Source organism: Jaculus jaculus, chromosome 1, assembly GCF_020740685.1.
Source record: "Jaculus jaculus isolate mJacJac1 chromosome 1, mJacJac1.mat.Y.cur, whole genome shotgun sequence".
Lineage (NCBI taxonomy): Eukaryota > Metazoa > Chordata > Mammalia > Rodentia > Dipodidae > Jaculus > Jaculus jaculus.
The window spans coordinates 48,484,196-48,979,397 of record NC_059102.1 but is presented as its reverse complement, the minus strand read 5'-3'; the positions used below and the strand labels follow the sequence as shown (position 1 = coordinate 48,979,397).

Genomic DNA, 495,202 nt, shown 5'->3' with positions numbered 1-495,202 from the left:
GCCACCACAACTGGCTAGAGGTTTTTTATTATTATTATTATTAGTGTATTTAAGTTATAATTCTTGGTTACAAGCAACAGAGAGCAGGTATGGGTAACTTAAGGTGGGAGGATGCAGAGAGACAGAGGAGAGATATAGAGGGAGAAAAAGAGAGAGAGAGAGAGATCAATGCAAGGCAACAAAAAACTAATGACCAGGCTCAAGAGCAGCTATAGAAGCAAAGAGCTATTTCTGCAGGACACTGCCCTTGATGTGGATGCTCGCTAGCTATGTTAGGTCTCTGTGTTGCTTCCTTGGGAGTTGAATCCTGAAAGACGGCATCTGGCTGATCTAGCTTGGACCATGTACTGACCCTTTTCCTTTGATGAGGACTTAAGTGGAAATCTTAATGAGACCATGTCCAAAAATGAATGACTCTCCAAAGTAAAGCCAAGGCAGAGGGATGGTTGGACAGATTGAAAACGGCACCTGCTCACTACTGAACTGCAATTGGGTTTCCTTCTCTCCCCCTCTCCTTTACAGTAGGTAACCTCTAGGCTGTCCTTCTGGTCTCTTCAAGATCTCTACAGCTTTCTTCCTCCTCTAACAGCATGTCACACAATGGCCCATTCAGAGTCCTGCTCAGTGACTCACAATTTAATCACACAATATGCCAACCAGAGTTTAGTAGATAATAATGGTTTACCGTGTCACTTCTTCCAAACAACACACGGATGCCTGATTACTAAATGCGTGGAAAACAAGGAGATTTCAAATATGACCGAAGAAAGATGTTCATCCAATGGACTGTGGTACCCATCAAAACATCTAGCTTCCATAACAACAACGATACTCTGGGATGTGATGAATATGGACTCAATGAAATTATTATTTTTTTTAAGTTTTTTTTTTTTATTTGAGAGCGACAGACACAGAAAGACAGATAGAGGGAGAGAGAGAGAATGGGCACGCCAGGGCTTCCAGCCTCTGCAAACGAACTCCAGACACGTGCGCCCCCTTGTGCATCTGGCTCACGTGGGACCTGGGGAACCAAGCCTCGAACCGGGGTCCTTAGGCTTCACAGGCAAGCGCTTAACCGCTAAGCCATCTCTCCAGCCCTGAAATTATTTTTAACATGCAAACATATATCTTGTGTTTTCCAAAGTGTTCCTCACATAAATCTACCTTCAACCTCAAAACACACATTCTACCCACTTTATGGATGAAGAAGTCAACACAGAAAGAACAAAAAGAATGGTTCCAAGTAGGTAAGATTGTCCAAAGGTCATTCCAGTGTGTGGTGTGGCTGTTCCTCCAGATTCAAATATTCCTTCCTGAAGGGAGACTCCTAAGACTTGGGGTGGGGCTAGTGAAACTTACAAACTTAAGGAAGCTCATGAAACTTGGAACAGGATCTCAGAGAGTTAGAGATTCACAAAGCCCTTCCCCACAGTTATAAAAGCAGTAAAGAATTGCTGGGAAGAGGAAACTCCAGGGGAGCTGATTGCAAGTAGCACAGGAGTCTCTTCTTGAGCTGTCATCTACATTGGGGTGGGCATTTAAATGATGTAGCAACCTTTGGGTCTTCTACAGTCAGTAACTCCAATATACTTACTGGTTCACCAATCTAAACTTCAGTACCTGGGTAGAATCATTTCTTTCGTACACTGCTGGGGCCCTTTCTAGGGTGAACAGATGATTGTTAACATCTCCTCAAGAAAAGTCACACAACACAGTGTTTGCCCAAGTCTCCAGGTCTCTTGCTGTTCAGCACACTCTCACGCCTTACATCACTTTGACTTTGCTGTGGCAAAGCACCATCTGGGGGTATGAAAGTCCACGTACTCACTCTTTAATAGCAGCCAATAAAAGAAAGCTATGCCCTCTGACTCAATACCCCATCGCAGGAGGAACTGAACTACCCAATACAAAATAAAGGTAACAGAGGAAAAACTATGTTCAATCCAGAATACTTCTCCTAAAGCTCTAACTCCTAAACCTAGAACTGATCATCTCTAGCATGGACAGGAGGGACCAGGGCCCCACCAGTGGTGACTGGAGCTGGTAAGTAGCAGGCTCAAAACCTCCGGGGCACAGACTGTTCCATTTTGCCTTTGTTCAAAATGCTTTTGATGTGTGTGTGTGTGCGTGCGTGTGTGCGCGCATGTGTGTGGTATATGCATGTGTGTATGCGATGCAAGCACCTTCTGCACATGCATGGGAAGGCCAGAAGAGAACATGGAAAGCTCTCCATCCAACTTCTGCCTTATTTCTTCCAGACAATGTAGGATCCCTGTGGCGGTTTGATTCAGGTGTCCCCCATAAACTTGGGTGTTCTGAATGCTACGTTCCCAGCAGATGGAGATTTGGAAATTAACACCTCCTAGAAGCAATGTATTGTTGCGGGTGGGCTTATGGCTATTATAGACAGTGCCCCCTTCAACAGTGTTTGGCACACTTGGGGGTGATGTCCACCCTCTGCTCATGCCATCATTTTCTCCTGCCATCATGAAGATTCTCCTCGTGCCTGTAAGGCAAAATATACCTCTTTTTCCCACAAACTGCTCTTGGTTGGGTGATTTCTACCAGCAATGTGAACCTGTCTGCAACAGTCCTTCACTAATCTTGAAGACTGACTGATCAGCATGCCCCACCATCTTTCTGTCTCTGACCTCCCCACACACAGCGCCCAGTGCTGGGATTACAGGCGTACACTGGCACGCCTGGCTGTTTACGTGGGTACTTGAGGTCGAATTCGAATCCTCATATTTCTGTAGCAAGGGCTCTTACCCCCTGAGCCGTGTCCCCAGCCCACACTACCCGCTTTTGAGATCACAGTCTACTGCCCTGTGATTACCATGGCAACAAGAGACAAGGAGCTGCCATCTTTTGGCAGGCTTTTCCGCTTGCTTCTCAGGTTGGCAGGCTCTCTCCTGGTTAGTCGTCTGTTTTCACCTCATTTGTATACAGCCAATAAAAGCCTACCTTGGTCTACAAAAACCCAATGTGGCCAGAGCTGCTCTCATATGTGAGCCTAGACGTGTGTAAGGTTCTTTTTCCACTCCCAGGGCCTAGACCTGCTTTTGTTCCTGGCACCCACTCCTGCTCCTGCCTCTGGCTGCAGACTCAGCCCCACTGGCTGGAGGAAGACAGCCTTCTCCTGCCAGAGGGGCAGACCAACTGCTCCTGCCTCTGAGATCCACTACTCTGGTTCCTGCTTCAACACAACCCCTCTTGGCGAACACCTTAAGGCCCACCAAGGGTTGTGAGCTGTACCTCCTGCAGAAAATCCCTCTCAGTCAACACCCCACCACCGCCAAGAGCTCGGGGCTGTCATTGCCACTTTTGAGTTAATCACTCCCACATGAGTAAAATTCTCCTCACTTCATTTACTCTTCATGGCTATCAACTACATTCTTCAGGGTCATGAGGCAACAAAACAGCAGGAAAATGGGTCTTATCTACATGGCAAATTTTCTTAATATATTACTTATATCTACCAGGTCTTGGCCTTAAAATGCATAATGCTAATTTCATATACTCCTTGCTAATAGTCACAAGCTTTTCAAAAAATATTTATTTATTTATTTATTTATTTATGAAAGAGTGGGGAGAACACATGCCAGAGCCTTCCACTACTGCAAACAAACTCCAGATGTATGTGCCTCTTTGTGCATTGGATTTAGGTGTGTATTGGGGAATTGAACCCACTTCATTAGGCTTTGCAAGCAAGAGCTTTTAACCACTGAACCACCTCCCAGGCCACTTTTTTTATTCTTAACTCCATATTGTTGTGAATACAGTCCTCATTGTGCTATGCAACAGTGGACTTTATTCCTCCTATCTAACTATTACTTTTTAAAAGATGCTAAGGAACCAATTCCCTATCTCAAAAATTGGTAGCAAAAAAAGGGGGGAAAGGATATGGTGTAGTAATTCACAAACTGGGATTATACTCAGGTGTTTTTTTTTTCCTGTACAAATCTACCCTGGAAAAGTTAAATTGCTGATGACAGTTCTCACCATGGAAGAATTCTAGCTAATAAATGAGGGAATGACAGACTCAACACAAAGATATAGTAAGTCTCTGAATGTTTCCAAACCTTACCTCTTAAGAATTCTCACTAGAAAACAAACCTAAATTGTAAGAGTTCCTATACCTATGGGCCTGCTTACTAGGAAAGACAAAAGACAAGTGAAAATGTCACAGAGCAATACAAAGATACAGTTAGAAAATTCTAGACTGCAAGAAACACTGGTAGACAAATGAACCAATTTCTTTAACAAACAAATTGGAAAAAGGAGAGAAAGCAGGGGTGGGAAGAAAGTGAGGTATAGGAGAAAATAGCAAGAACAAGAATGCATGGAGGGGGCTGGAGAGATGGCTTAGCGGTTAAGCGCTTGCCTGTGAAGCCTAAGGACCCCGGTTCAAGGCTCGGTTCCCCAGGTCCCACGTTAGCCAGATGCACAAGGGGGCGCACGCATCTGGAGTTCGTTTGCAGAGGCTGGAAGCCCTGGCGCGCCCATTCTCTCTCTCTCCCTCTATCTGTCTTTCTCTCTGTGTCTGTCGCTCTCAAATTAAAAAAAAAAAAAAGAATGCATGAAGGGAGAAAAAAGAGGAAAGAAGCTATGGGTTAAAAGAAACTCAAAAGATATATAATATTATGTTATAAGCTCTAAACTGACATTATTTGGAAATGGGCTACGGTGGGAAGAATGCCTGGATGGTTAGCCTCAACCCTTTTAAACCTTCCCATTGATTTTGCGAGTTACCTTTACTTCTATTGAATCCTTTTCATTATTGGCTCCCTGGAGTGGATTACATTTTCCCTCACTAATAATCTATCCAAGCTAAGTCTCACAAAAGTCAACAATGTGACTCGTTCTAAAAAAGAAACAATACATTCTCAACGGTGATCTCCATACCATCCTATTTCCAGGAAAAGTTAACAGTGATGAGGCCAAGTGTTCTGGCACACACCTTTAATCCTAGCATTCGGGAGGCAGAGGCAGGAGGATCACGGTGAATTTAAGTCCAGCCTGAGACTATATAGCATATTTCCAGTCAGCCTGGGCTACAGTGAGACCCTACCTCAAAAAAAGAAGAAAAGAAAAGAAAAAGAAAAACTGATGATTAGTCTGACACAGTAAATTTTTTTATAAAAATAGTTTATATACATAGAACTGATGGTCTAACATCATAGTACTAATTACCATCTCCTGAATTTTGCAAACAATGGGGGAAAAATTTCTATAAAGTCCAAAGCATCATAAGAAAACTATAGCCCATTCCACAGGCCTCAGTTTAACCTTGATCTCTACCAATAAGTAGTAGATATCTCTTCGGTTTCAATCTGGAATGAACAATTATCATTTAAGCCCTCAAGCTCCCATCCTGCCTACCCTGAGTACAAGGCCACAAATAGGGATGTGCACCATGCAGTGGGAAAGGAGCTCAAGTTCTTGAGGGAAGACCTAGCACCAACCACGGTACCAGAACGTTGAACGTGGTAGAATAACATGGTGTTGATCTCCTCCCCAGCAAGTTCACAGTGCCCATATTCTCCTATAAGGAGACCAGTATGTGCTGACCATCCCTCTTTCCCCAGAGAATATGCAAACTCAACCCAGTGTTTCTTTCCTCCAGTGAACCTTAGCCCTGTGCTCAATACAAAGGAACAAGATAAGTGGAACCATCAAGGGTATGGAAAGAGATTAAGATCTCTTTCCTTAATTCCTCTTAGCTTTGTTTTCCTTTTTAGCAAAGCAAACTAACAAAAACTTAACTTGTTAAATGATCGCCTAATCAAAAATCTTTTAATATTTTTGCTAATTTTATAAAAGGATATTAATTAGTTAACATATTAAATGAAAAGTACATTATGGGAATGCTTAAGAGTGGCAGATCCTATGCATTTTAAACCCCATAGCACAGTTATTTCACTTAGCATATTCCTTATGCTTAGGTTCCAAAGATCTCCTTATCAAAGTTTGATAAGCTCTGCCTAGAGAAAGGAGTGTCTTCTGCTATTTTCAATATACCAAGATTAAATTGGAATTGCAAAACCTCCTCCTTTCTCCACTTTTGATAAATACTGTGCAACTGCATAATCTTTTCCCCCAGAGTATTTGGAAATTATTCCCTGATAATTTAACTTTTTCCAAAATCACAGAAAATAATTTATTTTATTTGTCAGTGACAAACATGTCATGTTTGCTGTACACAATTACAAAGGCAGATTGGGAGAGAACAAGCAGCAACTGCATTTATCATCGCTTCAGGGACAGAGTGACAATATCTTTAGATGTAACTGTCACCCGCCACATCAAGCTCAGATGTTTCACATCTCAAGCCTATGCTGTGCATCTACAGGGGAAAAGCACCACATTATCCTTCGAAAGAACCCTGAAAAAGAAACACCTATCTAGGTCAAGAGCAATCACACTTACCAAAGTCCAGCCGGACTCCAACAATGCTTTCTCTGGTAGACACAGAGGAGGGCAAGAAAGGCTAGGTATAGCTTGACAGACAAACAAGAGGAGGATTCCTTCCCAGGAAGAGTTGTTATTTATATATATATATTTGAAAATAAAAGTGTTGGGGCAGGGAGTGGCAGATAGAGAGAGAATGGGCATGCCAGGGCCCCCAGCCACTACAAATGAACTCTAGATGCAGGCACCACCTTGTGCCTCTGGTTTACGTGGATCTTGGGGAATTGAACCTGGGTCCTTTGGCTTTGTAGGCAAGCACCTGAATTTCTATGTCATCTCTCCAGCCCTCCCTTCCCTTTTGCTCAGGCTGGGCCTCCAACCCACAGGATGCTATTGCCCACTTTGGATGGGTCATACCTCCTCAGTTCATCTTCTCCAGAAAGATCCTCATTAGACACACCCAAAGCCTCTCTGTTTCTTAATCCAATCAAGTTAACAGTCAAAATGAACCATCACAGGTCCTATGCCAGCAGAGAGTGTCGTTTCTTTTTTTTCTTTTTTTTTTTTTTTTTCGAGGTAGGGTCTCACTCTGGCCCAGACTGACCTGGAATTCACTATGGAGTCTCAGGGTATCCTTGAACTCATGGCGATCCTCCTACCTCTGCCTCCCGAGTGCTGGGATTAAAGGTGTGTGCCACCACGCCCGGCTCATTTCTTATATTCTTGCTTGCTATCTTACTGCTTCCCAAAGAAAACCCACATATGACCCAGGAACAGGAGAGGACCATGTGCCTTATGGAGAAAGGATGTCTGCAAGACAACTAACACCCAATATTAGTCATTAATTTGGGATGGTGATAAGGACAAGATAGTGTCCAAAATAGCAAGTTTCAGAAGGCATAACCAGTGAAATCAGAATGTCTGTCTGATGCTTTTTCCACTCACCAAGCCTTACTGTGAACTAGAGGCTCAGGTGGGCCTGAGGGGTTCAAATTACAACTGGAAGTTCCCACCTGAGGGATATAGGCTCCCCGAGTCTAAGAGGCCAAGTCTGTAAGAGAAATCCAGAGTAGGGAAACAGAGAAACCATTCAGAAATCAGGAGTTAGGATGAGCCAAAGGCATGATCTATCTCAGGCATTAGAGTCAAGATAGGACCAGGGAGGGCCAAAGTTAAAGTTTACGCACCACAAACCTGCAAGCGCCTCAGGTTGTTCCTGAGTCTCCTACGCATGATGCATGTGATTCCATTTTATGGTTCAGTAGATTAAGAAGATTTGTATGGGTTGGGTTGGCTTATCTAGCCAAGAGGACAATAATTAAAACAACAATTTATTGAGATCTTACATGTAGACACTTAGCAAGCTCAGACAAGAACAGCCACCTTTTAAAAACTAGCTTAAAAGTAAAATAAAGTTAGTGAATATTTAGTATGCTCTAGACACTATTCCAAGAATATTACTACATGAATTGCCTCATTTAGTAGTCACAATAACTCTGTGAGAACAGTATCCTATCATCAATTTATATTACAATTAAAACAAAAAATCTGGCATAGAAAATTTAAACAAATAATTGAGGTTCATATAGCCAGACTGATTCAAAATCAGATTGTTTGTCCTCAGAATCCTCTAAATTAACTACCAGCTTTGTTGTGCTCTATGAGCATATGTCTGGCCATTACTGATATATTTAGGAATCCCAAAGTAAACAATAAGATAATGTAGTGAAACCACAAAGCTTCTGTAAGAAAAAGTCCAACATTTAAACTATGTGATCATGACAATAGGTGAGGTTTCTAAAAGTCATCTAAACCAGCTTCAATACAAAGAGATAAAGGTGAGTTACTTGCCCAAGGTCACCATGGGGATGTACAGCTGTCATTCATATCTGGTTCTCCACTTGTTCATGAGCGTATAGCAAGATCATGCTTTCCCCTCTGGTAGTTACTGGCCAATGGAAGTGACATGTGTTATTTCTAGACTGAAGTATATCATCATGCTGAGGCATTTGTGAGGAGGTGTGAGCTCCACCTGATCTCTCTTCCTCCACCATGGTAACCCTGATTTCCATGTGCCCCAGATGCCAGGTTATGAGAACCCTGAGTCAACAGATGGAAGAAAACAGCCTCAGTATCATCAAGTAAGTGCAGACTTTGCATAGTAAGCAATAAATGTTCACATGTTAAATAGTTAATATCTTGGGGGAGATGTAGTTGTTACCACAGTAAACCTCCTGTCTATCTGGACTAATGCAATTACATTGTCTACCGATGAAGATGATTCCTTAGATAAATTACAAAGCTTCTTTGTAAATTTTATTCCATCCAACAAATGCCTCAAACAAATGATCTTATTTCAGCTTCTCAAAATTTATTAAAATACATCTGAAGAGATGGCTTATTGGTTAAGGTGCTTGCCTACAAAGCCAAATGACCCAGGTTTAGTTCCCCAGGGCCCACGTGGTGATGCATGTGTCTGGAGTTTGTTGGCAGCAGCTGAAGACCCTGGCATACCCATTCTCTCTCTCTCTCTCTCTCTCTCTCTCTCTCTCTCTCTCTCTCCCTTCTTCCTCTCACTCTGTCTTTCTCTCTCAAATAAATAATTTTTAAATATATTAAAATTTCTCTAATTCAATATCAAATTCCATAGAGCCTCAACTTTAAAATGTAGTTTAAATATATATAAAAACCAGACATGGTGATGCATGCCTTTAATACCAGAACTTGGGAAGCATAAGTGGGAGGATTGCTGTGAGTTCAAGGCCACACTGAGACTACATAGTGAATTCCAGGTAAACCTGGGCTAGAGCAAGACCTTACCTCAAAAAAAAACAAAAAAAAAAAAAACAGAAAGTAAATATAAAGAGCCTCTAGCTCATAGAAATTCATAAAATAAAGCCCGTTTTTATCAATAATAGAGGTTCTCAGGCTCAGATTATGTGACCTTTAATCTATAAACAACTCTAGCCAATTGTTTTTATTTCTAATCAGAAAAATAGTATAATCAATATTTGCAGAAGTAAATAAAAGTGGAAAAGTAAAAGGTGAAAGAGACTCAGGCTAAAATGACTCAGTGCAGAACAATAACAATAATCAATTGTGGGAATGACATTTCAGTTCATTTTTTTTTAATTTTTATTTATTTATTTATTTGAGAGTGACAGAGAGAAAGAGGCAGATAGAGAGTGAGAGAGAGAATGGGCGCGCCAGGGCTTCCAGCCACTGCAAACGAACTCCAGACACGTGTGCCCCCTTGTGTATCTGGCTAACGTGGGTCCTGGGGAATCGAGCCTCGAACCAGGGTCCTTAGGCTTCACAGGCAAGCGCTTAACCACTACGCCATCTCTCCAGCCCTTCAGTTCATTTTTAACAAGCTCTAAGATAACATAATTCATTGGAAAATACTCAGACTAGAGAGATGGCTTAGCAGTTAAGGAGCTTGCCTGCAAAGCCTAAGGACCCAGGTTCAATTCCTCAGTATCCATATAAAGCCAGATGCACAAAGTGGCACATGCATCTGGAGTTTATTGGCAGTGGCTAGAGGCCATGGTGCACCATATTCACTCTCTCTTTCTGCCTCTCCCTCTTTGTCTGTCTGTCTGTCTATCACTCTCTCAAATAAATAAATGCATGAATAAAATATTTTTAAAATGCTGTTATTAAAAAAGAGATATGGGGCTGGAGAGATGGCTTAGTGTTTAAGGTGCATGCCCACAAAGCCAAAGGACCATGGTTCAATTCCCCAGAACCCACATAAGCCAGATGCATAAGGTGGTGCATGTGTCTGGAGTTCATCTGCAGTGACTAGAGGCCCTAGTATGTTCTCCCTCTCTTTCTCTCTCTCTCCCCCTCTTTCTGTCTCAAATAAATAAATAAAAATAAAATATTTTAAAAGAGAGAGAGAGAGAGATGGACTCTACTTATGCATAAGATAATAAGATAAGACTATCTAATGTATCTATCTATCATGGCATATAGGCCACAATTTACCACTGACAAAAACAGAGTTTCTATATGTGTCTTTCTTTAACAACATGGGGGTGCCTGTGCTCATCTCCTGCTCCATCTTGGTGGGGCTCCTAAGTTAGTGATCTGAGTGCATAGGTCTTATGGAAATCAATTTAGTCAGAGCTAATAGATCAGAGCAAGTTTTACTTGCTTATTCACTTTACTAGCCCTAGAACAAGCTGAGCTGCCTGTCCTGCAATGTGAGCTAACCCTCAGATGCACCATGATGACAAAAGCTCTTCTAAATTGGATAATTATGCTGGCATTTACATGAGAGCTTTGACAAGATGATTTTTTGCCTGGAGCTGAGTCCAAGTTGCCAAGCCTGTTGCCTTGAAAATAAGTATAAGGAGCTGAAGAAGTGATTGGAAACCAGAAGAGTTTCCATTCCTAGGTGCCAGTTCAAGTACTAACCTATTCATAATATCCAGCTACTGATTCAGTGTCAGGACTGCCCAGTCAGGGAGGGTGCCAAGGCAAACAACGGGTCGAGCCACGTTCCTGTTGAGTACCCACCAGCCTGGCTCAGCTGCTCTCTAAAGAATAGCTCATCATGGAATGTGCACTGGCTGAGTGCTTACTTCCTCTGCAAAGACCCAGTTACTGAGATCCATGCCTTATAAATAGAATAAGTAGTTTTAAAAAATAATAGTTTAAAAATTAAACAATCTCAGGCTAGAGAGATGGCTTAGCAGTTAAGGTGCTTGCCTGTGAAGCCTATGAACTCATGTTTGAATCTCCAGGTCCCATGTAGTCAGATGCACAGTGATGCAAGCATGCAATGTCACACATGGTAAGAGGGGGATGCAAGTGTCTGGAGTTTGTTGACAGTGACTGAAGGCCCTGGCGCATCTATTGTCTCTCTCTGCCCCTCGCTCTCAAAATAAATAATAAAAAAAATTAAACAATCTCATCCATACTGCTGAAAGGTTACTTCAATCTATTAGGAGAGAGACCAGATCACAAACAGCAGTTTTATGAAGAGTCATAAGAGTAGCATTACCGGAGATAACATCCAAACACTGGCATGATGTCCCTGACCAAGCAGCCAATACTAGCAGGTAAGGATACCCCCAGCCAAGCCAATTTTGTTGCTATATTGAAACTGGATTATATGATGAAAGAAGATATCTTGCTCAGGTTTAGGCAGGTAGCAAGCTGAAGTATCATTGAAGGTCCTTTGCAAGGAGATAAAACAAAACTATTATAGAGAAGAAAAATGAGACCATGAGGAATATCCAGGGAGAAGAGGAATCTATGTCACTCTCATATTTAAAGCAGGAGTAAATTCATGGGCGCATTCATCAGCAGCAATGCTAAGAGTTAAGAGCTTCACAGCAGGTAAGTATGTAAGGGAAACTAGATTCTCCCTGTAAGAGCACAGTACTAAATAACAGTGGACACTAGAGATGTTGATTTCCAACTGCTTGATAAATGTAGGCAAAGAATCTTGATAGGAAAACAAATCAGGTTTATCACTCTTTAAGAGAAAATTCTATGCAGATAAACTGAACATACTCAGTCTACAAATTACAACCTCTGCTACAATCACTCAAAATTAGAAACAAGGCTACCTGCAGTCTGTAGAAAGCCACTGAGAGCCACGGGCCCCAAAGAACATAAAATATCAACTTGCCCTGACAAGACCAGAAGACAACTCGAGTCTGGGAACTGAAATTAAAATGGCCCTGATTCATCAAGACATTGGCTGACCACCAGCCTTTGTTCTTTTCACTTCCTGGTTCTTCTTCCTGCTTAGCACTTTGGGTGGTCCTTTTCTTTGGCAGGCTTTTTTTTTTTTGAGTCAGAACTCTTCCATCTTATCCACTGACCAATAAAGATCTTTCATATATACTCAAATTAACCAACCCATCATCCCAACTTGATGCTTAACTTAGTAATAAACAGAAACCAATCAGGCTCATTCTTAAGATATAAAAACCTGTGGTTCAGAGTGCTATATTGCAACCCCTTCTGGGACTTGTGGTGGTTTGATTCAGGTGTCCCCATAAACTTAGGTGTTCTGAAAGCTATGTTCCGAGCTGATAGAGATTTGGGAGTTAACACCTTCTGGAGGCAATGTATTGTTGGGGGCAGGCTTATGGGTGTTATAGCCAGTGTCCCCTTGCCAGTGTTTGGCATACTCTCCTGTTGCTATTATCCATCTTATGTTGCCCAGGGGGTGATGTCCACCCTCTGCTCATGCCATCATTATCCCTACCATCATGAAGCTTCCCCCTCAAGCCTGTATGCCAAAATAAGCCTCTTTTTCTCACAAGGTGCTCTTGGTCAGGTGATTTCTACCAGCAATGCAAACCTGACTGCAACAGTAAAGTGGTACTGAGGAGTGGGATTACTGCTAGACACCTGACTGTGTGGCTTTGGCCTTTTGGAGCTGATTTTCAAGAGGAATGTGGGAGGATTTGAAAACTTGGCCTAAGAGACACCTTGCAGTGCTGTAAGTACAGCTTGATGGACTATTCTGGTCAGAGTTGAAAGACCTGAATGCAGTAAGAACTATGGACTGAGAGGTTTGGCTTATGAGGGCGACAAAGGGATTTGCTTGGACTGGGCTAGAGGCAGGTTGTGTGAGAAGCTTGCAGTTATGCCCATGTCCTGAGAAGTTGTGCAGGGTGGCTTTGCATAGAAATGAACTGGTGTGAGCAGGGAGATATGGCACAGAAAAAAAATCTTTGGGTGAACTGCTGCCCATTCATCTGCTATTGAGAGACTGCATCCTTTAAGATTGGGCCAGCTGACCAGCAATGGGGCAACAGGAAGAATGTAGACTCCTTTGAAGGGACCTGAGTGCTCAAGGAGTGTCCTGTTCTTCAAAGTCTGCTTTATTCCCCCCTAGAGTAACATATTGGCACACCTGGTATTGTAGAGTATAAGAAATGTAGGAAAGAGAGGGTCATTGCGTTTGCAACACGGTCTTGTGTTTTGGAAATGGCAGTGCACAGTGTGGAGCAGGTTTGCTGGATGCCTGCATGGAGGCCCCATGGGGCCATGAGGATGAACCGTGGCTTGCAGTGGAGACCCAGTCAAAATGCAGAGACCACAAGATGGCTGCCAAGGGAAGCTGCCGGCCCCAGATGAAATTTCCCAGGACTATGAGTAGCCTAGCTGGAGGGACAGAACTGGAACTTCAGAGACTTGTTGCTGGTTAGAATTAGAGACTTGTCACTGACTAGAGTTGTTGGACTTGGAGCCACAGAGTTTGTTGTTTGCACTGTTTAAATCATGTATTGCTTGAGTATTTCTTTACTATGCCCAACGCCATCGTTTGCAATGTTTATTCTGTGCCATGATGGTGGTTTTTTTTTCTTTTTTCTTTTTTTGGTATTATGGCTCAGTTAAAAGATCTTGGACTATGTGGACGTTTGAACATCATTGGGATTGATAAAATCTATGAGGACTTTTAAAGTTGAATGAATATGTTGCATTTTTAAAACATTTTTTATTTATTTATTTATTTATTTATTTATTTATTTATTTATTTATTTGAGGGAGGGGAGAGGCAGAGTGAAAGGGAGAATGGGCATGCCAGGACCTTCGGCCACTGCAAGTGAACTCCAGACACATGTTCCCCCTTGTGCATCTGGCTTATGTGGGTCCTGGGTAATTGAACTGGGGTCCTTAGGCTTTGCAGGCAAACGCCATAATTGCTAAGCCAATTCCCTGTCCCCTGCATTGCATTTTACATCATGTATAGTTATCAGTTTATGGAGGCCAGGAGCAGAATGTGGTGGTTTGATTCAGGCGTCCCCTAAAACTTAGGTGTTCTGAATGCTAGGTTCCCAGTTTATGGAGATTTGGGAATTAATACCTTCTGGAGGGAGTGTATTGTTGGGAGCAGGCTTATGGGTATTATAGCAAGTTTTCCCTTGCCAGTGTTTGGCACACTCTCCTATTGTTACTGTCCACCTTGTGTTGGCCAGGGGTGATGTCCACCCGCTGCTCATGCCATCGTTTTCCCTGCCATCATGGAACCTCCCCCTTGAGCCTGTAAGCCAAAATAGACCTCTTTTTTCCCATAAGTTGCTCTTGGTTGGGTGATTTCTACCAGCAATGTGCACCTGTCTGCAACAGGACCTCTCCCTGTTGTAGCGAGCTGTTTTGGTACTTTTGCTTCTCAATAAAACTGTGCTCACCGGCCCTTCTACGGTCCACCCTTGTCATTAGCTCCAAACCCAGAAAACAGGTTACACGATTCATTCCTGCAGCAACGTTGCCTGAGCACCTATGTGGTATCAGACATTATGTAAGGACTAAAGGATATAATTCATAAAACACTGTTCCTGCCCTCATGCATTTTATAAGCTGGTATAGCTCTTGCCTAGCTTATCCAAGTTTCATCCTCAACACTGCACGTTCAAAAAAATAAAAATTTAAAATCTAATGTAAGACAGAGATGATGTACAAAAACATCTTATACTGGACTATAAAACACCTCTGGGATGTATAAGAAGGAACCTTATAAAGAGAGGTTGTCAGAAAGGCTTTATACCAAAAAGCCAGGCATGGTGGCTCATGCCTTTAATCCCAGCACTTGGGAGACAGAGGTAGGAAGATCGCTGAGAGTTTGAGGCCACCCGGAGACTACACAGTGAATTCCAGGTCAGCCTGGGCTACAGGGAGACCCTACCTCGAGAAAAAAAGAAAAAAAGAAATGGCTTTACCAATGAGATGTCCAAATCAAGGCCAAAAAGGTGGCTGCTAACCTAGTATGTTACTATTTTTGGATATATAACTCCAACCCCCCCACATACACACACAATTTAACAGCTTGAAGTAACAATAACTTATTCAGCTTGTGATGGTGACTAGTTCTGGCCAGAACCAGCTGGGAAACTCTGAACTGGGACTTGCTGATATATCCATAAACCTGCTGGGCTGGATGGAGGGTTGGCTGGAAATTGCTGGTCTAGGTTGACCCCCACTGGACAATTTGCCTCAGTTCCACATGGTGTCTTCAGCACCTGGCTGGGGTCCATTCACACGGTGGCTGAGCAAGCTACCAAGAGAAGGCATGGAAACATACAAGCTATTCACTGCTCAGATCCAGAATTGATGCAATCCAGCTTCCTCTGCATCCTGTTGACCAAATCTAATTCCATGGCCAGCTCAAGACTCACAATGAAAGAAGTTACATTGCAGAAGGTGTGCTCATAGGAAGACGTGAGGAACCACACACATTTTGGCAATCTTTTTCCTGTAATAAGAAGACACTGGCATGTGGAAAGGCTTGAAGATAATTGAGAGAGAGAAGGGAGTTTAGGGAATACCAAGTTGTTTAGCATGACAGGAATAAACAAGTCAAAGAGGCTATGAGGGAAGGTATGGTAAGTGTAGGCAGAAGAAGCTGGATTATATTTCTTAAAAATTCACTGTGTATGTAGCCCAGAGAAATAAAAAAATATCTTAAGGGGACTCCTCCCCACTGATCATCTGTATAATACATTACAAAACAGTTACAAAGTAAATCTTATATACGATAAAACATAAACAATCCTAAATATGCTCTGAAGGTTCCTAACTCTTTAGAAAAATTCAGGTTAGTATCAAGAACCTGGAGAGGGTGGAATGAAGCCTAACCTTCAAATTTTATTCTCTCTCTCTTCCCCCCCCCCCCATTGGCTCTGGCCTGTAACTCCCAGTACCGGGATGCAGTTACCACCCACAATGAGCTGTTGATCAGAGAGACCCACAAGGTCCCAAAACAAGACAGACTTCTGTCAAACCACTTGATTACCCACCTGAGGTAAGACCTTACTGCTGAAGACACCATATGCTGTCAGCTTGGAACACAGAGACCTGGCTGGAACTGGGAAGACAGCCAGACCCCAGACAGCCTAACTAGTGCTGCAGAGTGCTACGTGGGTTACTGGGGAGAGCGGACAACAATGGTGTGAGCAAGCAGGGGTCTGAGCTACTCAGAAGCAAACAACCCAACATGATGTACGCACAAGTGCAATGGTGGCACTCAGCCTTGATGGTTAACCAATAGCCTTCTGGTTAGCTAAGAGATCCACTCGGTGGAAAAGAACCCACATCTGGAACTGGGAAGTGCCGTGGACTGGCAAAGCCGGGACCACCAGTCCGAGGGAGAACAGGGTCTTGGGAGGTGGGCAAGGAGTCGACAAAGTGACAAGCACACACACACAAGATGAATGTACCTGAGTGTATTTTACTGAAGTAGAGCATCAGGTTATATACAATTCTGGCTGCATAAGCTTAGCCTTTGTTTATTTAAGCGGTATAATTTTTATGAATAGCCTGTTCCAGGAGAGGCACAAATACATTGAGTAAAGATTACAATCACAAATTTAATAGTTAATATCTCACCAAAATCAGTGTTAGACAGTCAGTGGTTACAAATGATGTTTGGTTTTTAGCCTGCTTTAAGCATTAAGTATTTTTAACAAAAGTTCTAACAGGGCAACTTCATAACTCCAATATATTTTCTTCCTTGAACGATGCCATAAAAATGTAGGTGTATTAAAGTCTGCTTTCTCATAATTGGATTCCCGTTGTTTCCTAATGTTTTTTCTTTGTGCTTTCGTAAGCAAGCACCAAGGTGGCTTCAACCTAGAAAGTCTGTCCACAAAAGTTAAAGATTACCAGGAAACATGCTTGTTGCCATTGTTTATTAGCACATCCCTATTCCTATACATTCCTGTTTAAGGTAATGGTTCATCAGTTGGTTCTGGTCCTCAGAATTCTGACTATGGCTTAAAACATCAGCGGGGTCTTTGGAGGAAGCGTCACACCATCAGGTGACTTAATTTTATGGAAACTTGCTCTATATCTAATTTTTATTAAATTGTGCAAGAACATCATGCTGCTGTCATGTGTCAGGAACAGAACAGTAGTGATGAAGAAGACAGCTATAAGAGAGCAGCACAAGGCACTACAAGTCTGGAGACTGCACGTCCTTCCAGGAGGCTTTCTTCCTTGAAGCTTTCGCCTCGGCCTGGTGAACAAGTCACACAGACTCCACTGGAGTTGGCATGGCAGGGAAGCAGATCAGAATCTTATACAGACAATGATTTTGCTCTTCAATGTCAAGCTCCCACTAATCTTGTCCTTAAAGAGTGACCACGTCCATCAGATTCTCTCTAAATCATAACACTTATCCCATTTAACCTGTGCTGGCTTCACTCTCCATTGGAGAATCTGCTTTTCTTTCTCAGAAGGTAGCGAGACCCAAGGAGATAAACTAATCCTCACACTTCAGCCAAGCCCCAGCTGGAACCACAGAGAAATGGGGGAGATGAGCAAGAGTGCTGCTTCAGTACCAGGGTGAAGGAGACAGATGCTGAGGACACTCAACACATACCAAAGCAGAGATTCAGAGGCTCCTAAAAGCTTATCACTGAAGTAGACTTCAAACACACCCAACATGTCTCAGGGAATTTTGTGGAAGAGGGGGCAGAAAGATTGTGTTGGAAGAGGGGATGGAAGGATTGTTAGAGCCACAAGTTTAGACATCATGCCCAGAGGCACTGCCTCTCCCCAGTAACTGACTGCTGCTCCCACAATGCATAATCCACAACTCCCATGGGGAAAACCCACAGCCCCAATGAGGAGGGCCCCTTTTGCAAAGTGGGCAGGGATGAGGAAAATGATGGTACCAACACATGATATTCTAAGTATTCCATAATTAATAATAAATTAAATAAGGAAATAAAACTCAAGCTGAATTTTGAAGGATAAAAATGATTTTTTCCAGGTAGAAATATAGAATTTGACCAACCTGAAGAGGCAACAAAAATGCCCCAATATATAAAATGTCAATGTGGTGTGACTAACCATTTAACCCTCACAACAATCTTAAGCAGATATTATTTGACAGATGGGGGAAGGAACACCCAGAAGTTACATGACTTCCTCTCATTGGAACAGGGCTTCAATATGAAGTCTTAGAACTATCTCCCTGGACATTAATCTAATCTGCAGGGACTTCTCATATTTCCTAAGAGGAAAATTCCCTTTGGTACAGTATAATGACTGGGCCTGCAAATAAATGAATATATACTATAAAGAAAATTCTCATTGGTGGACCTAGCCATAGCATTAATCTGCTATATTTGTGAGTAATAACTACTCTCCATGTATGTGAGGTTGTGAGGATGGACTTTGAAAAATGAAGCTTGACAGGGAAATTTCTTTCACAATGAAGCTTGACAGGGAAAGAATTTTCTTCTCCCCACCCCACCCACCCCTGCCACAGGCAGTCTCACTGTAGTGAAGACTGACCTGGTACTTACTCTGTAACCTCAGACTGGCCTCAAATTCACAGTGATCCTCCTACCTCAGCCTCCCAAGTTCTTGGACTAAAGGCATGTACCACCAAGTCTGGCTCAAGAAAAGAAAAGTGTGTGTGTGTGTGTGTGTGTGTGTGTGTGTGTGTGTGTTAGAGCCAAAATCCAGGGCCTTACTCATGTACTATGCCACTGTAACTTGACCAACTTCTTGTCCCTACTCTTTACTAATGCCCCAAAGATTTCCTTATACATTTTTTCCTCTTAGCATGAAAGTGTCAGATTTATATGATTCCTTTAGCAGAATCCACAGGTGTGAGGACTTAGAAAGTGATAGCCTGCCCTGGAAAGGTGACCTGACCACAATGCTCCGCATCTACAGTCTCTGAAGAGCTGTTGTAAAGTTACAGAGAGAGGAAGAGAGAGAGAGAGGACCTTAAGCTTATTATATTGTAGTAACAAACCATAGTAATTTTGAAGTAACACTATTTTTCCTTAATGTCTTACAATAGCAAATCATTTCTCTATCAAAATTTTTCTACAAGTACTATTCATGGAATGCTGCTAAATGTTAATAACCAACTCAATGGGTAACATTTGTCAATTTCTGTGCTATAAAACTCCAACCATTGCTCATTGCCAATAACCAGAAGTTGATGTTTCTGTAGGTGAAGGTGGGAAGAACCATATCCAATTGTCTTTAATGAGTCAAAATGAGCTATCTCCAACACATGTCTATCATTAGGCCACCTCTGAAGTTACCAGTGAAAAATTTCTTTATTTTCCTTCCTTCTCCCTTTCTTCCTTCCTTCCTTCCTTCCTTCCTTTTGGATGGAGGTATAACATGTATGCTATGGTATGATCTATGCACATATATGTGCTGATGTACATGCCCCATCCAGAGAAGACTGTGAGATGTCTCCCTTCTACTGCTCTTCCATTTGTTTCTTGAGATGGAGTCTCTCACTGAACTTGGAGCTGCTGTTTTAGTTAAACTGGCTAACCAGTAAACCCACGGATTCTCCTGTCCCCTCACAAGATGGGTTACAGGAATACACGGCCATGTCCAGCTTTTTCCCTGGGTGCTGGGGATTGAGTTTAGACCATTTCATGCCCTTCATACATGCACATCAAATGGCTTGTACCCAAACAGCCATTTCCCCAGCCCCATAAAGGATTTCTCAAACACCATTTCAGATATCATTGCTGCCTTGGGAGCTAGGGATGCAATGTGGACCAGGGCTTGAGACTGGGTCCTCCCCATGGCTCTAGAAACCTTATCAAACTACTGCAGTCAGCTTTGCTATGCATCATAAATCTATTTTGAGGTTTTCTTTATGTCAGCTGCTCTTCTCAGGCCAGGCCAGTCTGGAAAAACAACTAGGAAATGTTGCAAACGATAAAAGCAATACTGAAAAGGGTTCTCAGACTTGCTGAGGCCCTCAGTGACCTCAGTTCTTGACAGAGTTGCAAGCACATGTGAAATTCTCTGTGTGTCAACAGTGCCATTAGCAGCACTGCCCTCTGGTGGCTTCACCGGCTACCATCACATGGTGGCTATCCTTGGAACACCTTCCTGTATGTTCTCCTTTGATCGCCACTGAAGGTTTTCTTGAGAAGGTCTGAGGAATGCCTGACCAAATCACAGACACAACTGTAACCAGCCCCTACTTTTTGGGTGAAATTTGAAACAAATTCCCTCATGCTGATTGCAAGACACCTGAGTGAGACAAATAACAGTCACAGGCAGAAAAGATCTTTGCTACAGGAAACTGAGGTATAAGTTTCCTCACTGGAAATACCCCCCACCCCTCTCCACCACCAATAGTCAAATCTAGTGATATGAGGTGACTCTAGTTTGGAAATGTCAATCCTAGAGATAAATAATTGGCTACCTCAAAGTTTCTATCTAGGGGTGTTTGTTTGTTTATTTGTTTGTTTGTTTGTTTGTTTTCATGGTTACTCCTCTTCTCCTGGTTCTATGAAAGCCCTGTGTAATGGTTGAGTCTACAGACTACTATTGTTGGACTTCCATATGCTACTCCAGTAAATCCCTTCTTTAATAAAACTCATTCTATTGGTTCTGTTTCTCTAGAGAACCCTGACTAATATACCCTGGTCTCTGAGGGATTGCCCCAGTTAACTTCATTATTTTCCTGTTTTCCTTTTCAGATGGAATTGACATTAGAGGCTTGACATGCCCTCCTCTTCTTGCACCTACTGTGGACTTGACCATGGTGCAGGTGCAGTTACCTTGTCTTGCAAAGTACCTAAGCAGAAGCAGCTTATGAGAGGAAAGGGCTTGTCTTGGCTTATAGTTTTTTTTTCTTGTTTGTTTGTTTGTTTTTTATAGAACCTGGACTTCTTTTTTTTTTTTAAATTTTTATTTATTTATTAGAGAGCGACAGACACAGAGAGAAAGACAGATAGATGGAGAGAGAGAATGGGCACGCCAGGGCTTCCAGCCTCTGCAAACGAACTCCAGACGTGTGCGCCCCCTTGTGCATCTGGCTAACGTGGGACCTGGGGAACCGAGCCTCAAACCGGGGTCCTTAGGCTTCACAAGCAAGCGCTTAACCGCTAAGCCATCTCTCCAGCCCTTGGCTTATAGTTTTGAGAGGAAGTTTCATCATAGCAGGAAAAGCATGACAAAGCAAACAGTCAGAGAACACATCTTGTCACATCTGCTGAGAGAGAGCAACAAGAAGGAGCTAGCTAGTACTGACAAGTGTGCTGGATTATAAAATTCCAAGGTCCATTCCCAGTGAGACACCTCAGCCAAAAAGGCTCCATCTCCCAGAGACGTCACAACTCTCCCGCCAGCCACAAGCTGGGGCCCAAGTATTCAACATGGGCGTATGGGGGCACTCTGTTCAAATCACCACCCCTTATCTCTTAGCAGAGAAACAGTTACTTCTTGCTGAGACTGGGAATGAGGAGACTGGAAAAGCCTTGAGAAGGTGCTATCTTGGAAGAACTTCCAATCAAAGCCAGCGCATAGAACCACAAGGCCTGCAGATAGCACTCCGTAGTACAGCAGTTTTCTATGGCTGCAGTGGCTGTGGGGAAGGGCTATGCCTCTCTGTATCCTGCTACAAAGAAAGCACTTGGCAGAATTAGGGGAGGAACAGAGAGAGGAAATGCATGGCAGTGCTGTGTAAACTGCAAGGTGCTGAAAGACGTTATTTATTAGAATGCTGATCCCCTTGCAGTTAATTGCTTCACCCATCCCTTCCTTTAAACTTTCCGAATTCTCAATTCTGGTTCTTATGTTCTGATGAGAATTTCTCCACCACAAGAAAATCTGGTATCAGAGTTGCATCCTAGTCCCCTCTCTTCTCAGCACCATCCCAGAAGTTGGTACATAGAATCCCAGATCTACAAATGAAGCAAATTAAGTCCAAAGGGAAAACAGAATAGGAAAATAAGTGTTGAATTTATATCTTTTGACTTTATCTGTAGCAATCAAGCAATTCTGACATATGACATGAGCTTGAAAAAAGCTCCAATGGCAGCTTCTGCACAAAATGGTGGACTAGAAGCTGCCTTTATATAACCTGGTGAGGAGGAAGAGCAGTCAAAGAAGAAACACTCTGGGCTGGAGAGATGGCTTAGCCGTTAAGCGCTCACCTATCAAGCCTATGGACCCCAGTTCGAGGCTCGGTTTCCCAGGTCCCACGTTAGCCAGATGCACAAGGGGGCGCACGCGTCTGGAGTTCATTTGCAGAGGCTGGAAGCCCTGGCACGCCCATTCTCTCCCTCTCCCTCTATCTGTCTTTCTCTCTGTGTCTGTTGCTCTCAAATAAATAAATAAAAAATGAACAAAAAAATATTATAAAAAAAATTTAAAAAAAGAAGAAACACTCTGTCTTAAAGATTGAAATTCCCAAAAGATGGAAATTCCCCAAAATGCTAATAGAACAGATGAAAAGTGCCAAGAAAAAAGTGGGTGGTATACCAAAAAGAAAGTGGCCAGACAGATCACAGCCATAGCCACACGGTTTACCAATGCAGGGAAGAGAAGCAAAGGCCTCATCAATGAAGAGGTATACCAGTTGGCCCCAATAAAGAGACTGGTGGTTATACCCTCAAGAGAAGTTGATAGTTTTCACAGTCCTCAAATCCAGATGATGCTTTTGGTGGGACAGTGATTTCTCCTTGGGTGGGCCAGCAGTGGGGAGAAATCCCATTCATTCATTCTGTAGGACTTGAAGGGCAGTGACCAGGCTCTGTCAATTATTTAAAATTGAGCTGTCCTGGGTACCTGAGAACAAGCAACAATCACAGGCAAGGGAACTTGAATTTAGCCTGCTAGAGCTCTATGGTAAGAGACAGTCCAGGGCCACAGCTGTAGGAGAGAGGGAGGGCCAGACGCTGACAAGCAGATGGCAGGAGGTTTTGCTCAGTCAGTGAAGTAAACAGGGAAAGGCAGTTCCTCACTTTGTGGCCTGCAGAAGATGGTATCAACTGAAAATAACCCTGGGGGTTGATAACCCCAAGCCTGAGGTCAGTGGTAGATCCACCTCTGGAGTTATCTAGCTTCCATTTACTGCTGAAGAGCCTGCTCTTCAGATCATTGACATCCACAGCTGTGTCCCTCCAGCAGGGCAGCTAGTATGTGAGGGGGGAGGGTGGATAATAGGAAGACAGGCCTTCTCCCTATATAGATTTCAGTGTTGTGATTACACTCCCATGGCACTTGGAAGACACCCGCCCCCACCCGCTGCAGTGAGAACATTAGCCACATCAGGCAGCCCAATCTGAGGAGTTCTGATATGGTGGGAGACTCAGCTTCGCCCACAAATTGCAAATTCAACTATGGGCAGTAGAAGTTCTGGTATGCAAACAAAGGAAGCTACTATAGTGAAGACAGTTTTCATAGATGCTAGACAATGTAGGCTACATTCCAGCATGAACCATGGGAGAGAAAAGAGTCCACAGGTTCAAGGGATCACCATGTGTGTATAGCTAGCAGTCTCCACTTCTTAAGGACCCAGGAAAAAAGGTGCTCTAATACTTCATCTTTTTCCCTGTATTTTATTCCTTTGTTTGTCTTACTCATTGTGCTTGCCCCCTCCTTTTACCCTTTCTAGTACACATTTGGTAGTTTCATTTTACTGTATTTTAAAAGACATGATTTTATTTTTTCCACTTTCATATATCCTCTCATTTTGTTTACACTTTTTTTTATTATTAGGCAATCAAAGTTTTGTTCATTTTTTTTCTTTTTGTTCCTGGTCTCAGTCTTTTTACTTCCTCTTCTACTATACTTTTAGTGGTCTTTTGATTTTTGTCTTATTGGTTTAGTTTTTAAAGGTTTTATGTTTTTGTTTTTATTACCCTTCTTACATTTATCCAATTTTGTTTCAAAAAATTTCACTGATAAAAAAAATATTTTTGTTTCATCTGTTTTCTATATCTTAGTCTTCTCTGTTCCCTGCCATGATATTTCTCTCCACTATTCATCTCCATTTTCCTTTCATTTACTTAATCTGCTTCTCCTCCGTTTTTCCCTTTTCCTGCCACTTTCTTTTATCCCACTCACTTACTGTTTCAACAGTTATCTAAATAACTTTTAACTTCATAGCATATTCTGCAGTAGTTTTACTACTTCATATTTTATGATCATTGCTGATATATTAGTATTAATCCGTTTTAAGCATAGTTCCATATTTTATAAATCTTGTTCAATTTGGCATTGCTGCTACCACAGAAGGTTGTTTCTCCTCTGTGAATGACACTGGGCTTGAACAATCAACAGTAGACTGCTCACAAAGAAGATCTTCAAATGAAACCAGAAGAAACAACTAAGCCAACTGTGACATAGAAACACAGGACATTTAAGAACAAGGCAACAAGACTCCTCCAAAAGATGGTAACTCCTCAACTAATGGACTCAGAGATCCTAGAGTAAGTAATAATGCTGGCGATGGGCTGGAGAGATGGCTGAGCAGTTAGGGCACTTGTCTGTGAAGCAAAAGAACCCAGGTTTGATTCCCTATTACCCACGTAAAGCCAGATGCACAAGACAGTGCATGCATCTGGAGTTCATTTGCAGTGGCTGGAAGCCCTGACACACCTCTATCAGATTCATCCTCTCTGTGTCTGTGTGTGTGTGTATGTCTGTGTGTGTGTGTGTGCGTGTGCGCGTGCACTCGAGCATGTGTCTTTCTCTCTCAAAATAAATGCGTAAAATGGTTTTGAAAATGCTGGCAAAGATTTTAAAAGTAAAACTAATTGCTATCCCCAATGAAGATACAAACAAGCAGATGAATTCAATCTAGGAACTGAAGTCAATAATGTGGAGGAAGTCAGCACCAGCAACGTGAGTGAAAAAGTCAGGAGCATGGAAGAAAATTTCAGCCAGAAATGGATATCTTCCTTTGTTAAAATATGTGTGTGTGTGTGTGTGTGTGTGTGTGTGTGTGTGTGTGTAAGCATGTAAGTGCATGTTCCTGTTCATACTGGGGGAATGCATGTGTGTGTGCATAGGTGCATGGGCATGTGAAGGCCTAAGGACACCCTCAGGTGCCATCCTCAGGAACGTTATCCCCCCTTTATGAAACTAGGTCTCTCTCTGACTGTGGCAGTCAGCTTCGCATTGCTGGCAGGAAACACCAGACCAAGAGCAGGTTGTGGGAGGAAAGGGTTTATTTTGGTTTACAGACTGACTCGAGGAAAAGCTCCATGGTGGCCGGGGAAAACAATGGCATGAGCAAAGGGTGGACATCAACAACAGCAACAGGAAAGTGGACCAAACACTGGCAAGGAGAAATTGGCTGTAAAACCAATAAGCCTATCCCCAACAATACATCACCTTCGGGAGGCTCCAAATCCCAAATTGCCACCAGCTGATGACCTAGCATTCAGAACACATAAGTTTAAGGGGGACACCTGCATCATAAACTGATGCCATTCATGATATAAAATACAATGCATTCATCCAACTTTAAAAGTCCCCATAGTTTTTATCAATCTCATTGGTGTTCAAGCATCTGCACAGACCACGGTCTTTTGTTTGTTTATTTTTTTTTATTGTTTTTCAAGGTAGGGTCTCACTCTGGTCCAGGCTGACCTGGAATTACCTCTGTAGTCTCAGGGTGGCCTTGAACTCATGGCGATCATCCTACCTCTGCTCCCAAGTGCTGGGATTAAAAGCGTGAGCCACCACACCCAGCTTAGACCAAGGTCTTTCAACTGAGCCATTAACACACACACACACACACACACACACACACACACACACACACACACAAAGAAACATAGTGACACAGAATAAACATTCACACTGTAAGAGATAGCAGTGGGCATAGCAAAGAAATGTTCAACCAATACAAAATTTAAAACTAACAGGGAAAACATCAAACTCTTTAGCTCCAAGTTCCACAACTTTAACCAGTGACAAGTCTCTAAGTCCATTAATTCTAATCAGTTACTGGTCTCTGGAGTTCCAATTCTGCCCCTCCAGCTAGTATACCAACAGTCCTAGAAAACTTCATTGGGTGCCAGCAGCTCTCATTGGCAGCCATTTCATAGTCCTGGCATATCCACTGGGTCTCCACTGCAACCCATGGCTCATCCTCATGGCTCCATTGGCCTCCAACCAGGTAATCCAACAAGCCCACTTCAAACTGCCCATGGTCATTTTCAAACCAACAAAATGGTGATGCAAATTTAATGAGCCTTTCTTTCCTGCATTTCTTATATTCCATATACCAGGTGGTCTACCCATTTGTTAATCCATGGGGTGGAATAAAGCAGACTTTCAAGAACAGGACACTCCTTCCGTATCTAGGCTCCTCCAGAAGAGTCTGCATTCTTCCTGTTGTCCCAATGCAGATCAGCTGGTACAATTGCAATGGTTGTAATCTCTCAAACAATTGCAGCTGAATGGGCAGCAGTTTTGGCCCAAAGATTTCATTTCTTTCTGTGCCATGTTCCCCTGCTCACCCTAGTCTGTTGCTATGCAATGCCACCCTGCGCAAGTTACCAGAACACAGGCAGGCAGAATGCAGCAAGCCTCTCACACAAAGTGCTCCTAGACGAGTCCCAACAAAATTCTTCCTCACCCCCAAAAGCCAACCTCACAGTCCATAGTTTTTACTGCACTTATGTGTTTCAACTCTGACCAGAATAGTCCACTAAGCTGTACTTACAGCACTTCAAGGCATCTGTTAGGACAAGGTTTCAAGTCCTGCCACATTTCTCTCACAAATCAGCTCGAAAAGTCAGCAGCCACACAGTCAGGTTTCTGGCAGAAACAATTCCACTTCTCAGTACCAGTTTTACTATTGAAGTCAGCTTTGTTTTGCTGGCAGAAAACACCCGATCAAAATCAGCTTGTGAGAGGAAAGGGTTTATTTTGGCTAACAGACTTGAAGAGAAGCTCTATGATGATAGGGGGAAAGAATGGCATGAGCAGAGGGTGGACATCGCCCCTGGCCAACATCAGGTGAACAATAGCAGCAGGAGAGTGTACCAAACACTGGCAAGAGGAAACCAGCTGTGATACTCATAAGCTTGTCCCCAACAATACATTACCTCCAGGAGACTCCAACTCCCAAACTGGCACAAGCTGAGGACCTAACATTCAGAACACACACGTTTATGGGAGATACCTGAATCAAACCACCACATAGACATCCACCAATTGCAATACACTCACATATTACACTTGTCTGGCTGGCCAGTGAGCCCCAGGGATCCTCCTATCTCTGCCTTCCTAGTGCTGGCATGAAAGGAGCATGCCACCTCCTCTATCATGTTTACATGGGTGCTGGGGAATTGCACTCAGGTCCTTAGCCCCCAACTGAACTGTAGTATCCTCAAGCCAAAAATTGAAATTTGAAACAAAAACAGGAATATTGGGAATGAAACACTCAATGAATCAAGTAGAAAACACAGTGAAAAGCGCCATCAATAGACTTGACCAAGCAGGAGAAAGAACATAAAGAATGGGGGACAAGATGAAGAAAGTACTACATTCAAGTATCAATGCCGAGATAAACAGAAAAATCATGGTTACAACTTATTATCCCAAGAAATCCGAAATACAATCAAGAAGCCAAACCCAAGAATCTCCAGCATAGAACAAAGAGCTTAGATAAAAACTGAAAGCCTATACCTGTGAAGCCTAAGGACCCTGGTTCAAGGCTCAATTCCCCAGGACCCACGTAAGCCAGATACACAAGGTGGCACATGCATGTGGAATTCGTTTACAGTGACTGGAGGCCCTGGTGCACCCATTCTGTCTCTCTCTCTTTCTCTCTGCCTCCTTCTGTCTCTATCTGTCACTCTCAAATAAATAAATAAAATAAATGTATTTTTAAAAAACCTACAGAGGCCCCCAACACCTCAGCACTGAAGCAGACCAAAATGAACCCAACATGGCTCAGGGAAATCTTGCGGAAGAGGGGGCGGAAAGAATGTCAGAGTTACATGTTGGGTCATGATTTGCAGAGACATTTATCATACTAATAAGTGGGGGCTAACTCCACAATGCACGACCCATTTTCATTAACAAGGAGGGTCTAATGGGAGGGGGTAGATCACAGATGAGCCTAAATAATGGTACCAAACTGTCTGTATTTACTGAAAAGAAAACTAATAAATTAAATTTAAAAAAAAAAAACCTAAAAGCCCATATAATCTATTCAGTGAAAATTTTGCAAATTTTCTCAAAACTAGAGAAAGCAATGATATTGTGTAGAAAATTCCTCCAAATTGAAATATTGCCTCCTGAAGGGAAGAGGGAGACTCTGAAGATGCATAAGGTCAACAAGCCTGGGAAAGATGGATTTTAAAAGGTTGCAAGACCCCCTTCCTAAAGTTATGCAAGGGGGAATCAACTGTTTTCGAAGGAGACTCTGAGCAGCTGAGCTGCCTGCAAGTCCTACAGTGTGCTCCATATATGCAATTCCCCTGAGTCGTCACTTATGCTGGGGTGGGCTTTTTGGTGACGCAGCTGCCTTTGAGTCACCCATGCTCCTGTAAGTGACCCCAATAAACTTACTGGTTCACCAAAACTGGTTTTGGTGCAATCAGGCTTTGGCGTGTCAACTGCACCCTATAGAATAGATGTGTGTTTCCATCTCCCCAGGGAAAATAAACAAGTTTCATGTGACACTTCATGCCTGAACAGGGACACAGAAACACCAAAGATTAGTTTTGGGAGGAGCAATTCCATGGTCCAGGATGTGTTTCACATGGCGTGCAAGTGAGGCTGAGATTGGAGCAGCCACTGGGGAAATTCCCATATCCATCCTTCCTGGACCGTGTGGTGTGATGCCGTGGTATGCCTTCCTGTGGTGGCAGCAGTTGCATGGGTTTTGCTATGAGTACTAAGACAGCTGAAGCTGAGCCATCCAGAGGTGGCATTTCTGTGGGGGAATCCCAGGGTGGCCGTCTTCTTCTAGGTGGTATGGAGAGGCATGCATGGTTGATGAGTGGGCTCCACTGAGGTAGTAGAGGATCACCCAGAGACTAGCTGAAGGACTAGCGAATGTGCTGAAAGCCCTGAGAGTGGCCCAGATGTGGCAAAGTTGGCAGCAAGTGATCGTGGAGGTTGTGTGGCCACCGCCATGGGTAATAAGGCATGCCGCTGAGAACTAGGTGGCTGTGCAGAGAGAACTTGTAAAGGAAGAATTACAATGCAAAGGACATGTGGCTGGTGTCCTCTGCACTAATCTCTGATTTAGCAGGTAAATTGGATAAAAGAGGATGTGACAGACTTCCTAAGGAGCCTGAAGAGAAAGCACAAACTAGGTTGGTATCGGCATTGAGGAGCCCTTCCTGGGATCCAAAAGCTTGGAGACCTCAGGCAGATTTAGAAATTGAAGAGGGAGCCAACCATCACTACAAAGGACAGGCAAGTCCATGGCAGGACATATTCTGCCTCCGAACAGCTTGAACTGAGAAGGGCTTTAAAACAAGAAATGAAAGAACCTTTTATAGCATGGCTTGTGAGGCTATGGCATACTGGTGCAGACACTGCTGAGGAAGGACAGAAACGAAGTCCTGTAACTGCTCCTTCTTCTGGACAAAGCTGCATAGCCTGAGGTGATATGAGGGAAATCATTCCTTGATGGAAGGGCTCTTTCTAGCTATTAGGGACATTTGGTTTTAGTAGGATGAGGTCCCTATGGATATCAGGGACTAGAAGTCAATGGAGGAAAGACAGGCTTTATCGAGGGTACGAGGAATGAGAGAAGCAGTGTTGGATGCCTCACTTGCCTGGGCCCATAGGGCTATGCTCACAGGAATGTCAAGAACAAAGTCAATTCAACAGGGCCCTCAGAACTGGTACAGGGCTCTAGTTGCTTTGCTGATTCTCATGGGGGCGCATGATGTTTACAAGGAGGAAGGAGATGTCTAGGCAGATCTAGGTGACTTAGACCAATGTGTGAATCAGGTCGGTAAAGTGGTGAAGCAATCTACAAAAAATGAGGGAAAAGCCAAACAAAGGAGTCTGTTCTGATCACTTGATGGCAATTGTGGCAAGATTTATGTTGAGCTGGAGAACTTAAGGATAAAATTGACAGAAAGCCAAATGTGGTGTTAGTGAGCCTCTGGAAGGCTTTAAAAGCCTGAAGAACAGTCCTCAGAAGATATAAAAGATACGGCAGTGCAGGCGAAGAACACTGTGCTTGTCAGAGGGCTGGGCAATTATGCCCCCAGAGTGAGCCATGTCCTAGTCTCTCCTGCTAAAAGGTATGCTGGGGGTGGAAAGTGCTTGCCTGGCCTGAGGCCATCACTGCAGCCAGGTGTTTCTGAGGCAGCCAATCAAATGGTGGGAAATAACCTGAAGGGCAGGCGCAGGAGCAGGCTGGAGAGCAACCTAACACCCCCTTGGCCCTGGGTTGGGTCAAGCAGCTTGAGTGAGCCTTACCCACCGAACCCCTTGGGGCTAGAGCTATGCAAGGCGGCCCCATGGAAGCACCACAGGGGAAGGAAGCAGGATGGCCCATGGAAAATATCTGGAGATTGTAGACAGCTAGATGGGGCAGAGCCTCCTATTCATGCTTCTGTCCCCAGCTTTGCTGTTTTGAGGAAAGTTGATGCAAGCAGTGGACTTTTCGTGTTGCACTGGGCACTGGGCCTTGCTGATCCCCGAGACCAACTGGTGCCTGCTAGCAGTGGGTTTTCAGAGGTCCTACCTAGTCTGTAGAAGAAAAAATAAATAAAGCTTTATTACACAAATGTTTTAGTGCTAACCTCTGTGTGCCTTTCTTACGTGTTTGAAAAAGTAACTGGGAAAACAGTAAAGACAGCTCTTTCCCAAGCCACACCTTCCCTTCTATACCTGCCCTTACATTCTAGCTCATTCTGTCTTTCTCCTCTTTCCTCTCTCTTCCGCTCTTCCTGGTTCAGACCCTGCTCTTTACTACCTTTCCTCCCCAGTCCACCCCAGAGGTTGCTGCTCCTCTCCCAGCTGTTCCACTAAGAACACAAACCTAACCGCGCGCTCACTCCTCCCCTGCTCTGTGCTGGACGCCGCCACCTCTGGGCCAGCAGCACGACACCCAGCAGCCTAAAACCACACTTCTCTCGGCTGCTAAGAAAGCATACTCTTCTATCGCCAGAAACGGTGTCCCAGAACCTCTATTCCAATCCTAACACCCTCCCCCGCCCTGGCTAGCTTTCGCGGGGCTCGAGGGTGCTATGCAGGACGCTGGGGAAAATGACCTCCAGTAGTCCTGCTAAGCTTCGGAATCCATGTGCTGCCACCAACGTACCAGGCAAGAGCTGCCTGCTAGTGCAATAGTGGCGTGACTATTGTGGGTACAGCCGACAGCTATCCCACTGTATTCTTGAGGCCCACTCATGCCGGATACTGTGAACCTGGTCAAAAGCGTGTAGCTGGGGAGCTCACAGCCCCCCCGCCCGTGGGAAAGCAAGGGTTGTTTTGTTGAGTGGATGTGATAATCCTGTCAAATTGCCTGCTGGATGCTTGTGTTTGCTCCTAAAGCTCGCCGTTGCTATAGGCTGCCATCAACCTCTGGAGGAAATCCACCTCTGCAGAGGGAGGTAGGCTACAAAGACTCAAGTGGTCAAGGTCCGGAGATGTAGCGGCTATTGCTGTGGCCCGGTGGCCCGGTGAGTAGCCACAGACGGACCCTCCCAGGCTCAGGAAATATCACAAAAGAGGGGGCAGAAAAAGTAGAAGAGCCAGAAGTGGGGTGTTGTGGAAAGTGGGGTGTATAGCAAATTCTTCTGAATTGAAATAGTGTCTTCTGAAGGGAGAGGGAGGTTCCGGAGACTCCAGAGGTCAAGTCTGAGAAAGCTGAAACATCTGAAAGGTCACAGACCCATGCTCTAAGGTTATAGGAGCCGTAAACAAGGTTGAGCGGTAGACTCTACCAGTGTGGTGTAGGAATGTTCTCTGGATTGAAACACTCCCTCCTTGGGGGAGGAAGGAGGCTAAGGAGCCTCAGAAAGTCAACAAGTCTGGGAGAACTGAAACTTAAAAGGTTGTAAGGGCCTTCCCCCACTAAAGTTATGTAAAGTGTGAACAACAACTTGGGGACAGACCCTCACACCATTTGAGTTGCCTGCTGGCTGTGTGGTGTGCTCCCAAGATGCAGCTTCCATGAGATGTCACCTATGCTGCGATGGGCTTTTTGGTGATGCAGTTGCCTTTGAGTCACCTATGCCCCTAAAAGCAACCCCTCACCCTGACCTGTAAGTAACCCCAATAAATTTATTGGTTCACCAAAACAGGTTTTGGTGCAATCATGCTTCAGTTTGTCATCTGTACCCTATCTGGGGTTAATGTGTGTTCATGTCTCTCCAATGAAAAGCTTCATGTGACAAACAGACATCCAAACATGTTAGACGTTTACAATCTCACATAGACATAACCAGAAGAACCTTGCACAATTGTCAATATGACAAAAAACACAATGCAAAGAAACCATCTTAAAAACTGTGAAGCAAAAATGCTAACTCACCAAAAAAAGACAAGCACATGAGAACAAGCTTAGCTCTCTTGTCAGTAACCTCGGAAGCCAGGAAAGCATTTCAAGTCCTGAAAGTACAAAATTGCCCACCAAGATTGCTATATCCAGTAAAACCATCTTTAAAAGTTGGTGGAGAAATAAGTCCAGTTCAAGAGAAGTACAGATGAAGGCAATCCATGACCACAAAGCCAGCACTGCAGAGGATAGTTAAAGGAACACTGAAGGGGAATAGGAATAAAATCTCTCTCTCTCGCTCTCTCTCTTCTTTTTTTTAATAGGCAGTCAGCCAAGGACAGAGGCCCAAGGAGATGTCTCCATAGCTACCCTGATAGGTCTAGAACCTACATCTGATCCAGTCTCATCCAAGATGGCTGTAAGCCCGTCCTCAGAAACAGCTTCCAGCGTCTTCCTCAGTTTAACACACCTGTGGGTTGACCCCTCCTGAGTCAGCCTCTTGAGCCCACCAACCAATCAGGTCTCTCCCTTACACACTTGAGTCAGAGACAAGACTTACTCTAATTGGATGTTTAATTCAAAAATGGGCCCATGTGTGTAACTCTTGCCTAAGGACTTATGTTCAATTCTGCAGGTCCCACTTAAGCCAGACGCACAAGGTGACCCAAGCACACAAGCTGCACATGAACACTAGGTGGCGCATGCATCTAGAGTTCGATTCAGAGGCTGGAAGCCCCAGCACACCAATTCTCATTTGCCCCCACTGCGTAAACAAAAAGGCCAGTCTGTTGGGCTTGCCTCAAAATAAATAAATTAAAAAAAAAAAAAAAAAGAGGGCTGGAGAGATGGCTTAGCGGTTAAGCGCTTGCCTATGAAGCCTAAGGACCCCGGTTCGAGGTTCGGTTCCCCAGGTCCCACGTTAGCTAGATGCACAAGGGGGCGCACGCGTCTGGAGTTCGTTTGCAGAGGCTGGAAGCCCTGGCGCACCCATTCTCTCTCTCTCCCTCTCTCTGTCTTTCTCTCTGTGTCTGTCGCTCTCAAATAAATAAACAAATAATTAAAAAAAAAAAAAAAAAGAATAAAGGCAAGCCAAGTTCTAATACAAAAATAATGGGTAAGATCAAGACCTTACTCTCATCTTTAGCTAGGTCATACAAACAAACAAACAAAATCAACAAATAAACTAAACTATACCACAGTTTAGTTTAATAGATCAAATGGACTTAATAGATACATACAGAACATTCTGTCCAATAGACACAATGCATATTCTTCTCAACAACTATAACAGTTACTTTCTCATGACTGGGACATAATACCTCACCAGAAGTAGCGTATGGAAGGGTTTAATTTAGCCTACAGTTTCAAGAGGAAGTTTTATCATGGTGGGGAAGGCAGAGAGATAAAGAGTGAACAGCATGTGGGGCCAGGACTGTAACATCTTAAGGCTCACCCAGAGTGAAACCTTTCCTCTAGCAAGGCTCCACCCCCTAAAGTTCCACAACTTTCCAAACAGCACTTCACTGGGGTCCAAGTATTCAAATACAGAAGCCTACTGGGGGCATTTTACATTCAAACCACAACATGAACTCATGGATATGATATAAAGTCAAACAAATTCTCTGCCATAAATCAAGTTTTGACAAATATAACAATCAAAATAATTTCCTATGTCTTAGAAGATCACAGTACAATAAAACTAATAATCAACAAGACCATAGAAAGTACACAGATACTTAAGAGACTAAGCAATATACTCTTGAATGACTAGTGAGTCATTGAAGAAATAAAGGAGAGAATAAAACACAAATTAGAATTGTTAAGATAGCAACAAGGCAGTTCTAAGAAGTAAGTTTATACCTCTGAGTGATTACATTAAAAAAAATAGAGAGGAAACAAAAAGTTCATTCTTTGTAAAAGTAAATAAGATTAGCAAACCCTTAGCTGACTAACCAAAAGAAAGAGTAAAGATACAAAACAGTAAAATTAGAGATGAAGAGGTAATGTTACAACATATTGGAATGAGATCCAGAGGATCATTGGGGAATACTTTGAAAGCATATTAAACATATTCCTAAAAACTGGAAAGTCCAGAAGAGGTGGACAAATTCCTAGACACAAATGGCCTACCAAAATTAAAACAAGAAGACATAAACATTAAAACAATTTCACAATAAATACTAAGATAGAAGCAGGAATAAAAATGTTTTCTCACAGGCAAAAGCCCAGGACCAGAGGTATTCACTGCAGAATTATATTAAATCTTTAATAAAGGTACACTAACATTCCTCAGACTATTCCCTAAAACAGAAAGGAGAAAATACAACCAAACTCATTCTATGAAGCCAGTGTTTCCCTAGAATCAATATCAGATAAAGACATATGTGACAAAAAAAGAGAGAAAGAAAACTATATACCAACTACCCTGGCCCACATAGACACAAAATTTCTCAATAAAATACTTGCAAATAGAATTCAAGAACCCATCAATTTCATACACAATGACAAAGTGGTTTCATCCCAGTGATTCAAGGCTGGTTCAACATATACAGATCAATAATACAACACTCATACAGGCTTAAGGACAAATCACATGATCATCTTAATAGATGCAGAAATAGCCTTTGACCAACGTCAACATTCCTTCATGAAAAAACCCTTGAAAAATTAAGTTATACAAGGAATATATCTCAATATTAAAGCTATGCATGACAACCTATAACTAGATGGTAAAAAGCTGAAAGTGTTTTTCTTAAATCAGAAACAAAATAAGAATGCCCACTCTCTCTGCTCTTATCAACACAATGTTTGTGTTGTTGGAGGAAATGAAAAGAGATTGAAAAGGAGTTCAAACAGAAGTTGGGGCTTAGACGATTGCCTCAGATGCTAACCATGCCATGTGTTCCTGGAAGTCTTCAAGCACCTTAGTTTTCACCAAGTACACTACTTCCCACCTTGCCCTCACATTTCAGTGGCCCTCTTGCCAAGATTTACAGTATTCTCCAAATAGCCGGTTGGCCTCTATTGAGGTACTAACCCAGGTTTGTTTTGTTCAGTCTGTAGCCTTCAGAGCCCAGGCTCCAAATATCATGTCCTCACCACCTTGCTTTCCCTTTTGCAAATACCCACAGCTCTAGGAAAGATGGTCTGAAAGAGGCATGAAGCTGACTTATATGAAGGTGTCCATGAGTGACACCCTGTTCAAGTTTTAAGGTCTCATTTTCATCTTTCAAAAAGGAGCTTGGTTACCAAAGGACCATGGTTAGAAATTCAGACTAACATAAGAGTAACAGAAAAGTCACTAACACAGGAAAATACTAAGGCAGAAATATTCTGGATGGTTCCAACACATTTGAATACCAGTTTTCATCACCATGCTGAGGAGCAGTAACTTGCTAAGAAGGGCTGAAGCCTGACCAGCAACACCCTATGCTTTAAAATCTGCAGGCAGTGTGAGCCGGGACGAAGGCATCAGTGTGCAGTAACCAGTTGGTGGCTGATACTGCAGTATCTGAATGAGATCTAGACAAGCTTTATTTTAATTCCTCTGTCCCTGGACATTCTATCAAATCCAGATCTTTGACATTTTCTTAGTCTATTCTGAGTCACAGATATTTTTTCAATGGAAGATAGAGAAAGGTAGCAGACATAAAGGTAAGACCCAGGTAAGGCGATCTAGGACAGCCTCAGAACAGGGGTTCTGAAGGTTATTTTAGGTCACACGGCATAGACCCAAGACTCACGTAGCCAGCTGGTAAGGAGAGGGGAGCCAAACCTAAGATGATGCTTCTCTTACTCTGTCCTACGGAGAATTCAGAGAAGTTGTTAACTAAGTCTTAGGATTTGAATGTTGTCTTCCAAAGTGGGACAGGAACGTGGATTTCTGCCACTCTGCCCTACCAATTCAACAAATAACTTTAAACCAAACCCACACCTCTGAATGTAGATTTACAGAAAGAATAGTTAACAGATATCTTTTTGCATTCCACTGCAACTGTGACATTCAAATGACCTGACCACACAGCTCTGCAAGTCAGATAGAATTAAAGAAAATGTGTCTTTGCAAAGGGAAGCATGAGAGAGGGTGATGGATTTGCCCCGTGCGCCTCCATGCCTTGCTTATTTTCATGATAAACAGTATCTCTGTCACATAAACATCTGCTCTTTCTCAGAGCCCAAGGGACCTTGCTTGCAAACACGAACAGCCACTGCTTTGTTCTTTTGGGAGAAAACGGAGCATCATCAGTCAAAGCTACATACCCAGACTGCGACAGCAGCTGCCTGTTCAAACCCGCATGTCATCCGCCTGCAAGCCAGTGCGCCGGCCGGATGCTTGTGTATCGTCTGCCCGTGCTCTTCTGAGCTGGGCTGCAGGTTAACTCTTGGAGGCTGGAGGCTCTAACTCAGAAAGCCAAGACTCACCAGCTTATTAACTGGGCTGCTGACTCACCCAGCAGGCAAGGACGCACCCCTGCTGCGTGCTGATGGGCTGAGAAGCCTGAGAAGCCTTGCACCATCCTTGGAAGGTCACACCTGGAGGCTGCTGTTTTTCATTATACACAAACTTTCAGGTTAGTCATTTTCTCAGACTGACAGGCTTGTCTCCTTGGAGAATATTTAAGTCTTTCCTCGACCTATCAACTACGCACCACCTAGAGGAGACTTTATCTGGCAAACAAGCGCAGGGGGTTAAGAGCATTTGGGAGGAATGAACCAAGATCTGGGAAAGGAGATAACAGCGCTTTTCTAGTCTACGACTAGATTACTTGCACGTAGTCTCTTTAGTAATTTATGGAAGCAAATTAAACACTGTTCAAATTTTCTGGTGTCTTTCCCATGCAAACCAAAAAATCGGTTCCTTCTTCTGATCTTTGGTGACTGGTGTGCAGGGAAAGAAAAGATTTTCAAACTCACAATGTTAGATCAGGTCTCCCTTCTTGCTCCTTCCCTCCTTCCTTCTCCTTCTTCTCTCTCTTTCTTTCCTTTTTTTTTTTTTTTTTTTTGTAGTTCTTTTTGAGACAGTCTTACACCACAGCCAGGCCTGAAACTCACTATAAATCGCAAGCTCAGCTACCCTGACCCCGGCCCACCACCACAAGTGTTGGGATTACAGGCATGCACCACTGGATCAGGTCTTTGAAGTCCATGTCACACCCATGTCACCATGCAGGAGGCTCTGAAACATAGAATTTCTAAAGATCATGGTGCTCCTTTTCCAGGTTCCAAACGCAGCAGAGCAGCTTCTGGGGAAGAACCAAGCCTCAGGCAAGTGCCTGGATTTCTACAGCCACACCACAGTCCCCTGGGGGGCTTGGAGTGGAAGGTTAGGTACAAGCCGAGAGGCATGGCACAGACGTTTGGTTGAAGGCAGGCAGGAAAGCAACGTGGAGCCCATTGGGAACTGGAGTTACGAACTTACTGTTCAAGCTCTCTTGGCTCCTGCTATGGGCACTGCAAGGGCTGCCTTCTGAGGTTTACTACCTGCAAATTGGGCTCCTAGGCTCCAGGGCCTCCTTTATCTAACCTGCATCCACCCTGGGAACCTGGGAGCTTGAGGACAGACCTGTGCACAGAACAGCATAGCCTTGGCGTGTGATGGTGACACGGCAACAGTAGCAGCTCCTGTGTTGGAGCTTACTGTGAGTCAGCACGTGGGTTCAGTGCTTCACATATGTACTTCGGAAAGGACCATCAGCGCCTCAGTAAAACCCGTGCTTGCCTCTTCCCGCCAGCCCTAGAGTCAGCACAGCTATATAGCTGCAATCTGATCAATAGGAAGTGAACAGAAATGATGTAAGCCAGTTCCATTTTTGGCTTACTTAAACAAGCGTCCCCCTGGGCTGGAGAGATGGCTTAGAGGTTAAGCGCTTGCCTGTGAAGCCTAAGGACCCCGGTTCGAGGCTCGATTCCCCAGAACCCACGTTAGCCAGATGCACAGGGGGCCCACGCATCTGGAGTTTGTTTCCAGTGGTGGGAGGCCCTGGTGCACCCATTCTCCTTCCCTCCCTCCCTCCCTCTCTCTCTCTTATCTCTACCTCTGTCTCTCTCTCTGTCGCTCTCAAATAAATGAAATATTTTTTTATAAAAAGCGTCCCCAGGTGAAATGGACCCCCCAGGCTCCAGGCATAGATTTGGAGAGAGATATCTATAGAGACTCTGAGGAGGCAGAAAAAGCCTCCATCGAAGTGAATGGCCACATGGAGGAGAGATGCTGGCCTTTTCAATTACTGTTCACTTGGGAGAAAGAAGTTATGTAGGGATCGCATGTTAACCGGAAAATGTATTCTTTTAGGGATATGTAAGTAAAACAATTTAAAGATGGCTTATCTGTACAATAAATGTTAACCAGATGTTTGTTCTCACTCCAGCCCATGCCATGCCCATTAACTTTTCCTCTGACATCTTTCCTAACCATCCTCTCTCTTTAGGCACAACATTCACTCTCTACGTCCTGTCTATTATACCTTCCCTTTCCCATGCTCCTCCCGTCTTTACCCTCCCACCCCGTACATTTTTGCAACTATTCTTTTGTTAACTGGATCCTACCTCTTGGATGAAGAAACTTCAACACATGGCTGCATATTTTTTGGTCCTTCATCTCCTGAGAAATAGAATCTATATATTCTCTCCCTGAATCTGACCGGCTGTGTCTACTGGTAAGTGCAAGACAGAGGATAGAAGGTGATGCCATGTGACTTTTGAGGCTGGGTCAGTATATTAAGGCCTTTCAGCTTCCCTCGTGTGTCTTGGGAAGCTAACTCTTCGAGTCCTCAGTCACCACACAAGAAGTCTGAAAATCCCAAAGCTACAACACCAGAGAAAGCACCTGTAGGTGCTTCAGCCATCACCAGCCAGATGCATCCTTCCAACATGCAAATGAAGCCATCCTCACATTTCTGAACCCACCCATCCACTAGCTTATTACCACAAGTGGACTCCAACCTGTGCTACGTGGAACAAAAGTGTCAACTATCCAACTCTGCTCTAGTTCCTACTTGGAGCACCCTCTATCAGAACCACAATAGGGTGCATGTCTCTCAAGAAGAGTTCTGTGATCACTTTACCCATGGATATCTCTAAGCTGTCTGAGCCTTCTTTTTTCTTTTTTTTTTTTTTTTTTCTTTTTTAGATAAGGTCTAACTCTAGCCCATGCTGACCTGAAATTCACTATGTCGTCTCAGGGTGGCCTCAAACTCACAGTGATCATTCTACCTGTGCCTCCCAAGTGCTGGGATTAAAGGCACAAGCCACCATGTCCAGCTATCTGAGCCTTTTGAATTCTGATCTTGAATTGGAAAAAAATTAAGAAGTTGACCTATTCTACCTGGAGCCCAAGCTCCTTTTATTTCACTCCTGTATATAATATGCATTCCACAAATATGTATTGATTTCTAAACATGTTTCTCCTGTACCTTGAGACATCTCTAGAAGGTAGTGGGGAGAGGCTGGGGAAAGTGGTGCCTTTTAATTGGTTTTACTCTTTGCACCAAAATATTACAGGTAGTATTTACCAAATCTGGTATTTATTCAAGTGTTTACTAAGTACCTAATATTTGCCAGGCATTTTGTGTATGTGGGGCGGGGGGAGGGTCCTAGTGATAGAATACTGAACAAAACAAAGTCCTTACTTTCATATGCTTCCATTCTAAATGGAAGAAGACAGAAAACAAAATTCAGAGCTGGGAAGACGACTCACTTGGTAAAACTCGCCACAGAAGTGTGAGGACCTGAATTTGGACTCCCAGCACCCATGTAAATACCAGGCATGGTCATGCATGCCTACAATACCAGAGAGCAGGAGGCAGAGACAGGTGGACTCTGGGGCAAGCTGGCTGTTTAGACTAGTGCAAGCTGTGAGCTCTGCGTTCAGCGAGAAATCCAGGTGGAGAGTGATAGAGGAGATATCCAACATCCCTCTGGCCTCCACACACACATGCAGACGTGTGTCAGCACACATGCTAACACACAGACACACACACATGCCTCATACACAAAGAAAAAAAAATAAGTCCATTACAATCTATACGTGCTAAGAAGAGGAATTTAGTAATGCAAGAGGTAAGAAGATACTTTATATGGTATAATAAGATAGTTCTCTCATATAAGGACATTTTAATAGATACCTGGAAAAAGAGGGGAAGTTACCTCATACTAATGCCAAGGGATAAGCACTCTGGCAAAAGGGAGTGACAAGCACAAAGAGGCCACCACAGGGTTCTGACTAGAGGCTGGAGGAAGAAAGGATGGCCAGGGTGGTTTGAGCAGGGAGAGTGACAGGCGTGGTAAGCTAAGGGTAAAGTGACGTGTGTGGGATGGAGGTCAGGAAAGGTCAGAGTCAACGTGAGGAGGACTTTGGATTTTGTTCTGAATATGACAGAATGTCTGTCAATGCTCGAGCAAGACACTTGCATGATGTGGCAATCACAAAGCCTATGCTTGTATCTGTCACCTATACTCTTTTAACTATGGGCCAAGAAAACATTACAAATAGGCAAGCTTAGTAGAAGCAAGATGAATTTGTGAAATTTACAATATTCAAGCAAGAACTCACCAGAGTCTAGAAGGAAAGGTGATTTGAAAGTCACAGTGTTTTTTTTTTAATTAATTAATTTATTTATTTATTTATTTGAAAGCGACAGACACAGAGAGAAAGACAGATAGAGAGAGAGAGAGAATGGGCGCGCCAGGGCTTCCAGCCTCTGCAAACGAACTCCAGACGCATGTGCGCCCCTTGTGCATCTGGCTAACGTGGGACCTGGGGAACCGAGCCCCAAACCCGGGTCCTTGGGTTTCACAGGCAAGCGATTAACCGCTAAGCCATCTCTCCAGCCCTAAAGTCACAGTGTTGTGAAGGCAGGAACAAAAGGATTTCCTGTCAAGTAAAAAATGATTCCAAAGCTTTTGGGATTCATGATCTGATAGAATGAAGTTGACATTTTCTCACAAAAGGAAGAATATGGGAGAAGTAGGCTTGGATAAAGAGATTCAAGACATAGATACCTCTGTAACATAATTCTGGAAGGACTGTCAAGACTTTATGACAATGAGTTACCATCTAGGTATGGTGGTACATACCTAAAACCCTCATGTTTGGGAGGCTGGGGCAGGAGGATTATAAATCCAAGGTCAGCTTAAATTACATAGTGAGTTATAGGCTGACAAAAGTTATTAGTGGGGCTGGAGAGATGGCTTAGCGGTTAATCGCTTGCCTGTGAAGCCTAAGGACCCCGGTTTGAGGCTCGGTTAGGTCCCACGTTAGCCTGATGCACAAGGGGGCGCATGCATCTGGAGTTTGTTTGCAGTGGCTGGAGGCCCTGGAGTGCCCATTCTCTCTCTATCTCTCTCTCTCTCTGTCTGTCTGTAGCTCTCAAATAAATAAATAAAAATAAATAAATAAATGAAGTTATTAGTGAAGCATTATCTCTAAAAAAATGAGAGAGAAGAGAAAGGCAGAGAAAAAGATCTAAAAGAAAATTTTGAAGTATATATTAATTTATTTGCAAGCAGAGAGAGATAGTGAGAGAAGCAAGACAGAGAGAAAGAGCACTGAAGGGCCTCCAGCCACCACAAACAAACTCCAGACACACACTCCACTTTGTACATCTGGGTACTGGGGAATCAAACCCAGGTCATTATGCTTTGCAGGCAAGTACCAGCCCCTAAAGCAATTGTTAATGAAATCACTTAAAGTAAAACATGAAATCATAGTAAAATGATATATAGAATGGAAAGCTATATCAGATGGATGCTAATGGACAAACTTTGGGAAATGAAATATCCAATTAATTTACATGTTTTACAGATTAATCTCTAGGTCTGTCCTAGATTCCTACTCTTTCAGCTGGTGTGTCATCTTCTATGATCTTATATGACCTCTACAGCATTTCCCCTTTGAATTCTGCTCTGCTCAGGGGTAATTTGTACTATACCAAATGTCCAAACTGGCATTTGTAGACTACTCCTGCTTCATGTTCTTATGTAATTGTTCAAAGTTTCCTCTGATTTTAGTCCTTATGATTTAGCTGATTTCTAGAAAAGAATTTGCTTTTGTCTCATATGCTCTACACAAAGCTTTAACCTCTCTCTTCCTAGGCTGTGGGCAGCTCGGCCTTCAAACCTCAGCAAGTGCCTCATTGGAGTCTGCAGATAAGCCCTGTACCACCAGGCCTTTGGCTGGTAGTGTTTGGAGGGAAGAATCTCTCTTGGCTTAGAGAGAAAATAGGAAAGAAGTGATCCCATGAGCCCCCTAGCATGGTCCTTGCTACCTGCCACTCCTTACCTACATGTGAGCCCTCTCCATTCAATTGCCCAAATAGCCTTACAAAGCAGTTGTTATTAATCCACCCGTTTTACAAATAAAATGACATCTAACACTCAAATAGCCAAGTGTCTAAAGTCACCATGCCAGTAAGTGACACAATTTATTCTTTGACCTTCGGCTTTCCAACAGGCTCAGTGGGGACAATGGCCACTTTTCTGAGTTACTTTACCACAACTACAGCTCCTCCCAAGCTTTCCTCACCCTACTGGACAACAGGATGAAAACTCAGAGATGGCTATTTCCTTTAATGACAGAGCTTGGTCTTACTGAGTGACCTGTGCAGTTGGAGAAAGAATTGAAACAAGAATCTTTTCCAATAAGGGAACTACAAAAGGAGATTTGGAGGAGAGGACCCAGGAGAGAGACAGAGAGAGAAACTTTGAGTAAGCTTGAGAAATATCTAATTTCAGTTTTGTGGAGAGCTATTATAATTTCTTCCTTAAATGTTTGGTAAAATTTTAACTATGAACTCATATATATGGACCTTTGATTTCATTTTTGCCCCCTAATTTTTGTGATATGTTGGACAGCCCCTGTCCTCAGCTCTTTACCCCCATGGTGAGAATGTACTTGTTCTAGATCTGAAGGGTATGTTTGGCTTGTGGAAATAACCTGTCTTACTTTTTCTGTGTAATATTTAAGAAAAGCTAAGTTTTTTTCATTCTACCAAGTAAAATAGAAAGCGTCTCTCTGACTCAAGGTAAACAATACTGATGATTATTTACTCATACTACAGAAAGATCAAGGAGGGGCACCCCCAGAGTTAGTTATTTCAAGGTTCAAGGAGTCAGGTCTAGTGTTGCCAGAGGAAAAGGGCATTTGCATCCATAAGACTCTTTAAGAGCAAGAAAAATTTTGAAGTAGCAAAAAAATTTTGAAGTAGTAAAAAACAACAACAAAAAAAGCCCTATGGCCCATCAGTCTTACATCTAGATAATTACACATGGGGAGCCTTATCTACATACATCCCAGCATGAGCACGCTTGTGTGCAAGCACACACAAAATAGCTGCTTTAGTTATAATATCCCCTACTCAGAAAGAGTCTAGGTATCGAAGTATAGAACAGATAAACCATGGCATATGTGTTCAATGGAATACTACTTCATAACAAAAACAGTGAATTGCTAATACACCAGTGTAGTACTTTTGCATTGCTATAATCAACTAGCTGACAAATGACTTAAGGGAGAAGAGATTTATTTTTCCTCACAGTTTCAGAAGTTGTCTCCATGACCACTTGGCCCCTTGTACTTAAGCAGTACCATGGCAATGGGAGCCTGAGGCAGAGATGCACTGCTTACTTCATGGCCAACCAGGAAGTGTAGAGAGGGGATGCAGGCACTGGGCTGGCTTTCTCACCTTTTATTCTGTCTGGATTTGCAGACTATGGGATGGTGCTGTCTACCATTCTGGGTGGGCCATCCTCTGAAAACAGAGACACGTCTATAGGTATGTTTCACCTATCTCTTACATTGTCCTAAATCCAGTCAACTTGGCAATGAAGAGTAACTGTTACACAAGCATGAGTGAACCTAAAAATATATTATCTGGTGTTAAATAAGGCAGACACAAATGATCCATGATTTAATTCAAATGGTGAAAAAAATCCATAGTAGAAAGTTGGATCTGTAGTTCATTGGTAAAACACTTGCTTAGAATTTGCGAGGCCCTGGATTTGATCCTAGCAGTGAAATAAGGAAGGGAAGGGAAGGGAAGGGAAGGGAAGGGAAGGGAAGGGAAGGGAAGGGAAGGGAAGGGAAGGGAAGGGAGGGGAGGGGAAGGGAGGGGAGGGGAGGGGAGGGGAGGGGAGGGGAGGGGGGTGGGGGGGGGGGGGGGGGAGGGGAGGGGAGGGGAGGGGAGGGGAGGGGAGGGGAGGGGAGGGGAAGGGAGGGGAGGGGAAGGGAGGGGAGGGGAAGGGAGGGGAGGGGAAAGAAGAGAGAGAGAGAGCAGGAAAGAGAGAAAGAGAGGGACACAGAGAGAAATTGTGGTAGAAATAAGCACTAGCAAGGTTGGCTAGTAAGGACTGACTATAGGAAACTCTTTTTTCTGGGGATAGTATTATTTTGTGAGATAGTAATATTTTATCTTGAAAAATGTTTGGTTTCTGTAAATGCATTATTTGTCAAATAGTTAAAACATAAGACATGCATTTATTATTAAGTCTTATGTCACATGAGAAAGATATCCTTTCAAAAAGAAAGGAGAAAGAAAAGAAAGGAAGGGAGGAAGGTAATCAAAGGGGATTACCTAAAGCCAGGAGAAATTGATTGTTCCTCCTGATTTTAATTAGTGATTCAGCTTTGAATATCCTAAAACTTTAAGGCAGGTTTGATAGCCTAGATTACCAGGAAACACAGTTTTCTCTTCTTGCAATGTGTTAAGGTGACTTTTCAAATATTCATCTAATTTCAATTTTGTTTGAATTTGCTCTTGCTGTTAAAGGTATATGGATATTATGTGTGCTGAATACCTTGACATTTTCTCTCCTGGAGGAAGAATTGTTTCCTTTCCTCCCCCATGCTCTAACCACTTCTGCTGTGTGTTGGGCACAGAGCATTGTGGGAACAAGCCTTCTGGCTATATTCCCTCCTTCAGCTTCTCAGTCCTCACACAGTTGCATCTTCTGTGCTCAAGACCCAGGAGACATAGGGGAAACTCATTAGGCCACTGCTTGCCTGGGGGATTCAGAGTCCACAGTAGGCTGCTCAGGAAAGAGTAGCTTGTTAGCACAGTAATATGTGCTAAGATCTGAAGCCAGTGACACTCCCAAAGGGAACATGTACCTGTAACACTAGTTGGGCAAAATTCCTTTTGAAGCCATTTGCTATATAAACATCCTGGAACCTGTAGGAAAACAGGGTGTCAAATGCCTTATAGATCCCTCCGCTGATGTTTAGGGTGAAGCCCAAGAGGCTCACTGAAGAGGTTATCATGATGCCTGCTCTGACAAATATGTGTGTGTGCATGTGCATGTGTGTTCTAGAAAACACTATGTCCTTTCCTTACCCTGTTCCAGGGCCTTGGTCATAGGCAATTACCAGCCATCAGTGAAAATTGCCCTTGACAGCAAGTCGTGCACTTCCTATAGGCCTGGCAATGATGGGGCCGTGGCTTCTAGAAACTCAGAGTCAATGATAAAAACAAACACTTTTAATAGCCAGAGCATGCTTCTTCTAAATCATCTCTACTGTCTTTTGAATTGTGAATAAACTTCTGAAATGTCAAGAGTCACTGCTATCTTAGCCTAAAGGAAAACCAGACACAGGCTTCTCCCTGATCACAGGCTCTCCATTAAAAAGCCAGTGCAGGGCTGGAGAGATGGCTTAGCAGTTAAGCTCTTGCCTGTGAAGCCTAAGGACCCCGGTTCAAGGCTCGGTTCCCCAGGTCACGTTAGCCAGATGCACAAGGGGGCGCACGCGCCTGGAGTTCGTTTGCAGAGGCTGGAAGCCCTGGCGCGCCCATTCTCTCTCTCTCCCTCTATCTGTCTTTCTCTCTGTGTCTGTCGCTCTCAAATAAATAAATAAAAAATGAACAACAACAACAAAAAATTTAAAAAAAAAAAAGCCAGTGCACAGCACATGGTTTAGGCTGAAACTCCTCTTTTCTCAATGCTGATAAAGTCACTCATCACTCCTGGTGGTCATACGTACTTCTGTTTCCTTCCTTTCCTGACACACCTAAGTTTCTGAGTCCACCAATCAATGCTCTAATAACCACTGCACTTAGATTTTCACACTGCTAGAGCAAGTGTTTGCCAATAAGATGCAAAAATGCTCAAATTACTGATAGTGAAGTGCAAAGGAGGCATGTCGGCTTGCACTAGTTTCACACCTATTCCACCTCATTCTTCTTAGCTGGGGCCAGTCTTTCCATTCATTGAGATTTCGTTCTTGGCTTTACAAGAACATCCCTTTAATCGCTACTCTCCTGAGAACAGGTAACCTGTACTCAAGGCCATGCCTGACCCGTGTTATACCACAAGATATGTAAAATTATCCCCATTTTGAAAGTTAGGACATTAAGATGCTCAGACACAGTCATTTTCCAAGGAGCATAAATGTAAGCACCAGGGTTAGGATTTGAACCCACATCTGGGTTCCTAGTCTGTGCCTACCATACTTGCTCCATCTCCTCCTGGGATTTCTTTTCTCCTTCCTATGGGCAATGACTTTCATTCTTCATAAAGCGATGCCATTCATTCATCGATCCTTTCAGCCATCAAACCTTTATTCAGAACCCAATGCACTAGTCAGACAGAACCCAGAAAGGAGGTTTTTCCTTAAAACTTGTTATTTTCACCTTGTCCATGCCATCAAGGACTTTTTATTCACAAGAAAAAAAAAAAAAACATGTACCCACACAACCCGTCATTAACTACAGAGTTCATTTCATTCCCAAACAGCTCACAGAGGTAGATAGTAAGGAACACTGTTTTCAAGTTGTGTTGATGTTGTAGTTACCTTTATGTTGCTGGGACAAAACACCCAACCACAAAGCAGCTGATGGGAAAAAGAAAAACACTTTTGGCTTACAGTCTCAAGGGGAAGGTTCATGATGACAAGAAAAAGATGGTAGATCAGAGGCTAGGCATCTCTTCTGCCACAGCAGGTGGAAAACAGAAGCTTCAGGGTCAGTGGGCCTCTGGAAATGGCGAAGCTGGATTATAATGCTCCAAAGCTTGCACCCAATGAGACAGTTCCAACAAGGCTCCACCCTCCCAATTACTACTAGTGGTGACTAAGCATTCAAACTACATGAGTTTATGGGGGCCATTTGAATCAAACTACCACAGACAGTACGGACCAGACAAGCATTAAGTCTCTAGATTAGATGGCTCTTGGCCATGACCCAAATGATTCATGCCCTTTTCAGGATCTATGCCAGGCTGACATGTGGACGTGAACACACATCTCCAAGTACTACCTTGTCTGAGATTCAAGCTCATAAGAGAAAAATTGGGGAAAAGCACTGGATAGGAAATGAAAGTGAAAGTATTCCTGCTCATATTCTGACCACAAATATTGTAGATTGGAGTATATTTTTTTTTTTAAATTTTAGAGAGACTGAGCAAGAGAGAGACAGAGGGAGAGAAAGAATTGGCACACTAGAGCCTCAGCCACCGAAATCAAGCTCCAGATGCTTGCACCACCTAATGGGCATGTGCGACTTTGTGCTTGCCTCACCTTTGTGTATCTTGGTTACATGGGATCTGGAGAGTCGGACATGGGTCCTTAAGCTTTGCAGGCCAGTGCCTTAACTACTAAGCCATCTCTCCAGCCCAAGATTGAAGTATTTGTATTTAAAGGAATCACAACCATTGCTATTTCCTACTTATACTGAGAATTGATTTGGTGTATCCAAGGTAGTAAAGAACTTCTATCTACATCTATACCTTTTTAGAGAGCCTCTAGGTTATCCAAGGCAAAAACAAACCAAAACACTCCTCCAAAACAAAATTCAACCCAGCAAAAGGAAAAGCAACTGACTAAACAAAATAAAAAATAATTGTGTGCTATAACTTTGAGTAGGTATTATATACCATAATCCAGACATTCTGGACTATAGGTGCCTGACCTTGTCTCTTAGACATTCCCTCTAAGCAATTTGTTCCAAAGTGATGCCTCTAGCCATTGTTTTATAGGCACTGGCTTGGGATCCACCACCTTGCTCTCAGTAGTGCAAAATTCATTTGAGAAACAACTCTGGGTTTGGGTTTTGCTTTAATGCTGAGCTTTTCACAAACTGTATTCAAAGGTTTATTTCTATTAAAAAAAAAAAAAAAAGAATCCATATCTACCTTGAGTCCAGAACTGCTTGAGAGAAATGTCTGACAGCTTCGTTTTCTTAGTCTAAATTTCCTAATATATGAGTAGCCTTAGAATTCATAGAGGAACCTAAAGTGAGTTTTCCATCAGGCTACAGAGATGGCAACTTGAGTCTCCTTTGCACATCTTAATAGAATGATTGCACACACCTTAGTGACTGACTATATAGCAAAAGAAAATGAAATCCCAATAAAGAGCTAGAATACTAAAAAAATTAAAAAGTGAAAATAAGAAAATGGGTGGGAAAGATGGCTCAGTGGGTTGAAGGCACTTGTTCACAAAGTCTGCCAGACTGGGTTTGATTGTCCAGTACCCACATAAACCAGATATACAAAGTGATGCAGGCATCTGGAGTTTGTTTGCAGTAGTAAGAGGCTCTGTGGTACCCATTTTTTCTTCTTCTCCTTCCCTCTTTCTCTCCTTGCAAATAAATTAAAAAAAATAGAGGTGGACTACTTTATGGACAAGAGTGCTATTCATGGTAGTGAAGAGAAGCTGAGGAACCACTTCGCATCTGTCACATGGATTCTCCAGCCCCTTCTCAAAGTCTTAGATTATAGGAAAGCTGAGTCAAAGGTCTCAGTATGGAGGCTTTGTCTATACATCTGCAAAAAGGTGGGGCTTTTGAGCATTAGGCAAAGCCAGAACACTGTTGCACACTACAGATTACTCGTTTTGGGGAACATTTTTGCTGTCTGATATAGAAGTAGACAATCGCTGCATGCTTCTCCAGACTCTCCTAAAGAAAACTTGATGCATTTGAGAAATGTGCCTTAAGTGCTGTGTTAGGCAGACTTTTCATCCCTATGACAAAATAACTGACAAAAATTATGGGAAAAGCCAGGCATGGTGGTGCACACCTTTAATCCCAGCACTCGGGAGGCAGAGGTAGGAGGATTGCCATGAGTTCGAGACCACCCTGAGATTACATAGTGAATTCCAGGTCAGCCTGGGCTAGACTGAGACCCTACCTCGAAAAGACCAAAAAAAAAAAAAATTATGGGAAAGGATTAATTTAGCTCATGATATTAAAATTCAGTCCATAGTCATTGGCTCCATAAATTCTAGGCTCATGATAAAACAACATCATGGAGGAAGGAATGATGAGGGAGAGGCTGCTCACCTCATGGCATAGGAAGCAGAAGAAAGGAACCCAGGAAGGATGCGGGGCAAAATATCACACTCAAGGACATGCCCCTAGAGACCTACATCCTGCTTCTCACCACCTACCAGTAATTCTGTAGGTCATGAATTCATTAATGGATTCATTCATTGATTAGCTCAGACCTTCAGGACGCAGTCATTTTCATTGAGGCTGGCACTCAAGCCCTCACCCAGTACATGGGCCTGTGAAGGATATTAAACAATAAGACCCTGCAGGAGAACCAAACGAATCTGAATGTCTAGTGAGTGGAGGAGATAGGCACATGGAACAGCCAACTCAATGCAATTCCGTCACTATACTTCTCACTCCTGACCAGGGAGGGCTTTATTGGTAAGCTTTCTCTCTGTTGTTTCATAAATTCTTGGTGAACAACTTGAAGCAATAGGACATTCTGGTTATTCAAGACTTAGTTTCACTAGAAGTTATTTGGCAAGCATTTTAAACAAAACTGTTCCTAGGGCTGGAGAGATGGTTTAGCAGCTAAAGTGCTTGCCTGTGCAGCCCAAGGATTCATGTTTGACCCTCCAGATCCCATGTAAAACAGACACACAGGTGATGTAAGCAGACAAGGTCGCACATGCGTATAAAGGGGCACGTGGGTCTGGAGTTTGATTGCACTGGTTGGAGGACCTGACATACCAATTATCTCTCTTTTCCTCTCCCTTTCTCTCTCCCCCTCTCTCTCTCTCTCCATAAAAAAAGGGGCAGTCTGTTAGGCTTGCCTCAAAAACAAAACAAAACAAAAAACTGTGCCTAAAATATCTATTTTTCTGTTTTTGGAATCAGAGCAGGGTGGATGTATTTATTTGCATGACAACCAGAAGCTATTCAAATGTCTTAATACAGGACCTCCTTGCCCAATGCTAAGGACGCATATGCACAGATCAAGAGGAAGCCTGGTCATCCTCAGATAAATGTTCTTCAAAGAGGTAGTAATTCCAAAGAATTCAGATTTTTTTTTAATTATTTATTTATTTATTTGAGAGCGACAGACACAGAGAGAAAGACAGATAGAGGGAGAGAGAGAGAATGGGTGCGCCAGGGCTTCCAGCCTCTGCAAACGAACTCCAGACGCGTGCGGCCCCTTGTGCATCTGGCTAACATGGGACCTGGGGAACCGAGCCTCGAACCGGGGTCCTTAGGCTTCACAGGCAAGCGTTTAACTGCTAAGCCATCTCTCCAGCCCAAGAATTCAGATTTTTTTCAATTGCTTTTTTCTAAAATTCCAACAATTTAAGTCAATAATAAAGTGCCTTTTGAGATCTACTTTACTGTCCTTAGCAACAGGGCAGTTTCAGCTTCCACAGTAGCAGGCAGTCTCATGTACCAGTTCCCAGTGCTCACATGAGAATGCTGGCTGACTAAATCAAGGGCAGGAAAGAGAAAAGGATGACATATGAATGACTGGATGGTTAGCCTTTAAGGCATAGGCTTCTGTGGGCAACTTCAAATCTGTGTTTTTTTTTTTTTTCTTTTTGTGATATGATTTTTATTTCTGTATTCTCCAACCTTAGGAATGCAACTGATTTCCCAAATTCAAAAGATCTATGAAGTAAATGAACCCAAGAATAAAGAATGCAACATAAAGGATTATAATCACTCTGCCCAGCAAACAAATGCAACATAGGGAACCATCTACAGCCACCTCCATTTACTCTCTCCTGCCTGTGTATATCTTGCCATACACAAGATTAAAATCAAATGCCCCATGGTAAGGAATATGTACAATGGTTTGTAACACAAGCCTGTCAAACCAGAGCACCAAACTATGTCCCTATTAACTGATCCACCTTTTCCTAAAAATTTACAAAGAGCATCCTGTCAATAGCTGGTGTCCTTGTGAACTCTCCACTCTGGTGGCCCACTGCTTCTCTGGCAGTGTGTTCTCCTGTCTACTGTCCCTTTGCTTTTAATAAACTGTCTTGCTGCTTATCTGCTCAATTACTTGTGTACACCTTTCTTCAATACTTTGAGTATCATGCCAAGAACCTGGAACTATCTATTACTATTAATCAAATGATCTATCTATCTATCTATCTATCTATCTATCTATCTATCTATCTATCTCAATCAATAATCTATCAATCAAACTATCCATCCATCAACAAAAATATTTGAAGTGATAGTGGCTGACAACTTTCCAACATTGATCAGTCATCAAATTATAGATCCATGAAGTTCAGAGAAAATCAAAATTAAATATAAAACAACCTAATGTATATCTATTGTATTCAAAGACTAAAAGTTTCTGAAAGAAGCCAAAGAAAAAATTCATTACTGACAGAGAAACAAGGAGAAAGTCACATCAGACTTCTTGTGAGAAACCAAATAAGAAAGTGAACCACATCAGCACAGAAAAGATCAGCAACCTGGAAATAAATAAACAACAAAACTGGCCTTTTGCTATTGCAAACAAACTCGACACTTGCACCACTTTGCACATCTGAATTTACGTGGGCCTTGAGGAAACAAACACAGGCTGGCAGATTTTGCAAATATGCCATTTAACTGCTGAGCCATGATTGGGTGCCTATTTTAATTTTTATTTGACCTAAAAGATAGCTGTTTCTTTAAAGTAATAAGTTACAATGTATTAGATTATTAGGATGTACAAATGGATAAAATGACTCAACGATGTTACAAAGGGACAGGAAGAATTGTGGACATACTATATGTAATAAGACAGACATCTGTACTACACTCAAGATGTTAGATCTTAGATTAAGTAAAAATATATATTGAAAGTTCTAGGGCAACCCTTGGACATTATTTTTTATTCATTTCTTTTTTAAGACAGAGTCTACTACGTTGCTCAGAGTTGGACTCCTGAGTTGAGCTGAGCTGAAGTAATCTTCATGTTTCAGTTTTCAGAGTAGCTATCTGGAACTAAAGGTACATTACTATGTCTGACAAAACATTTTTTCTTTTTTAGAAAAAGAAAGATCTGGTATGCTGAGATAAAAATTAATTCATAAAATTCTCGAAGCTACAGGATGGACAAAAAGGGGATAGAACAAATCATATGTCAAACATCATTGGTGCATATTCATTAAATTTGAAAGGTCCCTTGGAGAGCAAGGATCACTTAAATTCTTCAAACTTGTACTCTGAACTGGGAAACAGACAGATAAGCACAGCAGAGTTTTGATTTCTTCAAAGTAAAGTTACTTATAAAGCCCAGTAAATGATTGAATCAGCCTATCATTCCTGAATCAAAACCTGGTTGACTTTCTGTATAATGGTGGTCAAGTTAAGGTTGTTATAAATTCCCACTTTATACACTCTTCAGATTTATGAAAAATCAAACTGGTATGTGCTTGAGACACAAATAAAAGATATAACATCTAGGAAACTGACAACACTCCCTCCTCATGTGGTGTGAACTTTTGGAGATGCAGGCCATAGTGAAGTCATCTAACTTAGTATTAAGCATCACAGGCAGAAGTTTCACATTGCTAACTCATTGCATTTGATGAAGGCTCACAGCAGTGCATGGGAAGGGTAGAAACCTGGACTCCTCTCAGATTTGCAACTCTTCCCATGTGTGTGCACCTGGACAGAGTCAATCATTTTGGTTTCTGTGTAAGAAAGGACCAATAACTCCACCTTGACATTGGATGAGGGTTACTAAGTGGACAGAGGTGAAGTGCCTAGCTTGTAAAATGAGTAAAATAAGTAAATGGAAGCTACTTTCCAAAACTTGAGTCTACCAAAAGGCCAAAAAGTACACGCACTTCTTCTGACAGTCATTATCAAGTGTATTGCAATCCCCAACATAAAATCTTTGTTCTTCATGGGATTTGCAGTCTAACATAGCCACACAATACATCAATTTATGTGTCAGTGCAGTAAGGTTTAAAAACAATAAGCAAGTGAACCTTCTGGCTCACATGTGGCATGCGAATGTCCAAGTATTAACCCTTTGCATAGTTATTTTCGAGTCTCAGCCAGGCATGGTGCTGTGCTCCTGCATCTCATATGCGTGAGGGCTGAGGCAGAAGGAGCTTGCAAGTTTGAGGTTTGTCTTAGGCACACAGTGAGTTCAAGGCCAATCTATGCAACTTAAGTGAAACCTTGTCTCAAAATAAAAATTAAAAACAGATCACACCCTCCGAGGCTCAGGGTCCATTATGAAAGAGGTGGTGGAAAGACCATAAGAGCCAAAGGAAGGGTAGGACTGCTTACAATGCTGTCTTTCAGACACAAATGGCCTTGATATTCATGACCTCATATTGCCTATCAGTACCTACGTAATACCTTCATAACAGGAGAAAAAAAGTGGTGACACCAAAATAGAAAAGAGACCAGTTAGAAAGAAGGGATTCAGTGAAGGGGCGGGAGTAGATTTGGCAGGGGGAAAATAGGGGAGCTTGCGGGAATTATCATGGTTTATTGTCTATACTTATACTTGTCAATGAAAAGTTTTTTAAAGTAGATTTTGTAGCGGGGGGGGGGGGGGAGCTAGCACAGTGAGTACCCGAGTTTGATTCTCATACCCTATGTAAAAAGCTGGAAGCTGCTGGTGTGCTTCTGTATTCCCAGAATACTGATGGTGAGATGGGAGATTTAGACAGGGATGTTTGCTGGAAGATCTCTGCAAGAGTTGCCATAAGAATAGCAGCAGAGCGGGATCCAGAGAAAACCTGCCTCAAACAAGGTAGAACTGTGGCAAGGATGGACTTGAAAGTTGTGCTCTACAAGTGTGCCTACACTTAGAGGAAAATATATAGAAACATAAATAAATGAGTTTAAAATAGGAGGCAGGGGGCTGGAGGGATGGCTTGGCAGTTAAGGCGCTAGCCTGCAAAGCCAAAGGAGCTAGGTTCAATTCCTCAGGACCCATATAAGCCAGATGCACAAGGTGGTGCACGCATCCAGAGTTCATTTGTAGCGCCTGGAGGTTCTGGTGTGTCTATTCTCTCTTTCTCTCAAATAAATGAATAAAGAATTAAAAAAAAAATAGGAGGCAGGGAAGCCAAGTAGAGTGGTCATGCCTGTAATCCCAGCCCTTGGGAAGTGGGCATGGAAAGATCAAGAGTTCAAGGTCTGCCTGGCATGGTGGTACACGCCTTTAATCCCAGCAAGTAGGAGGACTGCCATGAGTTCAAGGCCACCCTAAGACTACATAGTGAATACCAGGTCAGCCTGGGCTAGAGTGAAACCCTACCTCAGGAAACAAAAAAGGAGGAGGAGGAGGAAGAAGAGGAGGAGGGGGAGAAGGAAGAGGAGGAGGAGGAACTAGATCTACACATCTTTCCATGCACAAAAATCAAGTCCAAATGGATCAAAGACCTCAATATAAGATCAGAAACTCTGCTACTACTGGAAGAAAAAATAGGAGGAACTTCCCATGATATAGGAATGGGACAAGACTTCCTGAACAAAACCCCAGTAGCTCAAGAACTTAAACAATCACTAAACCATTGGTATCTCATAAAGCTGAAAAGTTTTTTCACATACAAACTAAGCAGATCCCACTGATTACCCACAGAATGGGAGAAAATTTTTGCCAGCTATACAACTGACAGAGGTTTAATTGCTAGAATCTACAAAGAACTCAGAAGCCTAAACAATAAAGTCAAACAACCCACTAACAAAATGGGGCAGAGAACTGAACAGGGAGTTCCCAGAGGAAGAAATACAAATAGCAAACAAACACTTAAGAAAATGTTCAACAACCCTAACTATCAGGGAAATGCAAATTAAAAACAACCATGAGATTCTACCTTACCCCAGAAAGGAGAGCAAACATTAAAAAATCAAATGAAGGACTGAAGAGATGGCTTAGCAGTTAAGGCGTTTGCCTGCAAAGCCAAAGGATCCCAGTTCGACTGTCCAGGACCCATGTAAGCCAGATGTACAAGGGGCACATGCATCTGGAGTTCATTTTCAGTAGATGGAGGCACTGGAGCACCCATTTTCTCTCTCTCTCAAATAATACATTATATAATTTTTTTTGCAAGCAAGACATGGCAACTTAATTCATATGGCTTCTATTCTCTTAAGAAATTTTGCACAGTATTCCTTTCCCTTGGTTTTCTCTGCTTCTGCTTAACTCATGAATCTCTTATCCCATAGACATTCTGATAACATCTTAAACAAGAAAGTCAAAGATTGCAAGCTGGTTAATATCTTAACTAGGTTCATGGAAACTGACCAAGAGCCCCAGCAGGTTATAAGGGAATGGACATTTTTTACATCAGAAAGGGCTGTTAGCCACTTTCTACATATCTTGTGGCCTGAATAATAGTACATTTCTCTATTTCTAATCCAGTACTGATTTGATTATCTATGACCTTTCTTTGTTGCTCCATTTTAGTTTGGTCCTGACCATGTACGTCTCTCCATAAAAGGAAGATTTTGTTAAACTCTTTTTCCATCTTTCCAGACCATCTTTACTCCATTAATGTATGCTTCTGTATATGGTAAAGGTTGATCTATCCAACCAGTGTTTTGTATTGATGTCTTTCCTTTAGGAGCCCACCAAAGTATTGTTAATTCTGAAAGTTACATATTCTGTTTTATTTCCTTGTGTGGGCCCAACTGATTATTTGAAAGATGTTTACTTTTGCTCCCTAGCATTTCAGGCTCCCTTTTCTAGTAAGTCATCTGTAGGTTCAGGAAATGTGCCCATTAATGCCGGTAATCATAAGTAATGTTTCTTGGGAACAATTGGTAAGGTATGTAGCATAGCATTGTGAGGAACATGTCTCATTAGGTGACATACACATTTGTGGTATTGAGAAACTTTGTACATTTAAACTAGTTGTAGTTTCAGGACCCATAATCTGTTTACCTGTTTAAACATTACAACCTCAGAAATTTCTGTAGAAACATTCTTTACCTGTTTAGTCATTGGTGGCTGTATAAACACATCTGAATTGGAGTCCCCTATTAATACTGAGAAGGGTAAAATGAAAGCAAAAATAAGCAGTAATAAACTTGTAATATAATTCCAAAAATTCCAAGGAAATGATAGCAATAGCAAAAGTGTCAGATAACAGGTGCTCCAGGAGGTCGCTAAAAGACTTCTTGGCCCTGCCAAAGAATGTCTCAGATCCGCAGCCCTGCTGAAAGGCGTCCCATCAGCGTCACACTCCAGAGCTGACCGTTGGTGCTGTGTGGCTACTGCCATGATATGTGTCCATATAGTTTCTACTTAATAAAAAAATAAAAATCAAAAAAGGACCAGAGACGCAGCTGAGCATGAAAGCCTTGGGTTCAATCCTTAGCTTGAAAACAAAAGCAAAATAATGCATTTCAAGTTTCTTAGGGGGGAAAAAAAACATTTTAATATAATGCCATAGAAATTCACCCCACTCACTCAACTTAATTTCCCTTTTGAAATACAGTACCTGGTAGATAGACAAGGAAAGTGAAAGCCGTGACAGTTCAACATGGACCTGCCCTAGAAATTCTGCTCAGGTTGTCTCAAGAGCACACCATGTTCCTCTAACACACAGTTCAACAGTTCAAAGCATGGTTTTCTTTCTTGCTTTAATGAATTCACCTAAAGGTTTTTAAAAAATATTTTATTTATTTATTTCCAAGGGGAGGGAGAGGAGTGGTGAATGGACATGGGTACGCCAGGGCCTCTAGCTGCTGCAAACAAACTAAACAAAATCCAGGTGCATGTGCCCCTTTGTGCATCTGGCTTTACGTGGGTACTAGGGAAGTGAACTTGGGTTGTTAAATTTTTGCAGGCAGGTGCCTTAAGTGCTGAGCCATCTCTCCAGCCCCACCTAAAGGTTTTTGTGAAAAATGTGAACACAATATAATAGCCATTTATTTTTGGTATCAGTTTTTATTAAAAAGTGCATTATGATTAATTTATGATTAAGGTAAGCTATAAGATATCAGTTATATTCTGGAATAATAACTTTACAAAGGTTTAAAACAAAAAAAAATTTAAAAGCCTTTTTATTTCCTTCACCATTATTGTTTACGATACAAATATCACCTCGTGAACACACACAGACCCACAGAAGACAATTCTGCTGCACATAGGACAGGATGGATATATATACTTCTCATTCCTAAAAAACCATTTTGTTCTCTGTGTTGGCAAGTATAGAATAGAATACTTCCCCAAACATCGTATGCTAGGAGTAAAACTTAAGAGTTACATGCAGTTTCTGCACAAATAGATTTTAAATAGAACTTTTTTGTTGTTTACCAACAAAATTGTCATGAGAGTATGGATAACTAATTTGTAGCTTTCAAGTTTTAGATATGTGATCGTTTTCAAAACTCTCTTTAAAAAAGATATTCATGGCTGTTGTCAGTGAGTAGTTAAAACTGAACTACCAAATAGACAATGAAATAATTTAAGTGGTACACATATCACTGCCACCTGCTCACAATATGTGAGCAAGCTCTCCCTCTGATTAATACCTCCATTAGTTCAAAACAATTTTAAAACCATAAGCAGTCTTCTGATTTAATTTAGATATAAATGCAAAATTTAGTAGTGTATACATACACGGAATACTTTATTTTAAATAAAAACAATTAAGATTGCCTACTGACCATACAATCAAGACAAGAAAGGCACTAGGAACATAGACAAATTTCTCTCCCAAGAAACATTTTTAAATTTAACTCTCTTCTCTTTGACATGTAAAAATCTTCAAATTTGGTTTTCATAACATCATTTTGAAAAATAAAGTTAGGAAATACTTAGAAAATCACTTTATAACAGAATCTCTGTTTTTTTTGCACTTTTTGATACACTGTCTCTGCTGATTTTTATAAAACCCAAAGTTATCAAACCTCTCTGTGTCTGTCATTTTGAGTATCGGTGCAACAGGTAGAAAGATTTCAGAATCAAACCCCATTCAGATACTTAATAACCCTCATAGAGACATTTGCTAGAAAATGGCTTACAGCCCTATCTTTGGGGCAAGAGATATGAAAAGTATGTTTTCCCAAGAAAATAACACACTTCATTTCCAGATATGACTGGAAAAACCAGAACTTATGATATAAAAGCTTACATTTATGCTGTTGAATCATACACAAAGGAACATGGTGGTTGTGGGTTATATAAATCCCAAACTCAAGAACAGGAAATGTGTACAGTGCATGATAGGTTAAATTTTCTTTATTGTTGTCCAACGCAGGTCCTTTGGAGAGAAAAATAGATCACAGTGCTGACCAGGTAACTCAATAGGTTAAGTCAAGGTAACTGTTGAAAGATAATAGCATTAGGGAGGTGTTTGTTTATGGCATCTTCTCTCATGGAGTTCTTAGCACTTCGGACAGCTCCTCTTTCCCCAACTTTGTACAGCTGTTAAGTGTCGTTCACCAAGCGGCTGTATTTAACTTGTCTACCGAGGTGGACCACAGGCCAGGGGAAGGGCCAATGGTAAGATCGAGGTACAATTCCTTGGACATTCTTTTCAAAGTACTGAAATGGCCTATACCACCACACCCTGGCCAGGAGGTTCATCTGGGAAGCTTCCTTTAGCACCTAAGAAAACAAAGAACATACACATTTTTCTAACAATTTCTCAGTTTTAAGTTCAAATACTTTCCATGCTAAATAAAAGCCACTCTGGGCCTCAGGCTTGCCACGGCCACCCACATGTTCCAGCTTCACTTTTATTTTTGCATGTGCATGCATGTATCTATGTGTATGGGGACATGTGTACACACGTGCATGTCTATGTTGAGCACTGTCTTCTGTGGCACTCTTCTTTTTTTGAGACAGTCTCACACAGAGCTTGGAACTCACTATTGAGCTAGACAACCATCGGCGAGCCTTTGGGATGCTGTCTCTGCCTCCCCGGCAGAGATGAGGGGATTACAGGTGTGTGCCACCACACCTGGCATTACACCTGGGTGGCAGAGATCCAAGCTGGGTCTTCGTGCGCCACTGCAAGCACCTTGCCCACCGAGTCGCCTCCCCAGCCCCTCGCCTCACTCTCAGATCGCCCTCCTAACATACTTCCAAACTGCGTACGCTTTCAAGTAGGGTCCCTTCCTCATGGAAAGCCAAATAAGCTTGATGTCAGTAGGACAAAGAGAAGGACAGCTCCTTCTCTTGACTATTATTAAATACCTCAATCTTTTTTTTTTTTTTTGGCTCTTATGTTAAAAAGAAAAAGGCTTAATCAAATGTTAAATATTAAGTTGGTGGCAGGCCCTGGGCAACAAGAGGGTAGGGATGAAAATTAAACAAAGACTAAACAAAGGCTCAGAAAATACTTTTCATAAGGGCTAGAGATTGCTTAATGGTTAGGGCACTTGCTTGGGAGGCCTAAGAACCCAGGTTCAATTCCCTGGTAGCCATGTAGACCAGATGCACAAGGTAGGTGCACATGAGTGGCTGGACGCCCTCAGCCATTCCCTCTCTATGTGCTTCATTCTCTCCTCCCAAAATAAATAAATAAAATATTTAAAACAAACTAAAACAAAGGAAAATACTTTTCATAGACAGTGAAAGGGTGATAGGCATTTTAGAAGGAAGCGTTAACAACCCCCTTTTCAAGTTGACCCCAAAGAGGATCAATGTGACAGAAGACAGTCCAATTTTAGTTGAGCATCCTTTAAGAACTGTAGATTCCTTGTCCTTCCCCTATCCCTTACTCCTGCCCTAGCCAACAATACCAAGCAGGGACAAAAGTGAGCCAAAATCAAACAGGAAGGGCACTCACTTGCTGATTGGCCATAGTGTGATACCACCAGAAGAGCCTCGTGGTGATGTAATACGCCACCACCACGTCCACAGTGTAGTGGTCATGCGCCAAGAGAATGCAGAAGATTCCAACGATGCTGAGAAGCCAGCAAAGCCAGTGGTACCACCACAGTCGCCGAGGGGAATCTAAAAATAAAAAAAGCAGAAATTCGCAATAGTCTTATCCCCAAATGCTACTAAGGGCACATAACTGTGCCTCTGCCACCTTATGGGTCCTATCACCTCAAGTTTTATCTTCTGAAAACACACAGATGTAGCAAATCTAAGGCTTTTCTCTGTTCCAGGCTTATGATAATTTGACTTGCAGTGGTAATGCATGTCATGTCATTAACTGATTCATATAAACATAGTTTGAAAGATGAATCTAAGTAAGGACAGGTTAGTGAATCATGATCCATTTACAAAAGTGTCCACTAGCATTTAATTTAGTTTCACCTGAAGCTAATTTGGGGTTAGTGCTCTATACAATCAATACCTAGTGCTCCACAGATCCTTATACATGGACTAAGCAACTGGAATAGCTACAACTGTCACATTATTTTCCATTTTCTGCTATTATACAGCAATATGAAAGACTTTGAGACTTCAATTTTTCCAAATACAAACAGAAGAACCAAAATGCTTGGGAATTATATTACAAATGTCTTCCCAAAGATAAGACACTGCCACAAAATTACTTGTCTGTATCTGTATCTGTGGAGGTACTTGAGGAAATCAGTTATTAGTACAGGCTTGTTGTTGCAGTCCGGTTCGCATTGCTGGTAGAAATCACCCAACCAAGAGCAGCTTCTGGGAAAAAGATGTTTATTTTGGCTTACAGGCTCGAGGGGAAGCTCCACGATGGCAGGGGAAAACGATGGCATGAGCAGAGAGGGTGGACATCACCCCTGCCCAACATAAGGTGGACAACAGCAACAGGAGGGTGTGCCAAACACTGGCATGGGGAAACTGGCTATAAAGCCCATAAGCCCACCCCCAACAATACACTCCCTCCAGGAGGCATTAATTCCCAAATATCCATCAGCTGGGGAGCTAGCATTCAGAACACCTAAGTTTATGGGGGACACCTGAATCAAACCACCACACTTGTCTTTCTTCTTTGCATTCTCAATGGGTAGTGGTTCAGAGGATGTAGGATTTCAGGCAGAAAGTTTGATGAATGCATCCACCTTTCTTTACACCAGTGGAGAAAGGTGTTGGCTTTCATTTGATTTTCAAGAGGTCCAACAAGCTGTCATTCACTCAGCCAATATGCATCTACCATATATCCAAGGACATATTTTACTCTAGTTACCTAGATTAATGATCAAAGCAGGCCAAGGGCCTACCTCTGAAGGGAAATCCCTCCATAGGAGGGAAGAGGGGCTAGAGTCTACAATTACAGTAAAATGTGCATTGTACTACACAGAAAAAAAATTTTTTAAGTTAGCAGAACTCATGCAGGGTGTGATGGTTTGGGAATGAGTTTCTAGGTCATGTTAACTGAGGTAAAACAAACTGACCCTGAATGAGGGTGGCACCATCCCCCGGGCTGGAAGTCCTGGACTGTGCAAGAAGAGAAAGGTGAGTTGAGCACCAGCACCCATCTCTCTGCTTACTGACTATGGCCGGAATGTGACTGGCTGTCACACGCTCCCGCCACCATGCCTTCCCTGCCAGGACGGACAGCATCCCTGGAAACTGTAAGCCTGAGTACACCCTCCCCCCTTAGGTTGCTTTGGTAAGATACTTCATCACAGCAATTGGAAAAATGACCAATAAAAGGGTGATCAGAGGAAGTGGGAGTAAAGATTCATTTTCAATTTTATTTATTTGCAAGGAGAGAGAGGGAGCATGGGTGTGCCAGAGCTTCTAGCCACTGCAAATGAACTCCAGATACATGCACCACTTTGTACATCTGGCTTTATATAGGTTCTGGGCAATCAAACCTGGGTCTTTAAGACTCTACAGGCAAGCACATGAACTCCTGGCCATCTCTCCAGCCCACAGTTCAATTTTAAATAGGGGAGTAGCACCTTAACAACACAATAGCAGTTGTTACACATTTTCTGGGCAGCTCTTGCCCACCCATGGCACGCATTCTAAAGATGAGGAAACAAGGATGTAGAGAGAATTTTTCTCAGAATCACAAAGTTGGGATAGCACCAAGTTCAAAATCAAGAGTTTTATGACCCTTGTGAGGTCTCCCCACTTTACAAGAGGCACAGTGCATTGCTGTTAGAGTCTAACCTTTTACATCAGTAAACAACTTCAGGTATTGATTAGCAGAGGACAAAAGCTCTCTGACTTCCAAAGCTCTCATTTTCTATACCTGGTAACACTGGTATGAGGGCTAGACTGTGCCTTATGAACTCTGAACAAACATTTGTAGAATTTCATGTATTTTATCACATGCTAACTACAAGCAGAACACCCACCTGTTCTCCTTTGTCTTTCTCATGCTCGCCTCAGCACCTTCTTATCTCTTTCTGGGCCCTGACTCGCCCCTCCCCTCTTTCTTCTATCCTGCAACCCACCCTGGGATGAGTTAGGTCTGATTACTCCTTTGTACCCTCGCTTCTCCCGACCCTTGACGCCACCATGAAAGTTCAGGTCACAGCCTCCTCCAAATGATCACAGCAGTAGTAAAGTGCCAACGCATCTCCTGGTCTCTAGTCTTGTCCATTCTGCCAGCTGGGGCGCCACTCTGAAGAGTACCCCAGATGGCTCTGTTCCCTCCATCCCAACCCCATGTGCATCAGATAGACGATCAGACTCATCGTATGGCTCAGGGTACCTTCTGTTCTGGTTGCCACTTACCTGTCTATTTTCTCTCCTCATTACTACCCTTACTCTTAGCTCCAGTCAGACTTTCTAGGGTCACATTGCTCACAAGACATGTTCATGCTGCAGTGTGTGTCCTTCTACAAAAGCAGTCTGCTGGACTTGGCACTTTAAATGGGACAAACCTCATTAAACTGCTCCTAACAACAAAATTTGATAATGAAATTTTCTAGAGAAATGAATAACCACTCTGTGGTTCATTTGTAGTGCTGAATACCTAACAGCAATTACAATGAATGAACCAAAATCAAGAGGAGAAAAAAAGTAACAGAAGATATATCATCATACTATCAGTGTAAGATTCAAAGCTATAAATAGTACCACTCAAGTAGAAAAACATGCATGAAAATGAGAGAAAAAAGGAGTGAAATGGTTTTAATCGTGTGTTTACATTTTATAATATATTAACATGTTTCCCTTTAAAAGGGTACCACATTACATTGAGCAGTGTATAGGGGTATCTATAATATCATGTTGTTTCACAGTAAAATATTTTAAATATGCTCCTTCAAGGAAATTTTCCATTTATTCTGTGCTTCTCAGCCTATGGCATGAGGGCCGGATGTAGCTCAGTATCAAGAACTTGAAAACCTACTACTGTGCCAACACAATTCTCCACCATCAAATCAGGCTGGATGCTACATTTCTGTGTCCTTGTGAGATTTCCTACTGGCGCATTAGCAGCTAATTCACTGGCTCATAACCCAACCTAAGAAGCACCCCCACACCTCAGACCAGAGCTGACATCCAGGAACAAGACATCCCTTTAAGAAATGCAGCTATGATCTTCCATACATTTTCCCTGTGCTGAGGTGAGATGCGGCTCCTGTCTTGCCGAAGCCTCCAGTCCTGCTTTATCAGGCTTTCCACCAAACGTGAAGTTCCTAAGGCCCAGGGACCATGGGAAAGAGCAGGTGAGGAAACTGTAATGGAAGGATTTTATACTTACACTCTTTGATAAATAAGTAGGTGAGTGTTAGCATGACTGTGTGGCCACTGTACAGGTAGTCCCCACACATGTTGTGAGAGCCAGTGATAGACAAGCCACCTCCAGCAATGAGTTTCATTATTCTCCGTACTTGGGCTTCCCAGTCTCCAAACAGCTAGCAGAAAGGGAGAAAACAAGACTTGTTATTAGCCCACATGAAAGTTTGTTACCACTCCTACTTATGTCTAGAATTATGCTTTAGTTAAGACATAAAATCCTCACCATGAAATTGCCTACTCAATGTTCATCATTCCCGTGTCAGCCCCTAGAAGACGTACGGCACTGATGACGAAGCATTTGGTTTTAGAATTTTCCTAAGATATGAGTATTTCTTAACAGTAAATTTTAACCATGTTTACTTTTTTTGCAGGGAGGCTTAGGGCTTTAGTCGGGTCTAATTCATGCTAGAAAAGTGCTCTACCACTAAGCCTCATGTCCCTACCCAGATTTTTTAATAAAGTAAAAGAGAGAGACTATGTGACTGCTTGATTTATTGGAACTGCCACTTTGGAAAAAAGAAAAACATAACTCTGGGGGAAATTTAGGAATTATTTTGGCCATTCTTAGTCTTAGGACAATAGTTCTAACTTCTTAGCTCAAGCACTTGGAGGTAGGTAGACCAATGCAATAAACAAGGGACTCAGGAGGATGTATCATCAATCATGTGACATAATGTGAGCAAAGCTGGGTGTCTTCACTTTTAGCAAGAGTGGAAGAAAAGTTTATTCAATGATATCACTGCAGGTGATGAAACCTGGGCTATTCATCGGAGTGTAAAATGGCTTGAAAAACCCGCTTATACTTGTCCACCAAGTAATATGTGCAAATGTTTGTATTTTATGCTTGCAGCACTACTCTTTTTTCTAGTTGGCTAATTTAATCTCCATGATCTTTTTTCAACATCTTACTACTAATAATCCAACTTTCAGAAACATGTTTTATTAAAATTTTCCTTTACATAAAGCAATCAAAAGTCTGAATTAAGGATTGTAGGCTGCCCAGACCACACATGAAGTATGACTCCAATGCAAAGGGATTCACAACTGCTTAGAACAGAAGAGAGCTGATTACCACCAGATTCGGTGGTAGGGCACTTCAGAAATGAGACTGAGAAGAGATGGTAAATTCTCCAGATATTATCAAGCTTTAGGGGTGGGAGATGGCTCACTGGCTCAAGGCAGTTGCTCTAAAAGACTGCTGACCATAGTACATAGCACCTATGTGAAGCTAGTTGCAAAGTGATGCATGTCTACAATACCAGTGTGTGCTGAAAGAAATGGAAGGCAGACTCCAGAGAATTCCAAAGTTCACAGGCCAGCTGGCCTGGCACCCCCAGTAGCAAACAATAACAGGGACCCTGTCTCAAATGAGGTGGAAAGAGAAAATCAAGACCATGAGATTTGAGGTGAAGTATCAATTTGTATCAAACTTATCAAAGGCAACTCCAGGAAAGAGAATTTCTGAAACAAACATAAAGAGGACTTCAAATTCTTAAGCAAGTGATTTCTACTTTAGAATCCTCTAGGCCCATTCATATTCTAACTAAGAATTTTTATATGTGTTAGAGTTTCAAATAGTTGTCATCTTTGTTCTCTTTTCTAGGAACTATGGGAGATATCTCCTACCACCCAGTGTAAGCACAGAGAAAAGAAGGAACAGAATGCTCTTTCTGGTGGCAATGAAGGGGGAGGGGGGGACAACTGCAGCTCTCATGCTGGGCTGGAAAGTGACCAGCCCTGATCTCTGCAGACTGGTCTTCAAGAACAAGATGCTTATGGAATATTTAAGGCCTTTGACTATAATCAGAAGCTTAAGTTATAGATAGATAAATTCACAGACTACTACTAAAGGAAAAGCAAAGCAGATTACTAACTCCACAGGAAACAAAGTAATATGCAGGAAGGGAAAACTTCAGGCAATGGCATGGCTTCACTATGAACAGCATTTATAGACCTGTAATACCATAAGCCCTGAACACGGAGCTAACCAGGATAGAGGACCACAGGGGAAAGACAAGGCAGAAGCTCAAAGGAGTATACCTGAGATGACAGGGAAAGCGACAAAACTGTGGAGGAGACCACATCCTCGCTCTTCTCAGCAAAGTCAATAACAGAGAGATTCGATATTAAGAAATTATAGCTAGAAAGCTGGGTGTGGTGGCACATGCCTGTAATCCCAATACTTGGAAGGCAGAGACAGGAGAAGCAGGAGTTCAAGGCCATCCTCCGCTACATAGTAAGCCTGAGGCAAGATTACATGAGACCTGTCTCAAAAACACAACAAAAACTTAGATCCAGGAGTGGTGTTATCACTTGTAATTGCTTGCAATCCAAGCGCTAGAAGGTGGAAGTAGTAGGATAAAAGGGGAAAAAAAAATCTCTCTCAATATGTATAGTACATACAGAAGAAGAAAGAGAAGGAAGGAAACAACGTTCCCATCCCCTTGAGAGACAACAATAAACAAGACAAAATCTGCAGCATTAAGACTCAATGGTAACATCTAGAGATCATGTTGAGCTAAAAGGAAGTGGCCTTGATATCCACGACCTCCAAGTGGCTGATGTAATCTACACAAGATCTGCATGATAGCAGGAAAAAAAACCTGATGACATCAAAATAAAAGAAAGACTAGCTAGAAAGAAGATGGGATTCAGTGGAAGGAGGTTTTGAAGGGGAAAGAGAAGGTGGTGGGAGGGGAATATGATTACGTTTGTTTAGGCAAGCTGTCAATAAATATTTAGTTAACAGGGCTGGAGAGATGGCTTAGCGGTTAAGCGCTTGCCTGTGAAGACTAAGGACCCCGGTTCGAGGCTCGGTTCCCCAGGTCCCACGTTAGCCAGATGCACAAGGGGGCGCACGCGTCTGGAGTTCGTTTGCAGAGGCTGGAAGCCCTGGCGCACCCATTCTCTCTCTCTCCCTCTATCTGTCTTTCTCTCTGTGTCTGTCGCTCTCAAATAAATAAATAAAAATTAAAAAAAAATATTTAGTTAACAGTAGGAGGTAGGAGGAGGGCGGGGTGTGGCGGTACAAACTTTTAATCCCAGCACTTGGAATGCGGAAGATGATCGCTGTGAGTTCAAGGGTACCCTGGGTCAGCCTGGGCTAGAGTGAGACCCTTCCTCGAAAAACAAACAAAAACAAATTAACAGGAAGTAGGAAAGGGGACCAAAATGGGATCAAGGCCCCCCCCCAAAAAAAACACAATAACTATTTTTTAAGTTTTGAATGAAAACTTTGACCTTGTTCTGGCATAACAATGAGCATCATATAGAATTAAACTAGGGTCCTAACCTTGGCATCTTTGTACTTTATGCTATTTGTAATTATCCTTCCAGGGGCAGAGGCTATAGCTCAGTGACAGACCATTTGCCTTGCATGTAAGAGTTCAAACCACACCACACACGTGCACATGTGTGTGCTAGTCCTCCAGACTCTCTGTGTTTTGAACACTGTAGACCACACTCCTAAAGCAGCATCATCTGTAACTTTCATTCTCATTTTAAAATGAAAATCTTTTGGGGAACCTGGATGCTCTGGAAGACAAGGAGAAATGAAGAAGCACGTATGCCAGTGAAGAAACAAGAGAAACAAATCAACACTGCATTACCTACAGGTGTCCTTCAAACCCCTAAGTGTTCTTTTTTTTTTTTTGTAATTTTATTATATTCATTTATTTATGTGCAAGGACAGGCAGAAAGAGAGAGAAAATATGAGAATGAGAATGAACATGCCAGGGCCTCTAGCCACTGCAAACAAACTCCAGATGCATGTGCCCCCTTGGGCATCTTGCTTACATGGGTACTGGAGAAACAAACCTGGGTCCTTTGGCTTCACAGGCAAGCACCTTAACCAGTAAGCCATCTCTCCAGCCCTTAGTGGCCTTTTTTAAAAAAAGTATCTTCCCATGTTTTCCAACTGTATGTAAGGAGAAAGCCTCTTAAGCTTAGGAAAACAGGAAAGGGGGTAGGATGTTTACAACTACATAAAAATTATCATTGTTGGGCTGGAGAGATGGCTTAGTGGTTAAGTGCTTGCCTGTGAAGCCTAAGGACCCTGGTTCAAGGCTCGATTCCCCAGGACCCATGTTAGCCAGATGCACAAGGGGGCGCACACATCTGGAGTTCGTTTGCAGTGGCTGGAAGCCCTGGCACGCCCATTCTCTGTCTCTATCTGCCTCTTTGTCTGTTCGCTCTTAAATAAATAAACAAAAAAATTTTTAAAATATCATTGTTGTTATTATTTATTTGAGAGAGAGAGAGAGAGAGAGAGAGAGAGAGAGAGAGAGAGAGAGAGAGAATGGGCATGCCAGAGTCTCTAGCCACTGCAGATAAACTCCAGACCCATGTGCCACCTTGTGCATCTGGCTTATATGGGTACTAGGGAATTGAACCTGGGTCCTGAGGCTTTGTAGGCAAGCACCTTAACCACTAAGCCATATCTCCAGCCCCTACTCTTTTTTTTTTTTATTTGATTGTCTGTTTTTGAGGTAGGGTCTCACTCTAGCCCAGACTGACCTGAAATTTACTACATAGTCTCAGGGTGGCCTCAAACTCATGGCAATCCTCTTACCTCTGCCTCTGTAATGCTGGGATTAAAAGTGTGCAGCACCAGATCCAGCTGTTACTATTTTGAGACAGGGTGTCATACAGTCCAGGCTGGCACTGAACTTACTCCATGGCTGAGACTAGACCTGAACTCTGATTCTCATGACTCCTCCTCCCAAGTGCTGGGATAATAAACATGTGTTGCCACATCTGGTTTTTGCAGAGCTGGGCAATGAATTAAGGGCTTTGTGTATTTTAGGCAAGCACTGACTATACTACTGTCCCTAGCCCCTAAACTACGTTTTGAAAAGAAACAAGGAACTCTAGCTGCACAGGTGGTTAGAGCAGGGTACTTATGAGTTAACATCTCTATCATGTACCCAGCACCTAAAGATCACGGAAAAAGAGGTGGAGTTGGAATCAGACTTTACCAAGAGGACACAGGACGTGGTCAGATGGAGGTATGAACTCCATTATGGAAAAATAGCAAAGCTTTAAAAGGCAAGGGGAGCCAGTGAGAGCAAGTGCACGCTGGTGGGGGCTGAGCGGAAAGCAGTGGCTGTCTCTAAAGCAAACTCCAGAGCGACTCCAGGCTAGTCACGGCTCCTCTGATGACTGGCCAGGATACCCTGGGCAGCTCAAGCAGCTGCGGATATGAAAAGGATATGCTGAAACCACCAGCAAAGTCATCTCTAAGCACAAATCATCATAGTTCTCCAGCAGTTTACGTGGCTGTGACCTCTGACCCATTTGCAGCACTGCTTCTGGGAGTCGAGACCAAAGAAATGGTCTTGAACATGAAGAAGAGCTTTACCAAATAACTCACTGAAATACTCACAAAAGCAACAGTCTGGGAACTGGCCAATAGCTTCTCCTGTGCTCTACCCAGCCTCCTTCAGGGCAGCAGGCACAGGATTAGAACCCACTGCAAACACACAGTTAGGGCTTAAGTTTGATGTCCTAGCTCAGGACTTGAGGTGATTCAAATGCACATGAAAATCTCAGAACTACTGAGCAAAGTTTTAACTATAAGTCATTAAAAATAATCATAAAGATTAGATAGGACATTTGTATTTTAAACATTTCCCTCTTGGGAAGAAAATATTTGTGTGTGTGTGTGTTTGTGGTGGGCACACACGTTGGCATTTGTGTGGGTGTACATCATGAGTGCAGGTGTGTGTGGCAACGTGAGCTTGATGTTGGGTACCTTCATCAATAATGTCCACCTTATTATTTAAGACAGGTTGTTCACTGAACCTGGAGCTCACTGATTTGGCTAGACAAGCTAATGAGCAAAGGCTTAGGATTCCAAGCTGTTCTTGCCCCTAGCAGCAGATTGCAGCTGTACACCCGGCTTCCATGCAGGTGCTGGGGAGCTGACCTCAGAGCCTCACGGCTGTGCAATAAGCCTATCAGTGGCTGCTACACTTCGCATAACCCTTTAACTGTGTCTTTGAAAGCCTAGTCACAGACAAAGCCCAGAATTCCGCACTCTAAATGCTCACAGGAGTACAAGGAAGTTGTTTTCTGTCCCAAAGCAGCTCCCATCCTCTTGTTTCCTCTTCCTGGGTGAGAGTGAGTACTTGCAGTTTTGAGATTTGTGTTGCCTTTGAATCCAGGCAAAAGACATGAATGAATCAAAAATAGACACAAAACAGCATCTTTCATAGGTCACAGAGTTTTAAATTTTCTGGCATGTGAACACGTGTGCACAGATGTGTGCTCTCCATGTACATGAGTGCAGAGGCCAGAGCTCTTGAGAGAACCTCTCTTTGAACTCAGACCTTCCACTTTCTACTCAACTGGCTGACCAGGCAAGCCTGAGCATAAGACCTGGGGTTCCAGGACGTGTGGTCACGCACAGCTTTCAGGCGCACGTTGGGGCAGGAACTCAGGCCTTCGTGCTTGAAGCACTGCTACCCACCAGCCAGCTCCTCAGCCGCACACTTCGCATTTTTGTTTCTTTCCCCAGTCTGCCAGCTACCACGTATTTTTGTGTATGCCCTCAAACAGCTGCAAAATATTCTGCCCAAGATGATTTGAATGTACCCAGTGGAAGAAGGAACAAACTGAACTTGTCATTCCACTGTAACTGGAGTTGGAGCCTCCTCTTCTGAACATCCATTGTAAAGACTGAGGTGATCTGGAGGAAGTGCTAGATCCCTACTACTACAAAAATTATGGTCCAGGGTTATGGGAAATCAGTTTTCAGAAAAAAAATAAAGTTTCTTCAAACTAGTGAATGGAGAGGAAATAAAGTAAACTGATAAAGTCACTTAAACAATTACAAAAAAAAACCCAGAAATTAAGAGCAGCAGAAAAAAAAGTTTCTGATTGAGGGACAGCATCAGTGCTTATCATTTAAAACAAAATGGTCTCTCAAAGGTATATTTTCAATGTGGAAAGGAGTTCCTCAAAGCTCTGGTGATAGTCTGTTCCTTCTCACACAGTCTGCAGAAGCCGAGTGCACCTGCTTCTTCTCACTGCGTCAGCAGGGTTGGGGTGATTCCTGAACTTGAGCCCCTACTTGGGAGGGGGGGTACATCTTACCACTTGAACTCATCCAAGGATGCTTCACAGATTAGTGGCTTTGGTCTAACAGATCAAGGGCTGAGAATGAATGCAAAGGGCATGTGTTATTCACAATAATTCTTGACCATTACTAATGCTTCACCTCTCAGTGGCCAAGAAAACTCAAGGCAAATCTTGCCTCAGTCCTAAGCCACCTACTGGTGGAAATTTGGCCTGCGACCTATGTTATTTGACCCCTTATATATACATTCAGGCAGAGATGCTTCTGTCATTGATACGCCACACACAAGACAGTGCTTCTGTAACATTACAATGGAGCTGATCTCTTCCCATCACCTGGTGATGGTGTAGGGCAGCCCATTAGCCATGTCTATGGTGATGCTGATATAAACCCATGGCACTGCCAGTCATACAAAAGTGTAGCATGGGCTGGAGATTGTTTAGCGGTTAAGGTGCTTGCCTGCAATGCCTACGAACCCAGGTTTGATTCCTCAGACCCCACATAAGCCAGATGCACAGGGCAGCACATGCATCTGGAGTTTGCAGTGGTTAGAGGTCCTGGCACACCCTTTCTCTCCCCTCTCCTTCCCTAAATAAGCAAATCAATGTTATTTAAAAAATGTGCAGCCTGCATAGTTGTGTGTGGTATATAGTATGTGATAATGAATGACTATCTTGGTGGTTTAAATATCTACTGTATTGTGCAGTAACACAGTATCTTACAGGACAACTGCTTAGGAGGGTGCAAGCCTTTAAGAATGTAAACACAAGCTGCCTGCACTTTCTCTCTGGGCCCTTGACCCAGAGGTTTAGACACCCAGGCACAGCTAACCTCACTTATTCCCCAGTTCCCTGTCACACCACTTCTTTCCTAGTAATCTCTCTGCTTACCATGTCCACTTGTCAAACCTCTACTTGTCCTTCTTAGACTTGGCTTAGACTCTGCTCTCCGTTAAGGTGTAGGCAGCACTTGGGAGTGTAGCTGCCGTCTCTCCCGTGCTTCCTCAAGTGCAGCACGGAAGAGCAAACAAGCAAGAGAGCAGCCTACTGGGTTCCATGTGGCTCATGACTTTGGAGGCCCCTGGGAGGAGGATGGGGCACTTGCTGGGTACATCTCTATGCCCTTAACATTCACCACTATGCCTGTCTAGGACAGGCTTTCTTGAAACATTTACTCAGGAAAATAGCAGCCTGCATGTATCAACAAAATCACATCAACAATCTGGTTCACCTTATGGTATGGGAGAGTGATGTCTTCTCTTCAGTGAGAAAACCAAGTAGAAGCTTTGGGGGCATAAGATGTTGCAATTATATACATATTAAATATAAAACATAACAAGAAAGGAATCATAATGTGTAAACAGCATCATTCTTATGAGAAATGTAAGAAACAACTAATGTATTAAAATATAAAATTCAAAAATTCCCCTTTGCATTCTTTGTTTTTTAATTTGAGAGCAACGGGGGGCGGGGGGGGGAGGGAAAGAGAGAGGCGTGCAGAGAATGAGAGAGAGAATGGGTGCGACAGGGCTTCCAGATACTGCAAACAAACTCCAGATGCATGCACCCCTTGTGCATCTGGCTAACGTGGGTCCTGGGGAATTGAGCCTCGAACCACAGTCCTTGAGGCTTCACAGGCAAGTGCTTAACCGCTAAGCTATCTCTCCAGCCCTGCATTCTTTTAATGTATCTATGGTATCATTTATTTACAGTAGTTTTTAAGGGACTGTAAGGAGAGTATAATGACTTACTATGCTGCTATCATTAGAAAGAAAGGGTAGCAAATGAAAAAAGGGAAAGTTGAAAAAATATTTAGGCTGGGAGACATGATTGAAAATAATATGCAAGAAACAGGAAAAAACAAAAAAGGAAAACTATACTGACAACGGGAGACCAGGAAGCAAGAAGCAAGCAGAAGCTGGCGTGAGTGTGAAACCAGCATGGCCACTTCAGAACCACCCAGCTTCACCACGGCATGACACTTTCTGCTAATGGCACTGGCGCATTCTAAAGTCCGTCAGCAAGGGTGTCCGTGTGGATGGTATGAGAAATCCTCTGAGAAAGGGCTTCGCAGTAGTTCCCATGAGCAGAGTCCATTGCCTTGAAGCCTACACTAGTGCCACAAAAGGGACTGTAAGCAGCATGGAAGGGCTCTGCCCTCTGCCCCGTGCTTTGGGGCGGAGTGACAGCAGTGACCGCAGCACAGGAGAGTATGAAGGCCCTTTTACCGCTGCACCTGTGTTCCATCTCTCCATTCAGTCATCAGCTCGGAAGCTGCCCAAGCACAATCCTTGTCCACCAGTGGGCTGTGTGCAGAAATGAAACTCCTGTTTTAAAGCCCATGTCAGATCAGCGCGTTGACCTACTAAGCATCCTGGCCTGGCCATGGTGTCTAGTTTCTTTTCAAAGGTTTTCAAATCTAAGGTCACCACAGAACCCACCCAACAGAACCACCATGTGCCTCTGCTTAATGCTTAGTCACTACTAGATTAACTTCTCTGATAATTGAGAGCTGAAAACTGGTTCTTATTTCTTCTCTTAGCACAAGCTGTCAGCACATCTGAGTTAAGCACAGACAGGTTTCTTTTATTTTTTTTCCCTTGCCTTGTTAAAGTTTACTAAAACAGTAACAACTTTACTAGTACCAAAACTATTAGCAAGAGTTTCTGCCTTTATAAAGCATTGAATCAGGGCTAGAGAGATGGCTTAGTGGTTAAGATGCTCACCTGTAAAGCCCAAGGACCCAGGTTCTATTCCCCAGTACCCATGTGGGCCAGATACACATGGTGGCGCATGCATCTGGAGTTCGTTTGTAGTGGCTAGATGCCCTGGCACACCCATTCCTTATCTGTCTCTTTCTCTCTCAAATAAATAAACAAATAAATAAATAACTGAATCATAAGTAGTTGGGTTAAAAGATTAGAAGTGGTAGCTTTGGGGAGCTCCTTGGAGAAAAGCTGTGACAACATTACCATGGTATCAAATACTGGCCAACATGCAGCATAAGCCTGGCACACATAAGCTCTGAGGTACAAGGAAGGTGCTTCATAGAAATGCACAATCCAGGATCTTGGAAGATGGCTCAGTAGTTAAAGGCACTTACTTGCAAAGCCTTTTGGCAGGGGATCAATTCCAAAGCCACCCATGTAAACTGTACATAAAAAAGTGACCCAAGTGCCTAGTGTTTCTTTACAGTAGCCAGAGGCCCTAGCTCACTCTCACACCCTCACACGTGTGTGTGTGTGTGTGTGTGTGTGTGTGTGTGTGTGTGTGTGTTGCAAAGAAATAAATATACCTGCTTCCCTTTCCACATCTCCAGTGACATCACTATTGCTCAACATCTCATGGGATTCTTGCTCTTCATCCTAACCCCATCATCTCCGTATTATTTCTGAAGCTGTTACATTTTATGATGGATCAACAATAAGACTAACTTTCATAATTACTACTGTATATTTACTGGAATAGTTTTCTTACAAGTTGTACATTTTCAACTTTGGTGTTAAGAAAACATTAAGTTCCTCTCAGTTCTGATTTCCTCAGTCCAGGTACTCTAAAGCAGGCAGAACTGGTGTCTGAGATCTCTCCAGTGTCACCCTTCTCTCTTTGACATTGGTCCAGGCTGTGGTGTTCTAACACCTGGCCATTACATAAAGGGTCCATCTCCCTCCAAGACCCTTTTTCAACTATTTTTGTCTGGCTGGCTACAGTGGTCTCTCTCTCTTCTCCCTGCTAAAGGTTCTTGCCAAACAAATAAAACTGAATTTCATCAAGTCTCCAGAAGCAACTTACTATTCAGAAAAAAGTATGGAGGAGAGAGGAACACTTTAAATGAGACCATAAAGAGACAGACGAATCAATTCAGAAGATGTATGTGGGTAGCATAGGACCAATGCTCTGAGCTCTACATGGCCCTAGCAGGAAGTGTCTATACAGACTTGTAGACAAGCAAAGCAAACACAGTGTAGGAATTATGGCTACCAATTAGTGCAAACAGGCTATAAAAACCCTTTTAAGACAAATAGGATTCTCTGTGATCTGGTAATTATCAATGCAAAAGAATTACTGTTAATTTTATTGACTATCAACAGTATGATGCTTATGCAATACAGTCTGTAGTTTTAAAATTATTTAACTACCTTCTGCTTATTTTTAGGTTCTAGTTTTCAGAAGGCTGGCATAGAAATGTCACTAGCTAGGATTTCTGACAGTACATCAAACAAGTGACACGTATGAGTTTGGTTTTGGGGCAGTGCCTGCTGTTACCTCTACGTTTACCAAGAACATCTGAGTGTTATTCTTGTCCATGGGATTGTGTAAGACGTGCTGATGCTGCAAGCAAGCACAGCTCACCAACCCTCACCTTGCAGAGTAAGGTGGAGCTGCAGATGTCTTCATAAAGACAAGGCTCGAACAAGGGAGGAGAGGAGGCTACATGGCCTGGCCCCTGAATCTTCTATGCTGCTTAGTCAGGTCCCAGGTCTTCCTGTCACTTGCAGCAGGAATGCCTCAATGTACAGACTCTTTTCCACACTTAGGTGAATGCCATAACTGTTAGTTGCCTATAGATCTATCAACCACTATCCCAAGAAAAGTCCACATCACTGGACTTTCAATAAGATATTTACAAATAATGAATGAAGACTATACACTGAAGTGGGTGCCTGGAAGCTTTCACAAAGGATCCAAACAATGCCAAACTGGCTTCTGGTGTCGGGCTGAGGAAATAGCAAGAAGAGGTGCAGAGAGGCATGACTGATAATGTGGGATGCTAGGGACGTTCTTTGTCTAGAACAGTTTCTCCAGTGATCAGCAAATCATGGAGAAACTAAAGAAAGAAGCTAACTACCCTTGTAGAGGAAACAAACATTAAATGTGGGCAGAGTAAAACAGGGCACAAACAAACAAAGAGGACCCACAGCTCTTGACAGAGAAAGATGCCATTTTTAAAGTCTAGAGTGAACTTCCCACAAAGTCTTTTCTGGAAGGAAGAGGTATAAAAAGGACAAACCCAAATGCACCAGGGTCTCTTCACCACAGAGGTGCAATGCAAAGAAATGATCTCTAAGTACAATACCATGTTTTCTTCTTTCAAAAAAACCAAGGTAAGAAACAAAGCCCCTTTATTTCTTGTTGCACTACAGAACATTAATGTAAAATGTTTTTAAAGTGAAATCTTATGGCACTTCATACAATCCTGAAGGTCTTCCTAGTTAAAATTTCTTCCAAGGCAAAGGTGAAGGAGTGAAAGTGTTACTTTAATCTAACACAAAGACAGAGACAATCAAAGTCGAACAAAGGGTACTTTGAAAGCCTCTAGGCTACTAGAACAGGTAGCAGGTACACCTGTCCCAAGATCAAGGATCTCATTCTAATAGGGCAGACTGCCAGGGACTAGGAATCACTCTTGCTTGCTCTGGTGTAGGGGTTAGCAGGAAGAGGGAAAGACACCATGGGAAAGAGCTTTCTGTCCAAGACAGGGAGAAGCAGATGAAGGATTCTGGATCCGTGTCAAGGGAGCGGAGGATCTTGTCATCATCTGGCAGGAAACCAATGAGCTACACCCACACACAAGCTTCCAATACACTCATTAGACTATGTAGGTTCCCAGCTCCAAGGGCTGGCAGGGCTTGGGGATTCTGAGAAGGGTGTGGCTGCCTGGCCCTATGGCTTAGTGACAGTTCCAGATGAGTGTGAAGGGACCTGATTATATCCTGAAGAAATTTTCACCTCCATCTTAGTCAAAGGGCCCCAGGGCAAGATGAGAAACAAACAACAAGGGAAATGACAGTGAGGAATAGTTTACCTTCGGAGAACAGTTGAAATGCATACCAGGTACTGGGAGTGTAGTTACATACATTGTAATACACCGATACAGGTACAGCGTGCCAACTATGCAGAAAAATCTTCTGCTAATAATAGACCTAGAAGAAGGGAAAAATAGGGCAGATTCTCAGTCAAGAAATTCTGCAGTTTCATTTACTTCAACAGTACAACCCCAAAAAAGTCTACTCGAGAGCTTAAATCAGAATGTTACACCTACCACTAATAAATTAGGATGGGGATTCTGTGAGTAATGTTGGGTTGTGCGTGTGAGCAAAACCACTGACTGGCCAGAATTCACAGTGACCTATAGAGCTATGAACTAGCCTGGCCTCAAATCAGAGTTGATATTCAGCTGATGGGCAGACATAGACCATGTTGAGGGGTCAGAACCCACTCAGACCTGCAGAGAGATATTTACCACCTCCTCTGCCAAACTGCACATATGCTAAGAAAATCAGAATGGAATTAGAAATTAATTTTTTATACTATTTAAGGAGGCAAAGACATTATGCAACTCTACCTGAACACCTCAGAAACTGATCAAGTTAACATGATGCCAAGAAAAGAACTACAGAAGACGGAATCCGACTCTCACACCACTCCCGAGTCCTACATGGCTTCAGAATGGGTGGTTTACTTTTCTTGTCTCAATGTCCTAACAAAGTAAAATAGCTTTAGAAGTATGTAGAAAACACAAATAGCTATCTAGAGAAATAAAAATGTAAGCAAGGGTAAGAAATAGTTATCAGTGGTCCTACTGAAATTGTTTATTGCATACACATGGGCATATATGTTGAGTCTGATCAATTCCCCAAAGTCCAAATTCCACTGGTGTCTCAGACTCACTGCAGTAGAATAAGCCTAAGTGTCTCCTGAGACAAGACCCTCCATTCCCTGTCCACCTTCCTCCTGTTCTACCAAGGGTCAGATCACATCATGTAGGTCTCTCCACCTTAACTTCCTGGGGAGTTCAAGCTTTCCAGCTGGCCAGAGCAAACCCGGGTTAAATAATCAGGAAAATTTAGAAATACTGAACAGGTCTTTCTTTCTCTTAGAATACACAACATTCATCATTTTGTCACTGTGCAGCACAGCTCTGTCTTCACTCGGATGGGCACTACTGTGTGGTAGCCAAAGGAAACTTTGTCTCAATCCCAAATATTTTGTTCTAGTAAGACGGATGAAGTGATACAGTACCAATGAAGTTGAAAACTGAAAAACAACTTCTGCAACCATAATAGCATTTCACTTACACACACTCACTCCATAGAAGTCAGTCAAGATTCCTTAGTAACAAGTGGGTATTGTTTTATCTGTATTTCACTTTCTCTCGCTCTCTCTCTCTCTTTTTCCCTCTCTCACTTACTCACTCATAGAAGTTAGTCAGTAATCAGTGACATCTGGGTGTTTTGTTTCCTCATCTGTACTTTAAAAACTGGATCAGGACTCCTTACCGTAAGAGCTGCCTTTGTTTATTCTCTCTGTCTCTGTCTGTCTGTCTCTCTCTTTCTCTCTCTCTGAGGTAGGGTCTCACTTGCTCTAGCTCAGGCTGACCTGGAAGTCACTATGTAGTCTCAGGGTGGCCTCAAACTCATGGCAGTCCTCCTACCTCTGCCTCCTGAGTGCTGGGATTAAAGGCGTGTGCTACCATGCCCAGCTATTTATTTTCTCTTAATAAAGCTTGATATATACATCTAGAATACTTCACATTGTAATGTTATCCCATTACTAAAAAAGAAATCACTCAGAATAAGTTTTTTTTTTTTTTTCCCTGAAAGGTTCAACTTTCAGGTATAAAGAAAAGCACAATACAATTGAAAAGATCTAATAAATGACAATACTCATGAAAACTGCTAGTGTATAGACGTCAGTGTCAAGAATACAGCAAAGGAAATACCAAAATGACAGTGCAATGTGAGTTGGAACAAGCCGGGCATGGTGGCACACTCGGGAGGCAGAAGTAGGAGGACTGCTGTTGAGTTCGAGGCCACCCTGAGACTACACAGTGAATTCCAGGTCAGCCTGAGGTAGAGTGAGACCCTACCTCACCACCCACCCCCCCAAAAAAGAAATGAATCTCTCTAGCCTTCCTGCTCTAATGAGCGACATTCTTTGCTATATTGCCTGAACTATATAACACCTAACACAGAAAACTATCAAGGGGAAAAGTAAAACAGCTGAAGTCATTATAGGAAGAAAAATCAAATTATTGCTTCTGAGTTGAAGAGATGGCTCAATGATTAAAGGCACTTTCTTGCAAAGCCTGATGACCTGGGTTCCATTCTCTAGAACCCATGTAAAGCCAGATGCACAAAATGGCACATGCATCTGGAGTTTGTTTTCAGTGATAGGAGGCCCTGGTGTACCTGTACTCATTTACTCCTCTCTCTCTCTCCTCTCTCTCTCTCTCTCTCTCTCTCTCTCTCTCTCTCTCTCTCTCTCTCTGTGCCTGTCTGCCTTTTCCACTCTCATGTGCTCTCTCTCAAATAAGTAAAACAATTTTTAAAAATGTTTTTGGGCTGAGAGATGGCTTCATGGTTAAGTGCTTGCCTGTGAAGCCTAAGGACCCTGGTTCAAGGCTCGATGACCCAGGACCCACGTCAGCCAGATGCACAAGGGGGCACACATGTCTGGCGTTCGTTTGAAGTGGCTGGAAGCCCTGGTGCACTCATTCTCTCTCTCTCTCTCCCTCTTTCTCTTTCTGTTGCTCTTAAATAAAAATAAACAAAAAATTTACAAAATGTTTTTATTTATTCTTTTGTAAGCAGATAGAGATAGAGACAAGTGAGATAGACAGAGAGCATGGGTGCAACAGAGCCTCCAGCCACTGCAAATGAACTCCAGATGCATACTTAAAAAAAATAAAATTATTGCTTCTGGTAAATATGGTTATCTTAAAATCCTCTGCTGGATTATTTCACCAAAAGATAAATTTGGCATTTCCATAAGGTAACCTCACTAGCATGTATTATCCTTGTAACAACATTCACATCTGCAACATGAGCTGAAGTAAGTGCCAACAAAATGAGTTCAGAGCTATCTAAGAATGAGATGCATGGGCAAGTGATAAGTGGCAAGAAAAGGGAGATCTTATCCTTCTGTCTGTCTTTCTTCTTCTTCTTCTTCTTTTTTTTTTTTGACAAGCTCTTGCTCTATAGCCTGGGCAGGCCTGGAAGTCACAAGTTCATGTTGGAGCCTTACGAATAGCTGGAATTAAAGGCACTTGCCACTAACCTAGCAGGCAAATCCTTTTAAACAATTTTTAAGTGAAAACAGTGAATGCTCAGTCACATTTACTACCTAATTTAAAGAGTCAAGTGGATTTATACATGTAAATTTGTCAGTGTTAATAAGGTGATAAGCTGAAAACAGCTATTTATGAGAAACTTTTGATATTTGGCATTTACCTAAGTTCTTTTTGAAATTGAGTTACAGTGCCTTCCAAGTATAATGTTAAAGCAAAGCCTGCCTACCCTGAAGTTAAAGCACAGTGTAAATATTTCAAAGAATTATATGAACATCCTTTTCCTACATCAAAGAATTTCACACATTTAAAATTTTTTTGTCACTTAAAGGTTTAAAAGTTCAAGATGTGATAGGGGAAAAAAGAACCACAGAAGGAATGGCCATGAGCTATTACTAGAGATGATGCAAATGCCAAGGAGAAGCTAGAAACAGGAGACTCCCACATGGTAGAGTGCGTCTCAGAGGAAACGTGGCTCGCGCTCGCGTGTGCTCCATCTGCTCAGCATTACGGTGAGTACCCTTTCAGAGGCTGGATTTGGTCACAGTGTTTGAGCATAACACCCATTACTATTTTTTTTCTGAAAAATAAAACTGTACCTATTAAGCTTGATTCTAAGGAAATATGAATAAAAGTATTAACATTTTATAGGCAATTTAGACTTACTGGAGGAGTTCCACTGCAGTCCACACAAGTGACTTCCTGAACCTGGAAGGGGGCTGAGAGTTGAGATGGGGACGAGTGAATACTGGGCAAGTGCTCTAGCGCTCTACCAACTACATTCCAGGTCCCCTATGAAATGCCGTTTGTTTCAATAACTTAAATTGAAGTAATTAAGTTGTGTGCGTGTGTGTGTGTGTGCACGCGCGCACATGTGTAGGCCAGAGGACAACCTTTGGTATTGTTCCCAGGAACTCAATCATTGGCCCGGGGCTAGCAAACAAGCCATGGGAATCAGCCTATGTCTGCCTCCTCAGTGCTGGGGTCACAAGCTCTCAATCTCCACTCTTGGCTTCCGTTTAGTCGGGGTTCTGAGGATCAAACTCAGGTCCCCATGTGTGCATGACAAGCGCTTTACTGATAGTCATCTCTCCAGCCTAAACCCTTTAATACCCTAAATGTAAAAATAATAACCCAATAGGCTTAAAAAATTATGACACTTTTGGCATTTGGTACCATGGCCTCCAAGTCCAAAGAAGAATTTTGGCTACCTGTTAATATGACCCCTGAAGAAATGCTGTAGAAAAACAATATTTTGGTTGTACAGTACTTGGTTCTAATTTATTTTTTAAGACAGGATCCCATGTAGCCAAGATTAGCCTTGAACTGCTGATTTTTCTACCTCCATCTCTTAAGAGCTGGCATGTGCAATTACATACATTGGCACTTGCTCTAAATAACATGACTTTGTTTTCCCAAACTATCAAATGAAGGAAAAAATATTTACAGAAATTATAAATGAATATTATGTCCCTCATTCTTGGTCTTACTTTATAAGCTTTTCATTTGTTTCTAGCCCATTTTTCTGGTTTAGATTCATTGGCTACCTCTTTATGGAAGCTCTTAGCTTTTTAAAGGAAATGTTAGTTTTTTAAATATTTTTTATTTATTTCAGAGAGTGAGAGAGAGAGAGAGGAAGAGAGAGAGAGAGAGACAGAGGGAAGGAGGGAGGGAGGGAGGATATGAGAATGAGAATGGGTGCTCCAGGGCCTCCATCCACTGCTAACTCCAGATGCATGTGGCACCTTGTGCATCTGGCTTACGTGGGTCCTGGGGAAGTGAACGGAGGTCCTTTGGCTTTGCAGGCAAATACCTTAATCATTAAACCATCTCTCCAGCCAATTTAAATTTTTTATTATTGACAACTTTCATAATTACAGACAATGTATCATGATAATTCCCTCCTCCCTCACTTTATCCTTCACAACTCCACTCTCCGTCATATCCCCTCCCCCTCTCAGTCTTTTATTTTGATGTCAACATCTTTTCCTCCTATTGAACTGGTCTTGTGTACACTGTGCCAGGCACTGCAAGGTCATGGATATCCAGGCCATTTTTTCTTTAGAAGCTCTGGCTTTTAAAAACAAAGCATGCTCCACCTCACACATCTGGCTTACATGGGTACTGGAGACTCAAACCCCAGGTCCTTAGGCTTCACAAGCATTGTGACCACTAAGCCATCTCTCCAGCTTGTTAGTTGCTGTTGATCAGGTATTTTGTCTCAGCAGTGAGAAGGCAAGTACAATAGTATCTCACAGATTTCAAATACTGGAGGTGCTAACTTCTCATTCTTGTCCAGTCTTTAGCCACTTAGATGTGCTTACTGCCACACCGTTCTGAGTGTTCAATCTGTCATGCTAATGTCTGGTCTCACCTGGTCTTCCACAATGACATTGATCAGTTTGTCCCTGAAGCCTCCTGCTATGGTCTGAATATACACAGGACTCCAAATTCATTCTGAAATCTAATCACAAGTAGATTGAGATCCCTAAACTTGAGATTAGTACCCTAATAAAAGACACTTCTCAAGGACAGCACCTGGTCTTCCTCTACCACATGAGGACATCAATAGGTGTCCTCTACTGGACACAAGTAATTCAGGAACTATTGAGCCACCAATAATTCAGGAAGGGGATGCTCACTTCACACCAAGCAACTTAGGACTCCTCAGCCTCTAGAGCTAACACTATGCTGCAAAAGGCGCAGAAGAGTCACAACAGCCCAAACAAGAGCTATCCTTAAATACATTCTGTAGTAAGCTTCCAGAATTATCTTTATTGAAACCACTCAATGGTTATTATATTTTGAATAGACTTCAAATCCTTCCCCAAGACGATGAAGCCCTAGGTCTTCCTAGCTTGTCTACCTCTTCACCTCTGGCCCCTTCATCCTCCAGACTTCTCATTTGCACCCAATGCTCCCTTAAAAGTCCCTCCTGCCTTAGGTAAAATCTCTGTGCCAGCCATGCTCTACTGTACTGTCTATACTCTCTCTGCCTTCTAGAACAAGCCCATCATTCAACATGGTGTACACATTCAGTTCAGAGCTCCCTTAAATAAGCCCTCTGCTACTCTTGATTCCTTTCATTTTACTTTCTTCATAGAGCTCCCAACAACTCCCCAAAGACTCCCAATTACAATAGTTTGTGCTTATAAAATTAGTAATTGGCATCACCACAATCAACAGAGGTGCCCCAGTCCTGGAAGTATATACAGTACCATGCTTTGGAGCTTTACATGACTCTCCAATAGTTCTTCCCTATTTCTGTCCATAGATGTAAGCCCTTTCATTTCTGTCAGAACTGATCTGCACAATGCTCACTGTCCTCCAACCCACATCATTTATTTTCCCTTTTTTTATTAGTTATGTACAGTGTATACAGTCATGTTGATCCCATCGTTAGCTTCCTCCCTGTCATCCCCCCTCTGAAAGGACCCTCCTCCTTGCGGAATATGGGTTGTTCATTGTAGGGTTAGCTATCAGTTATGGGTAAGAGCAACGTTTCTGTGCATAATGACCCAACATGTAGCTCTAACATTCTTTCCAGCCCCTCTTTGGCAAATTTCCCTGAGCCGTCAGCTTCATATTAGGTGTGCTTCAGTGATAGGGTCTTGGGAGCTTTTGTGTCTCTGGATATCTGGTTTGGTAGGAGTTGAGTGTTCTCTGTCTTATCTCCTTCACCCTTGTGCTGGTACCAGGTTCACCAAGGAAGCAGCACTCTTGCTCATTTCCCCAATTACTTAGTTTCAGCTGGGGCCCTTCTGAGGTGTGATGGGCTGGTTCTCTCCTTAGAATCTGTGTCCATCTGAAGAGAAGCAAATTCTTCAATGGAGAGTGAAGTTAACACCAGATAAATGGGATAACCATTGTTATTTTAGAGAGAATTTAATAGGTGTAGGCCTGCTTGCAGCCCATGACTGGTGGGAGCCTGATAATGGAGAGTGGGCTCATTTTTAACTATGGTTCTGACTTGCTTCCTAGCTCAAGCCATGGGTTCCATTCTACTGAGCAGACCAGTTAGCCATATCAAGAGCAGGTGATTCCCCACCATGGCTGTGTGCCACTACTGCACTTGGGTGAGCATCATGTCAGGTTGTTTGTTGCTGAGTAGCTTAGACCACGAGTTGCTTGGACTGATACGCATGTTGATCATCTTACCCCAGTCGCTCATATAGGACTTTCTGGCACTAGATGAGCTAACTGTCTGGGGACTGACTCTCTTCCAGATACTAGCCAGGTCACTCCATGTTCCATAGCAACAGCATATGGCGTCTTCAGCAGTAGGGTCTTACCATTAACCTTTGGTGGGTCATCAAGTACTCTGACAGAAATCTGTCTTCTTTTGGGAAACCTTGTAGGTCTATCTGATCAACAGCTCATTGTGGATGTTAGCCACATGCTGGTACTGGGAGTTACAGGCCAGTGCCAAAGAAAAGAATAAAAAGGTAAGTGAGATAGAAGAGGGGGAGTGAGAGACAGAAACAAAAGAAGATTGAGGTAAGTCTTCATCATACCCTCTCCAGGGCCTTGTGATTCAGGTGTTCCCTCTAAGGACTTTATGAAGGTTCAACCATTTAGTCTGTCTTTTAGGATGTAGAATTTTATGGTACCATTGCCATTTGGGTCCAGTTTTGTGTCCATCATCCCCACCTTTACCCTTTCCTCCCGCCCCCCACACCCTATTGTCCACTTCAAGAATCTTATTAGATATGTCTGCATCTCAGATAGATTCAGGTTAGGAGCCACAGATGAGTGAGACTATGTGATGATTATCTTTCAGTGATTGGGTGAGTTCCCTGAGAATGATCGGTTCCAGACTCAACCATTTTTCTTCAAATTTCATTGTTTCATTTTTCCTTACTGCTGTATAGAATTCCATCATGTAAATATACCACATCTTGATTAACCATTCATTTGATGATGGTCATCTGTGATGATGGCAACTGTCAGCCATTATGAATTGAGCAGCCATAAACATGATTGAGCAAATCTCTCTTAACTGGGGCATGGAGCTTTTAGATAAATGGCCAGTAAGGGAATAACCGGGTCTGTTGGTAACTATAGTCAACCTTTCTAGGAATCTCCATACTGCTTTCCAAACTGGTTGTACCATCTTACATTCTTAACAACAGTGGATGAGGGTTCCTGTTTCTCCACATCATTGCCAGCATTTATTTTCATTTTTTTTTTAATGTTTGCTCTTCTTACTGGGTAAGGTGGAATCTCAGTTTTAATTTCCATTTCCCTGATGATTAGGGATGATGAATATTTCATAAGTGTGTGTTTGCCATTTCTATTTCTTCCTCTGAGAACTGGCTGTCCAGTTCTTTGCCCCATTTTCTGAGTGGGTGGACTTTCAATTGTCTAGGTGTGAGTTCTTTATAGATTCTAGAAAGGAGGCCTCTGTCAGTTGGACAGCCAGCAAAAAGTTTCTCCTATTCTGTGGGTAATCTATTGGCTCTGCTTATATTGTCTGTGAAGAAACTTTTCAGTTTCATGAGATCCCAATGGTTGAGTGTTCAAGATCCTTTGTTCAGGAATGGAAAGTTCCTCCTAATTTTTTCTTCCATTAGTAGCAGAGTTTCTGGTCTTATGTTGAGGTGTTTGACCCACTTGGACTTAATTTTTGTGCATGGCAAGTTGTGTGAATCAAGTTTCAATTTTCTGCATATGGTTGTCCAGTTCATCCAGCACCATTTGTTGAAGATGCTGTCTATTTTCAAGCCTTGTTAGGGCCTTTGTCAAATATAAACTAGCTATAGTTACTTGACCCAAAGTCTGGGTCCTCAATTCTGTTCCATTGGTCTATAATCCTATTTTTATAGCAGTACCATGCTGTTTTCATTACTATGAATTTGTAATATAGCTTTAGATCAGGTATGGTGATGCCTCCAGAGGTGTTTCTTTTGCTGAGGATATGCTTGGATACCTGAGGCCTTCTGCCTTTCCATATGCATTTTGAGATCACTTTTCTATCTCTGTAAAGAACAATGTTGGGATTTTGATTGGCATTACATTAAATCTGTATATTGCCTTTGGTAAGATTGCCATTTTCACAAAGTTAATTGTGCCTATCCAGGAGCATGGGAGGTCTTCCATCTTCTCAAGTCCTCCTCAATTTCTTTTTTGAGTGTTTTTATATTTTAATTGTATAGGTCTTTCACATCCTTGGTTAATGTTATTCCAAGGTATTTTTTGTTGTTGCTATTAAAAATGACACAATGTCACTTATTTGTCTTTTGCATATAAAAATGCTACTGATTTTTGTGCATTGATTTTGTATCCTGCTACTTTGCTGAAGCAGTTAATAACTTTATAAAAAAATTTTTTTTGGTTTATTTTTGAGAGTGACAGACAAAGAGGCAGAGAGAGAGAGAGAGAGAGAGAGAGAGAGAGAGAGAGAGAGAGGGAGGGAGGGAGGGAGGGAGGGAGGGAGGGAGGGAGGGAGGGAGGGAGGGAGAGAATGGGCATGCCAGGGCTTCCAGCCACTGCAGACGAATTCCAGATGCGTGAACCCCTTGTGCATCTGGCTAACGTGGGTCCTGGGGAAATCGAGCCTTGAACTGGGTTCCTTAGGCTTCACAGGCAAGCGCTTAACTGCTAAGCCATCTCTCCAGCCTGAAGCAGTTAATAACTTTTAAGAGTTATCAGTTTGAGGCTCATGGGTCTCTTATGTATAGAATCATGTCATCTGCGAATAGAGCTAACTTAACTTTTTTCTTTCAAATTTGTATCCCTTTTATTTCTTCCTCCTGTCTTATTGCTTGTGTGAGGACTTCCAGTACTATACTGAATAACAGAGGTGAGAGTGGACACCCCTGTGTTGTTCCTGATGTCAATGGGAATTCCTCCAGTCTCTCTCAAGTAGCATTTGGGCTTTGGAGCTTTATGCATAGCCTTTATTATGTTGAGTTACAAACAATCCATGCCTATTCTCTCCAATGTTTTGATCATGAAGTGATGCTGTATCTTGTCTAAGGCCTTTTCTGCATCTATGGAAATGATCATGTGGTTTTTGTGTTTAAGCTGCTTATTTATATGGTGTGTTACCCTGACAGATTTATGTATGTTGAACCACCCCTGCATCCTGGATGAAGTCTACTTGATCAAGGCAGATAATGCTTTTGATGTGTTGCTGGATTTGGTTCATTAGGATTTTGTATGGGATCTTTGCGTCTAAGTTCATCAGGGAAATAGGCCTATAGTTTTCTTTTCTTGTGGCATCTCTGCCTGGTTTTGGTATTAGGGTGATATTAGTGTCACAGGAGGAGTTGGGGGGCTTTCTCTGTTCTCCGATTATGTGGCACAGTTTGAGAAAAATTGGTTTCAGTTCTTCCATGAAGGTTTGATAGAATTCAGCTGAGAAACCATCTGGTCCTGGACTCTTCTTTTGGGGGAGGTTTTTGATTACCTTTTCAATCTCGATGTGCGTGATAGGTTTGTTTAGGAGATTAATCTGCTCTGAGATTAGCTTTAGTAGGTGGTACGTGTCTAGGACTTCATTTCCTCCATATTTTGCAGTTTTGTGGAGTAGAGGTTTTTGAAATAAGTCCTGATGATTCCTCCAGTTTCACTTATGTCTGTTGTGATCTTTCCTTTTTCATTTCTAATTTTAAGTTGAAGTGCCTATATTTTTCACTTGATCAGATTGGCCAAGAGGTTGTCAATCTTGTTTATTTTTTCAAATAAGCAGATCATTGTTTCATCAATTTTAATTGTTTTCTTAGTTTCCAATTCATTAATTTCTGTTCTGATCTTAGTTATTTCTTTCCTTCTGGAGCTTTTTGGGTTGGATTCTTCTTGCTTTTCCAGTGCCTTTAGGTGGATGGCTAGGTTGATTGGGATCTCTCTGTCTTTGTTATGAAGGCATTTAGTACTATGAATTTTCCCGAGGACCACCTACATTGTGTTCCATAAATTTTGGTACAATGTGTTCTCATTGTCATTTATTTCTAGAAATTTTGCAATGTCATTTATTTCATTCACTACCCACTTATTGTTTTACAGTGTGCTGTTCATTTTCTAGGAGCTGATAGGATTCCTAGTGCATCTTTTGTTGTTAATTTCTAGCAACACAGCATTGTGATCTGATATCATGCAGGAAATTATGTCTATCTTCCTAAATATATGGAGGCAGGTTTTATTACCCAGTATATGATCTATTTTAGAGAAGGTTCCATGGGCTGCTGAGCAGAATGTGTAGTCTGTGGATTTTGGGCAATATGCTCAGTAGATGTTAGGTCTAGCTGATCTATGGTGCTGTTGATCTCTTAGTTCCCTTTTGATTTTCTGTTTGGATCACCTACATATTGCTAATAGTGCATTATTGAAGTCCCCAACTATGATAGTGTTGGTGGTTATTTATTTTGTCCTCAAGTAGGTTTTCTTTTATGAATTGTGGTGCCCCAGTGTTTGGTGCATAAAGATTCATGATTGTGTTATCTTCTTGTTGGATCGTTGCTTTGATAAGTAGGAGAGGCCTTTTTTGTCTTTATTTTTTTCTGGGTTTTTCTAGGTAGGGTCTCACTCTAGCCCAGGCTGACCTGGAATTCACTATGGAGTCTCAGCATAGCCTCAAACTCACGGCAATCCTCCTACCTCTGCCGCCTAAGTGCTGGGATTAAAGGCGTGCACCACCACGCCCAGCTTTGTCTTTTTTATTACTTTTAGTTTGAAGTCTATTTTATCTGATATTAGTATAGCTACACCTGCTTGTTTCCTATTCCCATTTGCTTGGAATATCATTTTCCACCCTTTCACCTTGAGGAGGTGTCTTTCATGGAAACAACAGATTGAGGGGTCTAATTTTTTTGATCCATCCTGTTAGCTTATGTCTTCTGATGGGTGAATTAAGACCATTAATATTTAGGGTAAGGACTATAAGGTCTGATTTGATCCCTGCCATATCATGCTCATTTATGTGGTTTGGTGTTTTCTTGGACTTTGTAGTTCTTTGTGCCTTCTCTGAGTTTGATTATTGTGATCTGCTTCTTGTAGGCTCTTGAGGTTGATTATTTGATTCTTCTGTGTGGAGAATTCCCTGAAGAACTCTCTGCAGGATTGGCTTTGTGTTCATATAGTTGTAAAACTGAGGTTTAACATGGAAAGTTTTTCTTTCACCATCTATTATGAGGGATACTTTTGCTGGATAGAGTAGTTTGGGTTGGAAGCCATAGGTTCTTAGACTGCAGTGTCCCATTCCAGGCCCTTCTGGCTTTCAGGGTGTCCATTGGAAACTATGAAGTAATTCTGATGGGGTTACCTCTATATGCAATGTGTTGTTTTTCCTAGCTGCTTTTAGGACTTTCTCTTTGGTATCAATGTTTAGGGTCTTAATGACAATATGTCTTGGAGAATTTCTCCTTTCGTCCAGTCTGTTTGGAGTTCTGTTAGCTTCTTGTAACTTGATGAGACTTTCTTTTGAGAGACTCGGAAATTTTTCTTTGACAATTTTGTTGAATAAGTTCTCCATGCCTGTTATCTGAATGTCTTCCCTTCTGGTATTCCTATGATCAGTATGTTGGGACATTTAAGGTTATCCCACAGTTCCCTCATGTTCTGTTCACAAAAAAAAATTGAACTATTGAAACTTTTGGACTCATGAACTGTTTTGTCTTCCATATCTGAGTTTCTATCCTCCACATGGCTGACTCTATTCCTGAGTGCTTCTATAGTTTGGGGCTTTTTCAGTTTGGTTTGCATTTTCTACTGCATTTTTATGAATAGTTTCCACCCCTTGGTTGAGTTCCGTTTTCACACCATTTTCTGATGTTTTGATGCTTCCTGGAATTCATCCTTGCATTTCTTTATGTCTTCATTGACCTTAGCCAGCTGGTTACTGAGTTCCTCTCCCCCCTCCTCCGCCCTTCAGATCATTTAACTGTCTTTGGAACCCTTTCAAGTTCTTATCTATTAGTTCTAGTCTAGCGAGGTCAGCATTCATATAATTATCAACCCTTTGTTGCTTTTCTCCAAGTTCTGCTGTTTGCTTGGTCAGGGTTGCACAGCTTATATCTTCATTTTGGGGGTTCTGATTCTAATGTCTCTTCTGTTTTGATTAGAGACATCAATTATGGGACTGGGCAATCCTGTTGGATTTACCTGCATTTGATTTTTCATGTTAATCCTTTTGAGCTTTGGTCTGCCCATCACAGTGTAGAAGGAAGCTATAGCCTACCCTTGAAGCGTCTTCAGTGGTTACTCTCTTTTATGTTTGCTTCCAATAGGCTTCCAGTGGCAATTGGGTCTGCCTGCTCAGAGGGAAGGAGCCTATGAGGCTCTGGTGGGGACCCGAGGACCTGATGTAAAGGCTTGTTGTTTTGTGATTTGGGGGGTATGGGGATATGTGGTCAGGTGGCCTGAAGTGGACAGGGTGATGGGGGGCAGTGGTCAGTGGAATAGCATTACTGAACCTGGCATGGGTGGAGCTAATCTGGCCCACTGGCTTAGCACTAGGCCATGGGGTGGGGCCGATGGCAAGTGGGACTGTCTTCACCTGTACTCAGCAGCTCAGGTGAAGCTATGCTGGCCTGTGTCCCCTTGCCTGTGGTTAGTGCAGGAGGCACCCACAGCAAGGCCTATGACTAGGACAACTGCTGAGGTATTGGGGGACTGGTGGACTACCCGAGAGCATGGGAATCAGCCTATTCCCCCCTTTTTTGCCCCTCTGCCCCCTCCCACTTGACATCTATTAGAGTCTGTTCCCCCAAGAAGACCCAATGAACCCTTAATGTCTTGCCTTTCCTTCCCCAGGGGGGCGCAACACAGTTAGGTGGACACTATCTTGACTGGAAATCCCCACATCATTTTTTATTTTTTTTTGCTTTAATGTTTTAATGGCTCCGTTTATCCAAACAGGACTACAAGCCCTGAAGATTATGAACTGTAGTTTCCACCACCTTTCTCCGTTCTCCTGATGGCCCACTCAGTGTTCTCCACCGCTATCATACAGAGCCCATGGGGTCGCCAGTGCTCCAGAGGGAGATCAGGAAACCCAGGGCACTGAATTCAAGACTTTAGCAGAGAAAACTCCAAGAAAAGACTAGTCAAACAAATCAAAGGGCAAAACCAAATGTGAAAGAAATGCTCTCCAGAAAGAGATGAAGAACTTGTGTTGTACTTCTTAGGTACAGACACAGGGTAAAAGCGTGGCCTGAACCAGGAAGATGGGATATACCTCTGTCCCCAGACCAGAAATATAAACTGTGCCTTTCCAACATCTTAAAACTGGACTCAAAAGAAATCCTGTAATTTTGCTATTAGATATCTGAACTATATTCCTGTTTAGCATGCTTCAGTAGCCTCCATTACAAAGGAGGCTTTCAGGAACAGTACCAGCCAAGCCACAGCCCATCAATGAAAGAGGCACCACAACCTCAGGCCTCTAGGCTTTCTTTTAATGAACTGAACAAAGAAAAGTTAATAGCTTATTTTGTTTTCATGTTTTGAGGAGAAACCTCCCAGTAAAAATTTTCATGAGCCAGGCATGGTGGTGCACACCTATAACCTCAGCACAGGGAGGCAGAGGTAGGAGGACTGCAGTGAGTTCAAGGCCACCCTGAGACTATATAAAAAATTACAGGTCAGCCTGGGCTACAGTGAAACCCTACTTTGAAAAACACAATCTGCATGATAAGGCAAGAGCTGGCCTAAGTCCAGGAAATGCCTATATTGGTTTAGGCCATTTGTAAAGAACAGATCACAGTACAAAATTACCCACTCTATTTAAAAAATGATGTCTAGAGTTAGAAATAGATTGCAACATAAAGAAAAAAATGTTACACCGTAACATTTGACAGAGCACAGATGTGATCTACTTGACAGTTAAGAATTAACTGCTACAGAAAACTGTACAAGAGAAAAAGTTACATTGCTTTGCTGGTATTTTAAGCTAGCGATGAAATATGTATGTATGTGTACATAAATATATGCATTTGTCTTTGCATATGTATTTATACAGAATATAAATATGGATATGCATGTACAAGTTATATAAATATATAAGCTCAGATCTTTTCCTTTCCTCCCTTCATCAAAATTTGCCCCTTTTACCTGTAATCCCAGCAGCTAGAAGGCTTAGGTGGGAGTATTGCCACAAGCCTGGGCTACACAGTGCGTTCCTGGCCAGCCTGGACTACAGAGTAAGACCATATCACCACAAAACAGGTGCCACAAAAAGCAAAGAAACACCACAACAGCAGACACACCTTAACCCTCTGGAGTCACGTTCCTGGAACCTAGTATTACTGCACAACGAAAGTGTAATTTTTATCCTTATAAGTAACGGACCCTTATAACACATTTCTAGACATAGTAACCACATAACCCACCACCGGCAGCTAACTTTTATTGAGGTTTAGGCCCAGTGGTAAGCACATTATAACAGGCAATCAATGCTACCTGCATTATTTGCTTGCTCATATCATGAGTAAGTATATTGGAGTGTTATTCTAGGCACTTGGAATACAAGGGAAGAAAAAAATAACTTGTCTCATGGTATTTATGTTCTAGTAGACAAGGCAGGCAATAAGCAGGTATATATGTGAACTGCAGAGCCATTATATGTGTTAACTGTTAAAGTGAAGCGACGTCATGGGGGAAAGTAGGAGAGCCCCTCTGGTGGTTCACATGAAGTAAACAGCTACTGGAGAGGATAGCAGTAGCTACTGTGTGTGTCTAACCAGAAGGAGGGCCAGGGAGCACAGTGCATGAGGTGCTGTGGTCTAGAAAGAAACCACTAGGCCTTAGGTCTCTGTGAGGACAATGGCTTTAGTAATATATGAAGTCTAAGAATGACATATGCTAATACATTCACACGGTCTGTTGAGTCGAGAAGTGATTTAAGGGAAGTAAGAAGGATAACAGAGATCAGGAGGAGGCACCAGTGATATAGCATGTATGAAGTGACAGTGGTCAGAGCTACAGCAACAAGAGACGCAATGAGAAAGGTCCTACTGACAGTCCGACCAGATGTGAGACAGAAGAAAGGATCAAAGAAGAAAGCTCAGGATGTGTGGGATGAGACCCAGGAACAGAGAGACTATTTTAGTAAGGAGACAGGGATAACTCAGGCTCAGGATCTGGGAGGATACCCAGTACTCTGTAAAACGCTATGAATATATTTCTGCTCAATCCAAATGACAACTTTAGGATAGAAACTGTTAATCATTCTAATTTTGTAAGAGAAGATGCAAACAGGTAACTTGACCAAAGTCACTTGTTAGTAGGTGGATTTTAGAATCTAAATTAGAATCTAAATCCAGTACCTACCAATGACATAGGCCTGCTGGGCTGCCGGTGGGGGGGCATAAGGAAATGTCCATGATGGTCTGTTAAGAAGGGAGAAACTTTGGGCACGGTATAAAGAGAAGGCAAAATGGAGTCATTTAAAGTTACACATAAAAACAATAAAACTAGGGCTGGAGAGAGAGCTCAGTGATTAAGATGCTTGCCTACAAGACAAATGACCTGAGTTTAATTCCCTAGTACTCAGATGCATAAAGTGGTGCATGCACGCATCTGGAATTTGTTTGTAGTGGCTGCAGGCCCTTGTCTGCCCACTCTCTTTCTCTCTTTGCTTACAAAATAAATAAATATATTTTTAAACTACACAAAGACACACAGAGTACTCATTTAAGAGCATACACAGAAAAATACCAAATAGGATACAATGCAAATTTACCACTCTGGTATTAGCTTATTCTTTTTATGTATTGCCTTGGTCTATTTTCTGTTATTAAAACAAAATAATACGCTGGGTAATTACAATTACAACATTCAGCTCATGGGCCTAGTGGCTGTTCAGCATCTGGTAAGGGTTTTCTTGGTGGACCATTAACATGCTGGAGAAAGAACTCGTGTGCTAGCCTGGGTCTCACCTACTCTTTTACAAAGATAGGAATGTCATCATGGGAGCTTACTCTACTAACCTCCTAAAGGCTGTACCTCCAAGAACCACTCACATAATAACTTGGGTAATTTTCAACATGTCAACTTGCGGGGAACATATTAAATTCTACCTAATAAGATGCATTAATTTTTGTTTAGCGCTATACATAAAAATTAACTCATGAAAACATGACATATCTTTACAGTATTTCATTTCACCCCCTTATAGTTTTATTCTGTTAAAAGACTGTGAACATGCTTAGATTGGCACAGAAGTCAAACTGCTGGCACCATTGAATGTGGTGGTTACACAGGGTAAATCTAGTTCCCTATAATTCCTGTGACTTGGGCTTCATTTAGGTCATAAAATGTAAAAATAAAGATGAGTTCAGGTAAGACCATAAGCTAGCTAAGGTAAGATGAGAAGAATAGAGTGATCTGGGACTGAATCTGCCATCTAGCCCCAGGAGGCTTCCCTCACAATGTTCCTAGAAAAAGAGAAGAGGAGAAAGATTTGTTTAATGCCCTGAACAAAAAATAGGAGGTACAGCTAACTTATAAAGAGAAGTGGCCAGGGAAAGTCTCCAGAAAAGTGAGAAAGGATCTCAGGGGCCAGGAAGCCAGACAGACAATGTCTCAGAAGCAAGAGAGGAGAGAACTTGGCCAAAGAAGAAACAATTAACTTGGTACACTTGGTCAGTGGGGTTCAGTGGAGATGCAGGACTTAAGTTGTTAGCAAAGCAATGTTCCAAAATGGTGGTGAGGATGTCTATACAATAATTAGGGGGATTACATGACAGCATTCAGCCATGGCTAAGCTAAGTATAATACTTAAAATAACAGTCTATTTTCTGCAATACACAGTGATTGGCAAGAAAGGACAGCTACCAGGGGTGGAAAGCCCACTCCAGGGGCACTTCCAAATGTCTTCTAAATGGGAAATAACACATAAACCTTAGTACAAAAAAATGGAACTGATTTGCTTCCTTTCTATTTGTCCTTTGCACACATAATTGATGTCACTATATTTGCTAAGAAAATACAGTTGAAAGGACAAGTGCTTATTATAGCAGGAAATTTCCATAACAGGTTTATACCAAAGAGCTATTATTCCCCACTGTATTCTCTCTGTGGCATGTTGGACAAGTCAACAGCTTCTCTAAGGCTGTCCCCTTCACCGAGAGAAATAGAATTGCAATACTTATTTTCAGGGTTCATTGAATGATACAATACATGTAAAAACTATTACTCAAACACCAGCTAGACCAGAATCTGCCTTCTGAATAGAATGGAATTATTTTGGACATAGATAAAAAGAAGCAGGACGAAAGAAACTTCGAATAAACACCTAACAGATGTAGCTACATGCAGAGAGAAGATAAAGGAGGGAAAGAGAAACTGAGCTCTTATGTCACTTTCTTGATAGAGGGAAACATGAAAACCTACCAGCCAATTAAGGAGAGGTGCCCAAAATTCTTACAGTAACAAGGGAGAACTTGAATGGCACACCTTGAAAATCTAAGATGTTACTTTGAGAAGAAGCAAAATTTCCCCAGAATGCATACAACCTCTACACAGTTGCTTGGCTCTCGGGTGCCTTAAGCATACCCTGCAACAATCTTTGGTAAATAAGGGAAACATGTTCAGAAGTTCCATTAAACTGGCCTTCTGGTCTACCACAGTGTAAGACTAAGTGATAACAAAGTGAATTGACCCCAAGAAAAGGTTCTTCTGGAACTTACATAACTGAATAGGAGCTCTGAGAGAACTGTTTCCCATCAATGCTCAGCATCAATCACAGCCATCAAACATGCAGGGCTGGAGAGATGGCTTAGCGGTTAAGCGCTTGCCTGTGAAGCCTAAGGACCCCAGTTCAAGGCTTGATTTCCCAGGACCCACGTTAGCCAGATGCACAAGGGGCACATGCATCTGGAGTTCATTTGCAGTGGCTGGAGGCCCCGGCGTGCCCATTCTCTCTCTCTCTGCCTCTTTCTCTGTCACTTTCAAATAAATAAATGAACATAAAACAAAAAATTTTTAAAAAACATGCAAACAAGGAGGGGATGCTGACAGTATCTGTGGATGTAATCTACCTTGAAGACTAGAAGAGGGATGAATACTTTGATGCAGCCAGCATAATGTGAAAACAACAACAACAAAATGATGCAACTGAAATTGGGCAAAAAACAAACGATAAATGCCAGTGAAGAGTCTATCTGTTAACACATAGCCTGACAGAATCAGATCAGCATCTGGCCAAAGTCCCCAAGCAGGCAAAGAATCTGGCCTTGTAAATTACAGTCTCATCATGAAAGAGTAGAAAATGTGACAGACTTCGGTTCGCAAAGCTCCACATAGCATATGCCAACATATGCCACAGCTCTGAAAGAGGTTAAAATATGAAATGAGGCTGGAGTCTAGCTCAGTGATAGGGCATGCGCTTAGTATATACATGACCCTGAGTTCAAACGTCAGCATCAAAAAAATAATAAAATTTAAAAAGCAAGTCTTTCTAAAGAGATCTCTGGCTCTAAAATAATATCCTGGTAGGCATTAAAAGCTAATTCTCAGGGCTGGAGAGATAAATGGTTTAGTGGTTAAAGAGCTTACTTGTGAAGCCTTAAGGTCCCATGTTCGATTCCTCAGTACCTACATAAACCAGATGCACAAGATGGCCCATGCATCTGGCTAGAGGCCCTGACACATCCATTCTCTCTTTATCTGCCCCTCTCAAATAAATAAATATTTTGAAAAAGAAATAAAAGCTCATTCTATGGAATTGGAAAATACTATATACTAAGGCAATCTATGTCCAGAAAGACAAATGCCATGTGTCCTCTCTCATATGAATATTTTTAGATTTATGTGTTTAAGTCAGAGTCAGTGTATATAGAGGCAAGGAAATTGGAAAGAGGCCATGCAAGGGAATGGGGAGGGGAGAGGTCTTAAGGGGAGAGGGACAGTAGAACACATGCGGTATTAAGTAGTGGAGATGAAAGGAGGTAAGGTGAGGATTACCCAGAACTAACAATGTATGAAAAAGTTACTTGGAAACTGTGATAGTCAACTTTGTCTGTTTGTAAGGATGAATGCTGGGTGTGCCAGGGCATCCTGCCACTGTACATGAGCAGCAGGTACAGGTACCACTTTGTTCATCTGGCTTTAGGTTGGGTACTGGGGATTTGAACCTGGACTGACAGGCTTTGCAAGAAAACTCTTTTAACTGCTGGGCCATATTTCCAGCCCCTGTGATGGTTAATATGGACTGTCAAATTGACAGAAACTGTAATCATTTGAGGGGGTTATCTAAATAGGTTAGCCTCTGGGCATGCCTGTGAGGAATGATGTTCATTCTTTGAAATGAGGCGGGAACACCAGGTTTAACTGTGGCGGGGTCCTGGAGTATATAAGAAGGAGGAGAACTGCTGAGCACCAGCATTCAGCACTCTGCTCTGCTTCTCACTGCTGAAGTGGAAGTGACCAGCTCCTGTGCCATGCTGTTCCTGCCACAGTACCTGAAACTAAGTTGAAAGAAACCCTTCCTCTCCTAAACTAACTTTTGGTCAGATATTTTGTCTCAGTAACAAAAAAGTAAAGATTATAAAAACCTACTACTTCATAAAAACTTACTACTTTGTAAGCTAATTTTAAAGCCTGCGAAGGCTGCTCAGTGGTTAAGGCACTTGCTTGCAAAGCCTTACAGTATGGGTTTAATTCCCCAGTACCCACATAAAGCCAGATGCACGAAGTTTGAATGGAGGTACCCTGCCAGGGTGGATAATGAGGTCCCCAGAACAATGTTATTAAACCAGTTCTGGTGTCAGGTGTGGGGTATCTCCTTTTGAGTTGTTAGAAAAGCCCCAGAGGCCCCTCAAATAATACAGGCTATTACCACTGTTCATGAGATAACATGCATAGAAAAATCAACTTGGAACTGACTTGGAAGTTTCCTCTCTTCTGACAAAAGTGCCAGAAGGTGCTATGCAGGCTAATGAGGGGAAAAGTTACCAACAGTTTTACCCAGCTGTATATCCTATGTTCTCCACAACTGACCTGCTAGGCAATATGTGCCAATAGCGACATGATTGTTATGGGGGAAACCACCTGCTTTCTCACTGAATTTGAGGCCAGTACCACAGGAGGGAACTCATGCCTTATAGTGTAAACCTGGTCCAAAGCTCACGGCTGGGGAGGGCATAAGCCTGTGGGAGAGGGAGAGGGAGATGTAACACCTACAAAAGCTGTTTTGCTAAATGGATATGGTGTTAAAATGCCTTCTAAATATTTATGTTATACCCATAGATTGGTGCTGCTCCCAGCCTTGGTCAGAGAAGCTTCCTTTTGCAGTGGGTATCAAGTAATGCAGACTTAAAACTGGTCAAAATGCTGTGCATAAGTGACTGGTGACTACTCAGCTCTACAGAGAACATCTATACCACCTCTACAAGGCTCAGGAAACATTGCAACGTCAAAGCCAAGAGATGGCTAGGAGTGCTGCGAACATTTCCAGACACGACATGGCTGTGGGAGCCATCAACTCACATAAGCTTAGTGACCAGCACATGAATGAGACACTCAACATTCCACCATGATGTGGGGCACTCAGTAGGTCCCAACTCTCCTTTAGGTGCTACCCACCGTTAGTGGGTAGGAAAGCCATGCTCCTCAGTGGTAAGTTATCCATGCTCCATGGAACTCCTACCCATGTGCATGTATTGAACAGCAATTTCCTCCCAGTCGAAACATCATCCTCTGCTGGGGGAGGACAGAAGCTCAAGAAGTCAACAAGTCTGTTAAAAGGGTTGCAAGATCCCACCCTGAGGTTATATGAAAACTACTTTGGAGGACGTTCTCTGACTGAGCCACCAGCAAGTCAGTATGTGCTTGAGATTCTTGGACCAGTCAAGCTGCCTGCAGGTGGCACAGTGTGCTCCAGAGATGCAACTTCCACGGGCGTCACCTATGCTGCAGATGTTTTGGTGACACAGCTGCCCCAGTCATCCACTGCTCCTGTAAGCAACCCCTCACCCCATTCTGAATGTAACTCCAATAAACTCACTGGGTCACCAATGGTTTTAGTGTCTGAGCCCTATCTGGGGTGAAGATGTGTGGTCATGTTTCCCCAGGGGAAATGTTCCCCACAATATCATGCAGGTAGCAAATAACCCTAATTTAGCTCAGTGAGTCATGGACGGATGGATGGAACACACACTCATTCACACACACACACACACACACACACACACACACACACACACGCAAGTGGGAGGAGGATTAACTGGGCAGAAGGAATTCAATAGGAATACAAGAGGGATAAGAGAGCCATGAGAGGTAAAGATGTTCAAAGTAATTTTAAATGTGTATGAAATGGTCAAAAAATAAAATTAAAACAAAAAAATAGAATAGTACAAACTTAAAAATCCATCCTACTCCTTTGAGTAGTCCCAGAAAAGCTACACTGGAAAATGACCTGTTCTTTCCTGTGGGAGCCACAAAGCACTTAATAACATTTCAAATATAGATACCCTGACCAGCCATAAGCAGAGTGTCCAATCCTCTCCCTTCACTACTTCCTTCCCTATGGGCATGGGGTCAATTCTCAAAGAAGCCATTCAGAGACCATTTCCATTCATCAGTCCCAGTAGGCCCCATGCATCTGTTGATGACAAAATGTTCTGCCCTATCCCCAAATATCTCTACTATTAATCTCTTTCAACTCCATCCCATAACCCAACTGTTCTTTTCTCTTCAATTTTTTTTTACTACCAGATCAATATGCCCCATGATATTTAATTCACTCTTATGCAATCTGTCTCTCCCTCAAATGGCATATGTTACTTCTTTTAGGCAAATGTCTAGTAACCACAAAACCATGACAGAAAAGACATTGGGATATACATGACTTAACTCTGTCTTAAATAAATATATTCAAGTAAAGTTATGAAAGTTCCTGAACTAATAAAGTCTTCTCCCCCTTTTAAATTACATTTAAATATCACAGACCTAAAGAGAGACCCAAAAGCTTTGTATGAGGACATATAATAGAAGCCAGCTCTGTAGCTACAAAAGATAGCACACTCTAAAAGCAACAGAAGGGCTGGAGAGATGGCTTGGTGGTTAAGCACTTGCCTGTGAAGCCTAAGGACCCCGGTTCAAGGCTCGATTCTCTAGGACCTATGTTAGCCAGATGCATAAAGGGGTGCACGAGTCTGGAGTTCATTAGCAGTGGCTAGAAGCCCTGGTGTGCCCATTCTCTCTCTCTATCTGCCTCTTTCTCTCTCTGTCACTCTCAAATAAATAAATAAAAATGAACAACAAAAAAAAAAACTTTAAAAGGTTGCTATGAATTCTGGAAACAGTTCATTTCTTCCCACCATTTGGTTCGTTGCACTGGCACCGTATACAATCCTCTAACTTCGTCTCTAGCTCCTGTTACCTACACGACAACCACAGCATTCTTCCCAAATTCAAGTCTGCACACGTCATTACATTCCCATGAATTCCACACTTGGAATAAAATCCAAAACTCTTCTCGTCCTATCTGGGCCCTTGTCCACACCTTGCTGACCCATGTCACAGTTCTCCCTTGGATCACTGGGCCATTACAGACCCTTGGGCTCTCCACGTACAGTCCGGAATTCCCCCACTGTGTGTCTCCTACCTGGAATGGTCTTCCTCAAGCGTATTCTTAGGCTTCTCTTTCATCTGAGTTGAGGCACCTAGTGAACTGTCATCTTACTAGTGCTCTTTACTAATCACTCAGCTTAAAAATACCACACTCCCCAAACCTGACATTTTCTTCACTTCTTTACACTAGCGCATGCTACAGACTCAGTTGTTTCCTGACTGCCTCTCCCAATCTATGCTCCAGGAGGGCACCAGGGTTCTCTGCCCACTGCACACATCCCTAGGAGTGCTGGCCCACAGTAGGCTGCTCAGCATATTCAAGGTGAAGGAACGATGGATGTGAAACAAACATTTCTGTGTTCCTAAGCATTCTACTAGGGGTAGTAGAATGATGAATAGGAACTTTATTTTTGTAATTTTAATTAAAAAAAAAAGCTCTACAATGTAAATGATTTGAGTTTAAGAAGAACTGGACTGAAGCAGCTGGAGGTGAAGTGGGACAGATGGGGACCCGATTATGAAGAGCCATGAATGCCAGGCCGAGGGGTTGGTTCTTCATCTGAGCCCACTGTGGAGCTCAACTAGGAACGGGAAGAGGAGATATAACTAAAACAGAGCAGAATTAGAATGGACTGAACTCACTACCTGGGTAACAGGAAGTAGGTTGCTCTAGATTTCTAGGAAATGCCACTGGCTAGGGAAGAGGAAGAAAAAATTAGAAGAAACAGCCAGCAAATAGGGTTGTGAACAAGTTAAATCTGAGGTGCCCCCAGCCCTGCCCCCACCTAACTCAGCCTGCCCATCTCGGTGATGACCAGAAACCTCTCACTTGAACACTCTCCAGTCTTGTTCCCTGACCTTTTTCTGTCAGAGGTTTACATTGTCTTGATGGCGTAGCCACAGCTAGGTGCCACCACTTTAGCCAAGACTCAGCCATGCATGGAAAGCCCTTAAGTGTCCAGGCTTTCATCAATCTGTAAGTTTAATGTTTGTCATCATGCTTTCTTAAAACAAGGGATACCTGTTTTGTAGTGCAGTTTGACACAAATGCAGAGATTTCCAGGACTTTTTCCTAGTCAATGGCTTGAAAGTCCAATTCTAAATGGGGAGACAACATTATTTACATTTTAAAAAGCAAAAAGTTCTTAAGGATGAGTGTTATCATTGCTTTCCACTTCTCAGTGTCATGGAAACCCCAAGTGGACATGTGTGTACCTACAGACACTCAGACTGGATGGTCAGATGTGAAAAACCAAGCAGGAGTATTAAGCGCAAAACCAACACCTAGGTTTAACAGGAAAGGGCAACCACATATAACATAAGACAGAATGAAACATTACATTCTCAGAACCAGCACCCTCAAAATCCGGCTCAAGGGCTTGTTGCTGGTGGCTGCTGGCCCAATTTTAGTAGTCTCAATTCTCAAGTACTAAGTCCTCTTCTACAGTTTCATCCTTTGTTCCTTCTTGGAAGAGAAAACGGCAGAGAAGTAAAAAGGGAAAAGGCTGGAATATTCTTTTCAAGCATTCCACAATTCTTAAAATCCAGGTAAAGTGCATTGCTGGGAACTGTCAGCCCAACAGGTTTCATTCTGAGGAGCTGGATAAAATGGTCGAGGAAAGAGCTGAGAAACAAACATTAAGGAAAAAACCAGGCAGCTTCCTGTGAGTTGACCTTCCCTTGGGAAAGGCAATGTGCAGGTGCTATTTTTCAGTGGAAGGCCAAATGTCAAACCAGCCCTAAATAAACACTGGCTACTTAAATCCACAGTAAAATAATTCTTTCCTGGCAAAGTCAGGTACTGCATTCATTTCCATTTGCAGATATATATATATAATTTTATACAGTGAAGAAAAAGTATCTTTTCTAAATACTAGGAAAAAACTCAAGAGAGAAAGCTCAGCATGAACTCCATCTGCAATTTTGTTTTCTTGATTTATTTAATATCAACCACACTTGGGGTCATGTAACACAGCCTACCAGAAAGAAAGTGAAGTTCCTTGACAAGGGAAGCCATAAAGAAGAAGAAAACCAGACAAAAATAACAAAGACAATTAATTAAAATCTAGGGCAAGTGCTTACCCATGTAAACAGATTGCTTTTGAGGTACCTGTTGAATTCAGAACCTTGAACATGAAAGCTACTGTGGATCCAACCAAAAGTACATGGAGATGCCTGCTTACAAACCCCAACCTCACAGGAGACAGCCACACACTGCACTGAGTACCACACATTATTTCCCCAACAACCCAAGCCACTGTGGGATAGCTGTTGTGAATTCGATTGCAAAACATCTTTCAACACAAGTTGGTAGGTTTCGGGTTTTATGACTTTAGGGGAAAGTTATCCCACCATTCACAGCATTCAGTTCATCCTCCAACAATTCACTTTGTGACTTAATAAACCAATCAAGACTATGATTGATCTGAACTTTCTGACAATGCCTGTGTGGTTTTGTTCTTGTTTACTGCAAACAGACCGTCACCACTGACACTCGTCCCAGTCATCGGTCTGCAGGCATCTTGCTATTAATACGCAACAAACCCAGCATCATCTTAAAGCTGCCAGCACTTCAGCTGGTTCCACAGTACGTGTGGTTTAAGAAAGGAAAAGGAATCCATATGCTTTGGTTCAAATGCTTGCTAAGTTTCATTTCAAACAATTACATATCTGGATGTGAACCCCATCATATTGAACCTTAAGAGCTTTTACTCTACTTACTTGTATTTTAAGAGCAGCCATTGAATTAACCAGAGTCCTACAAGGATCATGCCGTTAATTTCGCAAATAGAAAAGGCCCACTGCACCCGGTTAAAATGGTCAAAAAACGTGTCCGGTAGTGGAGGCTGCACCTCCTTAGGAGGTACTCGTTCATGGACGACCGAGATCATCACTGTGGTGAGAATAAAACAGGAAAGTGCGTAAAGAAAGGCCAGAAAAGTCTTGCCCCACTCCATGGGGTACTGAGTGCGCTCTGGCTCTGGCATGGGGATCTTGATCATCTCTTTCCTATACCCATTTGGCATCCCGTTGGGTTTAATCTTGATGCTGAAGCTGTCATCAGGGGTAGGAATGTCGACACCAACGTTGAGGTGCCCATTGGCATGGCCATTCTTGTGTGCTTCCATGTGGTGCTCCATCTTCAGGGTCTCTATCATGTCCAAGAGCTGCTGCCCGTTGTCAGACGAGACTCGGCTCAGGGGGGGTTTCTGGAAATCCTCTAGGGTTAGGTTGATCAAGTCCTGGCCTGTGAAATGCTCCAGAGCTTCACAGTATTCTGGCATGGCATTTTCCAGCAGCCAGTCTGCCACCTTCTTGGGTGACCAATAAACCACTTCCTTCATGGTACTGGCAGACGACATGCAGTCCCCAGCTTGCACTCAGACGTCAGCAGTCACTGTTCCTACAGGGGAGAGCACTGTCCCTCCTTGGCTGGTTCATCCTGTTGGGTCTCATGAGTGGAGACTCGTTTGGCAAGATGGTCAGGGCAGGTGTAAAACACTTCATGTAGCTGTGCCTGAGCATTAATGCACCTCATTTGTTAACAGGGTTCTTCCTTCTGTGGAAACAAGAGAAAAGGTCAGGATATCAGGAATTCCAAGTCACTTCCTTCAAAATGCAAAGCCTTAACGTGTGCAATGGAAATGGAAATGGAAAACTAAATATAGGTGAACTTCATGGTTTTCTAGCATTCTAGTTTCAGAGACTTTTGATTCCCTGGTTACCAGGATTAAAATGGAGATATATATATATACATACATACTGTAAGAGGCAACATATTTTACAAGCTCTCTAGTGAGTATCCAACTGTGATTCCATAGTGCTTTGAACAATGCTCTCAACACATCAGTGGTTCTCTTTGTACCTAACACACTTTCTTGAGAGAATGTGAAGTGCCATCTGGTGAAGAATACCGAGAAATGATTTGCAGCAACCTAGATTCTGTAGAAGGAAATTGGAAACACCGAGCTCAAGAGCACATTGTCTAATAATCTACTCCTTTACCGAAGTCAGTGAGTACTTCCTTGTCCAGTGTGCTTGGGTCCTATACACAGAGGAGTCCCACTGTGGAGGGATTGAGGCACAGGTTGAGGAAAGGCCCGAGGCCCTGCCTACTGTTATCCTTCTATGCCTGGGACCTGTGACTTTTTGTAGAACCCCACAGTTCACAAAGCAAAGATTTGATCTACTTCTCATTTATATAAGAGGAATATGAGCTCTATACAGGTCAAAGAACTTGCCTGTGCCCAAGTGCATAGAAGGGCTGCAAGTTACACGCTTCTGAGTCAGAGTCCAGTGCATTTATTCATTAGTCTGTTTAACCAGTGATGCTATAACAATCAAGAAACATAGTTCTATAGAAGATTCCAAACAGGATTAAAAATTTATGGATGTGTACACATATAACACAACTGTGGCTATAACATTATAGAAAACAGGTAGAAAGATATATATAAACTGAAGTTAAACTTGATTCTAGGGATATTTCTATTTCTCATGTCTTTAAACATTATTTATTTATTTATTTATTTATTTATTTATTTATTTATTTATTTATTTATATGAGAGAGAGAGAATTGGCATGCCAGAGCCTCCAGACACTGCAAATGAACACCAGAAACATGCACCCCCTCATGCATCTGGCTTATGTGGGTCCTGGAGAATCAAACAGGGATCCTTTGGCTTTCTAGGCAAATGGCTTAATTACTAAGCCATCTCTCCAGCCTGATATTTCTGTTTTGGCCACCTGTTTCTTTAATAAGCAGATGCAACAGTCATTTAAATAAAAACAGAGAAAATTCAAAATGGAAGTCCTCACTTCCTGAGGAAGTAGCATGGTTATGAAGCGTGCTCGGGCAAGACTGGCACCCGCATGTCCCTGCATAGTCCATTTTGGGTGTTAGCTTAGTTCTCTTGAAAAAGGAGACAGTTATAATCTAATGTTTCCTTCATGGGGTTGTGGCAGTGACTAAGAAGCAGACCATGTGTGAAAGTTGGTGAAACATCCTAGCTCTCCAAGCAGTGATTTTCAAAGGGGTGTGTTGGCACACATGTATAATTTTATCCTTTCTCAAATTATCCTACGTTCAACAGCCACTGTGCACTTTATCTCACTATAGTGTCATTCAATGCACAGTTCTTGAGATTTAAAAGCTGGAAACTACTAATGACACTGTTTTCCTAAGAATGGTTTTGTGGAAATTTTACCTGGTAAAATGGTCTATGCTGGAGGGAGGAAGGAAGGGAGGGAGGGAGGGAGGGAGGGAGGGAGGGAGGGAGGGAGGGTTGGTTCCATATTGGCACACACCTTTAATCCCAGTGCTCAGAAGCAGAGGTAGGAGGATCACTGGGAGTTCAAGGCCACTCTGAGACTACAGAGTGAATTCAGGCTAGAGCAAGATCCTATAAAAACAAAAAGAAAAATAATAGAAACAGGGCTGGAGAGATGGCTTAGTGCTTAAGGCACTTGCTAGCAAAGCCAAAGGACCTCAGTTTGACTCCCAAGGACCCATGTAAGCCAGATGCACAAGGTGACACATGTGTTTGGAGTTCATTTGCAGTGGCCAGAGGTCCTGGCGTGCCCATCTCTTTCTCTCAAATAAATAATATGCTTTTAAAAGAAACAGAAACAGTTCTGGAGCCAAATGAGCTTGGAAAGTGCACTGGTACCAGTCCCAGAGCCGCCGGCGCACATTCGGGATGTGAGAATACTTTAGGAAATTCTCCAGTACAGAAAACGTGCACAGCGATTTCTAACTGCCTCACAAAGCTGCCCTACTCCCCCCCACCACCATTTTTGCTCTCCAGCCAGTCTCTACTAAACCCTAATCTGATGCTGGAATGAGGACAGACGACATGTGACAACCCCCTGCCACATATACAATTTCCCAGTCCTTGTAACAAGTAAACAATGGCAGCAATAATTTTAAGAGCCATTCCAGAACCTAAAAAGAACAGGGCATTCTCTCCAGTGCTGTACATTGTTCCTGTCACACCCTCTCACGGTTGAGCACCTGCAGACACTCCAGGAGCTGCTTGGTAACTGTGCAAGGGCAGCTTTCAGAGATCCATACCCAGAACTGAGACATTACTTAACCAATATCTGGTCAATACCTTTGAAAAGATTCCTCAGCCCTTGCACCAAGCAGACCACTTAATGGGAAACCATCCTGTTGAAATGTCACTAATATCAAAAACTGCCTTAAACAATCATGGATAGTCACAATAGCACCTAGCCATCTTACATATGGTGTGGGAAACTTCTGTAGGATAAATGAGTCAGATAACCTACATTTGGGCCCCAGTTGAAGTCCTTTAACTGTTCCTAAGTCTGTTTCCTCTAAGAAATAGGCCTAATAATCACCTCACTCACCCTCACACAGTTGCTGCTATCCGGGCGATACAGTAACATAAGAGGAATAAAAGCTATGAATTTCTCCACAACACATGTCTTATTTTTTACACGATGCCTTCTCTTATCGTAATTACATGATGCAGGTATATGAATGTGGGCATGTGTGTGCCATGGAGGAAGAGGGAAACCTGAGTGTCCGTCCTTGCCTTCCACCTTGTTTTCAAGCAGGGTCTCTTGACCACAGCTGAGTTCACCAGCTTCAGGCTACAAGCTTCCAAATTCTCCTTCCCTCCTCTCTGTAGGTATGTGTGGACTACACATCCAGTTTTACATGTATCCCAGGATCTGAACTCAGGCCATCAAGCTTGAGCAGTAAAGGCTTTGCCCACTAAGCCATCACTCAATCCTCCTACCTTGCTTTCTAATGTCCATCTTAGTCCATAATGACATGTTGCAGCCAGCTTCATATTGCTGAACAAACACCTGACCAAAGGCAGCTTATAAAAGGGAAGGGGTTTATTTCAGGCTTACAGATTTCAGGGGAAACCATCAATGGCAGAAGCTGGCTTGGTCACACACACACACAAGCAGAGAGACATCACCAAATAGCCAGCCCCACAAAAGCAGCAAGCACGGACTGCCAGCGCTCCAACTGCTCAGCACACCTCAGGCCTGGCCTCCAGGATCAGCCCACAGTGACACACCCTCTGTAGCAGGGATCTGCTTGCCAGGGGCTCAAGTAGAAAGTTTAAAAAAAAATGACTGATTTGGGCTGGAGAGATGGCTTAGTGGTTAAGGTGCTTGCTTGCAAAGCCAAAGGACTCAGATCCAACTCCCCCAGGATCTACATAAGCCAGATGCACGACTCTGGAGTTCATCTGCAGTAGCGGGGGGCCCTGGTGTGACCAGTCTCTCTATCTCTCTCTCTTTCAAATCAATAAATAAAAATGAACATTAAAAAATGGCTGAATTGGTGCACACCTTTAATCTTAACACTCAGGAGGCAGAAGTAGGATGATTACTATGAGTTTATGGCTAGCCTCAGACTACATAGTGAATTCCAGGTCAGCCTGGGCTAGAGTGAGGCCCTACCTTGAAAAACAGAACACAAACCAAAAAAAAAAAAAGGAAGGGAGGGAGGGAGGGAGGGAGGGAAGGAAGAAGGGAGAGAGGGAGGGAAAGGAAGAGGGAGGGAGGGAGGGAGGGAGGGAGGGAGGGAGGGAGGAAGGAAGGAGGAGGGGGAGGAGGAAACAAAAGAGCAAGCGAACCTGAGTCTATGGGGACAAACATTCAAACTACCACACACTGACATTTTTTTTAAGTCGTTCATAAAAATCGTGTGTGTGTGTGTGTGTGTGTGTGTGTGTGTGTGTGTGTGTGTTTGTCAGTCTCTTGTCACTGCAAATGAGTACCTAATACTTGCATCACTTTTTGCATCAGCATTATATGGGTGCTGGGAAACTGAGCCCAGGCTGGCAAGTGCCTCTAACCTTTGAGCCATCTCCCCAGCCCCAGAGTGACGTTTCTTAAATGTTTAGGGAAGCTGCCATTCATCATTCTAAAATAGGAATAAAGATAATTTTCTAACTTTATGAGGAAATAAAGGTTTATTTGCAAGCAAGTTTTTAAGCATGAAAACAAATGCATTTGTGCTATTTTCCTGAAACTGAGGCTAAAATTGGGTAGAGGGAAAAAGGCTTCTGTGGCAGTGACCTGCTAGGCAGCTTCCCAGTTCCTCTACTAACAGACTTGGGCACACACTCCAGAGCCCAGCCGCAGTGAGGAAGTTACTTTCCCTTGGATGTAAACACTCAATGTGCATAGACTATGGCAAAATGTCTTTACAGCCTAATCCAGAAGACTCTATGTTAGATGGCTTGGGAAACAAGTGCCAGCACCCAGAAATGCCATGTAAAACTAAACATGACCCAAAGTAGTGAACATACTTCTTAGGACTGGAATAATAAATAACAGAAAATATCCCTCCCAAAATACTCCAGAATTTGAGAGACAGAAGAGGTGGGGAACTCATCCATTGATAATTTTTAGATAGAGAGAGGTCTACTCAGATTTTGATTTGTCTAAAACTTTATGCACATGGATGAGCTGGCTCTGGAACTAGACCACATCCTGAGATGCTCTGCAGAGTACTCCTGTTGCAAACTATTCAATAGCCTCATAGATCACACATGGGACAGACAGTACAAAAACTCCTAAAACAGAGCTGGAGAGATGGCTTACCAGTTGAAGCACTTGCCTATGAAGCCTGAAGACTCAGGTTCAATTCCCCAGTGCCCATGTAAGCCAGATGTGCATGGTGCTACTTGTATCTGGAGTTCATTTGCAATAGCTACAGGCTGCAACATGTCCATTCTCTCTCTACCTACCTCTTTCTCTCTTTCAAATAAATAAATAAAACTGAAATAATTTTAAAGATTAAGTTTAAAATATCCAAAACAGTGGTGTCCTACAGAATAAAGGGCAGAAGCATGGCACATGTCCAGCACAGGTTCTGTGCCCAGCCGGCCTTACTTTCTGGTCCAGCCAAGTAAAATATGTTAAATTCAATTTGGCTTGGATTCTTAAAATAGATATTTTAGCCTTTAACATTATAAAACCTTTTCAATAATATTCCAAAATACCATATAAACAACCTATAGTTAATTATCAAAGCCATATCTTCAAGGAATTAAAAATAAGCTAAAGAAATTATTCTACAAATGTAAAAATAAGTCAATTAAGCAAAATTATGAAAAAATACCTTAAAACTATTTGTGTACACTTAAGAGAACTGATTATGGTACTGTATCATCTGGCTTAATACAGAAATAAAATAGTGTTAGGCTAACAAAAATATATCATCAGATTATAAACAAAACACAAGGGTTTTCAAGAATTAGAATATTATGCCTGTAATTCCAGTTCTCAGGACCCTGAGGAAAGAGAATCATAAGTTTGAGAGCAGCCTAAGCTATATAGCAAGACCTTTTCCTCAAAAAAAAAAAAAAAAAAAAAAAGTCAAGACCAACCCTCACTCCTCCCCCGCCAACAAAATAAAAACGGAATTAGAAGATCACAAAACTACCAAACAACTATCCATAAAGCAACTTCTAGGAAATTTTGAGTTCTAACATTTGCCCTGTCCTTAACTATTATTCAAAACCCAGTGCCTCAGTTTCTTCTAATGGAATAATTCCACCTTCTCAGTTAATAAAGGTTATCTGCATGTAACAGAGCGTTGGAAGACAAAGTATACATACAAATCACCAGAAAATGTAACATCTTTCCTTGACGATTCAATACTTTGAAAATGGCTGGCATGAAAATGAGAAGTACAATCTCATGACTTTTGATACATGACAAGACGTTAGGTTGAACACAAGCTAACATGTCAATTCAGAAACTGTAAGGAACACTGGGGCTCCAGATGTTTCCATATGCTGATGTAACAAGTAAAAGGAGAAATAGTGCACAAACACTCTGGCAGGTTAAAAACTAAACATCTTGGTTTCATATTTAAAAGCTTTAAGTCAAAGCAGCGTGTTATACAGACAGGATTTTACCTCATCCACTTAATGCAGATTAAAGCACAGCAGGCATGGAGCATTAGCTCAAACTCTAATACCTGTGCATACCTTATTAAAAGGCAACACAGATCAAGTATTGATATAACCTATGAAGCAAACTGACATTTGATAGGAGCCTCAAGTTTAAAGGTTCTCAAATCTACTAGAACTTTCCATAAGTCAGTAACAATCCAAATTGACCTTTGAAAGTGATGTCAACCACTGAAACACTAAGGAAATAACTGTTTAATTTCCCCTAAATCAATCTGAATAGCTTCTGAAGGCTTTTCCCAAAGATGTACGTTTTCTCATTTAGCATGTGAAGAATTAATTTAAATAAGGAAATTTTACAAAATTATACATATACATGAACCAAAATGGTGAACGTAACATCCAGTACAGGTTCAGCTGAAGAAGCTGGACATGAAAGTTTGAGAGGACTTGTGACGCTGCAACCTTTAAGCACATTTCTTTTCCATTGCTATTACATGCAATGCTCACAATTCTGCAACCCAGCTCATTCGACTAAGCGTATGCTGACCTAGTTTCCTGAGATTTGAGGAGGGCTTGCTTAAGTACACATGTCTGCCTTTTGTCCACTGAAGACTGGTAAGACTTGGGGTCTGAAAAGATGACATCTGATGACAGGTTCTGGCTTCCTCTTGGCTGCTTTATTTAATGACGTTCAGTACCTCGATATTCCTGTGTCTGCAGTGCGTGGCTTCTTAGTGGCTGTCCTGGAGCTTACCTAGCATTGATGTGCCCATCCAACCAAAATGTTGAAACTATACTGAAATGGAGATGATTCCTGGCTGACAAATCAATACTAAATGCCATACATTATGGCTCCAGTCTTCTGGGGATACGGAGTCTAAGGCTGCTCCATCCATTTCAGAGAGTCCTATCACCTGGAATTTCCACCTCCCATACTGTGGGCCTCATCCGAGCCATTTCATGACAGTATGTATATGTAAATACTTAATAAATAATTATAAAATCCTAAGACTGATTTATTACAGCAAAAACTTAGAAACACACAGTCAAAAGCATCTGATGAAAGGACAGTTTTTGGTTTGCTTGGTTGTTTGTTGTTGTTGTTTTTGTTTTTTGGCCTGCAGTCTCGAGGGTCACTCCATGATGGCAGGGCAAAGGGTGCCATAAGTACAGGTTGGACATCACCTCTGCCACAGCAAGTGGACAACAGCAGCAGCAGCAGAGTGAGCTAAGCTCTAGCAAATGGAGATGGCTATAACATCCCTAAGCCTGCCCCCAGCAATACACCTCTCCCAGTAAGGACTCACCTCCCAAACTGACATTGGCTAGAAACCCAGCATTCAAAACCCATGAGCTTATGGGGGACAACTAATTCAAATCACACACACAGTGAAAGTTCTCCACTGAAGATTATATCACATCTCTACATTTATAGTGATAATAACAGTTTTTTTTCAGGTGACCAACAGTTTCAAAACAGAGTATTAATTTTACAAATGCATATGCATTAAAAATATCATGGGCCAAAAGTCTAAAAGTTATTTACCAATGGTGTGCTGTCTTTGGGTAAAAGAATTATAATATAGCTGTACTTTTCTTTTCCAACAGTTACAAGTTTCTTTTCGAAGCAGTTATACTACTTCTGCTTAAAAGAGAAAAACTACTATTCCTCTTTGAGGTATATTTTATGTTTAAAAGTATGCAGGCCACATTGTACAAATGAAAACAGATGCTGCCTACACTAGTTTTCTCTCAAAATATAAAACGGGCTTGTAGGTTTCTCTAAATACCTAGAATCTTAGTTCTCTGTGTGTAATTACATTTCCAAATACTCCATCTTACCAAAACATAGTGGGCCAAACCACCAGGAGATGTAAAATTGAAACCCATACCTAGGTGCATGAAGAAACTCCAGCGCTAGGTTTCCACTGTCCCAGAGAGACAGCAACAAGGCAAGAAAATGACAATTGCTCTAAACTTCCTCGAATGGCCATCTACCCAGGCTGCTACAACACCAAAAAGACCTTTTAAGAACTTCCCTGTGGCTATTAAAACAAGGAAAACTTTCAGAGTTCTCCTGACAGCCAGTCACTAGTTTTCCATGGGATTGTAACTATCCAGAACTCTAAAGATAACATATGCCCACTCAATCAGCTCTTCCATCTGAAGCTAGCAGGACTGCATTAATATCTGCCCAGCTAATCTGTAATTCTTGGGCTTGAGTACACTCTGGCACATTGGAGAATGTCAAGACATAACCAATGTTTGCAAATCCCAACATTCCCACAAGCAGTGGCACACAGTGCTGTTCTCATCTGCCCAGAGAAACCTCCTTATTCCTGACACACCATATGTTCTTTTCCAATATTTTTAAAAATGAGAGCTAGGGCTGGAGAGATGGCTTAGCGATTAAGCACTTGCCTGTGAAGCCTAAGGACCCCAGTTCAAGGCTCGGTTCCCCAGGTCCCACGTTAGCCAGATGCACAAGGGGGCGCACGCATCTGGAGTTCGTTTGCAGAGGCTGGAAGCCCTGGCGCGCCCATTCTCTCTCTCTCTCCCCCTCTATCTGTCTTTCTGTGTCTGTTGTTCTCAAATAAATAAATAAATAAATATTTAAAAATTTAAAAATGAGAGCTAAAGTTCTTCGAATGTTCTACTAGGTTCATTGAAATAAAAAGACTATGTGCATCTCTGAATCCACCACAAAATTAATCAAGCCTAAGAACAAACTCCAAGTGGTTAAGGATTGCTTTTACACATATTTCGATGTAGAATTCCAAGGCAGGTATCGTCTGGATCACTTAAATTGCGCTCAATTTACCCATCTCCAAACAAAAAGAAATTCTGTATTCTTACAGAATCCCTCCCCGCAAAATTAGAAACCTGGCAGAGGATTAAATAGGTGTCCAAGAATAGGAGCTACAGCAGATAATGGCTAAGATCTTTGCAATTTTACTCCCTTTCCTGCAGAAATCCAACACTGGGCAGCCAAGAGAGTAGGGTGGAATAGGAATGGTGCCAGGTGGTTGGGGTTGGGGTTGGGGTTGGGGACAGTCGCAGCAGAGCTGGGGTCAAAGGAAAGGAATAAGGTCATGTTCCACCATTCCTCCATGCTTCCTTGCCCCTACCTCCTATCATCTCCAGGAGACACAGACAGGCTCTGGTCCTTCCAAACATAGACCAAGGTCACCAAATCAAGCTGACCCAGAAAGCAGGGAGCAGTGAGAACAGTGGCAAATAAAAATCAAATATATTATTTTTCTCATTCTATGATGAAATGCTTAAAAGAAGCAACATGAGGATTTATTTTGGCTCATGTAAATAGTCCTGGTGGGACGCCACGGTGGTGGACCTTACTAGTGTGAGTGGATCAGGAAGCAGAGATGGGACAGGAAGCCATGAACCTCAAGGCCCACCTCCCACTGACCAACTTCCTCCAGGTGGCTCTACCTCCTAAAGATTCTACAACCTACCAAAACAGCACAACCACCTGGGGACCAAAAGGAGAAATACATGAGCCTATGGGGAATGTTCTCATGGAAACCATACTAGAGCCATACCTAGGTACAACTAAACTTTCATTTTTGAATAACAAATATAAACAACAAAAAATCTGTGTCTCATGGAATTACCATTTGCAATTTCACTCACTTTCTCATTGACTCTGTATCAGCTACAAATTCCTGAAGACGGTACAATGAAAGCTCTCTTTCAGCTGATCATCTTCCTACTCCTCCTTGCTCTGACTTGTTCTGCCTGGCTCTACTGTAACCCACTGCTGTGCTGTGCATAAGCGGATCTTCCCACCTGATGCTCAAGTCCCTGGACGGCAGCCTGTGGATCTCTGGTGATGTTCCAACTCTGGCCTAGCTCCAAAGTCTTCCACAACACAGACTGCTCTGCTCCATGACTTCTCAGTCTTTCCCGACTACAAAAGCCTGTGCTTTTCCCACACTGGGTGGCTCCATGGATTCCCTCACAGCCAGTACTGAACTCCTTGCAAACTGTGCTTCCGGCCTTATATCTTTATTCTTTCAGAGTTACATCTTCTGTTTACTGCTGCTGTTTTGGTTCTTTTTCTTGAGACAAGAACTCACTATGTAGCTCAGGCTGGCCTCAAACTCACTAAGTAGCCTAGGCAGGCCTCATGCTCATGGCAATCCTCCTGCAATGGCTTCTGAAGTACTGAATATGCAGGTATGTGCCACCATACCTACCTAAGATTAAAATTTTCTGAAAGCCCAGTCTCATATGCCTAATACTCCAAATCCATTTAACAGCAGCTTGTTGAATACATGAATGAAGGATAAGACAGCAGAGACAACTTCCAGTTCTAGAACATGAACTAAGACAGCCTCTCTCTCTCTAGCATATCAACCGTATAAAAATTAACATGAAGGCCAACTGATTAAACTTTCATACCATACTCAGGTTCAAAATAAAAAGAAGGCATTTTCCATGTATCCAAAGATTCATCTCTACGCCAGTGAGGAAAAAGAGCTAACACTTATGGGGTAAAGGACACTAGATTGGGGCCCAAGTTAGAGACTATAATCTTTAAGGACCTAATTAAGACAGGGAACATGGCCTGAAGCCAGTTCCAGGCAAGGAATTGGAAAAAATATCCTTAAACAAGTCAAGAATCCATTTAGGACTAGAGAAGCTGAGCAATGAAATTGGCACACATTACTGCAGAGCCTATACTACCTGCATAGCATGAGATGTCCAAGACAAGAAATTCCTGCAAATAAAGAAAAGTACATGCACAAAGTCTCCTCAGAGACCCCTTAAGTACAGGTTCTCAGAACACTCATGGAAAAAGTAATCACTACTGAAAATGAGAAAAAACTGAGGTGTACTTCACACAAGGAAAGACCCCTCACTATGACCAGTGATACCTCAGGAGGAGGCATCACTTTATTACAAAGAGTACCGTAAAAAAACAAAAACAACAGACTAGTCTTTTCAACTCTCAAAAATCTCAAACCATCCAGAACCATGCCCTTTGGGGGAGAAAAAGGAGATAAATATCTAAATAAACATATTCATGCATTTTATTGTCTCCCATAAAATGACAGTAATTAAGGTAAATTTATAAAAACAGGAAGAAAGAAAAAAAAAGGAAAAAGCAGCAGCAAAGACAATGCAGAGGAGAAATAGCATGACCACCAGGAGCTGGGAAGTGTATGGACTGACCAGTGTCACTAACCCTGCTTCAGAAAACAACCCTAAATCAACACAGGGCAAAGACAGAAACATCAGATTTACACAGAAGACTTTAAAGTATGAGGAACTGGTGGTATCTGGTAACTTAAAGGACTGGTTGAAAGACCATTTGAGAAGTTACCATAGATTGTCACCTTGTGCAAGTGAGCCTCTCCCCATACCAGATATCTAGAAACAGATCCAGTGTCCCTAGAGAAAACACCAAACCTAGGTGAGAGCCACGTACCTCTTACATGCTAAAAGTAGCATCTGCCCTTACCACTTACATCATGAGGTTCCCCAAATAACTAACAAGTAGATAATTAGGTAATTTTTTTTACTTTCTGGAAGCTTCTGAAAACACAGAGAAAAGACCCAAGCACCTTGGTCGCCTTGCACTGAACTGCATACAAACAAGCTAGCCTCATTCAAAGGGCCCCAGGTGGATTTATTAGTGCCTCCTTTAAAAATCCAGAGAACCATAACAAAACTAAAACTAAGTGAGAAGAGGCCACCACACACCCGAAGAAACTCTTTAATAAATAGAAAAGTCAAGAGACTAAAACAAAAAGGAACTTCAAAGAGACAGACTAAGTAAGGACATGAGAATATTAAGAAAAGCTGTTAAAATTCTTTAAAAGGCCATGTAGGGTGGAGCTCGCCTTTAGTCCTAGCACCGAGGCAGAGGGTAGGAGGATCTTTGTGAGCTTAAGAACAGCCTGAGCTAGAGTGAGACCTTGCCTAGGAGGAAAAGAAAACAAAATTAAGTTCTCAAAGAGGTAAGGTATAGAGCATGAACAATAAGGAGCACAGAATTTTTACAAGCACCTGATAAATATAAAAACCTAAAGGCTTGGGAAAAGGCACTTGCCTGCAAAGTCAGAGGACCTAGGTTCGAATCCCAAGGACCCAGGTACACCAAATGCACAAGGTGGCACATGTGTCTGGAGTTCATTTGCAGCAGCTGGATGCCCTGGTGTGCCCATTCTTTCTCCCTCTTTCTATCTGACCCCCCCTCTCTCTAATAAATAAATTTTAAAAAGCTCAAAAGGAACCCAGAAAATAAAGTTGAAAAATCAGAAAACAGAACAAGATAAAGATAGAAAATTGAGAGAAAAGGATTTTTGAAAAATAATCTAGGCAGGTCAACATCTCAATAGCAGGAGTTCAGAAAATGCACAAAAAGAGAAAAAATTAAAGAATTTAAAATCTTTTTAGCACCCTCCCTCCAGTACTCAAAGGAATCATTCAAGAAATCTTCTTAGAAGTAGAAGGGGGCACAATTTGCCCAAATAAAGGGTACATAAGCATCCAAAAAGAATAGCTGAAAATATAAAATATTTTCTGCTATTATTCCATATAAATTATTTTATAGGAAAAAAAAAAGGATAAAGAAACAAATATTGACACCAATGGCCAATCCTGCTGTTCTCTATCTTGGCTTTGTTTGCTTTCATCTCACCTTAGTCAAAGCTTCCAACCTGCACTTGAGGCTGAAACTGCTTATCCTAACCAGAATAGCCCCCTGAGACCACAATAAAGTACTCTTGATATCTAAAAGGAGATTTTAACATATTTTTTACTTAGTTGAGAGAGAGGAGAAAAGGCGACAGAATTGGCATGTAAGAGCCTCTTACTTCTACAAATGAACTCCAGGCACATGCACCACTTTTGTACATCTACCTTTATTGGGGATTCAAACCTGGGTTGGCAGGCTTTGCAAGCAAGCACCTTTGGCCACTAGCCTATCTCTCCAGCTCTAAAAACAGAAATTTAAGTATCCTTTCTATCATAACCATGAAATAGCAATGGCAGAACCTCTTCAATACTATATAAACAATGAGAATAATGGCACCAAAATTAGCATATATCTTACACACATGCAAGTATTTCCTGTAGATTTTCTAAGGGTGTACAGATATCAAATAAACTTCCCCCTTGTCTCACATACCAATAAAATGTCCTACAAGACAGAGTTATCTAAGTCAATGATTTTCCTGAGCGTGGCTGCTTCCTAGAAGTAGTGAGAAATTCCTGATCAAATGTGTGAGCATTTCTACTCGAAGTACAGCAACTGTCAAAAATCCATGAGCTTTGAAAAACCATCAGGGCTCAGCCACCAAACCCAGCGTGCAAGCGAATGGAACCAAAGCAACCACATGCAAGTACAAGGTCAGCCTTTACACTGAGGACTGCCTGGCGCTGAGAGAAAACAACTGTTTATTAATATTAAATAACTCCACATCCTAGTTACACTAAAGTAAGATTTTGCAGTCTACTGAGGATTAGAAATATCCACTATTTGGGTAAGCAAAAGTTTTCTATTCTGAGAAAAATTCTAACAAGCTATACTTACAATCTTGACTCACTCAGGTAAAAAAGGAAAGCTCATTTAAGGAACATGACCCTGGGGACCAACACCATGCTTCAAAATTAGGAACAACTCCCAGGCCCAGATAGGAGAAATGAAGTTCAAGCCTCTCCCAAAATAACTTTCTAATACTTACTGTGCTGGCTAAAGAGTTCAAACTATTTTCAGACCATTCAAAGGTGTAAGTTCCAAATTGACAGCATGCCAGTGTGCCTGGGTGCTGTGGACACGCCTGGCCACGGACAGCTCTCTTCGTGTGCTTGCCACACCCAACCTTCCTCCTCTCGTCTTCCAGGAGAACACAGAATCAACAGTTTCAGGGAGAGCCGGGATAGCTCTCCTCTCCCATCATCTGTACATTCAAATAGGATTTTTGTTTTTCCCAGATAGTATCTATATCAACCCTTAAAAATAGACATCAACTTCTCTCCGTTTATCTGTGGATTCTAAGATCTAACATCTGAGACCCATCTCACTGAGTTTCTTAATCCACTACTACTTAGAAAAATCAAGCTCAATTAAGAGCCCTGCCCATAGTTCAGGTCAAAGCCGGAGCCCATGATCAGGCTGTCCAGTGACTATGGCTGAGACTAAGGCACTAACCACCAGGGGGCAGCACAGCAATAATGAAATGACGTGCCTGGGGACCCTTAGGGCTTCAAAAGATTTTGGAGACACTTTCAAAGAGAAGGCCTGGGTACATACATGTGACACAACTAGGTAATGAACTTGCGAGAACTACAAGCCCTGTTTTCCTGAGCCAACTGATCTCTCTCCGCAGCACTCATGATTTTACATATATACAGGGAGTCTCCAATCAGCAACATGGTTATTTTACAAATCTCAGTTCTGCACTCTCAAAAGACCATTTTTAGGATTTCAAAGCAATAAAAGCTTAAATGTTAAGGAGCTCACAGTCAAGAGAGGGACTAACCTTAAGGCCTTCAGTGAAAATTATACTTATTATTATTTTATATTAAATTTCAGTAAGTTTTATTCTGAAGATTACCAAAACTCTAATTCAATGCAATAAAATTAGAACTTTAATCAATGGATATTACTGAATTGTAAACATTTTATGAGCTGTAAAAGTAGTTAACAAAAGTGTGAAAAAATAATTTGTTAAGGGGATGGAGTTGAACAAGCACAAGTAGGCTGTTTGCTCTTCACTGAGTCAAGTAAGTTAGGTCCTCTTCAGAAGACCTGAGCATGTATCACGGCAGTGCGTTACATATGGAAGGAGCTCAAGTTCACATGTATTTAAGTCTCCGATGGATGTGTGTGTGTGTGTGTGTGTGTGTGTGTCTAGCACATAAACCAAAGCTTTCAACAATCATTTGAAATGTATATGTAAAATAGTCCATAATAAAGATAGAAGCAATGGGGGCTGGAGAGATGGCTCAGTGGTTAAGGCACTTGCCTACAAAGCCTAATGACCTGCGTTCAATTCCCCAGTACCCACATAAAGATGCACAAAGTGAGGCATGCATCTGGAGTCCATTTGCAGTGGTCAGATGCACTGGCACACTCTCTCTCTACTTGCAAATAAATGAATAAAATATTGTTATAAGATGTAAGCAACAACATAGGATGTTTTAAAGTTCCCATAGATCACAAATAAGGGCTCTTAAAAATCTAATAAAGAGTTTATATAAACAGAGATTACAAACATGCCAACCATATACACAGATGAGGCCCTGAGTTTGATCCCCAGCACCTACCCCACAGACACTCCTTTTAAGTGTGCAGGGGGAAAAGTGCAACCTTATCAATTAAAATAACAGTAAGGTGCCATTCTTTGGCTATTGAGTTAGCAAAGATAAACCTTACCTTAGAAAGAAGCCAAAAGTCCAAGTTCTGCAGATGCTCCTCCTTAGCTACATCAGGAGCCCACACCCTTCACTTCCCTTGCAGGCCACAAGGTTCAGACAATACCATCATTCACTAGACTTACTGCCATGCCCTCAGTGCTGGGCAAAACCCCACTCAAATCTCAACTGCATAGAGCAGCAGCAGAGAGTTTTTAAAACTGTGATTCCCATCTTTGAAATTGTTCTCTTTTATATATATACATACATATTGAGAAAGAGGGAGAAAGAGAGAGAGAATACAGTGAGCACGCCAAGGCCTTTAGCTGCTGCAAAAGAACTCCAGATGCAAGCACCACTTTGTGCATCTGGCTTATGTGGGTCCTGGAGAATTGAAGCTGAGTCCTTCAGCTTTGCAGGCAAGTTCTTTAACTGCTAAACAATCTCTCCAGCCCTGGAATCGTGTCCTTGAACAAAATCCACACGACCCAGCTATTTGTCGTACACTTTCCTTTCTCCCTGTATAAGGCAGGGTTCCACCACTACACAATACCCTCCATTACGCTGGCTGGCTTATTTTAGTTATTGCTTCAGAGCTCTACCTGGAACATGACCACGCTATAATTCACATGGCTGGATTGCACTCCATGTTCCACTCCTTTGTTGTGTCTTCCAACAAGCTCTCTCTGGCCATCCTCTTTGGGCTGCTACACCACAAACACTTGACAGTGCGATGTGTGGTCAAGAGGCCTGGAAGTCCCCCGTCACAGTGCCGGCACCTGGTGAGTCTAGGCTACTGCACCAACCTGGGGTAGAAGCCTGAAGGACAAAGCAAGCACACGGGCAGGGAGGGCTGCTCACTCTTTTCTAAGGACCTCATTCCCAAAGCAGCACCTCAGTCCCCTCAGGAAGGCTGAACTCCCATGCTTTAATCACCCCTTTAACGCCCCATGCTCAACTCTGTGGTTTCAGGTTTCCATCATGAGCTTCGAAGGGACACAATCAAGTCAAGTCTAACATCTTCCTTACTGTTTCCTACATTAGCACTCATCCTTTATATCTGGTTATGAATAAAAATAAAAATAAACTCTTGAGACACAAAATTATTTGCTTGAAAACTCACTTTTTTCACTAGCACCAAAGAAACCTACAAACTATCTAGATTTCATCAAACGAAAAAAAAAAAATTAAATAAGTATTTTCAAAGTGTGCAGCTAAGATTTTCAGATTGGAAAGTAAGTTTGCTTTAATCACATCATTTCTTGCTTTTAAATTTGTTTCAATAGGAGAAAACAGCAGTGAGACTGCTGAGATCCAATTAAAAACTACATCTCTTTTTTAAAAAAATTATTTATTTATTTGACGGAGAAAAACAGAGAAAGAAAGAGGAAGACACACAGAGAAATAATGGGCTACCAGGGCCTCTGCCACTGCAAACAAACTCCAGATCCATGCCCCACCTTGTGCATCTGACTTACGTGGGTACTGGGAAATCAAATCTGGGTCTTCAGGTTTCACAGGCAAGTGCCTTAACTACGAAACTATCTCTCCAGCCCCAAACTTCATTTCTTAAGTTTAAAAAAGGAACTGGCCATCACTGCTATACCTAAATAGAAGGGTCAGAGAAAGGTCCTAAATTTTCATTCTTTGTTATAAGCAAAGAAAAGATAAAACCTAAAATTGCACAAAACTTATAACTGACTTGTACAGTGCTGAGTAAAATAAAAATATATGAAGTTTATCTAAATGTATACAATAATCACCTTCTACCTAAAAAGAAGCCCTCACTCTTTACAAAGCTACCCATATCCTCTTGAGCAGTATTTTAAGCATAGTTTAGGGATGGGGATACAGAGGTAGTAGAGTCCAATTCTCAGTGCTAGAAAAAGAAAATAAACTAAGGGTACTGAGCAAGAAATCCAGTCTAAACACGGGCCCTCACTGACATTTCCCAACAGTTTCTTAAAGTATGAAAATTTCTATGCCCTTTGTAGGTGACCTGTTCATTACTCTGCAATAGTGGCTTAGACAGAAGCGGAACAGTAAGAGAACATATTCACACTTGAGCAACACAGGCTCCGGATGGCATATCCTACCGAGTAAGTCCTGGACACCAGGAAAGAACTGCAGGCATCACTGTCTTAAGTTGACTTCTTTCATGTAATGTTTGATTTTCTAAAATCTGCTGATTTAATACTGAACCCACATTAAAATGCATTTGAGAATCTTGTCAAATGATCTAAAGATATAAACTGGAAGATGAGACAATTAGCTTTCAAATGCCACAGGTTATTATTTCATTATAAATGACAAATGATCATGGGAAAATATGGATTTAATTTGTTAAAGAACCAAATGCCATCCATAAAGCTCAAACTAGAGAAATGACTAAAAACAGTGATTATATATTAGATATGGAAAAAATGCTCTTGGTTAGGGAAGGTAGGATCTAGTTCCTAAAGATGCCAAACAGCAGCTTTCCAGATTATGTTGGAAAATACTTTCTTACCATGTCCCACGTCTATTTCATGTCTTTATGATGTTCTGCTTCCAAGATACAGAAGCCACACACATTAAGCCTACTATGAGAGTCTCATGACACCCAAAGAGTTATGGTTTTATAGGAATGAGTATATACCAGAGAAACCCCATTTCACCAATGACCTCAATGATGAGCATTCAGAGAAGAGATACTGAAGGCTCTAGTAGGGCCATTTCACTAAGGCACAGCTCAAATTTGTCTTCTATTTATAAACCCAATGGACCTTCCTCTTCCAGCACCACAGGGCTAAGGGCTAAAAATTATATATGTCTATACATACCAGACATTAAGTCAAAATAAAACATTTACTAAGCACCGAATATGAAGCATTATCATAGACCTTCTGTGAGCCCAGAGAATAGAGCATAACTAGATTTCAACGGCCCAAACCAAACTACTGTTCTCCAAACTTACAGCCCTCCTGCACACCTTTTACAGTAATTTGCCACTCTACCTGCTTTCTGCTCTATCAAAACCTCTCAGCTGTGCACACAAGCCCCACACCTCTCAGGCCCACTTCCTTCCACCCATTCTAATCTTTTAGAGCCCATTTCATCAGCTCTACTGTCTAAACACAGCCAGCCTAGCCATGTGTTGTCTGGTCTTCCCACGTCCACACTCAGCTCATTAATATCACTGCCCTGCTCAAAACCCCTCAGGGTGTATCTCATTCCAAGGAAAAGCCTGAGCTCGTACTTACTAGGTTGCACAAGTTCCCACCTGATCTGGCTCGTGCCTCTTAGCGACGCATCCTTGTCTCTTGTCACCCTCACTCACCTCACCATGGTGTCTCCCCACTTGCTTGATCCCACTGAAGCCACATTGGCCATCTAAGCACACCTCAAACATGCTAAGCCTGTTCCTATGCCAGTGCTTTTGTATTTGAGACCATTCTTTAAGAATATTCTTCCTAGCCGGGCGTGGTGGCGCACGCCTTTAATCCCAGCACTCGGGAGGCAGAGGTAGGAGGATTTCCATGAGTTCAAGGCCACCCTGAGATGACAGAGTTAATTCCAGGTCAGCCTGGACCAGAGTGAGACCCTACCTCGAAAAACCCAAAAAAAAAAAAAAAAAAAAAAAAAAAAAGAATATTCTTCCCATATATCCTGAGAATTCAGTTCACTCCTTGCCTTAATATTTTAGTGCAAATACCTTCTCTATCAGCAGACCCTCCCTGGACCACACCTTTCATTCTATTTTGCTACTGTACTATTTCATAATCTTACTCATTTAATGCCTTGCAGCCTAAAGTAGGTAAATAAATTTTTTTTAAAAAAGCTATCCATGTCTGAGGACTAGGATCACAAAGTCCAATGCTTTGAGTGCTGGGATCCCTCACAAAGTGATCAGGACAAGAGGCGACCATAGGCTCCGTCCCTGTGGCTCACACAGTACTTGAAAATCACGACTCTAGACCGGCACAGTGGCGCACACCTATAGCTGCAGCTACTTAGGAGGCTGAAGTAGGAAGACTTCTTGAGAGCCTGAGTTTGAGATCAGCCTAACACCACAGTCGTAAAACAGGATAAAAAAAGAAAATCAACACAACAAAACACCTAAGATTACAGTGTAGGTTAGAAGGTCTGAATGACCAAGGAGGAGGCCGAGGCATCAGGTAACTCTCCAAGGCTTAGGAGAGCAGGGTGCAGGGTTGCCCTGCAGGAGGGGCGAAGATGACTGTAACAGAAGAGGCAAGGAAGCAGACTACGGTAGATATTTTTAGGCCATAGCAATCTAAGATAAAAAGATTAAAAAGGTCACAGAAAGCATCCCAGGAGTAGACTGGACATTCCATGGGAGTAAGGGGCATGTCCCAAAGGTTATCTTGTACATCCCATGTCCTAACCCCAATAAAAACAAATTCACACACACACACACACCAAAAAAAAAAAGATTAAAAAGGTATGGATGGTGCTTTTCAGTCCAAAGAGCACTGAGGATTTCGTAAGATGAGCCATGGTTGAAGATGTGGCAAGGAAAGATTCCTAAGAGTCAGGCCCCGCCTTGCAGCAATCAGGGCCCACGATGGAGCATCACCTAGACTGGGCTCCACTGCAGAAGGTGGAAGGGCGCAGCTTGATACCTGGGAAAGGCATAAAGTTCGACAAGGAAGTCCAGCTTCTTCCCAGGTACAGACAAGGTGAACTAAACGTGGTGGGGCACACCTGTAATCTTAGAAGACAAGAGGACTGAGAATCCTATAAAAAAAAATTTTTTAAGGAAAGGAAAAGAAAAGAAAAGGAAAGAGCAAAGCAAGTAGCCACTACTGGAGAAATGAGCTAGGTGGTGAGCTGCTTTGCAGCGGCCCGTGTTTATCTGGAGCCAGGATGGAGTAAGGGGTGTGTTTGGAGGACAGAGTGCTGCCCCCCAACAGCTGACCTGAAGTGAAAGGGGCAGCGGTGTAAGATGACAGAGGCAGGTATGCTCTCCTTCAATCATTTGATAGCACGTGGGGAAATACACACGCCAAAAGTGCAGAGAACATGAAGGTGAGGAATTTTCCATTGCGGCATCAAGTCAGTATGCAAAACGTGTTGGACTCTGGTGAATTTGGGATTTCAGATTTTGTGTCATGGATACTCAATCTGTACTCTGTTAGAAGTCATGCTTTTATTTTTTCAAAAGATAGATTTACTTGGTAAATGCCAAGAAATACCAAATACATCGTTTCTGAGGTGAAATCACTTCTACGTAAGATCTGACAGTGTGCTCCAGGCCCCGTTTCCTCAGGGGGTGCCCGTAGGCATAGTACTGCGTATACCAATGCTTGCGTGGGACCAGACAGTAATGTAGGATATCCAAAGTGAAGTACCCAGGGCAAATTCCTGGTGATGGGCCTTACTCCTACTTGTTACTGGTCAGGTCCTCCTTAGCCATGGATCAGTGTTTCTCAACCTTCACTTCTGTAGGACAAAACTACCAAACCAACAGTCCGTATTAAACTAAGGAAGCACAAGAGAATGATGGGGAGAAGGTTAGAAATTAAAAAGCTGAAATTTATCCATAGCTCGTTTAAATTTTAGGACATACAACTGAGAGTTTTAAAAACTTTTTATTTATATATCTGCAAGCAGAGGGACAGAAGAGACACAGACAGAGAGAATGGGTGCACGGGAGCCTCCAGATGCTGCAAAAGGACTACCACTAACACGCTGTGTCTCACAATGAGCAAAGGCATAATGTAGCTCAAGAAGCAAGAATACATGATGCAACATGCCAACGTGTGAAATAGTAGGTGATTATGCACAGGTTAAATAAAACTTCCAGTCAATTATGACTTACTTCTTGCGCAAAGAAGGCAATGTAGCATTAATGAACAAAATACTCCCTCTCAGGGCTGGGGAATGCATCCTGGGACACTGTGGTGGTTGGATCCAGATGTCCCCCATAAACTTACGTGTTTTGAATGCCAGGTCCCCAGCTGGTGCAATTTGGGAATTAGAGTCTCCTGGAGGTGGTGTATTGTTGTGGCTTATGGATGTTATAACAAGCTTCATTCACCTTGCCAGTGTTTGGCACACTCTCCTGTTGGAGTTGTCCATTTGATGTTGGCCAGGAGGCGATGTCCACCCTCTACTCATACCATCGTTTTCCCCTGCCACTATGGAGCTTCCCTCAAGACTATAAGCCAAAATAAACCCTTTCTCCCACAAACTGCTCTTGAGTGTTCTGCCAGCAACACGCTGAAGCTAACTGCAACAGGTGCTGAGCACAACAGGCAAGGGCTCTTCCACTGAATGCCTTTCTTTTTAAATCTCTACTAACACTTTATATCCCAGAAATCCTGTTTCTTTCTTACAGAAAATATTAAAAAGCCAAGCTACATATGAAAAAATGTTCATGGCAGAGCAAGGTATGGTGGTACACACTGATAATCCCAGTATTCAGAGGGCTGAGGAAGAAGGATGGCTACACAGTGACTCCTACATCAGCCTGGAATTATTATAGCAATATCGTGTCTCAAAAATCAAAACATGAAATCCCAAACCAGAGTGCTTATGACAGCCCTATTTATATGCCAGCATTTTCAGAAGCACATAAACACCCTTTTCTATGGTTTGTGCAGATGGACCAGAAAACATCGTGATGTCACTTTAATAACTGTGGTATATCTGGACAGAGTAACATGTCATAGATACAGAAATTCATAGTTTTTATTTTAAAATGTATTCATTTATGAAATGTATGGACATATAACTTACATTTATATATGCACATATACATATGCAGAGATGAAATCTACAAACCTGCACAAGGCATGGGGGAACAGGGAGAGAGAACTGGAGAGGAGAGTTTCACTTTGTGTGAGCACAGTATGTGTGAATACAGATGCGACCTCCATACCACACAGATGGCTCCTCCTGCTGTCAGAGGCTGCACAAAAGTGGAGTGTGAGTTGCTCAGAGTATGTGGAACCTGGAACCCAAGCACTATTCATGGGCCTCATCCCTGTACCACCACCACTCATTTAGCAGAATCACTCAGTTTCTTTTTGAGGTCTCGTTCTAGCCCAGACTGACCTGAACTCCCTATGTAACCTAGAGGCTGGCTCTGAACCCATGGTGATCTCCTACCTTACTCTCTAGAGTGCTGGGGTTATAGACAGCAAACATGGTGCCTTATATTTGACAATAAGCCTTATTCAAGGTGTTAAATGTCCTGAAGTTTTAAAAAATGAGCATTAAAATAACTGAATTTCTGGAAATTTAAAGACTATCTAATTCCTGTGGGATATACCACACTGTTGCAGTCAGGTTCCCATTGCTGGTAGAACTCACCCAATCAAGAGCAGTGTGTGGGAAAAAAAGAGGTTTATTTTGGCTTACAGGCTTGAGGGGGGAAACTCTATGATGGCAGGGAAAACAAAGACATGAGCTGAGGGTGGACATCACTCCCTGGCCAAAATAAGGTGGGCCATAGCAACAGGACAGTGTGCCAAACACTGGCAAGGGGGAACTGGCTACAATACCCATAATCCCGCCCCTAACAATACACCTCCTCCTAAAGGCGCCAATTCCCAAATCCCCATCAGCTGGGAACCTAGCATTCAGAACACCTATTTATAGGGGACACCTAAATCAAACCACCACATTCTGCGCATGGCTCCCATAAACTGATATCCATCCATGATATAAAATACAATGCAGGGCTGGAGAGATGGCTTAGTGGTTAAGCGCTTGCCTGTGAAGCCTAAGGACCCCGGTTCGAGGCTCGGTTCCCCAGGTCCCACGTTAGCCAGATGCACAAGGGGGCGCACGTGTCTGGAGTTCGTTTGCAGGGGCTGGAAGCCCTGGCACGCCCATTCTCTCTCTCTCCCTCTATCTGTCTTTCTCTCTGTGTCTGTCACTCTCAAATAAATAAATAAAAATTTTTTAAAAAATGCTTTAAAATACAATGCATTCAGTCCAACTTTAAAAGTCCCCATAGTTTTTAATCAATTCCAGTGATGTTCATACATCCATCCCCATAGTCCAAGGTCTTTTAACTGAGCCGTAATACCAAAAAACACTGAAAAAAACCCATAATGGCACAGAATAAACATTCACATGACAAAAGATGGCATTGGGTATATCAAAGAAATAATCAACCAATACAAGATTTAAAACAACCAAGGCAAACACCAAACTCTGTAGCTCCATATCCAACAACTCTAGCCAGTGACAAGTCTCTAATTCTAACCAGCAATAAGTCTCTGGAGTACCAAGTCTGTTCCTCTAGCTAAGCTACTCAAGAGTCCTGGGAAACTTCATCGCAGCAGGCAGCTTTCCTTGGCAGCCATCTCCTGGTTCTGGCGTCTCCACTGTGGTCTCCAGCCACGGTTCATCCTCATGGCCCTATCACGTCTCCATGCAGGCATCCAGCAAACCTGCTTCACACTGCCCACAGCCATTTCTAAAATACAACACCATGTTGCAAACTCAATGACCCTCTCTTTCCTGCATGTCTTATACTCCACAATACCAGGTAAGGTGCCAATTTGTTAATCCAGGAGGGAATAAAGCAGACTTGGAAGAACAGGACACTCCTTGAGCACTCAGTCCCCTACAAAACATTCTTCCTGTTGCCACAGTGCAGGTCAAATGGCCCAATCTCGGTGGTTGTTATCTCTCAAACAATTTACAGCTGAACAGGCAGCTGTTTAGGCCCAAAGATTTTTTTTTTTTTCTGTGTCATATCCCTCTGCTCACACCAGTTCATTTCTACACAAAGCAACCCTGCACAACTTCTTAAGACACAGGCATAACAGCAAGCTTTTCACACAAACTGCCTCTAGCCCAGTCCAAGCAAAACTCTTTCTCACCCTCATAGGCCAGAACTCATAGTCCACAGTTCTTTCTGCATTCCAATCATTCAACTCTGGCCAGAATAGTCCATCAAGCTGTACTTACAGCACCGCAAGGCATCACTTAGGCCAAGACTTCAAATCCTTCCACATTCCTCTTGAAAATCAGCTCCAAAAGACCAAAGCCACAGCAATCCTACTCCTCGATACCACTTTATTGTTGCAGTCCGGTTCACACTGCTGGTAGAAATCACCCAACCAAGAGCAGCTTGTTGGGAAAAAAAGAGGTTTATTTTGGCTTACAGGCTCAAGGGGAAGCTCCATAATGGCAGGGGAAATGATGGCATAAGTAGAGGGTGGACATCACCCTCTGGCCCATATAAGGTGGACAACTGGAACTGGAGTGTGTGCCAAACACTGGCAAGGGTAAACTAGCTATAATACCCCTAAGCCCAGTCCTCCAGGAGGCATTAATTCCCAAATCTTCATTAGCTGGGAACCTCGCATTCAGAACACCTGAGTTTATGGGGGACACCTGCGTCACACCACCATGGGCACTGACTGAGAATAGTGTTTGGAAAAAAAAATGCACTCTGGGAAAATGTTCTTAAGTATAAAAAAAGTTAAAAATAATTTGGGAGTGAATGGCCCCCCAATATATTCAATGTTTTATTAACTTGTAGTTTGGATCTGCAGCCACATGGCTGGAGGTGGAGTCACTGGGTGGATCTTAGTATCCAAACTTAAGGTGTGGTGGTGGGTTTGAGATTCCAAAGGGTACCTAGCTGGAGGTCCTAAGTGTGCAGTGCTATGCGTCTTTAGGCTTGTGTTTCTCTATGTTTAGACCTGTGAAGGCAGGCCAGCTTCTTCTGCCATTATGGAACTTTCCTTGGATCTGTAAGCTTCAATAAATATCCCTTCCTCCTTAACAGTGCCTGGTCTGGAAGTTCATCTCAATGAACTTTGAAGCTGTCTGCTACAACCACCAATATCTTCTATTTTACTAAAAAAGTAATTAAGAATGGAGAAACAGGGACATTGAAAGACATGCATCTTTGTTTCTTCTATTTCTATGGGTTACTCATCATCAGGGACCCATTTTTCTTCAGAATCTAAATGGTGACCAGACTCTTTTGGTATGAGATGATGTAAAAGTCCTGCCACAGATGGTGATGATAGATGAACAACATATGAATATCGTTATGCCATTTGTCATGGTGAATGTCCCCACAGGCTTCTGTCCCCAGCTAGTGGCATTGTTGTAGGAGCTCTGGATCCTATAAGAGACGAAACCATGCTGGAAGAAGTGGAGAGAGGGAGTTCTTATGGGTTACAGGCTATCCCTGGTTCCCATCTTTGTGTCAGATATTCCGTCCCAGAAGTAAGAAAAGCAACCAGCTTACTATTTAACTATGCACTAAAAAAAAAATAAAAGGCAAAATGGGCTATGAAGACGGTTTAGTGGTTAGGGCACTTGCCGGCAAAGTTCAAGGACCCTGATTTGATTCTTCAGTACCCACGTAAGCCAGATGCATATGATAGCACATATGTCTGGAGTTCATTTGTGGTGGCTGGAGGCCTTGGCACACCTGTTCTATCTGCCTCTTTTGCTTTCTCAAGCAAATAAAAAATATTTTTTTAAATGGCAGAACATATGGATATTTTACTGCATGAGAAAAATGCTTTTGTCTGTGAAGTGAGCTACATTAAGCAAATGAGCTGAAGTGCATGCAATCAAGTCCTTTCCAGCCCTGTGGTGGCCCTTGGCAGGCTATGAGGAGGGCCCACACACCTTAGGGGAGTGTACATGCTTTATCCCTTGACCTTCTCTGCCTTTTACCTTTCAGGGTCAGAGGAGCGTGCGGAAGGGAAACAGGCAGTTCAGGAGAGAATGAAGCAATCACTCGGCAGCTGGCGAATGCAGCATCCCTCAGTGCTAAACGTGTGCTGAAGTGCTGCTTTGGAGACACACCACTCCCCAGGCTGGAAGACCCAAGGAAGGGAAAGCAGATTGTCTTTTTTTTTCCCCAAAATCTTCTGATCCAACCAAAGTTATATGTCAGACTGTTACAACATATAGGGATATTCACATATATTTTCTACTAGGTAATTTTTGAATGAAGTACCTTGTAAAATAAGAATTGGGATAATATTTAATTGATTTCAGCCAATCATAGGGGGAAAAGAGCACCTTCACAACAGGAAATGAATAAAACAAATCCGTACCCTTAAAGTAACTCCACGTAATAGCAAGTTAGCTCCTTGGTAAATATTTAAAGTTATTATGGAAAAGTACATAGGATCTTTCATATTACAGATTATAAGCAAGCTTATTTTATGAGTTACTCTCTGGTTGTTAATTTGACAAGATTTAGAATAACCAAGGAAACAAATTTCTGGTCATGTCTGTGAAGCATTTTCTAGATAAGACTAACTGATGTGGGAGGGACCACCCTAGCTATGGCTGCATCATGCCATGGGCTGGGTTCCTGGCCTGCATAAGAGGCGGCAGCTAGCAGAGCACTCCGCACTCACTGTACTGGCCACTTCCTCACCAGCTTCCTGCTCCTGCCCCCCGCCCCCGCCCAGATAAAAAACAACCATGATGGGTTCTACCCTCTGGAGCCATGAGCCGAAAGAAACTTGTTTCTTCCCTAAGTTACTTCTGGTCAGATATTTTGTCCCAGCATCGAGAAAGTAACTGATACACTTCTACATTCATCAAATGTGAAAGCTCTTGTGCCATACATACATACATATGCACAGAAAATAAGAATTAAAATATGTGGGCCAAATTGATGTTGCCTCTGGTGATTTTATTTTGCATATATTTCCACAATTCAAAATTCACTATAAGAAATACATTACTTGTATAATTTGTAAAAGATTATAATACTACATAGATGTTTTAAAGGTGGATACACATCTACACGCACACACATACACACAATCATTGCTCCATTCCAAAATAGTCTTTCACATCCACATTTGTATGCTATTATAAACAGAAACTTAACTTAGGGGAAAGACTCAGTGAGATGATAATCTAAACTTAGCAGACAGATTTGAGTTACAGTTCCTCTCAAAAACAATTCCTGAAATAGTCCTGGTCTTACAAAAGGAAACATCATAGGCTGTCATTCTGGGCTTTACAAGTAGGCAGTTTTATCAAATGTCCACAGGAATCAGGTTATTAAAAAATACACTGGAGCCGGGCATGGTGATGCACACCTTTAATCCCAGCACTCGGGAGGCAGAGGTAGGAGGATTGCCATGAGTTTGAGGTCACCCTGAGACTACACAGTGAGTTCCAAGTCAGCCTGGGCTAGAATGAGACCCTACCTCGAAAAACAAAAACAACAACAAAAAACTTCAATGGGCAAATAGCTTCTTGTCTTTTTTTTTTTCTTTCTGTATTTCTTCGTGTGTGTGTTTGTGTGTGTGTGTGTGTGTACATTTGTGTATGAGGAGGCCAGAGGTTAATGTCAAGTAACTTCCTCATTTGCTCTCCATCTTATTTTTTGAGACAGTTTCTCACTGAACCTGGAGCTTGCTGATTCAGATAGAGTAGCTAGCCAGTAAGCCCCAAGGATCCTCCTGTCTCCTCCTCACAAGTGCTGGAATTACAGGTGCACGTGTGGCAGCTGACGTTTATGTGGGTGCTCCCAACTCAGGTATCAAAGCAAAGAAAATAGACAAATAGAAAATAGAAAAAGTCCAAAATGGTACCTAGATATTGCAAGTGCTAGATGAACAATACTAAGTTAATGAGGAAAAATGAGTATTATGTATTTTAGAATTGGAATTACACTAATCATACAGAACATGCAGTTTAAAATAACTTTCCATAATGGCTGGAGAAATGGCTTAGTGGTTAAGGCACTTGCCTGCAAAACCAAAGAACCTAAGTTCGATTCCCCAGGACCCACATAAGCCAGATATACAAGGCAGTACATGTGTCTGGAATTTGTTTGCAGTGACTGAAGACCTTGGTGTGTCCATTTTTTTCTCTCTCTATCTGCCACTATCTCTCTCTCAAATAATTTAATAAAGTTCCTTAAATAACTTACCACTTAAAACAACAAAAAATACTTGATTACTGATAATACAGGAAGGCATCCATAATGAATACCTACAGAAGCATAACATCAGCTAAAAGGGAACGATGATTTTGGATACCATCTAGCAACTGGGAAAAATATCAACTAATATCCTGAAACTATTTTCTTAAGACTCATATGGACAGGGAAAACACATCCACCTAAAAGTCTATGTGCAAAGTTGTAAGGAACTCTGTAATAGGAGAGGGAACTCTTATACTTTTTTATTTTCCCCTCTTTTCTATACTCCTGCCTCTCCTTTCTGTTTACATAAAAAAGAGAGAATTCTTCATATTTACAGTTTGCCTTATTAACTATAAGTTAATTTTATTTTTGGTCTACAGTCACGCTATGTTGATTTAAAAGAAAAAACTCTGCCCAAATCACATCCCAGGTTTAGCAAGTTCTTTCACACATCTTGGCTTATCACCTCCTACTTGGGAAATTCAAGCAACCCACTTAAGCATTTTGTTTTAAAGTCACAGAGCTTTATACAAACTGGGATCATGGAAGCACAGTGTTTTAGCAGAAGTTATGAAGCAAACACTGGTAAAACAGACAAAGTACATTAGGAAAGCAATTTCTCAATGGGAGGAGATTCAGTTTCCATGCTTTTGATTTGTCCCGTTTCTCCCTACCCACTCCCCACTGAAAGCCCTCCACCATCCATTCAGGTCCATGTGCCCAGCCGTGGGAGCAGTTTTCTGCAGCCCTTTCTGTGACTGGCTCACTCAACCTCACTGTGCCCACAAAATGACATATCCAATAAGCCCCATGCTCCATGAGGCATTCTTTGACATGACCTGTTTCTATAAATAAAACCATTTCTAAGCACGTCTGCTTTATTGGCTAAACGCAGAAGTTCAGTTTGGCAACATCTGGTTGGCTAACCATTTCCACTACTCTGTGTTGGAAAACAGTGTTGCCTGCTGTTTACAATGTTCTGTAATGCACACTTTCCTTGATTTTAGCTGGCTTTTCTTCATTTTCCTCAAAGCAAGTTCATAACAAAAACTGTACTGACTGATATTATATAAAGAACTCCTTTAATAATAAGCAGTAATTATCTGCACTAACACCATGTTCAAGTTCTTAAACTATTTGATAGTATAAATGTATATGCAATGTCCTCAAATCAAATGTGCAAATCATTTTCTATGAAATACACCTGAAATAGGCAAGACACTTCAACAACAACAAAAAATGAACAATTTTTAAAAAAGATTTTATTTTTATTTATTTATTAGAGTCAGAGAGAAAGGGGGAGAGAGACAGAGAGAATTGGTGCACCAGGGCTTTTAGCCACTGCAAATGAACCCCAGATGCATGCACCCTTGTGCGCATCCTGTGTAAATGGGACCTGGAGAATCGACTCTGGGTCCTTAGACTTCACAGGCAAGCACCTTAAATGCTAAGCCATCTCTCCAGCCCACCAATGAACAATTTTAACTGACTAAAGTAATAAAGTATATTTGGGAAAAATACAGTTTGCAAATCTTTAGATTGCTACTGTGATAATTTCCTGAATAAAACTCAAACCCTGAACAACTATTCCATTATCCAATACAGTTTTTTTTTTTTTTTAATCTGTCTCAAGGGCTAGAGAGAGTGGTTAAGGCACTTGCCTACAAAGCCAAATAACCTCAGTTTGATTCCCCAGGAACCAAATAAGTCAGATGCACAAGTGGCTCATGTATCTGGAGTTTGTTTGCAGTGGCTGGAGGCCCTGGCATGTCCATTCTCTCTACCTCTTTCTCTTTATCAAATAGATAAATAAAAATAAATTTTTAAAAATTAAGTTTAGGGCTGGAGAGATGGCTTAGTGGTTAAGCGCTTGCCTGTGAAGCCTAAGGACCCTGGTTCGAGGCTCGGTTCCCCAGGTCCCACATTAGCCAGATGCACAAGGGGCGCACGCGTCTGGAGTTCGTTTGCAGAGGCTGGAAGCCCTGGCGCGCCCATACTCTCTCTCTCCCTCTGTTTTTCTCTCTGTGTCTGTCGCTCTCAAATAAATAAATAAATTTAAAAAAAATTAAGTTTAAAAAATTTGTCTTGGAATTGCTTACTTTACTTTGAAAGGAATCATGCAATTTGGTGTTGGCAACAAAACAAACAGGGAGATAAAGGAATCTCAAAATGGTTTCATGATTACATCAAAGTATCTTCAATTCTCAGAAAAAAACATCAAACATGTAGGCTCAAGTTCCAGTGTCACCACATCGAAGTCATGGCCCATAAACATGCCCATAGCCTGTGCTTAGAGTGGCAGTAAAGTGGCAGAAGTCTTGCGGAGAGCCGGTGATAATCAGGAACCAAACAGCTCCGAGAGAGCTGTGCTTGCTACCCTGCCCAGCCACGGAAGGGGATGCCAGGCTTCCCCAAGCATCTCCGAATCTCATTAAAATGTTGTAAATCTCTCAATCAGAAACAAGTATCAAATGCAGAGAAAAGAGCATGTTCCACTTTCCAAACACTTTCCAAAATAACTCAGAACACATTTCAGAGAAAGATTTCTGAGCTAGTGGCCACCAATCTGAAGATGAGTCACTGGCTGCCAGCCCTCTCTGTCTTCCACTCTGCTCAAGCTTAGCTGGACTGTTCTGCTACCTCTCCTTCCTGGAATTTCTACCATGAGAGCTGAAGATGTAATTTATACAAAAGCCTTTAAAAACTGTGGAATGTTTAATACCTTTCCTTCCTTGAATATGTAATTTACATAGAAACCTTAAAAAACTGTGAAATGTTGCATGAACAGATTGCTACTGTCCTCAAGGGATGGAAAATTGAGAAATGATGAACTTGTAACAGGAACAGGTTTTCTTTTTTTGGTGAGACATGGTGGCTCGCACCTGTAATCCTAGTTGGGAGGTAGGAGAATTAGTTTAAGTTTGAGGTCAGGCCAGGCTCATACTGAGTTCTAGACCAGCCTGGGCTGTAGGGTAAGATTCTGACTCAAAGAAACAAGACCAAAACCAAACAATAGTCAAAAGTTGTTTCCTGTCTAAGTAATTTGAAAAATAAAATGAGACCTAATGACATACTTTTAGAGTTTGATTATCCAAAGCCATGATTTCTCTATGAGCTGAATAAATAATACAAATCATTATGAAGTAGATTTCGGCCTACTTCTCCTAAACATCCCATCAGACAACAAATGCCAAGCTTTTCACCTAATTCTGAAATGTGAGTCATTGGCAATCATACCTCTACGTTCTACAAAGAACTGAGATGTGAACGCCACACAGGAGGGTGGTCTTCCTCAGACTTGTTGAAGGCCAGTCTATCCAGCACTGAGCAAAAGATCTGTGCTTGCCAATGTTAAGCAACCACACTGTGTATACAAGATGAAGGAAGGTACCAGAAGAGTGCACCTACGTTAATATGAGCAGGGCAGAGTACAGATATTATTTCAGAAATAAGTCAGCAGACTAAAAAGGGTTATTTAAAACAACAAACTTGAAGACTCAGTATTGGAGTGAAACAATATGATGTTTGAGATCACTTTAAAATACTGCTATCCTTTCCCTTGAATGAAGTGGGGGAGCCGAGGGGGGAGACATCAAGCAGCACAGCTCACTCCAAAGCACTCTCTTCATTTTTTGAAAATGCCATGATCATATGTTTTTTAAAGGGGAATTTAATCTGTTACCTAATTTGTTTAAAACTTCTAGTTATATCATCTATATCTTTATGTATATATAAATATCTATATCTACATACGAAACATCAGGAAAAATTTAAAAAGAAAAACTGAACAGAAAAACTGTAGTTGGGTAGTGGGACAAAACAAAGAAAAAGTCAGAGATGACAGGTAAGAAAAGGAGGTGATACTGTGCGTAGTAGGTCAGGGGATCATCAACATATGTTGAGGCCACCACCTTTTCACTAACCTGCCCATTCACACGACAACCCCTGAACCAAGTGGGCCCTGACATATCACCCTCTTGACTGGCCCTGTGGTCAGTGGAGCTCATACCCTCTCAGCACGTCCTGTGTCTTCCAATAAGGAGACAGTAGGAGAGAGCAGAACAAAGACAAAAGTCCAAACCCAGGAGTCCAAGACCGGCTTAAACTGAGGGTAAAAAAGCAAAGAGGCATAAGCCATGGCCGGCCACACAGTGAGGAGGTACAGACTGAGTCTTCACTGGGCGTGTGCACGTGTGTGCAGATGCACAAATCCCATGTGCAAATATGCAAGGTCAGAGGAAGATATCCGGTATCCTCTATGGTTGTTCTACCTTTATTTCCCCAAGGCAGAGTCTCTCATCAAAACTGGAGCTCCCTGGTTTTTTGTTTTTTGGGGTTTTTTTTGGTTAGACTGGCTGACCCGAGAGCCCCAGTGGACCTCCCGCCCCTGTTTCCCCTTGGAGATGGGGCTACAGCCATGTTTGGTTTTGCCCAGCTTTTTATGTGGATGTTGGGGATGGGATTCAAGCCCTTGTGCATGCGCAACAAGTACTCTTGTCCACTGAGTCATCTCACCAGCCCTACACACACTAAATCTTCAGTTTGTATTTTCTTACTCAAGCTGTAGTTCCTTAGTTCCTGTTTCCTTTCTAGCCCCAGAAGCAGGTAAGACAGTAGGAAATGTCTGAGAAGCACAATGGGAAAAAAAGGAGGTCAGGAAAGTATTCTTAGAAACTATACTTCTTAAGTTGCTGATTTGTTACCCTGATAATCACCTGGTTTGATAAAGATACTGAATTCTTAGTGCAGTTACTAGTAACAGCTACAGAGAATAATAGGCCTGTTCTGATACCTGCCCCTCAAAGAGACAAGATTATCTTAGCAAAATATCTTTATACTGGCACACACAACTGAGATTCCAGTAACAGCTTTGGTTGAGCAGGCGGGACAGCGTAAAACATCTTTCAGTTGACAGGATAAAGGTCCAGTTCCCAACTGGAGAATGCTTTGATCATCTCTATCCCAGTGACATGGTGCTCAGTCCATCGGCATGAGCATGGTGCTCATTTCCCAAATGTAAGGACTCCCGAGCTTTGCCACCAGAGCCAGGCAGCCCATCTTTATGGATATTACGAGAGGAAATGCCATTTGCAATCCAGTGGTCTTTGCTGAAGGAGAAAATCATGTCCATTCTGTTCTGACCTCTCTCTTCTGTGAGTTTGTTGTTCTTGAAAGTGAGTCTGTTCCTATCTCATGGGTAATCTGAATGTGGTGATTTTGTTCCCATTCTGCTGTAGTCCCCAGGAATCCCTGAATCAACTACTACGTCAAATCTGGAAAAGAGATGGGAACTACAGGCCCAGCAGTGACACTGGAAGAAGCCAATGTAGCACCTTAAAACCCAGCGCCAGCACCAGGCATCACTTTGTACTTGGGAAACTCAAGACTCAGGGAGGACACTTCATACAGCGGCGTAGAGAAGTCTCTGTTCTGAAACCACAGGGGCGTTCTGCCACTCAGTCGTTCGTGATTGTCAACCCTGTTGCTCTTCTCAGGTCTTTAAATACAATCACACAAATGCTGGAGCCAGCCACAATAAAATGAAAATCAAAACAACTCTGAGGATGTTAAATAAATATGCATTAGGAAGAAACAGACTTTTAATATAGCTGCTTTTTTAATCTATTTGTTAGATCCATTCTACGTAGTTTTGCTTTTCACTCAGTACCAAGTTGTCTAGTAACATTTAACTAGTGTAAAAGTACAATGAAAAAGTAAAAATACTAAGGTAGTGGCTGTCCCTTAAAGTCCAGTAATGAACCAAATGAATGAGTATAACAAGAACTCTTTCTCACAGACAGCTCTAATCAATACATCCCCCCCACTACCTTTGTGGCTTTCATCTGACAGAAAAAGCTTTGTAGAAGCTTTCTGGTGGCACTTGAGTGGGCCCATTTCTAAGGAGCATGATCTGGAGACACCAAGCTCTGGAATGAGGTAGACTCTTTTCTTCTACATCCCCACCCATTTACCTCTTGTGATTAAAGTCCCTTCCCTCCCTCAACCCAGCTCCCCATACATCCACAGCCTGGTTTGTTCATGTGACCTGGTGAGGTGGTGTCACGGACCTTCAAGAGGTGTAACATAGGGCTGGAGAAGATGGCTTAGTGGTTAAGACATTTGCCTGCAAAGCCAAAGGACCCTGGTTTGATTCTCCAGGTCCCAAGTAAGCCAGGTGCACAGGTGGTGCATGAGTATGGAGTTCGTTTGCAGTGGCTGGAGGCTTGCTCGCGCACGCGTACAATCTCTCTCTCTCTCTCTGACAAATAAATAAATAAAATACATTTTTTAAAAAATGAGCTTAACACAGAGAAAGGTCCTTAGGATGCTGAGGGTAAAGAGTTAAGGTAGTTCTAGTAAAAGCCCAACTAGTTCTCTGGAGACTGAAATGTATTTATTCATTTTGTTTTGTTTTATTATTTTATTTTTTGCTTTTTTTCAAGGTAGGTTCTCACTCTAGTCCAAGCTGACCTGGAATTCACTCTGTAGTCTCAGGGTAGCCTCAAACTCACAGTGATCCTCTTCTCTCTGCTGGGATTAAAGGTGTGTGCCACCACGCCCGGGAAGAGGCTGAATTTTATGAGCCTACATGCATGCTTTTTTAGCTTCTTGCCTGGCTTTGTGATCGTGGCCCCTTGCACAAGCTCCTGCTCTCATGACACTACCCCACCAGAGGGCTTCCAGCAGGAGCCAAACTAAACTGATAAAGCCACCTAATCTTGGCATTTAGCCTACAAAATTGTGAGCTAAATAATTCTCTTTTCTTTACAAGAGTCTGCCTTAGGTATTTCAAAACAAAATAAAACAAAGCAAACAAAAACACCCGCAAAAAAGCAGACTAATCAACAGGCTACATTTATGATTAGTATGTTGCATGCTTCAAGTCCAACATTCAATTGACAGTGAAATCTAAATTGTGGGGTCCCCGAGATACCTATAATAAAAATCTTTCCGAAGCCTTGGAGGAACAGGTGTGAACTGTTACTACAGTTCCAGTTCTCCTAACCAATCAGCTTCTCTGAAGTTATTAGCCTGGCTTCATTCCGCCCGCATTCAGCTTTCTGATGCGGGTGGATGACTAAGCAGTCACTCAGTGCCATTACTATGAGCCACCAGAAAGAAGCCCAGCAACTCCCTTCCTACTGGTCGGTGAGCAGCGCTTAACAAGCCACAGTTGTATTTGCTTCCAAACCGGTTTGTTCAGGTTGTGCTTGTTTCTGCTATTATATAACTTGATTGCATTATTAATTAATGAGATTTAATTATCAGAAGGAAATGAGCTGTGATTTTTGTGAAATTAAATTGACCGTTCTTGTAGGAGGTGGGAAAGGCAGGCAGGTGAAAGAGGACTGCTACAAAATAGCCACTGAGAACCTTACATATTGCAAAGGGAAAGTGATGTAAAAAGCCAGCAGAATGTGGGCAGCTTGGAGAGCCTGGATGTGCGGGCAGCACTTCAGTAATGCACAGGACGATGTCAGTGAAGCAGTCTTGGTGTGCTATGTCCAGGAAAACAACACAAGTTAAAGGAACAGCTCACACAAACTCCCTTGATAGCTACCACAAAGGGCTTATATTGTAATGTTTGTGATGGGTTTATAATGGCAATAAAATAATCCAAAATTTTTAATCATTTTAACATGACACAGCACTTTAGTTCAAATGAGTTGTGCAACTTTTCTATTATATCCACACTTAACTGATCACCCAACTGTGGGTCTCAATTATACTGTAAAGAACTAAGCCAATGCCGCCCATAGCATTTTCCTCTTGATGTAAAAAATAAAATAAAAACGTACTAGAGAGATGGCTTAGCAGTTAAGGTGCTTGCCTGCATAACCTCTTAAGGGCCTAGGTTCAATGTCCCAGTAACCCACGGAAGCCAGATGCACATGGTGGCACATGGGTCTGGAGTTTATTTGCAGTGACTTAGAGGCCCTGGCACACCTACTCTTCCTCTCTCCCTCTCTGCATCTTTCTCTCTCAAATAAATGTTTTTTTTTCTTTTTTTTTTATTTGAGAGCAACAGACACAGAGAGAAAGATAGAGGGAGAGAGAGAGAATGGGCGTGCCAGGGCTTCCAGCCTCTGCAAACGAACTCCAGACGCGTGCGCCCCCTTGTGCATCTGGCTAACGTGGGACCTGGGGAACCGAGCCTCGAGCCGGGGTCCTTAGGCTTCACAGGCAAGCGCTTAACCACTAAGCCATCTCTCCAGCCCTCAAATAAATGTTTTAAAAAATAAAATCTTTAACAAAAATGAAAGGGCAACGTTTGCCCCAGGTAAAGTCTCACCTTTCTCTCACTGTCCATGTTCTTAGGCATGTCCTATCATTCAAGTCTTTTAGGGTGGGACTCTGAGTCCACTACTCTGACAGCCCAAGCTGACACACTGCCTCCGCTACTCTTTTCTCTTAGGATGCCTTCCACATCTGAAGCCTGTGTCTTCTCAGCTGTGAGCTGAATGGCACGGGGAAGGCTGACTCTGCCATCAAGTATGCTTCTTTTCCCCAAAGTGTCTGCAGTGTGAAAGGCCTGGGATCACTGTCTGGAAATGGCTAACAAGTTCAAGAGCATAAAAAGGGAGAACATTTCAGGACTGAGGTAGGGGGCAGTATTTTGGAACTAGGGAAAGCAAGAAACAGGTTAGTCTTAAGAAGAATGAACTAATTAGAAAACAGAAAGAACAATTTGAATTCCACCTGTGACTCTGGAAAACTAATACCTTCCAAGTCTTTTTCTTTGGCTCTAAAATTACAGGTACCACCACCCGTCTTTCAGGGCTCAATGTGGCAGTGCTGCCAAGCACACGGGAGAGGAGAGCCCAGACACGCGGTGCTCAGCAACCCAGAGCCACCTGCAGGAGTCGTCTTCTCGTGACCAACGCATCCGCTCTGCAGGTGTCGGCATTTTTCACTTCTTCCTCCAATTCCTCTACCCAAAAATTGTCTTAAAAAGAGAGTAAAAGTAGCTGCTCCCCACTCCTCAATGTTCTCAAAGCAGTAACTCAAGAGTGCTATAAAAAAAAAAAAGCTATATGAGGACTGGAGAGATGGCAGAGCAGTTAAGGCATTTGCCTGTAAAGACTAAGGACCCAGGTTCGATCCCCCAGGACCCACATAAGCCAGATGCACAAGAAGATGCATGCATCTGGAGTTCATTTGCACTGGTTAGAGGCCCTAGTGTGCCTATTCTCTTTCTCTCTCCCCCATAAATAAATATTTTTAAAAGAATATTTCTTTTAAAGAAAAGAAAGCTATATGGGGCAAAGCCCATGCAAAATCTGGTATCACTCCTGGTGTGCTCTCATTTGTGATGAGAAATGAATATGTAGAGAATGGACATGCTAGGGCCTCCAGCCACTGCAAACGAATTCTAGATGCATGCGTCACCTAGCGCATCTGGCTTATGTGGGTCCTGGGGAATCAAATCTGGGTCCTTTGGCTTTGCAGGTAAATGCCTTAACAGCTACGCCATCCCTCCAGCCCCCATGTATATGTACTTTACATGGAAACAGAGCAAGGGAAATCAGACTCTAAGTAAAACCACAAAGGCAGGGACTTCAGATCCCTTGAAGAACTGTCAGAGGACTTTGAAACTTGATCACATCACTACACATGACATTTTAAACACTCAAAAAATGTAAAAGACAAAGGTTTTTAATCTAAATGGCATACAATGGCAAAACAATTATAATTTGTTAAAATTATTTGTAATTACTGCATCTACTTCAGTTCAAATGAGTTGTACAATTTCTCCAAGTAATATGAAGCTACGGCTGCACATATCAGTAGCAGGCTTGGGATGTCGGGACCAAGATCATTTTATATGGTTTCTCACAGGTCCATGTTCTAGCAAGTTCTTGCTATTTTGGTAGCATGCTGCCAATGAAACCAACACCTGTTCAGTTATCAATCAAATTAAGCAGAGGGTAGCAGTTATGACAAGCTACCACAGGAAGAAAGTAATTAAAGGACGGAGGGTGTGGCTCAGAGGCAGATCTTGTCAAGTCTGCACAAGGCTCTGGGTTCAATCCCCCATATGGCACAAAAGGGAGGAGGGTGAGAAGAGAGAACTGTTCACTCATCTGTGTACATTTTAACAGTCTAAACTTCAAAAGAGAACATCAGTTAAATAATACTTTCACAAAATACATCAAGGAATGTGGCATGTTAAAAGAAACTATCCTGACAAGGCGACATAGTCAAAAAAATGTTTTAAAAAGTTAGATTACATCCACTGACACATACAGATATATGTCCAGGAGATAGTGAAGAAACAGAGCACAGACTACATAGTAGGATATATGAGAAATGTATATAGGTTATCTGTATATGCACAATGTATACAATTGGGTGTATAGTTGGAAAAATAAACATATTAATTATTATGCTTAGACCTTGGAAGTAGAAATGGGCAAAAAGAGGATTTTCTATCAAAGTTGAAGGAGGAAATGTGGAGCACATATCACGGTGCTAAGAAGCTATCACTAATGTCACTGATGCCATTGTTTTTACATATGCTCACTCTAAGTGTCCATACTTCCCTACTGGAGAAGGCCATTAGTAGAGTGGTACAGAAAGGCTGAAGCCAGATGGTCTAGACTTAACTCGCCTGCTCTAAGGCCTGGAACAAACGGCTCATCCGCTCTGAGCCGCCCTCGTGGGCCTTTGTAAGTGGAGAGTACAAGCCCCTACTCTATTTCCTGCACACAGCCGCGAGTGATGAGCCCAGCACACAGATCACCTTTCACCAGCACGCACATCACTACCTTACTAGGAAGAATAAAACGTGAAATGACGTGTAATTTTGTGGGGAGAGGGAGAAGAGTAATATGTGAACAGAATGTATCAGGCAATAACACATGTCTAGATAGTCCTCAGGTTCGGTCTTAAGGCCAATTTTGATGCAATCCATCTCTCTACAGGCCATCCCAAGGCCAGAAGGTGCCTGGGCAGGAAGCTCCCAAGAGGCATGGCTCAATCTGCTGCCCAGCAACTGTGCTGCCTCAGGATGGCAGTAATTATCATGTGTGGCCGGACCGCTGGTGAGGACTCCCGAAACACAAATGCTGTGACATAAACACATGTGCCTAATAATTGACCTCAATGGGACTTAGGCTTCACCTTGAAACATACTACATAAACCAGGGTCAATTATCTGGCATTTGAGACAGGAAAACAACACTAATAGCCACAGACTAGGAGCACAGAGTTAAGAATCCGCCTTACTGAAAGAGCCTGTTCTCCACTGGCCTTACTTCCCCACTTCCTGTTGTAAAGAGCATCAACTCTGACACAGTGGGAAGTACTTTTCCACTGGTGGCCTTCTTACCCTGTAGCACTAGGAACACTTTCTTAAAGGAGTGACACATTTGCTGAGTGACTGTTATACCCCATATGTATCTACTTCTCCCAAAACTGTCAAATCACCATTTGCACAAATTAAGAAAATCAAGGGCTCACAGAGCATATCCACCAATGAGCACTAGCTCTAACAGCCAAACACAGAGAGGTCTATTTTCCATCAACTGTAAATCTTCTACTTTGATTCTCAAAGGTTCACATTCATATTAAATGCAGAACATTCCTCCAAATGGCTGACAACCACCAAAACTTTATACCACCTAGTCAGCCAGACAGGCCTCACAAAAGCTAATGAAATTTTTGTCACGGTTGATATTAGAATTCTACTTTTATTTCTTTGTTTCTCCAAGACCAGCTGGTTTCCACAAAGCACCAAAGTTTTACCATCAGACCTGTCCTGAGTATAACAAAGCACAGAAACTCTTATTTCCAGAAGACCATTTTTCAAAGCAGATTACACAGTCTTATTCATTTATCCTTCTGTACAAAATGTCACAGAGAAATACACAAATGAATGTTCCTCACCCTCACTTGGTCAACTTGATTAATATGTTAAAACTCAAGATGCAAGCTGGACCAAACTGGTACAAACAGTTGGGCCCAAGAAATCATTTGTAAGCTTTCCTTTAAAAACCAGAAATTTTAAACATCTCTACCTTTCGTTTCACTACTCTGTTATGAAAGAAAGCTGCCATTCTTTTTATTTTTTAAAAAAAAAGAGAAAGAGGGAAGAAGAGAGAGAATAAATGGGTGCACCAGAGCCCCCAGCCACTGTAAGTGAACTCCAGACACTTGCACTCCCTTGTGCATCTGGCTAACGTGGGTCCTGGGGAATCAAACCTAGGTCCTTTGGCTCCGCAGGCAAATGCCTTAACCGCTAAGCCATCCCTCCAGCCTCAAACTGCCGTTCTTAAACTACGATAAACCTGGTCAAATGCCTAATGAGTATCATCACTGGCCAACGATTTCCTTACTCTGTGCTGAAATGGATGCTGCATAACCACTGCTTCTCTCATGTCCTAGTGTCCAATTACGTTTGTGTTGAGTGTCACTGACCAGAAACAAAAGTCAAAGTGTAGCATTAGCTTTCTGAAAATTAAATCCATTTTTCAAATTGTGGGCTTCTATTTCAATAAATACAAATTAGTTAGTGCCAAGCAGAGTAAACAAAGCAATTAGCTCACTACAGGTCAAATGGAAAGATAAAGAGGCCATAACCCTTCTTGAAGTTGGGTTACTGACATTTTCAAAGAATAACGCTATGTGCCAAACCAATACCACAATACTATTGCTCTTTATAGAATACTACTGAAGGCTTCCATATGCATGAATAAGATAAGTATAAATATAGGACTGCCAGGAAATCCTTCAAATCTACTCTGGGAATGTTTAGTTGAATAAAGAACTAACCTCTTGTTTTTCTTGATATAGGCTGTATTTCAGTTTATACAGAATGGAATATCCTAAAGCCCCAAACTAAAACCACTTAGCTTCCAAAGCAACAGGAAGCATGGCCAACTTTCCTCAATCTATACTTACCTTTCATTTTTTAAGGATCATGTTTAATGTTCCTTATGCCAAAATAAAAAAAGTGTTTGGGCTGGAGAGATGGCTTAGTGGTTAAGCACTTGCCTGTGAAGCCTGAGGACCCCGGTTCGAGGCTCAATTCTCCAGGACCCACGTTAGCCAGATGCACAAGGGGGTGCACGCGTCTGGAGTTCGTTTGCAGTGGCCGGAGGCCCTGGAGTGCCCATTCTCTCTCTCTCTCTATCTGCCTCTTTCTCTCTGTCTGTCACTTTCAAATAAATAAAAATAAACACCAAAAAAAATTTTTAAAAAATTTTTAAAAAAGCAGTGTTTAAATAGAAATCAAAAAACATGAAGCTAAGATAAGGAAAATAATTACAATGCAAAAGACTAATTTCTCACACTTAAAGTATACTCCTATAAATAAATATTATGACTGAAATAAGAATGAATGGGGAAGCAATAACGGAAGAGGGGGAGGAGAAAAGGAAAGCTCAAAGCAAAGTATACCAGTTTATAGAAAGAAATTCAAATGAATAAAGAACCTGCAAAAAAAGAAATCATAAACCTTGATAAAAATGAAAGAAAACTGATTGTACTTTTAGCTTTTCACACCGGCAACAATGTCAAACTTGGTGATTTACGGTACTGGTGGAGGGTATGCTATGATACAACCTTGGTTCACAATACTACATGGGATGTTTGAAAGCATTCTGGGAGAGGATTTTACACGTTCTTATCAAGAAGGGATTATAAAGGCCTGGGGAGATGGCTCAGTGGTTAAAGACAGTACCTATAAAAACTGCCAGGCTCAGGTTCAATTCCCAAGCCATGCACATAAGCCAGATACTAAAGTGGCATAAGCATCTGGTGTTTTGTTTGCAGTGGCAAGAGGCTCTGACACACATATATAAAAACACATATATAAATAAAATAACTTAACTTAAAATTAGTGATCTTTCTAGAGTACAATTTGGCAATGTCCAACCAGCAAGTTTAATATGCACTTACCCACCATTAGAAATTTAACCTACAGGTCTAGCAGCACACACAGGCATTTGTGGAATGCAGAGTGACTATAACCATAATCTATCAACTACTTACGTATCTAGAAAAAAAGGGCAAATTATGGCATATTCACATTAAGTGAAAAGGCAAGATTTGCATGTATAAATCTGAAAGATCTCCAAAAATATTAGGAAAAGCACCAAAACTACAGCTATATACCATTTGTATAACAGCCATACACATGGACTGTTTTTTAAAAAATTACTTAGTTATTTAAGAGAGAATGGGCATGCCAGGGCCTCTTAGCCACTGCAACTGAACTCCAGACACATGTACCACCTTGTCCATCTAGCTTTATATGGGTACTAGGGAATTGAACCCAGGTTCTTTGGCTTTGTAGGCAAGCTCCTTAACCACTGAGCAATCTCTCCAGCCCCTACTATTATACATTTTTTAAAATATTTTATTTATTTATATACTGGAAAGAGAGAGAAAGAGGCAGCTAGAATGGGTGCACCAAGGCCTCCAGCCACTGCAAATGAATTCCAGCTGCATGCGCCACCTTGTGCATCTAGCTAACGTAGGTCCTGAAGAATCAAACCTGGTTCCTTAGGCTTTGCAGGCAGGCATCTTACCTGCTAAGCCATTTCTCCAGCCCTGCTTTTATAGTTTTTGCTTCTATGGTTATTTAAATGTAATCTCCATTTAATACTGTTTTTCAAAAAAAATAAAAGATATCAGAAGATGTAAAGAATTTTTATTTTTTAAATATTTATTCATTTATTCGAGAAAGAGAAAAGAGAATGGGCACGCCAGGGACACCAACCCATGCGAACCAACTTCAGATGCATGTGTCAAGGAAATATAAGGTTTTATAGTAAGTTTTCACATCTGTTCCTCACAAAACATTATCTAGTAAGTATAAGGGTCCTCAGAAAAGTTCTGGGGTGGGGGGAGAGGATGAACAGAACAAAAGAAGGCATAGAATAGTTTAAAAAAAAAAAGGCAATGCCAAGACATATCAAACTGGGATCAAGGACTGTGTTGAGTATTTCTCTCCTCAAAACATTTTAAAATATTTTAGTTTTACTTATTCATTTGACAGAGAGAGAGAGAGAGAGAGGGGGGGGGAGGGAGGAATGGGCACACCAGGGCATCCAGCCACTGCAAACGAACTCCAAATGCATGCACCCCCTTGTGCATCTGGCTAATGTGGGTCCTGGAGAATCAAACCTGGGTCCTTTGGCTTTGCAGGCAAATGCCTTAACTACTAAGCCATCCCTCCAGCTCCCTTGAAAACATTTTAAACAACTTGATAAATTGTGGGTTACATGGTACCATGTTGCAACAAGCCACAGATAAACCAAGCAGTTCCAAGCTCTAAAACAAGGCACACAACCTGGAGAAAAGCCTGTAAAGCCTTCTTAGAAGAATTATCATCTCAACTTATGAGGAAGTAAAAAGAAATCCACTCACAAAGTATACTAAAGCCCTATCTTGGGACTAAAGAGATGGCTTAGCAGTTAAGGTGCTTGCCTGCAAAGCCTAAGGACCTAGGTTCAATGCCCCAGGGCCCAGGTAAGTCAGATGGACAATGGACACAGTGGCACATGGGTGTCTTCTCTTGCAGTGGCTGGAGGGCCTGTCACACCCATTCTCTCTCTTTCTCTATCTCTCTCAAATAAATAAAATATTTTTTAGAAACCTACCTAAAATAAATAAAATCATAATCCTAGAAAGTATAATAAAATCTTTTGGCAAATACTTATGAAGCCTGAGCAGTAAAATCCTAAATTAAATTCACATGCAACGAGAACTTCAGGTTTGATATCTACATGTGTAGCTCTTAAGAAACCTGGAATGCCATCTAGTGTATGACACTACATGCAGCTCCAATTTTTCATTATACAAGGTTTGGTAGGCAAAAGTAAAATAAGAACTTTAATATTCAGTAGTCCTTTAAGTTATGAGTCATTGCACAGATAACCGGGGTAATGAATTCAGAATGTCTTCATGCTCTGAGGAGGTGACAAAGCAACATTGGGCCTTTCCTCCTTTTTTGTCATTGCCTCCTAATGATGCCATCTTATTGTGAACCCATCATGAGATTATTAACCACAAATAATGTTAAATTACTCAGGACCAAATAGCTTCTCAAAAGCCTATCAGAGGGCAATGAAATCCTAGCCCATGACTATACAGGGTACATTTCATATCCAAACCATAGCAATATCTAGGTTCTTTAAGCTGAACACTTGGCTGAATCACCCCCTCCCCCAGATTTTATCTACATAGAGAAAAAATGCATTTAGGAAAGAAACACCATTTTTTAGCCAGGAAATAGCACAATGCTGGCAAACAGAACTTTTCTAACCAACATGGGCACACAACTGAAGACAGATAATCCAGCTAACCAATTTTTAAGAGAATGAACACGAATAAAATGGCAGCCTGGGCCTGAGGGGGCAGGAAGGAAATTTTTGTACCTGTAGTCAAGATCCAGTGAGGGGAGACACAGCCTTAGAAAAGAGGTGATGTTTGGATGAATGCCTGCTCTGTTTTTCTTATTCTTCAGCCCGGGGGTAATCACTCTCTGCTGATTCACTGTGCGCGAAGGGCCCAGTCCATTCCTTACTCTTTTCCCAGGAGGATCCTCCTGGGGTCCTTCTGGAACTATACTGTTTTTAGGGGACACATTTCTCTCAGTCCCAGCCCTCTTGAGGTGATGAGGGACATTTTCTTTGACGACTGTGTGTTAGAAATATTTTATTTAATATATCTGACCTTCGCATGGATATAAAATAAATGAATCAGGTTTCTAGTTCTCCTGAGAAGTTTGTTTCTGACAGGAAATGCTAAGGACTTATGAACATGACTCTCAGGGCCCTACGACTGATACACAGCTTGAAAATCATTTAAAAGGCTAAGTGTGTTGGCTTACATATGTAATCCCAGCAGCTGGGAGGCTCAGGCAGGAGGATTGCCATGAGTTGAAGGCCAGCCTAGGTTACAAAGCACGATTCTGTCTCAAAATAGATAGATAGATATAGATAGATAGATAGATAGATAGATAGATAGATAGATAGATAGAAGACAGATAAGATAGGTAAATGATAGATAATACATACATACGTATGTACGTACATACATACCAAGCAAAACTCACTTATAATCAACAGAAGATAGCTGCAGGAGGCAATCTAGGATAGCAGTGGAAATTTAACAAAATAAAAAGGATGGTTGTACATGAACTTTAAAAGAGCCACAAGTTCTAAGACCAAGATGTCCAAAGAATTATAAATGAACCTATTATACTAAACCCAATAAAAATGTATTTCATAAATTGCAATTAAGAACTAACAAAAAGTCTATTTTCTAAATCTCTTAATTTTGGCAATAAAAAACCACACCGAAAATTCTGCAAATTTTTGGTTCTAAATTACTTTGATCAGCAATCTCGTAGTTGTTTGGTAATTTGTGCAATTTGAATGAGAAGTATAGGGCTTCTTGCTAGCTAAGGAGGAATTAGTTCACCTTGTAATTGTAATTCCAACAGTATGCTCTAGCTTGCCTTACTCATGCTTACATGACTCACAGAACAGAACCCCACAATGTCAGTATGAAAAAGCGCTCAGTGATACTCGAATTTTCTTCTCAACAATATCAAAATTGCAGCAAAAGATGACAATAGCATGGTTGTCTCCACACTCTTTTGTTGAAAACCAGGCAGAAGACTACAGGGAGGGCCCAGTAGACAAGGTGCTGACTGTGGAAACGTGGAGGCCAGAGTTTAGAGCCCCAGTTACCCACATATATGTCGTAATCCCGGTGCTTGGGAAGTGGGGATGGGATCCCCGGGCCAAGCTGGCCAGACTAGTGGAAACCCAGAGCCCTGGGGTCAACTAAGAGACCTTGCCTCAGTAAATAAGGAGGGGAACAGTGGAGGAAGACCCCAACATCTACCTCTGGCCTCCATGTGCAGCCACACATGTGAACAGTCACATACACATGCACACATATCACACTCAGACATTAAAGTCTGCTCAGTGGTGTTTACTAAAGAGCCCACTATCAAAGTCAGGTTTTGAATGCAGGTACTCTGAGCTCTAAAGCACAAAGACAAGCCCACCACTGGTCAGATGACAGAGACCTATTAATGCCACACTATGGCAGGATCCTCTGTGGACAGGACAGGCTGGCCTCTCAAAACTGTTCTGCCTGTTTCCAAGGTTATACTTCTCCAAATTTTCCTTTTTAAAAAATTTACTTTCAGAGCCAGAAGTTAAATAGAAACCTTGCCAGCCACTGAATCTCACTCTATGAGGCTTTGTTATGAGCCAGTCATTGCAGACTTGGTTTATAGTTTCTTTCAGGGTCTGCTTTCCCCCTTGTCAGAAGACGAGAGGTGATTGGTCTACTGGCCCTAATACAGGGCACACACACTCTACACCTGTGTTAGGGTCATTTCACAGCAAAAGAAAGACCTTCGAGTTTTGGAAAAGGGAGAAGGACTTTAACGTGATGGAGTATGTTCATGCCCTATATTCAAAGAACTCACAAAATGTTAAGCTTAAAGTCTTTAAAGACTACAAAGGTCCGTTGCGGAAGAGGTGGCGGAAAGAATCCTTACAATGCACTCTTCCAGACACAACATGGCCTGCATACCCATGACTTCGCAGTGCTGACACTACCTACACAAGACCCTCATACCAGGAGGAAAAGATGATGAAATCAAAATAAAACAAAGACTGATTGAGAGGGAGAGGGGATGTGATGGAGAGTGGAGTTACAAAGGCAAAGTAGGGGGAGGGAACGACCATAATTTATTGCCTATCATCTTTTTTTTAAAAAAAAGACTACAAAGACTCCTATGACATAAACAATAAGGTGTGTTGTTCCCCTTGATTTAGATGTTTTTGTTCCTTCTAAATCTAGAATGTGTTTGGGCTTTTATGTGAGAGCCTAGTCTCAAGTTGCAAAGAAATCTAACTTTAAACTTGCTGGTCCAGCACAGCCTAGAACTTGGGATCTGGGTGCCCAATCCTGCCAGCAGTTGACGCTCAGGGCCGTACACACACATACACAGCCTGAAAATTCTTTCAGCAATGCACTGTAATTCCTAGTCTTATCCGCACCTGAGAAACAGAAGGGCCGGAACAATGGAGAAACCTACCACGTGCCCAAAAATCACAATCACTGACTGCCATCTATAATTATAACTGGCTGAGTCGTAGTTTATTTACTATTACCCTGACTTCTAATTCAGCTTGAAAATCAAAATCTTGGTTTTTGGATTCTGCTTTTTGTTTCTCCAGTCCTGGATTCTCTGAGAATACATTTCTATGTCAGACGCGGTGGCACACACCGCTTGTCCCTGTACTTGAGAGGCAGAGTTAGGAGGATCACTGAGTCCAAGGTCAGTCTGAAACTACATAGTGAATTCCAGGTCAGCCTGGACTAGAGTGAGATCTTATCTCAAAACAAACAAACAAAAAAGAATGCTTTTCGTTGCTGTTGCTGTTAATAATGATTACCCAGCAAGCTCTGGGGGCCGAGGCCAGGAGAGGTAGAACACACTTCTACTTCTGTTCAGTGGAAGAGCCCAGTGAGCTTGAAGGTTAACTTGATGAAATGCCTGTGTGCCCTCACGGGGCTCAATCTCTGTGATGAATTTCTCAGCCACATGCTCAGATGGCCAAGCCACTCCTATTCTGCATGCCACTGGTGCCATGACTGCTGTGATTCCCTCAGCTTGCCACTGCTCCCATGGGGTGAGCAAGCTGTGCATGACCCCCTTCCCCAGTGCCCGCAGACAGGCCAGCTGCTGAGAGGAGCAGCTTCAAGTCCCGAGCTGCTGAGGTGAGGGCTATGCAATTCAGTCGCAGAATGAAGGCAGAACTCTTTTTTATAAGTACCACTAGTTCAACTTTCCAACATGATTAAGAGCACTTTTCCACGTCACAGAATTCCTCATTATCGGGAAAATTAACAAAACTGTGAAGGCCCTCCACAGGGTAAACAGCAGATGGATTGTAAAAACTGGAATTTCTCCTCACACACAAATCTCACCCTGAGGCAAAGGCCCACACTGCTGATTCTCTTCTGCATAAGCTCCATGCTGCCACAGGTTGCTGTAGAGTGGACAGTGCAGTTTGACACAAAGGGGAAGCAGAAGTGATCACGTGACCTCCTCACTTTATTTTTAGGCCCGAGGCTGACAGAACTATGATGACCATACTGACCCCTTTGCTTACCTCTTGTGGCACTGGACAATATGTTGAGAAACAAGAGTACCAAAACAGCAGGGGAAAGCCATAGTTATACTGCTTACCAACAAACATGAGAAACTTTTATAGTGCAGCAATTCTCAGACACAAGAGTTTCTTTCTTGGTGAGTTGCAGACCGAAGTAAAGTAGATGACATGTGTTTTCCACACAACGGACTCGCCTCTAGCCCCACCCCCGTAAGCATGTCTTCTCCTACAGCTTCTCTCCAAGGGCTGCACAGCTCCCCAGGTCTAAAGTTTTCACCCCTCTCAGAAGATGAAATAAATATATTTTTAGGCTGTATATGTGTGCAAGGCCCTGAGTGTCAACTCATGAAATATGACCACAGCAAGATACCTGGAAAGCTGCAATGCGGGTATAAATTTGTCTCATTTCCAAACCACTGTCACACCTTCTGCTAGGGGATGGGTGACTGACGTTTTATCATGCTACCAATGGCAGAACATGCTCAGTACATGCACCAGCAGACTTCAGAATGTGCTAGCTTGCAAAGCTTTTTCCTAAACACAGTCTTCAAGTTAATTGGGGGATATGGCCAAAACAAAGATGACTTTCCAAATCTGAAAGACGCTAACACACTGAGCTGTTAAACCTGGGTTTCTCAACCTCAGCACTACTGGCATTTTGGACAGGATAAGTCTTTGGTCATGAGGCCATCCTGTGCACACTGTAAGATGGCAGGACCATCTCTGGCTATCCACAGCCAGATACTGTTACCTTCACCCAAGTGGGGAAACTGTTCACTGTGAAGAAATAGTTAGGCTAAGGTAAGCACACGAGGAAAACCTGCACTGATTCCAGGAGCAAACTCTCCTGTACCCAGTTCTGCAGAGACTCTTCTTAAAACCAAGCTGTAGGCCCTTAAACAGGAGGAAATACATACTGAATCTGGAAAGTGGCCATATCCACTCTTCTTTTCTTATCATCATTATTATTATTTGAGAGAGAGACAGACAGAGACAGAGACACAGACAGACAGAGAAAGGTGGGAGTGGGGAGAAAATGGGCACCCCAGGGCCTCCTGCCACTGCAAATGAACTCCAGACACATGTGCCACTTTGTGCATCTGGCTTCACGTGGGCACTGGGGAATCGAACCCAGGCCGTCAGGCTTTGCAACAACCTCCTTTAACTACTGAGCCATCTTCCCAGCCCAGCCCAGCCCAGCCACCACTTCCCTACACTATGAGTACTAAGCAGGTACTGGCTCTGCTTCCAGACACAGTGTCTTCAGACTACCACTCAAATGGCCTCAGGTTTCTCTCCAAAATCTCAAAACATAACCAGAAGTGGCCCAATCAAGTGGTAGTGCAAGGGCCACACCACCACCAGCAACAAATCTGTAACAGCTACAATCCTCAATTCACTACAGTCCTTTCTTTGAAGCACTTCATACAGATCATCTTCTTTAATCCTGTAGCATCTTCAATAGTCTTTGTTTTGTTTTGTTTTTTGAGGTAGGGTGTTAATCTAGCTCAGGCTGACCTGGAATTCACTATGTAGTCTCAGGCTGGCCTCAAATTCACAATGATCCTCCTCCTCCTGCCTCCCAAGTGCTGGGATTAAAGGTGTGCACTACCACACCTGGCTTTCAGTAGTCTTTAAGCAGAATACTCATACTCTAACAAGCTTTGTGCAATGAAGAAATGCAGGTACATGCCGTGACAATCAACTTCCATAAGTATGGCTCCAGTGTGTTGCAATACACCAAAGATGGTGAGAATACCACCTCCCAGGCTCTAAGTACTCCACCTCTAGCAATGTGAGGTCCCCCAATCCCTACTCTGCAGTTCTAAAGCATCCTCATAAAGGTATATTGCTGGCACCTTGCTCAGACCTGACATCACCTTTTTTGGGGTAGATGACACAAAGCCACTTATCTATACTGCTGTTCTCCCCACATTTTCTATTTTGAATGAAGACCATGCACAGCAGTGTTACATGTCCCACTGAAGCGAACATGTCACATCTATGACAATACCTAAAATACTGGCCTCACACTTCCAAAAGGAAATGACGTTAGAGATGAGAGACTTTTGGTGAGCATATGCTAGTGTGTGTGAACTGAGCTTCATTTTCCTTTCCTTATTTTTATTGAGAAAGGGTCACAGTATGTAGCCCAGGATGGCCTTGAACTTGAAATCTTCATCTCTGCCTCCCAAGTACCAGGATTACAAGTGCTACCACTCCTGACCCTCATCACTTTTTTTCTATATATGTATTTATTTATTTATTTATTTATTTAAGAGAGTGATAGAGAGAATGGGTGTTCCCCCCCAACCACTGCTAACAAACTCCAGATGCATGTGCCACCTTGTGCATCTGGCTTACATGAGTAATGGGGAATCAAACCTGGGTCCTTAGGCTTTGCAGGCAAGCACCTTAATCACTAAGCCATCTGTCAAGGCCCTCATCACATTTTTCTATGTGATCTCAATCCATGTTTTCAAAAATGTGTTGTATACTCTCAATCTAATTTTTGGCATGTTTCCTCCTCTTTGTGATTTTTCTAGGATTTTCTTCCAAGTGTTTTTTTTTTTTTTGTTTGTTTGTTTGTTTTGTTTTTGCAGTGCATGGGTGTAAACCCAGGGTCTTGTCCATGCTAGGCAGATGCTCTAGCACTGAGCCACACCCCCAATTCCCGGCATGTTCTCAACAACCTCATGAACTCGAGTCATTTAAAGCAGCAATGTAGAGCTCTGAGGAAGTGGCTGAAACTTCCTTACCTAGCAGGTGGGTGGCAATCATATGCCAAATAAATGGAGAAGATGAGAAAGCGGGGTGAGCGACACCCAACCCTAGAATAGCTGCCATAGCCCAGGACCTTCTGACACTGTTCTCCTGCACTGTGGCATGCTAACAGGTGCCAGAGCAGGTGGGCTCTCAGAGTCAACAACCCCTGATGGCACCCTCTGGGCCTTTCCCACCCTCTAACAAGTTTTAGTACTCTCAGGAAGTATGCCTTCTACCTCACTATTCTTAATGAGAACGTTTAATGCTCAACCTGAATGCTAACCAAATTTGAACATTTCACACAGCACATAAAATACTGCACATTAAATACAGAAGGTTTGGCGGCTACAAACCCTCGGATCTAGCTCTTGGTTTAATACTTGAAGAAACTCCGAAAGGTACTTTGAGAGGGACAGGAAGAATACATTCAAAACTAAAAGGGCTTCAGGAGAAGGGAGAGAGATAAAGTCAACAAAGATCTGAAGCTCCCAGGCAGCCACATGTATTATTGGCTGGTGCATTAAGAGCAGGGCTTACTCGGTTAATATTTGAAAACCACAAGCTCCCAGAGTAAATATATCATTATGTGAACTTTGAGATTTTGGCACAAGGGCATTGAGAACTTTTAAATCACTTAAAGTATGCTTTGAATCAGGAATCTCCTCTGGATGATTTCATGCAGAAAAATCAACATGGTTTTAGCAGCAATTGGAGCCACATGAGGAAAATAAGGAACCTTAAATACTAAGTTAACGTCAACTGAATTAACTAGCTGTGAAATTTGAAGCCGGTTATGTAACTGTTTCTTTAACCATGAAGCCAGCTCCACCTTAAGGTATTATGAAAACAGATTAAAAAATGGATTCAAAACATCTCAGTTCCTGATTAAAAGGAGATTCTTAAATGTTTGTCTTTGTCACAACTTTAGGTGAATCTAGTACAAATTCAAGTTTAATTAAACCATTAAATTTCAAACATTCAGGATTTAATAGAACATTTTCCTATTCTCACCACCTGATGGAGCTTTTCCAGCTACCCAGGTAGTACCTCATGGTCATTCTTCAGTGAACATCAGAGGCAGTTTCTCAAAATAAACAAGGAAGTTTCCAAATTGTTGCTTCCACAGAGACACCTGATGGGTTAACTTAAAGCAGCTGAAGTTAACAATTTGCCTCTGGGCTTGAACAGCTCATAGGATAACTCAAGACTACAACAAGTAATTCTAATTATTGCATTTAAAAACTATTTCTTTCTAAACCTGCAAGAATAGTCAGCTACAAAGAGCCATCTTCAACTCTCCTTTATTCCTGTCTACTGCCTGCATCAGTTTTTACCCTTTTAAAAATATTAATTTATTTATTTACTGGCGAGAGAGAAAGAGACAGAGAGAATGGGTGTGCCAGGTCCTCCAGCCACTAAAAACGAACTCCAGATGCATGCACCACCTTGTGCATCTGGTTTATGTGGGTACTTGGGGAATCAAACCTGTATCCTTAGGCTTTGCAGGCAAGCACCTTAACCACTAAGCTATCTCTCCAGCCCCCAGTTTTTACCTTTGTAAGTGTAATACAATTCATCACTTACTGTCTGTTACCAGGCCATCACAGCCTGACTTTCTAGTACAATGACATTCTCATCATGGTACAATCTCTTGCACTGTGTTTCTTTAGTAATCAAAAGATACTATTTTCCCAGTCCCCCATCTTCTCAAGCTATTGTGAAAAAAATAAGTTGCCAGGGCGTTGGAGGTCTATCCCAGAATGGGCAAAGGCCCTGGGTCCAATACCCACTACCAAAAAAGTTATTTCAGAAATACTGCTGCCTAATCTTTTTTCCAAGGCAAGTTTCTTTATTTTTTTATTTTATTTTTATTTTTTTTGCTTCTCAAAGTAGTATCTTATTCTAGTTCAGGCTAACCTGGAATTCACCTGCTTCCAAAACGCTGGGATTAAAGGTGTGTGCCACCACACTCAGCAAGGCAAGTTTCTTAAAAGAAGTCCACCAAATTTATTTCTGCATAAATGGACAAGTGGGTAACTCAAGGGGTGGGCAGAATACTTCGGAAGCATGTCGAAAGCTCTGGGTTGGACTCCTAGCACCACACACAAGTGCTAACGCGATTGAAAAGTAGAATCTTGCTCATGGAACCAGAGCTCAGGTCTCCAGATGTCTGTTTTGGGGTAACCTAAGATCTACATATAAAAGAAAGGGGAGCAAATCCTACGCGTTCTTCTGCAGGCATTTTCACAAGACTAATTACCTGGCCAGACAAGAGGGCTTAGCTGAGAGCACACACTGCTCCAAAACACGGAGCACGTGCTCCCTTCTGCTCGGCACAGGGCTCTCACCAGCTGGCTGCCAACAAGCCCGAGTTCCTTGTATCCAGGAACTGGAGTCCGAGCCAGCGCGTGCACTTCCCCAAAGTAACCGAGCGGTAAATACAGTCTCACCCTTTCAAGAAATCCGCATCGGCCAAGTCTGACAATGCCAACCGACACCTCTTCTTGTCCCTGACTCAAACCACCGAGAACATTTGTGGATTCGGGTACCTACATCCCGAGCCAGGGTTCTCCGCGTAACTAGAAGTGCTTGGTTTCGCACTGGAGCCGGATCTGGTCAAACAACAACAAATCCGTTCCCCCGACCTCGCCTGGCAGGGAAACGCACTGGTGGTCATACCGGCTGTTTTCGGGAAGGCAGGAGCGGTTCGTTGCTTCGCGGTTTCGCCCGAGGCCCCGCAGCCCCAGGAAGGCGTCTCACCGTACCATCTCCTTTTCCCGGGAGAGTTCCAGGACGGCCGCGCCGAGCGCGGGTCCCGCCGCCGGCTCGGGCTCGGGCTCCGGCTCGGGCTCCGGGCTCGCGCGCAGGGACACGGGCGGCCCGGGCGGCGGCTCCCGCGGCTCGGTCCGGCGGCCGGGCGGTCGGGCGGTGCGGCGGCGAGGCCAGCGGGCGCGGCCCGGCAGCGCAGGGTTTTTGGAATGCTGGGTGTGGCCCTCGGCCACCGCAAAAAGAAGTGAGTCAGCCCGTTCAATCCTAACCAATAAGCGTGCTCACTGCCGGTTAAGGCGGAACTTTCCTTTCTTGACTCACATCAGGCTTAGCAGCCTCTTTTAAAGCCTGCAAGCTTTTAACAACTGTTTAAGCACGACTTCTAGAAAGTGGTAGACTGCCCCTCGAACCTTCTGTGAAGCAGGAAGTAACCTTGTCAGGACAGACACCATCAGTGCATGGAAGCTCCACTCCTTTCTGCTGGGAAAAGCTCTCCTTTCCTAGGCAGCATTCTTAACCTCTGACCATGTGTGACCTTGGGCAAATTGATGAGGAGCAAAATGCCCATCTAACAGTTTGCCATAGACCTATACATAACACTAAATATGCAGAGCTGAGTGGAGTTCACAATCTGGAAATGCTAAGACTTGTCCGGCTGAGACTTGAGTCAAACTCCAAAACCATACACAAGCTGAGCAGAGCGTGATGCCCAGGTCTGGAATCCCAGCTAAGCCAGAGGGTGAAGCAGAAGGACTCCAAATTGAAGACCTGATGCCCCATTGAGGGAGACCCTGTTTCAAAATTCAAAAAATGGTTTTAAAAACGGTTAAGATGTAGCTCAGTTAGCACGCACAAGGTCCCAAGTTCAATTCCTAGCAGCATAAATGAACAACAAATACAAAGTGGCCTGTATTTTTTTAATTCTGTTTTATGCTAAAATACACAAAGAACTTTAGAGCTTTAATACTTCTTGGGTACACCTGGTTGGGTCCCTTATTAGAGTAACGAGACCTTAAGAAGCTTTGGTTTAGGATTCTTAAGATTTGGTATTGTAAAATAATTTTTTTATATACTAAATTTTATTTTCTAAAAGAGCCTTGGACAGATAAGGTACTTGCCTGCAAAGCCTAAGAGACCCAGGTTTGATTCTCCAGGACCCATGTAAAGGCAGATGCACAAAGTGGCACATGCATCTTTGTCTCCCTTCTTGTAATATTAAAAAAAAAAAAGGCTTTAAAAAGAAAGCTTTGAAGCCGGGCGTGGTGGCACATGCCTTTAATCCCAGCACTTGGGAGGCAGAGGTAGGAGGATCACCGTGAGTTCAAGGCCACCCTGAGACTACAGAGTTAATTCCAGGTCAGCCTACCTCAAAAAAACCAAAAAGAAAGAAAGAAGGAAGGGAAAGGAAGGGGGAAGGGGGAAGAGGGAAGGGGGAAGGGGGAGGGGGAAGGGGGAGGGGAGAGGGGGAAGGGGGGAGGGGGAAGGGGGAAGGGGGAAGAGGGAAGAGGGAAAGGGAAAGAAAAGAAAGAAAAAAAGAAAAAGGGAAAAAAAAGCTTTTATGGGGTAATTTCATTTAGGCCATAACTAGGTAAAGTTTTTAAAAAGCAAGAGTAATTCCAGAAATATTCTATCTAGATTGCTGTGTCTTAAACTTCATTTTGAAAGTAAACATTTTAAACAGACTTTAAATAGTTGAGAATTAACAAATTATCGGAGACTATAGATCTCTTTGTTCCTGGGGCTCTATTTCTTTTGTACAGTTGCTTACCAGAGAGTTTCTAACAGGAAGAGATTTTTTTTTTAAGTTACAAATTAAACCTTGGTTTTGGAGACCTCTTGAGATTGACTTCTTTTAGAGTCAGTCATCCTACAAGACATGGTTTCTGAAAAATAGAGTTTAACCAAAAACAAAATCTAAAGTCGAGCCCTAAAATGTACTCCCCCCCGCCTCCCCCCGCAGCATGAGAAAGTGGAAAGACCAGCCAGGAGCCAACAGAACCTGGAGCCAAGAGTGCCGGGAGCTAGGCACCAAAAGCACCTTTCCTAGACCCAGCCCAGCCTGTGAGTGACCAGGTAAGCGGTTTCATCTCTCCGAAGCTATTTCTGGACAAGTTCTTCCAGTCGGAAGACCGAACCATGGTCAAAAAGGCTAAAAGCAAGACAGGCTTATGCCTAACATTTATCCTAAGCCACTGTGCTCCTCATGAAAGTGGGTGCCACTCGCAGACCCTGTACTTAGTTCTGCACTGGTTTGGGAACCAGCAGAGCTCCACCCCCTCTCCTAAGGATCCACTATCAACAGGGGTGATCTGAAGGCTTCCCATGCGGGCGCCCTTCTTTCCACTCTAGGTCTGGCATTCATCCTCTTCTGCCAGAGGCACTTCGTTGGGTGACACTTAACTGTTGTTCCAGATGGCAGGTTCCTCCTCCTGTGCCTCCAGACACATCATCACCATCACCCGGTAAATGACAAAGTTCACTAAGTCATCATGTCATAAACCTTTCCTCTCTCAATTACTTAATTGTAATTTTATAGGAGATCATACAGAACAATTTCCTTAAAAGGCATTTTTTTTCTCAAATGTTCAGAAAGAAAATGTGTATTTTTGAGAGTACTACCTTCTGTTTACAAGGTATTGCAATTAATTGTACTAAGTGAACCCTCAACATGTTAGCTATGAAATCAAGCTTAGAAATCTGAGCAGGTAGGTACTCCACCCAGGAAGAGGGAAGGAAGCCTCCATAGATGCTGTCAGCTGCAATCAGAACTCAAATACTTCAAAGATATGTCCCATAATCTTCATACATCAGAAACAAGACCACCATTTACCAATCTGGGAACAACATTCTCATAAGAGGTAATTGTTTCTAGATGCCTTTGTTACCTAAAGTTAAAATGCCAAGTGCAAGCATTTTCAATATAGCTGGGGAAACATGTTACAATTAACCCACAGGCCCAAGGGGAGAACAGTTAGTCACTGGGAAGCTGGCATCTACCCGTGCAGATACTGGTCTTTATGTTTCCCTGCCAAATAGCTCATTGGTTTACTTATGGCTCTCCCAAAGGCACATTGTCACCTCCATGCCTAGCAGACCTTATCTGGGCATTCCTTTTCTCTCCTCCAAAGGGCAGTAGATCTTACTCTGCATACTTCGTGCTTTCCTTCTAAGACTTCCAACCTTTCTCCCACCAGATAAGAGTCCATCTGAGCAGCTAGAGAAAATAGTGTAGCAGTAACTTGCCTGCAAAGTCAAAGGACCCAGGTTTGATTCCCCAGGACCCACATAAGCCACTTGCACAAAGTAGTGCATGCATCTAGAGTTCGTTTGCAGCATCTGGAGGCCCTGGCGCCCATTCTCTGTCTCTCTCTCCCTTCCCCCCCCTCAAATAAATCTTTTATAATCTGTGACAGTGTGTCTCAGAAGTATCTCCAAGGCCTCAGAAGATTCCAGATTCGGAGCACTCATTGTTGATCTTAGGCTAAGATCCTCTAAGTTATGTAACCGCCGCAACAGAGACGGGAAAGCTTTGCTAACATATTAAGAATAAACAAATATCAGTTGTTCTAACCAGTTGGCTAGCATAACCCAAGCAGCAGGTGTGTTTCTTTGATCTTTACATTTTCCAACAATACAGAATGCTGGTACTCAGGATGCAAAATCCAATACTTCCTAAGAGGAAGGGGAGTTGTCAAAACAATGTGTTGCATCACATCTCAGTTTCCCAAACGCTAACACACAGAAGAGAAGAAAGGCAGTAAGTCACAATACCTCCCTTTCCAGCAAGGACCACAGAGACACAGATTTGACAATTTGACAAACACAAATCTTTCTTCCATATAAGCACTTCTCTCAATGTATGTGTTACAGGCACAAATACCTACTGTTTGCTTACCAACAAACAATAAACCAGAGCCAGCAAAGGACGGTTCACATTATTCATCCATTATAGGTATACATTTGTTTTAATGGTCTAAAGTCAAGTAACATATTTGCATTAGAGCAAATGTCTATCAAGAGTCATTAGCACACACACATCCACACACCCAATTCCCTTTGACTAGTGTTAATACACTTCTGCTATTATGACAGGTGGGAATAAACACTACCTCACTTCTCAACAAGCTACGTTACAGTTCAGGCAGGTGCTCTATTACCCAATTAAGTACTTCATCATCACCACCATGACAAAGGCACTGAAATTCTAAATATATTCTGAATGTAAACAGCCCACATAAGTTAACCTGCATTTTTACCTCCCAAGCAACCGAAATGGCATTTGCAGCAGCGCAAACAAAAGCGAGGTAGGTGGACATGCCCGTGGGAAATGACAGGGTAGCTGGAGCTCTGTCAGGGCAAGAAGGATCCACCCCCTCCTGAAGCCTGTGTTCTTCTCCTGAGCTTTCTGCTTTGCCACTGAGAGGGACTGTTCCTCTTTTTATAGTTATAATTTTTTTTTTAATTCTCAAGAAAGACAACATCCAGCTTGGGGCCATGTGCCTGGGATGTGCTGGTCTACACAAAGACCACATAGTTAGTCCAGGAAGAAAGTGAGTTTCTTCCTAAAAGTGCAACGAAGGGCTCATTTTCAATTTCAGAATATACCACCAACCAAGCAATTCCATTTGATGCCTAAGGTGAAAGTTTACCCAAGAGCTCTCAACCTGGTAATAAATTACATTCTCAAAGTTTATTTAAGGCCTAAAGTCAATGAACTCTTGCCTAGCACTTGGAGTACACTCACTGGAGACAACATGTCTATAGTGTAAAGGCCAGCCTCTCTGGGCAGTCCCTAAAAGCCTGTTTAACTAATGATTGATCTGAAATATTACATCAATAATCTCTCTAATATTTTACTCAGAGTCCATTCAAAACATTTTTCCTAAAGGAAAATGTATTTAAATTCTACCTAGAAAAGAAAAAAAAAAAAAGCTCAGTATGTCTATTGAATAGCAATGACAGTGGCATCTGGTTTACATACATTTAATATACACACAACACTACAAGCAGGCTGTAGTATCTTTCAAAAAATCAGAGCTGGAGATATGGGTTAGCAGTTAAAGTGCTTGCCTGCGAAATCTAAGGACTCCGGTTTAATTCCCTAGTATCCTCAAAAGTTAGATGTATAGGGGGACATATGTGTCTAGTGGAAAGAGGCCCTGGCGGGCCTGTTCTCTGTCTCTGACACTTTTTCCTCTCTCTCAAATAAATTATATATATACATATATATATATGTATATTGTACATATATGTACAATATATATGTACATATACATATATATGTGTGTATTGAATGCTGCTGGTCAGGGTTCAATGCCCCAGTACACATACAAAGCCAAATCCACAAAGAGCCCATGCATCTGGAATTCACTTGCAGTGGCACTGGGCCTACCACACCCAGTCACATTCTCTTTTTCTAATAAATAAATAACTTAAATATTTATAGATCGTATGTTTGTAGAAACTCACTTGAATAGTTAAAAAAAATAGCAAAGCAAGCACTACTTATATTGGGTATGGTGGCGCATGCCTAAAGTCTTAGTACTGGGAGGCTGAGGCGGGTGAGTTGCTGCCAGTTCAAGACCAGCATGGGCTATATAGGAGGAATCGGTCTCAAAAGATTAACTTGAATGAATGAATGAATGAAAGGTCTATGCCTTCCAAAATCAAAATAGCGAGGTAGTCAGAACTATTAGGGTAGCAAACAGCCGAGTTCAGTCATGAAAGAAAGGGAAGCTAACTGGCACACAGACCACGGCGAGTGAGACCCCCACAAGCTCTGGCTTTCATTCACAGAGCCACGCATGGAATAAGGAAGTTAGATCTCCTTGACACATGTCAGGCTATGAGCCATGTACCCTGAATTTTGAGTCAATTCCAAATTATCCAAATTAAGGTATCGTTAGGCCAAGACCAACTGAACCTTCGACACATAGAAAATAAAAGGAGAGGAGCACCATCATTAACAACAATGAACTTGTTAAATACATTGTGGAAAAGTGAGGCAATACCCTGAGGGGGAAAAAAATCAAAGAGAACAACTGATGAAGGGCTTAATTAAACAATTTATATGACAGGAAACAAAAATTAGTGTGTCATTTGTGAAATTCAGAAACTTGTGATATAGTCAAAGAAAGGACATGCATAGTAAGCAAGTCAGTTCAAGTGAAACTACAAAGTGAGCACGGGCAGTTTAACACTCAGTGCAAATTAAATGATAAAGTAAACACAAGGTGAGGAAGAGAGGCAGAGAAGATATGCTGAGCTGCCAAGCATCGGGCGGGCGCATGACCTCAGCCCAGCACACAGCAGAGAGCCGGCCAGTGGCATCAGGACCGACCAGGTCAGCATCTTTTTACGTGTAAGAAGACCCTCCTGCCCGCGTCTTGCACCACATCTGCACCACCTTCTGAGATTCCCAAAGGCCGCTACTGGGCCCTGGATTACCTACATCTTGACACTGACTATACGTTACAGACATTTAAAGAAAAAAACAAGGGTCATCTTGGTCAACCCTAAATCTCTTACTTAGATGCCTCATTTGTCTAGAGAAGTCTGTTCAATACAGGGAGCAACTGTGGACAACTACTGACAGAGGTATCGTGGTAAGAAGGAGGTTCTGTATGTGTGTGCATGAGAAAGAGAGAGAGAGAGAGAGAGAGAGAGGAGAAAAGCTTGAGTAGAGGAAAGACATACACTTGTTGACTAACTTTCCCTGCAGAACAAAGGGCCTCAGCATCGCAGAGGCTTCTGCCTGCTTCCCATCTTACTCTTTGCAAATGCCTTGTCCTCTGTACTGGGAACGAGGCAGGAGGAGCAACCTAAAACTGGACATCAACAATGACACAGACATCAGAACCAGGCTATGCCTACTAAAAGTTCTGCCCATAAATGCCATGTGGTATGTCATTTCCATAGCACTGGCCAAATTAATTCTTATAGCCAAGCCAGCCATGGAAGTCACAGCCTTGAGCAGAGGTAGAAAGTAAAATCCCCTGTAAACCGTGCAGGCTTGGTTAGGCTCTGTCTGAAGGCCATTTAATTTTTATTAAAACTTAATTGGGGGGGGGGATGTCTTAGTGGTTAAGGCCTTTGTCTGAAAAGCTAAAGGACCCTGGTTCAATTCTCCAGGACCCACATAAGCCAGATGCACAAGGGGGCACACACATCTGAAGTTCGTTTGCAGTGGCTGGAGGCCCTGGTGCGCCCACTCTCTTTCTTTCTCTCTCCCTCTGTCTCTTTCTTTCTCTCTCAATTAAATAAATAAATTAAACTTAATTCTCTAATCAAAAGCCAAATAGCTTTCAGTGCTCAAATGGAAGATGCCCTGGAATGCTGACCCTAGAGGTGTACTGCCTGAAGGAATTCAGATTTCCAGATGGGAAGGGAAAAGTAGAAGAATTGAGTGTAGAGCCCTATCTCCAATATTACCACTGAGCAGCCAGAAGAGGCCAACTACAAAGCGGAGTCCACACTCAGGAGTGACACTTGCACTCTTAAAGATAAAGGTTTTGGGCTGGAGAGATGGTTTAGCAGTTAAGCGCTTGCTTGTGAAGCCTAAGGACCCAGGTTCAAGGCTCGGTTCCCCAGGTCCCACGTTAGCCAGATGCACAAGGGGGCGCACGCGTCTGGAGTTCGTTTGCAGTGGCTGGAGGCCTTGGCACGCCCATTCTCTCTCTCTCTGTGCCTCTTTCGCTGTTTGTCACTTTCAAACAAATAAATAAACAAAAAATATTTTTTAAAAAAGATAAAGGTTTTAATTCTAAATTGGTCTTGTCTTTTCCTTCAATTCCAGAAGCCATGTGGTCACAACAATGTGGGTTAAATCAAGCACGGATTCTGAACCAAACCAAGCTGTTCCTCCACAGAGGCAACAGAAACGTGAAGAACTGTGGCTTTGAAATATCTTCACAACATGAAGATTAGCATCTATGACTTAAATCTCAGAACTACTGGCCAGGTGATTGTTAGCACAGCTTCTAGTAAAAGTTAAATTATGTAACTTTAAACTTAAAGGAAATATACCATAAATATAGAAAAAATTTAAAACTCACTTCTGATTATTTAACTGTGACTCATGCTTTTGATGGTATTTGTGACTATTTGGTTTACAGAAAACAGTGCACGGCAATGATGTACTATTAGCCCTGCTGTGGGCGCCTCCATGGACAGGGTGAAAGCTGTGAGCACTGCAAGCCCTCCTGGCAGAGCCACCATGTTGGCATCTTCCTACACTTGCTCTCTAACGTGCTCTTCAGCCCTGTTCACAGGAGCTACAGTGCTTCCGTGGCCCAAATTGAGTCAGAAGGCAGACTTATGTGCAAATCATGATACAAACTGTAAGAACAGAAAGCAACTATATGGGATGGTTATCTCTGGCTATCAACCTGATAGGCTTTAGAATCACCATGGAAACAAATCTGAGCATATCTGTGAAGAAGTTTCTAGATTAGGTTAATTGAGGTGAGAAGACCCACCTTAGCTGAGGGTGGTACTGGGCGAAGGTCCCTGACTAAATAAAAAGGAGGAGGAGGACTGAGCAGCAGCATTCCTTACTCTCTGCTTCCTGGCTACAGATGCAATGTGACCAGCTGCTTCACGCTCTTGCCACTGTCCCTACCATGCCATGGTGGCCTGTCACCTTGACCTGTCAGCTGAAGTAAGCCCTTTCTCCCTTCATATGATTTTTGGTCAGGCATTTTGTCCAACAATAAGAAAGTAACTAACACAAGGTATTACCAATTTCAAGATTCAGATGAGTAAAATAAGATTCTGACTTGAGTCACTGTTAACTAAGAATGAGTTAGACCTATGCCTGACTCAAAACCAACCGATCTTTCCCCAACCAAATGCACTACCGGACTAGTATCGCAATGACGTGGAAATCAGTCAGATGTAACTTTCAGGTAATCAACAGATATTAATAGTTACAGGGAGGAGGTGCAGACAATAGACGAAATTTTACTCATTAACCAGTTTTGTTCATAATTACTCCCCAAATGTATCCACCAAATCTACCTGAGAAATTGGACCCTAGGAATCTGAGATCAAGAACATCTATCTGCCTTTCAGATGGGTCATTCCCAGTTTAATTAAATGTCAACCTGATACAAGGAATTTTCCTGGCAATCTTTAAACACTTTTTCTCTGTCCACCATACTATGGTGCCTGTGCACCCAACTAAAAATAACACATCCTAGCAGGCAAGAATTATACAAAAACTCTTCTCAAATGTGAACATCAATTTCTGTATTTGAATATTCTCTTTTAAAAATCATTTCTCTTTTACACATTTAAGCTATGTCCTTTGACATGATGTTTAAAGAACAATGTAACCTATCATTAAAGGAATTCCAAAGAGCTAATAAAAAATTGACTTACCAGTTATTCTAAAAAGTTCTTGTCATCCTGGCTTCTTGCAAACTACCAGCTTCTCCCAGTGTCTGAATGCATTTCCATCGCCTGTCATGAGAGGAAAGAATCACATTAGTTGTGTGTCTCGAATGGCCATGGCTTGGTCTCTACTGTGAGTCTTCTTTCTCTGTACTTGAAGCAGAGAAAATGGAGTAGTCTCTGTTCTGTTCCCCAATGGCAAAAGAGAAACAATAATGGCACAAGAAGATCTTGAAGAAAAAGGTTTTAAAGAACAAAACTTCTGCGGCTGGTGTTATGGTGGAGACCCCTAACCTCTCTCCCCTGCTTTCAGAAGAGATCTGCAGCCAGCTTCGTAGGGGGAGGCAGGGGTAGAGCAGCCCTTTCTCCTCTGCCTTCTTTGAATCAAATTCTCAGAAGGAACTGACTAACTGCCTGGGAACTCTAGTGGGAACACTGGCTGACAGTTTAGTAGTCTCTGACCCAATCTCCAACTCTCTCCAGCACATGGAGCTAGCTGCCTGCCACTCAATAAGCAAGACAATGACCCCTGATTCTGGTCCCTCTCTAGCTGTCATTGACGGACTATCAAAATTGCTAGGGTGGGATCAGGGTTTTCATTTCATAAAAGAGTTGACACTTCTGAGTTCTCCAATCCTGCCTTATCAGCAACAAAGCCACTAGCTACGCTGATTAATATTTGGCTTATTTCTCAACTTGTTGAAAATTTACAGACTGGAATAGATGCATAACCAGGCATAGCCATCAACAGCTACCAAAGGGCACCACATAGATAAAAATCTTTGGTCCAGTAGCTGGGTGCGGTGGGGTACACCTGTAATCCCAGCACTTGGGAGGTACAAACAGGCAGACAGAATTTCAAAGGTCAACCTCAGCTACACAGTGAGTTCAAGGCCAGTCTGAGCAGTCACACAATTTAGATGATGTGCATACAGCCCTTGTCACGCAATGTGGACTCAAAAGAAAACCACAACTAACATGGCTTCTAGTATAATTATGGTGGAGTCTATGAAGTCATTACAAGAGCAATTACAGTATGCAGCCAATTAAATTCAATGACTCTTTCCCTATGTGAACACTGGAGACAGGTTCAAATCATGCTTTTACCATCAAAATAAAACTTTCCTAACATTTTGTTGGGCAGAAACTGCTGCCATGACTAACAGCCTTTCCTGACACCAGCAAACAGGAGCTCTAGCTATGCCTCTGAGCCATTCCTACAGCAGCACCAAGTTTCTTTTCTGATGACAAATTCTGGAACTCATCAGTGAGCACTGTACTGCTGTGCGCTCCCTGGGCATCTGTGGGACAGAGAGGCCATGGTGACATCAGGCACCACACTGTGGCTGCACTGAGGACTGGGGACTGACTCGCAGCTACATTTTAAAATTTCGCCAGGTGAAGACATGCGGGCTTTTCAGCAGAGGCATCAGAAATCTGTATCTAAATACAGGTACTCCTTGGCTGCCTTTGCGGTACCACCACTGGACTCACTCCGATGATGCTCTCTGCTCAGGACCACAGAGTACGGTGTCCACAAGATCTGTCACCTTCCGGAGCAGCTATCCCTGGCATGTGGGGGGAAATTACTATATTTGCTGCAGTGGAGAATAGGTTAATAATATTAGTTAATGGATTAAAATCACAACCAAAGGTACTATGTCATTGCTAAGTGAATTCAACAGCAGAAGACAACATGACAAACACTAGGGTTAGAAAAGAGGTCTTGTGATGATCGGCATGAAGTTCACGTGGAGTGAAGAGGGAAGGTAGCATCACCAGAGTGAAGGCAATTAGCTCATGCTGTGTGCTTCAAGAGAGCAATAGGGAATCTAAGTTCCAGTGTGACTACTACAAGTACTACACAGTCTAACCCTGCTTCACACAAATGCCACATTGCAACAATGTTATGTAAAAACCTGGCTGAAAAAGACTACATTCTCTGTGTGTATGTGTGTGGTGCTGGGCATCAAATCCAGGACATCACACATGTTAAATAAGCATTCTACAGCTAAGTGCCAGCACACTGTATTCAATTATGAATGTACAATCTATTATAGGGCAAGGACATCATGTTATTCCAAGGTCAAAAGAAAAATTGGCTGGAGTCAAAGGCAAAGAATATTCCAAGGCACCTATGGCAAGAAAGGTAGGAGAAAAGAAATATTACAGCACCAAAGTTGTTTGGGGGTTTTACTGTCTTCCTTTCCAACAGTTCATTGGTTAACAGAAGTCCAGACTTCCTCTGTGGGAGACAGTGTCCCGTGGTCATTAAAGGTGAGCTTCCTCTGTGGGAGACAGTGTCCCGTGGTCATGAAAGGTGAGCTTCCTCTGTGGGAGACAGTGCCCCGTGGTCATGAAATGAGAGCTTTCTCTATGGGAGACAGTGTCCTGGAGTCACGAAAAGTGAGTTTCCTCTATGGGAGACAGTGTCCCGTGGTCATGAAAGGTGAGCTTCCTCTGTGGGAAACAGTGTCCCGTGGTCAGTAAAGGTGAGCTTCCTCTGTGGGAGACAGTGTCCCATGGTCATTAAAGGTAAGCTTCCTCTGCGGGAGACAGTGTCCCGTGGTCATGAAAGGTGAGCTTCCTCTGTGGGAGACAGTGTCCCATGGTCATTAAAGGTAAGCTTCCTCTGCGGGAGACAGTGTCCCGTGGTCATTAAAGGTAAGCTTCCTCTGTGGGAGACAGTGTCCCGTGGTCAGTAAAGGTGAGCTTCCTCTGTGGGAGACAGTGTCCCATGGTCATTAAAGGTAAGCTTCCTCTGCGGGAGACAGTGTCCCGTGGTCACGAAAGGTGAGCTTCTCTGTGGGAGACAGTGTCCCGTGGTCACGAAAGGTGAGCTTCCTCTGTGGGAGACCGTGTCCCGTGGTCATGAAAGGTGAGCTTCCTCTGTGGGAGACAGTGTCCCATGGTCATTAAAGGTAAGCTTCCTCTGTGGGAGACAGTGTCCCGTGGCCATGAAAGGTGAGCTTCCTCTGTGGGAGACAGTGTCCCGTGGTCATGAAAGGTGAGCTTCCTCTATGGGAGACAGTGTCCCGTGGCCATTAAAGGTGAGCTTCCTCTGCAGGAGACAGTGTCCCGTGGTCATTAAAGGAGTGCTTCCTCTGCGGGAGACAAGTGTCCCGTGGTCACGAAAGGTGAGCTTCCTCTGTGGGAGACAGTGTCCCGTGGTCACGAAAGGTGAGCTTCCTCTGTGGGAGAAAGTGTCCCGTGGTCATTACAGGTGAGCTTCCTCTGTGGGAGACAGTGTCCTGTAGTCACGAAAGGTGAGCTTCCTCTGTGGGAGAAAGTGTCCCGTGGTCACAAAAGGTAAGCTTCCTCTGTGGGAGACAGTGTCCCGTGGTCAGTAAAGGTGAGCTTCCTCTGTGGGAGACAGTGTCCCGTGGTCACAAAAGGTAAGCTTCCTCTGTGGGAGACAGTGTCCCGTGGTCAGTAAAGGTGAGCTTCCTCTGTGGGAGACAGTGTCCCGTGGTCAGTAAAGGTAAGCTTCCTCTGTGGGAGACAGTGTCCCGTGGTCAGTAAAGGTGAGCTTCCTCTGTGGGAGACAGTGTCCCGTGGTCAGTAAAGGTGAGCTTCCTCTGTAGAAACAGTGTCCTGTGGTAGTTAGAGGCATGTGCTTTATAGTCACCAGCACTTGATTCCTCAAATAAGTTCAAAAGTTTTCAAACATGCTGCTCAGTTTCCCCAACCCTTAATTTTCTCATCTACAGAACGGGAGCAATGTCAGTCCTCCAGTGCATTCTATAGATTAAAAGAAACGATTCCTACAAATGAAGCTCATGGCAAGCAGCGAATATCCACTGTGTGTTGTGCCATCTGCAAAGGTATTCTAATTTCATCCTAGGCAGGGGAAGTAATAACAGGACGAGATCCAACAACAACAGCAGTGAGAAGAGGTCTTTGCAGAAGTGCAGATATTATCCAGACCATTGCACCAGAAGCCACAAATGGCTTGGGGTACAGTTGCAATTAGCAACAAAGGGCAAACTGTCTGTTCTACATCTGTGCATGTGTCTTGGGAGCAGCAATGAGAAGCTGTTAGCCAGGGGGAAATCCCCTAGTATTAACAGCAGTCACACAGCCACAAAACTGAACGATTTGTTCAAGATTACTCAGCTAACATGGTAAAAGTGGGAATCAAACTCAAGCAGTGTTAGCCCTGACTCTTACTCAGTACACCACTGTCTTGTCTGCAGCAAGGTGTACGTCCAAAGAAAGCCAAAGGACAGCAAGAACCAGCCCCTTAACATGCCTGAAGAGTAGAGGACAGGAATAGAGAACTTAATGGGCACAAAGGACCAAAGCTGTTCATGGTACTAAACTAAAACTTGGCAACATGGACCTTGCAAGAGATCCTGAAAGGGAACTCACCTTGGAACCCAGGGTTTGCATAAAGAACCCAATGGACAGAAAACAGAAAGGCTGCAAACACCTTAGGTCTTCCTTTTACATAAGCCGCACTGACTTGGAAACACGTGCCCAGAGATCATGCCACACTCAGTATGCCCCTCCTCAAAGGAAAGGCACCTCCATAGCATGGCTGTTACTTTCTGAGGTTCCTTTTGCCTTCTCACTGCATTTCTTATAGCAGAAAAGGAGGGAGGGGGCAAAAAAGAAGGCTGTTGAATTCTCTTGAGGTCAGAAAGTGGGTGGGGGAGCTCCCAGGTAAACAGGGGGATGCAGAGAAGACGACAGACTCTAAAGTGGCCCCTTGAGTTTTTTCAATTTTTATTTTATTTCTTAATTTTTAAATTTTTATTTATATATTTATTTTTTGGTTTTTCAAGTAGAGTCTTACTCTGGCCCAGGTTGACCTAGGATTCACTATGTGGTCTCAGGCTGGCCTCAAACTCACAGCGATCCTCCTACCTCTGCCTCCCGAGTGCTGGGATTAAAGGCGTGCACCACCACGGCCAGCTATTTTTTTAAACTTTTTATTGACAACTTCCATAAGTATAAAAAGATAATATGTGGCATAACACTATATTGCATATTTGATCCATTTTCAAAAGCAGTGCCCAGTACTTTGTAAGGAAGCTGAGTGGTCCTGAGACAGGCTGCTTCTGTCCGGGCTGACGTGCCGCTCGCACACGCAGGAAGTCGGGAGAAAGCAAGCGCTGGCACGGAAGGTGCGCGGGCAGGCCTGTTCCACGACGCTGCGTATCTGCAGTCCTAAAATCCTTGATTCCTCCACCTCACATCTGGGGGTGTCTAGGATCCCCAAGGACTGTGATGTGTATGTACTGCAAATGCAGAAGTAACACTAAGGAACCGATCAACGAAGAAAAAAAAAGGCTCCCACTGGAAAGAACCACTCAACACTGTCCCTCCAAGGAAGTCTTTGGTACAGGCCATGTGGTAGCTGCCAATGACCCAATGTTGGCCTCATGTCTCATTATTCAGACGTAAACGTAGCCCACCACTGTGATCCTGGTGAGTTACCGCCTTGCAGGCTCTGCTAACACAACACAAGAGGCAAAGCCTCTGAACCACGGGGAGGAAACGTGTCCCGTGTCCCTGTTGCTTTCAGATTTGTGCCCTTCTATGCTGCAGCTCTGTTGTTTCCTACAAAATTAGAAGTTTAGACTTTCAAAAGTTCACATTTAAAACAAGAATAAAAGAACCTTTAAAGCAAAATCATACAGTGTGTATTTTATAAGAAATAAAAGAAGGGCTGGAAAGATGGCATAGCAGCTAAGGCACTTGCCTGAGAAGCCTGAGGAGCCAGGTTCAATTCCGCAGGACCCACGTAATACAGATGCACAAAGTAGCACATGTGTCTGGAGTTCATTTGCAGGGGCAGGAGGCCCTGGTGTACCCATTTGCTATCTGCCTCTCTTTCTCACACACACACCCATAGATACATACGTACATACATACACACACATACATATGAAAAAAGAAACAGTAGGTTACGTTTAACCTTCAATTCTGAAGAGGATGGTTATAACTTGGCAGTTTTTTAATTTGCAAACAAAAAACTACTCTATCAATCTGCTGCCTATTACTTTTGCTTGAAACACGATACAGTTAAATCCTCATTGCCCATGATGTATGACACATTCTCCCCAGTGGAAAAGTACTTTCTAAGGTGAACAAGGATTTTCTTTCAGAGTAACCTGGGCTAGTGAAGAAAGTACAGGTTTTGAGTACCAGAGATCTGGGTTTGAAGAAGCTTGTCTTAAGTACACCCTTGGACAAGGTTTAGGTCTTCTGCAAAGCAAAGAAAGAAGAGGCTCTAAACTTACTGTCTCCTGGCCTAGAATGTTCTTGCCCCGAGTATCAAAAAGCAACCTCCTGCTCCTATCTGCCTGTAACTGGATGTTTCCTCCCATTGATGCCTTCCCTGACCTGCCAACTTTATTTCAGCATGTGTGTGCATGCAGTTTACACCACTCATACACTTTCTCTCTTTTCCTCTCCTCTCTCTTCATTCTCTCCATTGCTCTCACCAAACTCCACTCACCATTTAGCATTCATGGATTTTAATTATTTACCAAGAATAGCATCTTTCAACCACAAGATTAGTTAAATCTCAACAGTATAGAATTTCTTTCCCTCCTTTTTTCTGATTTTGTTTTCTGATGACTGAGTCTATAGGAATGCTCAAACATGAACATCTCATCAAAAAGCTGTTGAAGCAGGAAGGTCAAGGAAGTCCCCACAGCAGCCCAGGTTTTATGAGAGACCATGTAAATAAACACCTCAACATTTAGGACACTTAGTACAGGATATTAGCTTTAGAGACAAGACTTTGAATAGAATATGCTTTTAAAATAATATGGTCAGAAGGGACATAGCAGGTAACTAACTTCCTACCCCACATGAAAAAAGGGAAAGAAGAAATATGCCTTAAGCCCATGGGAGTGAGGGCATTCTGGGTTAATCTACATAATGAACTTGAATTGCGTTGTCTTTTATAGGAAAGAAGTTAGAGGAAGAAATGACCTTGGAGACACAAGTGAATGGTGGATATAAGTGCCTCACCGTCGCCACCCACGCCGCAGCCTGGCCCAGTAACTGAGGTAGGTAACGGAACTACAGCAGAGGATGAAGTAGCTTTCACTTCACTTCAAGTCACTCACCTGAACAAAAGGGAAAAGCAACAGAATTGCCAATATCAACTCTTCAAAACTTTCTCATAACTGCTTCTCTGGCTGGGCAGGAGTTGCTAAGTTAATGCATTAATAACATCTTTCCCCCAAACATTTTGGAAGAAAAATATTCCATAAATAGTCTAGTACTTACCAAATTATCTCTATTATGGATTTATTCACCAAATTTATTTATAGCTGGATGTGGTGGCGCACACCTTTAATCCCAGCACTCGGGAGGCAGAGGTAGGAGGATCGCAGTGAGTTGGAGGCCACCCTGAGACTACATACCTAATCCCAGGTCAGGCTGGGCCAGAGTAAGACCCTACCTTGAAAAACAAAACCAAACAAGTCAATGCAAAAATGCCTAGAACATTTTTAATGCAAGATATTAAGAAAAAAACAACCCAACTTTCCGGGTAACATGGCACCCTAAGACCCATGCCAATCCAGCCTAGCAAGGAATTTAAACAAAACCACAGCAAAATACGGTCTTCTTCTGAAAAGTGAAGGTGTATAGGTTTTTTATTAGGCATACCACAGAACCAGGGGTGACCAAGATCCACCAGAAAGGAAGAAAACGACCAGAATCCCACTGAGGCAGAGGTGGCCCCTGATCTACCTGACCCCCGCGCCCACCTCGCACCAAACTGCAGAAGCAGAGACCAAATAAGTGGATTCTCGAATGTCCTCAGCCTCCTTGCAAGGAAAGATAGCTGAGATCAGCTAAGGAGTACTGAAAGGAATGCAGGAGGGACCAGCTGAGCAATTCAATATGACTCCAGGATTCCTGCACTCCACCATCCCCCAACCATCAGAACCTCAACCTTCCTGAGAACATACTCAGGCCTGGTGGCAGGGCATCCAGCACAGCTGGTCAGAACACCCGGTCCACAGCACAACATGAAGGGATTACAGTGAGCACTCAGCAATAGTGAGATTGGAAGCCACCCCAAAAGGTAACAAGGACGAATGACACTCCCCCAAAAAAAACAGGTACATAGGCCTACACTGTAAGTGTTAATAACTCTTTCCATGTAAGTGCAGGTTATGGGTTACATAATCTTGTTTGGCTCTACCATGTTCAATTAAGCTGTATTTGGGGGTTGACTATTGTTGCCTTTGATGTTTTCAAATGTACAGGGCCTTTGTCTTTTTCTTCTGTTATTATTGGGGGCAGGGTTTGATTCAGATCCAGGTTGACCTGGAACCCAATTCAGAACAGAATTCTCAACCTCCCAGCTGACAGGATTAAGGGTATAGAGCAACACAGACCCTTAGGGCTTTTGGCATTATAAGACTATCTGTTTGCTTTAATCCCCACATTTGCGTACTCTGTCTGGATTTTATGGAATGTGTATATTGCTCAGTAGAAGTTTAGAATTTGCGAGTATATTGTTCCACTCAGTCCACTAGAATACTTGCTTAGCAGGCAAACTCCACACCTAGGATGACTTCTACAGGTGGGTTGGGGTACAAGAGCTACACTTGGCACCTTAAACTCCTATCGTGAAAGCATATAAAGTTGGACTGCCACAGCTAAGAACACTGCAGATAAGTAGAAAATCCAAGCATCAAATCAATTCAAGGATACAAAAGTCAGCAGCTATGTTGTATTACAAAAAACACAAAGAATCAAGACAATACAATCCCACCAAAAATTATAAATCCACCAGAAATGACCCGCAATGAGACTGTTTTAGATTAAATGCCTGACTAAGATTCTTTTAAAAAATGATTTTATCTATACTCAAAGAAATCAAAGAAGGCAGCAAAGAAGAAAACATAGGAATTAAAGAAGAAAACAAACTCCTGAAGGAATTAAAAAAGAACACAGGAAACCAGCTTAAGGAGGTCATTACAAGACATGAGTAAGGAAATAAAAATACTGAAGAAAAGCCAGGCTGAAATTCTAGCAATGAAAAACACAGTCAGTCAAAGAAAAATCTCTGTGGAAAGTCTCACCAGTAGAATGGATGAAGGAGACAATAGGATATCTAAACTAGAAGACTAGGTAGCAGATCTATTACAGTCCAACAAAGAGAAAGACAAGCTAATAGGAAGGTATGAATGGGAATTTCAAGATACTCGGGACACTTTGAGAAGATCAAACATAAGAATTTAGGGTATAGTAGAAAGAGAAGAATTTCAATCCAGAGGCTTAGTAGGCATTTTCAACAAAATCAAGGAAGAAAATTTTTCCCAAATTGGGAAAGAAATGCCAATGCAGCTACAATTTAGCCAGTTACAGTGACAAACACTTCTATAATCTGCTCAGCACTAGACAGGCTGAGGCAAGAGTTCAGGACAGCCTGGGCTACAGAGAAAGACCCTGTCTCAGAGGTAAACAACTTTTTTTGCATGATTAAATATAGAATACTGTTAAGCCAACATATTTCATAAATTTATTTTTCAAAACTCAAAGATAATCATACTAAATAAAGCTTTTCTAAACCACCAAATATTAATTTTATTTTATAAGCATATCAAATAATTGTATTAGCCCAGATTACATGTTTAACACATTATATCTCTGATTCCTTTCACGACAAGTATTAAAACGTACTCAGAATTTTCAAAATCTCAAATTACAGAATTTTGAGCCAGGCATGGTGGCGCATGCCTTTAATCCCAGTAATTGGGAGGCAGAGGTAAGAGGATCACCGTGAGTTCGAGGCCACCCTGAGAATACAAAGTGAATTCCAGGTCAGCCTGGGCTAGAGTGAGATGAGACCCAACCTTGAAAAAAGAAATGAAAAAAAAAAATACATAATTTCATTAGGCAACCATTTATTTCTACTTGGATCATATTAACTTCAATTTAATCAGTATAACTTAGAATCAGTATTTACAAGGCCTGAGGGATACAGCAAAATGGAACAGTATGTGCTTAGTATGCACAAGACTCTGAGCATACTAGCAACTCCAAAAGAGAAAAAAACATATATTACTTAGCCAGGAATGAGACTGTTATCCTAACAGTCTAGAAGCTGAGGCAGGAGAATAAATACTTCAAGGCCAGCAAGACTGTATCTCAAAAAAAAAAAAAAAGAAAGAAAAGAAAACTAGAAAAAACAAAATATATTTTTATGTGCTTAACTTCACAATGTACATTAAAAAGTATTCATTAGTGTAAGTCACAACAAAACAGTGTTATTTCCAAAGCATTATGTTCTCGTGGGACGATGCCTGAGGGCTGGGCCCGGATAGCAGGTTACAGGAGTAGATCCTTCCTGCAAAATGAGTGTTATGAGGAACTCTGGCAATGGCATGTGATTCTGTGGGCCAGGAGGAGGGGCACATGCACACACAGGTACCTGTCCACGTTACATGCATCTAAGGTGGCAATGCTTCTCAGCACGCGGGTGACTGCTACGTCCACGGCGACCTCGCCTGTGTAGCAAGCAGAGATGCTTCTGTACTGGATGAGAGCTGAGGACAGAGGGCCAGCACTCTTCAGAGGGATGCCCCCGGTGACCCCTTGGCAGTCGGTTACTGTAAAGGTTCCTGCTGCCCATGAAGTCACGACGACCTAATTGCTGACGCCAATGTGCTGTTTTCTGCGCTCTGTTTCTTTCCTGCTTTCTTCTAGCTGTTTGTCTAAGAACAGCTAATTCAACACTTATTAGTAATCATGCACGCAATCAGAGTACAAGAAACAATCTAAGCATTGAATGTGCCCCTCCTATGATTAGGGCAATGGAGGGAATTTATAACTCTACTAAGAATAAAAAATTAACTCTAGAACAGTTTTTAGATGGTGTAAAGTAAAAACAGCTTATGATGTTTGAGAACGATACTGAGCCTGAGAATATGAAAGTAGAAATGTTGATCGGTAATGTTCATAAGAAGCATGACAGTTCTGCAGAAAAGGAGTTAGAAAACTTAGGCATTCCCACCAGGAAACTTCCTGGGGGATATGTTCAGTACTTGATCAAGGGCAGATGGTGGACTCCTAGAGCTGGAATCTACTTAGTTCCACTCCCCTATGAGGGAGGATATGATGAATTCGGTAATAGATGGGTGAATTATGAAGAAAAAAGGAGGCTATGGCATTCTCTTCCATTTATGGGAACGCTTAGCAAGGAAGCGTAAGCCTTGGTGTTTATACAGTCCTTGGGGTATAAGAAATAAGTAACCTGTTATTCACCTTACACCTTTTACCCTAGTTTCTGTTCGTATAATGTTGTGGTCAATGGTGCGAGACATGCTTCTCAGAAAATGGGTACATTCCTGCCTGATAAATATTACATGTATGCTTACAATAGAACAATACTTAAGATTGTTTAGATTAATGATTTCTGAGATCACTTGTTGGCTTGCTAAGTTTCCCTGTTCAATCTGTATAAAATCTTCATGAAACCTTCAGTAAATTGCAGGAGCATATTCTACCTAGAGTGTGTCTGTCTGTCATTTCCTCGCCGAATCCCAAGTTCTCCTTGAGCCTTCGCCCTTGTTCTCCCTTGGTCCTGATCTCCCCGAGAGTCAGTCCGCGGCAGGTGACCCTGCTGAATACTCAAACAGTACAGAGGCCACAAAATGTTAAATCATAAAACGGGTTCTTTGTGCATGCACATGCACATCGAAACCATAAACCTTCTGGTCTCTTCTTGAGAACAGGATTCAGCAGAACACCTGAAGTCTTGGTTACTCAGGAAAGTATGTCTGGGGACAAGTTGATGTGTGGTGCAGGCAGCAAAGTGAGACACCATCTCAGGAAGAAATAAACGTTTTCTCTCCAGTGCTGGGAATCCAACTTTGGCATTCTTCTTTCAAGGTAGACATTCTATGACTGGGCTTCATCTCCATGCCCCACCAAAACTTCCTGAAACTAGTCTTTCTTTTCTTCCTACTTTTGTCTTTTAAAATCATGAACATATTCCACTAATTACCATTTTCACTTACAAAGCTTAGTTCAGAGCCAAATGAAATAATCCTGACTGAGAGGATCAAGGGACATTAGTATCTCTCACAAGAAGGCATCAGTGTGTGGATTCATAGACCTCGTTGAAATCTGGGGTTACTCAGAAGGATAAAGTTATCATGTAATAAAATACTAGATAATTAATCAGGGAATCAATGTACAAAAGTAAATCCCATTTTAAGAAATTACATCTTCAGGATTCAACTGATCTGACTTAGAAAATTGAACAGAAGAAACTATTCTCCACCTCGCAGTAAAATAATTTTTTTTTAAATGCCAAATCTGGGCTGGAGAGATGGTGTGGCAGTTAAGGCACTTGCCTGCAAGGCCTAAGGATCCAGGTTTGATTCCCCAGTACCCACGTAAGCAAGATGCACAGGTGGTGTGTACATCTAGAGTTCCTTTAAAGTACCTGGAGGTGCCAGTGCATCCATTATTGTGCACTCGCTCGCTCGCTCTCTCTCTCCCTCTCTCAAATAAATAAATTAAATTGAAACAAAATTTTTAAACAGCCAAAGCCATGCCCCACAGGGATTCAAAATAAGAGGAAAGTGGGCAGTACCTAAGTGTTCAATAATCCTTTGAGCTCTGCCCTAAGGGTCCCCAGCTCATCTACTGCCAACATCTGCTAAGAACCAAGCAGCAAATATGGAGCATGCACTTCTGGAGATGGCACTTTAGATGGCATAAAACAACTCTCCAATTGAGCACAGCTGCAGAAGAAGAAGAAAACACCCCACCCAGGGCTGGAGAAAAGGCTCAGTGGTTAACGTGCTTGCCTGCAAAGCCTAAAGACCTGGGCTCTATTGCACAGTGCCCACATAAAACCAGATGCACAAAGTGATGCATACATGTGAAACATTTGCAATGGCTAGAGGCACTGGCATACCCACTCTCCTTTCTCTGCTTGCAAATAAATAAATAAATATATATATATAATATATATATTTATATAATGTATATTAATAATATATTAATATATTATTAATATATTATTAATATATTAATAATATATTAATTATATATATATATAAAAGTATCTCACCAGTGAGGCAACAGCACAGTGAGGTAGTCACAGAGGCAAAAACAAAGGACAAGTACGTATGGTGGGAGGGGCACAAAACTGACCCTCCTCTTCACCCTCAACTTGCATTGCAATGGCTGCACAGCACAGGACAGGAAGCCTGGACCACGAGAGCTGGAGAGCTCTAGAGACCTTTGCATCACACTGAATGTTCACGTTAGCATCCACGAGGCACAGTCCTGCCCCACCGGGAGAAATACGTGGGGGCTGTGTCTGTTCTGCAGTGCTGAGGGTGAAACACAGGGAATGAAACATGCTAAGGCAAGTCAGGGTCTACCACTGAGCTTTACATTCAAGTCTTAGAACAGGCTTTTAACTCTTGGTACCTTCAAAAGATGGGCAATCTCCCCTGAAAATTCATACCCAAAAACACTTGTGGTTTTGTGATCCCAATTCTCACTGTGCTACAGAAAGCCTCCAGCAGAGAATCTTAAGACTGGGAGGCTGATAGAGGCTATGGGCACCTGGCAAAAGCAAATCCACTACCTCCAAGCTACTCCTTAAAATACTGCCAGGGAAGACTTTAAAGGAATAAGAGCCCATGATCAATAAGACAAGCAGTACAGCATCAAGAGTGAGTGCTCGCTTACGTTGGAAAATAAAGTAGATGAAAACAGGCTCCAAACACTAGAATCACCAGCATAAAATAAGTGCATTTACCATATTTCAATGAATAAGTTTGGAAAAATATATTTTTAATCTAAAAGAAAGTAAAGCACTAACTTGAAAAGTGATTAAAAATGGTTGAAGTTTTAATATCTGGGGTTTGAGAAGATGGCTTAGTGGTTACAAGAACTTGTCATTTAAGCATGAGGGCCTCTCAGGCTGGAGACAAGTTCAACTCCCAATAATCCATGTAAAATGTGGGATACGGCTATGTCAGGGGTAACCCCATCTGTGGGGTTAGAGACCAGGGAATCCTGGGGCAGCCACCCTGAAGGACAGCAGCACCAGGCTGAAGAACAGACCCTTTGCCAGGCAACTAAGTGGCTTAGAGAAAAGGACAGGACAGCTAGCCTTCTGCTATGGCTCCACATACTCAGGCATAGGTGCACACATGGGCACAATACACGCACATATACCACATGTCACATACACCGCACATGCACATGTGTGCACACACACACAAAGTAAAGTAATAAATAACCTTATTAATTGTCTGACCATATGTTTATGGTTTATTTCATACTGTGGTATGAAACCTTGGTCTAAACTTGGGGAATAAAGCAGTAAAATAAAATTTTTAAAAAACTAAATAACATTAAAAATACCAAGGTTTACTGCACACAGGAAAGTTTAAGCAGCACAATAAAAATACTTGAAAATAGAATTAGTTAACCATAAAACAAACCCAGAGGTATGCTCCAGAATTTCTGTGTAAAACTATACAAAGATATAAAACTAATAGAGAAGTGCAAGTAAAGTAAGAAAGTCTAACAAATATCTTGCTCAATTTTCAAATGAAGTAAAGAAAATGGGGAAGAAGCATTGCTGTAGGAAATGATGATTTTCCTAACAATCCTCAGACCCAGGATGTGAGATGACAGAGATCTCCTTACTCAGACATCGGCAACTGTTGAGTACCAAAGGTAAGCTCTTTAAAGCAGCCAGAGAAAAACAGAAAAAAGCATCTATTTAAACTGAAGTCACAGGCAAAAAAGGACAGAAATGGGCTTTTCAAAGGGCATGAAGACAACACAGGGGAGAGGAAGGAAGGATGGAGCCAAGGCTGCACTGGTGAAAGCAGGAGTATGGTCTGAAGGAGAGGTCAGGGCCAGATCACAGAGGGACCCACATTCCAGGCTGAAGAGTCTGGCCTGTCCACGGAAGCAATGGGACATCCGCCCCTACAGCTTCAAGAGAGGGGACAGACGAGTGAATGTAGTGAAACCAAGGAGAAACTATTGAAATAAGAGGACTTGCAATAAGAACGGCACTGCAGTAGGGACAGTGCAGTTTAAAAGGTAAGATTTCAAAGAACAACATAAGGGGAAGAAAAGCAGAGTGATCCATTTAACACAGGCAGCCATGACTCTAAGATGCTTGAGAGAAGGAGCTCCATTTCTCCATCTTCTACCTTCATGAGCTCTGTGGCACTTCTCCTGCATGGGCTTGACATTTCTTTCTTACATTTTTACTTTTATTTTTTATGTACTTGTGCATGGGCATGTGGAGATCAAAGCATAACCTCAGAGGACCGGCCTTCCCCTTCTCCTTTGAGCAGGGCTGCTCTCACTGCCCACTGCTGTACGGCAGGGCACCTGGCCTGGGAGCTTTGGGGTTCTCCGGGCTTTGCCTCCCACAGCCCTACAAGCACTAGGATTAAGGGTGTGCCATTTTGTGTCCAGTTTTACATGGTGCCTCTCTTTAAACTCTGTGCCGTCTCTCCAGCCAACACTTCTTTTTATATGCTGGAGGCCAGCACTTAATTTTTATTTTAAAATCTGATTTCACTTTGGGTAGAGGCAGGGGATCAGTGGTAGAGGGAGATGAGAAGGGGCTCTAGGGAGTCAATATAAACAAACACTTTAGACATGTATGAAAATGCCATAATGAAATCTAATCTTATATATAATTAACATCACTAATTAAAAATTTTTACACAATAGTTGATCAACCATTTAAAACCCAGTTATCTCAGTTTTCACCCCTGAATGCTGGCTCTTGAAGAACATTTTAATTGCTCAACACTACAGAGAATGCTCTGGGTTTATTTATTTACTTACTTACTTATTTATTTTTGGTTTAGTTTTGAGACAGGGCCTCACTACATTTCCCAGACCAGCCTTATGCTTGTGACTGTCCTGCTTCAGTGGCCCACTGCTGAGACTATGTGCCACCATGCCAGCACCAAGCTCATAAATGCGTTTCTATAGAGGAAATATCACCTCATCTCAGAATTATTTACTGAGAGAGTTGGTGAATATAAAAATGCACGCTGAGGCTGCAGAAATGGCTCAGCAGATAAGAACGCCTGCTACACACAAGCACGAGGACCTGAATTTGATCCCCAGCACACATATAAAAAGCTGAGTGTGGGATTGGAGGGAGGGATGGCTTAGCGGTTAAGGCGTTTGCCTGCAAAGCCAAAGGACCCAGGTTCTAGTCCCTAGGACTTATATTAGCCAGATGCCCAAGGGGGCACATGCATTTGGAGTTCATCTGCAGTGGCTGGAAGCCCTGATGCACCCATTCTCTCTCTCTCTCTCTCTCTCCCCACACACACACCTCTTTCTGTCAAATAAATAAAAATAAAATATTTTTTTTAAAAAAGGAGCCAGGCATGGTGGCACACACCTTTAATCCCAGCACTCAGGAGGCAGAGATAGGAGAATCAACGTGAGTTCAAGGCCACCCTGAGACTACAGAGCGAATTCCAGGTCAGCCTGAGCTAGAGTGAGACCCTATCTCAGGGGAAAAAAAAAAAAAGCTGAGTGTGGCTGCACATGCCTGTAAGCACGGAGCCAAAGAGCGAGGAGGGTGCAGACACAAGGATTGCTAGAGCTCACTGGTCAGCCAGCCTGATGAAACCAGGCAGAAGAGTGCTAGGGGAAGACACCTGATGCTCCCTGGTGCATGAGACACATACATCTGAACGGGGGCGATGGGGGTACGCAAGGCAAGCGGTAAGTAGCCAATAGAATGTGGGTGTCCTGAGGTACCTGTAGGAAATCAATGTCCTAAAAGCAGGCCAGGATGCAGGAATTCCAACTGAGGGGCCCATTAGGGTGAGGACCAGAGAACCTGTGTCAGAGCAGGAGAGCTACAGGCACAACGGAGACTCAGAAGCAGCACTGAGAAAGTAGAATTTCTCATTTTTACCCTTTCTGGGGTTTTGCACACTTTATTGAAAGAAAAGTATCTGTTGCTTAAGTAAGTAAAGACTTGTGAAATCCAACACAAAAACACATGTAAGCAGAGCTATTGTATGGTAAGAAAAGAAACCAAAGGCCTTGCCTAGGCCCTTAATGACCCCAGTAGCTCTTTGGGATGCCAAGGGCAATAAGTAACCAACTAGGACAGGCAAAGGTCCGATGTTGATGGTTTAATTTAATGCTGACAGTCCAGAGGAGAAAAACAGCAACAATGTGCCGTAGTCCTGGCTTCCTAAGAGCCTTTCTAGACACTGCTTCAGATAAATGTCCACCCATACCAGTCACTATCAGCGTCTCGTTTTGGTAACTCTTAACTCCTAGGAGCTCAGGCCTCTGCCCTGTCAGGAAAAATTGTATTAGTGAATATTTTCTAGCAAAAATGCCAAAGTATAATCATTCAAGAAGTCTGAGTCTGGGTCAGTGCAGCCACCTGTGTACAATATTTAGCAGAGAGAGAGAGAGGGAGGGAGAGAGAGGAAAGGAGGGAGGGAAGGAGGGGGGATGGAAAAGGTTAATGAGCTAGCACAGTCAAGTAGGAGGGTTAAACCAAAAATCATGAGTTGATAGGTTTCATTTAACTATGTAAAAATTGGAGCTGCTTGTCAAACTGGCCACCTGCCTCAAGGAAAGAAAACCAAGGCTCCAAAATCCAGTCAAAAAAGAATTGCTGAAGTTCTATTCCTGCATTGTAAGTGGGAAACTTACAAGCCACACTTACTGTATGATGAAACGGAGATTGTGACTGAAACTGGATTTTCCTGTCCATTATTAGTAACTGTTGCTAGTTATCTTAAAGATGCATGAAAACTAGTGTCTACTTATGTAGCTCTTGCTTAATATATTCCTTATAGTCATGGCCTAATCCAGAACAGCTCTAGCTGAACCAAATGAGGTTTAGGTCTTCCTAACGCCAGGGCAGATCCACACTACAATTCACATGGAGCACAGAACAGAAGGATGCATGAGCATGTGGGGGAAATGAGGCAGTCATCATGGGTAACAATAATACAGAAGACATGATTGCAATTTCATATTTGACTTTAAAAAGCATTCATACTCATCAGAATAAAAATGGAAGACTCTATCATACACCACAGTATTACCAATAGCTATCTCTGAATGGTGGGTTTTATTTTGTTTAGTTTCAACACACCACATTTTTTATGAAGAATCAGGGTATTTTGTTTGTTTGGTTTTTAAATCCATTTAAAGACCAAAAGCCCAGCGTGGTTGCGGCACATGCCTATGACCATGACGCTATGGAGGGGAAGCACATAAACTGGAGGCCAGTCTGGACTACAGTGAGAACCTGTCTCAAAATCAAGCAAACAAAAATAGTAAGAACAGCAAAGGACAGGTATGGTGGTTGGATTCAGGTGTGCCCCATAAACTTAGGTGTTGTGAATGCTAGCTCCCCAGCTGATGGATATTTGGGAATTAATGCCTCCTGGAGGGAGTGTATTGTTGGGGGCGGGCTTATGGGCTTTACAGCCAGTTTCCTCATGCCAGTGTTTGGCACACTCTCCTGTTGCTGTGGTCCATCTTATGTTGGCCAGGGGGTGATGTCCACCCTCTGCTCATGCCATCGTTTTCCCCTGCCATAGTGAAGCTTCCCTCGAGCCTGTAAGCTAAAATAAACCTCTTTTTCCCAGAAGCTGCTCTTGCTTGGTTGGGTGATTTCTACCAGCAATGCGAACCGGACTGCAACAACAAGGGAATAAAAATTTTTACTTACTGAAATAATAGAGGTTATCTACAATCCTGAAACTTATATGCAGATGCCAGAACTGTTCTTAACGATGTGATTCTGTAATTGAATTCCTGTCCCAACCTGCTTTAGACAGAACAGCTGTGTTGCAATTACTAAAATGAGCTGACATCATTGCTGCTGGCAGGCTGGGAAGCCCAAGTTGGGAAATGACACAGGCCCAAGCCAACAGACCTTCTCCTTCCCAAGAACTGCTCAGTCCATGCTACACTGCACCCATCCCTGCTGTGAGGAAGGCTCCTTTGTGAAGAGTACCAGGCCCAGCTAGCAGCCTGCACTTCTCCAAAAGTGAGGCACTGGTGGGGCTACAGACTGCCTTGTGAACGCACTGCCTTCTCAATGTCACTGCAGTGTGGAGTCAGCCAGACAGGACCAATCGACAAAAGCACACAGACCATGAAATCAGACAGATCTAGGGTAAGTGTAGACTCCCAAAACTTCTAACTGCATAATCTTGCGCAAGTTCCATAATCTCACAAGCCTTGAGTTAGTCATCTTCTAATGACTAATAGGTCCACACCACAAGATTTGAGTGGAGGTTTAAAGTACTGATCAGTATGTGTATAGCATCTGCAAATTCAATAACATTCCAAAGGCTAAATACATGGGATTTTTAAATCATGTAGCACTTCATTTGAAAACAGAAACAACAAATCCTTAATGTCTATCGTCTCCAGGGAAATGTCTATACTACACACAAGCACTGAGCCAACACAAGCCATCTGAGGGCAAGTCCCATTTTTTACTTACTTTTGCAGGGCACGTTGAACCTAAGGCCTTGCTATACTTCCAGCCCTGGCTGTTCTAATTTTAAAGAATTTAAGCTCTAAAACAACCTCATGAGCTTGATCAGATTTCTGGAAAACTCTTATCATTTCCTTTCTTGCATCAGCTTCACACACTGCAGGACACAGGGTAACAGTATGACATCAGACACTACAGCAGGGCCTATGTTAGAACAAGAGAATAGAGTTTTATGTTTCATAACAATAATCTCAACCACTTATTAAAACTTATTTTTATTAGCTATGGACATACTTATGTAATGTAAACAACACATGTTGGTGCCATCCTTTCCCTCATCCCTGCCTCTTTTCCAAAGAGGTCCTCCTTGTTGGGGATGTAGATCTACCCCATGGGGATTGTGGGTCATGCATTATGGGGGTAATGTCAACAAATTTTTTTGTTTTTTTAATTTTTATTTATTTATTTGAGAGCAAGAGACAGAAAGAGGCAGTTAGAGAGAAAGAGATAGAGAATGGGTGCGCCAGGGCTTCCAGCCACTGCAAACAAACTCCAGATGTGTGCGCCCCCTTGTCCATCTGGCTAACGTGGGTCCTGGAGAATCGAGCCTCGAACCTGGGTCCTTAGGCTTCATAGGCAAGCGCTTAACCGCTAAGCCATCTCTCAAGCCCATGTCAACAAATTTTTTAAAGTATCTAATATGATCCAAGTTATAAGTAAAATTATATAAAGTAGAAGGGGGAAAGCGAGCAACAAGTATTTAAGAAGCAGATTTGAAGAAGAAAATCCCACAAGAATTTTTAAAATTCTATTTCGAAATAAAGAGCACAGTGAGCTGGTGTGGTGACATACATCTTTAATGCCAGCACTCGGGAGGCAGAGGAGGCTCACTGTGAGTTTGAGGCCACCCTGAGACTACATAAGTGAATTCCAGGTTAGCCTGAGCTAGAGTGAGACCCTACCTCAGAAAACAAAACAGGCCGGGTGTGGTGGCGCATGTCTTTATTTTAAAAAGCACAACCTATCATTTCCATGGTACATGGAGAACTAGTCAGTATAGTGCAACAAGTAACCAATCAGAAATACCTTCTGATAATCACGTTAAGAAGAAAACCAATAATAAAAGCTTATGCAGGGGACATGCACTGTTGAATTTCAACAGAAACTGCTCTATTCCCAGCAGAGATGGCAATGATGCCCTTGACTACAAATTTCTTTTATCTAGCCTGAGTCAGACCTATCTCCATCCCTAGGTTGAGTCAGCTATGCAAGAGTGAAGAATGCCATTCAAAGTATAGAGAGCAGGCACTGGTATACTCAGTCCTACGCAGTCTCCATTCCTATAGTGTGGCCCAACCTGAATCAGCACAGCTAGACAGGCCCTGCTAGGGCTAGTTCAAGCTCTCTGTCACCATATGCCTCTGACAGCTACTATTTTGTATTTATCAACAGGTTCCTTTAAAATTATTCTCATGAACACTCTCTAAGGCAGGTCTTGTATTTCATAAGCTTCCCAGCCAGACACTTTAGTGCATCCCTAAGAACTCAGTGGTGTGCCTCCAAAAGGGGAGCAGCTTAGTAACTGTGAACAAAAAATCAGGCAATTTGCAAGCTAAAGGAACCTTAAGAATTCAGTATTGCACCATATAAACAAAAGCATTCAAGCATCAAATAACTTGAAAAGAGAAAACTCACAATACGCTTTTTCTACTTCTCACCTATCTTTTATATTTTTAAATTTTTATTATTATAAATATTACATTTCATTTTCTCTTAACTAAAAGTGAAGTCTTAACTATCACACAGAGGTGCCTCTCCTTTTATATATTATCAATTATCCCTACTAGTCAGCAAATAGTTGATCACAAATTAAATGCAGTGCTTTAAACTGAAATGAAGGTGAAGTCGAGTCATCCTCTGCACAAGCTCACTCAAGAAAAAATGAACATCCTGCTGGGGCCAAAACACCACCTACCTATGCGATACCTTTGGTACTATGCACGTACACGGATGTGTGCACAATGCAGAAGCCAAAGATCCTGTGTGATACCTTTGGTATTACATGTGCACAAATGGGTGCATGCACAATGCAGAAGCCAGAGGTGATGTTCTGACCCCAAAATTTGTATGATATGTAAAGAATATGCACTGGTGACTAGAAAGGCAGTGGGTTTCTTTTTTTTCATGTTTAAGTAATAACACTCACCTTTCATCTTCCCTCCCTTTCACAATCGGTAAGACATGGGCTCTAAACCCTTTACAGGATCATATAAAATCTATATTTTTGAGCATGTGATGAAGCCTAAGGCTATTCCAAGCCCCATGTAAAATTTTAAGAAGCTCCTCGAAGTCATTCCGGACTCCCCCATGAGCTTGGGTCCCCGTGGTACATAAAAAGGGAGAAGGCAGCTGAGCACCGGCATTCTTTTCTTTCCTTCCTGCAGCTGCCTCACGCTCAGGCCACCGGGCCTTCCCCTTGCCAGGACAGACAGTAGGCAGAAGGAAACCCTCTCGTCCTTAAGTTAAGTCAGGTATTTGGTTGTAATAAGAGTAATTACAAAGGTTTACTTTTTTACCTTTTGTTTCTGGTTCTAGGGATTAAACTGGGGTCTCGCAGAAACAAGGCAATTATTCTACAACTAAGAGACACCCCAGTAAGCTTGATTCTAGAAATAAACAAGCTTAACACAAATAAAGCTAGAGTTCTTATAGTTCCTCAGAACCCAGTTCTATGAAGAATCTTATTTACTTCATACATAACAAATCATGCTTACAAAGCCTGCTGGCCCAGGTTCAATTCCCAAACCACCAATATTAGAACAAAAACTGGCTAATCTGGAATAGCTCTGATAATCAGGTTAGGAAGAACACCCATAAAAGCTCATGTAGAGGGCACACACAATTTTTAAAACTTCAAGGCAATATATAACATACATTTATACATTATTTATATATTATCTCTTAATAAAACCAACATGTAGGTTAAAAGCCCAAGGAATGTCTTCTCAATTAAAAAAAAAAATAGGATGTGACCTTAAATCTGAAATTTCACCACATCTTGTATTATTTCATATGACAACAGCCTCTGCAATAATGAAACAATGTTTGTGAACTTGTTAATAATATTGGCTGTGAGGGTTGTAGATCAAATGCCAAACTGGTTATTTAAAAGTAGCAAAGAAGGGCTGGAGAGATGGCTTAGCAGTTAAGCGCTTGCCTGTGAAGCCTAAGGAGCCCGGTTCGAGGCTTGGTTCCCCAGGTCCCACGTTAGCCAGATGCACAAGGGGGCGCACGCGTCTGGAGTTCGTTTGCAGAGGCTGGAAGCCCTGGCGCGCCCATTCTCTCCCTCTCCCTCAATCTGTCTTTCTCTCTGTGTCTGTCACTCTCAAATAAATAAATAAATAAATAAATAAATTAATTAATTAAAAAAAAAAGTAGCAAAGAAGCTGGACTAGCTCAGTGGCACAGAGCTTGCCCAGCATGCCCCGGGTCCTGGGCTCAATTCCTAGCACCACAGAATAAACAAACAGACAGACAAGCATAAAAGAAATGACTTGTGAGCTTTTGGAGGTTCAAGCTGACATGTAAAAGTGTCAGGTACTATGTTTTGAAGTTCTTTAAATATAGTTTTAAAAGTAATACTTTGGGATTGTAATGGCCACTACAAGAGGCCTGTTTATCTCTGAAATTGTAGTGGCATGAACTAAAGACAAACAGAAGAGAACACTGACTTAAAGCCCACAGCGGAGAATAGGACATCCTGGAAGCTGGACAGCCAGCGGTGAGGGCTGCGGAGCCTGAGGAGCCAGCAGAGAGGTTCCTGCAGGCCGGAAGACAGGGAGCCATCGGTCCCTCCAAAGGTCAAAGTGGGGGACAGGTCTGCCCAAGCGTCTGTATAAAACTATTCAGACTCCTACTTCATACCATCTACAAGAATTAAATCAAAATGAATTCACATGTAAAAGTAAGACCTGAAACTAAAATGCCTAGAAGAAAGCTTAAAGGCAGACGTTCTGACACTGGACTGGGCGATAAGAGTTCTTGGGACGAGAAACCAGAAGCACAGGCAGTGAAAGCACAATGTACATCTGGACCAAGTCCAACACAAAGCTTCACCTCGCAGAGGGAGCCATTGGCAGAGTAAAAAGACAAGCCAGGAGAGCAAGTCTCCAGCTGTGCCCTGGGCAAAGTATGGATAAGCAGAACGTTAGAGAGTTCTTACTACTCAGCAACAAACCCCACACAGCTCAATGTTACGAATGGACTAACTTGTACAGATGATTTCACCAGGTAATACCATTTGTTCAATCACACAGAAAAGATGCTCCGCATCAATCAGCATAAAGAAACCCATAACAAAAAATGAAATTTGAGGCTGGAGGGAAGGCTTAGTGGTTAAGGTGTTTGCCTGCAAAGCCAAAGGACCCAGGTTCAATTCCCCAGAACCAACATTAGCCAGGTGCACAAGGGGGCACACACGTCTGGAGTTCATTTGCAGTGGCTGGAGGCCCTGGCACACCCATTCTCTCACTCTCCCTCTTTCTCTGTCAAACAAATAAGTAAATAAAAAATAAAATATTTTTTAAAATAAAATTTGCAGGAAAATGGATAGATCTGGAAAGGATTGTAGTTAGTAAAGTAACCTAGACCCAGAAAGGCAAATGTCACATGTTTTCTTTCATATATGGATCCTAACTACAAATGGTTGGGGTTCTATGTGAGTATGAAAAAACCCAGTAGCAGAGGCCAGTAAGCTAGAAAAGGCATATAAAGGGAATAGAAAGGGAGGAAGGGGGAAGGGAGGGGACTTAATAGGATGGTATTGTACATATGTCAGTAGAAGAACAGATTAATGGGGGTGAAAAGGCCTAAGTGAGGTCAGGGGAATTGACTGAGTAAAGGAAAGGTGGAGGGAGGGCTAATCAAAATCTAAGAGGACATAAATAAGTCATCTGGAAACCTACTTCTTTGGACAATGGAACACTCAGAAGCCATAGAGAGTTATTAGAAAATCTTCAGTGCCAGGAATGGTATACCTTCCATTGACTTGTTGGCCAGGGAGGTCACTGATGACCCCAAACATTTCAGGCCATTGTCAAGGCTCTTGGTTTACCACCAGGAATAGATGGCAAGACCTTATTGCTGAAGACTCCACATACTTGGGCTGCAAGGTCAAGCTGAAAACCTCTTCCATGTAGACCAGCTGACAGAAAGCTAGAAAAAGCTATTCTGCATGCAGTTCACTGGGAGACAGAAAAATCACTGGGAGAAAGAGAAAGTGGGGATACTCTACAGTGGATACTCCAAGCCTTAAATTTAGCCAGCCAGACCAAATGAGCCAACGGGTATAATACTGGCACATCTGTTATGGGGGAAACCAATTGCTCTCTACTTGGACTGAAGGCCCACTCCATGGGAGGGAACACATCCTTGATACTGAAAACCTATAGCAGGGGTAGTCATGAGTCCTAGGGGTGTAATGTCTGCTACTGGCTGGCTAAATGTATATATTATGCTCACCAAACTGTGCACTTCTCTTAATTTTCATACCCACATATTAATGCTACTCTTGCTTTTCATTAGAGAAGCTTCTTTTTTCAGAGGGAAGTGACCTGGGGATGACTCAGAAGGCACCATAGTGCTGAGAAGAAGTGACAGAGGAGTGCTCAATACTAAAATATCTCTATCACATCTTCCAAGGCTCAAGGTCCATTGTGGAACAGGTGGTAGAAAGAATGTAAGAGCCAAAGGAAGGGTAGGACTCCTAACAACATGCTCCTCCAGTCACAAAATGGCCTGGATACCCATGACCTTGCAGTGCCTGACACTACCTACACAAAACCATCATAGGAGGAGGAAATGATGATGACATCAAAATAAAAGAGAGAATGTTTGGGAGGGGGAAGGGATATGATAGAGAGCGGAGTTTCAAAGGGGAAGGGAGGGAATTATCATGAGTTATTGTCTAAAATTATGGAAGTTGTCAATAAAAATAAATAAATAAATTAGAGCTTGGCATGGTAGCACACTCCTTTAATCCCAGCACTTGGCAGGATGAAGGATCACTGTGAGTTCAAGGCCACCCTGAGACTACATAGTGAATTCCAGGTCAGTGTGAACTAGTGCACGACCTTAACTCAAAAAAATAAATAAATTTTTCAATTATTTACTGTTGAAAAATTAAAAAGAAAAAAGAAACCCATATCAGAACCATGTGAAATGGCTTCTCACCCATCAGAATAGGCCCTATCAAAAACAAAAAACATCAATAAACTGGGACCAAGGGCTGGAGAAATGGCTTAGCTATTAAAGGCACTTGCTTTCAAAATGGCCCAGGTTCAATTCTTCAGTACCCACATAAAGACAGATACTAGAAAACAGCAACAAGTGGGGACCAGCAGCTTGAGAGATGGCTTAGCTATTAACAGTGCTTGCTTGCAAAGTCTGGTAGCCCAGGTTCAAGCCCCCAGTCCCCATGTAGAGGCAGATATACAAAAAGTAGTGCATGTGTCTGGAGTTTGTTTGCAGTGGGAAAAGGTCCTGGAACACTCTTACTTACTCTATCTGCCTCTGTTTCTCTAGCTCACTCAAATAAAAAATAATGGAGCTATCCAGCAAACCCCAGTGATCACACCTCTGCCTCCCCCGTGCTGACAATACTGGCATCCACCACCACACCAGTAGGTACTTGGGTGCTGAGGGTCCAAACTCGTGTATCTCATGCTTGAGCAGCAAGCACTTTACCAATTAAGCCATCTCCCCTGTCCTAAAAACAGGATGTTGAAGAGAGATTTACATACCCATATTCAGTACAGAATTTTAAATATCCATTAGCAAATGAATGCATCCACAATGAAATAGTATTTAACCCTTAAAAAAGAAGAAATGCTATCATTTGCTACTGCAAATAGTTATTACAAAACAAGCCAGTCACACATAAAAAAGCACAGTGCAGATTCCACTTACAAGACTTGTTTACTAAGAGTGATCGGCAGGGACTGGGGGGGAGAGAAAAGAACTACTACTCAATGGACAGAGTTACAGTTTTGCAAGACGAAAAATTTCTAAAGCTCTTTTATAAAACAAGATACAGATTAATACTACTGTACTTCACACTAAAAAAATGGTTAAGGTAGTAATAATATTTTTATCACAATTAAGAAAAATGGGGAGATTATCCTTGATTATCTAGTGGGCCCACTATAGTCACAGTATGCTTAGCGATGAGAAGGGTAGAGAGAGGGTATGTCAGGACAATGCACAGTGAGACACACTTGGCCCAGCACCACTGACTGATGATGGAGGGGACCATGAGCTAAAACTCTGGCAGTCTCTAGAAGTGAGGAAAAGAACTGCACCGTACGCTGCCCTAGAGCCTCCAGAAAGGAACGCGTCCACCTGCAGATGTCCAGATGTAAACCAGCGAACCCATACTCATAGACCTTTGACCTACACAACTATAAGATCATGAATGTTTGCTGCTTTTAGACAAAAGAAGAAAACCGGGTGTGGTGACACACTGGTAATAGTAGCACTGAGAGGTAGAGGCAGGAAGGTCAGTTATGTGAAGAGAGCCCAGCTATGCAGAGTTCAAGGCCAGCTCGGGAAGCATAAGACTGTCTCAAAGCCCAGGGGAAGAGATTGAAGGAAAAAAGGCAGGGAGGACCTGGGATCCTCTCTCCCACTTGGTAGAGCCAGATAAACAATCCGTCCTCAGCTCACTCTCTGAAGGAAACAGTGTAGTAAGACTGCACGTTCAGGGGCACCTGAAGCAGACATGCTTACATCTAACCAGCATAGTCATGGAAGGTCAGATCACTTGCCCTACACCGCTCCCAGAAATCCTCACAGGTAGGTTGATAACCCACAAAAAGAAAAGCAGAATTCCTTTCTTAAGAAACTTGAGGGAAGGAGGGAAGGGAAGAGAGGGTAGGATAAGGGAAGGGAGGGGAGAATGAATATCAGAAAATACAACTGAAAGCTGAGAGGGGCTATCTAGGCAAAGGGGCAATGAGAATAGGACTACTTGCACTGTTAAACAATATACATGTTATTTCCTCAAATAAGAAAAATGAACAAGCAGGAAAAAAATGAGGAGGAAAATAAAAAAGCTAGATTGCACTAAGTAATCACACGTGTTGTTAAACAGTACATTTTCTTCAAAGCTGCTCTCTCCAGAAAGAATGACAGAAGTAACTGCCCTGACATGCAATGGTTACCTACAGCCTGGAATACAGCTTCCAATGACACCACCACACCTAAGTTCCAAGGGCTGAATAAAAAACCACTAACGTGATGACATGCTGTGGAAAATGGTGCTTAATCTTTCAATGCTGTGACTCTGAAAATGAAATGAACAACAACAATAAAAAAAAATGCAGGGGGGCTGGAGAGATGGCTTAGTGGTTAAGCACTTGCCTGTGAAGCCTAAGGACCCTGGTTCAAGGCTCAGTTCCCCAGGTCCCACGTTAGCCAGATGCTCAAGGGGGCGCACGCGTCTGGAGTTCGTTTGCAGAGGCTGGAAGCCCTGGCGCACCCATTCTCTCTCTCTCCCTCTATCTGTCTTTCTCTCTGTGTCTGTCGCTCTCAAATAAATAAATAAATAAATAAATAAATAAATAAATAAATAAATAAATAAATAAAAATGCAGGGCATGGTGGTACACACCTTTAATCCCAGTACTCGGGAGGCAGAAGTAGGAGGATTGCCATGAATTCAAGGCCACCCTGAGACTACATAGTGAACTCTAGGTCAGCCTGAGCTAGAGTGAGACACTACCTCAAAAAACTCCCCCACAAAAAAAAAGGAAGGAAGATACCATTGTCTTATGGTAAAAAAGAGTTAGAAGACAACATTCCTAGGGTAGGATGAAAGCATATATGGTTGGATTTTCTTCTGTGGGTATACATAATTGTTTAATATGAACATATAACTAAATGAATTAAATAGAAGGCATATGTTTGACTATGTCATCTACATCCTACAAATAGTCCTTGTATGTACAAGTTAGCCATAATTGTTTCAAACTTCGCACTGGAAATGCACAGAAAATAGACACCACACATAAAGAAACTAGAAATCCCTTTACCTGAACCATGGTGATGCTTTCCTTCATCAGCCTTCCTTCCAATCTAGAAGAAAATAAGCAAATTAAAGCCTACTCTTTATGTAATAAGGTACTTATAAGAGGAAAAACCAACAGCTAAAACTCAAAGCAATTACTATTCTCTTATTGAAGTCTCCTTAAAGAAATACTTTTTCTACCTCACGGCTTATTTCTGGCTATGCAGGTATCTGACATAAATTGTTATTGACAAAGCCAAGCAGAAAAGGCCTGTTATCTCCTGCCAATAAAACACAGCACAGCAAGTGCACCAGGAGCACACTGCGAACTTCTCAATCAGGTACTCTTCAGTCATCACCTCTCCCTTTAGAGAAGTAACTGCTAGTTTACCATCTGCAATGTGATAAAGAATAAACAAGCACATCTCTAAAGTGTAATAATTTCTACTGTGACAATATAGGAGAATGGGATGTTTAGGTTTTCATTTTGCCACAATAAAATCTCTAAAAACTAAGCAGGATAACTGAAAAGCAAGTAGGGGGTGTGTGTGATCACAGAGCGGGCACACAGACAGTCCCCCTGCACACGGAAGCTGGTAGAGGGGGTGTGGTCACAGAGCGGGCACACAGACAGTACCCCTGCACACGGAAGCTTGTAGAGGGGGTGTGATCACAGAGCGGGCACACAGACAGTACCCCTGCACACGGAAGCTGGTAGAGGGGGTGTGGTCACAGAGCGGGCACACAGACAGTCCCCCTGCACACGGAAGCTTGTAGAGGGGGTGTGATCACAGAGCGGGCACACAGACAGTCTCCCTGCACACGGAAGCTTGTAGAGGGGGTGTGGTCTCAGAGCGGGCACACAGACAGTCCCCCTGCACACGGAAGCTTGTAGAGGGGGTGTGGTCACAGAGCGGGCACACAGACAGTCCCCCTGCACACGGAAGCTTGTAGAGGGGGTGTGGTCACAGAGCGGGCACACAGACAGTCCCCCTGCACACGGAAGCTTGTAGAGGGGGTGTGATCACAGAGTGGGCACACAGACAGTCCCCCTGCACACGGAAGCTTGTAGAGGGGGTGTGATCACAGAGTGGGCACACAGACAGTCCCCCTGCACACGGAAGCTGGTAGAGGGGGTGTGGTCACAGAGCGGGCACACAGACAGTACCCCCTTTTCACGTAAGCAAGTAAGAGAAGTGTGTTTAAAGGTGCTTGCCTGAATCTATAAAGAAAAAGAAAGCAAGCGATGCTATAAAGAAAAAGCAAGCAAGCCATGAGACTGGATGTTGAAGGTGCTTGCTGTCCCAGCCCAGGAGTTGCTTATAGTCACTGAAGGAAAATGAATCAGGCTATTCAGTTCCCAGAGTCCGGAATACCAACAGAGCAGGCAGTTATCTCTCTACTCAATAGAGAGCTGTCGAAAGAAAACCTTCTGCTTCCTAAGAAGTAGCTTTGTGCCACGTTAACTTGCTTGATCATGCTATTACTTTCCCTGTGCAACAGGAGCCACCAGAACCCAGGGGCCCTCCTAGGCAGCTGCAGTTGCCCATGCAGAGGGCAAGTCCCCACAGGGTTAGTGAGGGACTTGTGGGAGCACTGTCCGCAGCATGGCAGACCTTCACAAATATTGAATTTCTATAATAAGTAATTCCAAAAAGCAGGCTCAAAATGGGAACATGGTTCAAAGTGATAACTTTCTGCTCTGCCACTGCAAATAAAATATCTACTTTTAAGGACAGCATGTAGCAAAAACATGTATCTAAAAGAACTTCCTCCATCTTCAGGGATAAATTCAAAATAACATCTCATTACAGTAGTGATCAGTGAGCCACAAAATGCCTTTACCTTTGAACCCTATGAGAACGCGGGCTAGGGATTCAGACACAACTGATCCAATGCAGACCTGCAGCTTTGAGATGGTACAAACCCTCCAGAGCTGTACTTGGAAAAAGTGAGAAAAGGTTGCAATGAGGTCTGTTAAGCATCTTTAGGAACAGTGTGGAGCAGGACAACCGTGGCTTAATGACAAGCTCTTGAGTCTGCTTCTCAATCACTATCATCTAGGAATGCTCTCACTCTCAGTTTCCAACTCTTGGGTTCTGAACCTGAGTAAAGGGTATTGGCATTCTTTCCCTCTGTGAGCTAGAAAGGTCTTGTGAGCAAGTAGCTTGAGGACAGGAAACAAAAATAAGCTTGAATATAATCTTTCTAGATTGGATGAACTGTGAGAGCTGCTGGTAGAACTCTGGTGATCTTCCTTATACAGGACTGGGAACAGTAAGAAAGCTGTGGACTTGCCTTTGTGGTGGAGGCATTCTGCAAAGACACAAGTTCTTTCTGGAACTTTAAGAGTAAGCAAATTAACTACGCATGCTTGCATAGTAGACCCTCTAGAGGAAAACAAATCCTGTTATCCCTATACACTATGACTTCAAGCTTTCAATTAGGGTTGAGTAAAAAGTCATTCAGAAATCTTTGTAGCTATTAACCCAACAGCATGCAAGAGGATACAGCAGGGGGTGGGGGTGGAGGTAAGGAGATAACCCTTCCACTTTTCCTAAAAGTTCTGGTATACCAATGCTAAAATCCCTATGCATTTACTATTAGTAACCTTGTCTGTCTGTCTGTCTGTCTCTCTCTCTCTCTCTCTCTCTCTCTCACACACACACACACACACACACACACACACACACACACACACAGGAGTAGGAGACACTTCTAAGGGTAAGAAGGAATGGGCATCAGAACCACAGGTGAAGAAGGAAAACAATTAAAAGTTCACATTGTTTAAGGCATTGGCAATCTCGCATATTTGTAGGGCTGTCTTTCAAAGCGTAATATTTCCTCTTTCATCAGGAAATACCAAGATTTCATCTTAGAACGTTGGTTGCTTGGTTGGTTGGGCAGCAACCCTGACAGTTCTACTGGGTCCCCCCCCCACCCCCCACCCCCCCCCTCCCGTGTCCAGGGAAAGACTTGGGAATCTTCACTTTGGCAGCCATGACCCATGTACCTCATAAGTTCAGCTCAGTATTTCCTTTTGAGAGGAGATGGTGAATAATACAGAATATAAATGATACAGAGAGACAAGTAATAGCACAACAGCAATTAAATTGCATTCCTCATTAAACCATACTCTACTGGAATATAAAAAGTTCTCTCTTAAAAACAGCATACTATGCAAATTAGTACAAAGTTAGTGTTTTCTTCTTCTATATCAAACCCACATTTGCTTCCTTTCATGCTCAAAACTTAGCAAAGACAGCTTAGCTGAGCCTTTCCTTCCTCTGCACCTTCACTACCTGCACTCTCTCTCATGAGGAGACAGTTGCAGGCACGGTCCCTAATTTTAAGGCCTGGAAGTTGCAGTCTTCCCTCTGGAGTCATCCCCGAGTCTTCCTCCAGGCAGCAATAGCACCTAGCTCTCTTTTCAGGGAACGGGCTGTCCTCTGCCCACAAAGAGAGCCTTAACCAACCCTTCACTGCACCGCTTTGCAATGTTCAGATCACTATTACAGTATGCAAGGAATGAACTGAATTAAATGCCTCTCCCACGTCTTCCAGGACTTCCTTGGGGAAGCCACAATACTGGGTTTGACTGGCAAGCAAACCTAAAGGACCATCTACTGGCTACCAGGAACTCCTCAGCTTGCCTCTGAAAATGGCTTCCTTTCTTTTTCTCTGTAAAGAACACCTGAATAGACAAGTTTGGAAGAGGATCCCTAAAAGGAAAGGGCAAAGTTATAAATTGTAATCTGCTAAAAGGAAAGAGGTGAAGACTTGGTGGAAAGGAATTTCAGAGAAATATACCAAACACTTATGGGGATAAATACTACAACAGGTTAAAAAAAAAAAAAAGATGAAGAGTAACTGTGCTAAGAGAAATATTGAAATAAATCCACTGGAACAAAATGAAATTGGCAAAGCCACAAAACAATGCAATGTTGATTGTGACTTCAAAAGCGAGGGGGAGGGTCCTCTCTCCTCTCCTTGACACTAAAAGTGAACAATTTGTGGGCCTCATTTGGCAAACATCCACTTGGTATTAGGGATGACAGACACCACTAAGGTAAATAAGAGACATCAACAACAGCTTTCCCACTAGAGGCCAGACAAGTCTATGTTATTTGATGGGTCTCATTTGAATATCTGACCCTAGCCTATGAGACTTAAGACACAGCCTGCTCGGGGCACTGCTCGAAACTGTGGCATATGGAACCTAGCCGATGCAAAAACATGGTCCTCGCCTCAAGGGGAACAAGAGATACTTTATTTTGGAGCCAAACATGACTTGACTATAGGCCAGGAACACAGTTTTGGGTTATTCCAACATAATAACAGGTTCACAAAATTTCTATTAAAAAATATAGAAGAAAAGGAAGTTACAAAACAAGGTACTTTTAAAATACAATGGTGAGAACATCTCTGCTGGAGGCTTCAGAAGCTCTCTGATGACCTTCATAACTTCTGGCTTGGTAGAAGCTGGAGGGTCTGTTTATATGTTACAAACAGGATCTACCTGATAGTCACAAGGATGTTGGGTCAAACTCAGAGGTGGGCAATGGATAGCTGGTTCTTAAGGGGGGGCTAAAGATAGCCCAAGATAATTTGTAACACACTGCTCTGTGCAATCACAGAAGTTCTCAGTCAGGATTATAGAATCTCAACACAGGCTTGGCTATTTTATCTATCTTTAAAAAGGGTTTTATTTATTTAAATTTTTTTTTATTTGCAAGGAGGGAGGGAGGGAGAGAAACAAGCACATCACGGCCTCTTGCTACTGCAAACAAACTCCAGATACATGTGCCCCTACATGCATCTGGCTTTATGCGGGTATTCAAGCTGTGCTAGCTAGCAAATGTCTTTAAAGACTGAGCCGTCTCTCCAGCCCCTAAATGGGTTTTTTAATCACATTAAGTCTTCAAACTTTGTATTTTTCCCACGTCCCTACTTTGCCTTTGCCTTTTGCAGGCTGTATACCTGTGTTTGGGGTTTCACAACCCATTACTGCCAAACTCGAAAGTTGAAGAAATGGTCACTCCACGCCATGTCCGTGAAGGCTGTACTGGCAGTGCTTGTCCTCCAACTTACTGGAGAAGGTTTGGTTGCTTTTCTTTTTTGCCGGGAGGGCGGGGGAGGACTTGGGAGAAGCCTACATATTTCTCTGTTACCAATTACATTAAATCAAGCTTCTCAGTTCAGCGACAAGACACACTTACTTCCAGAGATGCTTTCCAGTGCTCAGCACTTGGGGTTATAGGTCCCTAAAGGTGTCGTAGATACCCTGTCCCCACACTGTCATTTTAGGCCCATTACCTGGCTTAGAAAAAGAAGTAGAAACAATTCCCAGTCATGAGGAATTGTCCATCTAATCTTATTTGACCTTCCAAACTTTTTTATTAATCAAACTATTATATATGCACTCAGTAAGTTTTAGACTGGTAATTAAGTAATTACCTCCACATCATGCTTGAATATTAATGTGTCTTCCATTTTCAGTCCTATTTTAACCAAAGTAGGATTTAGAAACTATTCATTCTTAAAAGACAAATTCTTTCCAGTATGTCTAATCTATTTTAGACCACAGTCTCCTATCTGAAAAATCAATCTAAGTACCTTGTTTTCTGAAACTCAGTTCTGTTTAGATATGGAGAATAGGTATTTACTAGAAATTAAAGGAAAAATGAGGACTTTGTAATTTAAAATAGTTTCAAAACACTTTGAAGTAACTTTGTATCTTCAAAAAAAGTTCAGCATGAGTCAGCAAACCAAACCATAATAAACTTTGACAATCAAAAAAAAAAATCATTTGTGCTTCTAAAAGAGAAAGTTTATCAAGCAAATAAAAATGTAAGATGGAGTAATATAAAATCCCAAGTTTACCTTGGTAAAGAAAAAGATTAAAATTAACTAGGCCTCAGATTTAACTTAGGACTAGAGCACAAGCTCAGCACTTACAAGGCCCTGGGTTCAGTCCTCTGCACTGACACATCTCTCTCTGTCTCTCCCTCTCTCCCTCTCTCCCTCTCTGTGTGTGTGTGCGTGTATAAAATCCATTTTAAAGACCAATTCATGATGTAATATTTCTAAACAAAGGGTCTCCCTCAATTAGAAAGTTGAGTCAATAAAATTATATCCAATCACTTCTAAAACCTAAAGAAGGTAAGACCCTATTGCTGAAGACACCACAGGATGCAGTCCTTCACGGGATATCACAAGACCACGCTAGAACTGAAGGGAAACCAGCTCCCTCCTGGCTAGCCTTCATAGTGCTGGAAAGCCCTATGGCAGCCACTGAAGGACAATGGCTGCCAACAGCATGAATAGGTCGGGGACCTTACTGACTACAAAATCAACCAGTTAGACAAGAAGTACACACTTATGCTATAGTGGCACATAGCCTCTGTGGGTAACCAACTGATTTCTGATTGGACAGGAGGCATGCTCAGTGGGAGAGAACTCATATCTAGTATGGAAACCAAGTCAGAATCCTATGCCCAGGATACGCAGACTTCAGAAAGAAGCCCCCAGTGTTCTGTGGATAAAAAGTGTAGGCTCACAAATAACTCTGCATATCCCTTTACCCAAGCTCTCTCTTTTTTTTTTTTTTTTAACTCTTGGTTGGAGAGGAGAACTAAGATCATCAATAAGACAAGAAGATAGCCAACTGCCTGGCATAAGATGTGCCATCTCTACCACGTCTGCCAGGAATCAGGAGAAATTGCAGAGTCAACATGAATACTGCTCTGACTGCTATCCTGACAACCAGTTCTAGGGTGATGGTAACAGATACAATGACCAACCAAATCCCATCAAACAGATATCCAGAGGCTATAAAGAAATCAACCCTACTAAATCAGACTGCCAACAGGGACTGACAAGGGCTTCTATGACCCCACAGTGAATATCATAACCCAACTAAGGAGGGCTCCTGGGGAAACAGGAGCAGGGCTGAAACAATAAATATATATAACCTGTTGTTATATATAAAATAAATAAAATAAAATGTAGAAAAAAGTTTGAAATCAACCTATAAAGGAAACTATAAACAAGCTGGCTCTTAAATTCTCATATCTGATAAAGCAGACTTTACAACTAGTCAGAAGAGATAAAAAGGAATTCTCAGTAAAGGGAAAGACTTATCATGAAGATAGAACTGTTATAGATATTTCCAGACAAAAGCTTGAAGCTCCCAGTTTTGCAAAACATAAAAACAAATGTTAAAAAGTCATAAAAGGCCACATAGGTCCTGACACAATAATAATGGGAGACTGATACCCCACACTCTCATATTTAAATATATTTTCCAAACTCAAAACCAGCAAAAAACTTCAAAACTAAATAATATCATGGGTCAACTGATACTAACAGATCATTCTTCCTAACATATAGAAAATATACATTGCATCTCATTAAGTAGGCCTTAAAACAAGCCTAAACAAAATCCACACAAAAAATTAAAATAATTTCTTGCTTGTTATCAGACCACAGTGTAATAAAATTAGAGTTCAGTATCAGTAGGAACCTTAGAAACTACACAAATCCTTGGAGAATGAACAAAACACTTTTGAATGCACAGTAGGCCATTGACAAAATCAGGGAAGAAATTAAAAGTGTCATAAAACACAGGAAAATAATAGAGCCTACCAGAACCTCTGGGAAACAGAGAGGTCAATCCTAAGAGGAAGTTTATAACCTAATAATGCAACTCAAGACTCCAGAAAAACAAGGAGGTAAATCCAAACCCAGCAGATGGCATGAAATAGCAGAGATTAGGGCAGGGATTAATGAAAGAGACTAAAACTAAATTAATCAAAACAAGAGTTAGTTCTTTGAAAAGATTAATGAGATTGGCAAAGCCCAGTGAAACCAAAAGAAAGAAAGAAAGACAGATAAGACCCACATTAATGAAATTCGAGTTGAAAAATTCATATGGGCACACAAAGGACCATGGATAACAAAAGTAATCCTAGCAAAAAGAACACTGACCTCCCCACACCAACCCCCAAAGAAAGAAACACTGCCAAAGGCATCACAATAAAGGCAATATGGTATTGGCACAAGAACAGACATATGCAGGTGGAACACCACAGAGGACCCAGAAATACACTTCCACAACTAAGGCCCCCTCCTTTTTGAGAAGCATGTCAAATACATACATTGGAAAAACAGACAAATGTATTTAACAAATGGTCCTGGCTAAAGAATGATTTATACCCATATCTCTTACCATGCAAAAAAAAAAAAAATTAATTTAAAGTGGACCAGAGACCTTAATTCAAAACCTGAAATGTTAAAACTGTTAAAGACATAGGGAAGACACTTCAAGACATAGGTGTATACAAGAAAAAACCTTCTAAATACAGCCCTGATAGCACAAAAAATAGCCACAACAACTGACAAGTAAAATTACCTTGAGTTAAAACAGCAAAAGAAACTATCAGCAAAGTGGACAGATAACCTACAAAATGAAGAATTAAAAAAAAAAAAAAAAAAACCTTTGCCAACTATACTTCAGATAAGGAGTTAATATCTAGAATATATGAGGGACTGAAAAAAATTAAACACCAAAAATTACGCTGGTGGTAAAGGGTCAACAAATAATTTTTAAACTTTTCAGCATCATGACAGACAGAGAGAGAGAAAGAGACAGAGAGAGAGAACTGGCACGCCAGGGCTTCCAACCACCGCAAACAAACTCCAGATGCATACACTCCCTTGTGCATCTGCCTTCCGTGGGTCCTGCAGAGTCGAACTGGGATCCTTTGGCTTTGCAGGCAAGTGCCTTAGCAGCTAAGCCATCTCTCCAGCCTGCCAATTTTTAATGTAAGTGTATTTATCCAAAAATGAGTAGGTAGAGGTTACAAAGCCAGAAGGAGGCTCACAAGAGGTGAGGAAGAGGCTTTGAGGAGTGGGAGGGTAGGTAAGAGAACATTATCACAAAGCAAGGTGGGAAGGAGAACGCTGGGGCAGAAGTGTACAAAGGAGCAGGTGGCAGGGGCTTGTGAGAATAAACCAAAGCAAAGTATGCAAGAAAATGCCACAGAGGACCTGTTTGTATTATCAAAAACAATGAAAATAAGAGAAAGTCTATAGGAAGTTGGGGTTGCATGCCTGCCTGACAGACCAAGGCTGATGCTTGGCAGCATGGCCACATCTGCCATAGAAAGTGAGAAGTGGGCCCTAGCCAGCTCCTAACCTAGGAGTCTCGGGTCTCCAATCTATAACCTTAACGTCCTGTCTTTTCTGAGACAAGCTCACATAGCTTTTGCAACCTCGAAGGTACCCAAAACATTGCAATAGCAACCTAAGTTAAATTCCAACAAAAGACCTATTACCAACACAGTAGTTACAGTTAGTATATGGTTTATGAAATTCATTAAAAAAACTAAAGTAAGTTTTTAAAAAATTCAATTCCATTATTTTTAATTTCTCTCCTTTGGGATTAGGTTTCCCATTTACGAAATGAAGTCAATTTTTGAGATCTCCAAGTTCTCTTCCATGGTCTGTAATCTCAATTACACCAGTCTGTGTGGTACATCAATATTCTCTTGTCAGACAAAGGAGTACAAACAGATTTCAGATGTGTTGAAAAACGTCCTACTGTGTGGACTGCCACATGATAACTTCTTGTCCTATTAACTTTATAATTAGAACTAACAAATTTCTCTATAAAAAATGTTAAAATGTGCCCATTACAAAGCTATTTTAGTTAAGATATAGATAAAATTCCTCACAATTTGATTGTGTTCTCCTCCCCCATTAAAACATAGTCACAACATGGCACGGTAGTACACACCTTTAATCCCAGCAATTGGGACACAGAGTTAGGAAGATCACTGTGAGCTTGAGGCCACCCTGAGACTACAGAGTGAACTCCAGGTCAGCCTGGGCTAAAGAGAGACCTACCTCAAAAAAAACAGAAACAAGGCTGGAGAGATAGCTTAGCAGTTAAGCATTTGCCTATGAAGGCTAAGGACCCTGGTTCGAGGCTTGATTCCCCAGGACCCACGTTAGCCGGATGCATGAGGCGGGCAAATGCATCTGGAGTTTGTTTGCAGTGTATGGAAACCCTGGTGTACCCATTCTCCCTCTGTCTGTCTGTCTGTCTGCTGTCTGTCTGTTGCTCTCAAATAAATAAATAAATAAATTTTAAATGTAATTTAAATATAACTTTTCCAGGCTACAAGAATCTATTTAATCAGAAACTTTGCACTTCAAGCATATGTAAAATTGTTTCTGTTGCTTATGCTTAGGTTTGGGGAAGTAAGGGCTTCCTGGTTCTCTTAAACCTGCACAGAAACTACCTGGATCACTGAGGGCCCAGGTCTCCACCCTCCCTGCATCTTCCTCCATCCCTGGTTCTCTAATTGTCAGTCATAATCCATATTCCTTGACAAAAATTACTGTGGTTTCTTTGCTCCAGAATTTCTCAGCACCTTCTCTAACAGACACCATGAATCTCTATTTCTCTTAACTACAAAGAAGCTAATGTCCTTCAGAAAATGATTCATTTAATGAGGCTTTTGTCCCCCTACCCCAAGTCTGGTGCATGTCTTGGGGAAAAGATAGTTTCCACCCTGACCGGCCTTAATCAAGGACAAAGAAGACCTCACTAGAGAGTACAGTATGAGGCCATGAAGAACTGGCAAGAGGGGCTAAGATTGAACCCAGGGCCTATGTGTGCTGGGCAAGCACACTGCCTCTGAGCTACACCCCCAGCCCCAACATCATTCACCCACTCATTTACTGCTTTACATCTGCAAGATTAAAGCAGCAACAATCATGGGCCACAAAGCATTAGTCAACCCAGGTTAAAACAAAACTCCTCTGGTATAGGTAAATTATAATATATTGGAAACATGGCTGTCTCATTAATTTTCTGATTGAATTTACTTTTACTTTTAGTAAGTAAAAATCTTTTTGAAGAGAGAGAGAAAGAGTATGTATGTGTGTTGGTTTGGGAGTTAGAGTCTCTTCTAGTCCAAGCTGACCTGGGATTCACTATGTTGTCTTTGAGTGGCCTCAATCTCACAGTGATCCTCCTACCTCTGCCTCCACCTGAGGGCTGGGATTAAAAGTATACACCATCACACCCGGCTCACTTTTTTCCTTTTTCCTATCTACAAAAATAAAAGTTCTTTGAAGACTATTTAGAAAATAAAAATGCTCATGGGGGAAAAAAATTACAAATAATCTTAGCCTGTCTGAAAGACTGCTTCCCAGTCTTTGTAAAATATTTACCATAGTAAAGCACCTTTAATTCAATGCTGTGTCTCTTAAGTCCCGTGACCTATGACTGCCATTCTCCATTACATCAATGTCTGATTAATTTTTGTTTGCCAGATCACATACTTATCATTTATGTCTTTTATTTTTTATATGCTTGTATGTCTCATACAACTTCTTTATTTTACAACCTTAGGACTTGTTTCATCTTATCACAACATATGGATATGATTTCTAGGTTCTTCATTCACTGGATTCTTCTACATGTTGTGGCCCTACCTTTACATCCTTCTTTTGAAACATAGTTGGGTCACAACAAAATTTATATATTACATGTTCTTTTAGGGGGCCTAAACAATTCCTCATCTCTTCAAACATACTTCTGGCATGTTTCCTGATTTCCAAAATAACTCTAAAATCCAATTTGACATGGTCTTCATGAATCAATGCTATTAAATACAAGTGACTGGGCTAGGGAGATAGCTCAGCAATTAAAGCTCTTGCTTGCAAAACCTGCTGGCCCAGATTCAATTCCCCCAGTAACCACATAAAACCAGATACATAAAGTGGTTCATGCAGCTAGAGTTAGCTTGGAGCAGCCAGAGGCCCTGGTATTATCATATTCATATTCATTCTGTCTTTATTCCCCTCCCCTCTGCTTACAAATAAATAAAAATATTTTTGCATGTTTTGTTTTTATTTATGTGCAAAGGGAGAGAGAGAAAGAATGTGCACACCAGGGCCTTTTGCCACTGCAAATGAACTCCAAATGCATGTGCCACTTTGTGCATCTAGCATTATGTGGGTAGTGGGAATAGAACCTGGGCAGTCAGGCTTTGCAAGCAAGTGCCTTTAATCACTGAGCAATCTCTCCAACTGAAAAAAATACTTTTATGCAAACAATTAGTACAAGAAGATTTGAAAATATTTTAAAATTAAGGGCATGGGGTTATAGCTCAGTGACATAGTTTAGCATGTATGAGACCCTGGGATCAATCTCTGAGAACCTACAAATACAAATACACACTGCTGTATACTCACAGCTGTGGGAACAGGTGACGTATGTACCAATCCAAATGCCTGATTCCAAAAGATGCAATAAATCTGTTCTAAAAAAAAAAAAAAAAAAAAAAAAAAAGCCCAAGGACTAGAGAGAAGGACTGGCTGCTGAAATGCTTGCTGTGCAAGCAAGAGGGCCTGAGTCTGGAAACCTCACTCCAATGCAGAAGTTGGGAGAGCAGTGCAGGCCTGAAATCCCAGTGCTGGGAAGGCAGGGAGGGGAACCCCAGGCTTGCTGGCCAGCTAATCTAGCAGAACTACTTGGCTCCAAATTCAGTGAGAGACACTGCTAAAAAAAGGGGGGGGGGGGACTGTAGAGATGGCTCAGTAGTTCAGGTGGTTGACTGCAAAGCTGAAGGACCCAGGTTTGGTTCTCCAGGACCCATGTAAACCAGATGCACAAATGCACAAGGTGGCACAAGCATCTGGAGTTTGTTTACAGTGGTGCATGGCCCTTCTCTTTGTCTGTCTCTTCTCTGTATTTCTTTCTGCTTGCAAATAAATAAATAAAAAGTATTTTGAAAAGATTAAAAGCAATTGAGGAAGACACCCCACATCAACCTTTGGCAACTATAGACAATTACCACCACAAATACATGCGCAAGAAAACCTTTCACACACACACACACACAAACACACACATAGGGGAAAAAAAAGAAATTTCCAAACATAAGGCTTTGAAAGAATAATCTGCCCTTCATTAAACTAGGAGATATAAAATGGATCCAAATGAATTTAGTTTGTCTATTAAGTGAGTTAATAATTCAACCCAAGTTTTCCCAAGCACATTCCCATTTTCTACTTTAGGAGAATGATTTTCCTATTATTTCAGCTTAAATGATTTCAAAAACAAACTCTATTATTTCAGAATCACCAAAGAAAGGTTGGTGTCAACACCCGTCCTACACTTGTCCCCATATTCAGCAAAACATGTATAACTTTCTTCACCTCCCCATCTGCACATGGCATGGGGAGGAGCTTTGTTTCAGTAATTCTCCCCCATCACTCACCAAAAAACATTTCTGTATTGGTCACAGATCCTTCAGCTCTGTGGCTAAAATGATTAACTATGACCCAAATTCGAGGCCACAACAAATCCATGAGATTAGAGATATTTTTGAAAAGATAACATCATTTGGTAATGTTCCCTGAATAATGACTCAATGTCTTTTGTTAAATAGGTCCTAAAATATTTGATAGTCTATGTGTACTCTATTAAACAAATGGACCTGATACTGTTTCACAAAGAGATATGTTTATCAGAAGTAAGCTCTAACCTTGTTCCTAAAAAGTGGCCATGAAAGTTGTAAGGTTACCTACATGGATATAATCTGAGCAAGTAATATTTTAAAATTATCTTTCCCTGAAAATACAGAAAAGACACAGAAACACCAACGCTATAAACAACAGGCAAAACTTTCACAAATTCGTCCACAGAACCAACAGTTAATGTTTCCACACAAAACATCAACAAATTCTCTGCCACAGGTGCAGGTTCTTATGTGAATTCTTTCCTTCCATGGGAACCTATAGGATTAGACTATAAATATTACTGAAGCCTGATTCCCAAGTATCTGCTAGGAGGAAAAAGGTGAGTCTCTTGTAGGTAACCAGTTTTGTCACTCTTATAAACCTGCTTAAGGAAAAGATGATGTTTCAAATACCTTTTCCAAAAAATAGGCTGACCTTGTTCTGAATTTTCAGTGTACTGTTTCAACTCAATTATATCAACCCCTCCAACTGTCTTCTTTGGAAGGTCAAAATCACTCAGTAGAAAATAAACACAGCTCAAATACAACCAGGTAGTAGGAAAACTAGCTCCAGCACTGTGTTCAGAAATATGAGCTGGGCAAAAAATTTTATTTTATTTTGAGAATGCCATTTTTCTCCCTTGAGCCTTGGAGTAAAATGACTGTGTGTGCAACTCAGGGACAAGCTAACACTTTCTCTTTTGTGTCTGTGATTCTGGATTAAAATCACTTGCAATTACAATTCTTTCTAACTACTCTAAATTATGGGCAAGAGTAAGGCTTGATTACTGCTGATGAAAAAATTACTATGGAAGGTAATACAGTATAACATAGTAAGAAAAGGTTTTTTATTTTCTTTACATATTTTTTTAAATATATATTTTATAGCTTATCTCAATTTAACACATTTTAGGTCATTATTTATGTATAAATTAACAAATGTAAGTATTATACCTAATAGAACTATGAGGGGCATTCCTAGATGGCACAGTCATTGGTGTCCCAACTAGTATTTATGGGTGGGGTCCAAGGAAGCTAGTGACCCGGAAATGTGTGGGACAAGCTCACATGGGATGCCTGCCACAAATAACACCTGAGAGGAACAATGAATGACACACCATATGGTTTCTCACTAGCTGAGTGACCTTGATTGATATATGATTAAGTGATTAATTTTAAACCTCAAGCTCCTCCAAGGTAAAGCAGCAATAAAGTTACCGATCTAAAGTAAAGAGGTCTCATGGAGACAAATGTGTGACGGCACAGTGTGGGCTTTGGAGCAAATCTTGGTGCTCTGGCCTAACTCCTACAGACCTTTGTGTGTTCCCTGAACCTTTCCAGTGTCCTCGTCCTTAAAACTCATGTAAAAAGCTTCAGAGATTTGATGAGAAGTGCCTTCATACGTAGGTAACATTAATACCAGTGTAGGCCTAATTGCCAATGGGCACACCCACTCCATGGTCTCTTCTAACCATGTTGAGAGCCTCAACAGACATTTTCAAAAATGGCTTCCATCTTATATTTTGTTTCTGACAGAACAATCAGTGTAACAGCAAAGTTGATCCATTGGTAATACTGACATTTTAGCAAACTGTCTTTCAAAACATTGGGGAGCTGGTGTTACACACGCACGCACACACACACAAACAGCAGTCACTGATGAGACACAAGTACAATGCAGAGGTTTCCAGTTGTGTCCTGTGATATATTTAATAGTATGAAGGAATAAATAACAAAACTCAGGCTTCAAATTCAGGTTAAAAGCTGAAATACTGGGGTTGGAGAGATTGCTTAGTGGTTAAGGTGCTTGCCTACAAAGCCAAAGGACCCAGGTTCAATTCCCCAATACCCACATAAGCCCAATGCACAAGGTAGCACATGCATCTGGAGTTCATTTGTAGTGGCTGGAGGCCCTGGTGCAACCCTTCTCTCTATATCTGCCCCTTTCTCTCTCAAAATAAGTAAATAAATTAATAAAATATTAAAAGTTGAAACATCTAAGCCCAAAAACAGTAACAATAAAATCCAGGACCAGTTTTTTAAATATTATCATACTTCCCGTTAAGATGAAACTTTAGAAAGATGTTGAAAACTAACAAATATGGGTTTGGTTCCTCAGAACCCAAATAAAGGCAGATGTACAAAGGGGTGCCTGCATCTAGAATTCACTTACAGTGGTTGGAAGCTCTGGTATACCCATTCATTTATATTCTCATTTTCTCTCTGCCCCCCATTTCCCCTCTTCCTTCCCTCTCTCTCCTCTGAATCTCTGCATGCAAATAAATAAAATAATTTTTAAAATACAACATTCCTTCATGAATAAAACACTAAAGAGAACAGGGATGAAGTGATCATATCTCAACATAATAAGTCCTATATATACACCAGACCTATGGCCCTTATCATTCTAAATGAGAAAAAAATCGAACCTTTCCTATTAAGGTTGGGCACAAGACAGGAGTGCCAACTCTAGCAACTGCTTTTCAACATAGCATGTGAAGCCTTACCTCAAGCAATAAGGTGAAAGGAGGAAGGGAAGGAGGGAGGGAGGGAAGGAGGGAGTGAGTCAGGGAGGCAGGGGACAGTAGGGGTACAAATTGGAAAGGAAGTCAAACTAGTCCTATTTACAGATGGCATGATTCCTTATATAAGAGAGTAGAAAGACTCCACAAAAAAAAAAACTCCTAGAAGTGATCAATTCTTTCAGCAAAATGGCAGGATATAAAACAAACACAAAACCAGTAGCCTGTGTATATACAAATGACAAACATAGAGAAAAGGAAATCTACAAAGCAACGCTGTTTACAATAGCCACCAAAAAATAAATAAATACCTTAGAATATCCCTAACCAAAGAAGTAAAAGACCTATACAACGAAAACATAAAAACTCTGAAGAAAGAAACGGAAGAAGATCTGAGAAAATGGAATGACCTCCCATGCTCATGGATCAGAAGAATTAATATCATGAAAACAGCCATCTTACCAAAAGCAATATACAGACTCAATGCAATTCTAATCAAAGTTTCAGCAGCATTCTTTATAGAATTAGAAAAAAAAGTCTCAAAATTCATATGAAATCACAAAAAGCCTCAGATAGTCAAAAGCATCCTAGGAAAAAGAATGCCTCTGGTGGCTTCACCACACCTGATGCCAAGACATACTATAAAGTAATAAAAACAGCCTGGCACTGGCACAAAAATAGACATGTTGATCAATACATTAGAATAGAAGATCCAGGTCTAAGTTCCTCTAATTAGAGTTACCTGATTTTTGACAAATGCACACGGGAGTAAAATCAGCATTTTCAATCAAGCACTTGAAAAACTGGATAGCCCACATGTAGAAGAATGAAACTGGACCCTTTTCTCTCACCCTGCACAAAAATCAACTCCAAATGGATCAGCGACCTAAATATAATGGATTTTTAAATAACATAAGTATATAAACAAACTCTTTTCTGAAGTAGGGTGTCAGGAAATATGCAGTAACAGCACAGCACAAAATTACACCTTTTCTCGCAGCCTGAGAAAGTGAGAACAAGAATTTGTATCCTGAATTATTCTAATCTAGTTATATGCTGATGGTAGAGGACACTGAGATAACTGCTTTCCCCTATTTTCTTAGTTAGCTAATTTAAAAGCTAATGCCAAATAACTGTTTTTAAACCTTTGTTTCAGGCTAAAGTTATACAGTATGTGGGGGCAATGATGTCAACTGAACACTATAGTTTAATCATCTTTTCCTTGTGGTTTTGATTGGCTTCTCAATAAACTCAGATAATTTGGGTAAAAGGTCTCAAACCCAAACTCCCACTGAATAACTGTTGTTAGTTCCTTTTCTAGAAACTTACTCACAAGTCACCGCAGAATATGGACTACTTGGGAAGCTGAAGCACTATAAAATCTGAATGGATAGTTCACACGTACACAACAAGTCAGGTAAATGAAAGGAGGTTTGAAAACAGGAGCTACACGAAAACGCAGCTAGTAAAGTCCTGCAAAAGACCCTTGTGTGCAGTGCTCTGGACGCCCCCTAACTCTCTAATCTGCCCAAGCCTCTGACAGGATCCCATCAATTCTACAACCACCTTAAATTGTTCTTTATAGCTTGGGCACATTATTGACATATTGTGCTAAGAAATATTAATGGTAAAATAATACTCCAAGACCTTCATCCTAACTACTGGCTCAGGTCTTTAGCTATCTTTCCACATTCACTAGCAAGCCCAGACTAATCTCTTCATTGTAACCACTCAAAGCAATGACTCCCAATATCAAGTTCCCTAATAATGGCATTAATTTAAGTTTATTAGTTTGGATTTGATCAGGAATCCTAATGCTTTAATAATTGGTCATTTTAAAATGCTTTAAAATTGCTTTCCAATTTCCATACTTAAGGTACAATTTTAAATGCTTTTCTGGTGGTTCAAAATGTAATGGGGATCTCAGATGAATTTTCCAAGAACCCTTTAGTCAGTCAGTCCTCAGAAAACTCAGGGCCACGTTCTACAGCTGTCATTTCTGGGTCACAGTGACTACAGGGCCAGCTGGAGGGAACTTGCCAAGGTCCCATACAGACAACAAAGCTCGCCCTGCAAGACAAACTCTGAAGTTAGTCAGCCTCAATCCCAAAAGCAGAAACACTGTATTTTGTCCCGAAACTGCATAGTCTCAACATTTGGCACTGCATTCCTCCTTTAGACCATCTGAGGCTCCAATGTAAATGGACCTGTGAGAGGAAGCCCACAGAAGGTGATGCTAACCAACAGGGTATGGTACCTTCTCCATCACTGCCTGACCCCCTCTCACCCCAGCCAGTGGTTTTGTGGAATCTGAACTCACCTCCCAGAGGCCGCCTCAGAGTATCCTTCTGTGCAGCTACGATTGACTTGGCATGACCTAACAGTTGAAGAGCCTCTCCAGCTCCACACAAGAGCCTCTGATAAGGAATGAGGCTGCAGCTCCTGGAGGGAAAGGAAGCCAGATCTTAAGTCTCACAGTGACAATTTTGCCCCCAAATTTTTCAACTGCTTCTCTGTCTGGAAACATGGCTCAAGATATCCAAGACGACAAGGCTCATACACCCTGACAATTTACTCAGAGCAGCTATAGCAGACATTGTGCCTCTGAACCACCATCTCACCACCCCCCTCAGATTCTAAGGTTGTGTGTGTGTGTGTGTGTGTGTGTGTGTGTGTGTGTGTGTGTGTGATATGTATATGCACGTTTATATGTGCACATAGAAGACAGATCTGTGTCAGGTAGGTATCTTCTTCAATCACTCTTCCACCACATTGTTTTTGGGAGAGGGTCTCATTGTGATAGTTTGAATGAAATGCCCCAATAGGCTCATGTGTTTTGAATAACTGGCCTCTAGCTAATGGAAATTTAGGGAAGTTGGGGGGCCCTTGGGAGATAGAATCTTATTAGAGGAAGCTTGTCACTGGCAGAGGAAGGAGTGCTTTGGGGTAACAGCGCAGTATACATTCTTCCTGCTGATATGCAGCTATGACCTAGGCTTCCTGCTCATGTCTGTCATGATTTCTCCACCATGATAAAACTTTCCCTTGAAATTATAAACTGAAATAAACCCTTTCCTTTTATAAGCTGCTTCAGGTCGAGTGTTTTATTCCAGAAATGAGAAGGTGGCCGCTGCACACGCTGAACCTGGAGTTCACTGATTTGGCTAAACAAGCTTAGCCAGAGCCCTAGGCTCCTCTGGTCTACTCTCCCAGGGCTGAGATTACAGGTATGCACCATTATGCCCTGCTTTTACATGAGTTCTTAGGACTCCAACTCAGGTCCTTATGCTTATGGAGCACAAACTTCAGCCACTGAGACCTCGACTCAGCCTCTCCCATTCTAATTTCACCAGGTGTCTTAGTGTCCTTTACAATGAGTGTCCCTTCCCAATGAGGGATGCTGCACAGGTCCACTTGCTGCCAAGTCTCCTCCATATTCTTTAAACTGACACAGCTCTTCAGCTCTTGCTCCTCACAGAACTGACATGTTTGAAGAACGTCTGCCAATTGTCTTAGGGAGGAGGACTTCTGTCTGCTTCAGTGTGCTACATAACAATAGACTCACCCTTAGCTGGAGTACAAAGCAAGAGCCTGGAATCTGGAGGCACCTGATGCATGCCATCCCTTAGTGGTAATGTTAATTTTGATCCCTGTTTAGGATGTTATTTTCCCCATTAAGTTTTTTTTTTTTTTTTTCCAAACAAGCATACAACTGCATTTGTAGGGAGAACAACGACTCATTTTGATGTCAGAAATGGACCTATTCATTTGTTTGGCTACTAAATATTTGCTGAGTACCTATTACTTGGCACTGGAGACATGGCCGTGGAGAGACAAAAATCTTTGCCAGCCAGAGTCCACACCCAGGTAGGAAAGGCAGACAATGAGCAAGTAAACATGCAGGGCTTCCAAATGCAGGGGCATGTGGCTAAGGGGAGAAGTGGGATCAACAGCTATGTGGCCCTCTGTCCATGAACCAAAACAGTGCAAAAGTGCTCTTTGTAAGGCAGAAATTGTCCCATGTCACTTTCAGCTTAAAACTCAAAAAGCAAATCTCAAGTCCTCTAAGAACATCCAAGGCCTTCATGTTGCAACCAGTCTCCTCTGTGCCTGTCTCTTATATCTTCTCTTGCTGTTTACGCACTGGCAATGGCAGCTGCCCTTCCTCCAAAGGCGCCCTGTGTTAGCTCCTTACTCAGGCTCTCAACCCACTTGGAGTAGCTCCTTCCTTCTGTTGTCCGTTCTCAGCACTTCTCCTGGGAAGCCCTTCACAGCTTAGGAAGGGGACAAGGGTGGGAATGAGTTCCTAAAGTAAACCATAACAACAAATGAAAAAGAGACTTGCAATTACTGAGGCAATTATTTACTTTATTTCATGAACTTTATACAAAATTTGTGTTTATATACACAAAAATATTTTGTTACATGTTTAATTATATTGGGCAGTTAGTGAAATATGTTAGATTTTTTCCTCTTCTGTGAGTTAATTAAGGAAATAGGTTTGTAGAGATAATTCTATATGATTCATATAAAGACTAAGAAAAATTAACAAGCAATTCTTGAGAAAAAACAGCTTGTAAATAAACGTCATGAATATGGACAGGATATGAACGCCCACAGGGCAAGCAATGAGGCATCACACCTACATCAAACTACTAAGTGACACTAACTCATTCCAATATATCATTTTTACGTCCCTTATAAGGTATTCTGTCCTGTTTGGTGTTGCAGAAGGTTCCAGAAAATGTGACACAAATGCCTCACTTTCAACAAAGTTAGAAAATGTAGTGATATGGTAAAATGTGTGTTGTCATTAAAACCTCTGGGAACAAAAATCTTTAGGTTACTTTCCAGATAATTAGATAAAATTACATAAACAATTACAGTTTTAAGTATGAGTATTTAACAAAACTGGCCATCTTGTTGTATGTGTACTTTGAAGAAGTTGATTTCTTACTTGCTCCTTTGAGCAGAGGTATTGCTTCATGGATGGTTAACCACAGGTTCAGAAAATATTTGCAATTTAGAAATGTCTCAGGTACACTCTGGCTCCACACAGGCCAAGCCCTGGTCCATCCTTCACAAATGAACTCCTTCCTCGAATCTCTAGATAGGCCTGATCAAGATCTCCTACCTTGATAATCCTTTCTTCTGTCTGTACAAAGATAACTTAATATTTTGCCTCCAGCTCTCCAAGCACAAAGATTTACAAATAGGAAAGAACAAAAGCAAAACAAAATGGCAAGGGATGTTAAAAAAGCTGCAAGCCTGGGCTCATTCTATGCTGGGCCCCGAAGGACATGAGAGTTGGCCCACAAAGCGCCCCGTTCTTTCCATCCGTCTCCATGGCAGAAGCAGCAATGGTCAAGCTCATCTCATCCCTTCCTCATTCTATGGGAAAAGTTGAGCCTCTCAGAGATGGCAGAGTAACAAATACCTGCTCACACTTCACATTTGCTTAACCAGTTGTTCATAAACAATCTAAGAATTTCAGATTTCTCTACTTTAAACAGAAGGATACTATGGGACAGGGGTAGGGAAGAGGGGTCACACCTCTTTCAGCCTTTCTTCAACTGAGCTCACAGGGATACTCAAGACCTCTCCGGTTTTTTCTACATGGGACTTCATCATGCCACTGCATGCATGCACTCCAGCTCTTCAGCCTCACAGCGGTCCCCAGAAGTGGGCTGATTGTTGTCACAGGTCAGGAATGAGCCTAACACCGAAAGAGAGTTCTCAGTATACACCAAATTAACCTCACGATAATGCTAACAAGACAGATGCAGTGAAGTCGGGTCTGAAGCGTAGTCACGTAGTATCAGTATGAAACCAAGACCCAAAGGAACAAAGCTTCTTGAGTGAACACGAAATCTTCACAGAATCATGCGAAGCCAGGCTGACCTGGCTCCACCTGGCACAGGCACTGCCATGCTAGAAACAGGAACCATGAGCTGGGCTCCTTCTGTAACATGTATGGAAACATCGGCCCTGGAGTAAAATTTTACATGTTCCCCTTCCATTGCCACGAGAGGACAATGGCCAGTTACTGCCTGGGCCACAGAAGAAAGCTGCTATCAGGCTAATTGTTGTGAAAACAACAGAATGCTGTTCTTCCAGAACAGCTGGTTAAGGACACGCTGTCCTAAGTGGCTTGGAGTAAGGCAGGGCTCCCTGGGCCCCAGTCCTCGGCAGACAGGGGAGCCCCGCGCCCGGTCCTCACATGTGTCTCCGCAGACAGGGGAGCCGCGCCCTGTCCTCACATGTGTCTCCGCAGACAGGGGAGCCGCGCCCTGTCCTCACATGTGTCTCGGCTGCGCACCACTAGCACATCCCGCCACTCCCATGCTGCATGGACGGGGCTGGCAGCATGCAGACCGTGTTGCCATTCACGTAGCAGAGAAGTTGTGCCAAGGGGAGGAAAGACAGTAGAGCAGCCAAGTTCCTTACAGGTACTAGGCTGCCCTGTAGCTCTGTCTTCTCTGTACTGGGAAGCATAGGGGCATGTTACCCCTGGGAGGGGAGGAGAGGAGAAGGGGGGAGGGGAGGGGAGGGGAAGGGAGGGGAGAAGGGGACGGAGAAGAGAGGGGAGGGGAGGGAGGAAGAAGGGAGAGGAGGACATATTCTGAGGCAGATAGCCTATGTAAACAGTGACTATACATCCCGTGTAAAGACTGACTGCTCATTAACAAATATATACAGCACGTGTGGAACCCACCATGCAAAATATCTGAAACCAGGGTGTGTCACCCCCAACCTACCTACAAGGTTCCCATCAGGCCTCTGGCCTAGAGATGTGATGGAACAAGTCTAGGTATCTGGGCAGTGACTGAGAATCTTTGCATTTAATAGGCATCTGAGTAGCTGTGTAAGCTCAAACAAGTCTGGGGAACACTGGAATGGGCAATTATGCTGTTCTATGGCACTTAGTAATAGCATCAATTATGTTAGCTTAGAAATGGTAATAACAAGTATTTGTCTTCTTATTGAATGCCCATGTAATACCACCATTTTAATCATATACATTTTAAAGAGGTGAAGTTATGCCATGTGGCATGGCACAGCTAGTAAATGACAAAATGGAGATTCAAACAGGTCTAAGTCCAGCAGCTGTGCCATGACCATTATAGAGACAGTCTCCCTCAGCAGCATGTATCTTTGAGTCAGTCCTCTTAAATGACTACGTCTACAGAGAGCTGACATGCTTTCTCCAAAGCTGCCCTCATATTTCTCCTTTGATAACTTTTGATCCTAGAGCTATCCTAGGAGATGAAAAGAGGTAACCAATTGGCCAGTGGCTTCTCCCATACAAATAATAAATTACGGCTGAAGAGATGGCTCAGATGTTAAGGTGCTTGCCTGCAAAGCCTAGTAACCTGGGTTCAATCCCCCAGTACCCACATAAAGCCAGATGCACAAAGCAGAGCATGCATGTGGAGTTCATTTGCAGTGGCTGGGAGCCCTAGCATGCCCATTCTCATTCTCTCTCTCTGTATCCCTCTGCTTGAAAATAAATAAATAAATACATACTTAAAATAAACAGTAAGATTAGAGGAATTACAATATGTCACAATGAGCCCAAAACTCTAGTGAACATCAGATGAAGGGCAAGTTCAGTAGGGAAAAGCTGGCTAAATATTTATACTGATTTATAAGAGTGAATGGGGCTGAGCTGATAACTCTGTTGGTAAAGTGCTTATATCATAAGCATAAGACCTGAGTTCAACTCCCTAGCCCACATAAAAATGACGGGCACAATGGGCCATGGCTATAATAGTGCCAATGCTGGGAGGCAGAGACAGGAGGCTTACCAAACTAGCCAATGAAAGATGTTCACACATACACAATATACACACTAAAAATAAACAAAGAATTCACATGATTCCAAATTAGGATGATCCAATTTATAATTCTCTTTGCTTTACACTGGTACCAAATTGTTAAGTATTCAATGGAAACTACAGTTCACACTGTGGATTCTCATCCCGTGGCCGGCGAGACCAGTCCAATACCGTGTACATGCTGCAAGGTGACAACCGCGTGGTCACAAGAGAAAGCAAAGGCACGGCCGTGCACTCACTGGGGTGCTAAGGCGGGGTGTGCGGCAGGCTGCTTAGGTACATTCAGCACATTTTCAGACTAACTACCTCTCCCATTTATGGTAGGTTATCAGAATGTATCATCATAAAATGAGTAGTATCCGTATTTAAGTATTTTCTATCTGCTGTCTTTTATGGCATCTAACATTAAAATTTTCAAAGACGATGACCAGGCCAGGAAGATGGCTCAGGAGGTAAAGCACTTGCCATGTAAGCTTGAGGACCTGAGTTCAGAGCCACAGTACTCACGTCAAAATGTTGGAGATGCTGCATGCCTGTAGTCCCAGAGGAGGTGGAGGTAGGCCGTCCCTGCAGGCAGGAGTTCACTGGCTAGCTAATTCAGGCAAAATTGGTTCAGCAAGAGGCCCTGTCTCAGGAGGAAGGTGGACAGCAATAGAGGAAGGCAACCAACACCAACCTCTGGCCCCCATGCTCCTGAGCACACGTGAGAACACACACACACACACACACACAGATATCCACACTAACACGTGCAAAAAAAATTGTATCCCTGTACCCACACGTGAGAACACACACACTCAGATATCTGCACTAACACGTGCAAAAAAAAAAAATTGTACCCCTGTACCCACTCCCTCCCCAGCCTCAGGTTAACTGAAAAATCCATCCCAGTTGAGTTCTTGATTCATGCAACAGGTACTTACTGAGGCCCTCCCTGTGAATACAGCTGGGAAGAGAACAGAGAAGAACTTTGCACCCCGGCCCCCAGCCTCTGTTTTCCTAAGAGAGCAATCTAGGGTTTGGTGACTCTGGCAGCCAGGGAAGGTCTTCCTACTAAGGGCAACTTGAGCAGAGGACTGAGGGAAATGGGTAACAGGCCTATTTATGGGGGTGAACACCCTCTAAATAAGAGTGCCCTGTACCCTCCTGGCTGGCACCCAAGGCTGCAAACTTTCCTCTTCCTCCCCTCCCAACTTCCTGGGTATGCTTCCTCTTGTCTTGCAGGCCTCCAGCCAAGTCATTTCCCCAAAGTGATTTTCCTGGTCTTCAGATCTCATGCAGATCCCACAATACATGCATACTATCAGCACTAAGCACAACTGTAATTAAGTCATTATTTCTGAGCTTGAGCTGCCCTGTCCCAACACACTCACTAACATAAGAGCAAAGAGCATAGTGGTTAGACTCCTTTTTGTAGTTCCAATGGCTGAAAAATAGCAAAATTCAATATATGTTGAGGAGGCAGTGAAGCCTTCCTTCACGTGCTTCTGTGTTTTCTCTCTGGGACATCATGGAGCTAGCTGCCTTCTCCCGCCGTGTTGCACGGAGCACCTAGACTTCCTCACAACAGACACTAGGAACAATGAAAATGCCATGCTGACAAACCAGGCAGTGTCAGCAGTTTCACCTGGTCGGACAAAGCTGTACCGTGAAGTCCATGTCCACCTAAGCTCACAGGTCAACTACAGACACCTCACCAGGAACAAACTGCAGTGACCTTCTGTGGGCGTGCACAATTATAAAAATTTTAAATAGATGTAAAGATAATGGGCACTCCTTTCTGTGTGACAGGAAAGAAGGAGACACACAGCTCATGCAATTGAAATGTTAACAGTGGCCACTTCCTTGGGACCCATCCCCTATATGCCAGGGGCCTCACAGAGCCGAGCTGACCCAGGTGAGTGAGTGTCAGCCTCCACAAACAGAAGCAGCTCTGCAGAACTCCAATCTCTGCCATGCTTAACCGAGTGTGAACCATGCAGCTGCTCAAGTCCAAGCTGCCTCCACTCAGGGACCCAGAGAGAAGTGGCTAGAGCAAGATGACCCAGCCTGTTAGTAGCTAGGTCTGGCCAACAGCTCCATCCCTGTCAGATCATCATCCATTCTTCTGACAGATTAAACCTCACTCACAGCAGGTCCCTAATACACTCAGATGAACAGTTTTCCTAAGGAACATTGGAATGTTACAAAAATCCTAAATGCAGCTCAAAGCTGAGCGAAAACAAAACAGAAGGCCTTTATGGCTTGTTCTACCTGTGGCAGGCAAGAATCTGAGAGGCACAGCAAGCTCGTGCCCGCGCTCACAGGCCATGCAGCAATTCTGAGAGCACAAATACAGGAACACCATGACCCCGGGCCCCCGGCCAGCAGGGACCAGCTAAACAGGCTAAAAAGCAGGCGGCTGTGACACTCCTTCAAACACTCTGAAACAACCAATAAAAATTTGCTTGCACAACCACACTTCTGTGGAAAGAGAGGCCTGAGCTATGAAATCCATCCCCATACTCAACAGCTCCCTGATGTGAATGCTCTTTTCATGAAGTCTGATTTATATGGAAGTAAATGTTCTGTAGAATCCAACCATCTCACGCCCTACCCCAAATCAGCCAGTTAACAGCCTCCTATCATACCACTTACTACCACCACCTAATAAGGTTCAGACCAGACTAAGACAACAATTGAACACAGCTGGTTACAGGAAGCTCTTACAGGAAGTCATCCTAAATTGCCTCATGCCATGACTAGGTTTCAAACCAGCATCAGCATGCTGTCACACGGAGGGGGGGGGGGGGAACGGGGGGGGGGGAGTAACACTCAAGAGAACTTGTCTTCTAACCAGGGGCTCCAACTCTGTGGCTCTTCCAATGAAGGTGAACCCCAGCTCAGCCTGAAGCAGGATGAGGCCTACTCAATCCTCACCCCAGATTCCCTGGGGGCAATGTTCAGAGTGACTGCTTAAGGTGGACTCTCATGGGTCCAAACCACTCAGCCAGAGGACAGACACTTCAGGTACTTGGGTGCAGTGTAACAGGAAGGTTCTACCTAAAATGAGTCACTAGTTGTGTGAGGTTAGGAAGTTTTTGTTGAATTGTTTTTAAGGAAAAAATAAAATAAAATGAGAATGCACATGAGAACCTACAAACATTTCAAAAGCTAGACTGTAAGGTATCACTTTGGGATGCTGAGAACATCTGAGGACCGAGGTGTCGGGATGCTCGCTTGTTCTAGCAGCTCACTGTATTTCCCCATGTGCTTTGAGAAAGTCTGTTAAGATATTGCTGACCCTGCATGCATGTGGGTTCCACATTTCTGGAATCAACCAAATTGGGATAAAAATATCTAGTATCTACAAACATGTGGACTTTTTCTATCATCATTACTTAAAGACACAGTGTAACAGCTCCTGACAGAGAATCTACATGGCTTTGTGTACGGCAAGCAATCTGGGACAACCAAGCATACAGGAAGATGTGTGCTTATATGCAAATACTCTCCATTGCCCGAGCACCCTCAGAGTTTGGCATCTGTGGAGATTTCTGGAACTAATTTCCCATTAATACTGTCTAGTTAATTATGGACACTCTGGCACTATTTGTAATTTTCATTAAAAAAATGTAATACCAACTAATACAATACTATATTATACCACTTCAACTGAAAAGATTTGAAGGCACAACTTTCAAAGAACAAATACATAGATGGATGAGAGCCAGAGATACACATGTACGTATATCCATTCACAGACATATGATTGGTTTGTTATCCAAATAATTTGTCAGTGAAGAAGAGAAAAAGGGAAACCAGAGCCGAAGGATCTAGAAAGCAAGATAATCACTCTGTGCCTCCACACTACCACCAAACTGCAAAGACTGACACTTAAGGGCAAGAGGCTTAGAGTTGGACAGAGTGAGGATCTTAGAGGAGTAACCTGGATCCAACTGTAATCACATGGGGGCCTTTCCTGGATTTGTCTATAAAGGGATGGTCAGAGAGAAGCTACAGGTAAGACAAGGGATCATGTGCAGAAAAGGCACAGACCCAGACTCTTCCCTCAAGCCCATGACACCCTGATTTTAACCACATGTGAAACATGTCACATAAACCTGTGTTGTCTCATCCTACTAATACTCTGCTAATTGGTTACAGCATCAATGGAAACTGACACAGAAGAGACAGGGGAATGCACTACCTGCAATTTTCAATTTTCCCTTATAGTCTGGATCTTCACTGTATTTACATAGCTCTTTGACTCCTGCTTAGTTGGAGGGAGAAAGAAATTCATTTCCTTTTCCTTCTGTGGCAGTTTGTATAGATGGCCCCCAACATATTCAGTGTTTTAGTAGTTTGTAGTTGGATCTGCACCCACCTGGCTGAAGGAGGTGGTCCAGTCCTAAGGTGTGGTGATGGGCTTGAGATTCCAGTGTAAAGAAAGATATGCAAAGTATGCTAGCTGGAGTTCCTGAAGTGTGTTGTGTGGTGTGGTTTTTGGCTTTTGGCTTCTCTTTCTGCCTGGTCCTGTAAGAGCAGGTCAGCTTCTTCTGCCTTTATGGAACTTCTGCTGGATCTGTAAGCTTCAATAAATATCCCTTCCTCCATAACTGTGCCTGGTCTGTAAGTTCATCTCAGTGAACCTGAAGTTGTCTTATATACTTCTTTGTCAGAATTTCCTAAGACCAAGAAATTTTCACTACTTCTGGCCAAAACAATACAAAACAAGATTCCTTCTTCTTCACCTCCGGACAAAATCTCCTTACACATTAAGGCTCAACTCAAGTGTCCTCTGCAGAATGGCTTCTCCTTGCTCTCCTACCGTGTGCTGGACTCAAGCTGACTTCGTGTGGCCTTTCCACCTGGTCAGATGGTGAATGCTCCTTTTTCTGTGTAAGCCTCTTCACAGGCATGGCATATGGCTGATGGTCAGCAAATGTTTACTGAGTGGAGTTGACTACCACCAGACAGCAGTAAACCCAAAGCAAACAGCCCTGAATTTAAATTAACAAGGAGCCTCCTATTGCAGAAAGACTCGTAATTTTTTATACTTTATAATCTATTCTGGGAGAAGAAGTTGAAAATCTCAGCCCAGCTGTTATGGGTGCAGTTTCAAACAGTCTGAACATTTGGTGACACTCTAGCTATGACTCTTTCAAAGGCAGAGAAACCAGAAGAGCAGGAAATTGGACTAAATACTTGTCCAGTAAAAGCTGTGTCCCTGAGGTGAGAGCTTTGGTGATATCTTCCTCTCCCAGTAGCACAGAGTTAAGGGAGATCATGACAGCACCCACCTCTGCAGTAAGCGCCACCTGCACAGGTGCGAGGCTCTGCGGAGCCCTGGCGGGGCTGCAGTGTCGCACTTGGACGAGGCAACGTGCGCACACAGGGACGCACAAAGCCCAGCCAAACACACACAAGTACCGGGCTGTGAATTCTTCGTGGTTATTTAATCCAAAGCACATCATTGATTTACTGCTTCTGGGAGTGGCATTTTGATTTTAAATTCCAATGTATTGAAGTATGATTTCCATGCAGTAACCCATCTTTTTAGAATGTGCCATTCAATGAATTTTACCAAAGTCACAGCCACAACAGATGGATGCGTACACTTCACTCATCTCTGAAGGTTCTCTGCACCCTTCACAGCACATTTTCTCTCCCCGTCATCTGTTTGGCAATCATGAGCTGTTTTCTGACTCAGTCCTTTCACCTTGTCCAGAATATTACTTGAAAATTGCACCTTTAGGCCTGAGGAGATGGGTAAAGTGCTTGCCACACAAACAAGAGGCGCAAATTTAGATCCCAGTACCCCCACAAAATCTGTGAGTGTGCACCTGTAATCCCAGCACTGGAGAGGCAGAGATAAGGAACCCACGGAGTTCACTGGCTAGCTCGTCAAACTACATCAGTGAGCTCCAGATTCTGTGACAGGGCCTGTCTGAGGAAGATACCCAGTGTCAACCTCTGGCCTCCAACTTGTGCGGCACACCCACACATATGCGTGCCATGTTCACACACAAAAACATGCACCCACATTTTATCAGTTACTGTTTTTTTGCTGGGACAAAAAAAAAAAAAAAAGCAACCCGGGGAAGAAAGGAGTTAATTTTGACTTAGAGTTCCAAGAGGTGGGGTTGATCAAGGAGGGGAAATGATGGAGGGAGCAGGAAGCCAGCATCACTTCATCACATCAGCAGGGAAGAAATACAGAGCAGCAAGAGGGTCTGGACTAAAAAACCTCAAGGCCTGCCTCAAGTGACACACTTCCTTCAACAAGGGTCTACCTCTTAAAGGTTCTACGACCTTCTCTAACAATAGTACCAGCTGGAGATTAAGTATTTAAACATATGAACCTCTGGGGACATTGCAGTCAAACCATCACATACATAATACACCACACCTACACACACACTTGCATCTGACTGGTTATTCTCCTGAGTTTGCTTTCGTGTAATATAATGAAAACACACAGTATACTGCTCTTTGCTCCTGATGAGTAGCAGTCCATTGATGGATGTACCAGTTTGTTAATCCATTCAGGGGCTGGTAGGACATATGACCTTTTTATAAGTCTGGGGAAAAGCTGTCAGAAATAATAGCCTGGAGGGTTTTGCGCACACGAGGCTTTCATTTCTCTTGGATACAAACCTGTGACCAAAGTGCTGGCTTATCCGACCCTCCATGACGGCATACGCTGGCTGTAAGAAGCACCTCACCCTTCCCCAAGGGCTCACCGTTTCACATTCGCAGTGGAGCTCTAGTTGCACTGCATCTTGACTTGGACTTGGTATTAACTAGTTTTGATCTTTGTTTTCTGAACTTGGGTCATTTTCATAGGTGTATAGTAATGTTTCATTGTGTTTCCTTTTTTAACTTTTGATTTCAAAATAATGGTAGTGTCATATAGACATAAAAAAAAAAAAACAGTAGCATTCTGTTGTGTTCTTCCCCCAGCTTTCCCCATCTGACATAAAATGCAACACAATGACCAGAAAGCAGCAGGAACTTGACATTGGACAATATCACTGACTAAACTAACACAATAACCAGAAAGCAGCAGGAACTTGACATTGGACAATATCACTGACTAAACTAACACAATGACCATAAAGCAGCAGGAACTTGATACTGGATAATATCACTGACTACACTAACACAATGACCAGAAAGCAGCAGGAACTTGACATTGGACAATATCACTGACTAAACTTCAGGCTGTTCAGACTCCACTACTTTTTCCTCTTTTTGGCATACAGCTCTGTAAATTCTTCCTACAACAACTTTAATGAATAATAATTTTCTTTTATCCTCAACTTTTCCCCAAGCAAATTAAAAGGCAATTGTCATGCAGGGCCTGGTGGTACATGTCTGTATAATTCCATCATTTGGAATGGAGAGGAGAGATCAAGCTTGATGTCAGCCCGGGCAACATAAGTGAGCTCCAGCAAGACCCTGTCTCCAAAACTATTAAATAAATAAAAAATAATTATCAGCTCTCCAGCTGCTATCTGCAAGCCATGTTAACATATTGGTTCCATTTTCAGGTCCTACTTATTCCTCATTCATAGCATACCCACAAGCTAGGCAGTGCAGATACTACTGAATGAGAGAAGAATGCTTCCTGCTTTAAAAAGAATTGAGTATGAGGATCCCATGCACACACTGCTACGAACTGTAGCAAGTACTGTCCACAAATGAAAAGTGAAATCTGGCTAAGATCGAGAAGGAAATCCTTGTAGGTGAACCCCATCCTCAGACTCAATGTCCAAGGTTCTCCCCAGTAAGGGCCACCTAAGTGTCTGCACCACTAAGTGCCAAGTACATAAGCAACCTGTTCCCAAAGCACAGGGTCTATCAAAGATGCCAAGTATCCTACTGTCTGCACCATTAGGTGTTAAATACGTAACCAAAGTGTCCTTGAAGCAGGTTTACCTAAGACCTCCAAGGCTTAAGAACTTCACCAAAGACCATTCATCTCATACTGCAGCCTGACCAAATACATATGGCAATTCCTCAAGTGATGTGATGTCATGGGTACCCCTAACAGCCTACAACAGTTCTTTCCACTCTGCCACAGTGAGCCCAACTCCACCACTACAAATCCATCAGCTACACAGGTCTCAATCTGCTTCAGATGTCACAAGGAAATGCCGCCAGACACTGGACTACTCACAGTTGGCTTTTAACTAATGTCCGCTATGACCTCTTTTGGTCTGGGCCCCACACTTACAACCTCTTCCAGAACAGAAATCCTTGCTCCCCCTGCTCTTCAGCCTGTACATACTTGCTATTATTAATCTCTAATGCTATCTGTTGCTGTGTTTTCTCCATTTGGTACCTAACTATCTAATTCATCTCTGAATCTCCTGGCATCTGCACCTCAATCTCTCAGGCCCAAGGGAGATGAATCAATGAATGCTTTGTGAACATACAAGCGTCATCATCAGATTGCAGTGCTGGCACTAGGACTTTGTGGAAGTAGAGTGAGAAACAGATGGATCTTAAAAGGAAATAAATCAATCAGAGGCTTGGCTCCAGCAATCTAGTTTAAGAAGAATACCCCAAAGCTACTAAATATGTTAGAGGGTGCCTGGGCATCTGAGAGAGGGGAGGGGCAGGGCCAAAGGAGATGGTGCAAAGGAGCACAAATTAGCCATGCCCAAAAGTGACAAAGCCCAAGCCCAGACCATGTTGGCACTGCTGGGGAAAACCCTGCTAGCAGAGAGGTGGGATGGGGGGGTAGAGGTAAAGGGCAAGCTATGTCTCTATGACTTCACTTCTAAGGATGTCTGCCAAGAGCTCGGTTGGGAGCAATCCAAAGCTCAAGAAGCAGCAACAAGAATTCGCACCAGCTGCTACGGGAGTAGCTGGGACCTCAGTAAGAAAAGGAGGTGGGGGGGTCTTGTAGAAAACATCTAGTTGGCTTCTAGAAAACATGTTGGTCTATTTCCAGAGAAACTACCATCTTTCAACTGTCACATACCACTTCCACACCCCTCCAGGAGCCCTCTGGTGATGGCCTGGCTTTGACAACCGGCAAGGCTGGCTCCTTTCCTGCAGGGCTCCTGAACCAGTTCTTGGAAGCTCCCAGGCCACCAAGGAATTGATGGGAAAATCTGACTCTGCTCGCAGCCCTGAACTAAGGTTGAGTTTCTGCACACAGAAACCATTTACAGTTAATGATTCATAAATGCAAGAACTAAATCAAAATGCTAATTGTTTTATCACCTAAAAATACCAACAGTTCCACCCATGTTTCTAGCAACCTTGGCTGCTGCAATTAATCACATGACTTTTCATGGAGGACATCCTTTTAACAGGCAATAGGCACCTAGACCTTGGCCAACCCACAGCAGCCCAGAGCGATTTGTGAAAATCTGGAAAGGAGAGGAGGGGTTAACACAGTCAGTCACACTTCTCCCTTCCTGGAACACCTAGCAAATCCTGACCACAGCTAGCTCAGGGAACTCCCAGGTAATGATATAAAATACATACAAAAGTGCCATAGAGATACCCACCAGCTTCCCTGTACCTATTCATGGTAACAAATGCTACCATTTACTAAACTATCTGCTCCTCAGATAGCAGGTGTTAAGTACTGAAGGCCCAAGTCACATGGTTCATTGCGGTAATTCTTTTTCTCCCTTTGCTTCCTGGTTTCACAGTAAACAATAAGATGAAAGAGAACCTGGCACTGCAGAGAGCTGTCAAGCCTCTGGACAAGGTCACCAAAGCAAATAAAACTGTCCCTTACTGCCAGTTTGAAAGGGTCACCCAAAGACCTGACCCTAGTTGCAGCTCCCAAGCAAGGACTCCTTTCCTACGAAGCACTACAGCTTCTAACAGTCACTGCTCTCTCTCTCACCCTATCTCAAACCAAAACTGTCCTTCACAGCCAGTTCTGTGGGCAGATAAAAGGGAAATGACACACTGGTTTCTTCTAACCCAGAAGCTGAAATAACAGCTCAAGGTCATATACAGAATGTTGAAAAATAAGCCCTTGGTCACCCAAAGCATAGTATAAATATTGATTTAAAGATGGTAAATCTAAGACGGGTGTGGTGGTGCACGCCTTTAATCCCAGCACTTGGGAGGCAGAGGTAGGAAGATCGCCATGAGTTCGAGGCCACCCTGAGACTCCATAGTGAATTCCAGGTCAGCCTGGGCTAGAGTGAGACCGTACCTCAAGAAACCAAAAAATAAATAAATAAATAAATAAATAAAAATGAAAAAAAAAAATAAAAGATGGTAAATCTAAAATCACATTAAATATATTCTATTCTTCTCTCTGTTTCTCTACAAATAAATAATTTTTTAATTTTGTTTATTTTTATTTATTTATTTGAGAGTGACAGAGAAAGAGGGAGAGAGAGAGAGAGAGAGAAAGAGAGAGAGAGAGAGAGAGAGAGAGAATGGGCGTGCCAGTGCCTCCAGCCACTACAAATGAACTCCAGATGTGTGTACCCCCTTGAGCATCTGGCTAACATGGGTCCTGGGGAATCAAGCCTTGAACTGGGGTCCTTAGGCTTCACAGGCAAGTGCTTATCCGCTAAGCCATCTTTCCAGCCCATAAATAAATTTTTTTAAAGTTTTAAATACCAAGTAATCAACTGATTAAATCAATCTTGTGTTATGTTAAGTTGAAAATCCAGCCACCCAAGTATAAACTCTTTTATTATATAAACATTTTTTTCAAAGTATAAAGCACTTTAACATAGCATTCCCAAGGATTTTTGCAATCAGAAACTGGAACTGGGTTATTCTTAAATTCCAGGACATTGCCAGGGAATAGCAGAGCCTGTTTACAAAAGAAAATGTCCTTAGCAGAAAAGTCGCACCCAGTGTACTTTCAAAGTCATGACCAATATGAATCAAAGCAGGCTTCAAACTTATTTCAACTTTCCTCCTACCCAAAGAAAGGAAGCATATTGTTAACTTCAAAAGGCCCAAACAAGTTATCAGAAAGCTGCCTGTAAGCACCAAACAAAAGATATTTTGTACAATTTATCTTCAAATGAATGCTAAAAATGTAGGCCACTGCAATTTTGCCTCTGCCTACGTGCCATTGTTTCATCGTAAGTATTTGTGCGTGACCCCATCTAAGCAGTGCTCATTTTCTACGGCTAATGTAGGAGCCAGGAGAAGGAAAAGTAACACTTTGGTTATTGCTGTGATGTGATTTGCACATGGCCCCCAAAAGTGTACGTAGTGCAAGGCCTTTGGGAACTAAGGGTGGGTGAGATCATGAGCGTGGACTCCCAGAAAGGCATTGGTGGCTTCTAAGAGGAGGAGAGACCCAAGGTGGCGAGCATGCTCCGTCTCATGATGTAGTGCCTGCCTCCACATTATGATGCAGGAAGATGCCCTCACCAACTGCTGGCACCATGCCCTTGGGCTTCTTAGATTCTAGAACTGTGAGCTGAATTCTTTACAAATCACTTCCTCTCAGATATTTTGCTATAGCAATCAAAAAAAGCAGATGCATACTTTACCTAACACACAGCAAGACTCTATATAACTGTCTTTGAGTCTGCTACAGGTTCCTCATTAACTATTCCCTGATGTTCCAGACTAGCAGCAGTTCCCAAAGTGCTCTGTGAACTCCTTTACTTCCCAAAACCCTTTTGGATGATCCATTAGGACAAAATGACTCATAATAACAATAAGACTGTCTTTTTAAAAAAATATTTCTTATTATTTATTTATTTTAGACAGAGGGAGAAGGAAAGACAGAAAATGGACATTCCAAGGCCTCTTGCCACTACAAATGAACTCCTAATGCAGGAGACACTTTGTGTATCTTGCTTTTGCAAGGAATCAAACCAGGGCCTTCAGGCTTTGAAAGCAAGTGCCTTTAACCAGTGTGCCTTCTCTCCAGCCCAACTTCATCTTTTTAACGTCATTTTCTGTGTAACCATTGCACCTTCAGAGGGGACATGACACAGCCACGGACTGATCTGCAGGCAGATAGGAGAGCCCAGCTAGCTTCTCTTCAACAATTTATGAAAATGCAAGCAATGGCAGTCTTCTCAGTAACTGGTGGAAAATAATTTCTTTTCATGAAAAGCAACTCCTAGGCTGGAATGCAGCCTTAGATTTGATCCCCATACCAAAAAAATATAAATAAATAATTTGCAACAATGAGTTCATTATTTTTAAATGACTTAACAGGTTTTGTTAAACTTTTTTCTTTTAATACATAATACAGAAAATAGTTTTCCAACTGCTCCCATGACAAGGACTATAAAGTTCATAGCTTCAATATAAATTTATTATCATATGGTTCTTTAAGTCAGGAGTGCACACATGGATCTTACAGGCAAAAATCAAGGTGTGGACAAGGTCAGGCACCTCTAAAACAGACTGTGTCCCCTGCAGGACTCCGTAGCTATGGTGTGTCTTCTAGCAATGGCATCACTGACCTCAGCTTCAATCCTCAACCTCTCCTCTGACAAAGACTACACTGCCCCCTTCTTAGCAGGCTCATGTGATGACAGAGAGAACCGCTAAGACCTTGATTAGAAGCAGCTGGTAACCCAGAATCCTCTCCCTATCCTAAGGCCCTTGATTGAATCACAGGGACAGTCTCTTTGGGTATGAAAGACAGTGTGATGCCAGGATCCGAGGATTATTAAATCGTGGCATCTGTGGGGGACAGTGTTCTTCTTCCACAATATGCTAATATAACCCACTTGGCGCAAGCCTTTGGGATCCTGAGTCACTTTTTCAGCATATAAAGGAATCCTGAAGGCTGAAACACTTAGAAACCTCTGCTCTGATACATGAACTGATCTAAGTAGTTCCTAAGTGGGAAAAGTAGACCTGAGAAAGGCTGAGTGGTCAGCCAGTCACTGAGCCTGAATAGAACTTCCATGGAACCGAGGTGGTCTGGCTGTCCCTGAAGCTAGCTGCCTCCTCCGTACCAGGCTCCCACCCTCAATACCAGACTGAGGCATAAGCAAAAAAGCACAAATAAAGATTACAACAAGCATCAAAAGGTGAATCTGGTGAATATAGCAGGGTAAAATTAGAGTGAATGGTGCCTTTGGCAATCTTAATTTTCTAAACCATTAATAATCTACTAATGTTTTGTCTCAAGAGAGGGGAGGGCAACATTACAAATGCAAGAGGGAAGAGGAGAGTAACTAGTGTCACTGACTGGCGCTCTAAGGTTCAAGGACACACAGTGAAGCCAAGCTGGGCTGAATAAAGAGGCAGATTCCCGGCCCCTCATCTGGATGAGAAGCAGTAAGCCCCAGGGCTGAGAGTCCTAACAGACGTGGACTCTGGACTATCACTTCTTAGGCTGACTGAAGTCTCAGGCTCACAGTGAGGAACAACGTGCAGTCAAGTGAACTGTTAGAAATCATTCTGTATGATTTATAAATGCTAAGAAAAAATCCAAAGGCTAGTGATCCAAACAAACTGCAGCTTTCAAAGAGACAGGTTTATCGTGACTGTGGTAGAAGAGGAGGTACGGAGGTCCAAGGGGCCAGCTCCTGCTGTGTCAAATGAGCCGCCTGGCCCCCGCCAACAGAGCCACAGCAGTGGTGAGTCCAACTGCGCACCTGCACCGGTGAGGACAGCCAGGGCTCCCTGGAGAAGAGAGCCATGCCGGGCAAGGTCCTCCACTTCTGTGTGGCGTTCACAGTGCCTATGTAGAGCTTGAGGTACACTCAGCTAAGCAGCCATTTGGAAAGCAAACCCCAGCAACAGTGCCTGAACTGACAGCCAAAAAAAAGTCCCAGGAATATGAGAACTCAGGCACATGGAACTGCCAGTAGAAACTGAAATTAAAGGAAGAAAGACATTTATGCTTTCTGTGTGAAGCATGCAATCTTCACAGAACTTAGTCTCAAAGCTCAGCATGTCCTAGCACTATGTGCTGGATTGCCTATCTAAGATAACACTTGTATTACAAACACCATTCCTACAACCTATAAAGACAACAAGATTGTGGATTAGAGGCATGGCTAATGTATCCGTTTCATCACAAATTACACACCTCTCAGATCTGTATAGCATCTAAAAGGTATGACTGCTTATAGATTATTATTCTATACCAGAAGAAAAAATTATTCAATCATCAATCTCACCTGACATTAATTTTGGAATATTTTTTATTAGTTATGTACACAGTGTGTACACAGCCATGTTGGTACCATTGTTAGCCTCCTCCCTGACCTCCCTCCTCCACAGGGACCCTCCTTGTTGGGGAATGTGGGTCATGCGTTGTGGGGTTAGCCGTCAATTATGGGTAAGAGAGAATGTCTCTGTGCATAATGTCCCAACATGTGGCTCTAACAATCCACACCCTCTTCTGCAAATTTCTCTAAGCCCAGATGGGTTCGATTTAGGTCTGCTTCAGTGATGAGGTCTTGGGAGCCTCTGTGTCTCTGGATCTCTGGTTTGGTAGAAGTTGAGTGTTCTCTGTGTCTATCTCCTTCACCTGTGTGCTGCTACCAGGTTCACCAAGAAAGCAGCACTCTTGCTCATTTTCCCAGATTTTGGAGTATTTTTTAAAGGCCAAAATGCTCAGACTGCCTTGTACGCCCATTAAAGAGAAGATGAATGTGGGGGCATGCTGGCTATAGAGATGATACCTCCACTGAACAAGAAGGAATATTTAGGGCTGGAGAGATGGCTTAGCGGTTAAGCGCTTTTCTGTGAAGCCTAAGGACCCCGGTTTGAGGCTCGGTTCCCCAGGTCCCACGTTAGCCAGATGCACAAGGGGGCGCACGCGTCTGGAGTTCGTTTGCAGAGGCTGGAAGCCCTGGCGCGCCCATTCTCTCTCTCTCCCTCTATCTGTCTTTCTCTCTGTGTCTGTCGCTCTCAAATAAATAAATAAAAATTAAAAAAAAAAAGAAGGAATATTTATTTTGCACTCTTTGAGGAAAAAAAAAATGTAAAGAAGAAAGGCATCCACAGGCAGAGAGCCATAGCTGATGTGGCTCTACTGTCTTGGTTTCTGGATAGAAAGAATAATGACACTTGGACAAGAAACAGATTGAGAAGTATGATTGATAAGTTGGTGCTGGATAAGTATTCTGTCCTAATAAGTTATTCCAAGCATAGTGACTGCAGTTTCCAAGGGGAAAAAAATCGCCAATAGAATAACAAGAAAAAGAATCTTGGCAAAAATGTGATAAGAAAGATTAGCAAGCTTTCAAAATAGATCATTGTGGTAGTTTGAATTAGGTGTCCCCAATTAACTCATGTATTCTGCATGCTTGATCCCAAGCTAATGGCAATTTGAGAGGTAGTGCCTTGCTTGGGGAGGGGTGTTGTTGGGGGTGGGCTTAGGGATGAATTACTAGCAAATAATCCAAACTCAACATGTGTATTAGGCAAGAAGCACACACACACACATTTACAGCACTGAGGACTTCAAATCCTGTGATTCATCAAAAATACAAGATCAGAAGCAACTGCTTATTATTTCTTAGAAACATGAAGTATGAAGTTAAAATAAGCATGTAAAAAGACCATGAAAAACAGTGATAGATTTAAAGCAGAAACAGAAAAGAGACGATATAATATTTAAAGCTTAAAACAGAATGAACAGATTAAATAGTCAGTCTAGCTGAAGAGACAATCATTAAACTAAAAGTTAAATCTTAAGCAACTACCCACAATGAAACACAGAAAAACAGAAAGAAAACACCAAAAACAAAAGATATGAAGAGCAAAATGAAGTTCTACTATCCATTTAATCAAAACAGAGGAGAAAAAGAAAGTAGAGGCTGGGAATGCAATTCAGTTGGTCGAGTGCTTGCCTAACTTGCACAAAAGCCTGGGTTCAATCCCTGGTACTGAATATAGCTGGCAGGCATGGTGGCACAGGCTTGTAATCCCAAAACTTGAGGGGAAAGGCAGGAGAAGCAGTAGTTTAAGGTTGGGATTGAGGAGATGGCTTAGTGGTTTGGCTTAGTGGTTACAGGTACTTGTTTACAAAGCCTGCTGGCCAGGGTTCAATTCCCCAGTCTCCGTGTAAAGCCAGATGTGCAAAGTGGCACATGTGTCTGGAGTTCATTTGCAATGGTAAGAGCCAATATTTAAAGCATTAATAGCTAAGAATTTTTTTTAGAGTTGCTAAATGGTATATACCTGCAATATATGAAATGCACAGTTAAAACACAGGATAAGGGCTGGAGAGATGGCTTAGCAGTTAAGACCCTAGTCTGCAAAGCCAAAGGACCCAGGTTAGATTCCCCAGGACCCACATAAAGGTGGCACATGCATCTGGAGTTCTTTTGCAGTGGCTACAGGCTCTGACATGCCCATTCTTTCTCTCTATCTGCCTCTGTCTACTTATATCTCAAATATAAATATCCTTTCAAAAAAAGAAGTAATAAAAGACACAGGATAAAAACTTCAGAACAGATGGAGAGATGGCTTAGCGGTTAAGATGCTTGCCTGTTAAACCTAAGGACCCATGTAAGCCAAATGCACAAGGTGAAGCATACATCTGGAGTTCATTTGCAGTGGCTGGAGGCCCTGAAGCACCCATTCATTCATATTCTCTTTCTCTTTCCCTCCCTCCCTCTCACCCTCCCTCCCCTCCCCCCCCCTCTCTCTGTCTGTCTGTCTCTCTCTCTCTCTCTCTCTCTCTCTCTCTCCCCCTTTTTCTCTCAAATAAATAATTAACATACTTTTTTAAAGCTGCAGAACACTAAGACAATCTTATTAAAGAATGCCAAACAAAAGTCTTAAATGAGCTAAGAGTAACAATGAAAGCATTAAAGTACAATGGACATGCTGTTCACAAAGCCAGAGGGAAGTAACTATGTACTGAGAACTCTGAGAGTAAAAGAGAGAGCACACAGAGATTGAAACTTAGAGGAGTTACCACCAGGAGATTCTCAGAAAAGATGAAGCTGATCAGAGGAAAAGCACAAAATAGAAGAAGGGTTAAAAAAAAAAAACAAACATCAAGACATGGCAAAAAAATTAAAGTTAAACTAAAACTATTCCTAAAATACCACCTTGTCTAATTTTTATGGTTACACAAAAAAAATTGACAAGAACATGTAAGTACAGAGAGAATGCATTTTCACTGGATGCCCCATGTTCTAGAAAGAAATTAGGATACCTTAAACTAAACTGACTTCGAAACTACTAAATGTCCACAGAACAATTTCAGAGTAATTACCAGAACAACCAAAAGTCAATGCATAATTTCAAAACCAGCAAAAAAAAAAAAAAAAAAGAAAACTAAAAACACAAACTAACAGAAACTTCAACCCAAAAGATTAAAGATTTGCAATGAAAATGGGCCATGAGCAGAAACTATTAGATTATATTTCAATGTGCAAAGCAAACTCCACGAGACATACAAGCAGTGAGTAAAAGAAGCCGACACCTGCAATCCCAACCCAAAAGAGACCGAGGCGCAAGGGTCACAAGTTCAAAGCCAAGTAGGCTACATAGTGAAAGCTGAAAGAAAAGAAAAAGAGAGGGGATGGAAGAAGAGAGAAGGACAGAGGTAGGATGACTAAAAGATTTGTCTACATTAAAACTGTAAACTCTGTTCTCCAAAGTAGACTTAGAAAAAGCCGCTGTGTTAGTTAAACAGGGCTATGACCAAATATCTAACAGGCAGCAGCTTGAGGACGGCAAAGTTTCCTGCAGCTGACTCCACGAGGTGCAGGCCATCGCAGCAGGAAGGCATGGCAGCAGGCGTGGGAGGCTCACTGGTCAGTCTGCAGCCTCCATGGGAAGCGGACAGCAAACAGCTAAGTGGGGCTGGCTACAAAACCCAAAGTCCCCCCACCAGTGACGCACATCCTCCAGCAAGGCTCCACCTCTTAGAGGTTCCACAACCTCCCCAAGCAACACCTGGGAACCAAGTGTTCAAACCCTTGAGCCTATAAGGGACATTTTACATTCAAACCAATACAGATGCTACATCTCACTCAAGAAAAACAAGTTAAAATAGACTACTTCACACTTACAAGACTGGCAACAAAGTATCCAATACCAGAAGGATGTGTAACAACAGATGAACTGTGTGACAGATTCTCACAACAGAACTTGATTTAATAATAAAAATTAACTCACTGTGAGTATATGCAACAAGTATACTTATAACATACCAAGAGAAAAATGCAAGGTACAAAATACCACATATAGTATATCACTCATCAGTATTAAAAAGAAGCCAAAAGTAGTAATATTATCTTGATGAATATAAAGACACAATAATTGTGCCAGATTGGAAATGAACAGTGACATAATGTCACTATGTAGGCCATTTAGCAGGTTTTTATGTTCTAGGTCAAGGTCTTTACCTCATCACATTGAAACCTGAAACAGTAATGGCCTAGACTGCCCAACTGCAAAAACACAGCATACTTGGTAACTATAAGTTTGCAGGGTAAAAGGCCCAAATGAAAGCAAGCCCAGATTAAAGGAAGCCGTCTGGCCCCAAATGACACCCCTGGACCTTCTGAAATCTTTCCCAAGAGGATTATAAAAGGCTTAGGAGGAAGCTACTTCCTGTACCCTGTTTTACCACCAGGCCACACTGCTTCAATGGTGGAGCTGGCTTCTTCAAATTTTTCCCTACCCTCCCCAAAGTATACTGGCCAGCCTTCGCATGTCTGATTTTCCCTGAGACATGGCCACTCCCATTACCGTACAGGAGGAGTAACATTAATTCTTTCAGAATGAGAAAAGCACAGATTTTGCTTACCTATGTGTCTTACACACCCTCTGCTGTGCTCCAACTTCACCGTTCTTGAAAGGCCTCAGCTCCTTCAGTCCCTGAAGGTTTGCCTAGAATAAGGAAGGCAGAAAATAGAACAAAGTTGACCAAGAGGAAGTGTCCATTTAATCAGGGAAGAACTTGACCTTTAAAGGAAGAAATCACCCAAATTAACACAATCTCTAGCTTCACCTCAGCCATTGTTCATCAAAGGCCAAAAACCACACACAGTAATTAAATATTTGTAGAAGAAAACACTCTTTTACAAAGCCTTCACATGATTTTCCCATTGGAGCCACACAAGGTTGAAAACAGACAAGTATTTCTAAATGCAGCGGAAGCTGAAGTCCTTAATGGTTAGAGAATTATCCCTAAACCACACAGAGAATAAGTTACAAAAAATAAAGTAGGGGAGTTGGGATGTATCTCAGTTGGCAGAGTGCTGGCATTTATAAAGCCTGGTTTAGTCCCTGGAATGACATAAATGCTTCTTATTCTAGACTTGGGGGTGGAGGTGGGAAGATCAGAAATTCAAGGCCATCCTCAGCTACAGTGGGTTTGAGGCCAGCCTTGGCTATGTGAGACTATCTTAAAAGTCGGGGGGGGGGGGGAGAGGAAGGCAAGAAGAAATGAGAACCCAGCTCTCAAAAAACTTCCGTTGCAAACTCTGTCAAGACTCAAAATGAAGCCAGGCATGGTGGTTCATACCTTTCATCCCAGCACTTGGGAGGTGGAGGCAGGAGGATCGCCTTGAGTCCAAAGCCACCCTGAGACTACACAGTGAATTCCAGGTCAGCTTGGGCTAGAGTGAGACCCTACCTCGAAAAGTAAAAAGACTCAAAATGACAGCACAGCTTTAACTTCAACAGCAATACTGCTTCTCTCTTCTTGAACTAAGTAGATATGCGTTCTTAGCCAAGAGATACAGAAATGGCTTTGCTAAGTGACTAAGACACTGCCATAAAAAGGTTTACTTACCAAACAACACAAAGGGTAGAAAATCCACCAAGGCAGTTAGCCTTTTATAAATCATATTTATCATTGCTGAAGTTTAACAAATTTTTAACTTGAAAGTAATTTGAAATCAACAGAAAAGTTGTAAAATTACAGTACAAACAACTCTCAGGTAATGTTTGCCTAGATTCATCTACAGTTAACAAGTAACCCTTTTACCCAACTACTGCTGTCTTCCACACATTCCTTCAGTTGGGCCACATAAAGCCACGTTTCTTACTCCATGGCCCTTTACCTGTAAATACTGAGGAATAATTTATTTCCTAAGAATAAGGATACTCTTACATTATCACAATACAGTTATCAACATTGGTAAGCTGAATGTTGAGACTTTAATCTACTGCCATATAAATTAACCTGATAAAGATCTTGGTAACATGTCTTTTCCTCCAATTCCAGATCCAGTTCAATGGCAGTCAGCTGAAATACACAGCCTTCCTTTGTCTTTTATAACATTTTGGAAGAATATGGCTTCTCCACTTTTTTAATGTTATTATTATTATTAAAATGTTTCATATGGACACATCATGTGTTGGTACCCTCTTTTCCCTTATCCCTGGCCCCATTCCATTGGGGACGCTCCTCAGTGGGGTTGGAGCTATTCCCCATGGGTTGTGCTTTAGGCGTCGTGGAAGCAGCTAAGCTGACTTGACTCTCTGTTAGAGAATCTGTTCTTTTTCTGCGTTTTGCATTAACAGAACATTTCCATTTTGACTTGTCTGCCATTTCCTCGGGTGGCTCCTGAGCATTTGGTTCTGCTTTTTATTCCAGAAGTGACGGAGTACTCTGAGCATCACTCAAGAGTCCAGTTTTCTTCCAGAGTAATTCCCAGTTTCTCGAATTAAAAAAAAATCACTCGATTTCCCTTACAACTAATAATCCAGCTGTGGGAAAACACTGTAAGATCATCCATGTGTCATTCTGTGGAAGCCTTGGGCTGACAAGGAAGACTTCTCTGACCTGCACCCTGCCTGCTCTTCCACTTCGTCTCCCACCGACTCGTGCCCCACTCCTCGTGGAAACCCTGGGACCTTTCTCGGCAAACACCCTCTCCCACATTTTTCTCTTGGCTAACTTGCTGGAGCATGACAACCCCTGGAAAGATTTCTGTGATCTCTATCTGAAGCTGGGTTAGTGCCCCACCCTTAGCACTCAGCCAGCACCTGGGCTCATCTAATAATAAACGAACGTGGTCAGAATGGATGAGCACAAGCAGGCGGTACCTATCGTCCACGTTACAAATGAGCACACAGGCAGTGACGCACCATGGCCTCCCCATGGCACACAGCTAGGAAGCGGCAGAGCCTCAGAGCTGACAGGCATTTCACACCAACAGCATCAAGTGTTCTTGGGCTGAAACATAAACAGCACAGTAGGGTATAACAGGAGAAGGCCCGGGACGTCTATGGTGACCAAGAGTACAACATTCACATTTGTATGTGAGAATGCATGAACAGGCTTAGAGGTACAATTTGTTTCCTACTTCTCTAAAAGTAGAAATTCTAAACGTAAGGATTTCTAAAAGAAAAATAAAAAATTTCTTTAAAGGGAAAAAAAAAAAACGAGTAGGATGTGACCCATATGAATCCTTCATAAGTAACTGCCGCAAAAATTTCCATAAACAAAACCCATGGACAATTCTCTTAATAAAAGCCAATATGTGTCACCAAGACACATGTGCCACCGCCCCCCTCCAAAAAAAAGTTTCGAGGCAGCGGGGAAAAGCATTCTTACTAGGCACAGAAAAAAAAAAAAAAGGAGGAAGGAACCCCTCAGAGGGAAAACTATGATGCACGTAATTAAGTCAGTATGTGTATAACCCAGAGGGTCCTCTACTGAGGTAACATGTTGGCTCCTGTATAAGTCGGGTGTTAGTGGACAGGCAAAATCCTGTTTCACTCCATCAGAGCCCTGTATGTCACTGATGCGCTATGGCCATCTGTGGTTCATACTCCAGAACAGAGGCATTACAGAAGAAGGATAGAAAACACCACCACTCGACATCATTTTAAACACTATTCTGCATTGTGATGAGCAACAAATCAATTTGTTTCATTTCCACCAAAAACAAAAAAATAAAAATAGCTTTAACCTAAAGTAAGAGAATTTCAGGATCAATACAAGGTCTTTCTCAAAATCAAGAGTCTTTAAGGAATGGACAGTTTGTATACTCAAGACAAAACTGCTTATTGATGCTCAAGTAGAATGCATGATTCTGCCTTATGGACACTGTAATAACAGTAGTTAATACAACCAGTTACTGAAAGTCGGACTCTCAGAGACTAGAGAGAAGTCTAGATCTTCAGATGCTACAGAAATCTCCCTGCTTCAAAACACAGCCTCTAATAAGCACAATACACATAAAATTTACAAACTGTGAAATGGGATCCTTCCCCACAAGATTCAAGGAAGGATTCAGTACAGTAATCACAAAACATTTAGTCTGTACTGATCACATAGCAAGCACTTGATACAACATATCAATTATTATTAACAAATAATTCCCTGGTTATATTAAAGCAATACGGCAACTCTAATTTCAAGGTGAAAAGGTAGAAGCTATGTGTTCCACTATGCAATTAGTCCGTATCTGTCCACTATCTCAAGAGACATTCACCAAGCACTTCCCCAATTGTAGAGTATTGGGGTAAGAAAAATGAAGATTAAAAATGGCACAGCCCGGGCTGGAGAGATGGCTTAGCAGTTAAGGCATTTGCCTTTGAAGCCTAAGGATCCAGGTTTGGTTCCCCAGTATCCACATAAGCCAGATGCACATGGTGATACATGCAGTTTGCAATGGTTAGAGGCCCTGGTATACCCATTCTCTCTATATATCTGCCTCTTACGTTCGCTCGCTGTTTCTCTCTCTGTTTTTTGTTTGTTTGTTTGTTTTTGTTTTTGCTTTTGCTTTTTGAGGGAGGGTCTCACTCTAGCCCAGGCTGACCTAGAATTCACTATGGAGTCTCAGGTGGCCTCGAACTCACGGTGATCCTCCTACCCTACCTCTACCTCCCGAGCGCTGGGATTAAAGGCATGTGCCACTAGGCCCAGCTTTGTTCTCTCTTAAATAACAATTTAAAAAAAAAAAAAAAACTGGCACAACCCAGTGCCATGCTCAGAAAATGTTATCACCTTATTAATCATCATAAACACTTGCCATATACTATATGCAATGTTCTAAGTACTAAGTCTGTGTCCATGCTTAGGAATATACTTGCATGTTTAATACAACTGTCATTTATTGTCCCCAAGTCACAGAAGAGAAACTGAGGGGCAGAGAGAAAACGTAACCATCCCTGAGTTACTCAGCTTATAACTGGCAAAGGTGGTCTTCAACTCCAGGCTGTCCACTTCCAGAGTCTTGGGCTCCTGCATTTGAGACATGGCCTCTGCCCAGACAGCCCATGAACTGAGGTGAAGCCAGAACAAGCAAAGGGTGGCTCATCAGGCTCAGAAACAAAGTGCAGTGCTTAGGGGAGCTGGGCCATCTTGACACATGCTAGAAAGAGAAAGGTTTCTTCAACCACAGCATGTGCACATCTGAATGCTAGGTCCCCAGCTAATGGCAATTTGAGCATTGGAGCCTCCAGGAGGAGGTATGTTATTAGGGATGGGCTTATAAATGTTAACAGCCAGATTTCCCTTGCCAATTTACCACACTCTTCCTGCTGCTGTTTTCCACCTTACGTTGGTCAGGAGATGTCCAAGTTTCTGCCCTTCAAGTCTGTAAGCCAAGATAAACCCTTCCTCCCGCAAGCTGCTTTTGGTCGGGTGCTTTTTGCCAGCAATTTGAAATAAAATTGGTGGTGCCAGAGAAGTGGAATTGTTTCTGCTTGAAACCTGTATGGCTTTTGACCTTTTGGAACTGATCTGCAGGAGGAATATGGAAGGAATTGAAACCTTGGCCCAAGAGATGCCTCGCAGTGCTGAAGACAAGAGTTTGATAGCTTATTCTGGTCAGATTTGAAAGACTAAATGCATTAAAAACTGTGAAGTTTGGCTTAGGAGGATGAGAAATAATTGTGTAGGGCCTGAGCTAAAGGCAGTTTGTGTGAGAGGCCTGCTGTGTGCTGCCTGCCTATCACCTGAAAACTTGTACAGCGTTGCACTGAAAAGAAATGAACTGGGGTGGGAAGATGGGTATGCCACAGAAAGAAAGAAAACCTTCAGGCTGAAGACAACAGTTTGGTTTAGCTGCACTTGTTTTAGAGATTACAACTACTGAGATTGAGACAGTTAATCAGCACTGGGTCAGCAGGAACAGCTGCTGAGTCTTTGAAAGAGGCCTGAATGCTGAAGGAGTTTCCTGTTCTGCAAAGTTGGATTCTTCCCACTACATTAACAACTTTGGTAGCCCTCTGGGCAGTATGGAGTGTAAAAATGAAGGAATATGAGTGTCATTGGATTTTCAACTCTATTTTGGTTTTTGGAAATGGCCATGGACAATGTGAAGCAGGGTTGCTGGACCTTCCTGCTTAGAAGCCCGATGGAGCCATGAGGATGCACCAGGGGCTGCAGTGGAGACACCAGGACTACAGCATGTCTACCAAGGCGAGTTGCTAGCACCAGGTGGGTCTACCTGGGGCTATGAGCAGCTGAACTGAAGGGGCAGAACTGGAACTCCAGACTTGTCACTGGTTAGATGTGGGACTTGGAGCTATGGAACTAGATGTTTGTCCTGTTTGTTTTAAAACTTGTATTGGTTCAATCTTCCTTTGCTATGCCCAATGCCATCTTTTTATTTATTTGAGAGAGAGAAAGAGGCAGAGAGAGGGAGAGAGAGAGAAAATGGGCATACCAGGGCATCCAGCCACTGCAAAAGAACTCCAGATACATGTGCCACTTTGTGCATCTGGCTTACAAGGGACCTGGGGAATTGAACCTGGGTCCTTTGATTTTGCAGGCAAATGTCTTAACCTCTAAGCCATCTCTCCCACCCCCAATGTCACCTTTTGCAGTGTGAATGTTTATTCTGTGCCATTATGGGTTTTTTATTGTTGTTGTCTTTGTTTTGTTTGACCACCACTGATACGGATAAAAACAATGGGGACTTTTAAAGTTGCACTGAATGCATTGTATTTCATATCATGGATGGTGGTGAGTTTATGCGGACCAGGGGTAGAACTCATGTGCTCCTCTGAATGCTTGGTCCCCAGCTGATGGCAATTGTGGAATCAGAGCCTCCCAGATGAGGTGTATTGTTGGGGGTGGGCTTATGAGTATTGCAAACAGCTTCCCCTTGCCAGTGTTTGGCATACTCTCCTGCTACTGTTGTCCACCTGGTGTTGGCCAGGAAGCAATTTCCAGCCTCTGCTCATGCTATTTTTCCTGCCATCATGGAGCTTCCCCTCAAGTCTGTAAGCCAACATAAACCCATACCACCTAGAAGCCATTTTTGGTTGGGTACTTTCTACCAGCAATGCAATACTAATCACAGCAGTTACATTCGGACACTTCTTGTACAGAGCTGGGAAGATAACTCAGTAATAAAAATGCTTGCCTGTCAAGCATAGGGAGCTGAGTCTGATCCCAAATACCCCAGTAAAATACTAAACATAGTGATGCATGCCTGATGCTAGCACTGAGGAAGTAGAACCAGGAGGACCCCTGGGGCTCACTGGCTAACCAGTCTAGTCTAACTGGTGAGCTCCAGGCCAGGGAGAGACCCTGACTCAAAGAGGTAGACGGCATTCTTGAAGGTAACACCCGGGTTATCATCTGGCCTCTACATGTACTCATGACCATGAATACCCCCCAAAACACACACACACACACACACACACACACACATAAACACATGGAATAAAGAAGCTTCATTCCAGTACTCGGATCTATTCAACACACAAAAATTAAAAAACAAATAAATGGTAAATAAATTATTGATATCATCAGTCTGTTTCAAGACCTATTCCAAGCCATACATGAAATAAAATGGGAAAGATGAAATCTAAAAGGCTTTAATAAAATGCAGGTTTACTAAGATAACAGTAATCATGGACTATTATGACCCAAAAAACATATAAAGCCAGGGTTGGGAAATTTACCTTAGTGAAAAGGGTGCTTGCCTAGTAAGCACGAGGCTCTGGGTTCATTTCTTAACACCAAAATATATACATATAAAAATCTGTGTTTCATGATGCTAGAGAATGAGAAAAGCTCTGGAGGTAAGAGGTAACAGAAGTCATCATTGTGTTTGAGAGCCACTCTGCCCTTGGTCTATAACAAGCACTTCAGAGATTTTATTCAATCTTCAAAACCACTCAGATTTATCAAATGATCAACTTTACAAATGGCAAATCTAAGTTCCTCAGGCAGCTCTAGCTCATGCCACCAGTAAGTAGCAAAGATTGCTCTTAAAACTAGCAAATGAAGCCAGGCATGGTGTGCACGCCTTTAATCCCAGCACTCGGGAGGCAGAGGTAGGAGGATTGCCGTGAGTTCGAGGCTACCCTGAGATGACATAGTGAATTCCAGATCAGCCTGGGCCAGAGTGAGACCCTAACCTCAAAAAAAACAAAAAAAAAAAAAAATGGCAAATGTACTAGCAAGGACAGATGCATCAGGGACAGGACACAGCCATCCTCCCGAGGATACCTTGGCACCAATCAGAAATTCATTAAGCAACATTCAGCCATATGTATCTCACATCCCCATGATCTGTGTTGTGCTTGGCAGCCCACCACATTGGGCGATCATGATATGTAATCCATCAACATGAGCTTCTATGACAGTTCTCATTCTACGCTACTATGACAGATCTCTACACTACACAGCAGCCTTAACCCCCACACATGGCCTTATCAACAGCTCCTAAACCGTTTGAAGGTCTGTGTGTCACTTATTGTGGTGGTTCATAGCGACTATCAAAAGGATCCAGAATCAACCTAGAAAACAGACTTCTAGGCATGTCTGTGAGAAAGTTTCTAGACTGGGTTAACTGAAGTAAAAAGAACCACTTATGGGCAACACCATGCTATGGGCAGAGGACGTGGACTGAATAAAAAGGAGAAAGCAAGCTGGGGATTAGCATTCATCACTCTGCTTCCTGACTGCATGCAATGTGACCAGCTGCTGCATTATAATGTACCATATCCTTGAATTGTGAGTCACAATAAGCCTTTCTTCAAGTTGCTTTTAATAAGTATTGTGTCACAGTGGGAAAACTGACTAATACACCTTTACTCAAGAAAAAAAAAAGGCAGCAACAAACCACTGCATGAATTTCAAGATATTAATTACACTAATACTTCCAGCATATAAATGCATCCCTGAGGGAACAGTCCGTGAGTAATCACCACTGCAATATACTGACTTAGGGCCTTCAATAAATGTGGACAAATGTCACCCTCAGCCACAAAACAAAAAGGTGGAGGAGAAAACTATGAAGGGCTGCCTGAGTGTTAGTTATCACCTTCAGGGAGACCTCAGACCTCATAACTTAATAGTTATGGAAATGTGGGGGATGGAAGGTTAAACTTTCTGACTTGTTATAAAATGAACACTTTTTACCCTTAAATAAAAATGCCTCCTGAAGGGAACTACCATGGGATATATTTTGTAATCATGGAGAATGTTAATAAAAATTTAAAAAATAAAATAAAATAAAAATGCCTCCTGATCCCCTTTGACTATTCAAAATATTTGTCAATATTTCAAAATGCCTACTAGCTTAAGAAATGCCTTCTACACTATTATGCATGAATCATATATGTAACAACCTACTTGCAATGAGCTTGGCACATAGGCACAAAGAAAAATGGGAATGGGCCAGCGAGTTTACTGGAGAGAACATAAACAAATAATTACAACATCATACAATTAATGCTGTGGGCAAAGTAGAATCAAGCTGGGGAGTGTGGGAGGAGGAAATGAATGACTAATCCTGTTTATGATCCAATTCTACTCTGAGACTAAAGAGGGCTTTCCCCTAATAACCTATGCAATTTCCTTGTCCAAGCTTCCTTATGTTAAAGCATAAAGCATCACAATCTATCTCCTCAATCACCAACCAAAGTTATAGGTTCCTAGCTGGGCGTGGTGGCGCATGCCTTTAATCCCACCACTCAGGAGGCAGGGATAGGAGGATTGCCATGAGTTCGAGGCCACCCTGAGATAACATAGTGAATTCCAGGTCAGCCTGAGATAGAGTGAGACCCTACCTTGGGGAAAAAAAAAAATTACATGTTCCCTTAATATATACTGGTTAGACAAGTCTTGAAATTAATGACCAGCCACACTGCAACATAAAACCTGACTACTCAGCAGAGGTTTATCAGTTTTGGCTTTCCCCAAAACTCCCCAGCGTCTGTACAGCCATTAATACCATGCATGATTTTCTATTCCAAAATCTGAAAAGACATAGCCAAACGGATAGTTTGTTGAAATTATGATACTACCATTTAAAAAGTTCATGTTAAATTATTTTAATAATTTTCATCTGCAAACAATATTTCAGGTAACATAACATAAAAAATATATATGTGTTTAAAAATGACTTCTCCTAAGTAATGAGCAACAAAATGCCCTTTATAGTAGTCTGTGCAGTGCATGTATCACGGTTTATGTTACCAACTTGACAGGACCTCAAACAATCTGTGAAGGAGTATCAAAATAGGTTAGCCTCTGAGCATGGCTGTGAGGGATTATCTTGGTTAGGTTAACTGAACTAGGAAGACCCACCTTAACTATGAGCAACACCATTTCATGGGCAGGGATCCTAGACTATGAAAGAGAGAGAGAAAGCGAGTGCACAAGGGCACACACACACTGGCTAGGCAACAACATTCATCACTCTCTGCTTCCTCACTGTTGGGATGAATGTGAGCAGCTGCCAAGAGCTCCTGTCCCCATGCCTTCCCCACCATGATGGACTGCAACCTGGAGCTGCAAGCTGAAATAAACCTTCTCTTGAGCTGATTTTTGTCAGATATTTTGTCTCAGCAAGGAGAAAGCAGTTGAAACAGCATACAAAAGGAGGAACCATGCAGTTACTTATACTTTTACCAAAAAGCTTACGAGCACACCACCTCAGGAAAGCGTGTATGGGAAGTACAAGGTTTCTTACAGCAACACTCTTGGCTGGACAGGCACTATTTACAAGTCACCTACTTGTCGTAAGATTTAGTAACAGTGAAATTCCCACTATCACTCACATAATGAGACAGGATCATCATCAGTCCTACAGTGTGTTCATGGGTTCACTCTTTTTCTTTTGCTTTCTTTTGTTTTTCGAGGTAGGATTTCACTCTAGTCCAGGCTGACCTGGAATTCACTATGTAGTCTCAGGGTGGCTTCGAACTCATGGTGATCCTCCTACCTCTGCCTCCTGAGTGCTAGGATTAAAGGTGTGTGCCACTATGCCCAGCTCACTTCATATTTTTGAAGGAACATAGACAGACTACCTTTCAAAGTAAATTATTCTTTTTAATCATCTTCCATTTTTCTTGATTGTAATAAGTTGTTGTCTTATCTCAGGTCGTGTCCAATACTGTATATCTGTTTTTTAAATATTTATTTATTTATTTTGCAAACAGAGAAAAAGAAGGAGAGAGAATGGGTACATCAAGGCATCTAGCCACTAGAAACCTACTCCAGATGCATATGCCACTTTGTGCATCTGGCTTTACTTGGGTAATGGGGAATCAAACCCAGGTTGTTAGGTTTTGCAGGTGAAAGCCTTAACTGCTGAGTCATTTCTCCAGCCCCAGATCTGTTTTTGTTGTTGTTGTTGTTGTTGTTTGTTGTTTGTTTTGTAATTACTAATTCTATCTTTGTATTCCAAGCAGGGCTTATTCATTTCAAAATGTCTTTAAGTATATAGTCCAATAAAAATTATTCAAGGGCTGCAGGTATAGCTCAGTGACAGAATACTTGCCTAACACGTTAAGAGGCCCTAAGTTAACTCCCCAGCATCACCAAAAATAAAAAGGAGGGAAAGAGAGCAGGAGGAAGGGAAGGGAAGAGGAGGAGGGAGGAAGAGAGGGAGGAAGTGGAAGGAAGGAGGGAGGGAGAGAGAAGAGAGGAAAAAGAATGGTTCAAATGTCTCACGGGTACTCCACAGGTCCTTCAGCATGACTACTGTTGACCAAAGATAAAAGGTGGTCAGTCACTACATATGGGATCCAGTCATCCTACCTAATGGTCAGACTTGTTTCTCAGGTCTCTGGCTACCAGAAATTTCCAGTTACCCACTGTTTGAGCAAATATTTTGGGTTATCACCATCTGCACATATTAAGCTCTTAGGATATACCAAAAATTCTAATTCTAGCAATAGTATGACAGTCAGGCAGCAATTAACTCCTCTTACAAATAAAGACACTGAGCTGGACATGGTAGTGGGACATGTTTATATGCTTATAATCCCAGCACTCAGGCCACAGCAGCATAGGATGTATACATATATATGTATAATATCGTGTGTGTATGTATATGTGTGTGTGTGTGTACAGAAAGGTAAAGGAAAAGTGAAATCAAAAATATCAGAGAGGAAGACTTGGTAACCAGGTTGCAAGCGGCAGAAGCAAGGCTGCAACTCTGATTCCAAAGACCAAATTCTGTCTTGTGAATGAATTAGGTACATTCACATGTATAGTGATATCTTGTACCAATGTGAGCTAATTTTAAATCTCTAAATATGCTAAGAAGTTTTAGTTTCCAGTTGCCTCTATAATCTTCACCATGAAGTAGTACGCCTTTCTATACAGCTATATGGATCAAGTTAGGATAACTGACTTACCTGAACTGTGTGAGTCACTGGTTCACTTATCTGGGAGTGCAGTCACCAGGTTCCACCAATACTAGAAATCTATACAGACTTGAACATTTTTTCCAATAAATAGGCACTTTAAAAGATTCAATGCTAATGGCACTAAAATAAAATGAATGATGCCCTAGGCAGGGAACTATTCTGCCATTCTGCATCAAGAATCATAGAAATGGTTATAATATTTGATCCAGTTAAAGTATGAATCTAATTCAAGGAAATCATCAAAAATGAATTTTATCACATTTTAAACTACTAAAATTAACAGCACATAAGTGAACAAAGCAAAAAAAGTAATAATAAGGACTGGAGAGATGGCTCAGCAGTTAAGGTGCTTGTCCGGAAAGCCAATTGACCAGAGTTCATTTCCCCAGTGCCCACATAAAGCCAGATGCACAGTGGCGCATATATCTGGAGTTCCTTTGCAGTAGCTTGAGGCCCTGGTGCATGCTCTCTCAATCTCAATCTATCTCTCTCCCTCTCTCCTCGAAGCATGGTGGTGCACACCTTTAATCTCAGCACTGAGGAGGCTGAGGTAGAAGGATTCCTGTGTGTTCTAGGCCACCCTAAGACTAATTCCAGGTCAGCCTGGGATAGAGCAAGGCTCTACCTTGAAGGCAGGGGGATTTAAGAATTTTTGAGATATTTACATAAAATAGTATGCAGACATTAAAATATTTTCATTCAAAAAATTCTTAAAATATTAATAAGGAAGGCAAAATACAAAAAAGTTTCTTAAAGGCATAAAATATACAAATATGCCAGATATGGAGACACACACCTTTAATCCAACACTCAGTAGGCTAAGGTAGGAGTACCACTGTGAGTTTAAGGCTAGTCTGAGACTACATAACAAATTCTACATCAGCCTGAGCTAGAGCAAGATCCTACCTTAGAAAACCAAAACCAAAACCAAAATAAACAACAATACACACACACACACACACACACACAAATATGGACGCACAAAAAATGAAACCACATTGGCAAAAATGACTGTCACATCTTCTCATCTTCTTGTTACTCTCTGTATCCACAGCAACTAGAACAGTTCCTGCTCACTGTAGGCAGGAAGGCAGACACTGCTGAAAAAAATCATTTTCCCCACTAAAAACAACCATCTTAAATAGAAATCTTCCTCCTGAGTAGTAGACTGAAAGATATAAACCTCAATAGGAGTATGGGGTACCGTCTGATAAGAACGGAGAGAGAGGGATGAAGCCTAACCTTAAAACATTTGGCTCTGACTTGTAACTCCCGGTATCAGAAATTGGTTATAATCCATGTTGAGTTGTTGAACAGAGAGACCTACAAGGTCCCCAAAACAAGGCAGGCTTTGACAAACTTGATTACCCACCTGAGGAAAAAGGTAAGACCCTATTTCTGAAGACACCACATGCTACCAATACAGAACATCAAGAAATCCAGCTGGAATCTGGAAGGAAGCTAGTTGCCAGAGGGCCTGCCCATATAGTGCTGGAAAGTGCTACATGAGCTGCTGGGGGAAAGGGGCCAACAGCACTGTGAGGAAGCAGCGGACTCTGCTTTATGAAAGCAGCCAGCCTAGCAAGACGTATATACCTGTGCAATAGTCGGCTGTGTCTAAGTGGGTGAACAGTGGCTTTCTGACTAAGAAATCCAGTGAAAGGAACCCATGGCTGGAGCTGGGAACCAAGTCAGGATTCTATGGAGACCAAGCAACAAGAAGCCTCCACTAGTTTTTAGACCACAGAGAGGCTGCACCCATCAAAATCTCTCCATATCAACAATGCTTATCCCCTTATACCTATGCTGATCTCACTCTCCATTGGAGAATTTATTTTTCATTTTTCAGAAAGCAACGAGAACTGAGGACAACCAAAACCTACCAACAAGACAAGAAAAAGACAGCTGACTCCCTGGCAGGGGATGAACCATCCCTCAAACAGCAGCCAGGGCCCAGGTGAAACCACAGAGGAATTGGTGAGATGAGTAAGTGCTGCTTCCATGGCAAGCCTGACAACCTGTGCCCGGGTGATGGAGACAGACAGTGAGGAGACTCAAAACGTTACCAAATCAGAAACCCAAAAGCTACCGAGAGCTTGACACCAAAGGGAACTTAAAACATACCCACCATGGCTCAGGGAATACAATGACTGAGTGCCGCTCTCACAACTCATAACCCACAACCCCCTGGTGAATACCAGCAATCCCACTGAGGGGGGGGCCCCAAAGGAGTAGAGACAGGGAGGAGGGAAATGATGGTACCAACACATAATGTGTCCATAACAAAGTTTCTACTTTTTTAATATCTTTTTTATGTGTGCCCTGGGTATTCACAAGCAGCAGACAAGTGTATGTGAAGGTAATGCACACTGGCAGGGACTCTTGTGGGGAAAGAAGGACTGTCCCATCTGCTGCAGGAACCTATGACAGAGGGTCTTTCACATGCCTTTACCATCACAACTGCATATATGAAGAAAATGTCAGCTTCACGGAATTATGGGTACTTCCTCCAGCTTTGCTCAGATGTCCAATAAAAACATCTGGACTCCGTAGAGAACTATTTGAGTGTTTGAATGGTCTTTTTCCTTCTCTAGGTCTTCATTTCTACATCTGCAAAAGGAGATGTTTATACGATTGTTTTAAATTTCAAAGGTTCATTCCAGCTATAAAATTAAATGAGTCTATCATATAAATGAGCCTATGTCTCATCAGAGAGAAAATAGAAAGGTTGCTAACCACACACATTTTACTCATCTTATGTGCATATTTGTGAAAGAAATTAGTGTGTAATTATTAAAAGCACAAAGTGGTGTCTTAATGCTTACTATCTTACCTGCAATTACCTTTTTCATGATATGTTCAGCTTTGTTTTACTGGGATCTCTGGGGGAGGGAGGCAGTAGCTAAAATATTTTTTTTAATTCCTCTCATCAACATGCTCTTTATTAGATGAAAACAAAACAATTTCTTTGCTCCTGTTGAACTCAGAAAACTTTGCTTTTCAGTTCTTATAAAACCTGTGTTGGTCAATTGCCTTATTCAGGTACCAAAGGAAAACTTAATTTCACTGAGCTTCAAGCAAGAAAGCCACAGAGCAGGAAGGCAAGTGTAGATTCACGATGGGCTCCGAGACACCAGGCCTGCTGCCTGACATCTAGCATCTAGTTTTGTTGAGCTGAGTTGCCAAGGACCACGGTTTTAAGTCAGTAAAAGATGTGCTATCTTCAGAAATATCCTTAAGCACCACTATAAATGGATTTTCCCAGGTATATGGGTCACATATTTACAAGGATTCCTGTACTACAGGATTCCCCTCCCCACAATCAGAAGCCCAAACAATTCTTTTTTCTTTTGCATGTGTATGTAATATGTGTATATGTGTTCATACATGTGTTAGGGCCAAAGGATGACATCAAATGTCTCCACCTCTCACTCTCCACTTCATTTCTGGAGACAGAGTGACTCACTGAACTGAGAGCTCACTTCTGCTTTGGCTAGCCAGTCTGCTATGGAGGGTCTCTCTCTAGGTCTCCAGAGCTAGGACCACAGGCTGACAACACCCACCCAGCTTTCACAAGGGTGCTAGGGATGGGAATGGTGGTCCTCACACTTATGTGGTGAGGGCTTCATCCACTGAGCCATTTTCCAAGTCCCTCAAACAGTTTTTGGTTGGAGGTGGGGGTGGCGGGGGGAGGGGTGTTTCCCAACATAATGGAGTCTCTCAATATGGAACATGAAAAATGAATCTAAGAAGTCTTGCTTCCTTTATCTCTCTAGACTTAAAAAGGGCAGCCCCAACAAAATTATAGCAACCAAAGAGAGGTGAGGCAGATCCTGAAGACATCAGCTGTCAGCCTGAATCCACTTCTCCCACATTCATGCAGGTGCAGGAACACGGATAACCAGTGTCTGCAGGCCCACACTGGTGGGCAAGGACCCACTGCAGGCTTGCAGACTACTCCCTCCATTTAGAAGGGCAAATTACCAAGGACAGAAAGCCTCCTGGACAATCTGTGATACAGGCTGACCCATCCTGCTCTTTATAAGAGGAAATGGAAGGGAAATCCTGTACACTCATTCTTTGACTAATAAAACTTTTGAAGGAGGAAAGCTTTATAAAGTAATACATATTCACTGAGGGAAAAAGAGGGCCGTCAGGCACTAGGCTCTTCACATACTATATAGTGGGTAGCAGAGAGGCCCCTGGTTTTCCTATTTCGGGAGCTTATTTAAAATGTAAATTGCAAGTTGTAAAAATGCAAATTTAAGGGTCTCAGAAAGTCAAACTGAGTACATGACAAAGGCAGAACTCTGCAGCTAGAGCACTGCCAGGAGCACCCAAGACCATACATGTGGCTGAGATGAGGATCATGTACAGAGCAACACAAAGCCAATGAGAAATTGGAGCCATCACAGTCACCTACGGTGCATCTGCTTGAGATGGATTCCTCACTCAAAATCAAGTAAGTCAAACGGAAACAAACAAAAATCACCTTAATTCTGAAAGAAAATTAAAGCCGTTGATATAGGCTAAGATATACATAAGGTAATGATTAAATGTATATTTACTGATAGGCTACTCACAAGGTGATTTCTTTAAAATTTTAATTACTTATTTATGTATTTGAGAGAAAGAGGCAGATAGAGAGACTGGGCACATCAGGGCCTTAGCCACTGCAAATGAACTCCAGACTCAAGCGCTGCTTCGTGCATCTGGCTTACGTGGGTACTGGAATAGCACCTTAGGTCATTAGGCTGCAGAGGCAAGTGCCTTCAATGATAAGCCATCTCTCTAGCCCTCACAAGATGATTTCTGTTGAAACATGCCAAATGGAATTATTCTTATGAATGCATATCTTACCATGTAATGATCTATATCACACTAGTATGAAATCCAGAAAAAAAAAGTCCATCTTCCATGTATCTTAACATGGACAGCACTACATTTATTATTCTACTGAAGATTATTTTCAAAAATTCAAATAGGAGCTAAAGAGATGGCTTGGCAGTTAAGGTACTTACCTGTGAAGCCTAAGTACCCAGGTTCAATCCCCCAGAACCTACATAAGCCAGATGCATAAAGTGGCGGATGGATCTGGAATTCATTTGCAATGGCTAGAACAGTGGGATGCCCATTTTCTCTCTATGTGTTCTTTACTCTCTCTTTCAAATAAATAGATAATAAAATATTAAGAAAAGTAGAGGAAAATAAAAATAAACATACACATAAAATTTTAAAGTATATGATGCACCTCAAAATTTTAGAAAAATACCAATGCAGATGCAAACAATCAACACTAGTGAGGATATGGGGATAAAGCAACCCTTACACACTGTTGGTAGGAACGTAGACTGGCACAGCCACTAGGGAAGTCAATGTGGAAGTTCCCCAAAACCTAAAAATGGAACTACCATATGACTCAGCTATACCACGGTAGACTAAAAGGCAACTTCAGTTTCAGGGGCAAAATATTTTGAAAACAGTTGAACAAGGACAGCCTGAGTATAAAGGGGAAAGTGACACTAGAGAGAGTTTATGGCATGTGGCACCTGTATAGCACCTGTCCTAAAAACTCAGTTTCAACAGTCCAGGATTCCAGGACGGCCACTACAACTACCCCTTTCATCTGCCCCGGGAGGACTTGTGCCTCTCAATTCCATCTAAGTGTTCAGACTATGGAAATGACCTTCATCCTTAACTTGTAGCCAGCACATAATTTATTAAACTACTTATAGTTTCTCTCTTGCAAGAAGAATAGGAAAAGTAATACGGACACAGCTCTGGTGGCCACAGCGGATCTAAGTGGAGAGGAGAATAAGAGCCAGTGTGCAGTATCAGTAAAATGAAGGGCAGAAGGTTTATCTTTATGGCAGCACCCAGGAGACTGAGGTAAGAGGACTGGCCTTAAAGGTCAGCCTTGGTTAAACAGTGAGGCCTTAAGAAAAATTAACTTGGGGGGCTACAGAGATAGCTATGCAGTTAAAGAAGCCTGCTTGCAAAAACCCTCATGGCCCGGATCCAATTCCCCAATACCCAAGTAAAGCCACATGCGCAGTATCACATGCATCTGGAATTCATTTGCACTGGCAGGAGGTTCAGGCATGTCAATACTCACTTTCTCTCTCTCTCTCTCTCTCTCAAATAATTAATTAATTAAAATATTTTAAAATGTCTTTAGAAGAATTAACTTGGGGGCTGGAGAAATGGTTTGATGGTTAATGATGCTGCTTGCAAAGCCTTTAAAACCGGGGTTCGATTCTCCAGGACCCACATAAAGCCAGATGCATGAAGTGGCACGTGTGTGTGGAGTTCATTTGCAGTGGCAGAAGGCCCTGGCATATCCATTCTCATTCCTTCTCTTTTTGTCTCTCTTATATAAATAAATAAGGACATTTTAGAAAATTAACTTGGACTGGAAAGATGGCTTAGCAGTTAAAGACACTTGCATGCAAAGTCTGACGAACCAGGTTCAATTTCCCAATACTCACATAAAGCCTATGCACCAAGTGCCACATGTGTGGGAAGTTCGTTTCCAGCAGTAGGATGTCCTGATGTGCTCATCTAATCCGCCTGCACTCTCTTTCCCTCACTCTCTGTCTTTCTCTCCTCTCTCCCTCTCTGTGCTTGAAAAGAAATAAAAATGTAAGAAAATTTAACTTGGAGTTTCTCTTGGTGTAATGAAACTGTGGTTTATACCCTAAAATTGGTGTTGCTGTTCAGCAAGGGCCCAGCAGATCATTCTCGGCCGGCAGGGATGGGCAGCAGAGACACAAAGCCGCCCGCTCCACCCCCGGGGATCCACCGCGCTCCCAGGGAGGGACTGCAGCCCGGCGCGGGACACCGCTCCCTTCTACTGAACCAGAGCACAGTCACACCTGAGACCAGCTGAACTCCAGGAATAAATTAACAACCAATTCCAGAATCAGTTGTCTAGTCCAAAAACAATCTTAGGAATAAAAGAATGAAAGAAGAATAAAAGTTTAGGTCACAGCCCTCGTCTGGTGACCATGCTCCCTTTTTATAACACACACAAGGGTTAGTAGCACAAATCCTCACACCTAAAATGGCAGCAACCAAGTTCCAGGATTACTCACTGCACACACTGAAGCTCAGTGAGACGCCCTCTACCAGCAAGACTGTGGAGGCACCACAGCTATTAAAAGCACCATAAAACCAAAAAGTCATAAAGCCACCACCTACGGAGGATAAAGTCAAAGATCAACAGAAAGTGATTTAAAAGTAACTAGAGACAGCCTATTAAAATAAATTAACAATTCAAAATTAAGAGGCAGAGGAGATGGCTCAGCGGGTAAGAACACTTGATGTGTAAGCCTAAGGACCTGAACTCCATCCCAAGCACCCATGTAAACAGTCCAGCATGGCCATGCACATGGGTAGCCCCAGTGGAGTGGGGGATAAAGACCCAGGAGAATCAAAAGGCTTGCTGCCAGTCGTCTAATAAAAAGGGCGGCTCCAGGTTCAGTGAGAGACCCAAAGAAGTAAGGGGGAAGGGTGTCAGGGGAAGACCCTTGCAGTCACCTTCTCATTCCTAGGACAAAGCACCTGACCAAAAGCAGCTGATGGGAGGAAAGGATTTATTTTTAGCTTGCAGTCTTCATGGGAGCTCCATGGGGGCAGGGAAAGGAAGGATGGCATAGCAGAGGATGGACCTCACCCCTGCCAGCAGGTGAACAACAGGAGTAGCAGTGAGCTCAGCACCATCAGGGAAGCTGCTGTAAGACCCAGAAATGGAAAGTTTGGGCTCCTTGCCAATAAACCACTATACCAACACACCAACAAATTTAGGGTGTCCCAGATTCTTGCCTTACAAATTTTAAGAGGGTAAAATTTAGAGAGGCTTTATTATTGATTAAGAGAAGAAAGTGCAGAGAGCTCCTGCCAGGTGGAGCGCAAGGGGGAATAGAGCACCAATGTGGGAAAGAGGAGGGGGCGTCTCCCCTCCTCTCAGCCCCCGGGATCGAGACAAGAGGGTCCATTTCTAACCCCAGGGTGCAGGCTTCACCTTCAGGCTCAGGTGAGCCCAAGTGAGGCAGACTGGTCTGGCTACAGGCCGGCTTAAGAAGAGGCCATCTGGGGGTTGGGGAGATAGCTTAGTGGTTAAGGCACTTGCCTGCCAAGTTTAAGGACCCAGGTTCAATTACTCAGTACCCACATAAGACAGATGCATGAGGTGGCACATACATCTGGAATTCATTTGCAGTGGCTGGAGGCCCTGATGTGCCCATTCCCTTCTCTTCTCTGTCCCGCAATTAAATAAATAAATTTTAAAAAAGGAGGCCATCCATGATGTAACCATCCACAATGTCATAATCAGATTTAAATTTTAGGAAAGGCACACTCCCTCCCTGGGAGAGGCTTGGGGTATTCATTTAAAAAAAAAAAACAGGACTAGGGAACTCCTGTAGGCAAGAGATAAGAAATCCAATCATTCTTTGAGCTCTAGCAAAGTGGAGATTGCAAGGGCATTCCTGCCTTTATTTTGGGGGCCCAGTCATCCTAAACCACCTAGCAAAGCTACCTGACTCCCTCTCAGCCCCTAAGCCCACCCCAACAACATACTTCCTCCAGCAAGGTTCCAGTTACCAAAGTGTCACCAGCTGGGAATGAAGCATTCAAACACATGAGTTTTGGGTACATCTAACTGAAACCGCACAGACACCTAACACTCTGCTGTCCTCTACATGCAGGTACATGAGGTATGCTCATTTACACAAACATACACCACACATTCTACACACATACACCTAGGAGAATATTAAAATAAAATTTTTAAAATCCCATCTATTATTTGGACTGTGTGCCTTTCCAAAAAGGGCAGAGTTCAAACTCACCTTTCAATCAATATTCTTTAGGAGACAACAGCAACTTAATACCCAGACATAGTAGTTAAAGACAAGCTACTTAAGATTTTGTCAGCCAGGCATGGTGGCGCACGCCTTTAATCCCAGCACTCGGGAGGCAGAGGTAGGAAGATCGCCATGAGTTCGAGGCCACCCTGAGACTCCATAGTGAATTCCAGAACAGCCTGGGCTAGAGTGAGACCCTACCTTGAAAAAAAAAGATTTTGTCAACAAGCAGATTGCTGTGAGTTTGAGGCCACCCTGAGACTACATAGTGAATTTCAGATCAGCCTGGGCTACAGGAGACCCTACTTAGGGGGGAGAAAAAAACCAACAAAAAATAAATAAACAAATAAACACTAATTATTCATTAATGCCTCCTTTTTGTTCCCTAAAAAGTTCAGAAATCCTGGTTGGACTAACCATACCCCCTAAGGTCCTTCCTTTCCTCACCATTCCTCTGGGTACCCATTTGCAAATTCTTGTGCCTTTATCTTATCTGCTGCAAAACAAATTATCCCAAGGCCTTGCTTTTGTCAAACCTACACACATCTCTCCTGACAAACCCTCAAAATGCCTTGGACTGGTTCCCAAGGTCAACACCACTGGTGTTAAGTAGGTGAAATAGGCATTTATAGGGGCAGAATCCTGTATTAATGCATCTCAAAAATATCCTTGTCGGGCTAGAGGGATGGCTTAGCAGTTAAAGCGTTTGCCTGCAAAGCCAAAGAACCCAGGTTCAATTCCCCAGGACTCACATTAGCCAGCTACACAGGGGGTGTACAAATCTGGAGTTCCTTTGCAAGTGGCTGGAGGCCCTGGCATACCCATTAGTTCTCTCTCTCTCTCTTTCTCTCTCTCCCTTTCTACCTCCCTCTCTCCTTCCCTCCCTCTTTCTCTGCCAAATAAATAAAATATTTTTTAAAATACCTTTATTTTCAGCCAAAACCTTATGGTGCAGGGATAACACCTCTGTGATGAACACCCTTTCCCCATTACCTAGACCAGTATTGGCAAACTAAGTATGTAAACAAGAAAGCAAATCCAACTCTACCATTATAGCCCTGAGGCAGCCATGTGCACTATACAAACAAATGAAAATGCCTCTGTTCCTTGTGAAACTTTATATATAAAAAGAGGCAGGAAACTGGACCTGGCCCAAAGGCCATGGTATGCCAATCCCCAGCAGAAGGACTCAAGCCCGAACTTCTTACAGTGAGACTCAATCATAACTCACGTCACCCCGAACCTTCCATGGAGATGAGCCCTCCCTCCTTTGCCTACCTGTTCTCAATATGTCTTCCACTTAGAGAGACTCCTCCTTCACTATAAAGGGACTCTAGAGCATTCAATGTCAGGGCAATTTCTCCCTTTCATAACTCACTGCATTTTTATTTATTTATTTATTTTTTGTTTTTCAAAGTGGAGTCTCACCCAGGCTGACCTGAAATTCACTAGATAAGGTCTTGCTTTGTAGCCAAGGCTGACCTGCAACTTACTGCATAGCCTGGACTAGCCTTCAAACTTGAGGCAATCCTCCTGCCCCATCCTCAAAAATGCAGTGATTACAATATGTAATTAATGATGTAAAATATGCTGTGAGTTGAGCCAGATTGGTGGCACATACCTTTAATCCCAACATTCAAGAGGCAGAGGTAGGAGGATCACTGTGAGTTGGTGGGCAGCCTGAGCAAGAGTGAAACCCTCCCTCCAACAACAAAACAAAGCCGGGCATGGTGGTACATGCTTTTGATCCCATTGGGAGGCAAAGGTAGGAGGATCGCTGTGAGTTCGAGGCCACCCTGAGACTACATAGTGAATTTCAGATCAGCCTGGGCTACAGTGAGACCCTACCTTGGGGAAGGGAGAACCCACAAAAACAAAACAAAACAAAAAAATTTTCTAAAGTCACTGTTGGGCTTCAGTTAAGACACTTGCCTGCGAAGCGTAAGAACTTGGGTTAGATTCCCCAGTACCCACATAAGCCAGCTACACAAGGTAGGCATGGGTCTGAAGTTCATTTGCAATGGCTAGAGGCCCTGGAATACCCATTCTCTATCCATCCATCCATCTATCTATCTATCTATCTATCTATCTATCTATCTATCTATCTATCTATCTATCTATCTATCTGTCTCTGTCTGCTTCTCTGTCTCCCTCTTTCAAATAAATATTTTTTTAAAAGTCACAGTCATTTAATCTTGCTTCTTTAAAATATATATATATGGGGTTGATGTAGGGCAGGTTCTCATCTAGCCGAGGCTGACCTGGAATTCACTATATACTCTCAGAGTGGCCTGGAACTCATGCCAATCCTCCTGCCACTGCCTTAATTTTACATATTTGTCTTGCTTCTTAAGCCACAAAGTAACACAGATCAGTTAACATATATTTCACGCCTTCAAAAGAGGGCTGGAGAGATGGCGTAGAGGTTAAGGAGCTTGCCTGCAAAGCCTAAGGACCCAGGTTTGATTCCCAGAACCTATGTAAGCCAGATGCACAAGGTGGCTGGCGCAGGTATCTGGTGTTCGTATGCAGTGGCTAGAGGCCCTGGCGCACCCATTCATTCTCTCTCTCTTTATAAATAGGTAAATAGGGCTGGAAAGAGGGCTTAGTGATTAAGCGCTTGCCTGTGAAGCCTAAGGACCCCGGTTCGAGGCTCGGTTCCCCAGGTCCCACGTCAGCCAGATGCACAAGGAGGCACACGCATCTGGAGTTCATTTGCAGAGGCTGGAAGCCCTGGCGCGCCCATTCTCTCTCTCTCCCTCTATCTGTCTTTCTCTCTGTGTCTGTCGCTCTCAAATAAATAAAAAAAAAATTAAAATTTATAAATAGATAAATATTTTTTAAACATATCTTTAAAAAAAAATTGGTTGTACATCCAACCTCCAATGAAACCAGCCATGGAGACTCACCAGTAGTTGCAGCTTGCAGGACTGAGAGCCAGAAGTTTCCTCTCAGCCTAAGCCAGACAGGCAGCCTGGTGGTTCCAGGGCTGCCCTCAGCACAGGTCATCTAGAGAGTCACACAACCACTATTGAGGTGCTCTTCGAATATCAAAGTCATGTAAGTGAGTAAAATTTGTTTTCAAAGTATATAAAAAGACATGAACTCTTCCCCTCCTACTTCAATTTCTAGCAGAATACATCACTATATATTCTTAATTTTCTAGATACATATACTGTTCTGCAAGCTGCTTTTATTCTCTCAACAATACGTTATGGACATCCTTCCACATTGGTGTGTTCTGTCTTTCACTAGACACCAACTTGAAATACAAAATTTCAGTGCAGTCAGACGTGGTAGTACAGGTCTTTAATCCCTGCACTTAGAAGGCAGAGGTAAGAGGATTGACGTGAGTTCAAGGCCAGCCTAAGACTACATAGTGACTTCCAGGTCAGCCTGAAATAGAGTGAGACCATACCTCAGAAAACCAAAAAAATTAAAATTAAAATTAAAAAAATAAAAAAAGCTTTTTTTCACTGCAAAAAGATGACCAGGAGTGGCTGGACCCACCACCTTTCATTTAACTGATGAGGTCCTCAGAGGTCTTGGACAGTTCTACCTACAATGAATGAAGCCCAAGCTTCCCAATATGAGACTACACCACATCCGTCATCCTCACTCTCCAAAGAGGCCGGAGCCTCCATGTGGCAGGTGAGAAGCAGAGAGAAAAAAATTATCTCAGAGTAAAGGACAGAGTTGTAATTGGTGAGAAATTCAGACATCAACTTTGTTGCTTTTTTAAAATTAGAATGATTCTATATAGTGCTGAATTCAACCAAGTCACTGAATTAAAATTCAATGAGTCATATCCTACCTATTTCTAAAGCATGTCTCAAGAGGAGTCAGCTCAGAATCTACTGACGCTGCCCATCTTCCTATCTCCATGGCCGTAAAGGAAGCAGGGCATTAGAACCTGGCTCATAAGCCAGCCACTTCATGAAGATGCCCAGGAAGGGCCTCATGGGCCTCCAGAGCTTCACCAAGGGAACACAGGACGAGGATGAGGCCTATGATTCAAGAAAACATTTATTAAATAGGAGACTGTATTTTATATTTGAAAGATGACTTCTGTTAGTGACTTAAGATACTGAAAAGCTAATTAAGTATTCAGATTTTCAGTGACTCCAGTTTTGTTCCCAGTTACAGAAAAAGTTTTCTATCTAAAGATATAAATTCCCTGGAGGCCAAAGTCTGCCTGCATGGCTAGCGTTTAAAACATTTTAGGAAACCTGACCTCAAAGCATTTCAGTTAGAGGCACTTAAAGCCTTTGAAAAGCCACATTGCAGACAGACATGCATTTCAGAAATAAGCGGCACCCTTATCCTATTAATATATACAATTTGCTTATAAAATAAATGCTTAAGTCTTTTTCCAGAATTCTTTAGCTTAGCTCAATACAAAGAAAATCTATCTCACTGCCAAGCTAGGGAGGAGAACTACTCTCCTTTCCCCGCTCCTTCTTTCTCGCCATCCATCACCACACCTACCCACCCAGTGTCTACAGCCTCTCTTCTTAATCCCTGGTTTTGGTTTGCACTTCATGGCATGTCCTCCTAATTATTTTTTGGTCACCAATGTGAGCCCTCTAACATCTGTTCCATAAAAAAGTACCCCAGGGGCTAGAGAAATGGCTTAGTGGTTAAGGCGTTTGTCTGCAAAGCCAAAGACCTCAGTTCAATTCCCCAGTGCCCACATAAGCCAGATGCACAAGGTGGCACATGTGTCTGGAGTTCATTTGCAGTGGCTAGAGGCTCTGGGGTGCCCATTTTCTTTCTTTCTCTCTCTCTCTCTCTCTCTCTCTCCTCCTTTCTCTCTCACTCTCAAACAAAAAAGAAAAAAAAAATTAAATAAACTGCCTCAGTATCCTCATCCTTGCAGCCATTCAGTCAGGACATATGTACAGAGCATCTACAACAAACTCTGTGCTAAGTAAGAAGTTACAGCAGTGTACAACAACCAGCATCTCAAGTACCCCTCAGTGGACAGGCATGTGACCAGTGCCATGGAGAAGGTACCAAGGCATCATTCCAGAGAGAATATCAAGCCTGAACTAAAGGGAAGGAAGGGGGCAAACATGCCGGGGACATGTGCCTCAGCTACAGAGGGCCCAGGCTCCCCACGGGAACGCTTGCCTTTGTGTCTGAGGACAGCCAAAAGACCAGCACTGCTGAAGCAACAGAGCCCTGAGAGAGGCAGCCACCAGAGGTGTGATGATCAGGGACCTCGCAGGGCTGCACAGAAACCTGAGAGTTTGCTAGGAGTGAAACCAGAACAGTTTCCATTGGGCAACTCCTTGCAGTAATTTCCTGGAAATATACAGGCTTTTCAAAATTCTAAGAAAACCAAGTGAAAAAACAGACAGAGGCAAGGACTAGAAGTCTCAGCCATCCACATGGACATCGCATTCAAATTAGCAGCAGGAAATGGCAGCATGCCAAGGTGAAAGTTAAGGCCAACATTTCTGAGAACCAGGCCCAGAGCATAGAGAAGAGAGGCGGCCCGGATCCCATGCAGCAGACCTGCTGTCACCGTGCTCCCAGTGTGGCCTGCGGCCTCGCGTGCCGCCTCCATGAGCCAAAGCTAACCGGCCACGCCTCGCATGCTTGTGCCCCACTGCCAGTCCTCAGGCATGCCAAGTACCAGGAGTACCTTAACACTACTGGCCAGCACGGACAAGCTGTTTCCGGGGTCTGAGTGTTCACCAGAGGCTATATTCTTTGAAAATCATTCTGAATTCAGCATTTAACAATGAACAGCTGTTGAGATCTGTATAAAGAATAGGAACAGCCGGGCGTGGTGGTGCATGCCTTTAATTCCAGCACTCAGGAGGCAGAGGTAGGAGGATCGCCATGAGTTCGAGGACACCCTGAGATACAGAGTGAATTCCAGGTCAGCCTGGGCAAGAGTTAGACCCTACCTCGGAAAAAAAAAAAAAAAAGAATAGTAAGAGTGATATAAGTATTTTAATAAGACTAACTTTTGCAAGATGTTTTAAGTTAAAAAATTAAAAGGTATCATTAATCATTTGGAAAAGCAATTCTTTAGCATGTTTTTTTATTATTTAAAAAATAATAAGTTGGGCTGGAGAGATGGCTTAGCAGTTAAGGTGCTTGCCTACAAAGCCAAAGGACCTTGGTTCGCTTCCCTAGGACCCACGTAAGCCAGATACACAAGGTGGCGCATGCATCTGGCGTTTGTTTGCAGTGGCTGGAAGCCCTGGCATGCCCATTCTCTCTCTCTCTCTCAAATAATAAAATATTTTTTTAATTTTTTTAAATAAAAATAAGTTGCCTAAGAATAGGAACAAAGATTGAGCACTTTAAATATCTAAGTAATAGTTACACAAAGTGGGAAAGACTGACCATTTGGCTGCAAATAAAAACAGCTTGACTACTAAAGACCTAAGTAAAAAAAAAAAAACAAAAAAGTTAAGGAAAATATGCTTCATGAAAAGAAATGTTAAGATAATGTGTGATTTTGTTGTAGAAATCAGAACCAAATCCAAAAGTCTGAACGAGCAAAATTAAATAAATTTTGACATGAAAGCTAATGTATGGCAACCAGAAAGAAACATTTCTGCGGAGAAGCAAATTTACATGAGCTTAGGAACAAAATCTTTGTGACAGGCAGAAGTATTCCTGGCCTCCGCTCCACAAAAGCTTGATCTCCACCTTCCAGGAGACACACAGCAGGCTGCTTCCCAATGCCAGGGGTGACAACAGGAAAAGGAAAGTAAACCCTTGGCTAGCTTGAAGGCGACAGTGGTAACTCAACTCAGCACCAGATACTATTCCAATTTCTATTTCTCTCACAGCCACCCTAAGAGACAGGGAATATTATACCTCCTCTCATCTTAAAAATGAAGAAACCAGCCAGGCGTGGTGGCGCACACCTTTAATCCCAGCACTCGGGAGACAAAGGTAGGAGGATTGTCGTGAGTTTAAGGCCACCCTGAGACTCCATAGTGAATTCCAGGTCAGCCGAGGGCAGAGTGAGATGCTACCTGATGATAAGTTAAAATACCTGCTGTCACACATATTGTCTAAGTGGCAAGCCAGATGGTTCCAGGTTCCAGCTAGTAACCACAAATTTCCTGCCTTTGTGCTTCAGGGCCCTAGGATTTCAGAGTATGACTGGAAATTAATTATGTGCTAAAGACTCAATGAACTCTCACTAACCTTATTATTATTATTTTTGATATGAGTTTTTAATTATAAGGATATTTCATTTAAAGGCAGCACATAAGCTTTTATCCCCATTGGCTGAACCTGATTTCATCACTGCCATGAACAGCAAACAGGCCACCCTCGGCTGCTTAAACACCACTACTAAAACACTCCAGGTTAAGCAACTTGGAATGAGCTGAGTACTACAATGCGAATGGCGCCTTACTTGCTTACCTGACTAAGGGTGAACTGAATTCTGTTGTATTCAAGGGAGTGAAGTTTCAAAGGCCTTGGACCTAATACTCACTACAAGTCCTATAAATACACATTGGTCTAGAAGTTACTTAAGACTGGCCCACAGGGAGCTATCTGGCAATAACTGCAAAAGAGACCACAATGGCATGGAAAACACAAATGTGCCTTGGGATACACATCATCTATCAAAGACCTATTACTGACACTGAAAGGGCTAGCCAAAGAAGACCCCTAACATGTGGCTTTACTTGTTATAAACTTTTACTTCAACTTACTTCTGAGTTTTTTAAATTCATTTTTATTAGTTATGGACATACTCAGTATGTAAACAACACATGTTTGTACCATCCCTTCCTTCTTCCCTGTCCCTTTGGTTTTTAAAAGCAGTATCAGTATCCAAACCACCAATCATACAACCACTCAGCCATCTCCACCCAGTAAGGCCTCATTCCAAAGCCTCCCCCTCATCTGTGTGCTCCACAGACAGCGAGGCAGTCAGGTCACAAATAGCCAGGCTGCTGAAGGTGTGAAGAGAAGGAAGAGGAAGGACTGTCTATGCTATAATGGCCAATCTCAGAACCAGAGATCCACCAGATATATACTAGAATTCAATCTATTCTACTGATGTGGTAGTTTAAATACATGTGCCCCAGTAGACTGAGATGTTGTACCAAATCTTGCCTCCAGCTGTGGGGCTGCAGGAGGCATCACTGGGAACAGATCCTGAGAACCAACCCTAAGATGATACTGGGGGCAGATCTGATTTCTAGGCCAAAAGTATGCAGAGTGGCCTGATCTCTGCCTGGTCCCTGAAGTTTTGATGTCCCTTTAGGCTTGCTCGTGGTGTTGGCTGGACCTGTGCAAAGCCTCTTCCACCATTATAGAACTGTCCCTGGATCTATACGCTGAAATAAACCCTTCCTCCCATAAGCTGTGTCTGGTTTGGATGTTCATCCCAGCAACATGAAGCTGACTACAACAACTGGTAAGGAAAATTCAATCCATTTTACTGGTAAGGAAATTAAATTATGAGGTTAAAAAACATATAGATCAAAGGTCTCAGATCTGAGGGTAAACTGCTAGCCTGACCTCACTGCCTACAGGGTTTTAGTAGCAGGCTTTCCAACATTCCATTCAGCCAATCCATAAAGCACAGGAAAGCTCTCCCCCAGCATACAGAAACTCAAGAGTCTCACACAGTGAGCTCCAGTTAGATGCCCACAGCTAGGAGTGGGGTTCCTACACATGTGAAGCAAAAACATATATAATTTATGTACCATCAGAAGTTTTAAAAGACAAATTTAGCTGGAGAGATGGCTTAACAGTTAAGCTGTTTGCCTGCAAAGTGTAAGGACCCAAGTTCAATTGCCCAGAACCCACATAAGCCAGATGTACATGGTAGTGCATGCATATGAAGTTCATTTGCAGTGGCTAGAGGCCCTGGTGCACCCATTCTCTCTCTCTCTCACTCTTTCTCTCTTCCCTCTCTCTCACTGTATCATAAATAAAAATAAAATATTTTAAAACACAATCTCGAACTGGAGAGATGGCTCAGAAGCTAAGGTGCTTGCCTGCAAAGCCTAACTACCCAAGTTTGATTCCCCAGTATCCATGTAAAGCCAGATGCACAGTGGCACATGCATCTGGAGTTCATTTACAGCAGCTGGAGGTCTAGCCATCCATTCCCCCCGCATCTCTCCTCTATTTCACTCTCTGCTTGTAAATAAATAAATACCTTAAAAGAAAAACAACCTCAAGCCAAACGTGGTGGCCACATGCCGCTAATCCCAGCCCTTGGGAGGCAGAGGTAGGAGGATTGACAAGAGTTCGAGGTCACCCTGAGACTACATATTGAATTTCAGGTCAGCCTCAGCTACAGTCAGACCCTACCTAAAAAAAGGGGGGGGAACCCTCTCTTTTCTAGTAACATACTATGGATTATTATATTTAAAAAAAAAAAAACACCATTCTCTCCTAGGCAAAAGCATAAGGAATTTCAATTCAATTATATAAACAGCAGGAAACATCTGACACCTCCTCCTTAAACACTGGAAAGGAGAGTTTATTAAGACAGGAGAAAGGATACAAAGTGGGTATAAATAGTTCAATAGTTTCTTGGTAAGAAGTTTCACAAGATTTCTTCAGTCTTATGCACAAATATGTCTACACATGTGCACGTGTACTGTGCGTTTCTCTTGAAGGTTCTGACAAAACAGATGTAAGAAAAGAAAATTACCAGTGGCAAGTACAAGTCAAATCAATGGAGTGGCCGAGACCTCGCCTAGATGTTACTAGAGGCTTCTTCCTCTAAGAAACCCAACATCATAGAAGCATCACACCTGTGCTGGAGTGGCCCCTTCTCCTAACACAACACAGTCACATCAGAAAGCGCTCCTCCCTTCTTAGGTGGCGTTCTCACCAGGTGGAATCACGGTCCACGTTCTTTCAGTATGCTGCCAGTCATCAGTAGAGGCTGCATTACTAAGCAAGAGACCACCAACCTCATAACAGACGAGTTGGGCTGCATCTGTCCATCCTTTTCTGTTCTTCAATAACAGTGTCTGAGGGCTGGAGAGATGGCTTAGCAGTTAAGCTCTTGCCTGTGAAGCTAAGGACCCCGGTTCGAGGCTCGATTCCCCGGGACCCACGTTAGCCAGATGCACAAGGGGGCGCACACGTCTGGAGCTCGTTTGCAGTGGCTGGAGGCGTGCCCATTCTCTCTCTCTGCCTCTTTCTCTCTCTTTCTGTCACTCTCAAATAAATAAATAAAAATGAACAAAAATAAAATAAAAAGTGTCTGAGCACCAAGACTAAGCAGTTTCAAAAACCCTAGTCCTTATAATGAACAAAGGTTTTTTAATTTTTTTTATTTACTTGAGGGGGGAAGAAGCAGCGGGGGAAGAGAATAAGCTCACCAGGGCCTATAGCCACTGCAAACAAACTCTAGAAGCATGCACCAACTTCTGCATCTGGTTTACGTGGGTCTCGGGAAATCGAATCTGGTCCTAAACTGCCGGCAAGTGCCTGAAGCACAAAAACGTCTCTCCAGCCAGTGAACAAAGTTTTAAAATCATAGTTTTAAGAACTGACTAAATAGTGCAATTCATAGAATTCAAAGGCCAAATTTGAACCTTCACCTGGTTACAAGGCCTCAGGCAAACCCACATTTCTCTGGGTCTGTTTCTTCATCTGTGATAGGACACATGAGTGCTTACTGCATTTGAGAAGTACTCATCAGGAATAGTTCATCTTGATTTCGTAACAGCACAGTGAAGTAGGTTACCATGCTCATTTGACAACTAAGCAAAGAGAGGCACAAATAACTGCACTGCTATCAACTGGTCCACATGAATAGAGCACAGGCCATTAGGGTCCAATGCAATCTCCTCACCTCTGGTGTTACTGAGCAAGATTTCTGGGATTCCTTTCAATACAAACCTTCTGGGAATATCCTAGAATGAGCAGTGCTTAGTTCATCACGTTTATGACAACATCTTCAGATTGCTCAGTGCACATCATAGCAACAACCCCTTGATCTTTAAATACTGGGAACTTTCAGGCAGCTAGCTAAGAAGGTACTGACTGTAGGCCCTCGTGTAAGCAAAGGCCAGCCTGAAACGAGCTGACGTCCATGAGGTGTGTCAGGGCTTCTTGCTCACTCAGCTCCCTTTTGTGTTGGAGGAACACCCATACCTGAACCTAAACCCCAGACACATGCTTTACAGTAACTGGGCCTGGAAATCTCATGAGACACTTTGAGGGCTCACGTGTTAAAAGTGGATCTTTCCCTACCAAAGCCTGCAGGAGTGTGATTCCCAGACAAGAGAGATGCTGCAATGACATCTGGAAGCCACCAGAGAGCATATCTTCATCTGGGTTTAGAACATTTTACCAAAAAAATGGTATGTTACAATTTGACACATATAAAGCCAGTGGGAAAAGCACACCTGGTTTCTCTTTTCCAAACTGCTAAATTTGAGATCCATCCTTTCTTCTCTCTCTCCCTACACAGTCCCAGTCTCTCAGTCCAACTCAATTCTCACCCAAATGAACAAACAAGATTGCTACCTTCTACATTAGCAATTCTAAAGCTCTGCTAGGTGCAAAAGTCAGATGTCTGATGAAAACATGCATTCCCAGCCTCCACTCCCATAGATTTTAGTGTGGCAGGTCTAATGAGAGGCTCACAAATATACATGACTAGGGAGAATTCTCTGCCTGCGTGTGTACACTGCACACAGACACTGACCATCCCCACTTCCCACGCAGCCTAAGCACACGACGCTCACGGGTTACTACGGGCATGCTGTGTATGCAGCGAGCAGTCTGTACACATGACGCTCACGGGTTACTACGGGCATCCTGTGTATGCAGTGAGCAGTCTAAGCACACGATGCTCACAGGTTACTATATGGATGTAAGCAATACATTGTCCCAGAGTGAAAACAAATCTTTCTCAAACACTATGATACTGGACACCATGTTAGAGCTTCTTATAAAAGGATCTCTTTTTTGAGACTCATTTCCTATGCAATCAGTCCCATAGTGACTAGGATTTAAGTTACAGGAATCCACAAGCCCAGCGTTTCCGATGACACTTGTGTATGCTTTGGAATTAAGTTACTAACCATCTACCTCAATTACCTCTGGCAGCATAGAGGCCTGCTCCCAGTATTCCAGACCAGTCTTCGTACCAGATCCTGCCAGGGAGAGAACTATGAAAGCTGGAAAGCTGCAACTGAAGGAAAAACAGGTACCACCCAGGACTATACACCCAGGCTTTGAACCAAACTCAATAACCTGTCCTACAACCTGATGTTACAATACAGAATGCACACCCTTTCACCCAAACATAATCCTACTCCAGCCACCTGACAGTTAACTTGAACTGGAATGACAACATGCAATCTTGTATGTCAAAACTCGGGCTTTCCTGAGACCACCACAGGACTCAGATAGTCACCAAGGTAGAAAAGACCTGGCATGGAGTAAGGCTGCTTTAAGAAAGTGACCAGTATGAGCTGAGGCTGTGGTTACATCTTCAGGAGAGGGAGAGTGCTACGATTTTGGGAAAGGCAGAGGCAGAAGCCTTTCCAAAGGGGTTTCTAAACAGGCAAACATCGGCTTCCTAGCCTGAGTAGGAGGCTGACCTGGAATTCACTATGTAGTCTCAAGGTGGCCTCAAACTCATGGCAATCCTCCTACCTCTGCCTCCCCAGTTCCGGGAGTAAAGGTGTGTGCCACCACGTCCAGCCCTGAAAATACATTTTTAAAGTCACTTGTAATAGGGCTTTAGGGACTAGGGACAAATGGGCCTGGAATCAGTAGTGACTTCAGCATTATTATATCACACAGACAAGTGGCTTTCCCTTCCAAAACTTTCCCTCCCAAAAATAGAATGATCCCCGCCTTAGGAAACTACAACAAAATTGCAGGATAGCATGCAAGGGAGGTGGCCCAGTGGTTAACCTCACTTTCTTAAAACCTGCAGGATGGGGCCCAGCAGCCGGCGCATCACAGTTACAACAATGGTTAGTCTTCTGTCTGGCCTATGTCAAGGCTGACTGGCCTACTGACCCCCAAGGAAACTATGGTTACACTGCTCAGAACAACTGTACAATGCCAAAGCACTGCTAAGTGCAAAACCTCCAGGGGAACTAACAGAATGCTCTTCTAGGCTTCCTTGGTTTTTATTTCCAGAGTGAAGCTCTGGAAACTGGACAATACATTAAGTCTTTACTATTTGACCCAGCTTCCCTCGCGTGCAGAAAATCTCACAGAACTTGTACCTCAATACAAAGACAGTAAAGGTCTAGATCTAAATTATGTAAAATCACTGAGCACAACAAAAATTCTCTTCCAAGAAATCCACTATTAGTCCTGAGCTCTATCTCTACAATACCAGTAATTTAAAGAAAACGAGAACTGGAGAGATGGCTCAACAGTTACAGTGCTTGCCTGCAAAACCTATGGACCAAGGTTTGATTTTTCAGTATCCATGTTAAGCCAGATGCACAAAGTGGTACAAGGGTGTGGAGTTTATTTGCAGTGTCTAGAGGCCCTGGTGTGTCTGTCCATCCTCCCTCCCTTCCTTCCTTCCTTCCTTCCCTTCTCCCTCCCTCTCTCAAATAAATAAATATAAAATTTGCCAAACATCATGGCACATGCCTTTAATCCCAGCACTTGGGAGGCAGAGGTAGGAGGACTGCTGTGAGTTCAAGAACACCCTGAGACTATATAGTGATGTAGTGAACATTCTTTGGGGACTTCAAGAATCCTTGTCATTTTTTTAATAATCTTAAAAAAATCAATATAAACTGAACCTTTAAAAGTACAGCTAGAGGGCTGGGGAAATGGCTCAGTGGCTAAAAGCAAAGCATGCCAGCCCCAGAGCTCAGTAACTCAGCACCCATGTAATGCCAGACACACACATCTGGAGTCTGTTTGCCACATCAAGAGACCCTGGTCTACCCATATAAACACATAAACACGTAAGTTAATTAATAAAGTTTTTTAAGTGTATAGCTAGAAGTTAGTCAGTAAGCCATTTGTTTCTCAAGCATGAGGACCTTACTTTCATCTCCAGTACTCAAGCAATAATTCCAGACATGGTAGCATGTACTTAGAATCCCAGTACTGGGGAGGGAGAAACAGGAAGAGCCATGAGACTCTCTGACCAGCCAGTCTAGTCTAATTGGTGAGCTCCAGGCCATTAAGAGACCTGTCCCAAAGGAGGTAAGACAGTATTCCTGTGAATGACAAACATGGTTGTCCTCTGGCATACACACACACACACCCACTCATGCACATGCATATGCTGGCAGACAAATGCATATATGTAAATTCACATGTTAAAAAGTATTGCTAGAGCCACTTCATGACACAGGAAGTTCTCTCCTAAAGGTGAAAATAAAGAACTAATGAGCACCAGTATGATGATACATGCCTGTAATCCCAGCAAGAGGCAGGAGGATCCAGTGTTCAAAAGCCAACAGGGGCTACATAGTGAGATCCTCTTTCAAGAAGAAGGAAGAAAAAAACACAAGGAATGCAAAAAGAAAGAGAGACATAATCAAGGTATATATGCTAATTCTGGTCCATGTTTCCCAAATAAGGTACTAATAACACAGTATTGAGGGCTTTAGAAATCATCTGCTAACTCAAAGGATAAATAAACTGATATTGCCGGGCGTGGTGACACACGCCTTTAATCCCAGCACTCGGGAGGCAGAGGTAGGAGGATCACCATGAGTTCGAGGCCACCCTGAAACTACATAATGAATTCCAGGTCAGCCTGAGCCAGAGTGAGACCCTACCTTGAAAAACCAAAAAAAAAAGAAAAGAAAAGAAAAGTAACTGATATTATATGTGATCCTCATGGATAAGCTAACTGCCAAGAGTGGAAGTTCTTTTCTTTTAGGAAGGGGGGGGAAGGTTGAGGTAGGGCTTCAGTCCAGCCCAGGCTGACCTAGAACTTAATCTGTAGTCCCCAGCTGTTCCTAAACTCACAATGATTCTCCTACCTCTGCCTCCCAGAGTACTGGAATTGAAGGTGTGTGCCACCACAAGCCAGAGTAGAAGTTCTTACCTTAGCCCAGCTGCCAACACCAGCTGTCTTACAGACCAGGATACTGATGAAATTACTGACCAAAAAAAAAAAAAAGTTTAGAGAAATGAATGGCTGCCTAATAAATTCAGCTTGCATTACAACAAGTTCCTTTTCCCTTAGTGCCCATGAGGGCAAGTAAATGTGAAAAGGTAAAGAAATATATCTTTATTGGGCCACTTTGCGAGTACCCTGGCAGCTCTCATTCCTTGTCCTAGAAAAGCATTACAAACCACACCATACCAAGTTTAATAGGTGATATTTTTAAGAGAAAACAGTGGACATTTAAAAAAACAAGCTTAAAAATTAAAAGAATAACTAAAAAAAGCAAGTTGGAACCTGGATGCAATTCAAAAGAAGTCTGGCATCTTTTCTATTCTGCCACAGTGAAGGGTAGTTGGCACGGAGAGTGGCATCATAGAGTGCCAGCACATAATACTTGAGTATAAATATAGCATTCTAAAACACAGCAATGTGGTAACATCTCCTGTGCACTGGAATCCTGTTCCCAGCACCAAGCTAGGCGCTGCACAGTGTGCACATGCATGTCTGTATGTAGCATAAACATCAAAATCTTGGAACTGGGGCTAGAGAAATAGCTTAGAGGTTAAGGCATTTGCCTGCAAAGCCAAACGACCTTGGTTTGATTCCCCAGGACCCACATAAGTCAGATGTACAAGGTGTCACATGCATCTGGAATTCATTTGCAGTGGCTGGAAGCCCTGGAACACCCATTCTCACTTTTTTCTCTCTTTTCCCAATAAATAAATAAATAAAGTTTAAAAAATCTTAGAGCTAGAGTCATGAATTTATGGGACTGGGGCAGAATGTGGTGGTTTAAAGTAGGTGTCCCCCATAATTTCATGTGTTTTGAATGTTTGGTTCCTAGCTGATGGAAATTTGAGAGGTCGAGCCTTGCTGGAGGAGGTGGGCTGTTGGGGGCAGGCTTAGGGGTGTCATAACCAGCTCACTCTTGCTAGAGTCTGGCTCATTCCTGCTGCTGTTTGCCACCTGCTGTGGTAAGGAGGTGATGTCCAGCCCCTGTTCTACCATTCTTCCCCTGTCATCATAGAGGTTTCCCTAAAAACTAAGCCAAATAAACCACTTGCCTCCCATAACCTGCTTCTGGTTTGGTGCTTTGTGCCAACAGTGAGAAGGTAACTGCAACAGAAAAGGCACTGCTGTGCAAACATGAGCGCTCGTGTGAAAAGCCAGGGCGGCAGTGTGCGCCTGAGACCGCAGCACCGAGGCAGGCAGAGAAGGGCTCATTGTGGCTAGTGGTCAGCCAGCCTCACTGAAAAACAGGGAGCTCCAGGTTCACGGAGAAACTGTCTTGGGAAATAAGTCAGAAGAGTGATAGAGGAAGACACATAACATCTTACCTGGCCTCTACATTAATTCTTGCAACACATTCTTCCACATACATCCAAGCACATACTGCATGCATATACACTACACATACTACACACAGGCCTATAAACATGTATGGCTATAAACTCAGTATTTACATTTATTAGTCTTACGGACATATAAATACACACCCATGTAATCACTTTCAGCCCCTTATCAGGCAAATGGCACACCTACTTTGCAGATGAAATAACTACGAATTAGAAGATTGAATGCATTTTCCATGGTCACAGTCAGGAAGCATATGAACCAAAGTCTGTGCATTTACACAATACATTACCAAGTAACACTCTCCTGACAAACTGAAGAGCGCCACCCCCCCCCAGGATGGTGACAAGGAATCTGCCGCCACGTCTTGCAGTCAGTGTTCTGACCACATGGTCAACCACAGAGCTCTAACGGGACAGAGAATCACACCTGCAGTTCCCTGGCCAGCTGACCACACTGCGATGTGTAAATGAAGGTTCGGGGTAAAGACCACTCCTGCACAGCGCACTGCCCTTCTGCTGAACAAAGTGAAGCCATTCTGAGACCGTCACCAAGAAACAAGTTTACCACCAAGGCAGTGCACTATATAAGATAACCCAACCACCACAGGTTTCACAAGTAATTGAGGGGTCAACAGCTGTGATCCTTCTTTATTTGGGGGTGTAGGGAAGGAAGGGAAGTTCCACCCACTTCCAGCCTGTTCTGCGTGGATCTAAAGGTCTCTATAACTTCTGTGTGGGGAAGAGAATGACAAAATGACCTCCACCCAAGTAGCTCTACAACACCTGATTTTCATACTAGATATTTTTCTTAACAGCATGTTTGAGGAAGTTTCCAGTGCTTGTGACCTTGCTAAAGTTAACAGAAAACGGCACTGCAAAGACATGATTACCACCTGTTGATTTTTCACACATGATCTTAGCCAGGAGACCAAGAAGAGAATATTTGCTTACTTTTTAAACTTAGTATCAATTGAGTACCTGCTAATTAGAAAAGGCTTTTTTTTTATCCTCTACTTTCGCTTTATTCTACTCCCTTCTCACCTCCCTTTCTACAAATACATATAACGATGAAACTCACTATAAGACCCCTCTGTATTAGCTACAACACATAGCAGAGGCTCAGTGATAAGAGAGAACCCTTCAGAAAACCCAGCTCCAGGCTAGCTTTCCTCTGAGGACTCTCTGACCTAGTTTTACTGTAGCTAGGGGCCCAAGGCACATATTATATTTTGAAAGTTTAGGTAAAAATCACATGAGCATCTCAATAGATACAGAAAAGGTATCTGAAAATATTCAACACCTTTTCATGATAAATATTGTCAAAAAATTAGGTACAGAAGAAACCCACCTCAACACAATGATGGTCATCAATGAAAATTGCACAGCAAACTGATGCCATCCTCAATGGAGAAATAATGAACGTTCTAAGATTAAAGGCAGGTGAAGATGCCACTCTCCCCCTCCCATCCAGCACACTTGAAGTTTCAGCTGCTGTGACTGAGCAAGAAACTAAAATAAAAGGCATGCAAACAGAAAAGGAATAATTAAAATTGTCTCTGTCATAAGTAACATAGTCTAAGATGTAGAAAACCACAGCACAAGAAAACTGGTAGTATTAATGAACAAAATGAGAAAAACTATAGAATATAAGATTTAACATACAAAATAAGATGTATAATGAATGATACATAAAGAAAATTAGAAAGAAAACATAATTTACCATAGTGCCAAAAACTAAAACATTTAAACATAAGCTTAGCCAAAAAAGGTGACACACATACACAGAAAGCTATAAAACATGGAAGGAACCTGAAGAGATAAATATTAAAATGCTTCACTTCAAATGGATTAGAATACTTAACATTGTTAAATAGCCAAGCTACCCAAAGAAATCTAAAAAGATTCAATAAACCTTTGCCAAAAGCCCAAGCACATTTTTTTTTTTACAAAATTAGAAAAAGCAACCCTAAAATTCTCAGAATTACAAAAGACCCCAACTAGCTAACACAGTTGACAGCCAGAAAAACACCAAGCAAAGCTGGAAGGATCACAATGCTAACTTCAAACAAGCTACACAAGGCTACCACCATCAAAACAGCACAGTGCCGGCCCAGAGACAGGTGCTGAAAGTAACAGAACAAAGCAACCCGAGGATAAACTCACACACACAAGTCAGCCATAAATACACAATGGAGAGAGGACAGTCTCTTCAATAAATGCTTCTGAAAAATTGAATATACATACTGAGAAGTGGACCATATGTTTACACTTTAACAAAAACTGACTCAACATGGATTCAAGCTGAGGACATGGTTGGCTCAGTCAAGGAGTACTTGCCTAGCATGTGCAAGGCCCTAGGGTTTAATCCTCAGCATAAGAAAAATATGGTTTATATTAATTCATTCATTTATTTATTTATTTATTTGAGAGACACAGAAAAAGAGGCAGACAGAGTGAGTACACTAAGGCCTCTAGCCACTGTAAACAAACGGGCTTTATGTGGGGACTGGGAAATCTAACCAGGGGTCCTGTAGTTTCACAGGCAAGCATGTTAACCACTAAGCCATGTCTCTAGCCTTAGAAAAATAGAACACCTATAGTCTTTCCCATACTTCCTCCTGTGTCTGAACCATTCTTTTTACTTAAGCCTATCTTTCCCTCCATTTCTTCCTCTTCCTTTCTCTCCACTTCCCTACATTTATCTACATTAAAGCTTTTTCTTCATAAATTCCAACTTTTCTTCCAAAACTGGACTCAAGATTTGAGCAGAAGATCAAACACTAAAACTCCTCAAAGAAATAGGAGAGGGCTGGACAGATGGCTTAGTGGTTAAAGCTTTAGCCTGCAAAGCCTAAAGACCCAGGCTCGATTCCCCAGGACCCACATAAAGCCAGATGCACAAAGAGGTGCAGGTGTCTGGGGGACCTGGTGCAGCTATTCTGTGTCTCTATCTCCTTCTGCTTGTAAATTTTAAAAAAGGAACAAACTTGTTAAAGCATACTTCACATCACTAATCCCCATACAAATTACAACAATGAAGAGACATCGCCTCACACCTGACAGAACAGCTGTCACTAAAATGCCACTTACCTGGCATGTACCAAGCCTTGGGTCCAACCCCCAGAAACACAGGTATGCCCACATACACGAATGCATGCACGCACACCACTGGGAAAGCACTCAAGGGCACTGGACCACCTAACCTGTTCCTCTTCCAATGCATTGATCCAATCTCCTTTCTTGCATTTCACCTTCACTCATCTCTGTAACTGGTGTGTTGGAATGGGGCAGGGGAAGGGCAAGTTTAGCTTTCTGGGACTGCTGGGACTGGGATTTTGGGCCTAAAACTCTGATTACAACTTTGGCAAATCAAGCCAGGGGGAAAGATGCCTTTTTGGCACTAGCCATTCCTAGTAGATCAAGCTCATGCAGAGAGGGAAAACTCGATGGCCCCACAAAACTGCTGTGATCACAGTTATTCCAGGGACTTTTTAATCTTTCTTCCTGTACTAGCTTCAGCAACCTTTACCACTACTCAGTGATATAGAGAAAGTGCACTGTTTGAACTCTATAGGCTCTAAGTGTGACCCTTGGTAAGTTCTCCCCTGTCAGCACATTTTGGCTTTTTCCTTTTTATCCAAAAGTTTGCTGGTTCTTCACAACCACTTGAGCATCTTCCCTTTTTCTGACAAGTCTTGTATTGGGAGTTCTTGTTGTCTCAGGAACTGCCAGGGAAGAAAAGTAAGATACAGAGTCAAACAACACTGGAACTTGGGTAACTGGCAAATGCTGTCTCTATGATCTCTGGGCCTCCTGGAGAGAAATCTAGCTACCTGTCTTTCAAAAACTTAGGATAACTTGTCTAAGAGAGCACACTGAATCAGGGAGTTACTTTAGGTGTCACTTCATCTTTGTCTGTACCTATGATAATCTGGGTCAACAAGGTGTCCACGTAAGCATGCCTCACCTCACTGGGAAGGAAAAAGATAGAAAAATGGTCTCGAAATTCAGATGGAATGGCAGAAGGCCTCGGATATCCAGTACCAGGGTGTGGTTAACATCTACAATCAACTGTTAATCAGAGAACTACAAGGTCTCCCAAAAGACAGATTTCTGTCAGAGCACTTGATTACCCACCAAAGGTTAGCAGAAAGAGCCTACTGCTGAAGACACAATATGCTGTTGGTATGGAACATGGAAAGACCTGGATGGAATCTGTAAGAGTCAGTTCCCAGAGAGTTAGCTCGTCTAGTGCCAGAAGGTGCTACATGAACGGCTGGGGGAAAATGGCCAACATCTGCCCAAGCAACTCATGGTCTAAGCTACTCAGCAGCAAACAACCTGACATGATGTTTACCCAAGTGCAATAGTGGCACACAGCCATGGTGGGTAACTCACTGCTCTTGAATTGGCTAATGGATCAGCTCAGTGGAACGGAACCCATAGCTGGAACTGGGAAACAAGTCAGACCATATCCAAAAAACGAGTTCGCTCTCCAATATCAAGCTCCCAACAATCTTGGGCTACAAAATGGCCTACACCTATTAAATTCTCTCTAAAATAACAATGATTATCCCATTTATTTGGTACTGACTTCACTCTCCATTGTAGAATCTGCTTCACTTTTTCAGATGGACACAGATCCTGAGGAGAGAATCAGTCCATCACACCTCACCAGGGCCCCAGCTGAAACAACAGAGGCATTGGGGAAATGAGCAGGAGTGCTTCTTTCTTGGTGAACCTGGTACCAGTACAGGGGTGAAGGAGATAGACACAGAGAACACTCAACTCCTACCAAACCAGATATACAGAGACACAAAGGCTCCCAAGACCTCATCACTGAAGTGGACCTAAAATGAACCCAACATGGCTCATGGAAATTGGCAGAAGCGGGGCAGAAAGATTGTTAGAGCCACATGTTGGGACATTATGCACAGAGACATTGCCTCTTACCCATAACTGATGGCTACCTCTACAATGCATGACCCACATTCCCCAACCAGAAGGGTCCCTTCAAAGGGGGGAGGACAGGGAAGAGATTAATGATGGTACCAACATGGCTGTATATACACTGTGTATATAACTAATAAAAAAAGAATAAAATCTGATGGCTGTATCAACAGTCCCATTAGAGATTTATCTAAGAATAGACTGCACTTCTGATATGAAAGGAAATCTAACAGATCTTCTGTGAAAAACACATAAAGGTTGGTCAGCCCACTCATGAGTTATACATCACACTTAATGTTGAGTTTTCCAAGAACCAAATGACTCCAATCACTACATCTCCTAAAGAATATAACTGAGGAGGCTGGGGAAATTGCTCAGTGGTTAAAGGTGCTTGCTGCAAAGCTGCTATCCTGGCTTTGATTTCCCAGTACCTGTGCAAAGCCCCCACACACAGTGGCATGCACATCTGTAGTTTCTTTGCAGCAGCAAGAGGCCCTTGAGTGCCTACACACTCTCTCACACACTCTCTCTCAAATAAATAAAAATATTTTTTTAAATAACTGAGTAACAAATCTAAACCTGCTTTCATTTTGTGTGTATGTATATGTTTTAACATGCTATATCCCACAATTATAATTCTTAGAATGCCTAACTAAAACCAGAGTTATGGGCTGAAGAGATGGCTCTGCAGGTAAGAGCACTTGCTGAACAAGCATGAGGACCCAAGACTGATCCCACTTAAAACTGCAGACAGGCTGGCATGCATCTAGACAGAAGGATTGCTGGGTTTCACTGGTCAGCCAGTCTAGCCTACTTGGTGAGCTCCAGGCCACTGATATATCCTGTCTCAAAAAAAGATGGACAGCACCTAAGGAATGACAGCCAAGGTTGTCCTCCAGCCTCCACACACACATGCACATATATGCACAAGCACCTGCACACACACGTGCCTTCACTCACATAAACGTATCAATATGCACATGCACAGACAAACTTTATCTACATATAAACAACAAAGTTAGGCAAGCTTTACAGTCCTGATATAATACTGTCAATCATAATTATTACTCAAAATGCTAAACTAAAGTAAACTAGACCATTCTGTCAGTTGGTACACTGTCTTCAAAATTCTGGCCCTGGTTGTTCCAATTCCTTGTCATCCACAGCTTCCAGCCTTCTCAAAAGCATTTACAATCAAACTAACTAAAAAATTCTTTAACATGGACTTATTTTTCAAACTAGTTTTTCTTTAAATATTTGTTCCTTTTGTTTGCTCTGTATCTTGCTGGCAGTTTTGTGACTACTGCAGGCTGATATTCCACTGACGCACAGCTTCTAACAGTCATCTGAGCAGTATTTTTGAGATGCTAAGACATCACTCACAGGTCACACTGACTCCAAGGGAGCCCAGCCTAAAAGCCACTCTTTCTAGACCTCTTAGTCGCTTTAAATCGGTCAAAAGGGTTTATTGGCACTGACTCTGTCATCTGTCACCACCACCACCCACACCCACCCACCCACACACACACACACACAGATAGGATCAGGCCAAGAGGATAGCTCTCAAAAAGGCAGTAGAGCAAACCACAGGATGGTTCAACATGACATCACTGGGCACGATGGTTCAGAGACAAGGGAAGAAAGTTGTCAAATCAAAATGAAGTCACAGCAGATATAATGACACACATCTCTACAATCCCAGGCCTTGGGAGAGTAAAGTAAGACTACCATATGTTCAAAACCAGCCTGGACTTTTACAAAGCAAGCTATATCTCAAAGTCAACAACAAAATCAATCATTTGTGCCAGCCCTTCCAGAACTAATTAGCGCCGAGATGCTATGGAGAAACAGTTCTCATGCATGACTACCTCATACCAAGGGTCTGCCACTAGAGCTCATTCTTAGTAGTAGCTCATACTCACAGGGTTGTTTAACAGAAAAGATGATCCCTGCAGAATTTATTTAACTGCATGTCTTGGACTTTGCTTTATAATGATGCATCCACCTTCGGCTCCTCTGGCCATTATAACATGTTCCCTTCTGATACTAGTCCGTCCTCATGCCAGGAAACCTACAAAGCAGCGCTGGTTGTACAGCCTACTTCCCCCAAGAGTGAGGAACAACCTTCAGTTCAAACACAAGAGGGAACTTCAGAGGGCATTTACAGGCTACTTTTGCTAAAAACAAACAAGCAAACAAACAAACAAAAAAAACATTGATTCTTCTTTGAGCCCATAAAATAACTAAAAGCAGAACGAACCAAATGACTACTAGATCTCCCCACCTTCATTTGGTGTCTGGCACTTCTGCTTTGAATCAGTCCCCTGCCTAACTATCTCCACAGGCATGACACTCACTACAGAGGGAGGATGAAGGAACAGAGTGGTTGTCTAACCTTGCTGTCACCTTGGATTCCAGGAATAGCAAGTTCTACAGTACATACCACTCCCAAGATGAAAACAGCAATGATGGGGAGCCAGACTGGTCCCCTCACGGCAGCAACAATTTACCAGACCTCTTGTGGACCCAAACGTCAGCAATGATGGTCAAAGCACATATTGCCCATGACTACTTAATATTGTGTATCTCTTTCCCCCTGCCCTAATTATTCCAAAGCACATACTCCACAGACAAACTCAGAGTCACTGGATTCCTTTATTTGTTCCTCTTTCCAAAGCATTAACTCTTTCTCTGCTTTTCAAAAACAAAGACAAAAGATAAGAAGTGGTATGAGGGCTGGAGAGATGGCTTAGCGGTTAAGGCATTCACCTGTAAAACCAAAGGACCCAGTTCAACTCCCCAGGACCCACATAAGCCAGATGCACAAGGAGCGCATGAATCTGGAGTTTGTTTACAGTGGCTGGAAGCCCTAACGTGGTCATTCTCTATCTTCCTCTTTCTCTCTCCCAATCTCTCTTTCTCTCTCTCTCTCTCTCTCTGATAAATAAAGGAAAAAATTAATTATTAAAAAATAAGTGGTATGAGATTCTTCTTCCATGAAAGAGTGAAAATAGTCATACTGCTTATATAGTAAGCTATTAAACAAAATGAGTAAATTTGACAGACTTGCTGGAAGTCAGTATAGTCAGCAATATTTTAATTAAAATTTGTTTAGATTACATTTTTCCTCCCTTCCTCAATCCCTGTGTAGCCCTGGAACTTACTTTGTAGACAAGGCTGGCCTCAAGCTTGTGGCAAGCCTCTTGCCTCCACTTCCCCAGTGCCAAAATTAGAGACAGTACCAACACCAAGAGGCTAGATTTCATGTAAAGTATTTTTACTTTCCGCCCAATCAAACAGTGAAAGGCAGGGAGCACATGAAAACGTTTAAAAATAGTGGAAATGCTCATTACCTGGATTGTGATGAGTGTATTTATATGTGCAAACTCACCAATAGTCTTTTGTATACAAACTATATCTCAGTCAAGTGAAAGTGGAGCTATGGCCCAAAAATAAAACAAACATTATTCTAATGTCTTCTGAAAGCCTCAGCTTCTACATAAATAATCAAAAGGAAAGTAGAACACACAACTGTCCATCTCAAACCCCATGTTTCTGCTCTTTTCGGGGCTCTTCAGCTCAGGCACGCCCCACACCCTGCCTGACTGTCTACAGAGCACTTCCAAGACCAGCAACACCTGCTGCCCCTCCTGCAGCGCCTGCACGTCCAGCTCGGCCGGCACTATTCCTTCAGGAATTACACTTCCACGCTGGACATGGCAGGGCCTCAGTCACTTTCCCAATAAAGCCAAGTGGGAGATGGCAAAACCAACAAGCACCTAACACTTCCGTGAAGTATGCCCGAGAGGCGGGTGACGGCACGTGGAGCAGCTCACACTGGAGGTGATACACCGCTGTAAACATAAACACAAGCGTGACGCGACAGTCAATCTTATACAAGGTTCTAACTGTGGCCTCCACATCAGGCATTGCATACAGAGATCTCACATGAAATACCAGCAATCTCTGAAATTCCTCACCAAGCACAGTGATCTCTAAACAGTCACCTCTGTCCCAGCTCTCTTCCCAGCAGACACCGCAGCTTCTATAAATGCCACTCTTTCTTTTTATCCCCCTCCACAAGCAGGCAGAACCCCACGATAGACAGAATATTTCATTCACACTCTGCTGAAGAACAATTTTTCTATAAAGAAACCGAATAGTTAAATTCTCAACCAGATGAAGGGTCTATTCATGACAATCTCAAATGACAAACAAGTTGTCTGTCTCATAATACTACACAGATATTTGAAAAACAAAATCATCTGTGCCACAAATTTAACCCTTCATTGCTTGACATCATTTTTATGTCACCCATTACACAATAATGTATATATCATATATATACATATAATATATACATATATATGTATACACACACACATATATATGCATACACACACACTTTGTTAAGGAATACACATTACAGCTGCCACATACTGAGTGCCAACACCATGTTGGCAACAGAACAGAATTTTAATAACTGTTGTCCCTCAAGTACATAATCCACAGCTACTTGGAAAGTCCATTTGTTTCTTCCTGGGCTCTGTCATGCAAGAATCTATGAACATTGCACAGAGCTGGGACTTTAAGCTAGGGAGTGAACTAGTTATAGCAAGATCAGAAAGTGGCACTTTCTGCAAAGAACAGTTACAGTTCTTTCAATTTTTTTAAAGAGGGTTATTTTCCTTTGTTGGCCCTGAGAATTTAGAAGTCTTTTGAAAGACTCAGGGTGCTTCAGTTAAGCTCAGAGCAACCAGCCTTGGGTAAAGCTTCCAAAGTAGATGTGCGGCAGAGGCAGAGATTGTGATAATCAATGGGGGTAAGGAAACTCAGGAAAGCCTAGCTGAGTACAGGTCAGCACGGCTGCCATCTCCAGGGCTCCCTCTTAGCACTGAAACTCCCATCTATGTAAGAAAGGGGTGGGGCATGGTGGGGCATGCCTTTAATCCCAGCACTCAGGAGGTAGAGGTAGGAGAATAGCTGTGAGTTTGAGGCCACCCTGAGACTACATAGTGAATTCCAGGTCAGGCTGGGCTAGAGCAAGACCCTTCCTCGAGGGAAAAAAGAGAAAGGGGTAAGGCTTATACAGTTCACTTGACTACCCTGTAAAGTAATAAGGAGACAGGTTTGAAGGGCATGGAGAAGAGACAGTAGTAGTAAAGAAAAAGAGAGGAATTGCTAGTTAAACAACAAAAGTCCCTTTTCTTTTTTTTCTTTTTTTCTTTTTGTTTGTTTTCCAAGGTAGGGTCTCACTCTAGGCCAGGCTGACCTGGAATTCACTATGTAGTCTCAGGTGGCCTCGAATTTACAGCATTCCACCTACCTCTGCCTCCTAAGTGCTGGGATCAAAGGTGCGCACCACCACGCCTGGCTAAAAGTTCCTTTTCTGACATGCAGGAATTTATCACTTCTTTAGATTTAATTTAGCTAAAATTATTGCTAGCTTGCTGGCAACTTAAGAGACAAGAGTGACTTTCTAAACATAGGAAACCTGAGTCTGATTTCCACAAGGGCTCTTGAAGTAATCAGTGCTTCAATGGAAACTCGTTTTCCTACTTGCACACACCCGTGCACATCCAGGGCAAGCAGCATGGGAACGGAGGGCGGCCCTTCTCTCCCAGCCGCGCCCGCAGCACACTGCTGCCAGGCTGCAGAAGAAGACGTCTACGGCCTCATCAACACCAGCCAGGATGGGCTCCCGCACACTGCCCAAGCGTTCCTCCAGCTACCCACGTGGAAATGCTTTCAGAGTGCGCGTCATGCATTCTGAGAGACGGGAGCAACTGAACTAAACACAAGGAGTGAATTATCAAATATCCAAGGGCAAATTTCCTTTATGAAAAGAAACATTCTGCCCATCTAAGACTGTGCAAGTGAGGCAGCTTAGGGGTGACAGGGCCCCAAAATGAGTAACTTCCTCTTGGCTAGATGCAGAACTGTCCTTGGGCCTCTAGGGGAAAATAAGTCACTACACTTTACTCCAAGTCAAAAACATGAGAAAGGTCTGGCCTTTTCTTATCTCTGCCCCCTTAGAGAATGTCCCTTCCATCCCCTTCATAGACAGGATTTCTGGAAAGACTGCCCTCTTCCAGAAATACTGACCCCAAATGCCTGATGTCATCAGAGCTAAAGTGATTAGATCAGCTGCCCATCCAGTGGGCTCACATTAAAAAAAAAAGCACCTGAGTCTCCGGGTGGGCTTCTCAAAACCCCTCTTGTCTCCCTGGGCAAGATCTATGTCTTCCTTCTGTCCCTCAAGCTCCCGTTTTCTCATAGCTCTCCTGCCTAAAGCTCTGAGCTCTGATAAAATCTTCCTGAACCTTATCCGTCGCTCTGTGGATTTCATTTGTCAAATTTGTAAGACAAAGGTCCGGAGATAGCTCAAGATTTTCGTATCATAGGGTTTTCAGTGATCTGCTGCTGTCAGAATGCAAGCTAACAGGGCTCTGATGTACCCGTTCACCGCCAGCTGTGCTGCAGAGCTCTGTGGAATCATTTACTGGAGGAAAAAAAAATCTCAAACTTAGCCCAGCTCCCTATGCTACACTTATATCCAATTTCTTTGGCCCAGGAATGCCCTTTGTAGGTGGTCAAGGGCAAATAGAATTAAAGCCTATTATTTGGCTTTTTAATGTGAGAAGGCTTATGTGTCAGCTGCACTTTAATCTATGGATTATATGCTTAGGCCTTGGAAAATTCCTTTTAGAAACATCAATAAGGATTTTTAGGCTATTTTTTTTCTCAGAAGGCCCAATTATTATTTATAAACGTATTGGTACTTTAGCAGCTGAAATTAAAACACTGAGCTGTGAACGGAGGCAAGTACTGCAGAGTGAACAAGAAGGCCAGTATCTCTGCCAAGAGCCCTAGACGTACACAACACCTCTAAAACAAGGGAGCCCAGCTAACACCACGGCAGGGATGTCTCAGCAAACCTAGGAACTCTGACCTTGTCTTTCTTTAAAGGGACCTAAATCTGTAGGATTCAGGATTGCTTCTGTTTCCTTGCATATGTGTGAGTATGTGTTGTGTAAGTATGCACATTCATGTGTGACAGGTGTGTATGCACCTGTGCAGGTCCTGTGCATGTGTATGTGGAAGCCAGAGGTCTACATCAGGTGTACACCGCCATGCAAGCTTTTATGGTGGGGAACTCGGTTCAGATCCTCATGCTTGCAACTGAGTCACCTTCCTGACCTCCGTACATCTCCTAGAATGAAGACACTGAACTTATAAAACATGTTAAAGGGCTGGAGAGATGGCTTAGCGGTTAAGTGCTTGCCTGTGAAGCCTAAGGACCCCGGTTCGAGGCTCGGTTCCCCAGGTCCCACGTTAGCCAGATGCACAAGGGGGCGCACATGTCTGGAGTTCGTTTGCAGAGGCTGGAAGCCCTGGCGCGCCCATTCTCTCTCTCTCCCTCCATCTGTCTTTCTCTCTATGTCTGTCGCTCTCAAATAAATAAATAAAAATGAACAACAACAAAAAAAATTTGTAAGCGTGTTTAAAAGCTGGAAATCAGATAGATGAGGGAACTAACTTCAACCCGCACAAAGCAAATCTTCTAAGTGAGCCTCATTCTTCAGAAGCAGACATTCAAACATAAAAGATTGGTGCGGCAGTGGGAGTGCAGGTTAAAAAACAAAAACTATGCAGAGAAATAGTTTCAAAAAGCAAAAAAGCTGGATATGGTGTACGCCTTTATCCCAGCACTCAGCAGGCAGAGGTAGGAGGATGGCCATGAATTCAAGGCCACGCTAAGACCTCATAGAGAATTCCAGGTCAGCCTGGGCTACAATGAGACTCTACCTCGAAAAAACAAACAGAAAAGGTAGAAAACAGGAGGAAATAAGAGAAAATCAAGGGATGAGTCAATATCCAACAGCAATTCTAGAAGAGACCTGAGAAAATAGAAGGAGAAAAATCAGCAATGAAGAACTTCAAGAAAATTTCTAAAACTGAAGAATAAGGAACATGGAGACTGAAAGTGTTGATCCAGATCTCAGCACAAGACGAAAAAGGAGAGGCTGACCCAAGCATGCTATCATGAAACTGCACAGCACTGAAAACAAAGAACTGGTGTTCTCCCACCACCACAAGACGCTAGGACACAGGGAGCAAGGCCTTCACCATGCACAGCTCAGTGACTTCCGGCCCGGCGCCCTACTCTCAGCCAGAGATGAATTAAATATGTATGTGACATTCTCAGGTATGTAACAACTCAGAATTCTTACCTCTCATTTGCAAACTAGGTTGCAAAAGACATGATTTGCCAAAATAAGTGGGAAATACAGCATTTAAGAAGGGGGCAGGAAGAAAGTCAAAAAGTAGGAGGAAAATAAAAGAACTCTTCAGAGTAGTACTGGGGAGACAGGGTGCCCAGCAGGTCACAGAGCAAGTAATAAGGACTGAAGCCCAGGCAGGATAAGGCTCTGGGGTGTGCCAATAACTCCTAGGAAAGGCTCTGGTTAAATTAGTGACATACACATTAAAATGTTAAAGAAAAGGTAGTTAAACTATACTGTACAGCACATCATGAGTCTTGTTTACACAGGCTAAGGTAAAATCAGGTAAGCAATAGAGGAAAGGGAGTAGCATAAGGAGAAAACATTGTTCATAAGCAGCCTTGAAAAACTGGACCTTTAAAAAACTAAACCTAACCTTTAAGAAGTGAGTATTACAATCTATACCTAATACTTCTCTGGCACATCACTTGAAAACTTACAAAATACTTTACATGTGCCTAATGATTTAAAGCCTAGCACAACACTGCCAGGTAGTGTAATCCCTATATAACAAGGAGATGCCCTTAAGCAAGTTAACGCCTCTGGCACACAACAACAAGGTGTCAGAGGCAGAACTGCACCAGGTGAGTCTGAGGCAGAGCAGAGCTGATCCGGAAGGTGTGGGTGAGAATGCAGAGAAATGCTGAGTAGCTCTCTGTGAGTGCATTCAAACCATTCAGCGTTCCACTGTATGATATATGTGATGTAGTCAAACTCATGGAAAAAGAAAATATAATCATGGTCACCAAAGTCTAGAAAATAGGAAAAATTGAGTCACTAGATAGGTTTACAGCTAGATTTACATGAAAAAGTTCTAGAGACCTGCTGTATACAGACAGAGTGATATACTCAACACTGCTCATCCCAAATTTTGTGGGTTTTTTTTTAACAATTAAAAAAGAAAAAGGACGGGCTAGAGAGCTCATTAAAATATTCATTGCTAGACTCTGCCCTGTTTCAATCCAAGATAACAAGGTAGGGCCTTAAGACGCTCCTCCTTTAATAAGTGTTGCAATTAGCTTCATACTGCTGAACAAACATGCAACCAGAAGCAGCTGATAGGAGGAAAGGGTTTATGTGGCTCCATGGAGGGAAACCTCCATGATGACAGCAAAAATGTGGCACAGGCAGAGACTGAACATCACCTCCTGGCAAACATCAGCTGATCAACAGTAGCAGGAGAGTGTGCCAAACACTGGCAAAGGGAGCTGGCTGTAGCCCTCATAAGCCCACCCCCAATAATACACCGCCTCCAGGAGGCTCCAATTCTCAACTTGCAACCAGCTAAGGACCAAGCACTCAGAACACTTCAGTTTATGGGGGACACCTAATCCAAAGTACCACATTCCGGCCCCGGCCCCCATAAACTCACAACTACCCATGATGTAAACTGCAATGTATTCAGTCCAATTTAAAAGTCCCCACAGTTTTTATCAAACCCAACACTGTTGAAACATCCATATATATATATATATATATATACACAGTCCAAGGTCTCTTAACTGAACAGTAATACCAAACAATAGTAACAATAATAATGGCACAGGCACAGAATGAACATTCACACTGCAAAAGAAAGATGACATTGGGCATAACAAAGAAAGATTGAACCAATACACACACAAGATTTAAAACAAATAGGGCAAACATCAAATTCTGTAGCTCCAAGTACAAAATCTCTAACCAGTGTCAAAGTCTAGAATTTAATTCCACCCTCTGGCTGGGCTCCTCACAGTCTGGGAACAATGTATCCCAAGCCAGCAGCTCTCCTGAGTGGCCCTATCTAATAGTCCTGGCATTTCAAAACATCCTAGGGTCTCTACTGCAACCCAGAGTTCATCATCATAGCGCCTGTGGTGGTTTGATTCAGGTGTCCCCCATAAACTTAGGTGTTGTGAATGCTAGCTCCCCAGCTGATGGATATTTGGGAATTAATGCCTCCTGGAAGGAGTGTATTGTTGGGGGCAGGCTTATGGGCTTTATAGCCAGTTTCCCCATGCCAGTGTTTGGCACACCCTCCTGTTGCTGTGTCCACCTTATGTTGGCCAGAGGATGATGTCCACCCTCTGCTCATGCCATCGTTTTCCCCTGCCATCGTGAAGCTTCCCCTCGAGCCTGTAAGCCAAAATAAACCTCTTTTTCCCAGAAGCTACTCTTGGTTGGGTGATTTCTACCAGCAATGCGAACCGGACTGCAAACAACGCCATCAGGTTTGATTGAGGTGTCCCGCATAAACTTAGGTGTTCTGAATGCTAGGTCCCCAGCTGATAGAGATTTTGGAATTAATGCCTCCTGAAGGAAGTGTATTGTTGGGGGGCGGGCTTATGGGTGTTATAGCCAGTTTCCCCATGCCAGTGTTTGGCACACTCTCCTGTTGCTATCATATCCACCTTATGTTGGCCAGGGGGGTGATGTTCCCCCTCTGTCATGCCATTGTTTTCCCTGCCATCATGGAGCTTCCCCTCGAGCCTGTAAGCCAAAATAAACCTCTTTTTTCCCAGAAGCTGCTATTGGTTGGGTGATTTCTACCAGCAATGAGAACCGGACTGCAACAGGTCTCCACACAGGGACTTCCAACAACCCAACTTCACATTGCCTATAGCCATTTCCAAAAACCAAAATCGTGTTGCAGATCCAATGACCCTCTCTTTCCTTCATTTGTTATTCTCCATTAGTTCCAGGCCACTAAATTGTTAATCCAGGGAGAAATAAAGCTAGATTTGAAGAGCTAGACCCTTTACTTCAAGGGTCCATATTCTTTCTGATGTCCCTATGTAGGTCAGCTGGCCCAATCTCAGTGGTTGTCATCTCCCAAACAATTGCAGTTGAATGGGCAGAAGTTGTGGGTCAAAGATTTCATTTCTTTCTGTTCCATATCTACCTGTTCACACCAGTCCATTTCCACACAATGCAACTCTGCACAAGTTCTATGGACCCAGGCAGGTGGAATGCTGCAAGGCTCCCACACAATCTGCTTCTAGCTCAGTCCTTACAAAGTTCTTTCTTTTGCTCATAAACCAAACCTCACAGCCCACAGTTCTTATTACATTCAGGTCTTTCCAACCAGAATAGTCCATCAAGCAATACTTACAGCATCGTAAGGAATCTCTTAGACCAAGGTTTCAAATCCTTCATATTCCTCCTGCAAATCAGATCCAAAAGGCCAAAAGCCATACAGTAAGGTTTCAAGCAATAATGACCCCACTCCTCTGGTACCACTTTTACTGTTGCAGTTAATAGTTTATGGGAGGAAAGAATTTATTTTGGCTTCCAGATTTAGAGAAGAAGATCCAAGATGCCAGGGGTAAACATGGCATAAGCAGAGACTGGACATCACCTCCTGGCCAATATCAGGTGGACAACAGCAGCAGGTCTGTACACCCATAAGCTTGCCCTCAATAATACATTGCCTCCAGGAGGCTTCTCTTCCCAAACTTCCACCAGCTGGGGCCTAGCACTCAGAACACATAAGTTGGCGGGGGACACCTGAACCAATCTACCACAACAAGTAACCAGGCAATACTAATGATGCCATTTCAGGGACCAATTTTTTTAAATATTTATTTATTTATTTATGGGAGAGAAAGAGACAGATAGAGATAAAGAGAAAATGGGCACACCAGGGCCTCTAGCCAGTACATACAAACTCCAGACACAAGTGCCCCCTTGTGCATCTGGCTTACATGGGTCCTGGAGAATCAAATCCAGGTCCTTAGGCTTCGCAGACCAATGCCGTAACCACTAAGCCATTTCCCCAGTCCCTCAGGGACCAATTTTGTAAGAACCACTGTTCTAGCTGTTCAAAGATTCATGATTATGACTACAAAGAACTACTCCTAAGATCCCAAACCAGGTAAAGAATAGAAGGGGTGAAGAAGGCATGTGAATGGACACAGAGGGCTTTGAAATACCTCAGGGTGATTCTGATGGACAGTATCTGGAATACTCTGTTCTTGGATGGTATGGAGTTGTCAGTCATAATGCACATGCTAGTTGGTAGCAGTTTCTGAAACAGCTAAAGCTTTACACACACATACCCTGCCCCACACGCCAATTTCCACATTTGGAGAACAATAATCAAAGGGGTATTAAAGACTGGAGAGATGGCTTAGCAGTTAAGACACTTGCCTACAAAGCCTAAGGACCCAGGTCCAATGCCCCAATATCATGTAAGCCAGATGCATGAAATGGCGTGAATATCCAGAGTTTGTTTGCAATGACCGGAAGCCTGGTGTGGCCATCTTCTCTCTGTATGAATCTGTCTCTTTTACTCTTCTCTCAAATAAATTATTTTTTTAATCTTTTTTGTTGGGGGGGGGTTGAGGTAGGGTCTCACTCTGGCCCAGTCTGACCTGAAATTCACTCTGTAGTCTCAGGATAGCCTTGAACTCATGGAAATCCTCCTACTTCTGCCTCCCAAGTGCTGGGATAAAGGCATGTATCACCATGCCCAGCTTTTCAAATAAATAAAATATTTTTTTAAAAAAAAGAGGTACTGAAAAGACTGAACAGCAGAAGACTCAAGGCAGTAAATAAATAATAAAGTTATTATTTCTATAACTGACATGACAGAATAAGACTGGCTCTGCTTTTTCAGCTATAAAACAGGAAACAGGGTCAGCTTAAAGGCAATAAGGAAACTGCTAATATTCAATCCCAGACTACTCAGCAGCAAGTCACAGGCTCTGGAGATGCTAAGAGCAATGCTAGGAGGATTAAATCTAAGAACCTATTATGATTCCCAGGGCATTTGGCAAATTTAGGGTCTTTCTACAGAATTAATTAGTTAATCCTTTACCCTTTTGAGTAGCTGTTGTTTGGAGTGTATCACTGTAGAGCCATGATCAGAATCAGTATTCCAGCTGCAGCACCTCCATCTTCAAAGGAGACAGCCAACAATGGGGTGTGCTCAAAGGTAATGCAAAACCTGAAATTCCTGAAGACATCTTCATTTTGTAAAGGATTTATTGTCAAAAGACACTGAAAATGAAGGGCAAGGCTCCAATCAGATAGGTTTGTCATTCAACAAGTATCTGAGCACCTCCCACGTACGGCACAGCTGCCTAGGAGAGAAAACAGGGCAGTCTGTCATGCCGGGACGCGGGCGCGTCTGGCCATGAAGTAAGCTTTGTGAATACTGAATGGCACCATTTTTCCTCAAAAGCACAGCAGGGAGGACCAAGATTGTGTTTCTACTAAGTTTTTCCTCGCTTTGATGGCTGCATATTTTGGAGATGTATCATGGATCACCCACAGTAATATTTCAATCTTCTAACATCTTGAGTCTGTAACAAATATAAGGGGGTCATTGTCACTGTCCTCAAAAAGCAACATGACCTTCCCAAATGTCTAGGTCATATCAACATCTAAATCCCCACAGCAAGCCTCCTTCATTAAGAATGAGAAAACATTCTCAGCAACTGTGGGAAACTATTCTTAAGGGGGAGTGGGGGTGAGGAACATGGCCAGAACTGGCTGGAGGCCTTGGACACAGCAACCTGCAACCATCAGAACCTGACAGTCATCTCACCTCAACCACGCTGACAGGTTGGAATCACCTCCAGCCACAACGTCTGAGCTGTCTACTGCTCAGAATATGGGATCTGACTCAACTAACAGCAAACATTTCTGAGAAATATGCCTTGATGTTCCACGCAAGCATGTTCCTACCAGAGTGCAATACTACCAATGTGAATTACCTCTTGAACTGTTTCACATACACCTAGGCATGCTTCACAGAAGAAATCAAAGATCAATTTCTAAGAGCATCACTGCCCTTCTTGTACATACGGGTGGCTCTGTAAAACAGGCTTGCTTTGTATAGATTCTTCGTCAATGCTTCCTTGATATACTGCTAACCCACATTCCCAACACTCACTGCACAGGCAAGTGTGGGGTCAGGGAAAACGTCAGGACTTGGCAGTACTGACCTTATGGGTTACGTGCCAGGACACTCAACCTTCTGCTGGTAGAACTGTTCTAAATGTCAACCACTAACAGTCGTGAGATGCTGCTATAAAAGCCCTGCAAATATCCACTACTGTGAGCCTTCCCAGAACACTACAGGATAAACACTTTCCTCCCCACTGAAAGCCAAAGAAAATGGAAGACAGAGATATAATTTGTCAAAAGCTCATTCAGCTGGCCTCAAAATCCACCCACGTCCTTCTTCACTTCTTTATTCTGCCTTCCTGATCTTTCAGGTAAAACAAAAGAATACATTTGAAAATGCTTTGAAAACCCCCAAAAGATGTATTCATTATGATTATTAAAACCCATCTACCAGCCAAGCATGGTGGCATATGTTTATAGCCTCAGCACTCAGGAGGCTGAGAAGCTGAGACAGGAGCATTACAAAGAGTTTGAGGACAACCTGGGGCTACCGAGTGAGTTCCAGGTCAGCCTGGGCTACATTGAGACCCTGCCTCAAAACACACAAATAAACAAAACCTAAATCCAAAATGGCTTACTTTCCCACTGAGCCTTCTAGAGGTCTAACGGGAACCTCTCAGCACTATTCATCCACCAGTCTATGCTTTCCCTTAGCTTCTGACCTCAGGCTCAAGTGAGGGAGAGCATATAACCTGGACAATCCAATCAGAACGGGCCAATGACTCAGACCAGAGATGGGTCCAGCACCAACCTGGAATGTGATCCATGTATGACCTTCCATGAGTATTTTGAAACATGAACCTGAAACTGCCAGAAGTCTCCATTTGCAGCCCGTGAGCACTCAGCCAGGATGGATCCTTGTAATAACTCCCCTCGGTTTCCCCAACCCCTGATTCAGGGAAATCCACCCCAGACCTTCAATTACCTGTGACAATAACCTTCTTCACTCAAGACAGCCTGAACTGGGTTCTCAACTGCTTCCAGGGGAATCATCTGAATTTTCATTCTAAAATACTTTTGTTCTATCAAGCTACTTTTATCTGGACCTTGCTACTTTCCCCATTGTGAACATGAAACTGGAGAGACTATAAAGCTTATTTTAATAGGACGGCAATGACAAATCAACACTCTTAAGGCTAGGGCTTCTGACAGGATCATAGCATACTGTGTAAGACAGCGATAGCTTCTAATGTCACAAAACAAGTTATCTCTCCTATCAGCAAATTTGTTTCATAAAACTTCATTTTAAGTTGGGTCTGATGATGCAGGCCTATAATCTCAGCTATTAAGGAGGCTGAGGCAGGAAGATCACAAATTCAAGATCGCAAGTGACTTCAAAGCCAGCCTGGGCACCTTTATGAGTGCCTGTCTCAAAATAAAAGGTGAAAAAAAATAGGACTAGGTTATATGCAATGATGGAGACTATGTCTAATATACACAGGCCCTAAGTACAACCCACAGTATTGCAAAAAAGAAAACAGCTCAAAGAAAGAGAAGACTGTGGGTTTTTTTGTTATCATTGTTGTTTTGTTTTATTTATGAGAGAGAAAAAAAGCAGATACATGCTAGGGCTTCCAGCCACTGCAAACAAATTCCAATCACATGCGCCACTTTATGCACCTGGCTTATGTGGGTATTGGGGAATCAAACCAGGTCCTTAAGCCTTGTAGTCAAGCACCTTAACCACTGAACCATCTCTCTAGCCCAAAGTCTTTGTTTTTAACCAAAGGAGTTAAACCTGCAGTTTCCAACTTTTTTTCTCTTGGTCTTTTCAATAAACATAAATATCCCATTATAAATTATTGCTTAAATGGAAAAAATAGGAATATTTATTTTTTTAATATTTTTATTTATTTATTTGCAGGCAGAGAAAGATACAAAGAAGAGAGAGAGAATGGGCATACACGTCAGGGTCTCCAGCCGCTGCAAATGAACTCCAAATGCATGCACCACTTTGTGAATCTGGTCTTAGGTAGATACTGGGAAATTGAATCAGGGTCATTAGGCTTTGCTGGAAAATGCTTTAACTGCTGAGCCATCTCTCCAGCCATGTTTTTGCATAATGAATGTTTTTAAACATTAAAAAATAGATGTGGTAGAAAGTATGTCTGTTTTTTGTTGCTATCACAAAATACCAGCTTTGAAAACTCTAGCTCACAGCTCTGGAGGTTCAAGGGCATGGCACCAATATGTGCTCAGCTCTGAAGAGGGTCTTATGGAGACTGGCTTCATGATGGTGACAGCCCGTACAGTACAGTAAACAATACATTAAAAAAGAGAGAGAAGTAGCAAGCTCTCCTATAACACCTCATTTTCAACAAACTAGCTGGGGTCCCTCAAAAAACATACAAATTCCTTCTGAGGGCTGCACCCCAACTCAGCTAATCACTACCCACCAGGACTCACCTCCTCCCAGCACCACCACTTAAGGACCACATCACTAGCACAAGCACCTTTGCGAAAGAGACCACAACAGAAACAAATCACTTCTTCCTCCTACAAAAGAGCAACAACACTTACACATTACTTACCAAAAGTGGCAACAAAACAAACCAGTTTGGGGCTTTAATCACATATATTCACTCAACTGTTTATTCATTGCATTAGCTGACAATCCTGAAGGAACCACAGATTCCTTAAGATTTCAGAAGACAATATTGTTCACCCGTGTACCTGCCTTAAAAAGGAGCATCTCATGCATCTTCACACCTTTCAACTGTCTCACACAGCGAAATAATTATAACTACAGCAACCAAATCCAGGTCCCGTAGCACTTCCTAAAAGACTTTTGGGATGAAGGAAGGCTATGCAGCCCTTGTGATTTATGAAAGTTCGCTGATATGATCTGAGCTAGTCTGAGGACAGTCTTGGGGTGATGAGTGGGTAGTTGCTGAAAGCCCAAATGTCCATCCATAAAACACATACAAGCACTTATACAATGCTAATGAGGTAAAAGATGTTAAAAACCTATTGCTCGGAGAAATGTAAAAGGCATCACTTGTGTTCATTACAGTAACTACAGACTCCTAATAAGCATAAACAATCTTTTATGATCTGGAACAAGCAAACAGATAAGCACACAAATTGGCTTGTTACACTACATTCCAAACTTATTGTTTTAGTTTGCTGTTCTTTCTGTTGAGGTTTGCTAGAGGTGCACTGGCTTGCTGAGATAAGCACTTTGAAAGCTCCTCAGCCCTTCTCTAGACAAGGCTGACCACTCACAGGCTAGATTCCCATCTAAGCTTGAGTAGGATCTGAAACACTGTCAGGCTTGCTGTGCATTTCACACTACACGCTCTGCAGAGCTGAAGTAATCATTAGATCGTGTGAAGCAAGTGTAACTTATAAAATTTATGAAACTCATTAAGAGAGCTGAAGTGTCAGTTTTAACCTGAGGAACTGGCAATTCTATATCCAAAGTGCACTTTTATTTTGACTCATAGAAAATATATCCTAGGATGGAATTTCAAATTCACAGGAGCTCAGTAAAAATTTCTTAAGGGAGCTGGAAAGACGGCTCGGCAGTTAAAGGCACGTGCTTGCAAAATCTGCTGACCTGATTTCAATCCTCCCCAGCACCTACATGAAGCCAGAAGTAAAATGGCATAAGTAAGAGTCTGTGTTCCCAACACACCTCTGACAATGATAAAGAGAGCCAGAAGCATCCACAGCTCAAGGGCCAACTGATCTGGCTTTGGTTTGCAGCAGCAAAAGACCCTGGATTGAAGACAGTGGGGAAGAGCACATACACCTCAAGGACGCCCTCTGACCCCCACACGCACACTGTGGCACATGCATGCTCATATACACATACATACATGAATACATTCATACATGCACACAATTTTTAAAACTTCTTAAGGAAATTATATTATCATTATTTTATGCCTAAAATAGCTGATACTAAATATTGTTGCATGGAAGAATAAATGAACAAACTTAAATGATCTCAGTATACAAGAGTATAGGTTATGATTACTATATCCTTGCTTTTATGAAATAAAGCAGGAGTTGGAAAAGTCATGGAAAGAACCAGATAAGAAATATTTTGGAGCCGGGCATGGTAGCGCACGCCTTTAATCCCAGCACTTGGGAGGCAGAGGTAGGAGGATCGCTGTGAGTTCAAGGCCACCCTGAGACTCCATAGTGAATTCCAGGTCAGCCTGGGCTAGAGTGAGACCCTACTTTGAAAAACCAAAAAAAAAGAAATATTTTGGGCTTTATGGGCCATATCATCACTGTTGTAACCATTCAACCTTGATCTTTTTGACAATGATTTTAACTCTACTGCTATACTATTCACTATACATAAACAAATCACTATGACTGTTTTTGAATAAAACTTTACAAAAATAGAATCTTGTTTGGATTGGTCAAACTTGCCAGGGGATATATACTCGATCTCCACAGTACCCACTATACTTCTGGATAATTTCAGTCCTGTTACCAGTCTGGCCCATGTGAACCTGTATCTATACATTTCTGAATTCTGCAGTGCAACTGGTTTCCAAGCATGTAGCTCATGTCCATAACAGTGGCTCTGTAGCCAAACTTGGGCTCCTCAACTAAGAGCTCACAACTTGTCATGCTGTGTCCTTATTTAACACCTAGTACCAGCACCTCATGAGTTTTAACTATTCACCGGTTGTTCAATAGATCTGCAGAGAGAGCATCGGGGCTCAGGGAGATACAGAAGACCAGTGCTGGCCGAGCCCAAGGAGGGAGGAGCATGGTGGTCACAGGAAGAACAGCAAGGGACACTGAAGGGCTCAAGAATCACACAGTCCTCCCTCTGTGCCTGCATCTTTCATCACGGGTCAGGACTTCCCAACTTAGGACACTACCTCAGTTGTAGCCATGGGGAGGATAAAAACTAGCTTAATCCCTTTTTCTTGTGGAGCGTGGTCTGGAAGAGTAAACCCCTTAAAATTACCCACATTTAATGGGATAAATGAAATTTTCACCCACTGAGTTCTCAACAGCAATGAAAATGAACACTGTATAAACTCTACAACAAGGGGCTTCTAACACATGGCTGATGGAAAAAAGACACAATCTAAGTTATATACATACATATTTGGAAAAGGGCTATATATTACACACACACAGAAGGGAAAGGAAGAGTGAGAAACACAGGAAAAACTAAATTTTTGTTGTAAAAGGCATAGTTTTCTATGTAGGGAACAGGGAAAGAGGAGGTTGAGTCAGTGACATCTCTTAATTGGGTGCTAGTTGCACAGAAGTATCTGACGCTATATATTTGAATATTTTCAGTAGGAATATTTTACTCCAACAGAAAGATTAAAACATTATTCCAGGGGTTGCAGAAATTGTTCAGTGGTTAAGGTGCCTGCCTGCAAAGCCTAAGGACCCAAGTTTGATTCCCCAGTACCCACAAAAAGCCATATCCACAAGGTGGGACAGGCATCTGGAGTTTGTTTGCAATGGCTAGAGGCTCTGGCATGCCTACTCTCTCATATATGAATTAATTAAAATATGTTTTTAAAAATTATTCCATATGGAAATGATCCATGCCAGTCTACACTCCATAAACCTTCCTTCATCCATCTTTCAAAGCCCTTTGTGCCCACTAAAGCTCACTTTGTTGACGGATAACCATTCACAGGCTAAAACATAAAACCATGACCTGATCAATGCAAGCTGCCAATGACTCTAGACACACTTCCATCTGATTGCACCAATCCCTTACTTAAAATCAAAAATGGTAGTATTAGAAGCCACCATTGCCCTAAATGACTCATTTATATTAATTCTTTTAAATATTCTTGAAATTAGCAACTCTAGTTCAAAAATGTGTACACAGAATGCCTAAACATACAAGTTGTGAAGCTGGACCACAAATGAATTATGACAGTCTGGGACTCAGAGCAGTTGACAGCCGTCCTGCAACAGCTACAGATAATGGACTGTGGAACTGACTAATGCTTAATGGCCTCCCACTATAAACATCGCCCAACACATCTTTTAATTTTATGTAAAATTTCAAGTCAGGTGGTCTAATAAATTATAGAGCTGCGATAATTTTTAATCTTTCCAATGTTGATTTCAATATAGTAATTTCAACTTCACATTACCATGTATAATCTTTCTATAGTCTCTTACAAACTTAGATTTTTAAAAAATAAATTAAGGGGGCTGGAGAGATGACTCAGCAGTTACAGATGCCTGCTTGCAAAGCTTGACAGCTGAGTTTAATTCCCCAGTACCCAAGTAAAGACAGGTGCACAAAAGTGACACATGGATCTGAAGTTTGTCTGCAGCAACAAGAGGCCCTAGAGCATCCATTCTTTCCCTCCCCCTTTCCCTTTGTCTCAAATAATTAAAATATTTTTAATCTATTAAGGGTGGGCTAGAGAGATTGCTCAATGCTTAAGGCACTTGCCTGCAGAGCCTAACAACCGTGTTCAATTCCAACCGTGTTCAATTCCCCAGTACCCATGTCAAGCCAGATGCACAAAGTGGTACATGTGTCTGGAGTCCATTTGCAGTAGATGGAGGCCCTGGCATGCCCATTCTCTCTGTCTCTATTCTCTCTGTGCTTGCAAAGAAATAATTTTTTTTTAATTTTAAATTTTAATCTATTAAGGAAGAGTGGGTAGTAAGCTTGGTGGGCAATGTACTTGCTGCACACGCATGAAGACCAGAGTTCAGATCACCAGCACCCACATAAATGCCAAGTGGGTATGGCGACCCACCTGTATTCCCAGCATTTGGGAGGCAAACACAGGGAATCTCTGGGGCAAGCCGTCTTGCTAGACTAGCTGAATTGGTGAGTCCTGGGATCAGGTAAGAAACCCTGCCTGAGTAAGGAAGGTAGAGTGTCACCTAGGAAGATACCTGGCATCAACATCCAGCCTTCACACGCACATGCACGCACATTCACATGCACACACAAAAATCAATTAAAAACATTCATCCCGATACATCGCACACAGGTTTGCTTGTGAATACTAATTGGGAAGAGAGAAGGGTCATCATCTGACCGCAACCATCACACAGACAGCAGCCATGGGAGCAGTCAACAAGTCACAGGAAACAAGGCAGCACACCACAGTCCCTCTCACTGAGTACATGCCAGGCCTTTGGATTCAGCTGTTTGTCATCTTGCCCATTAATCAAATCTATAAAAGAAAAAAACTTTTAATCTGACTTTATTTCTATAATCTGTGAATGGAAAAATATCAAAGTGAAACCTTTTCATAAAATAATAGAATAATGTAACTATTTGCTGAAAAATCTGCTATCAGCTTATGGATGTTCTAGAATGCTTCTCATGAAAGAATCTTATTTTTAGAAGCACCAAGAGTTTATGAGAAAATGTCCTGATGTTTGCAACTGATTTTTACATTTCAGGAAAAGAAAATCCACAAGCCTACCCAAACAGAGGGCATGGTAAAATGCTAACAGACTTTGCATGTAGGTCATAGACATAGGAGCTCACTGCACATTCTTTTGACTCTTAAGTAGGTTTGGAAGTTTCTATAGCAAAAAGCTGCATCCAAACCTTGACTCCCCTTCAATGAGTGGAGGTCTTCCATTAATCAAAACCGATGGCTAAATCCGCCCAAAGACCCCTCCGGTGCTCAGGCAGCTTCCCCTGCAAGCAGCAGCACAGTAGCAGTCATCGACAGGGACTTTCAGGAAGTCCAGCCTACTGCAGCGAATGGAAAGCACTAACACCGATACAGGAAGTGTGGCTCCTCACCAATCCCATATTTAGCCAAGAGAAAACTACTCACTATGGGACCCTGTCACCCCTAAACTATGGCAGTCCTCAACAGGGGTATCCAACCTCTTGACGTTGTCATCTACAAATGTGTTGAGGTGAGTTCATAGATATCCTGGGATGCATGTGGCCTGTGGGCTACAGGTTAGACATGCCTGCTAGGTTAAAATAGTCCTACAAGGTTTGCTAAAATCAAGGAGAAAAATGAAGAGAGGAAAAAATGATTACATATTAACTGTGAGAAACATATCAGCCCTACCCACTCTAAGCATTTCTGGGAAAAAAGGAACCCTTCAGTAACTTTCTTTTTATTAAGGTATGACTGGCAAATTGCCTTTATCTGCGGTATGCAAGGTGAAGTTTTGTTTTGTTTTTAATTTATTTATTTATTTTGAGAGAGAAAAAGAAGCAAGGAGAGATATGTGCAACATTGCACACTTGCATCACTATGCATCTGGCTTATGTGGGACCTGGAGATTCAAACATGAGTTCTTAGGCTTCGCAAGCAAGTGCCTGAACCACTAACCATATCTCCAGCCCACAAAGGAAAGTTTTAATACATTTATACACTGGAAAATGATGCCCACAATTAAGCTAATTACAATATCCATAACTTCATACATTACCTTCTTTTAGCCGGGCATAGTGACGCACACATTTAATCCCAGCATTCGGGAGGCAGAGGTAGAAGGATCGCCATGAGTGTTCAAGACCACCCTGAGACTACATAGTGAATTCCAGGTCAGCCTGGACTAGAGTGAGACACTACCTCAAAAAACCAAAAAATAAAAATAAAAAAAGTTGTGTAAGACAGGGTCTAGGTAAGCCCAACCTGTTTTCAAATTTCCAGTCTTCCCAGCCTCTGATTTTGAAGTACTGAGAAAACAGACATAGACTACCCACTTCTGGTGATTAGTTACTTTTTTATTTATGGTGAAAACTCTTGACATTTCTAGCTGGCAAAACACCGTTATTGACTGTTGTCACCATGGTATGCTTCAAGTCTTCCATATGTTACTGCCTTGATAAATTTGTCTTAATTCACAGCAATTTCAAGGCAGAGATACAGCCCAAACATCCACTCAGACAAAAACCGGAGCTTCAAGGACCTAAGTGTCCTTCTGTCCTCAGATTTCAACATAATGCACTCATAACACCACAGTGAAATTACCAAGCTTCCTCAAATCCTTTCAGGCAAAAGTCTTTGGATGCAATGGGTACTACTCCAGTCAACTGCATGTTACACAGCAAGGCAGCACTGTGGCCTAAATGACACATTCATGCTGCTGCATCACACCTTCAACTTCGGTGTTCCCTGGAACATCCTCCTCCCCACAGACTGTGGGTGACTTTACTGACCCCACATCTAGAGAAGGCAACTAGCTATGAAAAATGATGTGTAATAAGGATATTCAATTAGAAAACAACAGAAATTAAACTCCTACTTAAGCCACCTGACCTCAGGATCCAAATGTATCTCACTGTACAGGATGAGCCCAACCCCCAAGTGAGGCTGTTCCAGAGCCAAATGGCCAAACACTACTTTCACCTGAGGGACAGAGTGAGTGCTCCAGAATGTTCCATAAGAGAAGACATCCACATCATGTGTAATACCATTAATACTGTAATCATTATAAGTACCATAATTACCAGCAATTACACTTCCCTTGCAGACAAAATAACCCTTCGTGTATTTTGGCATTGTGTACTAAGCTTCTCCCTTTCCCTGCTGGCCAAGTGAAGTAAAACACTGTACTGCTAGTGATTTTTATCCCTGTCATAGCTGAAGGGCAGCTATCATTTGCTGTTGAAGGTTGTCCTCTTATAAGATAAAAAATACAGTATGATATGATATAGCGACACAGACACAGCTCCACAAATAAAGCCCAGAGCAGCACCAAAGCTAGAGGAACAGATGCGAATCTCCCCAGCAGCCTGCAGGGGCTCTCTGCCTGCTGAGCGCTGACTTCTGCGCAGATGCTCAGCCTGCACGTGCGTGTGAACAAAGGGCACAGGAAAGCCAGTCAAGCTCTCGTTCTCATCTTCACTGCTTGACTAGGACGTGACAGACACTCAGGCCACGTCCTCACCTGAATGTTAGCACACCTTTTCCAAGAATCCTAGAATCTACAAAGGAGCTATGTGACTCATTGTCTCAAAAAGTAGAGAACCTGGGTCCCCAAGAATACTCATCAAGCAGACATTTCTATAGCTACATAAAACTAAGGGGAAAATACATAATGTATTGTCTAGAAACATCAATCTTAATCAAAGATTTTGGTGAGGGAAGGTTAAGAAAATGAATTAATGACTTAAAAAGTTATTAATATTAAAACAAACATATTGAGTAGAATGCAATTGCCACATGAATTTTTTATTTTTTAATGTTTTGTTTACTTTTATTTACTTGAGAGCAACAGACAGAGAAAGAGAGAGAATGGACACAACAGGGCCTCCAGCCACTGCAAACGAACTCCATATGCGTGCGCCCCCTTGTGCATCTGGCTAATGTGGGTCCTGAGGAATTGAGGCTCGAACCAGGGTCCTTGGGCTTCACAGGCAAGCACTTAACCGCTAAGCCATCTCTCCAGCCTGCCACATGGCTTTTGAAGTAAAACAGTAGTTCTTACTTGGCAGGAACATCCCCAAACTCTCTCTCAGATGTGGAGATAGGAGGAGAGGGATGGACTACCCCTTCTCATTAAAGAAAATCTTGAAAGAAGATGTAGGGATTTTATTATCAAAATGCTCCTTGTTCTGGAAAATTACCTTCAAAATCAGGAGTCTCACATTTGTACCAGATGTAAGGGAGACAGAAATCTAGGTCCTATCTCTGCATCCCAACACTGGTACAAGCCTCAAGCCTCATTGTCCTTCCCACCTACTACCCCACCCCAGGTACAGCCGGTCAAGAGATTCATGCTGTTCCAATACTCCATCTCACAGCACTGACATTTGCTATACCCCGAACTCTTTTGTAATACATTCATTATTTGCAATAATTGTCATTTAAATGGATGGCTGTATCATTACTATAGAAAAATGAGGGCTGAAGAGATGGTTTAACAGTTAAGGCGCTTGCCTGCAAAGCCAAAGGACGCAGGTTCAATTCTCCAAGACTCACGTAAGCCTGGTTCATTTGTAGCAGCTGGAGGCTCTGGCATGCCTGTTCATTCATTCTCTCTCTCCCTCTCTCCGCCTCTTTCTCTCTCTCTCAAATACATTTAAAGAAAACGGAAAATAAAAATGAGCTTCCCAATGTATTTTGTCTCCAAAGCATTATTATCCTGAAATATATTTAAAAGGGGAGTAATTGTGCAGCCAGCATCCAAAATGGCCCCCAGTGACACCAGCCTCCCAGTGTTTTGCACCTGCATCACCATCCCCTTCCACTCTGAGCAGAACTGGCATAGAAAACATTCAATACTACTTAGATGGCAAAATGACACTTCAAAGCTAAGTGACGAGAGACTGCAGCTGATATCTCATTTTACCCTTGGAGGAAAGCTAGATGTCGTGCCATGAAGACATTCAAGGAGCTTCGGAGAGGGACAGTCGGTCAAGGCTTCTTCCCAACCACCCGAGAGGACCTGAGGCCCCAACAAGCCATGGAGGTGAGCCATCATGGAAGCAGACCCTTCAGCCAGTCTTCACTGCTAGCTCATGAGTGACCCGAAGTCAAAACCTCCCAGCTAAACTGCTTCCACACTCCAGACCCACACACAAACTGTGAGATAATGCTTACTACTGTTTGATGTGAGTTTTGAGGCACTGTGTCATGAAATGATAACTAGCATAATAACATGTGTGAGTTTAAAGAATAATGAAATCAATCCTAGGAACCTAAAACCTGCTGGGTACATGATTTGGGTTTGGGTTTGGGTTTGGGTTTGGAGTGATGTGTATGTACTGCATTGCCTTGGCTCATCTTTCTTCACTCCTTCCCCAACACTGACATTCATTACTAGCCTGAATTTTGAGTCAACCAATTTGTTCCTCTTTATGGTCTTAGCGCACGTGAATTCTCAATGCTGTTTTTTGCCTAATATAAATAAAACCATATTGTGTATATTCTTGAAACATGACCCTTCCATTAAGATTTTGCATTTGAGATTCATCTCTGCTAACTCACGAGGCTGTGGTTTTCTCATCTTTTCACTATTACTTAGCTCTCGTGTGAACAGACAAGTCCTAGCTCTGTTCTATCACTGACAATCCTGTGGGGATTTTCAAACTTCACTATGTAGAAGAATGCTCCTATTTATACTCTAGTCTTTGTCCCTAGTGCACAAAGGTAAGTTTCCATGGGTTCGCACCTTAGGAGAGCTAGGCTGGGAAGTGCACACGACCCTCTAAGTTTCACCAAGCTGTCTTCCAGAGCAGCTGTGTACAACTGACTCTCGTTGCTTCCCAGTCTCTGTCAATGAGAGAAACACTTGTCTTGCTAAGTACAAGGAAAGCTTTCAACCAACAAAGGAAAAGCTTTTCCTCTCCTGCAGCATCACTACTGTAAATAAATAGTGCTTCAAAGCAAGGGCTCAGACAGCTGGAACATATTAGTCACACAGCACCAGTAAAGACTTCAGTAGGGTGATGCAGACACAGTCAGCACCACAAGTGCCCATGGGCCTAAGTCAGAGGATTCTAGACCAATGGAAAATTCAGAGGCGAGTTCTTTCCTGATGAACAGGACATGTAACACAGATCCCTACTTCACAGATAAGAAAATTGATTCACAGAAGTTAAATGACTTGCCCAAAGTCACAGAACGAGTACATGGATATAATGTAAACCAGCGCATAGCATACTGTAGACATTCAGGTGTCTTTGAAAGATGACTTCTAAACGTATGCAGGGATGGCTCAGAAGCTAAGGTGTTTGTCTGCAAAGCCTAACAACCCGAGTCTGATTCCCCTGTACTCATATAAAGCCAGATGCATAGCAGCGCATGCATCTGGAGTTTGTTTTGAGCAGCTGGAGGCCCTGGCACACCCATTTTCTCTCTCTCTTTCTCTCTATCTACCTATCTCTCTCTCTCTGCTTGAAAATAAAATAAATAATAATCTCAAAAAGGAATGAACTCTTTATTCTTTACCATAAAAACAGAAACCACAACCAGTCAACCTCCCACGGACTCTGGAAGGATAAAGTGGCATTATGTATACTGAGTGCCTAGTTCCTGCCTTGGCCTTTGAGCATAAACATCTGGAGCAGAGTTCCAGTACTGACAGGAATGTAACACGCACAGTGAGAAGACATACAAACAGCAAAGGACTACAGAAAAAGCTGTTCATACCTCCAGTCATTAGACAAGTGCAAATCAAAACCATCATGATCCCAGCACATACCTATCAGAATGACATTAGTTCCTTTCCTTGTGGCTGTGACTAATCCTGAGAAGAGCAATGGAAGGGAGGAACAGTCACCTCTGGCTCACAATTTGAGGGTATGGTTCATCACCGCAGCAAAGGCATGGTGATGGGACAGGATCAGGGTTGTGACAGTAGGAACATGACCTGTTTGCTCACATTTCCAAAATCCAGAAGCAGAGATGAGACAGAAAACAGGGCAAGGTTATAAGCATCAAGGCTGTACCTCCACCCCGGAGATCTACTTCCTCCCACTAGACCCCACATCCCAAGGTTCTACAACCTACCAAGCCACCATCACCAGGCGGGGAACAGGTGTCCAAACCCACAAGCTTGTGGGTAACACTCCACCTCTGTCCTTTAGGCTCACAGCATGTAACTTCAAAAGTCCCCACAGTCATACAGTTTCAACATTCTTCAGAAGCCTAAAGAACCTCCTGAAACTCAACATAATCCCTTAATAAAGAGCCCCTATAAGATGAAAAACAAGTTACATACTCCAGCAAACAATGGCATGGATAAAACACTCCTGGTCCAAAAGGCAGGCATGGGACACAGCAAGGAGGGTCAGACCAAGGCAAGAGCAGCAGGGCAAACACCACTCCCTAAAGCTCTGTGTCTGGCTTCTGGGGCTCCTGATGCCATCGTCTCGGCTCCAAAGGGTTTGGGTAGTCTCTTCCCTCCACCTCTGCTGCCTGTTGGGGCAGTTTAGGGTAGCTGAGCCCCAAATGTAAAAGAGGTAATGTCCTTGAGCTGCTCTTGTAGTGTCCACTGTGCTGGAGGTCAGAGAAGGATCTGCTCATCCTTGTCTTCTGCTGCCTGAAACCACCTGAGGCCCTCCCTGGGAACGAGTTCACTTTTCCTCAAATTAAGATTTCTGCCAAAAAAAAAAAAAAAAAAAAAGGCCAGGTATGGTGGTCTTTAATCCCAGCATTTGGGAAGCAGAGGTAGGAGTATCACAGAGAGTTCGAGGCCTGCCTGAGAGTACATAGTGAATTCCAAGTCAGCGTAGGCTACAGCGAGACTCTACCTTGAAAAAACAGGGGAAGGGCTGGAGAGATGGCTTAGTGGTTAAGCGCTTGCCTGTGAAGCCTAAGGACCCCAGTTTGAGGCTCGGTTCCCCAGGTCCCACGTTAGCCAGATGCACAAGGGGGCGCACGCGTCTGGAGTTCGTTTGCAGAGGCTGGAAGCCCTGGCGTGTCTCTCCCTCTATCTGTCTTTCGCTTTGTCTCTGTCGCTCTCAAATAAAGAAATAAAATATTTAAAAAAAAAAAAAACAGGGGAAAAAAGGTTTCCAGGAAGGGCCAGGGTAGAGCACACCATTAATCCCAGCACTGAGGAGACAGATGTAGGAGGATTGCTGTTAGAGTTCAGCCTGAGACTACAGAGTGAATTTCAGGTCATCCTGGGCTTGAGCAAGACCCTACCCTGGGGGATGAGGCGGGAGGGGGGCGTGAAACACAAGAGTCCTAGAAGGATTACACCTGATCATGGCATTGTGGCTGGTTAACCTCGACATCCAGGGCTGGTTAGCTCAGCACCCCATTTACAACTCATAAATGACCCCAAGTTGGGTCTCTAGAAGAGCTTTTTCCCTCTCATGTCTTCTCATGGGCAGAGTTCTCTCTCTCTCTTCCTTCCTCCTCTTAATATAAGAAAGTCTCTCTAAACATCACCCTCTTTTCTGTGATGTTCAATTCTCTGAATTTGTAAGACAAGAACAGGGAAAAACCCTAAAATTCTATCATATCAGTGTGTTGGCATATACTGGTACAATGGCAAGGAACCCCAAAATTGCAGTTTCACTGTAATCCATGTAACCTCTCTCTTAGGCCAGCTCCAGTTGGCGCCTGTAGCTCTCTTCAAGAGTCCTGTGTCACTGGCATCTCCAATATCCCACGGTCTCCATTACAGCTGAGCTTCACCTTCACAGCCTCACATGCAACTCACTCGGGAGCTCCGTGGCCAAAAGCTGACCCTGCTACATGTTCCCTGGCCTCCCCAGCTTCAGAACCCAGGCTTAAGCGCCCATGACGCCTTCACTCTTGCACCATGCATGCTTGTGAAACATTTCCTTGGGCAGACATTTTCCAGCAGGGTCCTGCTCTTCAAGCACTGGACTTTCAGGTGCATATGCGTTGTTAGGCCCAGGATCTTCACTGGGTGAGGTCTTGCTCCCAAGGCATTGTCACTATTACCCAGTGCAAAGTCTGGGGCTTCTCCTTGATAGTGCTAATCTTTTTAATAATTACACTTTGTCCACACTCCACCCCAGCTTCACACTACTTTCCTCCTCAAACTGGATGTTTTTCACATCTTTGTTCTAAGTTTTGCTTATTTACACTATAAATCCAAGTAATATAGTGTGCAATAACCATGCCAAAGCCTGAATATGATGCTGTCTTGAAATTTCCTCTGACAATCCTATTAGTCCACTGCTTTTAAATTCAGCCTCACCCAAGCAGAATGTGAATGGCCTCCAGCCCTGTTCCTTATTACAGTCTTGTAATAAGTCCCCTCTGAAACTTCATGTGTGGCAAAAGAATTCTGACAGAGAAACCAGACCCAGATAATGCTCTAAAGCCCCTTTGTCCCAAAGCCATCTCCTGCTTTACAGCTTCTATTGTGCAAGTCTTTACAAGGAAGACAGCATGACTCCCAATCTATGCAGCTTGTAGTATGTTATCTGGTTAGGGCAGCCACAGACAAATTCCCCTGAGTTTCTCTAATTTTCCATTTCTAGTCCCCAGTTACATAGTCTGGAAGGTTCATCCACTAAGACTATGAAGAACTCAAGGGGATGTCAAGCTGCCTGCCATACTTCCTATAAAAACTCTGGGCCATCAGAGCTCAGTGCTCAGGCTTTGGAAGAGATTCTCCTGGGCCCGGGCTGGCAGGATAGTAAACGTTCATCTTGATTCTCCACTGTGTCTCTAGTGCCAGTTCTGTGTGCCTCAGTTTCCAGTAACACATGAGAAGTGTACTATTCCATTCTCTATGGGCTTCCAAATTCACACCAGAATGGCCCATTAAGTTCTGTTTACAGTATTCTAGGGCTTCTCTAGTTCACAACTACACTCTTCCACATTGCCCTGGCAAATCATTATACGGCCTATAAGTCACAACACAGCAACAGTTCCCCTTCTTAGCGCATATTTTCACTATTGGTTACTTGTCATAACAAAATAAATAAGCAGCTTAAAGGAGGAAGGATTGCTTCAACTAAGTTGGAAAGGGTATTTCAGTCTACCATGGCTGGCAGGGAAGGCAGAAGGAGTACATGGTGGTAGGAACACATAGCTAGGATTCCTCATGCCTCAGCAGACCTGAGTGGGTCTTTGCTCCTCAGTGAATCCTCTTGGGGAAGAGGTCTCACAGACATGTTCATAGTGTGTCTCTTAGGGAACTCCAAATCCAGTCAAGTGGACAATGAAGATTAACCATCACAATAGCTGAACTTTAAAAGTGGACAATAGTAGAGCCAGGCATGGCGGTGCACGCCTTTAATCCCAGCACTCATGAGGCAGAAGTAGGAGGATAACGGTGAGTATAAGGCCACTCAGAGACTACAAAGTGAGTTCCCGATCAGCCTGGGCTAGAGCAAGACCCTACCTCAAACATCAAAACACAAACATGGGGACTTCCGGGTAAGCTTGCTGTATAGGCGTCACATTAATCCAGCCAAGGGAGGGATTTGAGCAAAATTCTGAAAAATGAGAGTGTACAAGTTTTTATCCACCACAGCGAAGAAGCAGGACACACTAAAATAGATCAGAAAGGAGAAAACTGGCCAGAATCCCACCAAGAAGCTTGTGGACTAGACCCGAGCTATGGGATCCATGCAGAGCTGCATGCCACTCAGTGCCCAGCTGCAGGCATAGAGTCTACACAAGGGGATTTCCAACCTCATCAGCCTCCCTCAAAGTCAAGAAATCTAAAGAGGAGCAGGACACAGGTGAGACAACCGAGAAGTTCCAGTACAACACCAGGCTTCCTGCACTCTTGCATCACCCATCTGATAGAACCAAGAACCTCCAGGGAACACAGATCAGCTTCCGGTGGCAGGGCACCCAGCACGGCTGATCAAGGTGGGCACTCAGCACTGAAAGCCGCCCCAAAATGTAACGAGGCCGACTAACAAAAAAGCAGGTACATAGGCCAACAATGGAAGTGCTAATCTAATCTCTCAATATCAGGGCAGGTTATGGGTTACATATTCTTGGTTGGATTTACCATGTTCAACTAAGCTGTACTTGGGGGATGACTATTGTTGCCTTTAATGCTTTCAGACTTTTAGGGCCTTTGTCTTTTTCTTCTGTCACTAATGAGGACAGGGTCTGATTCAGACCCAGGCTGAACTGGAACTCATTTCAGAACAGAAATCTCAACCTCCCATCTGACAGGATTAAGGGTGTGGAGCAATCGGGTTTATACCTTGATAAAGATATCTGTTTATTTCAATCCCCATACTTGCATACTCTGTGCTGGCTTTTATTGAATGTGGATATTGCTCAGTTGAACTTTAGAATTTGCCAGTAAAATGCTCTGCCCAGCCTACTAGAACACTTGAATAGAAGAAAACTCAACACCCAGGATTACTTCTGCAGTTGATTGGAGTACAAAATCTATACTTGGCACCTTAAGCTCCTACTCTGAAGGTACATAAAGTTGGACTTCCAAATCTAAAAGCACCACATATTGTAAAGCAAAATGTTATATTTCTCTACATTTCTTTATTCCTAGCCTAGAGAAATACAGCAGTCAGGAGGCTCTGTTGATGGCAAACAGCAGGCTCTGCTAATGGCCGGCAAACAAGAGGCTCTGGGGGATGAATAGCATTTCCTGGGGCCTGCGCTGCTGAGCAAACTCCTTAAGATAAGCGGGCCTCCTGGACACAGGCTACCTCACAACCCCAGGTGGCCCTTCCTATAACTGACCAACAGATCTGTTTACAGTTCCTTTTTTGTTTCACTTTTATGGCTATAACCATCACATGTAAATTGTGATTTGGGGCTTGACTCCCATCCTGTTTTTTTTCCCCCCCAACATCATGTGGTTATTTCCAATAAAAGCTGACACTCTGAACAGTTCACAGCTGCCACCCTGAGATTCCCTCTGGGGGAAGACCTGGTATACCAGACCTTCTTCTTTCTTTTCTTTTTTTACCCAATAAAACTTTGCCATACATTATAGTCAATGGACTTGTGTGACACCGGACCCCATAACAATATTAGAAAACCCAAGCATCAAATCAACTCAGGATGCAAAATTTGCAACATTATAATACAAGAAACATAAAGAATCAAGACAATACAATTCTATCAAAAATTAGAAATCCATCAGAAATGGCCCCCAATGAGACTGTTTTAGATGAAATGCCTGACAAAGAGTTCCAAAAACCTGATTTTATCTATACTCAAAGAAATCAAAGGAATCAAAGAAGATAGCAAAGGAATTAAAGAAGAAAACAAACTCCTGAAGGAATTAAGAGAACACAGGAAACCAGCTTAATGAAATAAGGAGGTCATTATAAGACATGAGTAAGGAAATAGAAATACTGAAGAAAAACCAGGCAAAACTCCTAGCAATAAAAACACAGTCAAATCAAAAAATTTAAAAAAAAAAAAACCTCTGCGGAAAATCTCACCAGTAGAATGGATGAAGGAGAGAACAGAATATCTAAACTAGAAGACCAGGTGACAGATCTAATACAGTCCAACAAAGCTAAAGACAAGCTAATAGGAAGATATGCATGGCAATTTCAAGATATTCGGGACACTATGAAAAGATCAAACATAAGAATCCAGGGTATAGTAGAAGGAGAAGAATTTCAATCCAGAGGCTTAGTAGGTATTCTCAACAAAATCATAGAAGAAAAAATTCCCCAAATTAGCAAAGAAATGCCAATGCACATACAGGAAGCTTTTAGAATACCAAGCAGACAAAATCTGGAAAGAACCTCTCCTCGCCATGATTTAATTAAACTACTAAGCACACAAACCAAAGAAAGTATATTGAAAGCAGTTACAGAGAAAAAGCAAGTCACCTATAAAGGCAAGGCCATCAGGAGCACAGCAGATTACTCAACACATACTTTAAAAACCAGAAGGGCTCGGAGTGATGTATTCCAAGTTCTGAAAGATAACAGCTGTCAACCAAGAATATTTTATCCTGCAAAGCTATCTATCCAAATGGAAAGAAAGATAAGAACATTCCACAACAAAAACAGGCTAAAGGAATTTATGAAAACTAAGCCAGCTCTACAGAAAATACTTGAAGGAATCCTTCACACTTACGAGAAAGCAAAGCACACACATGAGAAAACAGGAAAAAATAAACCATACTCAAATAACAGTTAAAACAAACAAGAGAGTAAAGGGAAAACAGAAAGCACTACAAAGCAAGAAGTATGGTGAGAATAAACACATAGGGGAACTCTTAATATCAATGACCTCAATGACCCAACCAAAAAGACACAGGCTTCCAGACTGGATTAAAAGGCAGGATCCTGCTGTTTATTGCCTCCAGGAAACTCATCTCTCAATAAAAGATAGACACTGTCTTAGGGTGAAAATATGAAAAACAGTATTTCAAGCAAACGGGCCTACAAAACAAGCAGGGATTGCTGTCTTAATATTTGACAGAGTAGGCTTCAAACCAAGATTAGTGAGGCAAGATAAAGAAAGTCACTTTATACTGATTAAAGGAACACTCCTACAGAAGGACATTACAATCCTAACCGTATATGCGCCTAACATGAGGGCTCCCAATTTCATCAAACAAACACTATTAGACTTAAGGTCACAGATAACACCAAACACAATTGTAGTGGGTGATTTCAACACCCCACTCTCATAAATTGACAGGTCATCCTGGCAAAAAATAAACAGAGAGACATCTGGATTAAATTATGTCATGGAACAAATGGACCTAACTGATACCTACAGAACATTCCATTTATATGCTGCAGAGTATACATTTTTCTCAGCAGCACATGGAACATTCTTGAAAATAGACCATATTTCAGAAAGATTATTCACCCCGACTAAGTAGGCTGTATCCCAGAGATGAAGAACATGCAAATTGATAAATGTAATACACTATATGAATGGATGGAAGGACAAAACTCACATGATCACCTCAATAGATGCAGAAAAAGCATTCGACAAAAACATTCCTTCATGATAAAAGTCCTACAGAAACTGTGAATAGGAGGAACATATCTCAGCATAATAAAAGCTAATTATGACAAACCTACAGCTAACATAATACTTAATGGGGGAAAATGCAGAGCCTTTCCACTAAATTCAGGAACAAGACAAGGGTGGCCACAGTCCCCACTTTTATTTAACATAGTACTAGAAGTCCCACCTAAAGCAGTAAGGCCAAAGACACTCATAAAAGGGATACAAATTGGAAAGGAAGAGATCAAATTATCATTATTTGCAGATGATATGATTCTATACATAAAGGACCCTAAAAACTCTACCAGCAAACTTGTTAGAGCTGATAACCACTTTTAGCAACATAGCAGGATATAAAATACAAACACAGAAATCTGTAACTTTCCTATATACTAACAACAAACATGAGGAGGATGAAACCAGGGAATCGCTCCCATTCACAATTGCCTCAAAAGTAAATAACTAAAGATCCTTGGAATAAACTTAACCAAGGAAGTGAAGGATCTCTACATTGAAAACTTTAAAACACTCAAGCAAGAAATTGCAAAAGACACTAGGAAATTGAAAGACATCCTATTTTCTTGGATTGGAAGAATCAATATAAAGCAATCTACACATTTAATGCAATCCCCATTAAAATCTCAAAGGCATTCTTCATAGAAATAGAAAAAACAATCCTAAAATTCATTTGAAAGCACAGAAAACCTTGAATGTCCAAAATGATTTTGAGCAACAAAAATAAGGCTGGTGATATCACCGTAACTGATTTTAAGCTATATTATAAAGCCATAGTAACAAAAACAGCATGGTTTGGCATAGAGACAGACATGTAGATCAATAACAGAATAGAGGACCCAAATGTTAAGCCAGGCAGCTACAGCCATCTGATTTTTGACAAAAATGGGAACAAAACTATTCACTGGAGAAAAGATAGCCTCTCCAGCAAGTGGTGCTGGGAAAATTGGGTATCTATATGTAGAAGATCCTTGTCTTTCTTCTTGCATGAGAATCAGGTCAAAATGTATCGGAGACCTTAATATCACACTACATAGTGAATTCCAGGTCAGCCTGACCTAGAGTGAAACTCTAACTTGAAAAACCAAAATAAATTAAAAAAAATAACAAAAGAAATTATCCGGGCATGGTGGGGCACGCCTTTAATCCCAGCGCTTGGGAGGCAGAGGTAGGAGGATCACCATGAGTTCAAGGCCACCCTGAGACTACAGAGTTAATTCCAGGTCAGCCTGGACCAGAGTGAGACCCTACCTCGAAATACCAAGAAAAAGAAAAAAGAAAAAGAGAAATTAACAGAGAAAGGGAGGGGATATGATGAAGAGTGGAGCTGTGAAGGAAACAGTGGGGGAGGGGAGGGAATTATCATGGTTTACTGTCCATAAGTATAAATGTTGTCAATAAAACACACACACATGGGCTGGAGAGATGGCTTAGCAGTTAAGCGCTTGCCTGTGAAGCGTAAAGACCCTGGTTCGAGGCTCGATTCCCTAGGATCCACGTTGGCCAGATGCACAAGGGGGCACACGTGCCTCGAGTTCATTTGTAGTGGCTAGAAGCCCTGGCATGCCCATTCTCTCTCTCTATCTGCCTCTTTCTCTCTCTCTGTTGCTCTGAAATAAATAAAGAATAAATAAACAAAAAAATTAGAAACACACACACACACAAAACAGGCAATATTAAATGCTGGCAAAACCAGAGGTCAACTAGAACTCTCACACTTTGCTGGTAGAAATGCAATGGGTGAATAAGTAAACTATAATGCATCCACACACTGGAATATCACTTAGCAATCATAAGAAACAAACCTGATACATACAAGTACATGGATGAATCCCAAATATATTACACTAAATGAAAGAAGCTAGCTAACAAGATACAATCCCTGTAATTGAGCTTATATGACACTGAAAAAGACAAAATTATGACATCAAGGAAAGAGAAGGTTTTACTACAAAGAAGCACGATGACAAACTATGACAGATGCTATTCCTAGTGGTAGTGGCTTGAAGCGATGCATACACTGACAAGTCAATGTGTGTCTCTCCAAAATTTGTTGAAAACCTAATCCCCAACATAATGGTATTAGTAGATGGGTCTTTTCAGTTATTAGGTCCTAATGATATCAGTGCCCTTTTAAGAAAAAAAAAAATGGGATAAGCATGAGGTATCCTCTCTCTGCCATATAAGGCAACATTAAGCAGTCATGAGCCCATGAACCAGAGACTTTTACCAAAACCAACCATGCCATATGGAACCCTGCACTCATATATCTAGTCCACAGAACTATGAGAATGCAAGTTTGTTTTTAAGACACCTAGTCTGTCATCTTGTTACAGCAGCCCAAATTAAGAACTATATGCCTTTCAAAAGTAAATTTTAATTTTGAAACATTTTTAAATTATAAAAACACATTTAAGAGCTGGGCATGGTGGCACACGCTGGAGAAGGGGGCAAGAAGGGGGGGGACATAAATCTAGACCCAAATGGCAATGGTGCCATAAAATTCTATATCCTAAAAGGCAGACCAAATGGTTGAACCTTCACCAGGCCCTTAGAGGGAACACCTGAGTAACAAGGCACTGGAGAGGGTACGATGAAGACTGACCTTAGTCTTCTGCAGTCTTTCTCTCTCTTCTCTCTTCTCTCTAACTCTTTTATATTAGTTATCTTTTCTTCCTTCTCTTAGTGGGCACTGACCTGTAACTCCCAGTACCAGCAGGTGGATATCATCCACAATGAGCTTTTGATCAGAGAGACCTACAAGGTTTCCTAAAACAAAGACAGATTTCTGCCAGAGTACTTGATGACCCACCAAAGGTTAGTGGTAAGACGCTACTGCTGAAGACACCATAAGCAGTTGACATGTAAAATGGAATGGCATGGCTAGAAGCTGGAAGGGAGTCCAGTCCCCAGGCAGTCAGCGCGTCTAGTGCCACAAAGTGCTACATGGGTGACTGGGGGAAAATGACCAATATGTGACCAAGAAACTCATGGTCTAACCTACTTAGCAGCAAATAACCTGTCATGATGCTCACCCAAGTGCAACAGTAGTGCAAAGCCATGGTGGGAAACCAACTGCTCTTGATTTGGCTAGCTGATCCACTCAGTGGGACAGGACCCATAGCTGGAGCTAGGAAACAAGTCAGAACCATATCCAAAAATGAGCCTGCTCTCCATTATCAAGCTACCACCAACTGTGGACTACAACAGGGCCTACACCTATTAAATTCTCTATAAAAAAAAAATAAGGGTTATCCCATTTGTCTGGTACTAACTTTATTCTCCGTTGGAGAATCTGCTTCTCTTTTTCAGATTGACCCAGATCCTAAGGAGAGAACCAGCCCCTCATACCTCAAAAGGGCCCCAGCTGAAACTAAGAATAATTGGCGAAACAAGTAAGGGTACTGTGTTCTTGGTGAACTGGGTACCAGCACAAGGGTGAAGGAGATCGACACAGAGAACAATCAACTCCTACCAAATCAGAGATCCAGAGACACAGAGGCTCCCAACACCTCCCTGAAGCAGACCCAAAATGAGCCCAACATGGCTCAGGGAAATTTTGTGGAAGAAGGGGCAGAAAGAATGTCAGAGCCACATGCTGGATCATGATACACAGAGACATTTTTCCTGCCCATAACTGTGGGCTAACTCTACAATGCATGACCCATATACCTCAACAAGGAGGGGCCAGGGGGAGGGATAGGACATGAACGAGTCTAATAATGGTACCAACTTGACTGTATTCACTGAGTACAAAACTAATTAATTTAAAAAAAAAATCCCAGCACTTGGGAAGCAGAGGAAGGAGGATCACCATGAGTTCAAGGCAACCCTAAGACTACAAGGTGAATTCCAGGTCAGCCTGGGCTACAGCAAGACACTACCTCAAAAAAAAAAAAAAAATTAAAATTAAAAAAACATTTAAAGCTCAAAAAAGAGCTGGGAATGGTGGTACACACCCTTAATCCCAGCACTGGGGAGACAGAGGTAGAAGGACAACTGTGAGTTCAATGCCAACCTAGGACTAGAGAGTGTGCAAGGTCATCCTGAGCTAGGGTGAGACCCTACCTCAAAGAAAAAATAAACTCAAAAAGAGGCCAGGTGTGGTAGCATAGGCCTATAATCCAGACACTTAAATGACTCAAGCAGGGACTGGAGTGAAGTCTCAACGAATAAAGGCACCTGCTTGCAAAGCCTGCTGGCCCCTGTTCAATTTCCGAGCCACCCATATAAAGCCAAACAGACCTTTGTTTGCAGTATCAAGAGACCCTGGTATGCCCATACACACATCTACACACACATGCAAACACTCATGCACACAAATAAATAAATGGGAAAAAAAAAAAGATTAGGCAAGAGGATTCTGAGTTCAAAGCCAACCAGAGCTATTGTCACCAGAAAAAAAAAAAATGAACTGGTAGGTTTGATTGGATAAGTAGATATCTGACAGCCATAGACAAGGGGTAAAAATGATAAAGAGCTCACAAGTACCTTGCCAAGGTAAAGATGGACTGGGGACCCTCAGGAGGCCATGAGAATTCAGCAGACTCTGAGAGACAGCGAAGAGACACTACCTTGCTCCACTTCACCAAATGGGTAACTCTGGAACTGTGCAAGCCCCATCATCTCCCTGAGTATCTCTCTCTAAAAGGATCTCTCAAAGCAAATGATCCTGCTACAGATAGTCTAATGTCAATTTTGTTTGAAGCTACTGAGTCTAGAACAATAGCAACTAAACCAAAATACCCAGTTATGGCAAAAGTAAAATATATCGGTTAAAATGCTGTAAGAAGACAAAATAATGTGAAAAGCACCGACATGTGTGAATATCGAGTGCTGGTGGAAGAAGTGTCCAATAGAGAAGGCAGGAGAGGAGCATGGCTGTATTGCATAACACAGTCAAGAGAGCTGGGATCACTCAAGGATCCCATGATGCTGACAGAGCCGAAAAGAAGGAGAACCGATAAAATAACACCACCATTCAGATTTCCAAGAATTCAACAGAATGATGGCCCAAAAAATTAACAAAAAGGCTACCGTCCAAAACTCATAGGCTGTCTGAACATCTTGGCTATGTCCTGATGTCTGTGTGTTCGATCCAGCTTCATCTTTGCTTTTAAGAAAATAGAATGTAAGAAAAAATGGAGGCCAGTTTCCCTGTAATAACCCACCACCAAAGCCACAACTTTCAAACTTGAGAAATTTCTTGAAACAAAGACTATGATGGATAAGCCCTGGCGAGTCATTTTCTTGTCCTGCACAAGCTTATGCAAAGACTCCAGAGTTCCAGAATGAAGAAACCTTCATACTTTTAAAGGAAAGAATATAATTTAACAACTACTAAGACTATTTTCTGGTCACATTATTAGTTTATAAAATCAGCTTGATGTAGTAATACCCCCAAGCTAACCGACCAAAATGTGATAAATCTTTCATCTGTTTAACTGCTTCCGCTCTTCAGCCATCAGAACCCAGTGAGACATACCACTCAGCCAGGAAAAGAGGAGGATTATGGAAAGTAGAAGCTAAAAGGAAGACCTGCTGGCAAAATTGACACACAGAAAACTTCTAATGCAACTACCTTTGTCAGTTTCCCTTCAGGACAATGAAAGGTGGAACATCAATATGATATAACTTGATTCTGCAGGTTATAAAAAAGAAGAGCAAGCAGGAAACTTAAAGCCTCGTTTGTGCTACCTCTAACAACTCACTAACTTTGAGCAAATTTCTTTTCTCCACTTTATCTCCCCCTTTGCTGCATCTACAAAATGGGGGCAATCTCATCTGTCATCTAGAGCTCAGGCTAGAGGGCAAGCAGAACCCAAAGAGGTCACCTCTAAGCTCTAAGAAGAATATAGACACAAACAGAAGACGTCATTACTGCTGGCCCCTGCGGGGAGGGACACACGTGATCGCATCCCAGCATCCTTCAAGTGAGACATATCCCTCTCTCTCTTCCACTGTGCCTGGGCTTTTGGGAGGCGCAGGAGCTGATGGAGCTGGCAGAGTGGTTAGGGAGGCTTCAGTTGCCACTTCAGTCCTTCTGGCCTGCAGGAGGGCAAGGCATTACTGGCCCATTCAGACTCTGCTTGTCTTTCTGAGCACCTCTTCAATGTCAAGCATCATGCAAGGCACTATACAGGCATTTTTTTTTCTAACAAAGCAGGCAGTGCCATCAAGCATGTGTCACTCTGGAAACGGCTAAGCAGTCAATCAGATAAGAAGAAACTGCAAAGAGCGAGAGCCAGAGCCCAAAAGAGAATCAACTATGTCAGTAAGCGAGGAAAGGGCTTCCTAAGGCAAAGAAAGATTCAATGAGGGGACATACAAGAGACAACGCACAGAAACACGTGTTCTATGATATTCTGATTTTCTCCATGTGTCACAAGACATGCATATGCATTTTGAATCATATTGCATCATAAACTGTATCACCCTCATAGCTAAGAATGAGAGCAATGGGCCACTGCAAATGAACTCCTATCTGGCTTTATGTGGGTGCCAAGGGAACGGAACTCCAGGCAGCAGGCTTTGCAAGCAAGCACTTTTAACCTCTGAGCTATCTTCTCAGCCCCATGAGCAGAGCCTCAATCACCATAATGGAGCTGGACCAAGATGCAATAGCCTAGTGACTTCCTAGGCTTTTCAAGCAATCACTTCATCCACTGAGCCATCTCCCCATCCCCACGAGCAGAGAGATTCAAACACCATAGCTGAGGTGGACCAAGATGCAACAGCCGAGAGATTTCTCCAATGCAACAAACTCTGCTACTCAACTCACAACCTCCAATGTCCCCATGTCCCTCTGCCCACCATTACCACAGTGCCTCCAGGTCTCCAAATGCCCCCTGATAACCCAGGGCCTCCAGGTCTACAAATGCCCCCTGATAACCCAGGGCCTCCAGGTCTACAAATACCCCCTGATAACCCAGGGCCTCCAGGTCTCCAAATGCCCCCTGATAACCCAGGGCCTCCAGGTCTACAAATGCCCCCTGATAACCCAGGGCCTCCAGGTCTACAAATGCCCCCTGATAACCCAGGGCCTCCAGGTCTACAAATGTCCCCTGATAACTCAGGGCCTCCAGGTCTACAAATGTCCCCTGATAACTCAGGGCCTCCAGGTCTACAAATGCCTCATGGCAACCCAGTACCCTTAAGTCTACAAATGCCCCTAGGATCCCTACTGCCTCCAGTTCTACAAATGTCCCCTGGATCTCCAGTGCCCTTAAGTCTCCAAATACACCTGGCCCCACTAGGGCTCCAAGTATCCACAGATCTCTTAAAGCAGCAAGATCCCTCATGTGCCAGTGTCCCCAGGTCTGAGGATCCTCCCAGGTCCCATGACCTCCCCTTAATGAACTCAGGTTTCCAAGTGGACCCACATCTTGGAGGTCCTTCATGCATCCCTGGCCCTGAGAACCCCCATTCCTGCCAGGACCTGATTCAGGGTCTCATCTTCTAGTGACTCCCAACTTGCCCAAGAGGCAGAAGCAGGAGCACACCATGTACACCAAGCAATAACAGCATATACTGGAAGTACAAATCAATAGGAACAAGTACCCAACCTATAAGGATCGCTCAGCTTTGGCAGAAAGGGTTCAACTGACAGAGACCCACCTCCAGGTCTGGTTCAAGAACCACAGAGCTAAGTAAGAATGATCTAGAACAGCCTCCCTCAATGTGTGGCTGGGGAGCCCACAGTTGGCTTCTCCAACCATGGAACTGGTGCTGTGTCCTCCTGCTCCAGAGACAATGTTCCTATTGATGTGGATGTGGATGAGCTGTGCCCATGTCCCTCTGGTGATGTCCCTCAATGGAGCCCTTTGGTGTCTTCTATAGCCTGGATCAGGATCGGAATGGACGGCACTGTAGGCATGAGCAGAGCTTCCTGGATGAGCATATGCCAAGGGCAGCAGAGGATGTTCCACTTCCATCCTCAGCAGCCCAGCTGCAAGAGCACCACTCCTGCCCTAAAGACAGCCCCAGGCACATGCAAAGGCCCAGTAGAAAGAGTCCCACCCCTGTCCCACAGGCAACCACTAATGCAGCATCAGAACCAGCCTCAGACCCAACCTCAGATGCAGCCCTAGACCAGGTCTTGGTTCACCAGGGTGATGTCTTGGGTGTCCATCACCTCCAGTTTCTCTCCTGATTTTAAGATAAGGGCTTACTAAGTAGCCCAGGCTGGCCTGTAATTCTGTGATTCTTTTGCCTTAACTTGTCAAGTGCTGAGATGACAGGGTTGTAAATGGGATAATCAAGCACTTTCACATGGGCTAGAAAATCACATTGAATGTGTGCTCCTTATTTTATTTTGACCAAAATATGACATTTATCCAAAAATTGTTTTAATGCTTACATGTTATAACAATCCCCTACTTTGTGGCTTATCCTTTTGCTAGATAAGTAAATACAGCATTTGTTGGGGAGGGAGAGAATGACCGCAATGGAGAAGGGAACAGAAGACAGGACAACTGGGAGGGGGGGTAGAAATCTCAGGAAGTGAGGAGGGCTGAAAATATGAAAGAACATGGACAAAGTGTGAAATGAGCTTGCTTTGGGGACTGTAGTGGGGGGTTAGTGAATTATGGATGACTCCCTGACTTTCTTATCTTTATGACAGAAAGGCTGGTGGACACTTTCACAAAATCCTGAATTAGCAAGAGGAGTTTGTTTTTTGTACTTGTCTCACTTTGTCCATGACTTCATGTGCACAAAGTCACCTTGTACATCTGTGACCAACCAAAATGCCCAAAAGGCTCTTACCATATAGCTGCTTATTTCAAGTTCCATGGGCAAGAGGATTTTTTCCTTGTATATAGATGTGTGTGGTGTGTGTATGCACATTATTTATGATCTGTGTGGGCACGTGTGTGTAAAAGTGCATATGAACATGTGTGCATGTGTATGGAGGCCAGAGACAGTAGACATGGCCACTAGGGATCCAAATTCAGGTCTTCATGCCATCTCCTCGGTCCCAAATCAGTGGGGGTTCTTTTGCTCATATGTGTTTGGTATACACAAGTGTATATGCCCTTGTGGTGACCCACATATTCACCTGCAGTAGCTGGACCCACTCCATCACTTCTGCCTGGTCTTGTTTTGAGCTGGAGTTTCTTTTCACAAATTCCAGAGTCCCCTGCTCCAATGATTCTGGGGTATGTGCTCCACAATGGAACTGGGGGTAAAGGCATGCATGGCCACACCCAGCTGTTTTATGTGGAATCTAGAGACTTGAACTCCAGTTTCAGGTACCCTTAGGACCTCATGCTTACACAAGAAGTGCACTTAACAGCTGAACTATCTCTCCAGCCTAAGAGGACTTCCCAAGAATTTAACACCTTAGCAAATCTCAGATCCAAGCTTAACCTCTCAATTGCAAAGTGAGACTACACAAGAATTGAAGCTCAGAGAAATTAAAGTGACAGAGAAAGAACTACACTTTAATCCAAAATGGTCTGTACCAAAAATTTTCCCTACTATCACATACCACTAATACAACTGTGGTGACATCAGGTTATTTATCTGCAGTGAGCAGTTCTCCAGCACGACACTAGATACTGAGGAGAGCCTAAGAATTCCATTTCAGATGCCAGCTCCAGGGCCCACATTTGCTTTACCTAGACTTCTAGCCAACTCATTAATTTACTAGAATGACTCTCAGAAGTCAGGAAAATATTTGTGTTTACTGGTTTATCATGAAAGATGTCACAAAGAACATGGACCAGCACGCAGACAGCAGGTCACCCATGAGGGAAGGGCATGTGGCTCCCACGCCCTCTGCGGGCACACCACCCTCCAAGCACAGCCGCATGCTCAGCCACCTGGAAGCCCTGAGACTGGGTCTCCTGGGGTTTCCTGGAAGCTTCAGTATATAAGCAGCATTATCAACTTCTCTCTACTCTCTGGGGTTGAGGAAGCTGATAATCCCAGTGTACTAATCCTGCCAGGATCTTTCTGGTAACCAGCGCCTACCTCACACTACCAAGAGGCACAGCCATCACTCACATCATTAACATGCAGAGCTGAATGAGAGAGTCCAAAGGCAGAGATCACCTGTATGTTTCCCCCTGGTCACCATACGTATGATAGCCCACTTCCACACTATCAGTTTTTCAACTAGCTGTTTACCTCACATGACAAGTCATGTGCAAGAAAAGCTCAACAGTCCTGTTTTCTAGCTACTATGTCCTCCCCTTGATAGTCTCATCTGAGAATATACCTATGAGTTCAGACATCCCTCAGCTCCTAGATGTAAGCCCTACAAACCCTGTGCCTACTGTTGAACTCTTGGTGGGCCACACAGTGTCAGCGGAGGAAGCCTATCCCATTTCTGACTCTCAAGTTTCATCCAGGTTTCCATAGGAACTATTTCTTTTTCCCTTTTTCCTTTTGCTTTTCTTTTTGAGACAGAAGTTCAGGCTGGCCACAACTCACTATGTAACTGAAGATGACCTTGAATTCCTGATCCTCCTGCCTCTGCCTCCTACGTTCTGAGATTATAGACACGCACCACCACCACCAGGCTTACAGAAGCTGAAATCATGTGTCCTGTCTGGAACATGCCACTGAAAGTTCTGTGAGGATAGTCCCCATTAGGAGACATTTGTATCACCAGCTGAACCCAGACTACACTCCTTCCTGTTCATCGGCTATTTGAGTCAGGATTACATCTAAGGAAGAAGAGGGAAAGGCTGCTGGGGAGAGTTCATGGTGCTTATTTGGAGCCTGAAACTCACCAGGCACTGTCCTAGGCATGAGAGAGCAGGGACCAGACAGCAAGGTCTCTGAACCTACAGTCCTGAGAAAATGTGTTTTACATATATACGTTACACGCATATGCATGTATAAAGCAAATAAATCAAAATGGCAATATTTAATAAAACTAGGATTAAACTTGTTCAATGCATTATTATACTATTCTTCAGAATATGTAAAATATTTTAATGATGAAAAGTTTCTAATGACAAAAAAATAAATGTAAATCCTCTACTCTCTAGGGAAAAACTGGCTCGCCAGGCTAATTCATTTCGAAGAATTTTACATGGAGAAAATTTTATGGCAATCTATTTTTTAACATCCTGCTTCACAGCTGAAAAAGCAATCAGAAGAAAAAAATAGAAATGAACAAGCCCAGACAATTGAATTCAACTGAGCAATAAAAAGGTTCTCAGGCTAGACTGCCCTCATTCCTAGCTCCATATCCTCTGGAATGGTACATGAGAAAAGAAGATAGGAGAAAATCATAACTACCTTCTAATACATTTGGTCTTAGGAGAGGTAGACTTGATAACAACTGCTACATTTACTCTCTATGAGCATGAGCTGGGGACTTACAAACACAATGTCACACACACCGGAAGTGTCAGCACTGCTACCCCCATTTTACAGATGAGGCAATGAGCAGTCAACACTCAAGTCATTTGCTCACCATCCGCTGGACACACTGCTCTGACTGGCAGAGCTGCCGTCCACAGCCACCCGACAGGAATCAGAGCCTTACCTCTGTTGTCAGCAGCCAGGACGCACCCCTTCACTGCTTGACATTCTCACTCTAGTTTCTCACCACTCCTGAGCTCCACAAATGAGCAAGTCTTAGAAAGAAATCTCTAACAGGTAGTTCAATAAATTGGGGATTTTTTTTAAAAAGCCAAGAAATTATAATTCAAGACCAGAAAACGTTGAGGCGACGTAGCACAGTGGTAAGGTGCTTGCCTCACACATAAAAAGCCAACACCACAGAATGATAATAATAACAACAACACAAGAACCACTCTGAGGGATAAAGAACCTATAATACGCTGCATGAATGAAAGAACCACTGCTTTTTCCCCTTGGAGGCACTGGAGATTAAACCCAGGGGCCTTGCACATGACAGGCCAAGTAACTCCACCACTGAACCACACCCTCTCTTCATCTTTTTTTTGTTTTGTTTTGTTTTGAGGCAAGCCCAACAGACTGGCCTTTTTTAAAAAAAATATTTTATTTATTTGTTTGAGAGAGGGAAAGAGGTAGAATGAGGGAGAGACAGAGAGAGAGAATGGGTGCGCCAGGGCTTCCAGCCACTGCAAACTCTAGATGCATGAGCAGCCACCTTGTGCATCTGGCTTACATGGATCCTGGGGAATCGAACCAAGGTCCTTTGGCTTTGCAGGCAAGTGCCTTAACCACTAAGCCATCTCTTCAGCCTTATTTTTAAAAAAAAATGCAAAAGTGAGAGATCTGGCATACCTGGGTGCGCTTACATCATTGTATATCTGGCTTACATGGGACTCAAACATGAGGCTTTGCAGGCAAGCACCTTAACTGCTAATCCCTCATAATTCTTTTTTAAATATTTTATTTATTTATTTATTTATTTATTATTTATTGGAAACAGAGAAAATAGATGCACCAGGGCCGCTAGCCATGCAAATTAACTGCAGACACATGCACCACCTGGTGCTTCTGGCTTATGCAGGTACTAGAGAATCAAACGTGAGTCCTTGGGCTTTGCAGGCAAGTGCCTAAACTGCTAAGCCATCTCTTTAGCCTTCATAAATCTTTTTTAAGTTAGCCATAACATTTGAAGATACAATCAACAACGAATGGGTGAAGGAAAAGATATCATTCTTTTCTTTTACTTTTTTTTTTTTTTCCAGTTTCTCAAGATAGGGTTTCACTCTAGCCCAGAATGACCTGGAATTCACTATGTAGTCTCAGCATGGCCTTGAACTCATGGCAATCCTCCTACCTGCCTCCCAAGTATTAAAGGCATGTGCCACCAGGCCCAGATTCTTTTCTTTCTTTTTTTTTTTTTTTAACTGAAAAGGTCATTTATTGGAATAACTTGACTTAAGCATCTGCAATGGTGACTTCAACCTCAAATCCAGGCTCAATGCTGACATAAGTACTCTGGTTAACAATCTCAGGACTGTGTAAGTCAATGAGTAGCTTGTGGGTTCTCATCGGGAAGCAATCTGTCTTAGGACCTTCACCACAAGTGTTTTCCTTGCAGTCATTCTCAGTGTCTGGGTGGGTGTGCGAGCTGGTCTTTCACTCTGAGGCTCTTGTCCTTGGCTCCTCTGACAAGTCAGCACACACCTACAGGGACTTCATGTTGCAGCTGGTGAGGGTGACTGGGATTCTGTGGATGGCCACTCCGGTTTCATGGGTGTCTCTCCGGTACCCTTAAAGGCCATGGCTGCACGCGGGTTCCTGGCCGACTTGTTCCTCAGTGAGAGCGAACAGCAGTGAAAAAGGGGCAGGTGGAAGCTCCACTGCACCCACAAATACATCTCAGAAAGCCCAGCTTCTGGACTGGAGGGATGGCTTAGTAGTTAAGACACTTGGCTGCAAAATCAAGGAGCCCCCAGGTCCCACATAAGCCAGATGCACAGATGGTTCATGCATCTGGAGTTATTTTGTTTGTTAGGTTGGTTTTTTTTTTTGGTTTTTCGAGGTAGGGTCTCACTCTGGTTCAGGCTGACCTGGAATTAACTTTGTCATCTCAGGGTGGCCTTGAACGCATGGCAATCCTCCTACCTCTGCCTCCCGAGTGCTTGGATTAAAGGTGTGCACCACCATGCCCAGCTGCATCTGGAATTTAATTGCCCAGCTGGAGGTGCTGGCATGCCCATTCTTTTTGTCTCTCTCTCTCTCTCAAGTAAATATGAAAAAAAAACATTTAATTAAAACAAAAACGAAAGCCCAGCTTCTTTTCTTAATAGTTTTGTTTCTGAGACCCTCTATCTATGGGTCCTCAATGGTCTTAACTTGTGTAATCTTCCTGCAACTCACTGGAATGCAATGTGCACTGTCACCCCTGGATAAATTAGCTATTATTATTATTATTATTATTAATTATCATTATCGTTATCACTTCTAGGCTTCAAATCCAGGGCCTTTGTGCACGCTCCCCAAGTCCAGACCTTAAAAAACATTAGTGAACTCTAAAGTAATTCCTTATCTTGAATATTTGTTACTATGAACATGTAAAATGTGTCCTCTCCATGTATACAGAGAGGCAAATCATGTGTGAGTAGATTGAGATCTAATTATGTACCAAATTTTCAAAAATTAAGAGCAGCATAAAACCTAAGATATATGCTGTTCACTCCAGGAGGGGTTGTACCAGCTATCCTGGAAATGTACAGATCAGAAAATGGGAAGAGTCAGACTTAATGTGACTATCAATATTTCTGACCTCCAGAGTATGTTCCCAAAATAGATGCCTTGGCACAAAACAAAAAGCACTGTACTTTTTCCATCATTTGTTCCTATACTGCGTTAGTCTAGCAGTTAAGCTTCTCTGACCAGGCTTCCTAGACAGCACAGAATTTTTTTTTTTTTTTTGGCTGATTTTTATTTACTTGAGAGAGACAAACAGAGAGAGAAAGAGGCAGAGAGAGAGAGAATGAGTACACCAGGACCTCCAGCCACTGCAACCAAACTCCAGAGTCATGCACACTCTTGTGCATTTGGGTAATGTGGGTCCTGGGGAATCAAGCCTCGAACCAGGGTCCTTAGGCTTCACAGGCAAGCGCTTAACCACTAAGCCATCTCTCCAGTCCCTGAGAATTATTTTTATAACCTCTGTACTTTCAAATAAGTTCCAGTGCTTCTGCCACCCTACCCACAAGAAGAAAGCCTGTCTCCCAACACCAGCCTGTATGTACCACCATGTGCCCCTCAACCTGCACAACCCAGGGTTTGGGGTTGAAGGCTGGAAAACATCAACAGGTATAATTTAGGCAGAAGGGCCAGACATGGATGAGAGAACCAGAGTGCAGGCCTCAAACCCCAAAAGGGAAGAAGGAAATGGAAGATGTTCTATGATAGATGAGGAACACAAGGAAAAAGAATTCAGTGGGCCAGCACTAGGGAGGCTGGGGTAGGAGGATTGCCATGATTTCAAGGCCAGCCTGGGCTACAGAGTTCCAGGTCAGTTTGAGCTACCTAAGACCCTGCCTCAAAAATACAAGACAAGGACTGGAGAGATGGCTTAGTGGTTAAGGCAGTTGCCTGCGAAGCCTAAGGAACCAGATTTGATTCCCCAGTACCTACATAAGCCAGATGAACAAGGCAGTATATGTAACTGGAATTCGTTTGCAGTGGCTAGAGTCCCTGGTGTGCCCATTCTCTCTATCTGCCTCTTCCTCTTTCTCTCTCTCTCTCCCCCCTAAATAAATAAAATTTTTTAAAAAGACAAAAGAAGAAACAGCCAAGCAGGGACTGAGTCTCCAGGTCTGCCTCACCCTGGGTTTAATCAAAACCAGATGTGAGAAAAGCAGCAAATGGCAATCTGTGGTCAGGAGAATCCAGATAGAAAGGGCTCAGGCAAGGACAGAGCAGACCTGTGACTCGAGGTGCTCTCACAGTATTTGCTCACGATATTTGATCATGTTCCTCTTTCAATCATCAGCTCCACCAGGATAGGGGGAGCTCTTTTTACAGTAGAAACATCCTCAGGAAACACAGTGTCCACCCTAATGGCTAAACAAACCCACCACTGTGACTACTAACCCAGTCTCATAAGCTCCAGATTCCACACCTCCACAACCAGACTCCCAGTGAGCTGCCACCACACAACATAAATGAACTTTAACCACCAACAACCACAGCCTGGAGAGCAAATGCCATCCCAGCTTACCTCACTACACTCAAAATCGTAAAGGGACAAAAAGCCCCAAAAATTTCCAAAAGATGCGTTTCTCTGATTATATCTTATATGACAAAACAAAAAAAATTCAGACAATATTACAGGTCATTCTTTCAAAATATTTTATGAATTGCCAAAAGTAAATAAATATATAAATTGTGACTGAGTATTAGATATGTATGCTATTTTGCTCCAGAGACCACCTGTTTAAGGATTTTCTAAAATCCACTCCAAATAAAAGGAGGGGGGAGAAAATCAACTACAAACCTGTACAAACAAACATGCAACAGGAAAAAACAAAAACAAAAAACAGATCCAGGGCTGAGGATGTAGTTAGTTCAGTGGTTGGGTCCTGGGTTCCAATCAATCCCCAGTACCAAACAACTAAACAACCAAAAAAACAAAAAATAGATAAAATAGGCAACTTCGGGTAACATGGAAGCATAATAGCTATGCCAAAGCATTCTAGGGAGGGAAATCAGCAGAAAAAAACAGCAAAGTACACTCTTCTACTGAAAAGTGAAGGCGTATAAATTATTATCAAACACAGCAGAGAAGCAGGCGAGACTAAGGTCTCCCAGAAAGGAGGAAACTTGCCAGAGTCACGAGGAGGTGCCAGCAGCCCCAGTTTGACTGCCCCCTTCTCAAGCAACCTGTATTTTGGTGTTGACTATTGTTGCCTTTGATGTTTCTTGATCTATAGGGCCTTTGTCATTATTGGAGGCAGGGACTGACTCAGCCCCAGGCTGGCCTAGAATCCATTTCAGAGCAGAAATCTCAACTGCACTTAACAGGATTAAGATTGTGGGCCCACACACACCCTTAGGGACTATGGCTTTATTAGATTATCTGTTTGTTTTAATCCCCACCTTACATAAATACTCTGTGCTCCTTTTGATTGAGTGTGTATATTGCTCAGTTGAATTTTAAAATTTGCCAGCAAATTGCTCCACCCAGTTTAGTAGAATACTTGAATAGCAAGCAAACTCAACACCTACGGTCACTGCTGCTTTCTTGCAGTATAAGAGCTATACCTGGCACTTTAAACTCCTACCTTGAAGGTATATGAAGTTACATGGTTAAGAACACTGAAGACAATTAGAAAATCCAAGCATCAAATTAACCTAAAATGCAAAAATCTCTACATTGTAATACAAAAAAAACAAGACAATACAAGCAAACAAAAATTTATAATTCCATCAGAAATGATCCCCAGTAAAACTGTTTTAGATGAAATGCCTCAAAATGATTTTTAAAAAAATGATTATGCCTATATTCAAAGAAATAAAAGGAATCAAAGAAGAAAAACTCCTGAAGAAAAACTCAGGAAAGCAACTTAATGAAATAAGGAGGTCAATACAAGACATGAGTAAAGAAATAGAAATAATGAAAAAATACCAATCAGAAATACTAGAAATGAAAAAGAGTAAGTGAAATAGAAAACTGTAGAAAGTCTCACCAGTAGAATATCTAAATATCTAAACCTGAAGACCAGGAGGCAGATCTAATAGAGTACAACAAAGAGAAAGGCAAGCTAACAGGAAGGCACGAATGGGAATTTCAAGACATTTAGGACACTATGAAGAGATCATGCATAAGAATTTAGGGCAGAGTAGAAGGAGAAGAATTTCAATACAAAGGCATAGCAGGTATTTTCAACAAAATCATAGAAGAAAACTTCCCCCAAAAGGGGAAAGTGATGACAATGTGGATAAAGGAAGCCTAGAGAATGCCAAACAGACAAAATCAGAAAAGAATATCTCACTATCACATTATAATTAAACTACAGAACACATAAGCCAAAGAAAACATTGAAAGCAGTTGAGAAAAATCAAGTCACCTGCAAAGGCAAGCCCATCAAGATAACAGCAGATTACTCAACACAAACTTCAAAATGCAAAAGGGCTTGGAATGATGTATTCCAAGTTCTGAAAGATAACAATCTTCAACCAAGGTTACTTTATCCTGCAAAGCCATCCATCCAAATAGATGGAGAAATAAGGACATTACACAACAAAAAACAGTCTAATGGAATATATGAACACTAAACCAGCACTACAGAAACTACTTGAAAGGATCCTCCAAGCACAAAAGAAAGAAAAGCACTTTTCTTAATGTCCATACCCACATATTAATGCTACTATCACTTTTGGGTAGAGAAGCTTCTCCAGATGACAGTGACTTCTGGGATGACTCAAAAGGCACCATAGTGCTGAGAAGAAGTAACAGAGGAGTGTTCAGCACCGAATCATCTCTCTTACACCTTCCAAGGATCAGGGTCCACTGTGGAAGAGGTGGTGAGAAGAATGTAAGAGCCAAAGGAAGGATAAAACTCCTTACAATGCACTCTTCCAGACACAAAAATGGCCGGGATATCCATGACCTCGCATTGCCTGGCACTACCTACACAAGACCACTATATTATGAGGAAAAAATGATGACATCAAAATAAAAGACAGTGGAGGGAATTATCATGGTTTATTGTCTAATTATGGAAGTTGTCAATAATAAAAAAAAGAAGTCCCCCAAAATAGGTCTTTAATAGAAAAACACGATCTACAATATAGTCAGTAAATTCAGAATGAGCCTCTCAGAGAAATCTTGTGCCTTTAGAAAATGTAGACAGGAGCCAGGTATGGTGGTGCACACCTTTAATCCCAACAGTCAGGAGGCAGAGGTAGGAGGATCACCTTGAGTTCGAGGCCACCCTGAGAATACAGAGTGAATTCAAGGTCAGCCTGGACTAGAGTGAAACCCGACCTTGAAAAAAAACAAAAAAACAAAAAAGAAAAAAGAAAGAAAGAAAAGAAAATGTAGACAGCATAAACAAACAGACTTGACTTTTTTATGATGCCAGTTAATCAGATCTGATTCTTATCAGGCCTACAAAAAGTAAAGCATGGAACTCTTTTCCCATGTAACAGGAAATTAACCTCAATTTACTACATCTCCACAGATAACAGCAATAAACACATCACTGTCGGATGGCAGGTTGTGACCACACCACTGGACCCCTACATGGAGTCAATAGAGAATCTGCTGCTCTATGGTCCCCAACTACACAGATTGGGAATGAAATACAAATTAAAATCAAGAGTGTTTGCTGGGGCTGGAGAGATGGCTTAGCGGTTAAGCGCTTGCCTGTGAAGCCTAAGGACCCCAGTTCGAGGCTCGGTTCCCCAGGTCCCACGTTAGCCAGATGCACAAGGGGGCGCATGCGTCTGGAGTTCGTTTGCAGAGGCTGGAAGCCCTGGCGCGACCATTCTCTCTCTCTCCCTCTATCTGTCTTTCTCTCTGTGTCTGTCGCTCTCAAATAAATAAATAAATAATGAACAAAAAAAAATTTAAAAAAAAAAAAAAAAAGAGTGTTTACTGGTCAAGCACAAGCCGCCTCTACCCTGGTCCTGCACTGATTATCTATCGTCCCTCAGCAGAAAGCCCAGAGCTGCTGTCGCCAAGACACACTTGCAGATATACGCAGTGCCTAAGTTCCTATCTGCAGACCCAGCAAGGTCTACTGAGAATTTAACCAGCTAAGACTAAATTTGGGAACCAAACACTATTGCCAGATTTTCCCTCCTGAGAATCCCACAGGCAGGGAGAGCTATCAAAGCCAAAGATAAGAAAACAGCAGGCAGTTTTCCAAGAACCCTGACCTGCCTCACCGAAAGTGGCTGCCAAGTTTGCCAGTGAGACTGTATTATAGGATAGTGAGAGCGCTCTCTGGATCTCAGGAAACCATCTGCCTTCAACCAAGCACTGCTCAAAGTGAAACTGAGTAAAACTGAATAATCTCAAAAAAAGGCACACATTTTGTTTGTCAAGGTAGGGTCTCACTGTAGCCCAGGCTGACCTGGAATTCACTTTGTAGTCTCAGGGTGGCCTCGAACTCATGGTGAGCCACCTATCTCTGCCTCCTGAGTGCTGGGATTAAAGGCGTGTGCCACCACGCCCGGCAAAAGGCACAAATTTTTTTTTTATTGATTTATTTGACAGTGACAGACAGCGAGAGAAAGAGGCAGAGAGAATGGGCACGCCAGGGCCTCCAGCCTCTGCAAACGAACTCCAGACGCGTGCGCCCCCTTGTGCATCTGGCTAACGTGGGTCCTGGGGAATCGAGCCTCAAACCGGGGTCCTTAGGCTTCACAGGCAAGCACTTAACCGCTAAGCCATCTCTCCAGCCCAAAAGACACAAATTTTTAAAAACACTTTAAAAAATAAGTAAATAAAATTTTGGAAAGTTCTACTAAAAACGAAGTAAAAAACAAAGGTCTCGTGAAAGGTGTTTGACTCACACAAATATTCATACAGCCATGTGTGCAGCACATCTGCTCACGGTCATTCAACAGATGAGTAAACAATATATGAATACAAATGAATATACATAATAAAATATTGTTTAGCCTTGAAAAGGGAAGTAAATTTGAACACATACTGCAATATATATTAAACTAGAAAATACTAACTAGGCTGAGTAAAACAAGTTGGAACAAAGGACAAATACTGTTCAGTTCCCCCTCATGAGGGAGAGGGAGAGGGAGAGGGAGAGGGAGAGGGAGAGGGAGAGGGAGAGGGAGAGGGAGAGGGAGAGGGAGAGGGAGAGGGAGAGGGAGAGGGAGAGGGAGAGGGAGAGGGAGAGGGAGAGGGAGAGGGAGAGGGAGAGGGAGAGGGAGAGGGAGAGGGAGAGGGAGAGGGAGAGGGAGAGGGAGAGGGAGAGGGAGAGGGAGAGGGAGAGGGAGAGGGAGAGGGAGAGGGAGAGGGAGAGGGAGAGGGAGAGGGAGAGGGAGAGGGAGAGGGAGAGGGAGAGGGAGAGGGAGAGGGAGAGGGAGAGGGAGAGGGAGAGGGAGAGGGAGAGGAGAGGGAGAGGGAGAGGGAGAGGAGAGGAGAGGAGAGGAGAGGAGAGGAGAGGAGAGGAAAGGAAAAGCAGCTGACTGTAGACACTGAGAGACACAAAATGCTCCTCACCGCTCACCTCTCTGAAGATCTGTCATTCTGCTCCAGAGAAGATGCTGAAGTTAGTATGCTGGCCAGGAAAGCCACGATGCACATGGTGATACAGGAAGCAGCTCTGGTATCTTGAAGGCCGTTACTTGGTTACACTGTCACACATCTGGAGCCAAAACTGAAGGATGAGGTTTTTCTCTCAACTGGTTGTGGGGAGCAGCAAGCATGTGCAAAACTATCAAGGAAAAATGTGCTCAGGGCAACAATCTCACTCCTGCCTCTGAGATTACAGCAGACAGAGTCTCCTTCAGGACTGCTGAATGGAACTGTATCCACACCTCCAAATGTATCTTTATGTCCAGGAGATAGAACCAAGTCAGCTTTTAATAAGCTGGAGAGACACCACCAACTCATGGTATATCACACTGTCAGAGCTACTCAAAGAAATAATCCAGAAGCAAAATAAAAGTCTCACTTCCTCCTCCAGCTCAGCTCAAATTGAACATCTACCAGTAGTATCACAGACATTCCCTACACTCATCATTACTGCTATTAAGTTCACGTCCTATACCACAACACCAAACATTTACTTATTTATTTTGTTTTTCAAGGTAGGGTTTCACTCTTGCCCAGGCTGACCTGGAATTCACTATGTAGTCTCAGGGAGGCCTTGAATTCACAGAGATCCTCCTACCTCTGCCTCCCATATACTGGGATTAAAGGTGTGTACCACCATACCTGGCTTATTATAACTTTAACAATAACAATAAAACTGTAAACAGTTTATAAAAGTTCAGGTTTGCATTCCAGAAGTTCATTTCAGGGCAACAGGATCTAGCTTTGCCAACATTATTCAGGCCAGTATTCCATGTTCACACTTTGATAGAATGTTCATTCAGTGAATTTTCAAATATCTACAGAAAACATTGCAGGGTTCCACGTATACACAAACACACCGCATCAGTTACCCCAGGTGGAAGGCTAAGTTTATGCTAAGAACCTGATGAGAGGCAGCCCTGAGCAGTCAGCCCAGGCTCTACAGTGACCCCAGGGTCACCCTTCACCCACTCTGGGGTCACTGCAGCACTGTGACCACCATAGCCTGTGCCCTCAGAGCCAGGCACAGGCTGCAAGGCAACATGGGTACAGACAAGCACTGACCCAGAGCAGTGTGGCACCCTAATCACTTTAAATTTTCTAAAACATCAGCAATTTCAGGACAGACATGCAGCTATGAGCAGGTACACAGAGACACATCTAAAATAAAGACAAGTAGTATAAATATTTGGCAGGGAGTCATTCTGATAGCTCCCCTATGAGGATTCACAAAGTTTTGTGGGACAGTTAGTAGGGCCTGATGGTTTCCTTAGCCATCAAAAGCTCCCCGAAGGCAGGAGTCATGCCTGCTGGGCTCATCACTATGCAGTACCCAGCAGAGGAACTGCCTTACAGCAGGCAGTCAGCCAGTGTCTTCTGGTTATTCAACAAAAGCAGCAATACTTTTTATTTAAAAAAAGTTTTAGAGCATCTAGATTATTCTTGTAGGTATCATTTCTTTCCTTTAATTTAATTTTATTTACTTATTTGTAAGAGAGAGGGAGAAAGAGGCAGAGAGGAGCAAGAGAGAGAGAATGGGCACACCAGGATCCCTAACCACTGCAAATGAACACCAGATGCATGCACCATCTTGTGCATCTGGCTTTACATGGGACTTGGAAATTGAACATGGGTCATTAGGCTTTGCAGGCAAGCACCTTAACTGCAAAGCCATCTCTCCAGCCTGTAGTTATCATTTCTTAAGAATTACCTAATATACCCTTAGATGCCAATACATAATTTGCTTGGCCAATCCCCTACTGCTGGATGCCAAGTTTTCATTACTGTCAAAGAACTCTGGGGTGAGTAATGATCTAAGTTAAACCCATAAGGGTAGGATAGATGAGCCAAACAGCTGGGTCTAGGCCATCCCTCCTAAAAAATACCCTGTACTACATCATCTTGAGGGCAATAGTCATTGTGGTGGTTTGATTCAGGTGTCCCCTATAAACTTAGATGTTCTGAATGCTAGGTCCCCAGCTAATGGAGATTAGGAAATTAACACCTCCTGGAGGCAATGTAGTGTTAGGTACAGGCTTACGGGTATTATACCCAGTATCCCCTTGCTGGTGATTGGCACACTCCCCTGTTGCTATTGTCCACCTCATGTTGGCCAGGGGGTGACATCCACCCTCAGCTCACGTCATCATTGTCCCCTGACATCATGGAGCTTCCCCTTGAGCCTGTAAACCAAATAAATCTCTTTTTCCACAAGCTGCTCTTGGTTGGGTGAGTTCTACCAGCAATGCGAACCTGACTGCAACAGTAAAGTTGGTACTGAGAGTGACACTGCTGCTAGTCACCTGACTGTGTGGCTTTGGCCTTTTGGAGCTGGTTTTCAAGAGGCATGCGAAAGGACTTGAAACCTTGACCTAAGAGATGCCTTGCAGTGCTGTAAGTACAGCTTGATGGACTATTCTAGTCAGAGTTGAAAAACCTGAATGCACTAAGAACTATGGACTGCGAGGTTTGGCTTATGAAGGTGAGAAAGAGCTTTGCCTGGACTGGGCTAGAAGCAGTTTGTGTGAGAGGCTTGCTGTTATGGCCATGTCCTGAGAAGTTGTGCAGAGTTGCATTGTGTAGAAATGGACTAATGTAAGAAGAGGGATATGGCACAGAGGGAAAAAAAAAAAAATGACATCTTTGGGTGAAACTGCTGCCCATTCAGCTGCAATTGAGAGATTATAACAACTGAGATTGGGTCAGCTGATTTGCACTGACACAACAGGAAGAATATAGACTATTTTGAAGAATACTGAGTGCTCAAGGAGTGTCCTGTTCTTCAAAGCTGCTTTATTCCCCCCAGACTAACAAATTAGCACTCTACCTGAGATTACAGAGCATTAAAAATGCAGGAAAGGGAGGGCTATTGAATTTGCAACATAGTCTTGTGTTTTGGAAATGGCCTCGGGCAGTTATGAAGCAGGTTTGTTGGATGTCTGCATGGAGAGCCCATGGAGCCATGAGGATGGACCCTGCATTGCAGCAGAGACCTGGTGGAGATGCTAGGACTGCGGCATGGCTGCCACAGAGAGCTGCCAGACCCAGATGAAGTTTTCTAGGACTGTGAGTAGCCTAACTGGAGGGGCAGAATTAGAACTCCAGAGACTTGTTGCTGGTTAGAATTACCAGTCTTGGAGATTTGTCACTAACTAGAGTTGTTGGACTTGGAGCTAGAGTTTGATGTTTGCCCTGTTTTAAAGCTTGTATTGGTTGAATATTTCTTGGCTATGCCCAATGCCATCTTTTGCAGTGTGAATGTTTATTCTGTGCCATTATGGGTTTTTTGAGGGGATTTCTTTGTTTTTATTTTATTTTATTTTATTTGTGTGTGTGTGTGTGTGTGTGTGTGTGTGTGTGTGTGTGTGTTTTATTACAGCTCAGTTAAAAGACCCTGGACTACGGAGATGTTTGAACATCATTAGGAACTTTGAAAGATGGACTGAATGCATTGCATTTTACATCTTGGATAGTTATCAGTTTATGGGGGCCAGGGGCAGAATGTGGTGGTTTGATTCAGGTGTCCCCCATATACTTATTTGTTCTGAATGCTAGGTCCCCAGCTGATGGTAATTTGTAAATTAATACCTCCTAGAGGCAGTGTATTGTTGGAGGCAGGCTTATGGCTATTATAGCCAGTTTCCCCTTACTAGTGTTGGGCACATTCTCCTGTTCCAGTTGTCTACCTTATATTGGCCAGGGGGGGTGATGTCCACCCTCTGTTCATGCCATCATTTTCCCCTGCCATCATGGAGCTTCCCCTTAAGTCTGTAAGCCAAAATAAATCTTTTTTCCCCAAAAGTTGCTCTTGGTCAGGTAATTTCTGTCAGCAATGCAAACCTGACTGCAACAGCCATTAACTTTCCAAAATTAGGAGAGTTATCATGAACTTCTCAAGCAGAAAATCTAAAACTGAGGTGTCCTTTGGTTGACAACAGCCACCAAAAAAAAAATCTCAACCTGTTCTCTGCAAACTGGCTTTTCACGCTCATGGGACACAGCCAGCTGAGAAGCAGCATCTAACCCTGGTGCCCCTCTGCTTCTGTGCCCGGCGGCTCAAACCCTTCTTGCTCAGCAAAGAACAAAACCAAACCATGCCATAGCATGGCAGTGCTTCCCCGTCCTCTCCCCCAGCAATGCCAGCTAGTCATGGCACCTCTTATTTCCTCAGAGAAAAACAGAACCTGTACAACACAGAAATGTCAAGCCCAGGTCCCCTCCACGAGGCTCCTAGCATGGGTCTGCCTTCTTTGTTTGGGTAGTCACTTCTAAACAATGGGACAGTCACCGAGCATGGTGGCACACGCCTTTAATCGCGGCACTGGGGAGGCAGAGGTAGGAGGATTGCCGTGAGTTTGAGGCCACCCTGAAACTCCATAGTGAAACCCAGGTCAGCCTGGGCTACAGTGAGACCCTACCTAGGGGGAAAAAAACCAGGACAGTCGTAAGGAGAAATTCTCAATGGCACAATTTTAGCTTTTCATCTGCTTTCATAGAAGTAAAGCTTTCAGACACCTTCCTGGTGGGTTCAACGAGAGCACTGGCCACTGAGCCCTGAAAGATATGCTTAAACAAGACAAAATGGTACATCTCATCTTGGGCCTTCCTGAAACCCATCCCTCAACAAAAACTTCTAGGTACTCAGAGGACTTTTAAACAAATGGCAAAAGTATGGCTTCCAAAACTTTGGTGTATTCCAATGACCCCACCTCTGTTTTTAAAAGAGGGCGAGGACAGCCAGACTGAAGCCACAGAGAAACCTGAACCACTCAGCCAGCACTGGGTCACTTTAGGGCCTTCCAAGGTAACTCAGGTGTCTCTCTGCAGAAGGCAGCAAGAAAGCCAATGTCAAATTACAGACTTTAAGAATGTGTGACAGAGCTGTTGAGAGGCTGGGCAAAGCCTGACCTCTTGACTGCCTGTGTGCCTCCTATTAGTTTATTCAATTATCACCTGTTGGCCCCATGGGACTAGAAAACTCCATGTGACTTGGGCTTTGTTTCATCCATGCCCACCTCCTTTACCATGTTCAAAACTAAAGATCAGGCTAGAGACTGAGGTGTCCACAACACTTCACTGAAGGGCCAGGACTACATGGGATGGCGTTCTGTCTGTGACCAGAGGTGGCAAGATTGAAATTGACAGTCCCTGGATGACAAGGACAGTCCCTGGCACAAGGTCAGGCAGCAGCACAGGCAAGGAGCTGGGCACAGAGCAAAGGTGCCTGTCCAACAGCTCCTCTGGTCACAGTCAGTCCACCACCCATGAGGGGAAAGGGAACCAAACACCCTTCTGCTCATGGAGAATCTCAGGGTCACCCACTGTTGCCACTTCCCCAGACTACCTTAACAATTTTGGAAGGCCACCCAGTACTCTGTGGGCATCACAAAAACTCATCATACAACAGCTGTTTACAGTTATTATTCCATTTCATGTGAGAAACACTCCAAGCTGGAGAGTGAGCCCAAGCCCACTGCTCCTTCTGTCACGCCCTTGCTTGGGTCCTTGCCGTGCCAGCTCCTGTTACCCAGGAGTCTGGTGGCCCCACCTCCTCACAAAGTCCATTACAACCTCACAAGTGTGCCCCAGCAGCCAGGCATATCTGTCTCCACTGTCCCCACTTCCCTATGGTCTCAGGAGACCAGGGCAGCCTGGCTGTGGCTGAGAGGTATGGATGTGCCCCGCAGGGGGCCTCTTTTACCAATCTCATACAAAATACAAGCATGCCAGAACCAGGAATCCACCTTTGACAGCTATTTCTATCAACTGATTTGGAAGGGGAAAAAACAAAATGAAGCCAAGAAAGGCAATGCTGAAATAAACAGCTTCACCATAACAGGGAAAATAAACAACTTAAAATGTGAAATCCATGAGCCTCCTTCTCAGGCATGTCCCCTACTTGCTGGAGCTATGAAATCAAATCTGGGGACTCGATGCCAGCAGTCAGCTGACCCAAACTCTCCCTTGCAAACACAGGGGTGGAGAGGTCTACAGTTCCCGCAGCCCCTGGGCTAGCACAAAGACCTCAGCTATTTGTGAGTGCACTCCTAAAGGAGAAGGGAGCGGAGAAAACAAAGCCACTCAAAGTGGAAGTCAGCACCTCGGCCAAAACTGAAAATAAGACCAAACTTTTTTTTCTCTTTTGGTTTTTCAAGGTAGGGTCTCATGCTAGCCCAGGCTGACCTGCATTCGCAGGATGACCTCCAATTCATAACGATCCTCATACCTCCACCTCCTGAGTGCTGGGATTAAAGGTGTATACCACCATGCCCAGTCAAACTTCACTTCTGTAGGACTGTTCATTCTCTAACCACCAGGTCTCTATGGAGAAAACCCAACCGAATTTGGGCCATCGAGCCTTGTACACAACAAGAAATGGTGAACAAAAAGGAACTCACATTCATGTGATCCTTAATTTCTACTATGGTTTCGACCTTGAATGTCCCTCAAATGCCCATGTTTAAAGGCTTGGTCCCAGCCTGTGGTGCTATTGGAAGGTGGTAAAATCTTGAAGAGGTGTGATCTGGTAGAAGGAAGCTAGATCATTGGAAGCAAGTACTTGGAAGGTATACTGGGACCTTAACCCCTTCCTCTCCCACCCGCCTCCTCTTGTTTCCTCTCTCTACCCTCTCTCTCCCTCTCCTCCTCCCCCCCCCCCTCTTTCCCATGGCCATAAGGTGAACATTCCATTATGAGGGACACTGGGACTCAACCTTTCTGTTATAATCAACAGCCTGTGCAACAATGACTACAAGGACTGTAACTACTGAGGAGGGCCTGGGACCTGAGTCGTATCTCTGGTCTTGGAGGAAACACCAAATCCAGAAGGCCATGAACAGTAGCTATCTAAGAGCTCTAAACTTTATAGGGTTGCTATCTGGAGGGGCTTTCTGATAAAGAGCAAGGACATATCATTGCCCCTCCTATAATCCAAAATGGGTCTGTCAAATACCTGGACAGGAAAATGTCCTCAGGACAGCTGTCTATTCTAGATGCTTTAGAAATAGTATAAAGCCTCTCTAAAGTGTAAATTGACACCGTGGTCTCTGGCTGCTCTCTCCCTTGAGTCACCCACACTACACTCGGTAGTGAATTCTTACAGCAGAGATCATGAGGACCGGGGAGCCAACACCATGATGGACAGCCTCACCTCAGCCCAAGACCAAACTTTCAAAGCCACAAGCCAAAATGAACCTTTCAGCCAGACACGATGGCACATGCCTTTAATCCCAGCACTTGGGAGGATCGCTGTGAGTGTGGATCGCCATGAGTGAGTTCAAGGTCACTCTGAGACTACATAGTGAATTCCAGGTCAGCCTGGACGCTACTTCGAAAAACCAAAGAAAAAAAAAATTCTTTCCTGCTTAAAAGCTGGTTATCACTGGGGATGGAGGAACATGCCTATAATTCTAGCACTTGGGAGGGAAAGGAGAGACATCATGAGTTTGAGGCAAGCTTGGGCTATATAGTGATCCTGTCTCAGAAAGAAAAAAAGTTTATTATCTCAGGCATTTTGTCACAGTGACAAAAATCTTATGACGTATTTTATACTAGATTCTTGGTGCCTTACAAACGCTAAACTTACCAGTTCTTACAACCCTGGGAGGTAGCTGCCACCCTTACAACCAGAGAAGAACGTGAGGCTGACTGCGCATGCGCGATCTGCCTACAGCTGCACCACGCCTACATGGAGGGGCCAAGATCCCAACCCAGGCACTCTAGTCTACATATTGGTCAGTGCTTTAACCATCACACCAAAAGCCAGAGAGCTGCAATTATCTCCTTGTCTGCCAGCCACCTGTCAGACTCCCAAAGCATGGATTTTAAGACATTTAAATCAGACACCATGCCCACTGCCACAGGTTCAATACTGGGTCCTCAGAGCCTTCCACAAAAATGCTAATTACACTGCACTTCTCCTGCACACTCTCTCCTCCCCACTCTGATTCCACCCAAGTCAAATGAAAACTCACAGAGCAGGAGTTCTCTCGCCTCAAAACTCCCCTGGTACTGCACCACTTAACCCTAATTATATACCATCTGTTACAAAGAGCTCTGTAATTGCTTCGTGTATATTAGTTGCATATTCCTCCCCACTCGGCTGTAAAATTCCTTGGAAGTATCCACACTTCCTGGCAAGCAGGAGAAGCAAGGGCCCACATGTGTAGATGTGGGGTGCTGCACGCTTAACTGCAGGGCTCCTTCACTTCACTTTACTGACACTTCTTGGTCTTGAATCCTTAGAAGCAGATGAAAGTATGACGTTTGGGCTATTTAGAGCCAGTGATGGGGGAGCTATGACATCAACACTCCCTGAGCAAAACTCAGTTTCAAGATCTATACTCCATGTCTCCTACATTGTCTTTTTAAAGGACTCCACAGCCTCACAGGGAAGTGTTGTTACCCTGACTTGAAAAAAGAGGAGTGTGGAGCTGAGAGAGGAGTAACTTGACCAAGGTCACTCAAGGGTGCTGAATGACTAAAGATTGATGAAAGGCTTGTCACAGAACCGTAGTCTGTCTGCCTGTATGGCAGGAAGTGAGGTGCCTATTACAGCTTTCATATGAAATGTCTTAGATGTGTTAGAAGGTTTGGTCCCCAGGTGTTAGCCCTATTTTGGAAATTTTGGAAGATGGAGCCTTGCTGGGAGAAATGACCTCAAGAGCTAGGCTCTTGGGGTTATCTTGTCCCTGAACCCTTCCTGACAGTCCTCTGCTTCCTGTCCACCACAATGTCAACATCCGCTCTTACACACGCCTCCACAAGGGGCCAAGCAACTGTGGACTGAATGCTCTAAACCATGACATAAGCTCAAATATATCTTTTCTCTCTTAGGTCGTTAAGGCCAGGTATTTGACCACAGCAACAAAAAGCAACTATCACAGTGTCCAAACTTAAACTGTCCTCAAAACAACATGCTACCTTTGAAAGTGAAGGAAGGAAGGGTGGAAGTAAGTAAGTCTCCGTAAGCTAGGAGAACAGCTCAGCATGCAGCTTGTACTTCGTATGTACAAGGCATAAAGTCCAAGCCTCAGTAACAAAAAGAAAAAGTTACCGCAACTGTAAATTCTATTTTTAAAAAGGTGGGGTTTTTTTTGGCAAGGGGGCGGGCTGGGGAGATAGCTCAGCAGGTAAGAACACTTGCCATGCAAGCAAGGCCTGATTCTCCTTGAGTTTGATTTCCCAGCAGCCACATAAACAGTCAGGTGTGGTTGCACATAACTATAACCCCAGTCCTGTGGAGAGCAGAGAACAAAGAATCGCTGGGACTCACTGGCCAGACAGTTTGAACAGAAACGAAGCATAGGTCCACATTCAGTAAGAGATTCTGTCCCACAGATGAGTGACAAGAGAAGACACCCAAAATTCTCATCTTGCCTCTGCACATGCATATACCACACATATGCAAAATAAAAAAATGTTTAAAAGATAGACATAGGGGGCTAGAGGGATGGCTCAGTGGTTAAGACGTTTGCCTGCCAAGCCAAAGGACCGTGGTTCAATTCCCTAGGACCCAAATCAGCCAGATACACAAGGGGGCACACACATCTGGAGATCGTTTGCTATGGCTGTAGGACTTAACGTAACCATTCATTTTCTCTCTCAATCTCTCTCTGTCTCTCTCTCTCTCTCCCCCCCCCCGTCTTTCTCTGTCAAATAAATAAATAAAAATAAAAGATTTTTTAAAAAGATAGACATAGGGCTGGAGAGAGAACTCAGCAGTGAAAGTGTTTGCCTGCAAAGCCGAACAACCCAAGTTTGATTTTCCAGAACCCACATAAATCCAGATATACAAAGTGGCACATGAGTCTGGCATTCATTTGCAACAGCTGGAAGTCCTGGCGCACCCATTCAAGTCCTGGCGCATCCATTCATATTCATTCTCTCCCTCCCCCCCGCCCTTTCTCTATATATATAAATAAAAATATTTTTTTATTAAAAGACAGATATGGGCTGGTCGTGGTGGCACATGCCTTTAATCCCAGCTCTTGGGAGGCAGAGGTAGAAGGATTCCCAGAGTTCGAGGCCACCTTGAGACTACATAGTGAATGCCAGATCACGTGAGCTAGACTTAGACCCTACCTAGAAAAGCAAAAACAAACAAACAAAAAAGTAGATAGACATAGTGGCTAGAAAGATGGCTCAGTAGAGTTAAGACGCTTGCCTACAAAGCCCAACACCCCAGGTTTGATTCCCTAGTACTCACACATAAAGCCGATGTATCTAGAGTTCATTTGCAGTGGACAGAGGCCCTGGTGTGCCCATCCTCTCATTCATTCTCTTTTTCTCTCTTTCTCTCTTGCTCTTGTTTCCCCCTGCTTGCAAATAAATAAATATTTTTAAAAGATGGCTATAAGACCACCTATCGAATGCAATGCTAATCACATTTGCTAGACTGTTAAAAAACTTAAGAAATATTCCAAACTGTCTATGCATGTGGAAGAACAAAGAGTCACATACAACCAAGCCAACATGGAAGACAGCGCAGCAGAGTCTTGTCCTGCCACACCAGGGACACTGCAAAACTAAAATAAAGAAATGAGAATTTAGCATAGAAAGAGGACTGGAGCAGAAGAGAGAAAGGAAAGAACAGACCCCTGTGAGGAATTTCAACTTAGTAGGTTGAGCTTAAGGAAAGAAAGTTTTGGTTTGAGGTGATTAAAGAGCTCTGGAGGTAGACAGTGATGTTGTCTACACAACATGGTGAATGCATATTACACCCCTGAATTACACACAAAACTGACTACATGAGAAATGCTATAATCTATATGTTTTTTCACAATTACAAAGAAAAATATTTTGTAAATCAGGTGACAGGGTGGGGTGTGTATCTACATAGACCACACAAGAAACATATGCAATCAATGCACTAGGATTCTGTGAGCCTTGTCCTAGCACTTGAGAGGCTTGAACAGAAGAGCTCAAGGCCAGAATAGGCTAAGGAGAAGGAAAAACCAAGACTATGGCTGGCCAAAGAAAAAAGAAATTATTATTTTGTTTTGTTTTTCTAGGTAGGGTCTCGCTTTAGCCAAGGCTAACCTTCACTATGCATTCACTAGGCTAGCCTTGAACTCATGGGTGAACCTCCTACTTCTGCCTTCCAAGTGCTGGGATTAAAGGCATGCACCACCATGCCCAGCATGGTCAAAGAAATTTTAATAGCTAACACATATATTCACAAGAGTCACATAAATTCACACTAAAACAATACTGGTAAAATTACAAAGTTGATGTCAAACAGTAACAAGGATGTGGGGGGACAGGAGCCCTCCTGTAGCAAAGCAGAGGTATAAACCAGCTCAGCAGCTCTGGGGACAAAAATCTGTCAGTATTTAGTAAACAGGTCTTCTGGTACTTTATTTCCCACACATTCTGGTTCAGGCTAAGCATATTAAGACACAGCTTAGTGGGAGTCTATTCCCAGGGTTTCAGACTCAGAGGGTCTATAATCCACATTTCTTCTCCCACCCTCCCCCACACCTGACCTGGAACTCACTCTGTAGTTCCAAGCTGGCCTAAAACTCACAATGATCCTCCTACCTCAGCCCCCAAGTGCTGGGATAAAAGATATGCACCACCTCGCAAATCTGCATTTTTAATTGTATGGATCATAGTTTGAAAACCACTACCCTAGGGGCAATCTCACATAGATCATTAAAAGAATACAATCAGCATCTTATTATAGCTCTGCTTTGTGTGGCAGAGATGGAGGGGAGTTAAGTATCAATCAGTAGGAAATGGCTAAGTAAAAGTAGTCAACATATATGTGTGTGTGTGTGTGTGTGTGTGTGTGTGTATGACAAGCCCTACAAAGTCTGAGACAAACCTACACAGAAGTCACAAATAAAAATGTAGAAAGAGGACTAGAGAGATGGCTTAGCAGTTAAGCGCTTGCCTGTGAAGCCTAAGGACCCCGGTTCAAGGCTCGATTCTGCAGGACCCACGTTAGCCAGGTGCACAAGGGGGCGCACGCATCTGGAGTTCGTTTGCAGTGGCTGGAAGCCCTGGCGTGCCCTCTCTCCCTCTCTCCTCCTCCTCCTCTTCTTCCTCCTCCTCCTCTCAGTCACTCTCAAATAAATAAATAAAAATAAACAAAAAAATTTAAAAAAAATTTAGAAAGAGGGTTGGCATGATGGCTCAGCAGTTAAGATGCTTGCCTGTGAAACCTACAGACCCAGGTTTGATTCCCCAGTACCCACCTAAGGCAGATGCACAAGGTAGTACATGGATCTGTAGTTCCTTTTCAATGGCTGAGGCCTCATTCTCTCTTTTTCTCTCAAAAAAAATATATATATTTATAGTGTTATGTTGAAAGACATTTTCTCAACTCTCATGAAAGCTATCAAGGAAAATTTCCGTGATTAAATTTGGGGGGATGGTATTTGTCTCTTTCAGTACTAGGGATAGACCCTGTACAAGCTAGGCAAGCACTCTAACACTAAGCCACAATCTGTCCCACTTATGCAAATTCAAAACACACAAAATAGCTCAATATGGCTAACATACATGTGTAAGGAGACACAGCCCAAAAATTAATACATGAGAGGAAGCTCTCTGGTAGTGCAAGGGAAAGCAATAAAACTCTGCAGAGTAAGAGGATCAGATACCAATAACTGGGCATATTAATATTTAGTGCCACAAGTCTAAAAGAAAACAAAAGCCACTCAAGTTCTCAAGTCCTCACTCACCTGCATTCACATAAAATAGTTGCTTCACTTTAAGCATCCAGGTAACTATGCACCCTTGAAAGGACAAATGGAGCTGACCGCTGACAGTAGAGGGAATTCCTTGTAAAATATAAGTGTAGGGTACTTCCAAGCCCTGGAATACACTACCATTAAACACTGGCTTTCCATTTCACAGATGAAAAATAAGTTAGGATCCTTAGCTTTTGGAAAAAGGCATGTCTACATCAGTCTGCGTATGACTGTCTCAGGACTTGCATGTCTACATATCTATACTGTATATCTATCTATACATGGAGGTAAGATTCTGACAGCACACAGCATTCTGGTAGAAACTGAGCCACATCTGTCACCAACCATTAATGGTGTTATACTAACACCAGAAATCACAGCGAGCTATAGATGCAGACCATCTTCTACCCACTTGTCTCCACTGCTCCTTGCCCCCCATTTCCAACTCCCACATCCAACTGGACTGATATCAAACATGATCTTCTTTTCATTGTTTGGATACCTTAATTATACTGACAAACTTCAGAGGAAAGCTCTTGGAATGTAGAAGATGACAAATAAGCATTTGTGTTCCTACCAAGCGCCTTTAACTTAAGCCCAAATCTTTAAGGCAAGACTTGCCATGAAAGTTCTTCCAAAAAAAAAAAAAAAGCTGGGCATGGTGGCACATGCCTTTAATCCCAGCACTCAGGAAGCAGAGGTAGGAGGACTGCCATGAGTTCAAGGCCACCCTGAGAATACATGGTGAATTCTAGGTCAACCTGAGCTAGAGTGAGACCCTACCTTGGAAAAAAAAAAAAAAAATGGAAGGAAGGAAAGAAAGTGTATAGCTACCATCCAGAACAAGCATTGACAAAGCCATCCATAACCTGTCATGTCCTCACAGAAGGTCACTGGCCATAGTGTTTTCCCAGAGTCACTGTACAGTTCGCCATAAGTAGTGATAGGAAACTGCCTAGGCCACATCAGTGACCCAAAATCTATATGAAAAAAAAAATGCAACTAACCCCTCTAGCAGCAGCTTTAAGTAAGCTCATACAAGTCAAGAAAGTGTGTCTTTGGAAGGAGGAAGAAGCTGACAACCAGGGAGGGCGCAGAACAGCAAAGGAAGGACAGAAGAGGGACCCCGTTCCTCCCCCACCAAAGAGTAGGCCTTCCTCTCCCTGCAAATCAACCCAGAGGTGCTACACCCCAAACACTTGCACCTTTGCTCCAGTGGCACTTTTCACTGGACGATAACATGTTGGGAATGTTACAGTCCTCCAGAAATGATGAGGAAAATGACGTTTTATAAATTAAAGCATGAATGACAAGTACCAGGAACACTTTTGAGTTTAAAAAAAAAAAATCATACTGACAGCCACTAACATAAGTGCCCTTCAGACTTTCATGATAACAAATCACTTCCATTCTTTCTGCCACCGGATGAAAGTGAGTTAACAAGAAAAGTGAAAGAGCTGACTTTTCCAAATAAAACTGATGTTTATGGTCAGCACAAAGCACTATGTCTTACGAAAACATACAAAGTTCTGTAAGTGTCCAGCATACAGATACTGTTGTGCATTTTTTATTCTAGACATGTGGAACACCCATGGACCTATGAGAACAACAGGAGGAACATGGTAAATGTTAGTACAATAAAGTTTTAAATTTCAGATGAATATGCATTTACTAAATTCTACAAATCAGGCATTGTGCAAGATGTCAGGAACTCGTCAGTGAGTAAGACACTTTAAAACTAATTTAGAGCCGGGCAAGGTGGTGCACGCCTTTAATCTCAACACTGGAGAGGCAGAGGTAGGAGGACTGCTGAGAGTTCAGGCACTCTGAGATTACATTATGAATTCCAGGTCAGCCTGGGCTGGAGTGAAAGTCTACCTTGAAAAATCAAAACGGGGGAAAAAAAAACCTATATCTAGAATAAATAGCTGTCCCCCCCCCACAAAAAAAGTTTCCAGATATTTGAGATGGCTCATCGTCACTGAAGAGTTGCAGAAATATATCTTACTATTTTACTGAAAATAGAAATTTCTGGTCTTTGCAGCAGAAACAGAAGAGAAAAGGTTAGCACTGTGCAGACTACCTACCTAAACTGCATATTAGCAGCAGCCACCTCCCGCTACACAGCAGGGCTGAGCTGGAGAGGCTAAAACAACGCGCTATATAGTTTAAGAAAAGCGCCGCAAGGCCCAGAGCCACGGGAGCGAAACATGAAGCATAAGGAAAGAGTTCTGTGAGCAGACAGCTCCTGGAGGTTTCCCCAAAGCCAGCACAGCCAGCAGCAAGGGACGAGCTCTGCAGCTCGCTCGCCTGGTCGCTTGGCCAAGGCATGGCTTCAGAGCTGGAAGGCTGCCACCTGCTGAATCACCAAACATCCCTGGGCTTCCCTTAAAGCACTCATCAAACAGCCACCCATCCCCCGCAGGCTTCTCCCCTGGACACCACACACACACTCCCGGGACCAATGCAAACGGCAGGCCTCTCCCCTAAAGCACGGACCAAACCAGACACCCAACCCCGGGACACCTGGGGACCCCACCCCCACCGCGAGCAACTCCCACTGCCTTCCTACGCCGTCACTCTCACGCGGTCCCCGCTGGGTGTTCAAGCCTGGGCGCCAGCAGGGAGTGGACAGCACACAACCACCCGGCAGTCGCCACTTCCCCAGCCACGACCTGCATGCAAAACCACCTGCCCAAAGGGCTCAAAGGTCCACTCAGGTAAACATCGCCAGCCCCGAGACAGCAGGCAGGCCTCAGAACACTGGAAATGAACTTCCTTCTGAACCGCCTTCAGGGTTGGTTTTGTAAGTGTGTGTGTGTGTGTGCCTCTGAACTCTGCACTGCCTGAAGGTGAAAAGGAAAACATCTGAGAAAGCACCTCCCCGGATCCTCGCCGCTCCCTCCTTGCCATAGCAACCTGCACCCCGATTTTCATTCACGACAGGCAAAAGGGAAGAAGCGTTAACCAGAACGCTCCGGGGTGGATCCGTTAGCTGGACCAGGGCACCTGGCGCACCCGAGGAACGCGGAGGGTTAACACCGAGGGAGCCACAACCGCTGGCGGCCGCCCATTTGCCCTTGACGAGCCGCCTTAGGGATCGCGCAGACCCCGCTCTCAGCGCCCGGAGAGCCGCGTCCCGGCACCGGGCTCCGCGGAGGGAGCTCCGGGCCTTACCTCTAACATCCCCAGCCGGCGGCGGGGGCAGCTCCGCGGGGGCTCGGGGCCGCCGGCGAGCCGGGGGAGGGGGTGCTGATGCGCGGCCTGGGGGAGGAGGAGCGGGCTCGGGACGGAGGAGGGTCCCACCTGTTATGTCGCTGGAAGGGCCGCGGGGAAGGGAATCCCAAAATCCGGAGGCGCCTGGCCCGCTGCGACCTGGCCAGGAGGTAGCAACTGTCACGCCGCCTGGGCTCAGCGGGGAGGGGAGGGGAGGAGGTTGGGGGGTGAGCTGTGATTTCGGGGTCCTCGGCAGGGCTTCGGGACCACGAGAGGCTGGCGGGCCGTCGCCACAAAGGTCCTCCAAGCCCCGCCGGGCCGTCCGCCCGCTCCAATGTGACACCGGAGAGTCTTTCCAGCGCGCACGCAGCACCTCGGCAAAGGTGCCCACGGACGCCTCCGCCTTCTTCCTCCCCGCCCCAAGTTCGGTCCGCCCCCCCCCCTCCACCCTCCTCCGAGCCCCGGGTCCAGGCCGCCACACCGTGACTCCGCGCCCACTCCCACGGGCGGCCGCGCCGGGGGAGAAGCGGGGGGCACAGCCCTCCAGGTGCGCGCGCTGTGCTCACGCCCCCTCGCTCCGGGGCGGCCGGGCCCCGCGGCGATGCCCGCTCCGCTCACCCTCCCCCCCCCATACACACACACACACACACTGAACCCCACCCCGGGGCCGGCTCCCGGCACCCCCACCCCACCCCCGCGCCCCAACACTCACTTGCAGCCGCCGGGATTCCTTCCACTCGCCGAGCCCCCGCCCCCCCCCCTGCCGCGCGACGAAATCCGGGGCAGGGCGGCGAGCGGGCTCCGCACCCCGATCGCGCTCTCGGGCGGGCTCGCCACGCACCGGGGACCAGCGAGCCGGGCCCGCACCGAGCCCTCCCCGTGGCCGTCCCAGCCCGCCGCTTTCCCGGCCGCCGCCGTGCGAGCCGGTGAGAACGCTTCCGACTTGCCTCCGCGAGCCCCGGGGCTGCCGAGCATGCCCAGTCCGCGGCCGAGGCGGCCCGGCTTCCCGCGCGACGCGAGTCCGCTCCTCCGGGTGTTCGCGGCGGCCGGGCTCGGGGGTGCTGGGGCGGGGGGGGGGGGGGGGAAGGCGGGGACGGAGGAGGCGGGGTCCGTGGAGGCTCTTTACGCGGCCCAGGGACCGGACTGCGCTCCGTGGCGTGCGGGTCGGGCTTTGGGTCCTTCTTCCCGTTTTACGTTCGAACGTCGGGAGACGAACGGGAGAGGAGCCGGGCTGCAAGTCCCTGGGAAGGTGCTGGGGGACTGGCCCGAGAGCCTCGCCGGGCCGACCGCAGTTTGCAAACTACACTTTGCACCCTCTGCCCCGCACCCCCCCCCCCCATCACAGGGGCCGCGACCCTGGCGACTGACAATTCCTATGACATGGATGAGCCTCGGACTCTTTAGATTCCATTTTGCAAGCCTCAGTCCAGTCACGCTCATCTTCCTCCCCGAAAGCAAAAGATCCGAGAGCACCGTGAGTCCCGTCCTCTTCCCCCCCCCCTCCCCCGCCGGGGGTTCGGATCCACGCCGAGAAGTCCCCGGCCGCACTGCCCCGGCCCCGCCCGGCCCCACCTCCCGGCCGCGGCTCGGAGCGGCGGGGAAAACCCGGAGCGCGGGCCCGCGGGCCGGAGCACCGCGCATGCCCACTCGCCTCAGCCGGTGCGGGTCGCCCGGAGAGTTCCTCGCGCGAAGCGGAACCCCAGCGTCCGGGTTCGGGGCGGGGGTCGGGCGGCGCGGAGAGCCGGCCTTCCGTCGCCGTGCCCGGCCTCTCCGGGCTGAGCCGCCCGGCACCGTGCTCCGTGGGCTGGCCGGGGGTCGGACCCGGCGGGCGGGCGGGCAGGCGGGCGGGGGAGAGGGGGAGCGGGCGCGGCCGGGTCCTGCGTGACACGTCACTTGTCCGCGGCGCCGGGGGCAGCCATCTTCCACCCGAGCCTCGGGTCCCCCGAGCCCCGCCGAGCGGCCCCGGCGCCCGGCCCTCGGCCCGCGCTCCTCCCGGGGGCGGAAGTTGGGGAGAGGCGCGTTCTCCCGTCTCGGAGCCCCGCGGAGGAGGCTCAGGTGTGGGGCCCGCAGGGCGGGACACCGGCCTGCGCTCTCACCTGCCGGGCCCCTGCCGGTGGGCGTCTAGGACGCTGATTTAACAGTCACCCTGGGGGTCCCTGTTACCTCCAGACCTGCCGCCTCCCGGTCAGCTGAGAAGTCTAGAAAGACACTTTGACCCCCTCCAGCCAGACCTGCAGACTCACACGCTTGACTCCAGTGGAGTCCTAGGATCTGATTCAGCCGCCCTCAAGGTGATCCTGATGGACGCTTTCACTAAACCTTAAGGGCACCCATTTGCGTGGAAGGCGTTGGAAACAACCTGCTGTGCGCCCAAAACAGTCCCGGTTCAAAATGCAGCAGTCTGTCCCTGGGCTTCAGTCATCTCCAGCTGCTTCTGTTGCAGAAAAACCTCTGGAAAAATCACTCCCAACACCAGTATGAGTGAAAGTAGAGAAGTTTATTTATTACCCAGTGGCCAAAAAAACTTCAGATAGCTCTCCATACAGGCTCTGGCCCAAAGCTGAGATTTTCATTTTATCGTTTTCATAGCCGATGGGAGGGGTAAGTGAACAGAGGAGAAGTGGAAATTTGCATATCAATCATTTTCTGTAGTCAGGCTGCCAATAACAATGAACTTCATTTTACTTTGTTTTCGCCTAAAACTGTCTTTCCTTCTTACTATCCCTCCGGGTCCTTTCTGGGAAGTTGTTCTGTCTTTGGAATTTTTTCCATCTGCTGAGGAAGATTAACTCCTCAGCAAATAACTCTTACAGTAATTCAGTGAATCAGTTCAACTTTTAGCTTCTTTTCTACCACACTTCTCCCACAGGACGTGATGCACTTGTGTGCTATTCACTGGGGATGGTCTGAGTCATGGTAACCCTAAGGGAAGTTGACACTGAGTTGGATCAAGTATTTTGAAACTAAGGAAGTGTCAGAAAACTGCTGGCTGCTTTCAGTGGTGCTTTGCAGAACATACTGTATTAGGCGGAACTGTAAATAAGGTCAAAGTAAGCACAAACATAGATCGTCACTTTAGAGCCCAGTGTGGCGGTGCATGTCTTGAATCCCAGCACTCAGAGGCAGGAGTATCACTGTGAGTTCCAGGCCACTCTGAGACTTACGTAGTGAATTCCAGGTCAGCCTGGGCTAGAGTGAGACCATACCTCGAAAATAAAATAAAGTAAAATAAAATTAAAGCAAGAAAGAAAGAAAGAAATCTTGACTTTAACACTTGCAGAATAAGTAACAGTTCTTGAAATGTAAGTAGGGTCTTTTGGATGCTATGGGTAGTGATGGTTTTAATTTTCTATGTATTTGAAAGGTTTCATAACAAAAAGCTTTATAGGGCTGGAGAGATGGCTTAGCAGTTAAGGAGTTTGCCTGCAAAGCCAAAGGACCCAAGTTCAATTTCCCAGGACCCACATAAACCAGATGCACTAAGTGGGGCATGCATCTGGAATTTGTTTGCGGTGGCTGAAGGCCCTGACACACCCATTCTCTCTATCTGCCACTCTCTCAAATAAATATTATGCATATATATATATATATATATGTATATATCTTTATAAATGGTTTTCCATAAATAAATTTAGGATGATGTATAACATATAAGTCAGCAAGGCATAAAAGTATTTCCACATTGAAGCCAAGTGTGGAGGTACACAGGCCTTTAATCTCTGTACTCTGAGTGCAAAAGTAGGAAAACCACCATGAGTTCTAAGCCACCCTAGGGCTACAGAGTGAGTTCCAGGTCAGTTTAAACTAACATGGGACCCCACTTAAGAAGAAAGCCTTTAAAAAAAGTATTTCCACTTTAATTTTATAAAATAGTTCTGAGGGGGAAAAAAAAAAACTCAAAAACACCATACATAGCATAGCCATAAGTAAATACAGAAAAAAAAAAACTAAAGAGATAACAAAAGTAGCAAAAGTAAATTCTAAGGAAAGTGGTTATGAGACTTAACAGTAGGCATTCCTTGAGATTAAATTTAGTTATAGTCATTAAGTCACTAGTCATAACAAAAAATTGAATAAAGATAATTCTCCCTCTCCAATCCATTAAGATACAAAAAAAAAATTCCCGGTCCATTTTTTATTTTAAACATTTTATCAGGGCTGGAGAGATGGCTTAGTGTTTAAGCACTTGCCTGTGAAGCCTAAGGACCCCAGTTCGAGGCTTGATTCCCCAGGACCCACGTTAGCCAGATGCACAAGGGGGCATATGCATCTGGAATTTGTTTGCAGTGGCTGGAGGCCCTGGCACACCCATTTTCTTGCACACTCTCTCTCTCTCTGCCTCTTTCTCTCTCTGTCACTCTCAAATAAATAATTTATTTAAAAAACACTTTATCAGCATGTTAATTATATACATAATTATAGGTTTCATTATAATACTTTCATACCAGTTCATTTCTTAATCAAACTTAGGATAAGCAACATGTTGCATAATTGAAGATTGTTAGGATTCTCAAGAACAGCAAGGATTATATTGCTTTGGAACAACCAAGGAAATAAAAATGAATCACCTCCAAGTCACAATCTGTCATTAAAATATCATGATAAAAATAATATTGAGAAGGCCGGGCGTGGTGGCGCATGCCTTTAATCCCAGCACTTGGGAGGCATAGGTAGAAGGATTTTGAGTTTGAGGCCAGCCTGTGTCTCCATAGTAAATTCCAGGCCAGTCGGAGCTAGAGTGAGACCATACCTGAGGAGGAGAGGGGGTGATTAAGAACAAATACCAGGGCAAACACTTCACTTGCCAAAATGGCCATTCTGAAATTAGTGGTCTGTTTCCAAAGATTAGTAATCTGCCTGATTTAATATGTGGTTTTAGGGGCTAGAGGGATGTATTAACAGTTAAGGCTTTTGCCTGCAAAGCCAAAGGACCCAGGTTTGATTCCCCAGGACCCACATTGGCCAGAAGCACAAGGTGGCACATGTGTCTGGAGTTTGTTTGCAGTGGCCCTGACTTGCCCATTCTCCCTCCCTCCCTCCCGCCCGCCCCCCCCCCCAACTCTTTCTGTCAAGTAAATAAATAAAAATGGTGGTGCATGCCTTCAATCCCAGCACTCTGGAGGCTGAGGTAGGAGGATCACTGTGAGCTTAAAGGCCAATTTGGGACTACAGAGTGAGTTCCAGGTCAGCCTGGGCTAGAAGAGAGACCCTACCTCAAAAAAAGAAAAAGAAAAAAAAAAAGGTGGGAATGGTGATGCATACTTCTAATCCCAACACTTTAATCCCAGCCTAGGCTAGAGTGAGACTCTGCCTCAAATAAATAAATGTTTTATTTAATAAACAGCAGCCATCATCAAACTTCACTAGTTCCAGAATTAAGGAGGCTTCTATATGTATCCATGGAAATGAGCCTCAGTGGAAGAAGCCTGAGTAGCAGGAACTTCACAAACCCCCTCAGCCTGTAATCTCGCTTCCAAACCAAGGCTGACAGGAAAAGCCAGCTGCAGATAACAAGGCAGTTTCCAAGTATTTTCCCCTAGGAGTCTGTTGCTAACATAGCCGCCCTCAGTGCTCATTCCTGTCTCCACCTAAGATTCCTGCCTTCTCTGATTGCTTGGCTTCGCCAACTGGTCAATAAAAAAAAACTAGAGTTTTCCGTGGTGGTGCACGCCTTTAATCCTAGCACTCAGGAGGCAGAGGTAGGAAGATCGCCATGAGTTCAAGGCCACCCTGAGACTCCATAGTGAATTCCAAGTCAGCCTGGGCTAGAGTGAGACCCTACCTCGAAAAAACAAACAAACAAACAAAAAAGAAACTGGAGTTTATTTGACCTTCCTGGGCAAATGAGGCTCAGGAAAAGATGGGGAGCCAGGAAGTGAGCATTAGCAGGAATCCAGAAGGACTCCCGTGGACTGCCCTGGACTTCTGTTTGTTTTCTGTCCCTTTGCAGTCCCATTTATGCTGCTTTCGGTTCACATAATGGAAAGCAACCACTCTCAAGTTCTATCTTTTCCAGAAAATAAGAAGACTCCGTGCCCACATTCCTTAGCCTTCTCTGTCTAATTGAGTCTCATTTTCCAGATTTTTCTTGTCCACTTGAATACTCTTTTAATATGAATCAGTACTTTCTCTCCCTAGATATTAAATGCCATAGGCAAGATGAATATATATTTAGCTTTGATCTTCTGGAGTACTTAACACATGGCTGGGCACCAAGTAACTTACATTTTTATTTTCTACTTTTATATTTCTGTGCCATATTTTTGTGTTAAGGGGGTAAAAGCCAAGTTATGGAAATATCTTTGCCATCATCTTCACACCACCCTTCACATCTGCCATGTTTATTTTATTTTTTTAATATTTTTATTTATTTGTAAAGAGAGAGAGTATAGGCGCACCAGAGCCTCTTGCCACTGCAAACGAACTCTAGATGCATGCGCCACTTTGTGCATCTGGATTTACGTGGATATTGGGGAATCAAACCTGAGCTAGCAAGCTTTGTGAGCAAGTGTCTTTAACCCATGAGCCATCTGTCCAGCCCAAGCCATGTTCATTTTAAAGGAGTTTTCAAATTCGACATTTGTAACTGGTCACTCACCAGGGCCAGGTGAGCAACTGGCAACCATAGGAAGCTGCTTTGCTGCCAGATGAGTACCACTGTCAAAACTTCCATGTAAGCCGGGCATGGTGGCACACACCTTTAATCCCAGCACTTGGGTGGCAGAGGTGGGAGGATCACTGTGAGTTCGAGGCTACCCTAAGACTACAGAGTGAATTCAAGGTCAGCCTGGGATAGAACAAGAGCCTACCTTGGAAAAATAAAAAACAACAGAAAAAGACTTCCACTTAATTCCTTGTCTTCAAACATCAGCGTACAACTCTGGGCAGGTTTAATTATTGCCTCTTAAAACGGATATAATATAAGCCACCCCCTCTTTGCTTCCCATGGCTATCATGAAAATTAATTAGGCCTTTAATATAAATAAATGTCTATAAACTATTTTATAGACAATTAGAGGTAAGCATCATGAAATATAGAGGTATTGTTCTGTGTATTGTGAATATTTATTTTACTTAGCAAGCCACTTCCTCCTAGGACAAGCATTACCGCAATACTGGCAGTACACATACTAATGAATATATGCTGCCTTTTGCAGCCACCATTTACAAGCAAGTCCCAGACAGCCAGTACTAATTGGAAGGCTGAAACAAAAATGTGGTATCGCCCACTAAAGGAAGTAGGAGCTGTGTAGCGTGATCACCTTAATTTTATAGTTCTAGCACAAACTTCAAAGGCTTCCCGTCTGGTCGCTGCTGCCCAGAGAGCAGCAGCAGTGGAGGACCGACACTTTGAGCCTTCCCTGGTACGATTTGGGGCAGCATATCAAAATTCGTCCAACTGAATGAGTAGGATCCCTTCTTTCTTCCTCATTAACACCTGAGAGAATGACATATCCACAAAGTCCAGGACATGGCTTGAACCATCTGATGAAATATTATCCAAATCCTATCCAGACAGTTTCTCGGCTCTGTGTCACTGGGACAGATGACTCTTTCTGGTCACGGGCTGCCCTGTGAATCACAAGACATTGAATAGCATCTCTGGCTTCAGCCCACAAGATGCCAGTGGCATCTGGTTATTGAAACCAAATTATCTCCAGTCACTGCAATGTGTACCCTAAAAATGGTCACCACTGATACAGGAATTTTGGGGTTCCACACCAATAAAATACGCCAGTACACCAATAATTTTGGAGTATCCCTGAATTCTTATGAATTTGATGAATGACATCCATAGACCAGAGGATTAGGTTCAGAAAGATTTTATTATAGCTTCAAGCTTTAAGGAAGGAGAAGAAAAGGGGAACTTAAAGGGAGAAAGAAAGGCAGAGTTCCTGCCCAGGGAGGCAAGAGAGTATTTGAAAAACCTACCTCAAGACTCAGGCTGAGGTTTTCTATGAGCTCCAAAGATGGGCAGCTGGTTTAGCCAGTCTAGTCCTGATGTCAGGTGTCTGGGGTCAGGATTTCTGGAAAAGAGCAATTTTACATAACACCCCTAAACTGTCTCACCATCATTTAAAAACTGCTGACTTAGTGATCATAGTAGAGTAACCAAATCAAAAGAAACTGGGGATCTTATGTTGATAATCATCCTTCAGATCACCCAGCACTTTTGTTTTTTCTTTTTGGTTTTTTGAGGTAGGGTCTCACTCTAGCTCAGGCTGACCTGGAATTCACTATATAGTCTCAGGATGACCTCAAACTCATGGAGACCCTCCTACCTCTGCCTCCTGAGTGCTGGGATTAAAGGCATGCGTCACCAGGCCCGGCACACCCAGCACTTTTAACTACAGTGTTGAAGTCTCAGCTATCCAGAGTGCATCAGTTCAGCCAATGATCATCAAATTGGAACAAGCACGAGATGAAGTGCTTGTTGTTTGAATGCATGAAGCAGAATGTTCCAGTTCTTCACAGCAAGCGCATATGTCACTTTCATCCCAATATACTTATACTAAAATTATATTTATTTGAAATTCAAATTTAATATTGTGTCCTGTGTTTTTATTTGCTAAATTTGGCAACCCTGTCCTAAGAGACAGAAAGTTTTATCCTCATCTTGAGTTGTGGTTCCATGAACTCATGATTTCATTGAGAAGAGTACAAAGGCTAGTGTTGCTGGCCTGGCATGCACAAAGCCCTGGGTTTCAACCCCAGCATTCCATAAACCAGAGTGGTGGCACACACCTAACACTTGGGAGGTGAAGGCAAGAGAAAAGGGAATTTAGCAAGCTCAAGGCAAGTGTGAGAACATGAGACCCTGACATGAATAAAATAAACAAATAGACATAAGCCAAGTGTGGTGGTTTAAATGTGTTGACCCATAGACTAAGGCTTGAATCTTGAGTTTTCAGTGAGTGCAGCCCCACGGGGGAAGCGGTATATCGCTGGGAGCAGATCTAGGAATTCAGCCCTAAGACATGTGGAGAGAAGCTGGAGCTCCGCCTGTTGTGCGGTGCTGGCTGTTGGCGGTGCCTTTCTGCTGGGGTCTGTGGAAGTGAGCCAGCTTCTTCCACCATTGATGCTGTTCCCCTGGAATTTGTAAGCCTGAAATAAACCCCCTTCCTCCTATACACTGCTTTTGGTCAGATGTTTATCCAGCAACATGAAGCTGACTGCAACACTCACCTGTAACCCTAGCACTTGGGAGTTTGAGGTAGAAGGATCACAAATTCAAGACCAGCATGGGCTACATGGTGAGACTAGGCTCCCTTCCGACCAAAAACAGTTGTTGTAAAGACTTTTTTTTTTTTTAAAAAAATATTTTTATTAATTTGAGATTTAGGTAGCTATAGAGCAAGAAACTTCTAGCTTCTTATCCATTTTAATAAAAATTGAGAAAACGGGCTCTGAGAAGGACACATTATGAATTGTGAGGTTTATTTAGGAAAAATTGGTGTCCAGGGAAAGGCTGGAAAGACTTCAGCCAGAAGGGAATTCCCCTCCTTGCCCAGCAGGAAAGGGAGATGGGAGAATGGAGACACAGGGGGAGTGCTCAGGGCAGAAGCCCATGGAGAGGACGTGGAAGGAAGAGCGGGGAAGCCTGGGACAAAAGATTGAAGAAAGGCCCAGAGTTGAGAGGAAAATCATAATGCAACAAAATGAAAAGGCACCCAAAACCAAGGCAGGAGAATGCCCCAACCAAGAAGAAATTTCCCTTCCCCCTTCCCAGTGAGGCTGAGAAGGGGGGGAGAGCTCATGAAGAGCAGGAATAGAGAGAGTCTGGGGTCAGGAGAAGGCAGCCTGCAGAGCCAGAGCCGAGAGACTGCCGATTTCATAGATGGCAGGCATCCAATTAGGAGGAGCCTGGTCACCAGACTCGGGTGTCTAAAGGAGAGACTCGCTTGGTTTGTGTACTCAGGAGGGCCCAGCCCACCCAGGCGTGTTGAATTGAGGAAGAAGCAAGCCGAGGAGCTGAGTTGCTGAGGAGCTGCTTGTGGCCATCTTGGGTGAGACTGGATCGGTTTTAGCAGGCAGGTTTTAGCAGGTGCCATCTCCCTGTTCCACTCAGGCCCTGTCCCTGACTGACGTCCTATCCAAAGCTATCTTGGCTTTTCCTCTTGGTGTTTAGAGGCACTCAGAGCGTCCAGGTTTGACATGCCCTACAATGCAGCCTCTAACAAAGCTCCGTGGTCCCGAACCCCTGTAAGAGAACTGCTCACCTGTGCCCAGGCCCACGTCCAGGGCTTCCTGCATTGAGACCTAGTACTTACCAGATTGTCCAAAACAAAACAAAATAAAATACATGTCCGCTGGCCCTATAGTGGTTCCATGTGTGCTAAATGTGTCGGTGACAGGATCAAGCGAGCTGTCCTTATTGAAGGTGTTGAAGGCATAAGCACAGAGTCAGAAAGCTAAATAAATATGAGGCTTTTTAAAATAATATAATCCGAGGCTTGTTCTGTGGCTTTATGCTAAAAAAAAATAAATTAAATTTAAAAATAAAAAGCTATCTTGCATTGCGGAAGAGGTGCTGGAAAGAATGTAAGAGCCAAAGGAAGGGTAGGACTCCTTACAACGCGCTCCTCCAGACACAGAAAGGACTGGATGTCCATGACCTCGCAGTGCCTGGTACTACCTACACAAGACCATCATAATAGGAGGAAAAGATGGTGACATCAAAATAAAAGAGAAACTGATTGAGAGGGGGAGGGGATATGATGGAGAGTGGAGTTGCAAAGGGGAAAGTAGGGAAGGGTGGAAGGAGGGAGTTACCATGGGTTATTGTCTATAACTGTGGAAGTTGTCAATAAAAAAAAAATGAAAAAAAAAACCAGCTATCTTGCTCCTGTTTCTCCTTTACTAGGACCTTCCTCTGCTACAGACGAACTCCAGATACATAAACCACTTTGTGCATCTGGCTATATGTGGGTAGGCTTTGCAAACACGCACCTTTAACTGCTGAGCCATCTCTTCAGCCCTGTAATGGCTTTCTTCTTTTTTAATGAAAAGAAATGCTGATAGGATGAGTCATTCCACTAAATGCAAAAACCGATAAATTTCCTTTAAAAATATATATTTTCCTTCTGGAAATTGTAAAAATGAATCCAAAGTCCAAATACCACAGCTTCCTTAGTCTACCTTGAGTATGCTCAGAATACTTCCATTAACCTACAGCTGGGCAAAATCACCTAAGACAAAGCCTTTTTCAGTGCTGGAAATGGAATCAGGGCCTTTTATTAGAAAAGCCCTCTACTGGGCTGTTGAGATATCTCTGTCGGGAAAGAACTTACCTCATGAGCATGAGGATCTGATTTCAGAGCTCAGAACACACGTACAGAATGCCAATATTGGTGGCCAGTTCCTGGAAGCCCAGCTCTGAGGTAGTGGAGACAGGCAGATCCCTAGGGCTCATGTCCCAGCCAACCTAACCTTACTGATGAGCTCCAGGCCGTTGAGAGACCCTATCACAAAAAGGTTTTTTGTTTTTGTTTTTTTTAAGTGATAGACAGCATTCCAGAGAAATGACACAAAGTTGACCTGTGGCTTCCTGTTAAATACCCCCCGCCCACCGCCATTTTTGTAAAGTACTCTATCACCGAGCTATATCCCCAGCCCATTGAGAATATTTCATCAAGTGTTGAATAATGAAAAGCAGAATTGTGCAGGCCCACGTCCATATCACCTGTGTCAGCCCCTCTCCACAATGCCTTCTTTACTTACAGAAAATTTGACAGGCACTTACTGGGGAGGCGGCGGGGGGGGGGGGGGGGACTCACACCAAAAACTAAGAAAGATCAAATAAAAATGGTATTTCCCACCAAATACACAGATTAGGTGATCTAGAAATGCAAATTAAGGGGAATTACTAAAAATAGCTGCATTTCCCACACAGTGGCATTTGAGACTAAGAGGCTAGAAAATGTCAGAACATGCCCTGTCTCTAGGCAGTTGTTAGTGTTACTGACTGTGCTTGCATCACTAACGTTGCTGTAGATCGGGAGGGGAGGGGCAGTGAGGTCCAGGGGAGGGGGACAAAACCAGCTCAGGTAAACCCTAAGAATTCCTGGAATTTACTGAAGTCAGTGTCTCTTCACATCATTTTACTTATTCATTAACATTAAGGAAGCCACACTACCAGAGAGAGCGGAAGGAGGGAAGGAGTTTATTAGGTCAAAAGCTGGGAGCCCTTGCTTTTTTCCTTCCCTAAAAGCTGTTTTTCATTTCTTTGTAACAGTCTTTAATCTTTTTCCAGGTACATTTATTTTATTTTTTTAAATATTTAATATTTTAATATTTTTTATTTTTATTTATTTATTTGAGAGTGACAGAGAAAGAGGGAGAGAGAGAATGGACGCACCAGGGCCTCCAGCCACTGCAAACGAACTCCAGATGCGTGCGCCCCCTTGTGCATCTGGCTAACGTGGGTCCTGGGGAATCGAGCCTTGAATCGGGGTCCTTAGGCTTCACAGGCAAGCACTTAACTGCTAAGCCATCTCTCCTCCAAGTACATTTAAAACAGGTTCTCTTATTGTGCGTGTGCATGCACGTGTGTGTGTGTGTGTGTGTGTGTGTGTGTGTGTGTGTGTGTGTGACCCCAGCCTCCTTGTCAGCTTCTGTTTCACTTAAACTTGTGGATTGAGTAGAAGAAAGAGGCATTGTCATATCCGGCTTTGACTCTCAGGGGTCAGTGCTCTCTGGAAACACAGCTGGAGCCTCCTGCAATTTAGCCAGAGAACAATGGGAATGGGCTGGGAAGTCGACTCATTCTTTCATGGGTTCAGCAGACAGCAAGATCTGGGGGACAGAGACTCTATCTTCCCTACCTCTTTGTTGTTTGTGTGTGAGGACCATATACATTGTATGTTTTGAAACACTTAGTCCAGGCTAGCCTGCACCTTCCTATGTAGACAAGGGTGACTTTGAACCCCTATTCTTCTTCCTTTACCTCCTTAGTGCTGGGATTACTGCCTTCACCACCGCAACATCCAGCTCACTTGCCTCCTGAGGACTTACCAAATGCTTCTGAGGCATGGTCTCTGATTTAAGTGCTAGAGAGATGATGAAAAGCCAAAACAGGCTTGCTTCTTGCAAAGTAAAGTGACAAAACAAGACTTTAATCAAATAAGCACACAAACAAACATCTAGGGGACCCTGGAGATCCTGGTTTGAGCTGGAATAACAACCTGTCATCAGTGCTGTTCGTAAACTCTGACGGCCAGGGCTGGGTTCAGGCGCTGGGGTTTAGTCTCCACGATGAGGTGTGCAGAGTGTGGAGACCACCTCGCCATGAAAACGAGAAGTGGGACGCGCAGCCCCTGGGCGCCGGGCTAGACGGCGCAAGCTCCCATCACACAAACGCTAGTCCCGCACTGCAGAGCATCGCGATTTTACCTTAAAGCCACGGTGACACGAGTTTCTGAAGAGAAATGACATACTAAAATTTGTTGTATATGGTGCCAAATTCTGTTAGCTTTTTTTTCTGGTCTTTTGGTTTGAAATTGAAGTGGGGTTTTTAGTGTTCAGGAAAAGTTTATGAACTCCAAGCTTTGGGTTTTTATCTGTTTTTAACAAATAATTGAAATTAAAAAAAAAAGAAAGAAAGAAAACCCAGGAAGGATAAATTATAAACCATTACATTTACTCAGGGGAGTTTGTGAATCAAAGGTGGGGGTGCACTCACATTGCCTGGGAGTCATACCTCTCTGTGAGGTAGTGAGGAAGGAGAGGTCTTATTGGGACCTTGAGGTTCAGGGAGGATTGATGAGCAGCCAAGAAACAGCAGCAGCAGCACCAGAGCAGAGCCTTGCCCACCAGGTAGGCCTGTCTTTATTATCTATTGCTGTGGGCCTCACTCCCAGGCTCAGGAGGCTGGCTCAGAAAGAAGCCAGGGCAAGAGAGTCGGGGGCGCCTTCAAAGGATGAGCCCATCCAGAGCTGACTTCCTGAAAGTAAATCTACCTGGCTAATTCCCCCTCAGGACTGGGGTTTTGTTGGGGCGTATTTGTCTGGGCCCATCATTATTTCTGGGTTGATGGTCTCTTCATGTCCAAGTCTGGGATATATGGGGCAGACAAATTAAGTCCAGGAAAGTACCACCTTGAGCCTTGGGTTCTAAGTTCCCAGAAACCTTGTCTTCTTACTTAACCATCTTTCAAAATTTTCTAATTTTTAAAGAAATATTATTTATTGGACTGGAGAGATGACTTATCAGTTAAGGCACTTGCCTGTGAAGCTAAAGGACTCAGGTTCAGTTCCTCAGGACCCACAAGGTGGTGCATGCGTCTAGAGTTCATTACAGCAGCTAAAAGCCCTGGCACACACTCTCTCTCTCAAATAATTAAGGTAAAATAAAATTTAAAAATATCATTTAAAATAAAATTTAAAAATATTCATTAATTTAGAAACAGAGGGAGATAGAGTCAAGACAGACAGACAGAGAGAATGGGCACTCCAGGGCCTCCAGCCACTGCAAAGGAACTCCAGACACACGCACCACTTTGAGCATCTGGCTTTATGTGGGTCCTGGGGAATTGAACTTAGGAGGTCAGGCTTTGCAGGCAACCACCTTAACCACTGAGCCATCTCTTGAGCCCAGAATTTTCTAATTTTTGTTTCAGGTTCATAATGTGAGGTTTTTAGTAGTGCTTAATGGCAGCATTAGGGAAACATCTACTATATCTTTCTAAAACTGAAGGTCATGTTTATGTTTTTATTTTTATTTATTTATTTGAGAGAGAGAGAGAGAAAGAGGCAAATACTATATCTTTCTAAAACTGAAGGTCATGTTTATGTTTTTATTTTTATTTATTTATTTGAGAGAGAGAGAGAGAAAGAGGCAAATAGAGAAAGAGGGAATACGCGTGCCGGGGCCTACAGCCACTGCAAATGAACTCCAGACACAAGTACTACCTTGTGCATCTGGCTTACATGGGTCCTAGAGAATTAAACCTGGGTCCTTTGGCTTTTCAGGCAAGTGCCTGAATTGCTAAGCCATCTCTTCATCCCCATGTTTGTGTTTTTAAAAGGCAGAACGGAGAAAGCAAACACTAGGTGAAAAGCTATTGTAAGCCAGACCTAGGAGAGGACACCTGTGATCTCAACACTCCAGAGGCTGAGGCAGGAGGATTAGGAGTCCTAGGCAAGGCTGGCCTGCATAGGGAGACTCTGTCAAAACAAATGAGGCTACTGTGGGTAGTCCAGGAAACAAGAGATAGTGCGGTGAGAGGCTATCTTATCCTAATGGTCCACTCAGTCTATCACCCTATTAGCATGGAGCTGGGGTCTGCCATCCCAGTACAGTGCTGCATTACACTGTGAATAAGGGGCACTAGTGCCTTCCAAACAACAGCTGTTTATCTTCTTTCTAAAATTTTAAAAAATATTTTATTAACTTATTTATTTATTTGAGAAAGAGAAAGACGATGAGAGAGAGAGAGAGAGAGAGAGAATGGGTATGCTAGGACCTCCAGCCACTGTAATGAACTCCAGATGTGTGTGCCCCCTTGTGCATCTGGCTTCTGTGGGGCCTGGAGAGTTGAACCAGGATCCTTTGGCTTTTTCTTGGGCAGGAAAATGCCTTAATTGCTAAGCCATTTCTCCAGCCCTCTTTAAACAGTTACTTTATTTACTTGAGAGAGAAAAAGGCAGGTAGAAAGAGAGAGAGGGAGGGAGGGAGAAAATGGGTGGGCTAGGGCCTTCAGCCACTGCAAACGAACTCCAGACACATGCACTTTATGCATCTGGCTTATGTGGGTCCTGGGGAATCAAACCTGGTCCTTTGGTTTTGCAGGCAAGTGCCTTAGCCACTGAGCAATCTCTCTAGCCCATAGCTGTTTCTTTTTTTAAAAAAAACTTTCTAACATTCTCATGAAGGGGAAAAAAAATTCACTCCTGAAAACATACCATTAAAGATACATGTCTGTCAATGCATTTATCAGGCATGAACAACATTACACAAACCATACCTAATGTTTTGAGTGGAACTTTAATGATGGCTGAAGCTGCTTCTTTAGTTACTTATTGCTATAATTTAGTTAGGGTTTGAGTGTGTCTCGCGTGATTTCAAGGCTAATCCTGATTGTGAGGTACTAATACAGTTGGATCTGGAGTGTTCCAATACATTAAAGGTGCTGTCCTTAGCTGTGTGCTTGTTGGGTTGTGGTAGAATCTTCGAGAGGTGGGTCCTAGTGGGAAGTCTTATGTGCACTCAAAGCAACTGCAAGACCACAGCTTCAGTCCTTCCTCTCTCTCTCTCTCTCTCTCTATCTATCTTTCTATCTTTCTATCTTCTCCAATCCTTTCCTCTCTTCTCCCTATTCCCTGTTGCCCTGAGGTGAGCAGGTTCCCCCACCATGGGGCGAGCCCCTGTCCTGCAGGGAAAGAACGACCACCAGACGAAGATCCTTCTCGATCACACTTTATTGGAGAGCCTCTTGGTTAACAGGAAAGTTGATGGCGAGGGGCGAGGGGTGCAGGAGTGTAGCTGCTTTTATAGGGCAGAATACTATGGGACGCCTGCTGATTGGCTGCCATAGGCTCACCCACCCACAGGAGCCACGGGATAGGCTCAGGACAAGGTGTATCAAGCGCATGCACAACCTCAAGGGAGGTTGCTGCCTAAATGAGGAAGTATTTACCTCAAGACTGGCGGGAAGCCAGCATCATCTTGTAATGGTGTCTGCATTGGCTCCCTACACCACCATGCTCTCCTGCCATAGTGTGCTGCCTCTCCACAAACCCAACTGATCACAGACTGAAACCTCTAAAACTAGGAGCCAAAACAGACATTTCCTCTTCTGAAGTCAATTATCTCAGATATTTTGTAATAATGTCACAGAGATGACTAACACAGGTATTAAGAGAATGAGAAGTTCATCTTTCAATGTCACTTAAAGGTTGAGTACCTGGGATCTGATTAGGATTAAATGAATTCATTAAGGTGGGCAGCTCCCCGCCCCCCACAATCAAATATGTGTGGCTTTTTAACATGAAGGAGACAAGCCAGAAGAGGCACACATGTTCATGCAAATTCCTTGGCTGTTGCCATGTAATGTCCTACATCACTGCAGGACTCTACCAGTGAGAACACCAGACCAGATGTGACCCTTTGGCCTTGGACTATTCTTTGACCCAGAACTATTAGACAAGATAAACCTCATTCCTCTATAACTCAGCTAATCGAGGATATGATATTGACAATAGAAAATGAACAAAATATGTCTAATATGGAAGTGGTGTCACATGCTTGGGTTTAAGTCACCATAAATCGGGGTTTGCAAATCTGGCTGTACGTTATAACCTCTAGAGGAGTACAAAAAGTACTTGTACTAAGCATCCAGTTGGAAACACACATTCCTTTTGACCAAGGAAAGTCAAGGTTTGGGTATTTAGCTTGTGGAAAAACATTACCATTTACTGGCTACCTAAAATGGAATCGTTCAGTTAAAAGAAAATTATAAGAGGCCATGGGGTGGCTGCCAAACCTATAAAGCTAAACACGTTTAAAGGTCATAGCCTTGGCTGGTCCTTTTAATCATTTGGGAACTTGTAAACTCCCAAGGCCCAGGCTGCATCCAGACCAATAAATCATCCTTAGGGAGAGGAATTTAGACACCAGCTCTAAAATCTTTTTAGCTGAGGTTGAGAAGTATAACTTTACAGGGATAGCTTTACTATCAGAGATGTCTCAGTGATCAAAGTAGCTGATGTTCATATTTTTCGTTCTTATGAAGACAGATCAATCAATATGTTTCCTTTAATTTTTACTGTCTTATTTATTCAGTTCCATTATTCTTCACCTAAGGTTTGCTCAAAGACACTGTTTGCTTTAAGATACTGGTCACTTCATCAGAGCTGATAATCCATATGTAAGAAGTCTCTGGACAAATGAATTAAGATTCTCTTGTGGCTAAGTTGTAAAGCACACTCATCTTGGCATTGACTGGAATTAGACCTTTGGTGGGAGATTTCAAGACTATAATTACTGCATGCTTGTGCAACTAAAGGGCAGAACCATCTGTCTTATGAAATGGGCTGTAATTGATATCTCATTTTAAACAAATATATATTGCTACATGCATCATTCTGATTAATGAATTTACTAGCTGTTCATGATTTCCAGTGTTAGCTGTGCATCACACTAAATTTACACTAGTTTCTACTTTTCTTAAAAAGGATGGAGAGATGGCTTAGCAGTTAAGGGTCTGAAAAGCCTAAGGACCCCAGTTCGATTCCCAGGACCCACATAGGCCAGATGCACAAGAGAGTGCCTGCATCTGGAGTTAGTTTGCAGTGGTTAGAGGCCCTAGTGCACCTATTCTCTCTTTCTTTCTCAAATAAATATATATATTTTGGATTTTCAACGTAGGGTCGCAATCTGGCTCAGGCTGACCTGGAAGTCACTATGTAGTCTCAGGGAGGCCTCAAACTCACGGAGATCCTCCTACCTCTGCCTTCCAAGTGCTTGGATTAAAGGCATGTGCCAGCCACCATGCCCAGCTTACACATAAATAAATATTTTTTAAAAGAAGCGTATCTTTATAAATGAGTGATTTTAATAACACAAAGCAATTTCTCATGATAATTATTTTCATGAGTTGCTTTTGTTTTTATAGTCAACACAATTTATAAGTGCCCTAAAGATCATTTAATCTTAATTTATTCCAACTCACTAACCAACCAAAAATAGAGCTTCATCTGTATACAATAATAAAAGCAAGGGTTACAGCACCTAGTGAAGAGATCCAATGATAATTTGGATTTCAAACTTACAGCAAGGAAAATAGAAACATGCTCCATTATAATGTGTACCTTTACCATGGGTGACAAAACTGGAAAGTAAGTCTTGATGAGTATCTGGGAACCTACTCAGATATCTTGTCTCTTTCAACTTCTCACCTTTCAAGGCTGTTCTCCCCACTCTCAAACCAGACCTTACAAGCAGATTGATTACCTATCATTTATCTGTCCCTTAATAAGAAATGTTGTTTTTATTTTTAAAAATATTCTCTTCCATGGTTGTTTTTTGTTATCTTTATTAGTCAAATAATAACAATGATTGTTCTTGTTATTGAGGGATTAAGAAAAGCTGGGTGTGGGCTGGAGGGATAGCTTAGCTGTTAAAGCATTTGACTGCTAACTAAAGGACCCAGGTTCAATTCCCCAGGACCCACACTAGCCAGCCACAAGGGGGTGCAGGCATCTGGAGTTCATTTGCAATGGCTGGAGGCCCTGACACACCCATTTTCTCTCTCTCTCTTTCTCTCTCCCTCTGTCAAATAAATAAATACATATATATATTTTTTTAATATTTTTTATTTATTTATTTGAGAGTGACAGACACAGAGAGAAAGACAGATAGAGGGAGAGAGAGAGAATGGGCATGCCAGGGCTTCCAGCCTCTGCAAACGAACTCCAGATGCGTGCGCCCCCTTGTGCATCTGGCTAACGTGGGACCTGGGGAACCGAGCCTCGAACCGGGGTCCTTAGGCTTCACAGGCAAGTGCTTAACTGCTAAGCCATCTCTCCAGCCCCATATATATTTTTTAAAGCTGGGTGTGGTGGTATATCCTTTAATCCCAGCACTCAGAAAACCAAGGCAAGCCTAAGACTACATAATGAATCCCAGGTCAGCCTGGGCTAGAGTGGCACCCTACCTCAAAACAAAACAAAGCAAAAAAAAGGAACAATTATGCAAAGCTAGAGTAACTTTTTTAAATTTATCTTTCACTTAATTTAGAGTAATTTATTTTATTTTATTTATTTATTTATTGGTTTTGCAAGGTAGGGTCTCACTCTAGCCCAGGCTGACCTGGAATTCACTATGTAGTCTCAGGCTGGTCTTGAACTCACAGAGATCTTCCTACCTCTGCCTACAAAGTTCTAGAATTAAAGGTGTGGGCCAGCAGGCCTGGCTAAATTTTCATCTTAAAGAGAAATGCCTTGAGTCAAGTGGTAGAAAGAAAAATTTAGAAAGTTTTGAAAAGGATTAGTCTACATATTAAAACTAGAGAAAGAGAAAGATGCCATCCAGCCCATCACCTGGAGTGAATGACATACTCTGCAATGACATGCCGGTTCACAAGGAGAGCGCTGGCTCCGTCAAGACGGTAGTGTGCACTGCCACACTGATGGCATGGGAATTTCCCCTTACAGTTCAGCCCATTTGCACATGTGTTTTCACACAGAATGAGAGTGAAGATGATTGACTTAACACATCTGTAACAAGATGAAGTTCAGGTGTTTGCTGGTTTTGATTCAAGATACAAGAAGCAGAGGAAATACTTCCTCAGAGACAGAGACTCAGCATGAAGTTCACGTTATTTCAATCTCTTTAGACTAGACTTGCCTTTCAACTTGAGCACTGAACACACATGCAACTCTCACAGGCCCTCCCTAACTTCGTGTGCTTGTTTACTGGTGGCACCCAACAGCCTTACTCCTTTCTGCAGACACTGCTTCTTTCTAGACTGCTGACCCTACGATGTGGGCCTTGCCTTGTCCTTTTCTCCCTTACCCAATCACTACTGCCTCCATTCTCACCCATCCTCCTGCACGCTGCAATCTGAGAGCTGCCACCCCCATCCTGATACTTTTGCTCTCTTAAAGAGTATGTTGAAGGGCTGCACAGATGGCTTAGCAGTTAAGGCACTGCCTACAAGCCAAAGGACCCAGGTTCAATACCCCAGAACCTACATAAGCCAGCTGCACAAGATGGTGCATGTGTCTGGAATTCGCTTGCAGTGCCTGAAGGCCCTGGCACGCTCATTCTCATTCTCTCTCTCTCTCAAGTAAATGGTGGTGTGCACCTTTAATTCCAGCACTTGGGAGGCAGAGGTAGGAGGATCGCTGTGAGTTTGAGGCCACCCTGAGACTACATAGTGAATTCCAGGTCAGCCTGAGCTGGAGTGAGACTCTACCTCAAAACAACAACAACAAAAATCCAACAAAAGCAAGCAAACAAACAAAAACAAAACGAAAAGAGAGAGAGAGAAAGAATGTCGAGGATTGGAGCCTCAGAAGAGAAGCAGAAATCAAAAGACGTAAGGACCTGGTCAAAATCCATAATGAAGGAAGCGGGGAAAGACACATCTCTGGAGGATGGTGGAGGCTCCCCAAGGGAGCCACCTTCAGGACACCCAAGGTGGTGGAAACAACACCTATGTGGCAGCTGGCTGAAGGACTCCAGTGTCCCCTGTCTCCTCAGGGTATTCCTTCCAAGAACCACAATGTCTACCTAAAACCATGGAAAGTACGTAGCCCAGGCCACACTTCTTTTCTGTGTGCCCGGCAGGATTGCCACATAGTAGTCTGTCCTCCCATGTTCGCTACCTGCTGCCCCTTTGCATCATGATTTGTGCTTTGGGGCCATTAGTAAGTAAAAGAAGGATGTATTGAACACAGGCACTGGACTCATAGTTCAACCCAGAAGGCTGAAGGCAGGCAGTTTATACTTTGTGGATTCATATCCAAGATGCCAAGGTGTGAGATTCCAACACTCTGCCTAGAGCAATACACAACTGAAAACACGAATTGTTCATTTCTGGAATTTTCCATTTAAAATTTCAGACTGTGGTTGACCACAAGTAGCTGAAACCACATAAAGTGAAACCACAGATAAGGAGGAACTACAGCACTCTTCTAGCAGTCCGTGAAAGAACAAGTACACATTGCTTTCTGTTCTGCCAATCCATGCTTAGAGCCTTAGGGGTTTTCCTACTCCCAGACTCCTCTGGGCTATGGTTCACCAGGAGCACAGGTCCGGGAGCCCAGCAGTATCACTTCACACAATACAATCCTATTCTTCTCTTATGTCTTAATTTCTGTCTTTCCTCTTTGTGAATTTCTGGTTGAAAACAATTCTCTGGGCTCTAAAATTGTGCCATACTTTTCCCACTTTAGATATCTGGTCACTAATGACTGTACCTATAATGTACAGTTTCACATATTGAAACCATACCAATAAAAATGAGAAAAGGTGTGGGTGCCTGTAATCTCAGCATTCAGGAAACTGAGGTAAGATTTAGGCTACATCACAGGACTCTCGTCACATGAGTGGTGAAAAGAAGGAAAGGAGGGAAGGAGGGAAGGAGGGAAGGGAAGGGAAGGGAAGGGAAGGGAAGGGAAGGGAAGGGAAGGGAAGGGAAGGGAAGGGAAGGGAAGGGAAGGGAAGGGAAGGGAAGGGAAGGGAAAGAAAGAGAGGAGAGGAGAGGAGTGGGAGGGGAGGGCCCTTCTCCCCTTCAAGCCCGGCTCTTCTCTTTGACGGATAGATGTGTAACTGAGCAGTGACTCCGGCACCATGTTGTTCACAGTTGCAGAGCCTAGATTCTTCACACGGCCTGAGATCTGCCTGCAGTGCTTTCTGCTGAGCAGACCAGCATGACACATTTTTCAATGACATCAATATAAATTCCTGCAATTTAGACTACCAAATGTCTAAAGGAAAATAGGCTCTCGGTTTTAGTAGCAGAACCATAAATTTTCTTTTGCACGTATCACAGCTACTGAAGTGATTCTAAGACTTTCTTTCTGAGCTACCAGGTCAGTGACATGTCTGTCCCGAGCTCTGTATTTTCAACCTCTCTTTCTCATTGATTTTAGCCTCTTTCTCACTCTGGTTTATGTGACATAATCCTACAGGGACTCAAGTAGATGTTTTCAATTAGATTCATTACAAGTTCCCTTAAGAAGTGATTAGGAAAGCGAAGTCTCAAGTGGCTGGTTCCCTCAGTAATACCAGCACCATTTTTAGGGTGTTTGCCAACACCAAATAAGTCTTTTCACTTCTACTCCTTTACCAAGGAATCCATAGAAGCTTGCAAAAAAAATGTGGGTGAGGGGAGGATAAAGTTTTATTTTATTGAATGCCTTTACATGGTGATAACAAGGAAGGCAGAGCTAGGATTGCCTTGCTAAAAGGCAGTTTCGAGTGGTGATTAATTACTGCATGCATTCTAATCAGATCATGCTGGTTTTAAGTCTCAGGGCCAGCTATAGGACTTTGAGGAGATCACTTCCGTGGGCACCAGCTTTCCCACCTATAAAACAGGAAAAATAATAGGGCATTTGGGAGAAGAAAATGGAATCAGTACAATAATCTACCAGGAGTTCAAATAAATGACTGCTCTCATCAGTATCACGGAAACTGACCTTCCAATGATCATGAACCACAGCTCATGTCCATAACCATGCCCTTACAGTTGTGAAGCTGTCTTCTAACCGAACAGGCAAGGTGGTATGACGGTTGATATTGATTGCCTCTTGATTAGGTTGAAACGTGCCTAGGAAATTAGTAAAGTACACCTCTGAACTTGTGCGTATGTCAGTATGTCAGTGACAGTATTTCCAGGAAGAATTAACTAAAGGGTAAAGACCTTCTCTCAATGAGGGCAGATACCACCCTACAGGCTCGGCACCTGGATGGAGAAAAAAGGGAAAAGGAAAAGCACAAAATTTTCTCTTTCTCTCTCTCTCTCACACATACTCTCTCTCTTCTCCTCTACCCCTCTTCCTTTTCTTCCCTCTCTCCTTCCTTCTCTCCCTCCTTTACTCTCCCTCCCTCTGTCCCTCTCCTTTTGGGTTACTATAATGTGAGCTACTCTGCCAAATGTTCTTTGCCATGATGAATAGACACTTGTGAACCAGTCAGGCAGGCATGGTGGCACATGCCTTTAGTCCCAGCACTTGGGAGGCAGAGGTAGGATGATCGCCATGAGTTCAAGGCTACCCTGAGACTACATAGTGAATTCCAGGTCATCCTGGGCTACAGTGAGACCCTACCTTGAAAAACTAAATAAAATAAAATAATAAAATACAATAAAGATTTTAAGGCTGCAGTTAAGGTACTCATTGCCTAAGGACCTGGATCCAATTACCCAGTATTCACATAAAGCCAGATATACAATGTGGTACATGCGTTTGGAGTTCATTTGCAATAGCTAGAGGCCCTGACATGCTCATTCTCTTTATCTGCCTCTCTCTCTCTCTCTCTTTCTCTCTCAATCTCTCCATTTCTCTCTCTCAAATAAATAAATAAAATATTTTTTAAAATTTGTGAACCATGAGCAAAACAAATCTTTTATTTTTTTAAAAAATTATTTACTTATTTATTTTAGTTTTTCAAGGTAAGGTCTCACTTTATCTCAGGCTGACCTAGAATTCACTATGTCATCTCAGGGTGGCCTCGAACTCATGGCGATCCTCCTACCTCTGCCTCCTGAGTGCTGGGACTGAAGGCATACACCACCACACGCAGATTCGGCAAATTTTTTATTTTTAAGTTGCTTATGTCAGGTATTCTGTCACAGTGACTAGAAAAGTCTAATAGAAAGCCGGGCATGGTGGCACACGCCTTTAATCCCAGCACTCAGGAGGCAGAGGTGGGAGCATCGCCATGAGTTCAAGGCCACCCTGAGACTCCATAGTGAATTCCAGGTCAGCCTGAGCTAGAGTGAGACCCTACCTCAAAAAACCAAAAAAAGAAAAAAAAAAAGAAGTTTAATAGAATAGAAATAATATTTTGAAAATATTTTGCTTTTTCCTTCATGTAAGACTGGTCCACTCTAGCCATCAACTCATATAGCCTAGGGAATTCCTCAAACAAGATAGAGGAAAATATGATTAGATGAAGTCCTCCTTCTCATCTGTTAGCTGTGAGAAGCATAACGTAAGGGAAGTTTAGCTCAAGCAGGAGTCAGACACCTCTGTCCTGGTGTGTCTAGGCCACAGTGCGGACAAGGACAGAAAGGGAAACAGCACATAAACTGGGGGACAGGCAGTGGCAGAGGCTAAAGCGACTGAGAACTCTGAGAGGAGACTGTGATGCGGAACAGCTTCCACCAAGCTGATCTTCCTGCAAAGTGCTGAAGCTGGAGAGGAGGACGGCTCAGCAGAGGGGCAGCTGGGCGCTCCTTCCTGGCCTTGGTTTCTAAGAAGTGTGAAGAGGGTGGTGATGTTCACGGACTTCCCTGCTGGAGGAGGAATGTAAGCGAACTGGCAGCTCCTAGACCTGCTATCACACGTCCTGTGTGGTAAGGGACAAGAAGCCCTGAAACGCAAGCTGGAGGGTCCACGTCTCTTAAAGGGCTGTCGGGAGGATTTTGAGGGACTTGCAGTCCCGGCAGATGTAAAGGGGGTGGAATGGCTCACCATCCAGGAGTTTTACTATTGGATATGCTAGTGTTACAGAAGACAACTAAAGCTTCCAACTTTTTGCTAAAAAAATTTTTATTTATTAGAGGGAGAATATGGGCATGCCAGGGCCTCTAAACCACTGCAAATGAATTTCAGACACATGCACAACCTTGTGCATCTGGCTATATGTGGGTACTAAGGATTTGAACCTGGGACCTCTGGCTTTGTAGGCAAGTGCCTTAATCACTGAGCCATCTCTCTACCCAGCTTCCAGCTTTTATGTGAGGTTTGGGACTTGGGGATCCAAACTCAGGTACTTTATCCACTGAGCTATCTTTCTAGCCCTGTGTAATTTTGTTCTTACATAATAAGATATAAACATTACCTTAGCATTACTACAGTGACAGAAAAAAGCATTAATCGTAGCATTTCCAGACACAGTTTTCAAATGTGCTTCTCTGCAAACACACAGGACAACATGGGTGATAGTAAAGGTCAGAGAAAAATCAAAGGATGTGTGCAATGAGAAGAGCCCAGGAATGTGACCACGAATGACACCAAAATTAGTAACTACAGTAACTGATCCCTTGTCTATATGTTCATATCTCAACAGGTAGGCTGGGATCTCACTGTGTTGAAAATCCTCCCAGTTAAGAATTACGTAGTTCCAGGCATGGTGGTGCACACCTTTAAGCCCAGCACTCGGGAGGCAGAGGTAGGAGGATCACCATGAGTTCGAGGCCACCCTGGGACTACATAGAGAATTCCAGGTCAACCTGGGCTAGAGTGAGACCCTACCTCGAGAAACCAAAAAATTTAAAAAAAAAAAAAAACCCACCAAACTAAATAATTCCATAGCATCAGTGGAAATGAAAGGACTTTCCTGTTCTCTACTGAAACAGCAGTGGCATCAGCTGGACTTTCTTCAACTGCAAAGTCCTAGCCAGGCGTGGTGGCACACGCTGCGGTCCAGCGCTGGGGAGGCTGATGCAGGGGATTGAAAGTTCCAGGTCAGTTTACGGAGACTGAAATAAACAAAGTGTGTGTGTGTGGGGGGGGTGCGGGGGAAGGACAAAGCAACAAATAATAAAATGCAAAATCCTCAACCTTGACAGAACTGAGAAAAGTCTTTAGACCCTGCATCAAAACTTGTACGATGCTCATATGATTAGAAAGCTTCAGAAGGACAGCTTTAGAAACCCAAACTTCAGCTCTCTTTGAGAGTGATAGAAAATCATCAGAGGATTTTGAGCAGAGATGTAGTGTCAACACAAAAGACACAGCTCTCGCCTTAAAGGGGGAAAGAGAGAGTTTATTCTGGAGCCAAAAATGAGTGACCAAGGCCCTGGAACACAGATTTAGGTTACCCCAAATTCCATGTTCCAACATATTAGCAATTTCGTGAGGTTTTTATAGTTACAGAGTGAAAGAAAGCCATAAATCAAGGCACTTTTCAAATACATTGGCTGACCATCAGGTAGGCAGGTTACAGCAAAGTGGGGAAATCTCTGCCATGGGCCTCAGATGCTGTCTGACGACATTCTTTTTTTTTTTTTTTAATTTTTTTTGTTCATTTTTATTTATTTATTTGAAAGTGACAGAGAGAGAGGGAGAGAAAGAGACAGGTAGAGAGGGAATGGGTGCACCACGGCTTCCAGCCACTGCAAATGAACTCCAGACATGTGCGCCCCCTTGTGCATCTGGCTAATGTGTCCTGGGGAAATGAGCCTCGAACGGGGGTCCTTAGGCTTCACAGACAAGTGCTTAACCTCGAAGCCATCTCTCCAGCCCCTGATGACATTCTTAGCCCTTGGGTTGGTGGGAGCTGGGGTCTGGTTTTGTATTTCAAAAAGGGTTTCACCTGATCAACTGATAGTCACCAGGATGTTAGTTCAGACACAGAGGTGGGCAACAAGTGGCTATTAAAGGGGCTAAAGGTAGCCCAAAGTAATTTGGCTCTGACTTGCAACATCCCATCTGTTGCAGTCCGGTTCACATTGCTGTTAGAAATCACCCAACCAAGAGCAGCTTCTGGGAAAAAGAGGTTTATTTGGCTTACAGGCTTGAGGGGAAGCTCCACGATGGCAGGGGAAAACGATGGCATGAGCAGAGGGTGGACATCACCCCCTGGCCAACAGAAGATGGACCACAGCAACAGGAGGGTGTGCCAAACACTGGCATGGGGAAACTGGCTATAAAGCCCATAAGCCCGCCCCCAACAATACACTCCCTGCAGGAGGCATTAATTCCCAACTATCCATCAGCTGGGAACTTAGCATTCAGAACACCTAAGTTTATGGGGGACACCTGAATCAAACCAGCACATTCCGCCCCTGGCCCCCATAAACTGATATCCATACATGATGTAAAATACAATGCTTTCAGTCTGACTTTAAAAGTCCCCATAGTTTTTATCAATCTCAATGATGTTCATACATCCCCATAGTTCAAGATCTTTTAACTGAGCCATAATACCAAAATATAACCTCAAAAAAACCCAGAATGGCACAGAATAAATATTCACACTGCAAAAGATGGCATTGGGCATAGCAAAGAAACATTCAACCAATACAAAATTTAAAACAACCAGGGCAAACATCAAACTCTGTAGCTTCAAGTCCAGCAACTCTAGCCAGTGACAAATCTTCAAGTCTGATAATTCTAACCAGCAACAAGTCTCTGGCATTCCAATTCCGCCCCTCCAGCTAGGCTACTCACAGTCCTGGGAAACTTCACCGGGGCCGGCAGCTCCTCGGCAGCCATCTCATGGTCCCGGCATCTCCACTGGGTCTCCACTGCAAGCCACGGTTCATCCTCATGGCCCCATGGGGTCTCTATGCAGGCAACCAGCAAACCCGCTTCACACTGCCCATGGCCATTTCCAAAACACAAGACCATGTTGCAAACTCAATGACCCTCTTTCCAGCATTTCTTATACTCCACGATACCAGGTAGGGTGCCAATTTGTTAATCCAGGGGGGAATAAAGCAGACTTTGAAGAACAGGACACTCCTTGAGCACTCAGACACCTTCAAAAGAGTTGACATTCTTCTTGTTGCCCTAGCGCAGGTCAGCTAGCCCAGTCTCAAAAGTTGTAATCTCTCAGTTGCAGCTGAACGGGCAGCAGTTCACCCAAAGATTTTCCTTTCTGTGCCATATCCCTCTGCACACACCAGTTCATTTCTATGCTAAGCAACCCTGCACAACTTCTCAGGACATGGGCACAAGAGCAAGCTTCTCACACAAACTGCCAGCTCTTTCTCACCCTCATAAACCAAACCTCACAGTCCATAGTTCTTACTGCCTTCAGGTCTTTCAGCTCAGACCAGGATAGACCATCAAGCTGTACTTACAGCACTGCAAGGCATCTCTTAGGCCAAGGTTTCAACTCCTTCCACAGTCCTCTTGAAAATCAGCTTCAAAAGGCCGAAGCCACACAGTCAGGTGTCTATCAGCAACCCCACTCCTCGGTACCACTTTACTGTTGCAGTCCGGTTCGCATTGCTGTTAGAAATCACCCAACCAAGAGCAGCTTCTGGGAAAAAGAGGTTTATTTGGCTTACAGGCTTGAGGGGAAGCTCCACGATGGCAGGGGAAAACGATGGCATGAGCAGAGGGTGGACATCACCCCCTGGCCAACAGAAGATGGACCACAGCAACAGGAGGGTGTGCCAAACACTGGCATGGGGAAACTGGCTATAAAGCCCATAAGCCCGCCCCCAACAATACACTCCCACCAGGAGGCATTAATTCCCAAATATCCATCAGCTGGGAACTTAGCATTCAGAACACCTAAGTTTATGGGGGACACCTGAATCAAACCAGCACACCATCTCTCTGTGATCACAGGAGCTTTATCAGTCCCTTCAGTCTTGCTGGAAGTAGGTGCAGCAGATAGAGCTGTTTTCTGGGAACTTTAGTTCACGTTATGTTACGAGTGTGATGTGATCTGCCCTTTTCTATTTACTTTTTAAAAAATATATTGATGAGAATGAACAATGTCTCTGAAATAGTGCTAAGACCCTCAGGGTGAACCGGAAGCTACATGATCTCCAAAAGGCAGTTTCCCCCAACAAAAAGAATCACATGAGTCCAGGCATGGTTGTGCACCCCTTTAATCCCACCACTTGGGAGGCAGAGGTAGGAAGATTGCTGTGAGTGTGTAGCCAGCCCTGACTATAGAGTAACTTCCAGGTCAACCTAGAGTGATAAGAGCCTAGGCTGAAGAAAGACTTAAGGTGACTCCATATTGTGAACTTATGCAAGGAAGTTCAGCTTAGCTGGTACCTTAGGATGTGGTCTCACCCACATTCAAACTTTAACACAATGGGTCACCCCAAGATGTTTTACTCCCTATTGCTAAATGCAATTGTTAGCTTCTGTATTAACTGCTGCTTGCTTGCACTTGCAGGAGAGGGAAAATGCAGGGAGAGGATGAAGGGAAGTAAAGTGACTGGACCCCTGAAGGTCAAAAGAGCAGGAAAATTTTTCATATCTCTTGCCTAGTTCCAAAGAACTATTTTTCCATAGTCAGGATCCCTCCTGCGAGGGAGGTCTTTCACAGAATTTAAACACTGTGGTTGATCAAGTTCAGCCCCCCAGAACTCTGCACCAGAGCTGATCTCTTTCTAAGACAGCCCCTAGTTCTAACCAAACAGCTGGCCCTCTGGTTTACCTGGACCAAAAGATAGCCCACCACCTTCAGTTTATAACTACCTTCGCAAAGGGGGAGCAGGGGCTCTCTGATCAGCTGGGAACCTCCAGCTCTAGGTGAGTTTTTCCCTTGGCTAGGCCTGGGCTCACTCAGGCCCAGAGCCTACCAGGAGGGATTCAGCCTAGGCCCTAGCCCAGGCCAGCAGGGAGCGCCCCCTAGCCCTTACTCTCCACATAGGCTCTTTATCTCCTCCAGCTCCCCACATGGCAAAGCTCCTTGAACTTTCTTTTCTTTCCATGCTCTTCCCCCCAGATCCGTATCTGCTCACATGGCCCACATTGGCTTTTGGGCTCCACTTCTCTTCTCCCCACTTTATCTCCCCTTACTTTCCATCCTTCCCCTTTCTGCACTCCTTTGTAAAACCTGAACAAAATATGGTATTTTGAAAATCATTCTCTTGACTCTGGACCAATTCTTTGGTTAGTTTTCAGATATGAACTCAGGGCTTGGGGTTCCAAGAAGCACTTCAGAACCCCAGTTTCCCTGTTACAGAGAGACTCTGGAAAGACTTCTGTTTTTTTTTTTTTTTTTTTTTTTAATCAACTGAAATTAACTCTTGGTTTTGTAAGATTATGATTACTGAACTTCTGAAATGTAAAACTAAGATGTACAATCATATGGATTTCTCCTATAAAAGGTGTCCTGGAGTACAGCCTGGTACTACAATCAGGCTCCCAAGTCCTGGATGTAGTTTAATGATGATATTTAAATAAATAATGATATTTAACTCATTTACTGTGTAGGCATTGTTTTAAGATAATCTCACGGGCTGGAGAGATGGCTTAGCGGTTAAGCGCTTGCTTGTGAAGCCTAAGGACCCCGGTTCGAGGCTTGGTTCCCCAGGTCCCACGTTAGCCAGATGCACAAGGGGGCGCACGCATCTGGAGTTCGTTTGCAGAGGCTGGAAGCCCTGGCGTGCCCATTCTCTCTCTCTCCCTCTATCTGTCTTTCTGTGTCTGTCACTCTCAAATAAATTAAAAAAATAAATAAATAAATAAGATAATCTCACAACTCTATGAGTAAGGCACTATTATTTATCCCTATTTCATGGATGAAATAAGCAAACAATATTGTATTACTCAGACTTTCCATTGATGTGACAAAATACCACCTTCCAAAATAGTGTCACTGGCTAAGGACCAAGCATCCAACACATGAATTAGTGGAGATTGAGCGTATATATAATCAATATAAAATTTCAGGAAAGTTCTAATCCATTTGCCAGCAGCACAAAGTGAAAAGTGTCTATGATACTCTCAACTGCCTGGTTAAAGCCTTGGCAAAGGTTGGGTGCCTCTGACTCCTAGCTTCTCCAAGATTCTGAGGAAAGCAGACTTAAGAGTGAACACATTTTGATTGTCCCTGGGGAGTGAGGGGTTGTTTTCCCTCCTTTGGAAAGAGCAGAGTGAAGGAGAGAGAGGCTATCTTTGCCTCACTTCCTGCTTTCTTTAGCATTAACCACAATTCCTTTAGTTTCTGCACAACCAGTTCCTTATCCCTGTGTCCCACACTGCTGCCTAATTACAAAAGCCTCTTCAAAATTTCTGGGGAGAGAGAGGCAGAAAACTGGGACAACAGAGTAATTGTTTAGGAATCTGCTTCCATTTACAAGATATTGTATCATAAAATCCAACCAGAAAATCAAATCCAAGTATATTCTGTCTTCACTGCTTACAGGGAATGTGTATGTATATGGTAGGGAAATGGTACAGAGACAATGTATTTTATTTCCTCCTTATAACAATGGCATAATTCCAAAATTTACAGGCCATCACACAATTCTATTCAGTATTTTCCATCAATTCAACCCTGCAAGGAGACAAAGTAAATGTAAGTTTCAGGAGTGACCAAGACCACACAAACCACCCTGAGGCAAACATGAAAACTTTTATTCAGGAACAACACAAGCTGCCAGGGCTGGCTTACCAGAGATGAGCACAGCCAACCTGAGATTCCAGACAGTGGGCTTTATAGGGCTTCTTCAGTTGGGGGAAGGTGAGGAAGGAAAAATAACTCCTTTGTTCTTTACACTAGCCATTTCAAATAGGTAGGGTGTGAGACCAGAACAGTGAATAGACAATTTACAAGATAAGGGGGGCAGGAACCATGACCTGGGGGCATTGTTAGGCAAGGCAGGGATAATGGCTGGGTGGTTTCTTGAGGAATGTGGATAAATCTCTGTCACCATCCTGCTGTCCTTGGTGATGCCATTTTTGGAGCCTATCCTGACCTAACATTCTAGCCTTTTGTTAATAATAAGAGATGGAGGTTAGTTTTTTCATGTCAACCAGACAATGAGTTCTTGTGGGAGAGGGTGGATAATGTGGTCAATGTGTCTCCCTTCAGGGCAGGAGAGAAGGAGGCAGTTACGTGGTGGTTACTGGTGGCAGAGTGGTGAGATTGATAGTGAGCGAGCTCCATCAGCACCCATGTAGCATGTTGTTATGACTTGGTCCTGAGCAAGGCAGAGACTTTTCTCATATCATCCCTGCATTGAGTTGGCAGTCACCGGCAACATCTATTATAGAGAAGGTGAGGGAGGCAGGCTCTGCATACCCCATGAGAGGATAGAAGAAAGAATTAAGGAACTTGTTAAATGGGAGGAGCTGGAGCCAGGATAGGTAAAGTTCAGAAGTAATCAGGGACAGGAAGAAGCAGAAGTCATGAGTTAATTTTACAGTTTAGTATTGTAAGCCAGCATCAGATAGGGGAGCCTATTAGTCAGAATCTTTGTTTATATCGTATTTATATTTTGTAGTTAGTGGGTGATTAAGACCATGTAGGCTGCCAAAATTAACTATATATTTTGGAGGTCAATAATGGTGCTGTAGAAGAGACTTTTAGGAACCTGTGAGGAGTTCTATGACTCTCAGCATTGTCATCTGCTAGGATAAGTCAAGGCCGTGCTGACCAAGTGGCCCTCCCTCTTTTGGGAAGCCTAGAGGACTGATTTTCCTCTGATGTGACTCTCCTGTTGCAGATACACTGACTTGGAATTTATCTCTGGGTCTCTATATCCTCTCTGATCAAGAAGACAGGTAACCTATCAGAGACTAGAGGTTAGCAAGTGTCCCATCATCTCCTGTAGCCTTCTGACCTGGGAGCAGTAACCAAAATATTGGTTATCCTTTTAACTCCAATGTTTCTAATTGATTTTGGCTTCTACATACGGTTACTCATCACTGAGAGACTGTGAATATCTGATTAGCAGAATATATTAGTTCAAAATGTGTAGAACCTATTTGGTTAGCAAAGAAGATCTGGTTAGAGAATGACACAAGAGTTTAAAATAATTTTGATTAATATTTAAGTTTAGTTATGAGGTGACAGTGTAAGCTATATCTGGAACATAGAAAGCATACACATTTTATCTCTTAATCTGTCAGTTATAAGTATAGGCAGAACATTTTAGTAACTTGAAAACAATATTGTTATCAATTATTTTATTAATAACTTCAAGGCAACTGATTTAATCTAGAAATTTTATGTGTAAATTTTATCTGGAACATAGATTAAGTATATGCCAGTTATAAGTATAGACAGAACATTTTAGTAGCCCTGAAAACATTTACCAATTATTTTATAAATAACTTTAAGCCAATTGATTTAATGCAGAAATTGCATGCCAGTAAAAAACAAGACAGTATAACAACTTGGCATCTGGGTTTGCAAACAACTTGGCCAGTCTGTGTACCAATGTAAGTACCAATTACTCTCCAAAGTGGAAGCAGAACAGCAATTTAAGGTTATTTTTCTAGGGCAGGAAACATGTCTTAAGTATCAATATCTCTATAAGCAATGGACTTAAGATACCAGAAATGAGACAATTAATTAAGTGAAACCTTGACTGAGACTAGTAATACATAGCTCAAGAATAAAATAAAACCTGGCCATTGTTGAGTTAAGCAAGCCTGATTTTAACATACATTAGAGACAGTATTAGAGACACAAAGTAATTTTTTAAAATAGTACCTTTTACCACTGAACAATTTTAAGGCTTAACTAAAGAAATATTTACGACTGTTACATGAAACTTATACAAGCTATATTAACATTTTTTTGTGTACAGTGGATTTCCCTAAGTCATGGGGAGCTTCTTCAGTTTTCCTAAGAGAAAAATCACAGTAAGTCACTTTTTATGAGACTTAGATTATAAACTCAGTGATAATCACCCAGTAAAACTAGCATGAACAAGACAAGAACCATCTTAAAATTACAGAGTTTTAGCCAGGCATGGTGATGTATGTTTATTGATAGCCAAACATCACAGACCTTGTATATATCAAATTACAATATTCTGATATCTGGAAAAGTCTGATATTAACAAAAAGTAGAGTTTACATATTTAAGGCATATGAGGCTACAGAGAGTAAACTATGAACAAAAGATCTGGGCTAGAGAGATGGCTTAGCAGTTAAGGTGCTTGCCTGTGAAGCCTAAGAATTCCAGTTTGATTCTCCAGATCCCACATAAGCCAGATGCACAAGGTGGCACATGCATCTGGAGTTTATTTGCAGTGGCTAGAGGCCCTGGCACACCCATTCTCTCTCTCTTTTTCTCTGTCTCTAATAAATAAATAAAATAAATAAATTATTTTGGCACTTTGTTTTCTGAAACATATTTTTTAAAAAATATGAAAGGAGATTTGAACATTAAAAAAATTTTTTTACAAACTCAGAATTGAGTACTTCTAAATTTAAGCATAAATTTTGAGGCTGTTGTTGGTTAGTAGTTTCATAGAAGCATAGAAAGATAAAGTAAACATAAAACAGTTATAAATTTCTTCGTTGTTTTTTTTTTTTTTTTTTCGAGGTAGGGTCTCACTCTGGTCCAGGCTGACCTGGAATTAACTCTGTCATCTCAGGGTGGTCTTGAACTCATGGCAATTCTCCTACCTCTGCCTCCTGAGTGCTGGGATTAAAGGCGTGCGCCACCACGCCCGGCACAGTTATAAATTTCTTATAAGAAGTCCCCATCTGTTCACAGTGACTTGGCATTCACTCATCATCATGCTGGGGTCAGGATTCTGAGATTCCCTGTGCTTGCAGCCCCCTTCTTCCTAAATTCCAGGGAGAGTTTTGGACTTCCCTCAGGGCTACAAGGCAGCTTTCTGTTCTTGCCATTTTAAAACTCTTTAAGAGTAGGAAAATCTTGCTTTTTTTCTTTAAATCTATGATCTTAATTACTTTTAAGTTTCCTTCTGGGGGACACTCAGCAGTAAAAATTGGTTTTGCTCTCTAGTACAGTGGGCTTGTTGGAGAACATCTCCCACAATGAAATGGCCCTGCTCAGAACAGAAATCATTCTGCAGCTTCAGGGCTGTGAGCCACATACATACTCACACACATACACAACCGTTCATACAGACTCTCTGAACAATCATTTCTCTTTTATGTATTCATTCAGAAGCTGTGCATTCCAGTTTTAAATTTCTATTCTATTTACAACTCCAGAAAACAAAATCAATTCTTGTTACCAGGCAGGTGGTCAGGGGAGGCTGAAGGAGCTGGAGGAGCAGGAGCTGCTGGGGTGAGGTCATCTATGGCTTCCAGGTCAAAAACAGAGGGTGAGGATGAGTATGGGGGAGGGGTTGAGTGAGAGCACATTCCTGAGTCCTTGGCTAGAGGGAGCTGTTGAGAAGAGCAGGTAGAGCCAGAGAAGGCCAGGCACAGACTGAAAAATGCTTGAATATGGGGTATTTCAGACCATCTGCCTGTATGTTGGCAGTTTTTTATTTTATTTTATTTTGTTACTTTTTATTTATTTATTTGAGAGTGACAGAGAGAGAAAGAGGCAGATAGAGAGAGAAAGAGGAGAAAGAGAGGATGGGTGCGCCAGGACCTCCAGCCGCTGCAAATGAACTCCAGAGGCATGCGCCCCCTTGTGCATCTGGCTAACGTGGGTCCTGGGGAATCAAGCCTAGAACCGGGGTCCTTAGGCTTCACAGGCAAGTGCTTAACAGCTAAGCCATCTCTCCAGCCCTGGCAGAAGTTTTTTAAATCAGTGAGCATATGGAAATCAGAAGTACCATTCTCAGGCCATTGGGACCCATTGTCCAGCTTATGTTGTGGCCAAGCAGAGTTGCAGAGAAACATAAGTTGTCACCCAAGAGTCAGAGGCTTTAGGTTCTTAAGGAGACAGGGAAAGAGCAAAACAAAGGTGAGAGAAAGGAACCAGGGCTTAGGCTGGATTTACACAGAACACCAGTATGGCCCACTGGCCTGCCAGGATGAATGGGGCCTGCACCTTCCATGAGGGCCGAGGCCATACAGGTCACAACTGTCAGCTTTTTAGCCTGTTAGTGGGCAAGGCAGGCGACTGTGCTCCCAATGGTAAAAGTGGTGAAAGATGAGACCTCAGGAGGGAGAGGGAGAGGAGGGAGGAGGAGTGTGTCCCGAGATTGTACAACTGAACCAAAAGGCGCCCCTTAGGGTACGGTAGACCAGAAAGCGAGAGATCTAAGATGTCGAAAGTGTGTCTTTCTGGAGACCTGGGGTGGGGCCCAAAAGCAGCCGAGGGCTGTAGCCTGGCATGCCGGCATGGCTTCCACAAGGAGGGATTAAACCCAAGACCAGGCCAACCTGAGACGGACATTAACCGAGAAGGAGGGAGGACACAGAGAAGGGAAGAAGAACAAGGCCGAATTGTGGTGGGTGTGAAAGCTGGTATCAGGCAGAGATGGTTCAAAGCCTTCAGATGGTCAATGGCAGCTTGGTCTTCTGGTCAGGGGAAAGGAGGTCTGGCACCCCAAGAGGGCAACCAGAAGCCTTCCTATCCAAGTCAGGACACCAGATGTAAGGTTTGGGCATGACCAAGACCATGAAAACCACTCTGAGGCAAAGATGAAAGCTTTTATTTGGGAAAAACATGAGCTGCCAGGGCTGGCTTGTTATGCCCAGTTCTCAGCACCCCCAGTGACCACCAAGGAGAACCAAATACGTATGCAAGGGCAAGGAGCTTTATTTCAGGCTTGGTCCCTTGACTTCACCAACGCAGTGGGTCTGTACAAGAGCCCCGAGTGGTGGGAGGGCAGGGTTTTTATAGGGATTTGAACATAAAAGAAGGGGATGGGTACATGATTGGTTGATTTAAACAGCAACTGTACTTGTACTCTTCTGATTGGCTTGGGATTTTGGCTGGCAAAGTTGGGGGCAGGAGCTAGGGGAACTCCAGGCAGAAGAGGTAATCTCCATTGTGATTGGCTAAGCAAGCAGTGGTAACATTTGTATGCTTTTGCTTGGCTGGGGCAGAAAGGCAGAAGGGACAGGTCTCAGGCATGTCCTGGGCATGTCTAGGGGTGACTCAGGCCCTTGGGTGGATATCTTTCCTGACCATATGTCAGGGCAGTTGCCTTCTGCTTAAGTGGGAACCTGAAACTTAAGCCTAGCCAGGGCAGCGCCCTACTGAATCCCTTCATGGCGTCAGTTTAGTTTCTGGGTCTTTCAGGCTCACAAGAGAGGAGCACAGCCAACCTGAGATTCCAGATAGTGGGCTTTATCGGGCTTCTTCAGTTGGGGGAAGAAGAGGAAGGGAAAAGAACTCCTTTGTTCTTTACACTAGCCATTTCAAATAGCTAGGCTGTGAGACCAGAACAATGAGCAGGGGGCTTATGAGATAAGGGACAGTAAACCATGACCTGGAGGCATTGTTAGGCAAGGAAGGGACAATGTCCAGGCCTTGCATGGAGGAACTGTCGCAAGCACTCTCAAAGATGATTGGTTGAGAGGATTCCGCCAGCGAAGGTCAATGATACTCAGACACTGGTATACTTGCAAAGGAGTTTACTGGGATGAAAGTCACACACAAGCAAGTCCAAACTATCACAAATAATATTATAGCTAATATAATATTCATCGCTACATTACTAACACAAGAATATTTCTAACGAGTCTAACATGTATACGACTGACAATGCGAGATTTGAGTTGCGACATTTTACGACCTGACCAACGCGAGGTTCGAGCTGCGCTTCAAGCCGAGTCTTGGTCCGCTGGCGTAAGCTAGTGCTCTGGCTTACGGATGATCATTCGGACAGAGTGTCGGGCTGATGAATTCGGATCGGTGATGTGTCTCGCGGGGGTCTCAGTCAGGACTGCTGAGTAACCTTTCAGTCAGTCATAGTGTCGGGGAGACTGAGACAATGGTTGCTGAGCAGCTGGGGTTTTTATACCTTCCAATGCTTATCTAATAGTTTCACACACACATCTGCTAATCTCTACTACGTCACTGCACACAGAGTTTTGCTTACAAGCTTTGACTTTGCATTTTTTACTCTCACAACAAACTTGTTTATCCTAAACTGGCCCTGGACCATATGCTGGTCCTTACATGCTCATAACAGGAACATGGATAAGTCTCTGTCACCATTCTGTTGTCCTTGGTGACTCCATTTTGGGATCCTGTCCCAACCTAACAATAAATAACTTAAAATTTTTTTTCTTTATTTTTTGAGGTAAGGTCTTGCTCTAGCCCAGGCGGACCTGGAATTCACTATGTAGTCTCAGGCCAGCCTCAAACTCATGGCAATCCTCTTACCTCTGCTTCCTGAGTGCTGGGATTAAAGGTGTGTGCCACCATGCCCAGCTGAAAGTAAATAACTTCTAGAAACTTTATTCTCTAGTCCTGGGAGGTTTTGCAATAAAATGACACCTGAGTGAGACAAATTACATGCTATAAAATCTGTCACTAGGATCAGTTTTGCATAAAAAAGCACTCAGCAACTATTACAGTGGCATTTCTTTTGTTGGTGGCAGAAATCAGGTGTAAATAGCTTTGTTAATTTAGAGACAATTTTCAAGTTTCATGAGTATATAAAATGAAGATAGTTCAATAGGTAATGTTTGAGAGAGGCAGTTGTTGTCAGACTTGTTTATTTATTATATCTTGACAGAACAAAATGAATTAAATGCTATACATGCTTAATATTTCATCAGCATAATAGCAAAATGCATGGATCTCACTATTGAATGCCTTTGACGTTTAAAATTTAGGATTGTTCTTTAGGTTGGTATCATTTCATAATGCCCACCTAATTAAAAAATAGCTATCTTTATTCCTCTTTTGTTGTTGTTGTTCCAGGTTGACCTGGAATTCACTATCTAGTCCCAGGGTGGCCTTGAACTCATGGCAATCCTCCTACTTTGGCCTTCTGAGCACTGGGATTAAAGGTGTTTTATTCCTGTTTTAAAGCATGATAGGCATTAAAATGTTGAAACTTTAAATATTAAAAAAAGAGAGTGTTGTGGCTGGAGAGATAGCTTAGACATTAAGGCGCTTGCCTGTGAAGCCTAAAGACCCAGGTTTAATTCCCCAGGCCCCCATGTAAGCCAGGTAGACAAAGTGGCACATGCATCTAGATGTATGCAGTGCCTGGAGGTCCTGGTGTGCCCATTCTCTTTCTTTCCAATAAATAAATAAATATTTTTTTTCTAAAAGAAGAGTGCTGAAAAAACTCCCTTTTATACAACAAGGGCTACCATCAAGGAAATCAATAGTGTGATGGAGATCTCAGAGTGTTATTTAATATGCCTTGACATCAATGTCCATACCATTCTCAATTCCATGTTTAGCTTTAGATATACCTCATCCCAGGCTTCTGCAATGTTCAAATGTTTAGTGTGTGTAGGAAGAACAATGCTTAAAGTGTCTTTTAGCTGGTCACAGTGGTGCACATCTGTAATCCTAGCACCTAGGAGGTAGAGATGAGAGGATAGGAGCTCAAGATCATTATCAGCATCATCTCAAATTCAAGACCAGCCTTGGCTTCATGAGAATATTTCAGAGTAAAAAAGAATTTTGGGGCTAGACACATGGCTCAGCAGTTAGGGTGCTTACCTGCAAAGCCTAACAACCTGGGTTCTGTTCCCCAGCACCACTCACACAAGCCAAACGTACAACGCGGAGCATGTATCTGGAGGCCGTGTGCAATGGCTGGAGGCCCTCGTGCCCTCATTCTCTCCCTCCCTCCCTCTCTAGTAAAAATATTTTTTAAAAGTAGCAGAAGCCTACTTAGTTTTCCTCATGTTCTTCCTTTTCTTCTCACTTCTCACCGTGGTAAATTTTGTACTTTGCATGTTTTTCTGTCTTCATTATTGAGCTGTAAAAGTTGTGGTGTTTGGTCATTAATCTATACCTAGTTGCAACACAGTGCCTGACAGATAGGAAAGACGTTAAATGTTAAAATGTACACTGTGTGTGCACCCATGTGCAGTTTTCTCTCAGGGTCCTGGAAGACTGGCTCTAGGGGCCTCTCAGGTATCAAAAATCTCAGGAAACTCAAGCGCTTCACATAAAGTGATGTCCCAATCCTCCCACATACTGCAAACCCTTTCTATAGTACTTATGAAACATAATAGAATGTAAATGCTATATAAATAGGTGTTGTCCTATTCCCAAATTTCCATCAGCTGGGAACCAAATATTCAAAACACAGGAGACTATGGGGGACATTTCACTGAAGTCACAAGAATCACAAGAGATCAAAAACAAGGCAAGCACAAGTGGACAGGACCTCCTTCATCCCTCAGAGCCTGAAAGCCCTGAGCAGAGGACTGACTCCCAAAGCACCAGAACCAGGACTGTAATTTGCAAGCTGGAGAAGGTGAACAGGGGAAGGCTGGCAGAAAGCGGTCTTCAGACATAGAAATCCTTCCCTCTGGCAAGACACATGAACTTAACTTGTTTGAATTGTTGAGATTAGCAACTCCCCACCTCCTCCAACCTATGAATCTGATTTAAAAAATACTAATAAAAGACAGTACAAAACAAAGTAGAAACCCTGCCTCCCCAATCAGGATGAAAGATTGACTGAAGACATATAACAGTCATCTTCTGTTTCTGGTTTATTTTATTTGATAATTACTTATTTATTTATTTATTTTTGATTTTTCAAGGTAGGGTCTTGCTCTAGCCCAGGCTGACCTGGAATTAACTGTGTATTCTCAGAGTGGCCTCAAATGCTCAGCAATCCTTCTACTTCTGCTTCCTGAGTGCTGGGATTAAAGCTGTGTGCCACCATGCCTGGTACCTTCTGTTCCTTTTTTCTTCTTCTTTTTTTTAGCATTTATTTATTTATGAGAAAGAGAGAAAGAGAAGGACAGATGGACAGAGTGGGTGCCCCAGGGCCTCTAGCCACTGCAGACAAACTCCAGACACATGTGCCATCATGTGTATATGGCTTATGTGGGTTCTGGAGAATCAAACCTGGGTTCTAAGGCTTTGCAAGCAAATGCCTTAACCGTTAAGCCAACTCTCCATCTTCTGTTTCTTTTTATTGCTCCTTTTTATGTTTATTACCTTAATATTTAACTTGATATTTTTACTTTATTAGTCTTTAGCTTGTATTTTTATTTTATTTTATTCATTTAGTTTTTGGTTTTTGAGGTGGGGTCTCGTTCTAGCCCAGGTTGACCTCTAAATCACAATGTAATCTCAGGGTAGCCTTGAACTCAGGGTGATCCTCCTACATTTGCCTCCTGAATGGGCTATATTTTTACTTTTTGTTTGCATTTACATTTTCAACTGTATAGTTGTGTGGTAAGTACTATCTCACTGGAAAAGACTGTTCTCTCTAAGGCACATGTATATTTACTGTTTCTTACTTCTAACCCATATAGTTTTCTTCTCTCTTAAAAAAATAATTTTATTTATTTAGTTGAGAGAGGTGAGTGGAGAGGAATGGGTTTGCCAGGGACTCCAGCTGCTGCAAACAAACTCCAGACACATGTGCCACCTTGTGCATCTGGCTTATGTGGGTCCTGGGGAATCAAATCTGAGTCCTTAGGCTTTGCAGGCAAATGCCTTAACTGCTAGGCCATCTCTCCAGCCCATCCTTCTTATTTGTATTTCTCCCTCTCTTCCTTTCCTATCTTCACCTCATAATTTAAATATTAATACTCTTAGCCCTAAAAAAACCTGTAAGCTATATTTTTCCCAACCAGTACCCTAGTGCTCCCGTTTCTAAGCCTCACAGGGGACACAAGCAAAGTGCACACACACATCTTCTCCTGCAGTTAACGTGGGACTACTACACGATCATTGTACTTGTCACTGTAGCCAGCTTTCCCTCTGAACATAAATCCAAACAAAGACAACTCACCAAGAGAACTCACATAAATAACAAACGAAAACAGAGGGACCCTGGTGTGGTGGTGCACGACTTCAATCCCAGCTCTTGGGAAGCAGAGATAGGAGGAGGATCACTGTGAGTTTGAGGCTACCCTGAGACTACAGAGTGAATTCCAGGTCAGCCTGGGCTAGCATGAAACCCTACCTCCAAAAAAAAAAAAAAAAAAAAGTGGGAGAGGAGGAAAACTAAAAACTATAGGACACATATATCCCAACAAATGCACAAACACAAGGGAACATAAAAATCATGAGACAGTATTCCACCATGACACCCCACCAGCTCACAGCTTCTCAGAAAACAAAGATAATGAGATAGCTGAAGTGCCAGGAAAAGATCTCACAGTCCTGCTTTTTAAAAGGATCAATGTCTATATAAGAAGACATTCAAAGATGCAAATGAATGAAGTAAAAAGATCAATTCAGGTCCTAGACAAGAAAGTTACAAAATCAATTCAGGCCCTAGACAAGAAGGTTACCAAAGTGAACGAAATGGTCAGTAACTTGAGAAATAATTTTTAAAACAGAAGAAAACTTCAGTAAGAGAATTGTGAGGATGAAAAGGAACCAAACAGAATTTCTGCAAATGAAAGAACGAATTAATCAGGTCTTGGGAGACATCTTAGCCATGTCTTGCAACCATAAAGACTTGAGTTTGATCCCTAGAACTCAAGTAAAATGCCAGGCACAGTGGTGCACTATACCAGCACTGGACAGGCAGACAGAAGGATCTCTCAGACTCACTGCCAGTCAGTCTACCTGTGCTGATCTCAGAGCCACTGAGGCCCAAGAAAAGGCAGATAAAAAATGATAAAAAAAAAAGATAAAAATGATATCCAAAGCTGTCCATTGGTCTATACACGCATGCACGCATGTATGCACGCACATACACACATACTAAAAATTCAATCACATAAAAAAAAAGCCGCAGAAATTGTCATCAACAGACAAGACAAAGCTAAAAAAAAAAATGAATATTAGGGATTGAGGGCAAGGATGAGAGCATAGCACATAAATAAAAACAGATAATACAAACACACGAAAACTAAAGAACATGGCGAAAACTTTAAACAACACTTGGATATGCTCAAGAGACCAAATCTAAGAATCCACTGGATAGAAGAAGGAGCTGAAATCAAGCCTAAAGCTAATTCAATGAAACTGCATCCAAGATTTTCCAAAACCTAAAAAAAGAAATAGACAACTGAGTACAAGAGGTATTTAGACCCCCAAATAGAAAAGACCAGAGAAGAACCTTTTTATGGCACCTCCTAGTCAAGATGTCCAAAATAGAAAGAAATAATGCTAAAAGCTGTAGTGCACAAAGTGGCCATGGTATTATGACCTCATAGTGGCTGATGATAGCTACATGAGACCTGCATAATAGGAGAGCTGGGAACAAACCACTTCCACCCTACACAAAACCTTTGAAAAGGGCTGGAGAGATGGCTTAGTGGTTAAGAGCTTGCCTGTGAAGCCTAAGGACCCCGGTTTGAAGCTTAATTACCCAGAAACCACACAAGCCAGATGCACAAGATGGCACATGCATCTGGAGTTCATTTGCAGTGGCCTGGAGGCCCTGGCTCACCCATTCTCTCTCTACCTCTTTATCTCTCTGTCACTCTCAAATAAATAAATAAAAATAAACCTTTTTTTTTTTTTAAAAAAAAAAAAAAAACCTTTGGAAAGATCACCAAGGTTGAAAACCCCTAGCCAAACTAATACAAAGAAAGAGAAATCTCAAATTAGTCAAATTAAAGATGAAAAGGGAGTTGTTATCGCGGGCTTCAGTGAAATCCAGAGGATAACTAGGGGATACTTTGAAAATTCATATTCCAAAGGCAGCAAAACCTATATGAAATGGATAATTTTGTGAGCTCATGACCTACAAAATTAAAGTTAGAAGATATAAACAATTTAAACAGGTTCATAACTTAAGCTATGATTTAAAATCTCCCCATAAAGTATTTTTATTTACTTGCGTATGTTTGTATACATAGGTATGTATAGGCATGCCAGGGATTCTTGCCACTTCAAATTAATGTCAAACACATGTGACAGTTTTTGTACCCATCTTTATGTGGTTGCTGGGAACTCAAACCCACACTTGCAAGCTTTACAAGTAATCTCCCTTAACTGTTGAGCCATCTTCCCAGACCCTCTGCTGAACTTTTAAGGAAGATTATACACTTCTCAAACATTTCCACAAAAACAAGAAGGGAGGGAATACTGATTTATCTATGAAGACAGTGTTACCCTGATGCCAAAACCAATTAAACAGCCAAGAGTGGTGGCGCACGTCTTTGATCCCAGCATTCAGGAGGCAGAGGTAGCATTTCATGGCCAGCCTGAGACTCCAGAGTGAATTCCAGGACAGCCTGGGCTAGAGCAAGACCCTACCTTGAAAAGAAGAAAAACCATTAAAGGTACAACAAATCAAACTATAAATAATTTTTTTCCGATGAACATAATGATGCAAATTTTCTCAGCAAAATACTTGCAGCCTGAGTTCAAAAACACATTAAGAAGATAACAACCAAGTTAGTTTCATTACAGGGATATAAGTTTGGTATAATGTATGCAAATCAATAAATGTACCACAGCAAATAAATAGACTACAGGATAGAAATCATATCAGTAGACAAAGAAAAGTCCTCTGACAAAGTTCAATGTGCCTTCCTGATAAAAAGTTCTCAAGAAATTAGGAATAGATGGAGCGTAACTCCATATAATAAAGGTTAGGGCTGGAGAGATGGCTTAGTGGTTAAGCGCTTGCCTGTGAAGCCTAAGGACCCTGGTTCGAGGCTTGGTTCCCCAGGTCCCACGTTAGCCAGATGCACATGGGGGTGCACATGTCTGGAGTTTGTTTGCAGTGGCTGGAGGCCCTGGAGTACCCATTCTCTCTGTGCGTCTTTCTCTGTGTCTGTCACTCTCAAATAAATAAATAAATATAAATATAAAAAAGGTTATATATGACAAACCTGTAGCCAGCTTTATACTAAGCAAGGAAAAACTGGGAGCATTTGCTCTACAACCTGGAATGAGCCAGGGAACCTGCTCTTTCCTCTCTTATTCCAAGTGCTCAAAGTTTGGGCTACAGTAAGAAGGCAAGGGAAAGATATAAAAGGGTTACAAACAGGAAAGGAAAATGCCAAATTATCACTATTTTCAAATGATGTGATTTTATGCTGAAAAGACCCTACAAACCCCACTAGAAAACTTTAAAATCTGCTAAACACTTTCAGTAAAATTTCAGGAAACAAAATTGATAAATATACAAAAATCAGTAGCTTCTATCTATACCCAACAATAAACTTGCTAAAAAAGAAATTGGGAAAATATACCATCCATAGTAGCTTCAAAAAACAAAAATACCTAGGAATATCCGTGACTAGGGAGGTGAAAGAGCTCTATAACAAAAACTTTGAGACATTAGAAAAGGAATTGAGGGGTTGGAGAGATGGCTTAGTGGTTAAGGCATTTGCCCGTAGAGCCTAATTCAATTCAATTGCCCAGTGCCTACTTAAAGCCAGATGCACAAATTGGCTCATGCATCTGGAGTTCATTTGCAATAGCTAGAGGGGCTGGTTGTGCCTGTATAACCCTCCCCCCAATAAATAAATAATTTAGAAGAAAGCCTACAGAATGAGAGAACAATTTTTGCTAGCTGTACTTCCGAAGGGGACTAATATGGAAAATATATAAAGTACCAAAATAAAACAATACTTTACCAAATGGGTCAATAAATAGGCAGGCCTCAAAACAAAAGAAACACAAGTGGCCAATAAGTATTTTTAGAGTGTACATGATCCTCATCTACCAGGTGTAGGGAGCCAATGCAGACGCCATTCTCGCCAGTCTTGAGGTAAATACTTCCTCAGTTAGGCAGCAACCTCCCTTGAGGTTGTGCATGCGCTTGATGCACCTTGTCCTGAGCCTATCCCGTGGCTCCTGTGGGTGGGTGAGCCTATGGCAGCCAATCAGCAGGCGTCCCATAGTATTCTGCCCTATAAAAGCAGCTACACTCCTGCGCCCCTGGCCCCTCGCCATCAACTTTCCTGTTAACCAAGAGGCTCTCCAATAAAGTGTGATCGAGAAGGATCCTTGTTTGCTGGTCGTGCTTTTCCTGTGGGACAGGGGCTCGCCGCAAAGTGGTGCTGAAACCCGGGAACACCGGGTGTTTTGTGGTCACCGGGCGAGGGGCCGAAGAGGATCCAGAACTTGACACACGGAGAGGAAGACGTCGGAGAGGAAGACGTCGGTAAGTCATCCCCAGTCATAATGTTTTTTCACTTAGATCCCTACCTGATCCTTGTTATTTTCATTCCTGTGTGGTTTATTGTCCTTGCCATTTGCTGTGAGTGCAACATGGGCAACTCAGAGGACAGAATTGGTAAGGGTACACTGCCGTTTTGGCGGCTGATTCACTCTTGCTTAAGTAAAGAAAACCACATGGAACTTATTAGAAGGGGACGGGAAGTTCTCGCAAGGCATCAGGATAGCCTTTCTGAGTCAGATTCAAATGGGGAGTCAAAAACTAGGCCTAGAAAAAGAAAAAAAATAAAAAAGAAGGGATTAAACAAAGAAAAAAGTTTAAAAGGTGAGCTCAGAGAAACAGGTAAAATCTATAATTGCCCCCCCCCTGAGGGGGAAAAAGGAGCCTTTAACAGGCTCTATCCTCCCATTGAGGAGCTTACACATGCAAATGTACTTGACACAGATAAGGAGGCTAGCTCCGATTCTGCAGAGGAGGAAGAAAAAGAATTATTTAAAGGGGAAGAGGAAAGACTAAAGGAGGCCACCGCCTGTCATAAAAGGGAACAGACAAAGGGGCCTAAAGGCCAAGGGTGTAGTTCTTTACAGTCCCTAGAGCCTTCCGCACCCCCACCCTATAACTCCCCTGGGGACACATGCCGCTTCATTAAAACAATAACCTGGTCGCGGCTGGCCTCCGCTAGGAGGGGCTTCTATTATGGCTTCAAGAGAAAAAAAAAAAAAAAAAAAAAAAAGGGAAAAAAACTCTTTGGGAGCCCGCACTCTCCAATATTTTCCGCAGCTGGTAGCCCGACAGGCTTGTTTGGGGCTTAAATATTGCTTAATACACTTTACAAAGTTGCCTGACAAACTCATCATCCCCTATACTAAGGAACAGGTAGAAGTTTTGTCTGGCACTGTGGATGACTGGAGCATTCTCATGTGTGCTTTCCCAAATGTCATAGATAATCATTATCCAAAGAGCCCTATTTTGTCCTTTGTTGAAAATAATCTGGTTTACTTTCCTAAAATCACTGTTCAGGAGCCTATTACATCAGCCCCTGCCATCTTTATTGATGGTTCAAAGTCTGGTCGTGGGGCCTACTTGGTACAGGGCTCGGAGCCTATAGTAAAAATGTTTAGACCTGATTCCCCTCAAATTGTTAAATGCCTAATTGTTTTGGAGGTCTTTCAGACATTCTCTACTTCTTTTAACTTCTGCCTGGCCCCTTATCACAGGCTAATGACCTCGTGGACTGGGCCACTAGGCTCGCCATGATTTCTCTGGAAGATACAAAGGCTTCCGCTATAGAATTTCATAGATTATATCATGTTCCTGCAAACACCTTGAGAAAAAAATTTTCTATTTCCAGAAATGAAGCACGAGACATTGTAAAATCTTGTCAGTCTTGTGTCACCTTTTTACCCTCCCCACATGTGGGCATTAACCCTCGAGGCCTACGTCCTGGAGACCTTTGGCAAATGGATGTGACACATCTTCCAGAGTTTGGAAGATTAAAATACCTACATGTCTCAGTGGACACGTGCTCAGGTATTATTTTTGCCTCACCATTGGCAGGTGAGAAGGTCTCTCATGTAAAAACTCACTGCCTAGAGGCCTGGGCTGCTTGGGGAAAGCCACACCGCCTAAAAACTGATAATGGCTCAGCGTACTCATCTGGTGGCTTTCGAGCCTTCTGTGCCCAAATGCAGGTTGCACATACCACTGGCCTTCCTTACAACCCACAAGGTCAAGGTATAGTAGAAAGAGCCAACAAAAGTCTAAAAGCTCTTTTATTTAAACAAAAAGGGGGTATAGCGGAAAATACAACTCCCAAGGAAAGAGTGTCTTTAGCCCTTTTTACCCTTAATTTTTTAATCTTGGATAATAATAATAAATGTGCAGCTGACAGGCACAGTCAACATGTGATTCAATCATCTAGTGAGATGGTGTTGTGGAAGGATGTCTTAGATAATAAATGGAAAGGACCGGATCTTGTTGTGATAAGATCCAGGGGAGCTGTTTGTGTTTTTCCACAGGAACAGGATTCCCCTCATTGGGTTCCAGCCCGGCTGGTGAGGACAGTCAAGCGATCTCCGGAGGAGAGTCCAGGAGACAGTGATGTTCATCAGGGCGGAGATGATGAAGGTCTAGTGAATAATCTTCCTCCTGTGCCTGGAATCCATGAATCAAGTGGAAGAGGAAGGGACACAAGATGAAGGGGCATCTTGGAAGCGCCTCAATACATCTGGGGGTGTTAATGACATTGGACATGGCTGTGGGAGGAATACTTCCTTTGCCCCTGCGCTGGTGTGTGTTCATCCACCGTTTCTGTTCGTTCTTAGTAACTTCTCTTTTAGTAATTACACCAATGCTTCCTGCTATCTGTCATTTTAAGGAAGGGGTAGGAGTGGGAATGTTCCTAGTGTGCTGCCTGGGAGGATGCGTACTTTGCCTCTGGTTGGTTTGCCACTTGCGAGCCCAAACCAAGAGGGACAAGGTGGTCATTTCTCAAGCGTTTGCTGCCTTGGAAAGTGGTTCCTCCCCTCAAATTTGGCTTTAAAAGGCAAATAGCTCCCCTGGCCCTTGCACCCTCAGGGTCTCAGAGTACCCATTGCACGAGGATGGGCAGGGATCTGGTAGCTTTTGTTTGACCGCCGCCTTTGCACTCTCAGGGGATCTGTCCCATTGCACTGAGGAAGGGGAGGTTGAACTTCTTCCCTTGATCGGTCAACACATCATGAGGTGCGGACCTGATCGGGAAGGTGGCTATTTTTCTGAGCTATGCCATAAGTTAATAAAAAAGGGGGAACTGTAGGGAGCCAATGCAGACGCCATTCTCGCCAGTCTTGAGGTAAATACTTCCTCAGTTAGGCAGCAACCTCCCTTGAGGTTGTGCATGCGCTTGATGCACCTTGTCCTGAGCCTATCCCGTGGCTCCTGTGGGTGGGTGAGCCTATGGCAGCCAATCAGCAGGCGTCCCATAGTATTCTGCCCTATAAAAGCAGCTACACTCCTGCGCCCCTGGCCCCTCGCCATCAACTTTCCTGTTAACCAAGAGGCTCTCCAATAAAGTGTGATCGAGAAGGATCCTTGTTTGCTGGTCGTGCTTTTCCTGTGGGACAGGGGCTCGCCGCAACCAGGGAAATAAAAATTAAAACTACTTTGATATTCCATTTCATTCTAGTCAGATGGCTATCATTAAGAAAACAAGACAACAAATACTGGCAAGGATTTGGGCAAAGAGAAACCCCTTTGCACTGCTGGTGGGACTGTAAACTGAAGCAAGCCCTGTGAAAACCAATGCGGAGGTCTCTCAAAAGATTTAAAAAAATAGGGCTGGAGAGATGGCTTAGCAGTTAAGTAACTTGACTACAAAGCCAAAGGACCCAGGTTTGATTCCCCAGGACCCACGTAAGCCAGATGCACAAGGTGGTGCATGTGTCTAGAGTTTGTTTGCGGTGGCTGGTGACCCTGGCTCACCCATTCTCTTTCTCTCACTCTTTCTCTCGGTATCTCAAATAAATAAATAAATAAATTTTAAAAAGACTAAAGATAGAACTACTATGTAATCTAGCTATACCACTCCTGGGCATATGTCCAAGGAACTACTTCCTACCAAAGAGATACATGCACATAAATGTTTATCTGCTGTCCTAATCACAATAGCAAGGAAAATTAATAAGACCACATGTCCACCAATGGCAAGAAAAGTTAATAAGTCCAAATTTCCACCAAGATGAATGGATAATAAAAGTGTACATACACACGAAGGAATTTTATTCAGTTGAAAAGAAAAATGAAATTATATTTGCAGAAAAATAGATGGATTATCAAATTATTATATTAAGTGAGGTATCTAAGACTCAGAAAGAAAAATATCACAAATCTTTTCTCACATTTGAATCCTAGCTTTGAAGTTTTATACATATGTATTTATATGGGAAGGAGTCCAGGTTTACATCATGGAACTAGAAAGAAGACCATGAAGGGTGAAAACAGATTTTAAGGAAAGTAATGGGGAAGTAATAGAATATATGAGACATGAAAGTAAAAAGAGATTATGGGGGAGATGAAAGGGTAAAAGTGGGGGGTTTAGAGGAGAGGAATGTGGGTAGAAGACCGAAAAAAACCAAGTAGGTATGAAAATGCCATAATAAACAAAAAAAATATAAACCTGGGTTGGAGAGATGGCTTAGTGGCTAAAATACTTGCCTGTGAAGTCTAAGGACCCTGATTCAATTCTCCAGGTCCCACGTAAGCAAGATGCACATAGTGGCACATGTGCCTGGAGTTTATTTGCAGTGGCTAGAGGCCCTGGCATGCTCATTCTTTCACTCTGCCTCTTCCTCTCTCTCTCCACTCTTTCTCTTTCTCTCCCGCTCTCTGTCTCTAATAAATAAACAAAAATTAATCTTTGAGCTGGTCGTGGTGGCTCATGCTTTTTATCCCAGCACTCAGGAGGCAGAGGTAGGAGGATCACCATGAGTTGGAGACCACCCTGAGACTACATAGTGAATTCCAGATCAGCCTGAGTTAGAGTGAAAACCCTACCTCAGAGAAAAAAAAATCTTTGAAAACAGTAATAAATAAGAAGGAATATACAATAAAAAGAAAAAAGAAAAAAAGAATGTGGGAGGATCACTGTGAGTTCCAGGCCAGCCTGACACTAATTCTAGAACAGCCTAAGCTAAAGCAAGACCCTTCCTAAAAACAAAAACAAAACCAAAAAACAAAAAGAAGAAGAAGAAAAAAAACCTAAAAAGAAACTAAATAAAAATATTTTCAATTCGCATAAAATTTTGAAAATGATAACTTATTTATTTAATTTTTTGATTTTTTAGAAGTATTTTTGGGCTGGGGAAAATGGCTTAGTGGTTAAGACACTTGCCTGCGAAGCCTAAGGACCCTGGTTCAATTCCCCAGAACCCATGTAAGCCAGATGCACAAGGGGGCACATGCTCCTGGAGTTCCTTTACAGTGGCTGGAGGCCCTGGCATGCTCATTCTTTCACTCTGCCTCTTCCTCTCTCTCTCAAATAAATAAATAATTTTTAAAGTATTTCCTTATTTATTTATTTATTTGAGAAACAGAGAAGGAGACAGAGAGAGAGAGAGAGAGAGAGAGAGAGAGAGAAAATGAGAATGGACATGCCAGGGCCTCCAGCCACTGCAAACGAACCCTAGACACCTGTGCCACTTTGTGCATCTGGCTTACATGGCTCCTGGGGAATCGAACCTCGGTCTGTGGGCTTTGCAAGCAAGTGCCTTAACCACTAAACCGTCTCTCCAGCCCTTAAATATTTAATTTTGTTCCATTGATCCTGACTATATTAACAGCTCCCTAGCTGTTAATTCACCAATTAACACTGACTGATAAACTACTGATAGTATTTCAGAAAGATACTCTTCCCAGCTTGTAATATCTCCCTCCACTGGCCTCAAGAACGAGAACTTCATAACACATTTTTATATTGTTCTGGGATCATAGTTGTTTTTCTCAAAAATGCTTTGCAAAGAGTTGAGCTCAATCAATACGAAACCCATGCATCATTCTTGGACCATGAGCCAAGTCCTAGAAACCTATCTCTAAGCATCGATACAAAAAAGTCATTACCATTTCCATGAAAGACTGAATGTCTGGCATTGTTTAATCTGAGCCAAGTCTGCTTCAGACCGCTGTGTGTAAACGCTGTTCTGGGCCCAGTGTCTACTGCAGTGTGTACAAAATGGATTAACAGTCCACGGCTGCGTTTGCAGAGCCACAGCAGACAGGCTTCAGCCAAAGGGCACTTAATGCGATGAGTCAGTAAAGTGGCTGAAAGGGACACATTTATACTTTTTGTTTTGTGATGACTTTTATTAGAAAAATGATATATGCACAATGTTGAAAACTGGAAAATGCAAAAAGTGCTGATATTCTTACCATCTAGAAATAACAACCATTAATATTTCAGTTTATTTGCCTTCAGATTTGTTTCCATTATGAAATTGTTGGTATTTGATTATTTGGGGCTATAAAATGTTAATTTTATATGGCTTGCTCTGATATATGTAAATAATGTCATATATATATTTTTTGCTTACATTATAGAAGATATTTGTAAACACTATTCTAGATGATTATTATAATCCAATGGAATGACATTCGGCATTATCGGACCTATCTGTTCTTTTCTACATGGCAAACTTCTACTTTGACAAACATTGCTTTGCATAATTATTTGTGTGTACTTCAGATTATTTTCATTTCTAGAAATAAGAGCCATGGTTATAGATTGTAAGTATTTTAAAATATTTTATTTATTTATTTATTTGACAGAGAAGGAGGAAGGGAGAGAGAGAGAGAGGAAGGAGGGAATGGGCACACCAGGGCTTCCAGCCACTGCAAATGAACTCCAGATGCATGCGCCCCCTTGTGCACCTGTCTAACGTGGGTCCTGGGAATCAAACCTGGGTCCTTTAGGCTTTGCAGGCAAGCGCCTTAACAGCTAAGCCATCCCTCTAGCCCAGATTATAAGTATTTTAAATCCATATATACGTCGTCAGTAATTTTGTCATTGATGAGACAAAATACCCAACCAGAAGCATCTTATGAGAGGAAAAAGGTTTAACAGGGCTTATAGTTTCAAGGGGAAAGATTCATCTTGGCAGGAAATAATGGCAGGCTTTAGAAGAAGCAGGAGGCCCATCCCACCAGAGTCAGAAAGCAGACTCGAAACAGGACTTAGAGCCGGGTGTAACAGCTAAAGGTCTGCCTCCACACTTCCTTCAGCAAGGCCCTACTTCCTAAAGGTCCCACAACCTTCTAGAACAGCATTACAGCTGGGGATCAAGTATGCAAACACTTAAGCCTGGGGAAAGGGGGGCATTTTACTTTCGAACCACCACAGATGCATATTATCAGGAATTTTAGTTCAATAAGAAACATGTTATATAAATGTAGGATGTTTTTTGTTTGTTTGTTTGTTTTGAGGTAGGGTCTCACCGTAGCTCAGTCTGACCTGGAAATCACTCTGTAGTCTCAGGGTGGCCTTGAACTCATGATAACCCTCCTACCTCTGCCTCCTGGGTGCTGGGATTAAAGGCATGCGCCACCACGGTGGGATGTTTGTTTTTTACTTACCTCTTTTTTCCAGAGTGGCCGGCCTATTTTCCCGCCACATGTAGTCACTCAACACAGCACTTGTGAGATGAAGTTATATATGACTCAAACCACAAAAGATATGGGAAGCTTCCAAAACAGAGCCAGCAGGACATGTACTGAGGGGCAAGCACATGCACCCCTTGGTTAGTTATTCATTGGCAAGTGAAATTTTTCCTGGTGGTTTTTAGCTTTTCATGTGTATTAGAGATATTTATTTATTTATGTATGTATTTTATTAGTTATGGACATACTCAGTATGTAAATAGCACATGTTGGTACCATCCTTTTCCTCATCCTTGCCTCCCTTCCAAAGGGACCCTCCTCATCAGGGATGCTGATCATCTCCATGGGGTTTGTGGGTTGTGCATTGTGGGGACAGCCATCAGTTATGGGGAAGAGGCAATGTCTCTATGTATAATGTCCCAACTTGTGGCTCTAACAATATTTCTGGCCCCTTCCCTGAGCCATGTTGGGTTCATTTTATGTCTGCTTCAGTGTTCGGCTCTTAGGAGCCTCTGGATCTCTGGTTTGGTAGGTATTGAGTGTTCTCTGTGTCTATCTCCTTCACCCTTGTGCTGATATCAGGTTTACCAAGAAAGCAGCACTCTTGCTCATTTCCCAATTGCTCTATGGTTTCAGTTGGGGCCCTGGTGAAGTGCAATGGGCCATTTATCTTCTCAGATCCCACTTCCATCTGAAAAAGAGAAGCAGATTCTCCAATAGAGAGTGAAGTCAGCACAGGTTAAATAGGATAAATATTGTTAGTTTTGAGAGAATTTAATGGGTTTAGACTGAGATTATTGGGAACTTGATATTGGAAAGCAAACTTATTATTTGGGTATGATTCTGACTTGTTTCCTAGTTCCAGATATGGGTTCCTTTCCACTGAGAGGATCTGTTAGCCAATCCAAGAGCAGTTGGTTACCCACCATGGCTGTGTGCCACTATTGCACTTGTGTGAGCATCACTTCAGGTTGTTTGCTTCTGAGTAGCTTAGACCTCTAGTTGCTGGGACAGATGTTGGCCACTTTCCCCAATAGTTCATGTAGCGCCTTCTAGCACTAGACAGGCTAACTCTCTATGGACTGGCTCTCTTCCAGATTCCAGCCAGGTCCCTCCATGTTTCATACCAACAGTGTATGGTGTCTTCAGCAATAGAGTCTTACTGTTAACCTCTGGTGGATAATCAAGTGCTCTGACAGAAGTCTGTCTTGTTTTGGGAAACCTTGTAGGTCCCTCTGATCACCAGCTCATTGTGAGTGTTAACTGCATCTTGGTACTGGGAGTTACAGGCCAGTGCCAAGGGAAAATAAAATAGAAAAAAGAAAGAAGGAAAAAAAATAGGAGAAATTCAAGGTTAGGATTCATCTCACCCTCTTCAAGGGCCTTTGATTCAGGTGCTCCCTCTGAGGTCCTGTTGAGGGTTCAGACTTTTAGCCTACCTTCCAGAATATAAAATTCTACAGTACCAGTTCCATTTGAGTTCAGTTTTGCATCCCCCTCAACAGCCTTACCCTACCCCTCCCCTCAAGTCCTACCCTCCCTATTGTCCAGGCATCAAGATGTCTATCAGGGATTTCAGTATCTCAGGCTGATCCAGGTCCGGAGCCACAAAGGAGTGAGACCATATGATGATTGTCTCTGTGATTGTGTGAGTTCACTGAGTATTATCTGCGCCAAGTTGACCTTTTTCTACAAATTTCATTGTGTCATTTTTTTCTAACTGCTGAGTAGAATTCCATCATGTAGATATAACACATCTTGGTTATCCATTTGTCCAATGATGGGCACCTGGGTTGATTCCAGTTCTTAGCTATTATGAATTGAGCAACTATAAACATGGTTGAGCAAATATCTCTGAACTGAGGTGTGAAGCTTTTAGGGTAAATGCCCAGTAAGGGAATAACTGGGTCTGTTGGTAACTCTTGAGTCAACCTTTGAAGGGGTCTCAATATTGTTTTCCATAGTGGTTGTATAAGCTTACATTCCCACCAGCAGTGAATGAGGGTTCCTATTTCTGCACGTCCTTGCCAACATTTGTTTACATTTGACTTTTTTAATGTGTGCTATCCCTACTAGATTAAGGTGGAATCCCATAGTTGTTTTAATTTGCATTTCCCTGGTGGTTAGGGTTGTTAGACATTTTCATAATTGTGTGTTTGCCATTTGTAATTCTTTCTCTGAGAACTCTATTCAGTTCTTTGAGTGGATTATTTTATTTTTTATTATTTAGGTTTTTGAGTTCTTTGTAGATTCTAGAAATTAGGCCTCTGTCAGTTGTATAGCCTGCAAAAATTTTCTCTCATTCTGTGGGTAATCTATTGGCTCTGCTTATGCTATGTTTGTCTATGAAAAAAAAAACTTTTCAGCTTCATGAGATCTCAATGGTTAAGTGCTTGTTTAAGTTACTGAGGAACTGGGATTTTGTTAAGGAAGTCTTTCCCCACTACTATATCATGGAAAGTTCCTCCTACTTTTTCTTCCAGTAGTAGAAGAGCTTCAGGTCTTATATTGAGGTCTTTGATCCATTTAGAATTGACTTTTGTGCATGGAAAGATGTGTGGGTCTAATTTCATTTTTTCTGCAGATGGTTATTCAGTTTGTTTAGCACCATTTGTTGAGGATGCTGTGTTTTCTCAAGTCTACATTATTAGGGCCTTTGTCAAAGATCAAGTAGGTGTAGTTACTTGACCTAAGGTCAAGATCCTCTATTCTGTTCCATTGGTCTATATTCCTGTTTTTATGCCACTATCATGCTGTTTTTGTTACTATGGCTTTGTAATATAGCTTTGGTGAAGCCTCCAGAGGTGTTTTTTTGTTTGTTTGTTTTATTTTTTTATTTTTTGAGGTAGGGTTTCACTAGTCCAGGCTGACCTGGAATTCACTGTGTAGTCTCAAGATGACCTCAAACTCTTGGCGATCCTCCTACCTCTGCCTCCCGAGTGCTGGGATTAAAGGTAGCACCACCATGCCCAGCTTGAGGTGTTTCTTTTGCTGAGGTTATGCTTGGATATCTGAGGCCTGCTGCCATTCCATATGAATTTTGAGATCTTTTTTTTTCTGTCTCTGTGAAAAATGATACTGGGGTTTATATGGGTATTGCAATAAATCTCTATATTGCTTTTGGTAGGATTTCCATTTTCACAATGTTAATTCTGCCTATCCATGCACATGGGAAGTCTTTCCATCATCTCAAGTCCTCCTCTATTTCTTTCTTGAGTGTTTTTATGTTTTCACTATAAATGTCTTTCACATCCTTGATTAGTGTTATTACAAGGTATTTTATTTTATTTTTTGTTGCTATTGAATATGGGACAATGTTGCTAATTTCTTTTTCTGTATCTTTGTCCTTTGTATATAGAAAGGCTAATGATTTTTGTTCACTAATTTTGTATCCAGATACTTTGTTGAAGAAATTAATCACCTTTAAGAGTTCTGAGATGAGCTGGGCTTGGTGGCGCACGCCTTTAATCCCAGCACTCGGGAGGCAGAGGTAGGAGGATCGCCACGAGTTTGAGGCCACCCTGAGAGTGCAGAGTTAATTCCAGGTCAGCCTGGACCAGAGTGAGACCCTACCTTGAAAAACAAACAAACAAACAAAAAAAAAAAAAGAGTTCTGAGATGGAGGCTCTCAGGTCACTTAAGTATACGATAATGTCATTACAAATAAGGCTAATTTGACTTCTTCCTTTCCAGTTTGTATCCCTTTTATTTCTTTCTCCAGTCTTATTGCTTGGGCTAGCACTTCTAGTACTATGTTTAAGAGCAGAGTTGAGAGAGGCCACACCTGTCTTGTTCCTGATCTAAATGGGAATCCCTTGAGACTTTCCCCATTAAGTATTATTTGGGCTTTAGGTGCTTTATATATAGCCCTTATTATGTTGAGATATAAACCATCCATGTGTATTCTCTCCAACATTTTGATCATGAAGTGATGTAATTTGTCAAAGGCCTTTTCTGTATCTATTGAAATGATCATGTGATTTTTGTGATTAAGCTTATTTATGTTTTGAATTACACTTCCATATGGTGAACCAACCCTGCATTCCTGGGATAAAGCCTACTTGATTCAGGTGGATAATGCTTTTGATGTGTTGTTGAGTTTGTTTGTGAGGATTTTGTTCAGGATATTTGTGTCTAAGTTCATCAGGGAAATAGGCCTATACTTTTCTTTTCTTGTTGTATCTTTGGTTTTGGTATTAGGGTGATACTAGCCTCATAAAATGAGTTGGGGAGCTTTCCTTGTTTTCCAATTTTGTGGAACAGTTTGAGAAAAATTGGTTTCCATTCTTCCATGAAGGTTTGTAGAATTTGGCTGAGAAGCCACCTGGTCCTGGACTCGTCTTTTTAGGGAGGTTTTTAATTATCTTTTCAATCTCAATGGTTGTAATACATTTGTTTATGAGATTAGTCTGTTCTGAGTTTAGTTTTGGTAGATAGTATATGTCCAGGAATTTTTGTTTGTTTCCTAAGGTAGGGTCTCACTCTAGCCCATGCTGACCTGGTATTCACTATGTAGTCTCAGGGTGGCCTTGAACTCAGCCATCCTCCTACATCTGCCTCCCAAATGCTGGGATTAAAGGTATGCACCACCACTCCCAGTTATGTGTACAGAAATTTATCCATTTCTTCAAGATTATCCAGTTTTGTAGAGTAGAGGTTTTGGAAGTAAGTCCTGACGATTCTTCCAATTTTACTTATGTCTGTTATGATCTCTCCTTTTTCATTTCTAGTTTTGTTAATTTGAAGCATCTTTTTTTTCTTGATCAAATTGGCCAGGGGTTTATCAATCTCATTTATTTTTTCAAAGAACCAGCTCTTTGTTTCATCAATTTTTAAAATTGTTTTGTTAGTTTCCAATTCAGTAATTTCTGCTCTGATCTTAATTATTTCTTTTTGTCTGGAGCTTTTAGTGTTGGATTCTTCTCATTTTTCCAGTGCCCTTAGAGGAATAGTTAGGTTATTGATTTGGGATCTCTCTGTCTTTGTTATGAAGGCATTTCGCTATATGAATTTTCCCCTAAGGATTGCCTTCATTGTGTCCCATAAGTTTTGGTACAATGTATTCTCATTGTCATTCAATTATAGAAATTTTACAATTTCATTTTTTTAAATTTTATCCAGTGCTCATTCATTGTCTAAAAGTATGTTGTTCAGTCTTCAGGAGATAATGGAGTTCTTGGTGCATCTCTTGTTAATTTTTAGCTTTACAGCATTGTGGTCTGATATCATGCAGGAAATTATGTCAACTTTCCTAAATACATGGAAGCAGGTTTACAGACTAGTATATGACCTATTTTGCAGAAGGTTCCATATGCTGCAAAGAATGTGTAGTCTTTGGATTTGGGTGGTATTTTCTATAGATGTCTGTTAGGTCTAGTTGATCTATGGTGTTTTTGATCTCTTCCCTATTGATTTTTTGTTTGGATGATCTGTCTATTGCTGATAGTGAAGTATTGAAATCCCCAACTATGATGGTGTTGGTGTTTATTTCTGTTTTGTTGTCAAGTAAATTCCATTTTATGAATTGTGGTGCACCTGTATGTGGTATCTAAAGATTGATGATTGTGATATCCTCTTGTTGGATCATTCTCTTGATGAGTAAGAAGTGATCTTCTTGTGTTTCTTTGATTGCTTTTGGTTTGAAGTCTATTTTAGCCAACGTTAGTATAGCAACACCTGCTTGTTTCTTATTTCCAATTGCTTGGACTATCATTTTCCACACTTTTACCCTGAGGAGGTGTCTGACTTTAACGGTGAGGTGGGTCTGTTGAAGACAGCAGATTGAGGGGTCAATTTTTCTGATCCACCCTGTCAACTTGTGTCTTTTGATGGGTGAATTAAGGCCATTAATGTTTAGGGTGATAACTGTGAGATTTTATTTAATCCCTGCCATATTGTGGTTCTTTATGGGGTTTGGTGTTTTTTTGGATTTTGTAGTTTTTTGAGCTTCTTTAGATTTGGTTATTGTGGTCTGCTTCTTGTAAACTCTTGAGATTGTTTGTTTGACTCTTCTGTGTTGAGAATTCCCTGAAGTACTCTCTGTAGGTTTGGCTTTGTGTTCATATAGTTGTAGAGATGACTTTTATCATGAAAAGTTTTTCTTTCACAATCTATTATGAAGGAAACTTTTCTGGGTACAGTAGTTTGGGTTGGAAGCCATAGGTTCTTAGACTTTGCAGTGTTCCATTCCTGGCCCTTCTGGCTTTCAAGGTTTTCATTGAGAAGTCTAAGGTAATTCTGGTGGGATTACCTTTGTATGTAATGTGTTGTTTCTCTCTTGCTGCTTTTAGGACTTTCTCTTTGTTTTCATTGTTTAGAGTCTTAATGATATTATGGTTTGGAGAGTTTCTGCTTTTGTCCAGTTTGTTTGGAGTTTTGTTAGCATCTTGTAACTTGATGGGATTCAGAGGGTGGGAAAGTTTTCCTTGATAATTTTGTTGAATAACTTCTCCATGGCTTTGGTCTGAATTTCTTCTCTTTCTGGTATACCCATTACCTAAATGTTGGGACATTTAAGGGTATCCCACAGTTCCCTCATGTTATGTTAACAACAATTTTTGAACTTATTCAAGTTTTTGGACTTGCAGACTATTTCTTCTGTCTTCTCTTCTAGTTCTGAGGTTCTGTCCTCTACATGACTTACTTTGTTCTTGAGGCTTCTAGAAAGGTTTGGACTTGTTCAATTTGGTTTGTATTTTCTATTGTCTTTTTCTATCTAGTATCCAACCCTCTGTCGAGTTCCCTTTTCACTTCATTTTATGATTTTTTTTAATTTAAATTATTTATTTATTTATTTGAGAGTGACAGATACAGAAAGACAGATAGAGGGAGAGAGAGAGAGAATGGGCGCGCCAGGGCTTCCAGCCTCTGCAAACGAACTCCAGACGCGTGCGCCCCTTTGTGCATCTGGCTAACGTGGGACCTGGGGAAGCGAGCCTCGAACCGGGGTCCTTAGGCTTCACAGGCAAGCGCTTAACCACTAAGCCATCTCTCCAGCCCAATTTTATGATCTTCTTAATGTTTCCTGGAATTCGTCCTTGCATGCATTTATGTCTTCATTGTGCTTATCCAGCTTATGATTGAGGCCCCCCCCCTTTTTTTCCTCTCCTTTAGATCACTTAACTCTCTTTGGAAGACTCTGATTTTTTTGTTAGGTCCAATCTAGCAAGGACAGCATTCATACAACTGTTGGTCTTTTGTTGATTTTCTGCAAGTTCTGCCAATTGCTTGGTCAGGGTCGCATACCTTGTGTCTTTATTTTGGGGTTTCAATCATGTTGTCTCTTCTATATTTTGATTAGAGACTTCTATTGTGGGACTAGGCAACCTTGTTGGGTTCCTTCCATTTGATGTTTCATATTGTTCCTTTTGTGCTGTGGTCTGCCCATCACAGTGTGGGAATCTTATTTATTTATTTATTTGCAAGGTAGGGTTTCCCTCTAGGTCAGGCTGACCTGGAATTCACTGTGTAGTCTCAGGGTGGCCTCAAACTCATGGTGAACCTCCTACCTTTGCCTCCTGAGTGCTGGGATTAAAGGTGTGTGCCACCAAGCCTGGCCCAAGAATCTTATTTAATTCAGGAGGAAGCTGTAGTTTACCCTTGAATTGTCTTCAGTGAATGTTCCCCTTTTGTTTGTTTTTTTGAGGTAAAATCTCACTTTCTAGCCCAGGCTGACCTGAAATTCACTATGTAGTCTCAGGGTGGCCTGGAACTCACACCAATCCACCCACCTCTGCCTCTGAAGTGCTGGGATTAAAGGTGTTCGTCACCACACCTGGATTGATTGTTCCCTTTTATGTTTGACTAGATTAGGCTTTTGATGGCAAGGGGACCTGTCTGCTCAGGTGGGAGGAGCCTGCATGGCCCTAGTGGGGACCTGGAGATTGGTGGTAGGGCAGGGCGAGGAGCCTGGAGACTGCTGGCTCAGAGGTAGGTGGAAGTGTGGGAGCATAGGATGGCGCTGACCCCTTGGCAGGTGGTAGGGTGGGGGGAGGGGGATGAGAGGGCACAGACCAGGTGGCGCTGTGGGGAACAGGGATGGGGCAGTGAGGACCCGTTGGAGAATGGCAGGGCTGGGGAGGATGGGAACCAGTGGCACGGGAGGGGAGGATGGTGTGGACCTGGTGTCATGGACTCGGTGGAGTGGTTGGGCGGAGGGATGGGATGGCATGGTCCCAGCGGCAGGGAAAGGCAGGAGGAAGGTAGGAAAGCTGCAGCAGTGAGGGAGGAATGAGAGCCTGTTGGTACCAGGAAAGGTGAGAGGCCCCTGGCCTGCAGGTAGCGCAAGAGTGAACCTAGTCTGCAGTGCCGTGGCTGGGACAGCTGCTTGAGGAGTCTGGGGGTCCAGTGGGCCACCCTAGAGCATGGACATCAAGGGAGGTGAAGCATGGTTAGGTGGACGCCATCTTGACTGGAAACCCTGTTCCTCTAGAGATATTTTATAGAAGTTGAAATTTTGCAACTCTCACATTAAATTGTAGCTTAGAATCTTATACTTACTAGCAGGGCAAATTGATAGTTTGAGAGTCAAATAACTTCTCCTGACCTTAATTTTCTCCTTTGTAATGTGGGCGGCTTGACAACATCAACCTCACCGAGGTCTTGTGCGGCTCACAGGAGCTCATTGGTACATAGAAGCAGTGTGGTGCTGAGCTCTCAGGAGTGGATCAGTAAGTGTTTTCTATTCTGGTTTTCATAATTGGAGAACTTGAAAATATTTTTTTCTCAAAATGGTGTAAGGAAGGTGATAATGTACATCAAATCAATGAGTCAAAAAGTAAAAATAGAAAACACATGTCAAAATTTCACAAGATTCTATAACCATTTAAATTCTTTATTCGAAGATTTTATTTGCTCAGGCATATTTCCTTTAATGATTGACAGCAAAACCAAAGAGAATGCCTCCTCTTTGCAGGGGAGACAAAAAGAAAAAAAAAAAAAAAGGAGGGATGGGTTCCTGGAGAGATTGGGTGCCTGTCCTACACTTCTGAGAGACTGATGAGAGAACAGGAAATTGTCAAGTACATGTGGTGAACAGGAGGAAGCAGAGACAGGAAAGACTTTGAGACTCGAAGCCTTTCAGATGTAGATAAGTTCCCAGCACTGTGAGGCTGAGTCCAGCCACCCAGGGGCTAAGGATACTGAATACTGTGTGAGGACCAGGCAGGTGTTGTGGCTGAGGGCAGGCAGCATCACAAGCATGGAATTGAAGGTGGATTGGTAGTGCTAGCCCAGGATGGGGGAAAGACAGTGTTGCAAGCCGAGGTCAAATCAAGCCTTAGTTTTCTCAGTTATTCAGTAAGTATTCTTGTGGAGATTACTGTGTGGTCAGCACTGTTATAGGCCCAGGGGAATCAGCAGTGAACCACGGGCACATCATGTTGTGCCCTGAGTAGAGCTGTATTTGTATTCTACTGGCAGGATGTAGATAGAAAACTATGAATATAATGCCTGTGTAAGGGACATATGTTAGGAGGTGGTAAATACTTTGCAAAGAAAATAAAATAAAAGAGGTGGTTTAGGCAGTGACGTGGGACTATGCAATATTGGCACAAAGGTGGTGGAAAGAATGTAAGAGCCAAATGAAGGGGAAGAGTGCTCTGCAGTACTCTCTTCCAGACACAACGTGACCATGACCTCACAGTGGCTGGCACTACCTACACAAGACCTGCATAATAGCAGGAGAAAAAGATGATGGACTCAAAAGACAGACTAGCTGGAAAGAAGAAGGAATTCAGTGGAGGGGGATTAGAGAGGGGAAAAAAAGGGAGTTGTGGGAGAGGAAAAGAAAGGGTAGTGATGAGAAGGGGAGAAAAAGAGTTGAGGTGGAGGGTCTTATGATTATTGTATTGTCTTTGTGTATGGAGGCTGTCTACAACCTTTTTTTTTTTTTTTAAAAAAAAAAAAAAAAAAGGAAAGGGCAGGTCATCTTTGACAATGACTTGAGTACCAAGACTTGAAGGAAGTATGCTGTAGGTAAGATCTAGGAAAAGAGCATTCTAATCAGAGAAGCTTTTGTGAAGGCCACAAGGTAAAAATATCTTTACTTTTCAGGCAAAAGAGGGAGGGGAGAGTGGTTGGAGCAGAACCAGTGAGGGAGCAACTGGTGAAAAGAGACAACAGAAGCTGGGTGTGGTGGTGTACGCCTTTAATCCCAGCACTTGGGAGGCAGAGGTAGGTGGATCGCTGTGAGTTTGAAGCCACCCTGAGACTACATAGTGAGTTCCAGGTCAGCCTGGACTAGAGTGAGACCCTACCTCCAAAAAACAAAAACAAACAAACAAAAAAGACAGCAGAGAGATTAATAGAGTGTCTTGTATAGAACCCTGAAAGCTGTTACAATGCTGGGGAGTCCTGGGTCCATTTCTCAAATGATGTTCTCTGATAATGTTCTGCCAAGTGACTTTCCTCGGCCAGTGCCCAGACTATTCACATCACAGGTGGTGATGGTGGGGGGGGGAGGGTGGCGGGGAGGTGGATGAAGAGATGTTTCAATGGTTAAAGGCACTTGTTTGTAAAACCTAATGGCCCAGGGTTCAAGTCTCCAGTGCCTAGGTAAAGCCAGTTGCACAAAGTGGATCATGCATCTGGAGTTTGTTTTCAGAGGCAGGAGGCCCTGATATGTTTACATACACTTTTCGTTCTCTCCATCTCTCTCTATCTCAAATAAATTAATAAACAAATAAAATTTTCAAATTGCATGTAGATACAAAGCCTTTACTCTTAAATTCTGCCACTCAGTTACTTCCTTGAAGGGTTAATGAAGCCCTAATGTTGCTTGAAGGGTTAATAAAGTTCTAAAGTTGCTGAGACAAGCCAGCCCTAAAACAGAGGCTTGTGGATGAAGGTCATGTTCCTTGGCAATAACACACCCCTAGACCTTGGGCCTGGAGAAAAAGAAACAGAAACACCTGTTCAATGAAAAGCCTCTGTTCTATACAATAAAATATTCATATCCTGAGCACAGTATAGTTTAATCTTAAAAGTTGTAACTGGAGCTGGGCGTGGTGGTGCATGCCTTTAATCCCAGCACTCGGGAGGCAGAGGTAGGAGGATTGTTATGAGTTCGAGGCCACCCTGAGACTCCATAGTGAATTTCAGGTCAGCCTGGGCTAGAGTGAGACCCTACCTCAAAAAAACCAAAAGAAAAAAGAAAAAAAAGAAAAAAAAGTTGTAACTGTCTCTCCAGCAAGGGTAATGGCCTTGTTCTTGTCTTGTTTTCCGTCACCCACATCCTTGCTTGTCTAGCTCCTCATTTGGTATAAAAAGTCTGCTCAGCTGTAACCATGCCGCCATAGCCTCAAGCCCGAAAAGAGGTCTTGCAATCATGTCACTGCTTGCCCCCAATAAAGCAGTCTGTAGCTGTTGAGATCTGGTTTCATTTTACTTCTGATCCTGATTCAGAACTGACATTGCGAAGTCCTTTTGCTCTGTGGTAAGAAGGTGGGCATACCTGGGGGAATAAGGACAAAGTGAAGGTAGTAGCCAGACGGGTCCTTCCTGTGGTTGCTTGTCCTGGAGGACTTGGGCCGAGATTACAAGGTTCTGGGATCGCTGTGTTCAAATGGCATAGTTGCATGCTTTCCACCCCTTCAAGGGAATAACTGGGGCCATTCTCTAGAGAATGTGACTTTCCCTGCAGACTCATGAATACAAAGAGCTTGCTAAAGTGGGAAGGTCTAATTACCCAAAAGGAAACCAAACCTAGGCAGCCTTTCCCCTTAAAGACTCCGCTTAGCGAAGGAGAAAACTGTAGGAGGCAGGTATGCCTGGGGATCGTTATCATTCAGAATTCCACAATCTCCAGGTTCAGAGGCAAAAGCAAAAGCATTTTTTAGACCTGGGTCCTGACAATATTGTCTTTTTAGAGCTGTCTACAGTTTTGCCATTTTCAACCTCTGTCTTGGACTTATTTATAAACCCATGTACTCTTGCCGGGCATGGTGGCACATGCCTTTAATCCCAGCACTTGGAAAGCAGAGGTAGCAGGATTGCCATGAGTTTGAGGCCACCCTGAGATGACATAGTGAATTCCAGGTCAGCCTGAAGCAGAGTGAGAAAAAAAAAAAAAAAAAAAATATATATATATATATATATATATATATATGCATATATACTCTTTTTTTTTGAAGACTCAAGTTCCTTTATTTACATTTCAAGGGTGCTGAAATATTAAATATATAGTTACAATCTATACTATGTGCTTGTTTTGATTCATGTGAATATATAAAGTGTGTTTATGTGTGTATATATATGTGTGTGTGTGTGTGTGTGTGTGTGTGTGTGTGTGTGTGTATGTATATATACATACATATAGTGATTATATGTATATACCTCCAAGTTTGGATCTCAACTTAAAACCAACACTACAAACAAACAAAAAGAACCAAAATAATAAAAATAAACCCCCAAAAGAATGCTCGACGTAGTGGCTCTCAACTTGACTCCTAGCACTCAAGAGGCTGAGGTATGAGGATCACTGTGAGTTTGAGGTCAACCTGGTCTATAGAGTTCTATGTCAATCTAGATTAGAGTGACACCCCTTCTCAAAACCAAAACAACAAGACATAGCAACAATAAAACCCTGAAACACCTCCTTCTCACACCAGCCTTTTCTACCCTAAATATAGAGTAACCTCCGTTGCCCTCTTCCTATTGAGCTCTTAAGAAGACACTGCTCCTATTTTTATTTATTTACTTATTTGAGGTGAGCAGACATATATGGAGAGAGAGAGAGAAGAAGAAAGAGAGAGAGAGAGAATGAGCACACAAGGGCCTCCAGACACTATAAATGAACTCCAGATGCATGATTCACTGTGTGCATCTGGCTTACATGGGTATTGGAGAATCAACCTGGGCCCTTAGGCTTTGTAGGCAAGTGCCTTAACTGCTAAGCCTTCTCTCCAGCCCCACTACTCCTATTTTTAATTTGTATTTATTTATTCTTTACTTTTAGATGGGAATTGAAGGAGTGGGGCTCAAGTAATCTTCCTGACTCCTTATCCCAAATAGTTGGGATGGACTGGGCATGGTGGTACACACCTTTAATCCCAGCACTTGGGAGGCAGAGGTAGGAGAATTGCTGTGAGCTCAAGGCCACTCTGAGATTACATAGTGAAGTCCAGGTCAGCCTGAGCTAGAGTGAAACCCTACCTCAAACAAACAAACAAACACCCCCCAAAATAAAAAACAAAAACAAAAAACCAAATAGTTGGGATGAGAAGCACACATCCTTACACCTGTTTCCCTATTTTTCTTACACAGCTGTCACTCCACTTGGTACATGCACTCTATGTGAACAAGAATTCTGATGGCATCTTTACCCTCTGCATCCCCAGCACCTAAACCCTGCTCATAAATATTTGAGGGTTGAATAGCATTTTCTCTTTGTGGAGCTGCTGTCTCTAGAGCCTGGCATGAGGTGGTTTATATACTTCTAAACGATATCTGCACAGGTTTTGACCTGGTCACTATACTGGCCCTCATCACCATCACCAGGAAGCAGGCCCAGGAAGGGAGTGGGTGAGCTAGTACCAGGGGAATAGCTCAGTGAAAATGTGCTGAGCACATACTTCCTGCATGCAAAGCAGTCACATTGTATCCTGGCTTATGAGCATATGTTGTTGTCATGTTTTTCTAAAAAGCATGCTCATACCCTTAGTGGTTTGGTATTTTTTTTTAAACATTGTTATTTATTTACTATTTATTTGAGAGACAGAGAGAGAGAGAGAGGGAGGGAGAGAGAGGAAGGAGGAGGAGAGTGGGTGTGCCAGGACCTCTAGCCACTGCAAACAAACTCCAGATGCCTGTGCCACCATGTGCATCGGGCTTTACGAGGGTCCTGGGGAATCTAACCTGGGTCCTTTGGCTTTGCAGGGAAGTGCCTTAACTGCTAAGCCATCTCTCCAGCCCGTGGTATTTCTGTACAATGCAGGAAAGAGGCATTATCTTTCCTCTGTCACTAAGAAACTTAGAGAATATCACTGAAATGCTTTTAGAAGCTTTATAAAGATAATGCACACCTTTAATTCCAGCACATGGGAGGCAGAGGTAGGAGAATTGCTGTGAGTTCGAGGCCAGCCTGAAACTACATAGTGAATTCCAGGTCAGCCTGGGCTAGAGCAAGACCCTACCTCAAAAACGTTATACTTAGTGTGGTAACCCAGGCCCAGAAAGCCAAACATCACATGTTCTTCCTCATATGTGGATCCTAGCTATAAATGATCAGGCTTCTATGTGAGTAGGAAGAAAACTCAGTAGCAGAGACAAGTAAGCTAGAAAGGAGATACAAGGGGAATAGAAAGAGAGGGAGGGGGGAACTTAATAGGATGGTATTGTATATATGTAAGTAGAAGAACAGAGTAATGGGGGTGGAAAGCTTAAGTGAGATCAGGGGAAGAGACTGAGTAAAGGAAAGGTAGGGGGAGGGCTAATCAAAATCTAAGAGGATATAAATAAGTCACATGGAAACTTACTTTTTTGGATAATGGAGCACTCAGGAGCCATAGGTTGTTACTAGGAAATTTTCAGTGCCAGGGATGGGATACCTTCCAGTGAGTTGTTGGCCAGGGAGGTCCCTGATGCCCCCAAAACATTATACGCCATTGCCAAGGTCCTTGGTTTCCCACCAGGGATAGATGGTAAGACCCTATTGCTGAAGACTCCACATACTTGGGCTGCTGCAAGGTCACTGAGAAATTCTGCTGGAGCTGAGCTGAAAATCTCCATATAGACCAGCTGACAGAAAGCTGGAAGAAGCCATGCTGCATGCAGTTCAATGGGAGAAAGAGAAATCACCAGTGAAGATACTCAACAGTGGACACTGAAAGCCTTATATTTGGCCAGCCAGGGTAAATGAGCCAACGGGAGCAATAGTGGCATGTCTGTTATGGGGGAAACCAACTGCCCTCTAATTGGACTGGAGGCCCACTCCATGGGAGGGAATACATCCCTGATACTGAAAACCTACAACAGGAGTAGTCTTGAGCCCTAGGGGTGCAATGTTTGCTGCTGTCTGGCTAAATGTATATGCTATGCTTACCAAACTGCCCAGTAAGCACTTCTCTTAATGTTCTTACCCATAAGTTAATGCTAGTCTCACTTTGGGTTAGAGAAGCTTCTCTTTTCAGATGGCAGTGGCCTTGGGATGACTCAGAAGGCACCATTGTGCTGAGAAGAAGTGACAGAGGAGTGCTCAGCACTGCAATATCTTTATCACATCTTCCAAGGCTCAGGTACATTGCAGAAGAGGTGGTGGAAAGAATGTAAGAGCCAAAGGAAGGGTAGGACTTCTTCAATGTGCTCCTCCAGACACAAAATGGCCTGGATATCCATGACCTCATAGTGCCTGACACTACCTACACAAGACCATCATAATAGGAGGAAAAGATTATAACATCAAAATAAAAGAGAGACTGATTGAGAGTGGGGAGGGAGGGAATGATGGAGAGTGGAGTTTCAAAGGGGAAAGTGGGGGGAGGGAGGGAATTACCATGGGATATTGTTTACAATTATGGAAGTTGTCAATAAAAATAAATAGGGCTGGAGAGATGGCTTAATGGTTAAGTGCTTGCCTGTGAAGCCTAAGGACCCCGGTTAAAGGCTCAATTCCCCAGGACCCACGTTAGCCAGATGCACAAGGGGATGCATGCATGTGGAGTTTGTTTGCAGTGACTGGAGGCCCTGGCGTGCCCATTCTCTCTCTCGCTTTCTCTGCCTCTTTCTCTCTATTGCTCTCCAATAAATAAAAAAATAAAAAATAAAAATAAATAAATAAATGGTGAAAAGAAAGACAGACATGTGCTCAATGTTATTAAAACATAGAAACTTAAAATCTAGAGCCATAATAATCTATCAACTATCAAAAAGGTACATAACTTTGGACTTTGATTCGGAAAAAAATTTAACAGATGAGATCATCTAAGTTATAAACAGAAGCTATTTTTACATTTACATTTTAGGCATGTCCTTAAGAATTTTGACATTGGCATCTCCCACTATTTTTTTTTTTTTTTTTTTTTGAGGTAGGGTCTAGCTCTAGCACAGGCTGACCTGGAATTCACTATGTAGTCTCTGGTTGACCTTGAACTCACAGCAATCCTTCTACCTCTGCCTCTCCTAAGGGCTGGGATTAAAGGCGTGTGCCACCACTCCTGGCTCCACCAGTTCTTTATTAATGATTTAGTAATTTATTGCAATAGCAGGGAGTATGTATTTTAAAGCATTTGGAAACTGATGGCATTGACATTCAGAAGGGTTAGAGCTGTGTTAAAATACTGGTAGAGCAACAAGCAGTATGAGACAATATCGCCCCCTACAGGTCCTTTTGTGTGCTGAGGGAAGACGGGCCACCCACCTGCCAGCCAAGGTCCTGCGGAGGGTTGTGGGCCATCAAGGCTGTCCTGTGATTTCCAGGTGGGCTGGCAGCTCTGTGAAGGGAAGTCTGGCTCTGGTTGCGGAACCTGATAGTGCTGAGCAGCTTCAGGTGCATGAAAAGGAGGGACAAGCCGGCAAGCCGTCAATCCCAGCATGAAGGAGGCCAATGTAGGAGAATGGCTTGTGAGTTTGAGGCCAGCCTGAGAGTACAGAGTGGATTATTGAATTCCAGGTCAGCCTGGGCTACAGCGAGACCCTACCTCGAAAAGCAAGCAAACAACAACAAAAAAAAAGGGGGGGCAAGATTTCAAACATCAGTGTGCAGAGGGAAAACGCAGCAAGACATTGGTTGGTTAAGGCAGCTGTGTTATGCAATCCTCTTCAAATCTAACTCACCTCATTGTGCCAGACTTTCCACCAGGGGTGCAGTGGGAGCGCTCTCTTGTGCCCGTGGAAGATTCCAGAAGCATGAGCTTGAAGTGGAAACTGCAGAGTGCAATGACCAGCAGAGGGGCGGGAAGTAGAGAGGTAGACCTCTGAGTCTTCCTAAGCGGGAAGCTTCAGCCATGCAGCAGCTACTGGGGTTCATGGCGCAATTCTTGCCAAGAAGGAAAAGAAGGAACAACAACAACCAGGCAGGGGTTCACTGGGCAAGACTAGACATTTACATAGATAAAGAAAGTAGGACTTCTGATACTCAACAGTGGACCCTGCAAGCCTTATATTGGCCAGCCAGGGCAAATGAGCCAACGGGAGCAACAGTGGCAAGTCTGTCATGGTGGAAACCAACTGCCCTCTAATTGGACTGGAGGCCCACTCCATGGGAGGGAACACATCCCTGGTATTGAAAACTTAAAACAGGGGTAGTCATGAGCCCTAGGGGTGTAATGTCTGCCACTTTCTGGCTAAATGTATATACTATACTTATCAAACTGCCCAGGAAGCACTTTTCCTAATGTTCATACTCTTATATTAATGCTACTCTCAATTTTGGTAGAGAATCTTCTCTCTTCAAATGGCAGTGACCTTGGGATAACTGAGAAGACATCATGGTACTGGAAAGAAGTGACAGGAGTGTTCAGTACTGCAATATCTCTATCACACCTTCCAAAGCTCAGGGTCTGTTGCAGAAGAGGTGGTGGAAAGAATGTAAGAGCCAAAGGAAGGGTAGGACTCCTTAAAACGTACTCCCCCCAGACTCATGGATATCTGTGCCCTCACAGTGCCTGACACTACCTGCACAAGACCATCATAATAGGAGGAAAAGATGATGACATCAAAATAAAAGAGAGACTGATGGGGGGGTGGAAATATGATGGAGAATGAAGTTTCAAAGGAGAAAAGGGGGAAGGAGGGCATTACCATGGGATATTTTTTATAATCATGGAAGCTGTTAATTAAAAACTATTGAAAAGAAGAAAATTACAAAGATTAAAAAAGAAAGTAGGATTTCTGAACATTACAATTCATAAAATTTCTGTAAATCTGACATGTTTTTTCTCAATGTTTGGTGTTAGCAGGAAAACAGGAGAAAATTCAGAGTCAAAGAGAAGCCTGCCTGAAATCCAGCCACAGGACAGCCATTTGTATCTTCACATGCATGCTTTGTACCATGTATACATTTTCTTTTCTTACTTTCTCATAAGTACTTTCCCCCCCACCCCCCACCCAGATAGGGTCTCACTCTAGCTCTGACTGACCTGGAAGTCACTGTGTAGCCTCAGGGTGGCCTCGAACTCATGGCAATCCTCCTACCTCTGCCCCCTGAGTGCTGGGATTAAAGGCGTGCACCACCACGCCTGGCCATAAGTACGTTTTCATGTTAAAATACATTTAACTCTAGAAAATAGTTTTGTATTTTAAAATTTATTTTTAAAACTTTTTTTTTTATTTGCAAAGAGAGAAAATGAGAGAAGAGAGGGAATGAGCATACCAGGAAATGAATTCCTGATGTATGCACCTAGCTTCATGTGTGTAGTGGGGAATCGAACCTAGTCTGTCAGACTTTGCAAGCAAGCACCTTTAACCACTAAGAATTCTTTTCAGCTCCAGTTTGGCATTTAAAATTTTTATTCATTTATTGGGGAACACACTAGGGCCTCCTGCTGCTGTAAAAAAAACTGATGCATGCACCACTATGTGCATCTGGCATTATTTATTCTAGATATTTGCTCTAGATAAATGAAAGTTTATGTTTGCACAAAATAATTCATTTGTTTTTGAGATAAGGTCTCATTTTATAACCCAGGCTGAACTCATGATCCTCCTAACTCAGCTCCCTAAAATGCTGGGATTACAAGCATATGCCACCATGGGGGAAAAAAGTCTTATACCTGCTGGCCATGGCCACCTTGCCTTTAATCCCAGCACTCAGGAGGCAGAGGTAGGAAGATTGCTATGAGTTTGAGGCCACCCTGAGACTACAGAGTGAATTCCAGGTCAGCCTGGGCTAGAGTGAGACCTTACTTCGAAAAAAAAAAAAAAAAATCTTATACCTGAATGCTTATAGCAACTCATTGGCCATTGGAAACAATCAAAGGTTCTTCAGTGGATAAACAGTGTTACACCCAAGCAATGGAATACTATCATAAATAGAAACTAGTCATGCATTCATGTAAATTCACAGCCAAATCTATTAGACTAAAATGAGTAAGCCTCAAATGAGAACATATTGGCAGGGTGTGATGGTGTACACCTCTGATCTCAGCACTTGGGAGACTTGAGGTAGGATTGCTATGAGTTCAAAACCAGTCTGGGACTATTGAGTCAGTTCCAGGTCAGCGTGGGCCAGAGTGAGACTCTACCAATCAACAAACAAATGAAAAGAACCAAGCAGGGACTGGAGAAATGGCTCAGTGGTTAAGGTCACTTGCCTACAAAGCCTGACCCCCCAAGTTCAATTCCCCAGGATCCGCATGAAGCCAAATGCATAAAAGGGCTCATGCATCTGGAGTTCATTTGTAGCAGTTGGAGGCCCTAGAGTGCCCATTCTCTGTTTCTCTTCTTTCTCTCTCTACTTGTAAATAAATAAGTAAAAATATTTAAAAATAACAACAAGGCTGGAGGGATGGCTTAGCAGTTAAGTCACTTGCCTGTGAAGCCTAAGGACCCAGGTTCAATTCCCTAGTACCCACATAAGCCAAATGCATAAAGTGGTGCATGCTTCTGGAGTTTGTTTGCAGTGGCTAAAGGCCCTGGCATCCCCACACCATTCTCTCTGTCTCTTCTCTCTAACTCTCTCTCTCTCTCTCTCTCTCTCTGATTGCAAATAAATATAAAAAATTTTAAAAATAGCAACACAAAAGAGTACGTATTGATGATTCCATTCACATGGCATTCCTGAATAGATAAGAGGGTTGGTATGGGAAACAGAGTACTGTCTATTAGAACTGAGTGTAGGGTATAAATATAAAGGAACAGCATGAGGAAGAATTTGGGAGTTATGCAATTTTTATATTTTTGTATTATTGGTGGATATAATAGTGACTGGGGAGATTGCTCAGTGATAAAAGGCACTTGCTTACAAAGCCTGACGTCTTGGGTTCAATTCTCCAGTGTCCATGTAAAGCCAGATGCAGAAAGTGGCACATGCATCTGGAACTCATTTGCAGTGGCAAGATGCTTTGGTTTGCCCATTCTCTTTCTATCATAAATAGGGAATGGGTGAACCAGGGTCTCATGCTGCTGCAGACAAACTTCAGACCATGCACTGCTTTGTGCCTCTGGCTTTACATGGATACTGGGAGCTAAACCACCAATGGCAGGCTTTCCAACTAAGTACCTTTAGCTGCTGAATCATCTCTTCAGCTCAAAATATACTTTTAAATAATTTATTAGGCCAGGGACAGTAGTTCTGTGGGCATGTGGTCACTGAGCACATGTGAGGCCCTAGCTTTAACCCCCTGAACAGTAAATAATAACAATAATTGGGGGCTGGAGAGATGGCTTAGTGGTTAAGCACTTGTCTGTGAAGCCTAAGGACCCCAGTTTGAGACTCTATTTCTCAGGACCCACGTTAGCTAGAAGCACAAGGGGTGCACATGTCTGGAGTTCGTTTGTAGAGGCTAGAGGCCCTGGGGGCCCATTCTCTCTCTCTATCTGCCTGCTTCTCTGTCTGTCGCTCTCAAATAAATAAATTAATTAAAAAAATAATAATAACAATAACAAAAATAACTCAAGTAGTCCAATAAGCAATTTATCCCAGATTTATTCAGTCATTCCGCTGATATTGGATGGTTATTGTTCCCAACTATATATAAATATAGCTGCATTAAAGAGGTAGGAGAGGGTTGGAGAGATGACTCAGCACTTAAGGTGTTTGCCTGCAAAGCCAGAGACCTAGGTTCGATTCCCCAGTACCCACACAAAACCAGACACACAAAGACATGCATGCCTCTGGAGTTCATTTGCAGTGGCAAGAGGCCCTGGCATGCCCATTCTTTCTCTGTCATTCTCTGCCTGCAAATAAATATTTTGAAAAATGCAGGAGAGTACAGTATAAGTCCTTGTTGCTATTTAGGATTCCCTCATTAGAATTAAGTTCCAGTAGTGAAATTATTGAGCTGTATGAATATTTTCAGAACTCTTGATGTCTGCTACCAAATTGTTCCCACTCAGAATTATGTCAGCTGTTCCTGTGACCAGCAGAGTCTGAACTTGAATGGTTTGGGCACCCTTAAGAATGTGTAACTTGGGCTGGAGAGATGGCTTAGCAGTTAAGGCACTTGTTTGTGAAGCCTAAGGACCTATGTTCGAATCTCCAGATCTCATGTAACCCAGACACACAAAGGTGAGGCAAGTGCAAGTTGGCACATACCCACTAGGTAGCTCAAGTGTTTAGTGTTTGATTGTAGTGGCTGAGGCCCTGGCACACCAACTCTCTATCTCTCCTCTCTGTCCCTCCCCCCACCCCACCTGGAAAAAAAGAATGTTCTACTAGAAAATTCATGCGCGATGGTTGGGATGTTCTAGGAGGAAAGAAACAGAAAAGAAGGGCAGCGGGGTGGGCGTCTAGGCCAAGAAAGAAACCAGGTTGAGACCTGGGGTTATCTGCTTTGGCTATTATTGCTCTTCTTATTGACTCCACCTTTGCCTTTTCCTTCTGTCTCTCAGGATTTTCACTTCCTTATTTCTCCTTTCCGTTTCCTTTGGCCCTAAAAGAAGAGCAAAGGTAGGTTCCAAAGTAGTGAGGCTCTTCTGTGAAATCTGCTGGGCAGTCTTTTGTAAACACCAAACCTGTGACAAGCCTCCCGCTTGCCCCAAGAAGGTTAGTCAAGGCCCGCAAGCACTGTCTCGCCTCAGGGAGAGGGGAAGTCAGCATAACATCTCTCTGTGGCAGCTCCTGAGGAGGAGGAGGCAAAAGGTCACCTCTCCAGGTGCTGCACAGGGGCTTCAGGAGAGAGCTGCCACTCCAAGTGGGATTGATCAGAGGATGGGAAATGGAGCAAGATGGGTAAACCTGATTAAATGCATTACAGATAGAGAGATGGCCTGTGCGAAGAGGCCGCCTTCACTCAACAATATGGAACAGGGCTGGAGAGGTGGCTCAGTGGTAAAGGCACTTGCCTGTGGAGCCTAAGGACCCAGGTTTGATTCCCCATTACCCATGTAAGCCAGATGCACAAGGTGGTGCATGTGTCTGGAGTTCCTTTGCAGTAGCTGGAGGCCCTGGTGCACCCATTCTCTCCCTATCTGCCTCTCTCCCTCAACTAATAACTAAATAAAATATTTTTTAAACAAATGAATATGGGGGCCTAGAGAGATGGCTTAGTGGTTAAAGTGCCTGCCTGCAAAGCCAAAAACCAGGCTGGATTCCCCAGGACTCACATAAGCCAGATGCACCAGGTGGTGCATGCATTTGGATTTTGTTTGCAACAGCTAGAAGCCCTGGGCCCATTCTCTTCCCCACTTCTCTGTCTGTCTCTCTCAAATAAATAAAAATATTTTTTTAAAAACCCCAAAAGAATATGGGACATTGACACTTTGACTGCATGGCCTTTTATGCAAATAAACAGACAGCCTTTGGAAACTCATGAGGTGAATCAAAGCTGACTCAACAGCACATTTCTGTGCATCAGGCTCCTGGGGAAACAGAACAGTCTAGTCCCCAGAGCAGTGTTGTGCTAGCAGAGATAGAGATATCATGTATAATAAATTGGAACACTTGTGAAATGAAGCATCTGTTCTGCATGCCTAAGCAGCAAGGCACTATCAGGACAGGAATTTCCACTCCACATGGTTGGTGCTGGGAGAATGAGCTGAGAATGCGTTTGGAAGGCTCAACTCTTTCCAATGAAAAGGTTCATCATGCCCCTCCACATTCATAACAATTACTTTGGAATATTTCAGATAAGAAATTAAAAGGACAGGGGCTGGAGAGATGGCTTAGCAGTTAAGGCTCATGCCTGTGAAGCCTAAGGACCCCGGTTCGATTCCCCAGGTCCCATATAAGCCAGATGCACATGGTGGCACACGTGTCTGGAGTTCGTTTGCAGTGGCTAGAGGCCCTGGTGTGCCCATTCTCACTCTCTCTCTCCTTCTCTCTGTCCCTAATAAATAAATAAATAAAAATAAAATCTTAAAAAAAGAAAGTGAAAGGACAAGAGAGGAGGAATGATGGTAGAATGGAAGAAGAACTGATGAAAGGGTCAATAAAATCATGAGACAATGAGAACTGGATTTTACTGTGGAGTCAGCGATGCCTTCAGCTACTTTTTCCAAATAAAGCTGCTATGCTGAATTCACAGTGTTTATTTTCCTACAAATCTATGTAAATAAAAGCTGCATTGTGAAATGCAAACTCTTCCTGTATTTAGGATTTGCATAACTGCATAGATGTTTGAGTAACGAAATTGTGACTATTCCTTTGTTGAACGTTTTTATGATAGAATGCTGCATTTCCCTCTCACTGTGGGACGCAGTTCATCCTGTCTGGTTGCCCTCCACTTACTTCACTAGGTAGCAGCCATATAATGACTGTCTAATGCACTATTGGGTTTCTTTTCTTTTTTTTTACTCTAGCCCAGGCAGACCTGGAATTCACCATTTAGTGTCAGGGTGACTTCGAACTCGCGGTGATATTTCTGTTGAAGGAGGTTAGGAGAAAGCTAGCTTTTTTAGGCAGTCTCACTTAGGGACTAAAGCTGAAGGAGAACCAGGATGTGCCAGCTTGTTTGCCCTGGTGCCAGAAACTCTTAGTAATAAAAATACCTAATTAAGAGTGGTCCACAGTGGGCTGGAGAAATGGCTTAGCGGTTAAGCGCTTGCCTGTGAAGCCTAAGGACCCCGGTTCAAGGCTCGATTCCCCAGGACCCACGTTAGCCAGATGCACAAGGGGGCGCACGCATCTGGAGTTTGTTTGCAGTGGCTGGAGGCCCTGGCGCACCCATTCTCTCTCTGCCTCTTTCTCTGTCTGTCGCTCTCAAATAAATAAATAAAAATAAACAAAAAATTTGGGGCTGGAAAGATGGCTTAGCAGTTAAGCACTTGCCTGTGAAACCTAAGGACCCTGGTTCGAGGCTCCATTCCCCAGGACCCGGGTTAACCAGATGCACAAAGGGACGCACTCATCTGGAATTCGTTTGCCCATTCTCTCTCTCTCAAATAAATAAAAATAAACAAAATTTTTTTTTTTTAAAAAAAAAGAGTGGTCCACAGCACCCTCCTATGGCCCACAGTCTACTGAACTACCTGGGTGGGCTCACCCAACTCAGCGGACACTCAGATTTATCCTTTAGATTTACCAGCCAGCCAGGTCTTCCCCTTACATACCTGAAACTGATACTATAAAGGCTGAGGCCTTCCAGCCCCTCCTTCTCTTCCCTCTGGATAGCACCCCCAGAGAGAGAGAGGGAGTGTGTGCGTGACACTCTTCCCTTTGCTTGGGCCACAGGGACACTTGTGAGTCTGGCTGGGTGGGGGTGGGATAGTATTGCACTCTTTTTTTTTTTTTTTTGAGGTAAGGTCTCCCTCTGGCCCAGGCTGACCTGTGTAGTCTCAGGGTAGTCTCAAGCTCACTGTGATTCACCTGCCTCTGCCTCCCCAGTGCTGGGATTAAAGGCCTGAACCTCCACACCCAGCTTGTATTTTTATTATTTATTTATTTGACATTGAAAGAGGGAGAGAGAGAGAGAGAGAGAGAGAGAGAGAGAGAGAGAGAGAGAGAGAGAGAATGGGCGCACCAGGGCCTCCAGCCACTAAAAACGAACTTCAGACTGATGTGGCCTCTTTTGCATCTGGCTAACATGGGTCCAGGGGAATCAGACCTGGGTCCTTTGGCTTTGCAGGCAAATGCCTTAACCACTATTCCATTGTTTTTTGATCTAAACTTTTCCACTTGTCTCTGCTTTATAGTTGTGGGTAACTTCTCACTTTAATTACATGTATGATCATTCTCTGATCTCTAAATCCATCATGTGGGTGATCTTACCAACTCTAGACTCAGTATCTGTATGCTTACTCTAAACTCAGGGTAGACATGAGTGTAACCCTCCTCATCTCTCATTTCTGTCATAGTCTCTTCTTTGATATCTGCCTTCTCATTTTTTTCCCACTGAGACTCACTGTTTTGTTTTTTTTTTGTTGTTGTTGTTGTTTGTTTGTTTTGTTTTATTTTTTTGAGGTAGTGTCTCACTCTCTAGCCAAGCCTGACCTGGAATTCTCTATGTAGTCTCAGGGTGGTCTCAAACTCATGGTGATCCTCCTACCTCTGCTTCCTGAGCACTGGGATTAAAGGTGTGTGCCACCACGCCCAGCTACTCTTTGTTCTCTTAACTCCCATAAAACACATGGAAAATGCCATGTGAGTTCTTCCTAGGTCTCCCTACCCAAGATCCTAGACTCTATTCTTTATTTTTGTATTTTTTTTTTATGAGAGAGTATTGCAGTCAGGTTTGCATTGTGGGTAGAAATCACCCAACCAAGAGCAGCTTGTGGGAAAAAGAGGTTTATGTTGGCTTACAGGCTTGAGGGGGAAGCTCCATGATGGCAGGGGAAAACGATGGCATGAGCAGAGGGTGGACATCACACCCTGTCCAACATAAGGTGGACAATAGCAACAGGACAGTGTGCCAAACATTGGCAAAGGGAAACTGGCTGTAACACCCATAAGCCTGCCCGAACAATACACTCCCTCCAGAAGGCATTAATTCCCAAATCTTCATAAACTGGGAACCTAGCATTCAGAACACCTAAGTTTACAGGGGACACATGAATCAAACCACCATAGAGAGAGAGAATTGGTGCACCAGGGCCTCCAGCCACTGAAATCGAACACCAGTCATGTGTGCCACCTTATGCACATGTGTGACCTTGCACACTTGTATTACCTTGTGCGTCTGGCTTATGAGGGATCTGGAGAGTCAAACAGGGGTCCTTAGGCTTTGCAGCCAAGTGACTTAACTGCTAAGCTATCTCTCACCCAGCTTCTGCTTTTCATGTGCTTGCAGCTTTACCCTAATTTCTCTTCAAAATCCTCGGCTTCCCTCAAGTCCACGTGCTTCCAGCTATATTACAGTTTTGCCTAGAGACCCTCAGTTTCTCTTCTGTTCTGATTCTTCCCCTCCTCACGAAAGCACATGGTGGATGCATGTGTGCTCTCTGAGCCTCTGTGCTTACATAGCTAAGTTCTTCTTTCAATGTGCTTACAACTCGGTTCCAGTCTTTTCCTAAAGATTCCTCTCAAGTGAACTTTGTAGACTATACAGTGTTTCCACATGAGAGCGTGCTCCCTACTTTCCACGTGTTCAGCCTCCCTTCCTAGGCCCCAGTCTCCCTTAAGTAAACCCCCAAACTTGTGACTTCCCCCATGCTAAACTTAATAATTCATAATTGATCCTTCTTGAGTCTGTCTTATTAATTCTTTATTAACGGTAAGACAGAACCCAAAACTTGGGGTTCATAAATTCTGGGGGCCCTCTCCTAGGGCACAAAATCCTACACCACTGTCTCTGCCTCCCCAGTGCTGGGGTTAAAGGCATGCACTACTACTGGCTACTATTGTTTTCTCTCTCTCTCTTTTATTTTTATTTTTTAATTAATTTTTTACTATTGTTTTTTCAGGTAGATCAGTATCCTTGCTTGCTCTTTGTTTTGGTTTTTTCAATGCAGGTTCTCACTTTATAGTCTCATGCTGACCTCAGACTCATGGTGATTCTCTTCCCTGAGCTTCCAAAGTCCTGAGACTAAAGGTGTGCGCCACCGTGCACTGCTTCAAGCTTACTCCTGTGTAGGTCGTATCCAGCCAGCACTGTGAGGTCATGAACATCAAGGCCACTTTGTGTCTGGAAGATTGCACTGTAAGCAGTCCTTTGGCTCTTACAGTCTTTCTGCCTAATTCATGGGTTTCCCCAGGTGGCAAGGTAGGAAGATTTTTGAGGTCAGTTTCAAGAATAAATTTAAAATTATCAAAATGCTGCATAATGTTGGTGGTAATGCAGATTTCAGCACTTCTTCTTTTACTTTTCTTTTTTTCTTTTTCTTCTTTTTTTTGAGATATAGTCTCACTTTAGCCTAGGCTGACCTGGAACTCACTCCGTAGTCCCCAGCTGGCCTTGAACTCACAGTGATCCTCCTACCTTTGTTCCTCAAGTGCTGATATTAAGGGCAAGCACCACCACACTTTGCTGAGACACAGTCTTTTGAGGTGGGCTGTGGCTTTGCATCAGGCAGCTGGGTGGTAATGAGCCGATGACCTTTGGATCAGACTGTGAAGGTCATCTGATGCTGCTCCTCAGTGTTGATAAGACCTGGAAGATGCTTCTCAGGATGGATTTTTGCACACTTGAGTGTGTGTGTGTAGAGTATGTGTGATGTGTGGTGTATGCACACGTGGTTGCAGACGTGTGGGCCCATGTGTGATCACGCAGAGGTCAGAGGAGCATCACAGGTCTTTTTCTTATCACTCGTCTGTGTACTTCCTTGAGCCTCAGTCTCTCCCTCAACCCAGAGCCGCTGTCAGCAGTTCCGCCGTCTGCACTCTGAGGTTATAGATGGTTATGGGGGTCAAACTTTGTCTCTGGGGTTTAGAGAGATGGCTTAGTGATTAAGACTCTTGCCTGCGAAGCCTAAGGACCCAGGTTCAATTCCCCAGTACCCATATAAGCCAGATGTACAAGGTGGCAGTCCATGCATCTGGAGTTTGTTTGCAAGTGGCTGAAAGCCCTGGTGCACCATTCTCTCTCCCCTTCTCCCCTTTTCTATCTCTCTCTTTCTCTCAAATAAATAAAATATTTTTTTAAAAAAATCCTTGGTCTCTGGCCTGAGAGGCCCTTATGCTTATGTAGAAAGTGCTCTTACCTGCTGAGCCATCTCCCTAACCTGCTTCTCAGAATTTAACATGCCAAAGAAACCCCTGAACATTCAGAGTCAGTGGGTTGGAAATGGAACCCAAGATTCTACATTTCTAACAAGCTGCAGGTGAGGTTATGGTGCTGGTTCGTAAACTGCCCGTGTAGCAAGGAAATTGGGGATCTTCAGATTACACGGTTGATGTGGTTTTACACTCTTCTAAAACTTTCTCACTACACATTTTATATATTAACTGTTCTTTAGACTCATAGTTCTTTTTTTTTCTTGAGGCAAGCCCAATAGACTATCATTTTTTTTTAATGTGAGACAGCGAGAAGGAGAGAGACAGCGAGATGGAGAGAGAGAGAGAGAATTGACATGCTAGGCCTCCAGCCAGGGCAATTGAACTCCAGGTGTGTGCACCCCCTTATGTGCATATGAGACCTGCATATGAGCATGCAGGCAAGCACTTTAACTGCTAAGCCATCTCTCCAGCCCTAGACTCACAGTCTTAATAATTCTTAGTTGCGTTCAATGTGTACAAATCATGTACCTTTCACTTGAAATCTAAAATACTTCTGTGTTTAAGGACTATCATAAATTATGTTTCCATGAGCATGCCTTCTCACAAATCTCTGTTTCTCTGCAAAAATTAAAACTGTGTCAGAGCATTGCATTGGGACTGGAAACTTAAGGGAAAAGTATATGAAATAAATTGAAAATATAAAACATAGAGACTGCACTTGGAGTGACCACATCTAAGGCATAGATGATAGGAATTATGACATATTCAGAGTTTTCCTTTTTTTCCCCATAATGTGTACTCACCAACTGCCACAGCAACTCTAAAGCCCAGATGTGCTGGATTTTCATCACAGAATGTACTGCAATAAGGGATTGTATTGCAAGATCCATCATGAACTTTGTGAAGGGAAATCCACAACCTGTATAACAATATTGAACATCAAAATTATAGGCTATGTTCTATGCAGTGGGAATGAAATATGCCATATGCATAGAGTTTTTTAATACATACACACACATACCCACACACACAGACACACACACACACATTGTTTTTGGAGGTAGGGTCTTACTCTGGCAAATGAACTCCAGACGCATGCACCCCTTGTGCATCTGACTTAAGTGAGTCCTGACGAAATGAACCTAGGTCTTTTGCTTTGCAGGCAAATGCCTCAACCACTAAGCCATCTCTTCAGCCCACCAAGCCCTATTATTTATTTATTTATAAGCAAAGAGAGATAGAGGAAAGAGGGACAGACAGAGAGAATTGGCATACCAGGGTCTCCAGTTGCTGTAAGTGAACTCCAGATGCATGAGTCACTTTGTGCATCTGGCTTTACATGGGAAGGTGTGGAAGTGAACCCAGGTCATTAGGCTTTGTAGTCAAGCACCTTAAACTCTGAGCCAGCTCTCCAGCCCCTTCATATAGTTTTTAAAAAGGTACTAAACAATGGTGCCAAACTGCCTGTATTTGATGAAAAGAAAACTAATAAATCAAATTAAAAAAAGGTACTATATTATGATTTTGTACAAAAGCTAATAAATTAAAACAGATAAGAAATGGTTAATAATTTGTCCTCTCTGATTCACTGCTATGTTTCTGGGACCAGGTTCTAATGAAAATGATATCTAGCTGAAAGTATTGTGATGGTTATTTTCTGGTTATTACCTTGACATGATTTAGAATCACCATGGAAACAAGTCTCTGATCATATCTCTGAGGGGTTTTCTCAATTAGATTAGTTGAGGAGGGAGGGCTCACTGTACCTGTGGGTGGCATCATCCCATGGGCAGAGTTCCTGGACTGCTTTTTAAAGGGAGAAAGCTAGCTGAGCACTCAGTGTTAGACTCTTGACTATGTCCTCCCTGAGGATGTGACAGTGTGACCCTTTCTGCTTCTGCTATGTTTTCCCCACCATGACAGACTTAACCTTCAAAACTCTAATCCAAAAATGCACTGTTTCCTTCCTGAAGCTGCTTCTGATCAGGTGTTTTGCCCCAGCAACAAGAAAGTAACAGATGCAAGAACCTTTGAAGAGAAAGTGGCTGTCCTTTCTCAAGACACCATTTCTATCTAGCTGAACTTAAAGTATATAGATTTTGTTGCAAGATACTATATTCCCATTGGTCTAAAAATGTGACCATATATGAAATCCAATAGCAAAGAATTTGCAATGTGAATAGTACCACCTCTGATGTCAGCCTCTGTAGCACACAGTCTGAGCATGCATAGGATCTGGCTCCACGTTTGTTTAGACATTAGTAGGATGGATGAATAATGAACTTTATTGATTCTGATTTTGATGCAATGTTCTAATGGACTAGTTGACTGTCTTGCTGCTTGATAGGAAGCTCTAGAGCATGCACAGTAAGAAAGAGGCATAATAGGCAGGTGTAAATGTCCCCGGCAGCATACATCACCTGGGTGATAAAATGGATATTGTAATTCAGAAACAGGGCCTGGAATTTTGCATTTTTGCCTTTATTTCCTTAGCTGTTAGTGTTTTGTTTGATTTTGGCGCTGGTGATCCAATCCAGGACCCACAGCATGCTAAGTACACACCCTAGGACTGAGGCGCACCTCAGCCAGAATCGCATTTCCTCCCGGCTGAGCTCAGCCTTCCAGTCACATGTCCCTGGTGCACCCTGAGAACAGAAACCAGCGGCCTGGTACAGCTCATTGCTGCCAAGCCTCCTACTTACCGGAACTGTGATGGGTATGTTTTTATTGACCCAGCTCTCCCATTCATCCTACTGTCGAGTTCTCTGGGCAATCACCTCCTCTATGCATATGTGGTCCATGGGAGCCAGTCAATCACCACTGTCCTCTCACCAAAGGATTAAGACTTAAGCTGGGCAATCAGTGTTCCTGAGGTAGGATTAGTGAATGTCAGGAGAGAGAAGGCAAATTCGGGATGGGCTACTGGTGACCAAAGAAAAACACTTCACTTGCTAAGGAGAAGATAAGAAACAGGGAGGTTGAGACTACATAGTAAATTCCAGGTCAGCCTGAGCTAGAGTGAGACCCTACCTCAAAAAACAAAACAAAACAAAACAAAACAAAAAAGCTGTCCGTGGTGGCACATGCCTTTAATCTCAGCACTTGGGAGGCTAAGATAGGAGGATTGCCCTGGGTTCAAGGCCGCCCTGAGACTAAAGAGGAATTCTAGGTCAGCCTGGTCTAAAGCAAGACCCTACCTCAAAAAACAAAACAAAAAACTCATTTGCACAAATTCTAGGGGATAGCTGAGTGCATGCCTTTAATCCTAGCACTAGGGAGGTTGAGGTAGGAACATCTCCGTGAATATGAGGCCAACCTGGGATACAGAATGAACTCCAGGTATTCTGGGCTATTGGGCTAGAGTGAGACATTGCTTCAAGGCCTCAACTGTCCCCCAAAAGTAAGAGAAAATAAAAAAAATTGCAGAATGCTAAACTAGAATTCAGGAACAAAGGAAGTTATTCATTATCTCCATCCTTCTCATCAAAACTGAGCTCATCCTTAGCGGGACAGGGTGGCGCATACCTTTAATTCCAGCACTCAGGAGGCTGAGATAGAATCACCATGAGTATAAGGCCACCCTGAGACTACATAGTGAATACCAGGTCAGCCTGGGCTAGAGCAAGATCCTACATTGGAAAACAAAACAAAGTAAGCAAACAAAAAAACCGAGCTCATTCAACACGCAGCATGAGAAATCATTGCGGCTAAACACCTGAAGGCTTAGTGCATATTAAACTGCTGTCTCTTCTTGCATCTACTTACTGAAAACTGAAGAATCACATATGACTGTCAAAAGGAGTACTTTTCAGTATTGTCATGAAGGATACTCTTAAAAATAAAGATACCACCTTCTGGTAATGAGGCAGCAGGTTTCATAACAAGGCTCTGTTGCCTTTTACTTTTGTGACTTACTACAAGTTGGTTTTTTTGTTTTTTTTTTTTTTTTTAAAGAAACAGGTTGATGGAGAAATGATGAAGGAGACACACTACATAAACAGTCTGTTTCTCCCTTCAACTTTCTAAATCCCAGCACTTGGAAGGCTGAGATAGGAGGATGCCTGTGAGTTCGAGGCCACCTACTACATAGTGAATTTACTAAATAGTGAGTTCAAGGTTGGACTGGGCTAGAGGGAGACTCTGCCTTGAGAAAAAAAAAAAATGATCTTAGAATTATCAAATAATTTCAATTAAAAAATAAAAGATCTTTTATTGCACATTGGATACATGTATTGAAATACCACAGGCACTCCATACTCCATAATTATGTATTTGTAAAGCCATCATGCGCATGTTGGAAGTTTTGACTTCCCTAAAGAGAATCTGAGTTTGTTCATACCTAAAGGTTAGATTGGGGAGGCCCACAATGAGGCAGAAGGTGGATGAAGGAGTAAAGAGAGAATTAGAAAGACAGCAGAGCTACTTGGGCTGAAGAGATGGCTTAGTAGTTAAGGTGCTTGCCTGCAAAGCCTAAGGACCCAAGTTCAATTCCCCAGAACCCATGTAAGCCAGATGTACAAGGGGGTATATGTGTAGGGAGTTTGTAGTGGCTGGAGGCCCTGGTGCTCTCATTCTCTCTCTCTCTCTCTCTCTCTCTCTCTCTCTCTGCCCCTTCTCTCTCTCTCTCTCTTTCTTTCTCTCTCTCTCTTTCTTTCTTTCTCTCCTTCTCTCTCCCTCCCCCCTCTCTTTAATAAAAAACTAAAAGAAAGAAAATTACTTCAGTTAGGAGATATGTCAGCAAACATTCCTCAACACACCTAACGCTGCTTTTACCTATCAATAGAAGAAAATGGTTAAGAAGTTTAAGCTTCTAAATGAGAAATTAGAAAGTTCCATGGTCGTGCCTGCATTTAATACTAGCACTTGCAAGGCAGAGGTAGGAGGATCGCTGTGAGTTCAAGGCCACTCTGACACTCCATAGTGAATTCCAGGTCAGCCTGGGCTAGAGTGAAACCCTACCTGGAAAAACCAAAATAAGAAAGTTCCTAACAATACAGTTCAGTAAATCAGAATACAAATACAGTCATGTGATTGCTGTGGGTAGGGGAAATGGAAAAATTTAGCCATCTGCATGACTCTTGACCAAACTGAGTTCTCCATGACTGTCATCTGGCCAATGGCATAAATAGGAAAGCTATGGGGCCTCTTACCTCCATATGAAATCAAGGCTCCAGAAGCATAGAAGAGGTATTCACACCGTTAGTGCTCATTTTGTGTGAGAGGCTTGCTGTGATGCCCATTTTCTGAGAATTTGTGCAGGGTTACATTATATAGAAATGGATTGGTGTGTGCAGAGGGATATGGCACAGAAAAAAATGAGATCTTTGCTTTGAAACTGCTGCCCATTCAGCTGCAATTGTATGAAATTACAGCCATTGAAACTGGACCAGCTGACCTGCATTGGGACAACAGAAAGAATGAAGTCTTTTGAAGGGGCCTGAATGCTGAAGGAGTATTCTGTTCTTCAAAGTCTGCTTTACTCCCCCCCTGGATTAATAAATTGGCACCCCACCTGGTATTATGGAGTAAGTATAAGAAATGCAGGAAAGAGGGTCATTGAATTTGCAACGCGGTCTTGTATTTTGGAAATGGCTGTGGGCAGTGGGAGGCAGGCTTGATGGATTACTTGCATGGAAACTCAATGGAGCCATGAGGATGAACTATGGGTTGCAGTGGAGACCAATGGAGATGCCAGGACTATGGGATGGTTGCCAAGGAGAGCTGCTGGTACCAGATGAAGTTTTCTGGGACTACGAGTAGCCTAGCTGGAGGTGGGGGGGTGGAATTAGAATCAGACTTGGAGACTTGTCACTGGCTAGAGTTGTTGGACTTGGAGCTACAGAGTTTGATATTTGCCCTGGTTGTTTTGGTTGTTTTAAATCTTGTATTGGTTGAATATTTCTTTGTTGGGTCCAATACCAGCTTTTTCAGTATGAACGTTTATTCTGTGCCATTATGGATTTTTTTTTTTTTTGTATTATGGTTCAGTTAAAAGATCTTAGACTATGGGTCTGTATGAACATCATTGGAATTGATAAAAACTACGGGGACTTTTAAAGTTGGACTTAATGCATTACATTTTACATCATGGATAGTTATCAGCTTATGGGGGTGAGGGGGTTGAATGTGGTGGTCTGATTCAGGTGTCCCCCATAAACTTAGGTGTTCTAAATGCCATGTCCCCAGCTGATGACAATTTGGGAATTAATGCCTCCTGGAGGCATTGTATTGTTGGAGGCGGGCTTATGGGTGTTATAAACAGCTTCCTCTTGCCAGTGTTTGGCACACTCTCCTATTGCTGTTGCCCACCTGATGTTGGCCAGGGGATGATGTCCACTCTCTGCTCATGCCATCATTTTCCCCTGCCATCATGGAGCTTCCCCTCTAGTCTGTAAGACAAAATAAACCTTTTTTCCCACAAGCTGTTCTTGGCCGGATGTTTTCTGCCAGTAATGCGAACCTGACTGCAACACCTCTTCACTGCAAAAATCCTGGCCCAGGGCTGGAGAGATGGCTTAGCGGATGAGTGCTTACCTGTGAAGCCTAAGGGCTCCGCTTCAAGGCTGGATTCCCCAGGACCCACATTAGCCAGATGCACAAGGGGGCGCATGCATCTGGAGTTCATATGCAGTGGCTAGAAGCCCTGGCGTGCCCATTCTCCTCTCTCTCTCTCTGCCTCTTTCTCTCTCTGTCTGTCACTCTCAAATAAATAAATAAAAATTTTTAAAAAAAATCCTGACCCATAGAGCTTGCTTCTGCTTCTGACTCCCAAGGTCACCATTATTTACTAATCAATCAAATACAGTCTGATTCAGTTCTAGTTTGTTGTTGTTGTTGTTGTTGTTTATTTGTATTTCTTTATTTGAAAGTGACAGACAGAGAGAGAGAGAAAGAGGCAGAGAGATAGATAGATAGAGAGAGAGAGAGAGAGAATGATTACGGGCACAGTCCAGACACAAGGGTCCCCTTGTACATCTGGCTAATGTTGGTTCTGGGGAATTGAGGATCAAACTGGGGTCTTTAGGCTTCATAGGCAAGCACTTAACTGCAAAGCTATCTCTCTAGCCAGTTCTAGTTTCTTTCTTTTTTTCTTTTTTTAATTAAATAACATGTTTCGCTGTATAAGATGGGTTCTGGAGAGGGATGGATGAAGCCTAACCCTAAAATATTTTTCCCTCAAATCCCAGTAGCTGAAATGGGTGACAACACACATTGGGCTGTTGATTAGATTGGAGAGACCTATGAGGTCCCCCAAACAAGACAGACTTCTGTCAAAGCACTTGATTACCTGCTTAAGGGAAAAGATAAGACCCTATTGCTGCCAATGCAGAGCATTGAGGATTTGGCTGAATCTGGAAGGAAGTAAGCTCCCAAATAATTAGCCCATATAATGCTGGCAACCATGGCATGAGATGCTGGGTGAGAATGGCCAACAGTGCTGCAAGCAAGCAGAGGGCGTTATTGTATGCGATCGACTATTCTGACAAGATGTACACACCGTGCAATAGTGCACCCACCCTAGGTATGTAACCAATGGCTTTCTGATTTGCCAAGAGATCTGCTTAGCAGAAAGGAAACCATAGCTGGGACGGGGAACCAAGTCAGAATCCTATGGAGACCAAGATTATGGACTCCATTGAGAAGGTTCCGCTAATCTTTGGCCAAAAGTGAGGCTACACCCATCAAAGTCTCTCTAAATTAACAATGCTTACACCCTTAACCTATCCTGATCTCACTTTCCATTGGAGAATCTGTTCTTCTTTTTCAGAGAGCAGTGAGAACTGAGGACAACCAAAATCTTTAGCAGGACAAGGATCGCTGAATCCATGTCAGCAGGCAAACCACCCCTCACACAGCAGCTGGGGCCCAGGAGAAAACACAAAGGAACTGGTGGGATGAGCAAGAATGCTGTATCGGGCTGGAGAGATGGCTTAGTGGTTAAGCACTTGCCTATGAAGCCTAAGGACCCCCGTTCGAGGCTTGATTCCCCAGCACTCACGTAAGCCAGATGCACACAGTGGCACATGCATCTAGAGTTTGTTTGCAGTGGCTGGAGGCCCTGGCATGCTCTGTATCTGCCTCTTTCTCTCTGTCTGTTGCTCTCAAATAAATCAATAAAAATTAAAAAAAAAAAAAAAAGAATGCTGCATCTGTGGCAAGCCTGACAACCTGAGTCAGGGTGGTGGAGACAGACACTGAGGATACTCAAAATGCTGGAAAACATAAATCCAGAAGCTGTGAAGCAAACTTAAAGCACACCTACCATGGCTCAGGGAATTTGAAGAGGGGGCTGGAAAGAACGTAAAAGTCACAGGTGGGAGGGAATAGCTAGAGGCATTACCCACCCCCAACAATGCCTCCCTGCTGTTCTCACAGCCCACAGCTCCATGGTGAATATGAGCAATCCCAGAAGGAGGCCTCGGTGGAGTGGGGGCAGGGAGGAGGGGAATGATGGTGCCAATACTGATGTATCCATACAAAGTTTCAACTTAATAAAAATAAAAATAAATCACACTTACTGGGCTGGAGACGTGGCTCAGCAGTTAAGGCACTTGCCTGCAGAGTCTAGTGCTCTGAGTTCAGCTCCTCAGTACCCATGTAAAAGTCAGATGCACAAAGTGGCACATACATCTGGAGTCCATTTACAGCAGGTGGAGGCCCTGGCATACCAATTTTCTCTGTTTCTCTTCTATCTCTCTTTCTGCTTGCAAATAAATAAATAAATAAAAATAAAATAATCACATTTGCTTTTGCATTTGTGAATGCTTTTTACAGGCAGACTATACCTTTTAAAACCAATTTTTTGTTTATTTAAAAAATATTTTATTGTTTCTTTCTTTCTTTATGAAAGAAAGAGAACATGTAGGAGGGAGGGAGAGAATGGGTGCGCCAGGGCCTCTAGTCACTGGAAACAAATTCCAGACACATATGCCACCATATGCATCTGGCTTATGTTTAACAAATTTTTTTTTATAATTAAAAAAGTTTTTATTTACTTATTTGTGAGAGAAAGAGGGGAAAGAGAAAAAGAGAGGTACAGAGAGACTGAATGGGCATGCCAAGGCCTCTAGCCACTGCAAACCAGCTCCTGACACATGCACCACCATCTGCATCTGGTTTACACAGTGGGTACTGAGGAATTGAACCTGGGTCCTTAGGTTTTGCAGACAAGCATTTTGACTAAGCCATCTCTCCAGCTCCCGACTGTATCCTTTGATGCTTTTGAACTGCTTATCTTCTCACCATAGTGTCTGTTCTTATGCTGGGCTGTACGTTCCAGTTGCCTGCAAATTCTTTTCCATTCCACATTACAACACAGAAATTAGAGAAATACTGAACCTATCTTTAAAAAATTATGAGCAATTTTTTTTTTCTAGCAAAATATTTTCTTAGTGGGAGACCAAGATAGTAATTGTTTTAGAAATATTCTCGTGGACCAGCAGGATCCTTTTAACTTGGGAGCTTGTTAGAAAAACAAAAACAAAAACAAAAAAAAAAAAACAACAACTGTAGTGTCAGGGTGAATCCACAGGCAGTGAACCCAACAGAGATGAGGTGAGTGTGTATGTGCATGTTTAAGATATGCCTTACTTCTTTGGAAGTAAAAGATGAAGGGTTTTTTTCTGTTTTGGAGGGGGGTGATTTTTTATTTTATTACTGAAGTAATTTTTAAGTTGACACATAATAAGTAAACATAATATTGAAGGAGGATAGGACAAAATTAGCTCCTTTTAGGCAGTTTCAGTTAGAGAAGGAGGCCCAGAGAGAACCAGAAGATACTACCCCACATGGCACCTTGCCCCAACACAAGAATGAAACTCCTGTTCCTGTCTGATCCAGAGTGATCTCCAGTGCCCTGCTGCCCGCAGCCCAGTGGTCTCTGGGCTGCTCTGCCCTGCCCCTCTTCCCTCTGCCACGGGGACCCACGGGAGTCTAGCCTCCCTTCACTCAGCACTGGGCAGGGCAGTAGAGCATGAAACTGCTTCCTGGTCTGGGGGAAATCTTCTTCATGCCTCTGCTTTGTAGTTTGGGGTAACTAATCACTTTGATTACAGGCATGATTTTCCTCTGGTCTCTAATCTACCATGTGCCTATTTCCCTTCCACTCCAGATCTACCACGTGGGTGCTTTGACTAACTCTGGGTCTGATATCTGTGTAATTTCTTTAAACTTGGGATAACCATGAGTGAAAGTTTCTCCATTACTCATTTCTTTTCTGGATTTCTCTCATACTTTTCCTTGAGCCTAACCATTTGCTGTCTTCACTTCCCTAACCAGTAAAGCACATGGCAAATGCCATGCATGTTCCTTCTAGATCTCCCTATAGACACAGCTAAGTTCTATCTTCCTCATGCTTGTGTCTCTACCTCAGTCTTTCCTTGAAAGTCTCATTCTAACTCCGCTCCACAAGCTTGTGGCTCTACTTCAGTTTTTTCCCTCAGACCACAATTTCTCTTAAATTAACCTTATAAGCCATGCAGTGTTTTCACATGAGAGTGTGTTTCCTACTTCCTACGTATTTATGATTCTGCTCTAACTACCAGTCTCCCTCAGAGAAACCCTATAGTTTGTGATTTCTGTCTTAAATGAACCCCACAATTTGTGATTTCTCTCTTAAGTAAACTCCACAGTTTGTGATTTCTCCCTAAATAAATAGTAGTTCATAATTTCCATCTTGAATTCCATCTTTATCAATTATTTGCTAAAGTTAAGACAAAACACAAACTTGGGGTTTATAAATTTGGGGGACCCCTCCTGAACCCCCAAGCCCTGCATCAATATGATCAAAATCTCTTTGATACTCCTCCAGTAAAGAAATGAAGCTTGGGCTAGAGAGATAGCTTAGCGGTTAAGGGCTTGCCTGTGAAGCCTAAGGACCCAGGCTTGATTCCCCAGAACCCACCTTAGCCAGAGGCACAAGAGGGCGCACGTTCCTTTGCAGTGGCTGGAAGCCCTGGTGTGCCCATTCTCTCTCTCTAGCTCCCTCTTTCTCTGTCTGTTGCTCTCAAATAACAAAAATAAAAATAAATAAAAAAAATATAAAAAAAGAAATGAAGCTTACTTTCCCTGTGGTGAGTGTGGACTGGACTTGGTGATTTCATTTCCAACTGATTGATCTGGCAGAAAAGATGGAATGCAGCATTGGAGGGCAGCTATTAAGAGACAGCACTTTCCTGTCCTGTACATGTGTGCGCCTTCACCACTCAGCTAAGTTCCAAAATTGGCAGTTGACCTTACTAGGAAGTCCCTGGAGGGCATGACTAGGCTGCCAAGTCTATTCTGCTTAGAGATGTTCTAAGTATAAGCAATTAACTAGTTTACATCCAGCAGAAGAGAAGAATGAGCTCAGTTGTCTTTATATTTTTAAAACAGCAGGAAAATTAAGTATACAGGAGGTAGTAGACATTTGATGACTTTTTTTTTCTTGGTAGGATTCTAGGATATGAAATTCAAAGATCTTAATAAATTTTTTTTCAAGATCTAGGTTTTGATACTTATAGAATAAGTGAGAAGGCTGAAGAAACAGCTCAGTGAGAAACAGTGCTTGCTATACACGCATGAAGATCTAAATCTGATCCCTGTGCCAGCCTGTGGCACGAATCGAAACAGACCCCAAAGGAGGGAGTGGGAATGAACCTGAGACCAGAACACAAGCAATGGAGCCAAGACAAGTTCTGATCAAGGCCCAAGTTTATTCAGGCAGACACAAGCTTACATACAGAAAAGAAAAAAAAAAAAAAAACTTTCTCGACAATGCCTCTGTGCCTAAAGTCTCAAGAAAAGAGGTCAAGGAACAGCTATAGCTCCCAACAGATCCCCAGCACCCACATAGAGGCTCACACACACATGTAACTATTCCTGAGTGTGAGGTAAGCAGGAGAATGATGAGAGCATTCTTAGGAAAACCCCAGCTCAGAATACACTAATTAGATTTTCACATAGATGTATTTATTTAATTTATTTGAGAGAAAGAGGCATATATATGTGGGGGGGTGCAATGGGCTGTTCAGGGCCTCTAGCCACTGTAATCAAACTCCAGACACATGTACCACCTTGTGCCATCTGGCTTATGTGGGTACTGGGGAATTGAACATGCGTCCATTTGGTTCTGCAGGCAAATGCCATAATTGCTAAGCTATCTCACCAGCCTTTGCACAGCTATTTTGTGATTTATTTATTTTATGTAATTGTGATGGCTAATCTTTTTTTTTCTCTTTTTTTTTAATTTTTAATATATTTATTTAAGAGAGACAGAGAGGGAGGGAATTACCATGGGATTTTTTTTTATAATCATGGAAAATGTTAATAAAAATTTAAAAATTAAAAAAAAATACCTTCCACTGTTAGAAAAAAAAGAGAGACAGAGAGAGAAAGAGGCAGATATATAGGGATATAAATTGAGTGCTCCAGGGCCTCCAGCTGCTGCAAATGAACTCCAAATGCATGTGCCCCTTTGTGCATCTTACATGGGTCCTGGGAAATCAAACCTGGGTCCTTTGGCTTTGCAGACAAAGGCCTTAACAGCTAATCCATCTCTCTGTGATGGCTAATCTTGATTGTCAACTTGATTGGATGGGGAATAGTTAACACACCTCTGGGTGTGTCTATGATGGCATTTCCAGAAAGGATTAGTGAAGGGAGAAAGATCCACTTAAGTACAGGCAACATCCACCCACAGGCTGGGGACTTAGGTGAAATAAAAGTGGAAAACAAAGAAAGTGACCTGAACAGGCATTCTCTTTCTTTCTCTGTTTTCTGACCACTCTGATGTTCCACTGTGTCCTGCCTGTCATGAGACAGTGAAACCATACGGATATGTATGGCATTTTGTCACAGCAATGAGAAAATTAACACACTTTTGGTAGTTTGAATGTATGTCTACCATAGCATCAGGGTTTGTTTCTTTTTCTTTTCTTTTGGTTTTTCCAGTTAGGGCCTCACTCTAGCCCAAGCTAACCTGGAATTTATTCTGTAGTCTTAGGCTGGCCTCCAACTCACAGTGATCCTCCTACCTCTGCCTCCCAAGTGCTGGGATTAAAGGCGTGCATCACCACACCCAGTCCAGGTATTTTTTAAAAAATATTTTTATTTATTTTCAAGGAGAGAGAGAGAGAGACAGAGAGAGAATGAATGGATGCACCACTGTATTTTGCTGTATGTAGTGCTGGGGAACTGAACCCAGGTCATTAGGCTTTGCAGGCAAGCACCTTAACTGCTAAGGCATCAGGGGGTGAAATCAGAGAATCAGTCCCATTCACAATTGCATAAAAAAAAAAAAAGTAGCTTGTTGACTTCCAGGTAAGATGGCGGTGTAGGTACCACGCCAAAGCAGCCTAGGGGGTAAAAAAGACCAAAAAAACTCAGCAAAATATACACTTTTACTAAAAAGTGAGGTGTATAGGAAATTGAAGCGGCAGTGGAGAAGTAGGAGAGATCCAGAGCATCCAGAGCCCGCACAGAGCTCCGGCAGCTCGGCCAACCACCGCAGCGGCAGGGTGCAGCAGAAAGCCGCCAGACTCGGCTCCAGGCACAGGAAAAGCCAGGTGCGGGCGCTTCCCCTCACACCGCGTTCTCCGCAACTCGGGAAACGTGAGGGGAGAGCGGCAGTGAGCAGCGGAGGAGAGACCGCGAGGTAGAAGAACACGTGGAGCAGCGAGAGAACCAGAGTGGCTGCGGCTCCCTCCCCTCCCCCAGCGCCTGAGCCCAGCTCTGGCGAACAGAGCAGCGGTTCTGGGACCCGGCCATGCCAACAGCGGGACCCAAGCAGGAGCAGAGTTCGGCAGCAACATCAGTGGCTCCGGCACCAGTAACAGTGGCCCCAGCAGTAGCAGCTCCAGTCGCAGCAGCAGCGGCAGACCCAGCAGCAGCAGACCCAGGAGGAGCAGCTTCTGTGGGAGCAGCGGCAGTGGATACAGCAGCAGCAGCTTTAGCAGCAGTGGTGGCTCCAGCAGTGGCAGCTACAGCAGCAGCAGAGGCAGCAGCAGCGGTGGGTCCAGCAGCACCAGCTTCAGCAGCAGTGGCTACAGACCCAGCAGCAGCAGCTTGAGCAGCAGTTCCAGCAGCAGGGGTGCTGATCTGCAGGGCCACACTTGCCAGGCTTGGTTTGCCCCACAGGAAAAGCCAGTGCCAGTGCCAGCTCCAGAAATCAGAAGAGCAGCCCGACGACCCAGGCAGCAACTTGACTGAGACCAAAATCATCCAAGGTAACTGGGATTGCACCAGGGAAGGGTCTCACTTGGTCACAAGCTGACTTGGAGCCCTCAACAGACCAGAAATCTTAACCTCTTTGTTGATAGAGGACCTGGTCATTATAATAACTACTCTTGCATGCATACTCGGGGCTGTTTTTGATTGAATGTGTACAGTGTTTAGTTAAATTTTAGAATCTACCTATATTTTATTCCACTCAGCCTGCTTGAATACTCCTATAGCAGGGAAACTCAACCCCTAAGAACATCTTTGTAGATACTCTGAGAGTCTTAAGAGCCACACCTAACACCTTAAGCTCCTACCCTGAAAATATATTACATCAAATCAATTGATACAGCTAAGAATACACAGCTAGCTAGAAAATCCAAGCATTAACTTAATCCAAGATGCAAAAATATATACATTATAACACAAGAAACACGAAAAAGCAAGACGATATAAATCCACCTAAAAGTATTAATGCATCAGAAATGTCCTCCAGCGAGAACGAGTTAGAGGAAATGCCTGAGAAAGAGTTCAAAAGAATAATTATAAATATGTTCAAAGAGGTCAAAGAACAAATCAAAAGAAACAAAGAAGAAATCAAAGAGGCAATCAAAGGAATCAAAGAAGATGCAGGACACCAAGTTAATGAAATAAAGAAGGCAATACAAGACATAAATAAGGAAATAGAAATAATAAAGAAAAACCAATTCGAATTACTAGCAATGAAGAACACAGTTAACGAAACAAAAACTCGGTAAAAAAATCTCACCAGTAAGATGGATGAGGGAGAGGACAGAATATCTAAGCTAGAAGACCAGGTGGCAGATCTAATACAGTCCAACAAAGAGAAAGACAAACTTATAGAAAAGTATGAGTGGGAATTTCAAGATATTCGGGACACTATGAAAAGATCCAATATAAGAAGTCAGGGCATAGTATAAGGAGAAGAAATCCACTCCAAAGGCATAGTAGGCGTCTTCAACAAAATCATAGAAGAAAATTTCCCCCAAATTGGGAAAGAGGTGCCAATGCAGATACAGGAAGCCTTTAGAACCCCAGCCAGACAAAACCTGGAAAGAACCTCTCCTCGCCATATTATAATCAAACTTCCAAACACACACACCAAAGAAAAAATATTGAAAGCAGTTAGAGAGAAAAATCAAGTTACCTACAAAAGCAAGCCCATCAGGATTACAGCAGATTATTCAACACAAACTTTTAAAGCCAGAAGGGCTTGGAGTGATATATTCCAAGTTCTGAAAGATAACAACTGTCAACCAACGTTACTTTATCCTACAAAGCTATCCATTCAAATAGACGGAGAAATAAGGACATTCCATGACAAAAGCAGATTAAAGGAGTATTTGAAGACAAAACCAGCTCTACAGAAAATACTTGATAGAATCCTCCATGCTGAAGAAAAGAAAAAGCATACATATAAGGCACCTAGAAAAAACCAGCAATACTCAAATACTAGTTAACTGAAGAGAGCACAGGTAGAACCGGAACCACAAAAAAAAAAAAAAAAAGGCAAACATAAATACACACCGTTCAATAATATCTCTTAATATCAACGGCCTCAATGCCCCAGTGAAAAGACATAGGTTTGCAGACTCGGTTAAAAAGCAGGAACCTACAATTTGTTGTCTCCAAGAAACTCACCTTTCTACAAAGGATAGACATTATCTTAGGATGAAAGGTTGGAAGACAGTGTTTCAAGCAAATGGGCCTAGAAAACAAGCAGGGTTGCTATCCTAATATCAGACAAGGTAGACTTTACCCCAACGTTAGTCAAGAAAGATAAGGAAGGTCACTTTATATTGATTAAGGGCACACTCCAACAGGAGGACATTACAATCCTAAACATATATGCACCTAACATGGGGGCTCCCAAATTTGTCAAACAAACACTATTAGAACTAAGGTCACAGATAACACCAAACACAGTGGTGGTGGGTGACTTTAACACCCCACTCTCATCAATTGACAGGTCATCCCTGGAAAAAATAAACAGAGAAGCAACTGGACTAAATGAGGTCATAGAAGGAATGGACTTAATAGATATATACAGGACATTTCATCCAAAGGCTGCAGAATATACATTCTTTTCAGCAGCACATGGAACATTCTCTAAAATAGACCATATATTAGGACACCAAGCAAATCTTAACAAATTCAGGAAAATTGAAATAATTCCTTGCATTCTATCTGACCACAATGGAATTGAACTACAAATCAGTAGCAAGAAAAGCTATAGAGCATACACAAAATCATGGAAACTAAACAATACACTACTAAATGATGAATGGATCAATGAAGAAATCAAGAAGGAAATCAAAAAATTTATAGAGTCAAATGATAATGAGAACACAACATACCAAAATCTCTGGGACACAATGAAGGCAGTTCTGAGAGGTAAATTTATAGCCTTAAGTGCCTATATTAAGAAATTAGAAAGGTCGCAAGGAAACGACCTAATGCTTCATCTTAAAGCCTTGGAAAAAGAAGAACAAGGCAAACCAAAAATCAGTAGACGGGAAGAAATAATAAAGATTAGGGCAGAAATTAATGAAATAGAAACAAAAAGAACAATCCAAAGAATTAATGAAACAAAGAGTTGGTTCTTTGAAAGGATAAACAAGATTGATAAACCCTTAGCAAATCTGACCAAAAGAAAGAGAGAAGAGACACAAATTAATAAATTCAGAGATGAACAAGGTAACATCACAGCAGATTCCAGAGAAATTCAAAAAATCATAGGGACATACTATAAAAGCATATACTCCACAAAGTATGAAAATCTGAAAGAAATGGATGCTTTCCTTGATTTATATGACCTACCTAAATTAAATCAAAATGAGATTAATCACTTAAATAGACCTATAACAAACATGGAGATCTGAACAGTTATCAATAATCTCCCAACTAAAAAAAGCCAAGGCCCGGATGGATTCACTGCTGAATTTACCAGACCTTTAAGGAAGAGCTAACACCACTGCTTCTTAAGCTTTTCCAGGAAATAGAAAAAGAAGGAATTCTACCAAACTCCTTCTATGAGGCCAGCATCACCCTGATACCAAAACCAGGCAAAGATAGAACAAAAAAAGAAAACTACAGACCAATCTCCCTCATGAACATAGATGCAAAAATTCTCAACAAAATATTGGCAAACAGAATATAAGAGTATATCAAAAAGATCATTCACCCTGACCAAGTAGGCTTTATCCCAGAGATGCAGGGACGGTTCAACATACGCAAATCTATAAATGTAATACATTACATAAATGGGTTGAAGGAAAAAAATCACATGATCATCTCATTAGATGCAGAGAAAGCATTTGACAAAATCCAACATCCCTTCATGATAAAAGTCCTACAGAGACTGGGAATAGAAGGAACATATCTCAATATAATAAAGGCTATTTATGACAAGCCTACAGCCAACATATTACTAAATGGGGAAAAACCGGAAGCTTTTCCACTAAAATCAGGAATAAGACAAGGGTGTCCACTGTCCCCACTTTTATTTAATATAGTTCTGGAAGTCTTAGCCATAGCAATAAGGCAAGAGACACACATAAAAGGGATACAAATTGGAAAGGAAGAGACCAAGTTATCATTATTTGCAGATGACATGATTCTATACATAAAGGACCCTAAAGACTCTACTAGCAAACTGTTAGAGCTGATCAAAACCTACAGCCATGTAGCAGGATACAAAATAAATACACAGAAATCAGTAGCCTTCATATATGCTAACAACAAAAACACAGAGGATGAAATCAGAGAATCACTCCCATTCACAGTTGCATCAAAAAAAAAATAATGTACCTTGGAATAAACCTAACCAAGGAAGTAAAGAATCTCTACAATGAGAACTTGAAAACACTCAAGCGAGAAATTGCAGAAGACACTAGAAAGTGGAGAAACATCCCTTGTTCCTGGATTGGAAGAATCAATATTGTGAAAATGGCAATCTTACCTAAAGCAATCTACACATTTAATGCAATCCCTATCAAAATTCCAAAGGCTTTCTTCATGGAAATAGAAAAAACAATCCAAAAATTCATTTGGAATCACAAAAAACCTCGAATATCTAAAATAATACTGAGCAACAAAAATGAGGCTGGTGGTATCACCATACCTGATTTTAACCTATACTACAGAGCCATAGTAACAAAAACAGCATGGTACTGGCACAAATCAGACATGTAGATCAGTGGAACAGAATAGAGGACCCAGATGTAAGCCCAAGTAGCTATAGCCACCTGATATTCGATAAAAATGCCAAAAATACTCATCGGAGAAGAGACAGCCCCTTCAGAAAATGGTGTTTTGAAAACTGGATATATATCTGCAGAAGGATGAAAATAGATTCTTCTCTCTTGCCATGCACAAGAATTAAGTCCAAATGGAATAAAGACCTTAACATCAGACCTGAAACTCTGAAACTGCTAGAGGAAAAAGTAGGGGAAACCCTTCAACATATTGGTCTAGGCAAAGACTTTCTGAATACAACCCCAATTGCTCAGGCAATAAAACCACAGATCAATCACTGGGACCTCATGAAATTACAAAGATTTTGCACTGCAAAGGACACAGTGAAAAAAGCAAAGAGGCAACCTACAGAATGGGAAAAAATCTTTGCCAGCTATATATCTGATAGAGGATTAATATCTTGGATATAAAAAGAACTCAAAAAGTTAAATAATAAGGAATCAAACAAGCCAATCAAAAAATGGGCTATGGAGCTAAATAGAGCATTCTCAAAGGAAGAAATACGAATGGCATATAAGCATCTAAAAAAATGTTCTACATCACTAGTCATCAGGGAAATGCAGATTAAAACTACATTGAGATTCCATCTCACTCCTGTCAGATTGGCCACCATCATCAAAACAAATGATCATAAATGTTGGCAGGGATGTGGAAAAAAGGAACCCTTCTATACTGCTGATGGGAATGCAATCTGGTCCAGCCATTGTGGAAAACAGTGTGGAGGTTCCTAAAACAGCTAAAGATTGATCTACCATATGACCCAGCTATAGCACTCCTAGGCATATATCCAAAGGACTCATCTCATTTCCTTAGAAGTACGTGCTCAACCATGTTTATTGCTGCTCAATTTATAATAGCCAGGAAATGAAACCAGTCTAGATGTCCCTCAACTGATGAGTGGTTAATGAAGATGTGGCACATTTATACGATGGAGTTCTACTCAGCGTTAAAGAACAATGAAGTTATGAAATTTGCAGAAAAATGGGTGGACCTGGAATGGATTATACTAAGTGAGGTAACCCAGGCCCAGAAAGCCAAGTGCCACATGTTCTCTCTCATATGTGGATCCTAGCTACAGATGATTGGGCTTCTGTGTGAGAATGAAAATACTTAGTAGCAGAGGCCAGTAAGTTGAAAAGAAGACGTAAAGGGAAGAGAAAGGAAGGGAGGAGGATACTTAATAGGTTGATATTGTATATATGTAATTACAATGATTGTAATGGGGAGGTAATATGATGGAGAATGGAATTTCAAATGGGAAAGTGTGGGGGTGGGGAGGGAGGGAATTACCATGGGATATATTTTGTAATCATGGAAAATGTTAACAAAAATTAAAAAAAAAAGTAGCTTGAAATAAACCTAACCAAGGAAGTGAAAGATCTCTACAATGAAAACTTTAAAATACTCTAGCAGGAAACTGCAGAAGACACTAGGAAATGGAAAGGCATCCCTTGTTCTTGGATCAGAAGAATCAAAATTGTAAAAATAGCAATTTTACCAAAAGCAATCTACACATTTAATGCAATCGCCATCAAAATTCCAATGGCATTCTTCATGGAAATGGAAAAAAAGATACCAAAATTCATTTGGAAGCACAAAAAAAATCTCAAATATCTAAAACAATTTTGAGCAAAAAAAATAAGGCTGGTGGTATTACCATACCTGACTTTAACCTATATAATAGAGCCATAGTAACAAAAACAGCATGGTACTGGCACAAAAATAAACACGTAGATCAATGGAACAGAATAGAGAACCCAGATGTAAGTCTGGGTAGCTATAGCCACCTGATCTTTGACAAAAATGCCAAAAATATTTAATGGAGAAAAGACAGCCTCTTCTGCAAATGGTGCTGAGAAAACTGGATATGTATCTGTAGAAAGATGAAAAAAGAGCTTCTCCACGCACAAGAATTAAGTCCAAATGGATCAAAGACCATAATATCAGACCAGAAACTCTGAAAATGCTAGAGGAAAAAGTAGGGGAAACACTTCAACACATTGGTCTTGGCAAAGACTTTCTGAATATAACGCCGATCACCCAGGCAATTTTTATTTTATGGTTTTCCACAGATTAACCGCTGGGACCTCATGAAATTACAAAGATTTTGTATGGCAAAAGTCACTATGAATAGAGCAAAGAGGAAACCTGCAGAATGGGAGAAAATCTTTGCCAGATATACATCTGATAGAGGATTAATATAGGATAGTCATAAGAAATCAAATAACCCAATTAAAAATGGGATATGGAACTACATAGAGAATTCTCAAAAGAAGAAATACAGATGGCATATAAACATCTCAAAAATTTCTACATCCCTAGTCATCAGGGAAATGCAGATTAAAACTACATTGAGATTCCATCTCACTTCTGTCAGAATGGCTACCATCATGAAAACAAATGACCATAAATGCTGGCGAGGATGCGGCAAAAGAGGAACCTTTCTATGCTATTGGTGGGAAGGAATCTGGTCCAGTCATTCTGGAAATCAGTGTGGAGGTTCCCGAGACAGCTAAAAATAGATCTACTGTATGACTCAGCTATAGCACTCTTAGGCATATATCCTAAGGACTTGTCTCATTACCTTAGAGATACTTGCTTAACATGTTTATTGCCACTCTATTCACAATAGGTAGGAAGTGGAACCAGCCTAGATGTCTCTCAACTGATAATGAGTGGATAATGAAGGTGTGGCACATTTACACAATGGAATTCTACACAGTGGTAAAGAAAAATGAAGTTAGGAAATTTGCAGGAAAATGGATGGATCTGGAAAGTATTATATTTAGTGAGGTAACCCAGGCCCAGAAAGCTAAACATCACATGTTCTCTCTCATATGCGGATCCTAGCTACAAATGATTGAACTTTTATGTGAGGTCAGTAAGATAAAAAGGAGATATAAAGGGAATAGAAAGGAAGGGGGGGCTTAATAGGATGGTATTGTATATAGGTAAGTAGAAGAACAGATTAATGGGGGTGAAAAGGCCTAGGTGAGGTGAGGGGAAGGGATTGAGTAAAGGAAAGGTGGAGGGAGGGCTATCAAAATCTAAGAGGATAAGTCATATGGTAACCTACTTTTTTGGACAATGGAACACCTAGAAGCCATAGATTGTTACTAGAACATTTTCAGTGCCAGAGATGGGATACCTTCCATTGTGTTGTTGGCTAGAGAGGTTCCTGATACCCCCAAAACCTTACAGGCCATTGCCAAGACCTATTGCTGAAGACTCCACATACTTGTGCTGCAAGGCCACTGAGACATCCTGCTGGAGCTGAGATGAAAACCTCCTCCATGTAGACCAGCTGACAGAAAGCTGGAAAAAAGCCATGCTGCATGCAGTTCAATGGGAAAGAGAAAAATAACAAGTGATGATACTCAACAGTGGACACTATGAGCCTTAAATTTGGCCAGCCAGGCCAGATGAGCCAATAGGTGCAATGGTGGCATGACTGTTATGGAGAAACCTACCACCCTCTAATTTGACTGGAGGCCTGCTCCATGGGAAGGAATACACCTCTGATACTGAAAACCTACAACATGTGTAGTCATGAGCCCTAAAGATGTAACCTCTGCTGGTGTCTGGCTAAATGTACATACTATGCCCACCAAACTATCCAGTCAGCAGTTATCTTAATGTTCATACCCACATATTAATGCTACTCTCACTTTTGGTTAGAGAACCTTCTCTTTTCAGAGGGCAGTGACCTTGGGATAACTCAGAAGGCACCATGGTGATGAGAAGAAGTGACAGAGGAGTGCTCAGCACTGAAATATCTCTATCACACCTTCCAAGGCTCAGAGTCCTTTGCAAAAGAGGTGGCGGAAAGAAGGTAAGAGCCAAAGGAAGGGTAGGACTCCTTACAACGTGCTCCTCCAGACACAAAATGGCCTGGATATCCATGACCTCACAGTGCCTGACACTACCTACACAAGACTATCATAAGAGGAGGAAAAGATCATGACATCAAAATAAAAGAGAACAGATTGAGAGAGGAAGGGGTCATGATGGAGAGTGGAGTTTCAAAGGGGAAAGTGGGGGGAGGGAGGGAATTACCATGGGATATTGTTTATAATTATGGAAGTTGTCAATAAAAACATAAAAAGAAAAAATGAGTTTCCACATAAATACATTTTTATTAACTGTATTTATATATATATATAATATAGTTATATGCTTTCTGACTGGATTTTGCTTGGCTTCTCTAAATCCTACATCTTGTAAAAAATTATTTGATAGACCACAGAAGACAGAAGGAAGTATTGTAATTTTCATATAAAAATTAAAGCCTAGGGCTGGAATAGAGATGAGTTCATAGCGTGCTTGGCTTGTATGTGGGGAGCTCTTGATTTGAGCCCCAACATTGCATAAGCAGGGTGTGGTGGCACATGCCTACAATTTATCACTTAGGAAGTAGAGGCAGAAGTATCAGAAGTTCAAGGTCATCCTCATCTACATTAGTAAGTTTGAGGCCAGCCTGGGATATGTGAAACCTTGCTATGAAAAGAAAGAGAGAGAGAGAGAGAGAGAGAGAGAGAGAGGGAGAGGGGAAGAAGAAGAAGGAGGAGGAGGAGGAGGAGGAAGAGGAGGAAGAGGAGGAGGAGGAGGAGGAAGAGGAGGAGGAGGAAGAGGAGGAAGGTAAAAGAGAAAGAAAGAGAAGTCAAAACCTAGCCAAGCCAGTCATGGTGGCGCATGCCTCTAATCCCAGCAGCACTTGGGAGGCAGAGGTAAGAGGATAGCTGTGAGTCTGTGGCCACCCCTGAGACTACATAATGAATTCCAGGTCAACCTGGGCTAGAGTGAGATCCTACCTTGAAAAACCAAAACCAAAAAAAAAAAAAAAAAAGAAACTTAACCAGCAATGTAGAGATATTTAACTAGCTCCAGGGAATCTATGGACAAGCAAAAGCAAAAGTGTACAAGCTGATGAGAAGTCAAAGGTCAAAGTTATTGTCTCCATGAACCAAGACAGGACCATGCAGGAGACAAGTCATCATATTTAAATGAGCCTCATTTGTAGGTGTTACTATGTTACATGTATTTTCCTGGCTTGGCTGCTCATGATGAGTCATTCTTGCAAACTAATCATTTTAAATGCACAGTGTACTTTATATGAATTCTCATGAGTAGAAGGCAAAAAGAAAACTGAGTATTATTAACCTTGTTAGCTATAGGCTCCAGTTCTCTGTACGCACTTGCACAGAAGATGCAAAAGAAGAGAAAGAAATAATGCTGTGGAATATTATGAAGTTACAAACTAATCCAATATCTGAATGAGAGAACCAGTTGTGATTTGCTTCAATTCTGGAATTATTTATTTCTTCTTAACCTATTGAAAAAGTATAATTTTTCCCAATATTTTCAACTTAAAGTCTATTCCCCCTGAGCACGTATGGCAGCTTAACCTACCCATAGATGCAGCTTAAGAAGGCAAGAAGTGTTCTAGCTTTGTTAAAAGAAAAACTGTGCTGCAGATTATTGTGACGTTCAATGAAGCAAGGGAAAGCGCCTGCAGATCGTGGTACAGTCCCTGCAGTACTGCAGATGGAGCATGGGCTGGTGTTGGTCTTAAATTAGACTTCACACGGGCACAGATATGATGCAATGAATCCTCAGAAGAAGCAATTCTCAAATCACATACTTCTTCAGCTGTAATATTGGGGGATTCAGTATTTCTCTTTTTTGTATTTTACTAATTCATTTGCAAGGAAGAGAGAGAGAGAATATGAACATGGGTGCACCAGGGCCCCTTGTTCTTGCAAACAAACTCCATGCATCAGATGCATGCACTACTTTGTACACTTGGCTTCAAGAACTGGGAACTCAAACTTAGGCGATCAGGCTTTCAGGCAAGCACCTAAAACCACTGAGCCATCTTGTTCAGCCCCAAATTTAATATTTCTAATATAACATACCAGAAAAGTTGGCTCTTATCTGTTCACTATCTTTTAACCCTAGTCACCAAAGACATACTCAACTATAGTGAATTGTCCCAAATCAACAGACTTTCTTAGGAAAAAAGATAAGTTTTGATGAGGTCAATGCAACTGAGAAATATGCTAAACAATTAGAGCCTAATTTAGACTTACTTAATTTTACAGTGTTTACATCACAAAGTGTTGGTAATTTTAAGGGATCAAGTTAGCCTCAAAGACAAGACAATTCAGTAAAATTTAGAGGTTTTTTCATTGGGTGTTTGTCACCACTTGACTGGTGGGTCTTTCCTTGCTTTCTTTACATTAAGCCATGGGGCCAACTCTACTTTCAATAAATGTTTGACAGGTTTGGACTTAACAACAGTCTCGGCACTTTTTTTGTTTGTTTGCCTTTTAAGGTAGGGCTCACTCTAGCCCAGGTGGAGCTGGAATTCACTATGTTGTCTCAGGGTGGCCTTGAACTCACAGTGATCCTCCTACCTCTGCCTCCCCAGCACTGGGATTAAAGGCATGCGCCACCACACCAGGACCCAGCACTTGCATTAAACATGCAAGACTACAAAAACTTTGGCAAAGTCTAAGTGTAAACACTGACAAGAGAGCTTTTACAATTAAGTCTTCTAATACGGCCTTTACAGTGTGGAAATTGTGCTAGATCCACCAAAAGAGGGCTCCAGCTCCTCAAACATTTTAGTTCGTCACCCCGGCACAAATTCCTTTGCATCTGGATTCAGACTGCTTTGACCATGAGACCTGCCAGAGGGCGCCACCACTGTAACAAGGCCAGTAAATCTGTCTTGAATTCCGTCCATAGCTTGTGGGAGATCTCCAGCTGGAATAAACCACTCGTTCCTCTTCCTCCTTCAGCATTTCTTGGAAACAGCATTCAATAAATTCTTCTTCCCACAACTCTTCATTTGTTTGTTGAATTCCTCTTCATTTTCCATCCGCATGTCCGCTGTAAATGGATTGGCATCTACAAGAGAATGACTATTAATAATCACATCTTTGGGTTGGGGAGATGGCTTAGCAGTTAAGCGCTTGCCTGTGAAGCCTAAGGACCCCGGTTCAAGGCTCAATTCCCCAGGACCCACGTTAGCCAGATGCACAAGGGGGCGCATGCGTCTGGAGTTCGTTTGCAGTGGCTGGAGGCCCTGGCGCGCCCATTCTCTCTCTCTCTGCCTCTTTCTCTCTCTCTCTCACTCTCAAATAAATAAATAAAAATGAGCAAAAAAAAATATTAAAAAATCACAACTTTATTGATGACGTTTGGGCTAGTACTGCTGTGACTTGGATCTTCCATGGTTGACTTTAGGTGTCATTTTAAAGTTCAGTTTGAGTCCTCGAGGAGCAAGATGCATAGCCTTTAGCCATTACAGTGAATGGCCATTCCCCTATCCCTCCGTGCAGTGTAGCAGGAGGCAGCCAAGGACTTCTGGAAGAAGAAATTTTAAGTTCAAGAATTGACAAGTGGGGTTGGGGAGATGGTTCAGTGTTTCAAAACACTTGCTTGAAAAGCCTGCAGATCTGGGTCCAGTTCCCCAGAATCCACATAAAGCCAGGTACACAAAGGGGTATATGCATCTGGAATTTGTCTGCAGTGGCAAGAGGCCCTGGTGCCCCCCTACTCACTCACTCTCTCTCTCTGTCTACCATAAATAAAATAAAATAAAATAAAGTTAATTAGAAAAAACTCTCTGGGCTGGAGAATGGCTTAGCAGTTAAAGTGCTTGCCTACAAAGCCTAAGGACCCAGGTTCAATTCTCCAGTACTCACATAGGCCAGATGCACAAGGTGCCACATTTATTTGCAGTGCCTGGAGGTCCTGGTGTACCCATTCTCTCTCTAGCTGTCTCTCTCTCTCAAAACAAAACAAGAAGAAGAAAAAGAAAAGAATAGACAAGTGGGATTGCATAAGCATAGCAAAAGAAATCAAATAGTCAACAGGGTGAAGAATCCAGCTACATGATGAGAGTACATCTTTGCTAAATATTTATGAAACAGAGGATTAAGATGTAGAATATATAAGGAACCCCAGAGCAAGGGGTTCTTTACAAGGGCTGGAGTCATGGCTCATTGGACCAAGAGTTTGTTGAGCGTGTGTGAGTACTTGAGCTGGGCTCTCCGGAACCTGTGCAAACGTCAGACACGGGGGATGGCGTTGGTGAGCCCAGTGTACCAGAGACAAGAAGAGAGGTAGGCGCAGAAGACTTTCCCAGAAGATTTGGGGGCTGCTAGCCTGGGAAACACAACAGTGAACAAAAAGACTTTACCTCAAATAGAAGGAGGACCCGTCCTTTACTTCTATAGTAGAATGACATCTAAACTCCTTGCCAAAGTCCTTCCGACCCTACTAAGATCTCTTCTGTTTACTTCTCTGAACTACCCTCATAGCAAGTCCTCTCACTCAATGTGGCCCAGGTCTGGAGTTTCTGTGTGTGTGTGTGTGTGTGTGTGTGTGTGTACATTCGCATGTATGTGGGCACCCAAGTGCATGGGTGTGTATGAAGGCCAGAGGTTGAGTGCTGAGTCTTCCTCCACCGCCCTCCGCTTTGTTTTACTGAGGCAGAGTTTCTCACTTGAACCCAGAGCTCGGCTGTTTGGTTAGCCGTCCTGGGGACCCTCTGTCTCTGCCTCCTTAGTGCGGCGATTACAGGTGGACCACCACACCCACCTGGCATTTATGTGGGTTCTAGGGCTCTGAACTCAGGGGCCCTCACACTCCCGTGGCAAGCGCCTGACCCCCAGCCATCTCCCCAGCATCTTTTGCTCGCTCCACCCTGAGGACGGGCGGTTTGCCAGTCAGCTCCTTCACCTGGAGCGATTTGATGTTCCAGCCTTTCCTGACCACCTCATTCAAAGTAGGTTGTGCCTCCCGTAAAGAAGGCCATTAGTTGTTTATTTTATGTACTTGTTATCATAAATTGGCACTGATTTTGTTCATTTGGCTGCTTGTTTCTTTCCTGTCTTGGACTAACCAGTGGACAGCAGGTAGGATGATGGTAGGGATTTGGCTCCTCTGAGGCAGCACTGTCCTCCCAGCTGTCCCGATGTCACCTAGCACACAGCAGAGTCCTTCTATCACCTTCGATTATATGGAGCTGTCGGCACATGGCTACCTTCGGTCTACAAAAATGACCATTTCCTATCGCTCACGAGCTTCTCAAACACTTGGTGAATGAGAGGATGAACTAAAATTTTGAGTTGCTACCACCAGGAGGCAGCAGGCAGTTACATTTATTTATGTGTAGTTAGTGTTTGGGGCTTGAATTCACTTGGTCTCTTTATAGCCTAAATTTTCTCCTGAAATACTGTTGTAATTTTCCAAACATGAATTTTCAAAGGTTTATTTATTTATTTTTATTTATATTTACTTATTAAAGTCAGAGAGAGAGAGAGTATGGGCATGCCAGGGCTTCAAGCCACTGCAAACGAACTTGAGACGCGCGCCCCCTTGTGCATCTGGCTAACGTAGGTCCTGGGGAATCGAACCTGAGTCATTTGGCTTTGCAGGCAAGCGCCTTAACCGTGAAGCTATCCTTCCAACCCCAAACACGAATTTTCAATCATTAAGCTATCCTTTTTTATTAAAATAAATAGCATGAGTTACTTGATGGCAAAATTTATAGATGGCACCTCTTTAAGAACATTTACTAAAAACGTTATTTTATTTCATTATCTTTAATATTTTATTTATTTATTTATCTGAGATAGAGCCATGAGACACACAGAGAGAGAGGGGGGGGGAAGGAGAGAGAGAGAGAATAGGTGAACCAGAGCGTTTAGCCACTGCAAACAAACTCTAGACATGTGCGCCACCTTGTGCATCTGGCTTATGTAGGTTCCAGGGAATTGAACCCTGGTACTTTGGCTGTGCAGGTAAGCACGTTAACTGCTAAGCCATCTCTCCAGCTTCTATTTATTTTATTTTTATTTGAACACTTTCTGCTCAATGCAATTTGCCATTTTGAAGCATAATTTGATGGGCTTGACAACAGAAATCATCAAGATGTCACCGCAATGACAGAATATCCCCTCACAGTGCAGAGCTTTCTTCTCCCAAGTCATTACTTTCTGGCTACCTCCTAACCCCTGGCAACTACTGATGTTCTTACTGTCATGTAGTTTTGTTTCTTCTAGAATTTCCTTTTCAGCGTTTCACCTGAGAGCATACATGTCAGATTTCTTTTACTCAGCACAATGCTTTTGAGATTAATCAACATCGCCAGGTAGTACTTTATTCCCAGATAATTTTTAATGCTCCGTGGATTTTGGTGGTAAGCATCTATCTCATAGACCTTCTTGAGTGTCTCAGAAGACAGATGGTTTCTTTTGAAGTAAGTTTGATAGTAGCAGAAGGTGATATTGCAAGTTGACTCATTGCCAGCTTTGTTGGCAGGACCAGCTGATGGAGGTGCTGGCTGCATCACTTGCTCACCAGGGGAGCCTGAGGAAGCAGCTTGGCCTCACTCGCCCTGTATTCTCAGCTGCAGCTAGGTGATCACTATTTGCCTCAGGGTTGTTCGAGGAGCACATTGGTTAGTAATGGGAGATGGTTATGGCAGTGGTCAGCACAGAGCAAATGCCTAATCAATACACCTCACAGGGATGTGGGCACTACATAGCCTACCTCTCTAACATGCCAGCTCTTTGCATTTTCTCCTGAACCACTTGCTCAACTCACAGTCATTATCCCTAAATGTCAAAGCTTTGAAAAGAACAAAGAAGACTTGGACTAAGGCTCCCTTTTACTTCTGAGAGTTAAATCTTATGTGATCCTCAATCTAAATAGGATTCCCTTTATGGCCACTTTTCTTGTTTGTTTGTTTGTTTGTTTGAGGTAGGGTCTCACTCTAGCCCTGGCTGACCTGGAGTTCACCATGTGGTCTCAGAGTAGCCTCGAACTCACAGCGATCCTCCTACCTCTGCCTCCTGAGTGCTAGGATTCAAGGCGTGCGCCACCGTGCCCGGCTCATGGCCACTTTTAATATATTTCCCCTTCTTGAGTTTGAATTTGTTTTTCCTAATCTTATTGCTTGGGAGGAAATGAATTTAATGGCTCCTAGAATAGGCTTTGGGGTATCAAGGTTAAATTCCTTTAAGCATAATCACAGATTGAGCACAGAATGAATTGGTTTCATCATAGTGTATGGCAACCAAATACAAGAGTTGGGAAAGCAAGATGTTTCAAATCAGGATACAATTAGCCTAACATTGGGTGGCTTTTCTTTCTACTTCCTCCTCAAGGACTCCTCTGGTGGAAGATTGATGGCATTCTAGATAATTCCTGTCTCTTGTTTCCATAGTGCTGTGTCTGTGTTCTCTACCTCATTTACCACTGTTCTTTCACTTCCAAACTTTTATCTCTGAGAGCCCTAAACTTGTCTTATCACCTTCCCCTCATACCTGTTCCCCGAGGAATCTCTTCTGATCACTCGGATGAGAAGCAACCTTTTTTTTTTTCTGAGGTAGGGTTTCACTCTAGGCCAGGCTGACCTGGAGTTCACTATATAGTCTCAGAGTGGCCTCAAGCTCACGGTTATCCTCCTACCTCTCTCTCCTAAGTGCTGTGATTAAAGGTGTGTGGCAAAACACCCAGCTGAGAAGCAATTTTTAACATTGTCTATATATTTTCTTCATATGTAGACTGCATTTCTGTGTCCTACCTACACACACACACACACAAAAAAAAAAAATTCAGACAATGTTTTATTCCTACACATGAAATCTTGTGCAATAAGTTTTTCCACAGGAAAAAAAAAAAAAAAAGTTATCTGAAAGAAAAAAAGATTGTGGGCTGGAGAGATGGCTTAGCGGTTAAGCGCTCGCCTGTGAAGCCTATGGACCTCGGTTCGAGGCTCAGTTCCCCAGGTCCCACGTTAGCCAGATTCACAAGGGGGCGCACGCGTCTGGAGTTCGTTTGCAGAGGCTGGAAGCCCTGGCACGCCCATTCTCTCTCTCTCCCTCTATCTGTCTTTCTTTCTGTGTCTGTTGCTCTCAAATAAATAAATAAATAAATAAATACTAGAAAAAAAAAGATTGTGTGTAGTAGAGCGAGGCTCTTGAATGTAATAATCATGGTAAACGATCTAAATATAAGAAAACAAAAACAACACACTTTTTACCCAAGAAAATTTAGTTTCAAATGAAAGTTTAAGCACAATCATCTAATCAAATTTATCCTAGAGCTTAGAGGTATAGAAAATTCAAGGCTGAAAAGCAGTTTAACATTGGTTCTAAAATTTAAAATTAAAGTTTTGAAATAAATGCTTTTTAAGCTCTGAGGAAAGTGAACCAGAATTTCTAAGAATGAATGGCAAAGATAAATTCTCTACTATGTAGAGGGTGGAGCTATAAAAGGGAGAAAAGAGAATGAACGGAAAAATCAGTCTTTCACATCACACCAAGTACATACGCTTTCTGAAAAACATAATGTAATAGTAACTGACATGCCTCTTCATACACACACACACACACACACACACACACACAAGGCAGGGTCTTGCTGTAGCCCAGGCTGACCTAGAATTCACTAGGTAGTCTCAGGGTGGCTTTGAACTCATGGTGATCCTCCTGCCTCTGCCTTCTGAGTACTGGGATTAATGGTATGCACTACCATGCCCAGCATCCTACATACTTTTTTCTTTTTCTTTTTCTTTTTTTTTTTTTTTTTGAGGTAGGTCTCGCTCTATCCCTGGCTGACTTGGAATTCACTAGGGAGTCTCAGGGTGGCCTCAAACTCACAGCGATCCTCCTATCTCTGCCTTCACATATACTTTGTTTTTAAACTTTTTATTGACAGCTTCCATAAGTATAAACAATATACCATGATCATAATATCCTTCTTCCCTTCCCCCTCCTAAATCCTTCTCCATGGAATCCCTTCTTCTTTCCAAGTGATCATTGTATCTTGATGTTATCATTTGTTTTCCTTCTATTATGCAGCTCGTGTGCAGGTAGCACCAGCCACTGTGAGCTTATGAAGAGCAAGGCCACTGCACGACAGTGCTGGGCTGGGGAGATGGCTCAGTGACTCCAGGTACTTGCTGGGAAGATAGCATTGTAAGCACTCCTCCCTTTCCTTTGTTCTTACATTCTTTCTGTCACCTCTTCCTCAATGGTCCCCGAGGCATTGAGGGTGTGATAGAGATGTCTCATTTAGTGCTGAACACCCCAGTCACTTCTCAGAACTTTGGTGAGTTTTGAGTCTCCCCAGTCATCACCACCATCTGAAAAGAGAAGCTTCTCTAACCAAAAGTGAGAGTAGAATCAATATATGGCCATAAATATAACTATTTAGAGGGCATTTTGGTGGGCATAGTAAATCCATTTAGTCAGACAACAGTAGTAGTTGTCCCCCACCCTACCTAGGGCATACGATCTCCTAAGCCATAGGATTCAGTACCAGGCAGTAATTCCCTCCTGTGGAGCAAGCCTCAAGTTCAATCAATGAGCAGTTGGTTTTCTCCATAACAGACATGCCACCATTATACCACTTGGTACATTTGGACTGTCTGTCCAGTTGTAAAGCTTGCAGGGCCCTCTCTGGTTAGCACTGTTCATGACTTTTAACCCCAACAAGCTCCATAGATATTTACATATACTTTAGTGCATTTCATATAGATTTTGAAAGTAATAAAAGAGCTATATCCACTTCCTAATATCTAAAAATAAGCCTGATGTCATTTTATGATTTTATCTTGCTCTGGTCTTATAACTTCCAAAAATAGATATATTTATGAATGAAGGATCTATGGGAAAATGTCACACTTTTCTTAATCTAACTAATAATATTTCTGCATAATAGATCAATTTTTTTATTCTTCTACTAAATCACATGGTAAATCTGGCCAGTTATGCTGCTTAGAATGTGGTGCTAATAAATCACATGATAGAATAATGCATTTAGTATTTTTTTTTTTTTATTTTGAGGTAAGTTTTTACTCTAGCCCAGGCTGACCTGAAATTCACTATGTAGTCTCAGACTGGCCTTGAACTCATGGTGAGCCTCCTACCTCTGCCTCCCAAGTGTTGGGATTAAAGGCGTGCACCACTACACCCGGCTTGCTGTTAGTATTTTTATGCTAGGAAAAGATGCGTTTGGTATATTAAAGAATTGGGAAGCTATTTAAGATAAGCATTTGTGGGCTGGAGAGATGGCTTAGCAGTTAAGGTGTTTGCCTGAAAAGCCAAAAGAACCTGGTTTGATTCTCCAGGAACCACATAAGCCAGATGCACAAGGGGTGCATGCATTGGGAGTTCATTTGCAGTGGCTGGAGGCCCTAGTGCACCCATTCTCTCTCTCTCCCTCCCTCTTCCTCTCTCTCAAGTAAATAAATAAAAGTTATAAAAAGATAAGCATTTGTGTATGTGAAGATTAATTAATTTACATTAAATGCTTAATTATTACAAAAAAAAAAACAGATTTAGGCTGAGCATAGTTGTGCACACTTTTAATCCCAGCACTTGGGAGGCTGAGGCAGGAGGACAACCATGAGCCTGAAGCTACATGGTGAATTCCAGGCCAGCATAGACTAGAGTGAGGCCCTATCTCAAAAACAAAACAAAACAAAATCCCCAAATTTAACTAAGGTCATTTCACAATTAATGTGTTTTAGCTATGGGCAGATTTTTTTTTTTCCCTAAGAAACAAAGTCCCTGTCAACATGAACCACATGTCAACATGTAACCACAGTAACAGTAGCTACTGACTGGATCAAGCCAAAGGAACAGCATCTTTGGCTTTACAGATGTGGTGACTTTGAGCTACATTTAAGTGCTTGTCATAATACTTTCCATTGGCACAATGGTTTCTTTTTGTTCGTAAGTCTCATGAATCCTTTCCACTTCCTTTGTGAATGATAAATCTGTACTAAAGCAAACTTGGAAACTAGAGAGAAAGCTGCAGACATTAAAACTTATGAAGAAGGAAATCAATAGCAATGGATTTAGGATATAGAACCTAGGACGGTCTTGAACTCCCTATCTTCCTATTCCAGCCTCCTGAGTGCTTGGATAACAGGCAAAACCCACCATGCCAGAAAGAGAGAGAGAGGGGGGGGGGAGAGAGAGGGAGCGCCAGGGCCTACAGCCACTGCAAACAAACTCCAGATGCATGCGCCCCCTTTCCTTTTTCATCTGGCTAATGTGGGTCCTGGGGAATCGAACCTGGGTCCTTTGGCTTTGCAGGCAAATGAATTAACCACTAACCCAACCCTCCAGCCCTTCGGTCAACTCTTTCCAAAAGAGTTTGCATTTCTATTATAGTCTTTCTGGCTTAGGATCACCTTAGGCATTATCTCCATTGTTTTAGTGTAAAGCACTTGGACTGTCTTCCTTAAGATTGCTAATGTGTTTGACAATAGCAGTTTTAGTAACCTAAAACCAGTCTCCATGCTAGTTAAGTTTTAGACTTGCTTCAACTTAAAATCTTAACTCTCTCAGTCCCTTATCTTTAGCCAAGCACATCAGTCCATTACAAACTTAACCTTGATCAAATTCTCTGGGACTGGACAGCAGAAGGCAACCAGCCCTTATGCCAGTTCCAACAAAGTCTTCTTCAGTCTTTCCTTCCTCTTTGAAAGTTAATAAGCCAAGCTTATTAACTTATTAATCCAATTTTCTCTGCTCTTAGCATTCTCAAACTCTCATCAGGAGAGTCCATAAAACTTGGCTTACCACTCCAGAAAGCATCTTCAGTAGCAAGTACCAAGTCCAAGTCCATTCCTCCAAAAAAAAAAAAAAAAAAAATTCAGAAGGCCAAAATCCACATGGTCAGATTTATCTCATCCACACCCCACATTTTGGTACCAATTCTATACTGAGATGCACTTCCAAACCAGGAACAGTTATGGAGGAAGGGAATTTGTTGAAGTTAGAGGGGGAAGTTCCATAATGGTAGAAGGAGCTGGCCTGCTTTCACAGGTCCAAGCAGAGAGAAAAAAGGCCATAGACCACACCAATACTGTAAACAAGCACACTTTAGGAACTCCAGGGGGAACTCAAGCACTTTGCATATCTTTAGACAGTAATTCCAAATCCATCAACATGCCTTAGGGCTGGACCCTAGGGCCTATCCAGTGATACCTCCTCTAGCCTGGTGGCTACAGATCTAAATTACAAACTTTAATTAAATCCTGAATATACTGGGGCCATTCAAACTACCGCATAATGTTACTTTTCTTGAAAATTTCTCTCCCTCCCTCTCTCTCTCTCTCTCTCTCTCTCTCTCGTTTTTTTTTTTTTTTTCTACAAGATAGGGTCTTGTTCTAGCACAGGCTGACCTGGAATTCAGTACATAGTCTCAGGCTGGCCTCAAATTCACAACAATCCTCCTACCTCTGGGTGCTGGGATGAAAGGCATGTGCCACCATGCTGGACAAGATTTTCTTTTATAACAATTTTTTTTTCTCCTCTTCTCTGCTTTACATCCTCCCTGTCTCCATTTCTACTTATCATACTCTTCTCTTCCCTCCCCTCCTCTTCCCCTCTGCTTTCCCACAAGTGAGCTAATTACTTGTGAAATGGTTTCATATCTATATCCTATTTGGACCATGAGCCCCATGAGGGCAGGATTAACTTTAGTTCCAGCAGTGGTTGCAGTCTTATAAACTGAAGTGTCCAGAAAAAAGAAATCATATCTGTGCTAAACATTCTACAAGGCTGAATGACTGATTAGAACTCTGTGATTGTAGAAAGTTAAAATATTACAGATTTTCTAGCCCCCTTATTTGTCTCTAATCATCCACCCTGTGTCTGAGGGTTTTTGTTTTTGTTTTCGTTTTTGTTCATTTGTTTTTCAAGGTAGGGTTTCATTCTAGCCCAGGCTGACCTGAAATCACTATGTAGTCTCAGGGTGGCCTTGAACTCATGGTGATGCTCCTACCTCTACCTCCCGAGTGCTATGAACTAACATTCTTTTGATGATGAGGTAAAACTATTTAAATATGGGCTGGAGAGATAGCTTAGCAGTTAAGGCACTAAGAATCCAGGATTAATTCCCCAGGACCCATATAAAGCAGATGTACAAGGTGGAATATGTGTCTGGAGTTAATTTGCATTGGCTAGAAGCCTTGGCATGCCCATTTTCTCTATCTGCCTCTTTGTCCCTCTCTTTCTCTCCTCCAATAAATAAATAAAATTTTTTCATATTTTTATTTATTTATTTATTGGAGAGTGAGAGAGAGAAAGACAGAGATAGAGAGAGAAAAAGATAATTGGCATGCCAGGGCCTCAAGCTGCTGCAAACAAACTCCAGGTGCATGTGCCACCCTGTGCATCTGGCTTACATGGGTCCTGAAGAATTGAACTGTGATCCTTTGGCTTTGCAGGAAAGTGCCTTAACTGCTAAGCCATCTCTCCAGTCCAAATAAAATATTTTTTGAAAACACAACAAAAATAAAATAAAAAAGGGGCTGGAGAGATGGCTTAGCAGTTAAGTGCTTGCCTGTGAAGCCTAAGGACCCCGGTTCGAGGCTCGGTTCCCCAGGTCCCACGTTAGCCAGATGCACAAGGGGGCGCACGCGTCTGGAGTTCGTTTGCAGAGGCTGGAAGCCCTGGCGCGCCCATTCTCTCTCTCTCCCTCTATCTGTCTTTCTCTCTGTGTCTGTCGCTCTCAAATAAATTTTAAAAAATTGAAATAAAATAAAAAATAAAATAAAACGGTACTAATTTTTAAAAACTAAATATGTTCTTATATAATTGAAAAGCTAAAAATATCATCAAATAGACAAAAAAAAAAAAAAAAAAACAACCTATAGCAGAGTTTTCTCTGATTTTCCATAAGCTACCTGCCTGTGGTTCCCAACAATGTAGTTGGTAAATAGCTTATGATTTTCTTTGCCCTATAATGAATAAAATCTCATGCAACTGCTTCCATGGTGGAACATGTCATTTGGGGCCTGCTGAATTCATGTTTCCAGACCATGACCACTCATATTAAACTCAAGAATAAATTATTTCTCATTCCCTTTGTAGAGCTGTGTTTTGCATCAAAAGTTTTGCCACTCAATGCGGGACCCAGAGGATAATCCATTTTCACTGGAGATGCCTTCAGGATTAGTTCCAGGTATCAGCATGGGCCCCTTTGTGCCCCACCATCTATGATGCTGCGTGCTCAGCCGGAGGTCGATGAGTTCCTTGTGGGCTTCTGATCTTCCCTTTGGTTTGGTCAATGCATTGCCTATGGCTTTATTCTGAGCTGCTTGTTAGATTTCCTCTTGTTTGCAGAGCATTTGGTCAGAGCATTTGTTGGCAACATTTGGCCTTTTTCTCCTCTTACATAGGATCCATTTTTGTTTTGTTTAAGTAAAAATTCAAAGAAGGAGAACACATTTGGAACAAAACTGCTGTTTGGTATGTCAGCTGGCTTTATGTTTGATGATTATAGTAATTTAGCTAGAAATCCAAGGCAATAGAACTAAAGATGATAAATGGGTAGACTGATTTAATTGAAATTATAAAACCTTAAGAAATGATAAAATTGATAACTTATAGAACATGAATTGACAACTATCAAAAATTTTAAAAAAGATATTAAAGGACAAGAAATTAATTAAAACATTAGAAAGTATATCAAACTAAACATAAATTCTAAGGAATCTGCTTTTCTCAACTCTATACTCAGATCTATTCTTCTCTACTTTTGTGTCTTCTACGAAACCAGCAACCAAGTACCCTTCAACTTACCCTTTTTTCTTACCCTATCCTTCTGCTCTGTCTTTCTCTCTCTCTTTTGTTTCATTTTGTTTTTCAAGGTAGGGTCTCACTCTAGCCCAGGCTGACCTGGAATTCACTATGTAGTTTCAGGATGGCTTCAAAGTCATGGCGATCCTCCTACGTCTGCCTCCTGAGTGCTGGCCACCATGCTTGGATCTTTTTTTCTTCTTTAAGGTAGATTGTTGCTCTAGCCCAGGCTGACCTGAAATTCACTATGTAGTCTTAGGGTGGTCACAAATTCATGGCCATCCTCCTACCTCTGCCTTTCAAGTGCTGGGCTACTCTCTAAGGACCCCAGTTCGAGGCTCGATTCCCCAGGACACATGTTAGCCAGATGCACAAGGGAGTGCACGCGTCTGGAGTTCATTTGCAGTGGCTGGAAGCCCTGGGTGCCCATTTCTTTCTCTCTCTGCCTCTTTCTCTCTCTATCACTATCAAATAAATAAATAAATAAAACAAAAAAGTTTTAAAAATATTTTTTTTAAAAAAAGGGGCTGAAAACATTGACAATAGCATTTCTTACGTCATACTGATGCAGGATTTTGGGCTCAGGGAAGGATTAAGTTCTGTGAACATAAAGGAGATCCAAGGCCCATGGGATCCAACTTTTGGGTCCTTATCCAATTAACAAAGACTTAAATAAACAGACTCCAAGAAGGGAAATTATATGGCTTATTTTAGATAGAATTAAGAATCAGAGGGAAGGCTAGCTGAAAGACTCAACTCAGAAGGGAATTCTCGCCCTTGCATGGCTGGAAACAGGAAGAGGAGAATGAGAGAATGGACATCACATAGAGAAATCTCCAGGGAAGATGGTTCTGGGGATGGCAGGCAAACACACACACACACACACACACACACACACACACACACACACACACACTCGGAAAGCAAAACATGAGAGTACAAGTGGCAAGATCCCTCTCACATAATAGGTCAGAAAGAGATTCCACATGTGGTAGCAAAGCAAGCCGGAAAATACCCAGGCACAGGTGTTCAGACAGAACCCAAGGACAAAGGGGGCCCAGGTGAAGGAGAAGAGAGAGATTACAAGTGTGGTTAGGCATTTCTACATGCATCAATCATCTAGTTAGGATGAGCCTTGTCATCAGATTCAGGTATTTAAAGGAGAAACATGCTTGGTAGTAGACCCAAAAGAGCAACCCAGGAGGGGCCAGCCCACCCAGGTTGCTGAGCTGAGGAAGAAGCAGAAAGCTGCTGCTGAGGAGTGTCGCTTGCAGCCTTCTTGGATGACACTGGATTAGATGGAGGTTCTGGTCTTTCCAGGGCAAGCAAGGTGGCATCCATGTTTTGTTTTGTTTTTCTTTTGTGGGAGGGACAGACTTGTTTCCCTGGTTAACTCTATAAAAACTGCTTGCTTTCTTGGGCTGAAGATTGCCCAGTGGTTAAGGTACTTGCCTGCCAAGCCTAATGACCTGGGTTTGATGCCCCAGCACCCAGGTAAAGCCCGATGCACAAAGTGGTGCGTGCGTCTGGAGTTCACTTGCAGTGGCTAGGGGCCCTGGCGTGCAATTCTCTCTCATGCTCGCCCTCTTTATCTCGTATCTCTCTGCTTGCAAATAAATAAATAAAATATTTTTTTTCCAAAAGCTATCTTGTTCCTGTTCCTCCTTCAATCCCAGCACTCTCTAAGGTTTCTAAGAATTTCAGGTCACCCTATATGACGGTTAATCTTCACTGTCAACTTGATGAGATTTACAAGAACTACAGAAACAGTCGGGCGTGGTGGCGCACGCCTTTAATCCCAGCACTCGGGAGGCAGAGGTAGGAGGATCGCCGTGAGTTCAAGGCCACCCTGAGACTACATAGTGAATTCCAGGTCAGCCTGGACCAGAGTGAGACCCTACCTTGAAAAACCAAAAAAAAAAAAAAAAAAAGAAAAAAAAGAACTATAGAAACAGATCTGTGGTGTCCATAAGGATGTTTCCAGAAAGGTCCAACTGTGCAGGGAAGAGCTACCCTGAATACTGGCAATACCATGCCATGGGCGAGGGTTCTAGGCTGAATGCAGAGGAGAGAGCCAGCTGAGCACCAGCGTACATCTCACTCTGCTCCCGGACTTTAGACCCGGTGAGCAGCTGTTTTACACTCCTGCCACTGTGTCCTTCCCTTTATCATGGAGCCATCAAATATGAGCCCAAATAAACCTTTCCTCCCTTGAGTCACTTGTTGTCAGGTATTTGGTCACAGCAACAAGGAAAGGAACTAATACACTCTATTAAACTACAAATCAGTTTTCTGACATTAATTAACTAGAAATTCATTTGTACAGATGCCACACTCTCTGCTGATTTTCTCTTAAAACAGAGAAAACTTTAGCCTATGTCTACATAATAAACTTTACTTTTGTAATTCAGTGAGCCCCTTCTGATATCTCAAAAACAGACATGTAAATTTTACACTTTGATTACTTTAAGTCAGTGCACCCTGATTTAAGGGAGTTTTGTTTTGTGTGTTCATGGTGACTGCTCACATCATGTCACTGTTTATGCATCATCTTTCCACTGGTCTAACTGTTAATCTGTGTCTGTAATGTGCTATTCAAGATTATATCAAGCTCATCCTAGCTTACGTACAAACATACAGAATTTTAAAATCACTTTGCTTTGGTTTTGTCCCCAATAATAGCTTGAGTAAGGACCCTTTCATCTTTGTGGTTGTGAAAGTACCAGGCAGGCCCTGTTCATGTGGTTAAAATACCGTTACCTGTAGCTTTGACAGCCACAGCTGTAAAATGCTACATTTCTGCGGTCTGAAGTTTTAATATCTTTTTATCCCACCCCTCTTGTGTGGCTGACTGCGTACATGTACTGTCATCATTGTTTTGTTTTATGACTAGGTTTTAGATATGTTACATGGCATGAGGTCCCCAGGACACTGTAGGCCATCACCAAAACACAGGATAGCATCACCTGGATGCTCATCAACTGGTAAATGGATGATGGAGATGTGGTACATATACACAGTGGAATTCTACTCAGTGGTAAGAAAAAAATGAAATAATCACATTTGCAAGGCAATGGGTGGGGTTGGAGAAAATCATCCTAAGCAAGGTCACTCAGACACAGGAAGACAAATGCCACATGTTCTTTCTCATCTGTGGTTCCTAACTGGGGCCGATAGGAGATGAGTGCAAATGGCAGTTGGCACCAAATGATGGGCATAAAACTAGAATGAGACCAGGACAGAGAAGACCAGGGAGAAAGGACAGGAGTTACTTGACAGGCTAGGGAGGGACAGATTACTGGGGGTGGGGGTGGGAAGGGCTTGGAGGGGTATGGGGCAGAGGGGGTGGGGAGGAAATTACACAAAAGTTAAGACATCATAAACCAGTTCCACAGAAACCCTCATTCTGGCTAGCATTCTGTACGATATAACCACCAATAAAGAGGAAGGGAGAACAGTCTGGACAGAAAGCTTAACCTTAAAATCATGGATTCTGGCTGCAAAATCCCCGGCCCAGATTTGGGTTGCTCCCCCGCCCCAACACAGTGAGTTGTTGGTGAGCACGACCCATGAGGTCCCCAAAACAATGTAGGCCATTGCCAAAAGACTTGATTACCTGACAGAGCTAAAAGGTAAGACCGTATTGCTGAAGATACCGCAGGCAGTGGTCACAGGACATCATAATACCATGCTGGAACCAAAAGGGAAGCTACCTTCTTCCTGCCTAGTTCTCATAGTGCTGGAAAGTCCTATAGGAGCTGCTGGAAAACAACAGTCACCAACAATGTGAATAAGCAAGTGACCCTATAGACTATGAAAGCAACCAGCCAGACAAGAAGTACACACTTGTGCAATTGAGGCACACAGCCTCTCCAAGTAACCAGCTGCTCTCTGATTGATTGACTGTTCTGATTGGACATGAGGCCTGTTCAGTGGGAGAGAACTCATATCTGGCACTAGAGGCCGATTCAGAATCCCATTGTCAGGAAACTCACAGACTTCAGAGAGAATCCTCCACTGCTCTCTGGAGAAGAGTTGGCTAGCACACCACAAAGTACCTCAAGTAATTTTTTATACCCCCTTTACCCCAAGCTACTCTCATTCTTGGTTGGAGACTCTGTTTTATCTTACATAAGACAGAGAAAATAGAGAAGAACAAAGATCTATCAATAAGACAAAAAGATAGCTGACTACCCACCATGAGACATGCCACTTCTACCATATCTGCCAGGTCCCAGGAGAAATTACAGGGGAAGAGACGTCATGAATACTGCTCTTACTGCTAGCCTGACAACCAGTTCCAGGGAGATGATGACAGACATGGTGACCAATCAAATATCATCAAACAGATATCCAGAGGCCACAGAGAACTTAACACCAAGTCAGACTGCCAACAGACCTGCTATGGCTCAGGGAAAATTGAGAAGAGGAGGCAGAAAGAGTGTAAGGGCCACAGAGTGGATAGGAATACCCTACAGCATGGTCTCTCACTACCCAACAGCGACTGTCTGAGGCCTTCATGACCCAACAGTGAATACCATAACCCCAGGAGGGAGGAAGGAGGAGGGAGATATGGAGGAATATGCTTTATGCATAATTAATGCCTATATGAAAATGGCTTTGTGTAATTACTATTACTGTTACTACATGTACAATGAAATATACACAATGAAAATATTTAAGAATAAATTAATAAATAAAATTGAAAACTACAAAAGCTGCCACATTAAAGACTCCCTTTAGCATGGATGGAAAGACCCAATCAGGGGTTTGGGTTCTTTCTTTCTTTCTTTCTTTTTTTTTTTTTTTTTAATTTTTTTTTATTTATTTATTTGAGGGTGACAGACACAGAGAGAAAGACAGAGGGAGAGAGAGAGAACGGGCACGCCAGGGCTTCCAGCCTGTGCAAACGAACTCCAGACGCGTGCGCCCCCTTGTGCATCTGGCTAACCTGGGACCTGGGGAACTGAGCCTCGAACCGGCGTCCTTAGGCTTCACAGGCAAGCGGTTAACCGCTAAGCCATCTCTCCAGCCCTCTTTCTTTCTTTCTTTCATTGGCTTTTCAAGGTAGGGTCTTGCTCTAGCCCAAGTTGACCTAGAATTCACTATGTAGTCTCAGGGTGGCCTTGAACTCATGGTGATTCTCCTACCTCTATCCCAAGTGATGGGGTTAAAGGTGTGCACCACCACGCCCTGCTTGGATTCGTATTTCTTACCTGAAAGTTGTGACAACTACTTCTGAGGACACATTCTAGTAGACTTTAGTAGAACTTCTACGTTCCATATATTTTTTTGTGTTTTTTTTATATACTATTATCGTATATAACATGTAAATGTTATATCAGATGCAGAGGACAGAAAAAAAAAACACCAGGCCTGATCATGATGACTACTAATACTGATACAATCCAGGGACTGCTTCCTTAATGGTTTGAACAACAATTTCTTTTTCCTAAAGACTGCTGCCACTTACTACTCAACTCTGTATCCATCAAATCCTAATAGTGAGCCTTCTGAGTGCCATGGGACACAAAACAGCATTAGCCCTCCACATACACTAGGTGGGATGCATGGCCAATAGAGGAAATGATAACCTGAGGTTCCTGTGGAGGAGAACGTCACATCCGTGTTAATTCCACAAGGCTGTATGACTGATTATAAAATAATGAATGTGGAGAGTTAAAATGTTATGGATCCAGAGCCAAATTATCTTGGGCTAATTTTAGTCCCCTTAATAGCCATTGATTGCTCATCTTTGTGTCTGACCTACCTTCTTTTTGGCTACCAGGGGAAACCTTTTAAATGAATTTAAAAAAAATATTTTATTTATTTATGAGAGAGAGAGAGAGAAGGAGAGAATGGGAGCACCAGGGCCTCCAGCCACTGCAAACAAACTCCAGACACATGTACCGCCTTGTGCATCTGGCTTATATGGGTCCTGGGGAATTGAATCTGGGTCCTTTGGCTTTGCAGGCAAGCGTCTTAACCATTCAGCCATTTCTCCAGTCCTTAAGTGAATTTTTAGCAGACTAGTAGCTTCCATCAACCCCAAAACTAAGGATATCACTAGATTGCATCTGTGAGTTTTTCCGTTTTGGAATAACCCACCTGTACTCAATAATCACCACTGTGTGTATTACATGTCTTTATGAGTTTCTTTGTTCGACAATTAATAAATCTATCATGTAACTTCTCCCACAGTGCAATATATTTTTATAAAATACTGTATAAAATTATGTTCAAACTATGTATATAAGATATTCATGAAACATAAATGAATTTTATGTGTGGTATGGATGGGTCTTAGCCCCAAGATACTCTATTATGTACATGAAAATATTTTGATGTATTAAAAAAAAACCAAAGTGTGGGGGTGGGAAGTGAGGGAATTACCATGGGATATATTTTATAATCATGGAAAATGTTAATAAAATTTTTTAATTAAAAAAAAAAAACCTGGTCTCAAGCATTCCAGATATGAGATACCCTACATTTTGTAGGTATGCCCCTCTCTTGTCTGCCTTACTTCTACCTTTAAACTAGGTTTCCAGAACTGTTTCTCCCAGGACCTTTGAGATAAAAGACACTAGTGTTAGGTCCTCCGCTCAGTCTGATGAAGTGGTTCTTTCTACAGCAGGCTTCCCTCGTTCCAGATGCAGTAGTTCTTATGCTGGAAGACATTTTCTTTCTTAGTCATTTGTCATGTTGACAGCAAAGTACCTCATGCTTGTCCTTACCTTCTGCTTGACACACTGTCCATGTTCTCAAGTCATGATAGCTCTACAATAGCTCATATTACTTTTTATTTTCAGGCTGAATTTTCTTGCCTAGATGTGTCCTCTGTCACCTTCGTGCCTGAGGTGTCCAAATTCATTCTTCAAAGCAGTGTGTGGCGGCGCACGCCTTTAATCCTAAAACTCGGAGGCAGAGGTAGGAGGATCGGTGAGTTTGAGACCATCCTGAGACTACATAGGGAATTCCAGGTCAGCCTGGGCTAGGGCGAGACCCTACCTCAAAAACGAAAACAAATTTATTCTTCATTCTTGATGTCTTTAAATTGCTCAGTGGTTAAAAGCACTTGTTTGCGAAGCCTGCTGGCTTGGGTTCAATTCCTCATTACCCATGAGTGGTGGTTTGACTCAGGTGTCCTCCATAAACTTAGTTGTTCTGAATGCCAGTCTTCCCAGCTCATGGAGATTTGGGGATTAACGTCTCTTGGAGGCAGTATATTGTTGGGGGCAGGCTTATGAGTTTTATAGCCAGTTTTCCCTTGCCAGTTGTTGCAGTCTGGGTTGCATTGCTGTTAGAAATCACCCAACCAAGAGCAGCTTCTGGGAAAAAGAGATTTATTTTGGCTTACAGGCTCGAGGGGAAGCTCCACGATGGCAGGGGAAAACGATGGCATGAGCAGAGGGTGGACATCACCCCCTGGCCAACATAAGGTGGACTACAGCAACAGGAGGGTGTGCCAAACACTGGCATGGGGAAACTGGCTATAAAGCCCTTAAGCCCGCCCCCAACAATACACTCCCTCCAGGAGGCATTAATTCCCAAATATCCATCAGCTGGGAACCTAGCATTCAGAACACCTAAGTTTATGGGGGACACCTGACTCAAACCACCACACCAGTGTTTGGCACTCTCTCCTATTGCTGTTGTCTGATGTTGGTCAGGTGGTGATGTCCACCCTCTGCTCATGCCATCGTTTCCCCCTGCCATCATAGAGCTTCCCCTCGAGTCTGTAAGCCAAAATAAACTGTTCCATTCCACAAGCTGCTCTTGATCAGGTGATTTCTGCCAGCAATGCGAACCTGACTGCGGCACCATGTGAAGCAGACACACAAAGTGATGACTGAATTTAGATTTTGACTGCAATAGCGTGAGGCCCTGGCATTCTCTCTCTTTCTCAAATAAATAAATAAAAATATTTTAAAACATAAAAAAAAACATTGCTCCAGGAAATCTTATACTTAAGTACACTTCTTTTTCTGTCACTTATCATTACCCAATTTGGGGTGACAGGACTTTTTTTACATTGTGTTTCTTTTCTTCTTTTGAGAGTGAGCGCTCTCACAGGTCCTACAACTGTTCACAGTGTCCCAGTAAGGGAACATGAGTGATTAGAATATTATTTGACAGTAGCTTTTTTCTACCCATCCTGACAATGCTGGCCCAATTAAAAAAAAATGTGCCAGTGTAATTTAAACAAAACAAAGTGAAACAAAACAAAATAACCAAACCCAGTTAATAATAACAATGCATACTCTTTCTAGATGGTTTAGAAAATGTTATGGCTAATCTCCACATCCAGAGAGACCCACTTAACTTTTCTCTTTTAGCTCCTTTAAAAAAATTTTATTTATTAGCCGGGCGTGGTGGCGCATGCCTTTAATCCCAGCACTCGGGAGGCAGAGGTAGGAGGATTGCCATGAGTTCAAGGCCACCCTGAGATGACAGAGTTAATTCCAGGTCAGCCTGGACCACAGTGAGACCCTACCTCAAAAAAACCAAAAAAAAAAAAAAATTATTTATTAAAATTTTTTTTAAATTTGTTTGAGAGAGAGAAAGAGGCACATCGTGAGAGACAGAGAATGGGCATGCCAAGGCCTCCAGCTGCTGCGTAATAACTCCAGCTGCTTTCACCATCTTGTGCAGCTGGCTTCCATGCATCTTGGGGCATTGAGCCTGGGACCTTTGGCTTTGCAGGCAAGTACTTTAACTGCTAAGCCATCTCTCCAGCTTCTTTTTTTAAACTTATACTGAAACCTATCTCTTCATTAAAAGGTGATCAGGCCAGGCGTGGTGGCGAAGCACTCGGGAGGCAGAAGTAGAAGGATCACCATGAGTTCAAAGCCACCCTGTGACTACATAGTGAATTGCAGGTCAGCCTGAGCTAGAGTGAGACCCTACACTGAAAAACCAAAAAAAGTGTGTGTGTGGGGGGGGGGGGAAAGAGGGAATTACCATGGGATTTTTTTTATAATCATGGAAAATGCTAATAAAAATTTTTTAAAAAAGTGATCAGCTAAGTGCACAGAGAACCAATCAAGTATCTCTATAAACCTTATAAGTAAAAATAGTAATCAAAATATATTTTCAGCATTATGTGCTGGTTTCTCTCTTCTTCCCTTTCATAGGTGTTTCACTTTCCAGACTGGCAGGAAAACTCACTGGACATATAAAGATCTGAAAGTGTTCTACCTTATTAAAACAATAAAATAGAATCATTCTGGCAATTAAGCACAAGTGAAAAACAATATGGTAGAATAAAATATTACCTCAAACACTAGAAATTGAGACAAAATATATTTGCTGTTCAATTGAATGAATGTTGTAAAAATTCATAGAAAGCCACACATTTATCAGTTCTTCTTGAGTGATGGTGCCAGTTTTCACATTTATCTCATGCCAAAACTTGTTTTGCTCAATAAGGACATATTAGTAATATGAGTTTAGTGTTGGTTGTATATATTGAATATTGGGTGATGTGATGGTTTATTACAGTGCTAATTTGACAAGACCTAGAATCACCTGTGAAGGATTATTTCATTTAGGTTACCTCTGGTGTTGCTTATAAGGGATTATTTTGATTAGGTTATTGTAGCAGATAGCTTCAGGTTCACTGAGATGAACTTTCAGACCAGGCACAGTTATGGAGGAAGGGATATTTATTGAAGCCTACAGATCCAGGGGAAATTCCATAATGGCAGAAGAAACTGGCCAGCTTTCACAGGACCAAGCAGAGAGAGAAGAAGCACAAGCCAAAAGCCCAAAAGCCACAGCACACTTCAGGAACTCCAGCTAGGCACACTTTGCAAATATTTAGATTGAAATCTGAAGGCACACTTTGCATATCTTTAGATTGAAATCTGAAACCCACACCACACCTTAAGAGCCACCAGTGACATGGCCTCCAGCCAGGTGACTGCAGATGCAATTTACAAACAAATAAACAACTGAATATATTGGGGGGCATCTAGTCTATTCAAACCACCACAGTAATCTTGAGGTGGAGAGATCAACCTTAACTGTTTTTTTATGGCCTGGCATCCTAGAGTAAATAAAAAGGAGAGAGCTGGCTGAGCACAGGCATTCATCGCTCTGCATGCCCACTGTAGGCGGAATGTGACTAGACCTGCTTCAGGTTCCTACTACATGCCTTCCCGCCACCACGCGCGGTGACCCGGCACTGTAACCTGAATCAACCTTTCCTCCCTTAAACTGATCTTCATCAGCTGTTTTGTCCCAGTAATGAGAAGACAAGTAATAGAGGTGATGCGTTGCATCCTGAAATACTTGTGCATCCCAAGTTGTCAACAGTCAGCTGGCAAGGCGCCTGGGTGGAAGCGGCTCTTTACACCCAGCTTTCTGTTCTCCGCGCTGGGGCTCTGCGCTGTGTGCTCCACTGCAGCTCCAGCTGCTGACTAGCATCTGCTACCCACTCTCACTTCCCACCACCTTCCCTTTTTCTCAGAGTCACCATGACCCTGCCGTGCTTAAGGCCTTGTCTTTCACAGATGAGAAACAGTTGATTTGACTGAAAATTGGAAGATACATCCATTATGTCTATTTAAATTCTCTTCTTGGTCTCTCTTCTAAGGCTCGCCTGGTTACTAGTCTCCCTGAAAGAGTCTAACTATGGATTAATAGTTCCTGGGCTGAAGGAACCCAGTGCTGGGAGAGGCAGGGCACAAGTGGCTGGTTTAGAGAGATTAGACAGAAGGAGGCACCCTCTGCAGGGATGGGACCAGTTGCAGAGAATGAAGGAGGCACTCCCCAGCCGCCAACTCCCTGTGAGCGTGGTATGGTTTGAATGATATGATGCAATCGTAAGTGAGTGGTTGCTTCTTATGAACCATTCATGTGTGCCTGGCAGAGATAATGCCATGTAACACTGAAATACCTCTTCCTTTCACTTTAAGTACATAGTATAAAGGGTGCTTCCTTTTCCAAGGTTGTTCTTAATACAGGAATAGAAAAGTTCAGCAATGGACCTATTTTCTCTGTCATTTAATGTGAATTGTGTATTTGTTACTTGTAAATTAATTTCTATTCCAGCTGACATCTGAAGACTGACTGCATTCTGAATGCCAAGTACAGACAATAACCAGGACTCTCATAGGCTTACACTGAAATATTTACATTGGAAAGTTTAGATTGGCTCCCTTTTTGTGAATAATAAGAAATGATTATCTGTACTCTATCCCTGATACTTGTGTTGACAAAAAACAATTCAGAGGACACCAAAATGAGGCTCTCCTCTGTACACTAAATTCTTTTTTAATATTTTCATGTATTTATTTATTAGAGACAGAGAGAGGGAAGGAGAGAGGGAGAGAGAGAATGGGTACAACAGAGCCTCTAGTCACTGCAAATGAACTCCAGATGTATGTGCTACCATGTACATCTGGCTTACGTGGGATCTAGAGAATTGAACTTGGGTCCTTAGGCTTCACAGGCATGTGCCTTAACTGCTAAACCATCTCTCCAGTCCCTGTACTCTAAATTTACACAATTTTCAGGTTAGGTCAATCTAATGAGCAGACTGGAATGACTACATATTGCAAACATGTACCAGATTCTACTACTGCACTCCTTACATGTATTTTATGTATTTTTTAGGTGTTAATTAAAAAATTAAAATCAGGGCTGGAGAGGTTGCTCAGTGGTTAAAGGTACTTGCATGCAAATAATGCCAGCCTGAGTTCAATTCTCCAGTACTGATATAAAGACAAATATATAAAAGGACACAAGCATCTGGGATCTGTTTACAGTGGCAAGAGGCCGTGGCATGCCCATACACACACACTCTCTCTCTACTTATTAATAGCTAAATAAAAAATAATAAATAAATAAAATATTTTTAAAATTAAAATTAATTTTAAAGTTAGAAAAAGAATAGCCTAGGGCTGGAGAGATGGCTTTGCAGGTAAGTGCTTGCCTGTGAAGCCAGAGGACCCCGGTTCAAGGCTCCATTTCCCAGGACCCACGTTAGCCAGATGCACAAGGGGGCACACGTGTCTGGAGGCCCTGGAGTGCCCATTCTTTCTCTCTATCTGCCTCTTTCTCTGTCTGTTGCTGTCAAATAAATAAATAAAAATTAAAAAAAAAAAGAATTGACTAGAAACTGAGATTTGATAGATCCCTAGAAACCAACTTTCTCTCTCTCTTTATCTCTCTTTCTTCCTCTCCAACAGGAAATGGTTCTGATATACTACTGGTTCTAATATACCCAGCATTAATCATTTAATAGAATTCAATCCAAATGCAAATGATGCTTCAATGATTATCGTCTTTAGTTCAATTTATCACGTTAGCCAGTCAGTCAGCAGTAACACCAGTAACTTCTAGTGGGTGAAAAGCAAGATGTTAGGGCTAGAATATCATATTGGGCTGGTAAGACTCTAGCCCTGGGAGGCTTCAGGTGTAAGCAAATCCCCTGAGCTAAATGAGCGCATGTGCATAAAGACAGGGAACATTGACAAAGGAGTGCGGGTGCATGAAGACATATGCTGGGCCCTTTATACTCTGCTTCACGTGATGTACTGCTGAAGTAAGAAAAATATTGACAGGATTGGCTCAAGTATCTTGAGTTTTGTTCTGTAGAGGTACATATTAAATCTAAACTTGCTCCAGGAAATGTGGTAGATACTCATTTTGAGTCAGTGTATGAGTTGCTCTTTGTGAATCCTGTATGACATTAGAGATTTGGCTAATAGAAAGATGATTACACTTTCTTTTCCCTTTGACAGACATGGGGATGGTTAAATTCACCACTCTGAACTCAGTGGAATAGCATCTGCTAACATGTTAAAGACCATGAATTTGATCCCCAGCAACACACAGACACACACACACACACACAGAGGGTAAATAATCTTTTAGGAGATCTAACTCAATGGCAAAGTAGACTGAATTATGTGAAAGAAAACATGATATGCCTAATAGTCTATTTGTTAAAATTTATGTCTTCCCCTTCCTTCCTTTTTTTTATACAACAAATTTTTAGATTCTCAGACTTGCTTTATTCTCTAATCAGAAGGCCATCGGGATGCAGCTCATGATAACTTACTCAGCAAGAGAAAGCCGATGTTACACCTCAGAATGCAGGAGAAAGGACATTAGCTCAGATCATAAAGCCTGTTCTGTTTAAGTAGAGAATTTAGGATATTCATAAAATTATCACTCTTATTCTCTGGTCCAGTGTGACCACTTAGGTGAAAAAACCCTCACGTATCCTGTTTTAATCTTGCTACATCCTGTGAGAAGAAACTTATAATTATAGAAGTCTGTAATTATGATAGGTAGGCTTACTTAATAATTCTTGCTCAAGTAACAACATTTCAATTAGTTTCTCTTTTCTAAAATGCCTGCAAGTTTTCTTACCAAGTGAGAAGAGCTTCGTGACGCCCTTTCTCTTTCATGTATAAACAAGTAATAAACCCATACCATTTGCATTCCTTATTTAAACAGCATTTTGAGAATCTTAGTCTTATTTAAATTCACACTGCCAAGGGCTCTGATAGAGGTTGTCATGATTAATCTTCACTGTCAACTTGACCGAATTTAGAATCTAAGGGCCTGGTAAAAGCATACCTCTCAGGGTGCCTGTGATCGTGCTTCCACAGAGGATTTAACTAAGGGGGCGAAATCCATCCTGAGTATGGGCAGCACCATCTCACAGGCCAGGGGCAGAATAAAAGGGGGAAAAGGGGAAAGCAAGCTGAGGACTCGTACCTCTTTCCACTGCTTCTGATGCCAACATGAAGTGCCCTTCCCTACCATGCCTTCCCAGCATGATGGACTGACCCTCTGAAAGCTCGAGCAATAATAAATCCTTGTTCCCTTAAGCTGTTCCTGTAAGATATTTTGATTACAGTGACAAAAAGTTCATGAATGCAGAGGCAAGGCGAAGGCAGTTACTTTGGAGGTTGGAGATCCAACCAAACTTCACATTGCTGATCACGTGTAAGTAATGCGATGGAGAGACATTTCCCAAAGCGAATGGACAAGAAGAATTTGTAGAGAGCATTTGTGGTAGAAGAAATTCTAATGCTTTTAAAACACAGTGTCATATGTTAAAAGAATATTGTGGATTTCAATGTGGTAAGGGGTAGGAGTTGGTTAGTTGGAAAAATGGTTGATCTGTTACAATACCATATTTTAAGCATCAGAAGACTTTTAAAATATGAGCAATTGGGGATGGAGAGATGACTCAGCAGTTAAAAGTGCTTGCTTGTAAAGCTTGCTGGCCCAGGTTCAATTCCCCAGCCACTCATGTTAAAGATAGACATTCATTTGCAGCAGCAAGAGATGCTGGCATTTGTGCTTGTGTGGTATGCGCATCCAGCCCCTCAAAAGACTTTTTTTTTCACAAAAAGTATAATCCAGCTGGAGGGATTGCTCACTGGTTAAGATGCTTGCCAGCAGAGTCTAATGACCCAAGTTTGATTCCCCAGTTTGATTCTTTACTCATGTAAAGCCAGATGCACAAAGTGGTACTTGCATCTGGAGTCCGTGTGCAGTGGCCATTTTTTCTGTCTGTCTCTCTCTGCTTGCAGACAAGCACTGATTAAAAAAAATTATTAATTTACAAGTAGAGAGAGAGAGAGAAAGAATGAGTGCACCAAGGCCTCCAGCAGCTGCAAACAAACTCCAAATATATGCACCACTTTGTGCATCTGGCTTAACATGGGTACTGGGGGATTGAATTTGGATTGTTAGGCTTTGCAGGCAAATGCCTTAACTGCTGATCCATCTCTCCAGCCCTTCTCTTTGCTTGTAAATAAATAAATAATTTTTTAAAGTGCAATCTAGGGCCAGATGTGATGGCGCACACCTTTAGTCACAGCACTGGGGAGGCAGAGGTAAGAGGATCATTGTAAGTTCAAGACCACCCTGAGACTACATAGTGAATTTCAGGTTAGCGTGGGCTAGAGTGAGACCTTACCTCGAAAAACAAAAAAAGAGAGAGCAAAGAAAAGGACTGGTTAAGCCTGCAGATTACATTTTTTTTTAATTTAATTTAATTTTTTCTTAATTTTAAAAAATATTTTCCGTGATTATAAAAATATCCCATGGTAATACCCTCCCTCCACCCCTTTCCCGCTTTGAAATTCCATTCTCCATCATATCCCCTCCCCATCTCAATAAGTCTTTCTTTTATTTTGATGTCATGATCTTTCCCTCCTCTTACAATGGTCTTGTGTAGGTAGTGTCGGGCACTATGAGGTCATGGATATCGAGGCCATTTTTTGTCCTAAGGGAACACGTTGTAAGGAGTCCTACCCTTCCTTTGGCTCTTACATTCTTTCTGCCACCTCTTCCGCATTAGACCCTGAGCCTTGGAAGGTGTGATGGAGATGTTAGTCGGTACTCTAGTCACTTCTTTTCAGCACCATGACACCTTCTGAGTCGTCCCAAGGTCACTGCCACCTGAAAAGAGAAGATTCTCTATCCAAAGTGAGAGTAGCATTAATATCTAATAGGGATTATAGCCATTTCTATTTTGAAGTTTATATGTACATGTACTGTAGAATTATGGGATATTTCAGAGATGAAAGAATGAAGGAGGAGTTAAATGATCACTTAAAGTTTCCATAGCTTTATTACCTATGGTTAAGACCTAGGATCATTTAATTGCAGCACTTGGGAGGAAGAGGTAGGAGGATCATTGTGAGTTCAAGGCTACTCTGAGACTATATAGTGAATTCCATATCAGCCTGAGCTAGAGCAAGACCCTATCTCAGAAAACCCATGACAAACCAACCAACACAACCAACAAATAAACAGAAACAACAACCTAGGATCAGGTCTGAGGAGATGGCTCAGAGGTTAAAGTGTTCACATGCAAAGCCTACCTGCCCAGTTTCAATTCCTCAGGCCCCACATAAAGCCTGGTGCAAAGTAATGCACACAGCTGTGATGGCAATGTCCCTAGACAATGAGAGACACAACAGAGAAAATCAGCAGCTCTTGGGCCAGCCAGTCTGATGTTTATTTGCAGTCTCCAGTTTGTTTGTAGTAGCAAGAGACCCTGTGTCAAGGAAGGTGGGACACAGACACCTCAAACTTGTCCTTTCAGCTTCACATGTGCAACATGGCATACATGCCCCCAACACACAAATAAATAAGCATATTAAAAAATAATTGTTTTAAAGTCTAGGATCAGAGAATGGAAGATGGCAGATGACACCCAGGCGTGGTCCTCTAGAATCTCTAAGGAAAGTTGGATAACTGCACAGAAGAGGCCAGTGGTGGATGAAAATTTCTAGTTTTACTAGCAAAGCAAAATTGAAAATTTTCCAAAGCAGAACAACAGAGAAAATTCAGGGTTCATCTCAGAGGAATCAGTGAGAAAAATCAGTGGGGAAATCTGCTGTGGTCGTTTGAATGGATGTACCCCAATAGATTCAGGAATTTTAGTAAAGTTTTTTGCATTTCCAACTGGCTGGAGAAGATACCATTGGGCAGATCCTGGGGTCCAGCCCTAAGTGTTTGCTACTGGAGGCAGATCTGGAATTTCCAGCTAAAGATATGCAGAGTGTCTGAGTTCCGCCTGAAGTTCCTGGACTGCCCTTGCTTATGGTGTGGTGGTGGCATCTCTGTCTGCATGGACCTGTGAAAGTGGGGTGGCTTCTTCTGCCATCATGGATCTCCGCCTCTATCTGTAAGCTTCAATAAATCCCTTCCTCCATAACTGGTGCCTGGCTTGGAAGTTCATTCAGGCAACTGAAGCTGACTGCCACATCTGCTCTGTACTTACAGTATCAGACTTTTTTTTAATAATTAAAAAATATTTATTTATTTATTTATTTATTTATTTGAGAGAGAGGGAAAGAGGAAGATATATAGAGAGTGAATAGGCCCACCAGGGTTTCTATACACTGCAAACAAACTCCAGATACATGTACCATAATGTGCATCTGGCTTACATGGGTTCTGGGGAATTGAACCTGGGTCCTTACACTTCTCAGGCAAGTGCCTTAACTGCTCATCCATCTTTCCAGCCCAGTAACAGACATTTTTGTTTTTACCAAGGTAGAGTTTCACTTTATCCCAGGCTGACCTGGAACTCATTCAGTAATTCCAGGCTAGACTCAAACTCACAGAGATCCTCCTACCTCTTCCTCCTGAATGCTGGGATTAAAGGTGAGCACCACCACGCCCAGGCTAGTAACAGACATTTTAAATAACAGAAAAAGAAAAGAGGGAGACAAAAGGCATGTGAAGCCCAGACCTGGGGGTGGGGGGGATGGGGGGGTTGGAGACTTTGGGAAAACCCTCCTCTTTGTTCCTCAAAGTTCATGACCATATTATAGTGTAAAACAGTCCAACTTCAAAAGTCCCATGGTCTTTAAGAGTTTTAACACTGTTTAAAAGTACAAAGTGCCTTCTGAGACTCAAAGCGATGTCTTAACTGAGAGCCCTAAAAAGTTAATAAACAAGATGCATATTTCTAATATACAATGGCACAAAGTAAGCATTCTCATTCTTAAAGGAAGAAATGGGAAATAACATGAAATGTCAGACCAAATAAAAATCTGAACACAGCAGGGCAAATATCAAGTCCTGTAGCTCCATGTTAGGCATCTGGGCACATGATGGGATTATCAGGCTCCAAAAGGCTTGGGTAGCCCCACCCTCCAGCTCTGTTGCCTGTAACACTTATGGCCTCTCTCTTGGACCAGCTCCACTCACAGACTGCAGCTTTTCTCAGGGAAAGTCCCATGGTCCCACCATCTCCAACATCCTCAGGTCTCCATTGCAACTCATACTTCACCTCATGTAATGAGCTCTCAGGACATCCTTGCAGCGACTCCAACCCTGCAACACTTGGCCTGACCAGGCTTCAGTGGCTCTCTGAAATCATGGTGCAAGATTATATAATTCCCTCAATCTTGCATCATTCCTGCCTCCAAAACCAGTTCCACATGAATCACACTGCTAAGTTCTGCTGTCAGCTTGGGGTGGAGCCTGGCTCCTTGGGACCAGGGACCACAGTTGTACCAGCTTCCATGTACTAAGCCCATGAAAACATTTCCTGAAAAAGATGTTCTTTTTTTTCTAGCCAGGAGTCTCTTCAGTGGCATTCACCACTTATGCTCTCTCTATTCAAATCAATTTGGATTTTCACAAGATAGAGCCTTCTATAGGTAGGGCCTTGCCCTTGGGTCAAATTTTTTTATTTCTCTGTCCATAACAGTAGATTTCTTTTTAATGATGGTGATCTCTATAATAATTACAGATGCAGTATAGCTGCCGTGTCTGTACTTTAAACCTGCTCCTTTCCCTGCAAATGGCACATTTTTCATATCTTTTTGCTCTGCTTGTTGCTCTCTCACACTGTAGATGAGGATCAGAGTGGTGAGTAGTAACTATTCCACACCCTGAATGCTGTCCTGCCTTGAGATTCCCTTCACCAAACCAATTAGCGCATTACTCTTTTTTTTTGTTTTCTGAGTAGGGCTTCACTCTAGCCCCAGGCTGGCCTCGAACTCATGGAAATCTTCCAACCTTAGTCTCCCAATAGCTGGGATTATAGGTGTGAGCCACCATGTCCAGTTTAACCCATTACTGTTGAATCTAGCCTTATTGACATTCTCAGCACATGGGCAGAATGCAACCAGTTTCCTTGTCACAAGAATATCACATGAACTGCATTTGGTCCCATTACAATAGAGTCCTTGTTCCTCTCTAAAGCATCATGAAGCAAACCTTCACTGCTCTTGGTTCTGTTACCATTTCTGGTTTTCCGAATTCCTATTAGCATGGTCCATTAAGTTCTGCTTATAGCATTCTAGAGCTTTTCGAGCCAAATTTCCAAATTCCTCTGCATTTCTCCCACAAACCCATTTCAAAGGCCTACAAACCACATGGTCAAGTTTATCACAGTGACAGCTCTACCTCTCAGTATCAAGTTTCTGAGCTAGTTACTATTTGCATTGCTTCCATAAGTACCTGATGGCAGGCTATTTAAAGGAGAAAGGGTTCATGTCAGATTATAGTCCATCTCAAAAGCATTAAGCAGCTGGTCACATTGCATCCACAGTGAAGAAACAGAGAGCAATAAATGTTGATGCTTGGCTCACTTTCTCCATTATACTCAGTCCAGGCCTCTCAGCCCACGACATGGCACCACACACAGTTAGGGTGTCTTCCCACCTCAATTAAGCTAATCTAGAAATCCTTCACAGACATGGTCAGAGAATTGCCTCCTACATGATTCTGGATTCAATAAAGTTAACAATTGAGATTAACCTTCACGCTCCCTAACATGGTAGATGGTAAAGGGGCAATTGTTTATTATTTGACTATTTCTGTACTGTCCTTCGTTAGTGATTGATTTTGCTGATGGTATTCTATTCTCAGGGTAGTACTGGAGATTGGGGCTGGTGCACCAAACACAGGCTGAGGGTGTAGCTACCAAACTAGACTTCTAGTATAGCAGAGAAAAGCATCACACCAACCCTACTACATCTTAGCACGTTGTTAGCATTGCAACCACTTCCACTGAAAAAACTAGGGTGATTTTTAAACAAATCCAACCAATGATTTGACTCCAGATGCACAAGTCCCAATGTAAACACATTAGAAAAAAACAAACACCAATGCAACATGATTCCTCCCAAACCTACTAATCCCACAGTAATGGCCTCCAGTGAGAGTAAACTAGATGAAATCCCAGTTAAAGAATTCAGAAGAGTGATTATAAGTATGTTTGAGGTAATCTTAGAAGACACAAACTCTTGAATTAGTACAGAAGACAAACAGCTGAGTAAAACAAGGAAGTTAATATAGGACAAAAACGTAGAATTCCATACAGATGGAAATACTGGAAAAAAAAATCAAGGGCTGGAGAGATGTCTTAGCGGTTAAGCGCTTGCTTGTGAAGCCTAGGACCCTGGTTCGAGGCTTGATTCCTCAGGACCTACATTAGGCAGATGCACAAGGGGGCGCATACATCTAGAGTTCGTTTGCAGTGGCTGGAAGCCCTGGTGTGCCCATTCTCTCTCACTCTCTCTCTCTCTCTCTTTCTCTCTCTCCCTCCTTCTCTCTGTCACTTTCAAATAAATAAATAAAAATAAACAAAATAAATTTTTTTTAAAAAATCAACCTTAGTGCTAGAGAGATGGCTTAGCAGTTAAGGCTCTTGCCGACAAAGCCAAAGGACACAGGTCCAATTCTCCACTACCCATGTAAAGCTGGGTGTAAAAAGTGGCACTTGTCTGGAGTCTGTTCACAGTGGCTAGAGGTGCTGGCATGCTAATTCTCTCTATATCTGCCTCCTTTTCTCTCTCATAAATAAAATATTTTAAAAAAAATCAACCTTAAATACTACAAATGAAAAGTTCAATAAATTGAGTAAAAAGCCTCTGTGGAAAGCCTCAACAATAGTGTGGCTCAAAAGGGAGGACAATAGATGAACTGGAAGAGTCAATGACAAATTAATAACGTATGAATAGTACATCTGAGGTCTATGGCACACTATGTAGATATCACACCTATAAACCATGGGCATAGAAGAGAGAATGCACACTAAAGGCAAAAGAAACCCCAAACATTTCCAATAAAAGCATAGCACAGAGGGGCTGGAGAGATGGCTCAGCAGCTAAAGGCTCTTGTTGTTAAAGTAAAGCACAAAATTCTCCAAACCTAGAGAACGAGATGCTCACTCAGGTATAGGAGGCATTTAGAACATCAAACAGCAAAGCCCAGAAAAGAAGCTCATCCCTTCGTGTCATATTGTTGTTAACACTAAATATGTGGAACAAAGATTACTGAAAGGTACAAAAGAGAAATACCAAGTTGCATATAAAAGACCTATCCAGATTTAAAATATGTATATATTTTTTAAAATTTTTTTGTTTTATTTATTTGAGAGCAACAGAGAGAGAAAGAGGCAGAGAGAGAGAGAGAGAAAGAGAGAGAGAGAGAGAGAGAATGGGCACGCCAGGGCCTCCAGCCATTGCAAACGAACTCCAGATGCTTGCGCACTCTTGTGCATCTGGCTAACGTGGGTCCTGGGGAATTGAGCCTTGAACCAGGGTCCTCAGTCTTCACAGGCAAGCACTTAACCACTAAGCAATCTCACCAGCCCGAAATATGTATATTTTAATTTATGAGAAAGAAAGAGAGGGAGAAAGAGAGAGAATGGGTATGCCAAAGCCTATTGCTGCTGCAAACAAATTCCAGATGCATGTACCACTTTGTGAATCTGGATTTATGCAAGTACTAGGGAAGTGAACCTAGGTAGGCAGGCTCAGCAAGCAAGGGCCTTTAATTGTTTAGTCAGCTCCCCAGCCCCCAGATTTTTCTTCTTTCTTTCTCTTTCTTTTTTTGTTTGTTTTTGAAGTAGGGCCCTGATCTACCCCAGGTTGACCTGGAACTTCTATGTAGTCTCAGGGTGGTCTTAAACTCACAGCAATCCTCCTACCTCTGTCTGCCTCCTGAGTGCTGGGATTAAAGGTGTGTGTCATTACAACCAGGCCCAGATTTCTTAATCGAACTTGCACCTCAACTTCTGGTTGACAACAACTGGCAACTCAGATTACTATATCCAGGAAAACTGTCTCTCATAAGCAAAGTAGAAAGACAAACTTTTTATGAAAGGACAAACTAAATGAACTCATGACCATGGAGCCAGCTCTACAAAAGATAATTGAAGAAATTCTTCACACTGAAGAGAAAGATAAACATACCCAGGAGACTATAGAAAAGGATAACTATGCTGGAACAGTTAGGACTTGGTTTTGATATATTCTGATTCGCCTGTAGAAGAGTTGTTACCCCGGAATAAGCATCAGCTAAAGAAGGTAATAAGTTACCGCCCTCTCCAATCAACCCTAATATCTCATGTTCCATTAGGTGAATTTTAATGTGAAGTGGAACATATTCTTTAGTTTTTGAGTTATTCACAGTATGTCTTGTCACTAGAGCTAAAGATTTCATCAGCATTTTCATCTTGCTTTCTTTTCATTTTTTCCTTTTGAGGTAGGGTTTCACTTATCCCAGGCTGACCTAGAGTTCACTATGTAGTCTCAGGATGGCCTCAAACTCATAGTGATCCTCCTACCTCTGCCTCCCAACCGCTGGGATTAAAAGCATGTGCCACCACGCTGGGCAGCGTTTTCATCTTTATTATAATTAGCAATAAAAGTTAAACGGCTGAACTGAAGATACAGCTCCGAGGTAGCTCATGGCTCCTGCTGTGTTTCCTTCAGAGTGGGTTCAGGCCGCACTAGATTTGAAAGCCTGATTGATGGGAGAGGAGTTGCTTTGCCTCCAAGGACTCTGAACCTTGCTCTTATATGCAGTGAGTAACCATAGACTGATGAGGTATACATGTTCTTTTCTTTTTTTTAGGTTTTATTTTTATTTATTTATTAGAGGCAGAGAGAGGGAGAGTGAGAGAGAGAGAGAGAGAGAGAGAATGGGCATGCCAGGGCCTCTAGCCACTGCAAACAAATTCAAGACGCGTGTGTCACCATTATGTATCTGGCTTACGTGGAACCTGGAGAATTGAACCTAGGTCCTTAGGCTTCACAGCCATATGCCTTAACTGCTAAGCCATCTCTCTAGCCCCTGACAAGGTATACTTGACCAGTTAAAGTTATCTGGACTAGGCTATGTGTGAGAATATGCCAATGTTGTATGGATGTGTGTATGACTAGACCTGGAGAGACTTCTGCACTTCCCGAGCATCTCATAGGACCCTTACCACACAGATCTCATCATCTGAAAACATGCACCATCTCAGAGGTGTTTAAACAAAGGAAGCTATACTTTTTGGGAAATGTTGCCCATCTATTTAAGTGTACAGGCTTTCTTCTGCATTCTACAGATAAGGAAACTGTTTAGTTGTCCAGGTGGTATATATGCCTCATCTTCCTATCTGCCTATACATGCCATTAGTATCAGTCAATTCATTGGTTGGAGAACCGAAGGCAGATTTAACAAGTTAAACATTGTGTATTTAAAATTATTTATTTATTTATTTAATTTATTTGAGAGAGAGTGAAAGAGCAGATACATAGGGAGAATGGGTGCACTGGGGCCTTCAGCCACTGCAAACCAACTCCAGATGCATGTGCCACCTTGTGCATCTGGCTTATGTGGGTCCTAGGGAATTGAATCTGGGTCCTTTGGCTTTGTAGGCAAGTGCCTTAACTGCTGAGCCATCTCCCCAGCCCTGTATGTACTCTTCTTTCTTTCTGTCTTTTTTTTTAAAGATTTATTTTTACTTATTTATTAGGGACAGAGAGAGGGAGAGAGAGAGAAAAGAGAGAGAGAATGGGCATGCCAGGGCCTCTAACCACTGAAAACAAACTCCAAATGCATGTACTACCACCATGTGAATCTGGCTTATGTGGGACCTGGAGAATTGAACCTGGGTCCTTAGGCTTTGCAGGCATGCATCTTAACCATTAAGCATCTCTCCAGTCCCTGTATGTACTTTTTCAATGAGATCATAAAAACAGAAAGAATGTTTTGATTTTTAAAAATATTAGAGAGAGAGAGAGAGAGAGAGCGAGAGAGCGAGAGAGAGAGAGAGAGCACTAGGGCCTCCTGCTGCTGCAAATGAACTTCAGATTGCACGCATTGCTTTATGTATTTGGCTTTACATGGTGTGGTGGTTTGATTCAGGCGTCCCCCATAAACTTAGGTGTTCTGAATGCTAGGTTCCCAGCTGATGGAGATTTGGGAATTAACACCTCCTGGAGGGAGTGTATTGTTGGGGGCGGGCTTATGGGTATTATAGCCAGTGTCCCCTTGCCAGTGTTTGGCACACCTTCCTGTTGCTGTGGTCCACCTTATGTTGGCCAGGGGGTGATGTCCACCCTCTGCTCATGCCATCGTTTTCCCCTGCCATCATGGAGCTTCCCCTCGAGCCTGTAAGCCAAAATAAATCTCTTTTTCCCAGAAACTGCTCTTGGTTGGGTGATTTCTACCAGCAATGAGAACCGGGCTACAACAGGAATTGAATCCCAGGCCATCAGATTTTGCAGGCAAACGCCTTTAAACAATGAGCCATCTCTCTAACCAGGAAAGAACTTTTTACAACTCCTAATTTGGGCTCTGCATCCTATAGCCAAATACCACAGGAATCATGAAGCAGGGGAAATTATAGCATAGCTTATCAGACAGTGAGATGAATGAAGTTAAGATGCACGAAGGGAAAGAAGCCCTTTGCCCTGGGATCTAGTCTGCTTTTCTTACTTGCTGCAGCACTTGCCACGTCTTGTGTCTTGCTTATGTGGGTGTCTTGGGAGTTGAACCTGAGCCCACAGGTACTTTTCAATTTTGCTTAATCTTTTTTTTTTTTTTTTTTTTATTTGCAAGGAGTGAGGGGGTGGAGAATGTGTATGCCAGGGTCTCCAGCTGCTGTAATTGAACCCCAGATGCCTGTACTGCTTTGTGCATCTGGCTTTTATATGGGTACTGGGGAATCCAATCTGG

At 42.8% G+C, this 495,202-nt stretch overlaps 1 protein-coding gene and 1 pseudogene across 14 annotated transcripts; both read right to left on the bottom strand.

Moving 5' to 3' along the window:
* Window positions 1–57,813: 57,813 nt before the first annotated feature.
* Sgms1 (sphingomyelin synthase 1) lies at window positions 57,814–354,707 on the bottom strand. Of its 14 annotated transcripts, none has more exons than XM_045154617.1 (10): window positions 354,690–354,707; window positions 239,486–239,568; window positions 215,283–215,404; window positions 196,928–196,970; window positions 168,339–168,419; window positions 103,803–104,640; window positions 77,304–77,421; window positions 64,383–64,536; window positions 60,570–60,736; window positions 57,814–59,383 (listed from the first exon to the last, which is right to left on the bottom strand). In XM_045154617.1, exons 6-10 carry the CDS (start codon window positions 104,441–104,443, stop codon window positions 59,204–59,206), a joined length of 1,260 nt encoding a protein of 419 aa, XP_045010552.1. In that variant the 5' UTR covers window positions 104,444–104,640; window positions 168,339–168,419; window positions 196,928–196,970; window positions 215,283–215,404; window positions 239,486–239,568; window positions 354,690–354,707; the 3' UTR covers window positions 57,814–59,203. The 14 variants fall into 14 exon arrangements, with proteins under 14 accessions (XP_045010552.1, XP_045010545.1, XP_045010549.1 ...); XM_045154610.1 differs by lacking the exon at window positions 354,690–354,707 and adding an exon at window positions 353,306–353,418; XM_045154614.1 differs by lacking the exon at window positions 354,690–354,707 and adding an exon at window positions 352,684–352,891.
* A 104,050-nt stretch (window positions 354,708–458,757) lies between these two features.
* On the bottom strand, window positions 458,758–459,362 carry LOC101606253 (annotated as a pseudogene).
* Between the last annotated feature and the right edge of the window lie 35,840 nt (window positions 459,363–495,202).

Coding starts and splice junctions, on each gene's coding strand:
- Sgms1 (XM_045154617.1), bottom strand. CDS start 104,443: ATGTCGTCTGCCAGTACCATGAAGGAAGTGGTTTATTGGTCACCCAAG. Junction 77,422..103,802: donor TGGCTGCTCTTAAAATACAA/GTAAGTAGAGTA, acceptor CCCTTCTTCTAG/GTCTATTATTAGCAGAAGAT. Junction 60,737..64,382: donor CTACTTATTTATCAAAGAGT/GTAAGTATAAAA, acceptor TTTTATTTTTAG/ATTCCCCTCGGCGACTGTGG.